This window comes from Carcharodon carcharias, chromosome 26, assembly GCF_017639515.1.
Source record: "Carcharodon carcharias isolate sCarCar2 chromosome 26, sCarCar2.pri, whole genome shotgun sequence".
NCBI classification, from domain to species: Eukaryota; Metazoa; Chordata; class Chondrichthyes; order Lamniformes; family Lamnidae; genus Carcharodon; species Carcharodon carcharias.
In genome coordinates this window covers 31,823,635-32,250,810 of record NC_054492.1, presented here as the reverse complement: position 1 = coordinate 32,250,810, position 427,176 = coordinate 31,823,635, and the positions used below count along the sequence as shown (strand labels likewise).

Below are 427,176 nucleotides of genomic sequence, written 5' to 3'. Positions count from 1 at the left end.
AAGGAGGAAGAAGAAATGGACACCAAGCTTGAGAGAAAAGAGAAAATGGACATGGTTGGCACTGGGGGAGTGAAGAGGGATTTGGAGACTTTGTATGGAGGGAGGGAAATGGCAATAAAGAGAGAACCAGGCAGTCAGAAGACAAGGATGTAAGTTAGAAAGTCAGTACAAGCTATCCAACAGCTTCCAAAATCTGGTGACTTTTATGGAAACAAAGTTGAATATAAGGCTGTTAAATGATAACAAGTAATTACACTGAAAGTGCACTGGGTCTGAATGTGCTCAACATTCCTTTGCATCAGACTTTCTTCTCTCCAACACCAGTAAGACTTATTTCTTCAGAGGTTTGCCAAGTCCTCAGAAAAAGTAGATGTTTGACATTTTATTTGGTGCAATATTTGGGAATCTGAAGGAAGAACCTGTGCTTATATTTTGCTTCTCGTAACCCTGGGACATAATTTTGAAGTGTGGACATTGTTGTAGAGTGCAATGAATATGAACATTGTCTATCTTCATTTATACAATGATCTCTCCTGAATTTGATTGAAAACAATTATCCACCATTCATGAATGAATTATTTTTCTTTATATTATAAAATTTATTTTTCCCAGGAGCACCAGATCATCTGTAACTAGGAGAAAAGAGTCAAAAATAATTTCCTTCCATTGAAGACTAAACTGTATAAATGCATAAAATTGATTGAAACATATTGTGTAGGTGCACGTACTGTTGGCTAATTCATGTCTTTTATAGTCAACTTCCATAGGAACATAGGAATATAGGAGCAGGAGTAGGCCATTCAGCCCATCTGTCCATTCAATACGATCATGGCTGATCATCCACTTCAATACCCTTTTCCCACATTGTCCCCATATCTCTTTATGTCATTGGCATTTCGAAATCTGTCAATCTCTGCTTTAAACATGCTCAATGATGGAGCTCCCACAGCCCTCTGAGGTAGAGAATTCCAAAGAATCACAAACCCCTGATTAAAAACTTTTGCCTCATCTCAGTCCTAAGTGACTTCTCCCTGTGGATTATGTCCTGTTGTGGGATGGGACAGAGCAGTTTATTTGTCCAACAAGAATAGGTGAATTTAATGTGATTTGTCTTGAAACCAGTCACTACATTTCTTATTTGGATTTCAAACTGGTTGTTGCTACCCCTAGGGGTTCAGTCGGTAAGCATGCTGCCTAATGAGCCATAAAGAACAGGACAAGCCCAGCTTCGATCTTAGAGTGTGTTCAGTTAGACGATCTTATCTCAAGTGCTTGTTTCTGGTGACTATTCAGTGACATGGTTGAATAAACAATGAGCATTCACAGGGACAGATCTTGATGGGTTACAATGGTGTAGAACGGTGGTTAGCAAGTTGGCGGCCCATTTTCCGTCGCTGCCTGCTTTAACTTCCATTGAAGTCATCGGAAGAGATGTGAAACAGGCTGTGGCTATGGTAGTAGGTCAGAGGCTGGGAATTCTGTGGCGAGTAGCTCACCTCCTGACTCCCCAAAGCCTGTCCACCATCTACAAGACACAAGTCAGGGGTGTGATACAATACTGTCCACTTGCCTGGCTGAGTGCAGCTCCAAAAACATTCAAGAAGTTTGACACCATCTAAGACAAAGCAGCCCGCTTGATTGGCATCCCATACACCACTTTCAACATTCATTCCCTCCATCACCAATCCACAGTGGCTGCAGTGGGAACCATCTACAAGATATACTGCAGAAACTCACCAAGGCTCCTTCAACAGCATCTTCCAAACCCACGATCTCTACTACCTAGAAGGACAAGGGTCAAGGCATACACCATCCTGACTTGAAAATACTTTGCCATTCCTTCACTGTCGCTGAGTGAAAATCCTGGAACTTCCTTCCCGACAGCACTATGGATGTACTTACACTGCGTAGCCTGCAGTGGTTCAAGAAGGCAGCTCACCACCACTTATCTCAATTAATTAGGGATGGGCAATAAATGCAGGAATAATCAAAGATGCCCTCATCCCATGAACGAATATTAAAAAAAATCAAGACCTACCCCACAGAGTAGATATAACAGGCATGATATTCCAAAAGTAAAAGAACGTTTGCTAATTATTGTGCTATAGCTGAGCTGGGATTACTTGATGGTGATATTCTGCCTCAAGTAGAAATTGTTTCAACACCGGCATGCTTATGGGAGGTGTAGTGATATTGTCACCAGGCTAACAATCCAGAGACTCAGGGTAATGCTCTGGGACCTGGGCTCCCACCATGGCAGATAATGGAATTTTAATTTAATAAAAAATCTGGCATTAAAAGCCTGGGTTTGTCCTGTTCTTTATGGTCATCAAACCATTGTCGATTGTTGTAAAAACCCCATCTGCTTCACCAATGTCCTTTAGGGAAGGAAATCTGCTGTCCTTACCTGGTCTGGCCTACATGTGACTCCAGAACCCCAGCAGTGTGGTTGACTCTTAAATGCCCCCTGAAATGGCCATGCAAACCACTCAGTTCTCAAGGGTAATTAAGGATGAGCAATAAATGCTGGCCATGAGTGCTATTCCAAATGGATATACAACTGCTGCTACTGCCGCACCAGTTCCATCTGAGGTTTACAGCCGACGGCAACACTACGCATTGAGCTAGATAGCACAAGGGCCCTTCACCCTCGTGGCAGTGTCTGCCATTCGTCTTACTGAAAAGGTTTTTGTTTGCATTATAATCTAAAATATGCCCTCTTTTAGCAAAGCTAATGTAGACAATTTGAAGAGAAGCAGGTCACGTCACTCAGTTATAAACACCATGCCATTAAAATGTGAGATGTTTCTGGCCCCGACTACCAATCACATGCTGGAGCACAACTGGAACCTGGGTGGGTCCTGTGCTATTTTTTATCTTTCAAAATCAATGTTTCAAGGCAATGGGGCTTGTCCCAACACAAGTTGGTCTTGGAATTTTTATTACTAAATAAGATTTGGTTTACCTAAGGTAAAACCATCACACCTGTGTGTATAAAGTTAGTACAGTCATTAAATCCTGTTTACAAAGCAGAATAGCTCAACTCCAATCAATTTGAATGGACTTTGCTGGCACCATCTCCCAACGCAGTACCTCAAGTTGACTCAGTCCTCGATTTTTATTTATCACAGATGAAGGTGACAGGAGTTTGGCAAGCAGCACATTTTTTTTTCAGTGAGTCTATTGAGCTGACATTTTCTTTCAGGTTTGCAGTCTGAGTTTGCTGTGAGGGTTTGGTGTGGTGACTGCATGAAGGAATTCAGTCATGAGAGAGATGGGGGGGCGGGGGGGCGGGGGGGGTCGCTGGGGGTGGTGGTCAACATAATCCAACCTAGGCAGGCCGCTCTTTTCTCTGCTGGCTATGAGAAATGAGGCAAGTTTGGAACCATCTCCAATGTAAAAATACTTTGCCCACCTCAAAAGCCCCTGCCTCATGAGTGAGAAAAATACTTAACTGTTTGTCATCCAGTGCCTAGTACTTAGGAACATGAGAAATAGGAGCAGGAGTATGCCATTGTCTCTTCAAGTCTGATCTGCCATTCATTAAGATCATGTTTATTATTTTACCTGAATTCCATTTGCCCTCTCCAGCCTATATCCCTTGTTTCCCATAGTATGCAAAAATCTATTGATTTCTGTATTGAATACATTCTATGACAGAGCCTTCTGGGCAGAGAATTCCAATGATTCACAACCCTTTGAGTGAAGGCATTTCTCCTAATCTCTGGCTAAATGACTGATCCCATACTATGAGACCGTGACTCTGTGTTCTAGCCTTCCCATTAACTAATCTTTGCTCCATGCTATTATATCACCCCAATCCTAAGAGCCCTAATTTTGTGTAATAGCCCCTTTTGTGGCACCTTATCAAATGCTGTGTTGAAAATCCAAATGCATTACATCTACTGGTTTCCTCTTATCTACCCTTCTCAATTCAACCTCAAAAAGCTCTGAAAGATTTGATGAACATGGTTTTCCTTTCATAAATCCAATCATACTATGATTTCCTTACTGACATGATACCACATCCTGGATCGTAGATTACTGTATCACACATTCCCTGTTACTGCTGTTTGGCTAACTGGCCTGTTTTTGCTCTTCCTTATTACTTGAACTTCTTGAATTACATTTACTACATTCCAATCTACAGGGACCATCCTAAAATCTAGGGAATTCTGGAAGATCAAGACCAAAGCATCCACTATCTCTGTAACCAATTTCTAAATCTAGGATGTAAGATACCAGGTCCAGGGGATTTGTCAGTTTTTAGTTACATCAATTCCTGCACTGCTACTTCTTTACCAATAATAGTTTTAAGTTCCTTGTGCTCACTAGACCCTTGGTTTCGTACTATTTCCAGAATGTTTTTTGTATCTGCTATTGTGAAAACGGATGTAAAGTATTAGTTTAAGATCCCTGCTATTTCCTTTTCTCCCATTTCAATTTCTCCTGTCTCTGCCTCTAAGGGAGCCATACTTACTTTTGCTAATCTCTTCCTCTTTACATAACTATAGAAGCTTTTACCATCTGTTTTTTTATGGATCCTGTTTGTTTACACTCATATTCTACTTTCTTTCTCTTTATCAATTTCTTGACCATCCTTTGCTGAATTCTAAATGCTCATGTTTTACTGCTCTTTTTGGAAACATTATAAGGCTGTTCCTTTAATCAAATACTACCTTGAGTTTCTCTTGTTCGCACAGTTGTATTTTTATTATTTATTACTTATTTCGCAATAAGCAGGATATAAGGTCAACCTGACTCCTGATATATCCCACAGCCAACGGTAACCCAGGATAAAACTTGACAGGTTCCCTTAAGGCTTTTGCTTGAGAGACCTGTCTTAAGCACCTTTGGGTGATCTTGGGCAAGATGGTTGTAGGAACATAATAATTGACCCCAGTAAGGGAAGGTTCCATTTCTTGACCACTATTGATGATCACACAAGTACAGACATCATACAAGAAGAACTGGGGTTAGTTTTAGTGGCCCCCACTAAATAGCCTCCTTACCTCCCGGTAGTCTATTCCTCCTCTCACAATCTGCAAGGTTTTATAAAACCTAAGCTTGACGTCAATGTTTTCAGATGCACCTTATCTCTCCTATCCTTTATACCTCAACTGCACAACCCCAAGCTAAAAGCAATGTATCAAAAAGCAGCATTATATCCTCTCTGTGTCTTCAACTAAATTTGATAGATGACTGGAAGTTGGTTTGTGCGGTAACTATGCAACGCCTGTTCTGTTTTAGGATGAGTTGTTTGAACACTGGCTGCTACAGAGGATGTCAAGCCTCGCCTACGCAGAAAAGTCTGTCTACATCTGTTTAACTGCAGTGAGAGTTGATGAAATTCAGGCCACCTGTTCTACAGCAGTAAAGCTGACATTGCAATGGACTGGAAATTCCACCAGTCCTCTTGCCAAGTCAACCACACTTGGGTCCTTCTGCTCATGAGAGAATATGTTTTACTATTTTTAGTCTCAAGGCCTTGTACAAGTCGAAACCAGTTCTTTCCCAGTACACTGTTCAGTCCATCTCCCTATATTGTCTGATGTCTGACTGGTCAAAAGCATAAACTCCCTGCCTTGCAACTTCTACCCCTAAGAGGAAAAGTGCAGCAATGTCATAGAAATATCATTACCTTCGAGTTCCCCTCCAAATCACACATCATCCTAATTTGGACACATATCATATTCATTCATATTTGCTGTGTAAATATCCCAAAAATTCCCTACCTGACTCAAACACGAGCGCCAATCCCTACATGAAATGAGCAAAATTTTGATTTCCCATTAGGAATTCCCAATTGGACTTAACAATTGGATTCAGCAGTCCCTGCCAATCTCTGGTCTTGCAGCTAGACAATTTTCAACAGCCGTTTGCATTTGACTTGGTAAAACATTTCAAGGGGCTTCATAAGTGAGTTATGAAACAAATACCTGCCATCGAGCCACAAAAGGAGATATTAGGAGAGGTGACCAAAAGCCCAGTCAAGGAGGTCAGTTTCAGGAATGTCTGAAGGAGGAGAGAGAGGTTGAGGGGTGGAGAATTTTTGGGGTGGGAATTCGAGAGTTTACATCCAAGGCAGCTGACGGCACAGTCACCACTGACAAGAAATGAAAATCAGTAATGCACAAGAGGCCAAGACTGGAGGAGCACAGAGATCTGAAGTAAAACTTAAAGGCAGATTATAGGTAGAGTTGAGCATTACACCATACATAGCACAAATTCCACTTGGGCTCACCTTACTCTATGCTAAGTTATACGGTCAACTCTGAGCCACTGTTTGGATAACTATACTTTGTCCAGGTGATTATACTCTTCACATCTACACTCAAGTATAGTGTCTATTGTCTTGGAGTGCTGAAGTGATGAAATAGAATAGAATTCTATTTGTACTTGTCCCTACAGTCTCAGGTGATGAAACGATGTAGTTGCTAGATTGACAGTTCTTTGTGCTGTGATACATGCAAACACCCTCCAGTGAAAGCATGTTAGCATAGACATTCTTCAAAAGGCTGAATTCCCCTTCACCTGCGCAAACAGAAACAATATTTTGTAACAGGATGAGAACTTGAAACCAACGAGTGATGTTGTCTTTCAACTACTTGCAAGTGAGTTCAATGCTCATCTAAGTTCATGAACTGCTGCTGAACAGCTTTTGAAATTCATACACAGTATGGGGGCAGGGAAGAGAATGACTGACAAACATGTATATTTATTCAGCTTTCTCTCCTCCTCTGCTGAAATGACTGGCTCTTGCTGGAGTAGCAGTCCAGCTGCATCTGGGCTAGTTGGCCATTCTATATGTGAGCCTGGCCACATAGTCAAGCTTTGACAGTCCATCACAACCAAGTACACCTGACAGTCACACATGTCCATGGCAAACATTTACTCATTAGTAATCAAGCACAGAAATCCTGTTTTTCCCTTAGTAGAAAACATTGTGGCCAATTATTAGATCATCTCCAATGCCCCGCCAGCTGAGATTAGCTAACTCAGCACTCAAATCTGGACTGTAGTTAATCTGCTCAGTTTAGTTACACACTATTTGGTGCATCTACCCACTGAATCATGCAGGGTGGAACACCCAAGTGTGTTAATTTTTATCTTCATTGTGGTTACTGACTTAGCTAACGAAATAAGACAGGGTGGGAAAGAAGGTCAAAAGACTTGCCTCTTTCATTTCTTAGGTTGTTCCAAAGTGCTTCACAGCTAATGCATTACACAGGGAGCATAATCACTGTTGGAGGGAAGTGCGATAATCAATTTGGATACAGCGAGGTTCCATAAGCAGCAATGAAACAAATGACCAGATAAACTGTTTTAGTGATTTTGGTTGAGGGGAGCTGGGAGAGTTCCTCTCCTCCTTTTCGAAATAGGGCCATGTCTGCCTGAAATCTCTGCGCTCCTCCAATTTTGGTTGCTAGTTCTTCCCTCAATTTCCTAGATTTCACCAGCTTGGATCTACGCCCATTCTTCACACTGTTCTGTTTCACCTTGAAGTGTTACTTTGGTTTTATCTTTTTGGGCACTGTTCAAATCCAGTATAAGTCTATAAGCATTGGCACCATATTTGTCCTCTTTTGAAGCTGAAGTTCTCCAGTTCTTCTAATCTGCTGTACAAAATGGTAATGCACTTGTTACTAATATTATGAAGCACTGTTGGATCAATCACAGACCTGTGGATGTGAATGACTGCATTAGGTTAGTTTTGCCTCCAGCTGTGTTGCTACCTGATGTAGCAAATTAAAATGCTAATAAAGTTTTTTTTAATCCATATCCAGTTACATTCTATTGAGGAATACAGTGCACAGGGAATAGATGCAGAGACTATCGAACCAGGCAGGAAGGAAATTTGATGAGCAAACATTGTGACGAAATCTACTCTCGAAGAATTCTGACGCGAGTAAGGAGTGTTATGAACAATGAACTTCACTCCTTGTCTCAGTATTACTGTTAGATGTGTTCAGGAAAAAGGCCACAATCCCTCAGATGCAGGACAAATCGGTTCCTGAATTTGCTTGTGCCCTTCTCTATGAGAACTTTTTAACAGGAGTTTGATGTATGGACAAGGACATAAACTGACGATGGGACTCACTGACTGATTAATTTGATACATGGGTATAGTTCTTTTTGATGCATTTTAATTAAAGTTTGATCTCTGTGAATTGGGCAGTTTTCTTTCTTTTTATTGTTTTTATTCATTTATATGTAATTTTTGAATGAACGAGCAATGTACCCAAAATGAATTTCCTTGTGGACAATAAAGTTAAATTAAAATTGAAATTAACTGCACAATTTCATTCAGAAAGGGAGAAAGCTTTCTTAATGTATATTTAGAAACCTATAGGAAAGCCTATAGTACAGGGCATACTCATGATACTTTAATTTTGTATCTGGGATGCCAGTATAGGCACAATGGGCTGAATAGCCTCCTTCTTTGCTGCATCATTTCTTGATTCTATATGGGTGATGCTGGTAAGCCAGCATTTGTTGTCCCTTCCAATTGCTCCAAAAAGGTGAAACATGAAGGGTGAGGGGTCTTAGGCACAAACTGATGAAAGGCAAGTTCAGTCTTTGGGTGGGGTAGTGCAGCTAAAAATCCTGGAGTCAATCAAGAGGTAGCTAGATGCTCTGATGGGACAGGTCACCAGTGATACAACTCTCAGCTCTAGTCAGAGGTTTGTGGGTTGGGGTTCCACTTCAGAGACTTGAGCACAAGAACTAGGCTGACACCCCAGCTTAGTCACCCAATCACCACTTCTCCCTCAAATGGAAGTCAAAGATCCCACTTCACATTTCAAAGATGAACAGGGGATATCACGGGCTGGTAACTACCTCAGTGCTGCTTGTGGGATCTCGCTGTGTTTAAATTGGCTGCTGTATTTCATTTCCTAGCGACTATAAAATAATTCATAGACGGTAAGGCACTTTGGGACATTGCGAGGCTTTCCTCCCTTTTTTCCTTATGAAATGATAATGATAGGCTGAATGGCCTTTGGAATAAGGTTCAATTACACCCTTGGTTTAGGAATCCACAATTTGTATTTCTTCAGCTGAGAGCTGTTCCAGGTTGGCAAGCTCAGTAAAACTGGTGCAGTTCCAGGGAGAGGGTGACATTGAACCTTGTAATATGAGCACAGAAAGTTTTAACTGCCCAGTGATAGAATGAAAATGCTGCAAATGCACACACCAGGTGGCATTTAATCCAGGTGTGAGGGGTCAGCATGAATCCCACGTTGCCTTCTTGGGGAAAGGTCAGCTGTATTAAGTGCCATCTCAGGCACTCTAGAGACCAGCGACTCGCTTTCCCCAGGATCAAGAAATTCCTGACCCCTGGGAACCGCCGGCAGGCAGTGCCACCAGGTGACAGTGGTTTCTGCTGGCAATGTACCCACCAGAGGCCCAGGATCAGAGAGGGACCCCAGGCCACAGATGAGTGAGGGGTGGAATGGGTTTCACAGAGTGGGGTTTTCAGGAGGAGGAGGGAAGAGGGGTCTGCAGCAAGGGCAGGGGGGTGGCCCTCAGCAGCTCCCCCCTTCCTGATACCAGGTCCTTCAATCAGGCACTGAGGGACCCCCACCCCCGGGAGCCCACAAGCAAACTTGAGACAGGCTTTGCTTTGCAGTCTTCCTGCATGGTGACTGCCCCACACACCGCTGGTTGAACAATCAATGGCGATAGGATGAGGGCCTTATAGCCCACGTAAGGGCCTCAGTTGGCAGTGGGGTGGGAAGGCCCTCCACCTGTGCTTAATCAGGGCAGAGGGTCCCTACCTGACACCCTCCCACATGATTAAATGTCCCCCCACCGGACCTCCAAACTCACCTTGAGGAGGGCATTAACTTCTGCCCATAATGTCCATCAGTGTATATAATGAGAAAAGATGGATTAATATTTCAGGTGGAACATTTCGCAGAAGGGCATTTTTTTGTTTATTTTTAAATGAGAGGAGGAGGTTAAAAGTAAACCTTAGCATACACAGCAGATAGTTTACAGTCACAATAGATCCTCCTCCTTCTTTAGGTACCAGGCCCTAAGAGGGCATTGGTGACCATGGACTTCCATTGGATTGGTCCATGATTATACCTGGCGAAGTACTGCAGTGGTTTGCTGTTACCTTCTGCAGTCTGGCTGACCAGGAAACTCTCTTGCTCTTACCGCCTGCCATCACTGAATCACAGAATTGTTACAGTGCAGGAGGAGGCCATTCAGCCCATCGTGTCTGCACCCAGCTCTCCAAATGAGCGTTATGATTTAGTGCCATTCTCCTGCTTTCTTCCCGTACCCTTGCACATTGTTTCTATTCAAAGAATCAGCTAATACCCTCTTGAATGCTTCGGTTAAACCTGCCACCAGCACACTTCCAGCCAGTGCCTTCCAGGCTCAAACCACTCACTGTGTGAAAAAGTTTTCTCTCACATCACATTTGTTTCCTTTTTTTGCAAATCACTTTAAATCTGTGCCCTCTCGTTCTCGAACCCTTAATGAGCAGGAACAGTTTCTCTCTATCTACTCCATCCAGCCCCCTCATGACGTTGAACACCTCTATCAAGTCTCCTCTTAGCCTTCTCCTCTCCAAGGAGAACAGTCCCAAAATCTCCAATCGATCTTCAGAAATCAAGTTTCTCATCCCTGAAGCCATTCTCGTAAACCTCTTCTGCGCTCTCTTCAATGTGATCACATCCTTCCTATAGTGTGGCACCTAGAACTACACACACTACTCCAGCTGAGGTCTAACTAGTGTCTTATATAGGCTCAGCATAACCTCCCTGCTTTTGTACCCTATGCCCCTAATAAAGCCCAGGATACTGTATGCTTTATTAACTGCTCTCTCCACCTGTCCTGCCAACTTCAATGATCTGTGCACATATACACCCAGGTTTCTCTGCTCCTGCACACCCTTAAAAATTGTACCCCTTGTTTTATATTGCCTCTCCATGTTCTTCCTGCCAAAATGTATTACCTCACACTTCTCTGTATTAAACTTCATCTGCCACCTATCTGTCCACCCCGCCAACTTGTCCATGTCCTTTTGAAGTTCTGTATTGTCCCCCTCACAGTTTACAATGCTTCCAAGTTGTGTATCATCGGCAACTTTTGAAATTGTCCCCTACACACCAAGATCTAGATCATTAATGTATATCAGGAAAAGCAAGGGTCCCAATAATGACCCCTGGGGAACTCTACTAAAAACCTCCCTTCAGCTTGAAAATTTTCCATTGACTATTACCCTCTGTTTTCTGTTACTCAGCTAATTTTGTATCCACGTTGCTACTGTCCCTTTTATTCCATGAGCTATAACTTTTCTCACAAGTCTGTGGTGTGGCACTGTCTCGAATGCCTTTTGAAAGTCCATGTACAACACATCAATGGCATTACCCTCATAAACCTTCTATGTTCCCTCTTCAAAAAACTACAGCAAGTTAGTTAATCACAATTTCCCCTTTACAAATCCACGCTGGCTCTTTCTAATCAAGCCACAATTTTCCATGTGTCTACTAATTTTTCTCTAAATAATTTTCTCTAGAATCTTCCCCACCACTGAAGTTAAACTGAATGGTCTATAATTGCTTTACTCCTCCTTTTACCACCCTCTTACTATTTATGTGCTGATAGAAAACTTTAGAATTCCCCTTTATTTTGGCTGCCAGCCTTTTCTCATGATTCCTCTTGGCTTCTCATTTTTGCTTTTTCACCTCCCCTCTGAACCTTGTGTATTCCACTTGGATCTCAATTATATTTTCTATCTGACACCTGTCATAAGCACACTTTTTCTTCCTTATCTTAATTTGTATCTACTCTTTCATCCAGGGAGCTCTGGATTTGTTTTCCCTGCCTTTCCCTATTGAGGGAATATACCTTGACTGTGACTGGACCATTTCTTCTTTCCCACACAATAGGTAGATTTTAATCTTTTTTTGTTCAGGCATATTGGAAGGATTGACAGGCTGATAATCAGTCTTTTTGGCCACATTACAAACGCACCTTCCGCAGTCATCAAGTCCTGAAGTGGAGCTGGACCTGGAGCTTCTGTTCAGAGGCAAGGACACTACCCATTTCACCACAAGCCTTCCCACACAATAGGTAGATTTTAATATTTACTTAGCTGTACAGATTATGATGCATGGAGAATATGTTTTGTACACCGATATAATGTGGTTATAAAGATCAGCATGGTTGTGTTTTACCACTCCCTTCCCCCATAGCTCGTACAAAGCTGCAACAGGTTTTTAATAACAACTTAAGGAGTAATGTTTGGCAAACCTTTCATTGTTTAAAAATATGATGTAATTTGTTTTAAATTGCATCGCTCTGTCATTGTAAATTATATAATCATGACAAAAGTTGCATTATTTTTTGCTTCAAGCGTCACTCTCACCTCTGGGTCAGAAGGTTGAGAGTTCAACTCCTACTCCAGAGACTACAGTGTGTGATGCAGGCTGGCATTCCAGTTCAGCACGGAGAGAGTGCTGCATTGTTGAATGAGCTATCCTGATATGATGTAAAATCGATGCCCTGTCTACCATTCCTGCGAGTTTCCAGGTTTCCTTGAAAGGAGAGTTATATGCCTGTAACAAGTCAAACAGGAATTGAGGACACTGTGGTAGTGGGCTTAGGGCATGGGGGAAAGGGCATAGACAAACCTCTCCCGAGTGGATACCCGAGCTTCTGACCACCAAAGTGAAGCAGGTGCCAAAGATATCCAAAGCGGCACTTGAGCCTAGGGTAACCCAGCCCACGTTTTCCACCTCAACATATAAATGTATTTTCCAGGAATAACTGGATAACAGTCAGGAGCAGGAATCTTGGCTGATTTCCCCCACTCCTAGCCCAGTGGCCAACAGTCTTATCATCAATCCTATGACCTGCATGTACCTAATGATTCCATTTGTTGGAGCTTTTATCATTTCCCGTTTATCCTATGCCTGTTGCCCTGGTGCTTTATCAGTCCTCATCTAACGTCCATTATCTGAGATTGTTCTCTGCTTGGAGTTTTCTCATGTTTCTCTGTCCCCCGCCATTCGTTTGGTTACATAAATCTGTATAATGTCATAAATTAACCTGGCAAATTGGAGCTGGTGATTACAGAAATTCAGCGTGATACACGCATGTTAAAATAGACCTCCTGCAGCTCAGTGGCAAAGTATAGAAGGTAGTAAAACACACCGAGAGGGAAACTTCAGAGAAACCTGCTGAGGCAATTTGAAGCAGGAAATGTTTCCTCATTATTGGCAGTGGTAGTGATTCAAGACTGTAGCCATGGGCTGATTTCTCAATTTACTTGTTTTAGACAGAGACCATTTTTAATCTTAGATTTTAGTATCTAATTTGAAATAACCAGTGCGTAACTTAACCAGAAGGCTCCTTGTTCCGAAACTGGACAACACTGAGTTAACTAATTTAATCCGTGGGCATCAGTTCAGACAGCACAATTGGCCTCACTGCCTTTAGATCTGGAAAGGAAGAGGTATCAGCCAAGTTCCCACTGCCAGAGATCCTCATTGGAAAGTGCATTTTGTGTGTCACTGTTGGGTGCGGACAGGATCTAACTCAACATGTGAAGGATGGCCACCTGGGTTACATAAATTTGACTTGCACTCCCTTGAGTAAAGGAGATTGGGGGATGACCCCATCAAGCTATTTAAGATGTTTATTTGGATTTGAGAGGTTGGTTACAGCAAATCTATTTCCTCTGGTGGGGGAATCAAAAGCTAAGGGGAAATAATCTTAAAATTAGAGCCAGAACGGTCAGGAGCAAAATCAGGAAGCACTTTTTCATACACAGCGTCGTGGAAATCTAGAACTTTCTCTCACAAAAGACTGTGCTTGCTGGGTGTAATTGGAACTTCCAAGTGTGAGGTAGATAGATTTTTACGAATGGTATTGAGAGACATGGAGCAAAGGCAGGGAAATGAAGTCGAGGTGTGGATCAGCCATGATCTGATTGAATGATGGAGTGGGCCAGAGGGGCTGAATAGCCTCCTCCTTTTTTCTAATGTTATTGTGTTCATATGGCTGAGCGACTGAGGGATGGCTGAGACTGGTGGAACCAGATGCTGGCAAGGGTCAGCAACCTCAGGAGAGAAGGGAAGAGAATGAGAGAGTGGATTTTTAAAGAAAATTGGGGAACAGCAGAGGTGTAACCTTCCACACCAAGCCACACATCACCATGACTTGGAACTATATCGCCGTTCCTTCACTGTTGTGGGATCAAAATCCTGGAACTCCCTTCCCAGCAGCACTGTGAGTGTACCTGCACCAGATGGACTACAGTGGTTCGAGAAGACGGCTCACCACCACCTTCTCAAGGACAATTAGCAAATGCTGACCCTGCCACCGACACCCACATCCCATGAAAGAATTAAAAAATCAGTTTTCCAAATCATGATCCAGTCCTACACACTGCCGACTGATTGATCTCAGATCTGCTGCAGTGCAACATCACCAGATGGAGGCCCAGCACAGGAGGCAAGGCAAAATAATACAGAAGAAAAGTCCCTGTGTTAGCACTTCACCAATCCCATCTTTTGACCTGGGCCTGGGAAACAGATCTCCCTCCCTCGCCTAAACCGCAGATGGATGACAGAAGAACATTTGCTGACCTCATGCAAGACTTTATGGGGTTGCTAGAGTTTAAGCATTTTTTTTTAATTCGTGCTCAGGATGTGGGTGTCATTGGCAAGGCTTGAAAGTTATTGCTCATCCCTAGTTGCCATGAGAAGGTAGAGGTGGATAACTGAGTGGCCTCTTCTTGGCACAGTTAATTGTTAGCCATGGCATTGGAGGCACACAAAGACCAGACTGGGAAAAGGGAGGAGATTTCCTTCCCTAAAGGACATTCGTGAACCAGTTTAATTTTTGCATAAGAACATAAGAAATGGGAGCAGGAGTAGGCCTTACAGCCTGCTCCGCCATTCATTACGGTCATGGGTAATCTTCTGCCTTAACACTACTCTCCCACCCACTCCCCATATTCCTTATTCCCTGAGGGATCACAAAGCTATTGATTTCGGCCTTTAACAATGGAGCATCCACAGCCTCTGGGGTAGAGAATCCCTGAGGTTCAGCAATCCAATTGCTTCACAGTCAGTTTTACTGATTCCAGCTATTTTTTTCTCTGCTATCTCAAATAAAGTGATTTCCAAAAAAGAAATCATGTTTAAATGATGTTATAGCACCAAACCAACAACATTGAACTGATAAAAATCCCATTAATCTCCCTCAGCATGATCGACCACACTTTTAACCTGACTGAATTCATCTTCCCTTTGAATGTTTTCCTAGTGCATTTTGTCTAATTCTCTTTCAGTGCCAATATTTTAACTTGTGATATTAAAAAAGCATATTACAATTCAAAAAAAGCAAATTATTCTTTCGAAGGAGTATCTCTTTGTCGGTTCTGCTTATGTCTTGTCCCCTTCCCCTTCTTACATTGCTTTAGATCTTGAATCACTAAATTTATATCAAAGAATCTTAGCTGTCATCACTCACAGATAAAGAATGCATGAGTATCGAGGGCCCTTGGCACTCATATACTCCAGCGCAAAGTCAGTGTGTTTGAGAGAGCAGGGCAGGAATCATTTTATTTTTCATACAAGATGCTACATGCTTGGCTTGAAAATTAACCTCTCATTAAGGCTGCATTAGACAGTTTTGTTGAAATATCACAGCAAACTTGCGGGCACACAGTGTAAATGCCCAGCTATTCTCTACTCTCAAATAGATTGTCCTACTACCTCCCCGTCTCCCCCTCCCCACGCACACAGCCTTGTTTGTTGTTAAGGTGGGTTGCTGGACTCAGTCATGCCACTTTGAGGAAGGGTCAAGGGGATTTTAGGAATTTCCTCTGAGGAAACAAGAGGGGGTGGGGGAGATCGATGGGAGTATCACATTACTCACCTTCTGGCAAAATGCTGTAAAACGTCAGATGAAGAACAGTGTCTCTGGATGTCCTGTTGACCACACAAAGCACATGGTGCAAATAAGAGCCTTGGGAATGGAGAGTGGTAGTGTGTTACAGTTCACTCAGGGAGTACCCGTTGCTGTGATAAAATTACTTTTTAGTTTGGAGCTATGCATGGTGATGGTAAGGGCTCCAATGTTCTTTCCATCACATGCTGACCAGTAATCTCTCCCGCTCTTACCACCTGCCATTGGTGTGTGTTGGAGGCATTTGCAGGTTGATAATCAAACTGTTTGGCTACATTGTGAGCACACTTTCCTTAGCCATCAAGTCCTGGGGTGGGTCTCAAACCCGGAGCTTCTGGCTAAGAGGCAGGGACGCTACCTCTGAATGAAGAGTCGCTGGGGGTAAAAATCTTCCTGGACATAGGTTCATCAAAATGCCATTGTGGGCAATTATCAATTGACAAAATTTCACCCCTCATAGTAATACATGGATTCTATAGACTTGATGTTTAGAAGGCAGTTAAGCCGTCCCCTGCACAATTAATGGTCTCTTCTTCACACCTCAGTGCGTTACAGCTTTGTCATATTTGGGTTCAGAACCTTCCATTTCAGCACTCGCTAACCCCAATTTTCAGACCATCAGCACAAATGAGTGGAAAGTTGCAGGCTGCCAGGTGTGGAATTGGAAGACACCTTGCAGAATTTTTGTCCTGTAGCTGGAATGCTATTTGTCATTACAATGTTCTCCCTAACCCAGCAGAAGTCGATCCTGATGCAGCTTCACTACAGGTTTGAACCTGGTGCAGCTTGGCTCCTGGCTGTACAGGTGCTAAGCTTCAGCTGTACTAATCCAGATTTAGGCCCAATGTGCTTCTGGGGTGAAATGGAGTGTGCTTTCCTCCTACAGGTGTCCACTTGATCAAATTCAGATTTAGGCTACATTTACATTCTGACTGTGGCTTCAATGTGCAGCAAAACTGGTTCATACTGACATTATAGTTGCAGCGCCAATGCACAACCAGTGGAAATGTTTAACGCTTGACTTCATCGAACTACCTCAGTGCCTCAGGAAGTAAAAGCATTATGCAGTGTGTGGCAGACCAGAAATGCCCACGTTTGACTATCGGCCAGAACTGAGGGGGGCAGTGGAATATAATGGGCGGAATTTCACATTGGCGGGATTTTGTGGTCCCACCGAAGTCAATGGACTTTGGAATGGCCCCACCCCCACTGCGATGGGGCCATAAAATTCCGCCCTATGAGTTTCATTCTCACCTGAATAGTGAGAAAGAAAATTTTGTCAGACTTTCCACTCCAGGCTGGTCCATTTGGAAAGTAAATGCAGGATGTGAGGTGAGGAGAAGATTAACTAATGATAAAAGGAAAAGAAACTTGCATTTATTTTGCACTTTTCATGCCCACCAGACATCTCAAAGTGCTTTACAGCCAACAAAGAACTTTTGAAGTGTAGTCACTGTTGCCCCGCAAAATCGTAAAGACCCTCAACACTGGCAGTTTCAACTTAAACATGATAAGAGGGTCCCTTAGAAAGGTAGGCCAGAGCTACTGACACCTGTGCACAGGACTTCAGCGGGAGGCAGTGTCTTCAGGAAGGAAGGGAGAAAATTGAGAAAGAATTCATCCTAAATTAGAACAGTATTGAATTTAATTGGAAAGAGGTTTTTGCTTTAGCGAAAGGTCTAAGCAACTAGCCATAGCTCCACAATCCAATTAACACTTTTCTGTTTGCACCATTGTGTGGTGGTTGTGCATTTGTTTCCCCAAAGCAGCTGAAGACATTTGCAGTAGGCTCGCGCTGAAATGCCAAGAGCCCCCAGCTGTGCCTCAGGCCAAAAGAGGCATCCCATATTATCAATGATATCATCCATGGAGGAATGTCCTCTTCCCTCAAGTGTCAGAGGGCTTTTGGGGTCAAATGGCAGCTGCTACCAAACTGCTGTCAATCAAACTTCTCAGCTGGCAGCAGAGGGATTTGTGGAAGGGCTGGATAGTGAGGTCACAGCTCCCTTTCTGCACAGCTATGAAACCTTTACAAGATCAAATCAACATTGACGGCCAATTTACTCAGTGCGGCTGTTTCCTGTAGTGGTCACCGTGGCAACGCCACTTTGGCACCAATTATTTTTGACTCGTTGCCCAATTAGCCGTTGCAAATAAGAGGCGTTTTCATTTTTTTTTCCCACCTTGTACGGTAATCTGAACCAGTCCTTGTACCACTGGAGACCTCAGCTCAGCCCAAACCAAGGATTACCGAGGGAAAAGAGGGAAAGGGAAAAAGGGATGTGGCAGCCCGCCCAATGTCAAGGGGCATCTTGTTTTCTGACAGAAATTCCACTCTCTTTTAAATGAAATGTCATTCTTGAGGAATAATAATTGCAAATAATCAACAAATCCTTACAGTTTTCATCTTTTTCTAACAATGTGGAATGACAAATGAGGTGTGTATATTGAAAGCTATGGTGAAATAAGGGAATTTCTCATCATGCAGAGAATCCAAGGTTGTGGTTCCCACTAAAGGGCAATGTACAGCTCCCAACAATGACTGAGTACGAGGGGAGAGATAATGTGGATAATACTTTGTTAATACTTATTAATATTTTGAAAAATACATTGACACCCAATGCTGGAATGGTTCTGTTTATGTACACACAATGAGAAAAACCCTGATAATGCATGTACTTATCCACTAACTGATTCTGTCCCTGTATGCCAACCATGCTCCCAGACCTCATGGGAGAGGCAGCAAAAGAAAAGAGCTTTTAATCAATTCGGGAGTCCCTGGCAAAAAGTTCTCCTTGATCCCTCATAAGCAATTATGAAAGGCCCAGGGACCTCCAGGTTATCCTGTAAACACATGCATATAATGATCTTGTTTCCCAGGAGCACTTTCTTAAATGACTGCAATGAATCAGGCTTCACTGTATCCTCCAATGTAATCTTCCACAGGCCAATCACACTAAGAAAGGTGTGACCTTTGGACATCCAGTCTTAACTCCACACCCTCCCCCTCCCCCTCCCCACCCTTCCTCAGTTTGTATAGGTGCACTCTAGCTCTTTGCTCTATCGTACCATATCAAACCCTAGGGTAGACTTTTGTATTCACAGCCTGGGGTGTTATATGACAAAGTGGATCATCTGCCCTCCGTAGATCCAACTTCCAGACATTATTTGCATTGGATATACTCTGCAGAGTGAGGGTGATTAGCTCAGTCAAATTACCAGCCAGGCAGTGATGGTGAAAATCTTTGTGATTTCCATGCTTTAGTAATAAGTAACCCAAGCTGTGGCCTTCTAAGTCTCCGTCTCTTCAGCGAGTACAATGTCCAGCTGATGCAATGTGCAGGCAAATCACTAAAACCTGTGTCAAAAATAAGCACTGTCTGCTTTATATACTAGTCAGTCACTTATGCTATTACTTTCGGGGGGTGGGGGGGGGGGTGGGGGGAAAAGACCAAGTATAGTCTTCAGGTTTAGTTCTCTGTAGCTCTGAAGAAGGGTCATATGGACTTGAAACTTCCCCGTAGACGCTGTCAGACCTGCTGAGTTTTTCCAACATTTTTAGTTTTTCTTTCAGATTTCCAGTATCCGCAGTATTTTGCTTTTATCTTAAAGGCTGGGAAGTAATTCCACCTGGAGGTGCTCTTCACACAGCCCCCTCCATGGTTTATTTTCTGCCAGCTACTGTTTCCCATTGAGTACCCTCTGTGCCGTTCCTACGACATTGTTAGGATGCCCAGCTTGTAAGGCTAGTGGCCCAACCATGAGACATTCATATTCTCTCTCAGTATAAATAAAATAATAATAAAAAAGGCTTATTTTGGCCAGTACACCTGGGAGCATGTGTCAGACTGTAATTTCATCCCATCTGATGAATGCAACTGTCTGGGGCAAAGCTACTGGAAGATGCTGGGATATTGGATTCAATAAAACTCATCATGATTGTAATTGAACCCAAAACCTCAACAGATGAGGTATTGCAGTACATTTCAGTTGAGATTCAGTACAGTACTATAATCACAGATGTTTCTTGGATTAACCACTTTGAATTGAAGAGAATATCAGTTAACTACAATATTGGGTTGAACTTAAATGGCCAAACCGTGTGCTCGCATGCTTTTAAGTGAAACAATTCAATAATTTCTGTTTTGTGTACAAACAGTAAATCTTTTGTTTCAATGATACCAAGTGTGGGTAAGCACATTGGCATCTCTTATACTTTATACCTGGTGGCATGAAAGAAGCCTCTGGCCCACCAGCTCAAGAGTGCGATCCCTTCAGCCTTTCTTTGACTGACAGTATTCGTGTAAGTGTGCATCTCAACCCCAGCTGGCAGCCCTAATGTTGGATTCTCCATTGCTTTGGACTCCGTACCCACCATGTATCAGTTGTGTTCCGAAACATTTACTCTCCTGGATGCTGCAATGAGCAGAAAACAATCATGAAAATAACATTGCGGGTTATTTTCTTTCTGTCTTTGAAACATTCCTTGATCAGGTGTAAAAATGTTGGAGATGGGCGGATTAAAAAATCCAGTAAGGAATTCAGAAGAAATTCAAAGGTGTGGAACTTGCTACCACAGGCTGTGGTTGAAGTGAATAGTGTAGATGTATTTAGGGAGAAGTTAGACAAGCATATGAGGGAGAAGGGGAGGGTTATGATGGTTGATTTAGATGAGGCAAGATGTGTGGGGAGGCTTGAGTGGAGTTTAAACACCGATCTGGACAGTTTGGGCTGAATGTCCTGTTTCTGCTTTGTATATTCTATGAAATCCTATGTAGAAAAGTGCTTTGACTGTGCTAGGCAGTTGGAAAGTGAGGCCGTGAGATGAAACCTCCAAAGTTGGCAACCCTAGTGTTGTGTGGTGTGAAGGTCCAGTTACATCTCCCGTAAATTAAGACAAACAATGTATTCTCCCTGTTCAAAAATGACACTTTATCGACAAAAGAAATCTCCAAAAACATTTCCATATCATCTGATTTATATTTATGTTCCCTGAATTTCACAGGTTTTTCTTTACATGGTTCCTATTAGGTTACAAACAGACAAATTTAATCCTCTCCTTCTGTGCTGGGTGATATGCAGCTCTGTGGATTAAGTCTCACTTGTGTGAAAACATTCAGCCCTGACTGTTCAAACCAAGACTCAGGGCCAAATTTAATGCTGCCTCCAGATGTGTATAGCAATTAAAGGAAACAAAAAAAAAAATCGCAAATGGTTAGATTAAACCCTGTGACGGTTCAGCTGGTAAATGCACCACCCAATGAGGCAGTGAGTCGAATTTAATATGCTTGAGAGGAAAGAACTCGCATTTATATACAGGTCGCAACTGCCAATACCTCGGAACATCCCAAAGTTTCTGCATCTAATGAGGTGCGTTTGAGGTATAGTCACTCTTGCAATGCAGGAAAATGCAGCAGCCAATTTGCACACAGCAAAATCCTGCAAAAAAAAGGCAACGAAATAATAGGTAGAGTTTTAAATTATGTTGATTGAGGAATAAATTTTGGCCAGGTCACATCCCCTGCCTTGGGATGTTTTACATCCATCTGAGAGGGTGAAATACAGAAACACAGCATGGTAAGCCCTTGGTACAGCCCTGGAGTGTCAATCCTGAAATTTATACTCAAGTCCTTGTGTGGGGCTTGAATCCACAACATCTGAGCTACTGAGACAAGCTACTGAGCCATGGCTGACACTTAACTTTAGCACAGTGGACAGCACTCTCATTTGTGAGTGAGTAGGGAAGCAATTATCAGGAAATTGCTCAAGCATAGTCTCATAGATTTGGTTTTCTGCCCAAATAGCTTACATCTTTAATCATGGCAAGAAACCATATTGAAGGAAGCCAATCATGTAAGTGTCAGCTCTTTGAAAGAAATATCCAATTACTTCCATTCCTCTGCTCTCCCCCCATAATTCTTTACTTTTTTCCCTTCAAGTATTTATCCAACTCCCTTTTGAAAGTTACTATTGAATCTGTTTCCATTGCCCTTGAGGCAGTGCTTTCCAGATGTGCTTTGATATCACACAGCGAAGGTGTTAACTTTGACCTCAGCATCTCTAGGCTAGAGTGGGGACAGTGAAGTTTACTGTACTTGATCATTGTTAGTGACCCTTGATGGATGGCACACACACTTGGCTGTTGGGTGCAGACACTTTCAGACTTGGTCGTGATGTACCCCACACCCAACCATGGCTTAGTTGGCTGGGTAGCCAATGTGGATCAGACTGGTGCCAACAGTGTGAGGTTTGATTCCCATTCCAACTAGGATGGATTTGGGACCTGCCTCCTTGCCCTGCCCATGGTGGAAATTCTGGCACTGTGGGTCAGACCTGCCTTTAGGCAGAGAACTTAAGAAGAAGATGCTCAGGGATAGGAAATTCAGGGGGCAGTGGGTTTGAGTCCCACTCCAAGACTTGGTGCCCAAGGAAGGTGCATTTGTAATGTGATTAAACAGATTGACTATCAACCTACAAATCCTTAAAACACATGCCAATGGCAGGCAATAAGAGTGGAAGAGAATCCTGGTCAGCCATGTGATGGAAAGAAATTGGAGCATCTACCATCACTATCCATAGCTCCAGACTACAACATGCATGTTGCCACAGCCCTGAGTGAACTGTGACACGCCACCACCTTTAGAGATCCTGGAGGGAGAGAAACTACAGCAACTATCAAGATTTTCGGGTAATGATTCTTTGGAAACTAGTTCTGGTAATCAAAGATGGCCCTGGGAAGATAAGCTAAATGGATTCTCAGAACTGAATTTTGAGGGGCTCTTGGGCAGGAGAAGGCAGAGGGAACATTCCAAAATAAATGCCATGTCAGTTTGAAGGAGATAAAAACGGCAGCCTCACTAAATCTTGTAGTTTATTAATCTGGGCAATGAGTGCTGGCAACCATTCAAAAATACCTCTAGTGAAAGACTGGCACGGCTTCAAAACCCATCTTCATAAATTATACAATTAATTGACTAAAATTATAGGCGAGAATGAATTAATTGGCTAATTGTGTGGGTGGCAGCCTGGAAGCAGTAAATTGTCACCCCCCCACACCTAGTCTGTACTGAGTGTTGCTAAACATCACTAGCAAGCTTTTGTTTATCTCCATTGGTATAATCATACCAATTGTATAGAATTACATAGAATTTATAGTACAGGAACAAAACATACAGCCTAATTGGTCAATGCTGGTATTTATGCTACACATGAGCTTCCTCCTTTATTACTTTATCCCCCCTCTACCTGATTCTTGTGCTAAAAAAATCTCCCAACATTCTGAAATGGCCCCTTCTTTTAAAATTCCCCAGAAGTAGGGTCATAAACTGTTGGAGCTGTGTTCTGATCTTCAGAGATACCACACTTGTATGGAGTCAGGTCCTTTGTCAAGTAACTGCAAATATTATATCTAAGCTATGGGCAGAATCGTCTCAGATTTGTACCAAGTGCGGTAGCGGGTGGGAAAAAGGGCGTTTTACCCGCCAGCCACAATGGCGGCTTTTCCTACCATATCATCCCAATCCTGCCTCATTAATCATGCATTCCTGGGAAACACCCCACTTCGATGGCGAGCGGGCTCCGATTCGCCAGCGATGCTGTCACCTCACCACTTCATCACACTGGGCGCCACAGTGGGTGGACACACATCTTAAAGCTTCCAGCCCAGGACCCGAAAGGCAAGAAGACTGCAGACCCCCGGTTTAGTGACACGTCCCTCGATCGCCTTTTGGATGTCACAGAGGCCCCGCCGTGATGTCCTCTACCCTCACTCTAGCCACAAGAGGGGCAGCAACATTACCACTCCGGCTTGGTAGGCGATGGCAGTGGTGATCAGTGCCAATGTTGCACAGAAGTTGACCATCCAATGCAGATAGAGGATGAATGATCTCATCCGTGCCACCAGGGTATGGCACTCACACTCACAAGCCCATCACACATTCATTGGCATCTCTCTCACTGGCAGCTCAAGCGACATAACCACTCACTCTCTCACACACACCCTCACATCTCCATGTGGCCTCATCTCCTCTGGAGGCTGCCTCCTCATCTTGAGGCCACTTGTACAGATCAATTTGTGCCCCCACATACCCCTGGGATACCCTCCTCCCCCAGTACAGCCCTCACCCTGCAGCTTCTTCTCTTGCCTGAGGCCACTTCTCCCCCTTCTCCAAGCAAGGCCTTGCCCTGCAGCCATTGAGAAGCCACCCCTTATGTCTTATGGCTGGTCCGTTAGGGGAGACTGACCCAGAGCTCCCCTAAAAGTGACGTGGTGCTGCCTGCGAAGCCTGGCGCTGATGACTGTGAGTGCTGCCTGGAGCAAGGTAGGCAAACAAACCTCGAAATCCTGAGTGATGTGCAGCCCACCAGGCATACGTTACATATCGGTGTGCAATCACGCCAACGTGCTCGGATGACCAAGCGTGGTTGGGGGAGGAGGGGGGATGATTCCGGCGATTTGGGCTTATAACGATATGCAGATGTATTACAATGAGGTTCCCGATGTCTGACGCTGAGAAACATGGCCCATCATTGACGGGCAGAGAGAACGATTGCAAACTGGTTTCACGACATTGTGAAACTGATTCTTAGCCTTCTCGCCATATTGTCCCTCACGCCGTCAAACATGCCCGATGCCAGCGGGCACAGAAAATTCTGCTCTATATCTGTGGTGTAACCCAAACATTGCATGAGGACTGCTGAGATGGTTGAATACCGCTATGGATGTGCAGGTTCTTCCATGTTAGTATATTGAGCTGTAGCACATGGTGAACAATATGAGAATTAAAGTATCATCCTTTCAGCCTCCAGTGAAGGAAATGCAAGAGCAGTGACACTGCTGGATGGTACATATTTTTAGTATGAATTACTGAGCCTGGATGTGATCCTCTTATCTGAAAGCAGCAGAGTGATGGAAAAATATGTGACAACATTTCACTATTAAAAATGTGGATGACTGGGGAGCAGGTGGCACTAAGGATTAGGCCCAAGCCTTTCAACTTGGGCTTACTGTCTTGAATGACATGAAGGATGATCGCTTGGATGAAAGTCGAGAGGATGGAAGGATACCCATTAGCTCTGTGCCCTGACAAGTGCCAGGAAAGAAGTGCAGAAAAAAATACCAATGGGGACCAAATGGAGATAAGCCACCTAGAAAAAAGTAGAAAAATCAAGAGACGCGGATAGGGAGGCCAAGAGAGAAAGAGAAGAGAGAAAGAGATTGCTGTACAGACAGAGTTGGCAGCCCTTGCCAGTTTTTTGGCTGATTTCCAGGCCCACCCAGCTTCTAACTTGGAATGGCACCATTTCTTTGTAACAATCGTCATTGGAGAAAGACAGAACATCCAGCTTTCCAGCTATTCATTTAAGGAAGCAGGGGAGATTTTGAAAACTGAAAAGTCTTTCCAAACTGCAGTAGAACTGTGGAAAAGTTCTGAATCCCTGACAAGATATCTGCTTTCCTGCCCTTGCAGCAGGTGCATGAAGTGACTTGATCCCCATTAACACTGACGCTGATATTTCAGGCTCACTCCCACACTTCCTTATGGCCTAGTTTAAAAGAAAGCTGATCTGAGCGGATGCCTGCAGCCTCACTCAAGGTCTCTGTGTGAGAGCTTGAGATCAGAATCAATATCTTGCAGTGGTTATGCTAAGCTACTTTAACATTGCCCTCACAAGGGGTGCAAGTGTTACGAGTTTGCAATCTACATATAGGGTTGGCAACTCTGTTTGGATGTTCCATCCACATGACCTGGCTCCAACAGCCCAGGGCCCACATTCTCGCCATTGGTTGTTCAACATATCCATCCTCACAGTGCGCCACCTTCCTGCACCAATCAGGTAGTGAATAGACTATGTGTTATCCAGTTGGGTGATTCTTGACGGTAGGTCAATCAGCCTTTCTCCCCCAGTGCCCGATCTTTGTTATCGCTAATAAAAGCGGCAAAAAAAAATTTTTAAAGCAGAATATATTGTCTCTACTTTTTTGTCTCTCTGGTGGGTTGTTTGTTGCAATGTTCTGAAGATTAATATTTAGTGCTTGGAGAGTCCAGAGCAATCCTGAAGGGTTTGCAGTCCTGTGCATACATGGTCATAACCACAAAGGAAACACGCCAGATTCACTAAAGCTGATAGCTGGGGAGACTTGGTAAGCTGAGTGCTGGACCTGCATGTCAGACACTGGGGATGCAAGCACACACTTAAGGCAAATGTAAAAGCAACTACATTTAGAACAATCTTATCAGCCCTCAATTATTGTAGGTGATTTTCTTTTTTTTCATATTCGTTCATGAGCTGTGAGCATCGCTGGCAAGGCCAGCAGCAGTTGCAATTCATTAATTGCCCTTGAGAAGGTGGTGGTGAGCTGCCTTCTTGAACTGCTGCAGTCCATCTAGCATGGCTGCACCCAAAGTGCTGTTAGGGAGGAAGTTCCAGAATTTTGACCAAATTTATATAGGGCAATTAAGTGAAAAATTATTTCTACTTCATGGTGACAAGGAGATTGTAATTTAGAATTAGCTCAAGAAGATAAAGAGACAAGTTAAATGGAAATTATTCATAATAATGATTATTGGAGTGTGGAATGCATTGTCACAAGTGGTGACGGGAGATAAGCCAATCATCTAACGGCGAATTTTAACTGCTTGGTGGGAAGCTGGTGGGACACATGAACTGCCCACTCAGTAGTCTTCACGAGGCACCATTCCTACATTAACTCCAGCCAGCCAGCATCCTGCCCAAAACACATGCTAAATGGCAACCGATTGGCAGCCAGTGGGTGAAGGTTGGAAACAGATTATTGGAGCATTGTCACTTCGCTTTTTGTAGGAACTTGCTGTGTGCAAATCTGCTGCCACATTTCCTAACACTTCAAAAGTGCTTCATTCGCTGTAAAGGATGTTGGGCCATCGTGAAAAACGCTTCTGCCTTTCTTCTGTTGATTTAGCTGTGCTGAAATATAGGTAGGAGAAGAGCAGTAGAGGTCCATTCCACCTTAGGAGGCAAGCAGAAAAAATGGACAACATGGGTGGTGCTGATGATGTCAGGTAGTATTCTGCCCAGGTGTGGGTAGGCTCTGCTCCCAATATGAGGAGGCCACCTCCCAATACTTAGGTTAAATCACAGGGAGGCTTCAGCAGATGTGAAGGGGATGGGAGCCCAGGAACAACAGAGGCCGAGACTGTCCTCAAGAGCCTCAGGTGAGCTCTCCTTCTCCTGATGGATCCACAAAGATACAATTAAAACTCACCATTTTTGGGCCACCACTACTCTGCGAAGGAGATTTCACCAAGTGGAGGAAACCACTGTGAGCTCAGCAAACCATTAAAACACCAACTGGGATCCAGTGTATCTCATAAATTAGTCAGGTGGTTGCTTCAGCCGCCAGCCAAAAACAGTCATGTTAAACCTGCTGTGGGGGCAAAAATGGAGCTGCTTAATTTTAACTCATTCCAGCAGAGTTAAAATGCCCCTTTTAAAGATGAAAGATATTAAAAGGACAATAAATAAAGAATGTTGGAAGAAGATAGATGCTTTTGAAATGTGGATTCTAAGATGTATGCTAAAAATTCCAAATGCAGACTATATGACAAATGAAGAGGTATCTGAAATAGCAAGGGCAAAAAGAACACTAAAAACTGACATCCAGAAAAGCAAATGTCAGTATCCAAACGTTTAATCAGAGCTGAAAAGCTACAGAGATCTCTTCTAGAGGACAAAGTGGAGGGCAGCAGGAAGAGAGGTTGACCTAGCTGTAGTTGGATGACAGACGTCACAGAGCGATCGTAGATGAGTGAGGATGGCACAAGACAGATGAGCGTGACATGCCATGACAGTGGATCACCTGGTAGTGGTATCGATAAGCAGACAGGTCTTAATAGGTACGGGGAAAGAGCAGGTGTAACAAGGCTATGTCCTTTATTTTTGAAAATGTGACTTTTCAACTTTCAACTGACTGGACATTTTTCCATTTGAACTGAGACAGAGCAAACTGCTTAAAATGCAAGGCTAATTTCCAAGATGAAGGTGAGAAACAAACAGCTTACCCTCAGAGGAGTGTGAAGAGAGAGACATTTCCTATAACCCAGACATCCATTGAAAATCGTAACTGCCTATGGAAGAGACTTTCAAAATGCAAAGTACTGGATGTTGAAACAATGGCTGCCATAGACGGACACACAAAAAACCTCTTGGAAATACAAAACGGGTCAAGTATTTCAAGGCAAGGCTGCCCAGCCACTGGAGAGAGATTGCAAGTGACACAGGTGGTATCAAGAAAGTCTTCAGCAGAGGAAGCAAGCTGAGAGCTAGCCTCTCTCCCCTTTTCTCATTTGGAATAAGGGTGTTGCCCGGTTTGAGAAGTCAACTCTACCAGAAACTTACCAGTGAACCGAGATCTCGTAATAATTGCAACAACTTCTACATCTGTCCACATCCAAGAAACCAGCTATCCTGAATTAGCTGCAGCATCTAAAATCTATGACTCAAGGACAATCAAAGGACTCTTTATCATACATTCTTTTACCTTTCTCGATTGGATTCTAACTCCTCTTATTTCTGATACTTGCCTGTGTGGGGGCCTAATGACTGCATGAGACCAAATGCTTGACATCATGCTTTTGTTATTTTTCTCTGGTTTAGGGGTTAATAAGTTTGCTCTTTCTTTGACTCAAGAAAACCTTGTTTGATTGGCTCCTTATTGGCTCACAGCTTAGATAGTTAAATACATTCTGATTTGGAAAAGACAGATCCTCATGAAAAAGAAACTTAAACCTTTGTTGTGACCCACTGAGGAAGTTGAATAGAGGGGAGCCAGTTCACCCCTTCTCAACTAGTCGTAACACAGGACAATGGGATTATGGTAGATAGGCTTGATGTGGAGCAAGCATTATCACAGACATGATGGGCCAAATGGACTTCACTGTGTTAAGCTTCCTATAACCGTACAGTCAGTCACAATGAAGGCTGTGAGCAGTGAGCCAAGTCGAAACCATTTTTGATAATAAAAAAAGCTTTCCTTTCTAAACATGTGAAAATGTAGCTATGTACTTTTTTTCAATGTGTTCACATTAACAAGGTGTCATTAATTTATAAACTACATGAGCAGGAAAGGATTAAATGGCAGGCACGGTGGAGGGTTATTTCAGGGAAGTGGGGAATGCTGAACTTCAAAAAGAAAGTGGAAGAAATGAAGCTGAGGGTAATCAGACACCCACAGGATGAACACTTTTTGTACCTTTTATAATAATTGAATAGAGACAAACTATTTTAATAGGAATAGATTCCTTCAGTGAGCCAGGCTGCCAGATAATCCACAAGATGAAAGCCTATATATCAAAGTTATTTTCCGAGACCTTTTTGAACTGAAAAGGCCACTGGCTCAAGGTTTGCAGACAAGTACCATGGGAACTGGAGACCAACAAGGCCCTGGCTTTCTTCCTATAGCACTAAAGAGAAGAGCTTTTTATGTTGTTTGTTTGGCACTGTTACTTTGAGTGGTGAAAGGAAATTGTTCCCTCCACTCCATTGTATCCACACTGCCTCAACTGACAGTCACGACTCAATGAAGTGTTTTGTGGCCCTTTGTTTGTTGGCCTGGCATTGTGTGCCTGGGTTTTCGCAGGTGCACTCCTGGGGCTTTTCTTGTGCAAAGTGTTAGGAGGGACTTTATCTGAAGACCAAGAGCGAGGGGAGAGCTGAACTGAAGGGATTTTTTTTTAGAGGCTTTTTTGTCTCTTTAAGAAAAGTGGCCTTTCAAAGCAAGTCTAAACACGGAGCTGCCGTTGCTAAGCACTGTGGTGGAGATATGTTGATTAAACAGAATGGCTGTGAGACATTTTGAAAGGAGGACTTCCAGCTTTCTCCCAGCTACAAATCAGTCCCAGGCCTGGGATCCTCTGCAATATAAAGAACAGTAAATGCATTATGTCCCAAAATAAACCTTGCATTTAATGCTTCTTTAAGCGGCTTCATTATTTTCTGGATAAGGCTCTTCCCGCCTTAAAACAAGTTTGTTTTTAACTTCTGAAATGAAAATTCAAGAGATAATAAATTAGACTTACACTTATATTAGTGGGTTCATATCAAAACATGTCGATGTATTACACACAGTGGTGCCTTGTTCACAAATGGAGCCAAGCTGATCAGAATTCAGGTGCAAATATTTTTGACCTGCAAGCAGGGTCTGAATAGTCTGACAGGAGGACAGGACAGGTATATGTGCCTTAAAACATTGGATTCTCACATCATGACCTGCTGGTAATCTGCAGTGGTATTGCAACCATTTCGAATGCTAATTTCACAAACCAAAGGGATGCATTGTGACTTTGTGCAATTGTGTTTCACATCTCTCCCGGTAGCAGTGAAAATAAAATTTGGGAAAGATGTAAACCGGGCTGCTTGACTGACTATGACTATGGGGAGGTGGTGGTGCAGTGGTAATGTCTCTGGGCTAGTAATCCAGCTGCTAATGCATTTGAGGGACATGGTTTTAAATCTCACCATGGCCGTCGGTGGAACTTGAGTTCACTTAATAAATCTGGGATATGAAGCTAATTTCATATGGAAGAAATAAATTAAACCATCAGATGCCTACAATCAGATGCCTGCAGGGTGAATTTTTTATACCTTTATTATAAGTGAATTGAAACAAATTATCTTAATTCAAATGAATTCTTTCAGTGACTCAGGCTATCAGATAATCCACAGGTGAAAGCCCATATCAAAGTTATTTTCTGAGACCTTTTTGAACTGAAAAGGCCACTGGCTTGACCATGACAATTGTCAATTGTTGGAAAAACCCACCTGGTTCACTAGTGTCCTTTAGGGAACAAAATCTGCCACACCTTTCCGGTCTGGCCTACATGAGATTCCAGACCCACAGCAATGCAGTTGGCTCTTAACTGCCCTTTGAAATGACCTAGCAAGCCATTCAATTCAAGGGCAGGATTTTGCCCTTGGTGAGGGTGCTCGGCAGAGGTGGGTGGGGGTGGTCGGTGATTTCACACAGGCGGGCCAGTTAAGGCCTGCCCTACATGGACGGTGAGCGGCAGCACTGAGGGCTGCCTGTGCAGGCGGGGGGGGGGTGGGGTGGGGGTGGGGGTGGGGGGGCGGTGGGGTGCGGTGGGGTGGGGGGGGGGGGTGCGGTGGGGTGGGGGTGGGGGGGGGTGCGGTGGGGTGGGGGTGGGAGGGGGTGCTGTGGGGTGGGGGTGCGGTGGGGTGGGGGTGGGGGGGGCGGTGCGGTGGGGGTGGGGGGGGGGGAGGATGGAGAGCCGGGCCTAGTGCACAATTTGCACATGCACGCGAAAGAGCGCTTCAATCTGTCTGAGGCAGGGAGCTGCCTCAGGGAAATTGAAGCGCTTTTTAAAAAAATTAATAATGACAGTAAAAATGTAATAAAACATGTCCCCTTATGTGGCTCTGTCACATGAGATGGGGCATGTTTTTAATTCCAAAATAAAGTTTTTAGTTAACGTTTATTTGCTTTAGGAAACCTCATCCCACTCGTGGATGAGGTTTCCCAAAAAATGTAAAGGCCGCTTGGCCTTTTCACCTGCCCGCCAACTGTCAGGTTGGATGGGCAGCGATGATTTGAATTTAATTGCCTGTTAAGGCTTGTTGATTAAACTTGTTAATGGACTTAATATGCCTTTTAATTATCGGCAGGCGCGCCTCTGGAGCACGCCTGCCAAATGAAATATCGCGCGAGTGGGCGATGATGTTGGGACGCACGCCCGACATCATTGTGTATCATTTAACGCCTGGGCGTAATTCTGCCCCAAAGGAAATGAAGGATGGGCAACTAATGCTGGCCTTACCAGTGACATTCAGACCCCATGAAAAAAAAGCTTGCAATTATACAGCACCTTTACCCTTTAACATCCCAAAGGAGGAACAATTGCGAACAGAATTTGACACAGGACCATGGAAGGAATTATTAGAAGAGGCATCCAAAAGCTTGGTCAACAAAGCAGGTTCTAAGTATCATCTTAAAGGGGGAAAGGGAGAAAACGAGGTGGAGTGGTTTAGTGAAGAGTTGCTCAGGGCCTTGGCAGCTGAAGCTTTGGCCACCAATGTGTACTAATGAATCTCAAGGATGCACAAGAGGCCAGAATTGGAGGGGCACAGAGGTCTCGGAGCATCATACGCCTGGAGGTGTGGGGGGGGGGGGGGCGGTTACAGAGACAGGAAGGGATGAAGCTATGGGAGCATTTAAAAGCAAGGATGAGAATTTTAAAATCAAGGCATTGCTGGACCCAGGAGCCACTGTCGGTCTTTCAGCACAGGGTGAACGTGACTTGATGTGAGTTAGGATATGGGTTTTGGATGAGCTCAAGTTAACAATGGTTGTGACACAATTCCCCAACGTCAAGATATACCCCGTAGAATTTCATTGACTGGCAAACATAATACAGGTGCAGCATTAATTGCCCCAACTCAGACCAGCAGATCCCAGCAAGAACCCAGTTTTGATTCCCAATCTGGACTGTGTTTGCTACAACTGAGAGGAAGGAAACCACTCCTGCTTCTGAGTATCATCGAGTGACTCCTACAGAAAAGTGTGTGTCAGATGAGGATAGGGGCACCTTCGACTATGATAGTCCACGTGGTTGAATAGCCTGGCAGTGCTCATCATTTATGAGATCACGCAAAAAATGTGCACTTGGGCAAAGTACTAGAGGGGGTTGGCACCCAGAGGACCATGTGCTAATTCAGGCCGATCCCAGGAGAAGTGTGGAGAGAACTAATACATTCTTTAATGAGCACCACATGCCCACAGACTTTGCCTAATCCATTCTAGAGTACTTCACAATGTCCATAATGTCAATTTAGAATTTCCTTTGAGGGATGTCAACACTTTTCTTGAAAGCAACAATAATCTCGTTCCAATGTATGTAGGTTGTGAAACATTTTTATTCCCAGACTCACATCGTAAGACCCAGGCATTCAATGTGGCATTAGATATTTGCCTGACTTCAATCCAACAGTCTTGGACTCTCTGCCTCAGCTGGCTGTGCTCCACACATTTCCCCGGTTCATTTAGTTTTTGAACAGCTTTCCTGGCTCATTTTGGTGATTAATCAATTTCCCAGCTCAAGTTTGCTGTGAGTAAGTTTCCTTGACTCAGTTGGGTGTCTAAACTATTCTCCTGCCTCCATTAATCTGTCTTTTTGCCTCGAATGGTATTGTTCCATTTGCTGGCTGTTTATTCAGATTCTATTTATTTTCTGCATCTTCCCTTCCGCTACCTTTTATCCCCATTCACCTTCACTCTTGAAACTTGGTCTACAACAAGCACACTTCAGTAACTCACTCAAAGCACCCATTCTTCACATCTAGCAGTGAATGTCGGCAATTGAGCTATTCAACTGGTAGGAATCTCATACGAGATATGAAACATTCAGCCAAAAGCCTAACCAGTTTTTCCCTTTCTAGCCCAGGGGCTTTAAGAAACATTGTAATATCCCTTTTGCAGCTCTGGCTAAGATCAGTTAACAGAGAACAGATCACAAGTTGAGTCCTCCACAGATGCTGCCAGACCTGTTGAGTGTTACCAGCACTTCCTGTTTTAATTTCAGGTTTCCAGCATCAGCAGTATTTTGCTTTTATGTGAGTCCTCCCTGGTTTGCAGGCCTCAGATACTTCCTTTCATAGCTACGTGAGCCATCACCTTGTTAAAAAAAAGCGTTTAGGAACAGGAAAAGAGCCAATAGACCCAATAAGCCTGACATATTTTGATGAATCAACCTTAATTCCATTCCATTTCTCAAAATAATCCCTTCTGTCTCCAGAAAACACATCCAATAGTGTCTTGATCCTAGTTGTGCTGTCTGCTTCAATGGCTTTGCATGGTAGCTCATTCATAACCTGATTCCCCTTAAATTGAAAAAGCTCCCTCTGGTTTCTGTTCTTACTGCTTGCGTCCACATCTTTAGTTCGCCTCCTGGGGTCATAACTTCTGACCATCATGTACAATTTGCCTGGATCAGTTGGTCAGTCTTCTTGACAATGTTGAAAAGGCCAATTAAATTATCTCAGATTTGAAGAAAACCAACCCAGCAATCTTACAATTTGAAATTCTTGCTCTTTGCCTCTCAATTTTGTCCCCCCTCAGGAGTGATAATAACTCCACATGATTAGGTGGCTAGAAGTGCACACAGTGCTTTCAATAAGACTTGTCCAATGTCTTAACAAATAATGCAGTCTCCCAGAGTTGTTCCTCTTAATCAATTGAACAGAAAAAAAATGAAAGAGTTTAATACAATATTAACTATTACTATTACCTATTACTTGTGTGTCAAATGATCATTCCTTTTGCGCAAGACTGTGCAACTCTCCCATTAATAATTGAGTAGGAATTTTCAGTGGAGGCCCAATTTACTCTAGAGTGCGAGAGCATCAATGATAAATATTATTGAGAAAAATATTCCTATAATTTTTAAAATAAATTTTTTGGTTATCAAGTTGGGAGAAATTAGTGATGGAGAAACAGACCATGTTCCCTTTTTGCGTATTTTATTTTTTAGGTTATTAGGTTTGCTTTGTCCGGCAAACACTAGCTGCGCCCTTGGTATTAACACGTTAGTTGGTGCTTGAAACAGCATAGGCAGAGAGACCTAACTGAACAAACACTGGTGGTTTATCGGAATTAAGAACAGGGCACTAACACCATGGACAGAATTTTGCCCTCGATAGGCGGGCGGAACCCACCAGCTCGGCGGTGGGCATGCAGCCGATCGCTGCCGCCGAAACGTGCCCCGCCGCCATTTTGAGTGGGCGGGCCAATTAAGCCCGATGTGAAGCGCTATGCGCTTCCTGTGCGGGGGGAGGGATTCCTCAACCACCAGAGTGCGCTCTTTCATGCATGCGCGCACTGCTCCCTGAGACTCAGTGCTGTCTCAGGGAGAGCGCTGAAAGTTTTATAAACTTCAAAAATAGAAAAATAAAAAAATTATTAACATGTCCCCATCATGTGACAATGTCACACGAGATGGGACATGTTAATAAATATGACATAAAGTTTATTAAAATTTTTTAAAGCAGACATGAAGCCTCATCCCGCCGGTGGATGAGGTGTCATGTGTTTTCAGAAGCCCGCTGGGGCTCCTGGTCTGCCCGCCAGCCTTAAGGTTGGAGAGGCAGGGCCTTTAATTGGCTTAATTATCCTGCCATTGATAATTATCAATTGGCCACTGACAGGTCGGCAGGTGAACAGCTGATCTCACTGCCCACCCGTCTTCCTGACTATTTAAATGGGGTGGGATGACTTCAGGGGTTCCTCCCGATGTCGTCTCATGCCATTTTCGTGTCGGCGAGCAGACCTCGCCCCCAGCTCGCTGACGGAAAAATCCTGCCCCATGTGTGCTTCTTCAATCACCTCCAGCTCTAGGCTTCCTGTTACACAAGAAACCGGTGCTGTGTAGTGATTGGTCAATACAGTCACACGGTCAACTAACTACATTCTCTTAAAGGTACATAGGACTCCACTTTGCCACAGTGTACCTAAGGTCAACATGAAATTCTTTCTCAAATTACAGTTGTTAGTTTTTATTTAAAAGCTTTTACAGGGATGCATTTTTTTGTGGCGTGGGGCAGCGATTGAATTGGTGCTGACTAAGACATGCAAAGGTATTTCATTAAAACCTGACAGCTATTTTCTTTTAAAATCACATGACAAACACAATGGTGGTTCCAAAATATTAAATCCAGTGGACTGGGATTGTCAGCTCACAGGAAGAGCAACAATATACACCGTCTGTTATCACCTATGTATAAATCTCAGGTACATCTCATAAATCGTCACCTTACTCATTAATCAGGTTCTGACATCTTATGGTGGAGAGAGATTCTTATCTAGTTACTGCCCTCTATGGTACTCTTGCGCAAATCAAATTTATAAAGATCCAACTGAGGGTTGTAATGAGCATTTAGTTAGAAGAATTTCTCTTTCGTTTCACACTTGGAGCAAAATTCAGCCTCTCAAATGAGAATAAGGAATTCAATCAGGAGCAAAACAGGAAAGAGGTCTTTCAACAGACATCAAGCATTTTATGTATGATCCAATCTTTAAAAAGATTGTTTTGCATTTCTTTGGACAGGAAAGGTAAAATCGCACTGTGTGAAAGCAATAAGAGACACATTGAAAAACCGGTTTTGAAACTGGTTAACACCTTTGTTTCAATAGCAGATGGGGAGGCTTAAGTCAAACTTCATTGGACTGTGAAGAGGATTCAAAAAATCAATTCGGGCAAATTGCTCCTGAATGGGAAACAGGCGCTATAACTGGGCACAAGGGATAATTAGATGTGTTTCTGGAGATTTAACGAAGCACCTCGTAATCTATGTGGAAAAGTTGAATCTGATTGCACTTTCTGTGAATGTTTTGTAATGTTCTTTCAGAAATTTTATGAATAAATTATGTTTTTCAAAAAAAAAAGTGTTTCTAGAGTTTTAACCATCAATGTCTTCTCCTGTGGCATTGTACTGCATAATCTTTCCCGAATATGCTCTAGGTTAACTATGCACTCTACAAGCACCAACTGCAGCTGGAGGACGATCAACTCAGTGAAAGATGCCCTTTGGTCTGGCTGAAAATTTCTGGTCTTCTGGTGCGAAGAGTTGTCCATGACCGAGCGTTGCAGACTAGCATATTCCAAAGTCCAGGGCCACGTGCTGAGGGACGCATGAAAGCCTGGGGCAGCTGCCACAATGGCACAATGAGGAAAGGCCACACAGTCTAAGGCGCTGCAGCCACAGTGCACCCAAGAGCTGGAAACCTGAATTTATGTATGTTCTACATGTAACAGGTATGGTAAATATTAAGTGTAATTGTAAATGCAGTGAGTAACGTACTGTATGGGAAGAAACTGATTTTGTTGGCACCTTATGTAATGTCAACTTTGAATGGCCAAATAATGTACTTTTATGAATGTTATGAACAAAGTATATTTTGGGAAAAAAAATGTGTTTCTGAAGAGAGAAGAGACTGGGGTTATAGCAGGAAGTTGGGGTGGACCCACTAGTGATGCATTTATTGGACACTTATGACTTTTCCTTGTTACTAAAATAAATTACTTATCGCTCTTATCAGAAATTATGAAGAATTATAGATAATTTTGCACATCTATTTGATTTCCTTTCCTGAAATTGAAACAGAAAATTCTGGAAATACACATCAGCTCAATTAGTGACTGCAAGAGAAAAGGCAGGTGGTGACAATTTAGGGTGTGCACACATGATCAAATATCATTTCCTTGCTATTTTGTGCCTTATTAAAATATTTTCTGAAGCACTGTTTCATTGCAACACAGCTGTGAGTTCATATTTATTCTGATAATGTAACTACCACAGCGAATAATTGAGGTGACGGTGATTCATTTGGAGAGAAGTTAGCTACGCATATGAGGGGGAAGGAAACAGAGGGTTGTGCTGAGTGAGGGAGATGAGGGAGGTTAGAAGGAGGCTCAAGTGGAGCAAAAAGTTGGGTTAAGAAGTCTGTTTCTGTGCCGTATATTCTATGTAATTCTGACCTCACGAGTAGGCCGATTTTAAACACTCCATCACTGGTGAGTGTGCCTTCAGCTCCCAAGGACCTAAGCTCTGGAATTCTCTCCCTAAGGCCTTTTCAAAAGATCATAAGATCATAAGAAATAGGAGCAGGAGTAGGCCATTCGGCCCCTCAAGCCTGCTCTACGATTTGATAAACTCGTGGCTGATCTGATTGTTGCCTCAACTCCAATTTCCTGCCTGATCCCATCAGCCCTGAACCCCTTGTCGATCAAAAATCTGTCTAACTTTTGCCCCTCTGTGCCTCTCTCTCTCTCTCTCTCTGTCTGTCTCCTCCTCTAGAATGGTCCTGAAAACATACCTCTGACTAAGCCTTTGGCCGCCTGTCGTAAGACCTCTTGATGTGGTTTGTTGTCAAGCTTCATAACATTCCTCAGAGGCAGCTTGGGATGCTTTATTACATTAAATGCCATAGATAACGACACAAGTTGCTCTTGTCATCGTAAGGCTCGGCTTCGTTACATATGGGAGGATGTCCCCCTTGTCGTTCCCCAGGAGCGGCTGCGCAAAAGATAAACGCCACCCTGCAATCGGACCCAGACAGCAGTCACACACTGCCTCGCCAAGTAACGGCCAGCCAGCGTGAAACGCGCTCTGATAACCTCAGCACTGCCAGGGTGGTGGCGGGAGGGGCGCAAGCCCTGAAATGTGCACGTGCCTTGGGTGGGGGGGGTGGGGGTGGGTGGGGGTGGGGGGGTGGGGGGGGGGGGGGGTGGGTTGCGCTAACAGAAATCTCCCTGAGGGCACAGAGTTGCCTCAGGAAGTTGAAGGTTTTTAACCTGAAAAATAGAGATTTCAAACATAAGGATATCATGTCTCTGCGCGTGACTCTGTCACATGGACAGGAACATGTGGAAAATGAGATTTAAAAACTTTTGTTGTTGTTTTTTTAGTCAGTGTCCGAAAACCTCGTCGTGCCCATGGATGAGGTTTCATAAAGATGCAAAGGCCGCCTGGCCTGTTTGCCCGCCCGCCAACCGAGCAGCTGGATGGGCAGCGATAAACTCAATTTAATTAATTGATTAAGGGCCTCGATAGGGCTCTTAATTGTTGGCAGCACACTGCCACCTCTCGCCCGTGCCCCACCAAGTGAAATATCGCGAGAGTGCGCAATGACATTGGGACGCTCACCTGATGTCATCGCGCTCTATTTCATTCTTGCCTGGGGTCGGGCGCGCGCCCACACATGGGATGAGGAATTCTGCCCATAGAATCAACATCATTTCGTAACACAAGATGCTTCAATGCACCGTGTCTGCATTTATTTCCCCTCTTTGTCCTCCCCAATTCTGCACCCAATTTATAGCTATTCCTCTAATCATTTTATTACTGAATTGTTTGATTAAAAATTAAACCAAAGAACTAAAACAAGGTACATGCGGAATCAAACAGATACTGGGGCTTTCCAGTTTATTTTTTATTCATCCACGGGATGTGGGCTTTGCTGGCTGGGCCAGCATTTATTGCCTATCCCTAATTGCCCTTGAGAAGGTGGTGGTAAGCTGCCTTCTTGAACCTTGGTGTAGGTATACCCACAGTGCTGTTAAGAAGGGAGTTCCAGGATTTTGACCCTAAGACAGTGAAGGAGTGGCAATATATTTCGAAGTCACGATGGTGAGTGACTTGGAGGGGAACTTCCAGGTGGTGGTGTTCCCATCTATCTGCTGCCCTTGTCCTTCTATATGGTAGTGGTTGTGGGTTTGGAAGGCACTGTCGAAGGAGCCTTGGTGAATTCCTGCAATGCATCTTGTAGATGGTACACACTGCTGCTACTGTGCATCGGTGCTGGAGGGAGTGAATGTTTGTGGATGTGATGCCAAACAAGCTGGCTGCTTTGTCCTGAATGGTGTCAAGCTTCTTGAGTGTTATGGACTGCACTCACCCGGGCAAGTGGGGAGTATTCTATCATACTCCTGAGTTGTGTCTTGTAAATGGTGGGCAGGCTTTGGGGAGTCAGAGGTGGGTTACTCGTTGCATGATTCCTAGCCTCTGACCTGCTCTTGTAGCCACAGTATTTATATGGCTAGTCCAGTTCAGTTTCTGGTCAATGGTAACACCCAGGATGTTGATATTGGTTGATGCAGTGATGGTAATGTCATTGAACATCAAGGTGCATTTGTTGGATTCTCTTTTGTGGTCATGTTGATGGTCATTGCCTGGCACTTGTGCTGCATGAATGTTACGTGCCACTTGTCAGCCCCAAGCCTGGATATTGTCCAAGTCTTACTGCATTTGGACATGGACTGCTTCTGTATCTGAGGAGTCGTGAATGGTGCTGAACATTGTGCAATCATCAACGAACATCCCCACTTCTGACCTTATGATGGAAGGAAAATCATTGATGAAGCAGCTGAAGATGGTTGGGCTGAGGACACTACCCTGAGGAACTCCTGCAGTGATGTCCTGGAGCTGAGGTGACTGACCTCCAACAACCACAACCATCTTCCTTTGTGCTAGGTATGACTGCAATCTGTAGAGAGTTTCCCCCCGATTCCCATTGACTCCAGTTTTGATAGGGCTCCTTGATGCCACATTCTGTCAAATGCTGCCTTGATGTTAAGGGCAGTCACTCTCACCTCACCTCAGGAGTTCAGCTCTTTTGTGCATGTTTGAACCAAGGCTGTAATGAGGTCAGGAGCTCAGCAGCCCTGGCGGAACCCAAAGTGGGCATCAGTGAGCAGGTTATTGCTAAGCAAATGCCGCTTGATAGCACTGTTACTCTTCCATTACTTTACTGATGATCGAGATATGCTGATGGGGCAGTAATTAGCTGGGTTGGATTTGTCCTGCTTTTTGTGCACAGGACATACCTGGGCAATTTCCCACATAGCTGGGTACATGCCAGCGTTGTCGTTGTACTGGAACAGCTCGGTTAGGGGTGCGGCAGATTCTAGAGCACAAGTCTTCAGTGCTATTGCCGGAATGTTGTAGGGGCCCATAACCTTTGCAATATTCAGTGCTGTCAGCCGTTTCTTGATATCATGTGGAGCGAATTGAATTGGCTGAAGACTGGCATCTGTGATACTGGAAACCTCCGGAGGAGGTTGAGGTGGATCATCCACTTGGCACTTCTGGCTGAAGATTGTAGCAAATGCTTCAGCCTCATCTTTTGCACTAAGGTGCTAGGTTCCTCCATCATTGAGGATGGGGATATTTGTGAAGCCACCTCCTCCAGTGAGTTGTTTAATCATCCACCACCATTCATGACTGGATGTGGCAGGACTGCAGTGTTTAGATCTGATCCGTTGGTCGTGGGGTCGCTTAGCCCTGTCTATCAGTTGCTGCTTATGCTGTTTGGCACACAAGTAGTCCTGTGTTATAGCTTCACCAGGTTGACACCTCATTTTTAGGTATGCCTGGTGTTGCTCCTGGCATGCCCTCCTGCACTCTTCAATGAACCAGGGTTGATCCCCTGGCTAGATGGTAATGTTATGCCAGGATATGCCAGGCCATGAGAATACAGATTGTGTTCAAGTACAGTTGTGCTGCTGCTAATGGCCCACAATGTCTCACGGATGCCCAGTTTTGAGTTGCTAGATCTGTTCGAAATCTATCCCATTTGGAATGGTGGTAGTGCTACACAACATGATAGAGCGTATCCTCAATGTGAATGTGGGACTTTGCCTCTGCAAAGACTGTGTGGTGGTCACTCCTACCAGTACTGTCATGGACAGGTGCATCTGCAGCAGGCAGGCTGGTGAGGTCAAGTATGTTTTTCCATCCTGTTAGTCCCTCATCGCCTGCCGCAGACTCTGCCTAGCAGCTATGTCCTTTAGGACTCAGTCAGCTAGGTCAGCAGTGGTGCTACCGAGCCACTTTTGGTAATGACCATTGAAGTCACCAACCCAGAGTACATTCTGCGCCCTTGCCACCCTCAGTGCTTCCTCCAAGTGGTGTTCAACATGGAGGAGTATTGATCCATCAGCTGAGGGAGAGCGGTACGTGGTAATAAGCAGGTTTCCTTGCCCAGGGACCTGATGCCATGAGACTTCATGGGGTCAGGAGTCGATGTTGAGGACTCCCAGGACAATTCCCTCCCGACCTTAGGCCATTGTGCTGCTTCCTGCGCTGGGCCTGTCCTGCCAGTGGGACAGGACATACCCAGGGATGGTGATGTCTGGGACGTTATCCGCAATGTATGATTCCGTGAGGATGACTATGTCAGGCTGTTGCTTGACTAGCCTGTGAGACAGCTCTCCCAATTTCAGCACTAGCCCCCAAATGTTTGGGAGAAGGGCTTTGGAAGGTCTATAGGGCTGAGATTGCCATTGTCATTTCCGGTGCTTAGGTCGGTGCTGGATGGGCCTCCCAGTTTCATTCCTTTTTTGTGACTTTATGGCAGTTTGTTAGAACAAGTGTCTTGCTCAGTCATTTCAGAGGGCCTTTAAGAATCAACCACATTGCTGTGGATCTGGAGTCACATGTAGGCCAGGCCATGTAAGGGCAACAGATTTCCTTCCCTAAAGGACATTAGTGAACCAAATGGGTTTTTAAAACAGTTGACAATGATTCCATGGTCATTATTAGACTTTTAATTCCAGACTTTTTTTATTGAGTTCAAATTCCACCATCTGCTGTGGTAGGATTCCAACCCACGTCCCCAGAGCGTTACCCTGGGTCTCTGTTTTACTAGTCCAGCGACAATACCACTTCACCATTGCCACCCCTCTGTTGGCCAGTTTTAAGAGTCATCCCAGCCTCTGCTCAGTTAGCGCAGGGAATTGTTGAGAAAGAACTCTTAAAAGTTAAAAATGGATCACATATGTAAAGCTAAGGAAGATACAGGGCCATGGGGAAAGAGCAGGGCAGTAGGCTTAGCTTTGGATTGCTTTACTAAAGAGCTAATACAGCCGCAATGGCCACTTTCTGTGCTAAAAACATCTACAGTTCTGGACCCATTGGGTACCAGTTGAGATGATGGTCACAGCTCCCTTAGGGATAAGACAACAAAGGCAAGATTTGCACTCCCACACATTGTCCTGTAGAGAGGAGATGAGTTGGCGTAGTGGTATTGTCATTGGACTAGTAATTCAGAGACCCAGGGTAATGCTCCAGGAACCAGAGCTTGAATCCCACCATAGCAAATGATGGAATTTGAATTTAATAAAAATCTAGAATTAAAAGTCTAATGATGACAATGAAACAATTGTTATAATCTAGTTCACTGATGTCCTTGAGGGAAGGAAAACGTCATCCTTACCTGGTTTGGCCTACATGTGACTCCAGAACCACAGCAACGTGGTTGACTCTTAAATGCCCCCTGGTAGTTAGGGATGCAGGCCTGGCCAATGACACCCACATCCCATGAATGAATTTAAAAATAATCTGATAGAAATGATTATCAAATAGCCATCAGGTACACTAAAAATTTCCTTGGATCTACAACCTTCAGAAAACTCTGTGTTTCTCCAACTCTGACCTCTCTGTATTCCCCCATTTCTTTCAACCCGCCATTAGCAGCCACGGGTTTACATTGTAAACCCCAGAGATTCCCCTAAATCTGCCTGTCTCTCCACCCACTAAAAACATGCCTCTTTTTTGTCCGAGTCACCCATCCTGATTAATATCTGTTCAGCTCGGTGCCCCACTTTGTCTGACAATGTTCCTGTGGAAATTGCTGGGGGCATTTTCCGACTTTAAAGGTGCTACATAAATGCAAGTTATTGTTGTTGGCAGTTCATCCAATCAGTCAGCACATCTTTGCCACAAGAAGGGCAGAGAAGCTGGATTGACCACATAAGTGGGAGCTTCAACAGAACTTCAGCCAAAGTCAGAATGGGACAATGTCAAACTGAATTCCCAGCATCTACATCCGAGGTCACTTGAGGTTGTAGCTTCTCGGAGGTGATACCTGACGGAGGCTAGTGCTCTTTTAACTGTACCTCAGTGAGAATCAGCACCTTCAGGAGAGAAATAGGGGAGTGCAATTAGAAACAAGATAAAGTGATAATGAGATTTCCCTCCTTAATATTTTAGAATGGTTATGTAGTGATTTATCAACTCATTTCAACATTGCTGGCAGATATTTTGTTATCTCTTGACCTGACTTCCTCTTAGCTCCCTAGATTGCAGAGCTGATTGGTTTAAATTTTATTCCATGAAAGATCTTGGGAGAGGAGTAGGAAATGAGGGATCTACAGGTAGCCTCAAGAAACCTGGGTCAGAGGCTAGGTCCAAATTCCTGCCCTGGATCTCTCGCCACAGATCTGGTGGATGGCGGGGTTTAGCCAAGATTTCCTGTTTGGTATCACAACCTGCGTCAAGGTCTTGCCAATTGGAAAGTTCAGGACAGAATTCTGATGCATTTCTTAGTCAAATATTTCAATGCCATTCTGTACATGGCCTCATGTGTAAAGAATGGCCATGTAGTTGAGGGGCTGGCCACATAGGTTCGACCAAGGCCCCTACCAGATAAGTCAATACCTTCAGAGCAATTCACAAGAAGAAAGGGTGAGTAATTTAACAAGTGCCAGGAGTATAGGAACAGCAGTGAGTCATTCAGATCCTTGAGCCTGTACCACCATTCAGTTTGATCATGACTGATCTGAATCTTAAACCATCTAGCCACCTTAGTTCTGTAACCTCATATCCTTGCCTAACAAAAACCTATCAATCTCAGTTTCAAAATGTTTAATTGACTCCTGCTCCTCAACAGCTTTTTGGGGGAGAGAATTGAGATTTCCACTACCCTTTTTGTAAAGAAATGTTTCCTGACATCACCCCAGAAAGCCCTATCATTAATTTTAAGGTTATATTGCCTTGTTCTGAACCCCATCCACCAGAGGAAATCATGTTTCTCTATCTACCTTATAAAATCTTTTAATCATTTTAAACATTTCAACTTGATCACCGCTTAATCGTCCAGATGCAAGGGAATACAAGCAACAAATTCTCATAATTTAACTCTCTATGCCTGGTATCATTCTTCTGAACCATTCCTTCTGAAGCCAGTGTATTCTTCCTGAAGTGCTGTCAGACCCAGCAGGTGTACAGAATGTCAGAACAGAAGATCTATCACAAAGACTTTCCTGAGGTGTGAGGCTTCTGGAGGGCTGTCACAAACATGGATCTATACCTGAGCATGAGTCTTTGCCTTCAGAGAACAAAGGAGAAGAGTGGTGGAATATGCCGTGAACTGTTATCCATGCACAGGAACCTAACACAAAACTATCAGCTGTTCGATGGGTGGGTGGTTGTTAAAACAAAAACAGGCAAAAGTCTGCTCCAAATGTGTGGTGAATACGTGCAGAGTTACAACTGCAAGTCTGGAAAGAAACCAGTTCCCTGTCATTCTCCCAGTAACTTATATATAGTTACAATAAAGCTCTACAGTTGTAACTGATATTGTGTTTACTGCAGGTACGAAGTGCTTACTTTAAAACTATTTCTGTTCTTGGTTGGATTCCAAGCACTGTAATAACTCACTGCTGCACCCCAGACTTAGTCACTCTTAAATCAGCTTAGATTAACTGCCAGGTACTTGGTTTCCTCAGATTTTAGTGCCTTAGTATTTTTTAAGACAGTTACAATTGTCAACGCAGGTTGTCGTATCTTGCTTCTTGCCAGTTTGCTATTTTCTAATATGGTTGCCAGATGGTCCAAAATACACAGTCAGCGTATTGCAAGCCTTCTGTCACTGTCAATGCTCCACAAAGGCGTGCTAATGTGGATTTCCAAATTTCTGAAGTACTTCATTGGTGTAATTTGTTTTAGAACATCCTTAGGTTGTGAAAGGCATAAATGCAAGTCTTTCTTTTTATCTTTCTCCTTGGTTTTTTTTTTCTCTTTTCCCTCCCACCCTTTCTTGTTTTTGTTTCCTTTCCATTCTTTCCACGCAAAGTAACTACCAATGTTCAATTACCAACCCTCCAGTGTTGTCCAAGAGACACCAGGAGTTTAGGATCACGCTCCTCGGGCATTGCTGTGAGTCACTCAGGAGAAGATTTGCAAGCTCACCTCGTGATGGCCACTGATTAATTTGCAACAGTGCAGTTCGTTCTCTCCCAGTTCCATCCTGACTTGGTGCAGCTGCTCCAACAGCACATCCACTCTGTTCACACAATAGACCAGTTTCAGCAGCCCAGAGCATTGTGACATGACCATTGTCCAGGAGATCTTGTGGTGCAGTGTTTGCCTCTCTACCTCTGGCCCGGTAGTTTCCAGGGCTTGTTTGCCATGGAAGGGGCTTCGTGACACAGTTCAACAGGCTGATAATCAGCCTGGGAACCTTTCCACCACCTTCCTACTAATTCCCAAAGGGAAAAAAATGTGAAGGTTTGGTTATAAAAAACACCATTGTGGCCTCATTGATTTGGGTGATCTTTAGCAATAGTTGAGGGAATGTGTTGGATGTGGTTAGAAATTTGGTCAAAACTTCTGAAAATAAAGGAGTGATATTGGCGGGAATTGGCTTTACGCAGCAACCGACTTTATTTCGGTGGCCTGTTTTGCACCATGGCAATGGATAACTTCATGCCCTTTATCTCTAATGTTACCCTGTTGCCCTAGGACATAAGCCCTAAACGACCCAAAACTCACAAACCATCACTTGCTTGTCAATCGTGACTCCTCCACTAATGAAGCTGGCCCATCCCCTTCAGACCTATTCTCTCCCCTTCAACCATCAATTGCCAATATGTCCGACACAGTCCCAGTTTGGATCTGAGAGAAGTCTCACCTCTGTCTTACTATTCTCCATCCTGTCTTCTGTCTGCATCAGTACTGTTGTGGTCATGCCAGCTTTATGAATTCCAGACATATCTTGCATGTTCTGCCTCCTGGTTACATTCTCCCAGTGGTGAAAGGGGTCCTGGTCTCCATGGCTCTTACTCGATCTAATTCTTTCCCAGGACCTTCTTACTTTAGGGCTTTGCGCTTGGGGTTTGTGTCTGGTTATTTTTGTCACCTGTTGTGGACAGACGTCTGGTTCTCAGAATTTCTCATGCTAGTGTAAAACCACGAGCAAAGACATTCAATCACAGTCCACCAAATCTTCACAATGCCATTTGTAAATTGTAAGCTTCATGCGATCAGATGTCACATGATCAGACATGGCATGATCAGATAACACATAATCAATCCTTCCAGAATATGTCCAGTTAGAGTTGCCAACCTTATACCAGTGTCAGAGTTGTATATTCAGTCATGGTACGAGTGAAATTATTACATAATTGGTTCGAAATAAATTAAATAAAATGTCTCATTGCATAAGAACATAAGAAATAGGAGCAGGCTATGAGGATAGTGCCTGTCAATCATGGCTAATCTTCAACGTAAGCTCCACCTTCCTGCCTTATCACCATCCCCTTAGCATCTAAAAACTTATTTATGTCTTGAAAATATTTAACGACTGAGCATCCTTAGCTCTCTGAGGTAAAAAGGTTCAAAGATTCACAAAAGTGAAGAAATTTGTCCTGATCACAGCTCTAACTGGTCAATCCTTTATCCTGGGACTGTTCAAGGTTCATTGGAGCTGCATGCGGGCTACCTTAGAATCCTGTCCTAGACCTTATTCAAACTTTAATCATGCATATCAGTTTTTCTACTTCACAGAATTGCTAACTGTTCTTGAAACTTCCTCCAGCATTTTATTAGAATGAAAACAGAAATCACAAAATAAGCTCAGGCAGAGGCTTTAAGGGTCCAGACAGATTGTCTGTTCTAATCACAATAAGACCTTAAGCTTCAGTATTGTGGCATCTGGACTTAAACATGGGATAACCACCTGTGCAATGAAAGGAAGCAAGGGAAATAAAGGCTGCAATTAATGGTTCATGCAGGCACGGCAGGCTGTCCCTATGGTTTTAATTGACAGTTTCATTACCATTACTATTTGTTTTCAGATCCCTCCATGGCTTCAATCTCTGTAACCTACAACCCTTTTCAATCTCTGTGCTCCTCCAATTCTGGCTTCTTCTGCATCTATGAGTTTCATCGCTTCACTATTGCTGGCAGTGCCTTCAATTGCCTAGATTCTCCGCTCTAAGAAGAATTCCCTTCCTAAACTGCTTGACCCCTCTTTCCTCCTTTAAGATGCTCCTTAAAACTTACCCCTTTGACTGATCAATTGGTCACTTGTCCTAATATTTCATTAGGTGGCTCAGCGCCAAATTTTGTTCATTGACACTCCTGTGAGGCACCTTGGGATGTTTTATTATTTTAAAGATGCTATATAAATGCACCTTGTTAAGGGTACATTCTGGTGCTTGTTTTCATCTTCCAGTGAAAGAGGGCACTTGCTGTGAAGAGAGAAAGAAGCAGGGGAAGAGAAGGAAAAGAAAGAGAGAGATAAAGAAGGAGGTGTACTTTAATATCACTTGGTCAGCTTGTGTTGCCTGCATCCGCCTTGCCACATTTATCCACAATGACACCCCAGGTTTGGACTTTGACAAAAAAGAATCACACCTTGAGCTTGTAGGCACATAGGAACATAGGGCATAGGAACATGGGACATAGGAACATAGGACATAGGAACATGGGACAATAGGACTTAGGAGCAGGAGTAGGCCACTCAGCCTCTCAAGCTTGCTCCGTCTTTCAATAAGGTCATGGCTGATCTGGTTGTGGTGTCAACTCCACTTTGCCCCCCACCCCCACCCATGACCCTTGCCTCCCTTGTCCATCAAAAACCTATCTAACTCAGCCTTGAATAAATTCAGTGACTCGGCCCCCATTGCTTTCTGGGGAAGAGAATGCTAATGACCCTTTGAGAGAAAAAAATTCTCCTCATCTCCACCTCAAACTCTCTTAAACGGTTGCTTGATGATGACAACTCCTATAACCATCTGCAAGCAGTCCCTGTTTCACAGACCGAGCCAACATTTCAAGTCTTTACAGCTTTTCCTTGTGGAAAACACTGTCCTGGACACCGAACCTTCCCTCAAATGGGACAGACAGGCAGAACTCCCTGCCTGCCTATTCTCAAAATAACAGAATGGAATTGAATCCTTAAGTCGGTCACTGCAGGAGGAGATATTGTGCCTTCAAGATAAGAAATCTTTTTTTGAGAAGGTGCCCTGTCAAAATAAAACAAAAGAGTCAATCATGTGTCAGATTTCTGTTAAAAATAGATGAAAACAACAAAAAAAGAATAGTTCCTTTCTGATGTGAGTTTGGGTAGAAAATAAGCTATTTATGACTCACACTATGTAAATCTCCTTTGCTGAACACTGTCAACACATAATCAATACTCTATTATTACTTTATCAAGTGCTCTGACAGTGCAGGGAGGACCTGTACAATGAATTAGTTGTGTTTTTCAACTCCAGCTTGTTCCAGGAGTTTGCCGTTGTTTTGTCATTACCTTCGATGGTCTTGCCTCTAGGAGTTTGCTGACCAGCAGAGGAATACTGGAGCATGCAAGGAACTGCTCCCGGTTAATCCTGGAAGAGCTTTGATTCCCAGGTTATAAACAACAATCAATATCCCTGATGGGTGACTGAGAGGGAATAGCAAGTCTCTTCAGTCTGGCTTGGCAGCTCCTCTCCCCCTACCTCCCAGTAGCCCACTCCTCCAGCCTTACACACAGCTGAGTTAATAAGAATGACAGCCAATCACCATGCAAAAGTTCCCAACCCCCATCCATGGCCTGTTCTGATTTAAATGATCCCAGTTGGAGTTGCTGTCGGAACGCTAGGGAAAGAGAAAGAAGGTCTCGCACTTCTGTAGCGCCTCTCACGAGTTCAGGATGGCACTTTACAGTCAGTGGTGTTCTTTTGAAGTGTTCCACTGCTGGAATGTGGCTGTGCTGACAATGAGGCACCTGAGCCAATTGGAAAGCTGTTTGCCCATCTGCACACATCATACTGAACAACATGTAACAGACAAAGTGATGCGTACAGGCCAGGGATGCGCAGTGAACCTCAACCAATCTCCCCACATTAAAGATGAGTAAGAACTAGACTTTAAGTTGTACCCTTCACAACTTCAGGTTGCCCCCACATGCATTACAGCCAATGAAGTACTATTGAGTGTCGTCACACTGTGATGTAGGAAATGTGGCAGCCAATCTGAACACAGCAAGATTTGCCAAAACAGCAATCTGATAATGACCAGATGATTGGAACTCAGAGCAATAAATATCATATATAAGCTGGGAGACATATAATAGTCATTAACAAATCTAATAGGAAATTTAGGAGTAATATAAAAGCAAATAACTGCAGATGCTGAAGATCTGAAATAAAAGTTCCAAAGTGTCATATTGGACTCGAAAGGTTGGGTGGAATTTTCCATTTATGAGACTCAGTGCATTGGCGGGCAGTTTCAGCAGTGCCCACCTCGCTGGGCAGAATGGTGGGAACTTGTGCCCAATTCCACGCTTGGAGATTCATTAATTATGCACAGGTGACATTGAAAGCATGTCAAGCACTGTCTCCATTGTCAGCAAGAACTGAAGTGCCTCTTTCAGCTCCACTGCATCCCTGGAAGTGGCCTGATTGACCATGAGTTAGACTACATATTGGTTATGTAGGACCATTCTTAGGTACCATTTTTTTATTGATCGTAGATGTGCATTCTAGATGGATGGATGTGCATGAAGTCAGATCACCAACATCGAGCAGAACTATTGAAAAGCTGTGTTACTGTTCTTGTACACATGGCCTACCGGAAATCACCATTTTTGATAACGGTACAATCTTTACCAGTACAGAGTTTCAGAGCTTCATGAGTTTAAATGGAATCAGACATGTTAAAACAGCACCATATCATCCTTCATCAAATGGTTTAGCTGAAAGAGCTGTGAACCAAGAGAGTGGACATCCCCTGAGATGAAAGGGAATGGCATTGATGGCTAGGAGAGATGTGGCCATATTCCCTCACTTAACTTTACTCTTCCTGAAACCTGTCAGCAATTAACGTATCACAGGCATGTCTCCCATGTCTTCCTTCCTCCATGGTGTGATCACACTCATACTGACCCTCAGCAGCCTCGTGAGGTTCCTGGCCCTCCAGATCTTCATCCTCCAATGAGCTCTCATCCTCCTACAGTTCATCTTCTGGCAGGGTTTCACCTCTTTGCATTGCCAGATTGTGAAGGGCGATGATGCGGAAAACCCTGTCATGAGTATATTGTCGTGAGCCACCTGAGCGGTCCAAGCATCTGAAACACATCTTCAGAAGCCCCATGGTCTGCTCTATAAGGGAGTGAGTGGAGCTGTGAGCAATGTTGTACCTCTCCTCAGAACGACACTGAGGGTGACGCATTTGTGTCATCAGCCAGTGTTTCAGTGGGTACCCCTTATCCCCATGCAACCATCCCTGCAGATATAATGGCTCCTTGAAAATCTCAGGCCCCTGGGAGTGACTCAGGAGGTAGGAGTCATGGCAACTCCCAGGGTACCGAGCACAAACGGGCAGTATGTGCTTCCAGTGATCACATACCAATTGTACATTGATGGAATGGTAGCCCTTGCGGTTTATAAAGCTTAGGGCCTGCTGCCTTGGAGCCTGTATAGCCACAGGGTGCAGTCTATTGCACCTTGCACTCTTGGAAAGCCTGAGATGGTGGTGAAGGCGGTGAATCTCGAAGCCTGGCTATCTTCAACCACAGCAAACCTGACATAATGGTGGGCACTCCTGTAAAAGGCATCTGTGACCTCCTTTATGCATTGATATGTTGCGGACTGAGAGATGCTGCGCAGGTTCCCTGTTGAACCCTGGAAAGACCCAGAGGCAGAGAAGTTGAGCACTGCGGTCACCCTCAAAGCCACTGGCAGGGGAGACCCTCCAACTCCACATGATATCAGGTCTTCACGAAGAATGTGGCATATGTGATGTACCAGAGCTCAAGACAAGTGCAGATATGCATGGCTTTGCCTCTCACTCATTTGTGTATAGGAGGCTCTTCTAAGATAAACCCTAGGTGTGGCGATTCACATTCATTGTCTCGGTCTCTCCTCCTGACCCTCCTGTTCATGCTCTGGCTCCGCTTGACCATGTCCCTCCTGCTGGTGTTGCGCGCAGCATCACCTCTCCCTCCTCCGCCTCTTCCATTGCATCAGGACCCTGACAAAGGCAGCATTGAGCCCTGGATCCATATGCGGTTTTTCCTTCTCTCTGAAAGGTAACATTGAAGACATTAATGATTCAAGGGGTAAGAAAATGAAGCTCAGAAGATGACACCTTTGGAAACTGTAAGGGTCTGTGGTTTTTCCTGCCCTACTTACATGATGGCACCTTGCCCCGAGACACTAGCACACACATCGAGGTGACAAAATGGCATCGCAGATATGTAACATCTTGAGCTCTCTGTGGGATGCTAAAGTTTCAGAGAGATAAATGACCCAACTAGCACTGTGATCCAATCTTTGATGTGGTATATTAATGGCCAATCGGGTTTTCATGGTCAATGAATGGATGCCCTTTGGCCTGTTAGGAATGTCAAATCTGGTGAATGTGTGACAGGCCTTCATTGATGGAATGACATATGTGATGCAGCTGTGCCTCCTTCACTGTTGCCGGCGTTCCCAAATTCTAAATTCCTATGGACAGGATTTTGCCCTTGGCGGACATGCTCAGCGGGGGAGGGCAGGAAGCAAACCATCGCCCGCGATCGGCACCAGACCGCGATTTCACGTTGGCGGGGCCAATTAAGGCCTGCCCAGCATGAAACGCAAGCGGCAGCACTGATCACTGCCTTGCGGGGTGGGGGTGGGGGGGGGGGGCGGTGGGGTGGTGTGTTGGGGGGGGAGGGTGGGGTGTGAGAGGAGGACGAGCGGGCCGAGTGCGAGCTTCATGCATTTGCGCGAGCAAGTGCTTCATAATCTCCCTGAGGCACAGAGCTACCTCAGGGAGATGAGGAGATATGGAAAAAAATCATGAAAAGAGTAAAAACGTAATGAAACATGACCCGTCGTGTGACAGAGTCACTTGAGCAGGGGCATGTTATTAATGACAAATGGAAGTTTTTATTTTATTTTTATTTGCTTTTGGAAACCTCATTCTGCCTGTGGATGAGGTTCCCAAACTTTCACCTGTCCGCTAACCATAACGGGCAGCAAAAATTTTAATTCAATTGATTACTTAATGGCCTTAACAGGCCTTAAAATTGTCAGCGGGCACGCTGCTGGCTCCAGTGCGCGCCCACCAACCGAGCTATCGCGCGACTGCGCGTTGACGTCAGCACCCTCAGCCGGTGTCAACGCGCATCATTTCACGCTCAAGTGGGTCAGTCTAGCACCCGCCCGCCAAGCAAACATTTCTGCCATATGTGTTACTCTTGTGATGCAGCGAATGTGACATGAAGCCACTGAGTTCTGAGTAGCCCTTTAACCGTGCTAATGAAGCCATTGTCTTTCAGTGGTTTCCATCCCAAGGAGGTCTTCCTCCTTTCTCTCTAAGCTGACCCCTGTTCACTCTTGTGGCAACAACTAGTTAGAGGGTGACACCAGAAAGGCCCATTTGTGTTCACCTTTCCTCCTCACAGTTGTTCCACAGCCTTCCCTCCCTTTTGCTTCCCTCGTGTTTGCCCTTCCCCCTCACAGCCATTCCACAGCCTGACTGAGGGGTGGGAGGGTTACCAGCTGAGCCAAGCAGACACTCAAAAGCAGACGCCTGAAGTTTCGCAGTGATGGAGAGGGTCTCTGACTTAGCCAAAATGGCACTGGAGCCCTGATTGCTGCCCCCAAACCCGGCACTCACCACTTTGATGCAATGGGAGCAGGATGTAGTTTGCACGTCCATGGCTCACAGAGGCAGCTGCACATGTAGAGGTGTAGTTTCCTTCAAACAGATCCAATTTTTATTAATGGGATGCCCAAAATATGACTTGTGGGCTTTGCACTTTTCAGGAGAAGTCTGAAGCTGCCAGAGCTCTTTGGAGAGGTACAGAATACCCTCTTGGAGAGATCCAGGGATACCTTTGGGAAAGGTCAAGTGCCCTTTCGGATTATTAAAAGTAGACACCAATGCGCGTAAAAAGTGGATAAACTCTTCGGAACTGTCAAGTTGTCAAGGCATTTAAATCCCTTTGGAGCTGCCAATCTATCAAGGCATTTAAATCTCCTGTCCTTTTTTTAAAAAAAAGCAGTCTACAGCTTTTTTAAAAAAAAATCAGCACTTTCTATTTCACGCTATCTATTGACATAGGCCTAAGGGCTATCATTATAGGGATTGCGCTGCCTATCATTGTCACAGTGGGGTCCCTGTCAGTTCACAACTTGATTGACAGGTCCAAGTGATTATAAAATCTTTGGTGTGGGGCTATGAATAAAGATTTGTGCTTTATAAGGGATTAAGTACTTCAAGGAAATGGATTAATGGATTTTAAATGGATTAAGTAGTTGAAGGAATTTAAATAGGTTGAATGTGTTTTTATTAATGAGAGTATTTTTTAAAATAGTGAAGCCATCAATTTTCACAGAACCTTATTTTATTTTATTATGGACCCAGAGGTCTGACTATCATGGATACTGGGTGAGTTGACATGGAGAGTGTAAGGGCAAAGGGTGGTGGGTGGGGGCATGGGTTGGCATAAGTTGGCATAGGAACTCTAAATGGCCACGGCACTGGGTAGAGGGGCATGGAATGTGTTGGCATGGATGGTATGAGGGGCCATGGGAGTGGTTGGGGGCATGAGTTGGCATGAATGGGGCAACAGGAATGTGTGGGGAGGTGAAGAGGTCTGAGGGGTGAGGGCTAGAGAACTGATTTTTGTTTTAATATTTTTCTTACAAATCCTGGAGCGCTAAGGCGGGCCATTCATACAGCCCACTTCTGCACCCAGCAATTCCCTGTGGCTGCTTCTGTAGTGCTTCAGGGGAGACGAGGGGGGGGGGCATTCCGGAATCTCGATAGCACCTGCACCGCAGCGCCCCCCCCCCCACTCCCCCTACCTTGCACCCCCACCCACCCCCGCACCCCACCCCCTTCCTCACGAAATGAAAATGAGAAGATCCAGGGCACTTTGTCAGAGTTGGCGGGTTGGCGGAGTTGGGACTTTTCTGGACTCTGTCCTCCCAACTCAGGAGTGAAAATCTAGGCCTGATCATTGTAGTAGCAACACTAAGGCAGTTGTAATTTTGTGAGCTGAATTTAATGCAGGCTCTGGGAGCGGGAATCGTGTTGGGCGGGGGAGGGGGAGGGGGAGGGGGGGAGCCAAAATGTCAGAATTACAATAGCAGGTTCAGACTGAAAAATTAAGTTGGCGGCGTGTTTGTGGAAGGTCAGGCTTTGCGTCATACTGTGGCGGGTTCCTATCCGTCATACTTTTTCATGCCGTGAATACTCACTACCTTAAAAATTTTTGAAATTAAGTCCTACCTTCAAGTTTAAGTTGGTGGCACGTGGGAACCTCGTGGCAACTGGTTCACATTCAGTTCCAGGCAGTACGCACCACTCGGCTTTATGTCTGAGGTCGAGTGGTTGCCTGTTCAACTCGGCAGCACTTGGGAGGGGAGCAGGGGAACGGCAGCTTGCATGGAGGGTTGGGACGGGCAATGGTGTGTTGGGGTGAGGGGCTTTGGGTGGGGGCATGGAGCACTGGAAGAGGGTTTTGAGGGAGGACAGTGGGTGGAGTTGAGAAATGGAAGTGCAGAGTAAGAAAGGCCAGGCATCTTGGGTGTGTTCGGGGGGTGGTGGATGGATGGGGTCAGTCATTGAGGATAAATGGAATGATGGGCCTAAAGGGCTGGGTCAGTACTATGGAAAGTTAGGTCCTGTGGGTCAAACTGAAATTGCTGGCTGGAAGAGGCTGGAATCTCGGGGTGGGGGGAGTTCATTTGGTAGTGGAGGAACAGGTCTAGTCTGAGGTAGGGATATTCAAATGTCTGGAAGAGCAGGTCACGGGATCTAACTCTAAGGATAAGGCAGGAAGAATCAGAGGATGAATCTCGATGGGGATGAGGTAGCCTCATGGGGGGAGAGATGGTATGTCCCCTTCCATGGTGCAGGCCCCAAGTTCATGGGGAGAGGTTCAAGGGTTACATAGGGAAGGTGCACAGTCATGTTGGGAGGGTCAAGCATGAAAGGGGAAAAATGGAATGTGACAGGGGCGGGGGTGTGGATGGTCATGGGTTGCAAAGTGATACTGTTATTGCCCATTTCCAAAACTTACATATAGCGACCAGGAGCATGGATCCAAGTGGGCAGGTGAAGTTTTGGGTGTGGACAAGGAAAGTAGAAAATCTGTCTGCTCAGTAGCTGCATGGACGAAACCCAAGGACACACAGGTTCTCACATCTCTAGCCTTTTTCAAATAATTCGCTTGGTAGAATACATATGGGTCTCATACACCCAATATTCCAACAACCTTGAGAGCAGGGGGAGGGAATGCGACAAAGGGAGACTCTCACTGGCCAACAACCATGACCACATTACTAGCCTCAGGCAGCACCAGAGAGTGAGGTTGGTCAGGGGAATGCTATCCAGGGAAGGCATCAGAGAAGAAGGTTACTGGTGCATCAACACACCTTCAGCACACAGACAAACTACCTCCAGATGTCTGAGAGGCAACGCCAGAGATGCCTGAGGCTGTCCCATGAAGCAGTCACTGAAATTTGCCAGGTCCTGCGACAAGACCTGCAGCCACATGGATTTGACAGCAACACCATGCATGTGGCCCTCAAAGTGACTGGAGGCATGAATCCCAAAGCTCAGCAGGTAAGAGGGAGGCAAATGGAATGTTGGCCTTTATTTCAAAGGGAATAGAGTATAAGAATAGGGAAGTCTTGCTAAAACTATACAAGGCACCAGTTAGACCACACCCAGCATATGGTGAACAGTTTTGGTCCCCTTATCTAAGGAAAGATATACTGGCATTGGAGGCAGTCCAGAGAAGGTTCACTAGGTTGATCCCGGATATAGAGGGATTTTCTTATGAGGAGAGGTTGAGTAGGTTGGGCCTGTTCTCATTGGAGTTTAGAAGAATGAGAGGTGGCCTTATTGATACATATAAGATTCTTAGGGGGCTTGAAAGGGTAGATGTTGAGAGGTTGTCTCCCCTTGTGGGGGAATCTAGGATGAGGGGCATAATCTCTGATTGAGGGGTTACCCATTTAAGACAGAGTTGAGGAGGGATTTCTTCTCTCAGAGAGTAATCTGTGGAATCCTTTACCAGAGAGGGCTGTAGAGGCTGGGTCATTAAGTATATTCAAGGCTGAGATAGACAGATTTTTAATCAGTAAGGGAATCGGGGGTTATGGGGGAAAGGCAGGAAAGTGGAGTTGAGGATTATCAGATCAGCCGTGATCTCATTGAATGGTGGAGCAGACTCGATGGGCCGAATGGCCTACTTCAGCTCCTATGTATTATGGTCTAAGGGTCTTATGAGTGCTCAACTTTCTCACCACTGGCTGTTTCCAGGGCTCCATGAGTGACATGCGTGGCACTTTGCAGGCAGCATCAAAGAGGTAACCAATGCCTCTTCCGTCACGCCAATGAATGAATCAGGTTCACCACATACAATGACATCCAGGCAGCCATGGCAAAGGGGCTTCACATCCATCGCTCATTTCCCTAGAATGCAAGAGGTAATGGACAGCACTCCTGTTGCCATTAGAGCTCCCTGGGAACAGCCAGCAGCATATGTGAACAGCCAGGGATCCAAGTCTCTAAGTGTCCAGCTGGCCTCTGATCACAAGTGAAGAATCATGCGTCTGTGCTCGTTTCTCAAGGCGCTCTCATGACTCACACATCTTGCGGAACTCGCAGCTTCCTGAGCTCTCCGAGGCCCCTGCACAGATCGACGAGGGCATCCTCCAACGTGAACGCAACCTGCCACGTAACTGCACATGTTTCACACGCCCACCACCCAGCCCTTTAAACTGTCATGTACGTTGTGTTGGTACCAGCTCCCGACACGAAAGCGGAAGTGGCACCCACTTCCGCTTTCGCCATCAGGAGCAGCGCGCCATGGATTAAATTCCTCCCTGTGTGTGCATCATCGCTTTAAAGCATTCAATTTTGCACAAAAGGGCCTGAATGTCTTACCAGCAATATAGCCAGGGCACAATCAAAGTTCTGTTTTAATATATTACAGAAGATTAATATAAAGAGATGTAACAAGCAGATTGAAAAGCCACACACTACCATCTGTAATGAGGTACAATGTCATTATAACAAAGTGCAACATCTGTAATGGTAATTAATGTGCAAATGTCCCCCTGTGGCTATGCTGCACCGAGATCAACTGGGAAATGGGCAGGCTATGTTTCGTTTCATCAGCATCCTGCTGAAATACTCAGCCAAGGAGTTCCGGCTTTCTAGACACAAGCTCAAGCTAGTGAAAGGCTCATTTACAATTGATGCCAGGAAGCTCTTCACAACAAAGAGCAATCAACACACGGAATGGACTTCCGGATCGGAGGCAAAATCTTGGAACCTGTTCAATTGTTTTTAGCTTGCTTTAACTAACTTCCCTGTGACTCGCTGCAGCTTCTGAGAAAGTGGAACTTAGGGCTGACAGGAGCCAATCTCCCTGGAAGTGTGACCCCCATCAGGTGAGGCCACACAGATTTGCCCAGTAAACTTGCCTTAATTTGAACAACTTCGGCATCAATTAATTTTGGCATTGATTAAATGTGACCAAGAATTGTGTCAGAGAAATATTACAGGTGGCATTCCACAAAAACGTTACAGGAAGTCTGTGTAAGTGTGCATAAGATATAGATATGAGCAGAAAGATATCTGATAAATTTCAGGTTCCCAGCTTTTGTGGTTTCTTTTTTATCTCAATGAGTACCTGTATGCACTTCCATTACATAGCCTGTAAATATTATGCCTTAATGACTTAGAGTAGCAGTTATCAGCTGGGAGACATCTTATCACCAATCTTGTCATTTTCTTTCACCACGTACCAGCATCAGTGCCGTTCCACCCATCATCCTTCATTTGCTGTCACTCATGAGGAGAACCTCCAAATCCTTGAACTTCAATGAGGTTTCCCATCATAGTCAGGCTTGTTTCTCTTATATCCCCTTGGCATAAAGGTGATTGTTTAGGTGGAAGAGAGCCAAACAAGGTCACATGACATCCTTCTATCCACCATTTTAATGTAGCTTATTTTAAATGGGCTAGAAGAAAGAACAGAATAAATTTCCGTGGTATCACTGCTTAAATTATTAGTATTTGTTGGCTTTTATTTTCTCAATGTATTTTGCTTTGAATTCCTCTTTGTGGATAACGAAATTAGTGAGGCATAGTGGAACGGCAAGTTAAAAAAAAAGATTTTAAATTCAAAGAAATATATGAGAGCAACTGTCCAGTCACTAAAGGCAACACACGAAGCAGTATTGAGCTCCATCAACCTTTAGGATAAACTCCCAGTCTGTGCTGAGCTAATTGGAACAGTGATCGGGGACACAGCAACTGGGCTGTACGTACCTGAGTTAAGGAGGGAAAAAGGTCAGAACGTCCTATTCCTAAGTGACGCTCCTGGAAAATGTACACATTGGGTGAGGACAAGGTTGGCTTCAGCTATAATGGCCCCTCTTCTGCCTCACACCCCACCCTCTCTCTCCCCAGATTCAAATAGTTTTCCAAAACTCACCACCTAGAATTTCAGAAGGACTTGGGAGAAGTTCTTGAGCATGCCCAGCACCTGTTTAATTGTGGTGGTGGTGTGTTACAGTCTACTAAGGGAGTCCAAGTTGCTGTGGCAATACACATTTTTATATGCATGTTGTAGCCTGCAGCAATGGGTAGTGACAGCAGAGGCTAAAAAATTCTTCCCCATCACATGGCTGACCAGGAATCTTTCCCACGCTTACCGCCTGGTGTCTGTTGGAAGGGTTTGCAGGTTGATATCCAACCTGTTTGGCCACATTATGAACACACTTTCTTTGACCATCAAGTTCTGGAGTAGGACTTAAGCCCAGAGCTTTTGTCTCAGAGGCAGGGATGCTACCCACTGCAGCACAAGGCCTCCTGCATAATTGTATTGAAACCAGGGCCTTCAGAAGATCATTGGGTAATCTTTTTGTTCCCAATCTTAAGATTTATAGGAGTAGTCCATTCAGCTCATTGAGCCTTCTCCTTTATTCTATTACCCATGGCAGCTCCCAATCTTCTTAATCCCAATCCCCCACCCTTTCTTAGTATACTGCCCATGTTATCTATCTCCTTTGCCAGTAGCTCAATTAATTTTGCATCCATGACCTCAGAGTCAATTTATCCCATGTTCTTATCACCCTTTGGGTGAAGATAGATGAAAATCACTGTCTTCTGGATTCCACTACCAGAGAAAAGAATCATTCCAGCAGCTCCTTCCATCATTTTTGAACTGGACTACCCCTATGCGCCTCTCACCTCAAAGGAATATATTTACTCTGTAACTCAGCCCACACATCATCCTGGTGTATCATCACCATCTGGAGATACAGAAAGTGCACAACCCTTAACAATGGATCACTTGGTTTGTGCATTGCTGGATGTGAACACTAAGATGAATTGTTCAATATGGTGGGCTCGATGTTAACTCACTCAAAACCTGCATTCACCTACACAAAGTTAAAATCGGGTCCACTGATTTCTCTTTCTGAAGGTAGCCGAAAACTACACACAATAGATTGTGTGAGGTCCACACCACCATTGCATGACAGGAATGGCAATAGTAAGTCTAGTATGAATGGAAGAACATGAGTAGGCCACTTCAAGCCTATTCTTCCACTCAATGAGGTTATGGTTGATCTGTATCTTAACTCCATCAACTCGTCTTCCCTTCATAATCTTTTGTATGTGGGCAAAAAATTATCAATCTCAAATTTCAAATTATTAATTGAGCTAGCCTCTGCTGCTTTTTGTGGGAGATGGCTCCATACTTCTACCACCCTTTGCATGAAGATGTATTTCCTAAGTCCTCTCTTAAATGACCTGGCTCTGATTTTAAGGTTATGTACCCTTGTGCAAGACACCCTGCAACACCAGGAACATTTTCTCTCTATCTCCCTTATCAACTCCTTTCAAAATCCCTAAAACCTGCTTGAGGTGAAACAAGTGATTTGAGTCTGTGGTTCCCAAAGCTTGCCCCCACTGGGGGTCTTCCTCACTTCATGTCTGGGTCTGCTGTGGACTAACTGAAAGAGATAAACTTCTATAATGAGGTAACAACTCCACTATTGTTGTATCATGCAACAACCAGGATGACAGAAGGAGAATTAGGTGATCTTTCTTGATCTTGCAATTCATACATTCCTAAAATCAGAGCTGCACTACTATCCATTGAATTCAATGCACAGAAACTTATTCAAAGGAACCCATGAGTTTCCAATTGGTTCCAGCTGTACGAGGACCTGCAGCAGCATGGAAGCTCCCCAAATTTATCTTGATATCCCAAAAAAAGGTCTGGCCAGCACTCTGCAAAGATACAGCAGTACTTCCTCATCAATGCTCATGATATGGTTTATAAGGACCAGACATGCCCTAACAAAGGCTCAAATGAGAGCAATATTAATTCTCAGATGCCTCGAAGGCAATACTGCAAAATATTTCAGTCATGATGCATGGGTAACATTAGAATTCAGCAATCACTGCTTTAGTTAGACAAACACTTTGAAAAATGTGATCTCAATTACGTACACACATTTCACACACATCTCAGCTCAAAAAAGCCCGGCTGGGTGATTTGGTTTCCATAAACTGCAGACTCCTACGACTCACCAGCGCACGTTGTTGGAAATCTGACTTTGATTTCCTTCATTCTGCTGTTGCATCACAGCATTGCGAACTCTAGTCTGAAAAGTTCAACCTAATGCTGTTACATATCACGCCTGGGCACGTGAGTTTGGTGAACCAATTGGGCCCAATGCACATTGAGCCAGCCAAATTTCGGAAGTTCACATGGAGATCTGGAAATGTGAAATAAGTTCGCTGTGTCTGGTCAAGATAGGAAAAAAAAAAACAAATGCCTTCAGCCATGAAAATGAGCACGGGTGTGAGTTTGTGTGTTGGTAATTTTACTTCGTTTCGACAAACAACAAAGCAAGTCCGAGATAACAAAGAATCATAGAAATTTCAGCACAGAATCCCACGCTGTTCATTTCACATTTGGAGCTCTGTCTGTATCCTTCATATTTTTCTTCTCGATTTTCTTTTTAAAGCTAATTCCCTCAGGTTGAGGGGGCAGCTAATAAAGCATACAGCATCCTAGGCTTTATTAATAGGCGCATAGAGTATAAATACAAGAAAGTTATGTCAAACTTGTACAGAACACTAGTTCAGCCTCAACTGGAGTATTGCATCTAGTTCTGGGTGCCAGACTTTGGGGAATTAGACAATGCAGGAAAGATTCACAAGAATGGTTCCAGGAATGAGCAGCTTCAGTTATGTAGATAGATTGGCAAAGTTAGGACTGTTTTCCTTGGAGGAGAAAGTTGAGATGAAATTTGATAGAGATTTTCAAAATCATCAGGTGCCTGGACAGGGCAGATAAAGAGAAATTTTTCCAATTGGTGGAAGGGTGGAGAACTGGAGGGCACGGATTCAAGGTAATTGGCAAAAGAAGCAATAGTGACACAAAGAAAGACTTTTTCACACCGTGTGTGGCTATGATCTGGAATACACTGCCTGACAGTGTGATGGAGGTAAGGTCAATCAAGGTATTCAAGAGGGAATTAAATAAAGGGAAAATGTGCAGGGCTAGGGAGAGAATGCAAGGGAGTTGCACCAAGTGAATTGCTCCTTTGAAGAGCCAGCATAGACACGACGGGCTGAATGGCCTCCTTCTTTGCTGTAACCATTCTGAGATTTTGTGACTCTATGAAATGCTGTGATTAACTTGGCCTCAAAGGCCATTTATGCTTTCCATAGTCTAATAATCTAATACACAAAGAAATGTCCTAACCTTCTTCTTTCCACTAGCACCAATCCTGAGCTTATGTTCACTAACTAATCAGTGGAAACAATCTTTCATAATTTAGCCTCAAACTCTTTTACAACTTTGAGCATTTCTACTGGGTCCTCCTTTAATCATCTCTGCTCTGGTGACTGCTAATTTTTCAACCCTCACATTATAACCAGACCATCTCATCCCTGGTTTACATCTTCTCTATTCTATTCCTTTCAATAACAAAGTGGCCAAAAAACTGCACATAATAAGACAACTATGCCACGTTCAGCAATCTCCTTGTATCAGCCTTTTAATAAAAGCACTGTCACCCAATCTGTGACAATTTGCCATTCATAGTCCTCATATGATTTTTTTATTCATTCATGGGATGTGGGTTTCGCTGGCTAGGCCAACATTTATTGCTCATCTCTAATTGCCCTTGAGAAGGTGGTGGTGAGCTGCCTTCTTGAACTGCTGCTGTCCATGTGGTGTAGGTACACCCACAGGGCTGTTAGGAAAGGAATTTCAGGATTTTTGACCCAGCGACAGTGAAGGGGCGGTGATATATTTCCAAGTCAGGATGGTGAGTGACTTGGAGGGGAACTTCCAAGTGGTGGTGTTCCCATCTATCTGCTGCCCTTGTCCTTCTAGATGGTAGTGGTTGTGTGTTTGGAAGGTGCTGTCAAAGGAGCCTTGGTGAATTTCTGCAGTGCATCTTATAGATGGTACACACTGCTGCCACTGTGCGTCGGTGGTGGAGGGAGTGAATATTTGTGGATGTGGTGCCAATCAAGTGGGCTGCTTTGTCCTGGATGGTGCCAAGCTTCTTGACTGTTGTGGGAGCTGCACTCACACAGGCAAGTGGAGAGTATTCCATCACACTCCTGACTTGTGCCTTGTAGATGGTGGACAGGTTTTGAGGAGTCAGGAAGTGAGTTGCTCATTGCAGGATTCCTAGCCTCTGACCTGCTCTTGTAGCCACAGTATTTATATGGCTGGTCCAGTTCAGTTTCTGGTCAATGGTAACACCAAGAAGGTTGATAGCGGGGGATTCAGTGATAGTAATGGCATTGAATGTCAAGGGGTGATGGTTAGATTCTCTCTTGTTGGAGATGGACATTGCCTGGCACTTGTGTGGCGCGAATGTTACTTGCCACTTGTCAGCCCAAGCCTAGATATTGTCCAGGTCTGCATTTGGACATGGACTGCTTCAGCATCTAAAGAGTCTTGAATGATGCTGAACATTGTGCGATCTTCAGCTAACATCCCCACTTCTGACTTTATGATGGAAGGGCGGTCATTGATGAAGCAGCTGAAGATGGTTGGGCCAAGGACACTACCCTGAGGAACTCCTGCAGTGATGTACTGGAGCTGAGATTACTGACCTCCAATAACACATACCATCTTCCTTTGTGCCAGGTATGACTCCAACCAGAAAAAGTTTTCCCCCGATTCCCATTGACTCCACTTTTGCTCGGGCTCCTTGATGCCACACTCGGTCAAATGCAGCCTTGATGGCACTCTCACCTCACTGCAGGAGTTCAGCTCTTTTGTCCATATTTGAACCAAGGCTGTAATGAGGTCAGGAGCTGAGAGGCCCTGGTGGAACCCAAACTGGGCATCATTGAGCAGGATATTGCTAAGCAAGTGCCGCTTGATAGCCTTTGATGACTCCTTCCATTACTTTACTGATGATCGAGAGTAGACTGATGGGCAGTAATTGTCCAGGTTGGATTTGTCCTGCATTTTGTGTACAGGACATACCTGGGCAATTTTCCACATAGCCAGATAGTTGCCAGTGTTGTAGCTGTACTGGAACAGCTTGGCTAGGGGCGCGGCAACTTCTGGAGCAAGTCTTTTATGTCTTCAGTGCTATTACCGGAATATTGTCAGGGCCCATAGCCTTTGCAGTATCCAGTATCTTCAGCCATTTCTTGATATCACATGGAGTAAATTGAATTGACTGAAGACTGGCATCTGTGACGCTGGAGATCTCTGGAGCAGGCTGAGGTGGATCATCCACTCAGCACTACTGGCTGAAGGTTATAACAAATGCTTCAGCCTTATCTTTTGCATTGATGTGCTGGGCTCCCCCATCATTGAGGATGGGGATATTTGTGGAGCCTTCTCCTCCAGTGAGTGGTTTAATTGCCCACCATTATTCACGACAGGATGTAGCAGGACTGCAGAGGTCAGATCTGATGCATTGGTTGTGGGATCGCTTAACTATGTCTATCACTTGCTGCTTATGCTGTTTGGCACGCAAATTGTTCGGTGTTATAGCTTCCCAGCTTGACACCTGATTTTTAGGTATGCCTGGTGCTGCTCCTGGCATGCCTCCTGCACTCTTCGTTGAACCAGGGTTGATCGCCTGGCTTGATGATAATGGTAGAGTGGGGAAATGCCAGGCAATGATTGCGTTCGAGTACAATTCTGCTGCTGCTTACCCACAGCAGCTAATGGATGCCCAGTCTTGAGTTGCTAGATCTGTTTGGTATCTATCACATTTAGCATGGTGATAGTGCCACAGAACACAATAGAGGGTCTCCTCGATGTGAAGGCGGAACTTCGTCTCCACAACGACTGTGCAGTGGTCATTCCTACCAATACTGTTATGGACAGATGCATCTGCGGCAGGCAGTTTGATGAGGATGAGGTCAAGTATGCTTTTCCCTCTTGTTTGTTCCCTCACCACCTGCTGCAGACCCAGTCTAGCAGCTATGTCCTTTAGGACTCAGCCAGCTCGGTCAGTAGTGTTCCTACCAGAGTACATTCTGTGCCCTTGCCACCCTCAGTGCTTCCTGCCAGCGTTGTTCAACATGGAGGAGTACTGATTCTTCAACTGAGCAGGGACAGTACATGGTAATCAGCAAGAGGTTTCCTTGCCCACGCTTCACCTGATGCCATAGGCTTCATGGAGTCCATTGTCAATGTTGAGGACTCCTAGGGCAACTCCCTCCTGATGGTATACCACTGCTGGGTCAGGACAGGACATACCCAGGTATGGTGATGGTAAGATATGATTCCGTGAGGATGACTAGGTCAAACTGTTGATTGACTAGTTTGTGAGACAGCTCTCCCAAGTTGACACTAGCCCCTTTGCAGGGTCGACAAGACTGAGTTTGCCATTGTCTTTTCCGGTGCCTAGGTTGATGCCGAGTGGTCCATCCGGATGCCTTTCTCTTTTGTGACTTTGTAGCAGTTTGATACAACTGAGTGGCTTCTCGGCCATTTCAGAGTCAACCACATTGCAGTGGGGTCTGGAGTCACATGTAGGCCAGACTAGATAAGGACAGCAGATTTCCTTCCCTAAAGGTGAACCAGATGGGTTTTTAAACAATAGTTTTATGGTCGTCATTAGACTTTTATTTTATTTTCCACCATCTGCCATGGTGGGATTCGAACCCGGGTCCCCAGAGCATTACCCTGGGTCTCTGAAATACTAGTCCAGCAACAATACCACTACATCACTTCCCCCTCATTGATAATAGCATCATTTGTGCTTATTATTCTTATTCACTGCTTGTTCTGTTTAATCAGTAGGTCTGGTGGTTTGGAAAAGCTGATTTTGAGCACCATTACCTCATTAGTGAATATATCCTGACAAGAACACCAAGACCTCATAAAATCATAGAAAATTACAGCACAGGAATAGCCCATTCGGCCATCAAGTGGGTGCTGTTCTCCACATGGGCCACTTAGCCTGATCCCACTCTCCTGCTCACTCCCCGTGTTCTTTAATGACCTGTTAGTGTCAGCAACTCAATGGGAATATGGAGTTAAGTTTTATTGGGCCAATTTTCATGTAGTTCTGTAAATCAGTTCAAAACAGTAACAGCTGGTGTGAATCTCACCAGAACAGTAACATGCAAATAGTACTGAAACTTCTCAAGGCCAGTGCACTCACTTCATCATTCTGAGCTCCCGGTCCAGATATGGCTGGATGAAGAGATCACACTAGTGGTGGGAACAGAAGGCAGCTTATATTTGAAATGTAAAGGGGCTGTGGACAATCAAAAGGCAGTAACAAAATAGAGGGGAACAATACTGCTTATAGTCTTTGATAGACCTTATAGGCATCTCAACTCATTGACAACTGTTATCAAGGGTAACTGAGAGCGGGGTAAGAGGTGGCAGGTAAGAATGAACGGAGCATGTCCAATATACTGCATGGGTCTGCGAGGTAGTGATTGACCAAGCCAGCACTCGATTCCCCCTGTTTGATGGCTGCTGCAGTTGTCCTCTTAATCCATTCAAAACCCACCCATTTAAACAGAGTTAAAATTGTGCCAAATGAGTCACAGGATAGCTAGCAGTACCACATGCAACACTCACCAGAGAAACTACAATGTGTCTTTGTAAACAAAATAATAGCCTAATTTTAACCCTGCCAGCCCAATGGGAATAGGGTGGGTCTAGGTGGTTAAAATAATAGTCACGTACTTAACAATGCTTAGTTGATGTGATCCAGCTTGTCGCCAAATTAACTGCATCCTTTTCTGAGAGGAAGCATCCATTAGAAGCAGGCAGGGGGCCTTTGTGAATACACTTCAGTTAGGGTCCCGTGACATTGTGTCTCCATTTTAGCTTGCCTTTTTGAGCAGGCGGGTGGGACACTCTCAAGAAGGGAGCAGGATCCTTCGTTAGGGCCGGTTGTGACCCAATAACGTCATCAGGGGACACGATCTGCAACTTTAGGTGGAGGCCTGAGCAGGGGAAGAATGATGGCTACCCCATCACGTGAGATCACGGGCCAAAGGAAGGCTGTAGCTAAGTGTTAAATTTTAGCTTAAGGTTTGCTTGTGGGCCATGTGGAGCAGGATTCCTCCTCCAGGCTTCACAATGAAGCTTTGGGCCCACCTTGCCCTCCTCATGCCCCACTTCACTTATCTCCACAGCCCCTCCCCTTCCATTCAACGACTGACCTGGGTACTGTTCTCACAGGTCCATCCGCAGCCAAACTCCCGCATCTTGGGTAGCGAGTGGGACTCCAGGAAGACCTATGGGAGGCTTAGTATAAGGTTGGCCAGGCCTCCAGGCCCTCCAGTTGTTCAACATGGAGGCATCCTGTCCCCACACCCCCATCCCCTTTAGAATTGGGGCCACAGGAAACGGATACATTGCAAAAATGATTTGTGATTGTCCAGCTGACTAATGGCTGGGAAAGGCAGAAACTTCCACAGTATTATCACCATAACTAATGAAAATTAGAGCTCGTAATAACCTCATCCTGTTACGGACTGATAAATTATAGAGTAATCATTAAAGGAGTTCAGCACTAAGCATGGGTATAACCACCTGCAAGTGCAGAGGGAAAGAGAACTGATTCACCTCATGTGGGAACGTATGACCACTCCCTGCTGGAATGTTTGAGGCTTGATGACAGAGGCAGGAAATGGGAAACAAAATGAGACAGGAAGAGGGAAGGACAGGGAGATAAGAGATTGATAAATGGACCCTTATTTACATGCCTCTACCTATATGGCAGTGACACTTCTAACACATAATGGGAGCACCCGTTTTGCTGGCAGGACCAACCCACAACATCACAATCTCCACCATGAGCATGGCCTGAATCCACCCCAGGGAACAAGAATCAAACCCCATGCTCTTGGCACCAATCTGATTCAAGCTGCTATGGCAACATACATTTATATGTGCATGTTGTAGTCTGGAGCTACAGATAGTGATGACAGAGGCTCCAATTTTCCTCCCAGCAGGAATGTCTCTCAGTCTTACTGCATATTAGCAGGTTTTACAAGATGAAACTATCGTATTATGAACCACACCTTCCTTGGTCATCAAGTTCCAGCATAGGACTTGAACCTAGAGCTCCTGGTTCAGGGGTAGGGACACGACCACTGTGCCACAAGACTTTCCTAAGGAGCCAGGAGAAGTTGAGACAGCTCATATGAGAAGCAGATGGAAGGCGAAACAAAGTGAGAGAGTAAGCAATGGTCAAAAACAAGTGAGACAAATAGCAATTTCCTGACAGCTGAGAATTGCATTTTCATGGGTAAACAAGTTGCACAGCTGTAGCACTGATCCACTGTGCAGGAGGTTCACGATATTTGCACTTCTAACAGATGTACAAACTATCCAGTTTCCAGCAGGCTTAAAGGTCAGGCAAAGAAGGCTGAGATTTTTCTTTTCTGCTGCAATCACCAGTTTAAAGCAGGATGTCATGAGATGATATTTGGGCTGTGTAATTGCACAAATGCCGCAGTCAAAAAAGTAACCTACCCCTGCTCTGCTAAACCAGAGTCCTGCTTAAAAGCTTTGCTCTGTATTATCTCCCTGCGGCTCTGGGTTCCAGTCAGGGACCTGAAGCTGTTCCATGTGTAAGGAAGTTTCAGTCCCAGATAAAGATGATGCAGTGAGTTACGGTCATTCTTGTGGATGTTACAGCTCTCAGCCCTACCCACGGCCTCTGCTATTTATATCACATGTTTAAGCTGATCCTTTTTTTAAAAAAAGGAACATTTGCTGGTAATATTTTCAAACGAGTTAGAATGGAGATTATTGTTTTTTATTGTCTTAATTTAGAGTAGCCTGGAATATTTTTGGTACTGCTACAGAAACTGTGCTATTCCAGGAAAAACATCCGTGCTGTATTTTAATGCTGAAAGTCAGCACAGAAAATGGCAGTGTTGAGGGTTCACACCTGTCTCCTCTCTGTAGACCCTTCTCTCCCAGAAGCTGTTGTCAGTTCCTAGGTCGCATATGTTTAAACAATGGAGGGGCTTAGAGCTCTAATTTCCCACTTCAAGCAAGACAGTGGGTCAATTTTGACTTTTATGTGACTGACTGCAGGCTACGCACTGGAGGGCTGTCCCTTGCAAGAGTTCACCAGTCACCCCCTCCCAAAATCCCATTCCGCACCCCAGCCCACTCCCACCCCGCCAATTCTGAGGCCCTGGCTTCATCTATATTTGACTAGTTTGCCACCAGGGTACCTGATTGAGGCGTCCAGTTCAGGCCAGGACAGTGGGCAGCAAGGTGAGGTTGTGGGTAGTAGGGTCACCATCATGGAGGGTAGGAGTTCCCAGGCGGCAACATCTTAGAGTATCTTCTTACCAAAAATAATCTAGCACTCACCAGTTGCAGGCGTCTTTGGCCTCATCGGCCATACAACTTGTCAGAGAGCAGCCCTGATTGTTCCAATATAAAAAGGCAATGAGGGTTCAACTTACATCATAAGGCCCCAATTTCTATATTAAAAGAAGCTTATTGCCTGAAACAGGCATGGCTTTCGCCACCTGTGGGTAGGCCTCACTCATGAAGCTGGTCTATGTCCAGATGAGTGGCAATGTATTCAGGGCATCATCAAACATATCAGAAACTGGTCACTGTTATGCCCATTTTTAGAGGATTCTCTGAAAACCTCGCAGCCTCAGATATTGCAGCAACTTGGTCCTGATTCAGAATGGTTGCCTTGATTCATTCAGCTACCAACCCAATGGTTCCCAAAAAAGTGAACGTGTAACACTGGCAGCCCGTCTTGAATATTTAGTTCAGGCATGCTGAGAGATATTCAACAGGATCATAATGGAGTCACATCAGTGGGTGTAAGTGCTTTGCTCCAAGAAGTGAGATTTGCCAGTCAGACTATTCAACCGCCAGTCGTTTCCTAGCTCATTAGGTTGTTGCCTCACCTGATATCCACATACACGTACTTTCCAACAGGGGTAACTGGACAACAGTCAGGAACAGGAACATTCTCTGAGAAAGAAGATGGTGGGTCCAAGCCCTCACTCCCAAGGCTTAAGCAGATAATCCAGGCTGGTACTGAGGGAGTGCTGCACTGTTGGAGAAGGCATCTTCCATACGAGATATTAAATGAGGCCCCGCTTCCTTCTCAGGTGGATGTAAAAGATCTCACGGGACTATTCTGAAAATGAACATGGGAGAAATACCTGATGCCCAGGCCAATGTTCATCTGTCAACCGATACTGCTAAAACCAGGTTGTCTGGTCATTGCTGTATGTGGGAGTTTGCTGTGTGAAATTTGGCTACTGTTTCTACATTATAACAGAATCTACATTTCAGAAGTACTTCATTGGTTGCAAAACACTTTGGGACATGCTGAGGCCATGAAAGGTTCTGTGAAAATTTCTTTCTTTCTTTTCTTGGCCAGGGAGACAGTGAAACTGTCCCTGCCCAAGCTGACATAATTTAACTTAGCACAAACCATTAAACAGTAAGTATAAATTATTGCTGCTGCTTCAGGCTGTTGCCCTATTTGTCCTGATTCCACTCACTCCCTAGTTTCACTTGTGAAAAATAGGCACTAGGGCAGGTCCCACAGATCTAGTAACATGCACGAGGCAATGGGTTGGACTTTACATGCGCTCGCCAGGCTTCTTTCCAGCAGGGTGGGGGGGGGGGGGGGGGGAGGCGGGGGGGGCACATAAAATAGGTTGGGTGGCTAGCCCACCATTTTCTCACCCACCCCCAAGCTCACGCCCACAATACATTGGGTGGCTGGGCCCTGAGATCGGCAGCCTGCGTGCTATGTGGAAATAAATAATTAAGGGTCATTTTGGCTTGCTGGCAAGCTTATTTATTGACCTGAATAATACACTGCCCACACCAAAATACAGTTGGAGTTGGCAGGTCATTTTTAAAGGCCTACATGAACAAAGGCAGGAAGAAAGGTTGGGGGGGGTGGGGCGGGCACCTCATTCGGGGGGGGGTGCCTTGCCTATATCAGGGGCACCCCCCCCCCCAAGGTGTCGCATCCCCCCCTTCCTTCCATGCCACCTACCCAACAGAACCCAGTCCCCAAACCTCCCTATCGCCCATCCCTGGGCTCTGGGATCCCTCCCCGCTCTAAAACCCTGAGACTTACCTCCTCGGGTCAGCCACGATCCTCTTCGGCTTTCTTCCTGCAGACCAGGCAGCTCTGGCGCTGGAGGTGATAGAGCTGCCAGCCAACTGGATTGTCCGGCAGCTCCTGTGGGCAGGACTGCCTCCTTGGTGAGGGGCGGAAGTCCCACTGTTCACCAATCTAGCCTGGCCACAGCGTGTTAGGGCTGCAAGGAGGGCTGGTGTGGAGTGAGTCAGCTTCTGGCTGGCTTACTTCCAGGGGTTAAGAGGTGAGTGAGCAGCCCACCACCCCCCAACCCTTAAGTTGCAGCCCAATGTCCCAACAGTCCCTGCCTTTAGGACAGAACAGATTCAAATTAAGAGACATAACTATTTCCTCCAGGGGTAGGGGTGTCTAGAACAGGAGGCCATAACCTTAAACTTTGAGCCAGGCCATCGAGGGTTGATGTCAGGAAGCATTCCTTAACACACAAGAGAGTGGAAATCTCGAACTCCCTTGCCCAAAAGTCTGTTGAGGCTGGGTGTCTATTGAAAATTTAAAAACTGGAATGGATAGATTTTTGTTTGGTAAGGATATTAAGAGATTTGGATGCAAGTGAGCTAATCTATTTGAATGTGGAACAAACCCAAGGGATTGATGGCCTCCTCCTGTTCCCATGTTCCTAACATTGGATAAATCTAAGAGCTAGGTTTTCAGACTTTATTCTAATTAATTCTGGTGCTGCAAGGGAAAAGTGATGATTGTCTGGCAAGTGACCTCTTGGGAATACACTGGGCAGGTTCTGTGATTCTGGAATCTAGCACAACACCTACACAGTTGTCAACAGGAACAGCTTTTGCAAACAAAGGTGGTTTTTTTCTTGCTCTGTTTGAATTTCAAAGTATCAAGCATGATATGTTGTTTAAATGTTGTTTTAAGGACCTGACTGTCAAAAATGTTTGGGTGGGTCCAGCCAGCTAGTTTCATAAAAGAGAGCAACGGAGAAGTCAAAAAAAAAGACAACTTTTTAAAATGAGGTTTTGGTGTTTGGAATAACCTCTCATTATTCCATTATTTTCCAGAATAGCAAGGGCTTCGCCACACACAATGCTGACTGACACTGAGTTAAATGAACTGAAATATATACGCTCCAACTGTTTGGAACCCCATTGCTCTATTTATAATGCAAGGGATTCCATTTTTTTTTAACAGCATTCTCAACTTGTCCTGTCACCTTCAAAGAATTATGTATACCCCCAGTTCTCTCTGTTCTTGCACACCCTATAAAATTGTACCGTTTTAGTATATAATGCCTCTCCTCATATTTCCTTCCAAAATGCATCCAGTCACACTTCTCAGCATTAAATTTAATCTGCTACATGTTGACTATTTCACCAGTCTATCTATGTCCTCCTGAAATCTGTTATTAACTGCTTCACATTTTGGAGTTTTGTGTCATCTGCAAATTTCAAAATTATGCACTTTATACCCAAGTCCAGGTCATTAATCTGTATCAAAAAGAGCAGTGGTCTTAATAGCGACCCCTGGGGAACAGCACATACCACCAGTCTAAAAAACAAACTACTCTCCAGTGCTCTGTAAGCCAATTTCATATTCATGTTTCCGCTGCCCCCTTTAATACCATGGAATTCAATGTTGCTGGTTGTTCAATACTTGCAGTAGCTGGGGAGCCAAGAGTATGGGTTATAGAATTGTAAGAGCATAAGAATGATACAGCATAGAAGGAGGCCATTCAGCCCATCTTGTCAGTGCTGGCTCTTTGAAAGAGCTATCCAATTAGTTCCATCAGGAAGGCATAATTGTAAAAGTTTATATTTTAGCCTGACCCATCGCCAACAAGAGAGAATCTAACCATTGCCCCTTGACATTCAATGGCATTACCATCGCTGAATCCCCATTATCAACAACCTGGGGGTTACCACTGACCAGAAATTGAACTGGGCTAGCTATGTAAATACTGTGGCTATAAGAGCAGGACAGAGGCTAGGAATCCTGCAGCGAGTAACTCACCTCCTGACTCCCCAAATCTTGTCCACCATCTACAGGGCTCTAGTCAGGAGTGTGATGGAATACTCTCCATTCACCTGGATGAGTGCAGCTCCAACAACACTCAAGAAGCTCGGCACCATCCAGGACAAAGCAGCCCACTTGATTGGCATCTCTTCCACAAACATTCACTTCCTCCACCACTAATTGTACAGTTGCAACAGTGTGCGTACCATCTACAAGATGCTCTGCAGGAACTCACCAAGGCTCCTTAGGCAGCACCTTCCAAACCCACGACCACTACCACCTAAAAGGACAAAGGCAGCAGATAGATGGGAACAACACTACCTAGAAGTTCCCCTCCAAGGCACTCACCATCCTGACTTGGAAATATATTTTGTCCCTTCACTGTCACTGGGTGCTCCCTGACAGCACGGTGGGTGTACCTATACCACATGGACTACAGGAGTTCAAGAAGGCAGCACACTACTATCTTCTCAAGGGCAATTAGGGACGGGCAATAAATGGTGGCCTAGCCAGCGAAGGCCACATCCCGTAAATGAATAAAAACAAATGATGCAGTTTTAAAACTTGTAGATTACAAGGGGAAGGAAGGAATTAAAGATTTGAGGTTCTGGGAAGGAATGTGCTAGATTGAGAGATGGTGCAAGAAAGTTTGATTTCAACACAGCGAGAATACAGGAAGGTGGATGTTTGTGTAGGATGATGTCCTTGTGGCCTAGAGGCAACAAGCGAAAAATGTTCACAGCATATTCACCTCCAATAATAATGATAACATAGAGAGAGATAAGAAAGCTTGTGACAAAGACATAGCACTAAGGGAGAAGGTTAAAGGTGAAAGAATGATCACCTGAAAAAATAATAAGGTTTTGTGGTACATTGCTCTGGAGGGTGAAGGAAGAGTTAGTAGAGCAGATAAAAGTTCAGATATCGGAGGAACATTCAACTTCTCGTATAGGCTTACTTGGTAATGGTGAACATTTTTAAATAAAGTAAATTCATGTCTGTCAGGACAGGCCACCAGCTCAAGCAGAATATGACAATGATGGGTGATGGATGATTTGTTACCTCAACTTGCTTATTAGCGGGTTGCTCAACGGTATGTAGTCAGGTCAAGGATGAAACAAAACTCAGAGTCAAATTGGCTTTGGAATCTACAGTATGTGTAAGCGACCTCTGCAGGCTATCTTGAAATTTCCAAATCCAACCAAAAAATTAGCTAAAAACAAAAGAACTGCGGATGCTGGAAATCCAAAACAAAAACAGAATTACCTGGAAAAACTCAGCAGGTCTGGCAGCATCGGCAGAGAAGAAAAGAGTTGACGTTTTAGCTAATCTTTCAAGATGGTTCCGGGGCCTCTCTACAATTCTGGACTTTAGGTCTCAAAATGCTGACACATAAGTGACCAATCATGACGTAACATTAACAGCATTTATGACACTTTAACTTCAAGTGGGTTTCCATTGACTTCAGTTAGCCAAGGCAACTTGCTACCTACTGCCCAGGCACATATAGTGCTCGTCCTGAACCAACCCAAGAACTGCAGAAAAATTATAGGGTTTGGTGTTGGGAAATTGGGAAATGGCTGAAAGCCTAGGAAAGAAAACGGTTCAAAGTTCCTGAAGGTTTACACACAGAGAAAGTTTACTGTAACTCTGATGATGGATGAAATTCCTACATGCATGACAGCTTAGATTGAGCTTTATCCATCAGGTGCCATTAGCCTTTTAGTAACAAACCGAGACTATTTTATTTACATGCAGGCACTCATTTTAGAAAGGCCCACCCGGGTCAGCTGTCACCTGGCTGCCTGTTTATTAGGGATATGATAATGGCTACGTGGAGTTTTATTAACATCGTTTGCTAAGAACATGATTGTGCCTGCAAAAACAAAACAGCTGCACACAGCAATTCTCAACACTTCAGGCCTGGTGACTAATGTTGTGCAGAAGCGGAAATTCGTAATGCCACCAATTTGTACTTCTCAATCTTGATTAGGTCTGTTGTGGGGAGAATTATGTTTCAGTCATTAAACTTGCCTTCACAAAAATACTAATCTCTCAATCCTTGATTTTTCTCAACTGTTCCAGTTTTGGGTTATGGCTGCAAGTGAAAACAGTTGCCTTCTCTGTAATGTGAAACCCATCAACAGTGTTGGCAAAGTTAGAAAAACACTCCAAGGAAAAAAATGTATTCCTAAAAAGAAAATAGAAAGACTTGCAATTAAGTAGCACCTTTCATGACCTTAGGATATCTCAAAGTACTTAACTGCCAATGTAACCATTGTTGTAATATAGGAAATTTAACCCCTCGATAGCTGAAGGCGTGGCCGCCATTGGCAAGATCACAAAAATTGAGGATGCTCAAGAGGCCTGAATTTGAGGAGCTCTGAGATCTCAGAGAGTTTTGGGCTTGAAGGGGGTTACAGAGATAGGACGAGGCATGGCCAAGGAGCAATTTGGAAACAAGGATGAAAAGTATCAGAAAAGCTCAGTGATTATTTCTCTCTTATTTATTTATTTTTTCATGGGACATTCACTGGCAAAGCTTTCATTTGTTGTCCATCCCTAATTGCCCTTGAATTGTGTGGCTAGCTGGGCCATTTCAGAATCACATGTAGGACAGACCAGGTAAGGATGACAGATTTCCTTTTCTAGAGGACAATAGTGAATCAGGTGGGCTTTTACAACAATCAATGATAGTTTGGTGGCACCATCACTAAAACAAGCTTTATAATTCCAGAATTATTAATTGAATTTAAATTCCACCAGCTGTTGTGGTGGGGTTTGAACCCATGCACCTATTAGCGTTAGCCTAGGCCTCTAGATTACTAGCCCAGTAACATTACCACTGCCCCATTACCTCCCCCTGCTGCTAGGATATACGGTGAGAACAGGAATCAACTTCAATTTTCCCCCTTCCCTAACTCTCCAGGGCTGGATTACATGCCAAAACTCGTTGTCTAGGACCACATGCAAACAATAGCCCATTGGTAAAGGTACCAGAGGGCCTCTGGGACACATAGAACAATCACCTATGATAAAGTCATTGCTTCTGAGGACAGGGGGAGAAATTTGGGCAAGGAAAGGCAAGTCAATGGTGGAATTTAACTACCATACCTAACATCTTGATGTAAGGGATACCAGTTCTGCAGTGACTTCAGTTGAAGTGTGTATTGCAGCCTGTCAGCCCAGAGGCAATCGAGCGACTCCCATGATTCTTTAATATTTGGTTTTGCTTCCGAATTAACTTCACGAGGTCTGCATACACATGATTTTCCTATTCCAATCAGACAGTGCAAACGGTGATTAAAAACTCATTGGTAACAGGTGAGTGAGACTCAATGATGGCTGCTTTGATCTGCATTCCTCCCTGTTATTGTAGTGGGTTTGGAATGAGCAACTGTTGCCTGTGATTCTTGTGTAAACTGTGCAGCAACCTGACAAAAACTCCTGGTCATTCTGTTATCCAGCCAGCTGTATTTACTTATTGGATAAACCTCAGCCATCCCACACTGCTGTGTGATGTTAACCAACACTACCATTCATGCCAAGTTCTGTAATCTACCTTTTACACTGATCTTAAGTCCATTTCCTATATTCTCTTTTCCCCCAGTTTTCTCACTCCTTCTTCCCCCAGCCCCTACCCCTTCCGGCTCTTGGCAACTTGGACTGATGGCTCCCAAAACTCTTCACTCTCGGGGATTTCCTCATTTTTTTCTCATTCACATTCATGGGATGTGTACACCACAAACGTTTATTGCCCATCCTTAATTGCCTGTAAAGGCAGTGGGAGCAACTGAGTTGCTTGGTGGGCCAATTCAGACATCAGTTACGAGTCAACCACATTTCTGTGGGCCTGCTGTCACATATAGACCAGACCCATTGAGGAAGACAGATTTCCTTCCCTGAAGGACATTAATGAACCCAATGGGTTTTTACAATAATTTGGTAGTTTCATGGTCATCATTATTGATCATAGTTTTTTTATTCCAGATTTATTTAATTAACAGAATTTAAATTTTCTGGATGCTGGTGGTGGGATTTGAACTCTTCTTTCCATGTTATTTTTCCAGGCTTCTGGATCACTAGTCCAGTAACATAACCACTATGTTACCACATCGATAATTTTTGGATTTGTTTTAGACTAATTGACAGACATTGATTACTATGGTGGTCAACAACTCCATTATCATTGTATGATGCTATTATAAGGAATATGGAAGGTGATGTAGACAGACCTTGCTCCTTTCTCATCAAGCAATTCTGTACATTCACTAGGAACAAATTCACAACTGAAACCGTCAATGTTTGACTGTTTAACATCTGAATTTCTAATCAAGAAAGGGAGTGATGCATAAAAGGATAGAGAGAATGTAATATTAAGTAGACTTTGATGATTCCTGTCCAGGGAAGCGTCGTCATAAGGAAAACTGGTCAAGAATGTATAATGCAGGACATGAGGCATTATTGCACGGTTTATTTTTGGGGATAGGCAAGGAGGAGCTTTTCAGAACTTACCCTCAGGCAATTGAATGGGTTGGGTAGAGCCTATGGGGTAAATTATACATGATATATAGAAGGAATATGTTAATTGCTGCCTTCTCATTCTTTGCATTCTGAGGTTCCTAAGAGTCTTGCAACACTGCACAGGAAGGTGGGATGGTTTCAGGCATACTATCTTTTGCACTGGGTGCGAACTCTGTTTACTTTGCCTTCCCACTGAACTGTCCCCAGTTCAGGGTCAGAAATTTCAGCTCGCTCCTTCTACCGGTAGCAATCTGTGACCATTTCCATTAACAGGTGGGTGCTTTACTGTCTGGTATTCAGGACTTTCCAATCATTGGGTTTTCCATGACGTGGAAGGTCAAGTGACAGAATGGGACTGTTGTGATGAGTCATTAAAGGCAAAGAAGGGCTGGGGCCATCATGGAAAACGTATTGATCCCATTCACACAAATCCTCAGAAGTGAATCCTTTGCATGGGACTCTTGCTCCTTTGACTGACTTCATCACAGAATATCCCAACACAGGAAGAGTTGTATCTGGTGCAGTTTAACACTTTCTACTGGATGATCAATAATGAATCACATGGATGATTTATTGGGGCATGTTCACTGATCTTGTGCTCCCAGTGGGGAGTTACAATCAAAGGGAATATGACGAATTGGCAGTATAGTGAGCTGCCATGGTGGACTGAAATGGTCCTGCCATCCCTTTACAGTTCTACATTCCAATCTCTGTTGCTATCCCATGTTCCCTTCAAATAGTATGCTGAACATTTATAAAACTGTGGTTATGTTCCTACTGGAGTATTGCGTCCAGTTCCAGTCACTACACTTTAAGAAGTATGTGAGGGTCCCTGACATGGTGCAGGACAGATTTACCAGAATGGTTCCAGAGGTGGGATTTTCATTACAAGCGTAGAAACTAGGAGCAGGAGTAGGCCATTCAGCCCTTCGAGCCTGCTCCGCCATTCAATATGATCATGGCTGATCCTCTATCTCAACACCATATTCCCGCTTTCACTCCATATCCCTTGATGTCCCTAATATCCAAAAATTCATCAATTTATTTCTTGAATATACTCAGTGACCCGGCCTCCACAGCCTTCTGTGGTAGAGAATTCCATAGGTTGACCACCCTATTTCAATCATATCCCCTCTCATTCTTCTAAACTCTAGTGGATACAGGCCCAGTCGAACCAATCGCTCCTCATTCAACAGTCCTGCAATCCCCAGTATCAGTCCAGTGAACCTTTGCTGCACTCCCTCTATGGCAAGTATATCCTTTCTTAGTTAGGGAGACCAAAACTGCACACAGTACTCCAGGTGTGGTCTCACCAAGGTCCTGTATAACTGTGATAAGACATCCCTACTTCTGAACTCAAATCCTCTTACAATGAAGGCCAACATACCATTTGCCTTCCTAATTGCTTGCTGCACCTGCCTATTTACTTTCATTGACTGGTGTACAAGGACACTCAGATCCCTTTATATATCCACATTCCCCAATATATCATCGTTTAAATAATACTCTGCCTTTCTGTTTTTCATACTGAAGCATATGACTTCACATTTATCCATGTTATGCTGCATCTGCCATGTGTTTGCCCACACACATAACTTGTCTCAATCTCCCTGAAGCCTCCTTGCATCCTCCTCACATCTCACAACCCCACCCAGTTTTGTGTCATCAGCAAACTTGGAAAAATTGCATTTTGTTCCCTCATCCAAGTCATTTATATATATATCGTGAATAGCTGGGACCCAAACACTGATCCCTGCGGTACACCACTAGTCACCGCCTGCTGCCTGGAAAAAGACCCATTTATTCCCACTCTCTGAGCAGGACTTTCTGCACCCGCCCACTGTGGGATCTTTCAGTCCGGCCACAAGTCAATGGATTTCTGGCTGCGTCGCCACTTCGATCGTGGCAAGTCCCACCCGCGATGGGGCCGGAAAATCCTGGCCTCTGTTTCCGGTCTGTCAACCAATTCTCAGTCTATGCCAGTATATTACCCCTAATCCCATGTGGTTTAATGTTGCCCACTAGCCTCTTATGTAGGACCTTATCAAAAGCCTTCTTGAAATCCAAATACACCACATCCACTGGTTCTCCCTTATCTATTCTACTAGTTACATCCTCAAAAAACTCCAGTAGATTAGTTAAACATGATTTCCCTTTCATTAACCCATGCTGACTTTGTCTGATCCTATTAATGCTTTCCAAGTGTTCTGTTACCAAGTCTTTTATAATAGACTCTAGCATTTTCCCCACTACTGATGTTAGGCAACTGGTCTGTAGTTCTCTGTTTTTTCTCTCCCTCCTTTTTTAAATAGTGGGGTTACATTTTCCACCCTCCAATCTGTAGGAACTAATCCAGAGGCTAGAGAATTTTGGAAGATGAACACCAATGCATCCAATATTTCCAGGGCCATTTCCGTTAGTGTGCTGGGATGTAGATTATCAGGCCCTGGGGATTTTTCAGCCTTTAACACCATTAATTTCTCTAGCACCATTTTTTTACTAATACTGATTTTCTTCAATTCCTTCCTCTCACTAAACCCTTGGTTACCTAACAATTTCTGGGAAATTATTTGTTTGCTCTTATGTGAAGACAGAACCATAATATTTGTTCAATTCTTCTGCCATTTCTTTGTTCCCCATTGTAATTTCCCCTGTTTCTGAGTGTAAGGGACCTACATTTGTCTTTTCTAATATTTTTCTCTTCACGTATCCACACATATTACAAAGTTAGGTTGGAAAAGCTGGGATTGATCTCTTTGGAGCATAGGTGATTTGATAGGTGTACAAGAATATACATTTACCCAAATGTTCCCATTTGCCAATGGTACAGGAGTAAGGGACACAGACTTGAGGTTTTGGGCAAGAGATGCAGGAGGAAAATGAGGAAGAGCTTTTTTTACACAGCAAATGGTAATGGCCTAGAACTCACTGCCCACGAGGATGGCGGAAGTGGAGACGATCAATTCCAAAAGGAAATTGGATGGGCACTTGAAGTAAATAAACCTGCAGGACTACAGGTATAGAGCGAGGGAATGGAACTGACCGAATTGCTCCACAAAAAGCCAGCATGGACTTGATGGGCTGAATGGACTCCTCCTGTGCCATAATTAACTCTCTGGGCGGAACCAGTGCATGCAAGATCAGGCATAAAATAGCACGTGCGATTTCTCAGTCAGCGCGTGCGCACAAGAAGTGGCAGTGTGCCCGCCGACAATGAATAGGCCTATTAAGGCCATTAAGATTTTAATTTGAGATTTTTCGCCTTTTACGGTTAGCGGGTGGATGAATCGGCCAGGCAGCCTTTCCATTTTTGAAGAAACCTCATCCACGGGCAGGATGAGGTTTCTGACATTAATTTTAAAAAATAAAAATGCTTTGACATAATTGTTATGATATATATGTTCATTTGAGTGTGCCTTATGTGGGGACATTTTTTTCAGAATTTCCAAATCTTTATCTTTAATTTAAAATTCTTCAGTTCCCTGAGGCAGCTCTCTCTGCCTTCAGGGAGCTTTCATTGCGCACTTGTGCACGCCTGCGCAGACTTAAGCGCTCGCCCTCCTCCTGCAACCCCAACCCCCACCCCCCCCCCCCCCCCCCCCCCCATCAATCCATCAATGCAGAGCCTTTCAGCGCATGTTTGACGTTGGCTGGCCGTTAATTGGGGGCCGATTGTGGGCCCGTTTTCCGGCTGCTCCCAGGCCCACCCGTGGTACCCGCCCAACGACCTGAAAATCCTGCCCTATGACCCTATGGTCCCCACTGGCACCCTGTAAAATTACTACAGTCACCCTGTGATGTTAAGCCATTGTGCATTATGTGATACAACGTCCATGCGCTTAGCACAGTGACAGAGCCAAGCTTCACCAATCCACAGAGACCAATTTGGCATGACCCAGAGCGTTCATTTCAACCAGGCTATGAGTTAAAGTGCTTAAGTATCTCAACCAGAACTGGCTTGAAGCAACCATTAAAGTAAACTTCGGAGTGAAATTTCTCATTTAATTAAAACTTGGAGAGAAAGACTGTTTTTCTCCAAAATTAACCAGCTGATAAAATCTCAGGAATCTTTCATTCCACGGCTTCCTGTAATTTGTTGGTGAGCCAATCATTCCTGAGATGAATAAACATCCTTTCTCTTTCCCATTTTGATTGAAATATTCCATCCCTCCCTCTCTAAATTTATCTTCCCCTGAATGTTGGGATTCACTCCAATGGGTGATGTCCCCGTCTCTCGTCTCTGGTTAGGCCACAACTAGAGTGTTGCTTCCCACTCTGATTGCTATGCTTTAGGAAGGATGTGAAGATCCTTGAGAGGGTGCAGAAGAGACTTACCAGGCTGGTTCCCTGGATGAAGACATATAGCTCCAAGGTTGGAGAAGCTGAGGCTGTTATCCTTGAAGCAAAGGAGGTTGAGGGGAGATCTGATAGAGGTGTTCATGATTATGACAGGTTTAGATAAGGTAGACAAAGAAAAGTTGTTCCTATTGCAACTGTTGCAACTGTACAAGGCATTGGTGAGACCGCATCTGGAGTACTGTGAACAGTTTTGGTCCCCTTACTTGAGAAAGGATGTAGTTGCATTGGAGGCGGTTCAGAGGAGGTTCACTAGATTGATTCCAGAGATGTGGGGCTTGTCTTATGAGGAGAGATTGAGCAGTTTAGGCCTATTCTCGCTGGAGTTTAGAAGGATGAGAGGAGATCTAATTGAGGTATATAAGATGCTAAAAGGGATGGATAAAGTAGACATGGAGTGGATGTTTCCCCCTCTGGGGCATTCTAGAACAAGAGGCCATAGTTTTAGACTAAGGGGTGGTAGATTTAAATCAGAAATGAGGAGGAATTACTTTTCTCAAAGGGTCGTGAATCTGTGGAATTCACTACCTCAGAGAGCAGTGAATGCCGGGACGCTGAGTAAATTTAAGGAAGAGATAGATAGATTTTTAATTAGTAACGGGTTGAAAGGTTACGGGGAGAGGACAGGAAATTGGAGTTGAGGCCTAAATGAGATCAGCCACGATTGTAATGAATGGCGGGGCAGGCTCGAGGGACTGAATTGCCTACTCCTGCTCCTAGTTCTTATGTTCTTGTTGTTTTGTTATGTTCTTATTGGCTGATGGTACAAGGATAAGGGGGATCAGATTTAAGGTTCTGGGCAAGAGATACAAGGGGAATGAGAGGAGGAATTTTTTTACGTGTGGTATTGACCTGGAACTCGTTGCCTACAAGGGTGGCAGAAGCAGAGACGATCAATGATTTCAGAAGGGAATTGGATACGCACTTGAGGAAAATAAACTTGGAGGGCTACAGGGAGAGAGTGGGGAAAAGGGACTGACTGGATTGCTCTACAGAGAGCCAGCATGGGTTCGTTGGGCTGAATGTCCTCCTTCAGTGTCATGTGGCTCTACATCTCTCAGACAGTATGAGCTTGAAAGTAAAGTGAATTTGAGAGCGAGCATGAGCAGACTACCTGAGGCTGTGGAAGAATTTGCAGCCAAGCTCGATGTTTACATGCACACACTGGGCAGGGTTTCACAGCCCTTCCCACCGGCGGGATTTTCCATTCCCACCGAAGGCAATGGAGTTTTGAACAGCCCCACACCCACCACCACGGGGATGTAAAATCCTGCCCATTTTCTTCCAGGGAGGCACCTGGATAATTTTCCTTACTATGGCCGGAATTCTCCCATGCCCCCCGCCGGCAAAATCAATGGCGAGTGGGGGTGGGGGGGTGGGGGGGGGGGGGGGGGGGTGGCGGGGGGTGGCGGTGGGGGGGGGCGGGTGGCAGGAGGAGAGAATTCGACGGGAAGCCCAAAAATCAGTTTCACTCCTGTGTGAATTTTCAGCAGGATCATCTGATGCTGCCTGCCACAATGGATGGGGAATCCCGCTAGAGGCCATCCCGTTCATAGGATGCAAATGAAGACCCGACCAGAATTACACACCACCCCCCCCCCTCACCCGATTCTCCGTGGGAAGCCACGCCAGTCCAGGACACGTCTGGGCAGGCACGAAATGCCGGAGTCGGGATTTACCGGGAGGGCCTTGCTCAGATTGCGGACGTCCGCGGAGAGGAAGGTGCTGGAGGCCTGGAGCTACCAGGCCCTGGAGGAACACGCGGCATCGCTTGATGGGTGGACTCTCATGCGCATGGCTCCGCCGCGAAGCAGCTCACGGAAGGTCAGAGGTCTCCACGCAGCAGCTTTGATTTCACTGAGTCCTCAGGCCTAGTTCAGAACTTCACGAACTTCGCCATGGGCTCACACCATTTTCCATGGATTTGGGCGACGGCTCAGCCCTGCTTTGGAACTTTCCGGACTTCGCCATGCGCTGGTAAGGATGCAGCAAGGGGAGTGTGGGAAAAAGAGGAAGGTTAAGGTGTGAGTGGGAGAGGAAGGCCAGTGAGGAATGGTGAGGATGATGGTGTAGGGGGCGGGGAGCGGGGGTGGGAAGGGGAAGGTTGCCATGGGGGTTGAGGCTAGGTGGGGAATGGTGTTCGGAGGAGGGAAGGTGTCCAGGCGGGGAGGAGGGAGAATAGGGGGAGGAGGGAGTTTGGAGGAGGGAAGGTGTAATGGGGAAGAATGGTGCAAGTGTGGAGGTAGGTGTTAGGAGGGAGGAAGATGTAAGAGAGGGAGTCTGGAGAGAGGAAGGCCTCTGGGAGAAGGAGGCAGTATGAGGGAATGAAGGTGGAGGAAGGAGTAAGGCGCGAGGAAGATGTAAGGGTGGGTTGGAATGTCCAGGTGAACATGCAAGGGAGGATTTGTGGAGTCAATGACTGCCTCTTGACTAGCGAACTGTGGGCCAGCTCCTCCCTCTACAGTGACAGAGGACGAGGTTGAAGGGTTCAAAGGCAAAAAGGATTTGGAGGGAGCAGGCAACCACTGAGAGTCCTGATTGGATGGCCCAGAGGTGTCCCACAGCTGCTCCTCCTCAATTTGGGTACCTAAGGGCCCCAGCCTGACTCCTTGAGGGATGTGGAGGTAGCCTGTTCTCCTCTCATGTTGCCACTGTAGGAACTCACCAATGGCTCCCGCGATGGAGTGTAGGTCTGTGTGAATCTCCGCCTTCTGCTGGACCAGGGTCTCCATGGCGTCTGCCATCCTCCCCACGGAGACTTCCATACATGCACATGTGGGCACCACTACATCAGAGAGCAGGCAGATGGACTCCTCCAACTCACATGCCAATCTGTTGAGTCTTCCAACAGCCCTGTGTGATGTTCCCCGCCTCTTGCTGACTCTTCACCATGAGTCAGAAGGGCCGATTCCAGAGTTTCAACATCTGACTCAGATCTCACAGATGCCATTTCCCCAGCAGTCCTCCGCGAGCCAGGGAGCTCGGCTGAAGCTGCCTCCTCCTGCTGCGGACACGTGACCACCAGATTGTGAGACCCTTCCTAAACTAACACTAGTACCCACCGAGGCGTGTGTTCCTGAGCTGGTGGAGGGTGCAAGTGATGTCTCTACATGTGTGGAGCTCTCCTCTTCTGCTCACTTCTGGCGTATCTCTGGGCTGGGGCTGACGCCTGATAGAGAGTCCTCTCCTCCTCCTCTTCGGGCCTTGGTCTCTTCCTGGAGGCACCTGTAAGCGAGATAGAAGAGTGCAAGTGACCAAATCAGCTGTCTCCAACATGGAGGCACATGTGACCTCAGGTTTGCATTATGTGCATGAATTCTGACTAGGTGGATGCCCAAGGCTGAGTTTCCCATTGCCAATAGCTATGTCCTGCTCCACTCCTGTGAGCTCAGATGCCCTCTCCTCGAATTCTGTCGGAGACCTGAAATTTAGTTGCCTCCCCCACCCCAACCCCCATCGTCCCCCCATTCTCTGTGACGGAGCTTCTCCTGCTCAAAGAAGAGAACATGTTTGAGAGGAGATGCATGTTGCATGGATCGGAGCAACAGAAATTGGTTCATTTATCACACCTCCCCTCGTAAGCTAGCCCACTTTTGTGGCACGTCATCACTGGAGCGATATGGGCACAAGGGTTGTGGACCAGCTTCCTCCAGAGAACTGAGCAAATCCACATTGCAAGGGGGAGGCTCAGGCAGGCGACTGATTTGCAGAGGTTGCTGGTCCCCTCTGCACCTAAGCCATTCTCCCTCTTCTCCCCCACCCAGCCCCCGCCCCCATGTCTGCTGAAGGATGAGGGGGGGGCACAGTGGGCACTTCAGCGCAGCGTGGGTGGACTGAAGTGGGGGCTGTGAGGCTGGACATGCCCTTACCACTGGGCCTTGGACCCTGACATATTGGAGTCTTTGTGGTTTATGCAACCATTTCCAACATGGAGGCACATTTGACCTCAGGTTTGCATTGAGTGGATGAATTCTGACTAGGTGGATGCCCAAGGCTGAGTTTCCCATTGCCAATAGCTACGTCCTGCTCCAGTCCTGCGAGCTCAGATGCCCTCTCCTCGCATTCTGTCAGAGACCTGAGAAATGGTTGCCCCCTGGTGGAGTGAATAAGGTCATTCACCTTCTTCTGGCTCTGTGTTGCCGACCTCTTATGCACCTCCTGGGCACTGACGCGGTATCGGTCACCTGTACCCACGCAGCCTTGGTAACGCTGCTCAGTCTCGTCCTCCCATCAGGCAGGTACAGCACATTCCTGCGACCCTCGACATGGTCCACGAGGACACGCAGGGAGGGGTCACTACATTTCGGAGCTGGGCCGACAGATGACCTAGCAGGCATCTCTCTGTTTCTGGTCTGACATTGTGGATGTCCGGGCGCCTTTTAAATATGGCACCCGGATATGACGGCGGGACACGCGCCGTCAAGCCTGCCCCGCAACGGAAGATGGCGCAAAGCCCCCGGATGCACAATTAATTGCGTTGGGGCCGGATGGTATGACACGATTTCCTGACGACCTCTGCAGCGGGAGACACTCCCCGCCCCCCCACCGTCGCTGCGGGACTTAGTCCCGGGCAGGAGAATTCTGCTCCATAGTTAAGAGGCACAGTGACCAATATGAGCTCTCCTAACACTGCTGAGATCAGCTTCGTTCTCTCAACTGGCAAGAGTGAGATGAGAGATTGGAAAAAAAAAAACGATCAAGCGTTTCAGTCCAATGGTTCTCAAACTCTTTTGGTTGGAGGACCCCTTTTCAAGTGGATTAGTAAGCACAGACACCCCCCCGTCTAAATTATAAAACTGTACATGTTCCACGCTAAGATTTTAAAAATGCTTTTGTGCCGCCCTCAGCGCTCCCCTCTCTACACCCCCTTCTGAGGTGAAAGCCAACCCACTCTGAACCACATTCCACCCCCACCTCCCAGCTCACGCATTCACTTTGTCTTCCAGTTTGAGAACTGACTGTTTCAATCTGCATGCAGGTGACATTTTGTTTTACACAAGATTAAATGTCCAGAATAACTAGGCACTATTCCTTTCAATATTCCCGGTTGCTCATGCGGGCAATGAGCACAATGTCGAGGATGAATTAACTCTTCTTTCTCTCGCGCAGTTGACTGGCAGCCTGCTCTCTCAATTTGGATCTTGGCCTTACAATGTACTTCACAATAGGAAGGTTAATGATATGGAAATGGTTTTTAACATGGCTGCCACTGACTGACTCACATCATCTTCTGGTGTCGACAGCCCAGATCATTGAAAGTCGACCAACTGAGGTAAACAAGGATGCGTTTGAAGTGGGAAACAATTTTGATTAAAGAACAAGCTTGGTAATCACATATCCAAATCAATCTAGACACACTCATATGTTCTGCACCATCGACTAAAACAAACTACAGGTTTAAAGAGCCGGACCTGTAGAAGCTGGAACCTGGTAAATTTTATGTAGGTGCATGCCCAGCATAAAGCCTGGCCTGCTGACAGAGGTTATCAGAATTACAGGCACGCTTGCCATGAAGAAACTCATAGTAAGCAAGCCCAATAGTTCCTTATTTATCCTTCAGGCAGACAAGCATTGTTTGCATTGGACCATGCATTCATGAAGATGCCACACTGGAAAACAGGAGTCTAATTGCAGCTGTGTCAATGGCTTGTGTACGTCTTCTTCCCTATGTACGCCATAGTGCTAAGATCTGTGCTGCAGTCAAGAGAAGCTATGAATAATTCTGAGTGTGTCTCACTTCCCTCCCACACAAGTCCTTACAGCAATAATTGAAGGTGGAGGGACCAGAGTTGTTGATACCACACTGTCTGCTTGCCCTACCCTATACAGTTGCCTTAATAACTGAAGCCTGAGGCAAACTTACATCTCATGAAGGGCTATTTGCATATCGATGCTTTTTGATTCTTTTTTACTGGAGCTAGGAAGATACAATTCAGCTGAAGAGTAGGTTTTAAGACAGAGACATCGATTGGTTTTGGGTGCAATTTATTTATTTTCTCCTGCTACTTCTCAGATTGCCTGTTCTAATTAGGCTTTACTCAAGTGGCCATTTTTTTTTTAAATCAGGAGCCTAAATTGGCTTTCAACTATTAAGGACATAGTCAAGTCCTACCTTGCCTTCTCCTTAAGTCACCGCACTCACTGAATGTCATGTATGGTAATGTGGAAACCCCAGGATGTTTTCTGTCTCTTCACCTTCACTTAGGGCATAAAGACCTATGGAGCCTCGAACTCTGCTTTAATTCTGATCGGCTACCACAGCACAAGTCAGAAATTGGACCTTCCTTGGATCTTCCAGGTCTGAATAGCTCAGTCCCAACTTGGCAGTGGACTTAATCACTGACCCACTTAAGGGAAGGGAACAGGGAAATTCAAGCCAATTGTTTGGTATCTGAACAGCATTTCCTACATCATAACCATGACTACACTTCAGAAGTATTTAATTGGCTGTAAAGTGCTTTGGGACGTCTTGAGTCCATGAAAGGTGCTATATAAATGCAACTCTTTCTTTTCTTTCTTTTGTGGTCGAAATAGTTTGTGATAAATGTCATAACGGATGAGAGCTGATATATTTGTACATGTACTTTGGTTTAATATTAGCACTATCACCTCTGAATCAGAAGGCTATGGGTTTAATCCACACTCTAGAGTTTTGAGCACATAAACTAGGCTATCACTGAGGGAGTGCTGCACTGTCAGAAGTGCTGCTTTTCAGATGAGATGTTAAACTGAGTCACTATCTCCCCCCTCAAGAGAATGTAAAAGATCCCATGGCAAATTTTTGAGGAAGAGCAGGGAAAACCATTGTCAGAGCATCCACAGGCTGCTAATGTCACAGGAAGTAATGCGGGACTACAATGAAGAGGATAATATAACTGAAAAAATTTAACAAGGGAAAAAAATGAAAGGACATCAATGACAGCAAAGTTTTCAAACAGGTCTCTGCTGCATTCACTGGAACTGAATTCCTGATGTCCTGGCCAATATTTATCACAAATCTAACATCATTAAAACATTATCTGTCATAATCTCCTTTCTCTTGTAATGTAGAGAAACATGGCAACCAATTTGTGCACAGCAATGTCCCACAAACATGAGGTCAATGCCGCACCCCTATCAAATTCAAAAGTGCTTCATTGACTGAAAAGCACTTTGGAATGACATAGCGAAAAGCAGCAGATGTATGGGAGTTCAAATTCCCTCTTATACTCTTCTACCTTCAATGTGTTCTTTCTTTTCCCCCTCCCCCTACCTGTTCCAGCCCTCCTTCTCCAGAACCATTTTGAAGTTGGCTGTGCATGAATGGCATTCAGTACCCCATATTGCCCCTCTTTCTTTCGGGAAAGCAGCTGTGATCCACTCGATACCCTGGCTGTGATCCGTAGTTCAACATGTGGAGAAAGATGGAAGTGAATGTCTCAGTATGTGTTAGGAACTGGCTGTTTAATGAGACCTTTCACATCACACAGGAAGCAAACATGAGTGCTCTTGAAACTACCAAGAGCAGCAAACAATGTAAAACCTCACGACAAATTCTATCTATGCTATAATAGGAAATGGTCCAGCAGCATTGACTGGCTGCTTAAACAAAACCCTCTCCTCCTGTTCCCCCTGAAGGTTTTGTGGGTATTTTCCTCTAGTATCCTCCTGCACCTAGAGCAAATCTCTTGTTTATCATTGTGTTCCTCTATGATCGGCTTCTGCTTGAGATATAATTGGAGAGTGAAGAGCTTTGAGTGACCTGATCTCTGCCACCTCTATTCCTGCAGCTTATATCATCCGCTTTTCTAGCTGTGTTTTAATGTGTTAAGTCCCACATTTTTCTTCATTTCCATTCCACCATCAAATGGTAGGATTTTTAACGGGGAGGGTTGAGGCTTCATTGTGGCATTGATCAGCACAATGAGCTTCATCTCTTAGGACCAAGCCAGGTAAGTTGAAACTCAGTATCTTTGCTGGTTGTAAGGTTCCATCTCCAATTGGAATGAACCATCAGCACAAAAATAAACACTCATGATGCTGCACAAAGAGGAACTAAAACTGGTTATCCCACACAAAGAGCACAAATAGATGTTCATTACGAGATAGAAGGATGTATCACTGGGGCAGTTGGCACACTCTTCCAAGGTTAGTGATCAAGACACATGCTACATGTCTGTTCATTATTTTTAGATGGGTTTTAATCCCTTAATTTTAAGCAGGTTAACACCTGCCTAAAAATAGCACAGTAGAATGTTGTAGAGCATTTAAAGGGTATGCATGTTATCGTTGCTTTTTGGAAAGTGTAACTCATTGTTGGGGGTGGTTTCACTCAACATCTAACCAATGTTACACATTCTCGACAAAAGCAAAATATTGCAGATGCTAGAAATCTGAAATAAAAACAGATAACTCTGTTTCTTTCTCCACAGATGCTGTCAGACCTGCTGAGATTTCCTAGCATTTCCTGTTTTTAACTACACATTCTTGATGTTGGCACTGAGAATCCAAAATGAAAACAGGTCCAATATCCCCCTCCTCAATTAGTTGGGTTAAACCAAGGTTCCATCTCCCCGCTTGGGTGGATGTGAAAAATCCCATGGTGCTATTTTGAAGAAAAACACGGGAGTTTTCCCTGGTGTCCTGGTCAGCATTTAGTAGCCTTAAAAGTGATTGTTTTTACCCTTTTCAATGTTATGATGAGGTTCTACCCCGGTGAGAGTAACCAATTCATGATTAGATTTCTGAGCTTTACCACTGCTGCCTCACAGTGCCAGAGACCCGGGTTTGATTCTGACCTCAGGTGTCTGTCTGCGTTGAGTTTGCACATTCTCCCCGTGTCTGCATGGGTTCCCACCGGGTGGTCTGGTTTCCTCCCACTGTCCAAAGATGTGCTGGTTAGGTGGATTGGCTACGGTAAATTGACCCCCAGTGCATGTGTATGAGTGTGGGCCCTGTGATGACCTGGGTGTACCCTGCCCACCGCCATTGCCTGTCGGGATAGGCCTCAACTCCCCATGACCCAGTTCTGGAAAAGTTTTAGTCCTTCCCAAATTCAGGTTCAAAAACATCAGTGGCAATCAACTGCGAGCCAATCAGTGCTTTGCCGGGTCATTGGCTAACACAGAATGTTAACAATCAGATGCTTCAAGTTTAATCAAGAAAATAATTTTGAAAGGAACAGATGTATGATTTAAGTAATAAATGTGCAAACTGTCTTCACAAAGTATAATGCTAAATGAATCTGGCATACTTCATTAAAAAAGAAAGATTAGTCTTACTGAAACACCCAAACTCACCCATTTCATCCTCAGGTCAAAGCTATTCACATACTTGAAGTGGAGTGACTGTTGTTATGGAGGGAATCACAGCAACCAATTCATTTCATGTAGAATACCATGAACAGTAAGGAGATGAATCACCATTGAACCTGCTTTTGGTTGAGGGAGGAATGTTGGCTGGGACTTTGGGAGAAATTCTTTTAATGCTGCCATGGGAAGTTTAACATTCTGAATGGGCCAATTTTAATTTCCATTAACATTAATTGTATGCAAAGTGGGCAGACAATCTGATTGCATCCGTTTCCCATTGGGCGGATTAGGTCAAAATTACCCCCAGTAACTCAACACCTCCAGGGAAAAAGAAAATTTGAAGGATGGGAGGTGGGTGTGGGAGGGTTAGGAAGTGGGAGAGCCAGTGTTTGTCTAATGGAGAACAGGAACTTTCAACATGGTGCAAAATGATTTTATGTTCAAGTGACTTTATTTTTTAGCAATTCCTGTCACTGTATTATGCGTTATAACTTGACTTAGCTCAGATAAGGAATGTTGATTGCCTCTCAATCCCAAAATGATATAGACAAGCTATGATTCACAATAATCGCATCAGTCAGGGTTCTTATTTTGCCCCTTTGTCCAATGATTTTTCCATTAGAGTTTAGAAAATTGAGAGATGATCTTATTGAAACATAAAATATCCTGAGCGACTTAATAGGGTGGATGACAAAAGGATGTTTCCCTTTGTGGGAGAGACTAGAGCTAGGGGACACAGTTTAAAAATAAGGGGTCTCCCATTTAAGATGGAGATGAGGAGAATTTCTTTCTTTTAGATTCTGTCCAATTCTCTTCCCCAAGGAGCAATGGAGGCTGGGGCATTGAATATATTCAAGGCAGGGTTAGACAGATTGTCAATCGGCAAGAGAGTAAGGGGTCTATCTGTCTATCTCAACCTTGAATATACTTGAATATATAAGGAAAACACGCCCCCAATTTTTAAAATTCATTCACGGTATGTGAGCTTCCCTGGCTGGGCCAGCAGTTATCACCCATCCTTAGTTGTCCTTGAGAAAGTGGTGGTGAGCTGCCCTCTTGAACTGCTGCAGTCCATGTAGCGTAGGTACACCCACAGTGCTGTTAGGAAGAGAGTTCCAGGACTTTGACCCAACGACAGTGAAGGAATGGCAATATATTTCCAAGTCAGGATGGTGAGTGACTTAGAGGGGAACTTGCAGGTTGTGGCATTCCCATCTTTCTGCTGCCCTTATCCTTCTAGGTGGCAGTGGTTGTGGGTTTGCAAGGCACTGTCGAAGGAGCCTTGGTAAATTCCTGCAGTGCACCTTGTAGATGGCACACACTGCTGCTACTGTGCGTCAGTGTTGGAGGGAGTGAATGTTTGAGGATGCCAATCAAGCGGACTATTTTGTCCTGGACGGTGTCCAGCTTCTTCAGTGTTGTAGGAGCTGCACTCATCCGGACAAGTGGAGAGTATTCCATCACATTCCTGATTTGTGCCTTGTAGATGATGGACAGGGTTTGGGGAGTCAGGAGGCAAATTATTCATCGCCCGATTCCTAGCTTCTGACCTGCTCTTGTAGCCACAGTATTTATATGGCTTCAGTTTCTGTTCAATGGTAACTCCCGGGATGTTGATAGTGAGGGATTCAGCGATGGTAATGCCATTGAACATCAAGGGGCGATGGTTGGATTCACTCTTGTTGGAGATGATCATTGCCTGACACTTGTGTGGCGCAGATATTACTTGCCACTTGTCAGTCCAAGCCTGAATATTGTCTGGGTCTTGCTGCATTTAGACATGGACTGCTTCAATATCTCTCTCCAGGCCAAAGCCAATTGTAATGTGGCACCGTCATCTCGCTGAGATCAGCTAACTCAGCACAGAGCAGGGAAGGAACCTGCAAGATAGTTTCCTGACTTCCATCCACCACCCTGACAGGAGGTTCACTCCCCCTGACAGGAGTCTTGCCCACCAAGAATACAGTTTGGAAATTCTATCATGCTGTACATGATGCTCTGGCAGTATGTGCTAGAATCTAGTCGATGAATTTCCCCGCAGGGAGTCAAAGCCAAAGAAATTATCCTTATGGAGCTCCCCTTGTTGGTATGGCCCTGTACAACACCACATGGTCCAAGCATTCAAAACCAGGTTGTTTACATACAAGAACACATTAACTGGGAATGTTGCAACAGTGAATTCAATAAATCTAACAATAATCGTGAAGGCAGCAGGATTGTTGTGGTTGACTAATGCCCTACCATCCCTACATGGTATAGCCTACATGAGACTGCAGTGTCACAATAACAACTTGCATTTATGTAGCATCTTTAACATAGTCAAATGTCCCAAGGCACTGCAAAGGGGTCAAGCAAATTTTGATGCCAAGCCACATGAAGAGATAATAGGCCAGGTGACAAAATGCTTGGTCAAAATGGTGAGCTTTAAAAAGCAACATAGAGTTGGAGAAGCTAAGATGTTTAGGGGGGAAATTTCGGAACTTAGACAGCTGGACTCCCAGCTACCAACAGTGAAGCAATAAAAATCAGGATGCGCGAGAGCGAGAATTGGAGGAGGGCAGGGATCTTGGAACATTGTAGGAGAAGGTTACAGAGAAGGGGAGGGTCAAGGAAATGGAAGGAATTTGAAAACGAGGATGAGAGTTCTAAAATCAAGGAATTGCTAGACTGAGAGCCAATGTAGGTACGTATGGACCGGGATGATGGCTGAATGGGATACAGGCAACAGAGATCTCTTAATGCCCTTAGGGTATTGAGGATGGCCAATCAATAGCTCACATGCCAACAAGAAATTAAAGAAAGTCTTGCATTTATAATACAGTAACATTTGCATAATTCATAACTGCTGTCTCGCTTTCTTTCTTTTCCCAAAGCAACACTATTTTCTCTCTCCTTTTTCTTTCCATATCTAGAAATGTTCGCATTTTTAAGATGCCTTCAAGAGAATGAGAATGTCTAATGGTTGATAAATTACACAGCCCATGAAATTAATCCAGTTATCAGCAGCTCTTTTGATGAATCAGTTAACGTTACCCATGTAATCAGATGATGACAGCAGGCAGCCTGAGATTCCCCACGCTGGTATCCCCCAGGAGAGCAGGATTTGCAACACAGAAAAGAAAGAAGTAAACCTGAAGGTTGCAGTGAACTTCTCCCCTCCCCCTTCCTCCTCCCCACAAGAGAACATAACACAACAAAAGGGAAGACACTCTAGGTCAGATCAATGGATGGGCGGCAATCATATATTAATTATTAGCAGATTAACCTCCTTGAAGGTGACAGCTGGCAATGATGGCTTAACCTTTGTTGCAGAACAACTTGTCTATGTACAGGGAAATTGGGCTTGTGAAAACTGCCAGCCACTGTCACCTTTAATAAGAGATTGTACTAAACAGCTATAAAACACTTTCGACAAAACCACTGGGAATAAAATGACTACCAGAAACACCTAGTGCCGATATGAACTTTAATATAATGTCAGTGCAGTAGTTGGCACCAGTAGAGGCTAGGATGCCGACTGATATCAGATAATAAGTTAAAATAATGGTGGTAATTAATTTGTGGCTTTTGAGGTGAAAGCCTTTGGCAGTGGGCAATAGTGTTCCTGTTGAAAGGCACCCAGTGCCCACAACAGGTACTCGAAGACCAGGTCCAGCTGCAGTGATAAAAGGTTCCAGCACTCCCAGGCAAAATCCTCAAGCTCCCTCACAGCACTGTGGGAGCACCTTCACTACAGCGGTTCAAGAAAGCAGTCTCTCTCCCACCTTCTCGAGGGCAACTAGGAATGGTCAGTAAATATCGGCCTTGCTGGTGATGCCAACTTCCTGAGAAGGAATTTTTAAAACTCTATATCACCACCAGCCAGGTACAAGATCAAAGGTTTTGGGCTGGGTTTTACGCTGCCCACTGGCAGGTTTGAAGTTGGAGGGTTGGGGGTTATGTAAAATCCAACAGGTGGCCTACCAGCTACCTACCCGTTCACCTCTACCTCCCCTGCAATTTTATTTAGAGGCAAAGCCCACTTCAGGGCCGCATTCCACCATTGTCAGGGTTTAATGTTGGCAGGAGAGGCCCACACCAAGTGACCAGCCCGACAGGTTTCCCTCCAGGTTCCTTGTCAACGGGAAGACTGGACCCCGTCGAGGGCCCCTCAAGGTTATCACCACCCCCCAAGGTTTCCCTTCACCACCCCCCAACATAGCCTCTGAAACCCCGGCTCCACCCCCCTCCCTCACCAGGGCCTGTCAGTTGGCACCTGTCGAGACTCCCAAATACTTACAACATGACCCAGCCTCCTCAAGCCCCAGGGTGTGGTACCAGCAGTGGCCACCACTCTAAGGCAGGACTTCCTGTCCCTAAAGGGCAGGAATTCCGCTCCCAGCCCAAAGCAGCCAACCAGGGCAGCCATTCTTCACCTGAGTGTGCTTCCTCCTGACTTCTTTAAGGCTGGGTGGACAGGGACCACGGCACCTCATAAAGTCCAGCCCACACTGTCAGAGGAAGAATCTAAATGGAGGGAAAGTAAAGGTAACTTATATGGATTAATGGGAGAAGCTGAGGGTGTTTTCCTTGGAGAACAGATAGCTGAGAAGAGATTAGATAAAGGCGTTCAAAATCATGAGGGGCTTGGACAGAGTGGATAGGGGAGAAACCGTTCTCACTGGTGGAAGGATCGAGAACCAGAGGACATAAATTTAAGGTGATTAGCAATAGAAGAAATGGCAACATGAGGAAAGTGTTTCTTAAGCTGTGAATGGTTAGGATTTGGAATACACTGTCTGAAAGTGTAGTGGAGGAAAATTCAATTGTGGCTTTCAAAAGAGAACCTCACACCAATGGAGTGCATTGCCTCAATGGGTGTTGAAGCGGACAATGGGTGTTGAAAGGAATTGGATGTATATTTGGAAAGGAAACATTTGCAGGGCTATGGGGGAAAGGCAGGGGAGTGGGACTAATTGGATAGCTCTTTCAAAAAGCCAGCACAGACACAATGGGCTAATGGTCCCCTTCTGTGCTGTGATCCCATGACTCTTCAATTCACTGAAATTAGTTTCTTTGAACACAAGAACAGCATTGTCCTGTGCTTGGGTACTGGGAGGTTTCCTCCATCAATGACAATCTTGCTTGATGATTTTGTTAAACCTATTTTCTAGTCTTACGGTAAGTCTTGTGTTAAAGATGACAGTGGTTGGGAGCTTTCACAAACCCAACTTTCCTGCATGGGCCTAATTTGTTGTGCAACAAAGACATGAGGAGTGTAGAGAGAATTGTGACTTTCCCCACTCCTCTCCTCCCAGTACCCTCCAACGCCCATTTACTTTCCTTTTCTGGTACAGAAAGGGTGTATCTTTCTGAGGTTGCAGCTGAGGCATGTTTTTGTGACAGAATAGCTTTATTCTGTATCTCACTTTCTCCTGCTCTTGAGTTTGGAGGGTTTGATGCTGACATTGGGCACTGCGATTGAGAAAATATCCCATTCCCCAGGAATATCATCCCTCACCTTGATGATCGTAAGAATTCACCAAAAAAATCATAATGATGATGGGTTGCTATTGTCACAGCAAGGACAGACAACAGTCATGATTGCAACATATTGCAGTGCACTTAACAGAGAAAAGACACCTCCAGAGAATTTCCTGCTGAAATCTTTGCAAAATCTCTGCTCAAGCTCACTTTTGCTTTGCTCCTACTATGCCACAACGACCATCATTTATTCTGTGATGTTACGGTGGGAGACAACAGCAATCATTGTTTCTACAGTTACCAATGTGAGGTGCATACAGAACACCTGGTATGCTGCGGCTGCCAGTTGCAGAATACTTGATACCTGGCCAAGATTGTGCTTGGCCCATTGCTGGCTCTGCCTCCCTAAGATTTGCATCCAATGTGTTAGTAATAAATAGGGGGTGGTACTTTGAAGCATAAGTGAGGCAGCATCCATTGTGAAATGGCTTTTTAGAGGGAACAAGCATCATTTAGAATGCCTTCTGTAGAAACCCTTTGAATTGTGGAAGCTCAATAAGCCTAAAGAGACAGGTGGATGTTTAATTGAGAGGAACAGATGGAAAGCCATTGCGTCAAAGAAGTAAGCATCATTAACTCACTGCAAAATAGCACTGAAATACCCTTCTGGGGACTGTGGCTGTGCAGTTGACCTTCGCCTCTGGGACCTAGGTTCACAGCAAGCCCAGATGGGTGCGTTAAAAGTGTCTTCAAGGGTTATTTGTGAAATGGGTTTTGAGCAGGATCAATCAAGTGCCTTGTGCCAAAGAGCAAAACTGCCCCAAATTCTGAATTAATTGACATATAGAGGGACCGTAGATTGGTTAGTGTGGGTGGTGGGAGTTGTAGCAGTGCAAAAGGGTTTCTTTCTCTACATTTAGCTGTACTGTACATGTCGTAGGAGTATTTGACAGCGCAGCACTCACTCATGCAAATCAAAATATCTCCTAAAGCCTTTGAGGGGTTTTGATGTGTCAAGGCACTATATAAATGCAAGTTTTATTTATTTAATTCACTGAATCTTCCAAAGTGTCTTTCTGCTATATTGCAACATGGACGCCAGACAAACACATTACTGACAATACGATTGTATTATGGGCTAATAATGGGAAAACTAAGGCAAATAAGACTGGTGCTGAGTAGGCATTTTGATGTCAAGGTCACCAATATGAATGGGTCATTCTATATAAGTTGATAAGAGAATTTTAAAGGAAGATTTCTATCAAATCAGGGTGTCCTGTTATCATAGTTCAGGTGTTGGGAGAGGAAAGTGGTGATGCATGTAATCAGAAGGTTGACCTTCATTAAATTAACTAAAATCTGACCATTATAGGCCCTGACAAGTATCCACCTAATTGAATAACACCTTAAAATGGCTCCAAGTGACAGAATTAATCACCTTGGCTGGTCACTAATAATTCTATTCCCTGAGATGGGATTTGTCTTGCTAAATTAAATGTATAAAAAGGTCACCTATTTTATACCCATGTCAGAATGCTTCAGAAAAAAAGAATATTAAAGAAAGTGTAAGACAGTTGGACGCAGGCTCTCTAGAACAAAGAGGGTTTTATGAGTGAGAATTTGAAGGTTAAGACAGGTGATTTTTTAAAAAATAAATTTGATAGCAACAAACTTATAAAATGCATTGCAAGTAACAGCTCAAATCTCTGAATATAAAGCAAGCAAATAACCCCATAACAATTAACAGAATTTAACTGTGAGGTTAGTTAAACTAGAGCTAAAAGATGACTGAAGTAGACAATGACAAGCAGACAGCAACTACAGGCATCCCAGAAGTGAAGCTGAGGACTCCAGTTGAAGTTCTAAATCTACTAAACAAGTAAGGCTGTGCATTTGCATGTATATCATAAAGAATAGCCTGAATAACACCAGTTAAAAGCTTAGATGGGGCGTAGAGATGCATTAGCTAACGCTTGTTTTATTTGGCACATTCATGATAACACAACTAATATCATCAGAAGGTCATGCCTTGAGAAGTGCATAAAATACGGGTAGATATTATGAATTGAAAGCTTATCAATGATACATTGAACAAAACTGCAATTGTAACCTTGCTAAGCCACTTGCTAATCTTGAACATTGAACCTGTAAGCAGAGAAAATTCAGCTACTGCTTTAATACTATGAAACACTTAAGCTATATTTTGCCTGGAATGATATTAGACAGTCAATTCATAATATCTACCCAATTATTTTTTGCACTTCTCGATGCCTAACCTTCTGATGATGTTAGTCATGTTATCGTGAATGCACTGAATAAAACAAGTGTTAGTTAATACATCTCTACTCCCCATTTTGCCTTTACCTAAAAATGAGCATTTAATCACTTCATTCGATGTTGCACTACATTCACCAGAATTTTGCCTGGGATGAAACATTTAAGTTATGAAGAGAGGTTGGATAGACTTGGGTTGTTTTCGTTGGAGCAGAGAATACTGAGGGGCGACCTGATCGAGGTGTACAAGATTATGAGGGGCATGGACAGGTTGGATAGGGAGCAGCTGTTCCCCTTAGTTGAAGAGTCAGTCACAAGGGGGCATAAGTTCAAGGTGAGGGGCAGGAGGTTTAGGGGAGGATGTGAGGAAAAACTTTTTTACCCAGAGGGTGGTGATGGTCTGGAATGCGCTGCCTGGGAAGGTGGTGAAGGCAGGTTGCCTCACATCCTTTAAAAAGCACCTGGATGAGCACTTGGCACATCATAACATTCAAGGCTATGGGCCAAGTGCTGGTAAATGGGATTAGGTAGGTAGGCCAGGTGTTTCTCACGTGTTGATGCAGACACAACGGGCCGAAAGGCCTCTTCTGCACTGCATGATTCTGTGATTCTGTGATACATCTTCTCTGTGATATGCCAGTACTAGGAGATACTGCATTGCTGGTGACACCAATCTTCAAATAAAATGGGAAAGACCTCACTCTGCCTATTTAGGTGACATACTGGATCCCACCCCACTATGTGAAGAAGAGCAGTGGGTTCCTTCAGTGCCCTGACCAATATTTAGCCTTCAAACATTGGTGTCAAAACAGGCCGTGCTACTTTTGCTTACACAACAACAGTGATTGCCTTTAAAAATAATTTATCAGCTGTGAAAAACTTTGAGATGTCCCAAAGAAGAGAAAGGTATGTTGTAAATGCAAAAACCTTCTTTACTTTCTTAAGGCTTGCAGACCAACTATGGCCCTCACAAGTTCCTGCTGTGCCCCTTTTCAAGACACGATGGTGCATTTTTACCATTGTAACTGTACCCACTCTCTTCCAGTGCTGGCTCTGATCCTGCTCCCATCCAGGCTCATGGTTTCAGCCATTGTTTTCTTGAAAACAATGAGAGAAAAAATTATGCTTTGGGTATAATGAGAATTAAAGTGCTGGTGGCTGTCAACCTGCCTGGGGTTGGTTTGACTGCTGCGAATTAGAATTCTAGTCAACGAGTGCCTTTTTGTCTTTTGTGTCTTTTGTTAAATTCATTGCACACTTATGCTCTGTTGAATGGCAAGGGATATAATTCCTCACCTTGTTTCCTGATGTAATGTTGAATAATCCATTCCAATACAGCTGAGCACAAAATCATTAGCAAATTAAATTAAAAAGGCAGACTTGATGAGAGAGCAGTCTTGCCTAGATGACAGTGAAAGTTGGAGTTTGTGCTATGGTCGTGCTATGAACCCAATGGTTCAATTTTACATGTCTAGTGGGAGAATTGAATCTCTCAAATTATAGCCTGATCTCAGCAAAAATCAGTGTTACAAGCATTATAGCCCATAGTGAGAATGAGGAATCCAGTGTTGTACTTCTAAGATCTGGTGAGCATCATAAGAACATACGGACATAAAAAATAAGAAGAGTAGACCATTTGTCCTCTCGAGCCTCCTCCGTCATTCAATAAGATCATGGCTGATCTTCTTGTGTTCTGATTTCCACATTCCCATCTAACCTCAATAATCTTTGATTCCCTTGCCTATCAAGAATCTATCTACCTCTGCCTTAAAAATAATCAATGACACATAGCTGCAATGTTATAGCCCCATTGACTAGCAGGAGAGCTGGGTCTCTAGTGTTGTAACTCTGTTTCCCATTCTGATAATCAGGGGTCCAGTGTTATAGCCCTAAATCCTGCTGAGAGAATTTGGGTTTACAGTGATTCAGCCGTTTCTGCCAGTGAGATAAACAATGCTCTAATATATGGTCCGAGTGAGAGCACTGGGGCTCTTGTTATACCTTTGCTGAATTTGTTTTGACCCAGCACTTGGTTTTCTGGTAGAGAAGTTTCCACCATAGTTAGGAAAGGAACATGGCAGAGTGAGTGTGCCCATGTTGTCTATGCAAGAATGGTCCTCAAATAATTCATTGTTAGTAATTAAGGACCCTGGTAAAACAGTTAATGACAAGGAAGATGAATCCTATTCCCTCCTTCCTTCTTTAGCCCATGGACAGGAAAGCCATTGATAGTCCCTCAACCACTTTTTCAGCTCTGGCCAACTCTGGTGTTTACCTTCAGAATTTTCTGGCCTTCAGAAAAGCGTCAGACCATTTTCCATAGGTTTCCTCGCAGACTGGTAACCAAGTCTGGCAGAGTTTCAGCCCATCAGAGAATATGTTCATGTTGTGGGCATGAAAATACACTTTATTGCATGGCCTGGTATCTGGTAAAGTGCCATCATTGCCCTGTTTTATATTCTTTCAAACCAAGAGGGTAAATCTTCTGACAGGTCTTTGCTATGCTGAAGCTTTGTGTCTTCCATTTTTTCTAGTTCTTTCTGAAAGTTTTGACTCAAACCAAGGTATGTTCTATGGGTACTAGCCAGTTTACCGACTCACCAAAATAGATATATCATAAGTGTAGGAGATCACATGCCAGCCTTATCCTGATGCCTCTCACACTTGTATTTTTCAGCAAGCTGTCACAAGATAGTGATCAACACGAGATAGTGACCAACACAAGATAGTGATCAACACGAGATAGTGACTAACACAAGATCGTGACCAACATGAGATAGTGACTAACACGAGATAGTGATCAACACGAGATAGTGATCAACACGAGATAGAGATCAACATGAGGTAGTGACCAACACGGGCTAGTGATCAACACGAGATAATGACCAACACGAGATAGTGATCAACACGAGATAGTGACTAACACAAGATAGTGATCAACACGAGATAGTGATCAACACGAGATAGTGATCAACATGAGGTAGTGAGCAACACGAGGTAGTGACCAACACGAGATAGTGACCAAGACGAGATAGTGATCAAAACGAGGTAGTGATCAACACGAGATAGTGATCAACATGAGGTAGTGACCAACACGAGATAGTGATCAACACGAGGTAGTGATCAACACGAGATAATGACCAACATGAGATAGTGATCAACACGAGATAGTGATCAAAACGAGAGAGTGATCAACACGAGGTAGTGATCAACACGAGATAATGACCAACATGAGATAGTGATCAACATGAGATAGTGACTAACACAAGATAGTGATCAACACGAGATAGTGATCAACACGAGATAGTGATCAACACGAGGTAGTGACTAACACGAGATGGTGACTAACACGAGATAGTGACCAACACAAGATAGTGATCAACACAAGGTAGTGACCAACATGAGATAGTGATCAACATAAGGTAGTGACCAACAGGCGTTGGTGACCAACATGAGATAGTGATCAACACGAGATAGTGACTAACACAAGATAGTGATCAACACGAGATAGTGATCAACACGAGATAGTGATCAACATGAGGTAGTGACCAACACGAGGTAGTGACCAACATGAGGTAGTGACCAACACGAGATATTGATCAACATGATGTAGTGACCAACACGAGATGGTGACTAACACGAGATAGTGACCAACACAAGATAGTGATCAACACAAGGTAGTGACCAACACGAGATAGTGATCAACATAAGGCAGTGACCAACAGGAGATGGTGACCAACACGAGATAGTGACCAACACGAGATAGTGATCAGGAAGATGAATCTTATTCCCTTCTTCCTTCTTTAGCCTATGGACAGAAAAGCCAATGATAGTGCCTCAATCAGCTTTCCAGCTCTGGCCAACTCTGGTGTTTACCTTCAGGGTTTTCTGGCCTTCAGAAAAGTGTCAGACCATTTTCCGCGGGTTTCCTCTCAGACTGGTAACCAAGTCCGACAGATTTTCAGCCCGCCAGAGAAGATGTTCATGTTGTGGGCATGAAAAGACAATTTATTGCATGGCCTGGTATCTAGTAAAGTGCCATCATCAGTAACAGAACATTATTGGCAAAGCCAATTTCTTTTTTGGGCATGTTCTTTCCTTTCACCTGCTCCTCTCTTGAAGCCGTTGATCTTTGCTGAGGTCTAGACATTCCAGACATGAGCAACAGACATTCTCTTCAACATTTTTCCAAATGCCACGTCTTTCTATGTGAGTCTGAGCAGCTAATAGAGAAAAATTGGTCAATGGCGTTGGAAGAGGTAGGCCAGTCATATGTAAAGCTGACCGTTATATTAGACGTTTATAATTAGTTAGCAAAGGGCAAAAAAAAATCTGCCAGGCTCCCATTGTTTACTCATGGTACAGCATTCTGTTTGTAAATGGAAGTGGCTGCTATCTGCATCTTAGACACATCTGCACCCAACTCTGGGGAAATGTATTGTGCCAATTGTGTGCAACCGTAGAATCACAGGCTACTTATCACTGACTGCACTTCAAAAATACTTTGGCTGTAAAGCGCTTGGGACGTCCTGAGGCTGTGATAGGCGCTATATAAATGCAAGACTTTCTCTTTCTTGCAGGGCGAATGCGTCCCCAAAATGGAACAGGTTCGAGGGGCTGAATGGCCTACTTTTGTTCCTGTGTTCCTGAATGCCAACGGCTGGCTACCACCCACCCACCCCCAAATCAGGACACACACACACATTAAATAAGGGACTCTATGCAATTCTGTCCTAACCGGCTGGGCACAGGCATCATCAGCCCAGTCGCGGCAACTCAAGATTTCATTTAGAAAATTCATAGCTGACGGAATCCATCGACGATGGGAGTTGGTATCGATACATTGATGATATTATTTTCATGTTGCGAAGGCATAGTGTACTCCCATGGCTCAATTTACGAATCGCCTCCTCAAAACAAAAAGTCTCGTTGAAGTTTTTTTTTAGAGAGAGCTTGGTTTCAGATTGACGAATTTAATTAAAAGTGGAAACGCAGCTAAATAGAGGCGGGAATTTTGTGTGTGCTCCTCCGGTTTGTGTCCTGCTCTCACTCCATCTGCCTGGGCTCGAATTACATGTTTCTCTGCTGTGGTTGGGAAGCTGTTATTTTTCTCTTCCCATGTCCCTTTCTCCCCATTCATGACATATATTGTGGTCTTAGATCAAATGAATTGCATTCCCCGTGTGTGTTGCAGTTTTTTATTTGCCCTGTCCCTCTCCCGCTCTGCATTTTAACAAAGCTCTTAACACGTGGATGTTGTTGAAAGTCTGTCCATCGCTCTCCTTCGTTCCACTGCCGTTTCTTCATCTCGGGCTGTGTGCAAACCACCCCCAACTCCCCCCACCCACCCCCACCAAGCGAAGCTAGGACCCGATGGGCTCAATGTTGGCCAGAAAAGGGACGATCGCGTCTGCACAAGCCTTTTAACAAACAGAGAGAGAGAGAGAGAAAGCGAGAGAAAATTGAAATAAAGGGGCAAAAAAAAATCTCATAAGCCAGCTTCCCTTTCCCAGCCCAGGGGTTTTGAGCAAGGAGGAGAGAGAACCAGGAGCTGTCATCACACCCACCCGGACAACAGTTACATGCAGCAGCCAAGGTAAGCAAAGGGACAGAGGGACTGGAAGTTCACTATCAGCCGGAGTTATGAAAATAACATTAGCATCGTGCAGCATGGCTTTAATTTCTATAAATACTGCAGTCTAGCAATACTGATTACAGAACCGGTCTGATCGCTGTCTGCCGTCCCAGGCAAGATACATTTCGGTATCTTCCCGTGAATTTAAGACTATCTGTCAATCAGTTTTGAGTGTGTATATAATTATCTCCAAGCTTCTTTCTTTTTAAAGATCGCGGTTTCTAGCTTAATCTTCTGTGTGCATTTTTTTTTTGGGGGGGGGGGGGGTTGCTTGCGTTCATTTCTCTCTTTTTTGCATTTTCTATGAATTTCTCCTGCCTTTCCCAAGGATTACAAGTGGTCTTTCATTAATCGAAATGTGGCCTAATTTGAAATTATTTGAACGGGAGACTTGCAAATCCATTACACGCTGTTAGCAACAGATACGAATGTTGCATTTTTGAAACTTGGAGCAGGGGCATTTTCTGGCGGGTTATCAATTTGTAGCAAGGCGACTGAATGTTACATTTAATTTAATTTTTGCTCCTCGTATTTGTAAAATTAGACGTTAAAGCGTAATTTAAAAAAAAGAAAATTACAGACGCCAAACTTTGATTATTATGTGGATTGGCGGAGATGACATTTGTAAATCATCCTGCGGCTGTATGATTATCAACAGTAGAATAAGGCGATCAAGTTGTGTTGTGTTTGGGAGGAATATTTGTGGTTTGCTAGTTGCATATTAAAGGGGTGGTTATGTTTTGATTGCCGCCTGTGTTATAATTGCTGGAGTGATCCGATGTAAATTGCTTTGCGAATGGTTCCTGCTTTTTTTCTTTCTCTCTCTCTCTCTCCCTCTTCCACCATCCCTGTTTCTTAGGACAGAAATTAAATGAGCAGATTGACACATTCAGTGGAAAGTGTATCCAAACCAGTCCTGTATTTATGTCCCTCTCAGAGACAAACAGCGACACCTTACGGGATGGTCAAGAATGAGGAGCCCGGGGGGGGGGTGCTCAAAATACTTTAATTCTCGCCCCCCCCCCCCCACCCCACTGTTTTAAAAAAGTAGTACCCCAAATGTTTGTCGGCTGCTTTTTTTGTGTGTGCATTTTTTTTCCTGTCAGTCCAACCACAGAGCAGCCTCTGCAGCTGAAAGCGGGTCATTGCTGTTTAAGATGTTTCCGACACATGTAAATAATTCGCATTTGCCCTTTTGGGTGAAAATCAATTTGTAGAGAATTTAAATCGGAGACCATTTCAAGTTCTCATCTGCAAATCCAACCTGGGTGCTTTTAATTCCCTCGGGCCTGTCACACTGAGCAGCTGGAGGACAATTAGGGAACTATGTGCTGCACAGTTCACGCAGGTCTGCACCATTCATCGAGAGGTTTGAGCGATTAAGCGAATTTTCGGCGATTAATCAAATACATGTCGAAGGAGAAGAATCAGCAATATCAAAACAGCTGAGTAAGGGGGGAATCGACGAAGCTGGAGCTTTCCTGGGCAGATTGCTTGGCTGTACGCATGCACATCTTATACTCTTAAAGTACTTTTATAAATTAGTTGACATGTTAAACAAATTCTCCAAACTGGAATGCATGCGCAGAGGAAAATTGAATCGTTAAAATTTGATCTGATAATTATATTAATTCTTATTTAAATAATGAATCACATTATTTCGTCATTGCATTGATTTTTTCCCCCATATATACTGCACCTAATGTTGGTTTCTTTTATTGAACAATATAAGAGGGAGCCTCTTATGAGCTGACTACAGACACCATTGCATTTCAGTATTTTTGGACCATTATTATTATGTTTTGCAATTAGCCCAAAAGATGTGCAGATCCATTTGAGGGAGCAGTCTTTACATTGTTTGACACTTCCCTTATTCAGTCTGTGTTAAGAGCGTAACATAGTAACTAATGAATCCAATAAGGATTTTAGGAGAAACTTCTTTACCCAGGTAGCAGTTAGAATGTAGAACCTCCAACCACTTGAAGTAATGGATGTGAAAAGCACAGACGCGTTTAAGGCGAAGCTTGGTAACTATATGAGGGTCCAAGGAATAAAAGGATATTTCAGCTGGGTTAGATGGAATACGGTGGGAGGAGGTTTGTGAGAAGTATAAACACCAGCATGGATTAGTGGGGCCTATTGGCCTGTTTCCATGCTGTAGATTCTATGTAATTCTACACAAATCCCCTGCCTATCTCTGTGTAGACAGTGTCTTCATTTCAAAAGTACTCAATGGCTGTGATATGTTTTGGGATTTCATGAAGTTGTGAAAGGCATGATATAAATACAAGTCTTTCTTTTTGTGTTCTTTCTAGAAAGTGGAATTTTAGAAGTTTCCACCTAGCTGACAGCAGCATGGGACCATGTTTCCATGACTTGTTAATCTGGTGCCATGAACTCTGAACTATGTTATGAACTATGACATCTCCCAATGTGTTAAATTTGGTGCCCAAGTCACAGTTATGTTGTGACGCAAATGCAGCATTGCATGGGGCAGGTCACAATGTCCATGCATCAACTGCAGCCAAGTCAGGTGGACAGAGTCATAGAAATTGTCCATGATCCCTTTGAATACTCAAACAGGCTCAAGGGGCTGAATGGCCTACTCCTTTTCCTATGTTCCTATGTAGTGCATGCGTGACACGGTGAATGCCATTATTACAGCAAATTACATTCCTGAGTATTTTCATTCCTTCCACACCCTAGATATTTTTCAGTTTCATATTTTACATCACTCTAATTCATGAATTCCAATTCCCAATAACTTTGTGAGTGCTTTCATTAGCCTTCATATTTCAGGTCAACTCTTGTAGTGAAAAGATAACAAACAGAATGAGTCCACAAATAATTTTCAATACCAGAATTATCCTATGCCTCCACCGGATTTCTCTGTCTTTCTCGATAAGCAGTTGACTTCATTTTAGATTAAAGTTATTAAATTTAATAATTAGAATTAACAAAAGATGAACAAGCAACTAAATAGCAGTAAGATAATGCATTCTATCTACCTCCTTGAAAGGCATAATGTAAATGTTAACTATTCTTTATAAGTCATTTCTATACAAGTAGTTTTTTTCTCTTGTATTTCCTACCACTCCAAAGCTGTGATAAACCAAAACTGAACCTCTTAGCAGTTCCAAACCAACTCTCTGATTCAACAGTTACAACTCCTTAAATATTCTCACTGAATTTGAATAACTGTCAACCACATTGAAAAACACCTGACTGTCATAGACACAACTACACAAATGACACAGTTTGTGCTTGTTCAAAGTGAGCTTGTCCCTCCCTCACATTTTTGCAGACAGCTTAAAAAAATCTTTCAATGTTTGTATTGAATTAAACTTGAGGCAAAATGTTGTGGCTTTTCCTTTTCAAATTCCGTATGTCTGAATTAGAATTTTCCAAACATGAAAGAAGCTAGAACTGCTTCAGTTTTTTTTGTCAAATTGTGCATGGCACAAGTGTGGTTCTGTTGTTTATGATTTTGGCAGCAGCCTGCACAGGGTCTGTAACCCTGCATCACTGTATAAACTTCAAAACATCCTACATGCTGGTCTTCTGACTGAGTCCTAGATTCAGATACAGTTTAAAATGACTTGTGATCTCTCAACTGACTTGCACCAAGTCCCATTCACCCATCACTTCTGTGCTCACTGACCTATATTGGCTCCTGGTCTGGCATTGCCTTAATTTTAAAATTATTATCCTTATTTTCAAATCCCTCTATCCTCTATATTTCTGTAACCTCCTTCAGCTCTACAACCCTCCGAGATCTTTATGCTTCTCCAATTCTGTCCTCTTGCACATCCTCAATTTTCATCACTCAACACTTGGCATCCATGCTTTCAGCTGCCTAAACTCTGGAATTCTCTCCCTAAACCACTTCTCCTCTCCCTCTTTCATTACACTTCTTAAAGCTAACCTCTTTGATCAAGCTTTTGGTCACCTGTCAGAATATCTCCTATGTGGCTCAGTATCAACTTTTTGATTTAGAGGATGTTTTGCTATGTTAAAGGCACTGTATAAATGCAAGTTGCTGTTGTTGTTGAAAGAAGTTCCCAGTCTCCATATCTTTGTATATCTGAACATTGGAGAGGAAGAATCCTCTTCAGTTTTCATAGTTTGCTTTCTCGCTATACAACAGTGATACACTGCCAGCATCAATCAGATGCCTCAGGATCTCCCTCTTGTCTGGATTCTCCAAGGCTGAGCGTTTAGACCGCTGATATAGACTGGTACTGTAGTTCTCACATTAATGGACCTCCCCTGACATCAGGAAGAAGTGCTCAGCTCAGAAAATGAAATACATGGGGGTAGCCTTTAGATAACCTGTCCTTGTATCCTCCTTCTAGATGTACCTATGTCATCATTGTTGCTTATTCCACCCACATTTAATCAGGTCAAATTCAGAAGATTGACAAACTTACCACTTTGAGAACTGTTTCCAATGTAAACACGTGACGATGGACATGCCCCAACTCACCTGTGTGGCCCCATAGTTACAGCAAATGAGTTCTATTAGAAGATGTATGAGAAATATGTGAGGGATGCATAAATGAAAAGTTGATTAACTAGGCCACTGTTGTTTAGAATATCTATAAATGACTTGGACATAGGAACAGAACCAAATGTCTCTGAGTTTGCAGATGATAGAAGAGTGAATCTGGATAGACTGGAATTGGGCTGAAGAGCAGCAAATGCCATTTAATATGGACAAATGCAGAGTCAGTGATAAGGCTTTCTGGGTCCCAGCTTTCCAAAGCTGGTGGATACATCCTTCAGGGTCACGAAAGAGAAAAAAACTGAAGTGCTTGCCATATTTCACATCTGGAGAGTCCAGCTCCAGACTTACTTCCTCTAAAAAAAATTGTTTATGTAAAAGGCATTCAGTGGAACATCCTGGGAACCTAAGGAACTTCCAGCAATGTGCATTGATGTTACAATGAGCTATATAACAAAATGCTTGCAAAGATCAGATTGTGTTTCTCCTACGTTGCAACGATGACTTCACTTCGAAGGTACCTCATTGGCTATAAAGTATTGTAAGATATCCTGAGACCTTTCTTTACAGACTATGATCAAGGGGTATTTTTATTCTTCTGATTTTCTCTCAATTTCTCCCCTTCTGGTTTGGAAAGGAATTGATTCTCCTACGTTGCTGTTCTGAGGTTGAGATTAAGACACATTGTTGAAGTGAAGTTGAAGGAGCTTTAATCTCTCTACTATACTGTACCTAAATTGGGAAGCTTAACATTACTAATGTAAAGAATGTCACACCAATGTAATAGGAGGAACTCTTTGAAGAATGCCAAATTTCTCAAGTGAACAGGAAGCAGAAAGTTTGTTGGATTTGCTGAGTGTCTAACCAACTCACGGTGAATTGAATCACCGATTAACCAACAACAGCTGCTGTCTGGAGGAGATTTGTTCCCAGATGTAATTCCTATCTCTTATATCATTCCCCACCCCAACTCAACTTTTCCCCATTTCTCTCCTGAAAGGACTCACTCATTCCTAGAGTAAAGTTTGCCAAATGGTCAATCTATGTGCCAACCTAGACACTGGCAACCTGCTCAATTGCAGAAGGTAGGGGAGCCAAGTCCATCCCTGACCTCATCTAAAACACCACATGCACACTCCTTCCAGGAGGTGTCATCTGTCATGAGTGGAAAGACTAGCTGATTGTTTTTCCTTCTCCTTAGCCCAGAGGCACCAGGGGCAAATGCTGTGCACCTTTTACTGCAGGTATGTTACAGAGCTGGCTGTCAAAGAAGCAGGTGCTCGGACCTGGTGATTTGCAGTGGTGGCAATAACAGGCAAACAGTTGGCATGCTCCAACTCATCGTCTGCACAGATGTTTTAAAGTTGTGATTCTTGACTTCAGTTCTGGGTGTTGGAGTTTCTCCATATAGCTGGGCGGAATATCCTGACAGCTCATAGATTGATTTGGTGATGGTGTCATCGTGGCTTAATCTTTCTGAAGGGAGGAAACTGACAAGGTACAGGATTCGTCCAGGGAGTTGGGGAGAGAGTAGTGGTTAAGCAGAACCAGCAAATACTGGGAAGAGGGACCAAGGAGTAAGCTAGAATGAGAGTGCATGCTGAGATGTAAAGCTGGAGACCATTATTGTGGGAAGCAAAGAGGGAATAGGAAAGTCTGAGAGACAATCTACTGATAGTGACCTACACTTCCCTCGCGTTCAATCTCTAGTATTTCTTTCCCTTGTTAAATCTCTGTGATGATATTCCTCAAAGAAAGAGTGACTGCATTTGCTTTCCTTATTTCCTTCTTAGCCCTTGATGGTGCAGAATAGGCAGATACCATTGTCCTACCAACATGAACACATAAATTAGGCTGACACTTTAGTGCAGTAATGAAGGAGTATTGTGTTGCTGGAGGCTGCATTTTGGAAGAGACGTTAAACTGAAGCTCTGCTTGCCTGCCCCCACATGGAATTAAAAGATACCATGGAACCCTTTGAAAAACAATGTCTTGGTCAACATTCCTCCTGCAACCAGCACCAGCATAAACAAACACTATGGCCTTTTATTCAGTTTACTCTATGTGTGAACTTGCTGTGTGCAAATTGGTTGCCTCATAAGTGACTGCATTCCAAAAGTAGGCTGCGAGTTTTAAGACATCCTTAGGATGTGATAGGTGCCATGTAACTGAAAGTTCTCCTCACTTGGGGGAACCTCACTTGCGATATCATATTCGGGGGGCAAGAGGAAACAAGAGAAGCAATGCAAGTTGGCCTGTTCTAGCATTCACAGTTTTTAATTGAATACCCCCATAGCTTTGATAGAGAGCTTTCATAATATTTTTGAAGGGTGGTATAACCCAGGCTCTAAATTTGCCTTGTGTTCTCCGTTAAAAGAAAACACTTGCAAATCCTGCAGCTGGGTGAGCTATAATTAGATTAATAAAAAGAGAGCGGAATATATTGCTATCATTTAGCAGTTCGCGACAGTCAATGAGGTGATGTAGTTTGACTTTTTGAACCATGGCTATGTTTCTAATGTGACATGATTCCTCAGGCTTGCCACTGAAAATCTCACACCCGTGATACATCCAGTTTTTGACAGCTCTTGTACGTGTGACCTCCTCCAGCCCGACGACTCTCCGAGATCTCTGCACTCCACCAATTCTGGCATCTTGTGCATCTCTGATCTTCTCCACTACACTATTGGCAGCCATGCCCTCAGCTGCCTATGCCCTAAGCTCTGGATGTCCCTTCCTAAACTCTCCACCTTCCTGAACTCCTTCAAGACATTCCTTAAAATCTATCTTTTTGGCCAAACTACTCTACTTTAATAAACCCCTGATCTAATATCTCCTCATGTTGCTCAGTGTTAAAGTTTGTCTAATGGAACTCCAATGAAACCCCTTAGAATGTTGTACTATGTGAAAAACACTGTATAAATGTGAGTTGTTATGTAAGTTTGTGTGCATTCTGTAGATGGAATCACAGCATTTTCTGGCCTACTCACATTGATACAATACCATAGCAAATTGACCATCAAACACATACTAAAAAGGAGGGACAGTGTAGCCCACCCACCTCCATATCGCAGCCGAACAAAAGCAAATCCAATTTGCTGAAGGACTGGGCTTATAGAATTATTTTGCCAGTATTGGCACAGCGCAAGCGGGTGTCTGGTCTGGTGCCAGCATCAGCCGTTTGATCTCCCCTTGATCTTGTGCCACCTTTATTTGTGCTGCACACTTTCACAATTGGGTTTTAACAGATTCCAGGATTGCAATGATGTTGGTTCTGTAACCTCAAACCAGTTCTGCATGTAAAACAGCCAGAGCCACCCAAAATACTGTACCACTCTTTTGTCTCCCCAGCCCAGGTGTCTGCCCTTTAGTTTTGAATGAGAATTGGCTAGATGACTACTGCTTTATTTAATTTAAACAGCCTTCTACAGCTACATTCTTTTATCTCAGTTTCAGCTGTGGTTAGCACTCTCGCCTCTGAGTCAGGAAGTTGTGGGTTCAAATCCCGCTCTGGGGGCTTGAGAACAGCATGAAGGCAGACACTCCAGTGCAGGTACTGCAACGCTGCACTTTCGGAGATACTGTCTTTTGGTAGGGACATTTACCCAAGGCCCCAGCCGCTCCGTCAGTCTGTCTGAAAGATCCCAGGGCTCGAATCAAAGAAAAGCAAGAATATTCATCATGGTGTGCTGGCCAATATTTATGCAATATCACTAAAACAGATTATCAGTCATTATCACATTACTGTTTGTGAGGCCTTGCTGTGCACAAATTAGCTGCAGCTCTTGCTGTATTACAGCAATAACTACACTTCCAAAGTACTGTATCCTCTGTCAAGTGCTTTGGGATGCTAAGGTCATGAAATGTGCTATATAAATGTAAATATTTCTATTTAGCTAAGATCTCTTTGATGATAATAACTCTTTGTTTCCTTGTCCTTTTCCCCTTTCTCCCTTGCTCCCCACATGTGCTGCATTACAGTCCCCTGAGCCCTAGTTGCCATGGTGCCTATTCATTGTGTGAGACTAGACAGGAAGTACCTGTGAACTTTTCAATCTGATCTACCCATACTCGGTAGGGCACTAGAATTGGCCTGGGCATCCCCGGGCCAAGGAGTACAAAAGTCAGCCAGGTTCTCCTCTCCTGGTCGCTACCCAGTGATTGGACATCAGGCAAGATCAAGCTGGGCAGTGATGCTCCCATGGCGGAATATCCCACTGTCACCCGACTCACAGCTGGGCACTGGGCAAGGTTTCCGTGGGCTAGCGGCATCCATGGAACTGAGTCCTGGCAGAACCAGTGGCTGCACAGCAGAAGAAGAGATTCCGGACTGAATGAGCTGTCGAATGTGAATAATGACATTTCAGGTCTTTAAAACTCCACTTTGGCTTCCAAAAAAAAAGTTACGGGAAAAAAAAATGAGAACCCCCCCCCCCCCTCCCCACCCGATAAAACTTGAAGCTGTAGAACGATATGGCTCTATTCTCACTGGATTAGCATATTTATGCCCACATCTCCAATTTTCTTTCATCTAGTTTGAAACCACATTAAATATACTGAAAGCATCCACCAAGCTAATGTGAGATTTCAGGGGTGGGGTGTGGAACCTTTTTAGGGAACAATAACGATTTCTATAACTTGGCCTTCAAAAAAATGTCAACTCCTGTCACTTTAACTGCTTGACTCCGTGATTCTTACAGCACCCGCCCCCCCCCCCTTCCTACCGCCCCCCCTTAATGGGTGCCTCTGATGTCTTTGAGGGTTGATGGGCTCAGGCGTTGTACTGAGGCAGCTCAGTTCAGCAAGGGTCCAGGTTCTCTTTCTGGTCTGCGTTAACTCAGCTGCCGCTCTCTCTCTCTCTCTCTCTGCCCCACTCAGGCTGTCACTCTGCCTGAAACCAGTCCACTGGTAGATGAGTGCAGACACCCTGTTGTATTGTGTTTACGCAGTGGAACTTTAGAGCTGCAATGCAGATTTCACCATCGCTGCTGGAACCAGGGTCCCCGGGAGTTGTAGGATACCTAAGCGCTCATTCATTTTCCTAATAGCTAACAGGCTTCAGTCCATGTGATGTTAAGTGCCGTGACTCCTAGTCACATCCTGTACTTGCACCATGAAATACTTATTTTTTTTTAAAGTCAAAGGGCCAAAATAGAAAAAAGAATTCCTTGAAAATACAATTTAAGGGAATTAAATTGATTCTCCAGTCCTGAGTGCAATGCTGCTACCCTGCTCTTCCTAAATCAAACGATCCTGCTCTTGCCAGAACTATGGCCAGACTGCAATACTTGTTTTCTTTCTCTCTGTCTGTAATTCTTTGTCTGTCCATCTCTCATTCTTTCGCTCTGATTCTCTCTCACAGTACTCTCTCCTCTCCCTCTCTCTCTTGAGTCTTTTCCATCTGCCTCTGGATCTCTATCTCAGGCTATTTCCCTGATACAGTTTTGAATTTCTATCTTTCACGCCCTGTTTATCTCCTCTCTCTCTTTCTGCTTCGCGTTCTCTATAGGAATAATCCGGCTCTTTTAAAACCTGTCAGCTCCTCTCTGTTTCTGGCAATTTCACTGTTTTTATTTCTCTCTGGCTATTTCTTTATCTGACTAACTGACTCTCTCTCTCTCTCTCTCTGGCTGGTGATTTCTCTCTGTTTGTTGGCTCGCCGCTGACTGGAGGCGGAGTCAGCCTGAATGCACCAGCCTTATTCGCTTAGACGAAAGGGAGGGGGAATGTTCCTGGTCACGGCTGATTGATGGGGTTGTGGCGTTCTCGGCCGTCTGTTTCTCTTTCCTTGGCGTGTGTGCTTCTGATTTCTTCATTTTTCTGCCTCTCTCACTCAGGGCGAGCAGAGTTGGAGAGTTGGAGTTCTACAGGATCCCAGTGTGGGCTGGATGGATGGGAATGGGGAGGAGAGGCGACCCATTAGATCATCAAGCCCTTCGAATCCTGATCATCGTCCTGTGCCTCCCAGCAGGTAAAGCAAAGACATTCCAACGCACAAAGGGAACTTGGAAAGTCTCAGACTATATGTTTTTTTTTTAAAGTTTGCCTCTTGCGTGGGCTGAGCTCAGAATGGGTCCAGATTTCAGATACAGGCAAACAATCCTTCAGACAGTTTATTCTTTTAAGCCGGGATTTGATTTTTGCCACAAGAAGTAATTTAAACCGCATTTGCAAAGTATTTTTTTTAAAAATTAAGGCTCTTCAAATTCCAGCAGGATAAAATAGACTCACGCATCCAAGGGAAAGTTCATAGGGAGGTTTTGGAGCGTTGCTTGAAGTTGTTGACTCCCTTCAAAGGAAGAAGTTGATCTTCGGCGGGGGTGGGGGTTAAAAAAGAATTTAAAAGTTTTTCTTTGTGGCTGAGGCGGGTTAATCGGACCGAGGGAGTAAAATCAAATCCAACATTTCTGGCGTCATAAAGTTAGCGATGCTCCTGCAGAAAGCTGCTTTCCAACCCGAGATTAAAGCTTGAGTTTGGATACAATCCGTCCCACTAAACTCAATTCTCGAGTGCTTTCTTTTCGCTCAGTGTGTGAGGGTCTTACAAAAGGGTCTACAGAAAAACTCTTGTTTTGTTGGGGGATGGGTAGCGAATGGCAACTTCCAAAAAAAAAGACTTCACCAGAAACTTTTCTGAAACAGATCCCCAACCACCCCCTCCCCCCCCACTTTATAAAATCCAATGTGTAGAAACCCTAACTCCTTGAGAGAGTCCGTGACGCTTTTTAAAGTACAAAAAAAAAGCCGATGTTATGTAAACGGATTGTTCTAATGTTTTCAATGTGTATTTGCGACCCTGGACAGTCTCTCAATACTGCTTTAGCATCGCCCTAAACTTGTATTGAAGAGAGTTTCTGCATCCCAATCCTAACTTTAAAAAAAATGGGAGTGGAAATGACCAATCTGGTTTGGTAAACGCATCAGAAATCCGTTCATTCTTTAACGTGATTAAACGCCCAGAGGGGTTTACATTACCATGAATGCGACTAATTGGTCATTAGATGGGCCAAGATAGAATTTAGGTCGCTCCCTCAATTCTCTTCAACAGCAAAAATCAAATAACAAATATTACCGCCGCCATTCATTGCCCTGCATCTGCCAGAACATTGTTTAATGCTTTCGGAAACTGAATATAAGCTACAGCAAAACTTCCTCCCAGACAGGAGATCATAAATTAGTTCAAATGCAACTTCCAGGGTCAATGTAGAAAGAAATGCAGCTCTGTATAGAAATCAGTCTGCACTTGTTACTGCCGCTTACAGAAGGCACCATCGCTCCAGATTGCATTTGGATGCACCTTTTGACAGGGTGTTTACAGTTCCTAAGCGTTTATTTTTTTTATTTTTAAAAAAAAAAGAAAAGAAAATTGTTTAAAATATTCACAAAGCTACTACTGTTAGCAGTCGAGGAAATTGTAAATTTTCACTGAAGCAGTTTGAACTATGTCGATAGTGGCCTGATGCAGGAAATGCGATGGTAATTGCTGTGATTAGGTTTGGGGGGGGGGGGGGGGGGTGGGGGGTAGGGAGAGAGCAATGATTTTGTGTTTGTATATGATCTATCTGTGCATATCTTACTGTGTATTGTGTCTATTCAGAGCCTTGCCTCACGTTTCAAATTCATGAATATGCCTCTTTTCAAATCTTTTCTTTAAATCCTTCTCTCTCTTGAAGTTCCTTTGTGGGAAAATCTGACTGGTTTCGTTGAAGGCTTTTGTAGTGTAAATTGAATGGCCCACAGATTGCCCATTCCCTCATTGTGAGAGGAAAGTAGCAACTGATTTGCATATTGTTATAAATTTTGATTTTTAAAAGGGTAATTTTGTATTGTTGTCACTGATATTGAGATTAGCCATTTATTTAAAGTCACAACCTTTATTGATAATATGTGGGATTTTTTTTATTTAAACCATGGTAATATTCCTTTAAATTTACTGAGGGAAGAATACATTAGACAACAATTGTTCATTCAAGGAGAATTGCTTCAGAACTGATTGCTGCTTTGAAACCTCTTTTCATTTGTTATTTTTAAATATGAACTACAATGCTATAATTTGCGGGGGGAAGTATATCAGTGTTACATGAGTGGTGTTTGCATGTTTTGACTGCCATCAAAATAATATAGCTCTGTCCTGGCTCCATCGCAGTGACATTACCCTTCAGTGTACGGCCCGGTGTAATACAGACCACACAGTCTACTGTCTGACTCGAGGTTTGTGTTGATGTTAACAGAGCAATTGGGGTGCCACAATTGATTTCAGTGCTCCCGCCTCAGTAGTGGGTTGAGGAAGGTGATGGGTAGAAATCGGTTAGGGTTCCTGGTACAGATTGTATTCCAGAATCCCATAGCATCAGGTGCAGACATTGACTTAGTTGTGAAGCCCCTGTTGTTGAATAACCTGGCAACACCTAGGCTCACATACATGAAGAACATCTATTTAGATGAAGCACCAGAGGGCAATTGACTTCTACAGACATATACCAAGGGGAGGGAGAAGTAAGAACAGAAGAAATAGGAGCAGGAGTAGACCACACATTCCATCAAACTTGCTCTGTGATTCAGTACAATCATGGCTGATCTTGGGCTTCAACTCCATTTCCCCTCCTGCTTCTCATATCCTTTAATTCCCCGAGAAATCAAAAATCTGTCTATCCAGCCTTAACTGTATTCCAGTGATGGAATAATTAACAAAGGACTCTCAAAGTAAGTTTATGCTAGTGATCTATTTCTGAAATGTGACTTTCTCTCAAAACTTAACCCTAAAGCCTATCGTGCAGGGATCAAAAGGATTAACCTCAAAAAGCAGCACTCACTGGCATGTTAAACAGAACTTACTAATTTCAGAAGCATGCCCCTTCTAAGATTTGTTTCATATAAAAGATAATTGCCATTAAAAATGCATTGGTTGGTTCCAATATTGTCACCAGTGGATTTAATTTAAGAAATTAAATATGAATCATTATCTTTCTTTCCATAAGTCAGTTCGGATAATCAAGACATTATTAATATTAATTAAGGAATTGTAGCTTCAATGTCTTACTCTGCGTCAGAAGATTTAAGCAAGCATGATTTTTGCCTGTAGCTGAGGATAACTAAATATGTTAATGTTTGACCAGATGTTGAAGTCATGTTTACTCCCACTGCTTCAGCAGTAGCTTTAGCACCTGCTGTGGTGCAGAGTGATATAGAACAGGATAGCCCCAGGTTCGATCCCTGTGCTGGGTCAGCTGATTGCAGCTTTGGTGGTGAGGCTGCAAATGGTCTGAGCTAGAGAGGAGGAAAAAGTCAGCCAGGGCTCCCTACCGCTGTTTTTATACCCTGACCCACAGTAGAAATACCTGTGCAACTGGGCATTCAGTGAGGGCAGGTTTTACTTGGCTGTGATTCCCTCCATGGCAAAATAAACAGTCACCACTGAAGGATTAAGTAGTCCTTTGCTGGAGGCACAGAAAAGTACCCATTGAACCCCACCCCAGTAAGAGGTGCCCCCTTTAGGGAGGAGTGAGAAAAATTGGAGAAGGCGACACCTTTAAAAAGATGCTTTTAATAATTATCCTTTTAATTTCTCACCCAGAAATCGATTTTTTTTTCTCTGTTTCCATCATTTCATGTCAGACACTATTCACTGACCCAGCTGCTTCTCCCAATTATGTTTCATAATCAGCTCCTGGAGGTGGATTAAAACAGCAGCATTGATGCCATCCCATTTTGTTTTGCATTCGAGAAAGCTTTTTCACTCACAACCTGCTGCTAACAACCCAGGATTAGGAACCATGTATGAGACTCGCTATGGAGATGTACACTGGGTAGCTCAGTACCTGTCAGAAATCTGTTGTCTTCCTCTCTGCTGTTCGTGCCTTACACTATTCGCATGATGCTTGCTCTCTCCAAATCAATGGCATCATTCTCTGAAAGAGTTGCGTCCCTGGAGTGTAAAATCCAGGAATCTGTCCCAAATCCACCTTATTAACATCAGGACGTTCCAGGTCTTGAAGCTGCAACTAAGGGGTGATTTTTGAAATGGCAACTCGTGCGCATACTTGCCAGGTTACAGTAATGCAGGTGCCCTCCTGACACTTGGGGGGTACCTCACCTGGATACTGATCAATGGTGGGATTTTCTGGTTGATTATTCTCCTCGCTCCCTCCTCAGCCTATTTAGTAGGAAGGGGGTGGGTGTTGAAGGCAGTTTCAGCATTTCGGCTGCAACTGAACTAAAAGCAGGGATTAACCCTGGGACCTGCCTGCTCTGTGTAGCTTAGTACCTCACTGGGCAGTAGGGGAACTCCATGTGAATGGCTTATTAGAAGAACTGCTAAGGGCACAGAAAGACCTTTATTGCTGAGGAATACAATTTGCTTTCATACTAAACCTTGTAGAGTTTTCCCAAATTGTTGACATAAATCTATTATATTGCATAATACAGGTCATCAGCTACAGATCAGTTCTTGATAAACCTACTTTAATCACTTCACAGCCGTTAATCTCACAGTGCGCATACCAACTCAGAACTCCATCTGCGGATTCAGATGACAGTTATAAGATGCATCCGCCTTGCGCTGTGATTTGTGATGTCGCCTGAATCCCTTGAATTAGATTGTTGTGTCCTAATCACTCCCAGGTATCCATTTATTTGAGATGTAGCTTTCAAACTGAGAGACTAAGTGGTCAGGACCTATAGAGCAGGCCACCACCGGGATTGGAAAGATGAGAAGAGAATCATAAGAATGATGCAGCACAGAAGGAGGCCATTCGGCCCATGGTGTCTGTGCTAGCACTTTGAAAGACCAATCCAGTTAGTCCCACTCCACTGCTCCTTCCCCATAGCCCTGCCAAATTTTCTTCTTCAGTTATTTATCCAATTCTCCTTCAACATTGCTATTGAACTTACTTCCAGATCATAATAACTTGCTGCGTAAATTTTTAATTTTCCTTACCTCCCCTCACTTTTCTTGGCCAATTATCTCTCCTGTCAACGGAACCAGCTTCTCCTTATTTACTCTACCAAAACCCTTTCGAATTTTGAACACTTGTTTTTGAGAGCAGGTCAGGGAACTGAAGTTGTGGTTAGGTGACAATGAGATTGTAGTTCTATAAGCCTTAAAAGAGAGAGAGAACACAGAGGGAGACACAGTTTGGAGATCCTTCAAGAAAATGCCTTGCAGTCAGAGTGAAGGAAACAAGTGTAGGACAGAAATGCAATGTCTCCTCTCAATGGCTTAATATCACCATACATTTACCAGCAAAACATTGACGTAATGTTCACTGCCATTGTGATATTGAGATAGTAACAAACCCCCAGTCATTGCTCTGTGAAAATGGTGAAGACTCTGCTGTGATTAGCACTTAGACCCCTGAGCTCTCTGTCTCGACTAAAGATAAATGAGGCTCTTTCCAGTGAAAAAGGTGATGCAGGGAGGAAGAGAAAGAAATAACAGGCCCATCTCCTGGTCTCTGCTTGTTATCTGGTGTGGGTAACATTGAATTTGGGGATTATGTCATGGGAGTGGGTGGGGGGATGGGGGGGTGGGGGGGCGGTGGGTGGTGTGTGGATATGTTGGCATGGAGGAGGGCAGCAAAAGCTCAATGTTGCCATTTCAGTAAAGTGCGACATAGCATATGGAACCTTCATACTGTTGCCACTTGAGCTGTGACATACAGCCAGGCGTACAGTTAGTGAGTCTGTCCTTCCAAATGCAGTTGGGTGCCTGGAGAGAGCATTTTGTCTGCATAACGCTATGGAAACACAAATCTGTCACAGACGGTGGGAGAGATTGAAGGAATGAATTAAGAACATCGCACAAGTAATGAACACACCCAACCTTAAGATGTTATGCCCAGAGTTGGACCTTTGGTGTAATGTGTTGATACCAAAATATTTAACACAAGGAGCAAGTCACCGATCAAGAGTCAGTAATATTGGCTGCAGAACCCAATAACAGCATGAAGGAAAAGTCAATTGATTGCTGGTAAAATTATCGAAATACAGTAAAATCTTTATTATCTGGCATACGGGGGAGTTAGGGTGGGTGGGTGGGTAATGGGTGGTGACGGTTAATCTTAAATGCCGGTTAATGGAGAGTTCCATTTCAAAATGGAATACAATGTTATGCTTTTAGCATTAACTAACACGCAAGTACTCAAAAAGTTTTACTTCCAATCTTCAACAGTGCATTAAAGTAAAGTGTAAAATCATACAGTATATAGGTATGAGTTCTGGATAACCTTGTAATTGCTTCTGGCTGGTAAAGTGCCGATTCATATTAATCAACGTCAGAAATTCTGGTTAGAGAATTCAGGTTGGTAGAGCACTGTATAAACACACAGTTTACTGTACCTGATATTTTGCGAGAATGGGGTTTGGGATTTGGCGCTGTGAAGTCCAGACAGCCAAACCATTGGCTTCCACATTAACTCGCAGTCCCATTTAAAAAGTTACAAATTGCTTCGAATAGCGAATCCAGATTCACTGCCCAGTGGTCTCCCAGAATGAAAACAAGTATCTAACGAGGAGTAGCTCTGAAGAAGGGTCATAAGGACTCGAAACGTCAACTCTGTCTCTCTCTCCACAGATGCTGTCGGACCTGCTGAGTCTTTCCAGCATTTTCTGTTGTGTCTAACAAGGAGTGCCCGGAGGGGAGGAATGGGGCACAAAATCGGGAAGTAAAAGTTAACAATGTCTCTGTTCTTTGCCTGCAGTCAGCTGCCAGTGCAGGATTCTGAAGTGTAATTCCGAGTACCTAACCGCCACCTCTGGACTACACGTGGGTGCTGAAGAATCGTTGGAGTTTTGCATCGCACTCCGAGCCTATTCCCAGTGCACCCGAAAGACAGCGCGTGCCTGCCGAGGGGATCTGGCTTATCACTCTGCAGTTCACGGCATCGAGGATCTCATGAGCCAACACAACTGCTCCAAGGTGGGGCCCACGCACGCCCCCCCACGCACACAGCCAACCTCCCTTGACTGCATGGTGCACTCGGATGCTCCCGAGGTCTGTAACTATGAGAAGAGTCTGCAGCAGCACACGCCGCCCCCTAACTACACGCACTGTGGCCTGTTCGGGGACCCGCACCTCCGGACGTTCACCGACGACTTCCAAACGTGCAAGGTCCGCGGGGCCTGGCCGCTCATCGACAACAACTACCTGTTCGTCCAAGTCACCAATGTCGCTGTCGTCCAAGGGTCAAGCGCTACTGCCACGAGTAAGGTGAGCACATTGACGGGCGCGAAACGGTAAACTCTCTGTACAGGATGAAGACAACCTTGGCTATCTTTGAATTTACAGATAAGCAATTCGAGATTGTAGTTTCAGATTGAAGTCTGCTTACATACTTCAGTAAATGAATGGCCCTTGTTTGTATTAACCCTGATAGGGTTATGTTACATTTACACAAACCAGCATAGCCTCCTTATGCAATCTTCCGAACGTGGATGAAGGGTCACTGAAAGGTGCCATGGTCTCAAGTGATCACAATCGGCCCTATCTCTACCGCAGACCTCGGTGGAGTTTGTGTTGTGGAGTATATTCAAGGCGGAGATAGACAGATTTTTAACCAGTAAGGGAATCAAGGATTATGGAGAAAAGACAGGAAAGTGGAGTTGAGGATTATCAGACCAGCCATGATCTCATTATATGGCAGAGCAGACTCGAGGGGCCTGTTTCTGCTCCTACGTCTTATGGTCTATTAACACCACAACTGAATTTCATTTTGAGTGGAACACTAAAGGACAACCTTTTCAAGTGATCCACAGAGTGGGTATATGTTTCCCCCAGGGACAACGCTGAAGCAGTTTTGAGCCCAGCCAACATGTGGTAAAGCTCCAAGCCGCCTGGGTCTGAGATGAGGGCAGCGTGTTAAACCCTGCGGTGGTCTGGGTGAGGGGAGGGGAGAAATCTAGTCAGACTGCCCAGATTTCAACCCTGCACGATAACCTCTGCTAGAAAAGCCTCATAGAATGGACATGAATTGTGAAAGAAAGGCGAGAAGACAGACCTGTATTTATATAGCACCTTTGGTAAGAACGTAAGAAATAGGAACAGGAGTAGGCCATTAGGCCCTTCGAGTCTGTTCTACCATTCAGCTAGATCACGGCTGATCTTCCATCTTAACTCCACCTTTCCGCTGTTCTCCATATCCCTTAATTCCTAAAATTTTAGTGCCCAAAAATCTGTTGACCTCTGACTCAAAAACATCCAACGACTGAGCACCCCTTGCCTCTGTGGTGGAGAATTCCAAAGATTCCCAACCCTTCACCACCTAAGAATGTCTCCAGTGCTTATCAGCCAATGAGGTACATTTTTGAAGTGCCATCACTGTTGTAGCACAGGAAACATGGCGGCCAATTTGTGCACTGCAAGCTCCCACAAACCATCGCGTGGTAATGAGCTGATCATCTGTTCTCATGTTGGAGGGATAAATGCTGCCAGCACACCAAGGAAGTACCTCCTCTGCTTTTGTGCGCACATGACAGATCCTGGGTGAGATACCCCCCTTGGTTGAATATCCTGTCACTGCTCAGCCGAGTATCGACATATGTATAATAATCATTTGGACAATTTACCAACACCCCTGAAGCTGCTGCGTTATGTGTGTCAGCAGCTTCGGGGGAAGAAAGTGGGAGTGCAGGGGTCTGTTTTGTGTTAAACCATTAGGTGTGTGATGTGGATTATTTGCTTTCGAGAATGCGGTGTTGCCTGCTTTGCAGATGGAATCCTGCTTCGCTCTCGCGGTGTCTGTGAGGTACTACAGGTGCCACTTGGCAAACCTGCCGACACCTTTGGATCAAGTGAAACGAGACTGGGAGTTCGTCAATCAGCCTGCTACCACACGTTAGCTGGGAGCTGTGTGATTGTACTTGTTTGGCCTGTGATGTTCTGTAAGGGGATTGGGGAGGGCGGGAATGGATTTAAAACATAAAACTACAAAAATCCTTGGAGACAGTAATAGGAGTTTCCTCCATATTAACTATCCTGCTTCACTCTGATTCACTTTAAACAGTTGAAGCCTTCATGAAAATTGTCTAGGAATTGAATTTGAGATAAGGGGAAAGACTTCTTCAAGGGGAATGATTTTTTAATCGTTGTGTCACCTACAAATGATGTGCTGACCAGTTGTATTTTTGCATTTTGTGTTTGAACCTGTGTTTTTCAATTGTCTTGTAAAATTTTTGACATGTTCCACTTTGAAAATGTTCAGCTCCTTCAAGCAGGAGGCCATAAGGATATAAGTAGCTCCTGACTTACCGGTGATCTCAGTGTAGCAGTTCATGCACGCTCTAAACTTGTGCAATCAGCTCTATTCATCAGTGGCACTGTGAGCTGGCAGCCTATATGTTAATGGTAGTGTGAGATGGAGAATGTGCTTTAGTGTGCCAACTTGCCCAGTATCGAGGCGATAATCACTCAAAACCAGCTCCACTGGGCATGACATGTAGTTCGTAAGCCTGACGCCAGACTCCTGAAACAACTGCTTTACTCGGCCACAGCAGGAGATTCCAAGGAAGACAATGGAAACGCTTTAAGGAATTCCTGGAAGCACCCCTGAAGAAGTCAATTATCCCGGTCGACTTGTGGGAATCTCTGGCTTGTGACCGACCAAAATGGGGAAGGCTTGTTGGGGAATGCGCAGAAAACTTCAAAAGACTTTGTCCGAATATGCAGAGAAAATGTCGAGGCAGTGCACAACCTTCCAAACAACACATCCACCCAACCATTCAGGCACCACCTGCCCCCATTGTGGCAGAATCGGCAGATCGTGCATTGGACTAAACAGCCATCTCCCAACCCATCCAACCAGAATGGAAGCAAGTCATCCTCGATCCGAAGGGACTGCCTGAGAAGAGGAAGAGGAATGATAATGTCGGTGTGAGGCGGAGTGTGTGTGAGGCGGAGTGTGTGTGAGGCGGAGTGTGTGTGAGGCGGAGTGTGTGTGAGGCGGAGTGTGTGTGAGGCGGAGTGTGTGTGAGGCGGAGTGTGTGTGAGGCGGAGTGTGTGTGAGGTGGTGTGTGTGAGAGGTGGAGTGTATGAGGCGGAGTGTGTGAGGCAAAGTGTGTGTGAGGCGGAGTGTGTGAGGCGGAGTGTGTGAGGGGGAGTGTGTGTGAGGGTCGGTGTGAGGCGAAGTGTGTGAGGCGGAGTGTGTGTGAGGCGGAGTGTGTGTGAGGCGGAGTGTGTGTGAGGCGGAGTGTGTGTGAGGCGGAGTGTGTGTGAGGCGGAGTGTGTGTGAGGCGGAGTGTGTGTGAGGCGGAGTGTGTGTTGGGGGGTTAACGTGAGGTGGAGTGTGTGAGGCGGAGTGTGTGTGAGGCGGAGTGTGTGTGAGGCGGAGTGTGTGTGAGGCGGAGTGTGTGAGGCGGAGTGTGTGTTGGGGGGTTAACGCGAGGCGGAGTGTGTGAGGCGGAGTGTGTGTTGGGGGGTTAATGCGAGGCGGAGTGTGTGAGGCGGAGTGTGTGAGGCAGAGTGTGTGTTGGGGGTTAACTCGAGGCGGAGTGTGTGAGGCGGAGTGTGCGAGGCGGAGTGTGTGTGAGGTGGAGTGTGTGAGGCGGAGTGTGTGTTGGGGGGTTAACGCGAGGCGGAGTGTGTGTGAGGCGGAGTGTGTGTTGGGGGGTTAACGTGAGGTGGAGTGTGTGAGGCGGAGTGTGTGAGGAGGAGTGTGTGTTGGGGGGTTAACGCGAGGCGGAGTGTGTGAGGCGGAGTGTGTGAGGCGGAGTGCGTGTTGGGAGGTTAACGTGAGGCGGAGTGTGTGTGGGGGGGTTAACGCGAGGCGGAGTGTGTGTGAGGCGGAGTGTGTGTGAGGCGGAGTGTGTGTGAGGCGGAGTGTGTGTGAGGCGGAGTGTGTGTGAGGCGGAGTGTGTGTGAGGCGGAGTGTGTGAGGCGGAGTGCGTGTTGGGAGGTTAACGTGAGGCGGAGTGTGTGTGGGGGGGTTAACGCGAGGTGGAGTGTGTGAGAGGTGGAGTGTGTGTGAGGCGGAGTGTGTGAGGCGGAGTGTGTGAGGCAGAGTGTGTGAGGCGGAGTGTGTGTTGGGAGGTTAACGTGAGGCGGAGTGTGTGAGGGGGGTTAACGCGAGGCGGAGTGTGTGTGAGGTGGAGTGTGTGTGAGGCGGAGTGTGTGTTGGGGGGTTAACGTGAGGCGGAGTGTGTGTGGGGTCAGTGCGGGCAGAGTGTGTGTGTGTGTGTATATAGTGTGAATTGGAGTGGTGCATGTTCATGGCTGTACGCTACTCAATTGTAAAGTAGAGGTCTTTTCACTTCCTCTTCTTTGGCAATCTCCGGCTTGTGCAGAGTGATAGCTCGCTGGCTTTTGCCTGCACTTTAGTACCTTAGGTGAGCCCAGGTGGTTAGTGGGCACAGGCTATAACAGGTATCTTTATTGATCCCCAAAATCTGCCTCTCCCAGCTGCAATACACACATCGAGCAGGGACAACAGTCAGGAATGGGAACCCTAGTTGACTGGCCCCTCACTTTTATATTGCAACAGTGATTACAGTTCATTGGCTGTAAAGTGCTTCTGTCCCGAGGTCATGAAGGGTGCTATATAAATGCAGGTTTTTTATTCATCAGCCTAATGACACTGAAACCGAAATGGAATTAGCGCATGGAAGACCTTGACTGAAACCCATTTTAAAACGACGGGTGCATTGGCAGATTTACAAAGAGGCAGCTGGCATCATTTTTAAAAAGTATCTCATTGTGGCACCACCTCCCACCTTCCCCGTACCCCTAACCCTGGTCCCAACTTGTCCTGCCTGGCGTTAGGTGAGCTGGATTTGCAGGCTGTGCCACGTACTCATTCTACACTGCACCTTGACAACTGCATTTTTGACTTTCATCCAAAAATGATTACAGTGAGGACACGGTGACTGAACCTGCCTGTGTTTTCACGCTCGATGTGTGATGAGATCTGTTTGGGACCTGACAGCCCAGAGAATGGTTGATGTTGCAGTTATGCTATTGAAAGGCTCCAACTCATCCAAAAGTAGACAACCTGTTAATGTAATTTAATAGATGAGAATGCTTTTCTTTTTCCTTGCTTGCTGGGTGTTACTAAATAGGCAGCTAATTCCAGAAATTCAGCCCGGCGTGATATTTATTTTCCGCTTGGTTTCTCTGCCCTGTGTCTGATTTTGGAATCCCTAAAAATGACAATTGTACGAAATGGAAACGTATTTTTGGTTGGAATTCACTTTACTATCACCGCCCCACACAACCCCCCTCTCCCCCACCCCCACCATAGTGAATGCACCACCCAGTGTGGCATCGACCAGTACTGATGAGGAACGATCTATCCTATTTTCTGCTGAACTAGCTGACTCAAGAGGGTCAGGAGGAGTGAAGAACGGGGTCTCAGCACTGGTGGGCAGGGAGGGAGGGATGGATGGATGGATGGATGGGGTGGGGCGCAAAATTGGCCGGGGGACGGACTTGCTATCTGGTGACTTCTGCCAGAACGGGTGAGGACATTGTCCGAGGGATTGTCCAATAAGGGGATTGAGGAGACTCGGGAGTTTAGAAGAATGAGGGGTAATCTCATTGAAGCATATAAAATTCTCTCAGAGTTCGACAGGACGTTTTCCCTGGCAGAGGGAACACAGTCTCAGAATAAGGAGCAGGCCAGTTAAGTCTGAGATGAGGAGGAATTTCTTCACTCAGAGGGTGGTGAAACTTTGGAATTATCTTCCCCAGAGAGCTGCAGAAGCTCAGTCATTGAGTATGTCCGAGTCTGAGATCGATAGATTTCTAGATTTTAAAGTCATCAAGGGATATGAGGATTAGTGCTGGAAAATGGCTCTAAGGTGGAAGATCAGCCATAATCTCGTTGACAAAAACAAAAACAGAATTACCTGGAAAAACTCAGCAGGTCTGGCAGCATCGGCGGAGAAGAAAAGAGTTGACGTTTCGAGTCCTCATGACCCTTCGACAGAACTAGTTCTGTCGAAGGGTCGTGAGGACTCGAAACGTCAACTCTTTTCTTCTCTGCCGATGCTGCCAGACCTGCTGAGTTTTTCCAGGTAATTCTGTTTTTGTTTTTGTTTTGGATTTCCAGCATCCGCAGTTTTTTTGTTTTTATCATAATCTCGTTGAATGGCAGAGCAGGCTCGAGGGGCCAAATGGCCTACTCCTGCTCCTATTTCCTATGTTCCTGTGTTCCTGACAGAACTAAATCGTGTCTTCATTTTGTTTTGCCTTCCTTCATGCGTTGTGAACATTGTTGGCAAACCCAACATTTATTGCCTGTCCCTAAGTCTCTTGAGAAGGAGGTGGTGAGCCTTTGTGAATTGTTGCAGTCTGTGTAGTTGAATAGCTTTGGGGAGAGGAGCTGATGAAAGCTGGCAGGAAGGAAGAGAAGAAAGTCCTACTTGTGTAGCCGAGCCGAGCTTAACAATCTGACCGGCACCAAAAAAAATATCAGGAGCTAAAAGAGTTAAATCATGAGGCCAAGTTGCATTGACCAGCCATGTATTCCCTTGAATATAGAAGATTGAGGAGTAATCTAATTGAGGTGTTTAAGATGATGAAAGGAATTGATAGGGCAATTAGAGAAACACAATTTCGTTTGGTTGGGGGAATCCAGGGCACAGAACATAATCTTACAGCGAGACCCAGGCTGTTCAGAGGCGATGTCAGGAAGCACTTCACGCAAAAGCTAGTGGCAATCTGGAACCCAAGAGCTCTTAAAATGTTCAAAACTGACATGGATATATTTTTGTTAGGCAAGGGAGTTAAGAGTTACAGATGAAGGCGGGTAGATGAAGTTAAAGTATATATCAACCATGAACTAATTGATTGGCGGAACAGACTCAAGGGACTGAATGGCCTCCTCTGAGGCTTTGTTAGCACCTCACCTGGATTGTGCAGTGCACCAAAGTGGAAGGTGGGGGAGGCGAAGAGCTTCCATTCGGCTAATGGCGCTGGACAGCAGGGTTCCTTGTCCAGCGGCTCTTGTTGGTGCCAGTCCCTCGAGGGAATGCTGCACTGTGGAACGATGGGATGTGTACGGGGAGTTCCTGTTTAGATTAGCGAGGGGCCCTGCCACACCTGTTGCGGATTCTGGGGATAGTCCTGCTTCCCATTATAAGTCCTTCTGTCCCTCAGCTCGAGAAGAGAGGAGAACAGCGACTCCCTCCATCGTCCACTATCAAGTTCAAAGCCACATGGAGCAACAAGGCAGCTGAAGGCCACAGGTTGAGGGAGATGGGTTACAAAATGGCCCCGGGCCACCTTGCGAGCACAGTGTCTGTAGTGTAATATTGTCCTTACTTCTACGCATTTCCACACAAACTCTTTCTGTGAAGCAAACAAAAATTACATTACCTTCCCTAAAGGAAGGTTTGTAGTGTGATTGTCAGTTTAATTTTGGTCTCCTGTTTTAACAGAACAGAAGCTCCCATGTTTATCAGGTGATGTCCAGTGACAAGGGTGACCAAATGTCCCTCGTTTTACAGGATTATCCCACAATTGAGGCCACTGTCCTGTGTCTGGGGTTGCATGCATCCATGATGGTGTTTTTCATGTAATTTGTGCCTTTAAATCTTGCACTTACTCCAGCTCGGGCATTGCCCCCCCCCCACCCCGAGTCCTTGCTCTCACAGCCCTAGCAGCACCCCCCAACCCCCCACCCTGCTCCCACAGCTGTGGCTGTGCCTCCCCACAACCCCCCATCCTCCCCACTCTGATGGACCCCCCCATGCTATAGTGTCTCTTATTTTTCTGAGAGTTTGTCAACCTGAACCCAGTGTGACATCCAGCATTTTGACCTCCCTCTCTCTCCTTATTACATGCTTAGATGGGAGTCCAATTCACTCACACATTCTCCAACTGCATCCTGAGTGAATACTGCCTCAACTCTCTTGATTTGTAACTGTAGTGTTTGATGGTTTGATTGATCTGTGTTTGATTGTGTTGGTTTGTTCACTGATCCATATTCAGTGTACTCGATTGCTTAAGCCTGTGGGTGGGGGTAGAGAACGAAGGTAACGGACACCTTTCAGAAGGTTTCCAAATCTGGGCTGAGACCATGTGTGTATAAATCCTGTAATTGCTGGGATATTGTAAGGTACTGCAAACAAACCTGTTGTAGATTTAGAATCGTTTCACATCTGCATTGCTGAGATAAATCCAATATACACAGCAAACCAGTGAACACTTGTCATTCTTAACACTGAGGATATCTTCCAGTCGAATCCAAACCCAAACACCTTTTCTCTTTCACCCTCCTTCACAACCTTTCTCGTCTTTAGATTGTTGAGTTCCCTGGAGACTCAGAACTTTTCTTCCGTCTACCTGTCCACTATCGTGCACCCTGCTCTGCTTTCCTGCTTCATCACTGTATTCCAATCAAGGCTTGTTGCTCTGTTTCCTACTTTAACTTGGGGTCCAACTTCCAATCCCGTATCTTAATTTTACACAAATAGCGGCTCACGATGGCTCTCCACATAATTTATGTCAGAAGATAGACAGTACATCTGCGGAAACTGTCTTCTCTCTTCCTGGACCTTAAAACAGCATGATCCCCAATCTTTCCTGACTTCTTACCACCGTTAGTCTTTTAAAACCCAAGCATTGCATCATTAAATCACGAATTTCTCATTTATCTAATCTTTTTGCTTTCGCCAATCTTGGTAATGGGACCTGAGTCCCTTTTTCTCAGCAAAACATTGCAAAGCAAGAACTAGTTAGGCAATGCTGCCACCTATCTATCAAAAGAGTAATTAAACATCCAGTTCATTTTTGTGTCCAACTGGGATCACAGTATTTTTTCTCCTTCAGTCTAAATCATGAGAGTAATAATCAAGAGAGGAAAATTAGCAGTTAGAGAATTAATACTGAATAACGTTTCTGGAAAAGGGGCAGAGGTTGAATGATTTCTTTCCTTCCAGCCTGGAGATTTCAAAATAAGAATTTTGAGAATTCTTACCAATTTCCCACAGTTTCCCAAGAATTTTTAGAATCAGTATCATTCTTAGTATTTTAATTTTTTTGGGTTTCATTTTTTAAAAAGTGATCCATTATCCTATTGAATTCAGCTCCTATTTGAAGATAGACGCCTGTGCAGCAGCTGGTAACCTGACTCATTGGGGGCCATCAGGACAATATTCAGAATAACTAGTTGGTGAAGAATAGCACAGAAGCTCACGTTGCTGGTAGTAAATTTTCCTGAGATGTACAGGAAGATGTCAGTGAAGAGGTTGAAACAACTCTCAATGCCAACATTGCTTTTACTGAGTCTTACATTTATTTACAGAGTTAAACGTTACAAGCATAGACCTCCTAACTCAATCACACCACAATTTCAGTAAGCGTCTCTTTATAGGTGCTCAAGAGAATCCCCAAATAATGCCCACCTGCTGCATACAATTAAACACAATTAATCTATAAATTAATCAGAAAGTTAGATTCCAGACTCGGAGCAGTGTTGGCTTTGAGAGCTGATTCAGCCTCTTCGTTGGCATCTTCCTGTACATCTCAGGAAAATTTACCACTGGCAATGTGGGAGCCAGAGTCTCGTTGTTTGCTGTATCTTGTGCCCAGTTGCTGTGAGAGTGTTCACTCCTGACCCAAGCCCTATCATGGTAAGTTCAACCAAGAAAATGCTGCCCCTCGGGCAAATAATGATATCTGACCCAAGTTGAGTCAGCAAGCCTTTGGAAGTACAGGTCTAAGTGCCAAGTTGGGTCTGCCAGAGGCTGCTTTCCCTTGCTTCACAAACTGTTCAACGTACCACTGAGGGGCGCAAAACCTTTGTTCCAACTCCTCATCATTAGCTAGGTCTCCATAAGTTACTACTTATTCATCCCAACTATATCCAATATGGTAAGCAAATCATATCCAAAATCCGAAAATATCCAAATATCAACACACAATTGTACCCTGGAGTTTCGGATAAAAGATTCTTGACGTATATTGAGTGGAGTGACTACAAACGGAAGGGCCGTTCTCTATCCTCAACATCCCACAGACAGCAGTAGGATAGAGGATGAGTTAACCTGCTTTTTGTTGGTGGTTAAAGGGAGGAATGTTGGCCAGGACGAATCTTCTTTTGAGTAAGGCCATAGGATTTGTTTTTAACATTCACTAGAATTTAATTTAATGCCTCTGCTCAAGGGCATCACCTGTGATAGTGCAGAGCTCCTTCAGGACTGCATGACTAGATTAACAGCCTAGATGGGGAGTTGGTGGAATAGTGGTAATGTTGTTGGAGTGGTCCTGTGGAGGTCCAGTCTAATGCTTTGTGGACACAGCTTTGAATCCCACCTTGGTAGCTAGTGGAATTTGAATTAAATTAATCCGGAATTTAAAAATGTTGGTATCAGTGATGATGACCATGAAACCATTGTCGATTGTCATAAAAACCCATCTGGTTCGCAAATGTCCTTTTCTGCTGTCCTTACCCGGTCTGGCCTACCTGTGACTCCAGATCCACAGCAATGTGGTTGACTCTTAACTGCCCCCTGAAAGCAAGCCACTCAGTTCAAGGGCAATTAGGGATGGGCAACAAATGCCGGTCTTGCCAGTGACACCCACTTCCCATGAGAGAAGGAAAAAAACTGCTTGAGTGGGACATGAAATCACACAATTTCACACCTTTTGATCCAGTGTTGGATCAATGTTGGAAATCCTGCTGATTTCGCTGATAATAGCATGTTTTCCAGCTTTTGGGAGATTTGGGATCGATTGACAGTCTGGTTTGAGGCATCCTGAGGGGCGTTGGTGAACCAGTTGAGTTTTTACAATAGTCCAGCAATTTTATAGTTATTTTAATGGGGCCAGGTTTGATTAATTCAAATTGCAGTTTGCTGTGGTAGAATCTGAACTCTCAACTGTTCAGGAGCAAAGTATTTTTTTTTGAGCGTTGCTGTGTTAAATTGGATGAGGCACTGACCATTGTCTTTTCGTCTCCCCAGCTTACGGTCATCTTCAAGAACTTCCAGGAGTGTGTTGATCAGAAAGTCTACCAAGCGGAGACAGATGACCTCCCAGCCGCCTTTGTTGATGGTTCAAGAAATGGCGGCGAGAAGCACGGAGCCAACAGCCTGAGGGTGACAGAGAAAGTTGCCGGGCAGCACATTGAGATCCAGGCCAAGTACATCGGGACCACCATCGTGGTGCGGCAGGTGGGCCGCTACTTAACCTTTGCAGTGCGGATGCCAGAGGAGGTCATGAACTCCTTTGAGGACAACCAGGGACTCCAGCTGTGCTTGAAGGGCTGCCCTACCAACGAGCGAATGGACTGGCGCCTCCCTCAGCTGGTTAAAGCAGGGAGCGGCCGCCCACCGTCACGGGCCAGAGCCCCCCACGAGGCCTTCACCCATGAAGCCGCGACTGCCAAGTGCAGGGAGAAGCTGCCCGTGGATGACCTATACTTCCGGTCGTGCGTTTTTGACCTCCTGACCACAGGAGATGTGAATTTTACGCTCGCAGCCTATTACGCCTTGGAAGATGTCAAGAACTTGCACTCGAACAAAGACAAGTTTCATATTTATCAGAGGACAGCTGATCCCCCACCAGGGAACTCTGCCCCTGGGCAACCCAGCCTCAAGGCTCTTGCCATCAAACACTTACTGCTTATCTGCTGGCTGTGGTGCTACCTGACACATCTATAGCCACCTTTATGTGACTTTTTCAAACAGTTGATATAGGTCTGTCCTGTTTTTTGGTTTGATTCGCCGATAACTACCTATCTCGTACCTCGTTTGTGCTCATTCATAAATTATTTCTTTTTCTGAACCCCCCCCCCCCACCCCCCCACATTTCTTCACTCACGCTGTCTGGTGTTAGACGGATATCTGTCGTCAAAGGTGACATCCCATTTATGGTCATGGTTACGTGTTTGTGATGGTTTGTAGAGCATTCAGAAAACTGTGCCAAGCTACCACCCGCATGCAATATTGGTGTAAACCACAGGGGCCTGTGTGGCCATTACTGATTCCCTCTCTTCCCAACCCCGACAAGCCGGAAATGAGATCTGCAGGTCCTGACCCTTGTCGTGATTTTGTCCTCCCCTTTTGTTTCAGGCTGAACAGAAAAGAAAACCCAGTGTGAGGCCACAGGTTCCCTTTTGCACTTTACTCAGTAACTGGCACAAGCTGTTAGCATGAATGGAATCCCTGCTGCCTCCCACTGGCTAATTCCTTACGAGGAAAGAATGGGCAAAAGGTAGATCCTTTCATTCCCAGAATACTAAACCCAGTAAAGGCTTTGGAGTTTCAGATCACGCTGCATCGAATCCATCTACTGTCAGATTGTGTGCATTGGCAGGGGGGGTTGCTCCTGCTACTGTTTGTTGCCTCTCCCCCAGCACCCACAGATTTTCACTCCTTGTGGGATTATGGGCACCAAACCAGTGGCCATTCTCTCTTGGTGAGCCTGGCGAATGTTAACAGGCCATTTTACAGACGGGGGCATTACAGCCGCCTGATCTCACAATGGCTTCAGTCCCGTGTCCACACTACCACCGGCAGCGAGCTGGAGCCATCCCTTCCCGATCTGTTATCCCCTCTCCAACCCAGGGGGTGCTGAGGCCAGACCCTTAGATGAAAGCAGCCTTGGTGTGGGGCCTTGCCCAGTGGTTTCATTCAGCACCGCTCAAAGACGAATGGTGGGACCGGGCCTTTGGCGTCATGTGTGTTCCCATGTGCAAAGCAGGTGCGCTCAAAAATTACAGGCATACCATACACTAGAGTGTTGTGGAACTGGGCATCTGATCCCCCTGGTTAACGACAGTGTTGTGCACTTTGAATCTGCCTCCCAGCATCTGACCTCTCGCATGGCGTTTGATGCCCCCATTATCTTGTGCCCACTGCATTGCTTCCTGGCTTTCCCACCTGTTGCACTGGCGCCGAGTTTGCTGCGTTCGCACTTCAGGTGGACTTGGTTGGTCTCATCCGTTTGCCGTTGCTCAGGAGCCCCGAACACATACCCCCCGCCAGCGGTGGAAGCGCCTCACTGGCAGGCTCTGGCTGCCCAGAGTTAGAGGAAAGATGGCAGGCTGGGCACAGCAGGGGCTGACCACAGTCGCTTATTCTAATCAACAGCCCGCCAGGATCTGCCCCTCCCCAAGGCGGACGGTCTGAGAGAGGTGGGGGTTACCCCCTTGCACCGGATCTGACATAGATTCATCGACAGGATTCACTGAATGTGCCTGAGTTTGAAATTGCCTCTGTTTCACTCCGATTTCCATTGCGGGGGTTTATTTTAGCCCATTCACCACCCCTCCTGTCCCTTTCCCCCATCCACTGAACGCACCCTCGTTAGCAAGCTGCTCTTGATTATCCAAGGCCGTGCTGTCCCAGAATCCGGCAGGATTTCTGTTTGCCTCCAGAGTTAAGCGTTAAAGGGGTACACATTGCACATAACAGGCTAAGCAAGGAAGAGAAATCTTGCACAGTATTGAAGCGGCATAGGTCAAAATCTCCTCCCTCTGAGGCCCCCATTGGTAGATGCACTGCCCAGTGTGCTGATGAGCTGGAGAGACCTAAGGTTCAATTCTCAGGTCTGGGCCGAGGAAGCTGTTTCAGCAGCAGAGCTGTTATGGAATTCTCCTGAACGCCTCGGGTGAAGCGGAGGGAGATCAAACCAAGGTTTCTGCTCCTCTTGCGTTCCTGGAGAGAAGGGTGGGTCTGTGTGCGCCCAGCAGCAGGGGGGGATCCCATCAGATTGGGCTTGTGGGGCTGCTCTTGTGAACTTGTACATGGATTAGCTTTCCAAACCCACGTAGATGTGACACTAGACGAGCTGATCCTCAGATGGCTAGGAAATGAGTTTAAGATAGGAACACATTTTATAGCAGTATATAAAAGTAGATTCACATTTTGCTTAAAAAATCAGCTTTATTATTTATACTGAGGATTGTGCTCCTGGTTTCTGAATGATGCACAACACTTGGTCTTCAAGGAAACAAACAGACAAGATGGAATAATTGAGATAGATCAAAATGAACATTTGGCAATTCTGCAACATTGAAGTAAACTTGTTTGAAAGGACTGCAGCAAGTTAACATTATACGAAAAGCACAAATGTCTTTGGGTGGAAGGGAGCGGGTCAGTGGCTCCAGAGAGCATTTTGGGATTAATTTCTGCAGGCACCCTTCTGTATAACTCTTTAATATGAGTATTGCATACACTTGTAGATTGTAGTTTTAAAAGTATTTGATAGAAATGAAGGTAGAAAACAGCAAACTGTGCCTTTGACCCCCCCCCCCCCCCACTCCTTGGTTTATAAGATCCATTGTATGGCAAGAAATATTGCCATGACGACACTGTTAACGGCGATTGATACAGCGCTTTGAGAAATGTCCACTGGGCTTTGATTCTCCCTCTGTCCCCCTCATAATGTGAATTTGGGGGAAGAGGTTGAGAAGATTCTCCTGAGGCTACCTGAATAGCATTGGAGGCAGATCCAGCCTGAGGAATCAAGTTAAGAAATTGGATCGTTATAACAGGCCTTAGAGCCCAGGATTCACCATCAGGGTCCCTCCCATCGTAAAATTAAACTGCTGAAGAGTTTGTGGTCTGACTTTGCACATTTTTATTTAGGTTGACATTGAGTGCTGACATCCCTGCCCCTCCCCCATCCCCTCAGTTGTTCCCCCACCCCCTTTCATCTATCTTTTGCTCGTCCTCTGTAGCTTTTATATCCTGGGTACTGGTTTCTCTGAAGGGCACTAACAGCTCCCTAGTGCTTTGCCAGAGCAGCTGCTCTTCAAAGGTGAGGTTAGACATCAAGTGTAAACTGGTTGCCTTTAACCCAGTCCTACACCCACTTATAAACCACGCTGCCCCCCACCCCCCCCCCAAAAACCCCCTCCAATTGCACAGATAGTTTGAGCATAGATCACTAGATGGCGATCAGGAGCTGGAACTGTGGCTGATCCTGTTATATGTGCCTCCCTGACCCACGCTGAGACCGGAAAAAAAAAGGTCACTTTTAATTGAAGGAAAGCGGGCTTTAACAGCGCCCGCTTTATCAAAACGTAAAGTTATAGGCCAAATCAGAGAGAGAGATAAACGTGAAACGCACAACAACATTTGCAAGCTTAAAGCAGAACAGCCCAGAAATCCACTGACAACAGTAATTAATCAGACACCAACTAAAATGATTTCCCCCCCGCTCCCCGCCCCCCAATGGCCCGATGGCACTTTATCTGGAACGCAGTGTGTACTGGTGTGACCTCTTGGTGTGGAACTCACTGCATGGCATGGTGTTGCTACGACAGTGTAAATACAGTGTTGTATATGGTTGGGTGTAATTTATCTTTGATATAATATATGGAGACTCATGGTGAACATTTGTGACTGTACATATGGAGTAATGTAATATTTCGTTAAATATTGATGTCTGAAATTTTAACCCCAGAAGATATGTTTACCTGTTAACGTGCTTTGGTTGTGTTATGTTGGTGAAAAGAAAAGGATTTGCGAAAGCGGGCCTTTAAGTTTTCTTTAGAATTAAAGGGGGCCTTGTCAGCATCGACCGTGAGGGAGAACATCTTCACTATGGTGACGCCTATGTGCAACAGTCTTTATCCCAGCACGGACTGCTCTGTTTTCAAGGCTGAACATAGCCCCACGGGGAAGCAGCATGAGATCTCTTTGTCCCCCCACACCACCACCACCCCCCCGCCCCTTGCTTGTCCGTTTGCTGACGTCGCCCCTTTAAGAGATTTATAGGAATGGCACTTTATTTCAGTTGTGATGTGATGATTTTTACAGTGACTGTGGTTCTGCTTTGTTTGAATCGTTGAGACTGTAGTACAAGGGGCACCACAATGCCCCAGGCATGTGATAATTGGTGTTTCCATGAAAAAAAATACTTTTTGGGAAAGTGAAACGAACAACTCCACTCTTTCTTTCTGTAGAAATTCAGCAGGACCATCCTGCATGTACATACTGTAAATTATTTATTATTGAAAAACCACGAGTAAAATTTTTGACTTAAGAATTTCAACAATTCAGCTCGTCAGCTGTGTGGTTTTTGTGCCGGTTAGGATGAGTGATGCTCGGTGCTGAGGAGTAGAAGATTTCCATTTTAAGCAGTCAGTGTTAGCATCGAGCACACTCGGCTCAGGTACAGAGTGAGCTCCCTCAACGCTGCTCTCCCAAGCTGGGGTACAGCACACTTTAGATGCAAAGTAAAGCTCCCTTGACACTGTCCCACTAAGTACAGCGCATTGTTACTCTACTGTGCTCCAACGACATTTCTCAAATCTCAGCTCGGCTCCCCTCGCATTACACCAGCTGGTCCTGTGGCCACTCCGAATGACTGTCGATTAGGGGTACGGTTGTCATAGTAACTGGCTTGGGGCAGTCCAGACTCCCATTTTGGCCCTCAAGCTGGCTATTGGCAGTGGGGTTGGGGTGGAGATCGCCTGTTTCCCTCCCAGCTCTGGACCTTATGCTTCACCTAATGGAAAAAAAGTGTTTGCTTCTCGGGATGTGAGCATTGCTGAAAGTCTGTAATTTATTGGCCATTCCTAGTTACCCTGGAGAAGGTGGTGGTGAGCCACCTTCTTGAACTGCTGCTGTCCATGTGGTGAAGGTACTCTCAGTGCCGATTGGTTCAAAATTCTGGAACTCCTGGCCTATGATAATAAAGGAAGAGTAATATATTTCCAAGTCAGGATGGTGTGTGACTTGGGAGGTGACATGGGAGCTGATGGTGTTCCCATGCACTTGTCCTTCCAGGTGAAGGTAGTCACAGCTGAGAAGAAATTTATCTAATGCCTTGAACAAAATGAAATATCCTGAATTATATCACAAATAAGTGCGAAGAGAACAAAGGCCAGGCCAGGGTGACATTAGGTGCCTGAGGATTTTGTCAAAGAGATGCGTTTTCAAGACATCTTCACGTTTGGAGAAGGAAGTGGAAAGATTGAGGGAGAATATTCCAGACAGTAGGATTGAAGCTGCTGAAGGGTGTCCCAGCAATGGGAGGAGGGGCAAGAGGGGACATAGGAACAGAACATTCAGGAGGGGATGTGGAAACTCCAAAGAAAAGGAGGAACACAAGACAGGAAAGGATTCTGAATATTGTCATTGGAGGGCAGGCAATTGATTCAAATTGGAAAGGACAGGATGATCGATGAGCAGGATGGGTTACAGGCACAGGGCAAGTCGGAGTTTATGGAACTTGGAGGGTGGGAGACTTGAGTCTGGAAGTGACAAAAACAAGCACAAGAGTCCCATCAGTACTGGGATTCTGGAGGGAAATTATGCAATGGATGGAAACGAGTGGTCTAGGTGATAGGATGTGGGGTTGAGGAACACAATTTGGGAATCAAACAAGATTGTCAACCAACCTAGACAATGATCGGGAGATAGGGTATTAATACTAGGCCGTTGAAGACAATGGTCCAAATGGCCTCTCTCTGTTCTGTAATGACTGGCAGTTGGTATCAGGTAATTCAGTTGGTGCCCCTCCATCTTGAGGGGAAGAAGTGGGCATACCAAGAGATGGCAAATGTGGGGGATTTGGTGGGATCAAAGACAGTGAAGGCAGAGATAGGAGGAGCTGTTAAGCAGGCCAATAGGGGGGCAGACATGAAGGACAACAAAATTGGGCATTTGAGAGTGAGGTTGCGAAGGAAGTTGAGTCTTTTGAACGGATGGACAGTAAGGATAGAGTCAAGCTGCACCATCCCAAAAAGAAGCTGCTTGGTAGTGTGGAGGATGACTGTGAGACTGCACAACGATAAGGGCCTAAAATATTGTGTTTAGTAAAAGGAACAATGATTGGATTTTGCAGTCAGAGGCAAATGAACTAGAGCACCCATTCATTCAACTGACACTCGTCCACAGACTTTCTGTGGGATTTTGCACTGGAACTTGCTATGATTGGAAAGTTATTTTCAGCTCAGTGTCCTCTATACAGAATCAGAGGACCTATGGGAACACGGCTAGTGACTCCTTGACCAATCAGACTAAAACAATGAGGCAGGCAGAGACTGAACCAGGAATTGTCAGAGTATTTAATGTTAAGTCATATACAGAAAGTGAAATAAAAAGAGAAAGATAGGAATGAGGGAGAGAAAAAGACAACGAAAAAATAAAAAGCAGTAACTTTATTAAAATCACCAACAATAGTTGAAGGAATGAAACTCCACATTTGTAAAAATTAATTTTCAATGCCAGAGAGTTCACTTGGCAGTAATTAAGACTTATTGTGCTGTTAAAAACTTTACTTACAATGGAATGGACAAGCTTTCTAGTAAACTTAATCTGGATTTATGAAGTTCGTACAGCAACATCATGGCTCCCCACGTATCTCAGTAGAGTTACCATACAGTGCAGTTTGTGGACAAGGAAGGAAACTCAAAACAGAAAATTTCTGATTTCCACATTTAACTGTACACCTGTAGTCACAAGAAGTTGCTATCCAATCTGCTCCATAATAATTGAGAGCTGTTAGCTCACAATTATTACTACCACAAAATCCTGTCCATTATAGATCAGTGATACAGCTTGGTGGGTTGGGGGAGGTGTACCACACCATTCTATTTTCACTGCCTACTGTCATCCAATCACTCCTGACATGTGTGAGGGAGGGGAAAGACACAAGGGTTACATCTAAAAGTCTTCACATTCCATGCCCATATCTGGTTAGGTCACAGCTACTTTAAGTAATCTTCCTGGTAGAATTGAGGAAAGGTATGACCCATCCACAATAATGAAAGGCACCTGAGCTTGAAGTGACCTGTTTAACTAGGAAAGGACAGCGGCTGTCTTTACCCATACTGGTCTATATTTAACAAAAGTTTTTCAGCAAAGATGAATGCTTTGGGCAATTAACAATGGGCGATAAACGCTGGCCTTGGCAGCAACATTCAGATCCCATGAAAAAAATTAGAGGACCAAAAGATCCAAGTCCATGATAGAGCCTGATGTCTGGATAAAGTGTATTGAAGACTACAGTGGGTCCTCTCTCTCAATGGAAGTGCAGGAACAGAACATGGTGAGATTATGAAAGGATTTTCTGCTGTCGAAAGTACACTTGAGGCGGTGTATTTTTAGATCACTAACTTGATCCCTGATACTGTAGCCATCTCAGCCACCAGTTTGATTGATGGGGTAGTATTTATAGAACCCATTGCTCAGGGTGTAAATAGCACCAAGAATTATGCTGAGCCTGTGGCCCTGAAACTAGAGGCTTCTATTTCACTGGCACAGAAACAACTGTATAACAGGGAATTGGAAAGAACCACACAATCAACAGGCACTTCAACTATGTAAACCTGCTCTTCATTTTAAACTTTTCCTTGGATTGAGTTCTTCACTCAATGTTCTTATGTATCAGTTGTGGCTCGCTGGGTAGAACTCTTCTCCCCGCCCCTCCACCAGAAGGTTGTGATTTTGAGTCCCTCTGCATGAGTCTCGCACACATAATGCACTCCGACACTTAAAGTGCAGTGTCGAGGGAATGCTGCACTGTCGGAGGTGCCTTCTTTCAGATGAAATGTTAAAGCAAAGACCTGAAGGAGAAGTTAGAAAAAAATCCCACAGCACTATTTCAAAGAACAGCAGTGGAATTCTACCTGGTGTCCTGTCCAATATTTATCCCTCAACCAATATCCCATATTATCTGGGCATCATCACATTGCTTTGTGCAAATTTGCTGCTGCATTGCCCACAACTTTCATGGCTGTAAAGCACTTTGACATGCTGAAACGTGAAAGGCACGAAAAAAAGCAAGTTTTTTTTTTGTTATTTAATTGGAGCCTTTTATTGTTCTACTCCTTCTTTACTGAGGATGTTGACTCTTCGGGAATTGGGGGGAGGTACAGTTCTATCTGCGTCAAGGTACTCAAAAGCAGCTCACTCAAAACCCAGGAGGATATTAGATCTTGTGACCAGATTTTGTGGGAATCCATCCTGCTCTGCTCCGACATCCACATTTTCAGGCTGGCTCCTTTCGTGAGCAGTCAACTCACCACCACCTTCTCAAAGGCAACTAGGGATGGGCAATAAAAATGCTGGCCCAGCCAGCGAAGCCCACATCCTGTGAATGAATTTTTAAAAAAAGCACCCCTTTGGTGGCTTCTTTCTCTAATTAAAGCAATAACGACTTCAATTGATGTAAAGCCTTTAATGCAATAAAATGGCCCAAACCGCTGCACAGGAGAAATTATTAAACAAAACCTAACATTGAGGGGCAAGGGGAGATATCAATTGACCAAAAGCTTGGTCAAATTGGTAGCTTTTAAGGAGGCTCTAATGAGAGGGAGAAGGGTAAAGGGAATTGGAATTCCAGCACATAGGACTCAGGCAGCCGAGGGCACAATGACCAATGGAGGAACGATTTAAATGGATGCACAAGAGGCCAGAATTAGAGGACACAGATACCTGGGAGGGTTGTCAGAGGTGAGAGAGATTTGGAGGCAGTAACCCAAGGTCAGTCATAACATGTCTATGATGTCCTGGCTCAGATCAGTTAAGTCAGAACTGGTCAGCAATCAAACCTGGCACCTTTTCCCTCTGGGAGTCTAGCCACTCAGAATATTGTGGGAATCCGTGGAATCCACTTCTCATGAGATTTGCAGCTGTCAACTTATGCCTCTAAACTGAGAAACAAACTTTCCTTTCTATCACACTCTGCAAAGTTTGCCTCGTAAAGCCTGAAATGCGATCTTCCTGTGACTATGATACCTTGGCTATTTTAATGTATGCATCATTCTGTAGAACCAAGCTTAAATTTGCTGTGCTCGATGTGTCTGGGCTGCCACATAACGTGAGGCAATTCTGCCCTCTGCTGTTCAGCATGTGACATCTGGCAAAAATGGTGCCCATATGCTATTATCCAATGGAGGGAACGTGGTATTAACTCCTGATTCTTCCTCTCTTTCTCTCCTTGCCCAGCATCTGCACTCAACATTCTAGCAAGAGTTCTGGAGCGTGATTGAATTCTGCACATTAAACACAGTTTTACCTCTTAGCAGTAAACTCCCAAACCTCAGTAAAATCAGTGCAATTAGAGGTGTGGTGCTTCCACCGAAGTATCTGAGAGGAAAATTTCGACCATTCAGTCCCCACAAGTAACTTTGCCGGTTTGGGGATGGGGTTGAGAATGACAAGGTTGATTATTGAAGCCCTCCTCAATCCCGCTGCTTTATTCAATGCATTAACCTCATGATTCTCCATCAGTGCCACTCCTTCTGTCCAGCTCAGAGAGATAGCTCTAGCAGGGTTCCATTCTTATCCAATTGCAGCCAGAGCAGCAGCCATCATCGTTCTTTCCCTAATTTCACACTGTCACCTCTGGCTCCATCAAGAATCTATCATTTACCACCCACCACCCCAACTACCTCTATTATCGACATTTAATTCCAGCTTCTTGTGCTCCTACTCCTTAACCGACAATGTTGTTCTCATTGAGTATTCCCTCTCTAAATCTTCTACCTTTTTTTTTCAAAATTAATCTCCGATTTGGGATTACCTCTCAATCTCATTCCCTGGATTGGCATCAGTTTTCCATGCCTTTTGTTAAGCATTGTGGAGCAGTCATTATAATGGAAGGGATTCATCACCTCCCAGTGACAACTAGGAATGTGCAACTGATGCAGCATTTAAACCTTCACCCGCCATAAACAGCTCGCCTAAAATTGGATCCTGGTCCAACACCACCTCAATTTTAAGAATTTTCACCCTCATTTTCAAATCTCTCCATGGCCTCAATCCTCCCTTCCTCTGTAACCTTCTCCAGCTTAACAACCCTCTTAAGATCACCATGCCCCTCCAATTCTGAGCTCTTGAACATCCCCACATTTAATCGCTTCATCATTCGTGGCTGTGCTTTCAGATGCCTATGCCCTAAAGTCTGGAATTCCCTTCCTAAATCTCTTCATGTCTCTCTCATCTTTTAAGAAACTCCTTTGGAATCTACCTCTTTGTTCAAGCTTTTAGTCATCATGTGGCTTGGTATCAAATTTTGTTTGGTAGCGTAGCTGTGAAGTGCCCCAGACTGTTAAAGGCGCTAAATAAATGTAAGTTGTTGATGTCAGCATTATCCCATAAATTGAAGTCCCACCAATTCACACACTCCATGTTAAAACATAGCAAAACTGACAACTCTACAATAATAATTAAACAGCAAATTGTTAAGGTGTAGGAAAATTTAATACGTACTATAAACAAAGTATTTACACCAAAATGCACTAACAGTGGCCTTTTCACAAATATAAATTAATATTTACTTTATTTTTAAAGTCATTTTAAAAAGTCCACAAGTTTTACAGAAACTCTGTACCGACCCTCTTAGCAAAACAAAAATTATGTGGGACTGTTGGCAGCGTATTTCCTTTTATCTTCTTCCATCACTGACATCCTCTTCATCGTTGCTGTCTCTAGAATTTGAGGCAAGAGCCATTTAAAAAAGATCTTTTAAAAAAAAAATTAAAATCGGGGAATATATTTTTGCTACAGCTTCACCGCATCTGATGCATGGAGGCAATATTTGGAAAGGTGACAGCAGCCTGTTACTCATGTGGGAGATCTGAAGAAATCAAGGCCAGGAGGCTAGAGAAATACAACAAAACTCTGCCCTACAGAATGTCTTGGAATTTTTCAGCAATAAAAATTATTAGAAGTTAGTTGCACTTGTGTGCTCGTGCGTGTATCTGTCATACCAAAGCACGGTATGGCTCTCAACAACTCATGACAATGGCACTGAGAGAAGGCTAACAAAATTCAGCTGAGGTTTGCCATTGAGTTTTCCTCATCACTGATGAGTTTTCTTCAGAAGCAGCTCCACAAGTGCTTTTACTCCTGGTCCTTGTTGGCATGAACCGGCATGAATGCCCACTGTTCACTGTTACAAGTCCCTTGGTAGAAAAGCTTTATTCACAAACTGCTCAGCAAGGTAGGGGGGGCGGGGGGCCATGAATTTTTTTCCCCTGTGCACCAGACCACTGGGAGCATCTTCATCTCTGCCACTTAGAAGGTTCATCACACACCCATGATTTCGTACAACTTGCCCAGTGCCGCCAGCCACGTTTTTGTTGGCTATTGTAACCTTAGATTTTCACAGAGTCCTAAATGTAAACCTCAACTCTCGTCAGGTCCTTGACCCACAATTCTTGCATTGAAAAAAGGGAGAAATCAGCACAATTATAGAAGTGCCTTTTGGATCATTATAAACCAAGCCAACATGTAACAAATACACTCTTCCCAACTCTTATTCTTTATGTATGAAGCTCTATCTAGATTCAGAATGTTGGCTCTCACAAACCTGGACTATTCTGAACTAATATTGACCCTAGGCAACAGTGGCGCATATATAAAGGCTCAGCATAGTTGCTCTTCCCGTGTCTCTGGATTCACCATTCATAGCCTGCTTGATGGTAAGATATTGCCTGAGCTAGGATTCAGTGCTGTTTTGTCATCTCCAGTAAAATGTGGGAATTATATCAGGAGAGAGCATTAGTCTAGCTTCTATACAGAAAGCAGAATGACCCAGTTAATGGAACTGTTCACCAGCTCCACCCCACCCCCAAGTGTCTCTTTTCAAACCTCCTCTTCCTGTGGTGAAGTGCCCAACCCAGAGTGACACAATTAAAATCAGGAGCTCACTGTTAAGGATTGAGGTCACAAACTCATGTCTTGTCACACTCAGTTAGCGTGCTCCAGGCCTGAGAATGGTCCTGAAACAAGACCTTCAGGGGGCCTGTGGCCTTCAGCAGTAAATTGTTGAGTGACACACCGGTCCATATGCACAGCACATTTTAGCATTAGGTACGGTACAGCAAAGTGACAGAACTGTACAATTAAATCAGCAACATGTCCACACTGCCGTGTTGAAGGGATGTGACATTATGAAATGGGTCAGTCTGTAACTGAGATGGAGAAATACTGGGGGCTTTGAGAGAGCTGGGGTTTCCACTGGACTTGTCACCTGGGCAAAACAGTGGAGAAGGGAAAGACAGAGAACTGAGTTTAAATAACAGGTTACACAGAGACCAATGAACAGATCAGTTCTCTATGAGCACACCATTCAGAAGGGGAGACAATTCCTTCAGCCTTCCTGTGCCCCAAAATCAGTATTTCGTTGAGTTTTTGAAATTGCTCATTTAATAATTCAAACAACCAGGGGGGAAAACACCATAACAAGTCCACTGTGAAGTCAAATGCCTTCTGGTTCAGTATACCAGACATATAGAGGGCTGCACCATTAAAAAACTGTGAATGTTTTTTTTAATGTATTTGTTCATGGGATGCAGACGTCGCTGGCAAGGACAACATTTATTGCCCATCCCTAATTGCCCTCGAGAAAATGGTGGCGAGCTGCCAACTTGAACCACTGTTGCTTAACTCCTGTCAAGACTGCCCAATCAGGTTGCCTCTTCCGTACCAGGGGCAATCCCTCATTAGCAGATTCCGTGAACCGTAAAGTGAGTTCACACTGAGTGTTAACGTTGTGCAGTGGAGGCTGATGCGCAGCCCCCTTCCCCCACAAACTGACCCCTTTATTCGAGGAGCAAGTAGCAACTGCGACACTTGCTGTCATGTTCAACGCAGAACCCTACCTTTGGGGCCAAAGACTGTTGAAGGACTGGCTGGAACTTTGGCAAACATGAGCCATACAATTGTCCATATTCAGTTTTTAAAAAAATTAAATTCTGTGGGAATTTTAAATTATGATTTAATTCAAGTCATATCTGCAGAGGAGGCATTTCATTGTTTACAGTGCGATTTGGGGAGATCCAGTTTCATGCACCTTAAGTTTGCACATTTTATTCAATCTTTGATTACTCAGGTCTGAGTAATTTGTTCCTGTTATTTGGTATCACAAATAATGCAGCTTTGGAGGAGAGACAAGGGAACATGAAGCACATTGAATATCACCAAGTGCAGTTGAAAATATGTTTGTGGAAGCAAGATTCCAGAGCCTGTTCAGTGCATCAATATATGGGTGAGTTAATAAACACGGATTGGAAATCAGTTTTTTTAAATAAACCAAGTTCTTGGGAACTGCAAAAAGGGATTTTTAAAAATATGATAAATTTAGTTGGGCTGATCTAAGTAGAATGCCCACAGCCATGATCTGGGCAAGAGAGTTGGTTGGTGACTGGGTGCATGTGTGCCTAGGCACAAACGTGCACGCTGCGTGAGTGCATGCATAGGTGGGTGTGGATGCGTATGCAGGTGAGCGCAGCTGGATTGAAAAAGGGAGGGGAGGGTGGAAGGTGTGTCAGGGAGATGAAGGGCCACATTCTCCACAACTTGAAACACTGAAAGGAACACCACTCCGGATACCCTTCAGCCAGCTCTGCGTCCAACAACTCTGAGAGATGCTGAAACCCAAACACTGATGATCGGCTGCCTTTACACCTATGGCACAGTCATCTGGAGACCTTTTCTCTGGTAAAACAGAGCCTAGCTTCCCACTCCGGTTAAGCATTCCTCCCTCTTTCTCCACTATTTTAGATTTTTTTTTAAACGTACAAACTATCACTCCCCATCCCCACCCAGCTCATCAAACATAGGCTGGAACAAGGTTATAAAAAAATAGGTCATTTTACTTGAGGGTTGACCGATCCACAATATCCAAGGTTGAAGGAAGCTTTGGGCAGGCAAGGCGAGGGGAAGCAAACAGAACAAAGTGCTTACATTGTGACCAAGTGCGACACATAGCTTCTAAAATGCAGATCGTGAAGACTGGCCGTTAGAATCAAGATACTGATATTTTCTTTCGTAATTCTTGTGTTTGTAAAGTCCTAATACTTTTGCTGCAAAATGACAACACTATATTCTAAAGACAGATTCCAGGAATTGGAACAAGGCGCATTTGTACTGAACACAAAGTGCTAATCCCCTGACCATTCTGCTTTACCGTTCCGTCCCTTCTAGTCAGACACTAAACACGCGTCTATGGAAGAATTTCAGACAATCCCATTTCCCTTTTTTTTTGGTATTTCTTGGGCAAGTTACGGTAGTGCTAGAAGACAGGGTAACATGTCCAGCTACCCCCATCTCTGCCTCAACACTGGTACCGCTCTCTATATATTAGCATGGAACTGCAAATTAGTTCCTCTGCTGAATTTGGAACACTATTTAGAAAAAGAATTGACCTGCCCAACACTACTCAGCACAGAGAGAGTATTCATCACGCACATTTAGGATAAAACATAGAAATATTTTGGCAGAGACCATGAACAGACAAAGCTGACAGGAGATATGACATCTTTTGCGAATTGCACTCTCTGCTGACCTCCTACTTGGGACAGTCCTTTAACACGTCATCAAAATTACTGGCTGCAAAGCAGCTGCCATCATCTTCCAAAAGCCCAATCTTTTCCCTTCCCTCTCTGACCAACGAGGTTTTCAGAACGAACACGTATGCACGAATTTGATCTCCGTGCCGACGCCATCTTCATTTTAAAGAAAGGTTCAAAATTGCGAGCGTTCGTGTCCAAGCAGCAGAAATCTCCCCTCATTCTTTCTCTCTAATTTGTTTCACATTCATTGTGCAAACGACATCACAGCGCAGTCGTTCAACTTTTCGTGTGTGGTGAGAATAGGGAAAGTGTGGGTTTTTTTTTAAATTTATAAAATGGAGAACTGTAGAGCAGTTTCCCATTTTCCTCAGAGTGGACTCTACGTTTTCCTTACGTTCCAGTTATAGTCAGGAGTATTCTTGTGTTCCAGTGAGCGGTCCAGAGGGGACCTATGCTCAAGAGGGGATTTCGAATCATGTGGCGATTTCTGAGAGAGCGGTGAACGATGGTCTGCTGTGGGTGCCTTGTGCTCCATCGGCTTTTCAAGGTGAAAGGGTCTATAGTGTTCAGAAGGTCCCTGGCTGTGGTAGGCCCCAGGGGGTCTGTGATCGGGCAATCTCCGGAAGTCTGGTTGGTGCCCCAAACTGCGGTGGTCCTGAGGTCTAAACTCGTCTGACCTGCGTCGTTTCAGATCCTGGTGACGCCTGGAAGGAAACAAAGGAAGGTTTAAATGACTGAAGCTGATTTGTCCAAAATTGTTCCAAGTGTGTTCATAAAGATAGCTGTCATATTCTAGACTGTCACAGAAGGGAGAGGAATGCTGCTGACGCCCTAAAAATGATATTTCAGAGGCTGCAGCAAACGTGCAGACAGAAAGACTAATGAGGAAGCGCTGGAAATGGCTGAAGAAGAGGAAATTAGTGCATAATATCAAAGAGAGAAAGCTATAATGCTTCGGTCACATCATTAGAGCAGACGGTAGACAGAGACACGTACTGGAGGGGGAGGTCGAGAGAAGACGTAGGATAGGGAAGCTGAGGAGAAAATGGATGACGGATGTAATGGGCTGGATACAGCTGAGGCATGTGGAATGTGTAAGGGCAGCACAGGCCAGAGAGAGGTGAAGATTCACAACAGTCAACCTTCCCAGAAGATGACTCCAACAATCGAATGAAATGAATGTGCAGGAGCAAAGGAGAATGGCAAACACGGTAAAATATTATTCAAATAAGGAGAGAGAAGTAATTCAAGTCATTACTGATCAGTTAGTTTAACATCCGTGGCAGTGACCTAGAACAGTAACTATACTCTGAATAATAGGAGGCCCAGTGCTGTGGAACAGCAGAGGGATTAGTGAATATAAATTCACAGGATGTTAAAGAACTGTAGAAAAAGTGAATGAGATTCTAGGTTTAACTCAAGGGCTGTAGAATATAAAAGTGAGGAGGATAATGGCGAGTCTGTATCAAGCTTTAAGACTTGTTAGAATGCTTTGTGGGACTATTAAGTGCCACACCATCAGATGTATACTGAGGCTTTAGGTACAGTTTAGCACAGATTCACTAGGTTGCTGGCTGGTATGAGGAAATACAAATATAAAGAAGGATTTGAAAAATTGGAGCCTTTTTGTTACAACTAAGGTGCTTGAAATTATGAATGAATGGGCACAAAACAGATAAAATCAATCTGAATTACGTAGATAACCTTGGCTGGCAGAGTTTGCATTGTCAAAGGTATCAGTGCCTGGTTCAAATAGTAAAGCTTTTGAGTTGTTTTTTCCCCCCATTTATCATGCCATCATATTGTGACACTATCTCAAAGTCACAAATAGTTACTTTGCTTTGACAAGTCTCACCAAAGTCGCAGCTGCTACTGAGTAAGCAACAAATGAAAGGCACCTGTCATAGTAATCCCGGTGACCTCTGTGGTCTCGCTCGTTGCCATACTGGTTGTATGGTCTCTTGCGGTGAATGTTATTTGGCCGATAATTGCCAGAGTTCCTGTGGGGATCTCCGCGCGGCCTCCGGTCCCCAAAGTGATGGTCCTTATATCTGTGTTGGTCATATGGGTGATGCCGGTCAGGTCCCCACTGCTGGTTATTGTTACTGTAGTTGTACATCCGATCTCTCTGTCGGTCTCCCCGATCTACACAGAGGAGGGACAAGAAAATTCTCACCTCAGTAGAAGCAATTTGGTAGATCTCATTAACCCGGTGATGCTCACATGACAGCCCCTAGGCTACTTTGGCTCCACACCTTCCCCCTCACCTGTGACAGACCTGCTGCTCCCTGTCCAGGAAATCAAGTAGAGTCCGAGGCAGCATGGTGACCAGGTCAGGATTCAGTGTTGCTTCCTCTCCTTCTCATGCTTTCAGAATCACAGAATCATTACAGCAAAGAAAAAGGCCCTTCGGCCCATTCCGTCTCTGCCAGTCAAACAAGTACCTCACTATTCTAATCCCATATTCCAGCACTAGGCCCATAGTCTTGTATGCTGTGGCATTGCAAGTACACGTCCAAATACTTCTTAAATGTTATGAGGGTTTCTGCCTCCACCACCCTTTCAGGCAGTGAGTTCCAGATTCCCACCACCCACCGGGTGAAAATATTCTTCCTCAAATCCCCTCTAAACCTCCTGCCCCTTACCTTAAATCTATGCCTCCTGGTTACTGATCCCTCCACCAAGGGGAAAAGTTCTTTCCTGTCTACCCTATCTATGCCTCTCAATTTTATACACCTCAATCATGTCCCCCCTCAATCTCCTCTGCTCCAGAGAAAATAACCCCAGTCTATCCAATCTCACCTCATAACTAAAACTCTCCAGCCCAGGCAACATACTGGTAAATCTCCTCTGCACTCTCTCTAGTGCAATCATATCCTTCCTATAATGCGGATTCCAGAACTGCACGCAATACTCTAGCTGTGGCCTAACCAGCGTTTTATACAGTTCCAGCATAACCTCCCTGCTCTTATATTCTATGCCTCGGCTAATAAGGCAATTATCTCATATGCCTTCCCCATCATCTGCGCTGGCTCTCTGAAGGAACAATTTACCTAGAGCCGCTCCCCTGCTTCCTCCCCATAATCCTGATATCAATCCGAATCCCTCTTCAATGCCTCAATTGAACCCGCCTCCACCACACACTCAGCACGTCTTGTGCCATCACTGTCTGTGCTCTCCTGCAGGCTTATGGGTGAAACCACAGATCCTGCACCAAAAAAAGATATTCATGTTTGAAGAACTGTTTAAATAGGAAACGGTTTGAACTTTTGTCTCCACAATTGGCCGTTTAATACCAAAAAAGGTACAGGGCTTTCCAGTGAGAGAAAGCAATGGAAAGACATCACATGGAAAATGATACCCCAGCTTCCACACAGCAAGCGAAAAGGACCCAATAAAAATCAAATGTTTTGTTTTTCCTCTGTTTTTGAGGAAGCTGATAAAAGGCCTCCAACATTGCAGCAAGTCTAGGCTGATGCTGGCTGAATAGGATGCACACAAGACTGGAGCTGTGCGTATGGAGGAGTATGTTGCCAGAGCACCACTGATCCCTACCTGAATTGTTGAAAGGCCGCTTGTTGAGCTGATTATAGGGCTCCCGGTGATGGCCATGCATTTGCTGCTGATGATGGGGTGGAAGTAGATGAGGAGCATGGGGCCCATGCTGTGCATGTGACTGAGAATTCATGGAATCCCGACTTGAACCCGAGGGCTCCGGTTTAAACTGACGTTTGCTCTCGGAATTATTCTCCTTCTTCTTCTGTTCCTCCTAAACAAAGTGGCATTTTGAAGAAGAACATCAGAGCTGCATAAGCTCAGTGAGGAAGAAATAATTTGTTTCCCCTTTCTCAACCTGACATTGCCCCATCTCCTGCAGAAAAAGTTGAATTGATCTGGCAGAAAGCTTTGTGAGCACCCTCTATCATGCCTCGGTAGCTGACCTGCATGTATTACTCCACCCCAGTGGGTGCTGATGGACTATTTGACTCTGTCGGGCATCACAATGAAGCCTGATCCCACTTTTACCCGGCGACCATATGTCATTATTAGGAAGGGGAAAACACGGCCAATTCTTCACTTATGAGATAAAGGGCACTGAACTAACTGCTGCGTCCATGAAAGCTGCCTTGGGTGAAATCAGCTAAATCGACAAAAACTAAAGACAGACTTTTCCATTCAGTCTCATCGAAAGCACTACAGTCTCTCTAAAGTACATTCACCTGCATTTCTTGTTAAGTACACCGGCTCTTAAAAGCCACTTCAATGCTTGCCCAATGCTGACACAGTTATCTGTAATGAGAGCTTTATATTTCACTCCAGTACCTGTCCTGAACAGTAAAAGAGAAGAATTCCGGTGCACCAAATCCAAATATGAGAGATTCTACTATTCCTAAAATTCCTAGTCTCCCCACATCCCAAGTCGGCTCAACTCCTCTTGACGGTGGTGGGGGGGGGGGGGCGCGGGGGAAGGGAGGGCAGGACTACGCACCTCAATATCATTCCTAACTAGTACTGTTCTCAGGAAGCCCATGGGATTCATGTAGAGGAAGGGCAAGTGAATGTGAGATTAACTGGGATATCATTACCTCTTCCTGGGATCGCCTCTTCTGTGCTAGCTTGTACAGTTTGTGCAATTTTCTGGCATCAAATTCAGTGAACTTGGAGACAAAAATCCAGAGATTTCTGTGGGAAAAGCAGGAAAATATTTTAGTAAAATAAATTGTGCCACTTCCTGGGTTTAGAATGGGCTTGCATTATATTTAAATGGAGAGCCGGAGGTGAACGACTGAGGTCCTCTGTGCAGATCCCCAGGAAGACTAAGAGTAGGAGAAAAGATTAAAAATACAAGCTCAAGTTTGGGTTTTAAAAGGCTGTCAAATGGGGGCTGATTTTGCTCTCGAGCTGAGCAGGCAGATAGAGCTTTGGTTTAACATGCCTAAAATAATCGGTAGCAGGATTAAAGGGGTTGATTAAAGGAGAATCTTTCCACTGAGTGGGACTGGAACTCTTGGCCTGGATGGGTGAAACCCTTATTCCATTTAAAAGGTACTTGGATATGTACTTGAACTACAATGCTACATACCAAGGAAGTGGGATTACGCTGGCTAGCTCTTTTTCAACCAGCACAGAAATGTTGGGCCCAAAGCACCTCCTCTGTGGCTTAAATTTCTAAGATTCTATAACTCCATCTGAAAGGCAGTAACTCTTGACAACGTAGCAGTCCTTCAAAACTGCACTGGACTCTTAGCAGAGATTACAAGCTACAATTGGGCTTGAACTCATGATATTCCTTTTAACGTAAGTAACCTATCCCCTGCTCTCTGTGCAACAGGTAACTTACAGTTATTCACTGACAAGACTAGAATTTTTACACTTGAGATTACACAGAATCACTATCTGGAGATTTGCAATCAGAAAACATGCAGCAATCCACAAATCTATTTAAATACAGAGCCAAGGTCTCGTTTATAATAACATGCACATTTTTGCCCAACTTTTAGACCACAAAAGTTGAGCAAATCTCACTCTAAATAAGTGAGGCTTGACAGGTCAAGGGGTGATTTTAAAAACACAGGCATTAAAGCGTACCTTCTCCAGATCTTGACATGCTCAGAGTCTGTGTATGCTTTAAGGCACTCACTAATTCGGTCACCAATCTTCAGCAGGCAGCTGCGGGTGTGCTGGAGCTGCTCCTTCTCAGACAGCCCATCTTCTGGCTTGTCCAGCTGCTTCAGAGCTTTCTTCACCGGCCTCATTCGTTCCTTGCACTGGTGGAGAAAGGTTGAAGAATATTCCTTCAAAGATGCTTCATGGAAGTGGAGGCACCATTCAGTCATACAAGTTTAAAACCAACCACCTCAAAACCTCACTGTACCCCTGTTCTCTTGGAAGTTCTGACTCAAACGGTACCTCACTAAAGTGGCCATCGTTCATTCAGCATGAGATGTAACTGTATGAAGGAGTTATCTCATGGAGTTGAGCTCCATCTCGGTCTTACACTCTGATATGCTCACTTCCCAGCCAAGGCTGTTGGATGTTAAGTGGACACAAATCCTTTTCTTGACAGTTGATTTATTTACAGAATACAACATTACATGTCTGCCTTCTACTGACTAACCCAGTGTCCCAGCAGCCTCTCTTTATAAGTGCTCTAAGTGCTTAATTGAGGAGGTCTTGTGACACAGTGGGTGGCATCCCTACCTCTGGGCCAGAAGCTCCAGGTTCAAGTCCCATTTCAGGACTCAATAGCCAAGGAAGGTGCATTTGTAATGTGGCCAAACAGGATGAACGTCAGCCTGTAACTCCTTCCAATACACCTGATGGCAGGCAGTAAGGGCAGGAGAGTTTCCTGGTCAACCATACTGCAGAAGGCACTAGCAAACCACTGCAGTCGTTTGCCAAGCATAATCATGGACCAAACTAATAGAAGTCCATGGTCACCAACACCCTCTAAGGGCATTGCACCTGGAGGAGGAGGAGGAGGAAGTAATTAATTAAACAATGCCTTTCACTTTTGTATCTTAATATAATTAACATTGCATTAATACTGGATAGGGATCAGGAACAGGAATCCTAGCAGATTTCTTCTTAGTCTAGGGCACTAAAACCAACCACAGCTACCTGGGAGTGTCCAATGGGATAGTGCAGGAGTTTAACTCCGCATTTAACATGAGCTGACAAGTGTTTGATGTGACAGTGCAGAGGGAGCTTTAAGCTGTATCTAACCTGAGATTTGTCAGAATGAAAGATGTGTTAACATCAAAGAAACTGAATCTCAGGAAAAGAATGCTGAGGTGCTACATTTTTTCATCTATGTTATATGCCTCAGAGACATGAACAACAAAGAGACTATTGATAAGCCGAATGCATTTGAAATTTGGACACAAAGGAGGATATTCTGCATATCCTACACAGACAGAAAGACAAATGAGGCAGTGCTGGAAATAGCTGGAGAAAAGAGGAAATTAATGCATAACCATCAATGACAGAAAGATCCAAAACTTCAATCACATCATTAGAGCAGACAGCGGACAGACAATTTTTGGAGGACACGATCAACAGAAAACACATGAGAGGAAAGCACAGGAGAAAATGGATAACAGATATAATGGACTGGATGCAATTAAACTACGCAGAATGTGGTAAAGGGAGCACAGGGCAGACAGAAGCGGAGATTCATGGCAGTCCATCTTCTGGAAAGATGACACCACCAACATGTCAACAAACCTAAACTGACAGAGCTTAATGACTCAGGTCTAGGTGTTCCATTCACTATCATTAATCTTCCTCATTATTAATCAGCGCAACATTCATAAAATCCCCAATGTTTCCAGGTTAATTCACGTAACTCAGTTTATTCTTGCTTCCCTTCTTCAAAGATAACTTTAAAATAGTAACAAATATCTCTTGCATACAGCTTCTCCCTTCATTCTGCTATAGTTACTTACAATGCTGAATGTTTCCTGGTCCAACTCATCCTCGCCCTCCTCTCCAATCGGCACTGGGTCATTGCCTGCTGTAATATGGACTGGACCCTTGGACACAGACTTCCGAATCCTGTCCTTAGCATCAGACTTAATCTGCTTAGAAGACAAGGTGAGAAAATACTGCTCAAAAAGTGAAGCCTTTTATCTAAGCTAACACAAAGCAAAATAGTGTGGATGCTGGAACTCTGCATTAAGAAGAAATGCTGGAAACACACAGGTCAGGCAGCATCTGTGGAGAGGGAAACAGTGTTAACATTTCAGTTCAAGTGGAAGTTCATTAATCTGAAGGGTTGACTATTTTACTCTTCACAGATGCTGCCTAATTTTCTGTGTTTCTCCAGCATTTTCAGTTTTTATCCAAGCCAACAATACAGAAAAGTAGGAACAGGCAGTGATTCCAGAGAATAAGTCTGTGTGTGTCAGAGGTTTGATGAGTTAAGAGTCCACCCTCCTTCAAGCTGACCAAAAATGCTGGTCTAGAACCCTTTCTCCAAAGAGGCCATGTCCTCTAAATTCAATCTCTGTACAGAAGTATCTGTGGATCCCCTTTACATGTCAGAAAGATGCCAATGAGGCAAATTTCTGTCAAGATAGTCCAGCAGTTAGGTTTTCAGAGCTATTAGTTTGACTGTTTTGTATTCTCTTCCAAACCACTCCCACTTCCAGCAGGGGAGGCAGCGGCGTAGTAGTATTGTCACTAGATTGGTAATCCAGAGACCAAGGGCAATGCTCTGGGGACCTGGGTTTCAAATCCCACCACAGCAGATGGTGGAATTTGAGTTCAGTAAAAATCTGGAATTAAAAGTCTAATGATGACCATGAAACCATTGTCGATTGTTGTAAAAACCCATCTGGTTCACTAACGTCCTTTAGGGAAGGAAATCTGCTGTTGACTCTTAAATGCTCTCAAGGGCAATGGGATGGGCAATAAATGCTGGCCCAGCAAAAGAAACAACACAAACAGGGATCGATAAAGCAGCGTCTGCGGTATTCAGACAACAACTTACGATGTACAAATAGCACCTTTAACATATTAAAATGTCCCAAGGCCCCTCAAAGGAGTATTGTTAAAAAAACAAAACGAGACCGAGCCACAAAAGGAGATATTAAGGCAGGTGATCAAAAGTTTGATCAAAGAGTTAAGTTTTTAAGGAGTGCCTTAAAGGAGGTAGAGAGGTATAGGGAGGGAATTCCAGAGTTCAGGGGCCAGGCAACTGAAGGCTTAGCCGCCAATGGTGGAGCATTTAAAACTGGCCAGAATCAGAGGAGTGCAGATATCTCGGAGACCTTACATCACAACAGTGACTAAACTTAAAAGTACCTCATTGGCTGTAATGCACACTGGAGAGTTTTGAGCTTGTGAAGGGTGCTCTATAAATAAACGTCTTTGATCTGTTGGCACAAGCCAACGTCTCTCAGTACCTTGTCCTTCTTTGTCTTGGTCTTTTTTTTCCCTTTCTGCCCATCTTTCTCCTTCTTGGGATCACCCTTCTCCTTGTTTTCCTTGTTGTCTTTCTTCTTCAGCTTCTTCTTCACAGGAGCTCGGTCCAAGCCACCGTCCTACGAGGAGAGGAAAGCACCCGATCCTTAAAAATCAAACTTTAAGAGGTAGTTAAGAACACTGCCCTGATGTTTGGTAGCCAACATCGTCACAGCTTCATTTATAGAGTCACAACTGCACAGGGGGCGGCCATTCAGCCCATCAATTCCACACTGGCTCTCTGTAGAGAAATTAATTTAGTCCATTAACCGCCCGCTCTGTCCCTGTAGGCTTGCACATTTATTTCCTTCAACTGCTCATCCAATTTCCATTTGAAATGATTAATCATCTCTGCATCCACCACATATGTAGACAGTGGGTTCCAGGAGAAGTTCTTTTTTAATTCAGCGAGTAAATATAATTTGGAAGGCAGTGCCAGCAAGAAAGGAGCCGATTCAAAAATAACTTTTAAAAGGAACTGAATGAACACCTTGACAGAATTTCAGAGCTATGGGGTAAGAGCAAGAGGAATGGGCCTAACTAATAGAATAAATATAATCTTTAAAAAATTAAATAATAATAATGAACAAAATCTGGAGTATAAATCTAGTCCCAGTAATGGCAACCATGCAAACTATGATCGATTGTCGTAAAAACTCACCTGGTTTGCCAATGTCCTGTCGGGAAGGAAATCAGCCATCCTTACCTGGCCTGGCCTATATGCGACACCTGAACCACAGCAATATGGCTGACTCTTAACTGCTCTGAAATGGCCAAGCAAGCCAGTCAGTTCAAGGGCAATTAGGGCTGGGCAACAAATGCTAGCCTTGCCAGCGACACCCAATCCCATAAAAAAATTTTTTAAAAAACCGGATAACTCTTTCTAATAATTGGCACAGGCTTGATGAGCCAAATGGTTGCCTTCTGTGCTGTATAATTCAATAATATTGGACCAGAAGTAGAATGCTGTGCCCATTCATGCCTAATCTACTTAAAATAAGATAGCAAGGCAGTGGATTAGGCTTGAAGGAGGCACAGTGAAGAGAATTCTTGATTTAACATCACCGAACTAAAGATCACTGGGTCTAAATCCTGGAAATCGTTAAGTAACAACACTGTAGGAACGCTTTCACCGTAAGGAATGCTAGGTTCAACAAGGCAGCGCCTTCTTTAGGGTAATAATACTGACCCTGTTAGCAACGCCCATATCCTGAGAATGAAGTTTAAAAAAAAATCAATTTGCAATGCAAAGAAGGTACAGTCTTGGAAATACTGAAGAGAACTAACTGCATGGATTCAGAAGGGAGGAGTGTGGGCTTTGTATAACATCAGTACAGGAGGAGTAGTAGTGACTGAAAGGCAAATGTCACACAAGTTAATATTTTCAGTGGCGGTAACACCCAAATAGGGGATCAGTGCGGAATGGAAATCAATAATAGACTAACTCGACTTGGACTCTGGAAGGAATGGGGTCAATGAGCTGAACGGCCAATTCTCATTCAATTTTCCTGCATATCTGCTTCACAAAACAGGAAGGTAAAACTGTTCATTGGTCTTGGAGAAACACAGGTTGGTAAATCACCATGATAAAATTTTCTAGCTACATCTTTCTCACCAGTCAACTTCAAGAGGAAGCCTCCGTATAAGCACAGAAACCCCACAACTCACCTTCATCTCTCCATCCTCCTCGGAAGCATTGTCTGAAAGCCGAGGGGACGTAATGTCATTGCTGCTTTCGTCCTTCAGTCTGGGTGCCTTATTCTCTTTCTTCACTCTCGGTTTCCTTTTCTTTGGTTTTGTCTATTTGTGAAGAAAGTAACTTTTTAAAATACTGGAGGCAAAAGTGTGAGTAAGTTTCCACAGGGAGCTTTCTGACTGCCTGTTAAGTCAATGTGTAAAATTAACACCCAAAAATAACCATACTAATTTCTGCTTCAGGGCAGAAACCCTCTCTGATGCATTTTACATGTGTGCATCATCTTGGCTTAATTGGCAGCAGAGTCATGTTTCGGCAAGGAGATTGTGGGTTTAAGCTCCACTCCACAACGGATGCAAGAAACTAGGTTGACACTTCACTGCAGTACTGAGGGACTGCTATATGATTGCAAGTGTCAGACTTCGAACATAGACGTTAAATCAAAGCCCTCATCATCATCTACCAATGTTTCGGTGAATGTTGTTAATCCTTTGGCACTATTTGAAAGACCAAGGAATTAGCCCAATGACCTCCCAATATCCACTAATCCCCCAAAGAAGATTAATTGACTAATCTCTTTTGTGTTTGTGGGATCTTGTGTGTTTGCAAACACATCAGCCAGTGCACTTCAAAGAAATACATACGAAGCCCTCTGAGATGTTTGAGGTAATGACGAGGTCCCATATAAATGTAGGTCTTATTTTTCTTCATAAACTCTGTACAGGGAGGGTAACCTACATAAAATTTACATCACAGAAACAGACTATTTTCCCCACCAGGTCTATGCTGGTGTTTATGCTCCACACAAACCTCCTTCCACAGTGCAGCATGTCTTTCTATCCCTTGCCCCCTCATGTACTTATCTAGCTTCCCCCCGCAACCCCCAGGTAAATGCATCTATACTATTTGCCTCATCTACACCATGTGGTAGTGAATCTGTACATTCAGGGAACTTAAACACTCTCTTTTTCAAGTGCTGTTTCACATCTATTTAACTAACCTCCTCTTCCTGCTTCAAAGCATCCTTCTTGATCATGTCTTTCTTCAGAAGCTTAATCAGATAATCAGCTCGCGACTGGAGGTGCTTGGCTTGTGGTTTTCTGTCAGGATCATCTGGGAGAATCTGAAGGAATTACAACACCCAAGATGTTCAGTCAGTTACAACTCAAACTACAGGACAAAGATATGCCAATAAAAATAATCTTTGCAGTTTTTTTTAAAGAATATCAAGTGTTCCAAGCTCTGCACCTATGGGCATTTTAATTCCAGTTTAGATATTATTCAGCTCCCATGGCCACTAGTTTTCAACTCTGAGTATGGCTCCCAGGTAAATGGACCAAGATATCACAATAGCAATATAGTATTTAATTTACAAGTACCCAGTGTCTTTCAAACATTCTAGCAAATGAAATCTTCGGTCTTTTGAAAGTTTACATGTAGTTCGACAGCAGTCTCACTGAGAAGGGGTAGTGGGCTTTGCACCCTCACCACTGATTTCCAAACAAAACTATGCTCCCGTGGGAAGGCAGTGAGTGGAAAATCAGAGGCTTGGGCAGGGGAGGTCTGTTAACAGTTCATATCCCAACGCCCCCAAATACTTTTCTCATTACTTTGTGCTTATTTGGAGGGGATGTTAATGCTGGGGAGTGGAACACTTGCCCATTTCAGTTATCCAATTATCAACATCAAGCATTCCCCAAGATAGTTACAACACAGGTTAGATGCTGAGAAAAGCTCCTCCAACCCTATGACAAAAATGAAGACACACTTCCAGTGCAGCATGGTTCCACTTTCCATGCCAGCCATCTTGAGGCTTCTGTGGACAGCGGTGCCAACTGGGTGCTGTTGGTTCATGTTGAGTTTGGTCAAATTTATTTCACACAGGACCCTAGAAGCCAGCAAATAGGAGACTACCCAAAACCCCCAAATCAGCCTGAGCAGATTCTGCATTGTATTCCAGAGGTAAAAATCCAGTGTTAAACCCCTACATCATCTGGAGGCTGATAAAACTACCTTAAAGGGGGAGATGCCGTGTAGGAACAGATGTTTAATTAGTTCCCTTTCCAATTAAGTCTGGATGCAAAGCAAGCTGTAGAATTATTAAATGGAACATGGAATGGCCTACCTTATTGGTAAGCTGTAGATCTGGGTCCATTTTTATCTGCTCCCAGTTGCTATAGCCACACTCATAGATCCCTATCAGCAAATTGGAATCCTCCTCCACACCCCAATCTGTATCGAAATGCACAGCCTTCGCGTGGCAGGGTAAACGGTACCTACACAGCAGGAACAGCATGTAAATCACTGCACTTCTCAGAGATAAAATCTAAATTGACCTCGGGTATGCAATGCCCATTTAAATGTGTCACAAGCTAACAGGTCATTTCAGGCTGTGGGCCGTCCATCTCTGTAAGAACACTTAATCAATGCATGAAACAGATTATGAGAAGACAGTTAAAAATATCCATTAACAGAAAACTGAGGGCAAAGTTGACCACTCTCTTTCCTCATCCCATTCCAAAAGGCACAGATTCCTTGCTGGGATGTAGTTCCGTAGGCGCCAGCTACCTTCTGGCACCTCAACCACCCGTGTAGAAGCCTCAAAATTTAAACGTTCACACGGTGTTCTGGCTACAGGGTAGTGTCACAGCTGATCCCAAACCTATGCTCACCCAGCTTCTACATAATTTTACCCTAAAGTGGGGGTGGGTGCTCACTATATAGCTGGCAGCAATGGGAACACTGCATTATTCCCAATCCCTCAATCCCAGGGGCACAGTGGCCAACTCTACTAACAAACAATGCCTTGAGATCAGCAATGTCAGCACATACTGGCTATCAAAAGATAGCAGTTGCCAAATTAACACTGGGCACATTAGCCTGCTTCAATCTATTTTATACAATAAAATACAGTAACATTTCTATTCTCTCACACTTATTTGCCATACAGTGTCACCCTCAGAATTCCGTGAGACATTTAAAAAAAAAGAGTCAATTGGGATCTACAAAGAAACTTGCTGGGAGCAGGAAATAGCAAACCCAAATATCTGGAGCACCTTAATTGCTCTCACAAGTCAGAATTTTAAACGTGTGCGCAATTAAACTCTGAATAACCGCAGCCAGTGCTTATTTAACAGGGGTTAGTCACCATGGCTTTAAAGAGATATGAGTTTCACCTCAGCAGAACAATGCATTGTACACCACATGTGTAATGCTTCTACCTTTATTACATCAAAATATACTGACATTTAACGTCATAGAAAATCCACTAACAGAAAAATAAATGCCTCAATTATCTCAGGACCGCAAATGATCAAACTCACTTTTTTCTTTCCTCAGGGTCGATGGGAATGGCTTTATGCAAAGCCTCAAACTCGTCTTCATGAATGAGAATCGATTTGACATTGACCTGGACACCAGAAACCTTGATAGTTGGTCCCCTCTTTTTTCCAGGACCTTTTCCTGCAGCATAATGAGGCCGAAGTACAGAGTATGAGCAGCAGTTTGAGAAACTGACAACAGCCCATGTGGCTCCCCTCCCAAGCCCATTGATTATGCTATTGAAATAAACTGTTTTGGATACAGTCTCTCGATTTACCTGGAGACTATTAAAAACTATGCATATCGTGTGAATGTTCTGCAAGCATCTTTCGTAATTTCCAAAATATTTTAATGCATGCTTTGACTCACAAAGAGCTAGTTCAAAAGTAAACTGCAAAAAATTCCACATAAATAGAGTGAGCCATGCTACCAAATAATAAGCGTGCTGGTCACAGTTAGGATCCGTATGTAGGAAATGGTTAAGCTTGGATAACTCAAAATGAGCAAAATGCAATATGGTGAACGCCTCAGGATGGCTAAGGTTAAGGACAAACTGGCTCAAAAATGTAACAATAAGTTCAGTGAGCAAACAGGCTACAACGACCTGCAAACAAGGGAACCAAAACCATCCAGAACAGATAGAGTCAGAATAAGAGAAGCGAAGACAACAGCTGAGATGCAGTCAGACACAATTATATTCAGCTAGGCTTCTTTGCTGATCTGTATAAATATGAATGATTTGTAACACATATTCAGTCCCAAAGCTGCGAATTGCCATGACAAGTATAATTTGCATGTCCCCAATGGGGCTTATACTTGAGTATACAGACATATAGCTTGCCTGTAGTCTGTGTGGTATTAAGTATCAAGAAATAGCTAGATTATTAACCTTATGATAATTAGGGTAGTTTTGTCCACATGGAACTGACCAAACTTACTTTATGCAGGACCCCTATAGCTGTTGACCCTCATCACTCATGAGGGATGCATGACATGTTGAGAATTCAGAAGTAAAGCTGGATGAAGGCAGGAAACTTTCAACATTTTCTACACCGCCCCCCCCCAACACACCTCCTGAATTTTGCTGAGATCTGCTTTTCAGTGGGACCCCCCCCAACGTGGTTCCTCAGCCTATGCATCAATGTTCCTGTGAATCACAGAAGCTGGAACGTGGGAGCAGCGAGCAGACTAAAACATACAGAACAGGCAATGAGAGCTCAGGGTCCAGTACTCACCCTCCAGCCCAGGGTTTTCTTTTAGCTGCTCTTCGAATTCCTTGAGGGCCATCACACAGCCGTTATGTATGAGTTCACCCAATCGCTGGAGGTCTGCAATGGACTTGTCTACCAGCTCTGCATCACGAGCAATGCCCTCGAGCCTTGAAAAAGACAAAAACCAAATTTCATTTTTCTTCAACATCGCTAAATTATACTAAAATACGATATATTAACATGCTTTTAAAAAAAATTAGAATGTCCACTCCAGCAATGTCTCAATGGACATACAGGTCAGTACACACCTGAGCTACACAGATGAGGAAGCTACTCGGGTTAATTCATGGTCTGCACTGAGTTAGCAAATTTCAGTCAGAGCAGTGGTTGCATCGCTACAGTTGACCTCAGTGCCACAGAAAAGTTGCAGCCCAGAAAGAGGCCATTCAGCCCATCATGTCTGTGCCAGCCAATAGAAAAAAAAAAATAAAAAAAAAAACTAGCTGCCTATTTTAATCCCACTTTCCAGCACCTGGTTACAGCGCCTTGCAGGTTACAGCACTTTAGGTGCAGATCCAGGATCCTTTTAAAAATGAGTTGAGGGTTTCTGCCTTCACCACCAAACCAGGCAGTGAATTCCAAACACCTACCACCCTCTGGATGGAGAGGCTTTCTCCCTCACCACACCCCCCCCCCCACCCCCCCCACCCCACCAAGTAACTGACCTCTCTGCTAGGGGGAACAGGGCTGCCCTAACTAATCTATCTAGGCCCCTCATGTTTTTTATCCCCGCCCAGTAACAAAGCTTTGCATTAGGCCTTTAATATTATACGTTAGTTTTCCATCCATTTTTCTCCGTCTCTCCTGAAGGAGGGGAAACAGGACATCCTGCCTATCAAGGCCTCTCGTAATCTTGTACACCTTAATGAGGTCATCCCTCAGCCTCCTTAGTTCCCAGGAAAAGAACCCCAGCCTTTCCAATCTTTCCTCATAGCTGCAATTTTCAAGCCCCAGCAATATTTTGGCAAATCTTCTCTGTACTCTCTCCAGAGCAATTATGTCCTTCCTGTAACGATGCCCCTCTCAGTCAAACACCGCCGACGCACTCAGGTCTGGACTCACGCAGGTAATAGCTACAGGGATGGGGTATGAGGAGGCAGCTGCTTCGCACAGGATTCTTACCCTCAGCAAGCAGCCGAGTCCTTCAGGAGAGACAGGGAGGAAAATGGATGGAAAACTAATGGATAATATTAAAGGCCTAATGCCAAGCTCTGTTGCTGGGCAGAGAGCATGAGGGAGGGAGGAAAACGTGGGGCAGGATTTTCCCATCGTCGGGCGGGCCCTGAAGCGGCCGTGAAAAGGACCACCGCCCGCGATCGGGCCCCGACTGCGATTTCATGCCGGCTGGCCAATTCGCGGCCAGTCAGTGTGAAAGGCACTCTGAAACGCTCAGTGCTGCTGGGGTGGGGGCAGAAGTCTGCGCATGCACGTGGGAGTGTGCGCTGACAGCTCCCTGAGGCCACAGGGAGCTGATGATTTGGACAAAGGAAAATGAAGGTTTAATAAGTGATATAAACACGTCCCCACGTGCGACTCAGTCACAAGTTTAAAATGAAGTGGAAAATTTTTTGGGGGGGCCTTGTGCTTACCATTGGAAACTGTGGATGAGGCTTCGCAAAAAATGTGAAGGCCGCCTGGCCTTTTCACCCACCCGCCAACCGAATGGCTGAGCGGGCAGCAAAAAAATACAACTTAATTAATACTTTAAGGGCCTCGATAGGGCCTCTTAACTGTCAGTGAGGGCGCTGCTGACTCTCGCACGCGCCCACCGGTTGATAGGTCGCAAGAGTGCGCGATGATGTTGGGACGCTCGCCCAAATCATTGCGCGAGATTTTATGCCTGATTGGGTCAGGCACATGCCCACCTGACGGACGTAAAATCCTGCCCATGAGATAATTAAGGTACCGGACTACACAGAATGGAGCCTTACCTTTCAAGAGGAGCGCCAAACTTCTTATAGCTCTTGATAAATCTGCAAAAGAGTAAGAAGTGAAATAGAATTAACTTCCTTCAAATCTCTTTATTTTTCCTGATTTCCTAATACTAATCAAGCACTTTCCAAATCTCCGGATCTATTAAATTCAAACAGGAACATGTGGTAAGCGTAGCAGGGCAGCTATCCCTGGCCTCGCCCACTGCAACAACACCACCTACCTCCTGATTTCGGCATCTGTGAAGCCATCCACCATGTCTCTCCGGACTGTCCGTGGACGGCCTCTCCGCTTCGGTCGCTTCTCCTCGTCATCGCTTTCCTCCGTTTCGCTCTCTGACCCTGATGATCTCTGCCGCCTTCGTCGTGATCCAGCATCTGAATCGCTGCCATTTGCCTGAGCCTAAAACCATCAGTAGTGTTACGTTAGACAGGAGCTGCTTTTTCTCCTTTCCCTTTCTGAAGGTGTCGACTTCCTCATCAAGTTTCAACGTCAGAGGCATCCCTTCAGTACCGCACGCTCAAGTGAATATTCTTCACTTCTGAGTGATAAAGCTCTTCAACCCCAGAGATGGCATGAGGAAGACTGATTGTCTTCACACAGCATGTACAAATGTAGAGTTGCAAAAGGAATTGTGGAGCCCTGATCAGAAATGGGAAAATGGTCCAACTTACTCCACCGCAATCAAAAGGGTGTTGCAGCCAATCCCAACTCCAATACAACTGGGCATCTACCACTGCAGCACAGGCTGTGGGCTGAATATGGGGCCTAAGTGGCTGCAGGATGCAGAGGAAGAGTCTTCACCCCTGAGGTTAACAGGGGGCATACTGGAAATGTCACTGGACTAGTAATCCAGAAGCCCAGGCTAATGTTCTGGGTACAAGGATTCAAATCCCACTACAACAGCTGGTGGAATTTAAATTAAAAATTGAAAAGCCAGTCTCAGTAATGGTGACCATAAAACCATTGTCAATTGTTGTAAAAACCCATCTGGTTCACTAATGTCCTATAGGGAAGGAAATCTGCCATCCTTACCTGGTCTGGCCATGCTGTGACTCCAGACCCACACCAAGTGGTTGACTATTAACTGCCCTCTGCAATGGTCAGTTCAAGGGCAATTAGGGATGGGCAACCAATGCTGGCCTTGCCAGCGACACCTGCATCCCATGAAAGAATAAAGAACCATATCCAGTTTCACTTTCAGATATGAGAAAGAGAGGCCAGCCCATGGCAGAGAAATTAAACTACTACCTTGTGTCTGTCTTCACAGAGGAAGTTACAAAATACCTCCCAGGAATACTAGAGAACAAAGGGACTAGAGGGAATGAGGAACTGAAAAAAATCAGTATTAATAAAAAAGTAGCACTGGAGAAATTAACGGCACAGAAAGTCGATAAATCCCCTGGACCTGAACTACACCCGAGTGTTGAAAGAGGTGGCTATAGTGGATGCACTGGTGGTCAAGTTTCAAAATTCTACAGATTCTGGAGCGGTGCCTACAGTTTGGAAGGAAACAAATGTAACCCCATTATTTAAGAAAGGAGAGAGAGAGAAAACGGTGAACTACAGGCCTGTTAGCCTGATATCAGCAGCAGGGAAAATACTAGAATCTATTATAAAGGATGTGATAACTGAGCACTTAGAAAGTAATGGAAGGATTGGCCAGACTCAAGATGGATTTATGAAAAGGAAATCATGCTTGGACAAACCTGTTGAGTTTTTTGAAGGGAGAACTAGCAGAACAGATAAGGGGGAACCCAGTGGATGTGGTGTATTTGGTTTCTCAGAAGTCTTTCGATAAAATCCCACAAAGGTGGTTAGTCAACAAAATTAGAGCACATGAGATTGGGGGTAATATACTGGCATGAATTGAGAATTGGTTAATGGACAGACAACAGAGAGTAGGAATAAATGGGTCACTGGCAGGCTATGACTAGTGGGGTACCTCAAAGATCAGTGCTTAGGCCCCAGCTATTCACAATTTATATCAATGCTTTGGATGCGGGACCAAATATAATATTTCCAAGTTTGCTGACGACACAAAACTAGGTGGGAATGTGAGTTGTGAGGAGGAAGCAGAGAGGCTTCAAGGGGATTTAGGCAGGCTAAATGAGCAGGCAAGAACATGGTAGATGGAACGTAATGTGGAAAAATGTGAAGGTATCCACTTTGGTAGGAAAAACAGAAAAGGTGAGAGATTGAGAAGTGTTGATATCCAAAGGGACCCGAGTGTCCTTGTTCATAAGTCACTGAAACATGCAGGTGCAGCAAGCAACTAAGACGACAAATGGTATGTTGGCCTTTATTGCAAGAGGATTTGAGTACAGGAGTAAAAGAGCTTGCTGCAATTGTATACAACCTTGGTGAGATCGCACCTGGAGTATTGTGTATAATTCTGGTCTCCTTACCCAAGGAAGGGTATACTTGCCATAGAAGGAGTGCAATGAAGGCTCATCAGACTAACCCCTGGGATGACGGGATTGTCCTGTGATGAGAAACTGGGCTATATTCTCTAAGGATGAAAGGTGAACTCATTGAAACATACAAAATTCTTACAGGAATCAACCGGGTAGATGAAGGAAGATTTTTTTCCTTTGGTTTTGTGGGATGGTGGGGTCTATAACCTGGGGCCATAGTCTCAGAATAAGAGATAGGTCATTTAGGACGGAGTTGAGGAGGAATTTCTTCATTCAGAGGGAGGTGAATCTTTGGAATTCTCTACCCAGTGGGTTATGGAGGCTCAGTCATTGAGTATATTCAAGACAGAGAGTAACAGACTTCTAGATAATAAAGATATCAAGGGATATGTAGATAGTGTGGAAAAATGGCATTGAAGTAGAAGATCGGCCATGATCTAGTCGAATGGCAGAACAGGCTCGAGGGGCTGAATGGACTACTACTCTTATTTCCTATTGATATGAAACATTGTAACCTCCCAACTCAATCTCAGCAGTTTCAGTGTCTCTTTATATGTGCTCAAGTGAAAGCCCTTCACCTGTATACAGCTAAACGCAATAAGTACACAATGATCATGAGGGAAGAAAATACTCCATCATGGGCTGCAACTCTCTTCCCAGCTGTTCCAATTTGCCTCAAATTTCTAATTAGCATTGACTCTACACTTACATTCCACATGGGCGACTATCAAGGCGAAAGGAAAAAGGAGAAACACCAAACAGGTTTCAATCCTCTTATTCTAAAGAATGAAACACACCTGACACACACTTCCTCTTCCCCGATGGACACACTTTACCTTTTTAGTTGAACTTCTGCTCCTTGGAAGCATGTAAATTTCTTCCAGTTCTTTCTGCCGTGCCTCCTCTTCAATCTTTTTCCATTGCTCCTCTGGGATGATATCATCCCATTCCTTAATCTGCTTCTCATCCACTTCGGGTTCGTTCTCCTCCATTGTGGTGAAGTTCGCCACCTGAAGTGAGAGATTTGAAACAGCGAGGTCATACTTTTCAGTCAACACGGGCAAGAGTTCCCGCCCCGTCACAACGTGGTGCCACCTCGTTTAAGCGTGCCCACATGAAGGAGGCAGCCTGCTCATGACAGATTGAAGGCAGGAAACATCTATTAAACTCCTCAATGTGCAACATCAATACACCATTCCAACGAGTTCACAGTACATCACCAATCGTACCTTGAACTGCGACAGCAGTTCATCTGTTGGACTCACAGACTGTTCATTCTCTCGTGTTTCTGCGAGGCGCAGGATCTCTTCAATATCCATTTCCTGAAAGTGGAGATGTATTTTTTACTAGCCAACTACTGATTTATTGAGTTACAACAGCATGTGTTGAAAATAACCTCCCATCCATCTCTGAAGACATTGACTGGGGATTTTACAGATGCTAGGCACTTGGTCACAGCCATTTTCATCTATGCGACTGGACGATGAGTTTCAGCAAGGTGGAACTTGGTCCTGTTCTTCCCCCAAGTCTACTAAACATGCACTTTCTTGAGTCAATGGATAGCAACCAGGAACAGGAACTCTGACCTGCAATCACCCGCACCCCCCACCCAGGCCCAGGGGTACAGGGACCAACTGTAGCACCTTTACCACCTCCCCAAGTGACAGCCTAAGTCAGCACAATCTCAGACCAAACCTGGGGTCAACCCGGTTTGAATGGCTCCATGCTACACGAGGCAGTGCAACATTGCCAACTGAACCATGGAAGAAACTTCAAATAAACCCAAACCTTGTTGAAATGGCCCAGTAACAATTATATAATTTTGAGCACAGGAGGCCACTTGACCCATCGCATCTGTGTTTTTCAAGGAGCTATTCACTTAATCCCACTACCTGCTCTTTCCCCATAACCCTGCCTAATTTCCCTAATTATTTATCCAATTCCCTTTTAAACTTACTATTGAATCTGGCTCCACCGCCCTTTCAGGCAGAGTTCCAGACCATCATAATTCAAAAAGAGTTCTGATTGCCTCTCTGGTTCTTTTGTCAATTATCTTAAATCTGTGTCCACTGCTTACTAACCTTCCTGCCAGTGGAAACAGCTTTTCCTTATTTGCTCGATCAAAACCATTTGTACAATTTGCAGCATCTCTAATTAGTACGCCAAAATGCACATCTGTTTATTCTCTAATGTGAAAATAAATGCCCATTTCATTTTTGTTAGATGTTAATAAAAGAAATAACAACATCAAAAATAAATGTTAAAGCTCCAGAATTCTTGAAGTTGTTTTTCAATAACTGGGAACACTGAGTGAGTCTAGATCTCTGCAGTACCTGTGGCTCAGACTCCTCGCCCTCCGGCTCTTTGAAGAGTTCCTCGGCTCCAAACTTTAAGATTGCTGTAAGTTCTTCCTTGTTGAACGGCGTCGAGCTAAAAACATAATCATTAGTCATCTCAATGATCAGAGCTAGGTCTATTCTGTATGGTACGATCATTGCATTAACAGGCAGTCACTTTGAGAAGCCTGAGGAGTTCATCTAAAATGCATGGACTTTCCTGAAAGCGGTGGCTCCCTGCCTAGGAATGGTTCCTGAGAAGCTGGGCTCCCTCCAGCATCTCAGTCAAGGGAACATTATATACATAATACAAGACTTACAAGCAGGAGCAGGAGTAGGCCATTCGACCCCTCGAGCCTACTCTGCCATGCAATGAGATCATGGCTGGCCTGATTGTGGCCTCAATTCCACTTTCCTGTCTACCCCCTATACCCGGGTTCGGCGGTGGGGGGGGGGGGGTCTTATGGACAATGGTCCAGATCTGGCCCGTTGCTCGGTTTCATTCAGCCTGCAGCAAGATTTCTAAAAATACAGACCTATGACAGTAGCACCTTCACAATAGCTTTTTTCATCATCGTTACGAATTTGCTTTGGAGAAAAGCTTCAGCTAAATTACTATAATAATATTTAACAATATAATATCCAAATTCAGCCATCACATTAAAACACGGATGAGTTGAACGTTTCTGTATTCTCTCTAAAAAAAAATTAAGTTAATTTTTGTGCCTGTGTGGCCCGCGACTGATTTCATCTATGTGTCAATGACCTGTAATAAGAAAAAGGTTCCCCAGCCCTGCCCTGTACCCTTTGATTCCCTTCTCAATCAAGAATCTAACTAACTCTGCCTTGAAAACATTCAATGACCTTGCCTCCACAACTCTCTGGGAAAGAGAGTCCCACAGACTCATGCTCCTCTGAGAGATAGTTATGAAAAGCCTTTTCAACTACAGGGGACAGCACTGGTAATACCAATTCCAACCCCAATTCTTTCTGTACTTGGATGTCCATGCCTTCATTTTCCAGCTTGGGGGGGTCACCGAACTGTCAGCTGGCACAGGAGCCCTGGACATTTCTGCCTTTCCCCAACACTAATTCGTTGAAGCCAATTGTAAAGCCTCCTCTGTGGTCTTAGCTGAGTGAGGCAAATGCAGCATGAACCAAAGAATCAACCCGGGACCTTCACGGTCTCTCTGGCCATACCGCCACTTGCAGCTCTGTTTGGATGAGGGCCATCAGCACCTGCAGCAAAGTTTTAATGGTGGCGTGAGGCAGGAAGGGAGATGAAAAGAGGGAAAATAAGGAGCATTAAAGCTGACGTTGCTTACTGCGAAGGACGAGCAGAGCTGTCCAGCACTGTCCGCCCCGTAGTATCCATCCTCTGGATCACGAGATGATCTAGGACCATCTTTTTTTTGGCACGTTCAATGATGTCCTCTTCCACAGTCCCTTTTGTAACCAGGCGGTAAATATTAACCTGAAATACCAAAATTGAAATTGTGTAAACTAGTCAAAGCTGTAGACAGCATTGATATTCATAGTTTAACAGCCTCTGTGGGTAAGGGGGGAATAAAGCAGTCAGAAGTCCAGCTCTTGGTTACCATCCAGTGTAGGAAGTGAGAGTTTGCCCATGTGTGTTTGAGCTTACATTGTCTCTTTTAACAAATAATTTATTTCCATTTTGCCTCTTTTTGATAAGACTCCTTTCCAGAAAATCCCGACCCTTGCTTGTATCAGGTCTGTGGACAACATTTGATCTCTAGTGCTTGGTTACTCTTTGCATACTAGATGGTGACCGGCGGCAATTAAACCTGAAAAAGCTGGAAATACTCAGCATGTCTGACAGCATCTGTGGAGAGAGAAACATAATTAATGTTTCAGAGTTATGAAGAAAGGTCTTTAACCCGAAACACTTTTTTTTTTCTCTCCACAGATGCTGCCGGACATGCTGAGTTATTTTCTGTTTTTCAGATTTCCAGCATCCTGCAGTATCTTGGCTTTTGTTTTGGTGTTTGGCCACATGCTGTTTGGTCATGCTGAACCCAATCTTGGTCTTGACAACTGTATACACAAATGTGGTGCAGGTCTGTGTGCAGGCACAGATAGCAGGGGCCACTGTGAGGTAATTAAGGGCAGGGACCCTCCTGATCTTCCTCCTCCATAACCCAGGGGCACTGAGGTCAATTCAGGTGCCCATATGAAAAAAAACCCAACTATTTCAGCGCAGTTCAGGGATTGAATGGACGATCGATTAGTCTTCACGACCTCAATAACACGCTGGGTAGTATTTTAACACATTAATCATGGGGAAATATTTACAAGTTAAACTTCGTTTCATGAATATAAAATAAAGCATAAATTAAAGCAAGAAATATTCAAATGTAATAAGCTGAAAACCAAGTCAACATGTAAATCGCTACAAGATAATTATTCCTCAACTGGATCTTAGCAACTCCACTCCAACCCCAAGAGACTGTTTGAACATGGGGTTGGGCAGGATAGGCCCATCTCTTTTCTTTCCCCCCTCCTTTTCACATGCTCATTCCAATAAACCCCAACTATACTCCTGCATCTCCCTTTGTAATAGCCCACTGAGTAGGAATAAGGAACAAGGAAGACAGAAAGATAAAAGTTAGGAGCTGGAAATGTTAAGAAATAAATATATTCCCTTCACAATGAAACACTTGTGCAAAGGGTCCAGAGAGGGGGTGTCTTACAGCAATAGGTTTCTTTGGTCCAAGGAGGTTACCCTGGTTCATGTCTGTCCCCAAATCAGGTCAGGCATAATAGTGATGTTTAAGGGTTGGAGAGTTACCCCAAGTCCCAATGATTAAAGATGGGAATTTTAATCTAAAGAGATAATAAGACAAAGCAAATCCACAATATTATCTTTTTCTTCATTACTTTAAACTGGAGTAAAATAGTTGGGTCAAGAAGCTTGTGAACCAAACAATGCAAGAAAAGTGGTTCAATTGCCAATATACACAGTAGAAGCAGCCGTCACTCCAATCTCCCTTCCCACCCCAAGCCCAGCATACAAACTGACCTGCTTCTTCTGGCCTATCCTATGAGCTCGAGCCTGAGCCTGCAAGTCGTTCTGAGGATTCCAGTCAGAGTCAAAGATAATCACAGTGTCAGCTGAGGCCAGGTTAATCCCAAGTCCCCCTGCTCTCGTAGAGAGGAGGAAGCAGAAGTCCTGAAGACAGAGATGGACAACAAATCAAAAACTATCCACACAGAGGATTTTTTTTTAAACAGAACATGGTATGATAATCTGAAATACACAGCAGAAAAGGGTAGTAGAATACAACTGAGTAGTACCTTCCAAAAGGAAACTGGATAAGTGCTTGAAGACGGTAAATTTGCAGGGCTTTGGGGGACAGCAGGGGTATGGAACTAATTGGACAACTCTTTCCAATTGTGGCACAGGTTCAATGGGCTGAATAGCCGCCTTCAGTGCTGCATCATTCTATGAATTTACAAGTCCGAGGGCTCATCATGCTTGGCATTTTCTTCTCCTGAGAATTGGGCTGAAGGGCTAAGGCCTGTAGTGCTGAATACCACTCGGGTTGAAAAGCAGGAGGCGAAGTGGGAAAGTGTGAATCAGCGGTGCCCAGCTATAAACCCTACAGGAGGTGGGCAAAACTGGGCACCTCCCCTGAGAAATTCACAAATTTGAGGAAGTTGGGAAAGAATACATCAGATCAGGGATTGAAGAGGTAACCCTCTGGTCTGTGTGGCCTCAGTAACACATAGGGTTAGGATGCAGGAAAGAGGAAGGAGTGTGGGTGCTTCTCAAAGATCATAAAAGGAACAAGGGAGGAAATTTGAGATGAACAATGGACTCCATTGTTGCTAAAAGAGAGACAAGGGCAGAATTTAAATAAAATAATTCAATATCAGTTTAGATTTTTTTTAAGTGCCTTTCAGGAAGAAAAACACTTGAGCAAATGAAAGAAGCAACTTCTAAGGCAGGAAGCCAGTTGTGTAGTGCAAGTGCCATGCGTATGTCCTGCAATGTGAGGCTGTGCCAGGCTGACCGATAGCAAATCAACCCTCCTGACTCAAATTTCCTTCCTGTGAATTCTTGACTCAAAGCAAGAACTGCATGTACTGTTCTCCCTGTCAACCATACCCATACAGGACTAAGCACAAGCAAACATCACTGAAAAATACTGCTGGCAACTCATCCCATTCCTTCAGTCCATGCAGTGAAGTCCCTGCTGAAAAATATCTGATCAAGAACAGCTAGTGAAACAAAAAAATTAAGAGAAGATAAGTGCTAATCTGTGCGACAGATGTGATATTAAGACCTGGCCTTGTGCATGTGTGTTATAAATGATAGATAAAACAGGGGCAGAGGGGAGTTAAGATGACCAGCCAAGAACGAAAGATTTGGAGAAGGATTCAGCCTCAAACTGGGATGAAACAAGCAAAGCTTTAGTGAGCAATCTCAGGAAGAGTGAGGGATTACTGATCTAGCCCAGAATAAGGGGGTTACTACACAATCTCAGAATGAGCAAGGGTTTACTTAACAATTCAAGGATGAGTCATGGTTTACCGAACATTCCCAGGGTGAATGAGGGTTTATGAAACAAACCCAGAATAACCAAATACACAATTTTTAAGTGGTGTCATTTATTTATTTTAAAAAGATTCGTAGATCTGGTACTGCCAGAGGTTTAAATCAATACTTCCTTACCTCAGATCCTTCTGCGTTGAAGTGGTCCAAAGCCTGCTTTCTTAATTCCCCTTTTATAGACCCATCTAAACGCTGCAACAGGACAAAACAGAAACATCTTAAACGTATGTTTAAAGATCAGCCGTAAATTCTGAAGTGCAGATTTCTCATCTATTTTTATTCTGTTACTTGGTCCAAAAATAATCCTGCTTTAAGGGACTCTGCTTAGTCAACAGCTACTGAAGAGTGTGCGTCATTGAGCAACCTCACAGAGACGAGTTGCCAGACCAGTCACATAGATACCAACCAAATTTGGCTGACAATATAGCTTTGCTGTCTACAAGTAACATTCGTGCCATACAAGTGCCATGCAATGGCCATCTCCAACAAGAGAGAGTCTAACCACCACCTCATGACATTCAATGGCACTACCATCGCTAAATCTCCCACTATCAACATCCTGGGGGTTATCATTGACCAGGAACTGAACTGGGCTAGCCATATAAATACTGTGGCTACAAGAGCAGGTCAGAAGCTATGAATTCTATGGCGACTAACTCACCTACTGACTCCCCAAAGCCTGTCTACCATTTATAAAGGCACAAGTCAGAAGTGTGATGGAATACTCCCCACTTGCCTGAATGAATGCAGCTTCAACAACACTCAAGAAGCTTGAGACCAACCAGGACAAAGCAGCTCATTTGATTGACACTCCTTCCACAAACATTCACTCCCTCCACTATTAACAAATAGTAGCAGCAGTGTGTATCATCTACAAGATACCAGAAATTCACCACGGCTCCTTAGGCAGCACCTTCCAAATCCACAGCTGCTACCATCTAGAAGGACAAGGGCAGCAGACACATGGGAACACCACCACCTGAAAGTTCCCCTCTAAGTCACTCATCATCCTGGCTTGGAAATATATCGTCGTTCCTTCGCTGTCGCTGGGTCGGAATCCTAGAACTCGCTCCCAAACAGCACTGTGGGTGTACCTACACCACATGGACTGCAGTGGTTTGAGAAGGCAGCTCACCACCACCTTCTCAAGGGCAAGTGGGGATGGGCAATAAATGCTGGTCTAGCCAGCGATCCCCCAATCCGTAAGTGAATAATAAAAAAGATATTCTCCTTAAACCTGCAGCCATAAGCTTTACCATTAAAGTGACACCGGGAAGAGAGAACTGTGTGGTTGGGTGGGCTCATCTTTGACTTTTTGCCTGAGACCCAAGTTCAAATGAGCCCAGACTGATAGGATATAAGCCTTCTCTACAAAAGTTCAAGATGGAATGAGTTTCAGCAGCTTAATCCACCTCCCAGTGCACATGACCCTCAGAGTCAGGACAGCTCTGTGTTAACAAGTGAGAAAATAAGAAAGCAACAGGTAAATGGTATTTAATCAGTGTTTGCTTTGGACTTGAATTTAAAAAACTCAACTGTGTCCCACAAGAGCACCACCAGTGGATCTCCTGTTGCTTGTCAGCAAGTCAGGGTGAAAAGCAAATTTATATCAGAAAACACTAATGATGCTGTAGGTATAGAGAGGGGAGCCTGCAACTTCAAGGGTGCAGCTACAGGCGTGACAGTATCAGAGTTTGCTGATGTCCAAGCACGGACCCTGCACCATACAGAACAAATTTGGTGCATTATATTTGTGGGAGATTCCTGTGTGCAATTTGTGCAATAATGTTTTCTACGTTACAATGGTCACTACACTTCAAAAGAACTTCAGTGCTTGGCAAGCACTTTGGAGACATCCAGAGGTATAAATGTCAATTCTATCTTCTTATCGAAGTCTATGCTTCCAGGATACCTGGCTTGCCAAATGGAAAAATGTCTCAATTGTAATAAAGATCTTCTGATATACACCTGAAGCACATTAACATGACATTGTTGAGGGAGCTTCCGACTCTTGATAGGTACCTGGTGTGATTGGTTCTGACATGGGGGTTGATGGGGGTCTCTGGTTCTGGCTGGAGAGCTAGCGGCAGTGCCAGGTCATCTCTTTTGGGGAAGGCCCTCTGCATCATGTTCCACTCAGGCACTTGGCAAGCCAGCAGTAGGCCTTCGCCTATGATCAAGGACCCTGGGGGGGTGTGGAAGTCCCGTCTACTGTGCACTGCCAGCAGTAGGACATAAATGCAGGCTAGCACTACTATTCAAAGTTAAAAAAGATAATGTAAACCAGGAATTGGCAGTTCAATGAGACCAAACCTGGCTTTTAAAAATCTGTGGATTGGAGGAGAATGAGCAGAATTAGGGAACTGGAGTTTCAGAGTACCGAAACATACCAATTAGGAAGAGTAGACCACTCGGCCCCTAAAGCCTGCTCTGCCATTCAACAAGCTGTACTGAACTGCAGCGCTACCGGAGAGGTGATACCTGCTGCCGGTACAACACCAATCCAAGGCCGAGGACTGTCACGGGATCCCAGGCCAGAGGTGTGATGTCGGGATGTGGCGGGGGGGGGCTTTGGCAGCAAGGGCAGCTCTCAACAGGAACCTCCCCATCCCAATGCCAGGTCCCTTGAACAGACACTGAATGCCTTTGAATGAGGGATCACCCCAGGGAGCTTGCGAACTCCGTATGGGTTAGCTTGTCGGGCTCCATTCACAGTGACTCCCCTGCCAGTGGTGGCAGGTTGAGCCCCTTAAGTGGGCACTTCAGGGCTTCAATTGGCAGTGGGGGCAGGAAAGCTGTCCACTGGCTTTCCTACCACAGCTTTACCGGAATGCAGGCAGGAAATGGGTGGGATCCTCAGTTATCACTCTCGTATCTGATTAAATGTCTCCCCCGCCACCAAACCTGCCACATGAGAGAGCGCAAGGCTCCATCCTAGGTGTGTAAAACAAAGTGCTCCATTACCCAATGACAACATCCCTCATCTTAACAAGCCATGAAGAGCAATCAGTAGTGAATTGCAAATAGAAAAAAATCTGGAGAAGTTCTATTGGCCAAAGATAATACAAGCCTAACTCGTCTGTCAAACTCTGAATTGCTCAATATCTTGTTCACATTCCATAATTCTCCGTCAAGCTCACCTGGAATGGATAGTGTTTAATGGTCAAGTATTCAGCAAGGATATCCAACATTCGGACCATCTGAGAGAAGATAAGCACTCGGTTTCCTCTCTCTCGAAGCCTGGACATCAGCTTATCCAGCAGAATCAGCTTGCCACTGCTCTTGATCAGGTTCTGCAATAAATTGAAGCAGGAAAAAAATGCCTGGTGTTGAGAAACTGATAAATTTGTCCCACGCTTTAATATTTTTCCTATTACCCATTTAATACAGGGATGGGGGAAGTGGGGCAGATGATTGCATAGGTGCTGAGTGCAGCCCAACTGTAAATATATAAAAATTACAAAGAACAAGTTTATGAATTTGATACATTCAAGTGTTATGGAGAACGTTTTCACCCCAACTACAGAAAAACAGAAGGCTATTGATCCCCACCAGCCTGTTCTGCCATTCAATTGTATCACAGTTGATTCCCATCTTAATTCCACCTATCTGTCCTAATTGCAGTAAGTGATATTTATAGAAATCTAAAAAAATTCATGTGGCCACATTTGCAGATATCCAGTCATGACAGTATATATCAGTTCCACTGTATTTTATACAACCATCATAAACTGAATATGTTTGATTGTCTTTATTGAGAAGAATATAAATGTAGGCTAGCACTACTATTCAAAGCTAAAAAGATCATGTAAACCAGGAATTGGCAGTTCAATGAGACCAAACCTGGCTTTTAAAAGTCTGTGGATTGGAGAAGAATGAAGAGAATTAGGGAACTGGAGTTTCAGAGTACTGAAACATACCAATTAGGGAGAGTAGACCACTCGGCCCCTCGAGCCTGCTCCGCCATTCAACGTGATCACGGTTGATCTGATTGTAACTTCAGTCCGCATTCTCGCCGACCCCCGATGACCTTTCACCCCCTTGCTCATCAAGAATCTATCTAGCTCTGCCTTAAAAAATGTTCAAAGACTTTGCTTCCAACGTCTTCTGAGGAAGAGAGTTCCAAAGACTCACTACCCTCAGAAAACATTTTTCCTCATGTCTTAAATGAGTGACTCCTTATTTTTAAACAGTGACCCCCTAGAAAACCAGGAAAGAATGAGGTGGAGCAGATGATGCTGCAGTGTGTCCTGATTTGCATTAGGGGATTACACAGGTAAGAGGAAACTGGAGAAGGACAAGAATAATTAGAAATGTGAGGGGGATGTGGTATTTCTAAAGCACCTTTCACAACCTCAGGGCGTCCCAAAGCGTTTTGCAGACAACAAAATACTTTTGAAGTGCAGTCATTGTTGTAATGTAGGAAATATAGCATCCAATTTGAACATCGCAAACCCCCACAAACAGCAATATGATAATGACTAGATAATCTGTTTTATTATGTTGATTAAGGAGCAAACATTGGCCAGGACACTGGGAGGAACTCCCCAAACTCTTGTTCAAAACAGTGCCAATACCTCCACCTTATAGACGGCAGGGAGCCTTTGTTTAAGCAAAGGTGACACCTCCAAAAGTACGGCACTCCCTCAGTACTGCCTGGAGTGTACACCTGGATTTTTTCTGCTCAAGTGCTATTAACTAAACCATGGCAGACACATTTACCTTAGTCATGTTCATAAATTAGAGACAGAACCGTCTTGCTGGAGTGGGGGGGGCGGGGGGAGAGAGCTGGCTGGATACTAGTGATGAGAAGGAGGAAGTGTGAGATAAAAGTATGTGGACTGGACAGAAAACAAGAATGGAAAAAACAATTTCAGTGAAAGAAATATGACATTTATTGTGGTTGACGGTACCTCCAGGTGAGTGATAACCAGGAGGGCTGAGGGTAAATTCAATGATAATGTAATAAGCAACATTGCCTGTGCTTAGGTTCACTTTTCTGAGACACCCATATTTAAAAGGTATTGTGTGTGATTCAATACATTGGGAACAAAGATTTCTGAAAAAAAAAGGTTCATCCACCTGCAACACTTCCTGGCTTGTCAGGTTCTCATTCTCCTCACACGGTTTGACCAAGTAACAGTGATTGCAGCATTTCTTCAGCTCCATCATGATGTTGAGGAAGCTCGATGAAGACCCCCTGGTTCCCTTGGTGAGCGCTTTGTAATTTCGTGTCAATATCCACCTATATCGAGACAGATCATGAGTACTCAGCACTCAGCCCTGATTTAACAGCAGCATTAGTACCCCAATACCACACACGGTAGCCTCGCCATAACCAACATAGTTACAAGGAAAGAAAGGACCAACTGATGCAACGAGTCCACTCCATCCAGAGCTCATGCATGATTAATCTGTCATGGGCTCTTCCTCACCTTCTGGATACCTTCCCCTATCTACCAGGGAAAAAAAAAAATCAAGCAATTCCGTTACCCTCAACCCTACTTCCAGCAGAAATAGATACAGCTCCCCCTTTTTTATTCATTCATGGGGCATAGGCGTTGCTGGCTAGGCCAGCATTTATTGCCCATCACTAATGGCCCTTGAGGTGGTGATGAAGCACTGCCTTCTTGAACTGTAGTAGTCCATGTGGTGTAGGTACACCCACAGTGCTGTTGGTATACCCACTGCGGTTAGGGAGGGAGTTCCAGGATTTTGACCCAGTGACAGTGAAGGGACAGAGATGTATTTCCAAGTCATTATGGTGAGTGGCTTGGAGGGGAACTTCCAGGTGGTGGTGCTCCCATGTATTTGCTGCCCTTGCTCTTCTAGATGGTAGTGGTCGTGGGTTTGGAAGGTGCCGTCTAACGAGTCTTGGTGAGTTCCTGCAGTGCATCTTGTAAATGGTAACCACTGCTGCCACTGTGCGTTGGTGGTGGAGGGAGTATATGTTTGTGGATGGGGTGCCAATCAAGCAGGCTGCTTTGTCCTGGATGGTGTCAAGCTTCTTGAGTGTTGTTGGAGCTGCACTCATCCAGGCAAGTGGAGAGTATTCCATTACACTCCTGACTTGTGCCTCCTAGATGGTGGAAAGGCTTTGGGGAGTCAGGTGGTGAGTTAGTTGCTGCTGAATTCCTAGCCTCTGACCTGTTCTCGTAGCCAGAATATTTATGTGGCTAGTCCAATTCAGTTTCTGGTCAATGGTAACACTCAGGATGCTGAAAGTGGGGATTCAGTGATGGTAATGCCATCGAATGTCATGGGGCGATGGTTAGATTCTCTCTTGTTGGAGATGGTCATTGCCTGGCACTTGTATGGTGCAAATGTTATTTGCCACTTGTCAGCCCAAGCCTGGATATTGTCAGGGTCATACTGCATTTGGACATGGACTGCTTCAGTGTCTGAGTAGTCTTGAATTGTGCTGAACATTGTGCAATCATCAGCGAACATCTCCCCCCTTCTCAACTTATGATGGAAGGAACATCACTGATGAAGCAGCTGAAGGATGGTTGGGCCGAGGACACTACCCTGAGGAACTCTTGCAGTCATGTCCTGGAGCTGAGATGACTGACCTCCAACAACTACAAACATCTTCCTTTGTGCTAGGTATGACTCCAACCAGCTGAGACTTTTCTTCCTGATTCCTATTGACCCGTTTTTCTAGTGCTCCTTGATGCCACACTTGGGTCAAATGCTGCCCTGATGTCAAGGGCAGTCACTCTCACGTCACCCCAGGAGTTCTGTTCTTTTGTCCATGTTTGAATCAAGGCTGTAATGAAGCCAGGAGCTGAGTGACCCTGGTGGAACCCAAACTGAGCAATGAACAGGTTATTGCTAAACAAGTGCCGCTTGATAGCAACGAAGATGACTCATTCCATCACATTACTGATGATTGAGAGTAGACTGGTGGGCAGTTGTTGGCTGTTCGATTTGTCCTGCTTTTTGTGTACAGGATGTACCTGGACAATTTTCCACATAACCGGGTAGATGCCAGTGTTGTAGCTATTCTGGAACAAGTCGGCTAGGGGTGCAGTAAGTTCTGGAGTACGTCTTCAGTGCTATTACCAGAATATTGTCAGAGCCCATAGCCTTTGCAGTATCTAGGGCCTTTAGCCATTTCTTGACATCACATGGAGTGAATCAAATTGATTGAAGACTGGCATCAGTGATGCTGGGTCATCCACTTGGCATTCTGGCTGAAGATTGTCGCAAATGCCTTATCATTTATACTGATGTGTTGATCAAACCATGATCAAGCTAATGGGAATCGCAGGCTTATGCACTGTCAAACACCATACCTACGATTCCACACATGGTGCAGGGTTTCCTTCCCTAAAGGACATTGGTGAACAGATGTCTTTTTTATTGAATCCAAATTTCACCATCTGCCTTGGTGGGATTCGAACCCGGGCATTACCCTGGTTCAGCGACAATACCACTATGCCACCACCACCCCTTTTAACCTATTAACTTATCTTTTAAGACATCACATACATCCACTATCTTGTGTAATTGCTCATCTCACTCAACACTGAATTTTGTACTCATGTCCTGGTTAAATGGTTTTCCATTCCTGCAGTCACCCCTGGTATCTCCTTGGCCCCTGCCTATTTCTCATCTACATGCTCCCACTCAGTGATGGTATTCAAAACTACGGCATCAGTTTCTACATGCATGCTACAGCTCTACATCACTTTTACTTCTCTGATCCCTCCATGACCTCCAATCGGTCAGACCGCTTCTTCCACATCCAGTACTGGATGAACAGAAATTTCCTCCAATTGATTACTGGAAAGACAGTAACCACTGCATTTTGTCCTGGTCACAAACGTCATTCTTTCGCTACAGATTCCTTTCCCTGGCAATTGTCTAAGCGTGAACAAGACTTTTCACAGCCTTGGTGTTATATTTGATAGAGATGAGCTTTAGATCACATACCTGCACCACAATTCAGGTGCCTATTCCTGCCTCCATAGCATCGCCCAGCTCTGCCCCTGCTGTAGCTAATCTGCTGCTGAAACCATCATTCACGCCTTTGTTACCTCCCGACTTGACTATTCCAATCACTGTTGGATGGTCTCAATAGGTCAATCCTTTACAACCTTAATTGAAGCCATTCAAAATTCCGCTGCCGATGTCCTGTCTCAAATTTTGCCCTGCTCAATCATCTCCCCAGGTCAGATGACCTCATCCTAATACCTCAAGAACCCATGAAATAGGAGGAGTAGACCACATGGTCTACTGTCAAGCCTGCTCCACCATTCAATATGATCATGACTCATCATGGATTTCAACTCCACTTTCCTGCCCACTCCACATATCTCTTGATTCCGAGAGATCAAAAATCTGTCTATCCGAGCCTTAAATGCATTCAATGATGGAGCGTCCACAACCCTCTGGATTAGAGAATTTCAAAGATCCACAATCCTTTGAGTGAAGTAATTCCTCCTCATCTCAGTCCCTAAATTTCTTATTTTCTTGATAATGTTCATGTAAAGCACCTTGGGAAGTTTTAACTTAAAGATGCTTTCTGTTCTTCCAATTAAATGAACTTAAGACTCTCGAGCCTCTGTTTATATTACAGGCCCGAGGTTTGGAACTACTGTGGTCAGTCTTCTCCAAGCACCTCTTGATACATTTATTCTTTTGCAAGGTGATAGAAACTAGACAAGGTGCAGGTTATATTGTAGACAAATTTATATTGATCACAAGTACTCTTCCCCATGCACTCACAAGGTGCTGGCCTGTTTGAATCTTGTTCACCAATTTAGTGATGCTGATGGCTGTGTTGGGATCTCAACCAATGTGCTTTGGGTAGAATTCGAAGAGAGCACAGCGCAAAACTGTCATGACAAAGCCGTGACCAGTACCTGAATCATCAAGAATAAGAGCCAAACACAGAGCCGCAGCATCACAAATACAAAGTTTTCTGGCTTAAAGATTTGCTATTGTAATGACATTGAGGCCATATAAGAACATAAGAAAAGGGAGCAGTAGACCATTCAGCCCCTTGAGCTTGCTCTGCCTTTCAATAAGATAATGGCTGATCTGATCGTGGCCTCAACTCCACTTCCCTACCTGCCCCCCATAATCCTCGACACCCTTATGGATTAAGAATCAGACAATGACCCAGCCTGCACTGCTCTCTGGGGTAGGGAACTCCAAAGATTAACGACAATGTTTCATCAACCTCCTTCACAACTCGAGGTTGCAAAAATGCAGATTGTTGCAGTGTAATTAAGGTGACAGTTTAGGAGAGGACATCCTGTTCATTATCCGGTTCCTGTCCTCCATATACTAATGATTGCAGGAGTAGAATCCAGATGCTTATTAAATGATTTAGTAATCAATTTTATTTTGGATGAATGACAGGTCATAGACTCAATTTTGAGGCTAGAAAAAAATTGCCAAAATATCATTACACTGATGCCTCATTGGGTAGCACCAGGAAGTTATAATCGCTGCTCTCTGCCGACTTAGCTGGTCTCAATGCTAAATGTCAGGGCGGGGGAGCAAAATCAGCTAGTTATTCCACTCTAGGGTATGGTTAAAAGATGAATCAAGATCTGGCTTATCTGTGATGTCCTCCAGGGTAAAATAGCTCTCAAGCATTTACTGCCTACGCTCAAATCAGCAGAATGGGCAATATAAAGAAGTGTCCAACATGTGGAAACTGCAAAAATTAGCAGGGAAGAGTAGAGGGATGAAAAAAAGACAAAATTCATTTTACGAGACCATCATCAAACCCTGGACTTCCACCTATTTGGGATCTCCTCAACTATTCCCACATCATCAGCTGAGCTCTTACTTGTAATACTGCTTCTGTGAGGCTGACATTTCCACTCTTAGGATCTGTTCAACTTTGGCAGGAAGTGATTTTTCAACGTCCTTCTTTACTCTGCGTAACAGGAAGGGCTCCAACACCCTGTGGAGACTTTGGAAACCATTTTCTCTTCCTTTCCCATGTTCCTCTTCAAAGTCCTCCCAGGAATCAAACCTAGAGAAAGAAAATTCAGATGCCAACCGCATGTCTTAATGCAGAAAGAAATATGTCCTCACAAAGCACTGTCAACCATGCAGCATGCCTTCAGTGCTACACTTCAGAATCAGCCCACATTCTGAGGTGCATGTCCTAGGGCTTAACGAATCACTGAATCCCAGGAGGAGGCCATTTGGCCCATCATGCCTGTGCCAGCTCTGTGACAGAACTATCCAATTAATCCCACTCCCCATTCCCTTTCTCTGTAACCCTGCAAACTTTCCCAGAGAATGCACAATGAAGGGCATTGGGATGTAATCTGTATCCCAGGGTTGCTCATCATCTGTTCTGCTTACGCCGTGCACTAGGCCAAGTTATTTAGGCTTGATACAAACGTTATTAACAACACATCCAATTACATCTGGCTAAAGGAGTAAGAAATCTGTATAACTTCACACTCCTGACTGCTATTGAGCAACATCAGCTACAAAGTACAGATGAGAGCATGAATGAATTTGGTCATTAAAATTCCTGATACTATTCACTGTATAGGTGCATATAGGAAGGATACTGCATGTAGCAGGTGAAGAAGGGCAGCCTGTACCTGTGGAACAGTTCTCAGTGTCAATGTGGTTAGGCTAATGGGGATAGGCAGGGGTGTTTGCAGAGGTGGGAGGTTAACTAAGCCTAGTTGCAAGCCTTAATCTAAGAGTATATTTGTTTCTACTTAAGAGTTTGGCTTACTTTTCAGGCATAATGAAGTGCAGGAGTGACCAGAGCTCTTTCAGGGAGTTCTGCAGCGGTGTCCCTGTTATCAGAAGCCGATGGTTGGATCTGAAGTCAATCAGAGTCCGGTACAAGAGGGAGTCATCATTCTTCAATCGATGAGCTTCGTCCACTCCCAGGAAAGCCCAGTTTATACTCCCCAAAACATTCTGACAGGGAAGAAAAACAGTCTTAGTAACTATTGATGAGGGAAGTTTCAGCACAAATGGAAGCTATTCAGCGAATGGGATCTGTGCCTCTACCCGCTCTGTGGTAGAGCTTTCCATTCTAACCTCAGTACTTTGCTCTTTCCCTATAACCTTTGATGATTTTCTTCTTCCAGCATGTATCTAATTCTTGCTTAAAGCTTACGACCAACTCAGCTTCAACAGCCATTTGTGGTAAAACATTCCATAAATTTCATAAATCTTTGAGTGAAAATATTCTTTTCAACCTCTCCCTCTGTGCCAATTCTGAAATTATCCCCCTTGGTTACCAATTCAGTTTCTTCGCAAAGTCGTCAAATTCCCAGTCACTGTCTGTGGGTTTATTACCTTATCTTTCAGCAGAATTTCGTATGTTGTTATCAGTACGTTAAACTTCAGCCTCTTTGTCTCAGGATGTAACCAGTCATATTCCCGGATCTATAATAGAAAGTTTTAATTAGCTCTGTGCCTCAGGTTAACATTCACTAATGGTCATGCAATGATATTTATCAATAGGCCCAGAGTCCTAGTCCTTGTGCGAGTGTGCCCACTAACCAAATACTTGTTGTACAAGCACACAATAGGGAATGCCCTTCAGCCATTGGTAGGCCTTACAACCTCAGGCTCTACCCGCTCGATGGAAAAAGCCCTTAATCACTCAAATGATTAAGGCAGGGAGTAACTGAACCACCGAGAACTGAAAGATCCCATGTCTGTTATCTGATCTCAGCAAAGCAATCAGAAAGCAACGTTACAATTTTTCTCAAAACTCCTGGTTGGGGGGGCAGGGAAAAACTGGCTGGCTCATACTCCCAAATCCTGATCACTATCCAGTGAGAGGAGATAACAGGGAGGGTAAAATGGCATTTGACTGTGCTGTCTTCATTTTAGAATAGTTGCTTAGGAGTGTAATAACATTTAGACAATTATCCTATTGTGAACATAGTAATCCATAGAATCACATTCCAAACTGGTAACTGAATAACATCCAGATTGCATGGAGACGTAGCTGAGCTGGAGTACTAAAAGGCACAATGAGCCCCCTGATCTGCAGGAGAAAAACAAATCGTGTTTGCAATAAGGCTTTTGAGAGATGACACCACCCAAGACATCGGCCAGTCTCTCAGATGCTGATTAACCTGCAGGGTATTTTCCGCATTTGACACAATTTCCAATTCCCACTGTTCCCGGATCTCCGCCAAGCGTTTGTCAGCAAGGTACCACACTAACCGTATTGCGGCTCATGACATCGCCAATATAGACAACCACATTCATGTTGGGCTCCCAGATGTCGAACTCTCGCTGCCAGGAGGTGAGGGTGGACAGCGGGACAACCAGTAGAAAGGGACCATAGAGCTGATGCTGATTGAACAAGTTTGAGAGGAATGAGATGGTTTGGATTGTTTTACCCAAACCCATTTCGTCAGCCAGAATCACACTGTTACACCTGGGAGGGGGAGGGGAAGGGCAGTGTAAAGAGACAAAATGCAAACAGTGAACTTCCTGAGCCAAAGAAAGTGTGACAACAGTCAAGAAATTAACTATTTAAACACCAAAAGTATTTACACACCAACTTGCAAGTATATAACTGCTTTGCCATAACAAAACATTCCAAGATGCTTCACATGGGGCATTAAAAAACAAAATGTGACATCGAGGCACATAAGATGATATATGGGCAGGTGAGTCACAGTCATTTACGGCACAGTAAGGGGCTAGTCAGACCATCATGTCCAAAATCTTGGTCAAAGAGATTTTAAAGTATGTCTTAAAGGAGAAAGTGAGGCAAAGAGGTGGAGAAGTTTAGGGAGAGAACTGTAGATTAGGGCGCAGGCAGCTGAAGGCATGGGCACCAATAGTGAATTGATTAAAACTGGGGATGCTCAGAGGCCAGAATTGGAGGAGCACAGATATTTCAGAGGGCTGTGGGACTGGAAGTTTAAAAGATTGGGGTGCGGGGGGTGCGCGCGGGTGTATGCATGAGGAGTTTTGAAAACTAGGATGAGAATTTTAAAATCAAGGAATTTTAAAATCAAGGTGTTGCTTAGCTGGGAGTGATAGGTGAATGGGATTTGGTTTGAATTAGGTCATGAGCAGCAGAGCTTTGGATGGTCTCACGATTATGGAGGGTAGACTGTGAGGGGCAAGCCAGGAACACACTGGAAGAGTCATATCTGTGCTTTTGTTACCAGACAAGGGTTTCAGCATGAAATGAAGGGGCAAAGTCAAGTAACGTATTGGGCGGAAATAGGTGGTCTTAGCGGCAGCCCAGAGATGTGGTTGAAGGCACATCTCTAGTCAAATATGGCTCAGAGGTTGCTAACAGCCTAATGCAGTTACTAGGCAGAGGGATGAAGCTGGTGGTGAGCGAGCAGAATTGATGGTGGGTCCGAAGACAATGGCTTCAATCTTACCAATATTTAATTGGAGGAAATTTCTGATCACCCCATTACTGGATGTAAGACAAGCAGCCTGACAAGTTAGAGATGATGGAGGGGGCAACAGAGTTAACTGTGAGGTAAAACTCAAGTGCTGTCAGCATACATGAGGAAAATTATGTTGTGTTTTTGGATGGTATTGCTGACGGTTAGCACGTAGATGAGAAAGGGGAGGACCACCAAGTATAGATCTTTGGGGGACACCAGATGGAATTGCACAGGAATGGAAAGAAAAGACACTGATGGCCATTTTCCGGCTACAATTAAATAGCTAAGAATGGAAGCAGGTGAGTGCAGTCCCACCCAACTGGACAATGGTGGAGAATTTAATCATGAACTCTTTATTGCAGTAGTTTCAATTAAGTAAACAACTTTATCTTTTTTTAAAATCCCAATGAATCACAAACTAATTGCCTCTTTTAATCAACCTGTTTTGTTTTTAAAATGCGTGTGGAAGGGCTGTAAGAGAAGGGTAACAACTCTCACAGATGGACTTAACACACTCTTCTGGAGTTGCTTCACCCAGCTCTGACCTGCGACTCCAAGTAGCTGTTAGGCAAGTGACAATGGCCACGCCCTAGTGAAACGCTTCGAGACGTCAGAACCAGGTGAAGGTCTCCTATCCTTGGCGACTTGGGCATTTGTCTACGCCGGGAAGGCAAAGATGGATTCCGGCAGGCAAGCAGAGGAGACCCTTGTAGGTCCAACCATCCTGAAGACAGTTCAGCACTGTTTATGTGGAATGATTAGAGCTCGACAAGACACAGAAGACGCACTTCAGGTCATGCACTGCATTCAGATCTATCTCCAGCCATTTAAAGTTGTCTTGCCACTGGACTAAAGTAGGTCAGGACAAGAAAGTGAGGCCGATGATACAACAGCTCTCCATCACTATAATCTAATTCACGTGTAAATGTTCATCATCTTACTCTCATCATCCGTTTTCAAAATAAGGCTGGTTGTGAAAAATAGCAATACGCCTAGTTTCCACCGCACTGGGTTTGAATTCCACCAAGTCCTTGCCACAGGGGATGAGAGTTTGAGAATTATCTGTTATCATCAAAACACCATTTTTCATCTCCTGAAGCAGCTGACTCTTGGTGGGATCCACAGGTCTCTTGTACCTCACCCTCAAAGTGGTCATTTTCTATGTGTATGCCAATTAATGAGTATTGATGACCTACGACCATAGGAGGCATGACAACTGATGCCCATCCTGTCCGCAACCAAAGTCCATGCATTTTCCAGCTGGGCTCACTGGACAATGATCGTGGATACCTCATCCCCTCCTTAACCCAAGGACATCAGTTGGCCAGCTGTAAACCCTGAAGTGTTGCCCAGCTGAAATAAATTCAATCCAATTCGTTGCAAACACATGAATTATATCCAAATCCATACTTGCACCAGGAGTGAGCGAGCCAGTTCAGGCCCTCAAGTTGGTAATCCCTCAATTCCAAGCCGTCACTGCCAATGTAGGAAGGCTGCTTTTTCATGGCAACGAACCTAGGTCTCTGTTTCAGCACCTGGAAAAGATGAATTGAATTTCCATTTATTTCTTAATACATGAACAAGCAAGGTCCCTTGTGAATAGGCAGAAAATACAAAACAGTCAGTGAATGGATCATTTGATAGACTTGCACAGCAAACGAAGCATATACCCGTGGGATATCTGACTTGCCTCAAGGCAAATACCTTGTCAACACAAAAATAAGTACCGTACCACTCATGCTTTTGTAATTATTTTGGCAGGCACACAAAAACAGTGTAATAAAGAGCAGGGGAATCAAACATTTGGAACTATTACTTCAGTGAGCAAGTGGTAAATCTAGGCTCCCTAGGGAGAAGGTGAAAGGCAGGATAAGATTTTGGGATACAATACAGGAATAACATGAAACATAACATATGGTAAGTGTAGTAAGAACAGGTAGGTTTAGATCTATGTCTCCCAAAGTGGGCTTTCCTCACCTTGTGTCAAGGACTGCTGTAAACTAATTGATAGAGATTGATCACCATGATTAGTCAACAACCCTGCTGTTATTTTATCATGTGACAACGAGGCTGGCAGGAGGTGAGTTAGACCAGAAAATATGACATTTTCCTACATTCTTAACTATTTATATTGGGAAAGAAAAGGCTGAAGACAGATATGTAAGATGAATTAGAGCTTTGATAAAGTGAATGGGGCAATTCTCCTCTGGTTGGCAAAGAGTTATCAATTAGAAATTGTCAGAGTGAGGGAAGGGGTTAGGAGAAATCTCTTCACAGTTATTACTGCACAGAGAGCTTTGTCTCAGGGAGTAGATGAGGCATTGATGATTGTATCCTTTAAGGTACAGTAGATAAAATATTTGAAGCAGAACATACAAGGCTATGCAAAGAGTGCAGGATAAAGAGGATAGTGTTGGACTGATCTAGAAGACCTACACAGATACAATGGGTTGAATATCTATCTTTCTGAGGTGTAATTTGCTGCTTCTCTAAGGACACTCTATCGCCAAGGACACTTACTGATTAAGCAACAATTAACCAAACTAGATACAAAGCTGTGGTGTACTGGGAAGTGCCATCAGCTCAACTGATGGTCAAGGAAGCTCTCAGCCTGCGCTAGCAGATTTTAGCCAGTGTTGATGGGAGAGATTCTACTGAAAGTTTCAGTGTTTCTGGATGAAGGAGGGATAAATTCAGCCGATGTTCAATTGCTACTAAATGACCCCTCCCACCTCAAATGTGCCTATGTGGACTTTGGGGGTAGAGCTCTGTGGTGATGCCTCTGTGTCTACTGAAAGGCACCATTCTGTGGATACTTATTCACCTGGCACCTGTGCAACAAGTCAATGGCATCAAGAAAGGAGTGAAGAAAATTACTAAAAAGCTGTTACAATGCACTTCATCAGAAATACCACAAGTTACATTTCCATTTTCTGAATCAAAGAACCATCTATTTACATCTAGCGTCACAAAGCTGATTCTAACCCTCATTTTCTTGTATGTTCACCCACTACTTAGCATCAATATGTAATTCCACTCCGCTAAAACAGGGTGAGGTGTGGAAATACATTAATAACAATCCACGTCATTTCAAGCTGGATACATTAGATAGCTCAGAAAATAGCTCAGAACTGGTGCAATATTGCACAGCAACTGGGAAACAAATCGTGTAAAAGTGCGTCACTATCAACACAATTGCAATACTAGGGGTAAACCAATCTGTAACACGCACACCTCTTAGGCAGACAGGTGCATGTTCACCCACCAATGGGAACTTAAGTAAGTAATCTGGTCTGACACACCAATGAAGCACTGAGGGGGTGCTGCACTGTCAAAGGTGCCAGGCTATGTTATTTGGATGATATGTGAACTGATTCATCATCTGATGGAGGTAAAAGATCCTGTAGCACTTTTTCCAAAACAAACCTGTGGAGTTCTCCAGCTAATATGGAATAACAGGAGAACAGAAAATGCTGGAAATACTTAACAGGCTGGGCAGCATCTGTGGAGAGGGAAACAGTGTTAATGTTTCAGGTCAACGGCCTGTAATCAACTTGCTCAATCTTCCCAGCATTTTCTGTTTTTATTTTAGATTTTCAGCATCTGCCATATTCTGCTTCTGCATCAGAAGTCTCCAGTTATCCTGTCCAACATTTAATGTGTAACTGGTCATACATCTTGTTATGCTTACAGGGACTTGCTATGTGCAAATCAGCTACTACATGTGCCAAAGTAACAGAAGCTGATAAAGTAATTAATTGATTGATGAGCATCCAACAATTGAGAGAAGTACTTCCTAAACGGCTTTAGATTCATTTCCACTTCACCAGCAAAAGCCTCCCCTTGTGACAGTTACATTGCTTTTGGGGAAGTGGCAACGTTAAACTGGGCAAAGTGCATTCAGATCTTGGATTTTATCCTTCTAATGCTGAACATCCAGTGTGCAAATGAATCATGCAAAGCAGGTACTCCCTGCCTCGCCTCTGGTTTGTACTGAGTTTGCCGACCTCAACCAAGACAGCAGTTGAGGCGTGACAACTGATCAAGTCTCGAAGGCTCTGAGCGAGAGAAAGGAAAGTCAGAAAGAAAAGACAGATGTTTTCACTCCCAATGGGTATCCAGTAATTCCAGCTGAAAGCTGCCAGTATATATAGACTCTGGATGAGAACTTGACGGGGTGCAGTTGTGCTTCCCAACAGAGTCAAATGGCCTGATCCAACACACCATCTACGTTCATGCAAGGGAATGTGTTATTTGGCTGGAGTGGAATAAGGGCGTTTGCGGCTCCAACATCCATATTCAAGAATCAACGCCTGGAAAGGAGCTGGGAGTAGAGTTTGGGGAGACTGTGGTTAATAATGTGTCCTACGTTTGCACTAATTAAAAATCCCACTTGCTCTTCCATCTCATCTCAAACAGCGAACATACAACTTGAGTGAAAACCAGCCAAGTTTTTAAGTGTAATGTATTTGAAAAAAAAAAATCACATTTAACACAAACGTGGTACCTTCGCATATGACAATCACCTTGCAGTCTTTCGAGGGAATAGTTTTGGAATTGTGGCGGTTATGGAAGGCATCAATGCACGCCTGGAACTTTCTGGAAATAAGCGCTCCATCCTCCCAGCTGCAGTCCACGTATGGCAAACCCATCCACTTACACAGGTAGTCGGGCTGGCCAGAGGATGATGTTTTGTGGCTGGAATGTGCTATAGCATAAGGGGCAAATATGAGTCACTACCTCAGTGCTAACATGCACCTTACTGTAAACAGCTACCAATTTTTAAAAAAATGCATTATCTAGTTGTGGACATTGCTGGCAAGGCCAGCATTTACTGCCCATCTTTAGTTGCACTGATACAACTGTCCGGCTTGCTAGGCTACTGCAGAGGATAGGTTAAAAGCCAACTACGTTGGTGTGGACTGGAGTCACATCTAGGCCAGGTAAGGGTGCAGGTTTCCATCCCTAAAATGCATCAGTGAACCAGTTGCCATTTTTTAAACTTGTTAATCAGACAGTTTCAAGGTCACTTTTACAAACACCAGCATCTTAATTTCATGTATTTTAAACAAAATTCAAATTCACTAACTGGCACAGTGGGATTTAAGCTCATGTTGTCTCGATTATTTGCGCAGGCCTGTGCAATGACTAGTCCTGGAATGTAACTGATATAATATGAAGCATTGCGTTCATTTTCCCCAGTGCTAAGTAGTTTAATTCTCTGCTCGGTGTGGTGCATAGCCTTACAGATCATCGCCATGTCTACAGTATTAGCATGGATAAGTGACAATTGTTTATTAATTGTGATTAGTTGTAGGCAGATGGGCATCAACTGGGGATTCACTGTGCCCCTATATATATATATATATATATATATATAGGCACAGACTGGAAGTGTGGTTGTTGGGTTAGGAGGCTCTTGCTTGTAATCTGTAATTGCGTAAATAAATGCTTGCAGAAGTGTGTAAAGATGGGCTCTTGTTACATCCTTCACCAGCTGGCTTTCTGGAATATAACAGTAAGGGAGGGAATACTAGTGAACCAGGATCTCTCTGCCAATTGCCATCTAGTCACCCTCTGCTGGAAAGTGCACATCAACCTCAGCTATGATGCTTCCTCTCCCCGGTCATATACGGACTGCTGACTTTGAAGGTCCAGCTTCACTCATGCAGTGTGACCACCTGGGCAAGTTAATAGGGAATCTTGAAATGGAATACCATGCAATGTTTAATATTGTGATGCACAGAACAGCAGTCAAGAGCATCTCAGGTGGTCGCCAAGCTGAAGGGCACACGTCCCTGCCCCAGGTCTGATACCAGGGCATTAATGGAAGAAAATGCTGAACTTAAAATGAAAACTAATACATCCCTGGCTGATAGCCAACACGTCTGTATGCTTAGATATTAATGTTGTTAAAAAGGTTCTCTTTAAATAATGTAAAATCAATTTACATTCTTCTTTACCCAAAGAGTGGTTAGAACGTGGATTTTTACCAAATGGAGCAGTTGAAGTGAGTTGATATATCTAGCTTCACTTTAAAGGTGGCTGAGTCCACGAAGGAGAAATAAATAGCAGGCTGGCTAGAATGGTCTGTTTCTTTGCCACAAAGGACTGAGTTTAATGCTATGCTTTTGTCAGTATGTAACTAAAACAAGCTTAAGCCACTGAGTGCTAGTGAGGTTTCTAAACACATGATTCAATAATGCGGTATGCATATTTTTTGGAATATTATTTCTTCTTCTGACTTGCAAAATGCTCTCGGTTAGTGTTTATAAATAGAGATCTTCACACCCTACGTGTAGTCTAAAGCAGTGCCTCACAATGTCAGCATACCTTTGTCATGTATAGAAATTGGTCTCTGAACTGTCAAACTGTCTTACACAGTGAATAATCCCAGATGCCAACGTGAGCCAGATACAAAGGACTGAAAGAGTGTACATGTCATGCACCCAGCATGGAATTATTAAGAGACACAGGAATTGAGACAGAGAAACCATCAATGGGATATGGTTTACATCCAAAGAGTTTCAGAAAATACTTACATGGGAATTCAGTGTGACTGGATGAAGATTTACTGGTCTTCATAGCTGAGGAGAAAATAAATTGTTATTCGGTACAGGCTGACTCAACACACTTAAAGCTTCGTTCAACAGACAGTCAAATTAATTCAGAAAACTTGAAGGTAATTGTTACATCACTGGTGTTCACTATTTTTAGAATGGTTTTGAAAAACATTTTAATACAACTAATGAGGTATTCTTAGAAAAGGAATTATTTGGAATAGCAATCCCTTGTTCCATTCATAAATTACTTCTACATAGACAGCATGCACTGACAGCAGGAGTGCTTGTTTTACTCATGACAACTATTATGAAAAGGCGGTAGCCTCCAAGTCTTTGCCAACATACGTAGCTCAAATCTTTTTGGGTTCAGCGGCCAGAAGAAGGTTGAAGTCCTAATAAAACAGCGGCTCTATTCATTCAATGAGGGTGGATACTGTAAAATGCACAGCATACTCAGGAGTCAAGATCTGTAATTAAGGGCCGATTGCCCCAGTCTTGGCCGCCGTGTAAAACAACCTAGTAGACGTCAACAAATGAGACCTCCACATATGCCCTGGGAAGATAGATTGGTACCAGGGATGAGGGACTTCAGTTACGTGCACTGGCAGGAGAAGCTGGGACTGTTCTCCTCAGAGCAGAGAAGGCTAAGAACAAATTTAATGGAAGTGTTCAAAATCAGGACAGGTTTTGATAAGTAAGTAAGGAGAAACTATTTCCGAAGGCAGAAGGGTTAGTGACCAGAGGGCACAGATTTAAGGTAACTTATTAAAGAGGTAACATTCGGACATTTTTTTTTGCACAGCGAACTGCTGTGATCTGGAATTCACTGCTGGAAAGGAGGAAGTAGATTTAATGAATTGGACAAATACTTGAAGGGAAAATAAAACTTACAGGGCTATGGGATAAGAACAAGTGATTGGAACTTGCTGGATAGCTCTTGCAAAGAGCTGGCACAGGCACAATGGGCCAAACAGCCTCCTTCTGACAGCAGTGAAATTGCATTTTATTGTTTACAGATATCAGAAATACTGTCACGCCTAACATTATATGCAAAACTCAAAATGAATCAACTTCATGCATAGAAACAGCTATACAGATTATTGGCTTAGAGTGTTTTAAAGAATTTTTTTTTGTATAACAGCACTAACTATGAGTATTCTGTTGGCTACAAAGCTTGGAACTCTTGCCTGGAATCTAATTTCAGTCTTGCCTGGATCACTGGGAAGAGCAGGAACAGGTTGAGTAAATACCACAACACATTATGGTTTGGAAACGTGTAAGTTGGCATGGAACAAACTGGCAAAGAATGGGTGTTCTAACTTAGGTGGTTTGGCAGCTTTAGCTGTGGACCCATTTTGCTGACCTCAGCATGGGAGTGGGGTTGGAGGGTGGGAGTGGGAAAGAGAGAGAGGAAAAATGAAAAGAAATGAGCTACTACAAATGATGTTGGAGAACCATTTAAAGCAGCCTTTAAAGAAGGAAAAAATATTAAAACAATTTAAAAGCAGGTATGTTCCCATCTGTTTAGAAAATCAGAGAGAGAAAACACAATGAACACACAGTTCGAGACAGTGCGTGTTGGGTTTGTCCTGGGATCATTCTGTATTTCCCGCTCTCTGTGCAATCAGCCTCACTGAAAATTTGAAAGGACAAACTTAATGAGCCAATTTCAAATTTGACATAGGTTAATAATCAAAACAAGTTAAATCAGAAACTAAGTTTTCTGGAATCGGCAAATCTTTTGCACCGTGGAGAAGTTAACCTTAAACTGGAGTCCTTGCCCCATCCACCCCTGCCCCATTCCTTGCCTAAAAGCAATTGTGTGTGGTGGGTGCAGCTCCTTGGGCACCTCATTGCCCTGGTAACTAAACACTCATTCTTCAGATGAGCCTATCGATGAGCAAGCAATTTGACTGTGGAGGCATCCCAACCCAATTCATCCGGATCCTCACCCTGGTGCACATGCATTTCTCAGGTCACTGTAGCGCAGCAAGAGGCAATCCTGGCTATTTTTTTTAAACAATTTGTAACCCAGGATGCTGAGGCCAACAGACATTCCTACCGCTTTCCCAGCCAACTTACAAAAGGCAGGAAAGGATTCGGGAACTTTGCATTCTGTACAGTTGTTATACTTATTAAGTCACTGAGAAACTTAACGCCAGTCTCCAACCAGTGGCTCCCTTTCGTCTGCATGACAATTGTAGTCTCAGAGATTAATAAACTGTATTATCCAGGCCACGACTGCATCTCTACATCTCCAGAGAATAACTTGTTTGATGAATTTAAACCACAAAACAGAGAGCTTCTTTTCATATAAAAGATTAGAAGTCCAGATCATTTGTAAATAGCACTTAACTTTTCAAAACCATAAAAAAGACGCTGAGCACAAACTTGGTATAATTGTACTTCCTTTTTGACTTACTTCCAATTTGGGTTATTGAAAAACACTTTCAACAGTCTAATTATTCCTTTTGATATTCAAAAATACCAGCTCATTCCTTACCAATCACTCTCTCTACGATCTGGTATTGCTTATTGAGGTCAAAAGCCATTTCCTGCTGACAGTTGTAATACTCTATATCTTCTGGAGACGCTTTGGCCAGCCTGAAATTAAGAACACAGAATAACTCACAGGCGACCTTCAGGTGTAATAGGATCACAAGTGAGAGGATACCAGAACTGCTTTGATGCTAAGACTTGTTGATGTGACTCTTAATGTTTGTCTCATTTCATTAGCTGGTGAATGGAATCTGATCCAATCTTCAGGCATCAGTACAGACACCCCCCCCCCCCCAAGTACAAGCATCCCAAGTTCACTTGCCCCAATGAAAAACGGTCTCTGATCGGTCAGTATCTGCCTTATTTGCCCTTAAACAAAACAGCTGTCAGACAAACCTTTCAGCTGAAATGTTGGTCATGGAGGTGATTAATTGTTAAGAAGGTTTAAACAAACAACAGTCTAGAACTGCACACGAGTGTTCTCCACCATCAGCTACATTTTCTCCTTTAATAATTAAAACAAACAGTGACTTACAAGCTGGATCTTAGTTGCTGATCTCTCACAAACAGAAAATGACTGCCACTGAAGCATGAATTCACAAGATCCCAGCAAAACTGCTGCCATTCAGATTTCAGCAAAAGGTGAGCCAATGGAATTTTGTACAATGCCCACTTCCACAATGAGAAGGAATCTAGCTCAGTTCTAGACGATGCCCTTCCAAAATCTGGAAGCATCTGTGGAATGCCTTTCATGATGTGGCATCTCAGTTAACCTGGAGACACAGCTAAGGAGACTTTCATCCCATCAGTGTGCAGGTTGAATTCAAATCTGGAACCCAAAGATCAAAGCAAGCTCAGCGAGCCCAGCAACCAGTCCTAAATGACATTTGACTTCAAATCAATGTTAAAGCCATTCTAGGTACACTACAATTTGCGCATCCTTATGTGGCAAAAAAATGGAAGTCTATCTGCTCTGACGATGGAGCTCCACTACACCAGTTGCAGCACAGTTACGATTTAATGAGAGCACCATGCATTACCACTGGTTTACTTCTTCCTCCTTTTTGATGAAGTTCTCTAATTTCTTCAGTCCTTTCACTTTCTGCTGTCTCAACGACTCTTCACTTTCCCAGGTGTTGTGGATATACGACCAGCCCTTCCACTTGATCAGATAATGCACCTCCTTCTCATCCTTCTCCGGATCGAAGTCTGCCCCTGGATTCCCATCAGCCTCTACTGCGTAGACTGTGGTTGGGGCTCCGACAACTGCCAATGGGGGAAAAAAAGAAATGCAGTAAAACCGTTCCAAACCACCATCTCCTCCAAAAGGCTCAACTACTAACCGTGTCATGGTACAGACGTCCCAGTGGTGGTGGTGGGGGATGTGAAGGTATAGGTGAGCATGAGTGAGACCAGGGGATGGGAGTTGGGTCAGGGCAGGTGGGATTGGGAAGGGGTAAGAGAGGAGACAGGAAGATGCACAGGATTTTCCTCCTGCCAATGGCCCAAGTGATGCTAGTTTGTATAAAAACAGTACATGTAACCATACACAGCAAGTCAATCAACATCTGAAAGACTAGGTTAATGATTTCAGTGGACACTTGACCTGCACTGATTTATCATGCAAACTAATAATCTCTCTTTCTACAGCCTATTACTTATTTCTAAATTTTTCAGATTTCCAGCAGTGTTTTTTTTTAATTTATCTCATGCCCTGGAGAAACAGAAATCCTACTTCTATATTCAAGAGATCTTAGCACTTTTCTATTTCCAGTCCAAAGTTTCCATAATCCTCAAGTAGCCAGAAGAGAAACCTGTCATTTCAAAGACATTTTGGATTCAGAAACAGGGGCTTTTTCTTCTGCCAGCTGGGGCGATTAACAGGGAGGGATGGCATATGCCATTCTGCACTCATCTCACCTCCTTTTTTCCAAATGCGGGAGTCAATCACTTTCTCAATGGTTTCGCTGTCATCATTCTCCTCCCGTGCTGGCTCTCCTGTAACTTCGATGAGATCATCTGAATCAGTCTCAAAATCATCATCTTCTTTATAACTGAAAACATAATGATAGCCAGATTATGACAAGCCATCCTCTGCCTCCCTTGGGATTGCAAATCAATCCTTTCCAAACCCAGACAGGGGTTGCTGCACAGTTCCCATGGTTATCTCCCCTCGTCGCTGATTTCAGGAAATGGGGAAGGGCAATTACAATTCTCAAACTAGCATGGTGAATAGAATGCTGAGGAATGTGAATGTAGGAACTGAACAAATGTCAAATGAGAGGCCAGCCAATTGTCCAGGCTCAAATCCAAGCATAATGAGGTGTGTCAGTAAGGTCTAGTCGAGAGAAATCCAGAAGGATCCTCAAGACGGCAAGAAGCAAAGACCAGCTGAGGCTCAGACCCAGACTCTGCATCCACCTGGAATAAGAGGAATAAAACTTTGAATCCTTTAAATAGGTTGCTCGCCATGCATGGGATTTGTAAATTTAAAACTTCCTTTCCAGTAATTTTCTTTTATTAACCTTTCTCCCTCAAAAGGTGGATTGATGCATTTCTACCAGGAGGAGCAGCCCTTTAGTGCCGTGCCCAGCTAGCCAATTTTGGACACATCGATTTCACAATTGGAAGGACAAAGCCTTGGAAGATCATAATGACCAACTTCAACCCCAATCTCATCCAAGACAAAAACGGCAGACATGAAATGGTGCAGATAAGGTAGATATGATAAGGTGCTACACAAATATTATTAAAATTTAAAATAGGGTAAGATGCGCATTAATAATACATGGCGACAGTGGCAATGTCACTGGGCTAGTAATCCAAAGACCCAGGTTAATGTTCTGGGCATATGGGTTCAAAATACACCAAGATGGAATTTAAATTCAATTAATAAATCTGGAATATAAAGCTGGACTCAGTTATGGTGCCCATGGCAATGATCACCAATTGTTGTAAAAACCCATCTGGTTCACTAATGCTCTTTAGGGGAGGAAATCTGCCATCCTTACCCAGTCTGGTCTACGTGACTCCAGACACACAGCAATGTGGTTGACTCTTAACTGCCTAAAATGCCTTAACTGCCTAGCAAGCAACTCAGTTTAAGGGCAATGAGGACTGGGCAACAAATGCTGGCCTTGCCAATGATGCCCACGTACCATGAAAGAATTTTTTAAAAATTGCAATAGGAAACTCCTGACACCAGGAAGTCAGAATGATATGCACAATAGAGCCACAGGCTGACAACTACACTAGTATAACAAAGGAAGCACGCTGAACATTTATATACTAGTAATCCACAGTGTAATTACAAGGCTACAGGTTATACAGAAGTTCTAAGCATGTCTGGGACACCCAGGATCTGTGATAAGGATTGCGCCATTGAGGTATATGGGGTTCTCTTGCCCTTGACTTGTCTCGTGTTACCATCTACAAGATGCACTGCAAGAACTCACTGAGGCTCCTTAGACAGCACCTTCTAGATCCACTACCACTGCATCTAGAAGGACAAGGGCAGCAGACACATGGGAACACTACCGCCTGCAAGTTCCCCTTCAAGCCACTCACCATCCTGACTTGGAAATATATTGGCTGTTCCTTCACTGTCGCTAGGTCAAAATCCTGGAACTCCCTCCCTTACAGCACTGTAGGTGTATCTACACCACTGTAGTGTATCTACACCACATGGACTGCAATAGTTCAAGAGACAGCTCACCATCTCCTTCTCAAAGGCAATTAGGAATGGGCAATAAATGCTGGGCTAGCCAGCTACACCCATATCCCATGAATAAAAAAAACAAAAAAATCCATTCCTCATCTATACCTCAGGCAAAATTTGATTTCACAGCACCGATCCCTTAAGATGACAAACTCAGTTCAGAGTAAGGTTTTCAAAGGCTTATAGAAGGACTTTCAGACAAAGTCACAGGCTCCACACTAACCTCACATTTTTTGTCACACACTTGCGTGTCTGTCGTTTGGGAGTGTCGTCATCATCATCATCATCAGAAGAATCCCTTCTCCTTTTCTTTCCCCTCCGAGTTTTCTGTCTTTTAACTTGAGTCCTGGCTGGTGGTCTAGAAAAATTACAACCGTCAATAGGTAAGAAGAGATTTCTAAGCAATGAATACTACTGACAAAGAGACAGTCTACCAGTGGAGTGTGATCTCAGGGTCAATCATGTCCTCCTTTGTTCGCAGGTTGGTCTGTGGTCCCAGCACCAAGTAAAACCAACTTTCTGGACTGCTGGTGGACCCGTCTCTTTAGTGGTGCTGCTGGAAGGTTTCCTTTCCTAAACAAAATCCAACTTCTTTTTTTAAAAAGAGGAATCAAAGAGAGGGTGCTCGATAAAGCATAATTAAAGCCCATGGGATTAAAAAGGGCAGTGAATTTTGTGCTCATGCAATTAGCTATAGGACAGAAAGCAGATAGTACTGGTGACAGGTTGTTTATCAGTCTGAACGAAGTTTACAGGGGGATGCCCCAGAGGTCAGTGTTGGGACCATCGCCTTTGGAGCAGGTGTAGGCCCCTCAAGCCTGCTCCACCAGTCAATGTACACTGATCCCTGGACTGGGGTGTTCAGGATATAATTCTGCAGAGGATAAAACTCAGTAATGCAGTGAACAGTAAAGAGGATAAAAACAGACACCCAGAGGAGGCAGACAGACTGATGAAATGTGTATAGGCACATGGCAGAGAAATTTTTCTTTTTGTTTGTTCTTGGGGTGTGGGTATCGCAGGCAAGGCCAGCATCCCTAAATTGCCTTTCAGGTGGCAGTGGTGAGCTGCCTTCTTGAACCACTGCAGTCCATGTGGTATAGATACGTCCACAATGCTGTTAGGGAAGGAGTTCCAGGATTCTGACCCAGCGACAGTGAAGGAACAGCGACATAATTCCGCGTCGGGAGGTGCTGAGGTAGGAGATCAGCCATGGTCTCATTGAATGGTGGAGCATACTCCTGCTCCTATTTCTTATGTTCTTATGCGAGTGCCTTGGAGGAGAACTTGCAGGTGGAGGACTGAAGTGATTCATTTTAGTAGGATGTATCAGGAGTTGCAATATTAACTGTACAGTATAATTTTAAAAGCGACACAAAAATGGAGAAACTATGGGGTGTATATACCCAAGCCTTTGAAGCCAGCAGAGACAAGTTAAGAAGGTTGTTAAAAAGGCATCACAATCCGGGGTTCAATAGAGGCACAGAGCGCAACAGCAAGCAAGTTAAGTCAAACCTTTATAAAACACTGGTTAGGCCGCAGCTATTGTGGGCACCACATTTTAAGAAGGATGTCAGGGCCTTAGAGGATGCAGAGGTGATTTACTAGAATGGTGCCAGGAATGCAGGACTTCAGTTACGTGGAGATACCAGCAAAACTGAATATTCTTCATACAGCACAGAAGGTTACGTGGAGATTTAATGGAGCTGTTCAAAATCATGACTGATTTTGACAGAGTAAATAAGGAGAAACTGTTTCAGAGGCAGATAGTTTAATAACCAGAGGACATAGGTTATAAGGTGATTGGCAAAAGAACCAGGAGGGAACACAAAGGAAAAAATATGTAGCGAGTTGTGATCTGGAAGGTACTGCCTACAAGGATGGTGGAAGCAGATTCACTAACAGCTTTTAAAAAGGAAACGGATAAATAACTTGAAGGGAGAGAATCTGTAAGGCTAACGAGGAAGAACAGTGGAGTGGGATGAACTGGGTTGCTCTTCCAAAGAGCTGGCACAGGCATTAAGAGCTAAACGGCCTCCTTCCGTAATGGATCGTGCTATGACTCTAAGTGAGAGGGTACAAGACAGGAAGTGTGAGCGAATGGATGAGAGCCCACAGTACTTTGCACCACAACTATTCGAGTTGGTTAAGTAAATGTACAGACCACAAAGTTCCGATGGTTTCAATTTTAAAAATAAATCTAGGATCTGATGTGAGGAAGCCATTTAATGTTAAGTCACCAACAGTTTTAAATTTAATAATGTACAGCAAAGTCAATAGCAATCAAAAGCAACCTAAAGATGAGGGAAGTCTCCAACGACTATTTTCTGTTTAAAAAGACTGGAATTTATAAGAAATGTTTACAAGTGGTTACAAGCTGTGAATTGAAGTACAGCTGTCCTAGAGGAGTTCATAGCAACAAGCACGAAAAAGACACTGCCCCCATCTCACCTCCTGGTAACTGGTCGACGGGCTCTGACTTTTCTTTCAGGTTCACTTTCAGCACTGCTAGCTGCCTCTTCTTCCTCCTCTTCATCCTCCTCCTCCTCCTCTTCCTCCTCTTCCTCTTCTTTTTCCTCCTCTTCCTCCTCCTCTTCATTCTCAGATACTGCATTTTTCCAACTGACACACAAATGGAATCAGACATTTAGTTCGATCGGAGAACAGGCACAATGGTGCAAAGATGATACAACATCAGTTAAAATTAAAAATATCCCAGTCACTATTGTGCCCACCTAGCACGGGAAGGGAGACTACACCCACAGTTTGCAGTTAGCATGACAACACGTTGACATTGACCCCATTCCATTTTTGCTTGGTTCATCATGCAAATTATGATAACAATCTGTTTCACTGCTAATGCAGCAACATGAAAAGAAACATTAAAGGAATAGGAATGAGAAGAAATGCTGGGAAAGCCAAGGCAGGTCAGTCAATGCCTGAGAGAAATGCTTCAATATTTTCCCTCATTTCATATGTTGACTTTGCTGTGTGTTTCTGTAATTTTCTGTCTACATTCCAAATTACCGTCATACTGCACAATTCCTTTAAAATCTCCTCTTGCAGTGAGAAGCCACAGTAGAGCTTTGGGAGGGACAGCATAGAATTGGAAGGTGTAAAAGCATTTTTAATTGGTTCCTGGGGAATTTGAGCCAGCAGTGGTTTGCTTTAACACGCTTAACATCTTGCAACAGCGATAGAAACACATTGCAGACTCTTGGATAAGACAAAAACAAAGGGTTTTAATCTTGCCTAAAGTCATATTGCTGAATTTTACATTCTGTTTGCAAGGAAGAAGAATGGGTCTAAGATTAGTAATTTAAACTTAAATAAGGGCAACTATGTGGGCACAAAAGTTGAGGTGAACTGGGATACTGGGCTACAGGATAGGTCAACAGAGAAGAAGTGGCAGACATTTAAGGGGATATTTCAGAATACTCAGAATAAGTAATTCCTACTATAAAGTAAAATTCTAAGGGGAGGACCCACCTTCCATAGTTAACTAAAGAAGTTAAGGAAAATCTTAAAGAAAAAGCATATAACTGCACAAAAATGAGTAGCAGGTTAGATGATTGGTCAGAGTATAAAGAACAGCAGGGAATGACTAAAAGGTTAAATCAGGATAAAGAAATTAAGAGTACGAGAGGGAGCTAGCTAGAAATGTAAAATCAGAAAGCAAAATTTTCCACTGGTATTTAAAAAGGAAAAATGTAAACTGAATGTTGGTCCTCTGGAGAGTGACAATGAGGAGTGTTAACAGTAGATAGTAAGGGAATAGCAGGTGAAATGAACAAATCAGGTGGTGGAGGGGAAGTTGGTGAAATTACAATCACTAGGGAAGTGGTACTGAGCAAACTGATGGAGCTGTGGGCTGCACAAGTCTCCAGGTCCTGATGGACTTCATCCTAGGGTCTTAAAGGCTGAGGTAGTGGATGCATTGGTGTTAATTTTCCTGAATTCACTAGATTCCAGAAAGGTTCCATCAGACTAAAAAGTAGCAAACATAACCCTTCTATTCAAGAGAGAGGCAGAAAACAGGATACCATAGGCCAGTTAGCTTAACGTGTGTCATGGGAAGTTGTTAGAATTGATCATCAGGAGGTTATAGCTGGGCATTTAGAAAAGCTGATGGTAATCGGGAAGAGCCGACATGGTTTTGTGAAAGGAAAATCATGTTTAATCAATTGATTGAGATTAAAGGAATAACATGCACTGTGGATAAAGGGGAGCCAGTAGACGTACTGTACTTGGATTTCCAGGAGGCATTTGATAAGGTGCCACATCAAGGTAATTTCAGAAAATAAAAGCTCATGGTGTAGGAGTTAACACATTAGCCTGGACAGGCAATTGACTGGCTGGCAGAAAACAGAGTATGCATAAATGGGTCTTTTTCTGATTGGCAAGATGTGACGAGTGGAGCCTCAACTTTTCACAAATTATAGCTATGACTTAGATGAGGGGAGCGAAGGCATGGTAGCTAAATTGCAGATGACACAAAGATAGGTAGGAAAGTATGTTGTGAAGAGGACGTAAGAAGGCTGCAAACAGATACAGATAAGTTGAGTGAGTGGGCAAAAATCTGGCAGATGGAGTATAATGTGGGAAAATGTGAAGTTGTTCACTTTGGCAGGAAAAATAAAAAAGCAGTGTTACTTAAACAGAGAACATCTGCAGAATTTCAAGGTGCTCTAGTGCATGAGTCACTAAAAGTTAGGCCCCAGGTACAGCAAGTAATAAAGAAGGCTAATGGAATGCAATCCCTTATTATGAGAGGAATTGAACATAAAAATAAGGATGTTATGCTTCAGTCATACAGGGCATTGGTCAGACCACATCTTGAATACCATGTGCAGTTTTGGTCTCCTTATTTAAGGAAGGATGTAAATGCGTTGGAGACAGTTCAGAGGTGGTTTACTAGATTGATACCTGGAATGAGCGGTCTTACGAGGAAAGGTTGCACAGACAGAGCTCGTTTCCACTAGAGTTTAGAACAGTGAGAGGACACTTGAATAAAATATAAAAGATCCTGAACAGTCTCGAAAAGGTGGACGTGGAAAGGATGTTTCCTCTTGTGGATGTGCCCAGAACTAGAGGGCACTGTTTTAAAATTAGGGGTCATCCTTTTTAGGACAGAGATGAGGAGAATTTTTTCTCTGAGGGTTGAGACACTTTGGAACACTCTGTCTTAGAAGGCAGGGTTACTGAATATTTTTAAGGCGCAGGTGGATAAATTCTTATTAGGCAAGGGAATCAAAGGTTATCGGGGTAGATGGGAATATGGTGGAATCCAAAACACAAACAGATCAGCCATGATCTTATTGAATGGTGGAGCAGGCTTGAAGGGGCTGAGTGGCCTACTTCTGCTCCTATTTCTTCTGTCCGTATAATGCCTAAGCCAAAATGCCCTTTATTATAGATTGCTCAATGCCAGGAAAATCAGGAAAAATGTCAGCCGGAAGCACAGCCTTTTGCATTTTGCAAAGGGCAGATGATGCACAAGTTTGTATCCAGGACTTGCCATGCTTAGCTCCCAGTATTAAACCAAGGTCATGAGGAAGGTGACAGCCATCCCAGAAACTTGCTTCAATACAGCTCTTAATGCCTGATTCCTGAACAGCAGCTGGGAGCATATCACCTAACCTCTGCTGAATGACAGTGCAAATAGGAAGAAGGAAGCGTTACACTACAACTAACCTCTGCTAAACTGAATCTCAGAGTGGTTGATGGGACAATATATAGGGAGCCTTCTCTCTTCATCTAACCCATCCTGTGCTTGACCTGAAAGCACTTGATGCAGACCCTGGCTGCCTATAATTAAAAATGCCCCATTCTACAGAATCAACAGTCCTTACCAAAATTTACACACACACAAATTAAAAATTAATGCATGACCTAAGCACTCAATGAAATCATATACACTCTACTCAAGACATCAGCATGCACATATCTGAAACACAAAACATAGGGGAGGCAGTGGCATAGTGGTATTGTCATTGGACTGGTATTCCAGAGACCTAGGGTAATACTCTGGGGACCCGAGTTTGAATCCCATCACAGCAGATGGTGAAATTTGACTTTAAAAAAAATTTGGAATTAAAAGTCTGATGATGACCATGAAACCATTGTCGATTGTTTTAATGTCCTTTAGGGAAGGAAATCTGCTGTCCTTACCTGGTCTGACCTACATGTGACTCCAGACCCACAGCAATGTGGTTGACTCTTAAATGCCTGAATGAGGACAATTATGGATGGGCAATAAATGCTGGCCTAGCCAGCAACGCCCACTTCCCATGAACAATTTTTTTTAAAAAAAGACTCACTTTGTGGCTCTTCTTCTCCCTCGTCGCCTTGGAGTCTCATTCTCAGAGTTTTCACTGCTCTGTTTTAAAAGAAAAAGTTTTACATTGAGTCTTTCAGTCCATTCTTCTTCCACTCATATGCACAATCTCCCAAGACCAGCCCCAACTATTGTCTCAGCAAATCTCAAGCACTGCACACGTCAATTAAACAGATTAACTTTTTGCTACCGTCGGGCATGCTTGTAGGGGTGTTGCACCTGTAATACACTGGTCCCTCCCACATCCAATCACCCCTATTCCAGCTAGGTACACTGCCAAACTTGTCCATCAATATTATGTACCAGTTGCAAATTACTGGCTCTTGTTTAACTCTGCTCCATTTTCTTTCCCCTCTCATCACCCACCACCACCACCACCCCCACCCCCCCCCACTTCCCACCATTTCAGGTTTCTACACACTCCAAGCCACTCTGTTGACACATAAGGAGTCTCATTCCAGCAGCACCACTGTTTCCTGATTAACAACACTTCACAGGAATCAGTCACGAATTGGAGCAACATGGTGTGAAGGGGAAGGGAAAACCCAAAGAGGTGAAACAGAGGAAAATCAAATCATGGTGGGGTGGGTGGAGTAAAAGATTTGTTCAGTTCACCTACTACTGGAGAGTATCTTAGGTTAGAAGTTATCCGACTCCACAGTGATCATGTCTCCTTTGAACAATTGCCTTACACATATTGCATATGCTGTGACATTAAAACTTATGACTGAAGTTTTCAGAGATAATTTTGCAGAATTCTGATTGTAAATCCTACCGCTCCCTACAGCTTGTTTTAAAAAAAAATCTTACAATCCAACTCAGTTTTAAGTCAGTCTGTTTGCTTCCAACTCATAAGTTGATAGATTTTTTAAAAAAAAACTTTACCAACAAGCAACTCTCCCCACGATTGGGAATAAACTCTTCAGTCATTGATTCAGGCAGGTCAGGTGAACTTGACATGGGATGAGCCCTCAGAAAATTACTTAAGAATTCGACCAACTACTTCGCTGAAAGGCAGACTGTAAAAGAAGCAGATCTGTGCAGAACGGTAAACTACATAACAGTGACTGCACTTCAAAAGTAATTTGGTGCACAGGAAGCTCTTTGGGATTCCCTGAGGTGCTAAATAAATGCCACAAAGAAAATGAGGCAAGCATTAAACAGATTGGATCCAGAGATCCATGTGTCAATGAGGCAAATTGGCACTTATCAATAAAAGATATTAAAGTTATTAGTGTCCCATACATTTCACAGTGAGGAGGAGCTTCAGAGTAGAACTGTATTACTAAGCATAAGATGTTTCTTGTCTTCCATTAAGTGCTTTCACTCCCTTCCCTTGGACATGTTCCATTTATGACTCACTCAAACAACTAGTCACCCACCAAAGGATGACTTGCATAATGCCTTGAAGGCTGTACTTACTGGAAGAGGGGAGGAGGAGGAGGAGGAGGAGGAGGATTGTAAACTTGCTGGTGGATTAGTATACCTTCAAATGAGAAACCATAGTGAAATCTGTGTTTAATTATCTGATTCAGGAATGATCAACATGGGTTAAGAACCAACTTCAGCTGCTCTTTGTCTCAACACACAAAATAAAGTTCACGATGACAGTTCAATTATCTGTATTACACAATGTCAATTCTATTGTAGAGGCTGGAGGTCTAACGCTTGATCTCCGCCTGTGTTGAGGAAGTGGATCTTAATCAGGGTAATCAAATGGCCTCAGCACCTTCTTCCGCTAAGAAAAAGAGGGAAGATAAGTCAGCCAGGCTTCTAGCAGTCAAAGCACACATGGTCTAACGCTACGCAAGTAATATGGCTGCTCTGGGGATAAATCAGAGGACGCAATGCCAATGCCTGTGAAACAGTTTCCAGCTGCGAAAGGCAGCTACATGAACAGTTGTGGAGGTGATGATGGGAGGGACGGGGCAGGGGGAAAAAGGAAGAAATTCAATCACCTGCCATGGGAAGAATAGGTAGAAACCGAAGCATTAGGGTACAAGTCTAAGGGCACATTATTGCTGTAGTTGCTGACTTAGCATAAAAAATTTACATTGGCATTCTACACCAATAATGTAGCATAATACTTTCATTTGCTACGACATATCAGGAAAAACCCGGACCATTTTAAACATTGCTGCAGGTACAGAACCTTCACAGAAATGTTGGGAATGATTATGTGCTGCCATTATGAAGGTGGTCACTGAATGCTTGGTTTTAAATACTTATTTTCTCCACTACTCACCTCAGGTCCAGCGTTAAGTCGAGCCGGTTCCTGTCTGCTGCGGTTTGACCTCCTAACCCCATAAACATCTGGATATTCTTCCCACATCTGCAATATAAACAGACCATCATAAGGCCTGCACCCTCCCACCACTTTAATTATACTAGAATTTAATAGAAAAATTAAAAACATGCCTTAATTAGAATATTAACAAAACACGGTTTAAAGTAGGATTTTTTAAATTGGTTTTGAGAAACTCCTATTTAAAACTATTTATATCTTCAAGTAAAACAGTTCTACTATGAAAACAAAGGATCAACACCAACTGTGGTGCATACTGATGTGCTTCTGGGATCCGAATAACTTTAAGAAAATCCACAGAATGATACACTGGACAAATTCTTATAATACCAACACCAGTGAGGTATAGGAAAAATTGCCCAAAAGCTATTAAGTTTTAACACTGTGTTTTAAACTCAGAAAATCATTACCATCACGAGTACTTCATTCAGCTATGATACAGCTCAATGTACCCTCTCCATACACAATCCAAGTTTGGGTGATCAAAATTTGTAACTGTATCAGCAGCTGGTCACAGTATAAAACTATCACTCCTGCTGTTACATTTTATTGACAGACTAGCTTGTGATGAGTAGGAAATCACTACTGCATGAAATTTCACAGCTCCTCCACCACTACTTCTCTGAAATCCTAGTGGTGGCACTGGGACATATTACTGATCCAGAAACAAGAGGAGGAAGCTCAACAAGGGTATCCACTCAAAATATTCTTGAGACTATTTCCTGTTTTAAAAACATGCAATCTTAGCTTGGTTATCAGTCAGGCACACATCATTGTTGAACCCCTTTTAGTAACCCTTCTGTCAGGGTCAAAACTTCAGAGAAACCGACTGATTTCATGTTATTAAATGTGAAATGTGGAGAACTGCTAAAGCTTCTCTTCGCATTGCAAATAACAAGAATTTCATACTAGGAAAAGCACACCAGCTGAATGAAAACTCCTCCTTTCACAGATAATCAAAGTCGACATTGCCTGTGATTGCTCATGCCAGCTTTCGGAGGCAGGGGTTTGTATTCCACGCTTGGTGAAGGGTCAAAGGCCAAGTGCAGGCAGCATCAAAATCGAACAGAGTAGACAATGATTGTAGTTGGGTGACACCAAACTTGGGTTTCAATATTAGAAGCAAAGACTGAGCAAACCAGTTCCACTGGAGAAGGAAGAGAATCAACCCATCTTGTTCTCATTAACACTTAACGTGAGTGAAGTGCAACATACACGTATCATAATAACATTGGAAAAAGTCACCAAGACTAAGATGGTACAGTTTCTTTTGAAGAAGATGGTTGAGGTTATTTAGGGGGTGAATCAGACTTTAGAAAGCTCAGCCCCACAAGATGATATTTTTCTACCATCACCAACTTTACAAAGAAGACAAGAGCCGGGCAGAATATTAATTGGTCATTTACCTGTATGCTGTTGGAGAATATTATTGGTATAGAACAACTGTGTTTGAGAATTGCTGAAAAAGGAGACATTTCAAAGCTTTTTGTCTTGCACTCATCAGGACACTATGCAATAATACCAATATAAGGGGCAAAACAACAAATTTATACTGTATGAGCAACAGGTGAAGCTAGCTGTTTCAAGCTGCTACTGTGCAGTAGCAACACAAGTGGCATTCACCATTAACAGGATGCTACCGTCAAGGCAAAAAGACATTCTGCCTATCACATAAATGATTACTGTGGTATACGAATTTCAGTGCTAACGTGATGCCAGGTTTGTCGGCCACACATCCCAAAAACTGGCAGATCATATGAAACAGCGTGTCCCAGCCGCTGTTCACAAAGGGCAAGGTACAGACCATATCCAGCCAGCCAGTGCTTGCAAAACTCAAAATAGTGTCCCACATTTGATGTGATTCCTTGATTGGACAGTATTTGCTAAATAATCCTCAGCTCGCTAAGAATTATGCTGAGAACCAATTTAAGGTGGTCAGCTGGGCTCGTAGTATGACGCATCTGCACGTACTGAAATCTACATATATTAATACACAGGGCCCTGTTCATTGTAGACAGAAAGAACATGTACACACATTGCGCCTGTTTCAGCTAAACAAAATAAGTGACAGCCATTCACTGATGCATTCCTCAGGGCAATGCTTTGACTAATCAAGGTCAAGCTGCCTGGTTTAACTTTCAAGCAATGCTTGGCAGTTAACTGTCAGTCACCAATACTGGGGCATTCTCCATGGCAACGTCTCTATCAGAGTTCATTTGCCCACCAATCAGCACTCTCTTCTCATACAGTATAAATTATGGTTTTTCCCCCTTATTTTGATATTCTCGTGAAGTGTCCTGATGAGTGCAAGATGAAAAACTTCGACATGTCTCTTTTTTCAACAATACTGAAGTTCTGCATTGCCAAATGATTAACTGTGTTTTCCAGTGTTATACTAAAATGCAAAAAAATAACATTTCTTGCATGCCCTAACATGTTTAAGACATTTCAATATAAGGTGGCAGAGATATGCAAGTATTATTTTAAGGGGGCCCTAAAGACTCATAACTGATTCAGCCATTACGCCAGTAAAATTACATTACAAAGGACAGGTATAGAACATGAAATACAAGTTTTATTTTGTCCAGTTCTAAGGTTTGAATCTTGGAGAATTCAACTCAAATTAGCATCCACATAATCAAAAAATGTCTAATTTCACCCACAATGTGGTATCAGAGAGGAGCCCAAACCCGTCCTCTCCCAAATTCCACGTATATGCACTTTCTGGTCCAAATATTGTGTGGCTAATCATAGCACTTCAAACCCGGGAAATTTCTCTGGTCAGACGGGTGCTTTCCTTCCTTCAGGATCGAATCTACTGCTATCAGTGCTCAGCATTCCCAGCACCAAAAGTAATACTAATACTAGTGTGTGCCACGTCACGGCTATACTTACTGAACAAGAAGCAAGTCAGTTCTAACTGGCTTGTTCACGCTACTGAACTTTCGGATGCCATCAGAAGAGAGGACTTGTACAGGAAAAGCTCACAGGTACAGGGAATGCAGGAGGTGCCTGTGAACTTCTGTTAGACAGGGAATCCAACTCTTGATGGGTAGAAAGCATAAAAGGGTCAAAGAAATAGAAAACTGAGATTCTTCCCCCTCTCTGTAGCTCCCAGTAATTAAGGTCTCCATATTTTTATTTGAAGATTGGACAGGCGACTTTGAGGAGGCTGGCCACAGATTTCTGCAACGTAAAGGCCACCATTTGGTTTCTTAAATCAAAGTCCATTTTTCCTATTTTGTTGTGTCCCAAGATGTGACAATAGAGTCATAGAGCTACTGGGATTTTCATCAGTGTTATTGCTATTTCCTAGTTGTTATTGGGATATACCAAACACAGAGGTTCCATACATACAAAGGGGCACTTCTAACCTAGTCTCCTACAGAAGGGTAAAGCATGCTATGAGCTCTGATACTTGAATTACAACAACCATTTATTTTCTAAAAGGTACCTTTTTAACATCAGCTATTCTCTCCTTCTTACTCAAAGGCTTGTCCTTGTTCTCTGTGGCAGCTTGCTGTAACTTGGATCCAGCCGATTCACTTTCCGATTCAGACTGGGATTCCGAAGATTCCGAACTGCTATTGTTAGACTCACTTCCTTGTTCACTTTCCGACTGGCTGCCTGATTCCGATCCTGAGGCAGAGTGGTTGGATTCTTCTGAAGCTGAGTTGCTGTAGAGGTAGAAAACAAAACATGAGCACTGCCAGGTCACTCCTCACTTGTATTCACAGCAGGACCTGGTTCCCATGCACCCCCACCTCTCCCACCCCCCCACCCCCACACACACACACCCCCCACCAAGTACTTATTAAAAAAGGAAAGTTAAAGGCAAAAATAAAAATATAGGTAGCCAGTTGATGAATTTGCAAGCTGTGCAGAGAATAGGTTAATGAAGTAAGACACGCTAACTTGGGAGAGATTCTCAGTTGGCCCTAATAAAACTTTCAAGAAGAGAAAGTACACAGAAAAAAAATGGAAGGCAAATAGAAAGACCGATTGAGATATGCAGATTCACAGTCACGGGGCAGCTCTTATTTTTGTCCATCGGCAACATTACGGGAAAGCAAAAGAATAGGAATCAAGTGAAATGTTGCCAGAGAGGCACAGCAGGAAGAACAGAAAAGCAAAATAATGCAGATGCTGTGTATCTTAAAGAAAAACTGAAAATGCTGAAGTCTCTCAGCAAGCCTGGCAGAATCTGTGGAAACAGAAACCAAGTTAAAATCTTTCGACTATGATCCTTCATCAGAACCGGGGAAAGCTTAAGAAATGTAATAGGTTTTAAGCGATTGAAAGGGGGAGGGTTTGGAAAGCAAGGGGGAAGGTCTGTGATAGGGTGGAAGGCAGGAAAGACTAAATGACCAAAGGGTTTGTGGTGCAGGGTCAAAGGGAGTGAGGTAACGGGACAAATAAAGAATCCAAAGATATGTCCAGGGGTGGTGTGAACAGCAGAATGGTGAACAGTTGACACCTAAAAAAAAATGAAACCAAAACCACCAAAGAGAAAACAAAATGGGGGCAGAGGTTACATTCTGAAATTGTTGAACTCAATGTTGAGTCCAGAAGACTGTAAAAGTGCCTAATCAAAAGATGAGGTGCTTTGCCTCAAGCTTGCATTGGGCTTCAATGGAACAGGGCAGCAGGCCAAGGACAGAGAGGTCAGTGTGAGGTGGTGGTGGTGGAGAATTTAAATAACAGATGCACAGATCACTAGCGGCGCAGGTTAATAAGGCTGTAAAATAGCAAAACAAAGCACTGGATTTCACATCTAGTAGGACAGAATTGAAAACCAGAGATCATCTGTTCAAGTTGTACAGGTCAGGCTTGGAGTACTGCGAGCAGTTCTGGTCTCCATATTATAAAATTGGTAGAGGCAATGGAGAAGGTGCAAAATTTATTTACTAGAACGATATCAGAATGGAGAGATTATAACTATCAGGAAAGATGAAACAAGCTTGGGGCTTTTCCCTAGAAAAGACTGAAAGGTGACCAGATTGGGGTCTTTAAATTTTTGAAATGGTTTGACTTGGTAGATGTAGAGGTAATGTTTCCACTTACAAGCAAGACCAGAACTGGGGGCCACAAATACAAGATGGTCACTAATAAATCCAATAGTGAATTCAGGAGAAAATTCTGTTCAGAGACTGGAAAGTACGTGGAACCTGCTACCAAAATTATAGTTGAGACGAGTAGCATAGATGCATTTAAATGAAAGCTAGATAAACACACCACAGATAAGAGTAGAACGACACGTTGATGGGGTTAGATGAAGAGAGGTGGGAGGTGGTACTTGTGGAACCAAATAATTTGTTTCTGTTGTAAGTACTTGGTAATATATTGGCTGGCTGTGTATCCCCACTAAAAAACGTGCATTCATCTCAACTACCGGGCAGTAATTTAAATTATATTGAAGGTATGAGCAGAGGGGCAAGCAACAAAATGATAGGCTCAAGTAACATCCTGTGCATTTCTGAGACTAGTTTTTACACCAACCTACACAGCAACACAGTAATGGAATGTGAGGCCATGTCCTTTGCCATCTCAAAAAGGTCCTCTGCGCAGTCAAGTCAGAACCTGACTTCAGCGCTTAATCCAGGTTTACACTATAGTACAATGTTGAGGGAGTGCAGGATTGTTGGAGTTGCAGCCCTTCAAGTGCCATTTTAACCCATTGGTTCTTAAACTTTTTAATCTGCTGACTATTTAGGTGGGGCAAAAGACCTGGTCCTACCCTTCCTGCTTTCACTTGCCCCCACAAAAAAATTCATCAGAATTAATGGGATGAATAGCGCAGCTTTTGATCACACACCAATAAGGTGATGTCTGGTTCTAAGCTGTGGGGCTTCAGTACCATGTTCAGATGGTTCATCCTCTTGGTTGTTAGCCCCACAGGTACTGAAAATCCAAACTTGCAGTTTTATTTTGAACAGTAACATAAAGCTTGCTTGTAAAACTATATTGTTGCTGCTCATGCTCATGACAACTCGTGTTGCACATGGGAGCCAGTTTGGTTGTGTGACATCACACAAGTGATGGAGATGAGGGCTCTGACCTGTTCTCTCATCTAGCCTCGCGGTGTTGCAGGTCAGCAATTTGTATCTTGGGTCAAGCCTGCGGTCTGCTTGGAAGACCCTCGCGGATCACACTTTGAGAACCACTGTTTTAAGCCAAACCTCACCCACTTGATCAGCAGCCTAGATGGGATGTTAACTATTCCATGCCACAATGAAAGAAAAATGAGGACGCTTTCTTCAGTGCTGTGACTGCCATTCCTTTCGACCATTGCCACAAAGAACAGATTAGCCATCCCAATCATTCCTGTTTGTGGAATCCTACTATGCACAAAATAGTTGGTAAGATTAGTTGGGGAGAAACTGCCTCCAATGGTGAGATGCTTGGTAACCAGAGGGCACAGATTTCACATGAAGTCTGGGGTTGAGGGTTGAGACTTTATTTTTAAAAAACTTAGTTATGATGACCTGGAATGTACTGAAAAGGGTGATGGAAGCAGATTCAACAATATTTTTCAAAGGGGAATTGGATAGACACTTGAAAGAGATGAAAATTTCAGTTAGAGGGAAAGTGCAAGGGGATGGTGCTGTTCTGGGGCTGTGCTCTGACAAAAGGTCATCAACCTGGCATGTTAAGTCTGCTTTTCTCTCTCCACAGATGTTGTCAGGCTTGCAAAGTACTTCCAACATTTTCGGTTTTTATTTCAGATTTCCAGCATCCACCGCATTTTGCTTTCATGTTAGGGAATCGGACTAATCAAATAGCTCTACCAAAGAGCCAGCACAGGCATGACATGCTGAACATCTCCCTTCTGTGCTCTTAACATTCAGTGTTATTAAACCTGAGCGCTCAGTGCCCTGGAGATGCTGCTACCCACACTCTCAGAACATTTAAAATGCATTCACTGTGGATAAACCACTGCGCATGCACCAAGTTCTGTCTCAAGTGGCGAATTCCAATTGAAGTTGGGCAATAGAAGATAGCTACTGCCTGGGACTGAAATCTGCTACCCACAGTCTGAGACTGTGGCTTTTATAAATGTTCCCTCAACAGAAAAGCTGCACCATCAGATGAAACACCAGAGTAGAGGTAGAAATCTATTTAGTTGATTTACTCATACCTACTGGAACTAGGTGAATCACTCACAAGGTGCGGGGCGAGAGTTCCAGTGGCAGTGTGCGCATACATCCCACACAAATAAAGCTTGATGCATTTCAGATTAAAACAAAGCAGGGAAACTTGACTTGCAACTTAAGGGGGAATGGGTGGAAACCATTTTTCCTGGCCACAGAGTGTATTGCAGGAATAGGATCCAAACCCTGCTATTCAGATGCCACAACTCAATTTACTGATTAAGAGTCTGATTCTCAGGGGGAGGAGTAATTAATGATAATTGAGCAGCACTGAGGTACGCATGTGTCACATTGAAGAATGAACTAAGTGTAAGGACCTGTGCTTAAATATTTTGAGTCGGGCCCCAGAAGACAGAAAATTGTGTCATTATTTTGTTCAAGACAGTGAAGTAATTTTTCAAATGGTAGCAGTGGTGTATGGACATGTAGCTTTATTTCTGATTCAGCAAAATGCTTCTCATCTCTAACACATCGAGGGAGAAGCTTTCCTCTTTGTACAATGAAATCACAAGCAAATCATTTAAATTTTATGTAATGTGCAAACAGAGGCAGGCTATAACTTTTAAGGTCACAACAAGTTCAGCTTGCGCTGGGGGTGGGGGGTGGGGGGGGTGGTCTGAAAAAAAATACCATCCTCCAAAGGCACCTTTTTGTTTGTACTATGAATATAATTGCACAAAGATCATGCCTCTCTTCACTGGTATTTCAGTAGCTCCACTGACTTGGGCCAATATCATTATCAGGCTTTGTCAATTTGCTCCTGATTTTTTTTTCAGTTGTATGGAGTTTCAATCAAATTCAGATTTAAAAAAATATTAGGATTAGAGGAGCAGAGACTGGAGTGCAGTATTGGGCCAGATGGACCTGACAATTATTAGTTTTATAAATATATACATTTATAGATAAAGGCACACAAACTGAATCATTGCTTCAGGCCATACTTTGGGTTTCATTAAAATAACAAATGTTACAACATAATTGCATTAAAACACGCCATCACAAATATAAATGCCACAGCTACAATCCTGCTACAGATTATCACCATAATTAAAATCTAAAAATAACAAATTTACAGTAAATCTTAAGAGCCAAAGTCCAGATTTTGAGGCACTTTTCCCTTCAAATCAAATGCTCATACAGGAATGGAAAATATATGTTCTTTTAAAACAACTTGACCTTCAATTAATGAAAATTAGTAACAATTGGTTCAAATAACCTGGGACAAACAACAGGATAAATCAGCCAGGGTTCCTGCGCTTGCTTACTATTCATATTTCCCCTTGATGCAAAGGAAATGAGGTAGGGGCATGAACTGATACTGAAACAGGTTTCAGTCTAATAAATTAAAATTAGTTAACAGCCATTTATAAAGCACAGAGTAAAAATCAATTGTAAACAATGCAAAGCACAAATCCCAAAATATTTCACTTATACTATGACAAAAGCAAGTGCAGTCTGGTCAAATTCAACCTAAAAGCTCAAAGCCAAATACTGCCGTACAGATGTACCAGTATCTCTGAAATGGTTAAATGTGGAATCCATGTACACAATGTAAACAATATTTCCAAAAATCAATATTTACAGCACAGGAGTTGCTAATCCTTCTACACAAATAATACTGGAATTATTTATCATTCGAGTCTAAAGTAAGTATTCAGAGACATTTTAATTGCATGTAAAAATTTCAATATACGAGAAGCTAGAAATTGATTGTGTACAATTTGAATAACATTGGATTTTTAGTCCTCAGCACAGTGCAAGGCACAACAGAAAATATAGCAGCTCTCAGCCAAAATACCCTCTAGTGACAGGAATATGCACAGCACAACACTGCATGGGGCAGCAGATGCTCGATGCAGCTCTGAACATAATTTACTGCTTTTAGAAAAATAAAATTGTTATTAAAGCACCCAACCTGTGGAGGGGTTAATGGTGCCCTCATAAAACGTAAAGATTTCAATCGACCTCCCAAGAAAAAACGGCTAAACTTGAGCTTCTCTAAAAACTTACTGCCAAAGTGAAATATAAACACTATGGCTATTGTCTGAATAAATTTATAATAAACATTAAAATAAGAATTCATTGAAACTGTAATGTCTTAGACCGTCTCTTATTTGCCCATAAATGCCACCCAATGATAACCCTGATACTGTAGGTCTGGCTGTTTCTTCCAATCACTACAAGATGGCAGCACTGGAACTCAAACTGTTACAGTTCCAGAAAGTTCCCTGGATCTTGGTATTTTGCCAAGTCCGATCGCCATTTTAAAGCATTTTACTTCCACCATTTCAGAACTACACCAGTACCCAATCAAAGGACTGAAGTTCTCCTGCTTCAACCTGTATGGGGTGTGAAAAAAACACTCAAATGACTTGAACACCCAACTCTTTGGCCCAACAAGGAATCCTTGAATCCTCCCACCTAGCCTTTTTATTCCTGTTGTTTTGTCATTTATAAAGATAAGGTTTACTTTGCTCATATAGTAATAACCTAGCTTCTATCAAACCTAACAATCATTTGTGGGAGGAACAAGCTCATTTGGTGATGCTTTTCCTTACAGCCAAGATTAACACTGTATCCAGTGTCCTAGTATTCTTTCCTTCCCCTCTCCAGGGTTCCGACGTTGAGAAGCAACTTTCATCTGGTTTATCAGATGGGTCCTAGCTAATGCCTCATCAGCGAAAAAGAGGCTGATCTCTGCGTGATGGCAGGGTTGGATGTGTTTGTGCCTGTGGAAAAGATGTCCAATGCCTTTGTAGTAATCAGTGGTGTAGAAGAATAATACATTGTGGCTCTTCATCTCTTCAATCTGTTCTTTGCCTCCATGCATAAGACAACCACCAGAGACATGCCTGCAGGCATAAACATGAGGTTTTGTTGAGCGAATCTATTCAATCTCTCCAGACTGCGTGCTCCCACCAAATTAACAGAGGCAGATGACTGTGCCCTAGCTGCCACAACAGGAAGACATCCAGACCACAGCAAACAAAGTCTCGAGTGCTGCCAAAAACTATGCTCTCCAAATCTATCTCCAAGTCCAAGGTTACGTTCCAGCTAATAACAACAGTCACACGCTATGAAGCGACAGACATAACCACCAGTCTCAAAATCAAACTCTACCAGGCCATTGTCCTGACAGCCCTGCTGTGTGGCACATAATCCTGGGTCTGCCATATAGGTGCCATTTCAAAGGTCTGGAATGTTCCACCAAAGACACCTGAGGTTTAGCATGACAGATAAGATCACAAGTAACAAAGTCCTTCATCGTGCTGGGCTCAACAGCATGGAGACCCACCCTCCAGAAAATTCAATTTAGATGGGCAGGCCATGTCTCCTACATGGATGACTGCAGAATCCCCAAGCAGAGCAGATCTTCTATGGACAACTGTCTCGGGGAAAACGACATCAAGGTGGTCTGGACAAACAGTAGAAGGGACACAATAAAAAAAAGAGCCATACAAGCTTCTGCATTGCAGACCACCTCTCCTGGGAAAACACTGCAACTGATCAGTCGACGGAGAGGCAAGGACTAAAATTTGGTTCAGCCTGCTTCGAGGACCATTGACGCTAACTCGCAACATTCAACATGCCCAGAGGAAGGTACAACAGCAGGAGCTCTCCCATACATGACGACGACAACATGAACTGCCAGTTCTATGGACATGCATGTCAACTGTGCATCGGGCTTTTAGCCATGAAAGGACCACAGGAGACAATGAAGTCACTTACAGCTTGGACGAACTTGAATAATGAGGAGTCTAACACCATCCTTTCTTCACCACTCCCGAGAATTCAGATTTGTCTAAATGGCCCCTCTTCATCATCAGTGAAATATAAAACACGTCTACAGCTGGAACCACAGTGACACACATGGGTAGACTACCAAAAAACTAACAAGATTTAAACCAAGGCACCAAGCATTGTCAATATGGAAGTGAGCTGTACAAATCGGAGACCCCAGGTTCAATCTACCTCCATGTTCAGTTAGCAGTACAGACACCACAATTTCCCTCACTACCTCCAGCTTGGGGTGTTGGATGTATAGGGGAAACAAGGGTGGGGGGAAGAAAAAACATCCAATATTCCCATTTCTCATTATTGTCCAGTGAACTCTGCTGCAAAGTCCAAAAAGCATGAACTTTGATTAATAAGATTGGCCTCTATGAAGCCACTAGTGCTGAACAGGGAGCGGACACGCACAACCTAGATTCATGTTAAGCTTGGCCACTGGTTGAATCAGTGTCTTCTGAGGCAGGGTGGAGAAAGTATCAAAATTTCAACAATTATGGAAGATCTAAGTTTTTTTTTTAAAAAAAGGCAATGTAGCATAAGGCCCCAAATTACTGTGCAGCTTGAGAACAGTTCAGTACAAAAATTGAGGGTGTATGTCATACTCATCCAGGGATAACTTATAGAACTTAAAGACAGCAATTTAAATGACCTCCAGAGATGTATGATCACAGCAAACCAAATATTTCCTAATTATAATTAATCATATGCAAAGGTATTTCAGCTTTTTAAATTCTGCCTTTTTGGTGGCACTCTCAAACATATTTTTTTGAAAGTCAAAGCACAATGTGAGACTCCTCCAACAGTCTTTACCACAAACCAGTAGGACCCAGGATCAATCCTCATATTCATACCAGCTGATCTTATACCAACTACTTTGCACATAAATAAAACCAGAGAAAGGAGTCACTAATGACTGCCCACTCAAAAGTAAAGTTGCATACATTAGGGATGGGGTCCAAGGAGCAATAAACAAATTCAAAATTTGTAACTCAGAAATGGGAGCAAATATCCTGCAGTCTGACTGATGCTGCTCTTCCATGTGCAGGGTTGGAGTTGATAATGATGGAATGCTTTAGGCTTCTATCATATTTCACCACAAATCGTTAGAAAACCTCATCATAGTACAAGGGCTGAATTTTTGCTGATAGATATTTTATAGAAACATAAAACTGATGTGGCATTGGAATGGACGTTCAAGTACAGCAAAACCTACAGTTACTTAAAATAGGCTCAATCGCAACTTCTGCCAAAAAGACATTGGCTTACAAGAAGACTCCTCCTGCCACTATTACCATTCAAGGTACTCAGATGGCAGTGAGTGCTGTGTTTTGGAGAACCTCCACAAGCTTACTACACAATTGCTAGCAGAACAACTTGCATTTATGTACCACTGCTAACATCCCAGTTAAACATCCCAAGATGCTTCATCGGAATGGAGTCTGACAAGCCAAAAAACAATTGAAGTACTAGGGCGACACAAGAAGAACATCATCAACCAAAGGGTGATATAAACCAGCAAGGCAGTGCACAAGGGTCAGGACACAGATCAATGTATTGCTTAGATCAAAGTGGTATGGCAGAAATGCTTGTAGGCTAAGGCTGATATGTAAGAACTGGATGGGCTGATGGAACTGAGCATTGTGGCTTGCAAAAAGTTTGCATTTCCATCTTTGTAAGCAGAAATTTTACGAGGACATGGCTATTGCTTTAATCTGCAAGAAAACCCGCTTGCACCTTGCAAGGCTAAGGTTTGAATAATTCTTGTGTCTTATTGTAAATCTCTCTGCCTCCAAAAACGCATGATGATTGATTTAATCCACTCTCTGCTCAACAGAATTATTTCCAACCATCTCGGGTTTCCCAATTTGTATACACAAAAACATCTAAGCACATTTGATGCTTCACTGAAAGCCGATTGCACAATTGTTCAAAAATAGTAAACAATGGAAGACTGGTTAATCACATGAAAGGCCCCCATTAGTTATTGTACATGCCTTTTGACATTTCCTGATTGGTGACTGATGTAGGCCCTCTATTTATTTCAGTCTCTATTATAAATTTTAGTTTGTGCGTAATCCAGAAGGTTTTGTGTTGTTTCCTACATTAAACTGCACACTACTTTGTAGTAATTTGCTGTATTAGAGAGATGTGACTCTCACACCAGCATACTTGTTAAAGGAAATCTTTTTATTTAATTAGAAAATTGAAAATTTGCTGCCCACAAGGCAACACCTCAGAACAAAAATGAACTTTCCATCCAGATTTTAAAATACATAAAAAATAGGGTGAAAGAGCAGAAAGGAAACTGCACATCATGGGCAATCCCAGAATTTGGTAGGAAGAGGCATTACTCATGGTAAACAAGGTTAAAGTCTGTGTAAATGCATGCATTGGGAGAAGTAATGACAAGTCCCACTCGTTCTCCTGCCCCACCCACAGTGGTTGCATCCACTTATTCACTGTTCCCTGCCTTATTCAACCACCAATGATCGCAGAAATTCCACTGTGGATACACTGATAGCTCATAAATCGATTTTCCCATTTACATGATCTCACACTATGAAAGGTTTGAACACTGAAGACATTCTGAAAACTTGAAAGTGTAAATGTAATTCTGAGTGACCATACAATTAATTAAGTGAAAAAATGGAGCGACACTATTTTAATAAGTTACACATAACCAATGACCTCTATGTTGAAGAGACTACTTTGGTTGAGAGGGGAAAAGCATCATTATAAACAGTTAGGGGATTTGGGTACAAATCTAACCCAAATTGATGAAGTCTCCTGCGTGCTGATAGCAACTACCGTAGAATTCCCTACTCACCAGTGTGGAAACACCATCGCAAGTGGCTCATTCTCACATATTCAGGACAACCGGGAGAGCCAGTTACAATCTTGCAAGCATCACCAAATGAAATCAGTTCAGATAAGACTAAATCCAAACCTTTTGGACAGGGGTCAACAGTAAAAACATTACTTTGCAGCTGCACTCAAAAAAAGCCACATAGATTGGATGATATGGGACTTGGAAAATGTCATACTGGGATAGGAAGTGGTGTTCTAAGCCCAGGGAAGGGATACATCATTGGAGAAGCACAGGAAATGTCCAACATCAACCACCTAAAATGGAAAGTTTTCCACTTCCAGGACAAAAAGGCACTTAAAATTCAGGAAAAAAGGCCAATAAAAAAACTGCAAGTTATTTTTCTGTATAGAAGATTTTATATCATGGATAAAGCTACAATTTATACATATCTATTTAACAAAATTTAGTAATAAATGTCATCAGATTCTGTAACTAAATCAGTTCGAATAAAGGATTGATAGATTTTGCAAGGCAAGATTTGGGTGTAGTATCTATTTCCAAACAGTTACAAAGTAACGAGGTCAAGAACATACTGATTATGGCATTTAAATCTCTATTATCGATCAGGTAGTGTGGTTCTTCAAGGACATTTGGAATCATTCTGCCAGGGTGGTCTTCAGAGCTGCTTTAGTACAATCAAAACTGCCAGCTACCCTGAAATGCTGGAAATTTCACAGTATTTACACATGGAGCAGAGAGGCAGTATTTTGTTTGGAGTATTAATCCCACATTTTGTATTGTAAATGCCTTCAGTTGACTGAATTTGACCATTTTTAAGTGAACTCAATTTTCATGATTAAAAGAATTTACAACATTATGCCAGGTCCCTGATATCAAAGTAATGAACACTGGAAATGTCTGTGTGTGGGATTGGGGAAAGAGCGAGAATGTCTTTGATGATGATCGGTTTAGCATCAACTCTGTTCCAGGGCCTTCACCCACAACATTCATTTGCTTTTTGACTTTCAGGTGGCTGATGAGTATTTTGCAGCCCTCATTTTTCTAACTATAGAGCAAAACAATTTGTTTACTGAGGCAAGATGAAGACCAGCCTGGCCACTGCAGCATGTTAGATACAGCAAATAAGTAGAATCCATACAAACACATGACAGATTCAAGCTAAGGATCCCAATGTACAATCCTGCTCCCTTTCATTGCTGCAAGCACAATTTTCAATTGGAATGGATTTTATAGATTTTTATTGAAAGAGTACGGGATAGAGATGAGGAATTTCAGCATAGGAGGAAGGTCACTGTGCCAGTGCTGGTGAAGCTTCACATCAGAGTTCCCTACTCTATTCCTATTTCAACTCGACCCTTGCCACCTAATTTTTTTTTTAACCTGTTTATTTAATCCCCGCAAAATGTTGCTCGAGTTCAGTAGCCACTCTTGGTTACACTATACTATAACCTTTCTAAAACACAGCAGCCAATCTGCCCACTGCCAAGCTCCCACAAAAAGCAAAAAGCAAAGTGACCATCTGTTTCTGTGTTTCTGAAGAGGAATCATATTGGACTCAAAACATTAATTCTGTTTCTCGCTCCACAGATGCTGCCAGACTTGCTGAGATTTTCCAGGGTTTTCTGTTTTTATTTCAGATTTCCAACATCTGCAACATTTTGCTTTCATGTGTTTCTGTGATATTGCTTTGAGAGATAAATATCGACCAGGATATGGAGGATAAAATAGTGCCTTCAGATCTTTTTCATCCCACAAGGGCAAAATAATGAACACTGGAATTGGTGGGGGTGGGGGGGGTGGTGTGTGTGCAGAGATTAAGCCTTTGAAGAACAGGTTAGTTTTAGTTGAAATTTAACAATTCTGATTCAGGATTTCAACCCAAGACATTCACTTGCTCTTTGTCTTTCAGGTGGCTGATGGGCATCTTGTAGCCATCATTTTTCGGTCTGTGAGAACTTCTTAATGCTTCTCTTCTAGTCATGCACATCCCCATGTCAATAAACATATACAATCTATAACTTGCTATGTACAATTACATAAACAATGCCAATTTAAGTATGCTGACAGGGTTAGATGAAGCAGGGTGGGAGGAGAATAGTATGGAACATAACCAATGATATTGCATGCAGCACTGAGGAAGCGCTGCATTGTTGAAACTGGCCTGTTCTGATGAATACTAAAGGCTTCATAGCAGCAGTTGAAGAGCAGAGATGTAACACTGGCCAACATTCCTCCTCCCCACCCCCACCCTCCAACTATCAGGCCAATTCACATTTCTATCTGTGCTATTTGTAGGACCTGCTCTAGTAGCAGCTACCCTTCAAAAATATTTCACTGGCTGAAAAGTAGTTTGGGATGTCCTGAAATTGTGAAAAGCACTTTATAAATGCAAGTTTTTCTTATAACAGTCACTACATAGTGAAGTAATTGCATGAAGCACTTTGAAAGAATATAAGCTTTGGTCAGTTGGTAGCACACTCGCCTCTGAGCCAGAAAGTTGTTGATTCAAGTCTCATTCCAGGACTTGAGCACAAAATCGGGCCTGACATTCCATTGCAGTACAGGTGGTGGGGGGAGAGGTGCCTTTTTTGGGATGAGACATTAAACAGGTGGATGAAAAGATCCAAAGGTACTAGTTTAGCCCCAATATCCTGGAATTATTTATCCCTCAATCAATATCACAAAAACAGATGATCATATTACTGTTTGTGGGAGCTTATGGTGGGCAAATTGGCTGCTGCATTTCCTCCAATACAACAATGACTACACTTCAAAAGTGCCTTAATGGCTGTGAATTGCTTTGGGACATCCTGTAGCTACGAAAGCCCCTATTTAAGAGCACATTCATTTTTTTAAACCCAAAGATCAAAACTTCTGTAAATAATAAAAGACAATCTTATTGCAGTTACAAGATATATTGTTACAAAAGACGGAACATTTTTCTCAAAGGAGGAGGAAACTGGTTGCGGGATTGTCTTAGCTGCAATGACATGGAAAACTTTTACTGATTAGTCTGGGTTTATTCATGGCTGCATGTTTGCTAGAAGGGGTGGGGTGAATTGTTTACCATGATATTTTCTGTCACTTGTATGGAACGGAAGCAGCTGCTTAAACTTGCAGCTTAAAGAGCTGTGTCTATATAAGGACATCAAAAGTACTCAAAAGTTGTGGGCTGTTGCTCCAAATTTTCCTTTGATCCTCCCAGCATAATAAATGCGTTAGCAGAAACATTGACTTGCTCTCCTCCACATCCCCCTTCTAGAAAGCAAGAGTTTGATCTGTTAAATCCAAAAATACAAGTAATTCATCAACAAAATGAAAGTAAAAATGAGACTGCAGGTGCTCCGCTTTAAAATTCAAATCACTTGTGCTCATAAAGTGCTTAAGAGCAACTTCTTGAGGCTGTGTTTAGATGCCGACTGAATGATGGATTTATACTTCACAGCTTCTGGATCCTCATTCCAAAAGAGTAAAACAAGGAGATAGTGAACAATTAGATCCAAGCAACAGCAGCTTTCAACTATGCAATGAACTGACAAGTAGTGTGCAATTGAGAGGCAGGTTTTAGCTGAAAGACTGATTCATTTAATTTTAAGTGTGCCAGCAAAAACTAGAATCAGCGTGGAAAGGATTCATTCCTGCAGTTTATATTTAATGGGATATGCTTTTTAATAGGTCAGAGTAGAGTGGCATATAAGTTAAATGCATCATGTGATCTTCAGTAAATTTCTGTAAATCATAACATAACATTGTTGCAAAATTGTTTTCTCAGCAAAAGCCAATTTTACTAAGAAAAGCAAGAATCTGTGCAAGATCCAGTTGTCCAGGAAGTTGCATCAGTTCTCCAAAGTCTTGCAGTACCTGAATGACCAGCATTTTCCAATGGCTGTGTTGATTAAGCACATATACAGAAGCACGGAAGTCCTATTGCTGGACTAAGTGATCCTGAAATCCAGACTAATAATTTAGAGAATGTGCATTAAATCTTATCCTAGTAATTTGAATTCAGTTTCAAAAAATTGTGGAAATAAAACCAAAAAGCTGCTATCAGTAAACATCATGAAGCTATTGGACTGCTGTAAAAACCCAATTGGTTCACTAACTCTGAAGGAAAAATCTGCCATCCTTCCCTGCTCTAGCCTGTGACTTCCAGCCCCACACAATGTGGTTGACCCTAAGCTGCCCTCTTAAGCAATCTAGCAAGCTTCTCAGTTGTACTGAACCACCTCAGTGGTTTATAGAAAATGTACCACCACCATCTCAGTGCAATAAGGAATAGGATATAAATGCTGGCTCTGCCAGTGATGCCCAAACTCTGAGAATAAGTAAATAAATTGATACGGCAACATAAGCACAGTTTGTGTCAACACTTGTCCAGTAACTGACCCAAAACGGTTTGACCTAGAGGCTTTAATGATACAGTCAGCTCACCATGATTCAGACTGATACAGTACACCGATGATCAGCATAGCCTAACAAGACAACTGGCAACCCCAGTGTACACTGGACAACTTCACAAATTTTGGTAATGTATACTATTCTATATAACTGCATTTCATTGATTTTGACACAGTGATTGTTTTAGAATATTGTTTTCAGAAGATTACAAATAGCTGATAGCACTAATTGGGTACTTAACTGCTGATATTGCGCCACACACACACACTATCCCTTCATGACATGCCAAATTCATCATACAGTACTCTTGGGGGTGGGTGGGTGGAGTGGAGAGGAGATTGTCAACAAAAAAAAGGTGGCATGGTTTGTGGAGCAAATTCCTGAGCTCAGGGCCTAGATAATTGCAGGCACAGCCACCCATAGTGGAATGATTGAAATCAACAATTCACAAGATGCCAGAATTGAAGAACATTGGTCTCGGGGAGGGCAGAGAATGTTAAGAGATAGGGAGGACCAATGTCATGGGGCAATTTGAAAACAAGGATAATTATTTTAAAATAGAGTTGATGCCAGATCTGGGGGCAATGTAGGTCAGCAAGCACAGGGGTGATGAGTGAAAGGAACTTGGTGTGTGCTTTGTTTTATTCTTTCATTGGAGGGGTGTGTCGCTGGCATGGCCAGCATTTGTTGCCCTTCCCTAAATGCCCTCGCGAATGTGGTGGTGAGCTTTCCTGAATGCTGCAGTCCTTGTGGTGTAGGTACACCCAGTATTGTTAGGGAGGGAGTTCTAGGATTTTACCCCTTGGCAGTGAACACTGCCCTAGCCCTTCTAAGTGCTAGAGGTCACAGCTTTGAAAGGTCCTGTCAAGGGAGGCTTATTGAGTTGCTGCAGTGCACCTTGTGTGTTGTACACACTGCTGCCACTCACTGTATGTAGGTGATGGGGGGAGTGATGTTTAAGGCGGAGGCTGGGGTACCAATCAAGAAGATAGCTTTGTCCCAGACGGTGTCGACCTTCTTGACTGCTGTTGGAGCTGCACTCATCCAGGCAAATGAAGAGTATTCCATCGCACTTGTGCCTTGTAGATGGCTTTGAGGAATCAGGTGGTGACTTAATCGCTGAAGAACTCCTAGCTTTTGACCTGTTCTGGTAGCCTTGGCATTTATATGCCTGGTCCCGTTTAATTTCTGATCAATGATAATCCCCCAGGATGTTGATGGTGGGGTATTTAGTGATGGTAACACATTCAATGTCCTGGGGAGGTGGTTAAATTTTCTCCTTTTGGAGATGGTCATTGCCTGACACTTAAGTGGCAACTGACATTTATGCCACACATTAACCCAAGCCCAAATGTTGCTCAGATCTTACTGCATATGGGCATAGAATGCTTCAGTATCTGAGGAATCATGAAAACACAATGTTCAGTACCAGTCTGTGAACATCCCCACTTCTGATGTCCTGATGGAGGGAAGGTCATTGATGAAGCAGCTGAAAATGGTTGAGCCTGGGGCACTACCACACTGACATCCTGAGACTGAAATGATAGGCTGCCAACAACAACCATCTTTATGCTCGGTTTGATTCCAACCAGTAGAGAGATGTTTCCCACCACCTCCCCACCAATTCCCATTGATTTCAATTATGCTAGGGCAGCTTGATGCCACACTCAATCAAACACTGCCTTGATATTGAGGGCAGTCACTCTCACCTCAAGTTCAGCTCTTTTGTCCACATTTAAAATACAGCTGTAATGAGGGCAGGAGCTGAGTGACCCTAGTGGGACCCAAGCTGAGTTTCAGGGAGCAGGTTATTGCTGTGTAAGTGCTGCTCGATAGCACTGCTGACAACACCCATCACTTGATGATCATCTAGAGTAGACTAATGGGATGGTAATTGGTTGGATTTTATTTGTCTTGCTTTTTACGGACAGGACATACCACATTGTCAGGTAGATGCCAGTGTCATAGCTCTACTGGAGCAGCTTGGTGAGGGAGTGCTGCTAGCTCTGGAGCACAAGTCTTCAGTACTACTGCTGGGATGTTGTCAGGGCCCATATCCTATGCTGTATCCAGTGCCTTCAGCTGTTGTTTGATATCACATGGGTGAATCAAATTGGCTGAAGACTGGCATCTGTGATGCAGGGGACCTCAAGGAGGTGGCAAGTTGGATCATCCAGTCAGCGCCTCTGGCTGAAGATAATTGCAAATGTTTCAGCCATGTATTTTTCACCAATGTGCTGGTCTCCCCTATCACTGAGAATCAGTGTATTTGTGGAACATCCTCCTCCAGTTAATTGTTGAATTGTCCACCATCGTTCACGACTGGATATGGAAGGACTCTGCAGAGTTAGGACGTGGGCAACAAAGCTTTAGAAGATCAACATATGGATAAAGCCGGAAATAAATTTTATAAACAAACTGTCAAAAGACGCTGCATATTAATGTACTATTTCCGATTGCACTGACCTCAAAAATTAAAATGTCTAAGTAGCTTCCTGTGAGTACAGCATACTTTTTGTGCAAACTTCTGAACAATTATTTTCATCAGAAACTTTAACATTGATGCAACAGCTAAACACAGATCAGCCACTGTAATTTTCAGTTCCTTTGTTTTTGCACGTGTTCGGTCCCAAAATACCGTTTCACCATCACTACTAATATTAACAGTGATGAAAGATCCTGGTGCCCTCCCAGCCTCAGTGGGTAAATATACCACATATTGTGATACTGACCCAGAGAAACAATATTGAAGGTTTCATCCCAGTCTGTGCTAAGTGATAATACCGACTTGACCAGTCTGGGCATGAAACAGCATTCAAAGGATCCTGCCTTCTGTGTTTTCTCAAGAGAATGCTATGTTTGCCAAGCATATTGGACTCATTAACTGATCTGACCCAGGGTGGCATTAAGGGTGATACAATTTGCTCAGCACCCCTGAAGGAATAGGATATGGGCAGTGCCTCTTCCCCAATCACAATTCAACAACTCCTTCTAGAAGATGCCTGTGTAGAAATAGCAAATGAACCGAAGCAAGCTTGTGCTGTCGAGTGCCCTTACTTAGGTCATATTATGAAGAATGGCCACTTGAGCCAGGTAGCAGGTGACTGATGCTAATGGAACTATATCCAAGAACCTCCAAAGAGAAAAGGTGGAATATAGACAAAAAGGGTACGTTTTACAATTAGGTAAATGCAATTGATGATTCTTTTAAAAAGTGATTGCGCCAAGAGATTTATAAAATGACTAATCCGCCTTCAAATACAACAAATATTTCTTTTCTGGACCTCTAAGTGGACCCTGTTTGCAAGGGGTGGGTTAAATCAATCTATATTCAGATAACAGCTAGTCACAGGAGGAGATCTGTGATCCTAACCAGCTGTCCACCCTGAAGAACCATTATATCAAAGAACACATCTGGATGAATTTGTTCTAATCCTTGAGAGCTCACTTCAGTTAACAACAAAAGGGTTGGTTCTAACATAGGAACTGAACTATGAACAGCCAAGGGCATAATTGAAGCACGGGGTTGTTTCCTGGCGCAAGCTAATCTTTTTTCTTTAAACTGATAAAGAAAGAAGTGCCCTTGGAAAAAAAAAATCCCCCGAAAATATAAAGCAAAATTAGGTCACCAATTCAAGCACTTCTAAAGGACTGCATTTGAATCTAGCGATTATACAGAAAGTAAGATTAAATTTAAACCTTAAAATTAAGATGGGTTTACAAAAAATATTTATAAATGCACATCATACAGGAAAATAGCTGATTAATCCTAGTCACTTTGTTTGCCATGCTGTGTAAGCCTAGCAAGAATTCTCACAGCTAAATACAGCGGCTTGCCTGACGAGGGAGGCTTACACAGGCAGCAGTGACGTCAGTCTAGGGCAGAGCTGTTGAGTGCTCTGCTGCAGGCAGTTCTGTTACTACGCAGAGAGCCAATCACATTCCAGAGCACAACCTTTGAACTCAGCTACATCATCACCAGCTTCCTGTACTTCCTAACTACACTATGCAATGCAGTATGTCTGTCTAGTTATGCAGCGTAAAGCAGAGCCATTTTGTCTCTCTGAAGTTGACTGCAGCTGACTAAAAGCTCAAAAAAGACAGCTACACTCTCCCTCTAAACAATACACCAAAGCCTTCACTTATCACAAAATAGTCTGACACATGCATACAGGTTTCCAGTTAGCCACACAAGTTAATTTACTAATAGAAAACTAACAAAAACCCTTGAAGAAATGTTGAAAACAAGCTCTGTACAAGTGATTTCTACCTTCATAAAATGGCTGCCAAATAACTGACTTGATTCCAATGCAAGAAACACGACTGCACAACTTCTTTGGAATAAATACAGGATCTATCACCAGCCACACATTCCAAGTGAAATACATTACTATGCCGACAATAAAGTAACTCATTGTATAACACTGAATATTTATATTTGGATCAGTTTCTCTGAAATAACATAGTATGCTGCACAACAGAAATTAAACATTCCATTCTCCCTTCACAGATTGCTAGATGCTACCAAATGGAACACAAAAAGCTTGATTTCCATGTACACGTGGAATCTGAGAGAAAAATCGACACTCATTTTTTAAGGAACATTTTAATCATATCCACATAGATCCATCATCCCAGAAGATGCTGCTTTCCCCCCAAATTTTCAACCTGTTCTTGGGCAGGCATTTTATTGGTAAACATTTATTACCAGCGACTTGACTGTAAAAAAAACTATGCATTGTATGTACTTGATTGGTTCTTATTTCCAAAGTATGAATTCAGTTCAAACTGAATGTTTAACTGTATTGTTCAATAGTCCAGTAAAGTACAGTAAATCTATATAAATATCCACACTTTTGTATTTATACATAATGCTTCAGAACTTTCCAATCCATGCAACAGCATATAACTCAAAAAGCATGCACACTGCTGGTTAAGATTAGAATGAGAAATTGGGACTATGAAATCTCAGCACTGGATTACCAGTTACAGTTAAACTCAAATTTCTGTACTGCATGCCCCTCAGAATAAACTGCAGAGGTATGCATTAAAATTGCTTGTAAAACCAAGCTGTTCACTTCAGGAACGTTAATGATCAGCAAAACTGTGTTATAATAAAAATGTTAGGTTTGAAACTACCATTGCAGAATACTCCCAAGTTATTCAATCAACACAACATTCATCTTTGCAATTGTATCTACCTAAGGGATCACAATTTAAAACCCCTACTCCAATTCAGTGACAAGTTATTGTTATATAAAAGCTGGGTCAACAGCTACAGGAGCTTGGCAGGTTACTTTCTTTCACAAATGTGAACCCTGAAAAGCATATGCAAACAGTGCATCTGCAAACCAGAAGGTATTTTTTGCTATGATTATCAGCCCCTCTCAACCTTCTTTCTTTTAAAAATTAAACCATTTTCACAACTGAGCAAAATCTCCAATATGCAGAATGAAAGCCCTGTGGGTGTTGAAGCTGCTAATTCTATCCAAACTACATCTGTATGTTCAAAGGTAATGCAAAGATTTAGTTCCTAGAGTTTTGTTGTTCAGCAATTGAGAAGTTACCATCAATGCTATACACTATAGTGGTGTTTTTCGTTTGAACGTTGCATTTTTTTATTATAAAGATGGAACATAATCTCATTTTACAATTTTTAAACATTCTGCAGACTTACCAGCAATTTTTAAGCATGCATGTATAGGTCAACCTTTTCAAACTTCTCTCTCTCTCAACTAGTGGCCTAGCTGATTTTCCCACCATAACTAAGAAAAATATGAAATGAAATGGTGCAACGTTCCAAAAGTGATTGCAAATTTCTACACTTACCACATATAGCGGCATTAGTGCCATTTTCATTAAACATTCCAAAGGCAGTGAAAATGTTGGCATCTCCATATGATAAATTGCTCGCTGTGACAAATCACCTACCCTAAACAAGCTGAAGATGGCAAATCACAACTTGTTTTGACGTGATGTACTAGTGATGTGTAAATGGTCATTTTCTCAGACTATGTAATGATGACACCAGAACCCAAGGTGTGGCAGGGTAACTTTATTGACACAAAATAATCTTTTAACAAGCTTTGTCTGCAAGAATGAACTCACATCTGTAGCTGTTTGAGTGGCAGAATTAGATGGACACTGGAACTTTTGGTGTTTGGAGGTGAAGGATCAGGTTTGGGACACCAATCACTGTGCCTTACTGGAATGGGCAGATGTTCCCATTCCAGATGTTGGTCCAGCATGGACAACTTCAATGACCTTTCCTTCTCTGTGAAGCAGAGGAACCACAACTAGAAAGAACCTATCTGCCAGTAGTAGATAACGTACTTGGGTAATATCTCAAGGCACCTAACCAGCATCTGGAATGGAATTCAAAGCCCTGCAGATATATGCATGCCCATAGGGGACATGCCAAATTCCATATTACTGGTGGGTTTTTACAACAGGTGGAGTGCATCTTAGCAAAGGATCTGCTTTCCATCCAAAAATCTGTTCCCAACATCAGATAACGCTGAGGTGGATTGGCATCAGTGCTTCATTAGAAGCCACTGTACATCCATTATTCCTAAAGGAACCCACTAAGCAGCAAGCTCCATGTAACTAGAGAAGTATGGGACTTTTGCTCAACAACTAATGGTTACAATTGTTCAAGCCACCAGGTTGATCTTAGTTCAGCAATGAATTGTTCCACACAGTGAAACCAGGCCGAGAGCATACCCAAGATCAATCCTATCGTAACAGAGAATGAAACTTAAACCTCAGGTGACCACCCAAGGGAAAGGTCCACCTGTCCACCTAGACCAAATCCCAGGAAAGGCCATTAGAGATAGTTTCACTGAAATCAGCAAAAATATTAATGCACTCATCTTCAAGAAAAAAAATGAACATTGCATCTTTAGTATAATACACATTTTTTGAAATAAATTAACAGTTGACCACGTCCATCCTTCTGTAAATTCTGTGCAATCTCAGTTAAAATACCCTCAATGCGGTATGTTTATTTCAAAGAAACGAAAATCTTCAAAGATCACATTAAAAAACAGCAAGCAATAAATATTACTTCCATTGTGGAACATCTTTTAAAGATGACACCATATTACAGTGCTTCAATCTTAAATCACATGTCAAAAGCAACTGAAATTCAAATATTGCCAATTGTTAACTATGCTAACTGCTGGAGAATTGATATTTTTAAAGATGATTTTCATTGCACCCATAAATTTACAAGCAAACAAAAAATTCTAAATCCAGGTTAACATTTTTCAATTAAAGCACCATCTATGGCCAGGTGTCTGGTAGGCAATAATATCCATTGACCTGTTAAAAGTTCAACAATTATTAAAAGTTATAGAATCTTTCAATGCAAAGTTTCTACAGTTTAATGCCATCGAGAAATATCTCTTATTTTTGCTGTATGAATGCACCATCTACCCAATGTCATGAAACTAACTGAGATACACGTATATAAAATCTGAAAGGAATGAAGTGTTGCAAAGTAATTAAAACAATTATAATAAAGTTTAAAAGGTGTATTCAAGATAATAAACACCTTCAAGAAAGACAAAAGTATTTCAGGGACACAGGACATAGAAGCATAGTCGAAGCAACCCAGTTATATAGCACATACATTATTATTCCAATACAGGAGATGGGGACAGAAGCATAGTAAACTTTTCACCAAATTGTAATAAAAATTTACAAAATACCCTAAGACATACAGTGAAATGGTATGGTGGTGATAAAAATATAGACGAAGAAGCAACTTTCCAACAGGCACTTCCTAATTTATCTATAAATATGAATTTTTTTTCATTCATGCAACTTTTTGTAGTATATTTACTACAATTTACTTCTATGGGTTTACTATGGACACCAAATCCTCAAATTCTCAAACCCGTCTGCATTGTGAGTAAAATGGTGCATTGCAGCAACAGCAATGACAAGGTCATCTTACTACAGCAACAAGAACGGAAAGAATATATTCGCTATAATATAAAATAAACAATAAAAGTGGACTCGACAGGCTTACATTGTACTTCCACTGCTGAATATAGGCCCAAATGGCATATCATAAGTTGGAGAAACTGCGAGCAAAAAAAAACAGGGTGGGGCTTTTTAGGAATCTCAAGGTCATCGATTAAAGATTGGGTAGAAATTGGAAAAAATAGCTTTAGATATCGAGGATAGGTGAGCATGGTTCTCGAGTAAACAATGTGGACCAAAGCCCCCCTCAAAAAAAAATGGGACATGAAAGTCGAGAGCTCGTACCTGGAAGCATTGCTGCGGTCTGATCCGTCGTCTTCGGGGGTTTTATCCTCGTTAGACATCATTTTGGGATCAGGGAAGGTTCGGGGCTCGGTTTTGTTCTCGGGTGCACGTGGATGTGGGGTTCCCAAGTGCAGATTTGCCCTGTCAAAGTTGCTGGAAGGCAGGCGGTCCGCTGGAGTCAGCTGCTGGCTGGTCGAGTTGGAAAGCCCTGACGCAGCATCGACATTGTTCAAGCACTCAATACCATTGTCGGCCTCCGACAAGGTCTACAGAAAACACACACAACACACACACACGTATATATAATTTTTTTTTGAAAAAAAAATATAAGAGGAGAACAGAAACCGTGACACCAAAACTTAGAACAAAGCTTTGTTTTTCTCTCTAAAAATAGTCACAGAACACAAGTCCAATTTTAATTACGTCATCTCAGACTATCCTAATTTCACACTAAATATCTTATATTTTTTTAAAAAAAAGCTTAAAAAAAAAAGTGTAACGAGAGGTTAAGCACTGATTGTAAACATACCTGTTCCATAAGATCCGCGAGGCTCCGGGCTTCACAGTCACCGCTCCCCGTCGACCAAACTTCGCTAAACCGAAAGCGATTCCTCCTTTTCGCTGCTCTTCAAACCCTCGCCTGAGAATCAAGTCAGTCTCAAAAAGCTGCAATTTTTCATCTCTTTTTTTTCCACCACCACCCACCCCCCCCCCCCCCCCCCCCTTCTCTCTCTCTCTCTCTCTCTCTCTCTCGTTTCTTTTGATCGGTGGTCCACGCGTTATGAGACAGAGAAAAAAAACAAACACACACACAAAAAGTCGTTCAAAAATGGAGGTGCGCCATGTCTGCAAAGCTCAAAAACAACGACATCTGGGATCGGTCCGCTGGCTGGGAAAAAAAAAAGATTTTTTTTAAACCCCCCCCACCTCCCCCCCCAAAAAAAATGAGGGGGAAAAATATATAAATGGGGGTGGGGGGTGTGGAAAAGCGGCCTGGGGAGGGGGAGGAGGAGGAGGAGGAGGGGGGGGTGTAAAGGGGAGTGGGTGTTCTGTTCGCCCCGCTCGGGAGGGACTCCTCTGCCGGGAGTTTTGCGCTGGGTTGGGGCGCAGTCTGGCTGGAGCGACGCGGGTGAAGTTGCGAAAAGTTGCATTAGGTGTACTGGAAGTGCCGTGAATCTCGTCCAGCCGCCGCCGCCATAGGAGCTTCTTCTCAGCTCTGAGGCTCCCTTCCCTCCCTTTGATTGACAGCAACGACGCTGCGAAATAATTGCAACATTTTCCCCGGACTCAGGTGATGGACCAAGTGAAAGACCCACCCCTGCCACACAACAGAGAGGGGGAGGGTGGAAGAGAAGGGGGGGGGGGGAGGGAGAGGGAGAGAGAGAGAAATGGGCTTAAAGGTAGGCTTGCTCTTGGAACAGTTAGCCCCTTTGCACCCCCCAACCTCCCCCTCTCTCTCATGCCCCCTTCCCTCTCTCTCTCATGCCCCCCTTCCCTCTCTCTCTCTCATGCCCCCTCCCTTCCCCCTCTCTCTCTCATGCCCCCTCCCTTCCCCCTCTCTCTCATGCCCTCCCCTTCCCTCTCTCATGCCCTCCCCTTCCCTCTCTCATGCCCCCACCCCTCTCTCTCTCGCCCATTTCCAATTTTGGCCTCCCTCCCTAAGCAAATCTTATTCTTTGTTATGTCTACTTTTCTCTCTTCCCCCCTCCCCTTTCAACAATTAAATGCATCCATGGATAAAAAAATACTTCCTCCTGTGGCCGGAAGTGGCCTTACAAGGATATTTTCTTCATTATATATGGGGGGGATGGAATTTAAATATGGGGGGGGCAACTCCACTTTGACTAATGGTCAGGTCACATGAGCCACCTCCTTCTGAATGATTAGTCATTTCTTCAACTATTTATAATCTATGGCTAAATATTCTCCATTTTACTATCAAGGAGTATTTTAGAAATAATCTAGTCCAGATTTTGGTTGTCTTCCATTTTCTTTTGAGCAGCACAACCCTTAGAAGGTCCTTTTCTCCGTTCTCCCACCCCCAAAACAAAACAAAATGGCCATTTTTCAGAGTTTCTGCTTTTCTTGGAAGTTTCTTAAGCCCAAGGCTTGAATATAAATGCCAGAGTTTGAAGCAAAAACAACTTTATGAATTGCCCATTATTGAATCCAAAATAGTTCAAGACCCCCATGCCTGTACCCAATGGATAGGTTGGGCACTGGGTGCCAGTGTTAAAGCAAATCTCCGACCTGTATAGTCACAGAAAAATCTCAACAACTCAAGTTTTAACTGCAATTACTTCCTCAATGACATTTCATGGTCCACATGGTGCAACTTGTTTGATTGGCATAAAGCAACTAACCCATTTTTCTTCATGCCAGCTGAAGATGTACCATAGAAAGGTTTGCAGAACTGGCTAATAGAAAGATTACTCTTTTATGAGTAAATATGATGGATGCCATAAATGCATAGGTAAGAAAAAGCAATGGGCAAGAGTAGGACAAGAAATAGATGCCATCCACTTGCTACCATGGATGCCTCAAAAGAGGTACCCATTGTTGCAGATGTCCCATTTGGATGGCACAGCAGCTCAATGCTGCCAAGTTTCAGTTTCAATGAGGTAGCAATGTATCAGCTCATCCTTAATCTTCATGAAGACCGTTAGAGGTTTTGTTCATCCAACATTTATAATTATGAAGTTTGTTGGGATAGCTTGTAATGATGGATGTTAAAGGACTGGCCACTCATTTTGTAATTTACATGGAATTAGCAGTGCAAGTCACCATCATTTCCATCACATGAATCCTAATTTGAATGATTTGAACACTGCAAACAATCCTCAGGGTCATCAAGATTTCAATTTAGCTGCAACCAAATGATTATACTTCCATCTTTTGACAATTTTTTCACAAACAAGAGCTAAAGGGACAACAGTTTCCCATTTTCTTCAAAGTCTCCTATTATATAAATTATCAATCATCCTCCCATGAAGAGCATCCTCCACGTGGTGACTGTTGAAAATTGGTGAACAATGTCCAAGATGATTTTGGTCAACTATTCATGAGAAATGTAACTTGTTCTAGCAATACAAGTAAAAACCATGCATAGTTGTGATACAAATATTTTCCTATGGATATAGTCAAGTAGTTTTATACAAAACCACAATTGGCAACAAGTTATTTACAAACAAGAACAAAAGCCATTTTTCAACATATTAAAAACACCATCAGCATAAGTAAATCCAGAAGTCAAGATTGGGCAGACACAATGTTTTCATTTTCTTCCAATGTAGAGATTCTAAGCATATACATTGTGTCATTTACAATAGCTCTGCTTGGAGGTAACAGCAAATCTTATGACATTTTCTTTTAGAGACCAGAATCATGTAGAATCCCCAAATGGTAAACGTGTGCACCAAGACAACCTGGTCAAAGAACAAAGGCTGTTGCACTGAATATAGTCAGCTTTTTTAACAATTCATTCAAATCCACCACGTCAACCACCATCGCAGACAATTTTCAACTCATTACTCAACTCAAAGTTGAACAACATTCCAGCAAGATAGGCTACCAGTTCCTGCACAAGTTACATGTTTCTCCATTACAATGAGAACGCTTCAAAAAAGGTACTTAATTGGCTGTCAAACATTTTGGAACATCCCAAAGTTGTGAAAAACAACCATACAAATCTAAATCCTACTTTGGAGAAATTAATGGTCAACACATTCTTAGCTTCAATCTTCTCTTTCCCTTTTATAATATTCTGCTACATACTTTTTCAAGGGTTTTTGAACAAATCTGACTCCCCTGCTCTGCAGTATGAGTGATGAAGCATTCCCTAAAGACACTCATTTTCAGTATTAATTTGGTCTGATGTAAACAGTTTGATCAGGGTTATTGTTTTTGGCTGTTATATTATAACTGGGATTGCAAAAACCTGGGTAAGCCAGCATCTGTGCAATATTACTTCCATATTATAACAGTTAACTTTGTGACCTCTGAACACATTACTTGTTCAAAACCAGTAATCCTCAAAATTTCAAACCTGCCACAACCATGATGAAAGGCAGTACCTTTTACCCCAAACGGACAGTTCTAAGCTGTTCAGGATTGTACAGATAGTATGCTTTTCTCGGGCTGTATACTATAAATCAGTTGGTTACACTTTTGTAGCATTGCTACAGTGCATAAGTCTCAACAAAATGCCACAGGTTGATGCCTCACTAATTTGTGACAATAGACATCAAAGTGGCAGAATTTAATTTTCAAAAATCCTATAAAATACCTTAGTAAGATTTTGGGGTATTGTTGTCTATGCATAGATTCCTAAAGCCATATCAGAACAGAATGGTTTTCCCCATTAAAAGATGACATCTCATCCAAAATGTAAACAATATTGTTTCTCTCCAATATATATTTCTTCCATTAGGAAGCTAGTAATTGCCACACTGCATATTACTATGGGGTAAATACAACCATGCACAGTACTGCACAAGCCCACAAGCACTTCACTGCACAAGCCAATTCACATGAAAAATGAATCAAATCATCTTCCCTTCTGATTACTACACATCCAAAATTTCATAAGTGAAAAGTAAGCAGCATAGCCCTTAAGAATACCAAAGGTATTTTACTATTCTACATATAGGTTTTTTTTTTTAAAAACCAGCACAGATTCACATTTTGTTCTCAACATTTTCCAGGATATATCCTATAGACACTTAGAAGTCACAAATCTACCAGGGGGTAAAAATAGCTTGAATTGATCCAAGACTGACAATTGAAAATTATAGCTATGTCCAAGTCACATTCAAACAGAGAAGAGAGAATCAAAATCATATAATTCTGGATGTCAGGAACTGTTATGGTTGTTACAGTAGGTTAATCCAACAAAATTCAACTTCAGTACTTAATGACCTACTGAACTCTATGTAAACAGCAATATTCCTGAACTGTTCTTGTACAGTTTCATTTCCTCAGAAGGTATGTTCTATGGTGGCTTTACTATCAAAACTTGGGGATAAAACTTTTAGTTGCTCTAATATAGGAACTGGCCACCAAAAAGGTTGTGGGTAGGCAAAATAACATACATTGTAAAAGTAAACCAATTTTTTTGATTAAAATGAGCTTTGTAGAATCATCTTTGACCAAATATTATCAAAATGGTCATGATTAAGTATTGCTCAGTCATTAGGCTTGTCCTTGGGATGCTGAGATACACAAATAAATTATTGGCTATTCCACACCCAATACTTTCTTTTGCACTAGTTCTGTGAAAAATGTTTTTGAGGTTAAGTAATTTAACGCAACAAGAACAAGGTATACAACCAATTAATGTTGAAAAAAAGTAAGTTTATTTTCAAAATAAATTATACATGAATATGGAGGTCAAAGGATGATACTGAAGCAAAATGAGTACTTTACAATCTGAATTGCTCCAACTATTTTAAGACAATGAAGTTTATTTTTTTTAATATAAGTAGCAATTTAAAATACGGAATTGTAGTGGCATATAGTTAAACTAGTCAATTTAAATCAACTTGATTAAAAGGTGTTTTTCTCAACAGGCGGTTGTGCATCAATTATTTTCACAGCTTGCAATGCTTTTGTAAACATCAACAAAGTCAATTCTCTTGATTCACTTGAGGGATTATTTCTTGGTCTATAGTTGCATAGTTAATAAATTCCAATAACTATGTTATTGGATCAGTCTATCATTTGCCAAATGGCAAAGCATTCGATAGTCCACTTCCTTTATGTCCAAACAGGTCAAAGACAAGGCTGGTGCCATCTTGGTCATATATTGGTGGTCTCCACATGTGAATGTCCTCAGTTGAAAGGTTTCTTTTTAAGAAAGAGAAAATCTTGGTGTTGATATGAAATTGGCATTGCAGGAGCAGAACACTTATTTACACTATACTGGCAACGTCTATCTGACGTCATACTGCATGAGGGACAAGTTCTATATTTCCTTGGTAGTTCAAGGCAAAGATATTTTCTATTCTGACTGAACCTAACATTTTTGTGTTTGCAATCAACGGATCCAAAACATCAGCCATTTATTTTCATAATACTCAAATATTTGAACTCCTTACCTTATATGGTGAAGTCAACACACCACACCTCAGATGATTTTTTTTTACCTCAAGTTATTTCAGACATCTCAATAAGTATATATTTTACGGTATTTAAATTTCATGTCAGAGCAACACTATGAATTGAGAATACGAAACCATTTTTCATTGAAGATAGCCGCATTTCCAGAAAAATGTGGAGTGATCATATATCATATTATGATGCAATGTTCTAAACATATTATGGAAACCACAATTATCTTTGTGTGTTAGTCTATTTTACTTCCGAAAAGAAAAACAGCATTCAAACTAAACAATCAGATTTGAACTCCATCTTAACTTAAACCGATAGTCTCTGTAAAGTCTATGATATATCATACAAATAATATAAACATATACTGTAACATTTTTAGCCTCAACTGTTCAGCAATTCACCAATAGCTGAGCAAAAGAATTCAAACAAGCCAGAGCTCTTCACATTTCGATTCTATTATCCATAAGTTTGATGGATACAGTATTACTAAAGTGACATGTTCACATCTCAATGACCATGTCAGAGTTTAGAAATAGGTAACTTCTGATTGAAAAATACATTGCAAGATTTACTATGGGTCCAATGTACTCTGCCAAAACCTTAATCCATCAGAAATTTACTATCCAACAGCCCCAGTCCACATACTGGTACATTTCCCACACTATTAATGATTGCAAACTGAGGTGAATTTTATCTGTACTGGGCAAATTTGCTCAACAAATATAGCATTCCATGTATGTATTTTTTGGTAGGGAAAGAAAAGAGGAAAAGCAAGAGACAGAAGATTTCCCTTCAGTTTACTTTTTTTTCAGCCCAATCTAAAACACAGGTAGAAAACAGCCCCTCAGAACTGTGCCAATGCTACTGTACATGAGGTGGTACATACATATGGGAAGAATACCACAAGCAAAAGGTATTCAGCTAGATTCTCCCACCTTTCTTGTATGCAAATGTGGCCTTCTTTGTGCTCCCCAACACCAGTACTGCAGGCATCAGGAAATTGGGAGTTGAAAGTCATGGACATGAATCCATTCTTATTGCTCTGCAGAGCTATATACCGATGCTCCAATACATTAACTAACAAATCAGTGGTTCAATGCGCCTTAAATAATTCTCAGAAAATGAATGACGTATGAAATATATTTGTCCTTTTACAATTTCATCTGTTCATGTGCAATGATCTTTGTTCTTTAATCCATTCAAAAACTGAATTCAGAACATTCCTTTATGCCTATTTCTAACATTTTCTACAATTTTTTAAAAATTCTACAGATTTTTAAACCAGTAAGGTCTCCTTGGAGTAAAATGATCCAGTATTTTTGCAGTACTGAAGCAAAAGGTTGACAAACCTAAATGAGAAATCCCACAGTTAATCAGAGTGCCAAACCACTTGCTACTACCTTTGCCAATTCCTATGAAACCAACCATTTTCATTTGAAGTGATCGCAGATTATTGGAAGACTGCTGGAGAGGGTAAAAAGGTACTTAAGCCACAGCTGCTGACTGCATTCCAGGCTGTGCAACACATAATCGGGATGACTAATTATTATTGTCAAGGCTACCCCCAGGAATAGCAATTACTCTGCCTCAACAACTGTCATTATTTGAACCCCAAGATTATAGTGGTTTCAACTGTGATTCCTCCATGTCTATCACATACTGAAAAGAGGCCATTTATATATATTTTTTTAAAGTCTGCACCTGAAAATCAATCAATATTGAACAAAGAATTCATAAGAATTCATTTAACAAAAGTTCCATTTCCTCACCCCTTATAATTCTACCGTTTTATATTTTAAAGGAGAATCTATCTGGCCTTTATACATAACTAATGTATCAGTCTTGATTTTTCTTGCTACCAATTATTGATTCACCTCAATTTTCTTTATTTCTCTCATTCCCTTTAGTTATTTTAAACAATTGAAATAATGATTCCCAACTTAAAATTAGTTAAGTTTCTTTATGCATCTTTTAACATGCTTCTACTTAGATCTTGGGTTATTTGCACCTCCTTATTTAACCACTGAAGTCTTGCACTTTATAAGGGCATGGAGAAAAGACCGGCAAATAGATCTTAGTGGTAGCTCTTTCAGAGACCTGGTGCAAACCAAATGGACCTTTGGTCTCGTGCTTCTCCCTAATCCCTCCCATAATATGATTCACTTCATTTCTTATTTAATTTCCCATTTATTCTTTTCATAGCTACAATATGTACTTGTTTGAAATCCAGTACAACACTAGATTAAACATAAGGACTTTCTATTGAAATACAATATAGTAATCGGCCTGAAGTGCAAGATATTTTAAATAGTAGAAGCGGGTACAAAAGGAAAGCACTGGTATATTTACGTACATGTTAGGCTACTTAGCACAAGGTTTCTGGCCAATTCACAAAAGGGCATTATATCCAAAGAGCTTTCAGGAAACAGGGATGGGAAACTACATTTATGAGAAAGACTCGAGACAATGGGACAAGTTCCACTGGAGAAATGATGACAGAAGATGAGAGGTTTTTAAAATTATGAGCTTTGGTGGAATTAATTAAAATAATCACTTTTTGAGAGTTTGTGATGAGTGGACATGAATTTAATATCAAGAATACATCATTAAACAACATGGAACATGAAATGCGCTATCACAGGAAGTCGTCAAGGCAAAAGACCATTGTTCGTTTTTAGGAAGAATTGAATAATTAGCAAAGATAGATACAGTACAAAGCTATGAAGAGACAGCAGGGTGATGAAATGAGTTTTAGATTTGTTTTGCCAAAGAATAAACACAGGCACAACGGGATGAATAGCTCCTTTCTGTGCTGCAAATTTATCTGACTTTATGGTCAGTCATCTTGTTAACTTATAATAGATAATTCATAGTGTGGTAAGTGTGCAAGAATGTAAAGGAATATACATTTACACAAATTAAGTTAATAGAAATAGAAAATTTACAACAGAGGCCATTCAGCCCATCGTGCCTGTACCGATCACTCAAAGCTATTCGGCTGAATTTGACTTTTCAGCTCTAGGTCCAATGCATAGCCAAGTATTTTTTTCAAATGCAATGACAGCTTCTGCCTCTACTGTTCTTTCAGGCAGCAAGTTCCAGACCCCAACACCCTCTGGGTGAAAAAAATGTTGAATTCTGCCAATTAATAACTTTTGAATTTATAACAGGGGATAAGTGGGTTCTTGCCAAGTGCTTTTGCAGTGTTTCACTTTACTAGGAGTGGTCAATTCCCCCATGAAAGAGCAGTGATGTTGGCTACATTACAGAAATTTTAAAGATATAACAATGGGAAAAGCCTAAAGTACCAGGTAAGCATCACTTTCAAACTATAACAAGCTAAAGTGTATCACTTATACTTGTGATTCAGGAGTTATATTGAGAAATAATGATTGCAAGGTAATGGATTCTGATGAAAAGAGGATTAACCAAGTCATTTGAATTCAAAGGCACATTGACAAGGGAGCGCACATCTACAAGAGAATTCTTTTGAACTTTAGTGCAACACTGCCACACCAATGGAACTGATAATACAACACTGCCAGAGAAACATTCATGCACTAAATCAGATGGTCTCAAATTTCAAGGCTGCTTTGATGATTAATCTGCTCCTAGTCTAAAGCAATGCCTCTTTTAAACCAGACTTTTTAAGGGACAAACTTATTCAATAAGTAAAACTACTACAACACAACATTTACAAGCACTATAATATCATGCTTCCTTTACCAATACTTTGGGGAAACAATTAAGACCATTTCTCAAGTGGATGGAGGATAGGCTGCAGGTTAAAGTGCGACAAAAGAAAGAATGGAGAGTTATGACGCCAAGGATGCAAGAAATCTTTTTTATGAGCCAGGCAAAATGAAAGCACAAGCATGAGGTAGATAAAGTGAACAAAGGAAAGATCAACATAAATTTCAAAATAGGGGCAAAGGTCTAAAAAAGTAAATGGGCTAAAGGAGGTCAGGTCCAGAGAACAGTCTCTGAGGTTTAAATCAATTATCTTATCACAGAAACAGGGTCCAGCTCCTTCTGCATCATAACAGTTCTGTGATTCTGAGAGTCCAGGTACTTCCAAGCAATGCTAGACTGACTGGGAAAGCTATCCCAATATAATAAACAGAGACCTTTCTGATGACGATAATGGGTTGGCATGACCCACATCCACAATGCTTTGAAAATGGTCACTTTTTTTGGAGGGAAAACATGGAGAACTCCAATTTCTTCTATGAATGGCACCAGTTGGTGAAAGGAAATTATCCATTCATGCTCATGTCAGGAAATGGGTGAAGCCAATCCTTTCCAAAATGATACAAAAAGTTGTTGGAAAAACTCAGTAGGTCTGACAGCATCTGTGGAGAGAAAGACAGAGTTAGCATTTCAAGTCCCTATGACTCGATGCTCTAAAGAACTCTGAAGAGTCATTTGGATTCGAAACGCTAACTCTACCTTTCTCTCCATAGATGCTGTCAAACCTGCTGAGTTTTTCCAGTTTTTGTTTCAGATTTCCAGCATCCGCAGTAGTTTGCCCATTCCAAAATGATGTTTGCCAGTGTGGCATGCTAAGCCAAAACAAACAAACCCAGCTAGTGCCACACTGCTGCTATACAGACCATTCTTTAACCCATCACCCTTCTCACTGCCTATCTCATTATGAGATAACACAAGTTTGCCTAGGACAAATTACATAATGGCATCAACTGGACTTACTGCACCAACTGGAGAGGGGAACTGCCAATGAATGCCAAGCAAGAATTTCTAAAGAAGTCTTCAAAAGAGATATACTGAAATCAATTGTTGTAGATGTAGATTGAGAAACCAAGCCAAACCTGATACAAAATTAACATTATGCATGAATGGGAAGCATCTGATGCTCTGGTCTTTCCTATCAGCAATTTTCCACTGTATTTGCTTCAGATTCAAGCATTGCATTAAGATTCCACATTAATAAATCACCATAGCTGAAACCATTTGGAAGCCCTGAAACATTATTCAGCACAGGAAGGTTGAATGCCAGCAACTAAAAAGTTGCAACGTCACATGTATGTGGTAAACAGACACCAAAGAGGATGAAAATAACTCAGGCTAACCACAATATAGGCAAACCTAATTTCAGTCAGCATTGACATACAAAAAGCAAATGCAAACAGGTGTTCTTGCCTCATCACATAGGATGATTTTCCTCATACCCATACTACACAAGCATGAGGTCACATTCTATTACAATTACATTAAATAGCTTAAAATGAATTCAAAATTGTAAATTCTCTCCCCTCCTCACCATGTTGGTCTACTCGAAGTGTGTAGAAGACAACAAGACAAAGTGATATTAGAGAAAAATAAGTGCAAAATAAAAGGCAACAGGAAAAAAAATCCCTAATTCAAATAATACTAATTGACTTCTATTACAGCCAAATTAGTTACCCGTGCAAGTCATAACTTGCCATTAAGGCAGCCTCAAATTGAACATTAAAAAGGTTTAACAAATTTTGCTCAGCTCCTTCAATGTCCCAGTAGTGAAAGTTACCATCCAGAGTAGCACAATCTATACAAATGAACAACTTCTAGCTTTGGTTACAAGTCTATAATGAGTTGGCTGATCTGCTTTAGTCATGCCACTAATGACATTGAGGAGAAGGACAAGATCATCAAGAAGGGCTCCCTCTCCATTCTGATACCCTGGGACCCTTCTGTAAAATGTATTCATGCATATTGCATGGACTGTATCAGGTGAATGGCCTGCCAACATTCACTACATTGACTCATGTATGAAGAATGGCTATTTGGAAAATACCAGAAGACTGTCAGCAGCTTTTCAACCAAAACCTGAGTCAATGGCTTCAGGTGAAAAAAAGGGAAGAATATTCAAGCAGCAAATCTGCTCAATTCATCCATTTTTTAAAAAAGTACTCAGATATGAAAGAGGGCTGGATTGTAATCCGATCATGCAAAAGACCACCAGCAACATGCTTCTGATGTATTCATTTGAGCAGATAAAGGTTCCTTCGAAAGTATTTGCTTCTCTTTTCACAATGTACCCCAAAATCAGACACCACACAGCCATGAATTAGCATGGATCTGGCAAACAGGGATGCAGGATGCTTTGCATACAGATTTCCAAATAAAGACTAGTTGCAAAGATTAAGGGCAAAGAGTAAAGGAGAGAAACAGACAGTAGGACTCAATAGACTTTATTCGATTGCAGTTCTGGTGAGCCCAAGAATCTCCATTAGGACCTTGTTCTCCAAATACACAACTGATTTGACATGCCAAACTATGAGGAGTAATGCAGGAGACTAGGAGGCACAGACAAGTCAGGGAAACAGGTAGATAGACAGAAAGTGCAGTTCAATCTAAATACATTGAAGGTACACATTTTGGGAAGAGATTGTAAATATATACTTAATTGGTATGGTTCTCAATGGAGTAGAGAACAGGGAGGACCAAAGGTACAGATATACAGGTTCTGAAAAATGGAACTGCAGGTAAAAGCAGCCACATAAAATAGAAAATGGGATTTTGGGTTCTGAAATAACAAAGCAAGGAAGTGATAACGAATTCCGTCCAACACACTGATTACTTCAGTTAAAGCATTTTGTCAATCCATTAAGGAAAATAAATTGCAGCCATGAAACATAACAGATCTGTTAGAATGACACCAGGGCTGGCAGAATGTGTAATTAGAATGAGATTCAAAAGACTTGAACATAGAAGGCCACAGGAAAGATCAAACAGAAAAAGTGTTCTAACTTATTCATCCTGTCAAAATTTTATGAAAAAACTATTCCTCATGGTCACTGAATCAGTAAGATGGGGCAAAAAACAAAGATTACTACTAGCAAAGAAACTGGAGCTTCCAAAGGACCTTTTCCCCTCCAACAAGAACTAACAGAATGTGATTGGCCCGGTTGGCACTACTCTTGCCTGAGGTTGTAGGATCAAGATTCAATTTGAGTGCATAATCTAAACTGGCACTCCAGTGCCGTCTCAAGGAAGTGCTGCGCTGCAAGAGGTTTCATCCTTTGGTTAAAATATTAAGCTAAGATTCAGGTGGACGTTAACAATCCTAAGGCATTATTTGAAACCAAAACGAGTTTGCTTGATGTTCGATTCAAGACCACTTACTCACTCAACAGCACTAAGATCAATGACTGGTCATTCATTTCATTGGTATGTGATAGTTTCTGTGCACAAAATGGCTATTGCCATTAGGCATGCATTAGTGACTGCACGTCAAGGCATCGAAAGGCTTCCTTCTGTATCAAACTTTCTACAAGTTTATCAAAGGGAAATCAGGTAACCTGCTCCAGACTTGCACCTGCACCATTTGCTAACATGGTGTGCGGAATTAGCTGTGGGGTATTACTCTCAATTATCCCTCCTATTAAAATCACATGACCTCCTAATTGGGTGATATTCTCTGACAACATGTCCAAAATCCAAAACAGAACTCAGCACAAACGTACAACCTAAAATCTCGAGTGTCACAATGCTCCAATACACCTCACCATCAAATAGTAACATTTGAGCTATCAATTCTATTCAGTTGTCATCTCTAGTGTCAGTGAGTACTGTCCTAGTCCTAAAGGAGAAATTTAGTCAGAAGGGACAAGCCATAGACTTACTTTGTATCAAGGGAATGAAAGCTGCTTCGTGGACTAAAGCATTAACCTTGGTGGAGTGGTAGCACACTCTTCTGGGTCAGAAAGTTGTGAGTTCAACAACTATAGAGACCAGAGAACATAGCCTACAAAACCAATGTCCATTTATATAGCATCCTTAGCATAGTAAAATATCTCCAAGCTCTTCACAGGACATAATCACAAAAAAACTGGAAAATGAGGATGTGAGGATGCACCCTAGCAAAAAGATAGGTTTTAATAAGCAACCTAAACAAGAGAGGTGCAGATGCAAAGAGGTTCGGGGAGGGAAATCCAGAACTTGAAGCATAGGCAACCCAAGGGACAATCAACAATGGTGGGGAGAAAATGTACAGATGCACAAGGGGTCAGAGTTGAAGGAATGCAGAGTTCTTAGAAGCATACAAGGCTGGACAAGGTCACGGAGATAGGGAGGGGAAAGGCCATGGAGGAATTTAAAACACAAGGATGAGAATGTTAAAATTGAGACCGTAGCCAATATATGTCAGTGAACAGATGGGTGATCAGGGTTTGGAGCAAGTTAGGTTATGGACAGCAGAAATTCAGAGAAATTCAATTTTATGGAGGTAAGCCAGGAGAGCACTGAAAAAGTTGAGCCTAGGGGCAACAAAAGCATGAATGAGGATTTCAGCCGACAGGGTGAGGCAGAGATGGGAGACATTATGAAGATAGATGTAGGCTATCTTTGTGTTAGAAAGAATATAGGTTCAGAAGCTCAACTTTACTCAAATACAATGCCGCAGTTGCAAACAGCTTGGTTCAGCCTAAGACAGTGGCCAGGATGGGGGTGGATTCAGTGTCATAAAACAAGAGTTTCTGGGAGTATCTGAGGCAATAGCTTCACTCTTTGCAAAGTTTAATTGCAGGAAATTTTGGCTCATCCACGACTGAATGCCAGACCGTGCAGCTTGGTGACCAAGACAGCAAAGCAGCTGAGTGATAACATGAGGGACAGCTGGTATCATCGACATATACATGGAAATTGACATCATATCTTTGGATGATGCTGCCGAGGAGCAGCACACAGGCGACAAATAGGGGTGAACAAAGGATAGGTCCTTGGGGAAGTCCAGGGGTAACGGTATGGGATAGGAAGAGAAGTAATTGAAGGAGATTTTCTGGCTATGGCTGGATAGGCAAGAGTAAAACCATGCAAGGGCAGTCCCACTCTAGCCAGGAAAGGCAGTGGAGAAGAATGGTGTGATCACCTTCAAAGACTGTTGTCAGACCGAGAAAGATGAGAAGTGATCATGGACCATGATCAGAGGAGAAAATTTGTGACTTTGATCATGCCATTTCAATACTTATAGCAGCAGCTTGCATCTTAGTACAGTATTGAGAGAACATGGCACTGTCAGAGGTGCTTTGTTTCAGATAAGATTTTAACCCAAATCGGTCTCCCCTCTCAAGTAGGAGTAAAGTTGCACTATCTGAAGAATAATTAGTAGAGTTCTCAGTGTCCTGGCCAACATTTATCTATCAAACCAACATCACAGAGAGAATATCTATTTAAATCAGTATTTAATAATTATTTGTGGGACCTTACTGTAAGCAAATTGGCTGCTGTGTTGCCTACATTACAACAGTGGCCAGACTTCAAAACTAATTAATTGGCTACGAAGCTGGTGGGGTGTCCAGAAGTCATGAAAAATCGCAATACGAATGCAAATCCATTCCCTCTTTATCCACTGAGTTTTCTCTTTTGTTTTGGAGATGAAGAGAGAACAAAAACCTCCACTAGGCTTCAACTGGAAGAAACCACCTAAATTTCCTAGATTACTTTAGAAAAACTGTATACCCACTACAAGTAAAATGTAAGTGTATCACCAATACCATGAATACCAAATGCAATCCACCCAGCAACTGGAAAATCCAGCTAATGCTAGAGACCCAAGTTAATCACTACTCGAAGTCAACTATTTATGGAGAAATAAATCATTCCAAATACAGCCTATGTAACCTACAAGTTTCATATTCTTTATTCTTACCCAATGGACAATTAATCCCCCTTTTCCTAAGCAGGCAAAATAGGATACCCTGCTCAATAACATTAGGACATCTTATGATGATATAAAGGCTAATGATTTCAAAATGTGAACCAGACCACTTATATTGTCAATAAAAAGTAAAGTTCACTGCTGTAATTTGCAAAGGAACCAAGATAAACTATCACCTCAAAACCAAGTATGAAACAGCAAAATTTGGAATTGTGAAATTATTTATTTAACCAAGTTCATACATTTTCTACTCAAACAAAATTAAATTTAAAAAGTTTCATCTAGGAAAGCCTAACATGCGAACAATGCAAAATGAAATAAATATTTACATTCACTGTCAAATCATTTAAAAATCACAGCTCCTCATACAACTTTTAAGTCTTTCAACTATTAACCATTTGTAACATTTCAACTTGGGTTTAACAAATTTCAGTCAGCAAAGAAAACCAAAACTTATAATTCCAAAGCCGTCCCAGTAATATTCTCACACCAAAGTCATCACTTGTAACTATAGGAACATCACCATTAAAAGGAAAAATGGAAATAATTTGAACACGTGAAGATGGATGAGAGTCCTTCATGGGGGTTTTTTTTTATATATGGCAACTTCTTGATCTGAGGCACACTTTCTGGAAGGTGCTAAGTGGAGCAAACGAGCTTCCACTGAAGGAGAATGGCAAAACATTCCAGGTCTAAATAGAAGCCAACCTAAACATCATGCTCTTGTGCATGTTCCAACAATCTGTTGGAGAACAGCGCGGGTAGAACATGTTCACAGACAAATGCGCGAAGTGGGCGCACAAAAATAAATAAGGAGGGTGGAGAAAAATCACTTTAGGAAACGATGGGCGGGGGAGGGGGAGAAGGTAGAGAAATCCCTGTTCATTGGTTTCAGAAATATAACTAACTGCCCTCAAAGTATAATCTTAACTTGTCGGCTAATTGTATTAAGGTAACATACCGCAATAGAGAAATGAACCTTTTTCCAACTTCTCTCCCTTTCTGAAGCATCAAATGTTGATGTTGCTTCATGGGCTATGGCTGCCCACTGTGCCTCTCCCAACCTTCAGACACAAGTTCAGGTGGCAGGCTGTAAACAGCATCATGGCCAAAACTAATTTTGTCCACAAACAAGTGCTTTGCAACTGGGCTGACCGAAAACCGATGGAGGAATAGAATTTTGATTTTTCTCCACCTCCCTTGTCATACTGATCAACTGAATCAGGGAGCGACAGACCAGGAATAAAAAAAAGAGATACTTGTTGGTTTAACAGATCAAGATGATCTGCGCCACATGACATCCCCTAGCCGCAAAAGTCACAAACTTCTCTGAAACTGAAAGGTAACAGCTACGCAACAAATAAAACTGCAGTACGTTTATATTCATACACAAAGGAAAGCAATGGGAAATTTGAAATGGTGCATTGTATTATCAACATCTGAAATGCTCAACATGTTACCAATCGAAGGATTATGAGTTCAAAGCTTTACAGTAGAAATTTGATTATTTGATGACTTGACAAATTACAGCAGTGTTGATGTCTCTGGGCTTTACATCCATTTAAAAACAATTAGAATGGACATATTTAAATGAAGTGCTAGATGTATGTGTGGTAATACACGGAGGATGGTATACAGCATTTTAAGTGGAGTCTTCATTAATTTTTAAAAATTCATTCATGGGATGTGGGCTTTGATGGCTAGGCCAGCATTTATTGCCCATCCCTAGTTGCCCTTGACAAGGTGGTGGTGAGCTGTCTTCTTGAATAGCTGCAGTCCATGTGGTGTAGGTACACCCACAATGCGGTTAGGGAAAGATGTCCAGGATTTTGACTCAATGATCATGAAGGAACCGCGATATAGTTCCGTTTCAGGATGGTGAGTGCCTTGGAGGGGAACTTCCAGGTGACGGTGTTCCCACATGTCTGCTGCCCTTGTCCTTTTAGATGGTAATGGTCATGGGTTTGGAAGGTGCTGCTGAAGGCAACTTGGTGAGTTCCTGTAGTGCAGATTGCAGATGTTACACACTGCTGCCACTATATATTGGTGGTGGAGGCAGTGAATATTTGTGGATGGAGTGACAATCAAACAGGCTACTTTGTTCTGGATTGTGTCAAGCTTCTTGGAGTGTTGTTGGAGCTTTTTCTTTTTATTATTCATTCATGGGATAAGGGCTTCACTGGCTGGGCCAATATTTATTGCCCATCCCTAATTGTCCTCGAGAAGGCGGTGGTAAGCTGCCTTCTCGAACCGCTGCAGACCATATGGTGTAGGTACACCCACAGTGCTATTAGGAAGAGAGTTCCAGGATTTTGACCCAGCAACGGTGAAGGAACGGCGATATATTTCCAAGTCAAGGTGGTGAGTGACTTGGAGGGGAACTTCCAGGTGGTGGTGTTCCCATCTAACTGCTGCCCTTGTCCTTCGAAATAGTATTGGTCATGGGTTTGGAAGGTGCTATCGAAGAAGCCTTGGTGAATTCCTGCAGTGCATTTTGTAGATGGTACACACTGCTGCTACTGTGCATCGGTGGTGGAGGGAGTGAATGTTTGTGAATGTGGTGCCAATCAAGCAGGATGCTTTGTCCTGGACGGTGTCAAGCTTCTTGAGTGTTGTGGGAGCTGCACCCATCCAGGCAAGTGGGGATTATTCCATCAAACTCCAAACTTGGGGTATCAGGAAGTGAGTTACTCACTACTTGATTCCTAGCCTCTGGCCTGCTCTTGTAGCCACAGTATTTATAGGCTAGTCCACTTCAGTTTCTGGTCAATAGTAACCTCCAGGATGTTGATGGTGGGCAGGGGGCGGGGGGGAGAATTCAACATTGGTAATGCTGTTGAGAGTCATGGGGCAGTGGTTAGATTCTCTCTTGCTGGAGATGGTCATTGCTTGGCACTTACGTGCCACAAATGTTACTTGCAACAATTACTTGCAATGTTACTTGTCCAGGTCTTGGTACATTTGGACTTGGACTGCTTCAGTATCTGAGGGCTCACGAACGGTGTTGAACATTGCACAATCATCAGCAAATATCCCCACTTGTGACCTTATGATGGAAGAAAGGTCATTGATGAAGCAGCTGAAGATGGCTGGGCCGAGACACTGCCCTGAGGAACTCCTGCAGTGATGTCCTGGAACTGAGATGATTAACCTCTAACAACCACACCCATCTTCCCTTGTGCTAGGTATGACTCAAACCAGCGGAGAGTCGTCCCCCCACCGGTTCCCATCGACTCCAGTTTTGCTATATGTGCCAAACATGCTTTATCAGTGATCATGGTGCGAATTCAAGAGTTTTGTAGCAAGAGATTAATGTGTTATATATCTTGGAATTTTTAGCCAAGTTATGTTCCACTAGACAGATGTTTGAGCTCATAAGATTAGTGTCCAGTGCATCAACTGGAGTGAATTTGAAGGAGTTCTCGATTTCTTTTTTTTTTTAAAAAGAGCCAAGTGCTTGGTGAGTTTTTGCTACAACACGATCACAAATTACATTTTAACATTGTTATATTTACAAATAACAGCTTATCCTAACAGCTTTACAGGAAGACCTCTTTGGCGGAGTCAGTATGAAAGAAGCAACACCTGTCAATTACATTTTTATAAAATGAACAGGAAGGTTAGGCTCAGCCAAAAGTGACAATTAAAAACGGAAACAGTGAACTGCAGATTTGTAATACTGCAAGTAAAGATAATCAATAGAGATGGACAATGAATGTTAAGAGTTCCTTTTATGGGTAGCACATCAATGGTTGTTGCTCCGTTCACCATTGCCACCCCGTCAATTTTGCATCAAACAACCATGTAGAAGAATGAGAACAGGGTAACTTACCAGTCTGTCCCAACTTGGGTTTGCCTCGCGAGTCAAATCTGAAGACAAGTTGAACGGGTCTGCAGACAATGGTGCTAGTACAGATTACTCCAAGGTACTGCATTAGGATATCTCCAATTGTCTCTTCATGCTACAATTCAGAGAAACAAAGAATTAAGCTCTCATTAATCAGACTGTATCACCTTTGATTATATGTAATTATTCACTTTCTAAACATCTTTTGAATTTGTTCTTCCCTTTAACAGAATGCCAAGCATTCTGCTGATAAAATGGCAACCCAAACTGGAATTCTGATAATTATAGAGTACTCATACTTCAAATTATTGGCTTCAAAAGAGGAATTTCACTAATACATTGCCATTTATACCTAAAAAAGTACAATAGATTTCTTTGTCGTTGGAAAACAAAAATGGAAGATCAAAACCTATTAAACTGGATTAACATTAAGGGTGAAGGGTAAAAATAGAAAGTAAGGCAAACTATGACTTGGTAATGCCAAGTTCAGGAACACTGACCAAACAAATATTGATGAGGATGAATGAGAACAGGAGGGAGAAAGTTTGTGACAGAAAAGTAATGAAGGTTGGAGATGAAAGACTGCCTAAACAACATTTTCTGGTATCAAGTTCAGGAATGCCAGGGTTGTTAGAGAAGCTAACTCAGATACAGGAACCATGTTAAAGGCTTAACAGAAAGAAAAATAATTTGCATTTGCATAGCACCTTTAACATCCTTGGAACATCCCAAAGAGTTTTACACCCAAATGAATCAGCTTTTGAATTACAGTCACTGTTAAGAGTCACTGAAAAGCTACATTTGACACAAAAGCAGAAAACTATTTTCTTTGAGCTAACTTTAGCAAAGGAAATAAAAGTTCCATTTGAAATGAAAGGAGGAAGGGCAAAAATGTTGGTAAAGTAGGACTGGAACCATGGGTAGAACCGAAAGCAGGAGAGGGTAACAACTGGCCAGTCCTGCAAGAGATGAAGAAACTCTCTCTGGAGAAAAGGAGGAAAAGATTTTCATGGTCCTACTAAAGGTCATGGAGGTGATTATAATATAGTGTAGTCAACAACTTCACTTGTGGATTGGAGAATGGGTGCACTGAGAACATGCAACATGAAGGAAGTCTGGATAGGGTGGATGCTAAGTGGAGCAATTCATCAACTGGTAGAATGAATAAAGTGAGAGAGAGGCCAAGCTATGGCCTGATGGAAAAGAAAGAGGTGGAAGGTGACAGGTCAACTGCAACAGAATGTGATTTGACAGAAAACCAGATAGTCATGACTGTAGCTTTGGCAAGAGACCATGCAATTTTAAATTTTTTTTAGAATTAGATGGTGCCATATTGTTTCAAAAAATGGTGGATGATTCACTATGTGTCCTAGAACAAAGTCCCAGAAGTATGAAACAAAATTGCTGGAATTGCTATGCTGAAACCATACGTGGATTAGGCCAGGACATTCAAAATTAACTGTTTAAAGATGGCAAGCTCTCTCAGGTATAGGTGGAACAGAATAACTTTTCTAAGGACTATTTATTTCCAAGGACTCTCTCCATTGTTTCAAAACGAGAGCATGGAAAAGACTGTGGCCTTAGCTAAAACATGCTATGCAGTGGGGCACTAAGGTGAAATTAAAATAAATTTTTCACCTTTTACCAAATTATTTCAACTGTAACTTGCATTTATATAGCAGCTTTCATGTGGTAGAACTTATACATCCTCAAGTGAGTCCCGAGACAGCACAATGCCTTAAGAGTGCGAGGACAGTTGCCATTGTTTTTTTCCGGTTGAAGCCTGGAACAAGTGATAGTGGAAAATGTCCTGGAGGCTATCACAAACAGGCTCTCTGTTACCAGTACAGCATGAGAAGCTTTCCGCTTAGCATTAAATTGTTTCAGTATTAGGTTAAACACTGGGGCTGTGAAACATGGCTGGAATAGTGAAATGAATTTGGATGCATTTTAGCCAGAATACACACTGCTCCACCTTATTTATCTTCATTGGTCGTAAACTGGATACGGAATTATTTTAAAAAGTAATCAGGGATTCCAAATAAAATCAGCATGAAATTATGTTTTTTTTTTTAAAAAGTGGACAGCTCTTAATTCCTTGGCTTTTTTCGGAAAAGAGATGCCCCATATTTAACAGCAAGAGATAGTGATGGGTGTGTTAAGCTTGTTGAGGATGTTGTGTCTTAACATATGTAGTCTGCCATGAGTTAGGAAATGGATCAAAATTGACAGTGCCAATTGGAAGGCCAACTGTAGAATACAGTTTGGAAGTGAAGCAGAAGATTTGAGTGTCCTGGTTTATATTTCTCACACAAAACATCAAAAATAGATTAATGGGTTGTCATTTCATCTCAGTTTATGGGACATTATTGTGCACAAAATGGCTGTTGCGTTATCCAACATAACCACTATATTTAGATTTAATAGATGTGAAGCACCATCAAACCTTTCAAAAAAGGTGCTATATCAATACAAGCATTTACTGTGATTTGGTGTCATTCCCGTGAACGTACAGTGAAAATGCAGAGAGAAATTCTGTATCCAAGGAACTAAAGGTAAGGTTGTTTTGAAAGCCAATCCCGGATAAAGGATCCTCATTAAAAAAGAGAAAAAGGCATTCTCACTTACCAGTTCGTGTCCAGTGCGGCCCTGGTACTGAAAGTACACCTTCCCCCGTGGGCCAATGTGTTGTTGTAGTCCTTCCCACTCTGTTGAGCTGAGTGCCAGCAGGTCCGCCACCTGTTTATCTTTACAGTGCACTCGTGCCTCTGCAGTTCCATCCTCCACAATAACACTGCAACAGAACAGTTCCCAGTATTAGTCTAGGTCAGTTCACTGGCCACTGTAAATCACTAATACTCTTCTCCTGGTGCAAATCTGTATACCCAGGAAGAAAATTTAACCAAGAAGCCCAGCAGTAATTGGAATGGGAAAAGTTGAACAGCTTATTCTATTAGGAAGGCCCCACATCCTAGTACAAGCGCCATATGGGTTATCAGGGTTTTGCTAGTGACATAGTGACATAACTCAGCCTTCAATTTCCTCATGATTCTGTTTGTGTATGATCAGCAACTGAAACTGCGTCTTAATTGGTTACTTCAGAAACTTAAGAAAACATACAGCTTCAAGGTTGCAGCACTGAAAAGCAAATTGTTATAGCAGGGACATCAGTTAAATTTGGGGAGGAGGAAGAGAGGTGATGTTTCAGAGATGGAAAGTCAGGAGTTATGCTGAAGGATTGTTAATGCAGTTTAAATCTCAGATTGTGCACTTACAGGTTGAGCTTCAACAGATTTTAGATAGTGGCAGGATCAGGGGTTTGAGCATATAATTTCTTATAGGGGCCAAATAGGACGGCTTCAATTTTACCAACGTTGGGTCATAAAAGAACTGGCACATCCATAACTTATCCATACAGTCAACAGAACACCTCACAATCATGGAATCAAGATTAGTTGTGGGGCAATGAATATGTGCTTTGTTAGCATACACATCAAAGCTGACCCTACGTTGTCACAATGATGTGTCATGCATAATTTGGATTATTATAGCTTCATTAGCAGGTGTAATGCCTTGGATTGTTTTTAAAAAAGAAACAGCTAAAACTGCAAAGACGCTGTTTTAAAATGGCTGAAGTCGCCTGACCTACAAATTGGCCAGGTTTCTAGAAGCCTCTGAACTTGGATTACGAGGGGACATGTCTAGGCAGTTTGCTTGATGGACTTCATACTTGACATTGTTTGAACTTCCTGCAAAACATAAGGGCAGTAGGCCATCAGACTTCCTGACTCCAGAAACAGCCAGAACAAAGGAAGACTTACAGGACTCATTTAAGGGCTCTTTATCTGTTTCAATGGCATTTTGATGGCTTTGACCATGGGAGATCAAAGCCCTTTTGTCAATATCGATTGTTCGCCATTGTGTGCCAATGACAGCAGTTACATGATCTAGAACACCACTTGTGAAAAGCTATGATTATAAGCTTGTCTGTTTGTTACAGCATAAGAGGAGTCTGCTGAAGGCACCAGTAAAATCCAGCTGATGTATCATTTCTCTCGCCCTACTATTCTCAAGTTCAGGGCCCATCTCTGTTACATTTTAGAATACATCACAGTGATAAATAATTTTAAGGAAAAGGAACTTCCAAGTGCCGTAGTATCCACTTTGGAAAAAGATGGATTACAGTTTAAAAGAGCCTGTCTCCAGAAGAAAAACTAGTTTACATCAACCACAATGCCACTGGAATTTCAAGACCAAAGGAACAATAAGAGGTTTTATTTTCCCTTACTCACTTTAACTCTTACCAATGCCACCTTCTCCAACCTGTAATTTGTTCTGTTTTACATGCTAGTTTGTATGCGTATGCATATGTCATGGGATTCAGGACATGTCTTTACGTTATTAAAAAGTCTTTTTTGCCCAAGTGAGTTTTTTAGCAATAAAACTAACTCCTTACTTGTTAATTCAAGAGATCTGGCTGGCTTATTTCTACAAATAGCTTTACTTACAGTCAAGTGCATATTCAAACTCGGTTATAACCAACCTCAGGTATGGAAGACAGGGACTTGATCGTAACAACGTATACAGATAACATCGCAGAGCAGAAAGACTGAAGCCTTGAGTTATACTAGAATTGACTGTGTGGATATGGAGGAAGGAGTGATTACAGAAAATGTGCCACAACATTGGGACAGAGACAAATGGAACCCACAAGAGATCAGTATCTGACCACAAAGAGCAACCAATGGAGTCAGTGTATGGCCAACTGTATCAAAACATACAGTAGGTCCAAAAAGGGATAATGTGCATGATCAGTCACACAGCATGTGCTTGGTGACAGACCAACGTGAAGTCTTGTGAGTGAGGCAGAAACTCGAGTAAAAGAACATAAACAGATTAGACAGGGAAGTGAACATGCAGTCGGGATGTGATATCACATTTCAGAACCAAAGAAGTAAAGGGAGGGTGAAGATGGGTGACAGTGGGAGAACAGATGAGTCAACAATGGGTTTTTGAAGGAAGCTGGGTTTTTTAAAAATGGAAAGAACAATGGCTGAGGGGCAAGCGCCTGACTGTATCAATGATTACCAAGTTGGGAGTAGTGCAGTGCTAAAGATCAAGTCAAGAGAAAATCAAGAGAGCAGGAGGCTGATCCCATGATAGAGTTAACTTTGATGAATGTTGTGAAGGTGATAGGGAGAAGTTATAATGCTCTCAGAAGTGGGGCAGAATTACAAGCTAAACTTCTAATAAAAAATATTCATCTGTAATCTCACTTGGACTCTATACCAGTCCATTAATTTGTAATAACTTATTCCCCACAGTACACAGAAACTTTGGAACAGATACCTGCATGTTCAGGTGATTGGACCGAGTACATTAAAATCCACCACAAAAAACGCAGCAAACTGCTCCAAGGGCTTCCTTTCCCATCCTTGTCATGTTTCAAAAAGTTAATCTTAACAATGCAAACTGCAGCTAGTCAGGAATGGATTCAAACTTTTAATTAAAATGGCAATTTTGCACCAACTTGCACCTTATCCCTTCTCAGGTGCACACTTGCATGCAGCCATGTGCTAATTAGCAGTAAATGCAAAAAATATTTGCGGACTTCTGAAGAAAAGTGCATTTAAATAGTAATAGTTTACAAACAGTATTGCTGCATGCTTGCCAATTCAACAGTTTGTTTCTGACAAGAGTAAATGTTTGCGGTAAAGAAGAGACTGTGTAATATATTACCTTGCAGCAGATTGGTTTAAATATATTTGCTCACTGATAACAACTAATCAAAAAAATTAAATACCCACTGTAAGTGATTTTGTATTGACAAGCCACAGATCAAAAAGGGTTTTCAGAATTACTAAAAAACTGAGGTGATTGCCCAATTCCATAGGCAAAGTTGTTGGTGGAGAAGTTATAATGCTCTCTCAGAAGTGGGGCAGAATTACAAGCTAAACTTCTAATAAAAAATATTCATCTGTAATCTCACTTGGACTCTATACCAGTCCATTAATTTGTATTAACTTATTCCCCACAGTACAACTTAAAGAGAAAAATGAGATGATAATAAATCAGAAAAAAGTGATTTATTGATGCAAAGCTTGAGGATTAAAAGCTTTAAAATTGTTAGGGGGAGCAAAAGCTAAGGAGTTCCACAATTTCTAGGTGCTCAAAAAGAGAATGGGCGATATAATAAATCATACAACTCAATATGAATGCAGGGAAGGAGAAGGTTTTAGGGTTAAGTGCTTGCAGCTGTGTCAATTCCTGACAAAAAGCAGCTATCAAGACTGAAGAAGTTAACCATCTCAGACAAGAGGAAAAAATATTGTTTACTTGTCATAATGCAAATAAATGACTTCCAGCTCCTAACTGAAGAAAGATCATGTGGGAAAAGATGCTCCGTAAAGTGAACAGCAAAAGTTTGAAAGGAAATGGGGCAACAAGAAAACATCATTGATATTGTAGTATAAAAATGGATGCCAAAATTCAAGTCCACAGTATGAAGCAACCATTGTTTTCCCAAATCTAAATGCGCCAGTGAAATGAATGTTGTGACCATTTTGTGGTATGGGGTATTCCAACTTGCACATGTTGTCTAATGATCAAGTGCATTAACTTGGAGCAATAAGTTATAGTTAATAGTCATCTATCACTGGGATAAAATAACATAGGAAACATTATGAACTAATACTCTGCCTGTTATTTCATAATAATGAATGTTTCATACTGAAACAACATGTGTAAGAACCTGTAAAAAAAAAAGGATAAGCACGCCCACACAAGACACATTCCAATTTGTAAAACACTGCTGATCTTCTTGGACTTGTTTTGGTGATCACCATAATAAAGTACAGAATGATTCTTGAGGTGATCATTTTGGTTCCTAATCCTTGATGCTTACCTTGCATTAGCACGAAATACACCAACTGCAGACAAACAAGGTCCAGAAATTCTTGTGCACCTGTCCTAACCATAGAAATTAAATAATAACTTGTCATTCCAGTTGCATTTTTGTAAATGTATCTACAAGACTTTACTTTTTGAAAAATAATGCATCTGATCTTTTTGTTGTAGCTACACACACTTTCTAAGATTCATGCTGAACTACAAGAAAGATTTGGATATATTATCTAAATTCATGAAAATGTTGGCTTTTAACTTCACTTTATATTTTGATGCCCCAATGTGTTATTATTTCCAACATAATTTGCTTTGTGATGCAAGTGTTTAGGTACACATGTTGTGTGTCTTTGGATATGCCTTGTGTGTGACATTAAATATTTTCCCCACACTGGAGAGATCATTTGCAGAGAATTACAGTAAAAATATCCCGGCGTGATTTTTTACTCCATCTTGTTATCCAGGAACACATCAAACTGACTTTCTGTGACTGAATTCTATGCAGGATTGCATAGCAATAACTCAGCTTGATCTAGGCACAGGAAGAAAATAGAATCTTCCTAGTATAAGGCAGCTTAACACTTCAGCTGGAAACCCCTTACAAGTTAGTTAACTTGTATTTTCCTTTAAAGATGCTAACAGACCTGTTTTTTATCCTCCCATTTTCTGTTCTACATAACAACTTGGGTTCAAATATGTCTAACTGAGAATCTTGTCATTTCTAACTTAAAATTAAAACATACCTGTTTAAAAATGCTGCTGCAACAACTGCAAACCCACTGGAGTTTCAGCCACTGAATATTAACCACATGGCAGTAAACAATACCCTGTAAGTGATTCTCTCGCCCAGAAATTAAATTTCCAAGATATAGCTGAGGCATGTCTGCAATAGCAGTATTTATGGATAAAGTGGAAGCGGACCTGAAAAAAAGTCCAACAGTTTCAGATGAGACAATGAAACTTAAAGTCACTAATCTCAAATTTAACAGCAACGGTTTAAGAAGGCAGCTCACCACCGCCTTTCTCAAGGGCAACTAGGGATGGGCAATAAAGGCTGGCCCAGCCAGGGAAGCTCACAGCGTGTGAATGAATAAAAAAGACTGCTTAAATGAGATCACCAAATCACAACTGTCAAATAAAAGTAACTGCGATGCTGAATATCTGAAATCAAAATGTTGGAAGTACAAACGGCAAATGGCAAATTTTGTTAGTATTCCTCATGAGAAATGAGGATGAAATGAGCAGGTCCAATACGTCAAAACCTGTCTTTACAGATGGTGACCTTGCGATATTGAATCGCATTGACAAATTTTAATTCTCCATTTAAACGATTAATGACGGAAGTTTCCAAATCAGACAATTCAATTTGAGACACCGATGGGACAAGTTAGCATCCAAAAAGAGACAGTAGAGCTTCACTTTGCCCATTATATTTACAATTTGTTTTCTTCTTGCACAAGACCAAACAGGTGAGCAAACGATATGCTCTCAAGGTTTATTCATTTCCTGACTTAGAGGTTGGAGCGGCAATCTCCATGCAGCTTTTGATGGAACAGATAGCCTCCAATCTGTACCCTACATTCCCAAGCAGCAAGGTTGAGATTAAGAGCGCTCCATGGGCTTCTCATGCATGGATTAATCTGCTCATTTTTAGTGCACCTAAATTAAATGTGATTATAAGTTGTGATAAAATAGCAGCATTAGAAATTTTACACACGGATGTAGAAAAGCATCCACAGGATTTCACCCACGATGCAGGAAACCACAACACCATGTTTTCTCGTAAACAGACGATGTGTCTTAAATTTGTTTTGAAAAATCAAATGCCAGTTTCACCATCGTAGCCCAGATTAGTCATGTTGTACAGCAATGGTCTTGAACCCCAACTTTTTTTTTTTAAAAAAGGTGTTAACAGAATTCTACTTGTTTCCATTGCAACAACCCTACTCCTTGGTACTAAAGCTAATTGCATCAAAAATTTCATTTGAAATTTCACAGAATAGGATAATGGAAACTCACTAGAAGTGAGAACTTCCTGCTGTTCACTCAAGAAGCTTTGCAGACAGTTCATCCTGTTAAGACTTGCATTTCTAAATCCGACTTTGCAATTCATTCTGTTTAAGCCAAGCTCATCTCTAAAGTGGCTTTTTAAACCAACCTTGAATTCGACTTTTTTTTCCAAGAAAACGGGTTGAATTTTCCTCCTCTCAAACTTTTGTTCCCCCCTTCCCCCACCCTGCAATTTATTTTCCTCTCCTTTTTCTTTCTCACGACCACCACATTGACAAAAGTGCAAGAGGAGCAAGACTCCTGACCCAAATTTCCATTTGCTGGCAGTAACAGCCAGATATTTTAACCTTAGTAAAATAAACAGCAGCTCTCTTTGATATTGCCAGTGGTGTGACTCTGTCCCTCTGAACACAGTGTAGCAATGATACTTAGTTGCATCGCTCCTACCTCATTTTTTGAATAGTGCACAGCAAGACATAAGGATTGACAGACAGGGGCCAATGCTTGACTGTGAAGGCACTTTGTTTCTCTATGCTGGGTGTGAGGAACTAGTACAGACCTGTGGGTGTGCGAGGGGAAACTGGGTGAACTTAAGAAACTGAGTCCTTAGAAATTATTGAGGGGCTGAAATTACAAGTCAACATGGAGCCTGAAAAACCCAGGTTAAATTTCTAACAATTCAAAAAGATTTTGTTTCCCATTGTTAGACCAAGTTTAAGGGAACACAATGTGGAAAAAGTAGCTTTTTCTGAAAGTGTTACTAAATTATCTATACTAGATATTGTGAAGTTAAATAGCAACTACCAAGGTTTGTGATACTTTCCCCAATTGGAACAGACTGTACTATGTTTATTCCCTTAGGAAGTCTGCATGAAATGCAAAGTTGAATACTGCTATGGATGTACAGATTCTTCCATTTTAGTACATTGAGCTTTCACACAAGATGAGCAAAGCGAGAATCAAAATACCAACCTTAGAGCCTCCAATGAAGGAATTGCAAGGACAGACACACTGCTCGAGGGTACATATTTGCAGTACACATTGTTGTGCCTGAAAAACAGTTTGGGAAGATTCAACAGAAATGGATTTTTCTGAAACGTTGTCTTAACTCGATTGGATGGCTTCAATTTATTCAATTGGATTTGAGGACGCTTTTAAAAATATTATTGCACACATTTAGCATTGGTGTCAAAAGCAATAAAAATCAAACAAAAACCCATTTTTCAGTAATGAGAGATTCTGGGAATATTCAGCAAGTCAGGCAGCACCTATAGAGAAATGAACAGTGGTAGAACTGAAATGAGGTTAACCTACTTTCTTCTCTCCATAGATGCTGTATTTTCAGCTGAGCATTTCCAACATTTTCCGTTTTGTTTCAGGTCTGCAGTATTTTATGTACATTTTTCTCAGTCATGGGGATTCACCCGAATCCTGCAAAGGCCCCCTTTTGAGAGTTGAATGGCACTGTGATTAAGCACCTCTGAGGCCTGAATCTTAATGCATGCAGGACTGATGAAATGAAAATGTCAACACTGTGATAGCTGCAAGGGTTATCTATGAAATGAATTTGGGTTAAATAAGTGGGAAAATTTATGACAGTTGGGGGATTTTAATGTGGGCAAGTATGGCATCACCCACTTTGGACCCAAGAAAGATGAACTGCAGTGTTTGCTAAATGACAAGGAATTGCAGAAGAGCAAATAGATTTGGAAGTCCAAGCACCTAAGTCATTTAAAGCTTGTAGACTAGCATAAAAACCAAAAAGGCTAATGGAATATCAACCTTTATCTCAAGGTGGGCAGAGGGGAGGATTATGAAAAGGAAGAAGTAATGCTTCAGTTGCATAGAAGCTTGAAGTTCTGCATTCTGTTTTGAGCATCGCACCTCAAGAAGCATATATTGGCTTTGGAGCCAGTACAACAGGGATCCAGAATACCGGAGGTCAGGCAATAAAATTATGACAGGTTGCATAAATTTGGCTTGTATTCCCTTGAGTTTAAAAGAACTGATCTGATTAAGATGTTTAAAATGTTAAAAGGATTCAAAGCTGTAAATAAAGACAAACTATTCCTCTAGTGGGGCATGAATGAGGGGACCTAATTTCAAAATTAGAATTTGCCCATTCAGGAAGCACTTTTTCCACACACGGGGTTGGGGAAAATCTAGAACTTACGCCCTAAAGGTTTGTAAATTGTAGGACAATTGAAATATTCATGACAGAGATTGATAGGTTTTTGTATGGTAATGGTAGCAAAAGGACATGGTGCTAAAGCAAGTAAATGGAGTTGAGGTACAAACCAATCAGGATATAACTGAATGGTGGAGCTGGCTCAAAAGACTGAATGGCTTACTTCTAAATAGAATACTAACCTTGATGTGGTCCTCTCCAAACCATAAAACACCACCATGGCTCCTGGTAAAATTCCAAGGGTGTAAGATAACAGCTTGAGATCCACATAGATGTGCAGAGTTATGGCAGTATTTTGAACGTCTCCAACAAGTAACTTCAAACCCCAATCACCAGGAACAGAAATACCTATAATCAAGCAAGAGGCAAACAAGTTAAACATAACAAAATAAAATCACCAGTCAAGTTGGAATAAACACCTTTTATACTCATCAACTCAGTACTGTTACTAACAGGGAAACACACAAAATGGCTGTCTGGAACAACTCTCCACCCAACAGGTGATCCATTCCTCAGCCTTTGTCAGTGTTTCTATACACAAGAGCAATAACCATTCTCATATTTACACCCTGTTTTCCCACTAATGAAACAAAAAGCCTATTCTCGGCATCTTCCCTGATTATCTCATTCCTAGCTTCAACCAGAGAGAAATGCTGGACGCACATCTGCATCCCATCACTGTGACGCAACATTGCTTCAGTATATCAACCAACTGTTGAACAATCCAATTTTGGCAATACACAGTATGTCTAATAGATTTGATACTGATTGGAATATTACTACATTCTTACCTTGTGTATTTTTATCAGTTATAACAGCTGCAAAATTGTCTCTTCTATTGGGTTCATAGCAGATCCTTTCCAATATGATTCCAGTGAAAGAGACAAGCGATGCTGTGAAACTGCAAAACCATCCAAATATTAGAAGACTAATTCAAGCTCATACAGGCTGTGTTTCTCTAAAACAGGGTGTGTGCTAAACTCTCTTATCTGAAGTTGGCAAAACGTTATGCAAAACTTTCAAAATTTCAAGCGTGAAAATAAAACTCAAAATTCATTTCAGAATAATCCTTTCAGTGCACAGCAACTTCTTAATTTCGAATATAAATAATGCCCAGTCAAAAACATATTAGAAGCGTCTTAAACAGCAGAGCCAACAGGACTGGTTTGTGTTTATTCACTAAGAAGTTTTTTTAAAATATTGGCCAGGAATCCCACTTCTTTTGCTGCCAAGTGATCCTATTCAAAGCGCATATGATACAAGGTTTGATCGGGCACAGGGACAAAGTTGCAATGGTCCACAGTCCAAAAGCCCATCTACACTTGCTGTTTAAACTTACGTGCAATGGATAGCAATTTAGAGACTGGGTTTGTGACTTGTAGAACTGTGGGGCAGGGTATTACAAGGTTGGGGGGGCGGGGGAGGCAGACAGCTTCATAATGTAAAGTCGGCGTGTAGCCAACCCACTCCACACCAGCCCACCCTGTTGCCATTACACTGTGCGGATGGGCTCAATTGGAGCAGTGGGGGACTTCCACCTCTCAACAGGGAGGAACTCCCACCCTCGGGAGCTGCCAGCTAATCCGATTAGCCACCAGCTCCATGAGCGCATCAGCAGGCGTTGTTGGCACAGCAATGAGGAGGAATGCAGCCCAACGGACCCCGGGTTTAATGCATTGTGTAGGTAGGAAGATAGTGGGTGGGGGGGTGTCTATCTTGGGAGACAGCCCCTCAAGATAGAACACCCCCCCCACTTTGAAAATTTTGTTTATAAAAACCGGCTACGTATTATCGTGGTAAATTGGCTTGGTAACAAGCCTGATTGGTCCTCAACAATCTTCTTAAATATGAAGGGTGGGCTACCGCTTTCAGCATGCGCCCACACACCCATTCGATAGGGGTGAGCAGGTAGGTGGTGGGCAGCTGCCATATTCAATGTGCCCCCACACACTCCCTCCTGGCAGGGGCATGTAAAATGCAGTCCGTAGTCTAGCATGAGTCACCAACTTCAGTAGAGGAGACAAAGGAGTAATCAAAGAAAAAGTTCAGCCAGGAAAAGGCAGTTCTCAACATGTAGGAGTGCATTTTGTGCTTACCTATGAGAGAGTATTTCCTGAATAGAATTTATACGAGGTATTTCTGAAGGCAAGTTTTTAAGGTAAGCAGGCAGGTTTATCTGATTTTCGAAAAGCTGAAATCAAAATTTTACCAGTTAAAAAAACCTGATGGGGAACTATATCTCAAAGGCAAAAATATTAACAGAAATAATGACACAAGCTCTATAAACATAAAACAATGAAAATCATGGAACCTTTCTTATCGCCATCAACAATTATAAAGTGAAAGATATTGGCTCTTTTATTTTCAAATATCAAAGCAATATTGTTCCGTTTATTATCTCTCATAGCCAGTCACATTAACTGTGATCTTTAACTATCAAGGTGGATCCCAGAGTACTGTAACAATTCATTATTATATTTTACACATAGCTACACCTTTCTCTTACAAAACCCCCACTTTCCAATGCTCTAGAAATTATTTCTGCAAGCCATTGTTATTTTTGAATGACAAGACTAATGTTGCACGGAAACCCAATTTATCTCTGCTTTTCCTTGATTTCCAAATTACTGACCTACCTGGGATTGGCGTAAACAGGATAGATTGGAAATATATTGAAACTTCCAGTCAGGTTGAACAACAAGGTTGAGCGGACAATTCAAACTCTGCAGAGTCTTCCATGGAACTGAGGAACAACAGCGTCGCTCAAAAACAGATGTGTCCTGGATAATGAAGGGAAAGATTGCAAACATTCCAAACTACTAAGCACAGCAAATATTTTCAGATTTTTAAGTGATAACTGAACATAATTAACTTCCTCAACCATTCACTACTGCAAAATAAGAGTCAGAATACACTATCATAATTCATGCTATTCCTTTGCAGCCAACTAAAATCCAAAGGCAACAGCATGCTAACTTCTAAATTTTGCCACAGGTTAAGACTTTTGTTTTCTATGCTTTAATATTCCTCAAAATAGCAGCTTTTGATTCTCTTACCAGCTGTTTTGGTGTAATCAGTCTGTACACTCCCCCCTGGTTTATCAGATGGTACCACTTCACAGCTTTGTCCATGAAATCCAACAGCACCTGCAATGGCATTGTGAAGAAAATTACATATAACTGGTTCGACTCTCCCAAGTGGGTACAAATATACCAGAGCCAAGATGTTGAGTCAGTTGGTCCAGAGGAGAAATCTGGTTTCAGGAACAGGCATCTAAAATGCTTTTTTTCATATTAACGCAAGCAAAAAGGAAAAAAATCAATGGCAAGAGATCCCCAACAAAACACTGAAATAGTGGGAAGGAACAAAGATCAACACAAGGAAAATTGAACATACAAATATCGAACTGAACTATTCACACATTACTGGTTGTTCAGCAGCACTGACTGCTCTCAAGACTGATGGGAAGAGATCAAAGATGTGCATTACCTGTTTAATAAGCATCCTTCATTATTAAGATGTTCTTATTAAATGCATACGCAATCATGTTTTAGCACCTTCAGAACAACAGGAGAGTAAAACGTGAGAAAACTGGCAACCAAGTGCCATCTGGGTAATCCCATGGAGGGATTTGAAAACAAGGATGAGAATTTTAAAATCAAAGCACTACATTCTTGACCAGGAGCCAATCTAGGTTAGCGAGCATAGGGGCAATATGTGAGAAGGACTTGGGGAAAGTAAAGAGTAAACAATTTAAACAACTTTCATTTGCAATTCATCTATCAAATACATTTATGACTGTAAAAATCACATCTAAAAGAAACGGGCAGCTTCTCAGTTTTGCATCCCTTCCTCACAAAGCATATAGTAGTCAACTACAAGCTATTGCACTTCTCAAAAATTTGATAGAGGCAACCTGCCATTACTTCAATAGTAATTCAATTTCATTATACAGAACTGCATTTTGGCCATCATCAACAGATTTTAGTTATATTTTTCAGTTGCAGTGAGGGAAACAGCAGGGAGGCTGGTGAAAGTGACAGCTAGGGTTAGCTCAGTGAGATTCAGGGAGCAGTTCCTTCCAACACCAGTGACTTTTTGGGAATGTAAAATATTGCACTGGTAAGTAGATGCCAGTGTATATTACAGTAGGACACTGCAATACTTCAAACATATTAATAAGACGAGTATAACCCATTAATAAGAGTATAACCAACACAGTAAAATCATACTGCAAGTTCAACTTGCAGCATAAAACCTTAGGTCCTCTGACTTACTCCAACTGCCGCCATTTACAAGTAAGCTATTTTAAAAATATTATTTACATTACATTAATTCACATTACACTAATTTTCCTTACATTTGCATAAAATTAAATGTTTTGTAAATGTAACAACCATATTAAGTGTTGGCACAGGGGTTTAAAAACTAACTTCAGTAGTGGAAATTAAGCACCCCACTGAGAATAGGTGTAATGGAAAAAATGATCCTGCACCTACACTCAAGAGGTGAACACCAATCTCGGAGAAGGTGCATTGCGCAATTCATAAAATTGACCTTTGCCATGCAAAGATTTTGGAAATCACCCATTGATTTGCCAAATATCAGTCTTTCCCTATATACACCACTAAAGACATGGCACAAGATGACATTTTTCTCTTAACAAATCGCAAGGGTGTGATAACTTTTTTTTTTCAGAAGTGGAACTTGGCAACGACACTAGCATTATTAGGTTATACAATTGGCCATAAAATGTGCTGCGTCTAACATAATTGTTAGTGGGAAATTAAGGTCATAGGTTTTTTTTGAAAATAATGACAATATTCTTCACCTTGTAAGCATTAACAAATGCCATGGTATTCATAACCACAATTTTGGTGCTCTTTGGTGGTTTCAACAATACTGTATATTTGTTTAGCTTCTAACGTCTTCAGATGAGATGGCATTTACTATTTCACAAATCAGGAATTCAGTTTTGGCTACCAACCACAGGAAAGTGTTCAAGAAGCTTAGTTAAACATAAATATGCTCTCTCACACCTTTAACTATGTAAAAGATGTCCTTAGCACACAATGCACCCAACACATTGCACACAGTTCACTAATGTCCTTTAGGGAAGGAAGTCTGCCTTCCTTACCTGGTCTGGCCTACATCTGACTCGAGACCCACAGCAAGTGGCTGACTCTTAAAATGTCCTCTGAACAAGGGTAATTAGGGATGGGAAATAAATGCTGGCCTAGCCAATGATACCCACACCCCATGGGCAAATTAAAAAAAATTAACTTGTAGGAAAAAATGTTTCCCTAGCCACGCAATCACTATTAACCAAGTACGACAGTGGAATACTTGTAAAGAGACACATTGTCAGCCATTTTAAATTGGAAGCTTTTTCCATTTGTCAGAACTCTGTACAAATAGCCCACCAGCTGTAAGTTATGTATATTTTAACTCCTGATATTTTGCTAATATTGCATCCTTAATCAAAATATAGATCAAAAGTAGATTTATACTTTAAAAATTAAGTCACATTTTTAGCTCAAATCCATCTTGAAGGACAAGTGTAACAGTACATTACTACTCTAAGTAATTCCATTATGACCTTTGATGCAACATGAATATATTTTCCTAGGATTACAATTTAGACATTTAAGATCGGTTGTAAAATTCTCATTTACATTAACTGAAAAAGCGCCATTTGGAGAAAGTTATATTTACAAAAATACTAAACGCTCAGCATTAATCCATATATACCATTTCAAAAATATAGTTATGTTACAGAGAGTATACATAATATGAAAAGCTATTCTAAAATAAATCCCATTGCCACCAGATAATAGTGTCTGGAAAAACAAGTTACTCCATTGCTTTCTGGCAACAATGTGCAACAGAAAATGTGCTGAGAGTCATACATCATCATGGTGAAAATGAGAGTCAACTATCTCTACCTCACAGGAAACAGAAAGCACCTTGAACTTCAAGGAGAATTTATCTAGGGACTATCATCTGCAAAACTACCTGTAACAACAAGTCAACAATCTTATTTAAGGTTTCCACGTATTTCTCATTATGAATGTTTAAGAAAAAGTTTTAAGTAACATGTTGAATAGAAATTACGTTCAGAACTGGTGTGTGCCCGTAACTATCTCGGATCTATGCAAGAGACTAAGCAAAAGAACTCTAAATTGGTCTTTCAGTGTACCTAATGTATTATTTTCCCTCCTCACAATTGCAGACCATGAATTAAGACCTCTATGTAAATGTAAGATTCTTGACATTCCCAAGAAAAGTGGTGAGCAAATCCCCAAAACCGCAAACCCATTAAGTATTAAGATACTTTAAACAAAATGATTATGTGCAAAAGCTTTGATAAATTTATATCGGTCACCCCTTGCTGCTCCACTAATGTCCAGAGTTTAATCTCAGCCACCCTCCTCAAATGTGACTCTTAAGACAGCATTAGGTGGAACTTTTTAAACAAGAAAAAAGCTGCATTATTTTTCCAGTAAAATATTGGTTCAAGGTTATTTAACTTTGAAAAGCTCCACTGTAAACAATAATGGCCATTTGCCAGAACAATTTGTATACAATTCAAAGCTTACTGGGAGCAAGTTTTCCCTAACACCAATAAATGCAGAATAATAAGCACTGTGTTTTGCCACCTTTAATTTCCTCGAGATTGCAAGGGTTAATTTTGCACCCTTTTACTGAGGGACCCAAACGAACAATGAAGACACACATTAGGCAAACTGCAGTATTTACCAGAAGCTTAGGAAAAGCAGTTTATAGCACAAATAACTATTTTCAGTATTTTGTGAACCAACCAAAATTATGTTACAGTAGTCTTCCTCCCACACCTATACCTCCCACACCTATACAAGTGAAGGCATGAATTTGCACAAAAATGGCGCTTCCTCAAAGCTCGTCGTCTTTGCTATAAAGACTAGGTGAAGCTGTGCTTACTTCCGGACACCCATAAATTGGCGGGAAATATCACAAGAAACATTTGAAAGTAATTCTCCCAAAGACATAAAAAGATCAAACAAATATTCTGGCCAACACTAATGAGACAGTAATCCTGATCTGCGCACTCAGATCTCAAATTTACCCAGGAAAAATTAAATGCTTTTTTCAACATTTAACAGATAAAGCCCAATTAATACATTTTTAAAAAATACTAAGGGAAATTGGGTCACAAAAATAAGTACAAGTCAAAGTTTAATTCTAATTTGCATTTTCTGTTACAGGTTCGATCTTGAAACAAAATGGTGGTAAACTCAGAAATTAATTTTTAAAAATGACAGAAATAAACAGGCTCAAATAAGGGTTTGTTGATATATCAAACCACAACAATGAAATTCACAAAATTTAAGCCAAAGCAAAAGGGTTTGATGCATTAAGCTACAAATATGCAGATTTGAAATTTGGTCAGTTCACAAAATACTGCAAATGAAAACATATTTCACACAGCTGCAGTTCTGAGTTATTCACTCATGGAAATTTACACTTACTTTTGTAGTGTACTCACTTCAAAATATATTTTAATATTTCAAAATATCAATGTTTCAACAAAAAAGACTGCACTTTTACTGCTGCACAATGACTAGTTTCGGAGTTTAACATTACCCATACTTTCCTCACTCCATTGCAAGTTTACATGATGAAAAGGTAACTTTCAGACCCAGACAATTAATCTACTCAATATAAAAAAACAAGTGGAGTGTTAATCTTTTGAACATAACTTATGTTTGCAGGGATGTTTAATCAATACAATAAACTGAAATCGTGCAACTCTTCCAAAACAAAAGTGAATGCAACAGGAGCATTTGTGTCCAGTTCTTATTGTTTTTATATTTGACTGAGCATATCTCAAGCTTTTGCTTAAAGGGATTCTGAAGTGACTTCATGAAGCTATCAGTATTCATGTTTAGTTAACAATTGCACATTTACACTTATTCCCAGTGTTTAGTGATTCAGAAATTACATGACCAATCCAAACTTGAAAAACACCAAGGGCTCTGGCATACAAGAATGCTATTTTTAATTAACTCTTTTCCGTAATGCTTATTCTGTTTCCATCTTACTATCATAGCGCTTGAATATATCCATGAGACTTAACTGTAAACCAATTTCTCAGTTAAACTGAAGTGTTTAGGTCCAAAATGCAGCCAAAATTTGTAACTTCTCAGGATAGTTTCTGGGAGCGAAAGATGATTGAAACATTTTTACTGTACCTCCAACCAGCAACTTTAATTTTATGAAAAAAAACAATTTACAAGATGGGGATGAAAATGAAATTAATTTTCAGTAATGAAAGAAGTCAAGGATAAATGACATAAGATAGATAAGATGACAAAAAAATGCTCAACTCCCCAAAAAATGCAAGCTTAATGCAAAATTATCACAACAGAACCCATTTAGGGTTGAATTAATCACATGACCTCCTCAGCACAAAGAGTTAACAAAGCCAACACCCAAACAAAGAAAGCTTTTTGATAAGTCATGGGTCACTTCAGATTTACTTGTATTCAGTAAACAACCTAAATCGATCACAACCTAGCCAACACATGTTCACAACTATAACCTTGCAAACTAATACTCTGAAGGTCGTTGCTTATATAAAAATACAGGCATTCCTTTATGACGAATCTTGTGCCACATAGTATAGCCATTAGTGATTTGATCAAGATCATTAGTTTTTTTTTAGAGACTTGATCTTTGTCCACAATTTTTCATTGATATGTTCTGTAAGATCAAAAATTAAATGTGGGGTTTTTTTTAAAAAAAGAGTAACTAAAGGGTTAATGTTGCAGTTTATTTTTGATTTAGGGAATTTATCCAAATAAGGTTTGTAATCGACCACCAGAAGTTTGTGTCAAAATCATTTCCATTTGAGAGAGATTAGGACAGTATGTAACAGTCATAGCTGCTATAATTAGAGAGCTGTAATTGTACTGCATCGCAGCACTAGTTTTCAAGGACAAAGTTCAATTAAAACAGTACTTACTTGTGTACGCTTGTTGTATTCAGAACAAAGAGAGGGGTCTGCTTCCAGCTCAAGCAATCCCTCGATTTTTCCTGCATCTTTCCGCTGTCTGGGTCTTCCCATGGTGACTGCAGAAGCCCGGAAAGCCAGTCCCAGCCCCGTTTTAGCTCTCTGGGTGAAAGCCTCTCCAGAGCCATTAGTATGCTCACAGCCTTCGTTTCTGCCATATTGACAGTTCCTCAGCATCAAGGCATCTTTGTGAGTTATAAGCACCAGCTGGGCAACGCAGCCCGCGCCGCGGGTTCTCCCCTCCCTCTCGCTCGGCCGCGCTGCCCGAGGTCCGGGGCGGGTACCTGTGGTGTCGCCCGGCCGCCTGGGCTCGCCCTGGATGCCCACCGCTCGCCCGCCAGTCCATGATGGGTGTGAACAGACAGTTCTTCCACTTTCACCAACATGGCCTTCTTGCAGCACAACTTCCTCCAGCCGAGGCATTTTGGGAAGGGAAGGGCTGTCTCGGCGCTGATTGGACGTGATGCCGTTGACCTCATCGTTTTTGCATGCCTCACTGCAGCTGCCGCTGCTCGCAGCGCTTGCAGCAGACGACAAACTGGCTGGCAGCGCAGGGCTGAGCAGGGCTGGTCTTGCAGCAGCAGCAGCCCCATGTCTTTTCAGCACTTGCAGGTCACCCACACAGAACTGGGCATAGATCCTGTTAAAACAGCAGATTTTTTTTTATATTAAAAAAAATTATTTTTTTTATTTTTCAATTGGATTCAATTACCAATCAAGTGCACTCACAAAGAGAAGCTACATTTTTGTTTCCGGCTCTTGTTTTTTTTTTTCGCCACCCCCCACCAAACAAAAAGAGCTCACGCAGCTGAGGCTAAAATGGAGCAGCAACAAAAGCGAAGAGAGCTGTAGTCGAAACCCGAGAGTTTCAGTAACCACAAAAACATCTGCTGCAGAGAACTACCCCGCCCTCTAACGCTTCCAGTTCAGACCAATCACATTCCCCAGCAAATCCCCAAGGGTTGATAAATGACGTGCATTGCAGATAATAGCCACTAAATGTGCCCCGGTTCTGAAGCAAACAAGCCGAGGAAGGACGTTTGGACATTTCTCTATGCTGCAGTTATTTTTTTTAATTAAATTTGCGAGGCACCTTAAAAAAGGATTTGTCACTGAAAAAAAATACATTCCAGATTCTAGCCTCAATTACAAAAATATCACCGTTCACCTCTAACTACAACTAAACATTCGCTTTCAGCTCAATCCCTTCCCAAATCCTCTCCCATCATGCCCGACAAAAGACAACAAGCCATGCCACGTCGACAGGCTGTAATGGAAAAATACTGCAGAGCCTCTTAAAGGGAAACTAAATCCTGGACAACTTTGTTTTGCCCAATTCGTGCGGGAGGAGAAAACTTAAGTTTCTCCTCAAGTTCACATCTTATTCCGATTACAATCCTGCTTTAATTTCGCTTTTGCATTAAAAAAAAAACTTCAGCCATACCCATATCAATGTTAAATCTGTAACCGGTTTGACATGTACGTTTTCACCACGGCTTCTGTGCAATGGCTGTGCATGGTCCGTGTAATTATATAACCGGATAAGGCATGCAGTAACGATACTGAACTTTTCAGCACGTTAATTTACATTCAGTAGAAAACTTGTCTTCCTGATTGCAGTTGAAGATTCTCTTTTAAATCAAGTCTTAAACAAACCAAGTCTAGCATTCACACATACATGTAAAATAATCAGATTTGTGGAATTATTCAAATATGATAAACAGATTTCTCTAAACAGTCGTTAATTTTTAACCTCCTAAATTTTTTGCCTCCTCTTCTGAAGGGTAATATTTCAAACAGGGCGAGTTTCTTGCCAGTGTCCCTCAATCAAGTTCATAAAACAAGGTTATCCAGCTATTATTAATTACATTGCTGTTTGTGGCAGTTGTGTGCATTTTGGTCGCTGTGTTTCCTACATTACAACTTCAAAAGTAATGCATTAGCCAAGTGTAAAGGAGGTTATGAAAGGCAGTATATAAATGCAAGTTTTTCTTTCCAAAAGTGTACTTCTACAGTATGTACAGAATAATGTGGGTGCCAACAATTCCCTAAGCACTTGCAGCAGGAACCATTCTATGTGAAAGTGGAAGTGAATTGCAAATCAAAAACAAAAATACCTGTTAAAACTCAGCAGGTCTGGCAGCATCTGTGGAGAGGAGCACAGTTAACGTTGAGTCCACATGACTCTTCAACAGAACTAAGGAAAAATAGAAAAGGGGTGAAATATAAACTGGTTTAAGGTGGGGGGGAAGAGACAAGAAGAGCTGGATTGAGGGCCAGTGACAGGTGGAGATAACCAAAAGATGTCACAGACAAAAGGACAAACAGGTGTTGATGGTGGTGATATTATTTCAAGGAAAGTGCTAATTATGGGTAGAAAGCAGGACGAGCAAGGTACAGATAGCCCGGGGGGGGGGGGGTAAAGGAATCGAAAAAGGCTAAAAGGTGGAGATACATTTAAAAATAATGGAAATAGGTGGGAAAAGAAAAATCTATATAAATTATTGGAAAAAACAAAAAGGAGAGGGAAAATCGGGAAGGGGGTGGGGATGGAGGAGAGAGTTCATGATCTAAAATTGTTGAACTCAATATTCAGTCCGGAAGGCTGTAAAGTGCCTAGTCGGACTGACATGTTCTTCTTCCTTAACCGAGGTTTTCCACCCATGGTGGTTGACAGGGCCCTCAACCGTGTCCGGCCCATCTCCCGCGCATCCGCCCTCACGCCTTCTTCTCCCTCCCAGAAACATGATAGGATCACCCTCGTCCTCACTTATCACCCCACCAGCCTCCGCATTCAAAGGATCATCTCTGCCATTTCTGCCAACTCCAGCATGATGCCACCACCAAACACATCTTCCCTTCACCCCCCCCCGGCGGCATTCTGTAGGGATCGTTCCCTCTGTGACACCCTGGTCCACTCCTCCATCACCCCCTACACCTCAACGCCCTCCCACGGCACATTTCCATGCAACCGCAGAAGATGCAACACCTGCCCCTTTACTTCCCCTCTCCTCACTGTCCAAGGGCCCAAACTCTCATTTCAAATGAAGCAGCATTTCACTTGCACTTCCTTCAACTTAGTCTACTGCATTTGTTGCTCCCAATGTGGTTTCCTCTACATTGGAGAGACCAAACGCAGACTGGGTGACTGCTTTGCAGAACACCTTCGGTCTGTCCGCAAGCATTACCCAGACCTCTCTGTCGCTTGCCATTTCAACACTCCACCCTGCTCTCATGCCCACATGTCCATCCTTAGCTTGCTGCATTGTTCCAGTGAAGATCAACGCAAACTGGAGGAACAGCACCTCATATTCCGACTAGGCACTTTACAGCCTTCCGGACTGAATATTGAGTTCAACAATTTTAGATCTTAAACTCTCTCCTCCATCCCCACCCCCTTCCCGATTTTCCCTCTCCTTTTTGTTTTTTCCAATAATTTATATAGATTTTTCTTTTCCCACCTATTTCCATTACTTTTAAATGTATTTCCATCCATTGTTTTATCTCTACCTTTTAGCCTTTTTCGATTCCTTCACCCCACCCCACCCCCACTAGGGCTATCTGTACCTTGCTCGTCCTGCTTTCTACCCTTAATTAGCACATTCCTTTAGATAATATCACCACCTTCAACACCTCTTTGTCCTTTTGTCTGTGACATCTTTTGGTCATCTCCACATATCACTGGCCCTCTATCCAACTCTTCTTGTCCCACCACCCCTCCCCCAAACCAGCTTATATTTCAGCCCTTTTCTATTTTTCCTTAGTTCTGTTGAAGAGTCATGCGGACTCGAAATGTTAACTGTGCTCCTCTCCACAGATGCTGCCAGACCTGCTGAGTTTTTCCCGATACTTTTGTTTTTGTTTTGGATTTCCAGCATCCGCAGTTTTTTGCTTTTATCTTAGTGAATAGTAAATGTTGCTGGGCTCACAGAGTAGGCTTTTCAAACCTAGAGAACATCAGTGTTGCGCCTAATCCTGAGCTTGTGGCGATCCCCATGTGCACGTCCAAACACAGATAAGTGATCATGCTTACTCAGCTGGAGAGCCAAAGCTGACCACATTTCTCAGCCTAGACATGTTCAGGCCAATTGCACCACCCATCATAGGTGAAATCAGCCAAGTCAGCTGGAAAAAGCTGTCACCAAAACGTCAGTCTTTTTCTTTCAGATGGTGGATCAGATGTGTATTTCCAGTGCTTTCACTAAAACAGACAATGTGGTCATCATCACATTGCTGTTTGTGGAAGACTGCTGTACAAAATTCACTGCTGTATTATACTACATTACAACAGTGAAAGCACTTCAGAAATACTTAATCCACTGTAAAACGTTTTGGGACTCAAGATCATGAAAGGTGTTACATCAATAAAAGTTATTTTATTTTTGCTTTCAGCATATGTGATTTTTTTTCTTTCATGTCAATACCACAGCATCTAGTTAAAAAAGGGAATTATTGTAGACAACGGTATGGCAAAAATCTGATTAGCACCTGTTGTTTGAAACTAGCAGTGTAGACATTGGGGCTTCTTTTAAAATTTTAAACACTGCAACATTTCCATCATCACAAGAATAGGAAATCCCTTAGAGATGAGTTTCTGCAGAAATGTCTCCGTTCCTCCCATTAAACGAGTGACTTCTTCATGGAGTACAGTTCCAATGATGCTGGCGTTCTTCCAGTACCTTGCCCAAAGGCCACCTCTCCATATACTAGCTTTGATAGTGAATATCAAATTATTCACTCTCTGATCAGGTTTCTTCCTCTGCCAAAAGTCACAAGTGACATCCTGTAAGTGACCAGGGTGCACTACCCTCCTCCTCCTCTTGCATGAACTGCCTTTGATACAGTTGACTACATCATTCTCTTCCAACACCTCTTCTCTGTTGCTCAGCTGAGTGGCACTGCCTTCACCTGGTTCCACTCTTACCTATCCTGTTGTAGGCAGAGAATCTCTTGCATTGGCTTCACTTCCCATCCCTACGCTCATTAATTTTGGAGTCTCCAAAAGATATACCTTTGGCACCTTCTATTTCTCAGCAACACGTTGTCCAACAGAGGCATCAGTCATCCGAAAACATATGCATTCACATGTACATACACAGATGATACCCAGCTCTACCTCACCGTCACCTCATTTGACTCCTCTACTGTCTCATGTTGCCAAATTGCTTGTCTGACATTCAGTGCTGGGTGAATCTTAATTTCTTGCAATTAAACATTTGGGAGACTGATCACAACCTTCATTCCCAAAACAGTGATTCTGTCCAGGCCACCAATTCAGTCTGAAAGAGACTATTCAGTACCTCAGCATGCTACTTCACTAATGTTATGGACAGGGGAGGAAAGATAAACTTAACTCTCAATTCCCTTCTCTTACAGTCCATATTAAGTATGTGTTTTTTTGGAAAAGGTAAATGTGTGTGTTTCTTAGTCCCCTTCTGCGTGTGGTCAATTTAAATAATTAGCAGCAGATTTTTGTGGGTTTAAAAATTAAGATTTATTCACACACTCCTCCAGAGTCGGTAAATGCTACATTAATAACTCAACAGTCACGCACACACACTCGAGAAAAAGTACAGTTAAAGAAAATGGTTCATAGTTCATGTTTCTATCTCTTTATGAGAAGACAGTCTTTGAGGGTCTGGTGAAGAAGGAAGTCTTTTCCACTCCTGAATTGCTGTTTAGATGAGTTCAGGTAGCTGGAGTCAGATATCAAAATTATTGTAGGATTCCCTCAAAGAGATGAACGTTCAACAGATCATAAAGTTAGACATTTGTGGCTTTCAAATCAGGAAGTCCAATTTCTTTACATGTGGACTTGGATTTTGGAATTAGGTTGAGAGGCTTTTAAAGACTTTACAGTCCCCAGGTTCTTAAAAGGCAAAAACGGCAGAGCATTTTGCTGCAGCTGCTGTCTCTTTCGGTGCCTTCTGCAGACTGCCCAGGCCTCTCTGGGTCCTTAGATTAAAACTCGTTATCTCCAGCCAGTTTCGGTCACGTAACCAACAGTGCTATTGTCCAACCAGATTGGCTTGGAAGTCCAAAGCCATTACCATACAATAAATGTATGGTGGTCTTTCACACTTAGCTTATGAATAACTGGCCTCATCAGCTGTCTTTTGTTAAATTGCAAACTTGGAGATATAGAGTAAACAATGAACGATGACAACTGTCAATTCCACAGAGGGGTGCTGTATGGATCTGTCCATTCAAAGGGTGAGGCCCCCACCCAGAGTTATTCAATTAGAACTTTCGGGAAGCTGGATATGGTCTGTGTCAAATAAACAAAGGTCACCTAACCCCTTGGTAGCCATCTTAGCACCTTATGGGTGTCCATTTTAAAATATAAAAGACAGCTATTAAAGCTTCCACAGGAACACAGTCCATGTTTGAAGTTATGAATAGGATATGCCTTCATTGGGCATAACAGCAAGCTAAGATTCAGATACCATGTACTTTCCATTACAAAAAAACACCTACTTCCACCCCCATAATAACGTTCAGCTTGAGGTGAAACCATCATCTCTTCTTTTCTTATCTCCAGATTCAACTATACCAATGCTCCTTTGACCAACCATACATCTTCCACTGCTCATAAATAAAAGATCAAATGAATATCCAAATTAGGAGCAGGAGAAGGCCATTCAGCCCCTAGTGCCTGCTCTGCCATTTGATAAGATCATGGCTGATCATATTGTGGCCTCTACTTTCCTGTTTACCCCCCATACGCTTTAGCTCCCTTGTCAGTGAAGAATCTATCAAACTCAGCCTTAAAAAATAAGCAACGACCCTGCCCCCACTGCTCTCTGGGGAAAACAATTCCACAGACTAACAACCCTCTCAGAGAAGAAATTTCTCCTCATTTCAGTCTTAAATGAGAGCCGCTTATTTTGTAATCTATGCCCCATAAGGGCATTTATCATTTCAGCATCCACCCTGTCAAGTTCCCTCAGGACCTTCTATGATTTAATAAGATCACCTTTTATTCTTCTAAACTCCAATGGATACAGGCCCAACCTGTCCAACCATTCCTAATAAGATAACTTCTTCATCCCCAGAATCAATTAGGTGAACTTTCTCTGCACTAATTACACAAAACTCTACTGTCCATATCCTAATCAAGTCCCATTCACACACAGTTCCTGTGCTTGCTGGCCTACATTGGCTTCAGAGTCACCAAGGCATCGATTTTAAAATTCACATCCTCGTATTCAAATCCCTCCAATCGAATCACACTCCCTTTCTCCGCAACTTCCTCCAGCCCTGCAATGTTCTGAGAACTTAGATACTCCTTAAAACCTACGTAGGCTTACAAAGCAAAAAGATATGACAACATTGCAGGGCAGCTATTTAGGTAATGATACCCAGACTGTGACAGGAAGGGTCAGAGTGTACAAACATAAAAAACAGCAAATAGGGTCAAAGGGGGAAAACATGGTAAAAAAACAAAATTAATGGCTTTTTACTGAAATGCACGTGGTATTCGGAACAAATAAATGAATTAACGGCACAAATAGAGGTTAATGGGTATGATTTTATAGCCAATACGGAGGCATGGTTGCAAGGAGTTTAAAACTGGGAACTAAATATTCAGGGACGTGTGACTTTTTGAAAGGACGGGCAGGAAGGAAAGGGTGGTGGGGTAGCTTTGTTAGTACGAGGTGGGATAAGTACAATAGCAATAAATAAGGTTGGATCAGAAGATGTGGAATCCCTATGGGTGGAGGTAAGAAATAACAAGGAGAAGACGACAGAAGTGGGAGTAGTCTAGAGGCCCCCTAACAGTAGCTATGCTGTAGGAGATAATGAGGGCAAGTATAAATGGCAGTATATTAATTATGGGTGACTTTAATCTTCATGTAGATTAGGAAAATCAAATTGGCAGAGAATTCATAAGAGCAAGAATTCTTAAGAGTGTATTTAGGACAGTTTCCTAGAACAATATGTTGTGGATCCAACCAAGGATCAGTCTATTTTGGATCTGGCAATGTGTAATAAGGCAGGTTTAATAAATGATCTCAGAGTATAAGATCCCCTAGGAAATAGTGACCATAACATGGTAGAATTTAGCATTCAGTTTGAGAATGAGAAACTTAGTTCAGAAACAACTGTGCTGAGCTTAAATAAGGGTAATTACAAAGGAATGAGGACAGAGTTGGCTGGACTGGACTGGGAAAGGAGTTCAGCAGAAAAGACAGTTGATAAACAATGGCAAACATTTAAGAAAATAGTTCATGACTCACAACAAAGATATATCCCAGTGAGGAAGAAAGATTCTAGGAAGGAGATAAACCAACCATGGTTAACCAAGGAAGTTAAGGATAGTATCAAAGTGAAAGAAAAAAATACAATGTGGCAAAGATAAGTGGTAAGCCAGAGGATTGAGAAAGTTTTAAAAACAGAAAATGACCAAAAAAAAATGAAGATGGAGAAAACAAACTTTTGAAGATAAACTAACAAGTAATGTAAAAGCAAACAGTATAAGAGCCTCTTTAAATATATAAAAAGGAAGAGAATGAGGCTGGGGAAATAATAGTGGGGAACCAGGAAATGGCAGAGGAGTTTAATAAATACTTTGCATCATCATCACCATAGAAGACACTAGTAGCATTCCAAAAACACTAAATAATCATGGGGCAAAAGTTGGGTTGGGGTGGGGGCGCGGGGGTGGTGGAGGAAATAAATACAATAACTATCACTACAGAAAAAGCACTAGGGAAACTAATGGGTCTAAGTCCGATAAGTCACCTGGACCTGATGGGTTGCATCCTAGGATATTAAAGGAAATAGCTGCAGAGATGGTGGTTGCATTGGTAGTAATCGTCCAAGAATCCTTAGATTCTGGAAAATTCCCAAAGGACTGGAAAACTACCAATGTAACATACTTAGTCAAAAAGGGAGGGAGACAAAAAACAGGTAACTATAGGCCAGTTAGCTTAACATCCGTCATCGGAAAATGTTAGAGTGAATTATAAAGGATGTAATAGCAGAGCATTTAGAAATGAATAACATAATCAAGTAAAGTCAGCATGGCTGCATGAAGGGGAAATCATGTCTGACAAATTTATTAAAATTCAACAAGCAGGATAGATAAAGGGAAACCAGTCGATGTAATATATTTGGATTTCCAAAAGATGTTCGATAAGGTACCACAGATAAGGTTACTTAATAAGATAAGAGCCTATGGTGCTGGGAGTAGTACATTAGCACGGATAGAGGATTGGCTAACTAAAAGACGACAGCAAGTTGGGATATGGAGGGGGAGGGAATTTTCAGGATGGCAACCTGTAACCAGTGGAGTGCCACAGGGATGAGTGCTGGGGCTGCAATTATTTACAATATATATTAATGACTTGGATGAGAGAAATGAATGTGCTATCGCCAAGTTTGTGGATGACACAAAAATGGGTGGGAAGGCAAGTGATGAGGATGACACAAAGTGTCTACAGAGGGATATAGACAGGTTAAGTGAGTGGGCAAAAATTTGGCAGATGGAATATAATGCAGGAAAATGTGAGATTATGTACTTTGGCAGGAAGAATAGAGGGGCTGAATATTACTTAAATGGAGAAAGGCTGAAGAAAGCTGCAGCACAGAGGGATTTGGGGGTCCTTATGCATGAATCCCAAAAAGCTAGCATACAAGTTCAGCAGGTAGTAGGGAGGCAAATGGAATGTTGGCCTTCATTCCAAAGGGAATGGAGTATAAGAATAGGGAAGTCTTGCTAAAACTATACAAGGCACTAGTTAGATCACACCTAGAGTATGGTGAACAGTTTTGGTTCCCTTATCTAAGGAAAGATGTACTAGCATTGGAGGCAGTCCAGAGAAGGTTCACTCAGTTGATCCCAGGTGTGGAGGGATTTTGTATGAGGAGAGGTTGAGTAGGTTGGGTCTGTACTCATTGGAGTTTAGAAGAATGAGAGGTGACCTTATTGAAACATATAAGATTCTTAGGGGTCTTGACAGGGTAGATGCTGAAAGGCTGTTTCCCCTTGTGGGAGAGTCTAGGACCAGAGGGCCATTAGAGTCAGGGGTCGCCCATTTAAGACAGAGATGAGGAATTTCTTCTCTCAGGAAGTTGTTAATCTGTGGGATTCTTTGCCTCAGAGGGCTGTAGAGGCTGGGTCATTAAGTATTTTCAAGACTGAGATAGACAGATTTTTAATCAGAAAGGGAATCAAGGGTTTATGGGGAAAAGGCAGGAAAGTGGAGTTGCGGATTAGTAGATCAGCCAGGATCTCATTGAATGGCAGAGCAGACTCGATGGGCCGAATGGCCTACTTCTGCTCCTATGTCTTAAACTGGATTGGCTTAATTTACTAACCACTTCAGGAGACCTAAGTAAGCAGACAATATATTGCCACAGCTCCTACACAAAAGGGATGGTTCCTGTATTTCAGGTAGTAGTTTGTTTGGCAGTTCCTGAAGCTGATGCTCAGCACACAAAGCTGGATGAAGGGCAGAGATTAAGCTTTTAGCTATTCTCTCTCTCAAAGAAAATATGCTCAGATCAACTATCTCAAGCTATTCCATCAAACCTTCTGCTGATTAGGCCAAGAAAACTGTTGAAAATTCCATTGCATTCGGTTCTAATCACAACTCCTCCAATAATGAAGTTCACACCAGCCTACAACAGGATTCAGATAACACCCAGGCCAACCAATGGCAGGTAATGACCATTCCAAGACCTACAATTAACCAGAGGCTGAACTGGATTAGCAATATTTGTATCATGGCTACTAGATCAGGACAGATGACGGGCACACTGCTGAATGGCTCACACCTGAGCCCTCAACACCTCTCCATCATCTACAAGGGGCTCACAGCAGGAGTTTGGTTGACTCCTCCACTCGCCTAGATAGGTACTTCCACAATTAGATGTTTGAGTCACATAATAAAAAGCAAGTTTGTTTTTTCCCTGCGATTTCAACTTTAAATATGAATTGAAACCAACCACACAAATATATGAATTCAAATCCACAATTTCTTAAATGGTGATTATCAGGACATATATAGTGGCAGATATCATTTCAAGAGTATGGTTCTAAATGAATAAAGATGAAATAAAACAGAGGACTTACTCGATATTTACAGTGTCAGAGGGTTATTGGGAATTTGGACGTATTACAATGAAAGATGGAGAAGTGCTATTGGGATATATGCATCCTTCAATAGTTGAGATATTTTACATCTACCACTGTATAATCTTTATGGAACTGCTTTTAGAATAGCAGGTTTCCTAATATACTTCTCATATTTAAATCAAAAACTGACGCTTCCAGAAGAGTAGCATGAGTAACAGCGGCAGGGTGAAAGATGCTCACAGTCTGCCTTCCTTGTCAAAGGATGCAGTCACACTGCTAGAGGCCATGGCCACTGTTGGGCAAAAAAGCCAGCAACATATGAATGTGCTAAGACAATTTCAACAACATATTTATTTTGAACGCACTGGTTTTTAGAAACTGATTAATTACCATCTTCCTTACGTATTTGGCAGCAGAACTCTGATAGTTAGAGCGGAATTACAAGCGTAGTGTGGCTTCATTAAGCACTTTTTATTTCACTGATTGATAATCTTATACGTACATGAAGCAGAACTTGATGAATGGGTTCTTTGTTGAAGGAAAGGGGAGGAGAGGGAGGAGGAGGAGGGAGAGGAGAGGACAGGGAGGGATGGAGGGCAGACAGATGGATGGATGCTTTACAGTTAACTTATTTCAATACTCACAAACCTCTATTTGAATTCCACAAATCATGAAATCTCTAAATAATAATATCGATCAATCACCAATCTTGGGTAAATTTCAAACTTCATGACCACAGGCTTCTTGACAGGTTTTGCCTATTCTCAGTCCACTTATATTCTTGCTGCTATAGCCTAGTATTCACACAGACACTGGGAACGCAAAATCACACCTAAGTAAATTAAGAGCTTAAAAAATTGACATTAACTTTCTGAACTCATCGAAAGCACTTCACAGCACACTAACCTTGTGTGTTTCTCTTTGATAAATCTAGGATCATCAAGGTGTTTAGAGGATGGGAACTCACTAGATATAAATCGTTCTATAACCAGTTGGTATTTCTGCAGCTGCACCAAACAACCTGAAATAGAAAAAAAATAAATTCTATTTCCAGATAGATTAAGGAGACAGGTAATGCAGGAAATCAATAGAGAAAACACTGAAAATGCACAGGTAATCCAACAGTAACTTGGAGGATGGGAAAGAAGTGATCATATTGATGAAATTGGCAGCTGCATTTTTCCTTAAATGTTGACAGATTTGCTATAGTTTCATATATTTGTACAATTATTTCATGTATATTTTCAATTTATGTTATATCGTGCACATTTCTTGTACTTATTTTATTGTACATGTACGAATAGATCAGTGGAGGGTCCTGGATGGGTGTTGGTGTCGATGAATTGTTGGAGCTTGCGTTCCTTAGCACATCTCCATGCTCACTTCTTTGGGCAGGGGTCCTCTCCCCGTTCAATGGATCCTTTTACCCACCTCCAATATTCTCCCTCCACCTGGACCCCTCCCTCTGGATTCTTACCTTCTCTTGATCTTTTCATTGAGAACTGTCGGCGTGACATTAGTAGTCTCAATTTCTCTGCTCCTCTCACCCATTCTAACCTGTCTCTCTCTGAAATTACTGCACTCCGTTCTCTCAGGTCCAACCTAACATTGTCATCAAAACCGCTGACAAGGGTGGTGCTGTTGTTGCCTGGCGCACTGACCTCCACCTCACGGAGGCTGAGCGTCAACTCGCAGACACTTCCTCTTACCTCTCCCTGGACCATGACCCCACCACTGAACATCAAGCCATTGTTTCCAGGACTGTCACTGACCTCATCTCCTCTGGAGATCTTCCTTCCACAGCTTCCAACCTGATAGTCGCCCAACCTCGGACGGCCCGCTTCTACCTCCTACCCAAAATCCACAAACAGGACTGTCCCGGCAGACCGATCGTGTCAGCCTGTTCCTGCCCCATGGAACTCATTTCTCACTATCTTGACTCCCTTCTCTCTCCCCTTGTCCAGTCCCTTCCCACCTACATCCGTGATTCCTCGGACACCTTACGTCACATCAACAATTTCCAGTTCCCTGGCCCCAATCGCCTCCTCTTCACCATGGATGTCCAATCCCTCTACACCTCCATCCCCCACTGGGATGATCTGATGGCTCTCCGCTTCTTCCTCGAACAGAGGCCCGAACAATCCCCATCCACCACTACTCTCCTCCGTCTGGCTGAACTTGTTCTCACACTGAACAATTTCTCCTTTAACTCCTCTCACTTCCTCCAAATAAAAGGTGTGACTATGGGTACCTGAATGGGCCCCAGCTATGCCTGTCTCTTTATGGGGTATGTGGAACATTCTTTGTTCCAGTCCTACTCTGGCCTCCTCCCACAACTCTTTCCCCGGTACATCGATGATTACTTTGGTGCTGCTTCATGCTCTCGTCGGGACATGGAAAAATTTATTAACTTTGCTTCCAGTCTCCACCTCTCCACCATTTTCACATGGTGCATCTCTGACACTTTCCTTCCCTTCCTTGACCTCTCTGTCTCAATATCTGGTGTTAGACTGTCCACCAATATCCATTACAAGCCTACCCACTCCCACAGCTACCTCGACTACAGCTCCTCACACCCCGCTTCCTGCAAGGACTCCATCCCATTCTTTCAGTTCCTTCGCCTCCATCGCATCTGTTCTGATGATGCCACTTTAAAAAACAGTTCCTGTGACATGTCCTCCTTCTTCCTTAACCGAGGTTTTCCACCCACAGTGGTTGACAGGGCCCTCAACCGTGTCTGGCCCATCTCCCGTGCATCCGCCCTCACGCCTTCTCCTCCCTCCCAGGAACATGATAGGGTCCCCCTTGTCCTCACTTATCATCCCACCAGCCTCTGCATTCAAAGGATCACCCTCCGCCATCTCCAGCATGATGCCACCAAACACATCTTCAGTTCACCCCCCCGGCAGCATTCCATCGGGATCGTTCCCTCCGTGACACCCTGGTCCACTCCTCCATCACCCCCTACTCCTCAACGCCCTCCCACGGCACGTTCCCATGCAACCGCAGAAGATGCAATACCTGCCCCTTTACTTCCCCTCTCCTCACCGTCCAAGGGCCCAAACTCTCCTTTCCAGTGAAGCAGCATTTCACTTGCACTTCCTTCAACTTAGTCCACTGCATTCGTTGCTCCCAATGCGGTTTCCTCTACATTGGAGAGGCCAAACGCAGACTGGGTGACCGCTTTGCAGAACACCTTCGGTCTGTCCGCAAGCATTACCCAGACCTCCCTGTCGCTTGCCATTTCAACACTCCACCTTGCTCTCATGCCCACATGTCTTTCCTTGGCTTGCTGCATTGTTCCAGTGAAGCTCAATGCAAACTGGAGGAACAGCACCTCATCTTCCGACTAGGCACTTCACAGCCTTCCAGACTGAATACTGAGTTCAACAATTTTAGATCTTGAACTCTCTCCCCATCCCCACCCCCTTTCCGTTTCTTCCCCCTCCTTTTTGTTTTTTCCAATAATTTATATAGATTTTTCTTTTCCCACCTACTTCCATTATTTTTAAATGTATTTCCACCCATTGTTTATCTCTACCTTTTAGTATTCCCCCAGCCCCACTAGAGCTATCTGTACCTTGTCTGTCCTGCTTTCTACCCTTAATTAGCACATTCCTTTAGATAATTTCACCACCTTCAACACCTCTTTGTCCTTCTGTCTGTGACATCTTTTGGTTATCTCCACCTATTACTGGCTGCTTGTCCAAACAACCACCCCCCCCTTTTAAACCAGCTTATATTTCACCCCTTTCCTATTTTTACTTAGTTCTGTTGAAGGGTCATGAGGACTCGAAATGTCAACTGTGCTCTCCTCCACCGATGCTGCCAGACCTGCTGAGTTTTTCCAGGTATTTCTGTTTCTGCTTTTGTTTTGAATTTCCAGCATCCGCAGTTTTTTGCTTTTATCTTAGCATGAACGTGATGGTAAACTGAAGCTCTGTATAATCTAGCTTGTCTCTTTACCACCACTGTTCAAGTGTCCCCTGTGGAGCAATGATCTGAATAGGCATATCAAGAAAACTGTAGCTGTTTGTAAACTCCTGATATCTTGAAGGAGGTAATTATATTTGGCTGAAAATTTCTACTCCAGCTCATGAATAGTTATTTTTCTTTCTTCCTTCACTTCTCTTTGAACATTCAATTAAAATGTGCAGATTTATTTATTCTTCATTTCTTTAAATTTAATGTCAAAGTAACATTTATTGTTAAATAACCCGTCACTGTAGTTGTCTAAGTTCTTACCTATATACGAGGTGTCACTAAAAGCAATTTGATTCATTTCATTGGGGTTCTGCACAATACAGTCCAGTGCACCCGATGTATCTAGAAGCTGCAAAGAACCTGTTCTAGAATTTGCCAGGAAGACGCCACTCAGTATCTGGAAACAAATGAAGTTGTCATGAACACTTTGATCACAGAAAGTGATTCATCTTCAAGGACTAAGAACATTCTAGAAGAATTTGTGTTTGCTAAAAGACAGTCCCATAAAAGGCTAAAGCGAGGACTCTGCTGCTATTCCTGGAAAAGCAACATCTTATAAAGAAAAGGTAATGAAGCAGTTTTAAAGAAGCTAGAAACCTCTTGACTCAGGTGGACTGTTACAAAAAGGGATTACATGGTGGTTTATGGCTTTGGGAAAAACCATGCCTGGAAAACTGTTTAAAAGCTTATTTTGATGTTGCTTTGGAGAAAAAGGAGGATCAACTGCTTGTGTAAAGAAGACCACAGCTCCTTACAGTCCAGAGCCAGCCCAGAGCTGGAAATTAATAAAATCTCTCCGAAATTGATCTACATGCTGGAATTGAGTATCTGTAAGTGTTCATGAGTCCACCTGAAAAGCAGTGCCAGAGTCATCAATTGTTTTGCAAAACAGAGCTTAAGAGACCAACCGTATAACTCGGACGCCATTTCAAGGTCACCACCATCTATACTTTTCCATTAGGCCATTGACTTTTGGACAGAATTCCTCTTATTTTTTGGCGGGGGGGTTCTGTGTGTGTGTGTGTGTGTGGGTGTGTGTGTGTGTGAGAGAGAGTGTTAGAGTATTTAGAAAGTGTAATTATTATACTTTCATATTGCATGGTGTATGTTAATAAGCTTTGCCTTTCTACCTGACAAGACTGGTTTTATAATAAACTAATAATTTTGGTGTTTATTGAAGAAACCTGGTCATTCAGTGGTCATTCTGAGATTAACAGGTAAAGCATATATTTGGCCGTATAGCTAGCTGGAAACATTATTTAAATTTTTGTCGTGACATGTGGAGTAATGGGACTAGAGACAGACATTGCACACCTCCCTTCTCGGTCGTAACAATGTAAACACTAGAAAGTTGAGCATTCGTCATTCCACAAGGATTAATTGAAAATTATACTTGACCTTGAGATGGTGGAATGTGCACAAGTCAATTCTATTCTGACCTACTTTCCTTTGAAGTAGTAAAAAGGGATGTTACTACTCCTTTTTAAATGAAGAGTAGTTAACATTCCCTGGATAAAGAAGCACTCCTTGAGTAAGATAACCTGATTAACAGGGAAGGTCTGATTTTGAAAGCTATGTTACCAACAGAATTTTTAGAAGGGACCAATGTCAGCTTGCTACTGGGTGTCCCACAAGAACATCTATGCACCAGTAACACCAAGTAAGAGAAGATTAATCTAATTAGTGTAGTTGAGCCAGATGGTCAAACAGTGGGGGAGGAGTGGGAAGTTATCGCTGCAAAGTATTGCTGAGTCAAGGAATATCAAAGTATTTTTTTTCATTTTCAATGTTCCCACTTGAATTTTAGCGAGGTGGGTTTCTGAGATTTCAGCCTGCTACACTGGAGCCATTTATTCTACTAGGATTTCAACAACATATCATGGCAATGGCCCTGTGAAATTGTAATATTTTGCCTCAAACTGAGGAACTGCATGGCTGAAAAATTACAATTTTGGCCCTTCCACATCTAGATAGAGTATTTTGAGTTGTAGAACACTAGACTGCATCACCTGGAATAACATCTAACACCCTAATGGTGAGCTAAACAGAGAATGGGGTTTGAGCTGGAACTAAAATGCACTCCAGACATCCATGGGATTAAACTAAACTGAAAGAAAATATTGGAAATCGGAAATAAAACAGGAGTAATGTTCCCAAGTTTCAGTTCTACTCAAAATCTCAACCTGTCTGTTCTATTTAGAGATGCTAACAGATCTCTGTGCAATTCCTGGTTCTAACTCCAGATTCCTAACAAATGTTTTTATTCGTTCATGGGATGTGGGTGTCGCTGGCTCAGTCAGCATTTATTGCCCATCCCTAATTGCCCTGTAGAAGGTGATCATGAGCTGTCTTCTTGAACCACTGCAGTCCATGTGGTGTAGACACACCCACAGTCCTGTTAGGGAGGGAGTTCCAGGACTTGGACTCAACGACAGTGAAGGAACCGATATATAGTTCTGTTTCAGGATGGTGAGTGCCTTGGAGGGGAATTACCAGGTGGTCGTGTTCCCACATGTCTGCTGCCCTTGTCCTTTTAGATGGTAGTGGTCATGCGTTTGGAAGGTGCTGTCTATGGAGGCTTGGTGAGTTCCTGAAGTGCATCTTGCAGATGGTACACACTGCTGTTACTGAGCATTGGTGATGGAGGGAGTGAATGTTTGTTGATAGGGTACCAATCAAGTGGGCTGCTTTGTCCTGGATGGTGTCAATCTTCTTGAGAGTTGCTGGTGCTGCACTCATCCTGGGCAAGTACAGAGTATTTCATTACACACCAGACTTGTGCCTTGTAGGTGGTCAACAGGCTTTGGGGAGTAAAGTAGTGAGTTACTCACTGCAGGATTCCTAGCCTCTGACTTGCTCTTGTAGCCACAGTATTTGTATGGTTAGTCCAGTTCAGTTTCTGGTCAAATGTTGATAGTGGGGAATTCAGCGATGATAATGCCATTGAATGTCAAGGGGTGATGGTTGGATTCTCTTGTTGTAGATGGTCATTGTCTGGCGCTTGTGTGGCGTAAATGTTACTTGCCATTTGTCAGCCCAAGCCTGGATACTGTCCAGGTCTTGCTGCATTTGGATATGGACTGCTTCAATATCAGAGTTGTCGTGAATGTGCTGAACACTGTGCAATCATCAGTGAATATTCCACTTCTGATCTTATGATGGAAGGAAGGTCATTGATGAAGCAGCTGAAGATGATTAGGCCAAGGACACTATCCTGAGGAACTCCTGCAGTGGTGTCCTTTAACTGAGGCGATTGACCTCCAACACTACAACCATCTTCCTTGTACTTGGCTAAGGGCACAGCTAGTTCTGGAGCACATGTTTTCAGTGCTATGGCCAGAATGCTGTCAGGGCACATAGACTTTGTACTATCCAGTGCCTTCAGCCATTTCTTGATATCACGTGGAGTGAATCGAATTGGCCGAAGGCTGGCATCACTAATGCTGGGGACTTCCGGCAATCGTACTGAAAACTTGTGGTCCACAATTAGCTGTGCCATCAGCCAAGCTGCTCCCATACAGATACAACATTGACATCTACCCTGCAATGAAGAGTTCAGGAAGGCATGTCAGGAGCAGCACCAGGCATACCTAACAGTGAGGTGTCAACCTGGTGAAACTACAACACAGGATTACTTATGTGCCAAACAGCATAAGCAGCAAGTGATAGGCAGAGCTAAGTGTTTCCACAACCAGCGGATCAGATCTAGGCTCTGCAGTCCTGCCACATCCAGCTGGGAATGGTGATGGACAATTAAACAACTCACTGGAGGAGGAGGCTCCACAAATATCCCTATCCTCAATGAAGGAGGAGCCCAGCACATCAGTGCAAAAGATAAGGCTGAAGCACTTGCTACAATCTTCAGCCAAAAATGCCGAGTGGATGATCCATCTCGGACTCCTCCAGATGTCCCCAGCATCACAGATGCCAGTCTTCAGCCAGTTCGATTCACTCCACGTGATATCAAGAAACGGCTGAAAGCACTGGATACTACAAAGGCTATGGGCTCTGACAATATTCTGGCAATAGTACTGAAGACTTCTGCTCCAGAACTTGCCGCACTCCTGACCAAGTTGTTCCAGTACAGCTACAACATTGGCATCTACCCAGCTATGTGGAAAATTGCCCAGGTATGTCCTGTACACAAAAAGCAGGACAAATCCAACGTGGACAATTACCGTCCCATCAGTCTACTCTCGACCATCAGTAAAGCGATGGAAGACGTTATCAACAGTGCTATCAAGCAGCATTTGCTTAGCAACACCCTGCTCACCAATGCTCAGTTTGGGTTCCACCAGGGCCACTCAGCTCCTGGCCTCATTACAGCCTTGGTTCAAACATGGACAAAAGAGCTTAACTCCCGAGGTGAAGTGAGAGTGACTGCCTTTGACATCGAGGTCACATTTGACCGAGTGTGGCATCAAGAAGCCCTAGCAAAACTGGAGTCAATGGGAATCAGGGAGAACTCTCTGCTGCTTGGAATCTTACATAGCACAAAGGAAGATGGTTGTGGTGGTTGGAGGTCAGTCATCTCAGCTCCAGGACATCACTACAGAAGTTCTTCAGGGTAGTGTCCTAGGCCCAACCATCTTCAGCTGCTTCATCAACGACCTTCCCTCCAATATCAGCCATGATTGAATGGTGGAGCAGACTCGATGGGCTGAATGGCCTAATTTCTGCTCCTATGGTCTTATGATCTAAAAAGGTCAGAAGTGGGGATGTTCACTGATGATTGCACAATGTTCAGCAGCATTTGCGACTCCTCAGATACTGAAGCAGTCCATGTCTAAATGCACCAAGACCTGGACAATATCCAGGCTACAGCTGACAAGTTGCAAGTAACATTCACGCCACACAAGTGTCAGGCAATGACCGTCTCCAACAACGGAGAATCTAACCATTGGACTTGACATTCATTGGCATTACTATCGCTGAATCTCCCACTATCAACATCTTGTGGGATTACCATTGACCAGAAACTGAACTGGACTAACTATATAAATACTGTGGCTACAAAAGCAGGTCAGAGGCTAGGAATCCTGTGGCAAGGAACTTGCCCCCTGATTCCCCAAAGCCTGTCCACCATCTGCAAGGCACAAGTCAGGAGTGTGATGGAATACTCTCCACTTGCCTGGATGAGTGCAGCTCCAACAACACTCAAGATGCATGACACAATCCAGGACAAAGCAGTCCACTTGATTGTCACCCCATCCACAAACATTCACTCCCTCCACCACCGATGCACAGTAGCAGCAGTGTGTACCATCCACAAGATGCACTGCAGGAACTCACCAGGCCTCCTTAGACAGTACATTCCAAACCCACAACCACTTCCATCTAGAATCACAAGGGCAGCAGATACATGGAAACACTACCACCTGGAAGGTCCCCCTCCAAGTCACTCACCATCCTGACTTGGAAATATATTGCTGTTCCTTCACTGTCGCTGGGTCAAAATCCTGGAACTTTCTTCCTAACAGTACTGTGGGTACATCTGCACCACATGGACTGCAACAGTTCAAGAAGCCAGCTCACCACCACCTTCTCGAGGACAATTACGAATGGGTAGTAAATTTTGGCCTAGCCAGTGAAACCCACATACCTTGAATAAATAAAGGATGGGGAAAATTGCCATGTTTTATCCTGTACACAAAAAGCAGGACAAATCCAACCAGCCCACCACCACATCAGTCCACTCTCGATCATCAGCAAAGTGGAAGGTGTTGTCAACAGTGCTATCAAACGGCATTTGCTCAGCAATAACATACTCATTGACGCTCAGTTTGGCTTCCTCCAAGGTCACTCAGCTCCTGAACTCACTACAGCCTCAGAGGAGGCTGAGATGGATCATGCACTCAGCACTTCTAGCTGAAGATGGTTGCAAATGTTTCCGCCTTCTCTTTTGCACTAATATGCTGGGCTCTGCCATCATTAAGCATGGGAATATTTGTGCAGCCGCCTCCTCCAGTTAGTTGTTTAATTGTCCACCATCATTCACAACTGGATGCGGCAGGACTGCAGAGCTTAGATCTGATCCGTTGGTTCTGAGAACGCTTAGCTCTATCAATGGCATGCTGCTTCCGCTGTCTGGCAAGAATGTAGTCCTGTGTTGTAGCTTCACCAGGTTGACACCTTATTTTTAGTTGTACCTGGAGCTGTCCCTGGCTTGCCATCCTGCACTCTTCATTGAACCAGGGTTGATCCCCAGCTAATGGTGGAGTGAGGCATATGCTGGATCAAGAGGTTAAGATTATGGTCGAATACAATTCTGCTGCTGCTGATGACTCTCAACGCCTCTTGGATGCCCAGTTTTGAGTTGCTAGATCTATTCAAAATCTATCTCATATAGCACAGTGGTAGTGCCATATAATTACTTGTGAAGATGGGACTTCATCTCCACAAGGACTGTGCGGTGGTCACTCCTACCAATAAAGTCATAGACAGATGCATCTGTGACAGGTGGATCTGTAAGGATGAGGTCAAGTAGGTATTTCTCTCTTGTTGGTTCCCACACCACCTGCCGCAGACCCAGTCTAGCAGCTACGTCCTTTGTAACTCAGGCAGCTCAGTCAGTAGTGGTGCTACCAAGCCACTCTTGGTAAAGGACACTGAAGTCCCCTATCAGAGTATATTCTGTGCTTTTATCACCCTTGGTGCTTCTTCCAATTGGTGTTCAATATGGAGCAGTACTGATTTATAAGCTGAGGGGCTTGGGTGGCCGCGGTAGGTGGCAATCAGCAGGAGGTTTCCTTGCTGATGTTTGACTCGATGCCATGCGACTTCACAGGGTCTAAAGTCAATGTTGAGGACTCCAATGACAAATCCCTCCCGACTGTATGCCGCTGTGCTGCACCTCTGGTGCATCTGTCCTGCTGGTGGGGCAGGACCTACCCAGGGATGGTATCTGGAACATTGTCTGTTAGGTATGATTCAGTAAGTATGACGATTTCAAGCTCTTTTTTGACTAGCGTGAGGGACAGCTGTCCCAACCTTTATTAATAAAGAAGACTTTGGAGGATCGAGGGGGCTGGGTTTGCCACTTGCCATTTCTGGTGCCTAGGTTGATGCCAGATGGTCCGTCCGGTTTCATTCCTTTTAAGCTTTGTAGTGGTTTGTCACAACTTAGTGGCTTGCTTGGCCATTGCTGTGGGTGTTGAGTCACATCTAGGCCAGACCTGGTAAGGACGGCAGATTTTCTTCCCTAAAGGACATTAGTGAACCAGATGGGTTTTTACATCAACTAACAATGGTTTCATGGTCACCATTACTGAGGCCCACTTTTAATTCCAGATCTTGTTCATTGAATTTAAATTCCACTAACTGCCATGATGGGATTTGAGCCCTTGTCCTCAGAACATTAGCCTGGGCCTCTGGATTACTCAGCCAGTCACATCAGCACTTTGCACCACCTCCTCCACAATTATTATTCAGTTAATAAGAACAGTGTAGATAAATATCTAATAATGTAAACACTTCAAAGACAAGGCACACTGGAATCCTTTTGGAGGTAGTGCCAGAATTTCACGAGGTTGAAGCTCAAACACTTAATTAACCACATCTAATGTTGGGTCCAAAGCACACATTCCAATCTGTGGTATTCTACCTGACATATAAAGGAATTTGAGGGGTAGTTTTATCTTCTGGGGTGGAAGGCTCCCGAAGATAAATTACATGATTTGAAATGAAGTATTACTTTACCTTATGCTCTGAACTGCAGATTTTCAATTGTTGCACTTGGATTGGAATAGTGCAGTCTTCATGCATTATAGTTTGTAGAACATAGACCATACGGCCACAATAAATGTTGTGTATTTGGTCATGTATAATGTCATGATAACAACACTAGTGTTCATTTGGAAATGGAATATCCAAGGCCTCAATAAGGTGGTTTGTTGTAATCTTTCCAAGATTTTGTATTTGTGCTATTGCAATACCCACTTCAAGCATTGGATGGCATTGCACATGAATCAAACACGCCTAGATTTCTGGTGAAACACGCACTACAACAAATTCAATACAGCTCATCACAGAGACACCTTGTGGCAGAATAAATTAGTTCAGCGACTTATACTTCCATCCATTTTCTCTTCTCAAATTAACTCCTTGCTGGTGTAACAATATACAACAGTTTACAAAACCTTGCCCAAGTGACCATTATTTACAATCTCTCAAGTGTTAACAGGCTAATCCACCATGTTGTGGTAGTGCATCACCAAACCTATTCATGTCCTCAACCAACATCCAAAACTGGTCATTCTCCTTGTAGCAAAGGAGATTAAGGGGAGATTTGATAGAGGTGTACAGGATTAAGACAAACTGCGATAAGGTAGACAAGGAAAAACTGTTACCATTAGCTGATGGGACAAGGATGAGGGGACGAGGATTTAAAGTCTTGGGTAAGAGATGCAAGGGGAATATGTGAGGAAGACATTTTTTATGCAGTTAATGGGAATAACCTGGAACTCGCCAACCATGAGGCTGGTGGAAGTGGAAACAATCAACGCTTTCAAAAGGCAGGCGGATGGGCACTTGAAGAAAATAAACTTGCAGGGCCTGGGATATTGAGCAGGGAATGGGATTGTTTGGATTGTTCCATGGGAGCTGGCATAGACCTGATGGGCCAAATCATTCTGTTCTGTAAATGTCTTTATGCCTCTGTGTGTCCAAACTTAACAAGAAGGATACCTTGATAGTGCTGATAGAAGTAGGAGCTTTTAAGCTTACTTCCACCCCGTCCTATACCTCTCTACCTCAGGGACACTGAGGCAAACTATAGCACCTTAACCACTGCCCTAGCTGATGTCAGTTAACTTAGCACAGATCCAACATCAAACTTGAGGCTCCTGGTCAGAATGGCTCGGTGCTAGAGCAAACAGTAACTTTCTTGTTCACCAAGCCCCATAGGAGACAACATCAATTTCCAACCAAAAACACTGGGCCTCGTATCAAAAGCATTTTGACCTGTGTTCGATCATGATTGAATTAAATTGTCAAACAAACCACTAAAATCAAGGAAGAAAACAGTTGTAATAATTTTGCAAACTATTAATCAAAGTTACTGGCATTATTTAAGTTGAAAGTAATGTTGTTAACAATAAAGAAGTACCATATGGGGTTGGAAATCTTCAGGCTTTAAAACTTCAAACGACCAAGCAAGCTTACTGTTAAGCTGCTGAGCTATCAAGTGTTTGATTTCAGCATCTGGTAACAAGGAGGACAAGTCAAGAGATCTCCATACTCGTTCCTCAGTGAGAGTTAACAATTCCGATAATGACGGACTCTGACATGGAAAATTTGGTTGTGAGATCTAAAGAAAAACAAGATAAAATTAAAATCAATAGTTGATCAAATCACAAGTGAATGAAAATAGAAGAGCGCAGGTGTGGTTCAGTAGGAGCACTCCTCCCCTTAGTCAGGCGACCAGGGGTTCAAGTCCCACACCAGAGATGAGAGCACAAAGATCTAGGTAGACATTCCAGTGTGGCACTGAGGGAGTGCTGCATTGTCAGAGGTGCCATTTTTAAGATGGGATATTAAACTGAGATCCCATTTGTTCTTTTAGCTAAACGTAAAAGATCACATGATGCTGTTTCGAAAAAGAAAGTGGGGAGTTCTGGTGTGTTAACAAATATTTATCATCCAATAAACATAATTAAAAACAGATTCTGAAGGGTCAGACAGACTCGAAATGTTAACTCTGTTTCTCTCTCCACAGATGCTGCTAGACCTGCTGAGTTTTTCCAGCATTTTCTGTTTTTATTTCAGATTTCCAGCATCCACAGTATTTTGCTTTTACATTAAAACAGATTATCTGGTAATCATCACATTGCTGTTTGTGTGAGCTTGCTGCCTTGTTTCCTACATCACAACAGTGACTGCACTTCATAAAATACTTCATTGGCTGTAAAGTGCTTTGGGGCATCCTGGACTCATGAAAGACACCATATAAATGCAAGTCTTTCTTTAAGAGACAGCAGTGATGTTGGTATTTAATGCTGGCCAGGAGATATGGAGTACTAAGATAACTTAAAAGGCATACAAAAAATTATATTTAGTATAAAGCTGAAAACAAAGGAGGTTAAAAAAGAGCAGATACATTAACTACTTCCAAAAGATACAGCTAATAAATATTACCAGTATTTATATAATGTCTCTAACATTGAAAAATCTCTCAAAGCACTTGAGAGGTACAACAAAAAAAGTCACCAAGCAGAGGAATTATTGGGAGGAGTGACAAAAAAATTGGTCAAAGTGGGTTGAGGCAAAGATTGAAGAGGTTGCAAGGCTTAGGTACAAAATTTCAGAGGAGGGACCTGGCAGGTGAAGGCACATCTGTCGGTGACAAGGTAAAGGAGGACGATGCACAAGAGACCACATGTACAAGTTAATCTCCAGCTTAGTAAATACAATTCATGCAGTATCAGCTCCCTCATCCTCAGTTGATTGACCCAACGTGTAGTTGAACAATACAGACCAGGCAGAACCCAGTTACACTGGCTCAGTAAAAGTATTAAAATTCGTCTTGGCTTCTGCATGTTTGGGAGGAGATAATAACTGGCCAAGGTTCTTGGTTCCAATTCTTAAAGCGTGGAGAGACTGGGCTCAGCTCCAATTCTCCTCTGACAGGACTCACTTGTCTAAGCTCTCTGATTAACAACATTCACATGGGCGAGATATTAAAATACTGCTGAGACCTGTAGAAAAAGAGTTGCTGGAGAAAAGATCTGCAGCACTAAAATATTTTTTTAAAAGAGTAAATATAAATTAAGACATTAAATAAAATGCAATACTTGATGTACAGTAACCTGGCAAAGTTTAATACAGAATTACCTCTTTAAGTGGACAGTGATGCAACTCCGCCAATATCTCCTGGTAGATGTCTCTCATTGGTCTAGCTACTAAATTCCATTTGGTATATTTCAGAATAGAGTTGAAAAACATCCCAGTGACCCCAGTAACAATATCACACTTTAGCACATGCTGCTTTGTGAGGAAGCGAGGACAAAATCTACAATACAGGAGGAAGGAGATGACAGTGACTTCTTATAAAACAAGAGCAGTAAAAGGTTTCTTTTAACTTTCCCCATTTAATAATTGTCCCAACTCTCTACAAAACATATAATTGAAGGAATAGAAAGGTAGTGAAGACAACAGACTTTGTGCTTGCTCTGTGTTTACCAAAAGTGTAACGGTCACAGTTAACTATGAGTGTGATCTGCATTTTATATGCTTAAAAACAGGCATTTCAGAACAACTGTAAAGATAGAGGAGGGAAGCAGAGGAAGATCATTTACAAAGCTAAATAGACATATCAATAGAGCTGCTTTGAATGACCATACAGCAACTTCCTGGATTTATACATACAGGTTGAGCAAAAAGGGATATAAACACATTGGAAAATTAAGATATGTAATTTAAAAAAATACACTTTCACATGTCACGCATGGAGTAATAATCTGCATCAAGGTTCACCCAAAGGTAGGAAAATAAAGATTTGGACTCAATGCCTGAAAGGGCGATAAGAGGCAGAAACCAAAAATAAAAACTTGGAAATGCACTTGGGTTCCATAACCTAAAAGATCAAGAAGATGGGATAGGACTGGATAGCTCTTCTTTTTTTAGCTGGCACATTCACGATGGGCAAAGTGGCCCCTTTATTTCTGTTTCTAACTGCTTTGCAAAGAATGTTTTTGTTTTGAAAAAAAAGCACCTGGCATGTTTGCATTGAAACTATTGATATATTTTTAAATGACATAAAAAGTATATGTTTCATATATTTGGTCCTCTCATCCCAAAAAAGGAGGGAAAATGAAAGTGAGGGTTAAAAAAAGGGCAAATGAAAGCGAGAAAAAAAAGAGTAAGTGAAAGAGGGAGCTGCAAAAGAAAGCATTATCCTGAGTTTATTCTAGATCGCCACTGATGCAGTCAAGCACATAACCTAGAGGGCATCAATGCATTCACATGGTTCATCACTTAATTTGCTCTTTTAATAAAACTGGATGAACTGCTCCCTTGTAACATTACTGCAGTTTAAAATCGCATCCACCAAAGGTATAACAATATTGAAAATACAAAAAAACCACATAAGGCACCCTCCTCTCACTTTACTTATAGAACGATCTGCAAATTATCAACTGGTGCAGTATATTTCAAGTACTTAAATTATTTTAATAAAAGCCTTAACATACTGCTGCATGTCACACTCTAGCCAAATCATATTTTATTAATACAACTCATTGCATCTTCCCTTGCTTTGATCTTCACAGTTGAATTGATTATACAGATCAGAAAGCAACGAGGAAATAATAAAGAAACATGGCAGTCTCTCAAGGTAAAACTTACAGGAAGATAATCTGTACGTCTGTAATTTAATATGTATACATACTATATGCATTCACATTTATATACACATTCAAGCAGATTTACCTTTTTATAAGTGTTTCTACAGTGTGAACCATCCACAAATAATTGGGCAGATCCAGGTTATACTTGAACAACAGACTGATGTATATATTGCCAATGAAAGAGAAGGGCTGATGTTCTGTACTAAGCCTGGAAAATTCTACGACCACCAAAACACTCCTCAGGCAGCAGCAAAGTATGATGTGTGGAAAATGGTCAGATGCCTTCAGGTGCAAGTGGGCATTGTGGATCTACAATGAAAAAGTCCAAGGCTTCATACAGAATGAGAAGCATCAGTGTTTCATTATATATTTACTATTAACTTTTCTGGAGTTTTTCAGCTTTACATTACTATGCATTAACGAATAAAACATATTCTGCGCCCCCAATACCACAGATTTGGAGTTTATCAAAAGCTTTGATATCAATTCTCTCAGATAGGTGCTCTAGGGTTAATTATACTGTAGGTACCGGTATCAATGCCTTAAAGGAAAAAACACAATGCTTTAACATTGTTTGAAAGCCTTATCCCTCTAAATTGCTTTCAACACAGTCATCATCAGACCTGTACAACCAGTATTTTGTCCTTGTGTTATACAGTTTAAAATGTTCCTTTGTTTAAAAAAATATTTGTTCATGAGGTGTAAGCATTGCTGGCTAGGCCAGCATTTATTGTCCATCCCTAGTTACCCTCAAGAAGGTGGTGGTGATGAGTTGCTTTCTTGAACCACTGCAGTTCATATGATGTAGGTACACCCACAGTGCTGTTAGGGAAGGAGTTCCAGGATTTTGACTGAACAAGTGTGCTCATTGCACTTGCATACTGACTTTTAGTGACTCATGAATAAGGACACCCAGGATACCCGCACTTCCTACCCTCTTACCATTTAAGAAATATTCTGCCTTCCTGTTTTTTTCTACCAAAGTGGATAATTTCACATTGATTTACATATATTCCATCTGCCATGTTCTTGCCCATTCACTTAGCCTGCCTAAGTCCTCGCAAAGCCTTCTTGCATACTCTTCACTACTTATGTTCCCACCCAGTTTGGCGTCATCAGCAAATCTGAAAATATTACAAATGGTCAGCACATCCAAATCATTTACATAGATTGTCAACAGCTGTGGACCTAGCACTGATCTTTGCAGTAACCCACTAATAAAAGCCTGCCATCCTGAGAATGATCCATTTATTCCCACTCTCTGCTTTCTGTTTGCTAACCAAATCTCAATCCATACTAGTCAATTTCCCCCAATCCCACTCTAATTTTATTTAGTAACCTCCTGTGTCAAACCTTATCAAAAGCCTTCTGAAAATCCAAATACACCCCATCACTGGTGCTCCTTTACTAATGCTACAAGTAATTTCCTCAAAAAAGTCCAACAAGTTTGTCAAACATGATTTCCCTTTCATAAATCCATGTTGACCCTGCCCCGTTTACCATTCTTTTCTAAATGTCCAGTTATCACATCCTTTATAATGGGTTCTAACATTCCATAAGACCATAAGACATAGGAGCAGAAATTAGGCCATTTGGCCCATCGAGTCTGCTCCGCTATTCAATCATGGCTGATAGGTTTCTCAACACCATTCTCCCACCTTCTGCCCGTAACCTTTGATCCCCTTACCAATCAAGAACCTATCTATCTCGGTCTTAAATAAACTCAATGACCTGGCCTCCACTGCCTTCTGTGGCAATGAATTCCATAGATTCACCACTCTCTGGCTAAAGAAGTTTCTCCTCATCTCTGTTCTAAAAGGTCTCCCCTTTACTCTGAGGCTATGCCCTCGGGTCCTACTCTCTCCTACTAATGGAAACATCTTCCCCACGTCCACTCTATCCAGGCCTTTCAGTATTCTGTAACTTTCAATCAGATCCCCCCCTCATCCTTCTAAACTCCATCGAGTATAGACCCAGAGTCCTCAAACGTTCCTCATATGTTAAGCCTTTCATTCCTGGGATCATTCTCGTGAATCTCCTCTGGACCCTCTCCAGGGCCAGAACATCCTTCCTGAGATACGGAGCCCAAAATTACTCACAATATTCTAAATGTGGTCTGACAGAGCCTTATAAAACCTCAGCAGCACATCCCTGCTTTTATATTCTAGTCCTCTCGAAATAAATGCCAACATTGTGTTTGCCTTCCTAACTATCGACTCAACCTGCAAGTTAACCTTAAGAAAATCCTGGACTAGGACTCCCAAGTCCCTTTGCACTCCAGATTTCTGAATTCTCTCCCCATTTAGAAAATAGTCTATGCCTCTATTCTTCCTACCAAAGTGCATGACCTCACACTTCCCCACGTTGTATTCCATCTGCCACTTCTTTGCTCATTCTCCTAACCTATCCAATCCTTCTGCAACCTCCCCGCCTCCTCAATACTTCCTGTCCTTCCACCTATCTTTGTATCATCTGCAAATTTAGCCAGGATGCCCTCAGTTCCTTCATCTAGATCATTAATGTATAAAGTGAAAAGTTGCGAACCCAACACTGACCCCTGCGGAACTCCACTAGTCACCGGCTGCCATCCTGAGAAGGACCCCCTTATCCCCACTCTCTGCCTCCTGCCAGACAGCCAATCTTCTATCCATGCTCATCCTTCCTAAAGTGTGGTAAAATTTTATTCCATATTCCAATATCCATGTCATGTATTTTTGCAAAATAAGCAGTGGTCCTAGCACTGACCCTTGGGGAACACCACAGTCTATCATCCTCCAGTCTGAGAAATAACCGTTTACCACTCAGTGTTTTCTGTACTTAAGCCAGTTTTTATCCAAGCTGACACTGACTCCTAATTCCATGGGCTTCAATTTTGTTAATCAACCTTTGATGTGGCTGTCAAATGTTTCCTTGAAATCCATATAGACAACATCCACTAGATTGTTTTCATCAACCTTCCCTGTTACATCATCAGTAAATTCAATTAGGTTCATCAAGCACAATGTGCCTTGTACAAATCCGTGCTGGCTCTCCTCAACTAACTCAATCTCTCCGAGTGCCTTTTGATATTTTCCCCCTCGATTATTGTTTCTAAAACCTCACCCACCACTGATATTAAATTAACCAGCCTGTACTTGCTAGGATTGTCCTAACACCCTTTCTCGAACAGCAGTTTCACATTTAACGCTCTCCAATCCTCTGGTACCTCCCTGGGGCCTAGGGAAGATTGGAAGATTATGACAAGGCCTTCTGCTGTTTCCACTTCCTTTAGTATCCTGGCACAAAGGCCATCCGGACCGGGCAACCTATCCACTCTTAACATAGCCAAGCTTTCCGGAATGTCCTGCTTATTAATTTTCCATTACCTCGACCATCTCTGCTTCTACTGATATTTTGTCAGCGCTCTCGTCAGGCTGCCATCCTATTCTTTTATTCTCTATTTACCAGTCTATTTTCCTCTTCACCTCCCCTCTCAACTTATTGTATTTGGCATGGCTCTAGCTGGAAAGCTCACCTGACATGCATCATACATCCTCTTTTTTTGTTCATCATATTCTCTGCCTCACTTGTCATCTAAGGAACCCTGAATTTGGTTTCCCAACTATTTGGCCTTGTTGGAATGAGCTAGTCTGGAGTATGGATCTGCCTATGGCAAAGCGCCATGCACAGACACATTGTTCACCTTCCCAACATCCTGTGTGTGAGATTATATTGTCTGTACTTCTTCATTCTTTCCTATGCTTTACAATTATCCGCCCTTCATTCGCTCTGCCTCCTACAAACTCCAGACTTTCAAAGCCCAAGCTAGGTGTTTCCCAATTGTACTTGCATCATCCTCCTCCTACACTTTGGCTTGTGGATTTCTTGTACAACGTGTCTTGGCCTTTCAATTATCAGAGTGCAAAGAAGATATAATAATGTCTGTTATTGGAAATTATTTTAAACACAGTTTAGTGGTGCCTCTGTGTGTGTGTGTGTGTGTGTGTGTGTTTGTGTGTGTATGTCTATCTTAATTGGATTAAAGACAGCTGGTCTAGAGGCTTTGATGTGTAGAAGAGAAGTAGGTTTGAAATGGTAATTAGATAAACATAGGGAAATAGAAGGTGAGGTGTAAAGGGAGCAATTTGCATTTTTAAATAAATCATTCAAAAGAGTGGGTGAAATATTACACCTAACCAAGTGAAGCTCAGAAACAGTGCGTTTTTTTTTAAGTTTAAAGTGGGTATTATGAAAGGGTTTTACTGTTAGAAGATTTAAACTTTAAAGAAACCTAGTGACAACGAGTATTTGCATTCAATGAGGAAAATATGTATAAAGGAAGAGAAGGCTGTTGATATAAGGAGGAGGGATTCTAAGATCTAAAGCCTCCAGCCGGTAAGCCTCACGTTTGTCTGCCAAGGACCCAGAGCTGAAAGAAACTCATTTTGAATGCGACTGTCCAGAGTGGTGCTCTGCCAGGGGTCTGTTTAAATTTGTGTTGTACTGTTGCCTTACTGGGGGTCTTACTGAGAGTCAGATTAATTAGGGAATTTTTGTAGTTATTATAATAGTAATTTTGTAGGCAGATGCATGTGCTTACAATCTTTCTTGTATTAATAAATTTTTAATTTAGTTTTATAAAAAACCTCAAGACTCAGTGGTCTTACCACTACTGAATTCAAAGCCTCCATTTTGAAACTTACAAATTGCAAAAATTGGTTATTACAGTTGTTTCAAGTTTCCCTCTGGGATTTGAACAACTTAGCCCTTACTTCCCTATTACTGACGTCAAACTAACAGGTCTGTAGTTCTCTGTTCTCCCTCCTCCTCCTTTCTTAAATAGTGGGGTTACATTTGCCACTTTCCAGTCTGCAGGACCTTTCCAGAATCTACAGAATTTTGAAAGATAACCACCAATGCATCAACTATCACTCCTGCCACCGCCTTCAACACTCTGGGTTAAAGCTCATCTGATCCAGGGGATTTATCAACCTTCAATCCAGTTAACTTTTCAAGTACTACCTCTTTACTAATACCAATTTCTTTTAGTTCCTCAGTTTCACAAGTCCCTTGGCCGCCAAGTCTTTCTAGGAGATTTTTATATCTTCATTCGTGAAGTCAGATGCAAAATAACTGTTTCGTTTCATTCCCTGTTCTCCACTATAAATTCCTCTGTCCCCACCTGTAATGGGCCCACATTTGTTCTAGCTAATCTTTTCCTTTTCACATACCTGAAGAAACTTATAAGGTTCGCCTTTATGTCCTCGCTAGTTTGCATTCATGATCTCTTTTCCCTTTCTTAATCAGTTTCTTGGTCCTTTGCAGGGCTCTAAATTGCTCCCAATCCTCAGGCTTACTACTTTTTCTGGCATCCTTATAAGGAACTTCCTTGGATCTAATGCAGTCTTTTAATTTATTTTGTTAATCACAGTTGATTTACGTTTTCCTTTGGATGCTTGTGCCTTAGAGGAATGTATATCCGTTGCATGAAGTATTTCTTTAAATAGTCATTGCCTATCTACCTTCAAAGCTTTTAGTGTATTTTCCCATTCTACCATAACCAAATTGCCTCTCAATTTTCTTTCTTCAGATTCAAGACCCTAATTTCAGAATGAACTATATCGTATTCAACCTTAATGCAAAATTCTATCATATTATGATCACTATTTCCCAAAGGCTCCTTTACAGCAAGGTTATTAATTAGTCCTTTCTCATTACACAACACTAAATCCAAAATAACCCAATCCCTCGTTGGCTCCTCAACGTACTGCTCCAGAAACCCATCTCGTACACGCTCCTCCAGAGCATGAGTGCTGATTTGGTTAACCCAGTCTATGTGTAAACTGAAGTCGCCTATTATTACTGTATTACTCATGTTACATGCATCTCTAATTTCTACCATGCCCAACATTAGCACTACAGTTTGGTGGCCTATAAACAACTCCCACCAAAGTTTGCTGCCCTGTGCTGTTTCTTAGCTCCCCCCCTCAAACTGATTCTACATCTTGATGCTTCGATCTAAGATCTTCTCTTACTAATGTACTGATCTAGTCCATTATTAATGGTGCCACGCCACCTCCTTTTTGTTTTTGCCTATCCCTCCTGAATGCCGAATATCCTTGTATGTTCAGTTCCAAATCTTGGTCACCCTTTAGCCACTTCTCCGTAATGGCAATTACATCATACCCATTTACCTCAATTTGTGCATCCAAATCATCAAACCTTCCTCGAATGCTACGTTCATTCAGATAAGAATGTCTTTAATTCTGCTTTTTGACATTATTCTCTCTTCAGATCCTATTTGATGCTTGCCTATGCCTCACCCATCTTCCATTTTTACTTTGTACTTTTCTTCTTCCTTTTACCAGTTTTCTTCCCTCGAATCGGAGCTCCCTCTTTGGTTCCCACCCCCCTGCCAATCTAGTTTAAACCCTCCCCAACAGCACTAGCAAATCTCCTTGTGAAGATGTTAGTCAAAGTCCTACTATGATGCAGCCCGTCCATCTTATACAGGTCCCACCTGCCCCAGGACTGGCCCCAATGCTTCCAAAATCTGACACCCTCTCTCCTATACCAGTTCTCAGCCACGTGGTCAAATGCTTAATTCTCCTATTTTTATGCTCACCAACATGTGGGGCTGGAAGTAATCCTGAGATTACTGCTTTAGAGGTCCTGCTTTTCAATCTCCTTCCTAGCTCCCTGAAATCTGCTTTCAGAACCACAACCCTCTTCCTACCCAAGTCGTTGGCACCAACATGGACCATGGCTTTTGGCTGTTCACCCTCCCCAGAAGAATGTCCTGCAGCAGCTCAGTGACCCTGGCACCAGGGAAGCAACATACCATTGTGGAGTTACAGCAGTTATATAGCTGGTCCAGTTACACTTCTGATCAATGGTAACCCCAGGATGTTGATGGTAGGGGATTCAGCAATGACAATGCCGTTTAACATCAAGGAGAGATGGTGAGATTCTGTCTTGTTGGAGACAGTCATTGTCTGGCACTTGTGTGGCACAAATGTTACTTGCCACTCATCAGCCTAGGTCTGAATGTTGTCCAGGTCTTGCTGCATGCGGGTATGGACTGCTTCAGTATCTGGAGCTTCGAATAATAACGGACAATATGTAATCATCAGCAAGCAACCCCACTTCTGACCTTACAATGGAGAGAAGATCATTGAAGATGGTTGGGGTTAAGACACTACTCTGAAGAACTCCTGTAGTAATGTCCTAGGGCTGAGATTTTTTTTTTAATTCTTTCATTGGCCTCCAACAACCACATCCACCTTTATTAGTTCTGATTCCAAACAGTGGAGCAGTTTCTCCACTTGCCAGAATTTCAAGTTTGCTCGGGTTCCTGGGTGCCCCACCTGATTTAAAGCTGCCTTGATGTCGAGGGCAGCCACTCTTATTTCACCAAACAAGCATAACTCAAGTTCAGAAGGACAAAATCTGTAATTGCACTGCTGGACATTTTAAATATCACATTAAGAATTTCACATCTCTATTATACTTTACTGAAAACTTAGTGAGAAAAACGACAATGTGACTGTATCAAAATGTCATCTATTATTAAGCTTTACCAGCTTCATAGTGCTAGTAAAGGAGGGAAATAGTCATCTGCTTCATTGATATTAATACTACTTTAAATTTTCAATATCAGGCTGTTAAAACAGGAGAAATGTGCTACTGACTCCTGGTTTAACCTAACTGGTTTACAGCTCTTAACTTAGAGACTTGATTATCATTGATGCTTCTCTCTGGAAGCTCTGGGCTACACCACAAGATGGAGCATTTTGCAGTCTTCAGAAGGATACAAAAGCTTGCAAGATCAGGTCAGCATCAAAGACTTGTGAGCTGATCAACAAAGAGCATCAAGAACATCCGTGGAGAAAATGAACCAGGCTTATTCATAAAATGATAACCTGCTTATTAGTTGACAGTTTTTCAAAGCAGCTTTGTTTAAAGTTATTCCTCTCTAGTAAACAAACAACATAAATAATGTAGAGCTCCAGGTTACTGAATAAATGATAAATAGCACTGTACCACTTAACACTCAAGATTATAAAGAAAGTTAAGAAGTATGGTCCAACGTGAGCAGGTGACTAATCTTTCAGCAGTCCACCACTTTCAACTATCACAAATACAGCACACTTTCTTACAGTCTCACTTATATACGTAAAGGTATTCCTATCAGCTAGGAGGTTTAGTTCAGCATTATCCGAGATAGATGTACAGCCATCCTTCACTCTGTCGATACACATCTTGGACAACCAGCAGATACATTGAAACTACCTCCAGTGCAGGATATCATCAGCTCTCCAGTTTACCTTTCCAGATCAAAGAGGATACAGTCCATTATAAACTGCACGGGGAAGATAGAAGAACTGGAGGGAAAAATACATTTAAAACACCAAATATTTATACCTCCACTTGTGCTCCAGGCCGTAAACCACGTCCACAATTTACTATTTGTTGGTAGGCGACACAAAGACCAAATTTGCCATCCAGCTCATAAAGGCCTGCTGTAATGTTTATTAACTTACTTATCATACCCTAAAGCAAAAAAAAAAGAGAAATTGATAGGCTAGTCAACACTTCACTAACACAATCTTCCCAAGCAATACAGAGCTTTGAATATCCAAGGGACAGGACACGAGTTAACATTTGCAATTTATGACAGTGAAAGCTTCAAACTCTTCACTGAAAGGCAGATCCAACAGTAAAGTTCCATTTTGACCTTTAGTCCCTGGTGTGTTAACTACCATCAGCAGGGGCAGAAATAGGGTGCTGCGAGTACTTCCTTACACAGGAAGCCATGGATAATTCTGGCGAGCAGTCACTCTCACCAGCTGCATCTTCCAGTGGCCAATTTCACAACGGTGCTGAAGGAGCAATGCAAGGAGCTCAATCAGCCACATTCCTGGCTTTGGTGTCGGAAGACCAAAATCAGGCAATATAATTATCTTAAAGAGGAGATTTCACCGCTCCGAGAAAAATGTTTGCTCCCTCCTCTCTATCCATATATGTTTGCACTCTCTTGATTGCAAAATGGTTAACAGGGTTCTCCTAATGCCTCAGATGGGTAAAGCATGTACATCTGAGCCAGACACAACAGTAAAGTTCAATTTTGATCTTTGGTCCCTGGTGTGTTAACTACCATCAGCAGGGGCAGAAGTAGGGTGCCTCTGCACCCATGAATTTTGAAAAACCGGTAGGGCTCTCACTTTGAACAGCTATCTGGCACCCATTGCTGGAAAGTGCCTGTATGGGGAAATCAGCATATGGCAGAATTGAGCTCAGTATTCCCCATGGTTGAATGGCCTGCTAACACCCATTGTTCAGGCGCATACAATAATAAATTGTGAGAGCTCCTCAAAGGTATAGAACAGTTAACTACTTGAGCAATGAAGGCAGGAAAAAAGTGGTAAAAAAACAAAAAACAAGGACACCTCTCCCCCAAAGATTCCCCCCTCCTTCAGTTTAAGTTCACACCCTATGACTAGAGAATGTTGAATGACATTGCAGAGCTAGATTTTAAAATTAAAAGTCAAAATTACTCAAGCATTCAAAATAAGGCATAAAGCTCTATCCACTAAACAGAAACAATATAAACTATAATTAGGTCATCAAACTCCCAATATGAGGTTTCCATTCAAAAAACAGAAGTTAATTTCCCACAGTCAAGTGACTTTGTCCAAAAGATCATGGAAGACATGAAACCCAAAAACTTATCTTACAATCCTCTGCATATCCAACCCCACATTCAAAACCAACACAAACATCAAGTACTCACACGGTAAGAGCATATTTTGGACTCTCTGCTCTCAAACACTTCTTCTATGGAGCTTTGACTTGACCAGTCCACAGAAGATATATTCTGAAAAGATTCTTCTTTTGAAACAAGTGATGTTAGCTCATGTTTAGAAGTCTCCTTCATATCTGAAGCATGCATAAATTCTGCCAGTGTTTGTTCTTTTACAAACCCCTCATTATAAAGGTAGAATTCAGAAGACGATGACACAACAAACACCTTATAATTGGTGCCTTGTAGGCTGGAAACGAAGACCTTTGTTATGACGTATTGTTTTGTAACTTCTAAGCAGCGATGCCACGTTAGTTTGGCAGGAGCCTAAAATAAGAGCACAGTTGGGACATTCAGGCTAAAAGATCAAGATTTTAATACAATTAAGGCATACAGCATATAATAGTGCAATACCCCCTCATCAAAACTGCAAACAACTTATTGGAAAAACTGTGATGTACATCGTTTCAAAGGCAAAGGGCAAAATGTAGGCGAGATTATGAGAATATTTTGTGTCTAAAAGAGAAATGTACTGCATTCTATATTTTCCAATGAACCTCAACCCTTTTAGTACATTTTATAGGATTATTCGAGCACTCATAGCTGTAAAGGTAGGGAGGTACACTAATTGTAAGGCACATATCGATTCTATGCAATGTCACAAAAGCCAGGGCTGCCTGCGTGCTATTTTACTCAGAGACCACTAGGATCATGTTGAAGAGAGAGAAAAAATCCAATTAAAGCCGAGGAAAGTACAGAGATTCACAAAGTGGAGACAATAATTACTCAGTTTCATGGAAGACATTGCAGATTTACTGCAAGCTAAGTTCAAATAGCAATCATTTATAGTTACTGTTCAGAGGCTCAAAGTTGATAGAGTAAAAAGCATAATTTATGTGACGATTACAGGCAAAGATGTGCCAAGCATTCTGCTAAGCTGATGTATTTGCATTGAAATCTGACTATGCAATATTTGTAACAAACAAAATAGAATGTTTGTATGAAAATTCTATGTCACCTCTTGGAAAGGTTTTAACCTGTTTACTTAAAATGAATTAAATGCCTTATTAAGAATTTCAGCAAGCATATTAACTCCTTACTATCACACAGCTTTACTGGAACCCAGTTATATTTATCCTTCCTACTTCCACCATTAATATTGTGTCCTGTTACACAGGTGCTAAAGACTTCAGACAGTTTGGAATGGTAACGGAGTGGTGTAGAAGAATCAAACTTTGGTCTTAAACGTTAGAGAACCTATGTGTTGCCTTGTGACTTACGTCAGTGAAATGGGTTGCAACAGACATTTCACAGTAGATACAAATACAACAAATATCATTTTTGCCACTAGCACACAGGTTTTTATCATTTTAAATATGGAAAAAGTTTACATTAATGCATTGATTATCAAATGTTTGGCCACTGCAACACACAAGTATTAAACATTAAATATTAAACTGTTCCGAAAAACAGACTCAGCTACCCAAAGGAAAACTACTGTCAATGCAGAAGTTTTTTTTTATTAACACAGCCTCAGAAATAACATGGTAATCAATCATCAGATAAAGAAATTTGATGACAGATTGATAGAAATCTGATAAACTTGGTGAACCCTGGCATTTCCTTGAAGGTTTTGAAAATGGGAAGCCTTTGGTTAAAGCAAATCACTGCACAAAGGTGATAAAATTGAAAATGTCAACAGATAAACATTGTGTACTGTAAAATCAAGCTTATTACACATTTGAAGTATTCCAAAGTAGCTCATACTTTTATTGAAAAACACACCTGAACTACAACTGGAAGACATGTTTCAGTTTCAAAGGAGCTGAGAAAGAAGAAGAAGAAGGTTTTCCCTCGGATATTTAAAACTGAACTGAGACGGCTGAGTTCTCCAGCTATGTTCAGCTTCACTTTTTGGCAATGAAACCTTGACAAGATCAGAATACAATTACTGTCACATACCATCCATAACAGGGGATTGCAACACAACAAGAGGAAATCAATACCTTCCCAAGAGATGGTGACAAGTGACAAGGTCAACCATCTGTCGTATGATTCCACAAGTGAAGATATTGATCACTTCACACTGAGTCACGCATATTCGTGTCTATAACATACTGTATAATTGTACAAAAAGATGAATTCATTGCAAGTATCAGGACATTGAAATTTCCCACAGACCACTTCGCTGGCAGTCAAAAAAAAGTATTCAAATAATCCTATAAATCAACCTGAGCAGTTCATAACATCAATTATCAATTGATTTTATCCATCTTCTAGCTGTTACCTCTCATTTCCTAAGCACATGATAAGTAGAGGTAAAAAGCTTGAGAGCTATTATTTTAGCAGACTGGAATGAGTATTAGTATGCATGTTATACTGTATCTCATAATCCAACAGGGTACCCAGTGAAAGGTTCTCTCTCCCAATGAAAGATCAGATCTCTCATGGGGTGGGATGGGAGCTCTTACGTTTAAAACTACAGCTGAGAGCAAATCCTTTACTTCCCTTGCCACAGCTATAGTTATAAATATAAACTGTCCCATTCATCTGGTTTTAGTGAAAGCCTACTTTTTTTTGTGGGTCTTGGGAGATGCTGTTGGTTCGCTGGCTTTGTTTTGCTTGCTGCAAATACATAGATAAAGAAGCCAGAGTGGCACCGGCATGGTACAATGCCACACTCTCAAAAGGGACAACAGATTGTAAAAGAAACAAACTGAGTGAATTGACGCTCAAGTAGAATATCTAAACCAGAGTAATGCTCTTTCTGTTGAAATCTGCATGGAGTTAAAAACAACAACCTGCCCATAGTGCCTTTAACATTACGAAGTTTCTCAAGACGCTGCTTAGGAATGTAATGAACCAAAATTGACCTAACCAATGAAGGCAACATTAAAAGGGCTGACTAAACGTTTAGTCAGAGATATCTTTGAAGATGCTCTGTAAAACTAGAGAGAATGTTTAGGTAGGATTTTAACACAAGAATGTAAATTTTCAAGATTGAGGGATTGTCAATTGGGAGCCAATACACATCAGCAACAGTGGGGATGATGGACGAGCAGGATTCAGTGCCCGTTAGAATATGGGCAGCAGAGCTTGGAAGAGTTCAAGTTTATGCAGGTTGGAGGATGAGAAGCCAGTCAGGAGAGCATTGGAATAGTCAAATCTGAAGGAGACAAGAACACAAATGAGGGTTTCCGTAGCTGTTGGGTGTGGTTGTGGCAGAGACAGGGAACATTACATAGGTGGAAGTGGGCAATCTCTGTGATAGAAAGAATATGACAGCATGGGGGGGGAGCGCATATCAAAAGTTCAGCTCAAGGGTCTCAAATGAAACACTGAAGTTGTAAATTGTCTAGTTCAACCTGAAGCAGTGCCGGAAGGTGAAGGGAAGGTGGGCTAGAATCAGTGGTGAGGAAATGGAGTTTGAGGAGGGGACCAAAGATGGTGGACTCGCTCTTCCCAATGTTGGACTGAAGGAAATATTAAGTGATACCATGATAAAACCTTGCCTTTATTTTTAAGCACAGTACATAAACATTACTTCCAGATCACAAAGCTGGCTTGGTAAACTACTTTCTAATCATTCACCTGATTCACAACAGACAACAATGGTTAGAATTAGCAAAGTGCCTCTTTCTCTTCCACAAGTGGTGTTTTTTTTCTTTAAAACATAGGCTTCATTAGGTTATTTTCTGCTCAAGACTTCATCTTGGGCAAAAGATTTTGGAATTTAGGCATCAGTTTGATAAATTTATTGGTACAATTTGATAAATTTATAGGTACATCTCAAAAACATTTGCTGGATGACCAAAGAATTCCTTCAGTATGTTTTCACTTATTTAAATGCTAATGCCTTCTTACTTTCAATATTAAATGTAAAATTCATCCTGTTAAGTATTTCGATTGCTTTAGTTTTGCATAGATTGTGGGCTCTTGATCTTATCGGGGTAAGTAGTTATCTCGAGGTTCACTGCCTAGTAAACTTTGCCATCTATGCAGCTCTGATATTTAGCTGAGTCAGGTGCCATTAGGAAGTGGAGTTCCAGATCTTTGTTTGCAAAAATATACCCTGTTTTTAAAAAAGTTGAAAAATGTGTGACTCTGAACCGATCAGGAATTATCAATGTTTCGAGAACCACATTTAAATCTTGCATCAGATACATATTTTTACTTCACTCTCTTGTACAGAAACACTGAGCACTGTACATAGTGCAAGTTATTAGTTGCTCTGACAACATCAAATTGAAGAGAAACAACACTAAACAAACTTTTTCAGCCAAAAAAAGCATTCTTTTGAAAACAAGATGAAATGAATAAATAAATTGACATACACAGTTTTTACCACAGGAACACATGAAAGAAGTCATGATTTTCCTCAAATTAAAGGGGGAGGGGGGAGAAAAACTTGAATATTACCTAATTATTAAAAGTGTATTTAAGCCTCTTTCAATGTGCATGTCCTACCCTTTGTCCAGGAGATGAATTGCTGAATCCGGCAGTAAAACTTTTAGTGTGTTTGACACCAAAAGGCTTCCAGCCAGCCGTTTTGGAAACACCAGGAAGGGTGCTTCGATTATCTCAAGATAGCCAGCTTCAGCTCCACTGGGTCTCCAAACTTCACTGCTCTTTGGAATATAACTCCAGCTTGGAAACAGTACTAAGTGCCCCAACCACCGAGAGTCCAGTTTGATAATCTAGCCAACAATTGTATGATAAAAGAAAAGACAAAAGCATAAATAACATTGTTGTGACATGAAAGTTCCAAACAAAGTTCCATAGTAAATAAATCACAAATACTTTGCACTCCAAGGATAAATATTCAGTGAAAAAGTCAATTTTTTCACGTTATTTGAAAACACGTTCACAGGAAATCTTGCTTAGAGACCATCTAAAACAGAAGTGGAATGTTTAAACTTTTCCTCAGACTGCAAGTTATTGATCCAGCAGGTTAAGTAGTTATGTACTGCCTTGTAAAACTGACCATTCATGCAGGTCTGATATTTAATTTAGGACCAGGAGACTGGCAGGAATCAGGTGGCCAAGGTTTTATTTTAAGCCGGGAATGATCAATATAAAAGAACAGCCAGAAACTAAAACCTCACCATGTCAGATTATATAAGGGGGCCTCTTCATTTTTTGCTTATGGGGTAATGGGTCTCCTCCCTTAGGGCACAGTCATTGATAGACTTGAGTTTGTTATGCAGCGGAATTCACTCGCAGTGATCACCCTGAATGTGCCTTTTCTATCACATTAGTACATTTCTCATTAGTTGCTGATCGGGTGTCTACTGGACTGTCCCATAAAAAATTCACTTCATTCATTGTTCTGAATCTAAAACTGGCATTGAACAGACAGCTCAAGCACAAAGCATACTGAAATGCTGGCGAACAGCACCCAATAGCAGTTTCAAACGGCTGATCAATAAGCTCTGCAATGGTTCCAAAGTATTCGCCTCACCTCCTATTCAGTATACCAACAGTACTGCAGACATACAGCAGCTGGTGAAACTCACTGAAGCTCACTACTCATTGGCATTTTAAACAGCTAAGCAGAACTCTGTATCCAACAGTACTTTTAACATAATAACTCTCCCTTAGGCCATTGTGGAACTGCATCTTCTGATTTGGTGTTCATTTTGGGACCTATCAATATTGATAACCAGTTTCCACTGCCTCACAAAACTGCAATTTTAAAGAAAATTGTGGGACAATTTTACCTAAATTTACATCTATCTTGACATATATCTCAATATAAATACATAAATGGGCTCTGAAGAACCTAATTCTACATTCATTTTATCCAACCTCGTGAACAAATTCTTTTAAGTTGAGTAATTTCCCACTCCTGACAGCAAATAGCATTGTCACCTCCCAACATCGTGCCATGTAATTCAATAAACTAGTTAAGGCACCAAAATTAGTCAATAGTTAAACTTGTCTGTAAGTTTGGGAACTTCAGTTTACCTCACAAGGTATAAACCCATTCTTGTCCTGTAAGTACAAGTTCCCATCACTCTGCCGTTCTTCGCTCTCTGAAGCACTTGAGGTAATAGAGATCTTGTCTGTCAGGATACCACATAGCAGCAAGTTCGTGCGACTGAGCGCCTTGTGACCAACTAGAAATCTCTCTTTATGCAGAGCCCATTGCTTAAACCGACTGGTACTCCACGTTAACTGACTACAACACGGGGTCTTCTGCTGAGACTGAAGTTCCGTGAGCGATATAAATCTGCAACATAATCATCTTTAATTATTCAGCAAGAAGGTGGAGCCTAACTGAACTCTAACCACACTAAATTAACACTTAATCAACATGACAATGATATGCAGGCCTTAATCACTGACATGTAAATAGTGACAAGTAAAATACAGAAAGTTCTGGAAATGTAATGTGATGTAATTCTGTCAACATGTGAAAGAGGAAAATCAAATGGAACCTTGAACAGACATAAATGGGCTGCAGAAGCCTCAAATCCCTTTCAAGAGCACTGAATAAACCAGCATATGGCAGGGGCTTAGAAATACTAAAAAATAATTACTGCTGATGGAAACCACCAGCCCATCTAATTCTTCATTATACAGAAATCTATGGTCACTTCATTATCATACTTGACTGCTATTTGAATGATTTCACTGTTTTTGGCTGCACAGCTTTCACTGGAAGATCGTGAGACATCACGAAAATAACAATTTGTATTTGCTTAGTGCCTTTAATGTAGTAAAACATCCCAAAGCGCTTCACTGGAGCTTTTAATCAAGCAAACACGACACCGAGTCACATAAGGTGGTGTTAGGGCTGGTTACCAAAAGCTTGGTCAAAGACACAGGATTTAAGGAACGTGTTAAAGGATGAGAGAGGCAGGAAGGTTTAGGTAGGGAATTCCATAGCTTGGGGCGTTACATTAAATACTGCAACGTAGTGAACACTATACCCTTTCCCTAGCAGAATAATGTTGCAATTTGTATATTTAAGTATATTAGTTGATTACATTGCCAGAAACATTGTATTCACAAGAAACAGAAGCAAGCGTAGACCACACAGCCCATTGAGCCTGCTCCACCATTCAATACAATCATGGCCGATCTTGGGTTTCAACCCAAGTTCCCCGTCCTAATTCTAAGCCCCCTCAGAATTTTGTAGGTTTCATTGCCTCATACCCTCTGGAGTTTAGAAGAATGAAAGCCCAATTTACTTAGCTTCTCGTCATAGGACAACCCCCTCATCCGAGGGACCAATCTAGTCAACCTTTGCAGTACCGCCTCCAATGTAAGTATATCCTTTCTTAAATGTGGAGACCAAAACTACACACACTACTCCAGATGTGGTCTCACCAAAACCCTGCACAACTGTAGCAAGACTTCTTTATTCTTGTACTCCAATCCTCTTACAATAAAGGCCAACATGACATTTGCCTTTCTAATTGCTTGCTGCATCTGAATGCTAACTTCCTGCGTTCCTTGTACAAGCACACTCAAGTCTCTTTGAATATCAACACTTACAAGTTTCAAACCTTTTTAAAAATATTCTGTTTTTCTATTCTATTTTCTATCCTTATAACCAATTCAAATACAAGAAATTTATAATGATGGTTTGAACACGATTCAGGAGCAGACGTTTATCCCATTGGACATCACACATACTTTCATCTGCGTGGATTGCATTTACTGCACAGTTTTGGAGCTGGAAGGGTTTTCCCCACAACATTCGCCTCTTGTTCCAACAAAACACTTACACCCCAGATGGCCTGGGAGGTTGCAGCCTTGGAGGCAATCAACCGCTTAGCCCTCCCTGCTGCAGAATTATTTCTTTGCTCAAGAGTTACAACCCATCCAGAGGTGCGAGACAAAAAAATCATTCATAGCACCAATATATTCAAGTAAGCTTCGGGACTCAAAACTCCCAAGCATCATAGTTTAAAACAAATGTTCTTAAGCTTGGCAGCTATATTGTTTCATGGCTGAAACTGTAGCGCTATAAACATACTAGCTAAAAAAAACAAAACATGAACGCTGGAAAGAAAAAATGCTACAAATACACAAGTCAATTAGTAGCTGAAAGAGAAATATAGATGTTATGTACTATAGACCCTTTCATTATAACAGAACCATGCAACGAATATAATAGATTTGTTTACAGTACCTGTAGCTTAAAGGTAGAATAAGTCCATCTTTCCCCTGATGGCAACAGGGATTGCTGCAATTGTGACAAATTCTGCACAGACATTGAAAGAGACAGCTGCTCAATTCTTTGCAGGTAATTTCAGAATCTACAGCTACAGGAAGGATGTTCTCTCTTGTAAATCTGTATAAATTCTGGAGCCACTGAACATCCTGTGAATTGAAATGCAAGAAAGAATATCACAGCCAGGATCTCAATGTGTGAAGTTATTCGAAACCACACCTCAAAAAACTACAGAGATCCTGTCCTGTATTTAGGCCATTCTATCAAAATGACAATGATATGCAAGCCTTACTTTGTTCTGACAGAGGTTTTACAACATAAAGCTTGTAATGTCATCAAAGCAGCCAGAAACCCAGTAGTAAACAAAAATCCATGACATACACATAACCACACACATCGGAAGCTATGATCCCATCCTCTACTCCTATTATAACTCCACATAGAAGTCGCTGAAGTGTCATAGTTGCATTCATGCCACAGAAGGGCATTCAGCCCATTGAGTCTGTGCCGGCTCTCCTCAGAGCAATCCAATCAGGCCAACTCCTCTGCTCAATCCCTACAGCCCTGCAGGTTAATTTCCTTCAAATGCCGCCACCCCCCCCCCCCCCCCCCCCCCCCCCCCCCCCCCCCACCCCACTATTTCCTTTGGAAATCATTGATTGTTTTTACTTCCATCTCACGTGGACAGCAAGTTCCAGGTCATTTCCACCCACTGAATAGAATAGTTTTTCCTCACATTCCCTTGCACTTCTTGCCCAAGACCTTAAATCTGTGCCCTCTAGTCCATGTACTATCAACCAATGGGAACAGTTTTTCTTACCTACCTTATCTAAACCTGTCATAATGTTGTACCCTTCTATGCAATCTCTCCTCAATCTCCTTTGCTCCAAGGAGAATAACCCCAGCTTCTCAAGTGTAAATTTGTACCAAAATCCCCCATCCCTGGAACCATTCATGTCCTGGGCTACTACCTTTGATTTCTTCGTCATCATTCAGTCCTTATGAGCAGAGGGAAGGGGCATTATTCTGCAGCTAACGATGTACTGTAGACAATTTGGCAGCATGTACTTAATGGAGACGTATAAATATGACTCTTATGGCGAGATAAACTGCTGCCCATTTCTGGAACTGTATCACTGGCTCAAGTCTCTTTGCTTATTCCGGAACATTTTCAGCATCGGAGCCAGCCTCCAAAGCTGGGAGCTCAAAAAAATGAGCAATGGTGATCACAGCTTCTTGGAGACAGACAGCAAACCAAGAATTTGAACTAACTACAGTGGAATAAGTGCCATTGCTTATGTTATGAATACTGCTAAAAATATGCAGAAGACACATGGCCCCAGCAGCAACAAATAGCCATCAAGTACAGGATCTAACCATCTCCCTTAGACATTCCATTGCTGAATCTCCTACCATCAAAATTCTGGGGGGCGGGGGGGTTACCACTGTCCAGAAACTTAACTGGACCAGATAAAAGCATGCTGTGGCTACAACAGAAGATCAGAGGTGAGTAACTCACCTCCTGACTCCCCAAAGCCTGTCCATCATCTCCAGAGCACAAGTCAGGAGAGTGATGGGATACTTTCCACTCGCCCAGATGAGTACAGCTCCAGCAACACTCAAAAAGCTCAACACCATCCAGCCCCCACCTTAAACATTCACTTCTTCCACCACTGGCACAAGTAGCAGCACTGTGTGCCAGCTACAAGATGCACTGCAACAACTCCTTTCACAGCAAGTAGCTCAAGGATGGCAGGCACAAGGGAACACCACCATCTGCTTGCTCTGCTCCACGTTACACACCTTTCTGACCTGAAACGATATCAGCATTCCTTCACTGTTGTGGAATCAAAATGATGGAACTCCCTCCATTTCAGCACCGTGTACTTACAACGTGTGGACTGCAGCGGTTCAAGGTGGCGGCTCACCACCCTCTTCTCAAGGGAGATTAGGGATGGGAAATAAATGCTGAGCTTACGGGCAATGCTCACGCTACAGGGATGAATAAAAATAACAGGCTGTCCCCAAAGCCTTCCCCCCCCCCCCAACAAGGTCATCGCCCACTGCCTCAAGAGCACGATCAGCTCAGGCTGGCGGTTGGGAAGCAGCCTGCCACTAATCTTCTTACAACGAGTCTTATTAAACCGGAATCCTACCCTCTCCTTTGGTTGAAATCTAAATCCTGATCCCCTCTCCTTCCTTTGGTTGAAATCGGAATCCTAACCCCCTCTTTTGCTTCTGACCCTGGCAATGGAAACTAACCTGGGGAGCCATGGGTGATCACATGCGGCCAATCAGTTGCCTAGAAATTGACTTATTGGTAGGGTGGGCGACATTGTCAATGTTCAAAAGGTGGATACGCTTGGCCTAAATAGCCAAGTGGTTATGGTACTGGGTTTGTAATCCCAAGATCAAGAGTTCAAATCTCACAATGGCAAACTATGAAATAATGTAACTTCGCTTGGCCTAAATAGCCAAGTGGCTATGGTACTGGGTTTGTAATCCCAAGATCAAGAGTTCAAATCTCACAATGGCAAACTATGAAATAATGTAACTTCGCTTGGCCTAAATAGCCAAGTGGCTATGGTACTGGGCTTGTAACCCCAAGATCAAGAGTTCAAAAGGTGGATTCATTCATAAATTAAGGCAAAATGATGGGTATTACGAAGGGAAGTTCACACTCACAGCATTGCTCAGCTCCCCAAACTCTGACACAAACTCTTCCATATTCGTCAACGCCCGTCAGGGGGTGGGGGCATCATCAGTCAATTCAATACGGAACCCTTTTTTAAAAAAAAAAACAAATGTAAAGCTGTCAAGGCCTCACTCCCTGATGAAATTTTGAACCCACGCCGAATCGGCACCAACATTCACTTCAAGGCAACTGCCTGCTCGCGCTGCGCAGGGGCAAGATGTGCCAACATCCGGCGCCACTGCCCCGCAGCCGGGCCAGCTTCCGGTTCCCGTGCCCCGCAGCCGGGCCAACTTCCGGTGCTCATGATAAAAAGCAAACTACCACAGATGCTGGAAATCTGAAATAAAAGCAGGAAGCGCTGGAAAAACTCGCAGATCTGGCAGCAAACAAGAGTTCGCATTTCGAGTCCGTTTGAGGCTTCTTCCGAGCCGAGTCATCTTCCGGTACCCCATGAGCAGCCGAGGCAACTTCCGGCACTTATGCCCCGCAACAGAGCCACCAGCCGGCTCCCTTGTCTCGCAGCAGAGCGAACATCCGGTTCTCGTGCCCCGCAGCAGAGCTAATATCCGGTTCCTGTGCCCCGCAACCGAGCCTACTTCCGGTTCCCGCGCCCCGCAGAGCCTCCATCTCCTTCAGCGCTGACTGGACTAACAGCTGTGGGGTCGCTGTCTCCGACCGGTTCGTCAGCCGCGCGAAATTAAAGCCGAGCAGCCTCGGGAAGGCAGAGGGTCCGTCCATGTGTTGCTGGTGGTTGTGGGTGTTGGCGCTGCTGCCTCTGCTGGCGACCGAACTCTCGTCGATGCCTGAGGCGAAGCTCGGCCCGCCCGCCCCCCTCAACCGGAGCGCCTTGGCCGGCCCCCTCCCCGGCCACAACGCCACCGCCACCACCACCACCACCACCACCACCGCCTTCGACAGTATCGCCTCCATCCTGCGCCACTTCTCCACCCTCAAGAACCTGGTGCTGGTAGCCTGCGCCGGGGCTTTCCTCCTCATTGTGGGCCTGCTGGTCAGAGTCATCAGGTAAAAACTGTCTGGGGGAGGGGAATGCCCGGCGTAAATGTCACCTGTAGCGTCAGGTAAACGCCCCTCCCCCCCCCCCCCACCCCACCCCACCCCGGGGAGAAGCAAAGGGATGATGAGCGGCCAAGGTCCTGGAACGCCGACAGAAAGCGCTGGAAAAACCTCAGCAGACCCTGAGCAGCGTCAGAGTTAAACTCTTTTGAGCCCGGCCTGGCTCTGCTTTGGGGGCTAGAATGCGCTGCCCTGACTGAGAGTGGGAGGCAGGGAGGGAGGTTCAGCCCGGGGCATTCGAAAGGCCAGTCAGATCTGGTTGCCTGAAAAGGGGCAATGTGCAGGGTCCCTGGGGGTGGGGTTGGGGAGGCAGGAGAACGGCACTCACCCTGGAACGCTCACTCGGAGAGCTGGTGAAGACGGGATATGGGCTGAATGCCACCTACCCCCCCTGCGCTGTGTGAATTTGCCCCGGTGTTGGTGACTGTCAGAGGGCTGGGGGTTGTTGGGGAGAGAGAAAATGTTAGACGAGTGAAGGTGAAGCTTCTGGAAAACATAATTAGGGGCAACATTACTTGAAGGAAGCCAGCATGAATCTAAAGGTAAATGGTGTTTAACTAATTTGAGGGTTTTGATGAGGCAATAGAGAGGAGCAGAGGGACCTGGGTGTATATGTGCACGACTAAAGGTGACAGGACATGTTGAGAGAGCAGAAAGCATCTGGCACCCTAGGCTTTATTATTAGGGTACAAAATCAAGGAGTTTACGTTAAACTTGTATTAAACACTGGTTCAGCTTCAGTTGGAATATTGCAATCAGTCCTGGGCACCACACTTTAGAAAGGTTGTGAAGGCATTGGAGAGAGCGCAGAAAAGATTCTCTAGAATGATCCCAGGGAGGAGGAACTTCAGTTATGTAGGTAGATTGGAGATGTTGAGGCTTTTTTCCTCAGACAAGAAAATGCTGAGAGAAGATCTGATAGAGGCATTCAAAAGCATGAGGGGTCTCGACAGAGTAGCTAAGGAGAAACTGTTTTCATGGATGGAAAAGTCGAGAACCAGAGGGCACAGATTTAAAGTAATTGTAAAAATAAGCAATGACGATATGAGGAAAAACTTCTTCATGTAGCGAGTGGTTAGGATCTGGAATGCACTGCCTGAGTTTGTGTTGGAGGCAGATTCAATCAAGACATTCAAGAAAGAATTAGGACATGCAAGAGAGAATTAGGTTATTATCTGAAAAAGCCCAGGGTTACAAGAAGATGGAGTGGCACTAGGCGATTGTGCTTTTGGATAGCCAGCATTGGCATGATGGGCCAAATGGCCACCTACTGTAATATGTGTGCATTTAGAGATGCAACTCATTTGGCCAAATTAAGATCATGAAGATCCTTTCTATTTCCATTACAAGTTCCTATGTCAGCATTTTTAATTGAAACCCACTATTTATAACCTTTCATTGTAATTGCCCCTTCCTGGTGTTTCAATTTTATTGTACCAGTTTCCATTATAAATATCGGCATGCAAGTTGAGGAATTAAAAATAGATCTGGCAGTGTCTGCGGAGAGAGATACAGGCTTAACATTTCAGGTCAATGACCTTTCAAAGGTGATCTTCCACCTGAAATGTTAACTCGGTTTTTCTCTCTCTGCAGATGCTGCCATGCCTGTTGAGCATTTTCTAGTTTCATTTCTAATTTCCAGCATATGTGCTATCTTGCTTTTTAAGTTGAGTAAAAGGTGACAGATATAAGATTTTTAGCACTTATCGACTTTGGGTATGATACATGGAGCCAAGCTGGGTTTAATGGATTGGTGTCTGGGGATAATTTCATGAGCATATGCAGATTTAATTTGTGTCTATTTTAAAGTCATGCATTAAGTGCTGTATTTACATTTTCTATATTCTTGTGTTGACGTTTGTCATGGAAAACTGCTTGTAATGGTATTGCAACATCTTTACCAGAGAGATGTAATTACACTGACAAGTTTCCATTATGTGCTTAGGCAAAGGAATTTATAATGAGAAAAGTACCAGGAATTGCAAACAGATGTATGATTTACGATAGATCACTAATTTAATTTGATGTGCATTCTGTGACGAACTCCAATACTTTCCTTAATTGGCAGCCGGAGATCAGGAGTTCAGAGTTTGAAGGGTCATGAGGACTCTAAACATCAACTCTTTTCTTCTCCGCCGATGCTGCCAGACCTGCTGAGTTTTTCCAGGTAATTCTGTTTTTGTTTTTGTTTAGGAGTTCAGAGGCCAGGAACTACAGTTCCCAGTGGGTCTTGGGCTTCCTGCGCATGTGCCAGCCAAGAGATGTCCGCACACGCACATTTGGTGGTTTTTCTTGTCTTTAGGCCGGGATCTGGCCCCTGCGCATATGCGCAGAAGGAAAAGGAGGAAAGTGAAACAGCATGAAACTGCAGGTCAGGTGACCTGAAAAGGAACGCCACTGCAGCGCGTGTGTCCCAGGGAGCAGGACACAGATGGGCGACAGGGAGAAGGTTCCAAACGAGGGAGCCAGACAGAAGGAGGTCCCAGAAGGAAGTCCCAAGTTAAGGGACCAGGACAGGAATCTTGAAACAGGTCCTGTTAAGTAAAGTTAAAAGTAAGGAGCAGAGGAATAGACTCCAAGTGAAAGACAGAGCTGCAGGGAGCAGACTTGAAGCAAAGTGGACTCGAGAGAAGCCCAGAAGATCCAAGAAGGAAACTGAAGGTTGGTAACCCCGTACTGACGGTGTGGAGGACAAAGGTACCCTTTTGGAGCAGTGGTGTTCTGCTTGACATGGCCGAAGATCTGAAAGTGTGCTTGGAAGGTGAAACTTGAATGTACACGGCGATCCAGAAGAAAGGAATCTTGAGGCATTTATTGCTCATGCCAAAATGCCCTTGTTTAAAGGGCATTCAAGAGTCAATCATATTGCTGTGGGTCTAGACAGACCGGGTAAGGATAGCAGATTTCCTTCCCTAAAGGACATTAGTGATCCAGATGAGTTTTTACAAAAATCATTTACATGGTCATCATTAGACTTCTCATTCCAGCATTTTATCGGATTCAAATTCCACCATCTGCCAGGGATCTGCCTGGGTCTCTGGATTAGTAGTCCAGCAATAATACCACTACGTCATTGCCTTTGAGTGGGAGCGACTTTTGGAGACAATTACAAGGCAAACTCTTCAAATGTAGAGATTAAAAACCCTTGTGTGAGAGAGAGTTTCAGTGAGACTTGGTTAGCTCGTGATATGGCAAGTGTCTGGGTGGGTTGTTGACAAATCCATAGAATCTGCTTTGGTCACATCTGTCATTTACTTTGGAGTGTGGTGTGTCTGTCCACGGTTTACCAATTAGTTCACATGTACTACGTACTTACCCTGAGTATTAGAGTATAAGGTAGATATGGCAAATTGTTCTATCTTTCTGAATTGGTATTGATCTGTAAACAGGTAGCTGGGGTTAAGGAATAGTGAATATTTGAATCACTTTCCTGTGTTTGTACTGGGACCTTTCCAACCTTTTATGTCTGATGTAATAGTTCATTTTTCCTTGTTTAATAGATGTTTCATTGTTTATGTTAAAAGTTCATCAGACTCCTGTGAATTTGTTCAGTAACTTTACTCCACGATTTCTTTAAAAAAGGTTAGGATCTATCAAGCCAGGTTTCACCCTGGGATCTGACATGTCGGTTATTAGCTAGGATCATAATTCATAATGTTAGCTGTTCAGAAAGTGGTGATAACAGTGGTAAACTGTTGAAAGAACTAGGCAAGCTAGCAGTTTGTCATCCCAATTAGGTCACCAGTGACTTGTGACTGCCTAAAAATTCTGCTTCAAAATTTTGATTGTATTCAGAAACTGTCATGTTTGTGGATGAGTCAGCCATGTGCAACAGAGGTTTTAGAAATTTGGTACTGAATTGTAAATTTGACCCTGAACCCAATCTGATCTTGGACTGGGTGAAGATTGGCCAGTCTACATTCCCTGTCTCAGTCCTTCTTGTCTGTGTTCTAATTTCACTCAGTACCATGGGCTACTATTATTATGTTATTCCACCTTCGTCCCAAACTCTCTATACCTCCATCTTACATTCTGTCAATTGAAATTGGAACTCGTGATAATGCCCTTCAGGGCAACTTATTTTCTGAGGATTTGATAATGGAGCTCTGCACCACTCTTATATCTTCTCTTCCTTCTGAGATGTACAGGCTTTTAAAACTACTTTTGTCATCCTGCCACCAGTAATTATCTTGTCTGTACTTCGTTCTTTTATTAACCTTGGTTTTCAATATTGGCTCTGCACTTTCACCAGTGTTTCTCAATAGAAATGTGAGAGAACATCTTTTTGCAGCTACATATGCATGCCTCTCGTGCATTTAAGAAAAATAAGATATGGTGAATGCCGTCTATTGTTTACCAACCTACATAGCCATGGAGTGGTAACATGGTGGTTTAAGCCATTCGATTTGCTCCCCCAGTATTTGGAGAGAGGTGATCTTGTTTATTTTTCATCTCTCTAAGGTGAAAGCAAATTTTGCCAGCAAACTCTTGCCAGCTTGTCCTTCCACAGCAACTAGCAACTGACCTGAGAGGCAAATAAATACCAGTAAAATAAAAGCTCCATATCTGTGTTCTCTCTTGACGCTTTTATCAAGGAAGGCAAGTGTCTTGTGAGGACGTGTAATACTGCCAAATCTGTTGTGTTCCAGACTGCCCAGAAATGCCCGAATCCAGATAAGTACACAAAGTACGGATACAATAGGTTCTTTCATTCTGTCGTAAAATTCATTTGTACGGCTGACCTTGTGTGTTTATAACTAGGCCATGTAAACACATAATCCAAGTATTTATTCAAATTTGCGAAAGCAAAATACTGGAAATCTGAAATATAAACAGAAAATGCTGTAAACACTCAGCGGGTCATGCAGATCCTGTGGAGGAGGAAACAAAATTAACATTTCAGGTCAGTTGAGGACAAAGGAAGACATTCTGGAGGCACAGGTATGGAAGGTGAGATTGCCAGAATTGGTACAACAGAGAAACTGGATAATGGAATAACCTCCTTGCAGGAAGAAGGATGGGAATCAGTAGATTAAAATGAACAGTACTAAGTAGCCTCTCCCCAGAAATGGAAACAGGGAGGTCAGTAAAAGGGAAAAGTCAGAGCGGTATCATGTAAAGGTGAGTGAAGAGTGGAAACTGGAAGCATAAGTTCCAATGTGGCCATCAGTTTACCGGGAGGAGACTTCGGTAGGACTGGAATAAGTGTGATCAAGATGGTTCCAAGGATTAGACTTTTTAAATTATAAAGAGAAACCCCTAGAATTTAGTGTATTTTTATTTGTGACAAGTCTACTTAGAGGCAGCATAATCCAAGTCTCAAGGTTTGGGACAAGTACAATATAGGTACATCAGTTGTTTTAACTTGGCCTTTAAGATAGAATTGGCAGGCACAAATACTTAATTAATGAGCCTCAAGTCAAAGTAGAGATTAGGAGAATTGTTTCTCTCAAAATAATTACATATGGATCAGACTTCCAACAAAGGTCAATTTAAGGCCTTTAGAAAAAGGGTTGTACTGAACAAGGGGTTGAAAACTAAAGGAGGTATGTAGACTGATGGTCCAATATTAATACAACACTATGGTCCTTGTATAGCACTTTGGGAGAGCTTGGGACATTTTAAATGCCCTATTCATATTGTAGAGTTTATGCGGAATTGCTTTTGAAAACCAGGGAGAAATTTTTGCACTTCTATCTTCTTTTGAGTGTTCCCTTGCTCTTTCATAGACCTTGGCTCTTCAAAAGATTTAAACTGGTGATGAAAATTGTCTACAGCCTTTATGGAATGTGCAGACTGAGTGGGCCAAGTCACTTTTCTTTTTCCCCTTTGTCCTTTTGTCTATGACATGTTTGGCAATCTCTTCTTTGCCTCCACCTATCACTGGCCCTCTATCCAGCTCTACCTGTCCCACCCCCCTCAACCAGCTTATATTTCACCTCATTTCTATATTTCCTCAGTTCTGTTGAAGAGTCATACGGACTTGAAACGTTAACTGTGTTCCTCTCCGCAGATGCTGTCAGACCTGCTGAGATTTTCCAGCTATTTTTATTTTTGTTTCACTTTTTCTTTGTTCTACTTTTTTTCAGGCTGTTATTTGTTGAGATCATTACCAAAAGCAAGTTATTTAGAAATAAATTTGGCTATAAATTAAGTGATATTGCAATTATTATCATGAACTTTTCTACATCACTGTGGCTCAATACTGAGTTTGGATGTGTGTTTAGTGTCAGCTCCCACCGTCATTGCTACTGTTCTGTAACAAAGGGACTCTTTGTCATGGTGGATTCTTGTAAGCTTACTATTCAACTGCCAATACTTTCTAGCACTTCAACATTAAGTGGTCCTTTTTTCAGTTGGAATGGACACATCTTTGATCACTTCTGTCTTATGAATAAGCAAATGTTCTTGCCCTCAGGTCTGGAAGAAAAATCAAGAAAACGAGAAAGTATGATATAATTACGACTCCAGCAGAAAAGGTGGAAATGACCCCGCTCAAAGAGGATGATGACGATGATGAAGATGCAACAGTGTTTGATGTAAAATACAGCAGGTACATCATGGAATTTTCCGGATTTCCCTCAAATCTCAGCACTAGTGTTTTTAGTACAATGATTTTAATATTTGAATTACTCAACTATGTGCGTTCTATACCAGCGGAAGTTACATTCATACATGTGTCATTGAGAAAATATTCCTAGTGAATCAAAAGCCCAGTCAGATTTCAGCCATGGATTTATGCAGTATTCCTTCTTGTACCCATTAAGACTAACCTCTCATTTAATCAGGGACACAGACCTCATAAGAGAGAAGACAGTTTAGAATTAACTACTTCGTGTGGATAGTCTTGAATGTGTGATATAGACGACACAGGGACATATATATGATTTGGAAGATTCCAAATAGATTAAAGAAATGTTGAGGGACAGAGAGGTAAAAGCATCTTTTAACCTTTAACTTTGGACTGACCAGATTAACTGCAATGATTTTGTGCAGTCTTCTACTATTTCTCTAATCTCCTTTTTATTTATGTATGTATCAAATGGGAAATATATTGTGGAATAATATTTATTAACATGATGTTTTCATAATATAATTCTGAACAGTACTTGTTCATCTCTTAGAAATTAAGTGTAGAAACTGAATGGAGTCTTTCAGTCCTCAGAAAGTTAATGGAGGATAGATTAGTGCCTAATGAGATATATTGGTGGCATACTAAACAAAATAATTCAGTTGATTATTCCTATAGTAAGTTCTTTGTTGAAGGCTTCCAGATTTCAATGTGAAAAGCAGCATCTCTGTAATGTGATGATACTTAATGGATTATGGCAGTTAGCTGAATAACATGAGGTGAAAAGCTGCCTCATGTACTTTTTTAATTTGCGTATTGAAGCCATTAGCTGCAACTTCCGACATCCTAATTCCATTTGGTATGAGCTGTTAATTTCGTGGCCAATGATCATTCAAAAGCCAGCTGCTGTAAATTTACTGAATGCTTTTTTCTGTTGAGAAATTTTGCACCCCCGCTGCACCCCCCCCATGATTTTCATGTAAATTGACAAATAACCTTTGTTTCAGTATTCATGAATAAAAAGTAATTTCTAGTTTCAGACAAAACACATTGGGGTTATTTGCAATGGCAGTCTATAGAAGGGACTTTGTCATGAACAGGAATGCTGTTACAATTCAGGCTTTTTTTCCATAGCAGTAATCTATGTTGACAGCTAGAAGATACTCTATACTCAGGCAGAACCTCTTATGAACTAAAATTTGTGTCTTTATTCTCTAGCAAATAGGTTAATCCCAAATTACAGTAAAAACTTTCTGGATGTTGTATGAATACCTATCATGTTTTCCATTATAGAAGAAACTTTAAAAATGCCTATAAACAATAAATTCAGACTCTCATTATTTGACCAGTTTTACCTCTAGAAAAATATGACGCAAAATACAAATGCAAAAATATGTTCCTAGATACTAATTCGATACAATAACCAAAACTTAAGTTCTGTGGTGGACAATAGCAACAAGCCATAAAGCTGTCCCAGTAAAATTCCACCATTTTGGTGAACAACACCAGCTGAGAGTGTGTTTCTTGGGACTGAGATGGCATGTTCAAGCTTTGTGTCTCAATTTATGATTTGCAGAGCATCTTTTAGAAGCATATAATATAATTAACACAATAGAGAAAGGAAACTTAAAACCGGCGCTTTGTTTTGCCAGAGAAGCAAAGATAAGATGGTACACATTTTAGAGTTATGAAGACTTATTTGGAACTGGTGCCAGGAAGTTCATATTAACACAGCATGATCAAACAGTTGGAAGGCTTTGACGAGGAGGATGATGAATACTGGACACTCAACTCATTTAAAAGAAACAGCTGCAAGTTCTACTAGAAAAACATAGAAAATAGGAGCAGGAGTAGGTCATTTGGCCCCTCGAGCCTGCTCCGTCATTCAAGATGATCACGGCTGATCAGCTATCTCAATGCCATACTCCTGTGCTCTCCCCATGCCCCTTGATGCCTTTAGGTTCTGATGATGGAAGCACATCTTCTGCTGTTACTGCATGTCAGGGGAATAGCGAACTCTGTAAATATTGATAAGTCTTTCTCTTACCCAAAGGTTCAGACGATGTGGTACAAAAGCAGAGTTCCAGCAGTTTATAATTGGGTTCCAAAGCTTCTTTGATGGTTTGGCACATGTTCCAAATTATTTATAACCCAATCTCATTGTGGGAAATCATCGTTTCTAGGAAATGGCATTTGTTCCACTAGATTAGCTATCTGTAGTGCCTTTCAGACGGACAGACAATTGTGTAGAGAGAAGATTTTTCTTGCAGATTTTTACATCGCCTGTAAGTGAGGGTTATATAAGATTGGACTTGTGTCAAAAGTTTTGATATCAGCTGAGAAGAGAGCTTTCTACTGAAAAAAAAATCCATTCTGCATCTTGCAGAAAACAAATCTTGTTTATAAGTTATTATTTTGATGCCACCCTCCACAGTTGTAGTCAAAATGCCATCTGTCATCCTTGAAAGGACAGGGAATATGATGGAAACTACTAAATCGCATTGATAACAATTGATCTGCTGATTGCAAAGGTGCATTAAAAGGGAGCAGAACTGATGGTGTGGGAAAGATATTTCTTGTTTTTAAATATTGAGCGCTCTGCAGTAAGGAGAAAAAGGAAAATTTGGGGGAAGAATGGATTATAGAAAATTGCCAAGAAGAAAAGACTTAACTCTGGTTGCAGTGGGGGGGTTGCCCTAAATGTTAATATAATGAACACAACATGAAAATTGGCCTTGTAATCTGCAGGTCTAAAAATATTTGAAAGCCACAGGACATGTTTCTCAGTCTGATGCACTTTCATATCATGCTTCATAAACCTAGCCATTTTGTACAGAATAAAGTCAGGCAAATTGAACCAATGCTCATTGCAAAGATATAACAATGGGTAGAATATAGGAACAGGTGTAGGCCTTTCAATCCCTTGAGATTGTCATTTAATTAGGTCATGGCTGATCTGCACCTCAACTCCATTTATGTCCTGTTGCTCCATATCCCTTGGTAACCTTGCCTAGTGAGCAGAATTGAGCAAACTCCCCTAATAAGTCATCTTGGGTACCAGCAATAATGTTGGAAAATATTTCATCCAATAAAAAGACTTCATTCAGACCACAAAGGGGTGCTGTTCCTGAGAGGGAGGTGTGTGTGTTACATCAGTGTACCAAACCTCCCTGGCTTAGAGTAATTATGTTAACTGTATGTTAAGTGACAAAAAAAAATCTGTCATTCCACTTTCATCTAAAGTTTAGATGATAAGATTTTGATAAGCTATTCCCCTTCCTGCAGTAGGCTTCATTTTTATGCAATTGCTTTTGATGCTAGCTGTGTGTGTTTAGTTTTCTTTTTGTTTCTTCAGAATTTGGCAATGCCCTGTCCTAAACCAGCTAAACCTGTCTCCTTTCCCCTTAAACGCAATCCACTGAGAAGCGGGAGCAGAGAGGATTGTGACACAGCTGAAAGAGGATAAAGTAATGGATAGGGCAAAAAAAAAAAAATCACTTGGTAGAATTAATAAAGTTATAGACTGGTTACAACGCAGGAGGAGGCCGTTTGGCCCATTGTGTTTGTGCCAGCCCTCTGCAAGAGCAATTTAACTAGTCCTTGTTCATTCCACTTAGCCTGGCATTTTTTTCTCAAGTGCTTATCCAATTTGGTTTGAAGGCCTGGATTGAATCTGCCTCCACCCGCCTCGGTTAGTGAATTCCAGATCATAACTACTCGCTGCATAATAAGAAAAGTATTTCCTCATCACCGTTGGTTCTTTTTCCAATTCTGTCTTGCACTCTATTGCAGACCTTCCCATTTAGTCTTTAACCACCATCCCCCCACCACCAAACTTTTTCCACTTACTCGAGACCTATCACATTTCTATCTTTACCCAGTTCTATAAAAGCTCATTGATTTGAAACGTTAACCCTGTTTTTGTCTCCACATGCACTGCTTGACCCGCTGAGCATTTCCAGCATTTTCTGTTTTTTACTTCGGATTTCCATTATCCACAGTATTTTGCTTTTGTGAACTTTACTGTGCTATGCAATGTTATAGACTATCAGGCCAGGATGATTTGGAACCGTGAAATGAGGTAGGAAATGTGACTAGTAAGGTACCAACGATACTTATTGAAGATTCCAATTTGCCAGACATTGGCTAAGGTAATAATGCTTCTACTGGTCAGAGAAGGAAGGAATTTCTAGACTTAATGAAATACTGTTTTATGACTTCATTTCTAAAATAATGAACCAGGTGAAAACATCCTGGTTTGATTTATGATTAATAGGGACAATTTTTTTAAAAATCATCAACACAATGGTGGGTGAGGTTTTAAATACCAGTGACCATAAGGTGATCACACTTGACATAACAAGAATTGGAAAGGCCACTAAAACCAAACAAAATTGCCAGATTTTAATAACACAACTTTAAGTGCCTCACAGGTTTTGTCAGAGTGAGCTGGAATATCTGAAAGTGGCTGGGGAAGTGGAGCTCCTTCAAGGTAGTGACTCTGGTCCATTGCGTTCATTGTGTACCCATGCAAGGGAAAAATAAAAGCTCAAAAGCACTCCAACCTAGTTGAATGGGCAAACAAGCAACACCTAAAGAAGGCCACTAAAGAAAATGATACCACTTGGTAAAGATTCGTGCTTGAAATTTAAAAAGGGTTCAAAAGAAAAACAAGGACGAGAGTGGGGCCACTAAAATTGGGATTGAGTAATGGCATGGTGACTGATGTTACACAGGTTGTCAAAATGTTAAGTGCGTTTTGCTGCCGCCAGTGGTACCACAGAGGAGACAGGTGACCTGTTTGAGTTGGAAGAGGAATTATAGGATGTTGTAGAGGTAAGTTGTGACACAATTCACATTACTACAGCAAGATTGCCAGACAGCCATGCAGATTTATGGCGGATAAATTTCAGGGTCTGAATAAGATGCAGCTGAGAGGATATAAGGGAAGAAATTGAAAGAACTTGAGATTTCTGGAAGATTTATGCCAAAATATTGGAGGGGTACCTGGGGACTGGAGAATAGTGGATGTTTACCCTTTTTGTACATAAAGGTAATAAAAGTGGCTTGGGGAAACATCTGTTGTTTGTAAGGTTCTGGAAATCCTTATTAAAGAAGAATTTATGGATATAAATAAAAGCATAAAAGATGGGCTGTGTAGTTTCATGTAGAGGACGCCTTTCCAATCTAATTAGTTGTTTTTTTTTGAGGGTGTGTCTAGAGTTTGATGGTAAGGCAGTAGATGTAGTTGGGATTTTAGGAAGTCCTTTTCGCACAGTCCCCTAGTGAGGCTGAAGCTGTGAATAAAGCAGCAAGAATTGATGTAAGTCATTTACAGTGAATGCGTGGAGAATATATTGTGCCTTTATTACCTCCATTGCTCTCCTGGCCAGACCCCCCACCTGCTACCACTGAACTCCTTGAGCTGATCATGGTAGGAAGAAAATTAGTTGGATCTTGGCCTTCCAACATCCAGACGTGCCTACATTCTGAGAGAGTTTGTCCAAAACCCTCTTGGGAGTGGGATTTTCATCTGATGATTCTAATGGAAATGCTGCTGGCAATGAATATAAACAGTTTACCACAGTGTCATTTGGCCCTGACTGCAGGCAGTTTGCTCTGTTGCCTTAGCCGTACAAATTAGCATTATGCTTTTTCACTGCTGCCCTGCACATCCTACCTCTCCTGATTTGGGGAAGTTTGCAGGCAAGTTTGCAAAATCATGTTTGCGATTTCATTGCAATCGTACAGATGCAAATTTCTCACACACATTTCCCTGTCATCTCTGAATTTGCATAAATTGGTTAATTGAGCAGAAGAGCAACCAGAATATTAATGATGTAACTGCTTATAAAAGGAAAGTCCTATGTTTCAGAGCATTGTTTTAATGAGTTCTCGATAATTTATTGAATGAGAGAACTTTACCATAATTACTAATTTAAAGTATGCAAATACTGTAGTGCAATTGTGCCGATAAAGTCCCACCTTCACATTTAAGAATAACCTCCATTGTGTTGTGTGACACCATTACCATGCTAAATGGGATAGATTTCAAGTAGATGTAACAGCTCAAAACTGGGCACCCATGAGGTGCTGTGGGCCATCAGCAGCAGCAGAATTGTATTCAATCACAATATGCGTCACTTCATGGCCCAGCATATTCCCCAATCTGCCATTACCATCAAGACGGGGGAAATCAACCCTGGTTCAGTGAAGAGTGCAGGAACAAGTGCCAGGAGCAGCACCAGGCATATCTGAAAATGAGGTGTCAACCTGATGAAGCTCCAATGCAGGATTATTTGCATGCTAAACAGCATAAGCAGCATGTGATAAACAGAGCTAAGTGATCCCACAACCAATGGATCAGATTTAAGCTCTGCGTGCCTGCCACATCCAGTTTATGAATGGTGGTAGACAATGAGACAGCTAACAGGAGGCAGTTCCACAAATATCCCCATCCTCAATGTTGGAGGAGCTCAGCACATTGGTGCAAAAGACAAGGCTGAAGCATTTGCAGCAGTGTTCAGCAAGAAGTGCCGGGTGTATGATCTATCGCGGCCTCCTTCTGAGGCCCCCAGCGTCACAGATGCCAGTCTTCAGCCAGTTCAGTTCCCTGCACGTGATATCAAGAAATGGCTTAAGGCACTAGATACTGCAAAGGCTTTGGGTCCTGACAACATTTTGCCATAGTACTGAAGACTTGTGCTCCAGAACTAACATGCCCCTAGCCAAGCTGTTCCAGTGCAACTGCAACACTGGCATCTATGCAGCAATGTGAAAAATTGCCCAGGTGTGTCACGTACACAAAAAGCAGGACAAATTCAACCAAGCCAACTCCACCCCATCAGCCTACTGTCAATTATCAGTAAAGTGATGGAAGGTGTCCTTGACAGTGCTGTCAAGTGGCACTTATTCAGCAATAACCTGCTCATTGATGCTCAGTTTAGGTTTCGCCAGGGTCACTCAGCTCCTTGTCTCATTACAGCCTTGATCCAAATATGGATAAAAGAGTGAACTCCAGAGATGAGGTGAGACTGACTACCCTTGACGTCAAGGCAGCATTTGACCAAGTGTGGCATCAAGGAACCCTAGCAAAACAGGTCACTGGGAAATGGGGGGATAACTCTTCGCTGATTGGAGTCATACCCACTTAAAGGAAGATGGTTGTAGTTGGAGGTCAATCATCTCAGACCCGGGATATTGCTGCAGGAGTTCCTCGGGGTAGTGTCCTGAGCCCAACCATCTTCAGCTGCTTAATTAATTACCTTCCTTCCACCATAAAGTCAAGTGGGGAGAAGCGATGTTCAGCACCATTTGCAGCTCCTCAGATACTGAAGCAGTCTGTTCCATATGCAGCAAGACCTGGACAATACTCAGGCTTGGGCAAATAAGTGGCAGGTAACATGCCACAAAAATACCAGGCAATGACCATGTCAAGCAAGGGAGAATCTAACCATCTCCCCTTGACATTCAATGGTATTCCGTTGCTGAAGTCCCACTTATCAACATCCTGGGGGTTACCATTGACCAGAAACCGAACTGGACTAGCCATATAAATACTGTGCCTACAAGAGCAAGTTAGCTGCTGGGAATCCTGTGGAGAGTAACTCACCTCTGTCCACCATCAACAAGGCACAGTCAGAAGTGTGATGGAATACTACCCTCTTGCCTGGGTGAATGTAGCTCCAACAACACTCAAAGTTTGGCACCATTCAGGAAAAAGCAACCCGCTTGTTTGGTACCCCATCCACCACATTAAACGTTCACTCCCTCTACCATCACCGCACAGTGGCAGCAACGTGTGCAATTTACAAGATGCACTGCAACAACTCGCCAAGTCTCCTTCGACAGCACGTTCCAAACCTGCAATCTCTACCAACTGGAAGGACATGGGCAGCAGATGCATGGGAACACCACCACCTGCAAGTTCCCCTCTTAATCATGCATTAGCTGACTTGGAGCTATATTGCTGTTTGTTCACTATCGCTGGGTCAAAATACAGGACCTCCCTCAACAGCACTGTAGGTGTACCTACACCACATGGACTGTGGTGATTCAAGAAGGCGGCTCACCAGCACCTCAAGGACAATTAAGGATGGGCAACAAATGCTGGCCTAGCCAGCAGCGCCCACATCCCATGAACAAATTTTTAAAAAATGGTTTAACCAATTATATTTCTGAGCTGTATTTCCGTGCTGCATGAAACAGATTTGGCAATTAGCCTGAACTTTAAAAACTGGAAAGTTTTTAGAGCCTCAACGGCTCATTCTGCATAGTGCCGGGCTTTACTCATGATGTATTCATCATAGGTGTAGCTAATAATTGGAACTGCGCTTTCTTTTCCACTGGTTGTGATATTGATTCCTCTGCACTTGACCAGTAGACCCTCAACAACTGCTCTATAAAACAGCAAGAGACACAATTTGTGCTTTGATTCATGATTCTGATATGGAAATATAAAGTAACATTTTATATGACGCCTGTTTTGTTCTTCCAACAATGAGGACGTTAAATGCTGTATAAATGCAAGTTCTTTCAGCTGACTGCATTCACTTAGAGAATTGGCTTTGCATTTCTGCGTTTGGCAATTATCCCAATGAGAAAGATTTGCCTACATAGTTAAGCTGATATGATTGTTGAAGTATTACAGTATAATCGCTGTATCTCCAACAGACTCGATTCTGTGACAAAAATTAGGTATTCATTTCTAGTTTTGATTCAAATCCACTCGCAGGGGCTAACCAGAATTTTTAAAAAAGTAATCAGATTCCTGTCCTAAATATATTTCAATATGATGTTGCAAGCTTTAATTACAAGCTTTTAATGAAATGAATAATTCAAGTTTCAGCAATACTGTGTGGTTCGGTTTTTCTTTTCAAATGTGATGTGATCAGGTATTCAAAATCCAGATAATCTTATTTACACTTAAAATATAAAATAATTGAATTGAGGTTTCATTGAAAGAAAGGACCAGACAGTTTGCAGTTCCTGAAATAGAAATTGATTTACGTTTCCAAAAAGCTATTAGATTATTTATAAGCTGGATTGTCTGTGATTGATTTTTTTTCCCCTCTCTTCTGTCCTTAGGTGAAGATTTGTATGAAATGACTGTATTACATCGATGGCCAATCACACTGTGCCAACCACCAGTCGCAATAACCTTCTGGATGAAAAGTGGGTCTGACTTGTCATCTGTGTATCAGCTTTCCATTCAGCTTCTTGCATATCACAGACAGAAGTGTATAGCAAAATTTAAATTCTCTTTGTCCAGTTTATCACCAGAGCAATACTCTTGTCTGTCTCATGTGGACTTTGTAGAAAGCTTTTTTTAAACTCTATTTTATTATAGTAGTATGTGTTTTGAAATGCATCGGATTTTATTTGTATGTATGACACTAGTTGTGTGTTTGTGCTCTGTCCAAAGACTGAGGTGAAATGGAATGTAGTTTAGCACTTAAATGGGTTTGCAGGGTGAGGTTTAGTGTTAGGTCTTTGGTTTTAAAATAATATACACACAAAGATTGTGACAGCACGTGGTCACTTTTTAACATGTCTGATTCTTTAGCTGTCAATAATTTGACATGAAATCTTAAATGTCACCAAGTATCCAAATTCAGATTAACCATTTTCTATATAATACTGTGAGCATTCCCAGGAATATTTGCAATCCAAGCATGAATACTTTTGGGATGGTGGAGCAAATCAATTGATTAGCAGATAGTTGGTATGTATTTTTTAGGAAAATTGGCTCTACGTTGTCAATGTGGACTATTCATAATGATCAATGTTCATGTTGGGCAGGACCTAATCCTGTAGGTTATTTGAGAATTAGTAATATGACATTTATAATTTAACACTTTTTGAGCAACTACATTAACTTGCTTCTGCTTGCAGGAGACAAATGCACAGTGAAAATTTAAGCATAGAGCAACATAAATGGCTGCGGTGAAAGCAGTTACTAAAATATGGATCAAGGTGGTGCAGTGGTGTACACTGAAGTACGATTTGGTTTGTTGGCTATAACACTCAGTTTGAGCCTCTACTCCCAACATTTCATTCTAACTGGCTCCGTCAGTTGATGCTGTTCAAACTACAACCAGATTAGGCTCTGTATACAGGAGTACATATAATTATGGTTTAAGCAAGGCTACTGTAAAAACTGAACGCTCGACAGGTCTTCAGTATTTTTGCATTGGGCAGATTTCCTCTAACCACAAGCACCTCAATTTCGGAGGGTACTTTGTTAGATTCCAAGTTTTAAAAAAAAAAATCATGCTGTGCCCAGTTGAGCACTTTCTGGTTCAGGGCTGGGCTCCTGGAACTATTCTTCACAGCAAATAATGCACTACGTTGTACCACATTATTGTTACTAGGTTTCTACAGTGTATTTGTCCATTACACTGCATGCAAATTTGCACTCATAGCAATACTTGTGCCAATACCTTCCATTATTCAATGATCTTAAGCTCCTAATACTGGCATTACCATTAATTGACATGCAACCAGTACCTCATCTAAATGTTCCATTACTCGCCAAGTTCTTTGCAGGCTCAATCCATGATTCAAAAAGGCAGTCTAATTCAGAGTAGAAATTTCTCATGCCAATCACTGTTTTACTGGAATTTAATGAAGGGAGGGAAGAGTGCATCTATGCAGTTGTGTGTATTTCACACATTCATTGTTACATTTTAAGTAACTCCTCGTGTGAGCACTGCATTTTTAGCAATTTCAATTTGTTACTAGAAGTGGTTAACTCAACAGAATGCAAGTGCTTTAATACTTGAGGAGAGGACCAGTATCACCAAAGATTTTTAAAAAAAGACAATCCCTCATCAATTGCGTGTGGAAGCCCATAATGATCGACGCAGAGGAACTGGAGCATTCTCAAACTTGCTTTTCCCTCAAAGAATTAAAAGCCAGATGGATGCAGGACATGAATATTTTAAGTTTTGTCTCTCTGATTTGTGTCATCAAGAAGATTGAGAATATGTCCTCGTCCATACCTCTTAACTGTCCTCTTTTAATCCAAGTGGACTAATTATAAACAGTACAGTCAAGAAAAGCAGCAGAGCCCTGTGGTAGTGAGAAGCTGATAACTTCTGCTGATTTACAATTTCTACCAAAAGCTATATTCCAGCCTTCAAGTGCTAACTCAAATTGTATCCTTTCAAGATATTGCATGCTGAACTAATTAGCCTGTCACATCAGTTTAAGTTGCTGCTCTGTCAATAACTAGTAAACCAAAAGAGCTCAATATCTTCACACCACCATGGTAAAATCCAGCATTTGCGCTTCAATGCAGGATTGCTAAATCTGCACTAGCAAAGGGGGTTCCACTATTTAATTATGTAGATTATGTCACAAGGTGCTTGACATTCTCATTGCTATCAAGTGTTTGTGCATGGCTGTTCAGCAAGAAGAGGATGGCACCTTGCTGAGAGTTATTTTAAGAATGGCCACTTGGATGAGGTGTCAGAGGGTGAGGGCAGGGTTAGACTCTGCCATGATGTCCCTCACACTTGACCACTCTCCCAATGCTCCTTGTCAAGGAAAGACTTGTAGTATCTTTCACAACCCCAGGATGGCGTAAAGCAATTTACAGCCAGTCAGCTACTTTTTGGAAATGTCACTGTTGTAATGTAGTCTTGGCTTGGACCTGATGAATAACTGCTTAGATGAGGGAGGTGCTGGCATAGTGGTAATGTCGCTGGACTGGTGGAATTTGAATTCAGTTAAAAAAAATCTGGAATTAAAAGTCTAATGATGACCATGAAACCATTGTTGATTGTCGTAAAAACCCATCTGGTTCGCTAATGTCCTTTAGAGAAGGAAATCTGCTGTCCTTACCTGGTCTGGCCTACAGACTCCAGATCCACAACAATGTGGTTGACTCTTTTTATAAAAAAAAACCCTCTAAACAAGAGTAATTGGGAGGCAGTGACACATCCCTGAACAAATAAAAAAAAGATATCAATGGGAAACTGATGTCCTTACCCCAAAATGAGTCAACATTTTTGCCGGGGGGCCGGTGGTGGAAGTTGAGGAAGGTAAATAGGAACATTTTAACTGGCATGAAAACTGTCTTGCAAAATAACATTGATTTAGTCGATGACAAAGGAGTGGACTCAAAATGGCCAATAACCCTGGAATCTTTCTAATAAAGTGAGGTCCTGTTATTCGTAACTTACGAAGTTATCCTGAGATTTTATTTAACCCACATCCAAATCTATACTAATTAGAAGATATAAGTATATATGTGTACATTACCTTACCTGCAAAAATGTGCCCCTACTTAGTGACATTTTGTCCACTGGTCAATGAATTAGAACCAATGGGGCATAAAGGCAAGGTTAGCACTAGAAGAGTAAGGGCAGCCATTAGTTTTTTATGCTAAGGGTTTAATTTAGTGTGGAGCAGCTTTATCACGTGGGTATGTGTAGTACATGTGTACATTACATCATAAATTATCAGTTACACATTGGTTTAAATTTTCCCTTTTAAGTGCCACTTTGTACCTTATATTGACAATCAGCATCACTTATTAGTGAGTATTGACATTTTAGTCAATAGTCTTTTATATCCATTATACAACCAACGTTTAAAGAGAACTTGGAAATGAACAAGAATTTCATGTATTTGAAACTATCTTAAGTTAGTTGATAAGGTCAATTTTATTGATTTTTATCAAAATTTTATTCTGTTACACTACTGGTTTTATGTTTACATCTTGTTTATACAGAAGGAATGATTTTAATATCTAGATTTAAGCCAAGTGCATTTTGTTTTTAGAAATTGTTTGTTTAGACATTGTCAGAACAGTAATTTGAACTTGTTTGCGGAGCGGATTGCAATATTCACACTAATGTTGTTTAAATTCTTCAATGTTCCTAGCCAATACAAAATGAGCTTGTTACTGACTTGATGGGGCTGTTTCTTCTTGGACTTTTTAAATAGGCACAAGGTTCCTCAGAAATGATTAATTTTTGTTAAGGCACAAGACAGTGAATGATGTAATTGTTAGGGGGTAATTTAAACTTCCACAAAATAGGAGTAAGAAGGGAAATCAAATATTTTTTTCACCCATAGGATGGCAGAGTTGTAGGGCAACTTAGCAGGGAGGGACTTTGAAGCAGACAATATAACTGAATTCAAAAGAGGAACCATCACATCTCAGAGTTGAGTGGGTGTAGTTGATCTCTGAAAGTAGGGCAGATTTGCTGGATCCAAAGGCTTTTCATTTCTACTCGTTACATTTGTGGCATGATTGTACAGCTAAAGCTTTTCAAACAATTCTCAACCATTTTCTTAATTTAAAGGCGTACGTGACAATTTTTAGAATGTTCAGGTGCAGTTGGAATGCTAATTTTGCACTAATGTAAAAGGAGTTTGCATGCATTTCATTACACGAGCAGTTGTGTTCAGAAAATCACAAACTGAAAGCCCCAGAACTCCTTTTATACTGGTGTAGCATGGCCTTCCAAATCAACAAATAGTTCATGCATGTTGGCAAGTTACAATCTTTCAGTGGCACTAACTGTGATTTTTTTTTTTAATACTACTCATATCAGAGCCATTGTAAAGACAAACGTTCGCTTTTTTAAATTTTTGGATCATTAAACTGGTTCAACAAACACACACATCGTTTTGGCTGTTGCCACGTGCAAAAATATGCATCTACTTATAAATAGTGACAGTTTGTCCACTGGTCTGTGAATTGCGACCGATGGGGCATAAATGCAAAGTTAGCACTAGAAGAGTAAGGGCAGCTGTTAGAAGTTTTTTTACACCAAGGGTTTATTTCAGTGCGGAGCGAGCAGCTTTATCACTATTGGCTATTGGAAGTTGTCAACCAGTATGCTTGAAGAGGCAATTAGATAGTCACTTTCAGAAAGATATTTGTGTCTGGGGAATGAGCAAGGAAATGAAATGAAATTAGAATAGATTTTCTGTTCATGATGAAGGGGCAGCAATTCATTACAAACCAAAGATCCTAAAGCAAGCTAGATAATTAAAATCCTGCAGTTACTTTAATCATGTTTTTCTCACGTTCAGTGAGAGCAAAATCTTTCAACTGTTATTTTCCTCAAAAGAATGAATTTGAGCAGTTGGTTGTCTCCATATTTTCATCCATTCTGCCTTCTGGCGATCGGTAGTTTCTTGTTCAAGGGTGGAATTGATTTAAATTTTAAAAATGCACAGGTAAAGCTTAATTAAACATCAAAAACTATTTTCCTTTGAATCTGATAACAACGTGGGAAATCCCATGATTAAAAGTTTGCATTGTTCATTCTGAAAATGTGTGAAATTTTGGCAGTCTATTTGGAAAAAAAAAATCAATGTTTTATCTTTGGGAAAACTCCTGCCTTGGTAAAATTCAATTGAGATGCTCAAAAGATGATGGCCTTGATATGAAACTTTAAAATACTATTTGAATCTCATATCATTAGAAATAAATTGAATAATTGTAATCAATTTTCTATAAATTGGGTAGCCATTTTTTAGTACACAGCAGACTCTCTCAAACGTGGTGTTGGTTAAGGGCAATAGAAGAACTTGCTTTTTAAGTGTTTTGAGATCGTTAATGCCTACCAAATTGCTGGAACAGGTTTAACACCTGTTTTGAAGGATGGCACGTCCAACAATACTTCATTCTGTCAATACTGTACTGGAGTTTTTCAGGTCCTATAGTGGGATCCAGTCAAAACTTGCCAACTCATAGGCTGGTTTTTAATTCATGGCTTTTTTACTTTAAATGTGGTTGAAATTAATGGCAAATGTGCACTGCAATGGTGTGCCAAGTTATGTAGAAACGACAGTTGATGATTCAGTTATTCTTGGTCTGATATTTTTTGGTTAGACGGGTGTATAATTCAGGAAACCATCACCATGCTAATCCACATGTACATACCTTTTGTTCCTCTTTTTCAAGCAACTTATAAATTCTTTTAAAAGGGAATTTCAGCGCATTATTTCAACAAAGGTTCCTGGAAGAAAGTTCCATATTCTACCAACCCTCTGCTTAATTTTTTTCTTAGCCGCTATACAGTTTCTGCCTTCTAGTTTCCAGTGGCTGACATTGTGGTAATAACTTCCACAGTTTACCTTATCACAGCTCCTAATCTTGAAGACCTCTATCAGGATGTCCTTGACCTTCTCAGCTCTTGTGAAAAAACCCTTGCTGTAATCTTTCGTGCCTAGCAGAATGTATTTAAATAGCTATTTTGAAAACCACAAGATAAGACAGACTCAAAACTTCGAGCTGTTCAGCCTTGATTAGAGGGAATGAAGCCAGGATCTCATTCAGATACGTAAGATAGGTAACTGTATAAAACAGGCAAGGGGCCATTAGTTGAAATTGACGAAACTTAAATATCAGAAAATTATTCACCCTGAATGATCAACAAATGGGCTAGCCTTACAAATATGATAATCGAGACAAAATCTCAGGAATAATTTAAGGAACTATTGTAATGGGGAAAACTAGATTCTCTCGGGATGGATGAATTGAGAGAATCTAAATGATTCATCTTGCGAAAGGTACACATAACCACCTTGAATAAAAACAAGAAGCGCTGGGAAAAACTCAGCAGGCCTAGAGAGAGAATCAATTAACTCTTCTTGTCCAATATGGCTCTTCTTTCAAACTAAGGATATCAAGATAGCCACTAGAGGGTGATCTGCTCATCAGCGGTCTTGAATTAGGTTCACTGCAGTTAGAGCCACTGGCTCCACAGACTAATCACACACTGCCATGTGTAAAACTAACCTCAGAGGCAGCTTTAGTTTTTGGATAGTAATGGGACCAAGGGAATAGGGATAGAATTTTTGAGGCTGTTTTAATGATTGAGACAAAAGTATGCATGGTAAGAGATAGGCACTAAACAGGATTCTCTCTCTCTATTAAACCAAAGTGTCTTAGTTTCAGTAAACTGCTCTTTTGACTTTGGCTCCCAGCATTAATCCTTTTAGCAACTTTTTTGCTGTCACATTTTATGACTTCCTGCATAAATAGATGACGTTGCACGATAAAAACTTATTACGAAGTAGTATCTCATCTCGTCTTCCTTCTGATTTATCGCTTTCTGGATTTATTATTAATAATGAAAGGTCGAAACCTTCCTTGAACTGCTTAACCTTTTGGTCTTGGACCACACCAGAACAGAGAAGTGGTTAAATTTCTCATGAGAACATCTGTTTCACTCTAAAGAAGAATTCAATTGCATATTTGTAAGAATATTCAAATATCAGCATGTAGAATGTTCCTAGGGGAAGTTAATTTTGGGAAAGTTATCATATCACTTAAAATTTTGAATACAGAAAGTGAGGGAGTTCAAAACTAGCAGCCATAAATAGTCATCTCCAAATATAAGCGGTCACTTTTGCACATTAAGGAAGTGTAAAACTGAAGAAAAAAAGTGGAAGGTACAGCACCAGTAACTGATTTTAAACAACATTGAATATGCAAGCCAGGCACCCTCACAATTATGGTGATCTCTTCTTTGAGCTAGAATGTTTCTGTGAATATACGAATCAACCTAAAGCACTTTGCATCCATGTTAGTTCCTTTTGATCTTCACTTACATTTTGTGTGTTATAAACAAAATATATCTACAAATGCCTATGGTTGTAACCTGTCTCTCACTCAAGCTGACCAAACATGCTACACTACTTGTTAACCACGTTCCACTGACTTAAGAAATATTAATTGTATTGAGACGCTTCTCATTATACCAAATTAATCAAGGGATTGGGAGGACAGAATTTAAATATTGTTTTGCACTTAGAAGTTGTGTTTTAACTTTTCACATGGGTGACATTCTGTTCTTTAATATCAATTTGCTCAACATGCCTACACTTTTCAAAATTTTTATTGTAATGATTATAGGACACTGGCTGTTGAACTGCACTTAATATGCCACTAATTTATGGTCCATTTTGGTTTGTTACACTGGAGCATTGTTATATCAGAGTAAATTTAAATTGTATTTGTCTCTTATGGTTTCTGGAATTACTCACACTGGATATTTTGGGTAGATTTTTAACATAAATGTCTCTTTTTTTAAAATGTGTATGTAAAACAGAAACTGGAATGTTAGCAAATCTGTGATTTGGTTATCTTTTTTGTTGCAATCATGCTCTCTTATTAATAAATCATTTATATCTTTACCCTGAGAATTCTTGCATTATTTATTTTGGTTCTTGACAATCCAACTTAATTCAGTTGACTAGAGGGACTGGTCAATTTTACATGTTGTGCTCTCCCAGAAGAAATCTCAGCATGGTTTAACAGTTTGTAACACCCGTAGTCAATATGTTCCATTTCCACACTAGAAATGTCAAATTGCCAGTTGAGAGAAGAAAAAAATTACATCCTTATCAGAATGGTCACATACTCAAGATATCCCAAATTACAATAAACAATACAGTGGCTAGTATTTTGTTTTAGAGGTGGTGTTTGAGGAATAAATGTTGCTAGGACATTGGAAGAACTCTCCTGTGTTGCTTCAAAAACTATGGGGAATCTTTTATATCCACCAGTACAGGAAATTAGGGTTAACGTCTCCTGTAAAAGATAGCCCTTCTCATTAATGCATTGAAGGATCTGCCTAGGTTACATATTCCGTTTATAGAGTGGAGCTTGAGCCCCTAATCTCAGATTCACGAGTGCTACCACTGACCACTGGTCTGATCACTGGCCTATGCTTGCTGTACTTGCATGTTAACTTTAAGTAATCTGGAAGGCAAATGGTATGTTATCCCTTAGTGCAAGGGTGATGGTGTAAAAGAGTAAGGAAGTCTTCCCTATCCACCGACAGCATCTCTCTCCTGGCAAATGTCTAAGGCACAACCAGATGGTTCGTTACTGTGATAACCATATTTAACTAGGGAAGAGTTTCTGCCCGCATTATCTGCACCATTAGCAAGACTGCCTATTTCCACCTCTGTAACATCACATACTCCTGAAAACCTCACCCGTGCCCTCTTGACTATTCCAAAACACTTGTTTGTCTGCTGTAATATCTCCTTAAGTGGCTTGGTGTTACATTTTGTTTTATCATTACCTTGTGAAGTACCTTATTACATTTTAGGTGTTATATGGAAACAAATTGTTATTTTGATACAATTATTTAGGGCTTTGGTGAGACCACACCTGGAGTAGTGTACAGAGTTTTGGCTCCTTATCTAAGGAAGGTTACATTTGCCTTAGAAGGAAGGGATGCAGCTGAGGTTCACGATTGATTCCTGGAATAAGAAGGCTGTCCTATGAGGAGAGATTGAGGAGAATATAGGAGGCCTATATTCTTTAGCGTTTAGAAAAATGAGTGGTGATTTCATTGAAATGTATAAAATGCTTAGAGAGCTTGACACAGTAGATGCTGAGAGACCGTTTCCCCTGGCTGAATAGCCTAGAACTAGGCATCGTAATCTCGGGATAAGGGGTTGGCCATTTAGGACTGAGGGGAGGTGAAATTACTCAAGGTTTGTGGACCTTTGGAATTCTGCACAGGGTGCTGTGGATGCTCAGTTGTGTAGCGCATTCAAGATTGAGATTGTTAATGTTTTGGGTGTTAAGGGGATCAACGGATATGGGAATAGGGCAGGCAAGTAGAGTTGGTGTAAAAGTTCAGCCATAACATTGAATGGCCAAGCAGACTCCAGAGGACACATGGCCTACTGTTCGTTCTAATGTTTGCTACTCACCACAGTTGAGTTACCACAGTTAGCTTTAGTCCCCCTAAGAAGGGAGAGGTGAATTCAACCAGGCTTTAATTTCCTGACTGCCTTCCATGGAGCCACATGTTGGTAGATCCTGAAGTTTCATCCAGGACTGCGCCAAGTTTAGTCGAGGTGAACTTAGACAATGGTGGGGATGCTACAAATGACCTCGTGTCCTTGGACTAAAAGAGAAAAATCAGCCGGAGCTCTGCTCGATCACACTTTGTGGGGGAAAAAGAGATGGATTTTGTTTGCTCCCAGTGAGATTCCTTTCTCAACACTCAGAGTGATGTTGAAAATTAAACCATTGCTTAAAGATTTCAAGTAATTTACACCAGTTTGAAGAAGGTGGGGAACCATGAAAGGCGCTGTCACTAAACGCAAAGAGCGCAATGTTTTTGTTTCAATGTGCAGGTAGAAAATAGTATGGAAACGCTGATAGTCTAATGATTTAAGATAAACCAGCATTTAATGTGCAAGGCTTGCCAGAATTACATACCTCTCTAAATATTGCAGAAAAGCAATATTGTACCAGAAAGTTGTTTTCCTGCAAAAGGTCACTTAGAAAGAGCCATTAACCCTGAAAGGCAATGTAGCCCTTTGGCACCAATTAGAACAGGGAAATTGAAAAGCCCAGCAAGGAGCTTTCTGAATAAGCCAGAAGATCACTGACTGACTCTGTCATTGTGGAGAAATAACACATGGCATAGAAAAAAACACAACAAAAAAACACTGTCAGCAGAATCGCTACCTTTCACTTACGAAGTTGTGGACAAAGTGGTTTTCTTTTATTACTGCTTACCTTGAACTTTCACTTGCAACCTGCACGATTTACGTGGAATATAATGTGGAAATAATACAAAAGGAGTTACTAGATTAATTTTTATTCCTCAAGTGAAGGAGAGCTGAAAACATGTACAATTCAGCACCCCTGGAGGGAGGACAAAAACAACCAACTTCACTGCTCCTGATTTATATCCAGTGATGTCTGGTGTGGTTGGGGGTTGGGGGGGGGGGGGTGGAGGCATTAGAGCAATATTGGATGCAGCTGTGGTGTCATTCTCTGCCCCCCACCATGCCCCCCCCACTCCACCCCCCAGCTCCTTCCTTCAATGTCAGACACTGCCTACATCCACAGCCTTGGCTCATCCATTAACAACGGTCCATGGGACAAAACATTTGGAGCCTCTACCATGATTATCCATAATTCCAGGCTACAACGTGCATGGAAAAAAGTATGATGTCACAGCAGCCAGGACTCCGCATGTGTGTATGTGTGTGGCCAGTGTGGATCTGATTGGTGCCAATAGCATAGGGTTCAATCCCTGTTCTGGCTGGGGTGGATTGGGGACCTGCCTCCTTACCCTACTGTGGTGCAGGTTGTGGTGCTGTTGATTAGACCTGCCTTTGGGCAGAGTACTCTGGAAAGAAGGGATCACTTTAGCAAAAAATTGACCATGGTGTCAAGAGGGTGTCTCTGCTTCATAATCATGTTGACAATTGTTTTGTGAAAATAGAAAATGGAGGAAGATAAACCCCAAGCTGGAAAATTCGACAATTTTCCTTTGGGTGCATTTGTGCATAGTTGCAAGACAATTCAATCATCTGGTTCATTTTCAAGGAGCAGCAAGGAGCTTAAAATATAGAAAAGGAAGTGTGACTATTTTTAGAATATGCAAAACCACTTTAAGTATTTGGAATATATCAAAAGAACCTTTATGGTAAGTGAAGCATACACTGCAACTTTGCATATCACAAGCCACTGAACACAAGTTAATGCCTGAATTATTCATCTGCTTTGAGCATTCACTGAAGCATTGACTCAGATATAGCTCTAGAGGTGGATGCATTTTAAAGAGATGTATCCTTGCTTCCTGGGAAAGGTAAAAAGCCAGAGAAAACCCCTGGGATAGTAAAGGAAAAATACTCTGGAAAATTGTTCTCTCACACCCTCAAGTCATCAAAATCAATCCAGGGATTGCATGGAGCAAGTGTTTGTTTTCTGTTAGATCGCTCCCATGTCCATATTTGCACTTCCTAGGGGTATCATGAGGACCCAGGCTCAGACCCCCTAGTGTTGTCCCAGTGTTCTCACTTCAATGTTTTGTGTTTAATTTATTGATTATGTTGGTGCCTAATAGCTATGAATTTGTAAATTGCCTTCTTATCTGCAGTTCATAGGGTTCCTGATCGCATCTACATTTTATTGGTAAATGTGCTATGTGTTTAGATGGGTCTATTGATTCAGCAATGCACCACAGTCCTACTGTTAGAAATGTGGTCAATGAGCTCTCATTTCCCAGATTAAGACCTGACTCTCCCCTCTTTTTCCTAAACCTCCTCCAAAAATAAATCAACATTTATTTGCATTCATATGGCAGAGTTAACATAGTAACATGTTCCAAAATGCTTCACAGGAGCATTATTGAACAAAATTTAACACTGAGCAACATTGGAGATATTAGAGCAGATGAAGAGTGCAGGTGGGAATGCCAGGAGCAGCACCAGGCATACCAAACAATGAGGTGTTAACCTGGTGAAGCTACAGCACAGGACTACTTGCATGCCAAACAACATAAGCAGCAAGCAATAGACAGAGCCAAGCGATTGCACAACCAACGGATCAGATTTAATCTCTGCAGTCCTGCCATACCCTATTGTGAATGGTGGTGGATCATTAAATGACTCACTGGAGTCCAGCATATCAGTGCAAAAGATAAGGCTGAAGCATTTGTAACAATCTTCAGCCAGAAGTGTTGAGTCTCATTCTCCTCTGGAGGTCCCCAGCATTGCAGATACCAGCCTTCAGCCAATTCGATTCACTCCACATGATATCAAGAAATGGCTGAAGGCACTGGATACTACAAAGGCTGTGGCCCTGACAATATTCTGGCAATATTACTGAAAACTTATGCTCCAGACCTTGCCACCCTAGCCAAGCTGTTCCAGTACAGCTACAACACTGGCATCTACCCGGCTATGTGGAAAATTGCCTAGGTATGTCCTGTACAAAAAATGCAGGACAAATCCAACCTGATTAATTACTGCCCTTTCAGTCTACTCTCAATCATCAGCAAACTGATGGAAAGGGTCATCAACAGTGCTATCTAGCAGCACTTGCTTAGCAATAACCTGCTTACTGATGCCCAGTTTGGGTTCCGCCAGGGTCACTCAGCTCTTGAGCTCATTACAGCCTGGGTTCAAACATGGACAAAGGAGCTGAATTCCAGAAGTGAGGGGAGAGTGACTGCCTTTGACATCAGGGCAGCATTTAACCGAGTGTAGCATCAAGGAGCCCTAGCAAAACTAGAGTCAATGGGAATCAGTGGGGAAAATTCTGCACCGGTTGGAGTCATATCTAACATACAGGAAGATGGTTGTGGTTGTTGGGGGTCAATTATCTCAGTTCCAGGACATCACTGCAGGGGTTCCTCAGGGTAGCATCCTAGGCCCAACCATCTTCAGCTCCTTCATTAATGACCTTCCTTCTATCATAAGGTCAGAAGTGGGGATGTTCACTGATGATGTGCCCAATGTTCAGCACTATTCACGACTCCTCAGATATTGAAGCAGTCCATGTCCAAATGCAAGACTTCGACAATATACAGGTTTGGCTGATAATTGGCAACTAACATTTGCGCCACACAAGTGTCAGGTAATAACCATTTCCAACAAGAAAGAATCCAACCATCGCCCCTTGATATTCAATGGTATTCCCATCACTGAATCCCTCCCTATCAACATCCTGGGGGTCATCATTGACCAGAAACTGAACTGGACTAGCTAGCCATATAAATGCTATGTCTACAAGAGCAGATTAGAGGCTAGGAATCATGTGGTTGAGTATAGTCATGTGGTCACCTCCTGCTTCCCCAAAGTCTGTCCACCATCTACAAGGCACAAGTCAGGAGTGTGATGGAATACTCTCACATTGCCTGGATGAGTGCAGCTCCAACAACACTCAAGATGCTTGGCACCGTCCAGGATAAAACAGCACACTTGATTGGCACCTCATCCACAAACATTCACTCCCTCCACCATTGATGCAGTGACAGCAGTATGTACCATCTACAAGATGCACTACAGGAACTCACCAAGGCTCCTTGGACAGCACCTTCCAAACCCATCACTGCTACCATCTAGAAGGACAAGGACAACAGATACTTGGGAACATCACTGCCTGGAAGTTCTCCCACAAGACATTCACCATCCAGACTTGGAAATATATCAGCCGTTCCTTCACTGCCGCTAGATCAGAATCCTGGAACTCCCTCCCTCACAGCACTGTGGTGTACCTACACCATAGGCACTGCAGCAGTTCAAGAAGGCAGCTCACCACCACCTTCTCAAGGGCAATTAGGGATGGGCAATAAATGCTGGCCCAGACATCCCACGAATGAATAAAATAAACAGATGATCAAAAGCTTCCTCAAAGAGGTAGATTTCATGGAATTGCCTTAAAGGAGGAAAGAGAGGTGGAGAATCAACAAAGCTTCTGCCCAGTGAGGTGCTGAGGTACACAATCGAAAGAGGTTGCAATTCTATTCCTGGACTATGCCAATCTCCTCCAGGCAGCAGTTGCAGCATTGTAATTGGATTCAATTAAGGCTGGGGAGGTAGGGAAAAATCCAGCACTACTCCCAATCATTATCCAGATGCTTGCTGTAGAGTGTATGGATATCAGATCTTTTTTTTCCCTTATTCATTCATGGGATGTGGGTGTCTCTGGCAAAGCCAGCACTTATTGCCCATCAGTTGATCATTTCAGAGACAACCACACTGCTGTGTGTCTGGAGTCACATGTAGGCCAGAGACCAGGATGAAGAAAGCAGATTTCCACCCTAAAGGGGACTAGTGGCTCTTTACATGATAGTTTTGTGGTCACAAGGGTTAGCTTTATATTCCAGATCTATTAAATGAATTTAAATTCCACCAGTTACTATGGTGGGATTTGAACCCATGCCCAGAGATTAAACCTAGTCTCTGGATTACTACCTCATTGACATTACTACAACGCCACCACTACCTCCCCCTAAGCAAGATGAATGAAAGATCAGACTAGCCTTTGATACCTCCCCTCACTACACCACGATGTTACCAGAACTGAGAAGGTATATTTATCAGAGAAGGCTGAGCAGGCTGGTGATCTTTTCAAGTATGTAGAAGAGTAGGGAGTGTTCCTGGTGTCCTGTCCAACATTCTTCCCTTGGTCATTACTAACAAACAAAGATTAACCAGTCATTCATCTCTGTGCTGCTTCTGGAGTGACTGCCCAATTTGCCTGTATAACAATTGACAGCATGTTTCAAAAGTAGGATCTCACTTATCAGATGGCCACTTGGGGATAGCTGCAGGATTATAAAAATGCACTTTCATTTCAGAAATTTATTTTAGGGTGAGGAACTTCACTTATGTGGCGAGACTAAGAAAGGTGGGATTTTTCTTCTTCAAGCAGAGAAGGTTAAAGGGAGATTTAGAGGTGTTCAAAATTCAGATACAATCTCAGTCAAAGTAATTTTTTTTTCCAAGAAGAAATCAGAAATCCCAATTAATTACTGAAGGAATGATCCACAAGATATCACGGTTCAAAGCAAAAGAATTTTTTTTACTACACAAGAGTCAAACAAAGCAAACACTAAATACTATCTTAGGCAATCACCTATACTCTAAAATGAAGAATCAACCTAAGTTAAACATGAATTAACAAGCAAATTGCTGTTGATTATAGGAACATAAGAATGTAGGAGCAGGAGTAGGCCATTCAGCCTATCAAGCCTGCTCCATCATTCAATACAATCAAGACTAATCATCCACTTCAAAGCCTTTTTCCCACACCATCCCAATATCCTTTTTCATTATTGGCATTTAGAAATCTGTCAGTCTCTGCTTTAAACATATTCAATGTCTGAGCTTGCGCAGCCCTCTGGGGTAGAGAATTCCAAAGATTCAAAACCCTCTGAGTAAAAACAAATCTCCTCATCTCATCCTAAGTGGCTTCCTCCTTATTTTGAAATTGTGTCCCCTGGTTCTAGACTCTCCAACCAAGGGAAACATCTTACCTGCATCACCATATCTATCGCTTTATTTTAAAATCTATAAATTACATATTAGATGGCAGATGGCAACAAGGCAGATCTTACAGATTGGGTCGGCTGTCCACTCAGCATATATGTCATCAACATCAATCACAAAGTTTTTCAGACCCTGTCTTCCTCATGAAGACTTTCAGTTCCCCTTCTTCTAGGATTTAGCCTGATTCCCAGATGACAATAGTGTACAACTAACTCAAGTTCCACAGGCATGGTCTTCACCAAAAATGGCATACATCTGCAGAACACCCTCAACTCTGTTTATGGTGGATAGAGATCCACCAATGCTATCTTCAAGTAACAGAAACAGTCATAGCAACTGTATATTTGCCTATTCTCAGCTTCTGGATCGAACCACCATCTTCTTCAACCTGCCTGTACTGCACCATTGGAATCATCACCTCAGCTCTGATGGCTCTGTGCCCTTTTATATGCTTTCAACTAGTTTCAGACTCCCCAGAAGTTTTGGTTTCCAATCTCAGTTTCAGTATTAGTTTCCATGGAAATTGGAATGGTCAGGTTTCTCAGATTCTGTCTTCAATTAGGGTCTGTCTCAAAAAATACAAACTTTGATTCCATCACAGTTCTGAGGGGTTTTACTAGAGTTGCAAAAGGAGGAACTTTTTCCACTGGTGAGGAAAGTTAGAAACTGGAGGAATCAGGTTTAAGATAACTGGGAAAAGCACCAGAAAGGAGGTGAGAACTTTTTTTTTAAGTTGTTGGGCACTGTGCGAAGGAGCAGTGGAAACAGATTCAGTAACTTTCAAAAGGGAATTGGATAAATACTTGAAAAGGAAAAAAATTGCAAAGGTCTCAGGAATGAGAAGAGGAGTGAGACTAATTGAATAGCTCTTTCAAAGAGCCAGCACAAGCACAATGGGTCAAATGGCTTCCTCCTATGCTGTATCATTCTATGATCCTATTCTATGATCCATGTTATGTTCCCCTTGATCCAGTGGGTTAATGAACTACCTCATTTGCACTGAACCATATGGGCTAGTGAGATCCCATCTCCCCTCCTCTAATCCCCATAAATCTCAGCTGGGCAGTAGCTGGGGTGCAACCATTGGCATTTGTCTTCGGTATAACACTGTGGCAGCTCTGATTGACCAGCTCAGCAGAAACCATGGAGCAAACCAGGACTCTTTGCTATTCTGTGTGGTTCAGCTGGATAAATTTGCCAAATCTTCGGAGGAACCAATTCTAGATGCTTAGACATGTTTCAGATCATGTGTTCCCTAACAAGAAGCACCTTCAATTAATGCATGTGTTTCTGAAGCCTTGTCATTTTGTTTCCAATTCATAGTCTTTGCTTCTAGTAAAGGATCCAGAAGATCCCACATTCCCACATGAAGAGAAGAGCTTTGGAAAATCAGTACTTCTCATCAGAGCCTGCTATCGTCAAAGCAACAGATTAGGCATGGCAAAAGGCTTTCTACTCAGGTCACCCACTGGCTAGAAGGGAATTTGTTTTTTGAGATGTACATGTAATTCTCCAGTCACTCTCACTATGAGCTCATAAATTCTTAAATAACAGTAAAATAAAATTAGATATGCTAGTTTAGAACTGAGGGAACCCTGCACTGTCAGAGGTAATACATTTTCAATGAGATGTTAAACCAAAGCCCCATCTGGACATAAACGGTCCCATGGCACCATTTCGAAGAAGAGCAGAGAAATTATCCCTAGTGTCCTGGCCAAAATTTATCCCTCAACTAATATAGCTAAAACAGATTGTCTGGTCACATTGCTGTTTGTAGAGCCTAACTGTGCACAAATTGCTTGCCGTTTATCCTACAGTGCAAGAGTGACCACACATCAAAAGTATATCATTAGCTGTAAAGCTCTTTGGGATGTCCTGAGATCGTGAAAAGCATTGTATAAATGCAAATATTTCTTTCTTTGCTACAACAACATCTACAGCATGGATTGTTACAAATGTGATGTTACATAAAATGGTTATGTTTAAGCTATCTCCTTTAATTCAAGGTAAAATAGAGTAGTGGAAGGGGGCATGTGACCTCGCTAGTTATCTGGTTGCCATGGAGAAAGGGGACCCAGGTCAAGACTTATTGAAAGTCAAGTAACACCTGGACACAAAGGGAGAGGCAGCTGGCCTCGCTGTGTGCAGACTTACAGATTCTCAGTCAGTTAGACTCAGAGACCCTAGAAAAGAGAGAGAAAGGCGTCGCTGGGTGTGTGAAGCAGTGAAGCTACAGCTGTGAGAGCAGGAGGAGTCTGGGAAGAATGGGTTCCATTGTAGAGATTTAAAGACTGAGAAGTCACTAGAAGATGCCTTGCTGCTGGAAGTCAATTTGGATATGCTCAGGAGGATTGAGTGGAGGGGCTTTTGAAAGGACTCTAAAAGACTTGCCTTAATACAACAGGGAGAAGAGAACCTGTTGAATTGCCAGGAGAAATTCTGGACTTTAAAAACAAGATTATATATCTGCTGAGAGTTCAGCTTAATGTATAAGTATGGCATGGGGTTTTTGGTTGTGTTAAGAAGTTATGAAGACATATTTTTTCTGTCGATTTTATTAGTTGCCTACTAAGAAAGCTTAGTCGATGTTGAATTTTGCCTGTTACAGTAAATGTGTTAAAAACTGAAATCCTGTCATGTGATCCTTTCAGTTTGTCACTGGGAAATTCATATCCCCTTTTTAAAAGATATTGGTCTCTATGGGGATAAGAACAACGTTGTACCATCGAAGAATTCTTATTCTCTTTTTGCTGTGGATTGATTCAATAAATTAACCCTTTTATTTAATATATTTTATATATTTTCTAATGCAAGGTCACAGACTGGAACTGCTCTCTCCACAGATGCTGCCGAACCTGCTGAGTATTTCCATCATTTCTGCTTTTATTTCAGATTTGCAGCATCTGTGGTATTTTGTTTCTGTGTATGAATGGCCGTTTTTGCAGGTCAGCCAGTTTGGAAACATAATAAGTCATGTTACTGACAGTACAATACATTACTGAACCAAATGATCCGCTGCATTACGCATTTAAGCATTGCCACTCGGATTTCAAAATGTAATTTCATGGGTAATTCCAGTGGGGACTCCCAGTCCCAGCAAATCCAATCATCACGGATATTTGAAATCCGGCAAACTTTATAAGCTGCAGTAGTTCTTGACTGCGCTGGTACGTTGTGGTGGGAGCGCATTTCTGTTGAAAGGGTAGAAAATACACTGTGGACAACTATCCAGCCCCACACAGTAACGTTCCCATTCAAGCACCATTGCTTCCCCTAAAGACGGAGAGTGTAAAAGTTAAAAACTTCTGTGCATTGAGCAGAATAGCAAACTCAGTGTATAAAGGAACTGGCAAAAGAACCGGAGAGGGCGAGCAGAATTTTATTTTATGCTGTTTTGGTCTGGAATGCGCTGCCTGAAAGAGCGATGGAAGCAGATTCGATAGCAACTTTTAGAAGGGAATCGGATAAATACTGGAAAAGGAAAAATTATGCAGGCTTTGGGGCTATGGGGAAAGAGCAGGAGAGTGGCACTAATTGGATAGTTCTTTCAAAGAGCCAGCGTAGGTGTGATAAGCCGAATGGTCTCCTTCTGTGCTGTATTGTATTACAATTCTAATACCAAATTAATCAGGCTCAGTGCATGTTATAGAAACGATCAGCTTTACTGTATATTAGAGGGAATAGCAAACGTTTGCATTTGATAGAGAATGGTAAAGCAGTCCCAGGGTGTATTACAGAGAATATCAGCCCTACTGCATTTAATTCATAGCAAATCCTGTGTATATTATAAAGATAGCAGCTCGACTGTATGTTATGCACAACAGTGGATCTGTGTATGTTATTGAGAATATCATCTCCAGTGTATATTATAATCAGTTACATACCCTGTTATCAGCTCACTGCTGCATTATCTGTTCCAGAATTGCCTTTCCATTGGTTCTTTTAACGCTCTACAAGAACTTTCAGAATTTTTGTTACCCTATTGTGATACTCCCTTTTAATTTTGCCCATGACTTTAAATATCATAGCACCCCATTTTCTGCTCCACTAGGGTGCTTGTTTGACCCATGCAGATGAGCACCCAAAAGTTATGCTACTGAGGTAACCATACAGAACTGGAATAAAATAGCACAGTTCCATATGAAGCATTCAAAAAGATGTCAATATTTATATACCTTGCGACATAAAGGAATGGCAAGCTCCATTTGTGATCTTGGGAATAGCAAATCCCATACCTGTTATAAAGAATAGCAAACCCTTTGAGTATTAGAGAAGAGTATATTCTCTGAATATTGTAGAGGATATTAGTTCCTTTCTTACAGGCAGTATCAGCATGAGTTAATTAAAGAGAATAATTGTGTTGAAAAATAGCCCATGTATCATAGAGAAAAGCAATTCTGTGTATTTTATAGAATACGTAGATCAGATATTATAGTGAACTGCAGACACTGTAAGAATGTGAATTGCACCCCTCCAGAATATAGTGAACTGTAGCCCCTCTATCATCGTAACTTGGAGACCCCTGTAGTAGACCGAATTGAAGATCTTGCATTATAGTGAATTGCAGATCCTGTCTGTTACAGAGAACTGCATTCCTTCTATTATAGAAAATAGCCAACTCTGTATTGTAACAAATTACAGCCCAGCCTTGTTGTAATATAGCATCTGCAGTTTTGTCCATTGTAACATAGCATCTGCAGTTTCTATACAGAGTGCAGCAGACCCTTTGAGATAGTGAATGGCAGATTCCGCATAACAGTGATCTACAGAATGTGCATTAATCATTTGATTAAAACTCTTACTTTTGGAATATTCGCTTGAATTTTCCTTATTCAATAAATGCTAATTTTCAATTATTTTGTTCAAGCTCCCAGGTTCATGAGATTGAGTTCCTCACATTTAAGTGACAGAAACAGAGAATCTTCCAGCATACGTTCCAACTAAACAGTTTTGCTTTTGTAAGTAGGTTCACATTGTACTTGCTGGTGATAATGTTCACTTGTTTTTCTGGAAGTCCCTCACAAGTTTTACTGATCAAACAAAATTACATTTCTTGAAATTTAAGTGCTTGTATATTTCAAGTTTCTTAAATTGTATCTGCTTTGCAAGGGGGCCTAATTCTGCATGAAGCAGGTTCCATCCTAACAGATGAAAGCCTGGCTCCTTGAAGGAACTTTCACTGCACTTTGCATGCAGGAGTCCAATCCCGTGGTTGTACCTTCAGGTTGGTCCTTCTCTCTTGTATCAAAGACAACAAAACGTTTGTGTTCCCATACTTATGTTAACGTTCTCAGAATGTGTCCAGATGTTGATGGCTTGTCCACCAGAATCTATTCACACAGCGATTGAATCCATCTGTGTAAGGTTGGCTTTTAACCTTTCATTTCTCCTATGATACCACAGCACTTGCCACAAAAGGCGAGTCTCCCTCCTCGCTTTGCCTTCTTGCTAGTTCTATGTTGTCAATTTGCACTCTCTGACATTGAGTTTCAATGCACCTTGGAGGTGCATATTTCTCAGTGTCTTGAACTCCAGTGGCATTGTGTGTGGAGTAGCCCGTGAGTTATACTCGTACGTCAGACTGTCGTAGTAGTGATACTTCACCGCATTTCCCTTCTGGTCCTTAGGGAAGGGCCAGAAGCCATAGAGGTGGATTTCGTCGCAGAACCGGGTGGCAAGAGTATACATCAAGAGGCCAGTGGTAGGACGTTTGATCAGGACCTTGTTGGTCAGCCAGTACCTGGGGAAAAGGAAATTAGTAACATTACCAATCCTCATTTGAGACTAAACCACAGTTACAGAAAGTAAATCATTAATATATATCAGAAAGAGCTGGGTCCTAACACCAACGCCTGGAGAACTCCACTATAGATCTTCCTCTAGTCCAAAAACAACCGTTCACCGCTATTGTTTATTTCCTGTCCCTCAGCCAATTCCATATCCTGTTGCTACTTCTCTTTTAATCCTTGAGGTCTAACTTTGCTCACAAGTCTGTTGTGAGGCACTTTATTAAATGCCTCATGCGCACCACATCAACAGCATTACTCTTATCAACCCTCTCTCTTACCTCATCAAAAATCTCAAGCTAGTTAGTTAAACATAATTTCCCCTTTACAAATCAGGGGACAGTGGCATTGTGATAATGTTACTGGACTAGTAATCCAGGTAACCAGGCTAATGAAATGGTAGAACGACATCTGGTGGAATATAACTTCAATTAATTAAAACCCATCTGGTTCACTTATGTCCTTTAGGGAAGGAAATCTGCTGTCCTTACCTGGCCTGGCCTACATGTGACTCCAGACCCACAGCAATATGGTTGACTCTTAACAACACTCTGAAATGTCCTCACCAGCTGCTCAGTTCAAGGGTAACTAAGGATGGACAATAAATATTGGCCTTTCCAGTGACGCCCACATCCCATGACAGAATTTTTAAAAATTCATGCTGGCCTTCCTTGGATAATTTGCATATGTCCAAGTGACTATTAATTTTCTCCTGAATTATTGTTTCTAAAAGCTTTCCGACTGACTACTGAGGTTAGCTGGCTGGCCTGCAGTTGCTGGGCTTAACTTTACATCCTTCTTGAACAAGGTTGTAACATTTGCAATTCTCCAGTTCTCTGGCAACACCCCTGAGTCTAGAGAGAATGGAAAAACTATGGCCAGTGCCATAATTCATTGGCAGTGAGTGCTTTGAGACGTCGTGAGGTCAGGAAAGGCACTAGATAAATACAAGACTTTCTTTCTACCCTATTCTCCATATGAAAAGTTCCTGTGTTCCTTTAATGTTCTTTAAGCAGTTTTGCCCCATTTCCCTTTGTGTTCTCCGTCCCAGTTCCAAGGCCCTTAATGAACTAGGCTGTAGTTTCCAAGCAGATTGATGTAACGATTAACATCATCCCTCTAAAGACAAACCCTCGAACTGTCATGGTTGATGTCTGACTCTTTCTTCTCTTTTTAGCCATCGCGATTCATAATAGACTTCTCTCCAAAGGCTTAAAACAGCAGGGTACAGTGAAAGACTTCCCACTGAGAGCATCAACACCTCTGGTACACAGCACTAACCTCTGCAACAATATGCAGTCAAATCTGAAATGTTATAGTTAAAACTGGACATTGATCTAGGTTGCTGGTGTTGCTGGCCTGGGTTGCTAGGCAACTGGATCTTAATGGGATCTGAAGAGCTTAAAAAAGCTGGTTACCTAGCAAATGCCAATGAATTTCTTTCAGCTTAGCTTTCTAGCCATTAACTTAGGGGGAAAAAAAGGTTATCTTTAAACAAACCCCAGCAGAGATAAATAGATGAGGCTAGAAGAGAGCAGAATGAGTAAATGGGGTTAAAATCAGGCAGGGAGTATAATGAGCAACTAATCTGAACCTCCCTGTTCCCTATGGGTTAGGTCAAAATTTCCCCTCACAAGGGAAGGCCTCTGTGATATCAAACTCAAAGATCAGATTTGTAAATTTGAAGCACTGAGGATTAGGAAGACCAGATGTCAGTCTTCAGCCAATTCGATTCACTCCACGTGATATCAAGAAACAACTGAAGGCTCTAGATACTGCAAAAGCTATGGGCCCTGACAATATTCCGTAAATTGTACTGAAGGCTTGTGCTCCAGAACTTGCTGCACCCCTAGCCAAGCTGTTCCAATGCAGTTACAATGCTGGCATCTATCTGGCTATGTGGAAAATTGCCCAGGTACGTCCTGTACACAAAAAGCAGGACAAATCCAATCTGACCAATTGCCGCCCCATCAGTCTACTCTCGATCATCAGTAAAGTGATGGAAAGCGAAATCAACAGTGCTATCAAGTGGCACTTGCCTAGCAATAATCTGCTCATTGACACCCAGTTTGGGTTCCACTAGGGCCACTCAGCTCCTGGCCTCATTACAGCCTTGGTTCAAACATGGACAAAAGAGCTGAACTCCTGAGGTGAGGTGAGAGTGACTGCCCTTGACATCAAGGCAGCATTTGAAAGAGTGTGGCATCAAGGAGCCCCAGCCAAACTGGAGTCAACGGGAATCGGGGGGGAAACTCTCCACTGGTTGGAGTCATACCTAGCACAAAGGAAGATGGTTGTGGTTATTGGAGATGAGTCATCTCAGCTCCAGGATATCACTGCAGGAGTTCCTCAGAGTAGTGTACTCAACCCAGCCATTTTCAACTGCTTCATCAATGACCTTCCTTCCATCATAAGGTCAGAAGTAGGGATGTTCACTGATGATTGCACAATGTTCAGCACCATTCACAGCTCCTCGGATACTGAAGCAGTCCATGTCCAAATGCAGCAAGACTTGGACAATATCCAAGTTTGGGCTGACAAGTGGCAAGTAACATTCACGCCATACAAGTGCCAGGCAATGAAATCCCCAACAAGAGAGAATCCAACCATCACCCCTTGATGTTCAATGGCATCACCATCACTGAATCCCCCAATGGTAACATCCTGTGGGTTACCATTGACCAGAAACTGAACTGGTCTAGTCACATAAATACTGTGGCTGCAAGAGCAGGTCAGAGGCTAGGAATCATGTGATGAGTAACTCACCTCCCGTCTCTCCAAAGCCTGTCCACCATCTACAAGGCACAAGTCAGGAGTGTGATGGAATATTCTCCACTTGCCTGGATGAGTGCAGCTCCCACAACACTCAAGAAGCTGGACACTGTCCAGGAAAATGCAGCCCGCTTAATTGGCACCACATCCACAAACATTCACTCCCTCCACCACCAATGCACAGTAGCAGCAGTGTGTACCATCTACAAGATGCACTACAGGAATTCACCAAGGCTCCTTCAACAGCACCTTCCAAACCCACAACCACTATCATCTAGAAGGACAAGGGCAGCAGATAGATGAGAACACCACCACCTGGCAGTTCCAATCCAAGTCACTCACCATCCTGACTTGGAAATATATCGCCGTTCCTTCACTGTCGCTGGGACAAAATCCTGGAACTCCCTTTCTAATAGCACTGTGGTTGTACCTACACCATATGGATGCCTCAAGAAGGCAGCTCATCACCACATTCTCAAGGGCAACTAATGATGGACAATAAATGCTGGCCCAGCCAGTGAAGCCCACATCCCAACAGTGATTGGCAAATGGGATTGGGGTGCACAGGATAGGGGCAGCAGAGGTTCAGATGAACTGAGTCAAAAGGCCAGCCAGAAGAGCATTGGAACAATCAAATCTGAACATGACAATGGCGTGAATGGTACTATGTAAAAAAGAAGTAGTTAATTGGGCTGTTAGTCCCTTTGGAACATCCTGTGATAGTGAAAAATGCAATATAAATGCAAATCGTTCTTCCTTCAATATACAGTCTTTCATTCTCAGCCTGTCAGTTGCTGTGGAGGTGGAGAAGCAGGGGGATTAGGGTGGCAATTCCAATGTATCTGGGGAGTTGAAGGCATGGCCAACAACAGTGGAATGAAAGATGGGGATGCACAGGGGGCCAGAATCAGAGAGACAGAGATTGGGGAGTGGGAATTGGGAGAGGTGTGAGGGGCAAGGATGGAAGGACTGAAACATATAGGAACATGGGGTATAGGGGTTAAGCCATTCAATCCTGTGAACCTGCTCCGCCATCCAATAAGATCATGGCTGATCTGATTGTGGTCTCAACTCCACTTTTCTGAGGAGGTCATAGAGTTGGCGAGGACTAAAGCAACGAAGCAATTTGAACACAAGATAAGAAACATGGGCCAGGATTTTACAGCCCCACCACGGCGTGTCTCTCCATCTCTGGCAGACGTGGTGGGCCATTTAAATCTCCATTCATTCTGGTGGGACCATAATATCCAGCCGGGCAGGAGGGGCCATAAAATCCTGGCCATGAGCTTGAACTGGTGAGGAGGAAAGAATAGTGCCGATGAGAAGGTGAGTTCCAGGCTGATCTGGAATGGAGATGGAGAAGTGTGCCATTGTGAAGTCAGGGGGCAGGATTTTGCCCTTGGCAGGGGTGCTTGGCGGGGGTGGTTGGACAGCCAATTGCTGCCCGCGATCGGCTTCATTTCAGGATTTCATGCGACCGGGCAAATTAAGGCAGCGGCAGCGCTGAGTGGCAGCGCTGAGCGCTGATGTGCGGGCGGTGGGGGGGAGAAGGGAGAGCCAGGCCTGGCGCCCAGTTCGCGCACGGAGCTGCCTCAGGAAGACTCTGTCACATGAGATGGGACATTTTAAAATTCCAAAATAAAGTTTTTATTTAACGCTTACTTGCTTCAGGAAACTTCATCCCGCTCGTGGATGAGGCTTCCTAAAAAATGTAAAGGCCTCTTGGCCTTTTTCCCTGCCAGCAACCATAAGTTTGGACAGACAGCGTAAATTTGGAACTCAAATGTTATCCCTTTGGAATGTGCCATCCACTGAGACTCAAAGCTATTGAAATGTGACACAAAGATCTTTGCCATGCTAGAGCAGGCCGATTATCAAAAGCTATTTTTCACAAAGAATTTTACTCCGATTCTCACTCTTTGCCAGCTGCTAGTTTCTCCAATGAATCGACAATGAGCCATTCATCCCAAATCACTGGAGCACAAATTGCTTAAGCGCCTCGATTTTTAACACCTTCACTTTAATCTCATTATCTCCCTCTGAGACTGTGACCTAATTAACTGACGGCAAGCTCTAGCTTGTTGCCAAGAGCATTGCGCGTGTGACAGAACCCAGGCAAGTCTGTCTGAGCAGATAGCATTTCCTCTGGGGGGCAATGACTTTACAATGGAAAAATCAAGCAAGCAGTTTGGAGGCTATGTCACACAACATACATGGGCTTCTTATCAGCAGAGCTGGAACTCACCCCCGTACAGCGTGTAGGAGCCTCAGCGATGGATAGGCTGTCTGTACATGGATTTTGTGTTTTATGATGAGCTTGTTCACCCATTCTACTCGCTCTTCTCCCCCTTTAGCCATAAATGCGGGAATCCAGAGAATTCCGCCGTCCAACATTTTTAGCCGGTGAAGCAACTTCTCCTTCCATGTCTCATTCTTCAAATCTTCGAACGCACGCTGCACCACTGAAGGGTTCATAGTCACTAAATTGGTCTTCAGACCAACATCTTGTGCATACTCTTCTACTGGGGCAAGATTGCATCTTAAAAGGAATTAAGTTGCAAATTAATCATTCATTATTTCCACAATAGAATATAATCTAGCCCTAGCATTGCACAGTAAGAATATAATAAAGAAAGGCTTTTGGTTCATCAAGCCCCTTCTCTCCACAAGTCATCTACAATCTATAGTGTCAGCTTGCCTTAGTCGATAACAATGAAGGTTCAAGCCCCAAGTCAGGATTCAAGCACATAATCTAAGTTGATGCTACTGAGGGAGTGCTGCTGTGTCAACGGTGCTATCCTTCAGATGAGATGTTTGATCAAAGCCCTATTTGACCGATTTAGCGAGCTTTTATATGTTATTATTTGAGGAAGAAGTGAAGTGCTCTCCTGGTGTCCTGGCCAAACTTTCTCAATCAATACCACCAAATATTAACTAGTCTTTATTCTCATTGTTTTTCTGGATTTGCTTGAGTGCACTTCAATGTCATTCATACTTTCAACTTTTTCCCTCTTTCCGCTTTTTACAAAACCACTTCTCCAAACACTTAGAGCCAGATGCCTTCCTGAGAAAGGCATCAGCAGTCCTGACTCTTGACTCTGGCCCACACCCTTTACTCCATTCAGTCCTGTAAACGGACTCAGTTCTCTTCCAGTTTCCAGTTGTGATGAAAGAGTCCACACCCCAAACCTTAATCTGCCTATTCTCTTTCAAGATGCTGAAGTGTTATTGTGTATTATTGTCATCTTTATTTATGTGGCAATAAACATGATGTCAGGGGTTGCTACAGTTCCCAACAGTTATTTGTCAACTCAGATCAACTTAAAGGGTGGTGTGTGTTTGGGGGGGTGGGGGTGGGGCGGGGGGAGGGGCATCAGGGCAAAAGCTGAGGACAGTCCTTGTTATCTATGGTTATCAATCTTCCAGGATGGACTTCGAGTCTCCAGGAATTTTAGATTAATCGCCAACCAACCCAGGAGTAAAATTACCAGGTCATTGAAAAGCATCTTTTCATTTTCTTTGATCATTTTCACTTACTAGTTAGAAAAAAAGCATAGATGAGGGGAAATGGCTGATTGACTGAGAGCCAAAAATCATCCAATCTGGCAACAAAGTATTTGGTGACTTCTGAATTGACATGGGAGGTGGGGAACTGTGAAGATACGTGCGTTGGGCAAACAATGGTGGAAGTCTGGGGGTGGAGGGGGTGCTAGAAGTGGGAGGTGATGTAATGAAACCTCCAGGAAAACATCCAACCAGAGCTGGCAACCATACTGTTTCCAAGTAATGCAGGTTTCGCACTTTTTTATCGCAGTGAGTATAAGTGAGAAGGTAAAATTCTCAAAGGAGCTGAAACAAAAGGAAACTCAGCCAACAATTCTCTACAGGTTGCCAGGAAAACAAAGCAGAGTCAATTGATGCTTCTGTTCCTCTCAGGGTGCAAATTAAAAAAAAATCTGGTGCACGGATATCTTTCTGAGGATGGGTGTCAACCAGAAATTATTGCATTTTGAAAACAGAGTCCCTCGAGCCTGCTCTACACAGGGCCAGAGCAAGAGTATGAGAAGCCCTAGTCGAACCTTCAGCCTTGTGCCCACCCTCCCCAACAATTAACTTTCGAAAATGAATACTGTGCATTAGTATGAATAAAACTTCTACATTTATAATTACAGATTTATTTTACATGTAAAAGGAGAATATTATAATAGATTGTACGTTCTCATTTTCACAGAATATGTACTTGAAGAAAATGCACATTATAACGTGTAATATGGCTCAAATGATGCAATACTATGTGTCCCCACAACAGTTACTAGATGATTTTATGCACAATTTACACGATCAATAATCATTTCGATGGAGTGGGCTAGATCAAATTATGTTCTTTGATATTATTTACTGGTTTGCTGTTTTGGAATAGTCATGTAACTTTGTATTACTGTCACATAAACAGAATGAGGAATATAATGGGACATTTTAGGAACGACTGCAATGTAAGTACATGGAAATCTATATTATGCCAGTATATGTGAAAGAATATCAAGAGATCTAGATCTTTCATTCTCACTGCTCAAGCCCCATTGTTTACCCATTGTTCACTTATGTAATTCCTTCAGTTTTTGCCACTGCGCACCCTCGCCCGACCTGCCCTCCCAAATTCTGCCACTCTAGACCACCGCCTAGTTTGCCAAGCAGTTGCCCCAGCCCTGGTTCTACCATCCTGTGAGATCATTGGCTGATCCAAACCTCAACTTCATTCAATCAAGCCAGAAAAAGAAAATGTTTGTGCGAGAGAGAAAAAAGAAAGAGAGCAAGAGAAAGAAAACATAACATATGTGTCTTTCACAGGATGTTGGAGGTACAGAACGGGTCAGACAGGATCTGAAAGAGGAAGGTAGGTCAGTGTTTTTGGTGGGACACTCTATAAGAATTGGCACAGTTCAGCCAATAACTGCATCCCTTGACAACCAAAACAGTCAGAAGACAAGATCAAGAACAACAGACAGGAGTCAAGAGTTCAGATACACCAACTACATGCATAAAAAGATGTTAATGAGTTTAATTGACTGCACAACTTGATCGAGTTTTTCGCGGAAGTGGCAAAGATGATCGACGATGGAAGGGCAGTGGATGTAATCTACATGGATTTCAGTAAGGCCTTTGACAAGGTCCCTCACGGCAGACTGGTACAGAAGGTAAAGTTGCATGGGATCAGAGGTGAGCTGGCAAGATGGATACAGAATTGGCTTGGTCATAGAAGACAGAGGATAGCAGTGGAAGGGTGCTTTCCTGAATGGAGAGCTGTTACTAGTGGAGTTCCACAGGGATCAGTGCTGGGACCTTTGCTGTTTGTAGTATACATAAATGATTTGGAGGAAAATGTAACTGGGCTAATTTGTAAGTTTGCAGACGACACTAAGGTTGGAGGAGTTGCTGATAGTGAAGAGGATTGTCAAAGGATACAACGGGATATAGATTGGTTGGAGACTTGGGCGGAGAAATGGCAGATGGCATTTAATCTGGACTAATGTGAGGTAATGCAATTTGGAAGGTCTAATACAGGCAGGAATTATACAGTAAATGGCAGAATCCTTAAGTGAATTGACAGGCAGAGGGATCTGGGTGTACAGGTCCACAGGTCACTGAGAGTGGTAACGCAGGTGGATAAGGTAGTCAGGAAGCCATATGGCACACTTGCCCCCATTGGCAGGGGTATTGAGTATAAAAGCTGAGAAGCCATGCTGCAGCTGTGTAGAACCATGGTTAGGCCACACTTGGAATATTGCGTGCAATTCTGATCGCCACATTACCAGAAGGATATGGAGGCGTTGGAGAGGGTGCAGAGGAGGTTTACCAGGATGCTGCCTGGTCTGGAGGTTATTAGCTATGAGGATAGGTTGGAGAAACTCAGATTGTTCTCACTAGAGCGACAGAGATTGAGGGGCGACTTGATAAAAGTTTACAAAATTATGAGTGGCATGGACAGAGTAGATAGTCAGAAGCTTTTCCCCAGGGTGGAAGAGTCAATTACTAGGGGACATAGATTTAAGGTGAGAGGAGAAAACTATAGAGGAGATGTGCGGGGCAAGTTTTTTACGCAGAGGGTAGTGAGTGTCTGGAATTCGCTGCAAGAGGAGGTGGTGGAAACAGGTACGATAGTGGTATTTAAGAGGCAGCTTGACAAGTACATGAAAAGAATGGGAATAGAGGGATACGGACCCCTGAAGTGCAAAATGTTTTAGTTGAAAGGCAATATGATTGGTGCAGGCTTGGAGGGTCGAAGGGCCTGTTCCTGTGCTGTACTTTTCTTTGTTCTTTGTTCTTTGTTCAAACAGAATTTAAGATGCAGGGAAGTGGTATGAAGGGTGGAATGGAAAAGATATTACAATCAGATTGCGAATGATAAATCCTTTCCCAGAGAGGCGACTTTATAACCAGAGCCACGAGCCCTTTTCCCTGAATTATATATTTCCTTGTTACTTGTTGAAGGTAAATGCAAAGTACTCTGATGAAGATTTGAATTCCCACAGAATCATGAGAACAATTTCTGTGTGATTAGCTGCTAACTCAATTAAACCTAATGATGGAAATTAATTCAATGCTGTCAGAATTCTGTAGCTCACACCCGTATAGATTTGAGAACAGATGATGTCCTCAAAGCATCCCTGCCAACTCATGGGAGACCCTGCCTTGTGACCGACCAAAATGAAGAAGGTTCACTCAGGAAGGCATCGAACACACTGAGAGACTTCGCTAGAACATGCAGAGGTGAAGTTGAGTCGTCAGAAGGAGCGCACAAACCTCCTAACAGCCCATCTACCCAACCCTTGAAGCACCATCTGCCCCGCATGTGGCAAAGTCTACACATTGGACTTATCAGCCATTTCAGAACCCAACCAACTAGAGTGGAAGCAAATCACCCCCAATGCTGAGAGACTGACTGAGAAGAAGAGATGAGATTTGAGAGTGGAACTGGGAGTGAAGAAACATGCATAGTAGTTGATGCATGCTGTTCTTTAATATTAAAGGGTGTGTTAAACCTGACTATAAAATGCCCAGGTGTCCCACGGAGTATGGAGAAGATTCTTCAAGATATTCAGCAAAGAGCCAAGGCTTGATATTGTTGATGTGAGTGCTTAGACAAGATGGGTGAAGTGTACAGGCTAAGATACTGTTATAGAGTTTTTACAGAACAGAAATAGGCCATTTGGTCCTAAAAGTCCATGCCAGATTTCTTGCTCTACATGAGCCTCCTCTCACCTTTCTTCATCTCACATATCCTTCTATTCTATATTCCTCATGTACTTATCTAGCTTTCCCTTGAATACACCTATGCTATTTGCCTGAACGATTTCTTATGGTAGCAAGTTCTACATTCTTGCCACTCTTTGTGTAAAGAAGTTTTTCCCGAATTCCCTATTGGATTTGTTAGTGTTATATTTCTTATATTTATGGCCCTTCATTCTGATTCTCCACAGCTAGCCCTTCCATAATCTTAAAGACCTCTATCAGGTCACCCTTCAGTCTTACCTTCTCTATGGAAAGAGCCCCAGCCTCTTCAATCTTCTCTGGCAAGTATAAGCACTCAGGTCAGTTATCATCTGAGTAAATCTTTTTTGCACCTTCTCCAGTGCGTTTTTATCCTATTATATGGAGACTATGCATGCTACTCCAAGAGTGGTCAAACCAAGTACAAGTACAAGTTTAACATAACTCCCTTGCTTTTCAATTCTATGCCACTAGAAATGAACCCAATGCTTCGTTTACAGTTTTTAAAAGGACTTATTAACCTGTGTCACTACCTTTAATAATTTGTGTATCTGCACTGTTACCTTAATACAAACTAAATTAAGACAGGGTCAAGATGGTATAACTGATATTTGATAAAATTACTCCCAAAGTTATTGGTACTGAATAATTCCACCTTTGATTACATTGTTAGCAGCTAGTTAAATAGAATAGCACAGCTTGCCAAAGGCAGCTTAAAATAGAGACTGGCTTATTTTAGAAATATTATCTTTTTAAAAATCTTTTTTAAGAGGGACCAGAAATTAGCATTTGGCAATGATTGATGACTTGTTACTTGACTGCAATTCCTCTCAAAGTAGTTGTGATTCAGGCTTGGATATTGAGCAATTAATTCAACCAAGGTGGCATTACTGCTAAGCAGGACCTTGTGCTCACTCAAATGTTTACACTTTTACACTCACAGGCTTTTGAATAGGGGTACTGAATAGCAAAAGGATCTGATTTGTTCCCCTCTTGATACCAATTGCTGGACCCCAAATGCCACCTCAGCTAAGATCAGTATGGATAAAGGATTAAACCAGGGACTTGCTCAGCACCGCACTGGATAATACATATACCAGCCAGTCCAAAGGAGAAGCTAACGTTTTCATGAACTGATGTGAAGGGAAGAGAAAATCGCAGCGTCCGACCCAAGGATGAATGTGGCTCAGTAAAACAATTGTGTGGTTATGTGTACCACAGTGAATGTTATATTATCCTATATTATTCTACTGGGTCAGGGCAGGAAGCAAATAAATGAATTTGCATTTCTACAGCCTTATGCAACATTCTCAGAATGTCTTAAAATATTAAATTACTTTTGAAAGGTCATCATTGTTGTTATACAGGCAAACACAGAAGCCAAATGCAGATTCTACAAACTGAAAATAGAATGTATTTTGGTAATGTCAACTGAAGGAGGAATGTTGGCCAGGACAGCAAATTAACTCCGTTTTTTTTATAAATAGTGCCACAGAATCTTTAAAATCCACCAAAATCAACCTGAACTCCTTACCTAACGGCACTGCAGATGTACCTGCAGCACATTGGCTGCCATATTTCAAGAAGAAGGCAGATCACCACCATCTTTTCAAGGGTAATTAGGGAGGGGCATTAAATGTTGGCCTTGCCAGCGATGCCCACATCCTGAAGAATGATGAAGAAAAAAAACCAAAGAGTCTGAAATCTTCCCTAAGGGGCAGCACTTTAAACAGTCCAGCACTCCCTCAGTACTGCTCCTGACCAGGGCTTGAACCCACAAGTTTGTGATTCAGAAGTGAGAAAGACTTCACGGAACCAAGCAAAGATTCCCCTCAAAGGATTCCAAATACCTTCTTTCACAGCTTTAATACAATTAAAACTATCAAAATTGATGTGCTCTTTTTTGTGATTTTCCTATCGTATTGCCCTTTAGATGCACACCAGTCTTCTAGGCATTACCTTATCACAAACTCGTGAGTGTCAATCTCTTGCCCACAGCCACTGTTGAGCAGAATCCCAGAATTTCCTACAATTGCACACTGTTTGAAATGCTTATTTTTCATTGGCGATGTCCTTGGTAACAGCTCATACAGGCTACGGGATATATTCAGGGTCCTGTCCCTGTCAAATATATAATGAATAATATCCCCTGCCTTCAGTCTGCCCTTTAGGACCGAAATGTCCTTCTCTGCATCCAGAAACTTTAGTATGTCTTTCCTAGGAGTGGAAAAGAGAACAAAGAACATTTTAAATGATGGGAAGACAAAGGTTTATATGATGCTGCATCCATAACACAACTGCCAGCAACAGCCCCAACCTCAACAGCAGTGGCTTCATCATAAACTCATACATAGCAAATGGAGGCCATTCAGCCCCTCATGACTGTGCCAGCTCTTTGAAAGAGCTATCTAATTAGTTCCACTCCCCTACTGTTTGCCCATAGCCCTGGAATGTTTTCATTTTCAAGCATATATCCAATTCCCTTTTAAATATGCAGGGGATAGCATCATATATACACATGAAACAATCTGTTAATATTCATGAGGCAATGTTGTGATATACCAGACAGCATCATAACATACATGAGGCATCAGCCTGGTACATATTAAGCAGCATGTAACATGCATGGTAGTGTATTATAATATACAAGACAGAATTGTAACATAGATGAGGTAACACTGAAACAAAGAAAGTCTCACTGTAACATATGTGAGGCAGCATTTTATTGTACAAGCCCCAGCACAATGAGACACAAGGCTGTAATATACAAGAAGGGGATCTGTAACACATGTGACACAGTGTCTTAACATACAGGAGGAAGTAACTTAATGAACATGCAGCATCACTATTGCCTCTGATGGATGGAGTACAAGCTTAAGCGTTAATTAACCACTGTGGTCATAAACAGCTTCAACAGATGGCACTAAAAGCCACAGAGTCCCTTTCTTGCCCTTATTGGGTATGTCCTGTGCTCTCATTCCAGCTGTGTGGGCAAACATCGCAGGTCCCACCCTACCCTGTCAACCACTACCCCGCGCTCCCCATCCCCCCCCCCCCCCCCCAAATCACCACAGAGGGAAGGTCTAGATTTGGATAGATACATCAAAAAGGTAAAAAAAATTGCAAAACTTCAGTGGAAATGCAGGGGAGTGGGTAGCTGTTTCAAAGAAACAAAACGTGAAAGGACAACATTTAGGCAATTTGTGTGGTTGCTTTTGTGTCAATGCCCTGAAAACAGTGTCATAAATGTAAATGTAGTACCAGCAGCCACAACGAGCAGAATTATTACACCTTGATTAGCTCCACTCGCTAACATCCCTGGTCTCAAATATCTCTGCAATCCAATATTCCCACTCCCAATTCCCCTTTCCTCAAACTTTCAAATTAATTTTGTTTGGGAGTTCAGATTCAGTTTCGCTCAAATTCAATGGAGTGATTTTTATTCACACCCTGGATTCTTGATCCCACAGGTAGTTATTATCTGGGCATTCACTTCCTGGTAAACTTTACTGTCCATGGAGCTTTCAAGAAAGATTTGCATTTATATAGTGCTTTTCATGGCCTGAGGGCATTCCAAAGCACTTTACAGTCAATTAAGTCATTTTGAAGTGTAGTCACTGTTTTATTTTTAGCTTCAGGCTCTGGCTGTAGGATTCACATTGTCAAGACCCTTTTCAAGAACACTTAATTTGTGAAATGGAAGAACATGTCCTTATCTGTACACTCTGGGACTTTCCACTAGGTAATCTAAATAAAAGTACCATCCTGGGTACAGGGTCTCTGGGTTATTTGCCAGTTTCTGTTATCCACCAGAGGTCCCTCTTACAGCAGACAGTGGAGATCCTGCAGTATAAATCATAGAAATTACAGAACAGACAAGGCACAGAGTACAAAAGCAAGAACCCTGGGCACAACACTTTAGGAAGGATGTCAAGGCCTTTGTGACGTAAATAGGTAATTGGCATGAAAACCAAAGGGAATGAGAGGAATATATTGTTACACAGTGAGTTATGATGACCTGGAATGTGTTGCCTGAAAGAGTGGTAGAAGCAGATTCAGTGCTAAATTTCAAAAGGGAATTGGATAGATACACCGAAAAGGAAAAATTTGCAGGACTCCAGTGAAAGTGCAGGGGAGTGGGACTAATTGTTGGCTGTTTCAAAGAGCCAGCACAAACATGATGAGCTAAATACTATCCTTCAGGGCTGCACAATTCTAAGAATCTAAGGAGACTCTTTACCCAGAGTGCTATTTTTTTTCAATTGAAGAACCATTCTAATCCTATTTGCATCCTCTTTCTATAAAGGCTTTTATATTCTTCCTTTTCAAATATTTATCCAGTTCCCTTATGAATTGGGTTATTGTCTCTGATTCAATGAAGCAGTATTCCATGTTCTGACAATATTTAATGGAAATAATAATTCTTCCAACTTTCCCTTTCATTCTTTCAGTGCTAATCCTGAATCTGATTCCCTTGTTATTGAGTATCCAACCAGTGGAAATAACATTAGTACTAGCACTAAGGAACAATAATCTTTCACCATCAGCTTTCTCAAACCTTTTCAGAATTTTGAAAACCTTCCTCACTCTTATCCTTCCGCTTGTGTAAAGGCCTAAAATGGCTTCATTCACAACTCTAATCCCACGTTCCTTGTATTATCCTAGTGAATTCTCACTGTCTTCCTTCCATGGCTCTAATATCCTTTCTATAATGGGATGTTCAATACTATACACAATACTATACTCCAAACATCACCAAAATCTATTGCCCAAATTCAACATAATCTCCTTGCTTCTATAATCAGTGCCCGGGTTTTTTAAAACTAATAATCACATTTGTCCTATTTATAGCCTCTCATTCCTGCACTGCCCTCTTTATAGATCTTATTATCTGCATCCCTAAACATCTCTGTTCCTCCATTCATTAAGAATCTTGGTATTTAGGGTATCCTTCCTTCATTTTTCTGTTTCCATAAATTCTTAATATTTTGCTGCAATAATCTGCATCCACCACCTATTTGCCTATTCTGCTTACCTGTTTGTGTTGTCCTGCAATCTGTATTTGCCATGCCTCTAACTTGGTAAGAATAGCAATCCTCATTAGCATCCCTTTTTGTGTCTACATATAAATTATTTATACAAAGAGGAAATGAAAGCGGTCCCAAGATAGAATCTTGGGACATAACGTTCCGAGTCCTGCCAATTTTAGAAACATCAATTACATTCTCTTTGGGCACCATCTTTCTGTTCAGCCTTGCTGAAGTTAAGGTTCAGTCAGCATTACAACCTCATGTCACTCCATTCCAATTAATGGCTCCAATTCCTCAAATTTATTTCTGATACATTGCACATTTGCATATACACACTGCAACCCTGTCACATTGTACGTCCCACCACCCCCTTCCTTTCAATTTATTTTATTCTTTCTTCCTCCTTAACCTCTGGCTATCTGGCATAAGATGTACTCCTCCTGAAGCCTATTATTTCAGATTTCTGTGGAACTTTGCTACACTGTACCCATCCCCCATTTGCTGAAAGTTTTCCTCTCCCCAGCCTTGCCAATTTAAGTGTTCCCCCCATGAGAATGAGCCAGTTGGGATCTGGGTTCAGCTGTGCCAATGATTCTTGACTGGTGCATCCTTTGCATAGTGTGTTAGGAGCAACAATTAGTGTTGTAATGCTGCAGCCAGGTCCTTGCCAGCAATCTGTGAGTACTGGCACTCTGCCTGTCCTGATTCCTTAGACCATTAATTGAGATCACAGTGTCAGTGCCCCTCCATTAAGGGTAAACACAACTCAGGCCTAATGAACAGAAATCTGAAATGAATTAAATATTTGAACCTGGAGTCACTTTATGTTCTGTTCATGCTCCATTTTCACACAGCATGACTCATAACTCAATTCAGTGGGTGAAAAGGAATGTAAGGCCTTTTGACAGTGGGAGATGAATACAAGCACTATAACAAGCCTACACAGAAACACACCTACAGACATACGCCCAAACAGCAACAACAACTAGTATTTATATAGCATCTTTAATGCACTAACATATCCCAAGGCACCTCACAGGAGTATAGTCAAACAAAATTTGACACTGAGCCACGTAAGGACATTTGAGCAGGTCTTGGTTAAAAAGATAACTTCCGCAAGGAGCACCATAAACTAGGAGAGAAAGACAGAGAGATCGAGGGAGGGAATTCCAGAAATGAGGTCCAAAACAACTGAAGGCATGGCTGCCAAAGGAGGGGAAATCAAGGGTGCACAAGAGGCCAAAGTTGGGGGAGCACAAGATTCTTGGAATGGTTGTAGAGCCAGAGGACAATACAGGGTTAGGAATGGGAGAGGCCGTAGGCAGATTTGAACAAGGATAAGAATTTTAAATTTGTGTTTCAAGAATCAGGAAAATTGACCTAGTGCAGGAAGTGCAACAGTATGATGACCTTTGGCCTGGAAGCAGTACAGTAAGGAAAATTTGTAATTTCTTTAAAAGGTCTGTGGAATCTGTTATTAAGAATATTTGAAAGGCCTTTAATAGTTTGCATCAATTGTAATTTTTTTGGATAATAAGAAATACTGGTCCGTGAGACCATATCCCTTGATCTGAAATCAATACCAATAAGAATAAAGTTAATAATGAAGCCCTGCGGCTGGCAGACAAAAAGGAGAGCTGCAGTCCCAAAGGAGTGCTACAAGCAGACAAGCTGGAGGGTGAAAGCAATCCATGCAAAGATGCAGATGCAAAAAGAATTCAGACAGAGACAGAAAGAGGAACATAGAGAATTCTTGTGAGGAGAAGAAGCAAAACACGCTCAGGGGGAAGTCAGCTTTTATAATTGGCAGAAAAGAGACAGGAGCTCTTGGAGGCACTGTGCGAGCTGCCTAAGAAGGTCTAAAATCTGGAAAGCTGTGTGAATAGCTTGGGGATGCTAAAGAGCTGGGTGTTTTCTCAGGAATGGCCACAAACCAGAATTTTACTGGTTGGTCAGTTGAAAAGGAATTCTGGAAAGCTACACCCTCAGGACTGATGTGACCTGAGGGAGAGAGGGTTCGTAGAAGCGTGCCTTGCTGATCATAATTGTACACATGAAACTCAAAGGTGAAAGCTGTTGTCAGAAAGAACTCCTACCTACCCTATGTGAATAAAAAACAGTACATTGTAGAACTGTGTAGCTACGTAGTGTCACATTTGTCCGGGGAGTGATGAGAATACTTGCGATTATGTTAGACATATCTTTGATACATCAACTATTCAAAGTGAAATTTACCTTTTTTATTTGAAATATCATTTGCCTGCTAATTCACACATAATTTGTGTTTGTTCTAATTCATGTTCAAGGAAAAGCTACAAAAATTGAATCATGTTAGTAATTTCTTCATGGGGGCGGTGGTTCATTCAATAAGTTTTGTTATTTTGGTTTACGGCTCCCTATGGAGATCGTAACAAAGGTAATTTCTGATTTTTTGGGTGGTGAAGTTGATGGCCCACTAGAAAGAAATACTTGCATTTCTATAGCACCTTTCATGACCTTAGGACTTCCCAAAGCACTTTAAAACCAATAAAATATTCCTCAAGTGTAGTAACTGTTGTAATGTAGGAACGCTACTGCCAAGTGCACACAGCAAGCTCCCACCAAAAAAACAATGAGATAATGACCAAATAATCTGTTTCAGTGATGTTGGTTGAGGGATAAGTAAAGGCTGGAAGGAACTCCCTCCTGCTCTTCAACAAATAGTGGCCGTGGGATCCTCTACATCCACCAGAAAGGGCAGGCAGGGCCTCGGTTTAATGTCTCATCTAAAAGAGGGCACTTCTGCCTTTGCAACAGTTCCTCTGGTGCTGCACTGGAGTGCCAACCTGGATGGCACCATCAGATTAAAAGCAAAATACTGAGAATGCTGGAAATCGGAAATAAAAACTGAAAGTGCTGGAAATGCTCAGCATCTGTAAAGGGAGAAATAGAGTTAATGGAGTTTGATTCGACACGTTAACTCTTGTTTCTCCTCTCCACAGATGCTGTCAGACCTGCTGAGTATTTCCAGCGTTTTGTTTTTATCACACCATAAGATGACCTGGTCATTGCCTCATTGCTGTATGTGGAATCTTGCCTTGCATAAGTTATCTGCCACAATTTCTGCATTAGACCAGTGACTACACATCAAAGGTATTTCAATGATTGTAAAGTGCTTTGGGATGTCCTGATATCATGAAAGGGGCAATAGAAATATGAGGTCTATTATGTTTCCTTTGTTACGAGTTGAAGTAGAGCACTTGGCGGATTATTGGGGGGGGGGTGGTGGGGGTGACCAATTGCTGTGGAACTGAGCCCTTGCTCAAGCCTCAGTGCAGTTCAGAGAGGGGGAGGCATCAAGAAAAAAAATTCTGAACCCAAACTTCAACCATTTAATTTGCTTTGTGAGATCTAGTGTTTAAACTTGGCAAGTTCAAAAGGATCCTCTGTTGTGAATAGCAGAACATTACCTTATCCTTGCAGTTAGCGTAGTATTAAGCTTCCATTCTGGTATGTCAAGAGGTCTTGCCTGTGGTTGGACACTCTCCCTCCTCTCAGTCCTCTCTTGAGGCACAGCAGATGAGGCATTTGTGATCCTTTCTTCCCTGGACAATGACAAGCATTGACTTCAAAGTGCTGTACACTGTGACTGAACAAACACACACAGACACACACACACACACACACACACACACACATTTCAAACAGGATAATTCAACAATTAAGAAATATAAATATAACTGGGACTGAGCTGCCCGAGCTTTGTGGACTGAATTACCAGTATTGGTGGGGGGGGGGTGGGGGGTGGTGGTGGGGGGGGTTGTAAATTGGATCATCCTGCCCTGCATAACAACAATCACTCAAAAATAAAATATATTGCCTGGAAGATGCTGAGAATTTTCAATAATGCAATAAGGTGATATCTAAAGATTGTAAGTGAAGTAAATCAGGCCAAATTTCTTTATTCAGTACGTGGAACTCGCAACCACATTAATTAGTTGAGGTGAATGGCATAGATGTATTTAAGGAAGAAGGAGGAAGCTTGTGTGCAGCATAAACGCTGGGCAGAATGTTCTGTTTCTCTGCTCTAGACTCGGTCGCACTGATGTAATATGGATGTAAATGAAAGTATATTTTTCTTTTAATGGAACTCAGATAGTTGGAGGAGAGAAGATTTACATAAAGACAAAATGTAAATAACATTGCATTACTGACATATTTGTGAACACTCCTACAAAGAGGCAAGCTGATTGATGGGTGTGGGAGGCCTACCTTTTGGGGATGTGGCATCAATTCGTGCTGCTTGTAGCTCGTGGTTTGATTCCCAGCAAGGTGTTGCTGGTTCACATTGTGTACGGACCTGTCACAGTGCTGCGTACTTCTGAGAGGCAGACCCTGTTAGGGTGCTCTGCTGTGCACTAACACTGTTGGGAATAATTTATTGTTCAATGAACTGCCTGAAGCCTCTCACACCTCTGAAACCTGCTCTGCTCCCCATGAACTGCTCATGGGCAATTCCCCTTGGCTTGTACAGGGAAGAATATGATACTTTTGCAGCATAACTTTACATCTTGAGACTGTGATGAAGTAATTTCAGAAATCGAAGGGTCGGCAGGGTTGTGGGGGTGGGGTGGGTGGGGGGAGCGAGGGGTGAATTTTGATTATAGTGTCAATGAGGCCTTTGGCACACATGCCCCGTGTTGACATGGAACCTGATCCATTTAAGTATATGGGCATCATGTTAGTGGGCAGCCAGCACTGATGGACAGTACAGTTATGAGGGATGGATATTGCAGGAGAACATGAATTCTCAGTGAAGCCAAGTTGGGTCGGAAAAGTGCGGGGAAGGGAAAGTGAAGGACCAGCTGGAGGCGGGAAGACTTGTTTCCCTTTTGTGGAGCAAGCTTGCAGCCGTTCCTTTAAGAATGGACCGTTTGGCTGCCCAATGTTCAGTCATACTGCATGCTCCATCCAGTGGAAGACCAAAGTAGCACCAGAGGCTTAAATGTATCTTAGGAGCTGGATTTAATTATTTCAGTTTGGCTCCTGCTTCTTTTAGCTGAGATCACTGATTTGAGGAAGGTCAGGCTTCAGGCACGAAATTAGAACAAAAGTCATTTCAAAATGAAACAAATTGATCCATTGCTGCTCATTTGAGCCAAAGGAAAAAGCAGGTGGAAATTGTCTCCTTCGCTTTTCTCCTCCTGGTGTTGATTTTATCTGGTGTCCTAGGTTTTGGTTGCCCTCCAGTACCTACCCAGGTGACAATTCTTTATGCATGAGCCCAGTCAGGGAGGGCTAGAAGGATATTCAACCACAGGTGGCATCACAGATGAGCTAGATTCTGTTCTCACTTAATGTCCACACTTATGTGTAGCACAGACACACAACATTTCCATCCATCAGGATCATTGGGCAGCAGTTAGAAGTGTGAAACTTTATGAAATTTTGGCCCTCCCCTATGCCAAAAGCCACTTCCTACATGCAAGTAATCCCAACCAAGCTGCATTCAGGACACTGACCATGACCCTTGCATCCCAGCCTCTGGAATTCTGACTGGAATTTAATGTCCCTGGTATCACGTGTGTAAAGTTACTGTTTAAAGTTTAACCAATATTTTGACCGACTTCAAACATCACCTGATGTAAGCTGAGTGTGTGAGCGGGTTCGAGCTCTGATTGGGACAAGGGTTGCTGAGGTGCGCTGAAGCAGATCTCCAGGAAACCACAGCTGCAGGTCAGCCCCAGCTCTCAGCAGTAGCATCAGACCAAGCAAAGGAGGGGGCACTTGCTGTGGCCCTTTGTTGTCAGTGGGGCCAGACTCTTTAACCAGAAATAGACTGCTATTTAAAGCAAGCCTGAGGTGCAACTCCATTGAATAAATGGACTCAGCAGCTGGGGACAATCTCAGCTGTCGAGCCTTGTATTTTCCGACGACAACTTTGAAAATGACACCTCGGTCACTGCTGCTTCTGGTGCCAGTTCCATTCTGCAGTTTGTTTTCTCCTTTCCTTTTTCTCCCCTATGCTCCTTGGGTTTCTGACTCTTGCTGGGAAATTCTGACTCTTGTACCTCATTCAAGTGGCCATTTATAAGAACAAGGAAGATAAGAAATAAGAGCAAGAATAGGTCTCTCAGGCCTGCTCCACCATTCAATAAGATCACGGTTAATTTGATGTTGGCCCCAATTCCAGTTTCCTGCCTATTCCCCACAACCCTTTCACTCCCCTTTGGTTAAAAATCTGTCTATCTCAGCCTTGAAATATAATCAATGACTCAGCCCCCATTGAACTCTTGGGTACAGAGTTGCCAAAGGTTCATGAACCTTTGAAAGAAGGAACTGTTCCTCACCTCGGTCTCAAATGGGAGACCATTTATTATTAAAAAGATGCCACCTAGTTCTGGATTCCACATAAGGGGAAATATCCTCACAGCATCTACCCTGTTTGTACTCCCCAAGGGGAGCGTTGCAACTGGGCCTGTTCCTGCCTTAACACAAAGCATATATTCCCTAGTTGGGGTCGCTGAATTATGATGCAGAGAAGCAATCCTGGCTGATTGTTGGGGGCTTTTTGCTGACCCCTCATGCAGGGATACTGCACCTAATTGTGGCATCTCTATTGCTGCTCTGGCTGAGATGGGCTAATTCAGAGTAGGGACTGTGGTGTGAACCTGGGACCTTTCAAAATCCTGGGGGTTACCAATGACCAGAGACAGAACTCTACCGGCTATATAAATACTGTGGCTACAAGAGCAGGTCAAAGGCTGGGAATACTGCGGCGAGTAACTCACCTCCTGACTCCCCAAAACCTGTCCGCCATCTACAAGGCACAAGTCAGGAGTCTGATAGAATACTCTCCACTTGCCTGGGTGAGTGTAGCTCCAACAACACTCAAGAAGCTTGACACCATCCACAACAAAGCAGCCTGCTTGATTGGCACCCCATCCACAAACATTCACTCCCTCCACCACTGACGCACAATGGCAGCAGTGTGTACCATCTACAAGATGCACTGCAGTAACTAATCAAAGCTCCTTCGACAGCACCTTCCAAACCCACGACCTCTAACACCTAGAATGACAAGGGCAGCAGATGCATTGGAACACCACCAACTTCAATTTCCCCTCCAAGCCACACACCATCCTGATTTGGAATTATATCACCGTTCCTTCACTGTCGCTGGATCAAAATCCTGGAACTTCCTCCCTAACAGCACTGCGGGTGTGGCTACATCACATGGGCTGCAGCAGTTGAGGAAGGCAAATCACTATCACCTTCTCAAGGGCAATTAGGGATGGGCTACAAATGTTGGCCTAGCCAGTGATGACTACATTCCATGAATTAATTTTTAAAAACTGGTCAATGTAGCTCAGTCCCACATCAGGCAGTGCATTCCCCCATTAGGCTCATAGTTCTGATGCTCACAACTGAATACGCACATCAGAGGGTAACTATATTGGCCCCATTGCTCCATTTTAATCTTTAGCATCAGAGCTTACATTCTGGATGTTCAGGTTTTCATTGCATTGTACATTACAGAAGGACATGAAATCCAACAGCAGGACTGCCTCGTGTTGCTACCCAATTCTTCCTGAAGAAGTGTGTGCTGGACTGGCTTTATTCGCTCCAGCAGCTGGGAGCTTGTGCGCAGAATAATTATTCATTCCAACACTTGTACAGGATATTGGCTGAATCTTGAGGCATGTGGGTCCCTGTTTTAAACTTGAATCTGTGCCATTTCTACCAACAGGAGAGGAAAAGTGAGCAGTGGTGAGTCAACTATTTTACACAGAAGCTGGTGAAGGAGGAAGTGGATGCAGATTGCATTGGTAAATTCAAGAGGGAACTGGATCGATAATTTGGCAGAGGGACTGAGTAGCCTATGGGACATTTTGAACTTTGGAACTGTCCAGATGGGCTGCCTTGTTGTGCAGTAACCTCCTTCCTGCAACTGGCACATTATTCTGTTCCTAACAATGGGGGTATGACACAAGACATCTCCCACCCTCACAACCGGTGCTGCAATTGTAGTAACGGCTGAACATCCATATGCAGCATGGTTGCAATTTTTCTTTTCTGCCCCTGAAGATTGGAAAGGCCTGTACTGGACAGAGCTTGCTACAAATCATTCAGAACAGCAGCAACTTGTCCATCTCAAGCTGCATCACGCGTTGAGTCCCAACATCTTAATGGAGAGGCAGCAGAGAAGGAAAGAAAAGGAAGCAAATCCTGCACTCTGGGTCCCACTACCTTGTGGGACATCCTACCCCATGTGCCGAAAGGCATGTGGGGTCAAGAGTCAGACTGTTCAGTCACACGAAGACCTATGACAGACCCTGAGCAAAAGTCATCCTTGAATCGAGGAACAGCCGATGATGATAATGTGCAATGATGTAAAATACAAACAGCCATGGAATTCACAACACATATTAGTGATAGGCTTTGCAGAGACACAAAAACTTGTGATCAAATCAAAAAGGAATGTTTTGTGTGTGAGCAAGCTGGAGGCAGACTGACAAGAAGCTGTTCACAGATTGGAAGTCAATGTAAATAGGGTGATGATCCTGCAAATTCAACCAGTTGGATATCAGCTGAAAAACTGCCATTTAAATGGTCTACCGTTTGGAACCTGAGAAATTCAAGATATGGATATTCATAAGAGCAAAAGAAAACTTGCATTTATATATCACTTTTCACAATCTCAGAATGTCCCAAATTGGTGTATTTTTAAGTGAAGTCACTATTTCAATATAGGAAATACAGCAACCTATTTGAGCACAGCAATATCCCAGTAACAATTCTGTGTTAATGCCCGGATAAACTGTTTTCAGGTGCTGGTTAAAGAATAAATAATGTCCAGGACACGAGGGAACATTCCCCTGCTCTTTAGAATCCCTGAGAGCTTCTGTCAAAACATCAACCTGAAACGTTAACTCTGTTTCTCTCTCCATTGATATGCCAGAACCGCTGAGTATTTCCAGCATTTTCTGTTTTCATTTAGGTAAACTCTGGCTCCTTTGCTTTGTCTTATCCATTGGAGCTGCTGACTGGATAATTCATATGTTGTGGGAATTACGACCTACCCTTTCACCTTTGATCCTCAGCAGACGGTCTATTATTTGCATGTTTGGAGCCTCTGTTCATGGCTTTCTTGGTTTTGTGATGTCGAACAAGTTGTGATTGTTGTGTTCCTCCTCCTTCCCTTGCTATACATCAATGAAAAAGCCCGGGAACGTCATTGAGAAGCAGGGGCCCATGACAATAGAATTATTGGCCCTATATTTCAGTTATTTATTTACTTGTGGCGAAATGCCTGATTCAGACTTCACAACTGCCCTGTGATGTTTTTGAATTTGGAAAGTTATATGTGAGAAGATCACAGGAATAGACCCAGGGCCATCACTCTGTGGCATTGTACATACAAGCCATTACCCTGATGTAAGGTTGCAAACTTCCCTAAAAGGTTACTAATCCCAGTGTCTTGACTAAAAAGTACAGAAAGAGGATATGCTCCCTACTTACATACCGACAACGTTTGTTCTGTACAGCATCCTTGGCTGACTTCATAGCCCTCCTTCCTTCTGAAAATCTGTGGGGACAAAAGAACATATATTCACAGCTCACATAGTCTCACTCAATAATTTGACTGGGAGGTGAAAGAAAACATTCTGTGTGATCCTTCAGCTCTGATTTTTTTTTCCCCTTTATTCTTTCATGGGATGTGGGCATCAATGGCAAGGCTAGCATTGGTTGCCCATCCCTAATTGTCCTTGAACTGAATAGCTTGCTAGGCCATTTCAGAGGGCAGTTAAGAGTCAACCTGTAGGACAGCAGATTTCCTTCCACAAAGAGGGCATTAGTGAACCAGGTGGGTTTTTATGACAATCAATGATAGTTTCATGGTCACCATTGCTAATTAATCCAGATTTACTAATTAATTGAATTTATATTCCACCAGCTGCTATGATGGGATTTGAACCTATGTCCCCAGGGTTTCTGGATTACTAGTATTAACACTACACCACCATCTCCCCTGATTTCTAACCTTTCTCCTGTCATCAAGCTTTTCTTGTCTCTCCATTTTATCATTGCTAACATCACTGTTCGTCTGAATCCTGTTCCCTTCCAAATACCTGGACCAATAACTTGGAGACATTAGTTTAAATCCCGCCATGGTGGTTAGGAAATTCACTTAATTAAATAAAATCTGGAATAAAAAGCTGGTATTAGCAACGGTGACCATGAAGCAAATGGATTGACATAAAATCCATCCAGTTCATAAATGTCCTTTAGAGAAGGAAGTGTGCCATTCTTTACAAGTCTGGCCTAATGCGACGCCAGACCTGCGTAAGTTTGACTCTTAACTGCCCTCTGACATAACCTCGCAAGTCACTCAGTTCTATTCAAGAAGCTGGCTTGTCAGCACCTTCTCAAGGGCAACTAGGGATAGGCAATAGATGCTGGCCTTATTAGCAACACTCACAATTCCAGAATGAATAAAATAAAAAAATGCCATCCCACAATCTTTTCCTTCTCCTGTTCAATCAAGACTCCTTGGACATATAAGAAAGACATTACCTTGGACCCATAAAGGTTAATAGTTCATCGAAAATACAAAACCTAGGGGTTACTAATGCAAAGAGTAACTAGAATTATTGCAAATTCAATGCTAATTTTTGAAAAAAATTTCTGTTAATTTTGACTATTTAAAAAAATTACTATGTGATATTGATAAAAACCATACTAACACATCTGTATAAAATTCTTCCATCTGCTATTTTAACAATAGGTTACTGCTTCAGCTTAAATAACATACAAACACTTTACTGCCCTTGTTACTAATATTCCTCAACCTCTAAGAGTCAACCTCCAACTGCAATCCAGTTTGGGACAAAAGAATGAAAGTAACAAACCTCGATGGAAGGTGACGCATAAAATCCAAAAGGGAAGGTCGATATATTTACAGGTAAAAATCAGCCCCTCAGTGCCAGTCTCAGCTCCAACTCTCAATGCCTCGCTGCCTACCATCTACTCTGCTGAAAATACTTTTTAATAGTGCCGTTCAGGAGCATTGAAAGCCATTGGTCAATGTGTGCAATTTATTTTGCAAAATCTAAGGCTTAGATAAATTAGACAAAGAAAAGCTGTTTCCATTAGTTGATGATACAAGGAGTTGGGGAAACAGGTTTAAGGTGTTGGGCAAAAGATGCAGGGGGATGTGAGGAAGAGCATTTTTATGCAACAAGTGGTAATGACTTGCATCTCGCTGCCTATAGGGGTGGTAGAAGCAGAGATGATGAATGATTTCAAAAGGGAATTGAATGGCATTTGAGAGAAATAAATTTGCAGGACTATGGGAATAGATTGGGGGAATGGTTTGATTGGTTTGCTCTACAGATTTAGCATGAACTTGATGGGGCTGAATATCCTCTTTCTATGCCATAACAACCCTATAACTCTATAATATCCTTTTGATTTTACCTTTAACAAATCCTAGTGACAACAGTTCCTTTCTCTGAGGCAAAGCTGCGAAATGAACTACTTTTGAGTTACAGTGAGTTTTTTAAATAGATACATGCTGTAACTATTTTGCACACAGAAATATTCCATGAACAAGCCACTAACCTTTGAAAACTGTCTCAACTGTACATTGAGCACATGCAGTAACATTCAATTCCCTGGAGCAGAGGGAGGCAGGGCCTGGAAGGCAGGGCGAGAGGGTAATTGGGAACCAGATTGTTGAGGGACAGTGAGGGAGTGCCAGCAAGAACTGAGGAGGCAGAGGGGTGCAGCAGGGAGAAGGAGGAGACTGCCAGCTTGAGCTGGAAGAATCAGAGTGAGAGGAAAGTGCCAGCCTGAATGGGGGAAGGGGGAAAGGATGGGAGCTTTAACTGGGATAGAGGGGACGAGTGCCAAATGGAACTGGAACATGGGAACAGGAGTAGACCATTCAGCCCTTTGAACTTGTTCCACCATTTTATAATACTCAAGTAGAAGCAAGGAAATCATGGCCAACTTGAATCAGGAGAAAGAAGAGGTGGAGAAGAATGATGGCCTCAAGTGGGGGAGAAGACAGCCAGGTTAAATTGAAGGAAAAGAGCAGAAGGATTCAAGGTTGGAATTATGGAAGAAGCAAGTACCCTTTCTGTGAATTATCATTCTGGAGCTGTGGATAGAGTTGTCAATTGTGATTAAATGTGTTGCTGGAGGTTTCATCACATGACTTGCCCCCATAGTCCAGCCATTAGTCAGCTAACACATCCATCCTTGTGACCTACTGCCTGCCTAAGCCAATTGGAAAATAAAAAGAGCCATTGCCCAATTGGATGGTGCCTGACTGTCAGCCAAACAGCATTTTCCCCCCATTTTCAATGATTTTATCTGATAAAGAGAAATGTTCAAAGAAAACAATGAAACACCAACTCTTTTTAAATGTCCCTATCATTTTTCTCCAGGGTTGTCAGAGCGGTGTGCTGGAGATTGATCTTCAATTCCTGGAGACTCCAGACCAATCCTGGAGGGTTGGCAACACTACAAGCCATAGGGTGCGTGGGTGTAATGGGGTTTTTCTCACATTGCTTTATAATTACTGTACAGCTGAATTTCTTACTGCATTAAAGGCTGGCGATGCTGTAAACTGAACTGCAGCTGATGCCCCAGCTCAAATCAGCACAACTGGGGATTGAGTGTGGGGCTAAAGCAAAATACTGCAGATGCTGAAAATCTGGAAGAGGAAACAAAACATTCTGGAAATACTCCGCAGGTCAGGCAATGACTGTGTTGAGGGAAACAGGATCAATGACCTTTCATCAGAACTTCTGACAAAGGGTTTTTTTATTCATTGGATGTGGGCATCACCATCATTTATTACCCATCCCTAATTGCCCTTGTTTAGAGGGCAGTTAAGAGTCACCACATTGCTGTGGATCTGGAGTCATATGTAGGCCAGACCAGGTAAGGACAGTAGATTTCCTCCCTAAAGGACATCAGTGAACCAGATGAGTTTTTACAACAATGGCTTCATGGTCATCATTAGACTTTCAATTTCAGATTTTTTATTGAATTCAAATTCCACCATCTGCCATGGTAGGGTTCTAACCTGGGTTCCTAGAGCATTACCCTGAATCTCAGGACTTTTAGTCTAGCAACAATACCACTACACCCTGTAAAGGTTATCACCCTATCATTGAATGTGGTGCTTGCCCACTTTGTCAGGTTCAGTATCATATTCAGACAGTGCATTTACCAAGCCTGCTAGTTGATCAATGGAAAAACAGACTTGTTAACCTGTGAAAGGTTATCTGTCGGTGATGGCAGGAAGTAACCTGGAATTGGACAGATTAAGACAATGAGCATGGAAGGGGCCTGGGCAGATGAGAAGGCATCAGGACTCATTTGATGAGCCCCAGCTGTATTAGTGGCACCGGCTGCCAGTGTCCTGGGTATGTTGTAGAAATACAGTTTTTTTTGCATCCAGTTTTAGTTTAGCAATTTCTGGGGAGACTGTTCCACATTTAGGTAGGTGGCAACCCCTGTGAAACAGAAACAAGCATTTCTATTTGTATCACACCCCTCAGGCAGGGCAATTTCTGCAAATACTCCCTGAGGTGAAGTGGACAGTGCAGAGCAGGTGATGTGAAGGTTGAGCAGGGAACTGAACTGATATTCAAAGGGATGGGATTTTTAGAGGATTTTGAGACAACAGGGTAATGTAATTTTAAAAAGCGGGGGGCGGAATAATGACTTGCATTGACATGGCACCTTTCATGACCTTGGGACATTCCAAAGAGCTTCACAACCAATTAAGTACTTTTTAAGTGTAGTCACAGTTGCAACATAGGGAGTGCAACAGCCAATTTGTGCACAGCAAGCCCCCTCTCTCTCTCTCTCTCTCTCTCTCTCCGTGTGTATTTATATCTGTATCTAACAGCAATGTGATAATGACCAGATAATCTGTTTTTAGTGATGTTGGTTGAGGGATAAAAATTGAAATGGGGGATAAGTCCCTTGCTCTTCTTCGAAATAGTGCCATGGGATATTTTAAGTTCACCCGGGAGGGCAGACGGGGACCTCGGTTAAATGTCTCCCCTGAAAGACGGGAGAGTTTTAAAGAGTGGATGCAACATGACTGAAAATCAGTGAAGGAAATAGGGAACTATTAGTAATGCAGAGCCAGGGTAGGGAGGGAGGGGGTGGGTGTGCAGCCAGAGACGTACAGCTGAAGAAAATCATTTGGAGAGGGTGGGGTAAGGCTCTGGTGACATTTAGAAAGAAGAGAAGACAGGCCATTAAATCAACGGCGGGTGGGGTGGGGGGGGGGGTGGTGTGGAAGTGTGGGGGGGGAAACAAGAATGTATCAGGCACAACCTTCTTACAGTAATTTTCACAGGTAAATCCTACTTAATGACTCAGTAAAACAGAGGCTGGAGCCACCAGCTCGGTCACTCCACTTTACAATGAATTCAAAAACTCTCCTACTTGCCTAATAGCAATAAAAAAAACATTAAAATGCTTTCAAATAGCAGGGGAAAAATTAGCAGAAGTTTGTTTTTTTGTGATGGTCAAAGCATCCTCTCCTGCCTATGTCTATTATTCTCTTGTAATATATTATGAGGTTGCACAGATCAGGTTGCAATGCAAATTTAGACAAGACTGTGACATTGAACAGTTTTATTTCACATATAGTATCAAAGTGATGCCAATGTTACATCCAATAATGATGGTAAATAGCAATAGGGAATACACTGGGAAAAGGGTGGGAATTACTAGAGCCAGAGATAAAGAAATGAGGTTAGATACTGATGTAAGTACACCCGGAGAGAGAAAGAGGGGGAGAGGGAGGGGAGAATAAACAAATGGAAGAGAGAGGCACTGAAACAGACAGTCAAACAGAGACTGAGAGGGGGATAGAGGCAGAAACTGAAGGAACAGAAGGTAGAGGGGAGTGAGAGAGACTGGTAAAGAAGCACAAAGGACAGAAGAAATCTGTCAGAAAGTCAGAAAGTCAAACAGACAGAGGGAATGAGACAGACATGAAAAAACAAGAGGCAGTCATTGAAAGAGAATTTTACAGGGGAATTATGAAAGGCTGAAGCAAAGAGAAACAAAGGGAGGAGAATGGGGAAGAAATCTCACACAAAGAGAATGGAGGAAAGACAGAATGAAGGGGACAGAGAGAGAGAGAAGACAAAATTCGTTAAGGACAAATGGGCCAATGAGCCAGAACTCTGCTGGGATAGGGGCAAATTCTGACTCCGCCGCAAAATCGATTCACCTCCCATCTGATTGAAAAAAAAGCTACAGAAACACAAAAGAATAGACAGTACCAGCCAGTCCCTCTCCATCCCCGACTGGGTGAGGAATCACTGAATAAAGTAGCACACAACCCAGTCAGCGTTTAAAAGCGGACAGGAGAAATGTGAAATAAATCTGCACCCTTTCAGAGAGAGAGAGAAAAAAAAAATCATTAAAAGGCTCAACTGACACATCGACAAAGCAAGCACATCGCTGATAAACACACGAACACATTTACCCGAATTCCATCTCCACTTCGGAAATATCTGCTAGGATCAGAAGAATTGCGAGGACAGTGAGGAGCCCAAACATCCAACTAAATTCCAGGCGCATTATGTGTCACTTTGAGATGTTTCAAAGGCGCACTTTGCAGGGCAGAGAGGACTGGCAGCGAATTGTCACCCCCGCCTCTCCGGAACAAGTTGGTGGTGTTGATCCCTGTGTGTTTGGTGTCTCTCTGTGATTGCCTCCCATTCAAACGCAGTTCACTCCGCAATCCTACAGCGCAATACCCGTTTCCCCGCTTCTCTCCTCCTCCCTGCGTTTCCAAGGTTTCTTGAGTCTGGCGGGACTCGGGAATCCCAGCTCATGTTCATGTTCATTTGCATAGAGCAGAAGGAATGTGAAAGCTGGGAGGGGGGAATAAAGTTTGAGTTAAACGGCCCCTTCCACGTACGACAGGCAGCGGTCGCTTCTAAAGTGCAGATGTGCCCTCCCTGAATCCGACTTAACCTCTTCAACCCGGTCCCTTATGCCAATATCCTCTGTGAAACGAGCAGAATTCAAGGTAATTTTTAAAAAAATTCATTGGATGTGGGCATCGCTTGCTAGATTTAACATTTATTGCCCATCCCTAATTGCCCTTGTTCAGGGGGCACCTGGGTCTAGAGTCACACGTAGGCCAGATTTCCTTCCCTAAAGGGACATTAGTGAACCAGATTTACAACAATCAACAATGGGTTCATGGTCCCCATTAAACATTTCATTCCAGATTTTTTTTTTATATTGAATTCAAATTCCACCATCTGCCATGGCAAAATTCAAACCCAGGTCCCCAGATTACTAGCCCAGCTGCAACACCACTACACCGTCAGCTCCCCCTAACTCCTGAAGCATTTACCCTTCTAACCCCCGTCAGTTCATTGAGAGGTCTAGGTCAAAGGTGAAGGGTTATTGTCCCGGTCAACTAGCACCAAAATTGGAGAGAGCAATGCAATATGGCTTGGCAGGTTTTGATTCCCTGTTCCTTCAGAGAGGGAGTTGGGCTGGTTTTGACTGGGCCAGAGATCACATAGAATTATACAAATGAGGTCACATCAAATAGAAAGCAGTAAGTGTTTGTTACAGTTAAAACTTCATCTCTGTGTTCTCAAGCATGGTTTCAATTGCCCAACGATGTTAAGAGAGGAATTCTCAAGGATATTTTTCCTCCTATTGGCTCCATTTATTATTTTTGTTTGTTTTTTTCCAAGTGATTACACAGCTCGTCGGGAGGGCGGTGGTGGGAGGAGGGAGTAGGGGTGGTTGCTAGGGCAGGAAATGTTTAAGGAGTGCCTGCTCATGAAGCCGCAACCAAGGCGTGAAAAAAATCCTATGCACAATACAGAAGAATGTGTGTGGACCAGTGATGGAGCAATACTCGGCCAGCTATCTGATGGTGGCAGAAAGAAACAGAGTTAACATTTTGAGTTGAATGTGACTTCTTCTCCTTCAGAAGAAGAGGCGTCATATTGGACTCAAAATAACTGTTTCTTTCTCCACAGATGCTGCCAGACCTGCTGAGTTTTTCCAGCATTTTCTGTTTTTTAAAATTCTTTCATGGGATGTGGGCATCACTGGCAAGGCCAATAGTTGTTGCCCACTTCTAATTGCCCTTGAACTGACTGACTTACAAGGCCATTTCAGTGGGCAGTTACGAGTCAACCACATTGCTGTGGGTCTGGAGTCGTATGAATCCCAGACCAGGTAAGGACGGCAGATTTCCTTCCCTAAGGTGAACCAGGTGGGTTTTTACAACAATTGATGATAGTTTCATGGTCACCATCGCCGAGACTAGCTTTCAATTCCAGATTTTATTAGCGGAATTTACACCAGCTGCCGTGATGGGATTTGCACCCATGTCCCCAGAGCATTAACCTGGTCCTCTGGATTATTAATCCATTACCACTACACCACTGTCTCCCTCAACTCACCTCTCCCACCATCTTCAGATTTCCAGCATCCACTGTATTTTTCTTATGTTATATGATGATCTGGGACATTGCTGTATGAGGCAGGTAACCCTGTTCACAATCCAGGGCACATTCCTGCCAGAGGACAGAGTGGCCATTTCCACCAGGCCTAAGAGTCTGTATAGTATATCAGTGGCATGTGCGTTCCTTTGTACTCTTGGGAACATTGCCGCCCAGGAAGAGTTTTGTGCCATCAAACTAATGCATCTCTTCAGCAGGGAAGGTGATGAATGTGTTGTCCCTTGTAAACAAGGCCTCTGCCACTAATGTGACACAACTGTGAACAACCAATCGTTTTGATAAATGCCACTGGTGGCACCTTGAAAGGAGCCAGTGGCTTAAAAATTTAACCCGGTTGTGACATTACGACCTGAGGAAAGAGCCTTCCTGGGAAACAAGTCTGCAGGGTGATGATCTTTGTTATATGGAGGCATGAAGACAGTTCTCCCTTAACATGCCCAGAATGGCTCTTGGGGTGTGTTAATGCTGGTGAGGCTGGGTGATACCTATTGTACAAGGCACAGCCGCACCTGTCTGTCTTTTCCATTCAAGAACTGATCTTCCTCCTCCGAATCTAGGAATGCTGTTGGAATCACCAAAAAGGGTTCCTATCCTGCCCACTTTGGCTGTTGTTTACGGAATAGGAGATAGAAGAAAAATTGATCAAGTAAACTGCAACAAAAAAACCCAATTACAACTAAAACTAATTAATAATAAGCAAAATAAACAAACTTTTCCAATCCAAGTTAAAAAAATATATATACCTAATTTCTTCTTAAGGAACCTTGAAAGATTAGGGCTTATCTGTAAAACACATTGGGAATTACTGAGACCACAGGATAAAGTGTCCATGTAAATCAATCCTACCTTTTAAATAACTATCTTCAAAATCAGGGTTAAATTGATTCAGTGCTTCTGTCAAGTTGTTGATGTAATGTGCAATGCACTGATAATAGAAAGCAGTTAGCTGCTGGTAACAATGGGAATGTACTACCTGCTCTGTACTTTTGTGCTCTCTGTCCCTTTAGCTTTGTGCTGAGCTGCTTGTAGGGTCTAATAATGGGCAGGACCAACAGCACAATTAGCTTGTCTGACTGGCTTGACCATCTTGTTGAAGCCTCAAACTTCAACATGCCACAAAGTAGCAACAAAAAAAAAAATGAATTAAGTAATCTCAATGCTGTTAATTAAAGTTTCTTAACTTTCCAGAGTCGTTTTGATTTGATTTTTTCCCCCCCTGCTCCGATCCCTGTGGAGACCAATAATGTGAAAGAACTGAACCCAAACAACCCCAATGGACCATATTTCACTTTTAGAAACTTTTACTGTAACAATCAAACCAAAATCAACGTAATGTAAACATGAATGAACTGGCAAATTGTATTCAATAGAAACCGTAAATCACACTTTAAATAGCTGATATAACAAAGGTGTGTCTCACAGATTTCTTAGGCGGCCCTCCTAGCACAGGTGTAGCACCATGTGCAGTCCCCATGGGTGGGATTTTCCAGTTCCCCCCTCCCCCCCCCCCCCCCCCCTCCCCCCCCCCCACGGCAGGTTTAATAGCAGGCAGATGGGGAGAGTAAACAATGCAGCAGGAGCTGAAAAGTCGATTTTCCGTTGACATCAAATAAAGGTGGGATCTTCTGCTCCCGCCCATCGTGGTGGTCGCCATTCCCGCCCGAGGCCAGATTGAAACCCATTTGCATTTCGTTAATGGGGGGCAGATGAAGGCCCGACCGGAATTGCACCCCCTCCCCCACCCCACCTGACCGCCCACGCCACCAGCGGGAAATCACGCTGATCCAGAACAGGTTTGGATAAACGTGGCGTGTACGTGTCAGCACTTACCTGAAGAAGGCCTGGGGCAGCTTGCGGAGATCTGGAGGCCCCCAGCGACCAGACCCCGGAACACCACGTGGGCAGCAGTGGGCGGGTGGAGCGTCAACCACGTGGATCTGCTCTGCATGGCAGCATCCAGGGTTTGGGTGTTCTCAGCGCAGCAGCTTCTCCCTGGAGATGCTGCCGACAGATGCAGGAGGTCCTAGTGGGCATGGAGGAGAATTTGATGGGGAGGAGAGGAATGAAGATGTGGGGCAGGTGTGGATGCCTAGAGGTGGGGGCAGGCAGGTTAGGTGGCAGGAGAAAGAGAGAGATTCTGCAGGGATCATGGAGTGGGTGAGGCGGTGTGGAGTGGGAGGGTGGGAAGCGCCATGCTGGAGTGCACGCGGGGGTTGGAGGCTATGCAGGTGTTAGGGTCATGGGGTAGTGTGCGGGAAGAGGGGAAAGGGGTTCTGATGGAAGGGTCAGTGGAATCAAAGGAGAAATCCTGGGGGGCATACTGAGTGATAGGATGGGATGGTGATTGTTAAAGGGGGCAGAGGGAGCCGGTAGTTTGGGAGGGTGAGAGTGCAGCGATGTGGAGCGAGGGGGCACTGAGGGTTGTTGGAGGGGATGAGGAAGGTGATGTGGATTCTGGGGGTCGGCAGGCTGAGGCAGGGGCATATCTATCGTAATGGGGGTGGGCTGGTTGGGAAGGTAGGGGGCTTCTCCATTGATCTGCACAGGACAGAAGGTGATGGGTGAGGGTTGAAGGGGGACTGTGGGGAAGTCAAAAATGATCCCTGAGTGTCAATGGTTATGGGGGGTTGGTGTGCGTGATGGGGGCAGGGGAGAAGGTATTAGACTCAACCTTAAGGGGGATGATGACCATAACTGCAAGCCATTATGCAGAGTCTCATGGTGGAGTTGCTACGTGGGAGTTGGGTCACCAGGGGTGGCAGAGTGGCAGGTCAGTTCAGGTGGACAACTGAAAGGAAGCCCCAGCCTCTCGTACTTACAATGCTAAGGCCTTTGGACAGACGCGAATGTGAAGGGCAAAGACTCAGTGTGTGCGGGGGAGTTCTTGCACCTGGCTCATAAGAGCCATGGAAAAGACCTTTGCCTCCATGCACATTGGGGGACATGGGGTGTCCTTTGGAAGATGGCGGGTGGTGGGGTAGGTGCGCATCGGCTTAAGGACTGTCACAAATAAACTGCATCAGACGTGATTAAAGTGCAAGTGAACTATATTTACAAATGTGTGATATGTGTTACAATCATACCACACCTGTGCAACCACTTGTGAAATCAGAACTTCTTAATTATTTTTTCCCTATCACTTCTTCTAGGTGCTCCCCCGACATCCGCAGAAAGGGTGGAGGAAGCCTGTTGACCAGTTGGCTCTGTTGCCTTGGGTGACCTTGGCGGCTGCCCTTAAGGCTCCTCTCCAGGCTAGTCTGAGTGCTAGACAGGACTTTGTGTTTTTCAGGCCTTGCTCTCTTCCTTGTGGCACCTATGAGAGAGGAGAGAGTGAGTGACTGCATGGGCTGCCTCCAACATGAAGGAATGCTTGACCCTTGAGTTTCTATGACATGCGTGGATCCTTTCCTGGATCATTCCCTCCGGGACACCCTGGTCCACTCCTCCATCACCCCCTACATCTTAAACCCCTCCCACGGCACATTCCTATGCAACCGCAGAAGGTGTAATACCTGCCCCTTTACTTCCCCCTCCTCACCGTCCAAGGGCCCAAACATTCATTTCAAGTGAAGCAGCATTTCACTTGGACTTCACTCAATTTAGTCTACTGCATTCGTTGCTCCCAATGCAATTTCCCCTACATTGGAGAGACCAAACGCAGACTGGGTGACCGCTTTGTGGAACACCTTTGGTCTGTCTGCAAGCATGACCCAGACCTCCCTGTCGCTTATCATTTCAACACTCCACCCTGCTCTCATGCCCACATGTCCATCCTTGGCCTGCTGCAATGTTCCAGTGAAGCTCAACGCAAACTGGAGGAACAGCACCTCATCTTCCGACTAGGCACTCTACAGCCTTCCGGACTGAATATTGAGTTCAACAATTTTAGATCATGAACTCTCTCCTCCATCCCCACCCCCTTTCTGATCCCCCGTTTTTCCAATAATTTATATAGATTTTTCCTTTCCCACCTATTTCCATTATTTTTAAATGTATTTCCAACCATTGTTTTATCTCTGCCTTTTAGCCTATTTTGATCCCTTCCCCCCCACCCCACCCCCACTAGGGCTATCTGTACCTGCTCGTCCTGCTTTCTACCCTTATAGTCACCTATTAGCACATTCCTTAGATAATATCACCACCTTCAACACCTCTTTGTCCTTTTGTCTATGACATCTTTTGGCTATCTCCACCTATCACTGGCCCTCTATCCAGCTCTACCTGTTCCACCCCCTCTTAAACCAGATTATATTTCACCTCTTTTCTATTTTTCCTTAGTTCTGTTGAAGAGTCATACGGACTCGAAACGTTAACTGTGTTCCTCTCCGCAGATGCTGTCAGACCTGCTGAGTTTTTCCAGGTATTTTTATTTTTGTTTTGCATGGATCCTTACTGGATCCTTACTGGATCCTTACTGGATCCTTACTGGATGGAGGCCACAAGCCAATCTCTCCATCTCCACAGTCTCTGTGCCGCTCCACCCCTGCCAGCTGGGTTGCCCACTCCTCAAAGTCGGTGAGGTCTTTTAGGTGTGCCAGCTCCCTTCCGTCTTCTCCCTCTCCCTCCTATTATGGCTTAACTTCTCCTGTGCAAAGAGAGAAGATGGGTTTGAGAGCAATTGGGTTTCATGTTTCTTCCTCATGCTTCCAGTCTTACAAATGACCCACTGGATTGTGTGCCATGTGATTGATGCGCTGCAGGTTGTCCACAAGGGTTCTGGGGCAGCACCCTCCAGAGCGGTGAGCCCTTGCAGAAAAAAGGATAAGCTCACAGAGCCATGTCATTAGCGGCGCTTTCTGGTGCCTTCAATGCCTGAGATCCTTCCTTCCCAGCTCCCAGACAGCATATGAGCTTTCTGTGTGGGAGGGTCAGGGACCCACAGTGGCCTCTCCACCTGTAAAGTAGATGGACTGCAGTGGGGCTATCAGGCATCACCTTGTCATGTTGCCACTGAGGCCCATGTCCCCTGTATGATTCAGTGAGGTGAATGTGAGCAGTTGAGGGTTCACTTACCTTAGCAGAGCAGATGAGGTCATTCATCCTTTTGCGGCATTGCAGGACAGTCCTCTGCTGGAGGCCCTGGGCACTGATTGCCCGGAAGCCTTGCTCCATTGCTAGGCTCGTCTCCTTGCTCGGCCTCCTTTTACCATCGTGTGGATCAAGAATGTCATTCCTGGCTTCTATTTCACCCAGGGACACATCACTGAATTTGGGCACCAGACCTCCATGTCCTCTTCAGGCCATCTCCTCCCTCGATGTTGTGTAGGTTTGTGTCCAGGGGCCTTATAAACATGCTGCCTGGATATGAGGGCAGCGTGTGCTCCATTGAGCCTGCCCTGCCTTGCAAAATGTTGGAAACCTCCGACTGCATAATTAATGATCCCGGGTCCTGTGATGCCTTGCAAATTCATGGCGGCCTCTGCAGTAGGAAACACTCCCTGTCCCCATCCCTGCCATGGGACTTAGTCCCAGAAGGGAAAATTCTGCCCAATGTCTCTCACATCTCTATTTTCATCAACACTCCACACAACCACACTTCATCATGCAGGATCTGATCCTCACGTAACCCCCTAAAACCATTTTGCCCCATTTGAGTTCCACAGACATGAATAATACCAACTTCTGCAGGTCCTCCTTCATTCGGTTGACAACAGTACAGATGGTGTAGCTTTCCGGAGACACTTTCATCTGACCACTCAATAACACCCAAGTACGAGTTCATCTCTGGTAAAAACCCATTCAGTTCTTCAGCATGCCTGGACAGCTCACACAGCTTCTCAGGTTTCAATCCTTTCTGTTGGCTCACACACACAAGTCTTCACACAGCCACACTCCTGTGCTGACCACTGGCTGAAACCTGATATCTCAGCCTGGGTTTATTCTTCCCAATTAGCTTCTGTTTCCTAGTAACCTACCAGAGGCTCAGTTCTCAGATATCTGATGTCACAGCCAAAATATCCAATTAACAAACCCCTCCCGGAAACACAGCTTTTGTGTTTCCGTTTCAGTTAGGGACAGTCTAAAAAAACATACAGGCTTTGAAACTATTTCAAACCTCTGGATTACTTCCGGTGCCATGTGCAAGTGAGTATAGAAATAGGTCTCCTCTACATTGGAGAGACCAAACGTAAACTGGGCGACCGCTTTGCAGAACACCTGCGGTCTGTCCGCAAGAATGACCCAACCCTCCCTGTCGCTTGCCATTTTAACACTCCACCCTGCTCTCTTGCCCACATGTCTGTCCTTGGCTTGCTGCATTGTTCCAGTGAAGCCCAACGCAAACTGGAGGAACAACACCTCATCTTCCGACTAGGGACTTTACAGCCTTCCGGACTGAATATTGAATTCAACAACTTTAGGTCATGAGCTCCGCCCCTCCATCCCCACCCCCTTTCTGTTTCCCCCTTCCTTTTTTTTCCCAATAAATTATAAAGATTTTCCTTTTCCCACCTATTTTCATTATTTAAAAAAAAACAAAAAAAAAATTTAAAAAACCCCCCACTAGAGCTCTATCTTGAGTGCCCTACCATCCATTCTTAATCAGCACATTCGTTTAGATAATATCACCAACTTTAACTTTAACACCTATGTGTTCTATTGTACTATTGTCGTTGACATCTTTTGATGATCTGCTTCTATCACTGCTTGTTTGTCCCTACAACCACACCACCCCCCCCCACCTCTCTCTCTCTATCTCTCCGCCCCCCACACACACACCTTAAACCAGCTTATATTTCAACTCTTTCTTGGACTCGAACTCAAGTTCTGTCAAAGGGTCATGAGGACTCGAAACGTCAACTCTTTTCTTCTCCGCCGATGCTGCCAGACTTGCTGAGTTTTTCCAGGTAATTCTGTTTTTGTTTTGGATTTCCAGCATCCGCAGTTTTTTTGTTTTTATTATTATAGAAATAGGAGGTTAGTCCAGATGAATACATGGCTGGAGAGATGGTGTAGGAGGGAGGGTTTTAGATTTCTGGGACACTGGGACTACTTCTGGGGGCGGTGGTGCCTATACAAGGTGGACGGGTTGCACCTGAACTGGAATGGGTTTAACATCCTTGCGGGGAGGTTTGCTAGTGCTGTTGGGGAGGGTTTAAACTAACTTGGCAGGGGTTGGGATCCTGAGAGGAAGTTCAGCAGGGGGAGATGCACAGCCAAAATTAGAAGAGAGAGCAAGTGAGTCTGGAAGGCATAGAAATTATAGGCCAGTTAAGGCACAAGGGAGCTTGGCAAGGTTGGATGGTATTTATTTTAATGCAAGGAGTCTGATGAACAAGGCAGGTGAATTGAGGGCACAAATTAACAAATGGAAGTATGATGTCACTGCTGTCACAGGGACATGGTTGAGAGAGGGGCAGGATTGGCAGCTCAATATTCCAGGATGTAGGGTCTTCAGGCGAGATGGGGAAGGAGGTAAAAGAGGAGGGGGTATCGTGATATTGATCAAGGAATCAATTACAGCAGTAAGGAAGGATGACATCTTAGACGTCTCCTCAAATGAAGCCATATGGGTAGAACTTAAAAACAAAAAAGGAGTGATCACTTTTTGGGAGTGTACTATAGTGTCCCAAAGAGTCAGACAGAAATAGAAAAGCAGATATGTAGCAAATTTTAGAGAAGCATAAAAATAATAGGGTAGTAATGGTGGGGAATTTCAACTTCCCCAACATTAACTGGGTTAGTCATAGTGTGATAGATTTAGCAGGAGTGGAATTCTTAAAATGCATCCAGGAGAGCTTTTTAAGCCAGTACATAGAAGGTCCTAAAAGAATGAAGTTGAGCAAGTGGTAGAGGTATCAGTGGGGGAGCATTTTACAGATAGTGATCATAACTCCGTTAGATTCAAGGTTGTTATGGAAAAGGACAAGGATGGGCCAGAAATCAGAGTTCTAAATTGGAGGAAGGCCGATTTTAATAAGATCAGATATGATTTGGCCAGAGTGGACTGGGATCAGTTGTTTTTGGGTAAATCTGCCTCAGAGCAGTGGGACTTATTCAATTTGGAAATAGGGAGAGTACAGGGCCAACATATTCCAGTAAAGATAAAGGGTGGGATCAACAAATCCAGGGAACCCTAGATATCGAGGGATATACAGAGTTGGATAAAGAGAAAAAGGGAAGCTTATGGCAGATACCAAGGGTTTAAAACAGCGGAAGCCCTAGAGGAGTATAGAATGTGTAGGGGGGAGCTTAAAAAGGAAATTAGGAGAGCAAAAAGGGTTATGAAGAAACATTGGCATGTAAAATAAAGGAAAATCCAAAATTATTTTACAAGTACATTAAGAGTAAAGGGTAACTAGGCAAAGAGTTGGTACCATTAAGGACCAAAGTGGTAATTTGTGTGTGGAGCCGGAAGACATAGGTAGGGTTCTAAATGAATACTTTGTGTCGGTGTTCACAAGTGAGAGGGATGACATGGGTAAGGAAATCAGGCAGAAGGACTGTGATATAATTAAAGAAATTAGCATAGAAAGGGAGGAGGTTCTAAGTGGTCTGGCAGGCTTAAAAGTAGATAAATCTCCAGGCCAGGATGAAATGTATCCCAGGCTGTTGAGGGAAACAAGGGAGGAGATAGCAGGGGTGCTGGCAAAATTTTCAATACCTCTCTGGCCACAGGAGAGGATTGGAGGACAGCCAATGTGGTACCGTTATTCAAGAAGGGAAATAGGGATAAACCAGGGAACTACAGGCCAGTCAGTCTAACCTCAATGGTGGGGAAACTATTGGAAGCAATTCTGAGGGACAGAATTAATCCACACATGGAGAGGCAGGGATTAATCAAGGACAGTCGGCATGGTTTTGTTAAGGGAGGCTGTGTCTGACCAATTTGATTGAATTTTACGAAGAGGTAACCAGATGTGTAGATGAGGGCAATGCATTTGACGTAGTCTACTTGGACTTCAGCAAGGCTTTTGATAAGGTTCCTCATGGGAGACTGATAACGAAGGTAAGAGCCCATGGGATCCAAGGCAATTTGGCAAATTGGATCCAGAATTGGCTGAGTGGCAGAAAGCAGAGGGTGATGGTCAATGGTTTTTGTGACTGGATTCCTGTGTCCAGTCGGGTTCCACAAGGATCGGTGTTGGCTCCCTTGCTGTTTGTGGTGTATATAAACGATTTAGACTTGAATGTAGGGGGGTTGATCAGTAAGTTCGCGGATGACACGAAATTGGTGGGGTGGTAAAGAGTGAGGAGGATAGCCTTAGATTACAAGAGGATATAGATGGGCTGGTCAGATGAGCTGATCAGTGGCAAATGGAAGTTAAATCAGTTAAGTGTGAGGTGATGCACTTGGGCAGGACAAACAAGGCACGGGAATACACGATGAATGGTAGGACCCTGGGAAGTAATGAGGATAAGAGGGATCTTGGTGTGCATGTCCACCGGTCCCTTAAGGTAGCGGGACAGGTAGATAAGGTGATTAAGATGGTATATGGGATACTTGCCTTTATTAGCCGAGGCATAGAATATAAGAGCAGGGAGGTTATGCTGGAACTGTATAAAACTGGTTAGACCATAGCTTGAGTATGCAGTTCTGGAATCCGCATTATAGGAAGGATGTGATTGCACTAGAGGGAGTGCAGAGGAGATTTACCAGGATGTTGCCTGGGCTGGAGAGTTTTAGTTATGAGAAGAGATTGGATTGACTGGGGTTATTTTCCCTGGAGCAGAGGAGATTGAGGGGGGACATGATTGAGATGTATAAAATTATGAGGGGCATAGATAGCGTAGACAGGAAGGAACTGTTCCTCTTAGTGGAGGGATCAATAACCAGGGGGCAGGAGGTTTAGAGGGGATGTGAGGAAGAAATTTTTCACCCAGTGGATGGTGGGAATCTGGAACTCACTGCCTGAAAGGCTGGTGGAGGCAGAAACCCTCAACATTTAAGAAGTATTTGGATGTGCACTGGCGATGCCATGGCACACAAGACAATGGGTCTAGTGCTGGAAAATGTGATTAGAATAGTTTGCCTGGCACAGACTTGATGGGCTGAAGGGCCTTTTTCTGTGCTGTAGACCTCTTTGACTATTCATTACCCCCCTCAGTTCTCTCCCTCTGCTCCTGAAGATGCTGAAGAATAAAAGTGGCCATTTTCCATCTATAGGCAGATGGAAAAGACTGGCTGGCTTATAATGCAACCCAGTTGAGCACCTTCAGGAGAGTAGGGCATTAATTGAAGGATAGAAGATGATGTGGACACAGGGGAGATTTCAGAGTAGAAAAGTAACATCACCCACCGAAATTTTGATTTACAAAGTGCACTCTCGCTAACGTGCTGGTGGAGTCAAAATAATATTGGGATACAAGCCGCAATTAAGTAGCAAAATCAGTCCCCCATATTGTGGGTCTATAAAATGTGAACTGAAAGGGGATCAGGCTGTTTTGAGAAAGTAGATGGTGATTCCTTTAGACTGATGTCCTCAATTAGCGTTTGACGGCTTGCTCTTTGTAACAGACACATAATCAGTCTGTTGTTAAGTGACAGACAGGAGTGCCTGTAAGCAGATTAAGCTAGCATTGAGCAGCATACATTATTGAAATGATTGATACAGAAGTAACTTATTGCTTTCCTTTACTTTCCAATTTTCTCCAGTAGCTGCTGGCTTGCATTGGGTTGTTATTTCACAGAAAGTGGCAGCCTTCCAGTAAACGGCTGTTTTTCAAGGACAATCTTAGACAGTGCGCATCAGCAGGAAGTTTGGCCACGGGGATCATCACACCTGACCCCAACCCTGCTTTCTCACCCAATGCTCACATTTACACTTCTCAACAGGGGTCACTGGACGGAGAGAAGATGCCGTATGCCCAACTCAGTTGAGTAACCTGCTCAGTATCAAGGATTATGGATGCAGAAAGCCCATTCATGGTGGGAGGAGATAATAGAAGGCAGTGGATAGCTGCAGACCTGCATCCCAGGAAACATTAGTGATGGAGTGAAGTGAGTGGGCAACAAGGAGTAAACTGTGAATCTCTATGGGTTTAAAATTGGTCTACATTAATTGGTCTATGCCACATTCACGGAGAGGCATTGTGAAATGACCCCTAGTCCTAACAAAAGCTGCCCTCACTGGGGTAATGATGATAAGGGAATTGAAATTACAATGCAGCAGTTTTGTCCCTGGTACATGTTCCCCATGATCGCGGCTTCCTCTTTAGGGAAGGGATTGTGGAATCATCTCGACAGTCCTGGTGTCCTGTTTTTCTACAATGGGTAAGCAATTTTTATTTTACTTTTTCTGCTGCCTGGTGGCAATTCGTCCACCACCTCAACCTAAAGCACATTTGTCTCCCAGTCAGTCCCAGTCTGTGTTGAATTAACTAACTTCAGCCTGGGTGACGGTTGGGGTTGCTGCAGTTGGCCAGAGCATCCTTGGATTAGTGTTGGGATGGGAGGGAAGCCAAGTCAGGGTTGTCACTCTATCCGGTGACTGCTGTTGGAAAGTGCTTTTGTGGGGATGTTAGATGAGAAAATAGGCTTAATTGTGATGCTCATCACAGCTGAATAGCCTGCTGTCACTCGCGATCTCAATTAGTCATTTATTCAAGGTACTTGACTGCAGAGTGTCATCTCAGTCTTGCTCAGAGAGGAGGATAGAAAATTAGAAAGAAGAATATTAATGATATAAGAGCATTTAATCTCTATGCTGAAATAAAAGAACAAAGAATTAGCTCATGCAAAAAGCTTAGTATCTACCACACTGCAAGCTTAAGTAGTTCTAATATCAACAATACAGAAGTCCCTTTAAGAAAACCTATGGTCATTAATTAAAATTAGACTCTTTTGAAGCAAATTGTATTGGGATTATTGCTCGTGGCCAACCAGCCGGGTTACTCCTTTTTAATTAACTACCCACTTACCATATATTAATTACTTTGGTATTGTAAGCACCTCGCTTAGCTAGTGGCACTGTCTTAGTCTCTGAAAAGTGCAGGACGAGATAAAATGCTTTCTTACAATATCGAAAATGAATAGCTGCAGTTAGCTGGTGGGAAACACATGCTGCACTTGTTGTGATCCACCTGCTAAGTCAAAATGGAAACAACAGAAAATACTTCAGCCACTCAGGAGTGTTTGACTATTGCTAAGGCAACCAACGTAACCACCCCAGTCAAAGGTTTACCTCAAAGAGGTCGATCACCCCTTCTGGATCCATTTCCAAACATGCGAATTCATAACCCTATAACTGAAGGGATGATCCACCTCCAAAACATTTTCAAAATTGCAATGTTTTTGTTTAAGCTTTCTGCTGAGAATGGCATGAATAAATTAACATTTATTATTTATTGTGAATCATAAGATCAGCATAAGGAACTCATAACCCTTTCTCTGCTGGTTCTGTTTCTACTACTTAAAGATTTCTGAAGAAGGTGAATTATCCCTCTGGTCACATCCTTGTTGAATACCAATTCTTCCATTACAGCATCTGACTTTTTTTTAACCAAGTCCACCCTCAGCCTCTTAGCAAGCTTTCCCAACTAACTATTGATTACCTGTTGTGAAAAATAATTACTTCCTGACACCTGTCCTAAAATTTCTCCTCACAACTCCTGAAATGATTTTGGACGCACTTAGCAGACCTGCCCACTAACTTGAAGCTAATTGGCAACTTCCATCAGAAGATGGCCAGGGTGAGAAATTAAAATGTCACTGGATATAGTAGGAAGCAAAGATTGGGGCTGAGGCATGTTATTAGGACCATGTAGAAGGAGTTGATCTTCATCTAACCCATGTGGTAACTGATTTGGGTGCTGGTTGAGGCAGATTAGAAGGAACTTTACTTTATGCTTAACTTACGCTGTACCTGACCTGACAGGGCAATGGAGAGAGAACTTTTATCCTTATCTAACCCCTGGTGTAACTTGTCTGGGTGAGGCAGATTTTAGAATAAGTCACACTGACCTAGGAGTACCTGCTGTTGACACTGACGGCCTCAAATAAAAAATGTCCCATTCCCCAACAAAAATATTCTTCATCTGATAAATACTAAAAAATGGAAACAGAAATGCAAAGTGTTACTTTTGAGTTGTACAAATGTATGGTACACATATATCCCTCTCAGTTTGAGAGGCCATGGTAACGTTTCACCTGATGAGTACTCCCTCCTTTGGTTAGGGGCCACAGTTTTAGATGTTAAAGGGGCCCTCCCTTCCAGTAGGAGTGTATGGCAAGCATTTATTTCTGGGGTTTATGTGGGGAGAGAGGAGGAAAGAAAAAGATCAAGCAGAGCCAAGCTCCATTCTCATGTCATCAGGAGTGCTTGTTTCCATGTGATTCACTTTGTTGTGTCAAGTTTCTGTAAATAAATATTTAACAGTTTGCTTAACACTTTCTCATGTATAATGAAGTAAAGGCATTGCCAATGAAGAGATGGCATTCATTGTCCATGGGTCATTGTTGCCCTCTGTTGCTGCATTCCTGGCCATGGTCATGTTTCTGCAAGGGAGCAGGCAGAGAAGTTGAGGAAAGAAATGGCAATAACTGAGATCTGTCTGTGTCCGGACCTTAATTAAACAAGAACTGCAATGGCTAGAAGCAAAAAAAAAGGACAAATGACAAACTGAGACAGGTATAATTGTACTGAGACATTCAGCACTAATCTGCAGTCTGTGTTGAGATAGCTGATCTCAATCTGATGTGGTGGCACAATTGGCATGGGTGTAATTTAATTTTATGTGAGGCAGGTGAACAGGATCAGGCGGGCTGTGACAAACTCTATGGCCAAGCAGCCTGTTGGCACCCAGTAAATACATGAAGCATGAGCAGCAGTGTGCCCCAGCATCCAGTGGTCATCCAAAGGCCCAGCATGCATCAGTGCTTTCAGGGGAAGGAGGGGAGAGAACTGGGGGGCAAACATCAAATCTTTAGTGTCAGAACATTGCAATGATACTTGGTTGCTATGGCTCCATTCTTTCACCTTTGATAGGTCGCCTAAATAGGTCGCGCAACACATTAAAATAAAAGCAATTCTGACTTAGTTAACAGTCAATAAAATATGCAGCACAAAAGCAGCAAGAACGGAATGAGCTACTCTGCCATCTACTCCTAATTCTGGGAACAAATGTAAAATCATAATTGTACATTTAAATTTATTTAGTGCTGTTGTTTATATTGAGCATCTCTGGGGCACTTGCAGAGGAACAAAATTAGCAAATAATGAATCAGATTGTCTGGTGACATACACAGTAAGAGTTGCTTAAAGTCTTATCATTTCTGAAACTATCATATTTGAAGGAACTGGGGGGGTTAGGTTAAATTTTTGCCTTTAATCTCTGAGACCTGGGTTCTAATCGAGCACAGACTGAAGGGTTATGAACTCCTCTCTCTGATTGTCGTAATGTTCCTATTGGAAATAAAAACAGAAAATGCTGGAAACACTCAGCAAGTCAGACCCGAACCTTAACCTTTCCCCTCTTCACAGATGCTGCCTGACCAGTTGTGTGTTTCCAGTATATTTCGGATTTCTAGCATCAGTAATATTGTGTTTTTTTTACTGGGTTCCTGTTTGAGTTGAGTTTGACATTCCAGTACAAAAACAGAATTACCTGGAAAAACTCAGCAGGTCTGGTAGCATCGGCGGAGAAGAAAAGAGTTGACGTTTCGAGTCCTCATGACCCTTCGACAGAACTAGGTGAATCCCAGGGCGGGTTGAAATATAAGCTGGTTTAAGGTGGTGGTGGTGGGAGGTGGGGTGGGGGGGGGTGTGTGGTTGGGTGGGGGGAGAGAAGTGGAGGGGGTTGGTGTGGTTGTAGGCAAAAGCAGTGATAGAAGCAGATCATCAAAAGATGTCACAGACGGCAGAACAAAAGAACACATAGGTGTCGAAGTTGGTGACATTATCTAAACGAATGTGCTAATTAAGAATGGATGGTAGGGCATTCAAGGTACAGCTCTAGTGGGGGTGGGGGGACCATAAAAGATTTTAAAATATTTTAAAATAATGGAAATAGGAGCGAAAAAGAAAAATCTATATAATTTATTGGAATAAAAACAAAAGGAAGGGGGAAGAAACAGAAGGGGGGTGGGGATGGAGGAGGGAGGTCAAGACCTAAAGTTGTTGAATTCGATATTCAGTCCGGAAGGCTGTAAAGTGCCTAGTCGGAAGATGAGGTGTTGTTCCTCCAGTTTGCGTTGGGCTTCACTGGAACAATGCAGCAAGCCAAGGACAGACATGTGGGCAAGAGAGCAGGGTGGAGTGTTGAAATGGCAAGCGACAGGGAGGTTTGGGTCATTCTTGCACACAGACTGCAGGCGTTCTGCAAAGCGGTTGCCCAGTTTATGTTTGGTCTCTCCAATGTAGAGGAGACCGCATTGGGAGCAACGAATGCAGTAGACTTAGTTGGGGGAAATGCAAGTGAAATGCTGCTTCACTTGAAAGGAGTGTTTGGGCCCTTGGACGGTGAGGAGAGAGGAAGTGAAGGGGCAGGTGTTACATCTTTTGAGTGGGCATGGGGTGGTGCCATAGGTGGGGGTTGGGGAGTAGGGGGTGATGGAGGAGTGGACCAGGGTGTCCCGGAGAGAGCGATCCCTATGGAATGCCGACAGTGGGGGTGAAGGGAAGATGTGTTTGGTAGTGGCATCATGCTGGAGTTGGTGGAAATGGCGGAGGATGATCCTTTGAATGCGGAGGCTGGTGGGGTGATAAGTGAGGACAAGGGGGACCCTATCATGTTTCTGGGAGGGAGGAGAAGGCGTGAGGGCGGATGCGCGGGAGATGGGACGGACACGGTTGAGGGTCCTGTCAACGACGGTTGGTGGAAAACCTCGGTTAAGGAAGAAGGAGGACATGTCAGAGGAACTGTTTTTGAAGGTAGCATCATCGGAACAGATGCGACGGAAGCGAAGGAACTGATAGGATGGGATGGAGTCCTTACAGGAAGCGGGGTGTGAGGAGCTGTAGTCAAGGTAGCTGTGAATAAAAGGTGTGGCTATGGGTACCCGCATGACCCCCGGCTATTCCTGTCTCTTTATGGGGTATGTGGAACATTCCTTGTTCCAGTCCTACTCCGGCCCCCTTCCACAACTCTTTCTCCGGTACATCGATGATTACTTCGGTGCTGCTTTGTGCTCTCATCGGGACTTGGAAAAATTTATTAATTTTGCTTCCAATCTCCACCCCTCCATCATTTTCACGTGGTCCATCTGACACTTCCCTTCCCTTCCTTGACCTCGCTGTCTCAATCTCTGGTGATAGACTGTCCACCAATATCTATTACAAGCCTACCAACTCCCACAGCTACCTTGACTACAGCTCCTCACACCCCGCTTCCTGTAAGGACTCCATCCCATTCTCTCAGTTCCTTCGCCTCCGTCGCATCTGTTCCGATGATGCTACCTTCAAAAACAGTTCCTCTGACATGTCCTCCTTCTTCCTTAACCGAGATTTTCCACCAACCGTCGTTGACAGGGCCCTCAACCGTGTCCGGCCCATCCCCCGCGCATCCGCCCTCACGCCTTCTCCTCCCTCCCAGAAACATGATAGGGTCCCCCTTGTCCTCACTTATCACCCCACCAGCCTCCGCATTCAAAGGATCATCCTCCGCCATTTCTGCCAACTCCAGCATGATGCCACTACCAAACACATCTTCCCTTCACCCCCACTGTCGGCATTCCATAGGGATCGTTCCCTCCGGGACACCCTGGTCCACTCCTCCATCACCCCCTACTCCCCAACCCCCACCTATGGCAGCACCCCATGCCCACGCAAAAGATGTAACACCTGCCCCTTCACTTCCTCTCTCCTCACTGTCCAAGGGCCCAAACACTCCTTTCAAGTGAAGCAACATTTCACTTGCATTTCCCCCAAATTAGTCTACTGCATTCGTTGCTCCCAATGCGGTCTCCTCTACATTGGAGAGACCAAACATAAACTGGGCGACCGCTTTGCAGAACGCCTGCGGTCTGTGTGCAAGAATGACCCAAACCTCCCTGTCGCTTGCCATTTCAACACTCCACCCTGCTCTCTTGCCCACATGTCTGTCCTTGGCTTGCTGCATTGTTCCAGTGAAGCCCAACGCAAACTGGAGGAACAACACCTCATCTTCCGACTAGGCACTTTACAGCCTTCCGGACTGAATATCGAATTCAACAACTTTAGGTCTTGACCTCCCTCCTCCATCCCCACCCCCCTTCTGTTTCTTCCCCCTTCCTTTTGTTTTTTTTCCAATAAATTATATAGATTTTTCTTTTTCGCTCCTATTTCCATTATTTTAAAATATTTTAAAATCTTTTATGCTCCCCCATCCCCACTAGAGTTCATCTTTTGATGATCTGCTTCTATCACTGCTTTTGCCTACAACCACACCACCCCCCTCCACTTCTCTACCCCTCCCCACCCACCCACACCACCACCTTAAACCAGCTTATATTTCAACCCTCCCTGGGATTCACCTAGTTCTGTCGAAGGGTCATGAGGACTCAAAACGTCAACTCTTTTCTTCTCTGCCGATGCTGCCAGACCTGCTGAGTTTTTCCAGGTAATTCTGTTTTTGTTTTGGATTTCCAGCATCCACAGTTTTTTGTTTTTATCTTTGAGCATTCCAGTTCCCAGCTTGTCTGAACCTGAAATACAAGACCATTCAGAATTTAGCTTCAATTGGCAATCTCATTCTGAGAGACCGCTTGATGTCTAGTGTGGCAAATTGCAGAATGTCACACTAGTGCATTAGTGTCCAGTGCCTTTCTGTGAGTGGGATACAGAGAATCCAAAAAGCTTTACATTGCATCTAATTCTGCTCATGTGGGAGTGCGTCATGGTGACACTAGAAGCCAGATTTGGAAAGTCTTCCATTCACTTGTACTCACAGCTTGATGAGTAGGGAGCTCATTCAAAAGCCTCTCTAATCCTTGTTCCGCACAGCAAAACATAATCTTCCTTTACACAGTGGTGACTATATCTTATACCAGTTGTAAACCTATGGCATAATGGAGGAGAGAACAGGCAATCATCCAGATTTCAGTCAGAGAAGCAAATACCATATCATTTCAGTTTAATTTAATTCTTGCCCTTTATGCTGCTGTTACATTGGTTTACAGTTGTATTTATGTAACTGGTTCTGATGCTCAAAAATCAGTGATCCCACTAAAGAAAGCTTGTCAGATTTACGAAGAAAGAAGTTGCATTTCTATAGCTCCTTTCGTGAAATCAAAACAGCCCAAAGCACTTTACAGATAATGAGGTACTTATGAAATGTAATCACTGTTGTAATGTAGGAAGTGCATAAGCCAATTTGCACACAGCAAGACCCCAAACCAGCAACGTGGTAATGATCAAATAATCTTTTTAAGAAATCGCTTGAGGAATAAATATGAGCCAGAACACTGGGAGAACTCCCCTGTTCTTTGAAGTAGTGTCATGGGATCTTTTACATCCAACCAGGAGGCCAATTGGTGCCTCGGTCAACACCACCTACCCCCTCAGTACTGGAGTGTCAGCCGAGGTCTTTATGCATTGGAAACTGGTGACACAAGCATAATGCCATAGCTGTGTACAAGCAGTCAGAGGTGCATCACTATTCTGGGAAATACAGTCACAGTATTAACTCACTGCCTGGCAATATAAAAAAAGGAACGATTCCTTTGTGTCAGTGGTTGTATTTGTTTCAATAAAACTCTTTCAAAACTAAACAACCTCTCAGAATGCTAATCACAATGACAGGTATATGATAACACCAATGCTTTAACAGGAACAAAATGTCTTTCTGCCTCTCCATCACTGCCTATTTGTCTATCTATTATCTCGTATTATGTTAACCTTTCTCTCTATCTATCTGTCTACCAATCTATATGTATGTCTAACTTGCTTTCTGATAGATGGATAGACAAGACAAAATAGACAAAACTGATACTATTTTTTTTTATCTACCTGTCTGTATGTCTATCTTCACTTTGTCTGTCTGTCTGTCTGTCTCACTGTCAATTTATTTTATCTGTCTATCTCCTTTCCTTGTGGCCTTTTACTTCAGAGATAGATATGCAAATATGTATCATGGCCAACATTAACATTCCAGAGCTGACAACCTGTTGATGCTGACCCACAAATTCATGGAGCAGCACGTCTGAGGTTAAGGGGATGCTGGTCTACAGGTTTCCCATTGTCAATATTATGAGCACCACAGAGATATAGCAACATCATGGTGTATGGTGTCCCATGGGGTCCAGTAGAAACATAGAAACATAGGAAATAGGAGCAGGAGTATGTCGTTCGGCCCTTCGAGCCTGCTGTGTCATTCAATATGGTCATGGCTGATTCTCTATCTCAACGCTGTACTCCTGTGCTCTCCCCATGTCCTTTGAAGCCTTTAGAGTCCAGAAATCTATCAATTTCCTTCTTAAATATATTCAGTGACTTGGCCTCCACAGCTCTCTGTGGTAGAGAATTCCATAGGTTCACCACCCTCTGAGTGAAGAAATTTCTCCTCATCTCAGTCCTAAATGGCTTACCCCATTTCCTGATACTGCGACCCCTTGTTCTAGAGCCCCCCAGCCAGAGGAAATATTACCACTGCATCCAGTCTGACCCTCCTTGTAAGAATTTATATGTTTCAATGAGATCTCCTCTCATTCTTCTAAACTCCAGTGAATACAGGCCTAGTCGGCCCAACATCTCCTCATACGACAATCCTGCCATCCCAGAAATCAGTCTGGTGTACCTTCGCTGCACTCCCTCTATGGCAAGTATATCTTTTCCTAGGTAAGGAGACCAAAACTGAAATCTTAGAAGGAGATGGGGATTGAGTTTTTATTTTAATTGCAAATTGCTGTCGCTCCTTCTCTCTTCATCATTGGCGATTGATCTTTCAGTCATTACATTGTGAACTCTCTAAAATTACTTTTTGCCCACCCTTCAAGTGCCTCTAACATTGTTTCTTTTCAAGTGTGCTACCAGTTTCAATGGTGTCAAATTGAAACTGGTGCTAGACTGTTCTCTGTTTAATTTCAGTCTGGCAAGCAATCAGAGTGCCTGGAAATTGGGATGAATACAGAATTAGCACCGTGTGCAAGAATTTCTGCCATTTGCAGGTGAGTTGGGTTCTTAGATTTTTGGCTGTTGGGGTGAAGGGGTCAATCCCTCAACGCCCTGTCAGACTTGTTAAATGTTTTGCGTTTTACTGCTCAATCATTGCAATTTCACTAAGGTCTATTGAGCCAGTTGTTATATAAAGATTAGGTTGTGTTACTGATGCTACAACATTGATTTTGTTTCCTCCTGGCTATTAAGATACAATTTTCAATTGTTTTCCAAAGCAGTTCAGTCCTGCAAGCCTATTGATATACACCATTGCATTAAACATGAACGACAGGTTTTTTTCTGCTAACTTCTTCATAGAATGTTTGAAAGGTTGCACGTGGGGATGGATTTAATTAACCGTGAACTATGAATCTTCTAAACCTTTGAAATCATGTATTCACAAAAGCAAACAAGGGGGAAAGTAGGTTCAAAATTCTGATGAATAACAGACAAGAGAGAAAGAAATATTTATGTAGCAACTTATCACATTGTCAATGCACTTGACATACCCTTGAAACACAATGTAGGCAAACACAGTAATTCTATTCCAACAATGTCCCACAAGCAGCATTGACCAGTTAAACTACCTATTGCTAATATTAATTGATGAAAGAATATTAGCAGGATATCAGGAGGGCTCCCTACTCTTCTTCAAAGATTTTCATGGGATCTTTTATGTTCACCTGCTGTTTGGACTTCCAATTACATTTAACCTTTAATAATGTAAAGGTTCCTTAACCAACACTACAGTTTCAGAGTCTAGGTAAAATGATTAAGTCCTGGCATAAAGCTTGAATGGTCCAGAAGGGAGAAACGGAGCCAAGCTAAATGAAGGGAGACTGACTTATCTTGTCGTACCAAGCAAAGGGGAATTGACAGTAGCTAGACTAACAAGATGAGGATCTGTCTGCTAATCCAAAATGTTCAAATGATAGCCTGTGGGTTGGATACAGCCCCAAATTCATCCATTTAATGTACACTGGAATCGAAAACTGACTCCTTTGATATGGAGCAGAAATCAGTCATTGTTGCATGACATTGTCCTCAGGTGATTTTCAGGCTTCTAGGCCAGATGCTAAAATAGGCACTAGGTCCGTTGCCTGAATGGCTCCAGAATGGTCTAATGCCCGTCTTGAGACCCCTTGGTAGGCAGAGCACATTCCACTCAGGTATTGCTGATGTGGATGTGGCCTGACAAGTGATGCCATCAAAAAAAGGAACTAAAAGTAGATTTTAAATTGAAATGTAGAGCAAGGAGGAGCACTCCTGGTGCACACCAGCTGCAAGCACTCCTCTCATTCCTTGTTCCTGGGAATGTAGGCATTGCCCATCCCTAACTGCCCTTGAGAAGTTTGTGATGTGCCATCTTCTTCGCTGCAGTGTTCCACCCACCCCCAATACCATCTTGCTGCCCATTCCAGCATCATAGATGCCAGTCTTCAGCCAATTCGATTCACTCCACATGGTACCAAGAAATGGCTGTAAGGCACTGGATACCACAAACACTAGGAAACCTGACAACATTATGGCAATAGCAGGGAAGACTTGTGCTCCAGAACTAGCCGTGCCCCTAGTGTCCCTAACCAAGCTGTTCCAGTACAGTAACTACACTGGCATCTACCCAGCAATATGGAAAATTGCCCAGGTATGTCCTTTCCACAAAAAGCAGGATAAATCCAACCTATCCAGTTATTCTTGATCATCTGCAAAGTGATGGAAGGTGTCATTGACAGTGCAAGCAGCACTTGCTTAGCAATAACCTGCTCATTGATGCTCAGTTTGGGCTCTGTCAGAGCCACTCAGCTCCTGACCTCAATACAGCCTTTGTCCAAACATGGATAAAAGAGCTGAACTCCTGAGGTGAGGTGAGAGTGACTGTCCTTGACATCAAGGCAGCATTTGACAGAGTGTGACATCAAGGAGCCCTGGAAGTCAATGGAATCAGGAGGAAAACTCTTCGCTGGTTGGAGTCATACCTAGCACAAAGGAAGGTAGGTTGTGGTTGTTGGAGGTCAGTATGCAGGAGTTCTTCAGGGTAGTGTGCTAGGACCAACCATCTTCAGCTGCTTCACCAATGATCTTCCTTCCATCATAGGGTAAGAAGTGGGGATGTTCGCTGATGATTGCACAATACTCAGCACCTTTCACAACTCCTCAGATACTGAAGCAGCCCATATACATATGCAGCAAAGTCTGGACAACATTCAGACTTGGGCTGATGAGTGGAAAGTAAAGGTTTGCGCCACACAAGTGCCAGGCAATAACCATCTCCAACAAGAGAGAATCTAACCATCACCCCTTGACATTTAATGGCATTACGATAGCTGAAACCCCTCTAACAACATCCTGGGGGTTACCATTGACCAGAAATTGAACTGTAACAAGCCAAAAAAGTACTGTGGTTACAAGAACAGGTCAGCGGCTAGGAATCCTGCAGTGTGTAACTCACCTCCTGACTATCCTAAACCTGTCCACTGTCTACAAGGCCCAAGTCAGGAGTGTGATGGAATAATCTCCATCATGCAACTCCAACAACACTCAAGAAGCTCAACACCATCCAGGACAAAGCAGCCCAGTTGATTGGCACCCTATTTACTGCTTTAAACATTCACTCCCTCCACCACAGACGCCAATGGCAGCAGTGTGTACCATCTACAAGATGCACTGCAATAACTCGAGTGATCATCAAGGCTCCTTTGACAGCACCTTCCAAACTTGTGACCTCTGCCAACTTGAAGGACAAGGGCAGCAGATGCATGGGAACACCACCAACTATAATATCCCTTCGAAGCCACACACCATCCCAACTTGGAAATTTATTGCTGTTCCTTCACTGTCACTTGGTCAAAGTTATTGAACTCTCTCCCCAGCAGCACTCTGGGTGTTCCCACAACACGTGACCTGCAGTGGTTCAAGGAGGCGACTCGCCACCATCTTCTCAAGGGTAATTATGGATGGGCAGTAAATACTGGCCTAGCTAGCAATGCCCACATCCTGTGAAGGAATTAAAAAGGAACTTCTCTCTCTCCCAAGACTTAGCTGAAGCAGCTGACAGTCCAGTTCTCCTGAAGGGCATGTTATCTGTGGAAGACTGGCTGGCAGCTTGCATGGGGCATTTAGATGGGGCAAAAGAAAAAATTTGACCTGGCATCAAGTCCCTCATGGGCCCACGCAGTGCCTGACCTTGGCCTGAATATTATTAAATAAAAGAAATCAACCTTTCGTAAGAACATAAGAAAAAGGAGCAGGAAAGACCACAGGGCCCATCGAACCAGTCAATATGATCATGGCTGATTGTTGGGCTTCACCTGCACTTTCCTGCCCACTCCCCATATCCCATGATTCCCCAAGAGACCAAAAAATCTGTCTGTGTCTCACGCAATAATTTCAATGATGGTGGAACCACAACCCTCTGGGGTGAGAATTCCAAAGATTCACAACCCTTTGAGTGAAGGCATTTCAGCCCTAAATGATCGGCCCCTTTTCCTGAAACTGTGGCCCCTTGTTCTAAATTTCCCAGCCAAGGGAAACAACCTCTCAGTATCTACTCCGTCAAACCTCTTTGGAATCTTGAATGTTTCACTGACATGACCTCTCATTCTTCTAAACTCCAGAGAATATAGACCCAATTTACTCAGCCTCTCTTCATTGGACAACCCTCTCACACCAGGGCTTGGGCTTTACTAGCTTGGAAATGGCTGCAGAAAGTATAGGGAAACTGAGGAACTCGACAGAGATCCTGGGAAAGACTGAGTTGGTGCAGAGGATGGCTCTCTGAGTTTTTAGTAAAGTATTAGAGAAAAGACTCAATGGTAAATTTGCCTAGTTTAACTTGTGGGGCGGGCTTGTAAAAATAGAGGCAATCTTAGGGAAGAATTGAAATTTAGACTCATGACCTTCTGGCTGTTTTTTCTACCAGAACTACAGAAAAAAAAAGCTGACTCTTCAAATATTTAGTGTGTTCCAGAGACTTCATTTTAAAGTCACCACAAAGCAAACAGATTGCTGTTGTTTTTTTTAATAATATTACATCTCTTCTGTTGGCTGTTAAAGAGTACAAGGCCAGATGAATTTGAGTAGGACTAGGATTCTCTTAACACTTCCAGTACTTGTGTCTTTTCAGCTGTTGGACCGGTTGTAGCTCTTGTTTCATCCAATGAATGGTATTGCTCTCAATGTTCTTCCTTCTTCCCCTGGTGGCACTGACCCCTGGTTGGGTTGCTTTCACTGGCCAAACCAACTATTCTTCATATACAAGTCCAGGCAGAGACTGTAGTCTCACGTCTTAAGAGCTGAAGTCTTCACAATTTGAACTTACTCAACTTCCACAGACTTTTCATTAAGAATAGAGACCAGGAGCAGGAACTCTGGCTGATTGTTTCCAAAATACTGAGTTCAGCTGTAGCACCCTAACAGCTGCCTTGGCTAAGATCTTAACTGGGAGGTTATACTTACCAGGAACAGTTGAACAGGCTGGGGCTTCCTCCTCTGGCAAAGAGAAAGCTGATGGGTAATCTGATGGAGTTCCTTTTTACTTTATGAAGGTGCCTGTTGAGTAGTTGTAGATGTAGGAAAGATGTTTTCACTTTCAGGACTCCAAAACTTGGGACCATAAATATAAGCTAGGCACTAATAAACCCAATAGGGAATTCAGGAGAAACTTCTTTGTCTGGAGTGGTTGAGATGAATTTAAGGGAAAGTGAGATAAGCATACGGGTGGGAAAGGAACAGAAGGATAGGCAGATAGGGGTAGATAAAGAGGGATTGGAAAAGGCTCACCTGGATCATAAACATAGACCAGTTGGATCAAAGAACCTGTTCCTGTGCTAAGTAGCATAGCACAGACTAGGAACTGACCATGGACTGACTGGGATTGGTTGTAGACTGACTGGGATTGGCTGTGGACTGACTGGGATTGGCCGTGGACTGACTGGGATTGATTGTAGACTGACTGGGATTTGCCGAAGACTGACTGGGATTTGCCGTGGACTGACTGGGATTGGCCATGGACTGACTGGGATTGGTTGTGGACTGACTGGGATTTGCTGTGGACTGACTGGGATTGGCTGTGGACTGACTGGGATTGGCCGTGGACTGACTGGGATTGGCTGTAGACTGACTGGGATTGGTTGTGGACTGACTGGGATTTGCTGTGGACTGACTGGGATTGGCTGTGGACTGACTGGGATTTGCCGTGGACTGACTGGGCTTGGCTGTAGACTGACTGGGCTTAGCTGTAGACTGACTGGGATTTGCCGTGGACTGACTGGGATTGGCCATGGGACTGACTGGGATTGAATGTGGACTGTTCAGCACAAAGCACCACCTCATCAGTGAAACTCGTGGTCCAGCCTTAGTCCTCTGGATTGCTAGAAAGGGTGACTGGGACAAGTGATATTTGACTATCAGGTTTCCCAATGTTAATGAAAAATGTTTGTGTGAAGTTCAGGTCAATGTAGCCCACACAATGGTTTTAGGGGCACCCACTGAAGGAAGGACTGCAGATTCTAATGTGTCTTGTCACAAGGTAAAAGGAGCAAAATGCTGCTGATCCTGGGGTGGTCAAGGATGAGAATCTACTAATTTAAATTTCCTTATATCCTGTCAGATCCTTTGCAACATTAATCATTTAGAATTAGAGGATTTGCTGTTTTATTATGGTTGGTGATTATACTATGTGACACACAATAGAATATTCAATAATAAAGAGGGAGTTTTTTTCCTAAACAAAAATGGCAAAAATCTCTCCCCAGGTGTAAAAATGTAGATTTTCACAGTAGATTATTAGAGAATTTGATATTATCACTCGCTGCTATATCATACTGACAGAGACTCTAGCTAATATCAAGAGTTACTTCTGAGGGAAGGTCATTGACCTGAAATGTTAACTCTCCGTCTGTCTCCACAGATGCTGCCTGACTTGCTGAGTATTTTCAGTATTTAATACTAAGAGTTACTTCTCAATTGTGCAACATATAGATGCAAATTTCCCTCAAATGCGCAATTTTCTGTGATACCTTTCTCATGGTTGCAGCCTTTTAGTAGCCTTCATGTCTCTGGTGCTAAGGTGGGTAAACGGACGTGAGTTAAGATCAGTCATGATCTATTTAAATGGTGCAACATTCTCAAGGGGCTGAATGGCCTACTCCTGTTCCTAACGTTCCTACTTATTGAGTTTGAATGTTCTGCCAAATTATTTGATGTTATCCTAATGAGTTTATATCACCACAGGTATCCTTTGCTTTCTACCTGGCTGCCTACATCATTATTTCAATTTATGTAGGTTATTAGATGACTGGTAGCCTGACGTCAATCACTGCTGATTGAAAGGGTAGGCTTGTTTGAAGGCAGAAGGGAAATTCTATGAAGAACTCATGCATAAATTTCTCAGGGAAAATAATTCCAGATTTATTTCGTATCAAGCTGCTCACTGTGTGTGACAGACAGATAATTAAAAATTTGCATGTGTGCTTAAGTGATAGACAGGATTGCCTGCAGCCAGGGAAAGACAAGTGCTAGCAACATATGTCATTGTGACTGACATGACTGCTGTGTGGAATTTAATGCTAGTCTACTGCATATTTTTTTATACACCTGCAGTAAAGGCATAAAAGAATAGCACTAAGAATAGTCTGGAACTTGACTCTCTTTGGGCACCTAAAACTCAAGTAATTGGGTCACCTTAAGTCAGCATCAAAGCTTGCATAACATTGCAGAGATTATAGAGCACAGAAACAGACCATTTAGCTCAACCAGTCCATGCTGATGTCTCGGGTCCATTTGAGCATCCTCCTCTCATTCTTCATCTAAATATATCAGCATATTCTTTCTCCCTCTTGCTTTCCCTTGAGTGCATTGGTTTTGTTTGCCTGAACTACTCCCTGTTGTAGTGAGTTCCACATATGCACCCATTGTCTAGGTAAAGAAATTTCTTCAGAATTCTCTGTTTGATTTATTGGTGATTATCTTCTTTTGATGACCTCTAGTTTTGTCCTTCTTCGCAAGTGTCTGTTCTGTCAGCACCTTTCATAATTTTAAAGTTCTCTATTAGGTCAACCCTCAGCCTTTTCTTTCCAAGAGAAAAGAGCTTCAGTTTATTTTCTCCTGTTTTCTACTTCCCCTAGGACTTAGCATCATGAACAACTGGAAAGGCTGCCACATGAGATTGCATGGCCTTTCTCATGTACATTCAAGGTAATTTATTGTATTAAGATGTGATAAGGCAATATTCCTTTCTTTTGTCTGGTTAATCATATATTCTGCATTCTAATTATCTGAATACCACTCTGGTGATACTAATGAAAGATAGTCCAGCTAGACTTGGTCCATTACAATACCAAGTGTACTGGGTACAGTAACTTAGTAGTTGTGGCACTGGACTAGTAATTCAGAGATCTGAATTGATAATCCAAACAAATAGTCTGGTCTAATAATCAATTTTAATACCAATTTGTTCTAATAATTAAGGGCATGTGTTTAAAGCCCCTTGTGACAGCTTGAGAATTGGAATTCAATTTTTAAAAACCTCAAATTAAAAAGCTGATATTAGCAGAAAAGTGGCCATGTAGTTGTTGGATTGTTAGAAAAACCCAACTGGTTCATTAATGTCCATTAGGGATAAAAACCTGTCCTTTACCTAGACTGGCCTATATGTGACTCCAGTCCATCATCACTGTGCTTGGCTCTTAACTCCCCTCTGAAATAGCCAAGCAAGTCATTTAGTTTTATCACCATCTTCTCAGAACAAATAGAGTTGGTGAATAAATGGCAGCCTTGCCATTTTCCCCACATCCTATGAATGATTATTTTCAGTACAGCAAATCTTGGTCAGAGAATTCTGTACCAAGATAAATCCCTATCTCTCCTTCGGAGGGAGATGTGTCAAAGAAGTTATTTAGGTATCTGGGGATTATATTTCATACTGGGAGCCTGAGAGGCAACATATAAATACTATGAGCACATCTTGATGCTAAATACATGTGAAAGCTGAAAAGTTATAAGTAGGAAGACATACAAAACTGCAAATAATACAGATTCCAATTTTACAATACGCAGCACTGAGAATAGGGTGGACAGTTAAGGACTAAATTCAGAACCTCATCTTTCAATTTTCCATTGGGTAGTAGATGTTAATTCTTAATCCCTGATATCAAATTTGTCAGCAATATTGAAACTTTATAAAATGTCTTCCAGATTGGCTATACTGTCAAAACGAGCTACTATTTTATCAAGAACTGAATATTTGATTCCTTGGTTAGTTAGGTGCCAGATATGGGGGGGGGCGGCGGGGGCGTGGATGCATTCATCTTGGATTCGAGTTTCAGGTTTCAATCTTTTGTCCTCCTGAGGTGAAGAGAACGAATGTCATGTGTTACTCAGAACATAGAGACCATAGGACAGAACAGTGGGTGCCGCATTGCTGGAAAACCCATGAGACACTTGAGGATCAGGTCTAATGGAGATTGACCTCAATGGGTAATCTCATTCTTTACATATTTAAACTGATTTAACTCATAGGCTGGAATTTTCCAGCACCCCTGGGGCGGGGGTGGGATTGGCGAGCTATTGAAATCTCCATTTACATCGGCGGGATGGAAATCCTGCAGGTGTGAGGGGTTGGAAAATTCCGGCAATAAGTAAAAAAGCTGACACTTTTATTTCTGTAACAAAAACAGAAAATGCTGGAAAAACTCAGCAGGTCTATCAGTGTGCTAGCACGCTGTTAGACCTGCTGAGTTTTTCCAGCATTTTCTGGGTTTTTTTCCAGATTTCCAGCATTTTGTTTTTACTTTTATTTCTGTGTTGTTCATAGTCTAGAAGTCAGCCATTATGGCATTATGTTAAATATGTTCCCCCTCAATTTAGTCCCCTATTATTACACATCATCACACAGGCAATCTGCTCCCATCTAATCTGTAGCTGATGGTCAGACAGTAAGAACTGTGGGGGGGGATGGGTGATGCTGGTGACGAGACTGGCTAGAGTTTCATCCCTGCGCCGAAGAGGTCTCTGCTCGGTCCCTTTGCAACCTGAGTAGAACATGGAACTTGCATGGGCATGGCAGGGAATAGGGAGGGAACCAGAAAGGTATGAACAGGTCCCATGGCTGTCTGGTGCGACATTTTGGCATAACAACCCATACGCCCTTTTTAATTAATGCAGTTCACAGCCGTACATTTCTCTTGTGATCCCTGTGGAATGTGTCATGCTAGATTTAGCCACTAGCAGCTGAGTTGATGATGTGGGTATAAATAACAAAATACTGAGTAGAACAAGTGCAAAGATAAAGAACTTGAACGTTAAACTATCTACAGAGACTGGGAGGGTGATTTTAAGCCTACCCGGTAGCTAGCAGAAACTGGACAGGATTGTAGTGTCAGTTGCCCAAGTTACTTACACACCCTGGAGTTGCCAGGAGCTGACAGATTTGTATTTTAACCTGCTTTCGTGAGCAGGTTAGCAGAGACAGCCTCTCAGGGTCCTTAACAGGCAAGCTGGGCTGATAATGCCAATTTTGTTGCTAGAGGCCCCGTGTCTAAATTGACAGAGCTTCTCGGCAGGCTTATCCAGTGTGGGAGTGGATCGAAGGCAAAAAGAGCCCAAATGGGTACATTTAATGCCCTTGTGGGGTCTGGAGGAAGAGGAAACCAGGCAACTTCCCCACCTGACCCGACCACCAACCACCAACCATTTCCCCAAGCTAAAGACTTATGAAACAATCAATTTTGGATTAGTTGGGAGGTGGCAGATTGTGGCATGGGGATGTGTGAGTGGCTTGAGGCCATGCTATATTATCACACTGTTTTTAATTAATATGATGGATGACAAAGTAAACAGGGGATTTCTCAATGCCCACATGGACATAAGTAACTTCTGTACTGAAGGATGTAGACTGGCTCAATTCTCTGTGCAGTACTAACTGCTCTCAGCTGTTTGCTGTTAGGAAGGAAAATAAGGTTAGCAGGACTCCCACTTCTGATTGCCAGACAGGAATGAAATCATATATTAAATATGGAGGTGGAAGGCAATCAGTCTCACTTTAACTGAAGAATCTAAAACAACTCAACTATCTTCCCTGTTGCTGCATCTTGTTGCTTCCCAAATTATTTTTGGGCTCTGCCATTCCCGCTTGGACCCCCATTCCGAGTGCTGATCACTCTTGGTGCAGAAAAAACTTCTGACATCATTCCTAAAGTTACGTTTTACTTGTGTTCTGCAGTTTAATTTAAATAGTATTCCAGATTCTACATCATATACCTTCTCTGAGATCACCTCTCACACTGCTCACTGGGTGGAAAAGCCAAAGCTTCACCAGTCTTTAATCTCAGCTCAGATCACGAGCACGACAGGGATTAGCTAGATTGCTTCTCTCTGCAGTTCCTCCAGGTTTTGAATGTCTGTCTCTCTTGCTTCTTTCTGGCCAGTATGGACACAGTGCCCAAAGTGTGGTCTGACCAGAATGGATACTGTACCCAGAGTTTTTTCCGCACATAGAGTGATCATCACTCGGAATGGGGGTCCAAATGGGAGTGGCAGAGCCCAAGAACCTGGAATTATTTGGGAAGCAACAAGATGCAGCAACAGGGAAGAAAGTTGAGTTGTTTTAGATTCTTCACTTAAAGTGAGACTGATTGCCTTTCACCTCCATGTTTAATATATGATTTCATTCCTGTCTGGCAATCAGAAGTGGGAGTCCTGCTAACCTTATTTTCCTTCCTAACAGCAAACAGCTGAGAGCAGTTAGTACTGCACAGAGAATTGAGCCTGTTTCCTACCAGTCTACCTTAGTGGGTACAGAAGTTACTTTTGTCCATTTGGACAAACCAGAATGGACACTGTATCAAAAGTGTGGTCTGACCTAGACTTTGCAAGAAAATAAAATTAGACTATCCCTTATTGGCTTACTGAGACAGGCTTGCTATCAGGACTCTTTAAAAAGCAAACTAGTACAAAGTTGTTTGATCAACCTGAAGTCTTTGACTTTGAAAAGAATTATTGCTCCTTAAGTATTGAGTTCTGACAACCACCATTACTGCACAGGATACTTGTGGCCTGCAGCCATGCTTGGGCCTGACTCCACTCTGTGTCAGGGCTAAGTGTGGGGAAGCTGGACCCCCTATCATCTGGAAATTCATATCAGCCCCTCTCGGAAATCCTCTGTGCCATTCCACTCAGCACAGAGCAGTTTTTGTAAAGGTTATTCCTGCACACTCTCAACTCCATCCAGATACACCATGGAATGCTGACATGTTGCCCAGTGGAGCTGGGTTCTTGTGGTAGAGGGCTTGTAGCACAGGAGACCTTCCCTGCTGTATGGGCATGGTGTTTCATGGAACAGTGTGAAATAGGATTTTAAGCAGATTTATAAAGTCCCATTGGGTCTGTAACTTCTGCAGCCTCGATGAGTTCATGCTCCATGTCTGGATTGTGACAGGTTCCTCCCTCCCACTATTTGAAGGAGTGTACCTCATTTTTTTTATTCTTTCATGGGATGCAGGCACCCCTGACCAGCATTTGTTGCCCATCCCTAATTGCCCTTGAACTGAGTAGCTTGCTACACCATTTCAGGGGGCAGTTAAGAATCAACCCCATTGCTGTGGATCTGGAGTCACATGTAGGCCAGGCCAGGTAAGGGAGGCAGATTTTCTTCCCTAAAGGGCATTAGTGAACCAGATGGATTTTTATGACAATTGATGGTAGTTACATGGTCACCAATACTGAGACTGGCTTTATATTCCAGTTTTATTTATTGAATTTAAATTCTACCAGTAACTGTGGTGGGATATGGACCCATATACTCAGAGCATTAGCCTAGGTGCCTGTAATACTAGTTCAGTGACATGACCACTACACCACTGTCTGGCTGCACTTCCCTTGTTCTGGATCCTTGACCACCTGGTGTAGAGTGGAGCAGGGAAGCCAAAGGATCTCCTGGCCAAGGTAACCATCCACAGTTCCAGGCAGTGGAATTTGGCCTGATTGTCCATCTCTCTTCTATGGCTACATTCACACCCAGACGTCCCTGGAGAGGAAGCGCATAGTGTCTGCTGGTAAGCTTGAGACCTTCCATGAATGTGGGCCCCACAAGGACTGGAGTGCATTGAGGACACTGATAATAATATTAAGATTTAATTTGATAAGTTTCCTTTGTTTTAATTTCTAATTTGGATTATATTGCTTTTGCCCATTTAAAAGGGGGCACATTTGTTGCTGTTTTCATTGGTGATACTTAATTGACCAAAAGAAGAGGAGAGCTGGGTCATTAATTGGATAATGGAACCAAATTAGCATTCACACAACTAATGCTGAACCATCTGAAATCAATAACAAATCAACTGATGTTAAATCAGCCGCCTATAAAGTCATTTAAAAAAACTAACCAACCACTGACATTCTCTTCTTAAGAGA

The 427,176-nt window shown here is 42.8% G+C and overlaps 4 protein-coding genes and 1 long non-coding RNA gene across 11 annotated transcripts; 2 read left to right on the top strand and 3 right to left on the bottom strand.

Moving 5' to 3' along the window:
- Positions 1-104,414: 104,414 nt before the first annotated feature.
- rgma (repulsive guidance molecule BMP co-receptor a) lies at positions 104,415-138,088 on the top strand. Of its 2 annotated transcripts, none has more exons than XM_041175269.1 (4): positions 104,415-104,606; positions 114,987-115,120; positions 121,848-122,356; positions 133,045-138,088. In XM_041175269.1, the coding sequence occupies exons 1-4, from the start codon at positions 104,593-104,595 to the stop codon at positions 133,741-133,743; spliced, it is 1,356 nt and encodes a 451-aa protein (XP_041031203.1). In that variant the 5' UTR covers positions 104,415-104,592; the 3' UTR covers positions 133,744-138,088. The 2 variants fall into 2 exon arrangements, with proteins under 2 accessions (XP_041031203.1, XP_041031204.1); XM_041175270.1 differs by lacking the exon at positions 104,415-104,606 and adding an exon at positions 113,469-113,497.
- A 6,139-nt stretch (positions 138,089-144,227) lies between these two features.
- Positions 144,228-236,793, bottom strand: chd2 (chromodomain helicase DNA binding protein 2). Of its 4 annotated transcripts, none has more exons than XM_041174842.1 (39): positions 236,635-236,793; positions 236,106-236,371; positions 213,115-213,337; positions 209,601-209,687; positions 207,339-207,397; positions 203,470-203,640; positions 201,242-201,376; positions 199,221-199,354; positions 198,341-198,566; positions 197,305-197,405; positions 194,781-194,825; positions 192,765-192,946; positions 189,649-189,773; positions 187,043-187,259; positions 186,161-186,250; positions 185,586-185,776; positions 184,671-184,859; positions 179,945-180,107; positions 178,003-178,155; positions 174,983-175,054; positions 173,327-173,476; positions 171,609-171,757; positions 170,281-170,377; positions 169,177-169,269; positions 168,784-168,957; positions 165,754-165,932; positions 165,530-165,571; positions 163,563-163,705; positions 162,330-162,468; positions 161,132-161,282; positions 160,007-160,129; positions 158,979-159,110; positions 157,253-157,390; positions 155,792-155,926; positions 153,933-154,111; positions 152,930-153,026; positions 151,899-152,112; positions 150,242-150,488; positions 144,228-149,047 (listed from the first exon to the last, which is right to left on the bottom strand). In XM_041174842.1, exons 1-39 carry the CDS (start codon positions 236,641-236,643, stop codon positions 148,723-148,725), a joined length of 5,745 nt encoding a protein of 1,914 aa, XP_041030776.1. In that variant the 5' UTR covers positions 236,644-236,793; the 3' UTR covers positions 144,228-148,722. The 4 variants fall into 4 exon arrangements, with proteins under 4 accessions (XP_041030776.1, XP_041030777.1, XP_041030778.1 ...); XM_041174843.1 differs by having other exon boundaries at positions 155,792-155,923; XM_041174844.1 differs by lacking the exon at positions 209,601-209,687.
- Positions 236,794-241,436: 4,643 nt separating this feature from the next.
- On the bottom strand, positions 241,437-324,277 carry ctc1 (CTS telomere maintenance complex component 1). Of its 3 annotated transcripts, none has more exons than XM_041174846.1 (24): positions 323,934-324,267; positions 321,207-321,397; positions 319,031-319,295; positions 317,531-317,760; positions 314,849-314,990; positions 313,055-313,390; positions 311,686-311,814; positions 303,365-303,591; positions 301,769-301,946; positions 300,045-300,245; positions 291,200-291,335; positions 287,861-287,975; positions 275,824-276,511; positions 269,876-269,965; positions 269,456-269,599; positions 268,916-269,010; positions 267,611-267,720; positions 267,002-267,167; positions 265,604-265,681; positions 263,365-263,542; positions 262,623-262,687; positions 258,347-258,512; positions 255,704-255,833; positions 241,437-241,949 (listed from the first exon to the last, which is right to left on the bottom strand). In XM_041174846.1, the coding sequence occupies exons 1-24, from the start codon at positions 323,973-323,975 to the stop codon at positions 241,804-241,806; spliced, it is 4,248 nt and encodes a 1,415-aa protein (XP_041030780.1). In that variant the 5' UTR covers positions 323,976-324,267; the 3' UTR covers positions 241,437-241,803. The 3 variants fall into 3 exon arrangements, 1 of the variants encoding a protein (XP_041030780.1); XR_005941427.1 differs by having other exon boundaries at positions 241,915-241,949; positions 262,623-262,691; positions 323,934-324,277; XR_005941428.1 differs by lacking the exons at positions 241,437-241,949; positions 262,623-262,687 and having other exon boundaries at positions 323,934-324,277.
- A 279-nt stretch (positions 324,278-324,556) lies between these two features.
- LOC121269895 lies at positions 324,557-348,754 on the top strand. The gene is made up of 3 exons (XR_005941440.1): positions 324,557-324,966; positions 331,436-331,570; positions 340,676-348,754. It is a non-coding gene; the product is annotated as an uncharacterized LOC121269895 (long non-coding RNA).
- Positions 348,755-361,831: 13,077 nt separating this feature from the next.
- On the bottom strand, positions 361,832-386,793 carry st8sia2 (ST8 alpha-N-acetyl-neuraminide alpha-2,8-sialyltransferase 2). The gene is made up of 5 exons (XM_041175191.1): positions 386,740-386,793; positions 380,684-380,818; positions 374,164-374,421; positions 367,181-367,474; positions 361,832-362,117 (listed from the first exon to the last, which is right to left on the bottom strand). The coding sequence occupies exons 1-5, from the start codon at positions 386,778-386,780 to the stop codon at positions 361,832-361,834; spliced, it is 1,014 nt and encodes a 337-aa protein (XP_041031125.1). The 5' UTR covers positions 386,781-386,793.
- Positions 386,794-427,176: the final 40,383 nt, after the last annotated feature.

Excerpts from the sequence above, each read along its gene's own strand:
- rgma (XM_041175269.1), top strand. Across the intron at positions 115,121-121,847 it reads CGTCCTGTGCCTCCCAGCAG|TCAGCTGCCAGTGCAGGATT; the intron begins GTAAAGCAAAGA and ends CTTTGCCTGCAG. Across the intron at positions 122,357-133,044 it reads GCGCTACTGCCACGAGTAAG|CTTACGGTCATCTTCAAGAA; the intron begins GTGAGCACATTG and ends TCGTCTCCCCAG.
- ctc1 (XM_041174846.1), bottom strand. The coding sequence starts at position 323,975 with ATGGAAGAGTTTGTGTCAGAGTTTGGGGAGCTGAGCAATGCT. Across the intron at positions 313,391-314,848 it reads GTCTTCCAGTTGTAGTTCAG|GCTCCTGCCAAACTAACGTG; the intron begins GTGTGTTTTTCA and ends CTCTTATTTTAG. Across the intron at positions 300,246-301,768 it reads ATCACTGTCCACTTAAAGAG|ATCTCACAACCAAATTTTCC; the intron begins GTAATTCTGTAT and ends GTTTTTCTTTAG.
- st8sia2 (XM_041175191.1), bottom strand. The coding sequence starts at position 386,780 with ATGAAGTCAGCCAAGGATGCTGTACAGAACAAACGTTGTCG. Across the intron at positions 374,422-380,683 it reads ACGCTAACTGCAAGGATAAG|GAAAGACATACTAAAGTTTC; the intron begins GTAATGTTCTGC and ends TTCCACTCCTAG. Across the intron at positions 367,475-374,163 it reads ACTCACGAGTTTGTGATAAG|ATGCAATCTTGCCCCAGTAG; the intron begins GTAATGCCTAGA and ends ATTCCTTTTAAG.
- chd2 (XM_041174842.1), bottom strand. Across the intron at positions 159,111-160,006 it reads CTTTGAAGCAGGAAGAGGAG|ACAAAACCAAAGAAAAGGAA; the intron begins GTTAGTTAAATA and ends CTTCACAAATAG. Across the intron at positions 150,489-151,898 it reads GCGGCCTTTCAACAATTCAG|ATCGGGGAGACCGACAGAGA; the intron begins GTAGGGATCAGT and ends TCCTCTGTGTAG.